The sequence below is a fragment of the Oryx dammah genome, unplaced genomic scaffold (assembly GCF_014754425.2).
Source record: "Oryx dammah isolate SB20612 unplaced genomic scaffold, SCBI_Odam_1.1 HiC_scaffold_13, whole genome shotgun sequence".
NCBI classification, from domain to species: Eukaryota; Metazoa; Chordata; class Mammalia; order Artiodactyla; family Bovidae; genus Oryx; species Oryx dammah.
In genome coordinates, this window is record NW_024070197.1 from 26251588 (window position 1) to 26750516 (window position 498929).

Here is a 498929-nt window from a genome sequence, read left to right on the forward strand (position 1 = left end):
AGCTTGAACATCAGGAAGTTCACGGTTCACATATTGCTGAAGCCTGGCTTGGAGAATTTTGAGCATTACTTTACTAGCGTGTGAGATGAGTGCAATTGTGCGGTAGTTTGAGCATTCTTTGGCATTGCCTTTCTTTGGGATTGGAATGAAAACTGACCTTTTCCAGTCCTGTGGCCACTGCTGAGTTCTCCAAATTTGCTGGCATATTGAGTGCAGCACTTCCACAGCATCATCTTTCAAGATTTGAAATAGCTCAACTGGAATTCCATCACCTCCACTAGCTTTGTTCATAGTGATGCTTTCTAAGGCCCGCTTGACTTCACATTCCAGGATGTCTGGCTCTAGATGAGTGATCCCACCATCATGATTATCCGGGTCATGAAGATCTTTTTTGTAGAGTTCTGTGTATTCTTGCCACCTCTTCTTAATATCTTCTGCTTCTGTTATGTCCATACCATTCTGTCCTTTATCGAGCCCATCTTTGCATGAAATGTTCCCTTGGTATCTCTAATTTTCTTGAAGAGATCTCTAGTCTTTCCCATTCTGTTGTTTTCCTCTGTTTCTTTGCATTGATCGCTGAAGAAGGCTTTCTTATCTCTTCTTGCTATTCTTTGGAACTCTGCATTCAGATGCTTATATCTTTCCTTTTCTCCTTTGCTTTTTGCTTCTCTTCTTTTCACAGCTATTTGTAAGGCCTCCCCAGACAGCCATAACCCTATATACTATGTCTATTCCAACTCCGTAGTCCTATTTAACCAGCTCATTTATTAAACCTCAACAGATTCTCCACTCCACTAAATCAAATCTGTTACCTTTTGCATAATTCGCACAATTCCATATAAATGCTTTTATGAAATTACTAATATTTATCTATACCACCTATATTTGCTTCTCACATTTTTCTCTCCAGCTATTCTGTTAAGCACTTCAAGGACTCTATTTTCTTTATTTCTTTCTCTAGAGATAATAACAAGAACTATTCATAATAAGGTAAAATATGTAGTGTGTGTGTGTGTATGCTACTGCTAAGTTGCTTCAGTCGTGTCCAACTCTGTGCCCACTGCTCCGCTGTCCCTGGGATTCTCCAGGCAAGAACACTGGAGTGTTCCTTCTCCAATGCATGAAAGTGAAAAGTGAAAGGGAAGTCGCTCAGTCGTGTCCGACTCCTAGCGACCCCATGGACTGCAGCCCACCAGGCTCCTCCGTCCATGGGATTTTCCAGGCAAGAGTACTGGAGCGGGGTGCAATTGCCTTCTCCGATATATATATATATATATAAAGTGAAAGTGAAGTTGCTCAGTTGTGTCCAACTCTTTGTGACCCCACGGATTGTAGCCTACCAGGCTCCTCTGTCCATGGAATTTTCCAGGCAAAGATACTGGAGTCCCCTTCTCCAGGGGTTGTTCCTGATCCAGGGATCAAACCCAGTGCGGGTCTCCCGCACTGCAGGTAGATTCTTTACCTAGCAGCCACCAGACATAGATATTTGTGTGTGTGTGTATAAAATTTACCTCAAAGTCTGGTATATAATTTTTTTTAAAAGGAGAGAGGGGGATTCAGGATGGGGAACACATGTATACCTGTGGCGGATTCATGTTGATGTATGGAAAAACCAATACAATATGGTATATAATTTAATTTTAATTTGTTTTTGTTTTTACTTGGAAGAATCACACTTTGGTTTAAAATTATCTGTTAAAAGAATTTTTCCACATTTATTTCACTCAGCCAGAGACACAAAACAAAATTACAGAGAAACTTTAGGCCAGATAATTTAAAAGTACAACTGACAGAATGTTTTAATGTTGGGATGAAGTGTATACTTTACTCTGTATTTTTCAAACTCAGTTATATTGCTTTGCTAAAAGTAAATAGTACCTCTAGGACACCATCTGGTAAAAATCTCTCTGTGGATTAACTCAGAAAAGGAAGTGAATGAATTTTTATATATTGCATAGTTGTGGTTGCAAAACTGCAGTAAAAATATGTTTTCAATGCACTGGTATAAGTGAGACTTCAGAGTTCAGCTACCTCATCTGATTTGATCCAAAAGGCTTGGAATATTTAAGGCCAAAGCTCATCAATAGGGAAAAGGAGGGGTGTTTTCTTTTCTTGCACTCCTATGACTTGGAAGAGAAAAAATAATAATCCAGGAAATTGAAATCCATGAGCTGGAAAGTATGAATTTGGTCTTTTAGAAATCATTCATTAAAAAATAACATGCAGTTTTTAATGGTAGGCCATATATGTCAGAGAAGTCTGAGACCATCTAAGACAATTGGATGAGACCCAGCAATGTTATTGTGTACATTCCTGACAATGCAAACTGATCAAATTAGTTTTTACTTGTTTTTTTTTTTTTTTTTAAATAATGTGTTGTCCAAGCCTTGATCTAGTCCAATCACTAGAGTGATGGAACTTCCCCTTACCTCTCTAGGGAATCCATTCCGGAGACTAATAGATTTCACTGTCAGGAAACATTTCCCCAATTCAGTCTTAAATTTCCGTTACTTAATTTCATCCCATTACTTGACTATAAACCCCCTGTTCTACCTTTCAAAATGACTTGGCTTCCATGATGTTTATATCTTTCAAATATTTGTGAAATGTTATCAAAATGAGACTCAGTCAGAGATGGACAAATGTATGTTTTGTTATTTTCATCTTCTCTGACAAATTGAAGTCTGAAGCCCATTACATATTTATTGTCCAGTTTGAACACAATTCTATTGATTTATTTGAGGTATTTGTACTCTAAACTGGTATTCTTGTGATCTTAGCAGCACCATTTAAATAACTTTTATCTTCCACCTTTTGCATATACAGACTACAATCTAATTGACTGATTTTATTTACTAGATCATATATAATTTGCTACCCACTATCATCTCAAAGTCTCTTGGTACTACTGCTTTCCAAGTACCGTATATCCTGCCAATTGAATGGCTGTGTTTCTGATTATTTTTCCCCAGATGTATTAGCTACATTTTTCTAGGTTGAATCACATTTCATTTCCTGCCCATATTTCTAACCACTTTAGGTCCTTTTATCTGCCCTCACTGGTTTTGTCAACACTATCCAATTTAGTATCATCTGTAAATTTAATTAACATGATGTGTATCCTCTCTCATAAATCATTAATAAAGTTTTCCTATGATTTGTTTATTTTTTAAGAGTCTAATGCTCTTCAATGTTTATAGTCTTGCTGCAGTCTTAAGAACATACCATTTTGTCACTTAATATTTGTTTCATTATTTTAGAATTGGCTGATAGTGGACTAAAAACAGAATCATGCTTAGGGCTAAAAACAGAAATCATGCTGCCATTTCTTAATGTTAGTGCTAAGTCACTATTATGGTCGTTTCTCGGGAGAATGACAATGCTTTTACTGACAATTTTCTATCCTCCTGCAATTGCTACTTATTTCATAAATGTAGTCTAACAGCATGGAAGCCTCATTTTGATGTTCTCATGTCCATGATGTAAATTTACAAAGATATCTTATTCCAAATTCTGTTTGCTGTATAATGAGTTTAAAGTTTAGATACCAATTTACCATGGTAATATTCTGTTATATATATGAATAGGATTAATTTAGCATGCTTCTAAGTTATTTTGGAATTGATAAGTTGAACCAAGATCAATATGGTTCATGTGAACTGAGCAAAACTCTTTTGTTCCTCCTTTACATTTTTTTAACTGTAATTTCTTTTTTTTAAAAATTGTTGGCTGTGTTGGGTCTTCATTGCTGCTCATGGGCTTTTTCTAGTTGTCACTCACTGTTGTGGTGCACAGGCTTCTCATTAAGGTGGCTTCTCTTGTTGCAGAGCATGGGCACTAGGGCACACAGGCTTTTGTAGTTGTGGCTCCTGGGCTCTACAGTGCAGGCTCAGTAGTTGTGGCCCTGGGGCTTTGTTGCCCCAAGTCATGTAGGATCTTCCTGGACCATGGATTGAATCTGTCTCCTGCATTGGCAGGAGGATCTTAACCACTTAACCACCAGGGAAGTCCTTATATTTTCTTTTTAATTTTTGGTTATTTAAAATTATTTTCCTGTATTAAAACCTATTTAAAATTTTATTTTTATGAGGAAGTATGTCAGACTTCTAAGTGTGTTTTGAAGACAGAATATTAAAAACAACATGTGTGTACCCACCACCCAGATTAAAAAATGCCATCACTAGTAACCTTAGCAGCTACCTACATACATATTTCCAATTGCATACCTGCTTTTCTTAGGGGGCAACTGCTTTTATGAATTTTGTGAAAATATTTTTCTTTTTTGTTTATACAGTTCTTTGAGTATCCTTATAGCTAAGATGTATTTTTTTCAAGAATTAAGTATTTCAGGAATTTTAGTTATCCATTTCCATCTTATACTAATTCAATCTCTTTTCTAAATATTTCATTTTTTCCTGCATGAATAATGAATATCTTGTGATACAGCCTCAATAAATTTGGAAGAAAGCAATCATTTTTTCTTCAATCCTTCCTTTACCAAAATCCCTAGTGTTAGTTTTACATGCAACTTTCTCTTCTCCTTCTGCTGCTTCTTCAATACATTCCCCTTAACTTATGTAGTTTTGGATCACTTTTTTGTGCTGTCTCTTTCTCATTTATGGGTGTATACATATCTGGAAAAACCCCATGGACAGAGAAGCCTGGTGGGCTACAATCCGTGCAGTTGCAAAGAGTCAGACATGACTTAGTGACCAAATAACAACAACAACATATTCTTAAATTACTTATTATGGTCTAATTATGGCATATAGGTCCGATTACACATGCTTAAATCAACAAGAGGATCCCTCAACTTGCTCTTCAGCTGAGTCTTACATGTCAATATATTTCTTAAGGGATTAGAAAATGTGTGTGGGTACCTAAATTTAAGAACTACACTTATTCCCTAACAAATGTAAACTTCTACTTTTTCTAGTTTTGGGTTCCATTTTAATTTCTATTTCTCATCTCTATATCCATGCAACAACTTTTAACATATTTCCATCTTTTAAACCAAAACCTAACTCAAATTTCTTCCTTAAATTATATAAGTGTGACATAGAGTCTCAGGTTTTTTCATGTTTTTCCCATTATCTTGTTATTGCTTTTTTAAAAAACTGTATGTGCTCAATTATTTAATGTTAATCTTCATGTTTTACAATAGAAAAAATGAAAACAATCAAAATGTCTAATAATTGGGGCTCTTGCTAAACAAAATATAGATATAATTCTACATTGGAATACTAGGACTTAATTAAAATTACCAATCTTGCCAATTGCCAAATTACCAATTGCCAATCTTACCCTCTGTTAATGAGAGTCTCTTTACTGGATATAGGAGTCAAGTACCTAGGGTGGCCCACAACAGCTGAGTAACAAACACGGGGTTATAAAAGCCAACTCATCATCTTGGACGCATGGAGGGATTGTCCCATAAGAGAATAATTGTGTGGTACCACTAGTTCTCCAGAGCTCCTCATGGGATCAAACTGAAGCTAGACTTCTGAAACCACAGCTTTGTCTAGCTTCTTCCTCTGCCCTTTCCTATTTTCTTCACTTTCTTTTGAAGCATGGCCTCTTACTAAATCATTGCACAGGAATCTCTTTCTTGAGCTCTGCTTCTAGGGGACCCAACCTAAGAGAATTGGTGATACAAGTGGTCCTACAAAGCATACTTTAAGGATAAGACTCGAGCTGATTCTCTCACTGACTGGCTAAGGACAAACTAATGATCAGCGATTCCTGGTATGTTGTGGCAGTGCAACTGTTAAGACTTTCACCTAGGTGCACAGAGATGAAATTACGTAGAAAATAATTTACTGCTTGTGCAATAGCTCCAGATTTTGTGTAGTATCAGATAATATTTCAGGGATAGAGTCATCAAGACACAAAAGGATGTCAAGAAACCATGTGACTCTTGTCATCACACAGAACATTTCACTGAGTCCAGTGATGGCATGTAGAACAGAATACAATGACATTAGGCAAAAGGACTCCCATTCTAGTATAATTTATTAATTAAAACAGAAAAGTAACTTGGAGACTGGGGAAAGCGAGATAGTCATATTGTTGAAAGATAGGTGCCAGAGATTATTTTTAGTGAGGATAGAGGAATGATGAATCAGAAGCTACAGAAAAAAAAAAAAAAAAACACCAAAAAACTGAACAACACTGAGCAACCAATGTCCCAGGCATATGAATATATAATGAAGAAAATATAGAGCTTCTACTCTAGAGTGTATCGGGGTAGTCAAATTCTTGGTGTAGCTCCAAATAAAGTCAGTACAGGAATAATTCTGAGAAAAGCCTCAGGACCAAGGGTACTTTTTTTTCAGAGGACCAGTTCCACCAGTTACAACGGAAGAGCTGAGGAGGATCAAAAGCACTGAGAGATCATGAGACCAAGCACAGAGCATTACTTGGATGACAGTTTAAGATTAAAAAAAAAAAGACTGTTACAGTGGCTAGTATTTGGACTCGTGATCAAGCGAGGCAGAAATATGGAACATGGTGAACTAAGGAATGTTAGGGAAACTGAAAATGCCTGGTACTACAGAAGATACTTCAGATATAATATCTCATTACAACATTTTGTAGTAGATCAGAAAAGTAAGACTGAGAAGCTAAATAATTTTCTCAAGGTTAAAGTGTTAGTCACTCAGTCAAGCCTGACCCTTTGGGATCCAATGGACTATAGACCGCCAGGTTCTTCTGTCCACGGGGTTTTCTCCAGGCAAGAATACTGGAGTGGGTTGCCATTTCCTTCTCCAGGGGAATCTTCCTGACCCAGGGATGAACCTGGGTGTCCTGTATTACATGCAGATTCTTTACCATCTGAGCCACCAGGGAAGGCTTCTCAAGGTTAAACTACTCTCAAAGACAGGTGTAATGATTTTTACTTAAGATCTAAGTCTAAACTCTTATGTTAATAAATTGTGCCTGCCAGATGCTCTAGGCTCCAGGTGCAAATTAAGTAGGAGTTAAGGACAATGGTCTTTGCACAGATTCTGTTGGTGCTACCAAAGAAATCCTAGTTCAGGGAGAGTAGTTCATTTCCTAGACTTCTGTCTTGGTAGAAATCATTAAGAGCACCTAAAGGATAGAATTTTCTCAATGGAGTCAGCTGTGACATATATTGGTGGCTTGGAACATTAATCCCAGAGAGAGGTCAAAAGTTATTATTCTCAAGAAAGACCCTCTTTCACCTTTTGATGGTATCAATCTAATTCTGAACCTTGAAGAAATAGGGGCTTTGCCTTTAATTACTTAAAAAACGGAAAAATTTTGCTTTTCAGATAGTCTAGTTTGCATTCTCTGTTTTGCTGTTTCATTTGTACATCCTCCAGAAATTGTCAAGTGCTTAGAAGAGCAGATAAAAACGAATCAGTTATTCTTTATCTATCATCTTTGGGGGAAAAAATTGAGATTATTGGTTGAAATGAGGTCTGGTATTATATATATATAATCTCTCTTATATGTAAAGAACCATTATATATTATTGTACGTAGATTATATACACAGAAAAAATTCACTAAAAATGCAACTGATCACAGTACCATTTAGAGCAAATAATTTCTTCTTAATACCACTACTTTCATTAAGAACAAAATAGAGCTGAGAAAAAGTACTCTGGGTTCTTTCTAATCTGGTCAATGGCAAGAGGGCAAAAACCAGAACACTGTTTCACTATATTAATTTTTAAAGTCCAATTAAAGGTAACATCTACAACCTTGCTTCTGTTGTGTTTGCCAAATATTTTTAAACATTAAACACAAAGTGCTGATTGCAATATAAGATGAAAAGTTCTTGCTGCTACACTCTGCCAGCGATAAAAGCTTTGTCCCTGGGGACTTGGCTAACATTCAGTCACATGATACAAAGTATATTACACAAAAATTCATTCTATTCCAAGGGTTTTTTCATCCAAATGACCAAATGCAGGCTAATGTTACTCTTATCTCTGATTTCATTACTGCCTATAAAAGCATAGGCATGTGATTCTGAAATAAGAATATTATACAAACAAAAAACCTGAAACAGTCTAAGTTTGGAAAAAAGTGTTTTAATGAGAAGTGTTACATATTCTTAACTACTCAACAATTTGCATATCTTCCCAATTTTAGGATAAGAGCTTTCTATATTTGGACACACTCCGAGGTTTAGGTAGTTCAGGGTAAGGATATGGCCACACTGCGAGTCTTGTGGTATCCTAGCTCCCTGACCAGGGACTGAACCTAGGCCCACAGCAGTGACAGCGCAGAACTCTAACCACTGGACCACCTGGAAATTCCTAGGATATGGATTCTATACCCTCATGTACTTTCTAATACCCACTCACCTTGCCTATGACTAACTATCAGTTAGAACCCTTCTGGTTTTGAACTGGCTTAGCAAAATTGTACAGGGAAGAACTGTACAAAATGAAGATACAGTGGAAACTTGCAAAGGGTCTTTCTCATATCTCTTTCCACAGGCCAGCTTAGTTTTCTATCATCACTGCAGTCTGCCTTTTTCCACATAAAGAAAAACATGGCTGACTATAGTTAGAGAGTTGTACATTTCACAGCTTCAATAATGGTGTTTATTCCTAAATTCAAAATTATTAGGGAAGGTTCTCATTGACCTAATTTATGAGTCATGTGTCTATCCCTAGACAAATTAACTTTGCCTGGGTAGGTAAGGAACTGTGTCCAAGCTTGGGCAAATAGTCCCTAAACTACACATCTGGGACCAAAAGTCATGTTAGGCATATGAATGGGGAGAAATTTTTCCAGAAGAGATATGCTGGACACATTATCCCACAGATGTTTCCTACCCTAAAAAAATCAAATTCTCTCCCAGAAAAAATGCATATTAAAGGTTATTAATGTTACTATGCATTTTTCCCTACTGAACTAAAAACAGTGACAACAGAGAAAACAGAACTGATCTCATTTTATTTGGCAGTTCTACCAACTTAAATGTCTGTGGGCCATGCTATAACTCCTGGGTTTATTTGTTTATATCCTCTCTTGTTCCAGAAAGAATTTAAGCCAGCTCAAAAAAAAAAAATTATATAACGCCAGAACATAAATTAAATGTGATACAAAAGAGGGAAAAGCAAGGGTGGAAACAAAATGGAATCATAAATAATGTATTCTATATTGCAGGGATACACATTCACTACAGGTAGATTATAAAGTTTTATGATAAGTTTCCTAATAACTAGCTGAGTTTTTTTAATAACTTCACCAGTTATATAATTCATAATTATACATTAGGCAATGAACCAATTCCTTTGTTGTTGTTCAGTCACTAAGTCGTGTCCAACTCTAGGACTGCACCACATGGAATGCAGCACGCCAGGCTCTTCTGTCCACCACTATCTCCCAGAGTTTGCTCAAATTCATGTTCACTGAGTCAGTGATGCTATCTAACCATCTCATCCTCTGCTGCCCTCTTCTCCTTTTGCCTTCAATCTTTCCCAGCATTAGGATCTTTTCCAGTCAGTCAGCTCTTCACATCAGGTGGCCAAAGTATTGGAGCTTCGGCTTCAGCAACAGTTCTTCCAATGAGTATTCAGGGTTGATTTCTTTTAGGACTGACTGGCTTGATCTCCTTGCAGTCTAAGGGATTCTCAAGAATCTTCTCTGGAACCACAATTCAAAGGCATCAATTCTTAGGCATTCAGCCTTCTTTTTGATCCAAGTCTTAACATCTGTCGGAGAAGGAAATGGCAACCCACTCCAGTACTCTTGCGAGGAAAATCCCATGGACGGAGAAGCCTGGTAGGCTACAGTCCATGGGGTCGCGAAGAGTTGGACATGACTGAGCGACTTCACTTTCACTTTTCACTTTCATGCAATGGGGAAGGAAATGGCAACCCACTCCAGTATTCTTGCCTGGAGAATCCCAGGGACAGAGGAGCCTGGTGGGCTGCCGCCTATGGAGTCACACAGAGTCGGACATAACTGAAATGATTTAGCAGCAGCAGCAGCTTACATCTGTACATGACTACTGGAAAAACCCATATCTTTGACTATATGGACATTGGTTGGCAAAGTGATGTCTCTGCTTTTTAATACACTGTCTAGGTTTGTCATAGTTTTCCTTCCAAGGAGCAAGCGTCTTTTAGTTTCATGGCTGCAGCCACCATCTGCAATGATTTTGGAGGACTAGAAAATAAAATCTGCCACTGCTTTCACTTTTCTTCTTTTATTTGCCATGAACTGATGGGACCGGGTGCCATGATCTTAGTTTTTTTAATGCTGAGTTTCAAGTCATGTTTTTCACCTCTCTTTCACATTTTTTCTTCTCTTTCATGCTTATCAACGGGTTCTTTAATTCCTCTTCATTTTCTGCCGTCAGTGGTATCATCTGCATATCTGAGGTTGCTGAAATTTCTCCCAACAATCTTGATTACAGCTTGTCAGTCATCCAACCCAGCATTTCACATAATGTATTCTGCATAGAAGTAAAATAAAAGGGGTGACAATACACAGCCTTGTTTTACTCCTTTCCCAATTCTGAACCAGTCAGTTGTTTCATATCTGGTGCTAACTGTTGCTTCTTGACTCGCATACAGGTTTCCCAGGAGACAGGTAGGATGGTCTGGTAGTCCCATCTCTTTTCCAGTTTGCTGTAATCCACACAGGCAAAGGCTTTAGCATAGTTAATGAAGTCGAAGTCTTTACAAAACTCCCTTGCTATCTCCATGATCCATCAATTTCTTAAGAAGCATAAAATCCACACACATATAATGTACACGTGCACTTCATACGTGATCAGAAAGGGGCTTCTGCTAGAAATCCTCACTTACCCTGACTTATATTCTTGATGTCTCTCCTCATTTATTACGGACAAAGAGCTATCTTTCTATGCTAGCAAGGGGGCAAAGTGGGAAAGTTGCCACTTTAAAAGTGTTCGGTGATATGGCTCTGAGGAGAGATTTAAGTAAATAGATGATGCCAACTTTGAAAATATCTGGGAGAACATTCAGGCAGAGAAACCAATAAGAATAAAGCCTAGAAAATGGAGCATGCTTGGCATGTTCAAGGAAAAGACAGTGTGTCTGGAGCAGAATCAGTGAGGGATAAAATGGCAGGATGTTGAGGTAGAACCAGATATGCAGGGCACTTTATACCATGATGAAGACTGGCTGCTACTCTAAGCATGAAGGGAAACCATTAGAGGGTTTTGAGTAGAGAAGTAATATGATCGACTTTAATTTTAAAAGGATGACTCTGGCTGCTGTGTAAAGAATGACTTAGGAGGTAAGAGTAAAAGAAAAGAAACAGGTTAAGAAGTTACTAGATAGAGGCTAGATAAGAGATCAAAATATTTTTACTAAGGGAGGGCACTAGAAGGGAAGAAAAATGGTCAGACTCGGGATACATTCTGGAGGTAAACCTGACAGCTTTTGCTGATAGATTTAATATAGAGTGAAGGAAGACTGGCAGTTGAAGAACAGTGTCCTAAAGTTGATGAAAATAAGATTGGTTAGTATATAGTTCTCCTAAAGTTATTTCTTTACAGCAAGAGATAAAAAAATATTAACTGTAAAATAGGGAAATGAATTTTGTGTAACTTGAAAACTCTTCCCTTAACTTTCCTTTAAGGCCTCAACTGCTCATGTACAAGAATAGAACTGTTGATCACTGTAGACAATATTAGAATAAATTATAAATACACTTCTACTAGTCTTTCAGAGTTTCTTTTCATGCCCTAGTGTTGCCTTTTCTTAAAAAGAGCTACACAGTCATCCCTCAGTATCCATGGGGGTGGATATTGTTTCAGGTCTCCCACAGATACAAAAGTCCATGGATGCTCAAGTCTGGTATAAAATAGCATAGTATTGCATATAATCTACACAGATCTTCCCATATTTTTTATTATTTTTAAAAATATTTATTTATTTGGCTGCATTTGGTCTTAGATTGGGCACATGGAGTCTTCACTGTGTCATGTAGGATCTTTTGTTGCAGTGCACAGACTCTTCAAGTGGGTGCGCAGGCTCAGTGGTTGCAATGCAAGGGCTTAGCTGCTCAAAAGCATGTGGGATCCTAGTTTCCCAGCCAGGGATGGGATCTGTGTCCCCTGCATTGCAAAGTGGATTCTTAACCAATGGACTACCAGGGAAGTCCCCAACATACCTTATATCATCTCAGGATTACTTATACTACTTTGCAATGTAAAAGCTATGTAAATATTAATAGTTGCAGTATGTGGCAGATTTAAGTTTTACTTTGTAGAGCTTTCTGAAATTTTTTTCAAATATTTTTGATCTGTGGTTGGTTGAGTCCACTGATGCAGAATCCACAGATACAGAGGGCAGACTGTAGTGCAATGAAATGGCTAGGTCTAGCAGACCAAATCTTCAAAGTTGATGGGACTAGAGACTTTCTAAGTAAGTCTTCTACATTAAATTTGATATGGACTGGTATTTCTAATAATAGAAATGATAAAAAGAGGAAAGAGGCGGTGAAGTGACAGTTAAAGAAATTATCATCTTCCAAACTGTTTGATAGAGTCATCTTGTAATTTGGAAGTGAAGCATTTGCCTTCAAAGGGAGCTGGGAAACAGCACGGTAAAGGTAAGCAAATAAAATAGGTATTTTATCTAGAAGCATCAATGATGTTGTCTAAAAGCTGCAGTTTGATTAAAATGGCTTTTTAAGAATTCCATATCCCAGACAAACAGAAGCTCAGAGCATTTGTTTTTAGAAGGTTTGTACTACAAGAAATGTTAAAGGAAGTTCTTCAGGCTGAGGGAAATACCAGATCTACACAAAGAATGAAAAGCTTTGCAAATGAAAAACTGTATGGGTAAATACAAACTACATTTTTTTCATATCTTAATTTCTTTAAACATTGTAAAGTTGGTTTATAATATGATATAAAGAAATTTTAACAAAAACAAATAGAAGGGGTGTCAAATTATATGTGATGAAGTATATTATTGAAGGCAGATTGTGATAACTTAAAGATGAAATTACAAATTCTTGAGTAACCATTGAGAACAATAATACAAAAGATATGGATAATTAGCTGAAAGGGAAAAATCATATATTAAAAGCTATGAATTTGAAAGGCAGGGAAGGAAGCCAAAAAAACATAAAAAAGAAGAGGTAAGACAAATAGAAAACAAATACCAAGATGGTAGGCTTAACCCAAGACTTATTCAAAATTAAATTATCAATAAATGTAAGTGGACAAAATATTCTCATTAAAAGTCAGAAACTGTCAGCCAATAAAAAACACAAGAACCAATACTTATCAGGAGCACACATTATAAAAATACAGATATATTACAAGTAAAAGAACAGTAAAAAAAAAAAAAAAACCATGCAAGAATTAAGCACAAGAAAACTAAATTAGTTATATTCAGATCAGACAAAACAGACTTCAGAACAAGGAATATTATCAAAGAAAGACATTTCATAATAATAAAAGATCAATTCATTAAGATGACATAACAATGGTAAACATGTATCTATCTCTTATGAGAGCTTTAAAATACATTTCTAAATACTGACATAAATGAAGATATAGACAAATTTACAATCGTAAATAGAGATTTTAATATACCTCTTTGTTAACAGTTGATAAGAATATGAGACAAAAAATGAAATAGAAAACTTGGAAAACCAAACTGACCTAATTAACAGTAATAGAAGAGTAAACTCATAAACTACAGAATGTACATTCGTTTCAAGTACAGAAAGAACGCCCACCAACTCATAGGTTGTGTCTCAATGAATTTTTAGAAGTCACATAAATTTTAAAAGATCGAAAATATACAGTTTGTATTGTGACCAAATCAAATTATAAATCAATTACAAAAAGATATCTCAGAACCTCCCATGTACTGACAATTAAAACAACATATTTCTAAACAACACATGTCAAATAAGAAAGTACAGGAAAATCATAAAATATTTTGAAATAATAACAAAAATAACATATCAAATATTTATGGTGCAGCTAAAACAGGGTTTGAAGGGCAATCCATAGCTCTAAGTGCTTTAATTGGAAAAAAAAGATTTACAATCAATTAAGCTTCTATCTGAAAAAGTGAAAAAAAAAAGCACACTAATTTAAATCAAAGCAAGCAGAGAGGAGGAAATAATAAATACATGAGTGGACATGATAAAAATAAAAAAAACAGCAGTAAGACAGAAAACCAGCAAAATGCACATACATTTTAATCTCTTAGTTCCTAGATACATATATATAAAATCATCAAGTAGTAATAGCCATCATAACAGTAGTAATAGCTATTCATAATTTAAAAAACCTGAAAACAACTTAAATGTCAGAAATGAAGGAACTGCAAAGACATCTATATAACAGGGTGGTGCAGTGGTAAAGAATCTGCCTGTCAATGCAGCAGACACAGGAGATGAGGGTTCTGATCACTGGGTTGGGAAGATCCCCTGGAGTAGGAAATGGCAACCCACTCCAGTATTCTTGCCTGGAAAATCCCATGGACAGAGGAGCCTGTTGGGCAGGCTGCAATTCATGGGGTCGCAAAGAGTTAGACATGACTAAGCACGTATGCAACACAATGCAATTCTGCCTAAACAATCTGTATAAAATTTCATTTGTTTTTTAATGTGGCAACTTTTTAAGAACTATTGTAGTATGATCTGAGATGTCTTAATTTAAAGAAGCAAGGTGAAGAACAAAATAAAAGGAATACTATGTATAGGTGTGTGCTTTTTAAAGAATGTGTGCATGTGCATGTATTTTTATATATTTACATACACATAAAAATATCTTGGAAATACACACCAGAAACTTGTGATGGTAGTTGCTTCTTAGACACCTGAGTGGTTTGAACATAAGGGTAATGTTATGTTTCACTTAGGACTGTTTTGCCTCTTAGAATTTAATACTGTGGAAGCATTTCCTATTCAAGTATAAATATATATATATTTGGCCATGCTGCGTGGCTTATGGGATTTTAGTTCTCCAACCAAGGGTTGAACCCAAGCCCTCGGCAGTCAGAGCCCAGGGTCCTAATCACTGGCCTACCGAGAGATTACCTCCAAAATATTTTCAGTTTAAAAAAAAAAGTAATAAATATCCTGAAATAACAAATAAGGAGAAGAAAGGCAAGGAGGATTGAAGTCAGAAGTCCTTGATAGGTTACAGATTTGACTTTCTATATATGGAGTCTCCTTTGAGGAAACAGGCCATTGTTTAGATAGGATAGTCAAAAACAAACAAACAGGAGCTTCCATGGCCTTTTCTCTTTACCCTTATAGTTGTGTCTAAAGCAAGCATGGAAAGTCCTTTGCTATATACCAAAAGGGATTAAAAAGGTACAGATGAACAAGCTGTTCATAGAAGTCTCTATTTACTGATAAAGTTGCCCAAATTCAGGCATCTTTCTTTGAGCCTGCTGATTCCATCCAAGGTTCCATGTATCCTTTGCTCTGTGTCTATGATGGAGAATAAAAGGAACGGTATACGAATTGTCTCATGACTACATATACAGTGTAGTCACAAAAGTTAGCAGTCAGAACTACAACTGTGGTGTTTTCACTGTGTCAAGAACCCATATAAAACACTTTTCATGAAGTAAAATAAAAACATTGACCTTTCCTTGTATAAAATGTGTAAATTATCCAGATTTTAAAATTAAAGTAATTAGCCGCCAATTAAAATAAATAAATTTAAATTTAAAAAAATTAAAGTTACCCTCTGTGTTCAGAAGTATAGGAATAGTGTGACTCTACATATAGTTCTCTAAATATCCAGGTTCTATTTTATCTTCTAGAATAACTTCACATCTCAGATTACCTTCTTCTGAAACAACATTTTTTTTTTAACTGAAGTACAGTTGACATAATCAAAAAAGATTTTAGCATTACTGACTGTAGGTAAACTCCAGGAGATAGTGAAGGGCAGGGGAATCTGGCGTGCTGCAGGCCATGAGGTTGCAAAACAATAACAAAAATGGATGTATCAATACAATTTACCAGTGTACAATATAATGATTCACAATTTTGAAAGGTTATACTCCATTTCTAGTTATAAAATATTGGCTAAAATGCCTTTGTTGTACAATATATCCTTGTACCTTATTTTATACATAATAGTTTGTACCTTCATCTCCCACCCTCATACTGCCCTCCCCCTTTCCTCATCCCTCTGGTAACCACTAGTTTTTTATATTATGAGTCTGCTTTTTTTTGGTTATGTTCACTAGTTTGTTGTATTTTTCAGATTACACATATAAGTGACATCATACAGTATTTTCAGATTACACATATAAGTGATTACACATATAAGTGATATCTGTATGATTTTCTTCACTTAGCATCATGCCCTCCAAGTCCACCCATGTTGTTGCAAATGGCAAAATTTCATTCCTTTTTATGGCTGGATAGTAGTCCGCACAGACCACATCTTCTCTATCATTTTCATCTACTGATAGACATGTAGGTTGCCTCCTTATCTTGGCAAGTACAAATAATGCTGCTATGAACACTGGGGTGCATGTATCTTTTTAAAGAGCATTTAAATATGTTTTTAAATTAGAGGATAATTTATTTACAACATTTTGTTGGTTTTTGCCATATAATGTGAATCAGTCATAAGTATACATATATCCCCTTCTTGAGCCTTCTTCCTACCACCCAATCCCATGCCTCTAGGTTGTCACAGAACACCACGCTGCCACGCTGAGCTCCTTGTGTTAATACTTCCCACTAGCCATCTATTTTACACATGGTGAAGTATATATTCCAATGCTACTCTTTATTTGTCCCACCTTCTCCTTCCCCTACTGTGTCTACAAATTTGTTGTGTCTCTATTCCTGCCCTGCGAATCAGCTCATTAGTACTATTTTTCTAGATTCTATAAATATGTGTTAATATATGATATTTCTTTTTCTCTTTCTCATTTACTTCACTCTCTATAACAGACTCTAGGTTCATCCTTCTCAGTTTGACTCAGATTTGTTCCTTTTTATGGCTGAGTAATATTCCACTGCATATACGTACTACGACTTCTATATCCATTCATCTGTTGATGGACATCTAGGTTGTTTCCATGTCCTGGTTATTGTAAATAGTGCTGCAATGAACACTGGACTAAATGTGTGTTTTTACTTTTTAATTGGAGGAGAACTGCTTTACAGTGTTGTATTGGTTTCTGCCATACAACAATGCAAATTAGCCATATTTATACATAAATCATCCCCCTTTTGAGCCTCCCTCTCCTCCACCTTCTCACCCCTCAAGGTCATCACAGGGTGCCAGGCTGGGCTTCCTGTGTTATACAGCAACTTCTCATTAACTACCTATTTTACACATGGTAGTGTATATATGTCGATCCTACTTTCTCCATTCGTCCCACTCTTTTCTTCCCTCACTGTGTCCACAAGTCCATTATATATATCTGCATCTCCATTCCTTCCCTGCAAATAAGTTCATCAATACCATTTTTCCAGATTCTACATACATGCATTAATATACTATATTTGTTTTTCTCTTTCTTACTTCACTTTGTATAACAAGCTCTAGGTTCATCCACCTCACTAGAACTGACTCAAATTTGTTGTTCTTTTATGGTTGAGTAATATTCCATTATATATCTATACACACACACACACACGCACACACACACCCCATATCTTCTTTATCCATTCATCTGTTGATGCACATCTAGATTGTTTCCATGTCCTATTGTAAATAGTGCTGCTATGAACACTGAAGTACATGTGTCTTTTTCAGTTATGGTTTTCTCAAGGTATATGCCCAGCAGTGGGATTGCTGGGCCATATGGTAGTTTTATTCCTAGTTTCTAAAGGAATCCCCATACTGTTCTCTATAGTGGCTGTATCAATTTACATTCCCACCACAGTGTAAGAGGGCTCCCTTTTCTCCATATCCTCTCCAGCATGTATTGTTTATAGGTTTTTTGATGATGGCCATTCTGACCTGTGTGTGGTGATACTTCATTGTAGTTTTAATTTGCATTTCTCTAATAATGAGCGATGTTGAACATCTTTTCATGTGTTTGCTGGTCATCTGTATGTCTTCTTTGGAGAAACATCTCTTCCACCTATCAAATGAGCATTTTTGTTTTTTCAGATGTATATCCAGCCGAGGACCTGCTGGGTCATATGGCAGTTCTATTTTTGTTTTTTGAGATACCTTTATACTATTTTCCATAGTGGCTGCACCAATTTACATTCCCACCAACAGTGTATGTCGGTTCTCTTTTCTCCACTTCCTTGTCAGCATTTGCTATTTCTGTTCTTTTGGATAGCCATTCTGACAGTTGTGAGGTGATATCTTACTGTGGTCTTGATTTGCATTTCCCTAATAATAAGTGATGTTAAGCATATTTTCATGTGCCCTGTTGGCCATCCACATATCCTCTTTGGAAAAATGTCTATTCAGATCTTCTGCCCACTTTCCAATTGAGCTGGTTATTTTTTACATTGAGTTGCATGAGCTGTTTATATAACTTGGATATTAACCTCTTATCAGTCATACCATTTGCAAATATTTTCTATCATTCAGTAGGTTGTCTTTTTATTTTGTCAATGGTTTCCTTTGCTGTGCAAGAACTTTTAAGTTCAATTAAGTCCCATTTGTTTATTTTTGCTTTTATTTCCTTAGCTTTAGGAGACAGATCCAAAAAAATATTGCTATAATTTATGTCAAAGAGTGTTTGGCACATGTTTTCCTCTAAGACTCTTATAGCTTCCAGTTTCACATTTAGGTTTTTAATCCACTCTGAAGTGTTGTTTTTTTTTTTAAATATGGTATTAAAGAATGTTTTTATTTTCTTCCTCTGCATGTTCAATTCAGTTCAGTCACTCAGTCGTGTCCGACTCCTTGCGACCCCATGAATCGCAGCACGCCAGGCCTCCCTGTCCATCACCAACTCTCAGAGTTCACCCAAACTCATGTCCATTGAGTCAGTGATGCCATACAGCCATTTCATCCTGTCGTCCCCTTCTCCCCCTGCCCTCAATTTATCCCAGCATCAGGGTCTTTTCCAATGAGTCAACTCTTTGCATGAGGTGGCCAAAGTACTGGAGTTTCAGCTTCAACATCAGTCCTTCCAATGAACACCCAGGACTGATCTCCTTTAGGGTGGACTGGTTGGATCTCCTTGCAGTCCAAGGGACTCTCAAGAGTCTTCTCCAACACCACAGTTCAAAAGCATCAATTCTTTGGCGCTCAGCTTTCTTCACAGTCCAACTCTCACATCCATACATGACCACTGGAAAAACCATAGCCTTGACTTGACGGACCCTTGTTGGCAAAGTGATGTCTCTGCTTTTTAATATGCCGTCTAGGTTGGTCATAACTTTTCTTCCAAGGAGTAAGCATCTTTTAATTTCATGACTGCAATCACCATCTGCAGTGATTTTGGAGCCCCCCAAAATAAAGTCAGCCACTCTTTCCACTGTTTCCCCATCTATTTGCCATGAAGTGATGGGACCAGATCCCATGATCTTTGTTTTCTGAATGTTGAGCTTTAAGCCAACTTTTTCACTCTCCTCTTTCACTTTCATCAAGAGGCTTTTGAGTTCCTCTTCACTTTCTGCATAAGGGTGGTATCATCTGCATATCTGGGCTTATTGATACTTCTCCTGGCAATCTTGATTCCAGCTTGTGCTTCCTCCAGCCCAGCATTTCTCATGATGTACTCTGCATAGAAGTTAAATAAACAGGGAGACAGTATACAGCCTTGACGTACTCCTTTTCCTATTTGGAACCAGTCTGTTGTTCCATGTCCAGTTCTAACTGTTGCTTCCTGACCTGCATATAGGATTCTCAAGAGGCAGGTCAGTGGTGTGGTATTCCCATCTCTTGAAGAATTTTCTACAGTTTATTGTGATCCACACAGTCAAAGGCTTTGGCATAGTCAATAAAGCAGAAATAGATGTTTTTCTGGAAGCTTCTTGCTTTTTTGATGATCCAGCGGATGTTGGCAATTTGATCTCTGGTTCCTCTGCCATTTCTGAAACCAGCTTGAACATCTGGATGTTACATGGTTCACGTATTGCTGAAGCCTGGCTTGGAGAATTTTGAGCATTACTTTACTAGCGTGTGAGATGAGTGCAACTGTGCGGTAGTTTGAGCATTCTTTGGCACTGCCTTTCTTTCGGATTGGAATGAAAACTGACCTTTTCCAGTCCTGTGGCCACTGATGAGTTTTCCAAATTTGCTGGCATATTGAGTGCAGCACTCTCATAGCATCATCTTTCAGGATTTGAAATAGCTCAACTGAAATCTTCTGCATGTAGCTCTCCAATTTTCCTAGCACCACTTATTTTAGAGATTATCTTTTTTCCATTGCATATTCTTGTCTCTTTTGTCTTAGATTAATTGACCATAAGGGTGTGGGTTTATGGGCTCTCTTTTCTGTTCCATTGACCTATGTGTCTTTTTTTGTGCCAGTATCATGCTGTTTTAAATACTTTAGCTTTGTAGCATAGCCTGAAGGCAGAAAACATGATTCCTTCAGTTCTGTTCTTCTTTCTAAATATTGTTTTGGCTATTTGGGATCTTTTGTGTTTCCGTACAAATTTTTCAAAAATTATCTGTTCTAGTTCTGTGAAAATTGCCATTAATTTTCATTTCTTTTTCTTAATGAAATTTTCTTTCATTAATTTTCTTTTCATTTGAAAGATATGTGTTTGTGTTTTTTGTAGTTTTTTCTTTTAGCTGACTTCTAGTCTTATAATGTAGTTGGAAAAGGTGCTTGATATGATTTCAGTTTTCTTGAATTTACTGACCTATCCTATGAAGCAACTAACTTCTGGGGGCTGTAGTTTAAACATCTTTCCTATTTTAATAAACAGAAATATGAATTCTATCACTCTTGGAGCAGCATATCTTATAAAAGGCTACAAAAACTGAGTTACTATCTAGATAAATCTTTGCATAAAGCACTTATACTTGTCTTATCAAAATCACCCATAAAAGAAATAATCCTTGTTTGACTCATTTGTTCTAACAGTATCATTAATACAGAAAAAGTGTTGTGATAGAAGTCTTAGTATCTAAAATTTATCTTATGTTTAAAGTTCTCCTTGAAGTACTCCTTTTAAGTTTCCCATTGATTTCCTTCACCCATGGGTAAATTATTACACTGTTTTCAGGAAGGACAGTAATTAGTCCCTATAGTCATACAAATAAGCATGGATTAGTAGGTAACAAAAGCAAATGTGGATACATATGTCATTTCCTGAACATGGGTTGATATTCAGCTCAAAGTAGGCAAAACATCACTTGAATTTGTTTAAATTTTGAGAAAGCATAAATCCATAATTAGGGAAAGCTGAATATGATTTATAAATGAATCAAGAAATTCTTCAATTTACTTCCGGTCATTAGCAATTATCCAACAAAAAAAGTGACTATTTATACCTTTCTTCTCTATCATCAGTGTCAAAGCTAAAGTGAAAATTTATATATAAAATCATGCTGATCTTAATTTGGGGGACTTGGAATATACTATGTAGATTATATTTTATTTGTTTATCATTTATTTATTCTGTCCAAGCGTTTAAGAAATGGGGCTATGGGTGAATCAGGCAAGAGTCAAAAATGCCTAAAATCAATGGCAGCAAAATTTCACCTCATTGAGTTAGAGTTAAAATAATTAACTCAAATATGTCTCATATGAAATGGAAATGTCGGTCCAAAACATACATGATTATGTTCAAATATATTCCTTCATTTGAAAATTTTATACCTTCCTCTCTCTAGAGCTTTCTCAAAGAGAAAAACAGTATGAGTTCCAAAGATGTAATGTTTTAGTGAGAACCCTGGAGAAAAATAAGAATGACTAATACTGTAGGTAGAAAGACCTTCTTTACAGACTACTTTCTATTAATATAATAATATTAGAGTACTATTTTAATAAAAGACATCAAGCCTTTTACATTACAAAATACAATGATACTTTATATTGCTAACAAATACATAAACATGTGGTGGAAATATAAAAAAATGTATAAGAATCATAACACTGGATTTGTGAAATGCTAGAGAAGGAGGGAGGGAAGAGAGTGAGATAAGAGAGGAACACAGTTGGAACAGTAATTGTGTTTATAATGTGTAATTGGAGGAGAAAGAGCAGCAGTGGGAAATCAGCCATAGTGATAATATTTTGCAAAGCTGGGAATAGGTGCATAGGTGTTCATTACATTATTTTCTATTCTTATCTGTATATTTAAAATATTTCCCAATAAAACAAACCATTTCCAATGGCAACACAAGAAGTATATGTCATAAATATAACAAAATATATAAAAGATTTATTAAAAATTATTCCTTTGTTAACGGATAGTAAGATATAAATGGAGATAATAGCAAATGTTTAAACATAGAAAGGTTATATATTTTAAAGAATATAGTTCTCTCCAAATTAATCTTTAAATGTAAAACAATTTTTTAATGCTGAAATATTTTATATTTTGTCACAAAACACTCAAATCAATAAATAGTCATTGTTTTATTAGCCATTGATGTAAAACAATTTCAATTGCCTTTTCCTTGAATTTAACAAGTGATGATAAAATATATATGGAAAAGGAAAGAGCAAAGAATGGCCAATATATTCATGAAGAAGAACAAGTTAGGGGGATTCTCCTACCAAAAATCCTCTTCCAAACACCAACACTTATTAAAAGCCAAGATAAAGATGCAATAGTATAGGGACCAACAAACAAAAGAGAGAATTCATAAATAGACCCACTGCTATAAAACTTCACTTTTAACATAGCTGGCATTCGTGATCAATGAGAAAAGGTTAGACTAATCAGTCCTGCAATGGGGCAGTTGGGTTTCAATATGGAAAAAACCATTTAACCTGGTTTCCTGTTTCTCACCATATACTGAAATCACTGCCAGGTAGATTACAGTCTTAAATGTGAGAGACAAATTACAAAAGTTTTAGAAGTCAATTTGTAACAACATTTTTATATTACACTGGAAAAGATTTCTTAAACAAAAGACCAAAGCACTATTTAAAAAAAAAAACATTGATAATTGGATCACATTAAATTAATAGCTTTCATAAATCAAGGCACAATAAAAAAAAACTTTAAAAGTAAGCCATAACCCAAGTAAAGATGTCTGTAATATGTCAAAATTCTCCAAGCCAGGCTTCAGCAATACGTGAACCACGAACATCCAGATGTTCAAGCTGGTTTCAGAAATGGCAGAGGAACCAGAGATCAAATTGCCAACATCCGCTGGATCATCAAAAAAGCAAGAAGCTTCCAGAAAAACATCTGTTTCTGCTTTATTGACTATGCCAAAGCCTTTGACTGTGTGGATCACAATAAACTGTGAAAAATTCTGAGAGAGATGGGAATACCAGACCACCTGACCTGCCTCTTGAGAAATCTGTATACAGGTCAGGAAGCAACAGTTAGAACTGGAAATGGAACAACAGACTGGTTCCAAATAGGAAAAGGAGTTCGTCAAGGCTGTATACTGTCTCCCTGTTTATTTAACTTCTATGCAGAGTACATCATGAGAAATGCTGGGCTGGAGGAAGCACAAGCTGGAATCAAGATTGCCAGGAGAAGTATCAATAAGCTCAGAAATGCAGATGATACCACTCTTATGGCAGAAAGTGAAGAGGAACTCAAAAGCCTCTTGATGAAAGTGAAAGAGGAGAGTGAAAAAGTTGGCTTAAAGCTCAACATTCAGAAAACAAAGATCATGGGATCTGGTCCCATCACTTCATGGCAAATAGATGGGGAAACAGTGGAAAGAATGGCTGAGTTTATTTTGGGGGGCTCCAAAATCACTGCAGATGGTGATTGCAGTCATGAAATTAAAAGATGCTTACTCCTTGGAAGAAAAGTTATGACCAACCTAGACGGCATATTAAAAAGCATTGACATCACTTTGTCAACAAAGGTCCATCTAGTTAAGGCTATGGTTTTTCCAGTGGTCATGTATGGATGTGAGAGTTGGACTGTGAAGAAAGCTGAGTGCCAAAGAATTGATGCTTTTGAACTGTGGTGTTAGAGAAGACTCTTGAGGGTCCCTTGGACTGCAAGGAGATCCAACCTGTCCATTCTGAAGGAGATCAGTCCTGGGTGTTCATTGGAAGGACTGATGTTGAAGCTGAAACTCCAGTACTTTGGCCACCTCATGCGAAGAGCTGACTCACTGGAAAGGACCCTGATGCTGGGAAAGATTGAGGGCAGGAGGAGAAGGGGATGACAGAAGATGAGATGGTTGGATGGCATTACTGACTCAATGGACATGGATTTGGGTAGACTCCGGGAGTTGGTTTTGGACAGGGAGGCCTGGCATGCTGCCGTTCATGGGGTCGCAAAGAGTGACTGAGTGACTGAACTGACTGAATATGTATACCTATACATCCAGCAAAGGATTCATATTCAGAATATTTAAATAACTTCCAGAAATCAATCAATATTGCCAGTGGGAAGTTAATGGACATGATTCAAACAGAGACTTTAAATGGTTTGCATTGCTAGGCCTGGGCTCTATACTCCTGCTTTTTGCCATGGAGGATCACATTATTTGGTATTCCACTGGTGCCAAAAAAATGGGAGACACAAGGGCTATACCTGGAACTGAGCTATAGACAGTTTATTTCAACCTCCAGAAAGCCACTGATGTGTCTGGTGTTAAAAGGCCACTGCTTTAGGTGGTTTGATATAATCACTAGTGTGAAAATAGCGAAGACAAAGTAAAAACTGTCAATATCCAGGTGATCCTCATTCCTTTTATTTATTTTCCTCACAGAAGTACATAAAGTTAAACTACTATATATTTTATGTCTTTGTTGATTGTTTATACCCCTGCCTAAAGAAACGTACATGCACAAATGCACACAAATAAAAGCTCCATGAAGGAAGTAATTTTTGTCCATTTTGTTTGATCACCCCTGATGGCAAAGGATCTGGCACATAACAAGTACTCAACAAACATTTGTTGAATGTAAAAATAAACAATACAAAGTTCCGGCATTGATGAAACTTATATTTTAGTGGGAAAAGCCAGAGAATTAACAAGAATTAACAAGTAGGAAGACAAGTACAGTGGCCAGGCCCAGGCTAGAGATGATGGAGGCTACGAGGTACATGGGATATCTTCTGAAGGTAGTCAGCAGGAGTGACTGACTTAATGGAGGTGGCGTACAAGAGAAGGGGACACATCTGGAAGCAGGACAAAAAGGAATCAAAGATGACCACTTAGTTTCTGGTCTGAATAATTTACCAAATGGTAGCTTCATTAACTGAGTTGAAGAGGAGCAGTTATGGGGTAAAAGATATCATGAGCTCTGTATTATACATTTATTGATCAACTCCTCTCTATAGGGTTGTGCTACACGGATGACACAGGTATCTTGTTGTGAGGAACACTTATGCCTTTGTCAGTTGCTAAATAGGATCAGCAGTTTCACAGCTATCTTTATAATACTGGACTCAACTCAGACCAAAATAAATGCATAAAATAGTCCATGTAAGATATTATTAGTTCCCTTCCTTCTTTATTAGAAGAATAGTGGTTTGTTCTTTTGGTTTAGTTTGATTGAGACAGCTATGTGACCAGTTAAAAATCCTTATTTCACATACTATTTATGATTTTTCAAAAGGAGGGGAGAAAAGAACACATATTTGAATCATATACAGTTTTTAAATTTCTAGAAGGATAAAAAAAAGACTATTATCAATGGTTACCTGTTTTGGGGGGGGAGGGGGAGGAGGGATGTATATGAAGTTGGAAAATGAAGGAGATGTGATTTGAAAGAGAGATTCTCACTAATATACCTTCCTATACTTTGTTGTTTTAAGTTTGAGACTGTATTGTCTATTAAAAAATAGAAAAAATAATTTTTTAAAATTACTCACCTTCCACAGTATATACCACATCTTCTTTTGTGGTGTATTTATGTATACATACACACACACATACACATATATACACTATGGAATACAAGTCAGTCATTAAAAAAAAGAATGAAATTTTGTCATTTTCAATGACATGAATAGACTTGGAGGGTATTATGCTAAATGAAAGAACTCAGACAGAGAAAGACAAAGACTATATTTTATCACTTATATGTGGATATATAAATATAACAAAAAAGAATAAGAATCACAGATACAGAAAACTAGTGGTTACCAAAGGGGTAAGAAGCAAGATAGGGATAGAGGATTAAAAGGTACAAGCTATTGTATGTAAAATAAATAAGCTACAAGGATATATTGAGCAGTACAAGGAATATGGCCAATATTTTATAATAATTATAAATGGAGTATAATCATTAAAAACTGTGAATAACTATGTTATATACCTGAAACTTATTTAATATTGTAAAGCAATTATTCCTCAATAATAAAAAAAAATACTCACTTTCTCAGGTTCCCTCACAACTAGGAGTGATCATGTGACAGTACTGACCAACGAGATATAAATGAAAGTCCCCGAGACAGAGGGTGAGATGGTTGGATGGCATCACCGACTCAATGGACATGGGTTTGGTGGACTCCAGGAGTTGGTGATGGACAGGGAGGCCTGGCATGCTGCGGTTCACGAGGTCGCAAAGAGTCGAACATGACTGAATGAATAAACTGAAATGAACTGAGGACAATTTCACTTTCTTGATAAACACAAGCCAAGCAAGATGAATTTTGCTCTTTGCTATTTCTCCTTTCTTCTTACTTGGGATGTAGATATAATGCCTGCAGTCAGAAGAATTATTTTGACTGGAAAAACAAGAGCTGCACCCTAATAATGGAAGAAGTGTGAACTTCTAAGAATAGAATGGTATTAACATCATTGCAGGCAGATTCTTTACCATCTGAGCCACCAGGAAAACTGGATTGGGTAGCCATTCCCTCCTCCATGGGATCTTCTGACCCAGGGATCGAACCTGAGTCTCCTGTATTTCACACAAATTCTTTACCATCTGAGCCACCAGGGAAGCTCCATGGTATTAAATAATCATAATTTCCAAGTCAAATAATTTACCCATTCCAGTATGTGTCTGTTTTACTGGGTTCTTCACATAAGCAATGTGTAAGTGTCCCTACTGGTTTCTTGTCTTATGTAAGTCATGGAAAGATACTGTGAAAGCAAAGGTCTGAGGATCTAAAGAGAGTTCTGATTATTGGTCATGTCTAACCATACCCTTTAGATATAGCTCAGGATTTGGTTTAAAATCACTCTGTTATTGCATTTTTAACATAAGCATTGCAGAATAGATTTTTATTGGAAAGCTTCAAGTCTTACTATTTTAATGGAGAAGAACAGTTTAAGATGATGACAATGAGGATATATTTTAAGATGAAAATGAAGATATTTTAAGAATTAGGCTTGCAATAAGAATTATTAAGTTCAAGTTTGATTTCCTATTTTAAATTTCCTTTATAGAATGTTATCTTCCTAGAGCACTTATAAGAAGAGAAAATGTTTGTGTTAGAGACATCATTTCAACCCCTCTCTGCTCTGGAATGAGGTATGTTATTCAGTGTAACACAGAGTTTATAGTACTTCTATTTATAACACCACAGATATAAAAAGAAATATTTTTGAGAAACAGAACTAGCGTAAAAATCAAATACTGCAGTGATAATAGGCACATTTCCTTCCAACTAAGCATAGAAATAAATTTTATAGTAAAGATTTTAAGTCATGTTTCTGATGTAAACTATCACATGCAAAAACTTCAAGAAAACTGAACTGATGTAGAATTTTTTAAAAAAATATTTGGATAAGAAAGAAAAGTAGAAGATTCTTACTCTGTTCTGAGTATGACTGCTTACAATAGGTTGATCTTAACTATTAAGACTTGTCTGTGGAATTCATTTTGATGAAATTGACCAGATAATAGCAAAAAGTTTAGAATAAGCAAAAATTCTTGCTTATTCAGGAACATATATTATTTCTGTGCTGCAAGTAGCCCATATCAAATGAATGCCAATTGACTTAGACAATTTTGGAGAAGATTTTTAAATCAGAACTTAGACTGGTATGTACACTTTTAAAATCACATGTTCTTGGAAATAAAAATAGTCGAATCCAGACAGGCTTATAATCCAGGGACTCATTTAATCAAGATTTACTGATATGTAAAATATAGTCAATCCAAATTTTATTTCTAACAGGAAAAGAAAGACTAAATTAAAAAAAAATTTTTTTTAAAGCGTGATCAAAATGTTAGAAAGTAGTAAAAGTTTAAGAAATGAGCGTTCTCTAAATGGTTCTTTGGGGAAGAATTTTGTTTAGCTGATTGTGTTTTTCTTGAGCTTTGTGGCTAGGAAGATTTTCTTGGCTGATTAAGTCACTTGTATAGACTGACCATCAGCTTTTGGAAAAGGCGGTACAAAATGCTCTAAGACTATTCGATTTCCTTTCGATAAAGCCACATATATAAGAATCGAGGTATAAGATTTGGTTAACTAAAGTAAATAGTCATTGGGGGAAAAAAAAAGTACATGCCTATAATTATCACATCTATGATGGTTGGGAAATCCTGAAAACAATTTCATAGATGATAATACACACTATATTTCTGAGAAAATATGAATGATATACATTGGTCATATATTCCATTCTTCTAAATGTATTACAGATTCTTAGATCTGGTACTCAAAAGGAATATGCAATAATGCTGAAGAAAAAAAAAAATCAAAGAATTCTAACAGCCCTTCTAGGCCACCTTTCTACAGAAGTTCCAACCTATAACCTCTGAAGCAAAAATTACTATTAGACTCAACTTCTACACTTTGGTTTCTTAGTTTTCTTTATTTCAACCTAAAACAACTGTCAATATCCTTAAGATCTGTAGGGAAAGAAGCAATCAGAAAAGGTACTTTAAGTTCCAATTTCAGTCATCTCCATGAGAATACTGAGAGAGATATCACATATTCCTAGATAGTACCCTTTCACTCTTCCTAGCGGTTAAATCATTCCTGAGTAGTAAGTGAAAGGACACAGAAAGGTGCATTAACTCTTTATGGCCACTTGGGAACTATTTGGTACACAGCTATGGAAAGGCACTAAATGTGCCCTTTAGCGCATGGCTGACTGTCTCAAGTCATTCAAGCAATTAAGAGAAAACTCTCTATTGCTGTTTAACATTATGTACTAGATTTTGCTGCAATTTAAACTGGGTCTATGCAAAAGTTTTAGGAGGTGATATTCAAATGGAAATATATATACCAGAGGCTCAGAAAATAATACCGCTATTAGGCAACCATGAAGCTCAAAATTCTATTACACCTTGATAATGCAGTCTTCTTCTCAAATGTTTTCATGCAAAATGAGACCATTTGTTTAAGCCAATTGTGACACCAACTTTTAAAACCTGAAGAGGATGCGCATGCACACACACACAAATGCATATGTGTGTAGACACACATTTATATGACATCCAGTTTAATATAGGTGAAATGGAGTAAGTAAATATTTCATAAAGCACTGAATGTATATACAAATGTGATTAGAAGACACAGACTATGAGATCAAATATCTGTCTTAAAATTTCACTGCTTTGGTAGTTAAAACAGTAAGAGAAAAGCAACATTGTTTTGCACTTAGAAACCTGTTTCTAATCAACTGAGCTACTCCTATGGGGTCAAATAAAAATGATTAGCTTATTAAAAGCATAGCTTTGCTATTTAATAAGCAAAAATGATTGAAAATTCTGTTCCAGATCCTGATAATTTTAGTGTTTCTAGTTAAGCCTGCAAAATTGCATTCATTATTAGTGTCTAGATTCATTAACAATTCAATTTATAGATATTAATGCTTATAATGCATGCTTCGCTTGCCAAAACTTGAAGAGAAATTGTTTCAATTAGCTTTCATGGATCATGAATCCTACCGGCTGGGTATTTTTAGACAAAAGATACAAACACATCCCCAAGCAATGCTAATGCACAGCTGGGACTCATGTGTAAGGTCACTTGAGCTAACAGTTTAAAAGGAAAAACAGTAAATGAGTTTTACCGAGATGAGCAAGACAGGAACAGTCTTCTATTTCCAACCAAATATTTGAAAGGCATATACACACCTTGAGAAAAATGGCAACAGAATTATTTGCTTTTGTGATTTCTAAAAGATAAAATCACTAGATAGAAATTGGTAATCTTAACTCAGCAAGCAGTAGCTAGCACATAAGACAATGTAGGAAGCTGCAGTGAGTGATCTTAAATCATTCTTTTGTAGGAAAGAAAGGGAATCTCTTAGTTGTCTCAGTCTTAACAGAAATACAAATTCTGTCTCTTGCACAAGAGCCATGCTTTAGGTAGAAGAATAAAAAACCAACCAAACAAACGATTTAGGTCCCAAAAGATCTAGGCAACAATTCAAATTTAGAGAATATTATTAATTTTCCACTTCATTTTGGGCTGCACAGAACTAGCTCAAAGTTGCTAATTAATGTCAATAGCAAAGGGTACCCTTTAGGTAGAAGAAAATTTTTGGACAATTTCCACCTCTTCCAGGTACGTTTCTCTCACACAAATCTTCACATAAATTGACGACAACAGCCCATCCTTGCACTTTTCACTTGCTGTAAAGTAGTGCAGTGTAGTGTAGTGAAACCTACCATAGCATAACACCGTATCTCCATCCCCATGGGGTCCCTCGTTCGTAGCTTGATAGTTAGTAGAGTATGAAGAGAATGGGGTGACTTTCACCTTAAAACGAGATAGTTCACTTGTCTTCAATGAAATGAAATGCTGACTCACATCACATACTTTCCTGAGTGCCTCAAGAACAATTCTAACTCCCTCAAGGATCTCTTGAGAGAAACTTAGAGAAGTTTTAAACTAGTAGTATGAAACAAAAATTAGGTTTGATAAAACCATGAGATTCCAGAAAACTGATGAGACACTAAACTCTATGAACATTAATGTCAGAAAAGCACAGCTGGGAGAGAGAGAGTATAAACTCTTCAGGAACATTTTAGATGAGAAGGTATGAAAAGATGTAAAATGTCTCTTCTAAAACTAACTGAACTTTGGATTAAATATTTGATATTGGTCTGGAGGAACAACAAATACATGTCTAGAACAAATGTTCATTATTATATTTCTTAGCCTTAATAGTGTTATAATATCTCCAATGACAACTGGGAGTCTGCCACAAAAATCACCACAAAAATCATTACTGCCACAAAAGACACTTAATGATACTCACAAATATAGAGATTAAAATCTAGATTTCAGGAAAAATGTATATATAAACAAAGGGAAATATGATTGCCTCTAGAAAGTTATAAAAACTAATGTATGAGAATGAATTAAAGGATGATGGGAGAAAATGGAAAAAGAATTTAGAGGGAAAAGTAAAAATTTCAGTTTCTGAAAGAATAATTTGGAGAAAGATCTTAAAGCCTGACAGAAAAAGGACTAGGCTAAAAGCAGTGTGTTTAATACATGGGAATAAACACAAGAAATAATGATGTAACCTATTCGTTTATTCAGTCAGTATGATTGCAGAAACATATAAAGTGCATTTCCCACACTGCCAAATTAATAATAAGTAAATTATTCCTGAAAAACTACAATTTATTTTTTAAGCCAAATAGGATATTTAATAAGTTAACTGGCCCAAATGCACACACACAAACTCATATATACCTAAAATGGAATGACAAGGGCCACGGCCACTGATGAAATCATTAGCACTACCACATTACTATTCAGGCCTATAATTCATTCTTTAGTATTAGAGTCCATAGGGGCCTGCTTTGCTTTGCCACACTGAAAATAGAGAACAGCAGGGATCCCTGTTACAAGAATATCACTTCCCCATTCTTTCATAAGCTTCCTCCAGCTTTTAAGTGCTCTGATTATTCTTCTGTCTCTCTCTGGCTAACCTATTACTTAAAGTACTTCTTCCACCCTGCTCCTTCCATACCTCTGTAATGGATGTAAAGGTCAGTGACCCCCTCAGGAATAGTAGTATTTTCCACAAGGAGTGTGGTGAGGTAGTCATGGGATTCCCATTACTGTTAACCGGGCTCGAAGGCTATATTCCCTTACTAAAAATCCAACCCAGGCTTCTGATGCTGAGAATTACGTTTTCACATAATCTGTACTACCTACAGAGCCAATGGTTGTAAGACAACAAAGGATTTTTAGAGGATGACAGTGTACAGCAGTAAATATAACCAGGTACACAGATGATCAGAAATCCAAACTGGCATATATATTAACATTATGGAGCAGTTTGTGAAAGTTGCTAAGTGTAGAGGTCTGGAGCTAACTACATCCATAATTTTGAGTAAACCAATTGGGTGGTGGGGTGATAGTTCATACTATATCACTCATGAGATAAACATTTCAGTGCTTTTCCTATAATGACTTCCCAGAGGAACAAAAAGGAAATTAGTTCAATGTAGTGTTATACAGAACAAATAACATAAATATTACAATTTCATGAAGGCAAGCATACCATCTTACTCACCAGTATATGCCCACGGTCAACCCTAAAATAATGCCTGCCACATAGTACACTCAAATATTTGCTGAATTAATAAATTACGCTTCACAATGTGGCCTAAGCTGCTTCTTACAGAAAACAATAGCAGCTTCTTTCAAAGGTTGTGTGAGGATTAAAAGAAACCAAAGAGTAATGTAAGATGACAACTTGAGGGGAAAGTGAAATCTGGTAAGAGGTATACTCAAGACTCTGTACTATTTTCTGTAAATCTAAAGTTATTCAAAAATAAAAAAGTTCAGTTAAAAAAAAAGTATCAAGCAAAACACTTGAGCCAGGCATCAGATATTTGGCTGGTATGATCAACAAGTGTTTTCTGATCTTCCTTACAACATCACCCATTCATGCAGAGGAATCAGGAGCATCCTGGTGATGTTGACCAAAAGGACTAACCAATCAACTGACAAATCACAATAGAGATTTGCTGGCTTTGTTTATTTGTTGGTTAGTGCCTGAAACCTGTGAAGTAATGTGAAACTTCCTGAGTCATGTCCGACTCTTTGTGACTCCATGGACTGTAACCTGCCAGGCTCCTCAGTCCATAGAATTCTCCAGGCCAGAATACTGAAGTGGGTAGCTTTTCCCTTCTCCAGAGGATCTTCCCAACCCAGGGATTGAACCCAAGTCTCCCACATTACAGGTGGATTCTTTACCACTGGGCCACCAGGGAAGCACAAGAATACTGGTGTGGGTAGCCTATCCTTTCTCCAGGCGATCTTCCCAACCTAGGAATCGAACCAGGATTTCCTGCGTTGCAGGCAGATCCTGAAACCTGTAATGACCCTAAATTATTCTGATTATTCTCACTAGATACAACTGAAGGACTCTACCATTACCACCTCTCACTTTTTCTTTTTTTCTCTTATATTTTTTTATCCCATGGTAATTTTCTTTGTTGTCCTCTCAACGGTACCCACTGACACTTACTGGCGTTTCTTGGTGGTGACTCCCATCCTAAAATATGATCACTAAAGCTACTGCTTTTGGAAGAGAAGAGTTAGACTTTATTAAAAATCTAACTCTGGTTCCCAGATGTTCCAATGCCTTAAGCCTAATATTCATGAATAGGATAGCAGCTAAGTTAAAATATTAAAAATAATCATTCCCTTGAAATGTAAAAATAATGTTTCCATAGACAATCTTCTAAATAATGGTGAAATAACTGCCAAATCTCTATCTACATATGAGGGTTCTGGTGGGATATTTATTCCTACAACTGACAATTATATTTTAAAAGTTATTTCAGAAAAAAAAATGGCTCTTTCTAGAAAGCCATCTTTTTTTATAGCAAAAAGTTGGGAAAAAAAGATTTAACGTTGATTATCAGTTTATCTGTCCCATTTTTAATGAATATACAGAATCATTGCTGAAGGTTTATAAGCAAAACAAATACAGTAAATGACATCAATTTCCTCATGCATGTGTGTGTGCTAAGTGGCTTCAGTTGTGTCCAACTCTGCGATCCCATAGACTGTAGTCTGCCAGGCTTCTCTGTCCATGTGATTTCCCAGGCAAGAATACTAGAGTGGGTTGCTTCCAGGGAATCTTCCTGACCCAGGGATCAAACCTACATCTCCTGGGTTTCCTGCATTGCAGGCAGATTCTTCACTGCCTGCAATACAGGAGACCCTGGTTTGATTCCTAGGTCGGGAAGATCTGCTGAAGAAGGGATAGGCTAACCCACTCCAGTATTCTGGGGCTTCCCTTGCAGTTCAGCTGGTAAAGAATCTCCCTGCAATGTGGGAGACCAGGGTTCAATCCCTGGGTTGGGAAGATCCCCTGGAGAAGGGAAAGGCTACCCACTCTAGTATTCTGGCCTGGAGAACTCCATGGACTGTATAGTCCACGGGGTTGCAAAGAGTCAGACACAACTGAGTGGCTTTCACTTTCACACTCTCTATGGGTAGGTACCAGAAATCCACACTTATTGAAAACTTCCCTGGTGATTCTAATATAGCCAGTCAGACAAGCTTTTTGATCCAAACCGTGCTGCTTCAGAGTTAATAGAAATCAATTATAGCATAGGTTTTCATATCGAAATATATTTTTCTTTAAAAAGAGAAACTATTAAATTAGCTAAACAAACACAACTGACAACTACTATGCTCCTTTTGGTTCCTTGAACAGTAAAGTTCATCCTCATTCATTTTGCTCTTGTCTCTGGCTGCAAAACTCTTTTTCATCACACTCACCATTCATCCAGTTTACTCCTCCTCTCAGCCTACTGGTCTCAGGGTAATCATTTTACTTTCCTAGACTTCTTTAAGGATTCCTTGCCCTCTACCACCAACATCCCCTTCCTTTATTAATCTCACTTCCCTGTTACTTCCTTCATGCTACTCATCATAACCTAGAACTATATTGTCAATTTGTCTTTTTGCTCAGTCTCTCCCCACTTAACCTTGTCTTTCTTTTCACCATAATAATCCTACTGCCTAGAACATTTGGTAGGGGTGGGGGTTGGGGGTAGGTTATATTAGCTGGGTTTCCCAGGTGGCTCAGTGGTAAAGAATCTGCCTGCCAATGAAGGAGATGTAGGTTCTATCACTGGGTCAGGAAGATCCCCCTGGAGAAGGAAATAGCAACCCAATCTTTATTTTTGCCTGGAGAATCCCATGGACAGAGCAGCATAGCGAGCTATAGTCTTTGGGATCGCAAAGAGTTAGACATGACTTAACAACTGAGCACACACAGTACACAGGTTATATTAGCCAGGGATTTTGGAAGTCAAAAAACTGACACCAATCCCAGTTAATCAAGCACACAGGTTACCCAGTCAGAAACAAAGCCCAAAGAACATGTCCAGTATGATGAGAAAACTACTGTCTTTGGTTCTGGGTGTTTATACTGCTGACTCCACTAAAGTAGAGTCTGGTGATAGAAACACGGCCAGCTCTAGAAAGTGGATAAGGCTTTACTCACTGTTCTGCTGGCATAGCACATCATTGAAAACAAAGTCCTAGTCCTTCATATCACCAGGTCTGATTACAAAATTTGTTTGTTTGGCAGAGCTTAGGTTTGATGCCTGTACCCCTTTCAATAAGGTTGCATTTTCAGTCTCTACGTGGTAGATAAGCTTGGCCTCATAAAGAAGGGGTTCAAATATAAGAAGGGGTTCATATACACCTAAATATAGGTAGGTGGCCAAAATGAAGGATAAATGTGCCCATTCATCTCAGATATTCCTTCAATGAATAAATCCTAAAATATATTCAAAATATTATTAGACTAAGTTTTAAATAAATACATGTAATTATGAATGTTCTTATATTTAACTGCTATCAATTACTCTTTATTCTAATTCTGGTTTCCTCCTTCCAGACTCGAATAAAAAATACCTATGTTTCCAAGCAGCTTGAATTTCTTTAACAACAATGTGGGAGAAAATGTGAGAATCTTTTCAGATTCCCCTTAGATAAAGGACTTATTACCCAGCTGCTGGGAGAGTGATCAGCCATCATCTGACAGGCCCTTCTACAATGGCGTCAGCTGGAGGAAGCCATATTCCCTAAGGGTGGATCTCTTCTCAGGGTGGCCTGCATCCAACAGCTGATCAAAATGGGAATATAAAGGCTTGAACCTTTGGCCCCAGCTCCAGATAACTTTAAAAGCCAATCAAAGCTGAGAGTTCCTCACAGGGTCAGTCCAGGCTGGCATTTGACTTTCCAAATGCTTGATTTCTCCTGCTACCCAGTCCTGCTCTCTTCCCCTGCCTTCACAAATGTTGACCCCAAGGGCACTCCGTAATAAACACTCTGCAAGCTAAAATGCGTTTCAGAGTCTACATCCTGGGGAACAGCCAGGGATAGTTAGTACCACTAGTGATCCAAGAAAGCAGGCATTCAGGTGGAACTGAAACACTCTGGGAACTTTCTGATGTAAGTATTCTATACGTAAATTGGCTTAATATTTACATTTGTGTACACAAAATTTGTGTAAGTTTGTTTAATAAACAATTTTAAATAAAAATAAATAACTTTAAATTAAAACATGTATATGTAATTTGTTTAATAAAATTTATTTTACCTTTTATAAATTATACCTCAATAATATATAAAAAGAGAGAAGGCAGAAAATTAAGAGTGTCTTATTGATTTGGTGGCTTCCAGTTCCTTTCACAGTGGGCACTGACATACGATGTAAAAAAGATAGCTGCTGCTGCTGCTGCTGCTAAGGTACTTCAGTCGTGTCCGACTCTGTGCGACCCCATAGACGGCAGCCCACCAGGCTCCTCTGTCCCTGGGATTCTCCAGGCAAGAACACTGGAGTGGGTTGCCATTTCCTTCTCCAATGCATGAAACTGAAAAGTGACAGTGAATTTGCTCAGTCGTGTCCAACTCCGAAAGACCCCATGGACTGCAGCCTTCCAGGCTCCTCCATCCATGGGATTTTCCAGGCAAGAGTACTGGAGTGGGTTGCCATTGCCTTCTCCAGAAAAAGATAGCAGATAATTCCTACTAGCAAATATCAGCTAATAGGTAGTCAGTGATGCCTTCTGGTCTTTGGCTGAAGGTGTTAGTTTGGAAAGAAGGCCTTTTGTGAGGCATTCTCATTGTGAATATATAATTGACACAAATCTATTAAAGTTAAAGATGACTGGGTTCAACTGACAAACTGCTAAAATGAGATCATATGCTAGCTGCCATATTCTATCTGAATAAGTTAAATCACTATCAAGACAGTACAGCTAGAACAAGGTAATTACAGGATATTATAATTTTCTCCCTTAAGCTAAATAGCTTTTCAACATAAATACAAATAGCAGGTATTGCCTGAGAAACTATTTAGTGTTTAGCACCCTTTTGATTTTGCTTCAAAATTCCAGTGAACACAGACCAAACAATTAAATTTGATGGCAATGCATAACTAAGCCTTTATCTAAATAAGTACCTAAACATCTCAAGGATCAAAATTTGAACATTTTGGTGACCTTTTATTTACAGATGCAGAGAAATTGATAGAACATTGAATATCCTCAACCAAAAGTTAAGTAAAAACCAAGAAATATCACTGAGAACACTTTCTCTAGTTTTATTTTTAAATGTCACTACTACACAGAAGTCTGGAAAATAAAATTTTAAAATTAAATTTGTACTTTTCTTTCCCCGTAGTTTCCCCTCCTCCTCACTGCAAAAAAAAAAAAAATCCCTGATTTTAAACAAGTAGAATATTAACACTGAAGTTACCTCATAGCTATGGTATCTTTAATTATTATTTTCAGAATATAGGTAGAAAAATGGAACTGAGAAATAGCTTGCCTCAAGGAACAGTTCAGGTTGTAAAGCACTGAATCAACCAAAGCAGGAATTCTCAACCTTACCATCCTACTAACAGATTCTAGGTTGTAGCCTCAAGAAAAATGTGTACCCAAACATCCTATGCTGAAAAATCATTTAGTTTAGAAAATAAGTTAAACCTCCTTTATGCAGAAGCAGGTTTTTTGGCGTGACTTCAGGTTAGTGAGAGGAATCCACTCCCTTATTAAGACATATCCAACTATGGAAATAATGTGCAGCTCCAAAATTAGTAACAGTTTTATTATTACCATGGTGTGGAAATAAAGTATGTTCTTTTGCTCTGTTATTCAGTCTGGTTAATTATCCATGTAAAGTTATTCCTGGCAACTCCAAAGCAAAAATTCTAACTTGAACATTGTTAGTGTTAAAAGAGAGAGATTTCTGCTAAAGGAAAAGTCTTGCTTAATTCTAATATATATGCTATACTTTTCTGACTCAGAGGAATGTGATCAACAACCACTAACACTGAACACTCTAGTTTCAAGGCTAAATAGATAACATACTTTTTTTTTTTTGCTAATCAGACCACTCACATGATATGAGGCACATTGGTTTTATATATCTATACCTAACAATGACAGCATTCAAAATGCTAAAATAGGAGCAGGAAGAGGAAGAAAGCCAGAAAGTACTCAATATAAAGCTTCTGTGAGCACCACTGTATTTAGGGGGTTTACTTAGGCAATGAAGCATAAAACAACAATTTACAGCACAAATACACTATTATAAATCATGACAATGTAGAGACTGAAAAAACAAATATACTAAGATTGGAAAAGGAAAGGACATTAGAAAGTTGCTGCTATATCCCAAAGATGCCTGAACTAAGGCAATAGGAGGTGTGATGGGAAACATGAACCAAATTTGGAAGACATTAGTGTCTAGAATTAATGGGACTCAACACTCAATGGAGGAAAAAAGGGGAAAAAAAGGAGGAGTCATAGGAAGCTCCTACTTCTGTGGACTCTACTTGGGCATCACCTTTTCCAAGAAGCTTTTCCTGAGTCCACTATTTGAGTTCTATGTTCTTTTTTGTGATATAAATGTCTATGGCACACACTTCTACCATTGTGTTTACTAAATTGTGATGTTATTCTCTGTTCATGTGTTTTCTCTCCTATTAGTCTCTGTGATAGAGGGCAAGGACCTTATCTCATAACGTCTCTAATAGCTCTGTAATCCAGAACTTAGTGCCTGGCATAAAACATTTAAAAACAAAAAGAAAAAAAAAACTTATGAAATAAAGAAGGATGCAGATGATGCCACCAACTAGGATAGAAAATACATAACAGAAGCAGGTTTATTCTGGGGATGGAATGAATATGCTGAGGTAAGATAATAATGTTAGGTTTTCCTTATGTGACTATGACATGTGCAAATACAAACTGTGAGTCTGAAAGTTGAAGATCAAGAGAGAGATTCAAAATAGAATTAGTAAGTATCAGAAAGTAAGAGGTACAGGCAATAACTAAAACCTTGTGCATGTGGACCAGATTGTCCACAAAATGCATAAAATAGAAGTAAGCCAAATAAAGACCGAATCTTGGAAAACTCCTACGTTTAAGGGATAGGGAAAATAATCAGAGTTCCCAAAAGGAGTCTGAGGAGGGATTAGAGAGGAAGAAGGAAAAAAATCAGAGAAAAAATATCAAAGAAGGAAATTTAAAAACTGGTGATTCTGGCAGAAGCAGTTTCAGTGGAGAAAGGTCGGTAAAAAGCCATCCTACTGTTGAGGAAGAGCAATGAGAGATCAGAAGTGGAAACAGTGAGAAGAGTCAAGAAGCTTGAGTGTGAGGTAAAGAAGAAAGGAGGGTGGTCCAGGGTCAATGGCAAACTTCATATTAACTTGTTTATTTAATTAAGACATCTTAACCATGCATATATACTGAGTAGAAGTCAACAGAGAAGCTAAGGGGGAAAAAGGGAATAAGTTGATAAAGTGAATCACTGAGAAGATCAAAAGGGATGTAATCACAGTTTCAGACAAAAAGAATGGATAAGGGTATATAAATACAGGGGAGCAATGAGAAGGCCACATAAAGATAAGGGAGTTCCCTTCTGAATGCCTCAACTTTCGTGGTAACCTAATAGGTGAAGTCACAAGCTAAAAGTTTTTTCCATAAGAAAGAAACTCTGAGGACAGTGACAAAAGTTTGAAATAACTGTTGAAAGAAAAAGAAGAAAGCTGAATTGGAAACACAGAGAGCTGCCACATAATACTAGAGGTTCGAAATGAAGTTAAATCCAAAAATCTACACTAAGTATGTGTATATATATATATAAAATGAAGTCGCTCAGTCGTGTCCGACTCTTTGCGACCCCATGGACTGTAGCCTATCAGGCTACTCTGTCCATGGGATTTTCCAGGTAATAGTCCTGGAGTGGACTGCCATGTATAGCAGTCTTCAATATTATGTGATTTTTCCCTCCAGCCATAGAAGATAAAAGTGTAAAAGTTAAATAAAATGGAAGTGGGAAAGATAGAAATGAGTTATATATATGCAAAAATTCATTTAAGCTGTATACTGCAGATCTGTTCACTCAACTTTTAAGTTACACCTTAATATAAATATTATTTTTTTAAAAAAGAACTCTATTATACACCTCTGTTCAAGTATCCTATTCCTTTCACCTTCAAATCAAGAGGCAAAAAAGTACCTCTAAAACAATATCTATTTAAAAACAGCAGGTTAAAAAAGAAAGTAACAAAAAGCCTGGAAATAAAAACAAACAAAAACCTGGGAAAAGACCCTCCTCCCCTTCAAATGCTTGTTTTTAATCTGGAGTAAATTACAGACCACCAAGTATAGTCTGACTTGGATATCAAGCACCAGTTCCCACATGAAAATTGTTATTGTTGGCTTTAGCACTTTAATCCAAAGAGGACACAAATTCTGCTCATGTTTGAATAACCCTTGCCAACAAATTGATCCCATAGCAGCAGGGCTGCAAGGAGTAGGTTCAAAGATTGAAGGGAAACATAAATGGGGAAAAATTCAGTAAATATATTTCTTCCTACTTAGAACCTAGGCTAGATTCCTTAAAAAAAAAAAACGCTTTTCATCTTTCCTCTTTTTTTAAAAGCAACCCAAAAGGGCATTAGAGAACATCTGTAATTTACATAGAAGGGAGCAATGCCAAAGAAATACAGATTCCACAGCTGTTAACCCAGGGGACAACTCAAATCAAGCAAATCTCTAAATAAGGTCTGAAAGGCAGATGATCTGCTAGAGGGCAGCCAACTTCCAAAACCAGGAGTATGGAGTGGGCACTTGGAATGCTAATGTCTGCCTTTCTGGAAAGCTACCTTTTGTCTTTATACGGGCAAACCAGAACAATTCATAATCCCTTTGCCAGTTAAGATATACCCAAAGAAGACTAGAAATTTTGCCTGGCCACCATCTAGCGCATGAACATAAGAAAGGACTTTCCTCGTGATTTAACTATTTATCTTCTTCATCTATTCAATATTACACGATGGTTTAACAATTTAAAAGCTCCTAAATGTACAATATCAAAGTTGATAAACTTTCAGAAACTCTCAAAAAGAATAGGCTATAGAACCAAACTCCATGGATTCAAAATCCAGCTTCTTCATTTCCTGTGTTGCCTTGGGCAAGTTACATTTACAGGCCTCAGGTTACCATCTGCAAAGTGAAGATGATATTTTATTACCTATTTATAGAGCTATGTAGATTAGACAGTCAATACATCAATACATATAGACACTTAAAACGTTATTTCAGATACAGACAAGGGTTCCCTTAGTCTTAGTTCTTTTATTAAGTCCCTATCTTATCGGTTTGCAGCAAGCCTGTCTCTTTACTATGACTTCTAAAATTTGCATGGCACCCAGCATTAATTAATGTGGCTTATACTCTGTGAATCGGAGAAGGCAATGGCAACCCACTCCAGTACTCTTGCCTGGAAAATCCCATGGATGGCGGAGCCTGGTAGGCTGCAGTCCATGGGGTCGCTAAGAGTCGGACTCTACTGAGCAACTTCACTTTCACTTTTCAGCTTAATGCATTGGAGAAGGAAATGGCAACCCACTCCAGTGTTCTTGCCTGGAGAATCCCAGGGGCGGGGTAGCCTGGTGGGCTGCCTTCTATGGGGTCGCACAGAGTAGGACACGACTGAAGTGACTTAGCAGCAGCAGCAGCAGCAGCAGCAGCAGCAGCAGCATATCCTGTGAATGCCTGATAGGTAGGAAAGAGTCTCAAGCTGTGGCATGGTTGGTGAATTTGCTAGCCAATAACTGTGCTTAATCCTCAATCATGTCCAACTCTTTGCAACCCCATGGGCTGCAGCTTGCCACGCTCCTCTGTCTATAGGGACTTTCCAGGCAAGAATACTGGAGTGGATGTCATGCCCTCCTCCAGGGGATCTTCCCAACCAAGGGATCGAACCCAGGTCTCCCACATTGCAGGCAGATTCTCTACCAGCTCAGCTACCAGGGAAGTCCCCACCACTAATTAGCAAGCAAATATTAATGACTCCATTGTAAAAATAAATACATTCAGACCTGTGATTTGAAGGTTGAAGGCTCAATACACTAACTCCATTGCCCTTGACTAGTAGCCCTCTTCCACATAATATATGTGTTTACTGTTATGACCAACTGACTGCCTTTTCCACAAAATATTAATATATTTAATATTAATGTATTAATTAATAAATATTAATATATACATACACAGCATCTAAAAGGATTAAGCAGAACACTAGGAAATTAAGAGATACAACTGAGTGAAAACTAAGAAGGAAATAGAAAGAAAAATGGATTCTAAATCCCTAGAAAAGAGTTTTAGCAAGCTTTCATACTTTTTCCCCCTTTTCTGTTAGGTTAATATTAAATAGAGTCTGTCCCTTTAACTGTCAAATGGCTTTCCAGCCTACAAGTAATCTTTCTCCACAGAGAAGTCTTTTAAAAGTTATAAATAAAATATCCCAAATATTTTCTTTTTCCCACAGATGAGAACATTAGAACATTGACATTTTAATCTGTTCTGTACAAGAATGAGTTGTGTCAACACAGTGCTCCCAGCTATAGCACTGAAAAAAAAACAAGTTTAATTAAAGACAGAGGAGAAACTGCATGTGGAGCCTAAGCCACTGAGATACAATGAAGTGTGTCATCTTCAGAGCCAGTTTTCTATGAAGAAATCTCTTTGTCAGTGTCGGGAAGAAAACAAAAGACATAGCAAAGTAAAGGTCTGATGCTATAAAGGAAAAACACGGTGGTGTCAAACTTTAATATTAAGACTAAGGATTCAAACTTAATATTTGTGTAGTACTTGCTACCTAATTCCAGAGTCTGAACACTACTCCTAACATCATAAAACATTTTTGGATATAAATAGATATCTATCAACTATATGCTGTACAAGATAGAGCTGAAGCACAAAAAGGGAAAGAAGCTTAGCCAAGATCACAAGGTAATGGTTTAGCAAAAATGAATAATGCCTTTACTGGGTTTATTCCAGAATACTGGTTATATTCCTTCCTCAAATTCTAACTTGAAGACAAAAAGTACCAAGATCATAGTGCTGGTTTCCATTATTGAGCACAGCTCTATTCTAACAGTGGCTTCTCTGCCCGTCTCCTGTGCTTCTGCCAGGGCACCCTACATCAGAGAGGCAGGGCAGCACAGTGAAGAGAAAACAGGGCACACAGGCCCAGGTTCCCACCTCAGCTCTACCACTTCCCAGCTCAGCAACTTTTGGGCAGCCTACCTATTTTTGATTCTTTTTCCTCATCTATAAAATAGAGATGATAGCAACTAGTCAATACTGTCATGGTAAGGCTTCAATGTGATAATACATGTAAAGTACCCAGTTCATTTCTTGACGTATATAGTTGATGCTCCATTAATAATATTCCTTTTAACTTTAGATTTTTATAACACTGATCATTTGCTAATGTACATCCTTTCCAGATTGTACATTTCTTATGACTACAATCCCTTTTCTTATCTGTAATATTCTCTAATGCATGATAGTGGGAATATTTAGCATTAGGTATAAGTATCTTCTGGTCTGTTGTTTTGTTGTTGTTTAGCTGCTAACTCATGTCTGAGTCTGCCACCCCCTGGACTATAGCCCGCCAGGCTCCTCTGTCCATGGGATTTTCCAGGCAAGAATATTGGAATGGGTGGCCATTTCCTTTTCCAGGGGATCTTCCTGATCTAGGGATCAAACCAAAGTCTCCTGTATTGGCAGGCAGATTCCTTGCTGCTGACCACCAGAGCTCACATATATATAACTTGGTTTTCTTGCAGCACAGTATCACAGAATAGTTATCAGTATGGGCTCAGTGTCAACACTGCCCATGGTAATGAATTATACTTCAGAACTGAATTATACTTCAGTTCTGCTATTGATATTTAATAGTGACCAACTTTTGGTAAATTAATTTACCTGTGTTTCAATTTTCTCATTTGTAAAATAGAGATACAGCATTTTTGATTTATAAGGCTGCTGTGAAGATTAAATACATTCAGTGCAATTCAGTTCAATTGCTCAGTTGTGTCTGACTCTTTGCGACCCCATGGACTGCAGCATCCCAGGCTTCCCTGTCCATCACCAATTCCTGGAACTTACTCAGATTCATGTCCATCAAGTCTGTAAGGGCATCCAACCATTTAATGTATATCCAATCATTTAATGTATATTAAATACATTAAATATACATAAAGGTATTAGAATAATGCCTGGTCTAAGTATGGACCTGAAAAACATTTCCTATTACTTGATAAAAACATAGGCATAATGAACATTATTTTGTATTTATTGTAATAGTATTAAACACTTATCAGAATTTTTTTCCAGTAGTCATGTATGGATGTGAGAGTTGGACTGTGAAGAAAGCTGAGTGCTGAAGAATTGATGCTTTTGAACTGTGGTGTTGGAGAAGACTCTTGAGAGTCCCTTGGACTGCAAGGAGATCCAACCAGTCCATTCTGAAGGAGATCAGTCCTGGGTATTCTTTGGAAGGGATGATGCTAAAGCTGAAACTCCAGTATTTTGGCCACCTCATGCGAAGAGCTGACTCATTGGACAAGACTGTGATGCTGGGAGGGATTGGGGGCAGGAGGAGAAGGGGACGACCAAGGATGAGATGGTTGGATGGCATCACCGACTCGATGGATGTGAGTTTGAGTGAACTCTGGGAGTTGGTGATGGACAGGGAGGCCTGGAGTGCTGCGATTCATGGGGTCGCAAAGAGTCAGAGCGACTGAACTGAACTGAACTGAACTGAAAGAGTCGGACATGACTGAGCAACTGAACTGAACTGAACTGATATGATATAAAGTTACAGGGGGAAGGAGTAGGGTAAATATAATTTTAAGAATAGGAATATATATAAAGGGAAAATACTGACAAATATAACACAGAAAGTAAGTGAATAAGAATTAACATAAAGAAGGAATCCAGGCTTTACAGAGGGCACCAAACTTGAATGAGTTAATGATGTAATCAAATGGAAAAGAATACAACAAACAAAACTGCCATATTTTAACTGTATTAGAGATAGCATCACAGAGAAGACAGAAGATTCATATAGATGACAAAGGAAATACAAGTTATTCAAAAACAGTAAAAGACATGAGCAAAGGTATGAGAGGAATATGGAAGTCCCATTTGGAGACCAGTAAACAGATTTGCCTGGAACTGAGGTCTCATGTAGAATACCTAATACAGTGCTCTCAATTCCATTCCCCAGAGCTTAGCATGGACACAAGCAGCGCTCATTAAATATCTACGTTAAAAAAATGAATTCCAACTGCAGTCAGTCTATCATGATAGATTAAAGGACTTCTCTGGAGGTGCAGTGGCTAACACTTTGTGCTCCCAGTGCAGGGGGCCTGGGTTTGATCCTGGGTCAGAGAACTAGATACCACATGTCACTACTAAAAAAGATCCCATGTGCCACAACTAAGACCTAACACAACAAAATAAATAAGATAAATATATATTTTTTTTAATAAATAAGATTAAGAAGTGCTTTCCAATAAGTCTACCAAGGCATACCGGTGTGCCCAAATTAGGTAACTGCTGTACTGAGAGGGTGATTCAGCCTTTAGAATAAAACCCTTCAGTCCTAAGATGGCTTGCTTCCTCTCCTAGTATTCTATACTAATATCATCATTTTCTAAGTGTAGTATGCCATAAAAAACTTGGGAAACATTGAGTTTAAAACATGTCTATGAGGAAGTATGCAATGGGATGAAGATAAAGACTAAATTTAAGAGGGTATACTGGTGCTAGTGGTAAAGAATCTGCCTGCCAATGGAGGAGACACAAGAGATGCGGGTTTGATTTCTGGGGTGGGAAGATCCCCTGGAGGAGGGTGTGGCAACCCACTCCGGTATTCTGGCCTGGAGAATCCAATGGACAGAGGAGCCTTGTGGGCTACCGTCTGTAGTGTCACAAAGAATCGGACACAACTGAAGTGACTTAGCACACATGCATACATACTATACAACAGTCATTGCCTGGTTTGGTGGTTCTGTGGAAGATCAAGAGAGAAAGACAAGGAGAAGAAGGAGTCACTCAAAACTGCTCTAGCAGCCAAGGCACCAAACATATAGGCCTAAATAAGAGTAGCTACAAAATAGATGAATTCAAAACAGATTATAAAAGAATAAGTTGCTTAGAAGTAAGTTTAGTTCAGTTCAGTAAACACTGCTGCCTGTTAAATATCAGCCATTTGTCAGGCACTAGGGATTTAAACTGAAGAAATAACTTCAGTCTTAGGGATTTATTTTTAGTTGTAGAAACAGAATTGCAGGTTTTCCTTAATGCATTCTATTTCACATTAGCTCTAAGGAGAAAGGAAATATTACAAGGTATTACATATTGCACTATACATCAAAGGTTGTTTTTGTTCAGTCGCCAAGTTGTGTCCAACTCTTTGCCACCCCATGGACCACAGCACGCCAAGTTTCCTTGTCCTTCCCTATCTCCCAGAGTTTGCTCAAACTCATGTCCTTTGAGTCAGCAATGTCACCCAACTATCTCATCCTCTGCATCCTTCTTTTCCTCTTGCCTTCAACCTTTCCCTCCTGCCTTCAACCTTTCCCTCCTGCCTTTAACCTTTCCCAGCATCAGGGTTTTTCTCAATGAGTCTGCCCTTTGCATCCGGTGGCCAAAGTATTGGAGCTTCAGATTCAGTATCAGTCCGTCCAGTGAATATTCAGAGTTGATTTCCTTTAGGATGGACTGGTTGGATCTCCTTACTGTTTAAGGGACTCTCGAGATATTTCTCCAGCACCAGTTTGAAGGTATCAATTCTTCGGCGCTCAGCCTTCTTTATAGCCCAACAGTCACATCTGTACATGACTACTAGAAAAACCATAGTTTTGACTATATGGACCTTTGTTGGGAAAGTAATGCCTCTGCTTTTTAATATGCTGTCTAGGTTTGTCATAGCTTTTCTTCCAAGGAACAAGCATCTTTTAACTTCATGGTTGTGGTTTTAACTTACTTATTAAAGTTTCCAAAAGTAAGCCTTTTTCAGTTAAAAGGCTCAGGTACCAGGAGTCAGAGGGATATAAACAGAATCCTGTGGAATGGTCACATAAATCCAATGGCTGTGACAATCATTCTTAATATATTTGTATCCAATCAAGTGTTAGAATGCATGCTATTGACAAATCTCTTCTAGCCTTTATGAGAAGATAATATCAACAATCATTTATTAGGGGATCACTATTTATCAACATTGTGCCATTTTACATATATTATCTCATTTATTCTCCAAATATCCCAAAGGGTAGATATTATTATTCCCACTTTGTTCATAAAAATCAAGGCTTAGAATATTAAGTCACCTGTCCAAGGTTATCCAGCTAGTAAAATGGCAGAGCCAGAATTTAACCCAGGCCCATTCTCTCAAGTCCATATTCTTATTAAATGCATTTTAATAAATAAGTCATTCAAGAAAGGGCTTTGAGGAAGACACCTGCGATATAAAGAAAGAGCTACTGAGCCAAATATGGGCAAGGCCCACCCACGCAGTATTCTAGGAGACAGTGTGCTTGCCCAGGGCTTACTGACTAGATTCATATTATAAGAAATCTGTGTTTTAGGTTTTCATTGCTGCTATAATCAAATAATTTAGTGGCTTAAAACAACACAAATTCATTACAGTACAGTTTTATAGGTCAGAAAGCTGACATGAGTCTCATTGGTCTAAGATCAAAGAGTCAGCAGGGCTGTATTCCCTTCTGAAAATTCTAGAGAGGAATCTACTTCCTTGCCTCTTTGAGCTGCTAGAGGCCACCAGCAATCCATGGCCATGGCCTCTCGCTACCATCTTCAAAGCCAGCAATGGTGGGTTGAGCTCTTCTTTGACTGCCATTTCCATTTTTCTTCCATTATCCCATCACCCTTTCACCACAAAAAGAGTTCTCCAATTATAACAGAACAGGTGATTAGATTGGACACACCTATATAAACCATCATAATCTTCCCATCTTATATACTTTAACTTAATCACATCTACAAAGTCCCCTTTGCTATGTAAGGTTAACATGTTCCAGGGATTAGGACACAGGTATCTATGGGGATTGGTAGGGAGCATTATTCTCAGTATGACTAAGAGAATAGTGTCACTCAAAGTTTAAACCATGTAATAGCCTCCTTATTCTAGTTTCATATGTGTAGGCAACTTACTGACAACACTTTAGCTTGCCCTAAAACTTACTTATAGGAGGAGAATGTGCTGTTTGCTGGGGGTGGGGTGGGGGAGGTGGGTACAATGTCCTAAGCCCTGAGCATATACATTTTATATTATATTGACTAATTTTTTTTCTGAGTCACACATTAGTATCTTTTGAGTGCTGTCAGAATGAGCCAGAACATTTTGGCCAGGAACTGTAGGATTTTGACAAAATCAATATTCTGAATCTTTAAGTTAAGGATCAGAGTTGGGGTATATTTAACAGGTCTATATCTGATAAAAACAACCATTTGAAAACCATGTTTAAGAAACTATATCTATGAATATGCAGTTATATGCCACCTTCTTTGGGCTTCCTGGTGGCTCAGATGGTAAAGCAGCTGCCTGCAATGCAGGCAATGCAATGCAACCGGGTTTGATTCCTGGGTCAGGAAGATCCCCTGGAGAAGGGAATGGCAACTCATTCCAGTATTCTTTCCTGGAGAATTCCATGGACCGAGGAGCATGGTGGGCTCCATGGGGTCCATGGGGTCACAAAGAGTCGGACATGGCTGAATGACTAACACTTTCACTTTTTGATTTACAAGACTTAATTCAAAAAAGAGAATAATTGTGCTTTTTCTGATTGTACCGGTGTAATCAATCAAATGGCTTGAAGTTGAATGTCCTTGGAAGGCGGGAGGGAGTTTCAAATCAACAACTTTAAAACTTGGATCGCATAGATAAGTGGTTGCCTAGGGCTGGGAGACTGAGGGAGAATAGGGAGACACTGCTAATGAGTATGGGGTTTTGTTTTGGGAAAATAAAGTGTTCTAAAATTGGTTGTGGTGATGGCTGCATAACTCTGTGAATAACAAAAAAATCATTGCACTCTATATTTTAAGTGAATCAATTTTATGATATTGAATTATATCTCAATAAAGTTGTCAAAAATGGGTCACAAGGAGAAGTCAGTGAAAGGAAGATCCGATTAAATACTAGGATGAAATGCGGGGGAGTGTCTTACACAATTTATGATCTTAATGAAGAATCTTCCTTAATATCTGCTACTTTCCTCTTTCTGTTCTCTACTCTAGCTTTTTAAAGTTTCTGCTCTTGGAAAAGTCACAACTTTCCACCTCTTTCCTTTTTTGTTTTTTAGTTTACTAATCAATTAATATACAACATACACAGCAAACTTATTCCAAAAATTATAAACAATATAGAATGTGATTCCAACGTTAACTCCCACTGCTTATGTATGGATGTTGAGAGTTGGACCATAAAGAAGGCTGAATGCTAAGGAATTGATGCTTTTGAGCTGTGGTGCTGAAGACTCTTGAGAGTCCCTTGAATGCAAGGAGATCAAACCAATAAATCCAGAAGGAAATCAATCCTGAATATTCATTAGAAGGACTGATGTTGAAGCTAAAGCTCCAATACTTTGGCTACCTGATGTGAAGAGCTGATTCACTAGATGCTGGGAAAGATTGAAGGCAGGAGGAGAAGGGGACGACAGAGGATGAGATGGTTGGATGGCATCACTGACTCAATGGACCTGAGTCTAAGCAAGCTCTGAGAGATGATGAAGGGCAGGGAAGCCTGGTGTGCTGCAGTCCATGGGGTCACAAAGAGTCAGACACAACTGAGCGACTGAACAACAACAAAGTACGAATGAAGGAATGTTCCCATCCTGATCCTCTTTAAGATGCTCATGTTTTATTATCCTTGTTCTGTGTTGTGTGCTGATTCTCCATATTCCCTAAATCATTCCACATGCCACAACAGGCCTGTGCAAGATTCATGCCTCCTTCTATCACAATTCTCATATTAAATTCAAAGAATTATTGCTCTGTTTTATAGTTGTAACTATAAAATAGTTGTAACTATTACAGCGTCTGATAGAGACTCCACTGATGTGTACAAAGTTACTGAACGAGCACTCTGCATTTCATCTTCATTCTCTTTCTCAAGAGCAATGATACCCCCTTTATCCAAACACCACAGCAGAGGAAAACTGCTTGTCAGAGGTCACTAGGTAGTTATGCTTAAAAGTGGAAGGTCAGGCAAGGTTTTTCATGAAGCTTTCTTATAGTTGATATGAAAATAATCAACTACTTTTCATATCATCACTTTCAACAAGTGACGAAGCCATTTCAAAGGAAAAAAACCTTCCTGAACCTGACACATTAAATTTACATTTATTTAAATTAATAAAATACTATTACCCGAGCCATAAAAAGGGGTTCCTTCAACCATGAGATGAAATACTTGCCTCATATGAGCTTAGATGAAATGATTGTTACTTTTCTACATGAGCATTATAAGAGATCAGCCTCCATTCTCTATCAAAAAAACTGAAGATGCAAACCTTGAGTATAACTGTGCTTATATATACTGGGTTATCCATAAATCACAAGTCTATCACACTCTGTCATATGATTCCATAAGATTCAATTTATATCCACATCATAGTATACCTAGTTGATATGCAGAAGGAACTTGATGCTCTAAGAAGTAAAGATCAATATGTACAATTCACACGATTATTCTTTTAAATATGAACAACTGACCTTGTAGAACTAAAATACCAAAAATTCAGTTCCTGATATAAACCCACTACCTTTGTCAAATAGTTTATAGTATTCATTTTTCCAGGTTTCTGCAAAAAGTAAATATTACAGTTGAAACTGAATACCACTGAATGTTGTTATAAAATACCTTCAGTTCAGTCACTCTGTCATGTCCGACTCTTTGTGCCCCCATGGACTGCAGCACGCCAGGCCTCCCTGTCCATCACCAACTCCCGGAGTTTACTCAAACTCATGTCCATTGAGTCAGCGATGTCATCAAACCATCTCATCCTCTGTCGACCCCCTCTCCTCCCGCCTTCAATCTTTCCCAGTATCAGGGTCTTTTCCAATGAGTCAGTTCATCACACCAGGTGGCCAAAGTATTGGAGTTTCAGCTTTGGCATCAGTCCTTCTAATGAATATTCAGGACCGTTTCCTTTAGGATGGACTGGTTGGATCTCCTTGCAGTCCAAGGGACTCTCAACAGTCTTCTCCAACACCACAGCTCAAAAGCATCAATTCTTTAGCACTCAGCTTTCTTTATAGTCCAACTCTCACATTCATACATGACTACTGGAAAAACCATAGCCTTGACTAGATGGACCTTGTTGACAAAGCAATGTCTGCTTTTTAATATGCTGTCTAAGTTGGTCATGACTTTTCTTCCAAGGAGTAAGCATCTTTTAATTTCATGGCTGCAGTCAACATCTGCAGTGATTTTGGAGCCCCAAAAAATAAAGTCAGCCACTGTTTCCCCATCTATTTGCCATGAAGTGATGGGACCAGATGCCATGATATGAGTTTTCTGAATATTAGGCTTTAAGATAAACAATTTATAACACATTTATAAGTTGGTCAAGATACTGTTTTAATGTACACAGAAATTCATGTTTATGTTCTGAGAATCCTTTTACATGATCAAAGGCTGAATTTTTCAAGCAGGCAGATGTAGCTCATTAGATTTGCCGTGGACTGTGAAAGCCACTTGCCAATAGCATCAAAAGACTATTATTCATTTTAATCTCTCAAAGAGGACAGATCTTTCTTTGACAAACATTAGTGAAAAAACTAAGTTTGGGGCTTAGTGACTGGAATAGCTCAGTACAAGGAAATAACAGTGAAACTAAAGCCAAATGGAGATAGACTGATGTTCTGGCTTTTTACCTTCAGAGACCAGAGCTTCCACCTAGATTTCAAGGAAAAAAAAAAACACAAACCAAAACACCGGCTCCCCCCAAACCCACATAGCAATAACAATGTACTTGCTGCATGCATAATGATCTTACCATCTGACCTGACAGAACTGTCAGTCTGAATGGCAAATTCTCTGCATATGATTGAGTTTTGTAATCTCAACAGCTCAAAATAGAGAACTTAAGGGGCCAATCAAATCAGTTTTGACTGTCAATCACTGTCCAAGCAATGTAGTTAATCAGAAAAATCAGGATGACATTCAGAAATTGTCTAAATCCTTGTTCAGCAATCATAAAGACAACTAAGAAAACTCTAGACATTTAAAATTCTGTAGATTTAAACTGAATACTGATATAGCTAGTATGTCAAATATGAAGATGTAACTATCTGGATAATTTGTGCAAATTAAGTAGTCTTGTTCTTCAGGCAGTTTTAAATCTTGATTACTAAATACTCAACTAAAAGTTTAGCTGAGTAAATAAAACCTGACGTTAGGTTTAGAAGTTATCGCTAACAAGGGTTCCAGGGTGCAGCTGTTCCATTACTTGATCAAGGTGCTAAGTTACATAGGTATCATCAGATTACAAAAATTTACTGAACTATACACTTACAATATATGAATCTTTGTGATCAAAGAAACGTCACATCCTCTAGTCAATTGCCCCATGAATTTAGTCTCTGAGAATTTAGTATCAAATTCCCATCTTATCTAGATGCTCCCTGCTTTATACTTACTTGTTTTTTAGCTTTTCAAGCTAAACAGTTTAAGGATAAAGTCAAGTTAGATATATTACAGCATCAGAACATATTTCATTATATTTGGGCCAATTATCTTTTAACTTATAACAGTGAAAATGATTTCTATTCTAAAGACTTAGGAAGGTATTTTTTTAATAGTCTTGATAATCATGATACTTTATTCCTGAGAATATCTACCAAACCACAATTCATGCATATTACTCTTTAATAGTCACAAAGTAGTTTGTGAAAAATATATATAAGATTGAGTACAATACTTCAGTAACAGAAGGCACTCAAAATATATGATATCAATGACAGAGGTAGATCAAGAGATGTACTTAGACACTGTCAGAAGTATTTAAGGAATATCATGATGGGAAAATGATATTTTGAATGAATGAAACCAGATATGAGTTCCAATTATGCAAAATACTAGTCTTAAAGTTAATTCCTTAAAATCCTATATTAGCTTATTATTTTTCTAAGGTAGAATCATTGCTCAAGTTGGTTTAGTCCACTGTATGCACAACTTGGAACCATAAAGGGATCCTTTCCCTTTTTATTAACCAAGTGTTATACAAATGCGGGATGAATGGGGCAAAAGAGAAAAAAGTATGCTTTTAACATAAAAAATTTACATGTACAATTTTATACATACCACAAGAATCTCAAAATTATGATAGTATATGCTACTGCTGCTAAGTCGCTTCAGTCATGTCTGACTCTGTGCGACCCCATAGATGGCAGACCACCAGGCTCCACCGTCCCTGGGATTCTCCAGGCAAGAACACTGGAGTGGGTTGCCATTTCCTCTCCAATACATGAAAGTGAAAAGTGAAAGTGAAGTCACTCAGTCGTGTCCGACCCTCAGCAACCCCATGGACTGCAGCCTTCCAGGCTCCTAGTATATGAGGCTAAGATAAATAGTAACTGGCTACATTTCTTAAAAAAAAAAAAAAAAAAAAATAACAGTTACATCCTGTGTTTGCTCTAGAAGCTAAATAATCCAAGAAGGCAAATTCGAAATCAGACTGTTGAAAAGGCACAGAAAGTAATCTTATTGGTTGGTATTTGTTTCTGTTAATAATACAGCAACAATTTTAAATCAAATTCAATGAAAGGAGCATTTTTCTTCCAAAATGAAAATTTACATTACCCATTATAGTTTAAAATTAAAACAATGGGTCAAAATTCTGAGAAAGAAAAGTGGTTAAATTTGGTCTTAACCTTTGGTTAAAATAAATTTTTAAATGCCTGTCTAATATTAATGGTTGTGCAACACTCAGTTTTTCCACGAGTTATATTTTTTAAAATGTAATTTTAGCAAATTGGCAGAATAGAGTAATAATTCCAAAGTTCATCTCATTTCCTCCATAATATTAACCAGGGTTTCAATGGAATACTCTGCTTAGATTTAGGTTAGTAGCCCAATGTTTTCACATAACCAAAAGCTGAATTAAGTATTACTTGGGTCATATGACGATGCCATTGCTGTATCTCAAAAATAGCCAAATCTTGGCAGTTTCATGTGTTTTAATCTAATACATTTTTTAGACAGTTCAAACTGCAGAAAACAGCAAATACACACAAAAAATTGTTTACATGATGTGAAAATACATGTAAAAAATGTTTCCAAAGGAAACAATTAAATGCAAGGTATAAAGAGAAATAAAGATAGTGGGCTTTATGAGAAGGGGAAAAAATCAGGCAGTTCAACAGGTTACTGAAATCCTGGTAGTGATCGATAAATTGACTTCTGCTTCACCTTTCATGAAGAGGCTGTACTTAGCAAATCACTGTGTAAGCTGCCTCAATAACAGGACTCCTGCTATCAAGTTTATGTGAAATGATTCCAACAAAGAAATTAATTTCTTCATGACAAGAAAAGGTTATCCGAAACGGGGAAAACACAGGAGACTGAGCCTTCTGCTAATAAAACAGACAAATATCAGTCTAGGCACTGAATTCAGAGCTGTTTTATGCTCTACAAAATCTGAATTCCTTGTAGCTCATCTACTACCATTGCTTTAGAGACATACACACACATATACATACATGCATATGTAGATACATACTGGCCTGTTACCTGTTTTTTGCAAGTTTCCTAGTTTTAGCACTGAAAGTTTCATGATCTAGAAACTCAAGCCTAGACAAACTGGGAAGATTAGTTACCCTAATGTATAGCTCCCAATCCATGCACCTTGCATGTATGTGCTTATGTGTATAACCCCCATACACTCGCCATCCCAAGCCCCCCAAAATGGTTTCCTATAACTTACAATGAATTTATTAACTCTTTAGAAAATAAGTGGTATTATAAAAATAATCTAAAAGCTATTACATGTTTTATGACTATATTAATAAAATATGTAACTAGCAGTGATCAAATCTGAGAACTTAGAAACAGCCATTCATCACAAGCCATCAGACCTACTCTTTCCTAAAAAGTTTCATGTTTCATTCATATGTTGATAAGCATAAACCTCTTACAATTATGCTCCGTTTTATAACTATGAGGAAAATCTCTGGCATTCTATAGGTTCAAATCTCAGCTTCACCACTTACCAACAATGTAGCTTTAAGAGAAATTACTTGACCTATCAATTCTCCACTTTCTACTATAGGGTTTTCATGATTATTAAATGATGCAATGTATATAAAATGCTAAGCATAAAATTAATTCTCAATGAAAGTTACTTATTACTATAATTGCTATTAGTATATTATACAGGTAAGAACTTGCAAGTGCACTGAAGGAGGCAGTCACCCATTCCTGTCTTCTTTGATGGAAACATTTTCTATTAAAAACAATTTATTTCCTTTTATAATATTAAGATTTTCAGAATTATTCTTTCTGAATGTAAAAACTAAGAGAATTCTCAATAGTTTACAAGGTTGTCCTTATAATAAGATTAATTACTTCTTTACATGGAACTTCTTCCAATTACTGAATTTCAACATTGGATATAATAGTACAAGAAGAGAATAAAAATCAAAGCTCCTTGCTCTCTAACTTTAATAAAGTATAATATTTAATGTGCTAAAATACAGGTGGTAAAGTTCTACCTGTACTAAAAAGAACAAGTATAAACATTAAATCAAAATAGAGTCAAATTATATTTTAGAGTTTGAGGAAATCTTTAAAATCATCTAATCCAATGCCCTCATTTTATAAGACCCAGAAAAGGTGATTTGTCCCATGTTATATGGCTAGAATCAGAAATAATACAAGAATTCAAGTCTCCTGACACCTACTGCAATTATCTGTTAATATGCTTCTCTCCAAATCACAAGTGAAAATCATAAGACAAATTCCTTTTCCAAAATTTCTAATAAAAATTATCTTCAAATACACAAAGATAATTATGGGGAAGTGTGACAAGAAAGATGAAGGAAAAATGACTAGTATTGGGTTGGCCAAGAAGTGCCTTTGAATTTTTTAGGTAAAAATAAAAGACACATTTTTTGTTTTCACCAAGAACTTTATTGAACAATGTATTCACCGTTTTGTTCCACTACTTTCTACCATTATTAAGACAAGTTCATAATTCCATCTTCCCAAAACCTTTTTATCTTTTTGAGCAAAGAACTATTCCAGGTGCCTTTTACAATCTTCCAGGAAACTGAAATTCTTCCATTAAGAGACTTCTCTAAATATAGAAATAAAAAGAAATCCAAAGGTGCGATTTCTGGTGAATATAAAAGATGAATCAGAAGTTCCTAGCCAAGTAACAGTTTTGCCTGGTCATCAAAGAAACACGCAGTCTTGCATTATCCTGATAGAACATGTGTTTTCTTTTGACTAATTTTGAATGCTTTTTGTTGTATGCCACTTTCATTTTGTCTAACTGGGAGCACTACTTGTTGGAATCAGTTGTTAGGTTTTCCACAAGGAGCTCATAATAGAGGACTCGCTTCCAATTCTACTGTATATACATCACCTTTTTTGGATGAAGATTGGACTTCGATGCGGTTGGTGGTGGTTCGTTTTGCTTGTCCCATGATCTCTTCGGTTCCACATTATTGTACAGTATTTACCTTTCATTACCCATCACAGTTTGTTTTAAAAATGGAACATTTTCATTAAGTTTAAGTGGAGAATTGCATGCAGAAATGAGACTAAGAAAGTAAGAAGGTTTTTTCACTTATGTGAAAGCCAAACATAAAGTGAATAACATAACCAAGCTGGTACAAATGATTCTCAATGTCTGATTTGGATATTCTGAGTATATTTTGAGAGCTATCTCCTTCGTGGTGTAACATTGACTGTTCTCAATTAATATTCGAGTTGATTGCTATCAACTTCAACTGGTCTACCTGACAGTGGAACATTGTCCAGAGAGAAATCTCCAGCATGAAACTTTGCATGCCACTTTTGACATGTTCGATCAGTCACAGCACCTTCTCCATACCCTGAACAAATCTTTTTTTGTGCATTTCAGTTGTTTTTATCTTTCTTGAAATAATAAAGCATAATATGCCAAAAACATTACTTTTTTCTTCCACCTTCAATATTAAAACAGCTATACAAAATTCACCAGTTTTGTGAAGTTTTATTTTTAAATGAACACTGATATGACAGCTGTCATAATACAATCTAACAAAACTGTTTCGCATGAAGTTAAAGACAACTAAGCACTACCAGAGTTATCTTATAGGAAAGCCAAAGAAATATTTTGGCCAACATAATACTATGTCATAGAAAATATACTTTGAAGTCTAACAGAGCCACCTCTGTCATTTCTCCCTTCTGCAACACAGCCAAAGTACTTACTCTATCTGATCTTCATGTTCCTCATTTGTAAAGTGGGAATAATACCACCTAGAACAAATACCATATAAAAATGGTTAGAACAGTACAAGTTGGGAGTCACACTACCAAACTTAGAATTTTAAAACCACAACATACTTGTTTGACCAAGTTATATAACCTTTTTGAGCCACATAAAGTACTTTAGCACAGAACATGACACATAAAAACTGCAACACGTTTTAATTTTATCAATACTATATATAACTCACCAGGCACTTAGTGGGCAGTGAATAATAAAAATAACTACCACCACCAAAAGACCTGCTTTTAGAAGTAAAATAGATGACAAAGGTAACATGCTTTATAAAATTCAATATCATCTATCTTAAAATATGCCTATGTATATAAAGTTCATTACACTGGGATTAAATGTCAATTTTTATAAGTACATTAAGCAAGAGAGTTCCAGAAAAACATCTACTTCTGCTTTATTGACTATGCCAAAGCCTTTGACTGTGTGGATCACAACAAACTGTGGAAAATTCTTAAAGAGATGGGAATACCAGAACACCTGAACTGCCTCCTGAGAAATCTGTATGCAGGTCAAGAAGCAACAGTTAGAACTGGACATGGAACAACAGACTTGTTCCAACTCAGGAAAGGAGTATGTCAAGGCTGTATATTATCACCCCGCATTTAACTTATATGCAGGGTACATCATGTGAAATGTCAGGCTGGATGAAGCACAAGCTGGAATCAAGATTTCCAGGAGAAATATCAGTAACCTCAGATATGCAGAGGACACCACCCTTATGGCAGAAAGTGAAGAGGAACTAAAATGCCTCTTGATGAAAGTGAAAGAGGAGAGTGAAAAAGTTGGCTTAAAGCTCAACATTCAGAAAACTAAGATCATGGCATCAGGTCCCATCACTTCATGGCAAATACATGGGGAAACAATGGAAACAGTGACAGACTTTATTTTGGGGGGCTCCAAAATCACTGCAGATGGTGATTGCAGCCATGAAATCAAAAGACGTTTGCTCCTTGGAAGAAAAGCTATGACCAACCTAGATAGCATATTAAAAAGTAGAGACATTACTTTGTTGACAAAGGTATATATAGTCAAAGCTATGGTTTTTTCAGTAAACATTTATGGATGTGAGAGTTGGACTATAAAGAAAGCTGAGTGCCGAAGAACTGATGCCTTTGAACTGTGGTGTTGGAGAAGACTGTTGAGAGTCCCTTGGACTGCAAGGAGATCCAACCAGTCAATCCTAAAGGAAATCAGTCCTGAATATTCATTGGAAGGACCGATGCTGAAGCTGAAGCTCTAATACTTTGGCTACCTGATGCAAAGAACTGACTCATTAGAAAAGACCCCAATGCTGGGAAGACTGAAGGCAGAAGAAGGGGATGGCAGAGGATGAGATGGTTGGATGATATTACCGACTTGATGCACATGAGTTTGAGTAAGCTCCAAGAACTGATGATGGACAGGGAAGCCTGGCGTGCTGCAGTCCATGGGGTCACAAAGAGTTGGACGTGACTGAGTGACTGAACTGACAGACTGACATTATAAGTATCAAGTAAATAATTCTATAGTGACATATTTAAGAAAATCTGTGGCTTTCAGAGTATTAAATTTTAAACTTCTCAGTTCACAAGTCAGAAAACATGATATAAAGTCAGAAGTTAGGTAAGAGCAGAAGTATTACAAACATTGAAATAAAGATAAAATTATAGCATCAGTACATTTGAAAATATGTAGAAGACTGTATATAGAAGAAACCATATGTTTATTATGACATGGTTTTCATAAGTTCCTAATCAAAAATATAATAAAAGGAAAATAAACAGTAGAAAAATACATTCAACATATCACCATTTAAGAGAACCAATTCCCTGGTGATTAGAAAAGATCTATCTCTGAACTGGATGGAAAGGCATGATTCCTAAATCCAAAGGGAAATTAAAACCACAAAGTTTAAACAAAACAGCATGAAAAAAAATCAATACCTCACAAAATAAAAAGGATTCATTTAGTTTTCAGCTTTCTCTTTACAAAAATTCTATTTTTATATCTGATACATTGGTTTAAGATGCTATCATGTCTTCAAGCTCCAGTTGTAGGAAAATACCTGTTTATCTCTGCTACTTTTAAAGGTAAATAGGAGATTTTGTATTTAAGTTACAATGTGGAATTCTTCAGGGTAACCTCATGCCAAAATGGCACATTTCTGAGGGATGCAAAGGTATTCAATAAAAAGCTTTTAAAGGCATATTTTTAAACTTGCAGCAGGAAAGCTTTTTTGTGTCAAGACAGTAATTCTTTTAACAGCATTGATCAAAATGTCATTCTTTTATGAGTGTACAATACCTTTTAATGGCATACAACAAGCCATTAGGGTTATACACCTCTGTACAGCAGACAGCTTACTGGAAAAAAGGGAACACTGGCCAGGATACAGTCAGTAGGTTTTATGCTTCTAACAGGCAACCCTTTTCTCCCTAGCTGCTTCATTGTGAAGTCCACAACTGAAATTATCCAAAGATTAAGTGTAAGCTCTCTTCACTTCTGTAATTTGGAAGCATTTTCACAGAGGCATAAACTGCAAGGTCTAAACTGTATCTTTGTAGATACCATGGGATGGCCTTGAAAACTGCCTTTCACCAAGGGCCAGTGAGAAATTATTCCTGAAGATTAGAAAAGAATGATGGTTTTATTTACTTTGCTACTTTCTGGGGAAAGAAGAAAGTGAATTTAAAAAGTGTTATGAGATCATTACTTTTCATATTTATTTATAAAGCCAAATAGTAAAGGAACATTAAAGTTATATAATATTTTACCATAAAATATCTATCTTCATCAACTAACATTGATTAGGTAATTTTTCGTAAAAAAAAAACCTATTTAAAAATCATCTTAAAATAAATCCTTGTCTTTGGGACATTCAGGCTTTAAGAGAGAAAATAAATTCTGAAACTACTTATAAGACTTAATCACATGATTATACAAACTCACCCAAAAAAACTTTCATCAATTTACTAAATTTCTAACCATGCAGGAAATGAAGAGCTAAGGGACAGAACATAAACAGAAAGGGAAATTATTCCTGCTTTTCATGTTAAACCTTTATGGGTTTTTCACTGTTAAAGCTAATATGACTTGAGTATAAGTAAATTCTTAGCATAACAGAAATATCCCAGATATTAATATATTGACTATAGCCTAAATCTCTACCTTCTGAAAACTATTCAAGGCCTTTACAGAGCTTAAAAAAATGTTACTGGTAATAATTACAGTCCTGCACCAAAAAATAAAACTCAATCTTACAGACAATATTAGATGAATCTCATAACGCTTTTCCCTAAAATAAAGTTTAAAAAGTAGAAGAATCTATCTCCTTTTAAAGGTGTGAATGTGTAGGTGAGGGTGTGGGTATGTGGATGTATAGTGGAAAGACAATGGTAAGAAAATAAAAAAGCTTTCTTTCCAAATTTTATCAAATTTTCAGGCAATGTAGAGAACAAGAGTATCTGCACTGACTCTATCATTGTGAAGTCGCTCAGTTGTGTTCAACTCTTTCTGACCCCATGGACTATACAGTCCATGGAATTCTCTAGGCCAGAATTCTGGAGTGGGTAACTGTTCCCTTCTCCAGGGGATCTTTCCAACCCAGGGATCAAACCCAGGTCTCCTCAATTACAAGCAGATTCTTTACCAGCTGAGCCACTGAGGAAGCCCGACTCTTTGTGACCCCGTGGACTATACTGAAAACAACTGAAATGCAAAGTAATAAACAAAAACATTTTAAAATCATATCAATTGATAAAAATAGTTAAAAAGAAAAAGAAGAAGAAGTACGAATACAAAAATCTAAATGAAAGTGGAAATTCAGAGAAGGCGGTGGTGTGCTGAATCTGCTTTTGCCAATTTTAAACAGAGTTAAGATGTACAGATTTGGTTTGGAATGAAGGAGAGAAGACAAATTAAATACCACCTAAGAGTCTAACAAGAGGTTGTCTAACAAGAAGCTGAGAACTCGGTTACTCCCTCAAAGTAAAGGTGATCCAAGAGTCTGGGTTTAAGGGACTATAAGGAAAGCTGTCTTGGAAACGAGCAAAGCAGGGGAAAAAAGAGCAACAAATTGCAACCACAATTTAGCACTCAAGTAAATGTACACATCAAATTCACATCACCTGAATGGGTCCAAATAAATAAACAAACATAAAATGGCATGCAACTAGTCATACTCCAAGAAGCCAGAATGCAACAAACACAAATGTAAACTGGTGGAACAAACTTATTAAATACACAAATAAACAAGGCACTGTGAAAGAGAACCAGTAAAAACAAACCTATAAGGATTTCATTTCTTGGAATTATCATAAAACTCTGTTTAATATGTTTACAATAATTTTTAAAGTGAAAAAACATCTTCACAGAACAGGAAAAAAAAAACAACACATGACATAAAATGTTCACAAGACATTTATACAAATTAAATACACAGTAGTTGAAATTTTAAAACCCAGTCAAGAGGTTTTCACACATTATCTCAGAAGAGACTAACCCGCCCAGTAAAAAATAGCTAGAGAAAGTAGGTAAAATATGGAAAACAACAATGTGAAGGTATTAAAGAGCTACCAAAGGCAGTCAAGAAGTATAAAAGAGAAGTTCAGAAAGCTAAGCTCAACTTTCAGCATGGGCTTTATTCAGGCATTTGTCAATCCTCAGGAGGCAGAGAAGCTAAGCAGAACTGTTAGTAGGAATCACATATAGCGGAAAAAAATTTTGAAGTTTCAGCACTCGGGCTTCCCTGGTGGCTCAGTCGGTAAAGAATCCACCTGCAATGCAGGAGACTGCCTGCATGCAGTACAGGAGACAAGAGTTTGATTCCTGGGTGGGGAAGATCCCCTAGAGAAGGAAATGGCAACCCACTTCACAATTCTTGCCTGGAGAATCCTATGGACAGAGAAGACTGGTGGGCTACAGACCATGGGGTCGCAAAGAGTTGGGACATGACTGAAGTGACTTAGCACGCATGTCTTAGGGAAGCACTGCTTCTAGGGGAGAGGACAGTGAGTGACTTAAAAGTGATATTATTTGGATGTTTAGTGGTAAGGAGAAAGAAGAAAACAAGAGAGAAATAATAAATGATCCCTCAGAAACAAAAGGAAGCACAAAATTAAAGAAAGGAAAACTTCACCTTTCAAACAAATGCACCATAAATTTAAAATACTGCCCTTCATTATAGCAACAGAATAGGGTCCTTTTGAACTAAGAAACCTTGTAAACTCTCTCACAACTTTCTATATAAACTAGTATCACTGGTCAAGAAAAATAAAACTTTTAAAATGGATCAGAAAACAGTAGGCAACAACTGTAAAAATTATTATGAAATAATATAGAAAATAAGAACAAAAACTCTTCAGCTGATGAACACTCCTCTCCAAAAAAAAAAGGGAAAAAGAAACCATAGAGAAAACTACAACAATGTCTCAAATTGAACCATATATTGTTAAACCAGTATTTACAGATATTTTTCAAAAATCTTAAATCAAACATTCAAAATTCAGAACAGAAATAGAACAGAATTGGGCAAAAATATTCACTTCAGGAAGATGTGAAATAAGAGATAACTGGTCTCATGAAAGAAACTGAAAGACAAAAATTATTTTAGAAATCAAAAATAAATTATAAAGTACTCAAGAGAGAAAAGGATTGAATGAAAATACAAGGGGCACTGAACAAAAGCCTGAATATAACCAAGGGAATAAAACAAAATGAAGGAAGAGTGTAATAAGGATCAGGGAAACGTTATAATATACCAGAGAAAGAAAGAGGACCCAACATACATAAAATTCAAGAGCTAATATTTAAAACTAACAAAAATAACCAAAATAAGAAAACACATGAATATTATAAAGGTCTAAGAAGGGCCTGGGAAAACTGATACAAACAATTCTGAGATCTATCTATCACATGAAGTGAAAGTGAAAGTGAAGTCCCTCAGTCATGTCTGACTTTTTGCAACCCCATGGACTGTAGCCTACCAGGCTCCTCCCTCCATGGGATTCTCCAGGCAAGAGTACTCGAGTGGGTTGTCATTTCCTTCTCCAGGGGATCTTCCCAACCCAGGGATTGAACCCAGGTCTCCTGTATTCCAGGCAGACACTTTAACCTCTGAGCCACCAGGGAAGTCTAATTAGACTTTAAAGATAGAAAAAATTATCTGGGATCACTTGCAAAGGAAGAAAAATCAAACTGGGATCAGACTACTGAGCAGTAACCTACAAATAAAGATAGTAGGAAGGTAGGAATCAAATTATTTTACTTAAATTGATGAAATTGAACAGTGAAATCCTAAGTAAGCAAAAGAGGGACAAAAATAAGGGCATTATAAATAATAATATAAAGATAACCACTAGAACAAAAATATAAACCTTCCAAAATGCCAAGGAAAATACAAAAAGGGAGGAACATAATACAACATGAAAGCAAGGAAATGTAGTAACATATACATGTGTGTGTACGTGCTCAGTTACTTTAGTTGTCTCTGACTGTGGCCCTGCAGACTGTAGTGCACCAGGCTCCTCTGTCCATGGGATTCTCCATGCAAGAATGCTGGAGTGGGTTTCCATGCCCTCCTCCAGAGGATCTTCCCCACCAAGGACTGAACCTACATCTCAATTTCCTGCATTGGCAGGCAGGTTCTTTATCACTAGCACCACCTGGGAAGCCCCCTAATATATACATATATATTAATATAATATTTTGTTAGAATTGTGTCATATCAATAAATATACACTGATTTTCCACTATTAGAAAAAATCCACAACTTTGAATTAACTCACAAAGCCAAACAACTCTAAAATGTATTAGAGTATTAATATAATATTTTGTTACAATTGTGTCATATCAATAAATATACACTGATTTACCACTATTAGAAAAAATCCACAACTTTGAATTAACTCACAAAGCCAAACAACTCTAAAATGTATTAGAGAAGCTCATCTAAAATAAAGTAATTCAATTATTAAAAATACAAGGGCTAAACAATGTATTCTATGCAAACAGAACAATAAGAAAGTAGGTAGTGCAATTCTGATATCAGACACGGTAGAACTAACACCAAAAGCACTGCATACTAAAAGGAACATTTTATGATCTAAAAGCCAATTCAAAATAAATATAGAATAGGAATATCTATGTGCCAAATAACAGTGAGTATCATGATAAAATAGAATCAAGGAGAAGTAAAAGATGCAAACAAATAAAGAAAACAAAAAGAAGACATCAACATACCAAACTCAACATAAGTATTCAAAAAATATAAAAGGATGAGGAATATATAAACTAAACAAGCTATGTCAATATCTTTATCTTTAAACTCCTATAACAAGTGATTTCCTTTTGAAGTACATATGAAACTTTCATAAAAATTAACCAAATGCATGTGTCTCAAAGAAAGCTTCAATATGTTTCATAAAGTAGAAACAATATAAAAACATTTTGATCATACAATAGAAGTAGAAATTAAAAACAAAAGATTATTTCACCATAGAGTATTAAAATTTTGTAGCAATGTCTTTGGTGAAAAGGAAAATATAAACTGACATACTGAATGGAACAGTTAGATTTTAAACTACTAACAAGACCAAGAGCTGATGTGAATGTAGAATAACTAGAACTGTCATATGCTGCTTATTGGAAACAAATGAAAACTTTGGGCAAAAGTTTGGTAGTATTTTAGTATGATAAACATTTATCATATAATTCCTAGGTAGTCATCCAGCAAAAGTAAAAATCTATGACCACAAAAAACCTGTAGGGAAATGTTTATGGCAACTTTATCACTAACAGCTGAAAACCTGGAAAAATCTGAATGTCCATTAACTGGCTAATAGATAAACAGATTATGGCACATATGTATAATGGAGTACTACTCACACACAAAATGTAATAAACTGATACATGCAACAACATGAATAAATCTTAAATTCATTTGCCAACTAAAAGAAGTCAGATATAGGCCGCATACTACAGAATTCTATTAACATGATGTTCTCAAAGTACAAGCCTACAGTGGCAGATAGCAGATCAGCAGTTGCTAGGGGATGGGTGTGGGACCTGAGAAATGGTGATAAAGGATCATGAGGTAACTTTACAGACTTACATAAATATTCCATATCTTGATTATGGCAGTAGTTTACAACTATTTATATTTGTCAAAACTCATAGAACTATATTCCTAAAAAGTGAATTTTACCATATGTAAATTAAGCCTCAGTAAAACTGACTTCTAAAAAAGAAGCAATCAGGGAGTGGCAAAAAAAAAATTACATACAGAACAAAGATCAGAATGACTCCAAATAATCTTACAACACAAGGCAGAAAGCAATAGAATATTAAATTAGTACTAAAAACACAATTATATATCCACATTAAAAATAAATCTTTTGGGCTTGCCTGGTGGTCTAGTGGTTAAGAATCTGCCTGACAAAGCAGGGGACATGGGTTCGATCCCTGATCTGGGAGGATTCCACATGCTAGGGAGCAACTTAGCTTATATACCACAACTACGAGGCCAGTGTTCTAGAGCGCGTGGGCTGCAGCTGCAGCTACTGAGCCCGCAGGTCCTAGAGTCCATGCTCCGCGCCAAGACAAGCTACTGCAATGAGAAGCCAGTACATCTCAATGAAGAGCAGCCCCTGCTCACCTTAACTAGAGAAAGCCTACACACAGCACTGACGACCCAGTGAAGCCAAAAATAAATAAATCTTTCAAAAATGAAAGTTAACCAAAAACATTTTCAAGTAAAAACAAAACAAAAACAGAATCCATTACCAACAAGCCATCCCATAAGCAATGTTAAAGGAATTTCTTTAGCCTGAAGAAAACAAATGAAAATTTGGATCTATAAGAAGAAATGGGCTTCTCTGGTGCCTCAGATGGTAAAGAATCTGCCCACAATGCAGGAGACTCGGGTTCAATCTCTGGGTGGGGAAGATCCCTTGAAGAAGGGAATGGTTCCCCACTCCAGTATTCTTGCCTGGAGAATTTCATGGACAGAGGAGCCTGGTGGGGTCACAAAGAGTTGGACAACAACTGAGACACTGACACTTCATAAGAAGAAACAGAGTGCCAGAAATGGTAAGATGTAGGCGAATATTAATAAAATTTACACTCATTTTCTTAATTCCATTAAAACCTCCTCACAAAGAAACTGCTAGACTTGGATGGATGCATGCTGTTTTTTATCAAATCTTTAGCAAAAAATAATACCAATCCTACACAAAATCTTTTAAGCCAAAACCAATACAGAATTGTAAAGTAAAAATTAAAAATAAATAAATAAATTAAAAAAAAAAGAAATAGAGAAGAACATAACACATCTCAGATCATTTACAGTAGTCAGACAGCATTGCCCTAATGCTAAAATCAGAAAATCACAATGAAGCGAAACAAAGACCAATCTTCTTTATGAACACTCAAAAAAAAATTAAGATCACATTAAAAGACATAAAAACAATCAGGATATACTATATTCATGGATGGAAAGAATGAATATGGTAAAGATGACAGTTCTTCCCAAATTAATGTAGAATATAAACATCAATTCCTATCAAAGCAATTCCTGTCAAAATCTAAGAAGATTTCTCATTAAAATTAATAGAGAAAATCAAAGGGCCAAGAATAAATAAGAGAATGGCTTGGTATGGGAGTAAGGGGAGCAGTTTAACCTACAGAATATTGTTTTCTTTCAGAGATAAGGTAATTAAAAACACCTTGTTATACGTGCAGGGTGAGGCAAGTGAAATAGACTAAATGAGCTCAAAAACAAAGGCAAACATATATTTATAGAAACTGTATGGGAACATGACATTACCCATTCAGTGAAGAAAGGATATCTTATTCCAGGGCTTGTAAATTTTTTCTATTAAGGGCCACATGGTTAATACATTAGTCTTTGAAACTCATATAGTCTCTTGTCACAACTACCCAATTCTGACCTTGTAGACAACATGCAAACAAGTGGATGTACCTGTGTTCTGATAGAATTTAATTTATATAAACAGATAGTGGACCAGATTTGGCCCATGGGCAAGTTTTCCAAATAGCAACAAAACAACAAAAAAAATTTTTAGTTAAAATCATTTTTTACACATAATACACAAAACTAAGTTTCAGGTGAAGTAAAGTTTTAGTGTGGGGAAAAAAAAAAAACATTTGATGTAAATTATACTCAGGACAAGCTACTGGAATTTCACAATAAAAATCATTTTAATATAAGGCATCCAAAACATTAAGGCACAAAAATTAACTCTTTAGGTTGATCAAGTATTTTCCTAAACAATGTAAAAAGATACAAAATCTCAACTGTGAATGACCTTTCTACAATTCTAGAAAGCATTTCAGTGACTTCTCTAAAATTCTTAACCCAGTGCTCATTTGAAAGTGCTAATACAACTGCTTCAAGGTTTCTCACTTTCCCACTTTCTTCAGAAAGTGAAAGTGAAGTCGCTCAGTCGTATCCGACTCTCTGCGACCCCGTGCACTGTAGCCCACCAGGCTCCTCCGTCCATGGGATTCTCCAGGCAAGAATACTGGAGTGGGTTGCCATTGCCTTCTCCAGGGGATCTTCCCGACCCAGGGATCAAACCCAGGTTTCCTGCATTGCAGGCAGATGCTTTAACCTCTGAGCCACCAGGGAAGCCCTAAATTTGCGTATATATGTCATACTGTACACAAAAGCTTCAAGGTTTTTCTTGCTTCTTAAAGGGAACTATGCCCCCACATCTCCTCCAACCCCAAGACAGTTAAACTCTGTTAAACCTCGGTTCCGGAGACTGGACATACAGAAAATCAAGTTGAATTATCAAATTAGAAAGAAAATAGAGGATTTTCATAGTTATAGACAGGGGATGTCAGATAAAATGTTCATTCATACTTTGGAACTCCTTAAAGTGGTTCTGAATCTCAACTTGAAATTCAATAGATGGAGGTGTAGTGAGGGTAGTCAGATCATAATAGAAGGTTAATGAAAAGAAGACTTTTCAATGGGAGTTATTTTGTTTGTTTCGTTTTTTAATGTTTCTGATCAAGCCCCAGAGTTTCATTTTATTCCAAAAGATCTACTGGGTTCGTTCTAAGATCCAGACAGTACTCACAATGCCAGTATGAAATGTGTCAACAGGGTCCGACAAAGGACAAAGTAATCATGTTTTCGACAGGAATCCGCTAATTCAGAATCAGCAACTGGGTCAAGATCTTACATTTCTGTAGCGTTTTATACAGAGCTTGCACTTGCCGCTTTCCACGGGACCTTTATCGCGTCTCAGTTGGGAACAAGTGGACAGCAGCATCCTATTCCTTGATAAGGAAAGTTCTGGACTCAGTTTGTGAGATGTGGGGCGCTCCCCAGGTCGCTCGGGAGTTTCCCACCCTATCACGGGCAGGTAGAAAGTTCCTGACAGTGTGGGTGACGGAGAGCAGAATATAACTAGGAAAGCGGTGGAGAGAGGAATGAGGCGGGAGTCAAGTACGCTTGGGGGAGGTGTAAGCACGTCAGAGTTGGAGGGTTGCTACTGAGCAGGGTTGGAAGGTGAGAGACACCCGTTCATGAAAGAAAAGGGAGGGGAGACTCCCTCCTGGAGCGACAGAAGCGGGGCGGGAGCGTCGTCTCTGAGACGCGAGGAAAACGTCGTGAGGGAAGAATCGAGGCTGTGAGGAGAACGGTGAGCCAGCCTCAGCAAGGGAAGTTCCAGCCCGACTGAAGTCCCCCGTCTCGAGGCGACCTGTTTAACGCAGCGCCCCTGCTCCTCGGCCGCCCTGTTCGTCATTCTCCCCTCAGGGTCTCTCACCACCGAGTTTGTTGGCTGCTGCAAGACGGCCAGCACCACTGTCACCTCATGAACGGTCCGCGCCACAAATTCAAATCAGAGTTCCAGAACCTAGCGCTCCGAACTTCTCCCAGAGTGAAGGACAAATGGACCAATGGAAGCCCCTCTGGCTACAGACGTACAAGGTGGTGGGCGGGACGAAGGGTCGGGGTGGGCAGAAGAACGTTGTCCTGGCGACGGCTTCCGGTGCTGCGGTGACTTACCGCCGGAAGGCGAGAGTCCGCGGGAAAAGCGGTCTTGTTAGGTGGTCAGTGTGGCTTGGGGCTGAGGCGGTCCCCTCAAGAGTAACCGCGGGCTTGTGCCACGGTCACGCCACTGGCCTTCGTTTCCTTTAGCCTTCTCGCTCACCAAAAGATTTCCCCGTCCAGTTATAAAGTGCAAGTTGTTTCCCAAAGGTAAGCGTGTAGTATAACACCACTCCCTTGCTTTTTGAAGGTAACAGAAACTTGAGTCCACTTTGTCACCAGGGAGTGGGTACTAAAAAAAAAAGAAAAACAGTGAAAATTTGGATTTCTAAACATTTAGTAAAGTTTTACCGTGTGCATTTTTACTGTATTGTACACAGTTTGTAATCTTGAAATATTGGGTGCAATTTTATTTACAATTAAATTTAAAATTCTGGTTCTTTAGGACCAGCAAATTTCATCTGAACCGGGTGTATTAAAGACCTTTAATTTTAAAAATTTATGTAACCATCTAGAAGCTTCTCTAACTTAAGTTCTTAATCTCCCATAAATCTCAAGTTAGATGGTATAAGATGGGCAGGTTCTTTGAGTCCAGACCATTACAAGAATCAGACTAATTCAGCTGAGGTGCCTCCTTTCATAGAGAATCACTTGAATCTAAAATAATTGAAACCAGATGCTTAGCATGGCTCCTTTAGTTCAGTGTGTATCTCTTGGCGATAATGGTCTCACTTCAGTCTCTCCTTTATGGCAGAAAGTAAGCACTGTTGGAATGATGGAGGAAAAATAAGGCTTTTTACAGACAATTATTTAAAAAAAAAAAACTTAGCTTTGAAACACATCTTTTTAACAAAAGTCGTTGTTAAATTCTTGTCACCAAAATCTAAAAGGAAAAGTTCATAATTTATCTGCCTATCAAGAAGAATTTCTTCCTTTACACTTAAGACAGGGAAACATTTATGAAAGCTTAGATCTGTATGTTTAGGTTCCTGCCAACCCTTTTCTTAAAATTCCAACTTCAAAACTCCCTGCTAATGAGCACTTTTCCAGCAGCTTGGATGAAACATTCTGAATAACTTCTTCAGCCTGGAGGTTAGAAATTTCATTAAATAAAAAATTAAATATATTAGAATACTTAGGTATGAAACATTAACGAACTGAGTAACATTCTTCAGAAGAAGCAGCACTTAAGAAAACATAGGCCACCTGCATTGTGGAGCCATCTAAAATGATGAGATTTGATAGATAGGCAAGAGATCAAAAAATGGCCAGATTTCAAAAGAGAATGTTCTGTGAGCTGCTTATTGCCCTCATAGACTATTTGAAAATAAAACCAACTCTCAGCACGAAGCCCAAGAGGCATTAGAGATGAACTAGACTATCCTTTGGATGTCAGTATTGTACTGAAAAAGTCAGTTACACTGCTATTTATCTGCAGGGGGAAATGCCTAAATTTTATAAGGATTTAGAACTTTTAATTTAAAAGTGTATAGTGACTATAGAGTTTAGAAAGGAGACTTGAATCTAAGATGAACTTGGGAAAACAATGTTTTCTGTAGTAGCATCTGACTTTGTACTCTCCATTCCTCTTACTTAAATGTCTTCTTACTCCTGCTCTTTTGAATCTTATCTCTGAATGCCCAGGTCAAATTCTGAGTTTTTCTGAGCTGTAACTCGTAGTTAACTGTCTCCTTCAGAACACCTATAGAATTAAAAATACACTGTTTATTTGGCTTTTTTCTTTCCATTTAGACCTGGTAATGTTTTTCTCATTTATGTTGATGAATGTAGCTTACATGTAACTTGCCTTTTCTGTTGGATTCTAAGCTACTTAGAGTTGTATTCACCACTGTACATGGCAGAATGACTTGAACATGGTAAACATTCTTTTCAATCTCTTTTTTTCGGCTGTGTTGGGTCTTAATTGCAGCACGTGGGATCTTCATTGCCGAGTGTTGGATCATTATTGCCAGGTGCGGGCTCTTCGTTGCAGCCTGTAGGATATAGTTCGCTGACCAGGGATTAAACTTGGGCCCCCTGCATGGAGACTTAATCACTGGACCACTAGGGAAGTCCCAGTAGACATAATTCTGATGTAAAAAATGCCACTGTTAAGATTAATATTAAATATAGTGGCATCTGCATTAGTTTGCTAGGTTTGCTATACCAGAATACCACAGACTGAGGGCGTAAACAACAGAAATTTATTTTCTCACAATTCCGGAGGCTGGAAAGTTTAATACTAAGGTGTCAGCGGGGATAATTTCATTCTGAGGCTTCTCTCCTGGACGTGTAGCTTTGCCTTTGTCTTCACATGGTCTTTAATTCATGCCCATCTGTGTCCAGATTTTTTCTTATAAGGACATCAGTCATACTGGATTAGGGCCCATCCAAAAGACCTCATTTTAATTTAATTACCTCTTTAAAATCCTTATCTCCAAGTATGGTTGCATTCTGAGGTACTGGGGATTAGGACTTCAGAATATGAATTTGGGGGTACACAGTTCAGTCCATACAATAATCAACATTCAGAAAGCAGAAATGATTGGCAGTAGTTGTCCATTAGCACTCTCATCTTTAGACCTGTAGATAACATAATTGTGTACATCAAGTTTGTGTAAGATAATAGGGAATGGAAGTGAAAGTCGCTCAGTTGTGTCCAAGTCTTGGCGAATTCTCCAGGCCAGAATACTGGAATGGGTAGCCTGTCCCTTCCCCAGGAGATCTTCCCAACCCAGGGATCGAACCCAGGTCTCCTGCATTGCAGGTGGATTGTTTCCCAGCTGAGCCACAAGGGAAGCCCAGGGAATGGAAGAGCCTGTGGTAAATCAGAGAATATTTGCCAAAGACTTTCAAATTGAAGTTTGTCAAAAAACAGAAAACACAACCCACACACATACACCAGCATGCCACACAATCCTGGGTCATCCAAACAAATAAACAGCAACAACAAAACAAGCAGGCTGATTGGTTTTGGCTCACAGTGGGGTGGTTTACAAAAACCACCAGCATATTTCATTTGGAATCTATAACCTCTTAAGTGGATACTGGACATAGTATGTTTTTCCATATCCAAAAGACGTTTTCCCCAGACCCCGTTGGTTCACACATAACTTTACGTACCTACTTTGTTGAAGGAATTGTACTAAATGCCTCACTGAGGTTAAATCCATAAATTTGTCCACATATATCCGATGTTACAAGGACATCCAGTTTTTGATTAAATTTATAAAAATGCGTGGGCTTCCCAGGTGGCTCAGTGGTAAAGAATCTGTCTGCGGATGCAAGTTTGATCCTTGGGTTGGGAAGATCCCCTGGAGAAAGAAACGGCATCCACTCCAGTATTCTTGCCTGGGAAATCCCATGGACAGAGAAGCCTGCTGGGCTACAATCCACAGGGTTGCAAAGAATCGGACACAACTTAGTGACTAGACAACACCACCACCATATGCACAACCATGCATAATTTAGTATTTTGAGTGGTACAGGTTTATCCTATAAGTGAATTAGAACTCTGAAAAAAAAAAGTCTTTATGAGATTATGTGCTCTGATAAGGTCAAGGCTCTGATCTTAAGTACAAGTGGAGAGGACAGGACACATATATGAAAATAATTACAATGCAAGATAAAAATGAGACCATAGGAGAGTTATAAAGTACTGTGGGAAATTAAAGGAGGAAAAGATTTCTTCAAGGTTGGCATATTACTAAAGGTATTTAATGCAGTTAGAATTATTCTTTTTTATAGTACTTGGTACTTCGAATATAGCATTAATGAATGTATTGTATCTGAAGAAAGAAGACTCCAGTATTCTTGCCTGGAAAATCCCATGGGCAGAGGAGCCTGGCAGGCTACATTGCCGTGGGTTTACAAAACAGTTGAACATGACTTGGTGACTAAACAACAACAAATGTCTTATATGTTATTTGCATATGTTCACATTTCCCCAATACAATCTGAAATACTCAAGAATATTTTGATCTTTATATGCTCCAGTCTAGTGGTGTTTAGGGAGAAGGCAATGGCACCCCACTTCAGTACTCTTGCCTGGAAAATCCCATGGATGGAGGAGCCTGATAGGCTGCGGTCCATGGGGTCGCTAAGAGTCGGACACAACTGAGTGTCTTCACTTTTGCTTTTCACTTTCATGCATTGGAGAAGGAAATGGCAACCCACTCCAGTATTCTTGCCTGGAGAATCCCAGGGACGGGGGAGCTTGGTGGGCTGCCGTCTATGGGGTCACACAGAGTTGGACATGACTGAAGCGACTTAGCAGCAGCAGCAGTGTTGTTTAAAATATCAGGGTCACCTGGGTAACTTTTTTTTTTAATTAGAAGATAATTGCTTTACAATGTTCCATTAGTTTCTGCTATACAGTGTGAATCAGGTATCAGGTCAGGTCAGTTGCTCAGTCGTGTCCAACTCTTTGCGACCCCATGAAGATCTTCTCCTGCTTAATGATTCAGATTATCAGCCCCACTTAGAACCTTCTGCCTTGAAGCACCTGGTATATAGTACGCTCTCAATAAGTTCTTGTCAGATTAAATGAGTGGAGCTGTGATTTAGTAAGATTAATAAGGCCCCTGTGTGTAGGATGAATTAGAGTGGAAAATATCCTAGAGGCAAGGAAATCCTGTTATACAAGTCCAGCTAAGAGATGAAGCAGCCTTAAACTAGAGTAGAGGCCATAGAAAAGGAGAGAAATAGATGAGAAACGTTGGAAAGGTAAGTCTACAGAACTAGATAAACTTTATATAAGGCACTAGTTCGCAAAACATTGTTGCTAAAATTTACATGAGGTGTTTATTTCATAAGCAGGTTGCTGGACTCTGTATGAACTCCTGTTTGGTTGGTCCAGGGTTAAGCACATGAATTTGCATATTTAAAAAAATTTATACTGGAGTATAGTTGATTAACAGTGTTGTGTTACTTTCAGATATACAACAAAGAGATTCAGTTATGCTTATTCATGTATCCTTTTCCCATTTAGATTATTACAGAATATTGAGCAGTACTGTGCTATTGAGTAGGTCCTTGTTGGTTATCTGTTTTAAATATAGTTGTCTGTCCCCAATTCCCAATCTGTCCATTCCCCACCTTTCCCCTTTGGTAATCATAAATTCATTTTCTAAGTCTGTGCGTCTGTTTCTGTTTTGTAAAAAGTTCATTTGTATCAAATTTTTTTTTAGATTCTGCATACCAGTGGTATCATACAATATTTGTCTTTCTCTGACTTCACTTGTTAAGATAATCTCCAGGTCCATCCATATTGCTGCAAATGGCATTATTTCATTCTCTTTTTTTATATGACTAATAATGCTTTTGTATATATGTACCCCATCTTCTTTACCCATTCATCTATTGATAAATATTTAAGTTGCTTCCATGTCTTGGCTATTGTAAATAGTGCCACTATGTACATTCTGGTACATGTATCCTTTCAAACCTTTTTTTTTTTTTTTTTGATATGAGCCCAGGAGTGGGAATGCTGAATCTTATGGTAGCTCTATTTTTAGTTTCTTAAGGAACCTCCACACTTTTCTCCATAATGGCTGTTTAGTTTAGTTCAGTTGCTCATGTCCAACTCTTTGCGACTCCATGGACTGCAGCTCACCAGGCTTCCCTGTCCATCACCAACTCCCGGAGCTCTCTGAAACTCATGTTCATTGAGCCAGTGATGTCACCCAACCATCTCATCCTCTGTTGTCCCCTTCTCCTCCTGCCTTCAATCTTTCCCAGAGTCAGGGAAAGCTTCTGTGAGTCAGTTTTCCAGTGAGTCAGTTCTTCACATCAGGTGGCCAAAGTATTGGAGCTTCAGTATCAGTCATTCCAATGAATATTCAGGACTGATTTCCTTTAGGATTGACTGGTTGAATCTCCTTGCAGTCCAAGGGACTCTCAAGAGTCATCGCCAACACCACAGTTCAAAAGTATCAATTCTTTGGTGCTCAGCTTTCTTTATGGTCCAACTCTCACATCCATACATGACTACTGGAAAAAACCATAGCTTTGACTATAGGGACCTTTGTTGGCAAAGTAATGTCTCTGCTTTTTAATATGATGTCTAGATTGGTCATAGCTTTTCTTCCAAGGAGCAAGCGTCTTTTAATTTCATCGCTGCAGTCACCATCTGCAGTGATTTTGGAGCTCAAGAAAATAAAGTCTGTCACGGTTTCCATTTTTTCCCCATCTATTTGCCATTAAGTGATAGGACTTGATGCCATGATCTTAGTTTTCTGAATGTTGAGTTTTAAGCCAACCTAGTCACTCTCCTCTTTCACTTTCATCAAAAGGCTTTTCAGTTCCTCTTTGCTTTCTGCCATAAGGGTGGTGTCATATGCATATCTGAGGTTATTGATATTTCTCCTGGCATAATGGCTGTACCAATTTACATTCCCACCAACAGTGTAGAAGGATTTCCTTTTCTCCACACCCTCTGCAGCATTTATTGTTCATAAACTTTTTGATGATGGCTGTTCTTACTCCTGTGAGGTGATATCTTACTGTACTTTGGATTTACATTTCTCTAATATTTAGTGATGTTTAGCATCTTTTCAGGAGAAGGCAGTGGCACCCCACTCCAGTACTGTTGCCTGGAAAATCCCATGGTCGGAGGAGCCTGGTGGGCTGCAGTCCATGGGGTCACTAGGAGTCGGACACGACTGAGCGACTTCACTTTCACTTTTCAGTTTCATGCATTGGAGAAGGAAATGGCAACCCACTCCAGTGTTCTTGCCTGGAGAATCCCAGGGACGGGGAAGCCTGGTGGGCTGCCGTCTGTGGCGTCGCACAGAGTCAGACACGACTGAAGCGACTCAGCAGCAGCAGCAGCATCTTTTCATGTGCCTCTTGGCCATCAGTATGTCTTCCTTGGAGAAATGTCTGTTGAGGTCTTTTTTCGAGTTTTTTGACGGACATGAGCTGTTTGTAAATTTTGAAGATAAATTGTTTGTCGGTTGCTTCACTTTCAAGTATTTTCTCCCATTCTGTGGGTTATCTATTCTTTTTTTGCCACCCTGGGATGTAGTCAGGATGTGGGCTCTGCTGCACTCTTTTTTTTAAAAAAATGAAAACGTACTTATTTTTGGCAGTGCTGGGTCTTTGTTGCTTTGTGTAGGCTTTCTGTAGTTGTGGCAAGTGGGGGCTGCTCTTTGTTCCCATGCGTGGCCTTACTGCGGTGGCTGCTCTCGTTGCAGAGCACAGACTCCAGGTGCTCCAGCTTCAGTAGTTGCAGCATGCAACTCAGTAATTGCACTCATGGGCCCTTGAGTGCACGGGCATGTAGGCTCGGTCATTACGGCAAAAGGACTCACTTTCTCTATGACATGTGGCATCTTTTCCTACCCGGAATCAAACCCTTGTCCCCTGCATTGGCAGGCGGTTTCTTATCCACTGTGCAACCAGGGAAGTGCTGTCTATTTGTTTATGGTTTCCAATGCTATGCACAGGTTTTTTAGTTTAATTTGGTCCCATTTGTTTATCTTTTGTTTTTATTTCAATTACTGTAGGAGATACTGCTGCAACTTAAGTCAAAGAGTGTTCTGCTTATGTTTTCCTGTAAGGGTTTTCTCACTTTCTTTCTTTGTAGCTGTGCTGAACCTTCATTCCTGCACGTGGGCTTTCTTTAGTTGTGGCAAGTGGCAGCTTCTTGTTGATGAACTTGGGTTCTAGGCGTGCAGGCTTCAGTAGTTGCAGCAAGCAGGCTCAGTAGTGGTGTTGAATGAAAGTGAGAGTGGACACCTTTGTCTTGTTCCTGATCTTGGAGGAAATGCTTTCAGCTTTTCACCATTGAGAATGATGTTTGCTGTGTGTTTGTCATATGTGGACTTTATTATGTTGAGGTAGGGTCCCTCTATGCCCACTTTCTGGTGAGTTGTTTTTTTTTTTAATCATAAATGGGTGTTGAATTTTGCCAAAAAGCTTTTTTCTGCATCTATTGAAATGATCATTTGGTTTCTATTCTTCAATTTGTGGATGTGGTATATCACACTGATTTGCAAGTATTGAAAAATTCTTGATTCACTGGGATAAATTCCACTTGATCATGGTGTATGATCTGTATAACATATTGTTGGATTCAGCTTGCTAGTATCTTGTTGAAGATTTTTGTGTGTATGTTCATCAGTGATATTTGCCTATAATTTTCTTTTTGTGTGATATCTTTGGTTTTGGTAATGGGTGGTGGTGGCCTCATAGAATGAGTTTGGGTGTGTTCCTTCCCCTGTGAGGTTTTTTTTTTTTTTGCAGGGGAGGGGAAATGTTCAGGATAGGTGTTAATTCTTCTCTAAATTGTGATTTTATTCTCATGTGTTCTGCCTGGGGTTTGCTGTGCATCTTGGAGCTATAGACTTATATTTTAATCAGTTTTGGCAGGTTTGTCTAGTATTTTATCAAATATTTCTTCTGTACTTTTTTTCCTTTTCCTCTGGGACTCCAATTTTAAGCATGCTGCTGTTGCTGCTGCTGCTGCTAAGTTGCTTCAGTCGTGTCCGACTCTGTGCGACCCCATAAACGGCAGCCCCACCAGGCCACCCCGTCCCTGGGATTCTCCAGGCAAGAACACTGGAGTGGGTTGCCATTTACTTCTCAAATACATGAAAGTGAAAAGTGAAAGTGAAGTCTCTCAGTCATGTCAGACTCTGAGCGACCCCATGGACTGCGGCCCACCAGGCTCCTCCATCCATGACTGCCTAATTTTGAACACACACATCATTAATCTGCTACCTTTTTTAATACTTTTTCTTTCTGTGTGCTTCGGTTTAGGTAATTTCTGTTGAATTGTCTTCAAAGTTATCGATCCTTTCTTCTACACTATTCAACCTGCTATTCTGTTCAGTGATTTCATTAATCATTTTGGATATTATATTTTTCAGTTCTAGTGTTTCCATTTGATTTTTAATTATGGTTTTTATATCTTGACTGGAATTCCTCATGTTTTTACTCTGACTCATCATCATTCGAAAACTGCTGAAATTTCTACTTAGTTCCTTTAGTCTTTTGTCTGTAACTTTCTTGTAGGTTTCATGGACATCTCCTAGAATGGAGAAAGAATTAGGTAATATTCTTTCAAAAATAATTTCTGGTATTTTAATATTGTGTAAAATTATGGGCTGTGGTGGGCATGAAAATGTCCTTCTTCCACCTCTTTCTTCAGGGACCATAATTGACTGGTGAATTCAGGTACTGGTATGTTTTGGAACCCATTCCCATATTCATGTCAAGGCCACGATTCCCAAGTGATCCTTCCAGGCCATGAGTCCATATGGTGCCAATTGTAATCCAAGTTCTTTCCTGTAACGTAAGGGACTGTGTTAATGGAATATTTTGTCAAAGGACTCCCATTTGACTGGTCCGAAACCTTAGATGCTTAGTTCTCTCTCCTTCCGTGTTTTCCTTCATAGGTGTCCTAAGGCTTTCTTGCCCCCCTTTGGTCCCTCTTTTTTGCCTTTCACAGGTAAATCCTTTAGTACGTGTGTCGCATGCCCAATCCCATCTTTGCATCTGCTTTTTGGAAGACCCAGACTAATACATAGACTCAAACTATTAACAGAAAATTGACCAAAGTGGACTTTTTAAAAAGAATATTTTTTAGAGAAAAATACCAAATAGCATATGTAGCAGATACTCCTTCCTTTATGAGGTAGAACTTTATTTCCATCTGCTTGGATATGGGCTGGACTTAGTAATTTGATCCTAATGAATAGAGAGGAATTTGCCAGTCCTTTTTTTTTTTCCTACCTCCTCCCCCCCTCCACATGAACATTTTTCTTGACACTCTCCCCCACACTCCTGATGAAGTTTTAATATCACAAATATACTTTATCTGTTTATGTATTATATGAATATCAATGTTTAATGCATAATAGAGTAAAATTTCCCCCCAAGATCAAATTTTTATTCCTTTAGGAATAACCCTTTGTAATAACCCTTACAGAGAATGCACAGGGTAGAATAGATAGGGAAAATTTCTAACTTACTCCAGAGGAAGCTGGCAGGTGATCAAACAAGTGATCAGAGTTTATATCTCCAATGGTGATATCATGTTAACACCCTATACCTCAAGTATGATGAAATGCAAAGGGTATTTTTAACCTCTGTGATAGTCTACCCAAAAAGCTGTAACCCCAGTCTTATTGTGAAAGAACATTAGACAAACCAAAAATGAGGGACATTCTATAAAATATCTGACCAGTACTCTTCAGGAGTGTCATGGTAATGAAAATACAAGACTGAGAAATTGTCACGTATCATTGAGATTATGGAGACATGACTGCTAAATGCAATATGATGTCCTAGATCATATAAGAGAATGCACTCTATGATCTTTGTAACTTTTCTGTAAATTTAAAATTATTCTAAAAAGAAAAGTAAATATGTAGCAATTACTAGAACTATAAGCATTGAGCTAAACCGAAAATATCAGTTTTCTACATATAATACTAGTAAATGAAAAAATATGGTACATGTATTTATCAAATTTAGTGAAGCCTATGATGCAGTGTCTCATGACATCTATGCACAATTAATTCAGATTGTCCTGGATATAAGCAGAGTCACACGGATTCAAAACTGGCTGCAGAATCATAAAAAATATTGATAAACCATAAATGGAAATGGATCAAGTTGGGGAATATGTGTGGGTGCTGCCGAGATCTGTATTTTGTCCTATCTTATATAGCAGCTGCATTAATATTGTAGAAGAAGGAGTATAACTAATGTTAATGAAATTCACAGATGATATTAAATTGGCAGGTGATGCAAATAACAGTAAGAGCAGCAAAGCAATATAAAGGTACCCAGAGAGCTCAGAAATATGGAGTGGAAACAACAAAATGACATTCTGCCCCTTCAAAATAGAAACTACAACTGCTTTAGGAGAAAAACAATAAAATAGGTATTCAAAGGGAACAAAATCTGAAAGTCATTAAATGATCAAAAGGCCTAAGGGTGAAAATGAATTATAAAGTAGATACGAATTTATGACGTAGTGATTTTGAAGATTATGGCTATGTATACTGCTTGCTACAGAGAAAGAACAGGAGAATCTGTTCTTCATACTAATGGTAAAATGACATCAAAAGACAGAACTCGTTCTGTGTCAAGTTGGTACCTAACTGCCATCAACACAATATGAGTAGTAATGAAAATGATTAAGCTGTGAACACTACAGAGACGTATATTCACCATCAGCAAATTATACTGAGCTATTTGACTAGCCTTGCCATTCGTAGTTGCTGATTCTACTTCATATCCCATGTAGGTGACCCTTCCTTCAAGATATGTAACTTAGGCTAAACCTCAGAGCAGTTTACCTAACTCTTTAATCTTCTCCCCTCTACCCCAAATTAAATTTACAAGCTGCTTCTTTCTAATATGTTCTTATTTTAATTTATATTCAGGTATGTATAAGATTCCTTGATTGCTCATTAAAACTGACTTCTGCCTTTGTCACATCTTCATCTAAGTGCTGCAAACCTTATTTGCAGATTCATGCATATGCCCCTGCCTGCAGCCACAGAGCAGAGAGCAGAAGCAAGAGTAACACCTGAGGAGATTCATGCATATGCCCCTGCCCGCAGCCACAGAACAAAGAGCGTAAGGAAGCGTAACATCTGAGATTATTGGAATTAATACTTAAGTACATAACAGCCAAAATAAATAAACCACAGATCAGAATTCCTGTAGCAATGCACTATTCTAATGATCATAGCATGAATCAGATTGCCCCAAGATGGTATCATCCATTGGCAAGAAGTCATGTAGAATAATAAGAAATCTCTTTTCGGGATGACCACATATGCTTATAAAGTGTTACAAAATAGATACTTTTTTTTTTTGCATTTGATGTCTTTTTAAAAAATAATTTTATTGGTGTATACTTGATTTACAGCATTGTGTTAGTTTCAGGTGTACAGCAAAGTGGACCAGTTATACACGTGTCCCCTCTGTTTAGATTCTCTTTCCATATAGCCATTACAGAGGTACTGAGTAGAGTTCCCCGTGCTATACAGTGTGTCACTATCCATTATTTTATACATAGCAGTATGTATATGTCTACTGGAGGAGGGCATGGTAACCCACTCCAGTATTCTTGCTTGATGAATGCCGTGGATGGAGTAGCCTGGCAAGCTGCAGTCCCTAGGATCATACAGAGTTAGACACAACTGAAGTGACTTTGCTTGCATGCATGCATGTATATGTCAGTCACAATTTCACAGTTTATCTCTCCCCCTCTTAACCCTGGTAACCATAAGTTTGTTTTCTACATCTGTAACACAGCTTCTGTTTTGTGGATAAGCTCAATTGTACCTTTTTTTAAAAAAAATTCCACAGTAAAAAATATAATAATTTGCCTTTTTTTTGTCTGAGTTCACTCATTATGATAATCTCTAAGTCTATTCATGTTGCTTCATTGGGCATTGTTTTGTTCATTTTTAAGATTAATATTTCAGTGTATACATGTACCACATCTTTGTCCATTCCTCTGTCAGGTTGCTTCCATGTCTTGGCTAATGTAAATAGTGCTGCAGTGAACATTGGGGTGCATGTGTCTTTTTGAACTTATGGTTTGCTCTGGATATATGCCCAGGACTGGGATTGCTGGGTCATAAGGCAGTTCTATTTTTAATTTCTTAAGGAACCTCCATACTGTTCTCAGTAATGGTTGTACTAATTTACATTCCTACCAACCGTTATATAAGAGAGTTTCCTTTTCTCCACACCGTCTCCAGTATTTATTGTTTGTATGTTTTTGATGATGGCCATTCTGACCTGTATGACGTGATGTCTCATTATACTTTTGATTCTGTTGCTGTTGTTGAGTCACTCAGTTGTGTCCGACTTTGCATCCCCATGGACTGCAGCACGCCAAGCTTCACTGTCTTTTACCATCTACTGGAGCTTGCTCAAACTCATGTCCATTGAATCACTGGTGCCGTCCAGCCATCTTGTCCTCTGTCGTCCCCTTCTCCTCCTACCTTCAATCTTTCCCAGCATTTGGGTCTTTTCTAATGAGTCAGCTCTTTGCATCAGGAGGCCAAAATAACGGAGCATCAGCATCAGTCATTCCAGTGAATATTCAGTGCTGATTTCCTTTAGGACAGACTGGTTTGATCTTGCAGTCCAAGGGACTCTCAAGAGTCTTCTCCAACACCGTAGCTCAGAAGCATCAATTCTTCGGTGTTCAGCTTTCTTTATGGTTCAACTCTCACATGCATACATGACTACTGGAAAAACCATAGCTTTGACTATATGGACCTTTGTCGGTAAAGTAATGTTTCTGCTTTTTAATATGTTGTCTAGGTTTGTCATAGCTTTTCTTCCAAGGAGTAAGTTTTGATTTGCATTTCTCTAATAATTAGGCTTTTAGTCATCTGTATGCCTTCTTTGGAGAAATGTCTAATGAGATCTTCTGTCCATTTTTTCTTTGGGTTGTTTTTTGGTTGTTGAGCTACATGAGCTGTTTGTATATTTTGGAAATTAATCACTTATAGGTTATTTCATTTGCAAACATTTTCTCCCATTCTGAAGGTTGTCTTTTAATTTTTTTCATGGTTTCCTTTACTGTGCAAAATCTTTTAAGTTTTATTAGGTCCCAATTATTTATTTTTGTTTTTATTTTCATTAAGAGGTATGTCAAAAATTCTATGACTTATGATGAAGAATATTCTGTTTTCCTACAAGAGTTTTATAGATCTGGCCTTTAGGTTTTTAATCCATTTTGAATTTATTTTTGTGTATGGTGTTAGGTAGTGTTCTAATTTTACTCTTACACATGCAGCTGTCAGTTTTACCAGCACCACTTATTGAAGAGATTTTCTTTTCTCCACTGTATATTCTTGGCTCCTTTGTCATAGATAAGGTGACCATAGCTGTGTGGGTACTCTGGATCTTTTTATCCGGTTTCATTGATCTATATGTCTGATTTTGTGTCAGTACCATACTGTTTTTTAAATGTTTTAAATTAAGTAATTATTTTTGGCTGCACTGGGTCTTCATTGCTACACGTAGGCTTTCTCTAGTTGTAGCATGTGGGCTCTGGAGCTTGCAGGCTGAGTTGTTGTGGCTTGTGGACTGTAGAGTGTGGGCTCAGTAATTACAACATGTGGGCTTGATTGCTCCATGGCATGTAGAATCCTGCCGGACTAGGGATTGAACCATGTCCCCTGCATTGGCAGGGGGATTCTTTACCACTGGACCACCAGGGAAGCCCTGTTGAAAGATTTTTAATCGCAGTTTCAATTCCAGTACTTTTAATTAGTCTGTTCATTATTTTATTTCTTCCTGCTCAATCTTGGAAGTTTGTACCTTTATAAGAATTTGTCCGCTTCTTCTAGGTTGTCCATTTTATTGGCATATAGTTGCTTGTACTAGTCTCCTATGATCCTTTGTATTTCTGTGGGGTCCCTTGTAACTTGTCCTTTTTCATTTCTAATTTTATTGATTTGAGTCCTCTCCCTTTTATTTGATGAGTCTGGCTAAAGGTTTATCAATTTTGTTTATCTTGGAGAACCACCTTTTACTTTTACTGATCTTTTCTATTATTTTCTTCATCTCTATTTCATTTGTGCTATGATTTTTATGATTTCTTTCTACTGTGGGTTTTGTTTGTTCTTCTTTCTGTAGTGGCTTTAGGTGTAAGGTTCAGTTCAGTTCAGTAGCTCAGTCATGTCTGACTCTTTGCGACCCCACGGACTGCAGCATGCCAGGCCTCCCTGTCCATCACCACCTCCCAGAGTTTACTCAAACTCATGTCCATTGAGTCAGTGATGCCATCCAACCATCTCATCCTCTGTCATCCCCTTCTCCCCCCGCCTTCAATCTTTCCCAGCATCAAGGTCTTTTCTCATGAGTCAATTCTTTGCATCAGGTGGCCAAAGTATTGGAATTTCAGCTTCAGCATCAGTCCTTCCAATGAATATTCAGGACTGATTTCCTTTAGGATGGACTAGTTGGATCTCCATGCAATCCAAGGGACTCTCAAGGGCCTCCTCCAACACCACAGTTCAAAAGCATCAATTCTTTGGTGCTCAGCTTTCTTTATAGTCCAACTCTCACATCCATACATGACAACTTGAAAAACCATGGTTTTTCAAAAACCAAAAAACCAAAAAAGCTATGGCTTTAAGGTTAGGATATTTAAGGTTCTTGTTTCCTGAAGTAAGATTGTATTGCTATAAATTTCCCTCCCAGAACTGCTGTTGCTGCCTCCCAAGGATTTGGATTGTCATGTGTTTGTTGTCATTTGTCTCTAGATATTTTTTGATGTCCTCTTTGATTTCTTGAGTGTTCCATGGGTTATTTGGTAACATGTTGTTTAGCTTCCATTTTTTTAAACAGTTTTTTTCCCTGTAATTGATTTCTTTGTTGTTGTTGTTGAATTGTTTTTTAAAATTTATTCATTTTTAATTGAAGGATAATTCTTTACAATATTGTGTTGGTTTCTGCCATTCATCAACATGAATCAGCCATAGGTATACACGTGTCCCATCCCTCTTGAACCTCCCTCCTATCCCATCCTACCCCTCTGGGTTGTCACAGAGCACTGGTTTGAGTTACCTATATCATACAGCAAATTCCCACTGACTATCTATTTTCATATGTGTAATTGATTCTAACTTCATAACATTGTGGTCAGAAAAGATGCTTGATATGTTTTCCATTTTCTTAAATTTACCAAGGCATGTTTTTTGACTTAAGATGCAATCTGTCCTAAAGAATGTTCATGTGCATTTGAGAAGACAGTGCTTTTAGAGGGAATGTCCTATAAATATCAATTAAGCATCTGGTCTAAAGTGTCATTTAAGGCTTGTGTTTCCTTATTAATTTTCTGTCTGGATGATTTGTCCGTTGATAAAAGTGAGGTGTTAAAGTCCACCGGTATTATTGTGTTATTGTAGATTTCCCCTTTTATGATGATTAGCATTTGCCTTATATATTGAGGTACTCCTATGTTGGGTGCGTATGTGTTTGCAATTGTAATACCTTCTTCTTGGGTTGATTCCATGATCATTAAGTGGTCCTTCCTTGTCTTCTATAACCGTCTTTATGTTAAAGTCAATTTTATCTGAAATGAGTATTGCTACTCCAACTTTCATTTGATTTCCATTTGCATGGAGTATCTTTTTCCATCCCCTCACTTTCAGTCTGTATGTGTCCCTATCTAGGGTCTCTTGTAGACAGAATGTATATGGGTTTTTTGTATCTATTCAGCCATTTTATATCTTTTGTTGGAGCATTGATTCTATTTACATAAGGTAATTATCAATATGTGTGATCCTGTTGCCATTTACTTAATAGTTTTGGGTTTGTTTTTGCAGGTCTTTTTTACTTCCCTTCTTTTTTTTAAAGATATATTTATTTTTAATTTACTTTTGGTTGAGCTGGATCTTTGCTGTTGTGGCGTTTCTAGTTGGCGGCAAGTGGGGGCTACTCTGTTACTGTGCACAGGCTTCTCATTGTGTTGGCTTTTCTTGTTGCAGAGCATGGGCTCTAGGCTGGCTTCAGTAGTTTTGGCACATGGGCTTAGTTGCTCTGCTGCATGTGGGATTTTCCCAGACCAGGGATCGAACCCATGATCCTTGCATTGGCAGGTGGATTCTTAACCACTGGGTCACCAGGTCCCTTCTTTTGTTCTTTTCACTTAAGATTTGATGACCATTTTTAGTGTTGTGTTTGGGTGCTTTTTCATTCTTGTGTGTTTATCTAGTGTAGTTTTTTGGTTTGTATTTCCCATGGGGTTTTGAAAAAGCAAGATTGTAGTTCTTGCTTCTGGTGTTTGCCCTTTGGTGGGTGAGGTTGGTCCAGAGGGTTGTGCCATTATCCCCTTGATGGGGGGTTTGACTGGTGGTGTGGTGATCAGAGCCTGCCCTGAATATTGAATGGGGCCTCCTCTTTGCTCTGTGGTTGTGACTGCCCTGCCAGGGGCAGTATCTACTCCCTAGGTGTTGGAATAGAGGCCCCCATACCTGTTTTTAGCTGTGTTTCTGATCTGAGGTGTGAGATAGGCAGGATTGGAGCACTCCCTCCAGGAGAGAAGCCACTGAGTATTCCTTCTCTGGAGCTGTTCACTTGTGACTGTGCTCTGTTGTCCCCTTTCACCCCTTGTGTGGGCTAACAAAATACATTGTTGTTAGCAGTGTTTGCAGGCCTGTTTTCAGCAGGCCACTGGTGCAGATCCACTGAGGTCAGGTCCCAGGGGACTGCAGTAGCCTGACCCTGGACCTGCAGTGGGAGCTCTTATCCAGGCAGCTCAGATTCTGGCCTTGCCCAGCCTCTGTGTGTTTGTGCCCACAAAGCCGACAGCTGCTAAAGCCAGACCTGTCTCAGCTGCTGGAGCGCTTGCTGTCCTTTCAGATATTTCACTGGTGGTGAATTTAGGAAGCCATTAGCAGAGGTGAAACTCTGTGGTTCATGCCACAGCAAGGAGAGATTTCAGCTCTCTATCCATAATCACTTAGCTCTTGGGTCTCAGCTATGATTTCAGCCCCACCTCTGCCTGTATTCTTCCCATAGAGGTTTGTTCCAGAGGTTGCTAGAGCAGATAAGCCCATCAGGCAGGTAGGATCCTAGGCGAGAAGGTGCTGGTGTAACAGTTGGAATCCACGGGCCCTCACGTGGCAGTCTGGGCAAGTGGACCACCCCAATGGGATGGTGCTGGGTAGAAGTACTGGGTGGCAGGAGTGTGAAGTGTGTGTGTGAAGGAGGTGATAGCAGAGGCATACAAGCTGCCTACCATCAAAGCCCTTCCTAGTGCACGTGGAGGCAAGGGCCAGCATGTGCAGAGAGAGGCTGCAACGGCAGCCCTGTGCTTTGTACCAGGAAACGATGGTGCTTCACTTCTTTCGTGGTCTAGGATTCCTCCATGAGCATTTCTGGTTGAAGAGCTCCTCACCTCCATCCACTCAGGCTGTCTCCTTGCAGCCAATAATAGCAGTCCCTCCCTGGGTCTGCTCTCCAAACTACACATTCCAGCACCCAGCCCCTGTGTGCACTGGTGGACAGGAGTTTTAGGCTGGGGCTCTTGGGGCTGTGGCATAGACCATCTGTGTCACTCTCACTCTGTCCTGCCTGCTACAGGAGGATTGCTGGGCTCCCCTCTGAGCTGAAGCTGCCTTATGTCCCAGCTGATCTCCCTGCTGGTGAGGGCCTTCCCCAGATGCAGGAACTGCCTCTCACCTTCAGCTCCCTGCCAAGGGTGCAGGTCCCATCCCGCTTCCTCTCCTCTTCCTTTTACCTTATTCTTTTTTTTTCATCCTACCTAGTTACATGGGGATCTTTCTTGTTCTGTTAGGTGTCCAGGGTCTGCTGCTAGTGTTCAGCAGATGCTCTGTTAGAATTCTTCATTTGTAGCTGTTTTATTGATGCGTTTATGGGGAGAAATGAACTCCACGTTCTACTCTTCTGTCATCTTGGAAAGTCTCTGTGCTTTTTAAAAGTTTTCTTAACACAAAAAATTATATGAATCTTCATTTTTTTATGGCTTAAGAATAAGAATACGTATTTCTTTAACTTTCACACTTAAATATCCAAAAAATACTCACAATCATGAGAGTACACATAATGTTTAAGCTCAGTAAGTTCCAGGTGCCAGCAAATATGGGAATCAATGAGTTAAAGAGGATATTTGAGATTTTGTCTCAAACTCCTCCTTATCAAGGGCTCACAGACTTGAAGAAAAGACCACCCCTGCAGAGTTGGTGAAAGAGTGTTGAATGATAAAATAAGTTGGTTTTTCTTGTGTGTGTTTTTGAGAAACTGAGGAGAATGCCACATTGGATGGAGGACTGGATCAAATCTTTTCTAAGGTCTCTTCTCATTCTTTGAGAACATTTGTGTTAATCATTTGGCTACTTGAATGCCTGTAAGTACAGACACCATTTTTGTTGTCTTAAAATCTGTACAAAACAAAATAGAATATCACCCATTCACTTCTTTCAATAAACCTCACCATTGAACAGCTCTTCAAAATAAAATATAGGAAATTTCACATGTGTCAGAGTAAGAATATATAAAGTACAATAAGAACACCCTTAATTTGGGTTCTAGTTGCTTAGGTGGTATGTTTGGTTATTACATTATTCATTATTAGACAGCCTAGTCTTAACTCTCATAACATTCAGAATTCCAAATACCAGAAGGATGGAGAGATTAAAAAGTTAAACATAAGCACTTCTAAAATTAATCTTTTTATAAACTTCATGATGACAAATACAAAGGGGCATAATGCCTCTGTACCTGAGCAGTTCATACTGTTCGTTGTTGTCTTAGATATTTTTATAGTAAAAACTCCAAGAAGCTGCTTCCTTTATACTCTTGGAGTAGTTGTCATAATTTCATTTTCACCCATCTGTCATAGGCATCTGATATTTCTACAGTCACTTCAGCAATAAAAGTAAACTGATCATGTCCACCAATTTAAAGTGTAGAAGAATCTGATTTACTAATTGTGCTTGTCTAGATGCTTTTGAACTGTGGTGTTGGAGAAGACTCTGGAGAGTCCCTTGGACTGCAAGGAGATCCAACCAATCCATTCTAAAGGAGATCAGCCCTGGGATTTCTTTGGGAGGAATGATGCTAAAGCTGAAACTCCAGTGCTTTGGCCACCTCATGCGAAGAGTTGACTCATTGGAAAAGACTCTGATGCTGGGAGGGATTGAGGGCAGGAGGAGAAGGGGACGACAGAGGATGAGATGACTGGATGGCATCACAGACTCGATGGACATGAGTCTGAGTGAACTCCGGGAGTTGGTGATGGACAGGGAGGCCTGGCGTGCTGCGATTCATGGGGTCGCAAAGAGTCGGACACGACTGAACGACTGAGCTGAACTGAAAATGTAATTAGTTTCTTTAGAAAGCTTCATATTCCTCAGTATCCATGTCTCCTAGATGCCATTAGTTTACTATTTTAAAATTCCTATTTAGGTCTTAAGATCTGTATCTCTTCCTTACAAACTAAGACTGTTCCCTTGACCATGAGTTCTTTGCTGCCTAGCATATCTTTTTATCTTTCACAATGTTATAGTCAAAATATTAGGAACCATTTTGACTATTTATGGTTTGGAAGGGCTCCTTGTCTTCAGTTCAGTTCAGTCGCTCAGTCATGTTCAACTCTTTGCAACCCGATGAACCGCAGCACACCAGGCCTCCCCGTTCATCACCAACTCCCAGAGTCCACCCAAACCCATGTCCATTGTCTTAGGTAGGGTCAATTATGTTTCATTGTAATCATTTTCCAAATATTCTTCATTAAAATGACAGCCTTGATCTGGCCTTTACCAGCTTCCTGTATTTCCATCAAGTAATTTTTATGATAAGTTGTAAAACAGAAAAACTGAGCAACAAGATGTTTGTTACAATGAAATGCAAACTTGCTTAACCAGTAGTGAAATTAAATTGTTGGCTGTTTTCCTTTTCTTTTTACAGGAGCAGGATTTTATTAGCCCATTCATTTTGCAGATTTCCAGATTTCTCTTTAATCTTTGTATCATGATGGGTGGTGGATTTCTCTTGGAAGCACCTTTGAAAAGATATGGCAAATAGACTTCCCAACTCTTCAGTTTTTATCCTGAGACCCATTGCCTTAGCCTATGACTTTTGATCCCTTCCATAATAAATGAGTCAAAATCCATATCCACCCTCTAAGAAGTCTTAAGATATTTGTGTGTTTCATTCACTCTGAAGCTTAGCTATCATGGTCCCTTTTCATCATCCTTCTTGCTTTACTCCATCTGTCATCACCTGTGATATATTGACCTTTACATAGCCATGGATTGGAATAATCCCATGTAACTCTGGCATCTTTAAATAAACTCTGTGTTGTTAAAATGTATTTTATATTTCTAAACTTCCAGATAAGTTTTGGTTAAATGTAGAATATGTTTATTTCCAATGTCCTTACTAGTGCAAAAGTATAAGACAAACTGGATTCTTTATAATGTTCACAAAGGTGAGAAATGCTTTCTTTTTGCTACTGTAGTAACTCTGAAGTTATAAACCTTCAGTCTTGACAACAGTTAAAATATTCAAACACTTGTATGTACATCTGTAATTTAGAAATAAAGACCTCAGGGGAAAAGGAGTTGATGTGATATAGCTCAAAAAATTTGTTGCTAGACCTGTAGTTTTGGTAGAATATGTTCCAACTTTCCATTCTGAATATAATCAATATAGTCATAATAGAAGATAGTCTTTTTATGATCTAAGAAACGTAAGTATAAGACTTGCCATACTTTGTCATGAGTGAGTGAGTGAGAAAGTTGCTCAGTCGTGTCCGACTCTCTGCGACCCCGTGGACTATATGGAATTTTCCAGGCCCGAATACTGGAGTGGGTAGCTTTTCCCTTCTCCAGGGGATCGTCCCAACACAGGGATCAAACCCAGGTCTCTTGCATTGCAAGTGGATTCTTTACCAGCTGAGCCACAAGGGAAGCTCATACTTTGTCGTACTCGTTGCTCACCCAGAATGGTACTGAGCTTCCAGATGTAATGCCAAAGTATGTTTTGTGGAAGTCAGTTAGCTGTTCACCACAAATCTCAGAAGGTTAGAGATTTCTAGGAGTCCTTATAATTTACTATGGATCTGACATTCATGATGTGTAAAAAAAAATTTTTTTTAATTTATCAGGTTCTACTACTGCTTTTGGGTAATGGGTCACCGAAGTTTGGGAGCCATGGTTATTACCTACATTTGTGTTATCTTACCATATGGGTTTGTCTTAGATTCTAAAAAGTATTATCAGGGACTACTTGGAAGATTATGAGGGATATTTTCTTGCTGCCTCTATGAAAAGTAAGGTTAGAATTACTGATTGCCTCAGTTTGCCTAGTTATTTCAGAAATTCATCATTTTAACAATATGATTACTATTTCACTTTAACAAATAGGTAATATATTCTGAATCTGGCTCTTCAGTTTTTGTCTTTATCTTTTACATTTCTCAGTTGTTCTGTATCTTTAGAGAATTTCCCTATGAATTTTTTCCTAATTTCAGATTATTGCTCCTTATTTTTCATACTTTTATTTAGACTAACCAAATATTAAAACAGTTACAGAATTGTCCTAATTATGACACTAGATTTCTGTTCCGTTATTATTGTCATTCACATATTCTAGTCATGAGATAAGATCTCTACACACTTTTTTGTATAATTATAATCCGCTTCCTACACTATACAGAAAGAAAAGTAATATGCTAAACTTTGAGTTACAAAATGTAACAAAATTTAGATCATTTGCAAAACTTCATCTAGTGTTTATCTTCTAATTCTTTCATTATAATTTGAATTCACTTGAGTTATTGTTACTTTCCTTTATAGGGATGTTGACATTTATAGAGGTATTCATAATAGAATCTATAATATCTTTCAAACTGATGTCCCCATAGGGATTTCTGAAGCATCCCTGAGTACTGCAGATATCTCTAGATGTCAGTTTAAAATGTTTTCTTTTTCTTCCCAACTCATTTTGTCCCGTATTACTCTGTCTTTTCCACAAAATTTTGATAAGAGATTTCAGAAGTCACCATTTTTTCCTTGTGCATAAAATCTAGAAGTCAGATATGTATTCCATTAACTTAAAACAAGAGTCCGTGCTTAGTTTGCTGCTGCTGCTGCTAAGTCACTTCAGTCGTGTCCGACTCTGTGTGACCCCATAGACGGTTTAGACACTGATAAAAAGGGAAAGTAAAGTGGAGTTTAACTCCGTTTCTCCTAGTTTTTCTATTATTATTCCTTTTACCATAGATAACTATTCTTTATCCCCGAGTTATTAATCAGACTTTAACATATACTATGATGAACTTCTAGTTCACCTTCTTTTGTACTCAGTTCATTACAACTCAGTTCATTACAATGTAATCAGGCAATATTTGACGAAAATGAAATAGTGGGACTTCAATGTCACCTTTACAGACTCTGTCATATAGAAATCAGCCCATGATAATTTTATGTTTTTGGAATCTATTCCTTAGCACAAGAGATTTTTTTAAAAATAATAAGTAGCTATTGCAAAATGCCTGATGATATCCAAATATTCTTGCTCTCTCCATTCTAAATTGCCATTAGGTAAATCCTAAGTTTTATGAAAAGCCTGTGTGGTTATTTGATGAGGATTATTTAGGAAAAATTAGGGTTGCTAGTAATCAGTTAGTCATCTTTCTCTTCACTCTTTACATATGAATTAGCAGTGAGTTTATCGTTTCCATGGAGCTTATGCCAGGTTATGTAACACAAGGTTTCTAATTCTGTTATTTTGAGAATGTGGAAGTAGAATCTTTTTGTCTGTTTGTTTTTTGTTTGTCCTTTGATAACGGACTTAACCCTGGACTCCAAGCTTTATTATGTGTTCCATAGTTTTTCATTCTTGAGACTACTTCATACAAAACTGTAGATTTAAATACAATTACAGAAACTGTTCTTTCCAATTTCTTTATTAACCCTTTAGGTTTGTAGTTTTTTTTTCTTTCAACTTTTGTCTTCAATTGCTGGTGTCTTATATAATGTTCTTTATTTTCTTATTATTAACCTTTTTGCAGAAAGTTAAGAAAAGAGCTGTTTAACATTCCTGCCAAATCTCCTTTGTTGTTTTTTGTAGTGGTCCTGTCCCAGTCTTTTCTGAATCTATTTTTAATCCCTTTTGATTTCGTTTAACTGCCATACTGAGCATTAGTTCGTTTTGCTTTTTTGTCTATTTTAAGTCTGCCTTCCTTGATGATTAGCATATTATACCCTTTTCTATTTCCTATATGCTTGTTTTTTAAAATTCACTTCTCATTTATTCATTTCATTTATAATAGTCCTCAATTTAACCATATGCTTTTCAAAAATGTAGTGTCCCTCTGTGTCTAGTTGTAACTGCATCCTTCCTTTACATCATAAATTTGATTAATTTGTGGCTGCAACCCTCAGGTTTTTTCCTACCTTTAAATATGCTTTCATTTATCTTAAGAGGTTAAAAACTCAAGATCAAAGACAAACCATGGGTAACTAATAAAAGGAAATTTATGCCAATTTGGGAGTGGCAGAAATTGGAGTGGCATTATGGTTTCTCCTAGGGCTACTTGGTGGATTTGGTTAACCCAAACATTTATTTAGTACATCACTTAGACTGGCACTTATATCTGCCTGTGTCCTTTATCACAACTCAGGGTCCATTGTATATTCCTCTATAAGCATATCTCAGCTCCTAAAGGTTGCTTAAAAAAGAGGAAGGACTGGACGTACCCTAGTCATGACAAGCAGTTCAGATCTGAAAGATACACAAATTTGAAATGCTTCACTACCTTTCTGAAACACATCTGTGATCTCATTAGAGGTGGATTCAATGAAGCAAAAATGCTTAGGTTTGCTTCTCTCCATTGTTTAAGGCTAAGTCTGTAGAATTGGTATCACATTATCAGTGTTCTGTCCTTGAACCACAGCTGATTGTGCTTCAGAGTCACCTAGCAATATGTTCAGCTTCTTAGCTGTTCATGTCTCCTCCTATCCTACATTTTACTTTGAGTGGGCTATATCATTTAAGTCCTATTATTACTTTATAGGTTCACTTTAATTTTCAATTACAAGATAAACATTTTCATTTACCAAAAAATTATCTACCCAGATATTTAAAGCCATATTGATAACTGGGATGTATTTTTCCAAACAGTAAGAATTCTTGAGTAAAATTTTGAGAGAATAAAAACTGAAATTCTGTAATTCTGTTTATATAATACCACTCTCATGGACAGAGAAAAGTGAAGAGAGAGAAAATAGCAGCTTTTAAAGGAATAAATGATGAGTAAAATCTGAAGAGAAGATAGAAATCCAGAACAGTGATTTGCAGAGTTAATCTAAAGCCTTTAAGTAGAACTGAGGATAACTGATAGATTAAAAGGATAAAAACAAAAATAATATTTTACAATAGGATTAGTTCACTTGGCAGATACCTACTGCTTATGGAAAGTGTTAAGGAGATGGAGGAGAGAAGACTTAGAGAAAACACTAAATTATCTTTCAGTCTTTTAAAATTCTTTCTGCAGATCCTATTACAGTTGTTATTGTTTAGTCGCTAAATCTTGCTGGACTCTTTTGCGACCTCGTGGACTATAACCCTGCTAGGCTTCTCTGTCCTTGAGATTTCCCAGGCAAGAATACTGGAGTGGGTTGCCATTTCCTTCTCCAGGGGATCTTCCTGACCCAGTGATTGAACCTGCATCTCCTGCATTACCAGATGGAGTCTTTACCGCTGAACCATCTGGGAAGCCACCTGTTACAGTAGAGGGTTTGACAAAAGGCTGCAAAGCAAATCATAAGAATGCCTGTATCCAGCTATCCACCATTCATGAAAGAAAACTGGGAGAGGCAATAAAAGATACATTCATGTCCCATTCATCACTACGTCAGCTTCAGTTCAGTTGGTCAGTCGTGTCCGACTATTTGCGACCCCATAATCTGCAGCGTGCCAGGCCTCCCTGTCTATCACCAACTCCCGGAGTTTACTCAAACTCATGTCCATTGAGTTGGTGATGCCATCCAACCATCTCATCCTCTGTTGTCCCCTCCTTCTCCTGCCCTCAATCTTTCCCAGCATCAGGGTCTTTTCAAATGAGTCAGCTCTTTGCATCAGGTGACCAAAGTATTGGAGTTTCAGCTTCAGCATCAGTCCTTCCAATGAACACCCAGGACTGATCTCCTTTAGGATGGACTGGTTGGATCTCCTGCAGTCGAACAGACTCTCAAGAGTCTTCTCCAACACCACAATTCAAAAGCATCAATTCTTCGGCGCTCAGCTTTCTTTACAGTCCAAGTCTCACATCCGAACGTGACTACTGGAAAAACCATAGCCTTGACTAGACGGACCCTTGTTGGCAAAGTAATGTCTCTTTTTTAATATGCTGTCTAGATTGGTCATAGCTTTTCTTCCAAAGAGCAAGCGTCTTTTAATTTCAAGGCTGCAGTCACCATCTACAGTGATTTTGGAGCCCCCCCAGAATAAAGTCTGTCACAGTTTCCATTGTTTCCTGTCTGTTTGCCATGAAGTGATGGGACTGGATGCTATGATCTTCGTTTTCTGAATGTTGAGTTTTAAGCCAACTTTTAAACTCTCCTCTTTCACTTTCATCAAGAGACTTTTTTTTCTTCACTTTCTGTCAAAAGGGTAGTGTTATCTGCGTATCTGAGGTTATTTTGGATTTCTCCCAGCAATCTTGATTCCAGCTTGTGTTTCCTCCTGCCCAGCATTTCTCATGATGTACTCTGCATATGAGTTAAATAAGCAGGGTGACAATATACAGACTTAACATACTCCTTTCCCTTTTTGGAATCAGTCTGTTGTTCCATGTCCAGTTCTAACTGTTGCTTCCTGACCTGCATACAGATTTTTCAGGAGGCAGGTCAAGTGGTCTGGTATTTCCATCTCTTTCAGAATTTTCCACAGTTTGTTGTGATCCACACAGTCAAAAACTTTGGCATAGTCAATAAAGCAGAAGTAGATGTTTTTCTGGAACTCTCTTGCTTTTTTGATGATCCAACGGATGTTAGCAATTTAATTTCTGGTTCCTCTGCCTTTTCTAAAACCAGCTTGAACATCTGGAAGTTCACGGTTCACATACTGTTGAAGCCTGGCTTGGAGAATTTTGAGCATTACTTTACTAGTGTGTGAGATGAGTGCAGTTGTGCAATAGTTTGAGCATTCTTTGACATTGCCTTTCTTTGGGACTGGAATGAAAACTGACCTTTTCCAGTCCTGTGGCCACTGCTGACTTTTTCAAATTTGCTGGCATACTGAGTGCAGCACTTTCACAGCATCATCTTTTAGGATTTGAAATAGCTCAACTGGAATTCCATCACTTCTACTAGCTCTGTTTGTAGTGATCCTTCCTAAGGCCCACTTGACTTCACAATTCAAGTTGTCTAACTAGCCCTGGGCTCTAGATTAAGAGGATGGGGAGAGGGAGAGAAAGAAACAAAGTGAAAACGAATTATTTAGTTTCTCCTTATTATCCACTGCCATGGGCCTGCCCTCATTCTGATTTGGGATCAGATTTACCTTACTTGCATTGTTCAGGGGTTCCCAGGCTAACAAACTGACATAAAGTCAACCTAAGCTGGAAAGATCCATGTAAGCACCTATAAAAATCAAAAGTAAAAGTTTTGAAGAGATACACTCTCATCCAAGGATTCCCACAGAGAGAACCCCACCAAAAATAAGTGCATAACCCCAAATGAGAAAATATAGAAAGTAGTCCATCTTCAGAATCAGCAGATACAACATAGCAATAGTAGTTTCCCAAGAATTTCCAATAATAGCATTATCAGAGAATATAAAATAACTGTTTTAAATGCTTAAGGACAAAGAATAGAAAACATGAGATAAGAACAGACAGTATCAAATATCCAGGCAGATTAAAAAAAATTCTTGAGATTGAAAAAGTTGAATTTGTATATTAAAAAAAAAATGTTTATTGAAATCAGAGGATTTATGTTCAGATACAAAGATTTTTTCCCCAGGGGGGAAAAAATTACTTCTGAGTTGAACAATGAGATTCCTTATAGACAGTTTTTTTTTAAAAAAAGACTCATGCAGCATGCCATTTTGCCAGTGACTTCTGGATCTTACTATGTGACTCTTATAACCTCTGAGAGCTAGCTTACTGAGTTCTAGCAAATCCTAAGCCAGCATGCTATGTGTTAGTTATACTGAATAGCCTCTTCAAAATAAACCACACAGTAGTGATGTTGATCCTGTTAGATTAAGACGAATTAAAAATGTAATACATAGTTTTGCTGTCAGGTCCTAAAGGTCAAAGGTCAATATAGTATATTGCAATAAGGCTATAGGTTACCCATGACCCAATATTTTACCATAATAAAGCAAATACGGCTGAAACACCCAGCGGTAGCTCATAAATCTATTAGCAGTGAACTGTCAATGTCCTATATACCAGGGTAATTTGTTAATTCAGAGCTGGGTCTCTTTTTTCACTAGACCTTGTAAACTCCTTTCTGAAATATCAATAAACCATCTGCTTTGACTTGTTAATCAAATGACTTTATTCAGTCCAAAGCAATTTTTTCCTAATAAAAACAGAGTATTTATCTCCATGGCTATAAAAGAGGATTGTTTTCAACTGTTCACTTATAGTTAAGAAGCACATTTAGTTTGGATTGATTTCCAATGCTTCGGTCATATCTTGTCACTTTCCATTTCTTACACACAGCATCTCAGTTTAGCCATTTGCAGAAGGAAAAACAGTCAAATTCTGAATTGTGGTACAGGGCTGATGCACAAAAACTGAGGAATAAGTTTGAGAGAGAAAAGAATTCACCCAAAATAATTGTAGACCAACATTTTAATATCACCATTTCCTTCTGTTTGAAAGTTTCCTTATCATTCTAGATAGAGTATTTATACTAGCCACTGTTTCTGCTTTAACTGAGGTTCCAGATGTTTGCCTTTTAGTCAGTGTTGCTCTGTTCTGAATAGAAGGGCAGATAATGTTTATCTATAACAGAAACTTTTTTATCCTCTTAAGCTTTATTGTGCTAGTGTAAAATAAAGTCACTTGCAGTGAGATGGGATCATAGCATGTGAAGCTCTGCAAAGCTACTCCAGAAAATTGACCCCCTTTTCTCCCAACCCACCAAACTTAGATAAAATGAGTATTTCTGAGGTATCCGTGGGGATACTCTCTATGCTCTGTGAATGAGCATCTTGAGGAATCGTCACGCTTCTTGCACCCTCTGTCCTTGGAGCTTACTGCCAGCTGGCAAATGGAGCACAGTCTATGACCTCTGACCTTGAATCAGCTCCTCTTGGACTGTTAAAAATGATGTCTGGGGAGAGGTCTGGGCGTTTGAGTTATTACTGGATTCTGCCCTCTTAAAAAACAAAGAAGAAACTCATAGGTGTTCTTAATGAGCAGAAGCCTCAAATGCAGCATAAATCATGGTGCATACTGAGAGTTGTTTCTCAGGGGGCACAACTTCCTTTCCCACTGCAAGTCCCTGAACAAAGGAAAAAATATGCAGCAAACAAAAAGTGTAATTAAAATGCCTCAAGTGTCTTACAGACTTGTTTTGATTTTCTTTACTCAGACATTCCTTGGTGAGCCACCATCTAGTTTTTTTATGTTGAAGGTGGCATCATAGAGAGAAGGGAGGACACAGTCCTGTTTCTCTCTACCTCTTTTATCTCCTCATTTTCAGAATGGAGAAAAGAAAACCTTCTAAGCCCTTAAGTCTTAGGCTCTTTTTTGAGCATAAGAAAGAAAATGTGAGACATATGAAATTTCATGGCCATGCCAATGGGTTTCTCACCTAGCAAGTTTTTCTCAACATTTTAATTTCATTGATTTTTAACAGTATCCCCTTGAGATTTTTCTCTTAATACTATTTCTCTAAAAAGTATGAACCAAATACATTAAACTTAACTTCCCCTCAGGCATGAAATTTTTAACAAATTAGATATCAGCTATTTTTTACTTAATGATTTCATTTATTGACTCTTAGCCTTACTCCAGCATAAGGTCTTCTCACCCACTTCACATCATAACTAGGAAAGATTACTCTGCTAATGTTCTCTACACTGTAGTGTTCTCCCAGTGTAGGTTATTTTCAGTTCAGTTCAGTCGCTCAGTCGGGTCCGACTCTTTGCGACCCCATGAATCGCAGCTCGCCAGGCCTCCCTGTCCATCACCAACTCCCAGAGTTCACCCAAACTCACGTCCATCAAGTCGGTGATGCCATCCAGCCATCTCATCCTCTGTCGTCCCCTTTTCCTCCTGCCCCCAATCCCTCCCAGCATCAGTCTTTTCCAATGAGTCAACTCTTCGCATGAGGTGGCCAAAGTACTGGAGTTTCAGCTTTAGCATCATTCCTTCCAAAGAACACCCAGGGCTGATCTCCTTTAGAATGAACTGGTTGGATCTCCTCGCAGTCCAATTTTCATGAGGACAGCTAAAGACTGTTACTGGAAACCTTAGTAAATACAGGCCTTCAGGTATGGTTGAGTGATCCAGTCTTTGCATGAAAGGACCTGATAGATTCCCTGACTTTAATATTCAGAAGCATAAATTGGGCTGGAATGAGAATGGCAGTCCCAGAAGTACAAGAAAATTGAGTACATAAACTAAAACGTGTGTTAAATTAAGCAACATGAAGTTTTTTTTTAAACCCACGCTGTCATCATCAAACTCAGTGTTGTAGATGCCCAGATGCTTCTTACTGAGGATTGATTTATGGATTCAGGAGTAGTGTTTACAGGATAGAGAGCAAAGCATGATACAAATTATACGTAGAATTCAGAATCAAATAAACAGCCAATTCATCCTATTCATCCCAAAGGAAAATATGCTTGGCCTGAGTAAGTTGGATTGACCCATCAGTATGGTCCCAAATTCCCTCAGTAGTTGAGTTGTTCTCTTTTAACCTTGTTGATTTGCTTTATTGGCTTTCTCTTTTTCCCTAGTAACATATAGTTTGGATTTGGATTTTGTAAAAATTTTCATAGAAAGTTTTATTAAAGAGATCAGTTACAGAGCAGAGGGGGAAAATACATTGGTTTTAAGAGGCAGACTGTCAGTGACTCAAAGTCCCATGAGAATTGGCAGCACAATTGAAGGTCATCTCTCTCTCTTTTTTTTTTTTGGCTAGAAATGAAGATTCTATAGAGGATGAATGGAGTGCTGGGAAGTGTTATGGCTAGACTGGGTTAAAAGATCAAAGACTGTGCAGAAACTTTATGAAAATGACTAATAGGTAGAAACAGATATTAGGGAAGTAGAAATTGATTAAAATGTTCCTACCTGGCAAAATAGTAAGTATATGAAAAATCATGTGGCATATAACTGGAAAGAATATAGTTATGTGCTTCTGTTTCTTTCAGCAGAACTTTACAAGAAAAAATGTGTTGCATTTTGAAGATGTTAAAAATATTTTCAGACATTGAGGAGTTAAAAGAAATTCATATCTCAGTGAGGTTTAATAGACGTTAATGTATAAGGCCTGGCTAAGCAAAAGCTAAATGAGAACTGGCTATAAACATTTAAAATTTCAAGGAGAAATAAAAGGTGTCTAACATGCCACTGGGGGTTACATATGTAAGACAATAAAATTGTTTATCATTTTTTCCTAAACATGAAATTTTAATCAAGATTTATTAGGCTAAGTTTTAAATATGTTCTGTAATGTTTACCCTTACCATTTATCTTCATCTTATAGTTCTTTGATCTAATGATTCATTAAATAAAAAGCCTGAATTAGTATAGAAAAGATAAAATGGTTTCAGTTGTTGGATAGTTTCTTATTATAACACACATTGATCTTATTAATGAGTGAGCTTGTCTTGATTTGTATCTTTTCATTTCATATTTTACACACAGTTACAGATATCCTAATCATGTTTTAAAATAAAAGTTTACATTTAAGTAAAAGATCAGAAAGATAACATTTTTTTTAAGATGCAAATTTGCCAGTATATTTTTGCTTACCCTTTTAAGAAAGATTGTTTTGAAACTATGGACGTTTGCTTAGTATTTGTCCTTCTTTTCTTCTAGTAACATTTTTTTAAATTTATTTATTTTTTATTTTACTTTACAATTCTGTATTGGTTTTGCCATACATTGACATGAATCCACCACGGGTGTACATGCGTTCCCAAACCTGAACCCCCCTCCCACCCCCCTCCCCACATAAACTATACTAAGAGCTTTTGTTTAGGAGACAAATACTTCCCTTAGCTCTTTGGTAAGTAGTTACTTTATGACTGGATGATCAATTATTGTTATATAAATGAAAGTCTCTCCAGTTAGTCATTTTTAATACACATAAATATACTCAGTGAACTGGGATGTGGGCTGAAAATGTATTTCTGACTCAGAGATTTAGGAATTTGCATTTTATTTTTTTAATATATGTCTATTTTAACTGGAGGCTAATTAGTTTACAATATTGTATTGGTTTTGCCTACTTTGACATGATTCTGCCTTGGTTGTACACATGTTCCCCATCCCGAACCTCTCTCCCACCTCCCTCCCCATTCCATCCCTCTGGGTCATCCCAGTGCACCAGCCCTAAGCACCCTGTATCATGCATCAAACCTGCACTGGTGATTCGTTTCACATATGCTAATATACATGTTTCAGTGCCATTCTCCCAAATCATCCCACCCTCACCCTCTCCCACAGAGTCCAAAAGACTGTTTCATACATCTGTGTCTCTTTTGCTGTCTTGCATACTGGGTTATCGTTACCATCTTTCTAAATTCCATATATATGAGTTATTATACTGTATTGGTGTTTTTCTTTCTGGCTTACTTCACTCTGTATAATAGGCTCCAATTTCATCTACCTCATTAGAACTGATTGAAATGTATTCTTTTTAATGGCTGAGTAATACTCCATTGTATATGTACCACAGCTTTCTTATCCATTCGTCTGCTGATGGACATCTAGGTTGTTTCCATGTCCTGGCTATTATAAACAGTGCTGAGATGAACATTGGGGTACACGTGTCTCTTTCAATTCTGGTTTCCTCTGTGTGAATGCCCAGCAGTGGGATTGCTGGGTCATATGGCAGTTCTTTTTCCAGTTTTTTAAGGAATCTCCACACTGTTCTCCATAGTGGCTGTACTAGTTTGCATTCCTACCAACAGTGTAAGAGGGTTCCCTTTTCTCCACACCCTCTCCAGCATTCATTGCTTGTAGACTTGTACAGCATCTATTGCTTCTATAGCAGCCATTCTGACTGGTGTGAAATGGTACCTCATAGTGGTTTTGATTTGCATTTCTCTGATAATGAGTGATGTTGAGCATCTTTTTATGTGTTTGTTAGCCATCTGTATGTCTTTGGAGAAATGTCTGTCTAGTTCTTTGGCCCATTTTTTGATTGAGTTGCTTATTTTTCTGGAATTGAGCTGCAGGAGTTGCTTGTATATTTTTGAGATTAGCTGTTTGTCAGTTGCTTCATTTGCTGTTATTTTCTCCCATTCTGAAGGCTGTCTTTTCACCTTGCTTATAGTTTCCTTTGTTGTGCAGAAGCTTTTAATTTTAATTAGGTCCCATTTGTTTATTTTTGCTTTTATTTCCAATATTCTGGGAGGTGGGTCATAGAGGATCCTGCTGTGATTTATGTCAGAGAGTGTTTTGCCTATGTTCTCCTCTAGGAGTTTTATAGTTTCTGGTCTTATGTTTAGATCTTTAATCCATTTTGAGTTTATTTTTGTGTATGGTGTTAGAAAGTGTTCTAGATTCATTCTTTTACAAGTGGTTGACCAGTTTTCCCAGCACCACTTGTTAAAGAGATTGTCTTTTCTTCATTGTATATTCTTGCCTCCTTTGTCAAAGATAAGGTGTCCATAGGTGTGTGGATTTATCTCTGGGCTTTCTATTTTGTTCCATTGACCTATATTCCTGTCTTTGTGCCAGTACCATACTGTCTTGATGACTGTGGCTTTGTAGTAGAGCCTGAAGTCAGGCAGGTTGATTCCTCCAGTTCTATTCCTTCTCAAGATTGCTTTGGCTATTTGAGGTTTTTTTTTTTTTGTATTTCCATACAAATTGTGAAATTATTTGTTCTAGTTCTGTGAAAAGTACCGTTGGTAGCTTGATAGGGATTGCATTGAATCTATAGATTGCTTTGGGTAGTATACTCATTTTCACTATATTGATTCTTCTGATCCACGAACACAGTATATTTCTCCATCTATTAGTGTCCTCTTTGATTTCTTTCACCAGTGTTTTATAGTTTTCTATACATAGGTCTTTTGTTTCTTTAGGTATATTCCTAAGTATTTTATTCCTTTCTTTGCAATGATGAATGGAATTGTTTCCTTAATTTCTCTATTTTCTCATTATTAGTGTATAGGAATACAAGGGATTTCTGTGTGATTTTGTATCCTGCAACTTTACTATATTCATTGATTAGCTCTAGTAATTTTCTGATGGAGTCTTTAGGGTTTTCTATGTAGAGGATCATGTCATCTACAAACAGTGAGAGTTTTACTTCTTTTCCAATTCGGATTCCTTTTATTTCTTTTTCTGCTCTGATTGTTGTGGCCAAAACTTCCAAAATGATGAATAGTAGTGGTGAGAGCGGGCACCCTTGTCTTGTTCCTGACTTTAGGGGAAATGATTTCAATTTGTCACCATTGAGGATAATGTTTGCTGTGGGTTTGTCATATATAGCTTTTATTATGTTGAGGTATGTTCCTTCTATTCCTGCTTTCTGGAGGTTTTTTTTTTTTTTAATCATAAATGGATGTTGAATTTTGTCAAAGGCTTTCTCTGCATCTATTGAGATAATCATATGGCTTTTATGTTTCAATTTGTTAATGTGGTGTATTACATTGATTGATTTGCAGATATTGAAGAATCCTTGCATCCCTGGGATAAAGCCCACTTGGTCATGATGTATGATCTTTTTAATGTGTTGTTGGATTCTGTTTGCTAGAATTTTGTTAAGGATTTTTGCACCTGTGTTCATCAGTGATATTGGCCTGTAGTTTTCTTTTTTTGTGGCATCTTTGTCAAGTTTTGGTATTAGGGTGATGGTGACCTCATAGAATGAGTTTGAAAGTTTACCTTCCTCTGCAATTTTCTGGAAGAATTTGAGTAGGATAGGTGTTAGCTCTTCTCTAAATTTTTGGTAGAATTCAGCTATGAAGCTGTCTGGACCTGGGCTTTTGTTTGCTGGATTTCTGATTACAGTTTCAATTTCTGTGCTTGTGATGGGTCTGTTAAGGTTTTCTATTTCTTCCTGGTTCAGTTTTGAAAAGTAGTACTTTTCTAAGAGTTTGTCCATTTCATCCAAGTTGTCCGTTTTATTGGCATATAATTGCTGCTAGTAGTCTCTTATGATCCTTTGTATTTCTGTGTTGTCTGTTGCGATCTCTCCATTTTCATTTCTAATTTTATTGTTTGATTTTTCTCCCTTTGTTTCTTGATGAGTCTGGCTAATGGTTTGTCGATCTTATTTATCCTCTCAAAGAACCAGCTTTTGGCTTTGTTGATTTTTGCTATGGTCTCTTTTGTTTCTTTTGCATTTATTTCTGCCCTAGTTTTTAAGATTTCTTTCCTTCTACTAACCCTGGGGTTCTTCATTTCTTCCTTTTCTAGTTGCTTTAGATGTAGAGTTAGGTTATTTGACTTTTTTTCTTGTTTCTTGAGGTAAGCCTGTATTGCTATGAACCTTCCTCTTAGCCCTGCTTTTACAGTGTCCCACAGGTTTTGGGTTGTTGTGTTTTCATTTTCATTCATTTCTATGTATATTTTGATTTCTTCTGTGATTTGTTGGTTACTCAGCAGCGTGTTTTTCAGCCTCCATATGTTGGGATTTTTAATAGTTTTTCTCCTGTAATTGAGATCTAATCTTACTGCATTGTGGTCAGACAAGATGCTTGGAATGATTTCAATTTTGTTGAATTTACCGAGGCTAGATTTATGGCCCAGGATGTGATCTATCCTGGAGAAGGTTCCGTGTGCGCCTGAGAAAAAGGTGAAATTCATTGTTTTGAGGTGAAATGTCCTATAGATATCAATTAGGTCTAACTGGTCTCTTGTATCATGTAAAGTTTGTGTTTCCTTGTTAATTTTCTGTTTAGTTGATCTATCCATAGGTGTGAGCGGGGTATTAAAGTCTCCCACTATTATTGTGTTATTGTTAATTTCCCCTTTCATAGTTGTTAGCATTTGTCTTACATATTGCGGTGCTCCTTTGTTGGGTGCATATATATTTATGTTATATCTTCTTCTTGGATTAATCCTTTGATCATTATGTAGTGTCCTTCTTTGTCTCTTTTCACGGCCTTTGTCTTAAAGTCTATTTTATCTGATATGAGTATTGCTACTCCTGCTTTCTTTTGGTGTCTATTTGCATGGAATATCTTTTTCCAGCCCTTCACTTTCAGTCTGTATGTGTCCCTTGTTTTGAGGTGGGTCTCTTGTAGACAACATATATAAGGGTATTGTTTTTGTATCCATTCAGCCAGTCTTTGTCTTTTGGTTGGGGCATTCAACCCATTTACGTTTAAGGTAATTATTGATAAGTATGATCCCGTTGCCATTTACTTTATTGTTTTCAGTTTGAGTTTATATATCCTTTGTGTTTCCTGTCTAGAGAAGATCCTTAGCATTTGTTGGAGAGCTGGTTTGGTGGTGCTGAATTCTCTCAGCTTTTGCTTGTCTGTAAAGCTTTTGATTTCTCCTTCATATTTGAATGAGATCCTTGCTGGGTACAGTAATCTGGGCTGTAGGTTATTTTCTTTCATCACTTTAAGTATGTCCTGCCATTCCCTCCTGGCCTGAAGAGTTTCTATTAAAGATCAGCTGTTATCCCTGTGGGAATCCCCTTGTGTGTTATTTGTTGTTTTTCCCTTGCTGCTTTTAATATTTGTTTTTTATGTTTAATCTTTGTTCTTTTAATTAATATGTATCTTGGAGTGTTTTGCCTTGGGTTTATCCTGTTTGGGACTCTCTGGGTTTCTTGGACTTGGGTGATTATTCCCTTTCCCATTTTAGGGAAGTTTTTAACTATTATCTCCTCAAGTATTTTCTCATGGTCTTTCTTTTTGTCTTCTTCTTCTGGGACTCCTATGATTCGAATGTTGGGGTGTTTAACATTGTCCCAGAGGTCTCTGAGGTTGTCCTCATTTCTTTTAATTCATTTTTCTTTTTTCCTCTCTGTTTCATTTATTTCTACCATTCTATCTTCTACCTCACTTATCCTATCTTCTGCCTCTGTTATTCTACTGTTGATTCCCTCCAGAGTGTTTTTGATCTCATTTATTGCATTATTCACTATATATTGACTCTTTTTGATTTCTTCTAGGCCTTTGTTAAACCTTTCTTACATCTTCTCAATCCTTGTCTCCAGGCTATTTATCTGTAACTCCATTTTGTTTTCAAGATTTTGGATCATTTTCACTATCATTATTTGGAATTCTTTATCAGGTAGATTCCCCATCTCTTCCTCTTTTGTTTGGTTTGGTGGGCATTCATCCCATTCCTTTACCTGCTGGGTGTTTCTCTGCCAGTTCATCTTGTTTATATTGCTGTGTTTGGGGTGGCCTTTCCGTATTCTGGCAGTTTGTGGAGTTCTCTTTATTGTGGAGTTTCCTTTCTGTGGGTGGGGTTGGACGGGTATCTTGTCAATGTTTCCTGGTTAGGGAAGTTTGTGTTGGTGTTCTGGTGGGTGGAGCTGGATTTCTTCTCTCTGGAGCGCAATGAAGTGTCCAGTAATAAATTATGAGATGTCAGTGGGTTTGAAGTGACTTTGGGCAGCCTGTATATTGAAGCTCAGGCCTATGTTCCTGTGTTGCTGGAGAATTTGCATGGTATGTCTTGCTCTGGAACTTGTTGGCTCTTGGGTGGTGCTTGGTTTCAGTGTAGGTATGGAGCCGTTTGATGAGCTCTTGTCGATTAATGTTCCCTGGAGTCAGGAGTTCTCTGGTGTTCTCAGGATTTGGACTTAAGCCTCCTGCCCCTGGTTTTCAGTCTTATTCTTAGAGTAGCTTCAAGACTTCTCCATCTATATAGCACCGATGATAACACATCTAGGTTAAAGATGAAAAGTTTCTCCACAGTGAGGGACACCCAGAGAGGTTCACAAAGTTACATGGAGAAGAGAAGAGGGAGGAAGGAGCTAGAGGTGACCAGGAGGATAAGGGGGGAATCGAAAGGGGAGAGAGCAAGCTAGCCAGTAATCAGTTTCCTGTGTGCTCTCCACAGTCTGGACCGCTCTGAGATGTTCATGGAGTTATACAGTGAAGAGAAGAGGCAGGAAGGAGACAGAGGTGGCCAGGAGGATAAAGGGGGGGATCAAAAGGAGAGAGACAGATCCAGCCAGTAATCAGTTCCCTAAGTGTTCTCCACAGTCCGGAACACACAAAGAGATTTACAGAGTTGGGTAGAGAAGAGAAGGGGGAGGGAGGAGATAGAGGCGACCTGGTGGAGAAAAAGGAGAGTCCAAAGGGGGAGAAAAAAGTCAAGCCAGTAATCTCATTCCCAAGTAAAAATGGGTACTGAAGATTGGGTTCTTAAAGGTACAAAATTGATAACAAATAGCAAAAAGCAAAGAATAAAAATCTAGAGTAGAGGTTGGATTCTCAAAAATACAATTTTAAAGAAAAAAGTCAGAAAAATTATATATATATATGAAGTTTGCTTTAAAAAATAGGGTTTTTTTTCCAAAGTAATAGTAGGTTATAAAAATGAAAATTAAAGGAGTATAGAGGACTTAAAAATAAATTTTTTTAAAATTTAAAGAATGATAATAGTAAAAATATATCTAGGACTTTCTCTGGTGGTGTTGTGGACAGTGTGGAGTCAGTTCATTTTCAGATAGTTCCTTGATCCAGCTTACACTTCTCAAGATCTATAGGCCCCTTCCTATGTAGTTGGTGCTAACTGAAGGGGTTTGATCTATTGCACCTGTCATTTCCAGAGTGGTTCCCTCTGTTTTAGCTTCTTCTGTTTGCTGGCCTCTTCAGTGTCTAATTTCCGCCCTGACCCAAGGGGGCGGTGGTGGACACTTTTTTAGGCTCACTTGTTCAGTCGTGCTGTGGGGAGAGAAGAACGCTGCAAACAAATAACACTGGTGTGTGCTCACAGTGTCTCAGCCATACTGGGTTTGCCCCCGCTCACTGCATGTGTACTTTCCCTGTATACACTGCTTAGGCTCTAAGCTGCTCTGCCAGGAACTGTCTGAAGCCGGCCCTGGGTTGTATGCACTTCCCAGGTCTAAGCCGCTCAGGTTCAGGCACTCAGGTAGTCCTCAGAGACGCAGACTCGGTTGGGTTTGCGTTTTGTGATGTTCCCAGGTCCGAGCAGCTCAGGTGACCAGGTGTTTGGTGAGTGCGGTCACTGCAACTTATCGCCTCCCCTGTCCCTGCCGCTCGGTTTTCTGGGTGTATAGCCGGCGCACCTTCTCAGGTGGATGTCGACCATCTGGAATCCCAAGAAGTCTTTTGCAGTTTGGTAGATGATGCCTCTCTGGGGCTGTAATGGCCCCCTTCCGACTCTGGCTGCCCTCGCCTGCCTGTCTTTGGCGGGGCATGTCTGGTCCACAGCCGGCTAGCTCTAGTCAGTCCTTTGTTCTGTTAGTGGGCCTGGCAGTGTCTTAGTTTAGGGCTTTTCGTGGGGTAGCTATCCCACAGTCTGGTTTGCTATCTCAAATTAGTTCCCTCAGATTGCCCTTGGGGCATTCAGGCCCATCCTTACTCTAAGCAATGCAGCCCGTGCCTCCATGCCCAGCCCCCACTTGCTAGTGGTGGATGTGGGCATCTGCGCTGCTTCTCCACTGGGAGTTACTGTTGGGCACGTAATCTGTGGTTTTAATTGTTTATTTATTTTTCCTCCCGGTTATGGTGCCCTCTGAGGTTCCAGGGCTCGCCACAGACTCGCCAGTGAGAGTGTTTCCTGGTGTTTGGAAACTTCTCTCTTTTTTAAGACTCCCTTCCCTGGAGGGAACTCCGTCCCTAACTCTTTTGTCTCTCTTTTTATCTTTTATATTTTTTCCTACCTCCTTTCGAAGACAATGGACTGCTTTTCTGGATGCCTGATATCCTCTGCCAGCATTCAGAAGTTGTTTTGTGGAATTTACTCAGCATTCAAATGTTCTTTTGATGAATTTGTGGGAGAGAAAGTGGTCTCCCCGTCCTATTCCTCTGCCATCTTAGGCTGATTTCCTCAGGAATTTGCATTTTAAACCAGCATCATAGATGATGCTTATATAAATGATCTGCAGACCAGTTTGTGAAAATTTACTTTGACAGTTAAATGTGCTTTTAAAAAACAAGGTATGGAGTTTGGCTTCTTGTAATAATGGCAGACAAAGTAGTTTGGACCATCCCCCTTTCTAAGAATAATTAGAAAATCTGGATGAAATAGAAAAAAAATCTGTTTAAGGCCTTCTAATGCTAACGGTATAGTGGAAATGGAAACCTATGAGACCACCTCAGAGTTCATGCAAGAGAGATGAATCTGGCATTTAGAAGTGCTTTTCCCCAGGCATGTCTGCCATTTCCTGCAGATCCAAGTTATCTGTCATTTCTAATAAAGATGGCTAGAAGACTGAGAAGCTAAATAGAGATACTCAGAATCATGAAACCTGTGGGAAAACCTGGAGTTCAAGCTTACAAAGAGGGGGAGTAATACTTGATTAAGTCTAAGAGGAAGGATGAACCTGAAATAGGCCAGCCTATCCAGGGATTGAAAACCAGCTTCACATTATTTCAAAGTTTGTTCTGATTTAGATGACTCAAAATTGCTAGTGTTTTTACCCACTCTATAAAATAAAGTTAAGTCTTTCTTAATGGAAGATAAAATAATCCTAGTTTGCCTACTGTCTCTCTGCAGTTGTTTATAAATACTGACTGTTGCTCATTCAGAATAAAAATCAGGGACAGGAAAAGATGATAGAAAATCAAGAGAAACAACACCCAATAGAAAGAGACTTACACAGATGAGTCAGATAATAGTTTTTAGACAGAGATTTCATAATGAATATCCTTTTCTGTAGGCTGAATTTTTACTCTATTGTTAGTATGCATTGATGCACAGAAGTTTTTAACTTTCATAAAGTCCAGTTTGTTTATACTTTTATTTTCTGTACCTTTAGTGTTATATCTAAGAAATCATGGCCAAATCCAGGATTGTGACTCTTTTGTCATATATTTTCTTCTTACTTTTATAGTTTAAAATTTTATGTTTCAGTTTTTGATCCATTTTGAACTCAAAATTTTTGGATATAATATTAAATAAGGTCTAACTTCATTCTTTTGCATGTGGATATCCAGTTTTCCCAGCATTGTTTGTTGAAAAGATTGTCCTTTCCCCTACTGAACAATCTTGGCATCCTTGTTGAGATCATTTGACCATTATATTAGTGAGCTTGGGATGCCGTGACAAAACCTGATTCTGTGTTGGGTCTTTTCTATGCCTTCATCTTTTGCTGGGCCTATGCCATAACTTTCTAAATTCTGTATATACAGTCAGTTTTGAATTTCCTAAATATGAGAGTCGGACACGACTGAGCGACTGAACTGAACTGAACTGAACTGAAAGGGGATAAAATAAGGGGGGAGAAAATCCGCTGGCAGTCACTTCAGGTGGAGGAAAGGGGGCTTACGGTAGTGGCTGCCTAAATCTTCACCTGTCCTTCCTCTATGAGGAGCGCCAGGCAGCAATTGGAGTGCATGTCCCCAGTATTTGGAGACAGGTTCCCTGTTACCCACCGTGACTCTCACAGGCTACATACAAGTTGCTATGTGGAAAATAAGCAAGGCTGCTTGCCATGGGGCTAGGAAGTGTGGGATGGCTACTGCTACTATAACAAAATTAACTGCTGTTTATTGTCCAAGCGTTCATCTGAAAGTTACTAGCCTTTAAATAGACTCCATAGTTCCAAAATAGTTACGTTAGACATATTCTGTCACTGCAGTTGTCACCTGGGTGGGGAGAGAGATTCCTGGTATAGTATTTTCAACTCATTATCTTCCCAGAATCCTTTTGCCACAGAACTCTTTTTTTTTTTTTTTTTGAGAGCTTTTATTTTTTAGAACAGTTTTAGGTTCATAGTAAAATTGAGAGGAAGGTACATAGATTTCTCATATAACCTTTCCCCACATGCATAGTTCTACCTCAGTATCACTGTCCTCCACCTGAGTGGTACATTTGTTACATCTGATGAACCTACACTGACATAGCATTATCACAAAGCCCACAGTGTACACTAGGGTTTATTCTTGGTGTTGTCCATTTCATAGGTTTGGTCAAAAGTATAGTAATAGGTATCTACCATTATATGTACAGAGTATTTTCACTGCCCTAAAAAGTCTCTCTGTTCCACCTGTTCATTCCTCTTCCCCTTCTCCTGGCAACCTCTGATCTTTTTGCTGGTTCCATCGTTTTTGCCTGTTCTAGAACAGCATACAGTTGGAATCATATAGTGTGTAGAAAGCCTTTTAAGATTGAGTTCTTTCATTTAATGATTATCCATTTGAGATTCTCTATATTTTTCATGGCTTAATAACTGATTTCTTTTTAAGCACTGAATAATATTTCATTGTGTGGATATACCACAATTTATTTATCCATTCACCTAATGAATGATTCTTGGTTACTCCAGGTTTTGGTAATTATGTGTAAAGCTGCTATAAATATCTGTATCACATGTTTTTCTGTAGACATGGGTTTTCAACTCCTTGATGTAAATACCAGTGAATACAATTGAGTTGTATGATAACTGTATGTTTAGTTCTGTAACAGTCTGTCAAACTGCCTTCCAAAGTGGCTGTAGTATTTTGCATTCCCACCAGCAATCAGTGACAATTTCTGTTGTTCCACTTTCTTGCCAGCATTTGGTATTGTCACTGTTCTGGATTTTTGTCATTCTGACAGGTGTGTAGTGGTGTCCAAAAGTCTTTTTACACCTTGTACATGCAGTTGCTCAGTCCTGTCCAACTCTTTGTGACCCCATGGACGTTAGCCCACCAGATTCCTCAGTCAGTCGAATTCTCCAGGCAAGAATACTGGAATGGGTTACCATTTCCTTCTCCATTTTACACCTCACTATATAATAATTTGTTTTATTTCAAGATGGCAGTGCTTCTACTGATTTGTCTCTCTCAAAAACTGCCTGGAGTTTCATATTAGATTCTATTCTGATCAACTATTACAAAAACAACACCCACAATTTTTAAAAAACATTTTTACTGGATTATAGTTGATTTACAATTTTGTGTTAGTTTCAAGTATACAACAAAGTGATTTGGTATTACTGGGATGGCCAAAAAGTCCATTCGGATTTTTTGATAACATCTTAGAAAAAACTCTATGAACTTTTTGACCAACCCCATACATAATATTCATTCTTTTTCAGACTCTATTTTCATATAGGTTATAACAGAATATTGAGTAGAGTTCCCTGTGTTATACAGTACGTCATTGTTGATTACCTGTATTATATATGGTAGTTGTTATTGTCTAGTCTCTAAGTCATGTCTGACTCTTTGAAGATCCCATGGACTGTAGCCCACCAGACTCCTACCGGGAAATGGCGTTTCCCAGGCAAGAATACTGAAGTGGGTTGTCATTTCCTTCTCCAGGGGATCTTCCCAACCCAGGAATTGAATCTGCGTCTCCTGCATTGGCAGGCAGATTTTTTTATGCCAGTGAGCCACCAGGGAAGCACCATATAGTAGCATGTGTATATTAATCCCACCTCCTGATTTATACCTCCTCTCTCCACATTTCCTCTTGGTAACCAAAAATTAGTTTTTCATATCCATAAATCTGTTTCTTTTTTGTAAATAACTTCATGTGTATTGTATCTTAACTTCGATTCCACATATGAGTGATATCATATGATATTTGGCTTTCTGTGACTTACTTCTGACTGACTTAACATAGAATGCTTATCTCTAGGTTCATCCATGTTGCTGCAAGTGACATTATTTCATCCTTTTAATGGTGGAATAATATTCCATTGTATATAAGTACCACATCTTCTTTATCTATTGCTCTGTAGAGGGACATTTAGGTTGTTTCCATTTCTTAATAGTGCTATAGTGGACATTAAGATGCATGTATCTTTTTGAATCTGGATATTTTGCACTCATCTCACACGCTAGTAAAGTAATGCTCAAAATTCTCCAAGACACGCTTCAGCAATATGTGAACTGTGAACTTCCAGATGTTCAAGCTGGTGTTAGAAAAGGCAGAGGAACCAGAGATCAAATTGCCAACATCTGCTGGATCATTGAAAAAGCAGACAGTTCCAAAATAACATCTACTTCTGCTTTATTGACTATGCCAAAGCCTTTGACTGTGTGGACCATAACAAACTGTGGAAAATTCTTCAAGAGATGGGAATACCAGACCACGTGACATTCCTCCTGAGAAATCTGTGTGCAGGTCAGGAAGCAACAGTTAGAACTGGACATGGAACAACAGACTAGTTCCAAATCAGGAAAGAGTACATCAAGACTGTAGATTGTCACCCTGCTTATTTAACTTATATGCAGAGTACATCAGGAGAAACGCTGGGCTGGAAGAAGCACAAGCTGGAATCAAGATTGCTGGGAGAAATATCAATAACCTCAGATATGCAGATGACACCTCTCTTACGGCAGAAAGCAAAGAAGAACTAAAGAGCTCTTGATGAAAGTGAAGAGGAGAGTGAAAAAGTTGGCTTAAAACTCAACATTTAGAAAACTAAGATCATGGCATCCAGTCCCATCAGTTCAGTTCATTTCAGTCACTCAGTCGTGTCCGACTCTCTGCAACCCCATGAATCGCAGCATGCCAGGCCTCCCTGTCCATCACCAACTCCCGGAGTTCACCCAGACTCACGTCCATCGAATTGGTGATGCCATCCAGCCATCTCATCCTCTGTCGTCCCCTTTTCCTCCTGCCCCCAATCCCTCCCAGGATCACAGTCTTTTCCAGTGAGTCAACTCTTCGCATGAGGTGGCTAAAGTACTGGAGTTTCAGCTTTAGCATCATTCCTTCCAAAGAACACCCAGGCTGATCTCTTTCAGAATGGAATGGTTGGATCTCCTTGCAGTCCAAGGGACTGTCAAGAGTCTTTTCCAACACCACAGTTCAAAAGCATCAATTCATCTGCGCTCAGCCTTATTCACAGTCCAACTCTCACACCCATACATGACCACAGGAAAAACCATAGCCTTGACTAGACGGACCTTAGTCAGCAAAGTAGTGTCTCTGCTTTTGAATATGCTATCTAGGTTGGTCATAATTTTCCTTCCAAGGAGTAAGTGTCTTTTAATTTCATGGCTGAAGTCACCATCTGCAGTGATTTTGGAGCCCAAAAAAATAAAGTCTGATACTGTTTCCACTGTTTCCCCATCTATTTCCCATGAAGTGATGGGACCAGATGCCATGATCTTTGTTTTCTGAATGTTGAGCTTTAAGCCAACTTTTTCACTCTCCTCTTTCACTTTCATCAAGAGGCTTTTTGGTTCCCCTTCACTTTCTGCCATAAGGGTGGTGTCATCTGCATCTCTGAGGTTATTGATATTTCTCCCAGCAATCTTGATTCCAGCTTGTGCTTCTTCCAGTCCAGCGTTTCTCATGATGTACTCTGCATAGAAGTTAAATAAGCAGGGTGACAGTATACAGCCTTGATGTACTCCTTTTCCTGTTTGGAACCAGTCTGTTGTTCCATGTGCAGTTCTAACTGTTGCTTCCTGACCTGCATATAGGTTCCTCAAGAGGCAGGTCAGGTGGTCTGGTATTCCCATCTCTTTCACAATTTTCCACAGTTTATTGTGATCCACACAGTCAAAGGCTTTGGCATAGTCAATAAAGCAGAAATAGATGTTTTTCTGGAACTCTCTTGCTTTTTCCATGATCCAGCAGATGTTGGCAATTTGATCTCTGGTTCCTCTGCCTTTTCTAAAACCAGCTTGACATCTGGAAGTTCACGGTTCACATATTGCTGAAGCCTGGCTTGGAGAATTTTGAGCATTACTTTACTAGCATGTGAGATGAGTGCAACTGTGCCGTAGTTTGAGCATTCTTTGGCATTGCCTTTCTTTGGGATTGGAATGAAAACTGACCTTTTCCAGTCCTGTGGCCACTGCTGAGTTTTCCAAATTTGCTGGCATATTGAGTGCAGCACTTTCACAGCATCATCTTTCAGGATTTGAAATAGCTCAACTGGAATTCCATCACCTCCACTAGCTTTGTTTGTAGTGATGCTTTCTAAGGCCCACTTGACTTCACATTCCAGGATGTCTGGCTCTAGGTGAGTGATCACATCATCATGATTATCTGCGTCATGAAGATCTTTTTTGTACAGTTCTTCTGTGTATTCTTGCCACCTCTTCTTAATATCTTCTGCTTCTGTTAGGTCCATACCATTTCTGTCCTTTATCGAGCCCATCTTTGCATGAAATGTTCCCTTGGTATCTCTAATTTTCTTCAACAGATCTCTAGTCTTTCCCACTCTGTTGTTTTCCTCTATTTCTTTGCATTGATTGCTGAGGAAGGCTTTCTTATCTCTTCTTGCTATTCTTTGGAACTCTGCATTCAGATGCTTATATCTTTCCTTTTCTCCTTTGCTTTTCGCTTCTGTTCTTTTCACAGCTATTTGTAATGCCTCCCCCGACAGCCATTTTGCTTTTTTGCATTTCTTTTCCATGAGGATGGTCTTGATCCCTGTCTCCTGTACAATGTCACGAACCTCCGTCCATATTTCATCAGGCACTCTATCTATCAGATCTAGTCCCTTAAATCTATTTCTCACTTCCACTGTATAATCATAAGGGATTTGATTTAGGTCATACCTGAATGGTCTAGTGGTTTTCCCTACTTTCTTCAATTTCAGTCTGAATTTGGCAATAAGGAGTTCATGATCTGAGCCACAGTCAGCTCCTGGTCTTGTTTTTGTTGACTGTACAGAGCTTCTCCATCTTTGGCTGCAAGAATATAATCAATCTGATTTCAGTGTTGACCATCAGGTGATGTTCATGTGTAGAGTCTTGTGTTGTTGGAAGAGGGTGTTTGCTATGACCAGTGCGTTTTCTTGGCAAAACTCTATTAGCCTTTGCCCTGCTTCATTCCGTATTCCAGGGCCAAATTTGCCTGTTACTCCAAGTGTTTCTTGACTTCCTACTTTTGCATTCCAGTCCCCTATAATTAAAAGGACATCTTTTTTGGGTGTTAGTTCTAAAAGGTCTTGTAGGTCTTCAGAGAACCATTCAGCTTCAGCTTCTTCAGTGTTACTGGTTGGGGCACAGACTTGGATTACTGTGATATTGAATGGTTTGCCTTGGAAATGAACAGAGATCATTCTTTCGTTTTTGAGATTGCATCCAAGTACTGCATTTCGGCCTCTTGTTGACCATGATGGCTACTCCATTTCTTCTGAGGGATTCCTGCCCACAGTAGTAGATATAATGGTCATCTGAGTTAAATTCACCCATTCGAGTCCATTTTAGTTCGCTGATTCCTAGAATGTCGACGTTCACTCTTTCCATCTCTTGTTTGACCACTTCCAATTTGCCTTGATTCATGGACCTGACATTCCAGGTTCCTATGCAAAATTGCTCTTTACAGCATCGGACCTTGCTTCTATCACCAGTACATCCACAACTGGGTGATGTTTTTCCTTTGGCTCCATCTCTTCATTCTTTCTGGAGTTATTTCTCCATTGATCTCCAGTAGCATATTGGGCACCTACCAACCTGGGGAGTTCCTCTTTCGGTATCCTATCATTTTGCCTTTTCATACTGTTCATGGGGTTCTCAAGGCAAGAATACTGAAGTGGTTTGCCATTCCCTTCTCCAATGGACCACATTCTGTCAGACCTTTCCACCGTGACCCGCCCATCTTGGGTGGCCCCACAGGGCATGGCTTAGTTTCATTGAGTTAGACAAGGTTGTGGTCCTAGTGTGATTCGATTGACTAGTTTTCTGTGATTATGTTTTCAGTGTGTTTGCCCTCTGATGCCCTCTTGCAACACCTACCGACTTACTTGGGTTTCTCTTACCTTGAACATGGGGTATCTCTTCATGGCTGCTCCAGCAAAGCTCAGCTGCTGCTCCTTACCTTGGAGGAGAGGTATCTCCTCACTGCCGTCCCTCCTGACCTTGAACATGGAGTAGCTCTTCTAGGCCCTACTGTGCCCATGCAGCCACTGCTCCTTGGACGTGGGGTAGCTCCTCCTGGCTGCCACCTCTGACCTCGGACTTGGGGTAGCTCCTCTTGGCCACCGCCCTTTGGACATGGGGTCCTCCCGGCTTCTGCCCCTGACCTCAGACGTGGGGTAGCCCCTCTTGGCCGTACTCATGCGCAGTTGCAGCCACTGCGATGAAGTCCCATCACTTCATGGCAAATAGATGGGAAAACAATGGAAACAGTGACAGACTTTATTTTTTTTTGGCTCCAAAATCACTGTAGATGGTGACTGCAGCCATGTTGAATTTGGTTTGCTAACTTTATATATATATATATATATATATATATATATATATTTGACTGTTTTTGCATCTTTAGGATTGTCACTCCTGTTGCTTCTGTTGTCTGCCCTCTGGTGGATGAGGTTAGTCCTGAGGCTTGTGAATGCTTACTGGTGGTATGGACTGATGCCTGTCCACTTGTAGATGGAACTGGTGTCCCTCTGAGGGGCAGGCCTGAGTCAGTGGGTGTGTTTAGAGGTGTCTGTGAACTCCATATGGCGTCAGCCCCCTGCCTGCTGGTGAGAGGTCTGTGTTCTTGACCTGCTGGTTGTTTGGCCTGAGGCATTTTACACTGGAGGCTTTAGTTTTTTAGTTGGGGCAAGGTCTTGCATCCCTTGATGCCAAAATGGTGTCCTCTAGGAGAGCTCATGCAGAGCAGTATTCTCTGGGGCCTCTGCCTCCAGTGTTCTTGCCTGCACGGTGAGCCACAGCTGACCATCACCTCCCCAGGAGCCTCTTCGAGATTAGTAAGTAGATCTAGCCTTGGCTTCCATGGGGTTATTGCTCTGTATTGTGCTGCGTCCCAGTATATGTGTAACCTTGTGTGTGCCCTCCAAGAGTGGAGTCCCTGTTTTCCCCAGCCCCGTGGAGCTTCTGCACTCAAGCCCCACTAGCCTTCACATCGAGCTGCTCATGGTTTCCTCCTCTCAGTATCAGATCCTCGTGCTGGGGAGCCTGATGTAGGGTTTAGGACTGTCTCTTAGGTGGGAATACCTCTGTGATAGAATCATTTTCTAGTCTGTGTTGCCTACCAGGTGTTTATAGGATTTGGTTATGTCGTGAAAGAACCCTCTTGTTGTGGCTTCTTTTTTGTCTTTGAATGTAAAATATGTTTTTTGGTGGGTTCCGTCTCTTTTGCTGATGGTTTTTCACTAGTTAGTTGTGATTTTGGTGTTTTTATGAGAGGAGGTGAGCTGGAGTCCTTCTATTCTTCCAACTTTACTAGAATCGAGAGGCTGTTTTTAGTTTGGATGTTCGCAGCCTCTTTCCTCAGTGTCTGCTGGCTGTGAAGCTCTTGAAAAGGGGTCTGCAGGCACGGTGGTCCTTGTGTGTCCGGGACCACAGGGGCAGTGCTTGGTGCCTGCTCATGCGTCTCATGGTGGCTGCCTGTGTCTGCTCCTCGGGCCCACAGTGGTGGCAGTGACATGCGCCTGCTCCCAATGCTCCTGTAGGTAGTGTCCTGTTGACTGGGAGTGCTCACAGGGAAAGAACCTCTTATGGTAGTTGCCCCTCTCCTCATGCACCCCACAATAATAGTGCCTTGCCTCTCTGGTGGCCCAGGCTCCTGAGTACACCCTCAGTTGCCACATTCCAGCGTCTTCGGGTTTCCTCAGTGCAGTCAACTCTGGTTCTCTCCATGCACTGGGAGAGGACCCAGCCTCCAACCCCCATCCCCACTAACAGATGAGTCTGTCAGGCTGGGGAATCCAGGTCAGTGGTGCTGACCTTCTGTGCAGGTTACTCCCCATTTTGCTTTCTGCAGACAGTTGTTGCGCTCTCCTCCTAGGCTCCAAAGTTCCCCCTTCATCCAGGCTGATCTCCCTGCATATGAGGAGACTTCCCTGGGTGCTGGAACTATCCCCCTTCACAGCTTCCTCCCTGGCAGGCAGGCTCTGTCCCAATTCTTTCTTTTTTTCTTTTTCCCCTTGTTGTACCTGGTTATATGGAGGTTTTCTTGCCCTTTCAGAAGTGTGAGGTCTTCCTTCAGTGTTCAGTAGATGTTCTGTGTGAATAGTTCCACTTGTAGATGTATTTTTAATATTTTTGTGGGAAAAGAAGAGCACCATGCCCTACTCCTTCCCCATCTTGATCCTCTCCCACCCCCAAAATTCTTTCTGAGACATGTTCTTCTCTCCATATTTGAATTATAGGTACTCGGTGTGCATCACACTTTTGTGGGACTGTGCCTTTTATATTTCTAAAAGTCACCTTTTTCTCCCCCAGTAGAGATGACCTGCAAGATAACCACCTCAGTTCTTCCAGGGGTCTTACCGTAAGATCTACTAGCCATACCCTTGATTTATTCTTTACTTGGTACCCTGGATTTGTTTTTTTCCCTGAAGCTGTTTCTTAATGGCTTCAGCTTTTATTTGATAAGAAAGTTTTATTTTCTAACCTTGAAATGTCTTCTCAATTTGTAGTCTGTTTAATTCTACCTCTAAAATGACTGCTTTTTTTTTTTCATCAAATTACCACTTTCTCATCTGACCAGATACAACTAGAAACAAGACATTTCGTGCACTTAATATTTTCCCTCAAATTCTACTGCCCCAGTCTTTTATTAGCTACCCTATGTTTATTACATAGTTTTCTGTCAGGTAATCTTATGCAACATTTTTACAAAATATTTTGCCATTACATGAGTCATAATTTTCCCAGTCTTCACTAAAGATTTCTGTGCTATTTTTACAGCTTCTTCTTATAGTTTCCTCACTACCTGCTTTCTTGTTCCAAATCTACTATTTTATATTTTATTAATAGATTTTTACTTCTGGAGCACCCCACTTACATCTTATCATCTATAGCTGTTCACTTTTGCCACAATAATGCCCTTGATTCAGTGGCTTGAAACAAAAGTATTTCTTCTCATACATCTTTGGATGAGTTGATAGGTGTAGCTTGGCTGCAAACTGGAATTTGAGTCCAGATTAGGTCCTCTTCCTTGGACTAGCAGTACAATCAGGGCATATTTTTCTTTTCTTCTTTTTATTTTTAAAAACATGTATTTATTTGGCCGTGCCAGGTCTTAGTGGCAGTCAGGATCTTCGTTCTTCCTGCAGAATTTTTAGTTGTGACGTGAAAGTGAAAGTGTTAGTCGCTCAGCCGTGTATAACTCTTTGCAATTTCATGGACTGTAGCCTGCCAGGCTCCTCTGTCCATGGAATTCTGCAGCTAATAATACTGGGGTAGGTTGCCATTCCTTTCTCCAGGGGATCTTTCTGACCCAGGGATTGAACCCAGGTCTCCCACACTGCAGATGGATTCTTTACCATCTGAGAGTTGTGGCATAAGAACTCTTAGTTGTGGCATGTGGGATCTAGTTTCCTGACCAAGGATTGAAACCAGGTCCTCTGCATTGGGAGCATGGAGTGGTAGCCACTGGATATGACAATGGTAGAAGCATGAGCAAGTTCTGCTGAACAAGCACATTTCAAGTCTCTGTATGCAGTATAGCTAGGAACAGCTCAAGGCCAAAATAAATGTTATGACTGAACCCAAAGGCAAAGCTCAGGGAGGTACTCCGCCTCTAGTGGAATGAAGAGCAGTCCCATGGCAAAGGATGTAGACACTAGAAGGGGTGAAGAACTAGGGTCAATAATACAGTGTCCCAAAAAATTTAAACAGTAACGAAAAGAAATATGTGAATGCTGTATTAAGATCATATGAAGTCATTTAAAGTATCATTAGTTGTAAACAGTGACATTTCTTGACAAAGTACTTAATTTACCTGGAAGCTAAAATAATTCTAAATAAATATGTTCCTAATAACATAGCCTCAAACTATAGAAAACAAAAATTTATGAGACAAAAGGAGAAATACGGAAACTCATGATCACAGTGAGTGATTTTATCACACCATTCTCAATGACTTTTAGAATAAACAGACAAAATAGAAGGAAAATTTGAACAGCTCAACAGTTGTGACTTGTAAAACTTCAGAATTCATGTTAAAACTACATAATATCCATTTTTTTATAAAACTGAAGTATAGTTGATTTACAATGTATTAGTTTCAGGTGTACAGCAAAGTGACTAGATATATTTAGATACATATTCTTTTTCAGATTCTTTTCTATTATAGGTTATTATAAGATACTGAATATTAGCTTCCTATGTTATACACTAGGTCCTTTTTGTTTATTTTATGTATAGTAGTATCTGTTAATCTCAAACTTGTAATTTATCCCTTTGTTAACCATAAGTTTGTTTTCTATGTCTGTTCCGTTTTGTAAGTAAATTCATTTGTATCTTTTTTTTTGTAGGCTAATATGTAAGTGATATCATATGACATTTGTCTTTCTCTGTTTGACTTTTAATACCCATTTTTAAAAAATGCACACAGAATAGTTTAAAAACTGGACTGTAGTTCTATCACTAGAAATTACAGAAAAAGTAAAAATATTGAAAAAGAACAGTATATTCTCAGATCACTATGGACTTAGACTAGAAAGTATCATGCTTAGAAGAAAGAGCATTTTTAGAAGGAAAATTTTGGCTATAGAAGTGTATATTAGAAAATAAGAAAAGCTGAAAACTCAATGATCTAAGCATCCATCTGAAGAGGGTAGAAAAAAGAACAAAACCAAAAGAAATTAGAAGGAAAAAATAATGAACATTCAACAAATCAATAAACCCAGAAGTTGATCCTTTATATAATAAAATTGATGCTTATTACCAGGTAAGTTTCATCATAAACTCATCATTTTTTTAAAAAAGGAAAGAGATAACTAGCTAAAATCAAGACTTACAAAATGAGGAACCTTACTCTACATCCTAATTCAGTATTTGGCAACCTATAGTAATTTTAACAGTATTCTGCTTGTGACATAACTTTTCATTGCATGAATAATCTATAATACTCATGTATGTAGTTTAGAAAAACGGATAAAATAAAATATAGTCCCACCACTTAGGAAAAAGTATTTTCAATCCTAGATGCATATTGGAAACACCTAGAATGCATTATTTAAATATTGACACCTAGGCCCCTTAGAGAATCAGTTAAATCAGAATTTCTAATTGTGACCCTATATAAGTTTATTTTTTCAATCCCTCTCTTGGTTTTAATATTTAGTCATATTTGTGAACAACTTGATATAGGAAATGATGACATTTTGATGTTGTCCTTCTGGTCGTTTTGCTTATATAGACATACACTATGGAGTTTTTTTAATAAGTAGATTCTTATTAAACATGCAACTTTGAAACCTTTTCAAGTTTAAAATCTAAACAGAGATTTACCAATGTGTCATAAACATCTTTCCATACTAGTGAATATACTTCTGCTGCTGCATTTTTAATAGTTATGTAGTATTTCATTATATGGATTTATTATCATTCATGTAACTAATCCACAATTATTGGGCACTTAAATATTCAAAAGTATAAACCCAGTGCTAAGAAATATCCTTATGAAAGTACATTTCAGTTCAGTTCAGTCGCTCAGTCGTGTCCGACTCTTTGCGACCCCATGAATCGCAGCATGCCAGGCTTCCCTGTCCATCACCAACTCCTGGAGTTCTCTCAGATTCGCAACCATCGAGTCAGTGATGCCATCCAGCCATCTCATCTCTGTGGTCCCCTTCTCCTCCTGCCCCCAATCCCTCCCAGCATCAGAGTCTTTTCCATTGAGTCAACTCTTCGCATGAGGTGGCCAAAGTACTGGAGTTTCAGCTTTAGCATAATTCCTTCCAAAGAACACCCAGAGTTGATCTCCTTCAGAATGGACTGGTTGGACCTCCTTGCAGGCCAAGGGACTCTCAAGAGTCTTCTCCAACACCACAGTTCAAAAGCACCAATTCTTCAGCGCTCAGCCTTCTTCACAGTCCAACTCTCACACCCATACATGACTACTGGAAAAATCATAGCCTTGACTAGACGGACCTTAGTCGGCAAAGTAATGTCTCTGCTTTTGAATATGCTATGTAGGTTGGTCATAACTTTTCTTCCAAGGAAAAGTGTCTTTTAATTTCATGGCTGCAGTCACCATCTGCAGTGATTTTGGAGCCCAAAAAAATAAAGTCTGACACTGTTTCCACTGTTTCCCCATCTATTTCCCATGGAGTGATTGGACCGGATGCCATGATCTTCATTTTTTGAATGTTGAGCTTTAAGCCAACTTTTTCACTCTCGTCTTTCACTTTCATCAAGAGGCTTTTTAGTTCCTCTTCACTTTCTGCCATAGGGTGGTGTCATCTGCATATCTGAGGTTATTGATATTTCTCCCAAAAATCATTTATTCAAATACTTTTGTACCAGTATAATGCAAATAGTTTGTGACAGTTGGTAACTAAATTTTCATCTTAGGTGCTCACCTAGGCATCATGTAGGTTATTTAAGTTGAAAGAAATACAGTAATGTATTTTATCTTACTAACTTTATCATCCCTAACCCAGTGCCTGATGTACAGGAGACATATAGTACTTGTTGAATAAATGAATAAATTTAATTCTTGGTGCTAACTTGAATTCCTAGAGTATGTGGACCAGTCACATTCAAAAGAAAGGTACCTTGGGGGCATATCCGGTATGAGAAGCCAAACTTGGAATATGTAACCCAAAATTTTTTACTTTCAAATTAAGAAATGAACTAGTTATTGAGATCTTTGCTCACCTAGCCATGCCACTTTAAATATGGCCATTTCAGCATGTATGTTTTAAGCTACCATTTGTTGAATGTTTTATATCCATTATCTTATTTAATCTTCCCAACCATCCTATATAGTGAATACTATTGTTATCTTCATTGGAAAGGCGCAGTTCAGAGAGGCAAGGTGAGGTGGCATGCTTAAGGTCACAGAACCAGCAAACTTCAGAATGAGGAATTCATCTCTGGTTTGTCACACCGGGAAAAAAAAAAGGCACTCTTATTTTTAACCACTGTGAAAAGAGAAAAGTCGCTCAGCCATGTCCGACTCTTTGCATCCCCATGGACTATACAATCCATAGAATTCTCCAGGCCAGGATACTGAAGCCTCCAGGCCGGAATACTGAATACAGAATACTCCAGGCCAGAATACCAAATACTGAAACCGTTCCCTTCTCCAGGGGATCTTCCCAACCCAGGGATTGAACCCAGGTCTCCCGTGTTGCAGGCAGATTCTTTGCCAGCTGAGCCACAAGGGAAGCACTTTAACCACTGTACCTCCTAGGTAGTTTTGTTTTGTGATGCATTGAAATACAATTTTTGATGTTGCAATTAAAAAATAACATCCTTACAATACCAATGCATGATGATGGAGAAATACTTGAAAATTCAGATAAGTAAAAAGAATACAAGTTATACCTAAACTAATTATAGTATCTTTTGGGAGAGCAGTTAAGTGAAGTGAATTCTCCAGGCAAGAATACTGGAGTGGGTAGCCTTTCCCTTCTTCAGGGGATCTTCCCAACTCAGGGATCAAACCAGGTCTCCCACATTGCAGATGGATTCTGTACCAGCTGAGCCTCAACAGAAGCCCAGGAATACTGGAGTGGGTATAGCTTGTCCCTTCTCCAGGGGATCGTCCCAACCCAGGAATTGAACTGGGGCGTCCTGCATTGCAGGCGGTTGCTTTACCAACTGAGCTGTCAGTTCAGTTCGGTCACTCAGTCGTGTCCGACTCTTTGCGACCCCATGAATTGCAGCACGCCAGGCCTCCCTGTTCATCACCATCTCCTGGAGTTTACTCAGACTCACGTCCATTGAGTCCGTGATGCCATCCAGCCATCTCATCCTTGGTCATCCCCTTCTCCTCCTGCCCCCAATCCCTCCCAGCGTCAGAGTCTTTTCCAATTCTTTTCCAACTGAGCTGTCAGGGAAGCCTAATACTTGGGAGAGCATTACTTTTTTTCAATCTAAAGGAAGTATTTCACACTCTGACATCACATTTCCCATCATTCATTTTTGCTTACTATCTATAATCTTAAAATTTGGGTACTTGACATGTACGGAAGCAATACAACAGCATGTATATTTTAACTGACGATTGGCTATTTTTCCCCAAGCGTTCATCCATTGATAATTCAATCATAGATTTTTATTAAACTCCTGTTTTGTTCCATGCATTTTGCTACATTTTAAGAATTCATCAGCGATCAAAAACAGACATGGTGCCTGCTCTCATGGAACTCTCAGTGGATATGAAGAGTGTGATATGAATAAAAAATGACATAAATAAATGTAAACCTGTCACTATAATAAACACTATGCAAGAAAAGGATGTGAGTTTGTAAGAGGAGAATGTGACCTAGTCAGAAAAGGCTTTCTTGATGATAAGATAATAAATAAGCTGATATTTGAAGGAAAGGTAAAGTAAGGAAGCAGGAGCCTTCCAAGGAAAGGTAATATTTGCAAAGCCCTGAGAAAAAGGAAACCTGGAAAATGAGGAATATAGAAAGAAAACTGTCATGGCTAAGAATACAGACAGCAGCTGGAGACTGTTATATGTGACTGGGGAGGAAGGTGTGGACTAAACTCTCAAAAGTCCTGAGGCAGGATAATACCTGGTATACTCGGGGAGCAACAAAGATCCCAACATGGCTAGGGTAGTATAAACAAAGATGGTAGAAAGTGAAATTAGAGCATCAATAAGGTGCTAGATAATCTTGTAATGCTGCCCAATAGCAGTTTGTGCGGTGATGGGAATGTTCTGTATGTGCTGTCCACTGATAGCCACTGTTCACTTGAAATTGAGCACTCAAAACTATAGCCAGTACGGTTGAACTCAATGCTTAGTTTAATTTAATTTTAATTTTAATAACCTCTAGCTGCAATGATGTCCAATATAGTGGCTGTTGAACACTGAAAGTGTTGCTAATGTAGCTGGAGAACTTAATTTTAAATTTGAATTAAAATTAAGTTAAATAGGCTAGTGGCTGCCATGTTGTACAGTACAGCTGTAGCCTTCTGGCCTTTGACTTTTACTCTAAAATTAATTTAAATTGCCAAATTTGTATTTTGTTTTACTTTTAAGCAAAGTAACAAAGTTTTCTTCTTTGATAGATAAATGAGATGTGAAGGTATGCATGCATGCATGCTCAGTTGCGCCTGACTCTGCAACCCTATGGACTGTAGCCTGCCAGGCTCCTCTGTCCATGGGATTCTCCAGACAAGCATACTGGAGTGGGTTGCAATTTCCTCCTCCAGGGGATCTTCCCGACCCTTATCTTAGGTCGCCTGCATTGGCAGGTGAGTTCTTTACCAGTAGTGTATAAGAAAACCTAAATAAATACATCTTTTCCTTGACACTCATTTTTAATTGATATCTTGAGATATACCTCAGAAGATGAAAATGTAATTAGAGCATATCTCACTTTTTCTTTCTGGGCTTAGCTTAACTGTCTTGTCTTCATTAAAGTCATCCCTGACCCCCTGCTGAGGAGATAGGTCCTACCAGTTAATATTCTCATAGAGCACTGTTCTTTCTCTTCATATCTCTTGCCAGATGTTTATTTATGTAGATATTTGTATAACTATTTAATATCTTTACCACCACCCCTAACCACATGTAGAATTATTATCTAGGGCAGAATCTTAGTAGGCCCTTATTGAATATTTGATAGCAGAGTAGATGAATAAAGAAATGAATAACTATTTAGCATTCTTTTCTCTAATGTTGGAGAAGGAAATGGCAACCCACTCCAGTACTCTTGCCTGGAAAATCCCATGGACAGAGGAGTCTGGTAGGCTACAGTCCATGGGGTTGCAAAGAGTCAGACACAACTGAGTGACTCAATGTTCTTTCTTTCACTTTCTCCAATATACTGATCCATCTGTTTATCCATACTACTAACCCCCACCTCTGAACATGTAGCATTAGAGGACTCCCTTTAACCATTTATTCATCCCATTTGCTTAAACCTTTGATAAACATAAGTGTCAATATCATCCTAATCCATTAAGCAGTCTTTATTGAGAGATTTTTTTCCCTACCCAGTTAGAAGGAATTTAACCATCTTAAAGTAAGATCCAAAAGAATTTGTAAAAGGTTGCTTGGTGACCTGTGTGGCTCAGAACTGAATTACTCTACAGTAACAACCCACGGTCTGTCCCTCAGCTTTCATGTAACTGGTATTATTCTACTTTATTTCAAATGAATTGCCCACTTTGAGACAGAGAAGTAAGGTGTGTGACAAATGGCAGTTATCTCATGGCATTTTGTTTAGCTAGCTTTATACAACTCCATCATTGTTAGGCTGCTTAAGGATATATATGCCCTTATGCTGAGTTTGTCTTTGGAATTCATTCTCACCAAGAACCCTCAGTTCTGGCTCTGTAGCGCTTGACACTGACTTTGTTGCTTTGGTTAGCAGTGGGGCTGCTTTCTCTACTACATTTGAGAGTAGGAGGACTGCCAGAACATCTCAGTATAATTTCTGAATTGTGCTAAAAAATAGAAACATATCATTGAGTCATTTCCTCTCATGAAACATACGTGATAGGCCTGAAGTGAGCATCCGGTAACCTGGGTTTCACTCTTAGCCTGCCTCCAGCTTACTGTATCACCCTCAATGTACTTAATCACTCTGTGCTTCAACCTAGAACTTGCCAAGAGAATCTTTTTTAATCCCTACCTCTTACAGTAGTATTAGAAATAATAAAATGATTCACCTCTCTGAAGCTTACTAAAATCCTTCAGAACAAAGTCTATACAAAGATTGTTGAATGTATATGTATTACTGCTATTTCAAGCCCAGAAAAACAGTAGCATCTATTCAAGTCACCACCACAGGAGGCCTCTTAAAAACAGGTTGACTCAGCTATGTGATAGCTTATGATTTTTTATTGATATATGGTTCTCCTTTTCTGCCAAAGAAAAACCTTGAGTCTGGAAGGAAAAATTAAAAATAGGAGCTTCCTGGGAAATTAGTGTCACAGCGAACTGTATATCAGTTTGTTCTTTAAGCAGGCCTGGCAATTACCTTGGAATAGTAGGCCTTTATATTTTTTCTAAGTGTTTTTCTTTATGCTTCATCATTCCTGATGAAAGAAACAAAGTAGTTAAGAGAAAAGCTACAGGTTGTTCAGAAAAGACACCAACTTCTTCAGGGAAGTGGTTGTCTCCAGTGATGCTCTGACCACAGTGTTGAGAGCTGCACTGGTCCAGTGAGTAAAGCATGGCCTTTTTGTATAACATGCTGTATGTTTTCTATTCCCACTGCTGCTTCCAGGATTTATTATCTCCTGCCCTGGGAAATCATAGCGCGCGCGCGCGCACGCACACACACACACACACACACACACACACACACCCCACCCCACACCCCCATCCCTGTCCAGTGCACCCAGTAGGGGGGGAGGGGACAGAAAAGACAAAGTCATTTATATAATGTGTCTCCCTGCTGAGCCCCTAATGGCCGAAGCTTTTGTTCTGCATTCAGTGGCTGCATGTGATGGGCAGGAAGCCGCAGTCTCCCTTTGTTCCATGGCCTTATTCAGCAATTTAGATCCATCATAAAAATCAAATATGCATGTTGCAATTGCCTTGCCTACAACAGCTTCAATTTTCACCTTTCTTTAATTTGAACTCCACAGGGGAAGAAAGAGAAGGAAGGGAGAAAGGGAGAATGAGGGAAGGAAAAAAATTGCTTTGTGTTTTTGCTCAGTGGACTGTGAAAATAGGCAGTAATGAAAAAATATATTTTAATCTCATAGATGCATCCCATTCAAAACAGCATATACCAACCAAACCAGGCCAGTAGAATCCCCTCTGGAAATGCCCTCAAACCATACCAGTTGGTTAAAGCTCCAAAACTGGATGTGAAATGATAGGAAAAGAGAAAAGCATGAGAGTATTACAAAAGATTAGAAACAGGAAGACTGAGAAGGCTGGCTTTCGGGCTTGAGAAATCATCCTGTTCAGGGAGGTGACATCTACACCACTTTTAATTATAGCCAAAAAGACTGTTTTATGTTCAGCTGACTGTCATGAATTTCTTTTGTAAAAGAAATGATTTGGGGAAAGGGTTCATAGAGGGAGTGAGAGTTTACATTTAAAGATATATTTCCTCTCCAAATAAAAATGAACACATTGACAGAGATGTTTTTGTCCACTTATTGATTTGCACACTGTTTTTAAAAATTTCCCAGAATTTCAAAGGATATGTTCCCTGGGGTTCAAATAAATTTGCATCAGCAGCTTTGATATTGATTATTTAGAAAAATACAGAAACCCTTCACCTATTTCATTATTAGATTTAAGCGGTGACTTTACAGGAGACTTTGTGCCCTAATGTAAACAATATGGCCAATATTTATTTTACTTATTAAAAAAATAAAAGATATGAAGAACTATGCCTCTTTATGCCTGGTTTCACTTACTAATATAGATTTTGAAGGCTCAAGCTAAAGTTGAAGCTGACCAGTTTGGAAGAGTCTTTGCCTATTCTTATAAACGGAGCTCTTTCAGGGTAATTCCAGGGAGATTTGCTGGAGGCAACATTAGACAGACATTGAACATAATATAGGATGGATGCACACTGAAAGAGTGATCTTGGTGATCATTCAAGGTTGAAAAGCGTTTGATTGTCTTGAGTGGAGCTTCTAGAAGATGTACTGAATGAGTCTGGGATCAAAACCAATTTCACAAGTTTGTTCCTGTTGTAATATGGAAATCCACCAGATTCTGCCATGACTAATTAGAGATGTGTGAAGAAGGTTTCTCTTTCCCAACATTATTGATTTTCCTTTCAAACCCCCCAGTTTCACAGAGAAGATCTCTGGCATTTAAAAGTGTTCAATTTAGTACAGTTCACTGATGCATGTAATCTTTGCTAACTGCATCCCATTTTCTCTGAACTTGGTTTTTGAGGCCCTCTCATGTTCTGAATGTATTTTAAATTTGCTTTAGGTTTTGAGTAAAATAAAAAATGTGCCCAGGACATGTGAGCACCGAGAATAAATTTAATATTTTTTGTTGTTGTTGTAATTTTCCTCTTCCTTCTGTTGGAAATACAGGAAATGTTTCATGCCCGTAAAAACAGTGTAGTTTTAAAAAGTAGATTCTACACAATTTAAGCTTACATATGAGTCAAGGGATTTATGTCTTGAATCTTATCTTTCCTGGAAAAAGTGAGAAAATTAAGATGGCTAATAGTACTTGGAAATTTTTAACATTGGAGGAAATCTGTGATTGAATAGTATAACTCGGGCAAAAGCTATGGCTATGGCCATAACTATGGCCTTAACTCCTCTCTCCCCACCCCATCTTTTAACACTGCCACATATCTCTTAGAATATTGGGAACAGATATACTGGAAGGAAAGTTATGACCAACCTAGACAACATATTAAAAAGCAGAGATATCACTTTGTCAACAAAGGTCCGTCTAGTCAAGGCTATGGTTTTTCCAGTGGTCATGGATGGATGTGAGAGTTGGACTATAAAGAAAGCTGAGTGCAGAATTGATGCTTTTGAACTGTGGTGTTGGAGAACACTCTTGAGAGGCCCTTGGACTGCAAGGAGATCCAACCAGTCCATCCTAAAGGAAATCGGTCCTGGGTATTCATTGGAAGGACTGATGTTGAAGCTAAAACTCCAATACTTTGGCTACCTGATGCAACGAGCTGACTCATTTGAAAAGACCCTGATGTTGGGAAAGATTGAGGGCAGGAGGAGAAGGGGACAACAGAGGATAAGATGGCTGGATGGCATCACTGACTCAATGGACATGGGTTTGGGTGGACTCCGGGAGTTAGTGATACACAGGGAGGCCTGGCGTGCTGCGGTTCATGGGGTCACAAAGAGTTGGACATGACTGAGCGACTGAACTGAACTGATACCCTGTAACTTCTCATTAAAGTCCAGTCCATATGCTGGCATTTTGTGTTTTCAACTTCTCTCATATGAGGAAAGATGCTAGACAGATGTATCAAATGATAAACACTGCATATTGGAGAGTGAAGCCTTTTCTCTTTGAATTTAAGATTATTTAACATGTAAGGTTTATCTTTAATTGAACATTTTCCTCTCCTCTTTCATATGGGAACTTTTTAACTTTTGGTCCTTCGTTTGTTCTTCTTAGGAAATAAATTGTGGAAGCCATAGAGGTAAAAATTGTTTGACTATTTTCTTGACCAGTCTTCCTTTTCAGGCCACCTGGTTTACATTTCAGGTCATTCCAGCTGCTAACATTATTCTTGCCTATGCTTTAAACATAAATGTTAGATATCTTTTCCCTTTGAGATCTTAGAGTCCTAACAGTGCCTCTTTCCCCTCCATATTAAATACATGTTGAACTAATGACAAGTCTCAACATAAACAGTCTGTATATATATAGTCTGTCTCTATATATACAGTTTTGTAGAAGTTTAGGGTATAGCCTCTAGAATTCTACGTCTCTGTTCAAATTCTGTTTCCATCTTTGACCAGCTCTATGACCTTGGGAAAGTTAAACCTTAGTATTTTCGTTTGTAAAATGAGTATATGAGAATAATAGCATCTGATTCATAGGATGGTGAGAGTTAAATGAGATTCTGTGAAATGTTGTTTCTGATTGGGTTCCTAGGGAAACAAACTCTCAGGTCAAAGTTAACATTCAGAATGTTTCTTATTTATTAGGGGTTACTCTTTGGATCAACACCTGTAGGAAATGAGCTGCACTGCATCCCAGCGAAGACCTCAGCCAACCCCACAAGTAAGTTTTTCAATGAGACCTGGTAGTTGAAGGCTGTCTTCTTTTGGAACTCCCATCAATTGGTCCAATAAATCCTTCATTCCTGAGGGGGATCTAGGTTGCGTGTTACAGTGTCTTCCAGAAGTATTTAGCAAGTGTTCAACAAGTATTAGTTATATGGCAGTACCAGCATATATTTAGCGGTGAGACCATTCTCATTTTTCATGACCCCAATCAGTTGCTCCCATTATATATTTTGATTACAAGAGGCAATATAGTGTTGTGGTAAGAGCATAGCTCTGAAACAGGACCTCCTGTGTTTGAGTTTCATTTCCCCAAGTCTTTTAATAGTGCCTAGCATGTGATATACTCTATTGTGCTTATTAATTAGTATTTTCTTTTTTCTCAAGTTAAACATGTAGTCAGAAAGTACTTTGGAATCAGAGAATTCTTAGTTTAAAACCCAGCTCTCTCACTTACCAAGTCTTTTGATCATGGGCATGTTATTTAATGTGATACTCAGTTTTTACATCTGTAAAATAGGAATAATGATGTCCTTAAAAGAATGCACTAAGAATATAAAGGTGTTACAAGCCTCTGTTTCAGTTCCTTATCTGAAATACGGGAATATCTTATCCTTGCAATGTTGTAAAGACTGTACATTATGTGAGTTCATATATGAAAAGCGCGTAGAATGATGCTTGACATGAGGTACACATTCAGTTAAGTGTTAGCTATACAACAACTGCATAAAGCCCTCTACATAGTGTCTTGCAAATGATGACCACTCAGATACTATTTTTGGAGTCCATCAAGGATGTTTAATTTATTCTTTCCATGCAGCCTTTATTTCCTATTTTATCTGGCCTGCTGTTTTTTTCTTTTTGATTATTCCTTTCCTCTTCCCTCACTTCCTTAGAGTTCTTGGATGTTACATGTAGATCAACATTAAATCATATTTTTATAACACTTAAAAAAAGTTACTTTTTTTGTTCTTGAGATTAGAAAAACTGATCAGGGATTAAACATTATCTTCAGGTACAGGAAGGCTCTTGTTATGGAAATGATGGTTGCCAGTTCTTGTCCATCTTCAGGACAGAAGAGAAATAGACTTTAATGTAGCATAAGTGCTGTATGAATGTCAAAAAAGAATGATAGAATCTCCAACCCTAAGAGAGACTAAATATGAAAAATGTTCTTAATTTACCTAGAATAGCTGTGTATATGTGTTCCCAGCCAAAGATTAAATTTTTCCTATGCATAATGAAAATGTTATTTATTTTTAACATTTTCAATTTTTATTTTATCTTGTAGTATAGTTGTTTTACAATGTTGTGTTAGTTTCAGGGGTACAGCAAAATGATTCAGTTGCACACACACACACACACACACACACACACATATATATATATATATTGTTTTAGATTTTTTTCCAAAATAGGTTTTTATAGACTATTGAGTAGAGTTCCATGTGCAAAAACAGTAGGTCCATATTGATTATTTTATATATAGTAGTGTGTTAATCCAAAACTCCTAATTTATCCTTCCCCCTTCGACCCTTCCCCTTTGGTAACCTTGTTTGTTTTTGAGTCTGTTTTTAAAATATATTCATTTGTATCATTTTTTAAGATTCCACATAGAAGTGGTATCATGCTATTTCTCTTTCTCTGCCTGACTTCACTTAGTATGATAATTTCTAGGTCCACCCATTTTGCTGCAAATGGCAATTTTTTATCCTTTTTTATGTATTTATTTACCATATCTTCTTTATTCATTTCTCTGTGGATGGACATTTGGATTGCTTTGTTGTCTTGGCTATTGTAAACAGTGCTTCAAGGAACACTGGGAAGCATATATGCTTTCAAACCATATTTTTTCCCAGATACATGCCCAGGAGTGGGATTGCTGGGCCATATAGTTGCTCTATTTTTAGTTTTTTTAGGGAACCTCCTTACTGTTGTCCACAGTGGCTGTACCAGTTTACATTACCACTGACAGTATAGGAAGGTTCCTTTTCCTCCATACCCTCTCCAGCATTTATTATTTGTAATAAATTTATTATTTATTATTTGTAAACTTCTTGATGATAACCATTCTGACTGGTATGAGATGATACATCATTGTTTTGATTTGTATTCCTCTAACAATTAATGATGTTGAGCATCTTTTCTTGTGCCTCTTGGCCATCAGTGTGTCTTCTTTAGAGAAATATCTGTTTAGCTCTTCTGCCCATTTTTTGACTGGGTTCTTTTTTTTAATATTGAGCTATATGAGCTATTTGTAAATTTTGGAGATTATCATTTGCAAATATTTTCTCCCATTTTTTCTGTTGTCTTTTTGTTTTCTTTATGGTTTCCTTTGTTGTGTAGAAGCTTTTACGTTTAGTTAGGTCCCATTTGTTTATTTTCATTCTCTAGGAGGTGGATAAAAAAGATATCACTGTGATTTATGTCAAAGAATGTTTTGCCTATGTTTTCCTCAAAGAGTTTTATAGTATCTAGTCTTATGTTTAGGTTTTTAATCCATTTTGAGTTGATCTTTGTGTATGGTATTAGAGAATAATCTAATTTCATTCATTAACATGTAGTTCTCCAGTTTTCCCAGTACTGCTTGCTGAAGAGACTGTCTTTTCTTCCATTGTATACTCTTGCCTCCTTTGTTGTAGGTAAATTGGCCATAGGTGTGTGGGGTTTTGGGCTTTCTATCCTGTTCTGTTGATCGGTATTTCTGTTATTGTGCCAGTACCATACTTTTTTAAATGACTATAGCTTTGTAGTATAGTCTCAAATCAGGCAGCCTGATTCTTCTAACTTTGTTTTTCTTTCTCAGGATTGCTTTGGCCATTTGGGGTCTTTTGTGTTTGCATATGAATTGTAAAATTTTTTTGTCTAATTCTGTGAAAAATGCCATTGGGATTACAGTCAATCTGTAGATTGCTTTGGGTAGTGATTTTGACAGCATTGATTCTTCCAATTTAATAACATGTTGTTTTTTTCTATTTGTCTGTATAATCTTTGATTTCTTTCATCAGTGCCTTATGCTTTTCAGTAAAGGTCTTTTATCTCTTTAGCTAGATTTGTCCCTCGGTATTTTGTTTTATTTTGATGTAGCGGTGAATTAGAATGTTTCCTTATATGAGTATTGCTACCCAGCTTTCCTTTGATTTCCATTTTCTCTGAAATACCTTTTCCCCTCATTTTCAGTCTGTATGTGTTCCTAGATTTGAAGTGGGTCTCTTGTTAACAGCATATATACTAGTTTTGTTTTTGTATCCACTTAGCCATTCTGTGTCTTTTGGTTGGAGTATTTAATTCATTTTCATCAAAGCTAGTTATTGATATGTGTGTTCTTATTGCCGTTTTGTCATTTTTGGATTTGTTTTTGCAGGTCTTTTTTCTTGCATTGGTCTTTTGTTCTCTTGTGACTTGAGAACTATCTTTAGTGTTAGATTTAGATTTGTGTGTGTGTGTATCTATTGGGTTTTTGGTTTTCAGCTACCATGAGGTTTTGATATAATAGTCTATAATCATACAAGATTGTGTTAGGTTCCTGGTCTCTTACTTTCAAATGTGTCCAATAACCTGCATTTATATTCTCGAAATATGCGTGTGGATGATTTCCAACCTTTCCTGTATGTTTACCTTTACGAGTGAGCTTCCCCATTTGTAATTTTCTTGTTTCTAGTTGTGGTCTTATCTTTTCCACCTAGAGAAGTTCCTTTAGCATTTGTTGTTGGTTTTGCAGAATTCTCTTAGCTTTTGTTTGTCTATAAAGCTTTTGATTTTTCTGTGAATGAGAGCCTTGCTATGTATTCTTGGTTGCATGCTTTTCTCTTTCATCACTTTAAATATTTCATGCCATTCCTTTCTGGCTTACACAGTTTCTACTGAAAAATCAGTTAATAACTTTAGGGGATTCCCTTAGATGTTATTTGTTGCTCTGATTTGTTGATTTTAACATTTTCTTTTTGTCTTCAATTTTTGTTAATTTTATTAATGTCTGTCTTGGCATAATCCTCCTTGGGTTTATCTTGTATGGGACTATCTGTACTTTCTGGACTTGAGTGAGTGTTTCGTTTCCCATGTTAAAGATGTTTTCAGTTATTATCTCTTCATACTTTCTCAGGCCCTTTCTCTTTCTCTTCTCCTTCTGGGACCTCTATAATGTGAATGTTGATGTGTTTAATGTCCCAGAGATCTCTTAGACTGTTCTCATTTCTTTGCATTCTTTTTTCTTTTTGTTCTGTGGCAGTGATTTCTACCAGTCTGTCTTCTAGTTCACTTATCCTTTCCTCTGCCTCAGTTATTCTGCTGTTGATTCCTTCTGGTATATTTTTTAAGTCAATTGTATTGTTTATCTGTTTGTTCTTTAAATTTTCTGTTTGTTAAACATTTCTTATATCTTCTCATTCTGTGCCTCCATTCTTTTTCTGAGATCTTATATCATCTTTATTATACTTATTCTGAATTCTTTTTCAGGTGTATTGCCCATCTATACTTCACTTAGTTGTTCTGGGGTTTTAGCTTTCTTTTTTTCAACCATATTCATCTCCCATCTCATTTTGTCTAGCTTTCTGTGTCTGTGGGCTCTTTTCCATAGACTGGAGGACTGTAGTTCTTACTTATGGTGTCTGCCCCCTAGTGAGTGAGGTTGGTTCTGAGGCTTGTTCAGGCTTCCTGGTATGAGGGACTGATCTCTGTTCACTGATGGGTGGAGCTGGATCTTGTCCCTCTTGTGGCTGGGTCATGTCAAATGGTGCATCTACAGGTGACTGTAGGCTTAGAAGGACTTTAGGCAGCCTGTCTGTTGACAGGTGGGGCTGTGTTCCTACCCTTCTGGTTGTTTGGCCTGAGGCTTTCCAGCACTATAGCCTGTAGGCTGTTGGATGGGGCCAGATCTTAGTGCCAAAATGACAGCCTTCAAGAGAGCTCACCCCAATGAATATTCCCAAGGGGCCTCTACCACAAGTGTCCTTGACCCTGCACTGGGCCATAGCTAACCTCCACCAACCCCAGGATGCCGTCCAAATCCTGTAGATAGGTCTGGCTCAGGCTCCTGTGGAGTCACTGCTTTGCCCTGGGTCAGAGAAGAGTCTGTGTTTTTTCCAGACTAGAGTTCTTGCTCTCGAGCCCCACTGGCCTTCAAAGCCAAATGCTCTAGGGGCTCCTCCTCTTGATCCCAGACCCCCAGGCTGGGTAGTCTGACATGAGTTTAAGAGCTCTCACTCTTATGGGAGAACCTCTGTGCCATAATTATTTTCCAATTTGTGGGTCACCCAACTGACAGGATTTGATTATATTGCAAAAGCTCCCCTCCTACCATCTTGCTGTGGCTCCTTCTTTGTCTTTAGATGTAGAGTATCTTTTTTGGTAGGTTCCAGGTTTTTTTGTTGATGGTTGTTTATCAGTTGTGATTTTGGTGTTTTCATGAGAGAAGGTGAGCTCAAGTCCTTCTATTCTGCCGTCATATCTCTAGTCCCTCAAGAAGATTCTGAGTCCTCTTCTAACCTCACAATCCTGTGATTCTTTTTTCCCTAAATATTTTAACTATAGGATGGGGAGGGATATAGGAGGGGGGTTCAGGATGGGGGACACATGTACACCCATGGCTGATTCATGTGAATGTATGGCAAAAACCACTACAATATTGTAAAGTAACTAGCCTCCAATTAAAATAAATAAATTAATATAAAAAAAAGATCAAAGTGTGTACCTTGCTCGAGCTATATTCTTCTGTTGTCATGTTGTCTTTCCTGGTTTTATAATAACTGATGCCCCTTATAAACACATCAGAAAGGAATCTTGGTTTGGCACGGCCATCTACTATTTCTAACAACTTATAAACCTTTTCTCTTTACGAAAGTGTGTCAGTTCAGTCAGTTGAGTTACTCAGTCATGTCCAACTCTTTGTAACCCCATGGATTGCAGCACTCCAGGATTCCCTGTCCATCACCAAATCCTGGAGCTTGCTTTCTTTTGCATTCCAGCAGAAATAAATAGCCTGAATAAATTCACCTTATTCCCACACAGGTTTTTAAAAATTATTACGTTTTAGAGTTAAGCATTGCCAAGTGTTAAGATTTTGCATTAAATTGTTGTTTTGAAAGAATTTGATAGTATAATTATGGCCTTTATAATCAGTCATATAGAAAATCATCTTAATTAAACAAAAACTGAAAGAAAAGAAACATTTTTATTTTCATTTCATAGGAATAAGAGGAAGAGTAGCTCAAAATAGATGCAGGATGCAGGCATCTGTAGAAATTAAGAAAAATTTTCAGAAACTTAGACTTGTCTTTTGCCTATGGTAAATGTATTTATTTTCATGATTTCACCCATCAGTAGTTCATTTATTTCAGTTGTAGCAATTGCCTGCCAGTCTTCCCTGTTAGTAACTGACACTGAAGGGGGCCAGTGAAAATGAGAAATGGTTCTGCTCCTGCAAGTTATACTTTAGCAATGTATGTACAAATAGTACAAAATACAGTGTTGGACTATTTATAGAAGTATCTGAGTGAGCTTCATGGAAGGGATGGTATTTCAGATGGAACTTGATGGACGTGGATAGCCAGCACAGAGAGAATTATAACTAATACCCCAAAGCAGAAAAGCATTTGGTTTAGTCAGAGAAGGATGAATCATAGTTAAGTTAGGAAAAGAAACAGGCAGGTAGAATTCTGGAGCCAGAATCCCTGGGTAAAAATCTCAGTACTGAAACCTATTATCTGTGTTCTTTGACAAGTGACTTGGATCTGTAAAATGGGGATAATACTTTATCTGTAAAATGGGGATAATATTTTTACCTTCCTTACAGAGTTGATATGAAGAATAAGTGTAACTCGTGGAATAGTGCTGGGCACATAGTGCGTACTATGTAAGTGTGAAGGCGAGAGAGTGGAGAATCTTCCCTGGAAGCCACTGAGCATTTGTGGCCGAGAGGGTAAAAGACAGAGGAGTTATGCTTTGAGAAGATGATCTTGGTGGTAGTGTGCATAATTGATCATCAGAAAGACATTACTTAAAAGACAGGTCTGGGAAGGGGAAATGAGGACTTGGACTGGGGCATTGGCTGCAGGAATGAAAAAGAAAAGATGGATGCAAGAGATGATATAAGGTCCCCATGACACATGTGTACTAACTTTTACAGCTCTTGAATTGATAGTATCTTTGTTTTTGAAACAGGAGTCATTTGGAAATAGGTCTAGTAACCAAGGTGGGAGGTTTTTGGTTCTATAAAGAAAAAGATGAATTTTAAAAGTAATTAGATGGATTTTGTCTGACTTCCTAAAATGATACTAAAGCCCATTTCAAAAGAAATTTGCTAGAAAACAAAAAACATACAGTACATTTATCAGTGTAATAGGCATATAATTTTCCCCACAGTAAGGGAAAATCCTCACTTGGTTGTATGAATGTTAGTGTCCTTAATCAGTAATATTGCATATACTAACTTTTTAGTGAAAACATTTAATAAAGTTTAAATTTTATGAGGCCACTATCACCCTGATACCAAAACCAGACAAAAACAATGCACAAAAAAGAAAACTACAGGCCAGTATCACTGATGAACATAAATGCAAAATTCCGCAACAAAATTTTAGCAAACAGAATTCAGCAACACATCAAAAAGCTCATACACCATGATCAAGTTGGGTTTATTCCGGGGGTGCAAGGATTCTTCAATATACAGAAATCAATTAATATGATACACCATATTAACAAATTGAAAGATAAAAACCATAGGATCATCTCAGTAAATGCAGAAAAAGCCTTTGACAAAATTCAGCACCTATTTATGATTAAAACTCTTCAAAAAATGGGCATAGAAGGAACCTGCCTCAACATAGTAAAGGCCATATATGCTAAGCCTAAAGAAAACATTCTCAATGGTGAAAAACTGAAAGCATTCCCTCTAAGATCAGGAACAAGACAAGGCTGTCCACTCTCACCAATATTATTCAGCATAGTTCTGGAAGTCCTACAGCATTCGAGAAGAAAAGGAATAAAAATAATCCAGATCGGAAAAGAAATAAAGCTGTCACTGTTTGCAGATGACATGATACTGTACATAGAAAACCCAAAAGATAGTATCAGAAAATTACTAGAGCTAATCAGTGAATTTAGCAAAGTTGTAGGATACAAAATCAATACGCAGAAATCACTTGCATTTCTATATACAATGAAAAATCAGAAAGAGCAATTAAGGAATCAATCCCATTCACCATTGCAACAAAAAGAATTAGATATCTAGGAATAAACTTACCTAAGAAGACCAAAGAACTGTACACAGAAAATTGTAAGTCACTAATGAAAGCAATCGAAGATGACATAAATAGATGGAGAGATATTCCATGTTCCTGGGTAAGAAGAATCAATGTTGTGAAAATAACTATACTACCAAATGCAATTTACAGATTCAGTGTGATCCCTATCAATTTACCATTGACATTTTTCACAGAACTAGAACAAAAAATTTCACAATTCATATGGAAACACAAAAGACCTCGAATAGTCAAGGCAGTCTTGAGAAAGAAGAATAGAGCTGGAGGAATCAACCTTCCTGACCTCAGACTATACTATAAAGCTACAGTTATCAAGACAGTATGGTACTGGCACAAAAACAGAAATATAGACCAATGGAACAAGATAGAAAGCCCAGAAATAAGCCCGTGCACCTATGAATACCTTATTTTTGACAAAGGAGGCAAGAATATACAATGGGGCAAAGAAAGCCTCTTTAATAAATGGTGCTGGGAAAACTGGACAGCTACATGTAAAAGAATGAAATTAGAACACTTCCTAATGCCACTCACAAAGATCAACTCAAAATGAATTAAAGACCTAAATGTAAGACCAGAAACTATAAAACTCTTAGAGGAATACTAGTAGGCAGAACACTTGATGACATAAATCAAAGCAAGATCCTCTTTGACCCACCTCCTGTTGCTGCTGCTGCTAAGTTGCTTCAGTCGTGTCCAACTCTGTGCGACCCTAGAGACGGAAGCCCACCAGGCTCCCCTGTCCCTGGAGTAATGGAAGTAAAAACAAAAGTAAACAAGTGGGACCTGATTAAACTGAAAAGCTTTTGCACAGCAAAGGAAACTATAAGCAAGGTGAAAAGACAACCCTCAGAAGGGGAGAAAATAATAGCAAGGGAAACAACTGACAAAGGATTAATTTCCAAAATATACAAACAGCTCATATAACTCAATACCAGAAAAAAACAACCCAATCAAAAAATGGGAAAAAGACCTAAACAGACATTTATCCAAAGAAGATATACAGATGGCTAATGAACACATGAAAAGATGCTCAACATCGCTCATTGTTAGAGAAATGCAAATTACAACTACAGTGAAATATCACCTCACACCAGTCAGAATGGCTATCATTGAAAGGTTTACAAACAGTGAATGCTGGAGAGGGTGTGGAGAAAAGGGAACCCTCTTGCACTGTTGGTGAGAATGTAAATTGATACAGCCACTATGGAAGATGGTATGGAGATTTCTTAAAAAACTAGGAATAAAACCACCATGTGACCCAGCAATCACCCAACTAGGCATATACCCTAAGGAAACCAAAATTGAAAGAGACACATGTATCCCATTGTTCACTGTAGCACTATTTACAATAGCTAGAACATGGAAGCAACTTAGATGTCCATCGACAGATGAATGGATGAAGAAGTTGTGGTATGTATACACAATGGAATATTACTCAGCCATAAAGAAGATTGCATTGAGTCAGTTCTGATGAGGTGGATGAACCTGGAACCTATTATACAGAGTGAAGTGAGTCAGAAAGAGAAAGATGAATACTATATTCTAATATACATATATGAAATCTAGAAAAATGGTGCTGAAGAATTTACTTACAGGGCAACAGTGGAGAAACAGACATAGAGAATAGACTTATGGACTTGGGGAGAGGGGAGGAGAGGGTGAGATGTAAGGAAAAAGTAACATGGAAACTTATATTACCATATGTAAAATAGGTAGCCAATGGAATTTGCTGTATGACTCAGGAAACTCAAACAGGGCCTCTGTATCACCCTAGAGGGGTGGGATGGGGAGGGAAATGGGAGGGAGCTTCAAAAGCAAGAGGATATATGTATACTTATGGCTGATTCATATTGAGGTTTGACAGAAAACAACAAAATTCTGTAAAGCAATTATCCTTCAATAAAAAATTTAAAAAAATAAAGTTTAAAAATAAGTCATAATGATAATTTTTTGCAGACATTCTTATAGAATTAAGGTAAAAGTACTCGCAGGTTAAGGACTAGAATTTGGCCTTTTATTTATTTTCTGGTAATATATGTTCCTCTTGGTAATATATGTTCCTCTTGGACGTTGCCACAATTTGTTGATTTTCTTTCTGTTAATATTTGTTTTTATATTCTTTTAAAAATATACCAGCTACTTAAAATGGAAAAAGAGATGGAGAGTGTTCAAGCCCGGATTTGTCAACTTTAGTGACTACTAAAGCTGGGGCTTTTATTATACTTGGGTAATCTGAAAGGTTTTGCACAGCTATTCAAAAGAGCATTCTTACACTGCTATTTTTCTATATTCTATTGCAGTCCTGATAACAGTGAATTTATTAGGGATCTCCTTACCATATTGTTTGCCTTTGTGCAGTTCACTAAATATTGCCCCATGTGCTGATTCTATCAGCTTTCTCACTTTACACCTGTCCTGGAATGATAATAAAGGACCAAAAGCTTTTCTAGGAGAATTTCACATGAAGCATTGAACATTATGTTTTACTAAAGACATCCTTTTCAGATATATGAACCACAATGCAAATTTTTAAAGTGAAATTGCTAGAAATGTTTCCAAGATAAGCATACAACTTATAAATCTTTAAAAAATTATCAGTTAATGAATACATAATTGGATATACATTTTCACAGTAACCCACAAAATAGAATGATTAGTAATGTGCTTTAAGTTAGGAAGGGCTCTTGTGACTGGAGACTATACCGAACTACAGTAGGGGGGTTTCTTTCCACCAGATATGTACAAGGATCTCAACATCTGTTTTCACTTCCATAGTGAAAAAAGGTTTGAAACAATGTGTGATATCCTAAAAATGAAACAGAACTCCTTGATGAATAAAGAGCAGAAATCTTGATGGAAGCCTTTGTGAACCGTGGTTTCTTCCTTTGGTTGCAAAGAGAAGACAGTAGGAAAAACTTTCAGTATCACTTTAACCAAAAGCATCAAGACTTCCATTGGAGATAATGGAAAGAACTGGGTTCTCATTGTCAATTCTAATATAGAATTTTCTTCTTGATACTTGTTACCTAAGCCTCATTTGCAAATGAAAACATGGAAAAAATCATTTAGCAGCAAAAATGCCAGTAATTGTTTTTGAAACATAATTGCTTCTCAGTTAAGGTTAATCATTTGCTACCTGTATCTTCTCCCAAATCCAAATATGGGTTTTTCGAAGCCCAGAAGTGGGAAATTGAGAAGCAAGAGACAGATCCAAGCTGTTAATCTTTCAGTATAACGTCAGGCCAGTGAAAATGGAATGGGATGGAACCCATGATGGGCACATTGCAACTTCCTATATAAATCATCAAAGGAAACATATGAACATCCAAAGTGTAAGACGGAATTCTCAGCCCTGGTTACCATTCTCTCCTTGAATACTCAGAAAATTCCAAGGTAACTCTGGGTTATAAACAAAAAATTACCTGATCTGACTGGCTAGCTTTCATTTCTTAGCTGTGACATCTTAGTCTGTTTGGGCTGATAAAAAAAAATACCATAGACTAGGTGGCTTATAAACAACAGAAGTTTATTTCTCACACTTCTCAAGACTGGGAAGTCTAGGATCAGGTTATCAGCAGATTTTGTGTCTGATGAGAACCTGCTTCTTGGCTCATCGCTGGCTGCCTTTTCTCTGTCTTCACATGGTCAGGAGGAGTGAGGGTTTTTTGAGGGTCTCTTTTATAAGGGTACTAATCCCATTCATGAAAGCTCTGCCCTCATGACCTAGTCATCGCTCAAAGGCTCCAGCTTCATATGCTACCACATTGAGGGAATAGGTTTCAACATTTAAATGTGGGGAACACAAATACTCATTCTGTAGTACATGATGTTACCTTGTAGCTACTCTGGGCAGTATAACTTGTACTAGTCCAAAAAGCAGAAATAAAAACCACTTTTTTCAGGGACATTTTTGGCAAATGAAAGCAGAAACTTTACTATCTGTTGGAAATGGCAATAAAAACTTCAAAACTCATTGAAATAACACATTTTGTTACTCTGTAACATTCTACTGACTGTCCTTCTTAAGCCATTGCTTTGAAAGGAATTTCAGCAGTAACTGGTCACACAGTTATGCCAAGCATTTAAGTTGAGCTGAGGGCCTTCAAGCAAATAAGACTCCTGATAGAAAACAGAGTTCCCTGCATTATAGGTGTTTTAATATAACTAGTTGGCATGCAGAATAACTTCCTGTAGGATATTAATTATTGATGAATATGTGTGCACTTTCTAAATCGTGAAGCATGACCAAACGTGTCTCATTTAGGATTATCCCATTCCCACTGACTGATATAGTGGTATTCCTTCATTCAGCAAATGTTTCCCAACTATATAGTATATACCAAATAATTTTATAAGTACTGGAAAAGCACTAATGACTAAAACATACAATTTTATACATAACCATGTAAATAAAGCATAACTTAAAGGTGGATTAATTAATAAAGACCTTTTGAAAGTGGTGTTCTGAGGAGAAGAAAGCAGGCTCTTAAAATAGAGTGTGAGGAAGATTGAGTTGTGGATAGGGAAAAAGGAGAAACATCTTAAAATAGGTTAGTTACTCAGGAAAGGTCAACCTGAGGATCTGATAGCTGAACAGAGCCGTGGGTGTTGAGAAGTTTGCTGTAAATTCCAATTGGAGGGAACAAGTATTGTGAAAATTCCAGGTGATAGGAACAGGCCTGACTTAGTCAAGAAATGACAGGAAGGCCAGGTCATAAAGTAAGTAAAGCTCCTTGGAACTTGTAATCTTATAGTCACAGAATGATAAATGAAGAAGATAAGAAATGCTAAAATCTTATGAATTTTTATTTTTATGTGTCCCTTCATAACTGAAGAGACAAGATGAACCATTTTAAAGAACAGAATTATCTTCACTGTTTTACAACTTTCCCTTAGTGTCCTAAGAAATCTTTATCTTTGAATACCATGCCCCCATTCCACTTCCTTTGACTATGCAGAAATATTCTCCCCAGCGATTACTTTTTGATAAAATTTACACAGGAACTGAAGATTATTTCTTATATGCCCTTTCATTATAATCTGATCAGAGGAAATGGAGGAGAAGAAAATGCTGAAGAAATCCATACTATAGTAATTATGTGTTTGAAGTAAATTCTGCCTTTGTTTTAATTGATTCAGGCCACTTGTGTTCCATCAGGTCAATGTCACTTACTATGTGAATTTGGACAGGTTACATAACATAACTTGAACTCTGATTTCCTCATGCATAATGTGTGGTGGTAACTGCTCTTCATCTTGGGTTGTGAGGATTACATGAGGTCATGCACACGGTGTGTTTATAATAGTACTGGGCACATAGAATAGCTCATGTTTACTGTTATCACATATTTGTGAACATCTTCATTGCTTCCAGTCACCTCCCAGTAATCGTTTGCTGCAAATTTTTCAAGGAGCACCAGTAAACCTTTATGTTGGCTTTTCCCCTAACTTATGCCACTGATCACATGTCTTTCTATTTGGTGTTCAGCTGAAAGAAATTGTATATTTATGAGACCATCTATGCCAGGGGCCAGTGCTCTGTTAGAAACCTAGTATTAATTCAGGCTCCTGTCAAGCTCCTGACAAAGCTACACATACCGTGTAGCTATGCCAAGGATTCCAGAGCATAGGTGAAAACGTGTGAGTACATAGCTCTTGATCTCCTGAGCTGCATTTGGCAAATCTCCAGTCATTCGTTTCTGTCTAATTAATGACATTCCTGGCATACAGGGATCATATAACACAGAATGTGTTCATACTCTGCCTGGGAAAGCTGACTTTGTTCTCTACCTGCAAAAAAAAAAAAAAAATTGGCAGTTTTCTTTTGCTTCTTTATTATGACATTTTGAATACAATTGTTCTCCTTTTCTTTCTCTCCTTTCCCTGCCTCTCTTCCTCTTCCTCTTTTTTTATTTTTTCCCCTTCCTCCTCTCCCATCCTCCCCTGACCCCCTCCTATCTTCCCACATCTTCCTTCCCTCTCTTTTTCTCTCTTCCTTTTCTAGTAAAAGGAGAATAGCAGAACCTTTGTTGAGTTGAAGGTGATGGTATAATAGGAAGAGACTAACATCATCAGCCAAATTGATTCAAAGTTTTCTTGAAACTCAAGAATGGTTTGCTTCAGTGAAGTTAACATTATCATGGTCCTTTGAGAAGACTGTGATCATTCCCACTGCCCCATTTTAGCATTTGCTATTTTCCTTGCCTAGATGCTTTTTTCTCTTTTCTTCTTCCATCCTTCAAGACCAATCTTAAATCTGATGCCTTCCGGTAAATCTTACTATCTCTGGACTTGATTGATCTTTGTTCTCCCCCCACCAGGCTGGTAGATACTTTTCGCTATTTAATTCAAATGATTGGACCTTGCATATAAGTTTAAAGGCTTGTTTTCCCAGTTAGATTTTAAGATTTTTTTTTTAGAGCAGTGGTCATGTCATGGTCATTTTTTGTTTTTCATTGTTTCCATTTTCCTCCACCCAGCAATGATTATGCTTTTTAAAATACCTGAACATCCCTCCTTCCAAGGAAAAGGCCATGTTAGCAAACTTTTAGACCTTCTGAATAGAATCAGAGATGACTCTTTATTTTATAACATTATAGATACTACACAAGGCAAAACCTAGGTGTTCTTGTAAGAAGCCTATCTACAGTAACAGACAGAGGCCAATTAGAATGCTTCAGGGCATACATTTACATCCTGTTTCATATGTTCCACAGCTTTTTTATCCATTCATCTGTTGATGAACATCTAAGTTGCTTCCATAGTGCTGCAGTGAACATTGGAGTACTTGTGTCTTTTTCAATTTTGGTTTCCTCAGGGTATATGCCTAGTTAGGGCATTGCTGGTCATATGGTGGTTTTATGCCTAGTTTTTTAAGAAATCTCCATAACATCTTCCATAGTGGCTGTATCAATTTACATTCCCACCAGCAATGCAAGAGGGTTTCCTTTTCTCTAAACCCTCTCCAGCATTTGTTGGTTGTAGACTTTTTGATGATGGCCATTCTGACTGGTGTGAGGTGATATTTCATTGTAGTTTTGATTTGCATTTCTGTAATAATGACTGATGTTGAGCATCTTTTCATGTGTTTGCTAGCCATCCGTATGTCTTTTTTGGAGAAATGTCTGTTTAGGTCTTTTTTCCACTCTTTGATTGGGTTGTTTATTTTTTTGGTATTGAGTTATATGAGCTGCTTGTATATTTTGGAAATTAATCCTTTGTCAGTTGTTTCCCTTGCTATTGTTTTTCTCCCATTCTGAGGGTTGTCTTTTCACCTTGTTTGTAGTTTTCTGCTGTGCAAAAGCTTTTAAGTTTAATTAGGTCCCACTTGTTTATTTTAGTTTTTATTTCCATTACTGTAGGTGGTGAGTCATAGAGAATCTTGCTTTGATTTATGTCATCAAGTGTTCTGCCTATGTTTTCCTCTAAGAGTTTTATAGTTTCTCATCCTACATTTAGGTCTTTAATTCATTTTGAGTTGATCTTTGTGTGTGGCATTAGGAAGTGTTCTAATTTCATTCTTTTACATGTAGCTGTCCAGTTTTCCCAACACCACTTACTGAAGAGGCTTTCTTTGCCCCATTGTATATTCTTGCCTCCTTTGTCAAAAATAAGGTATCCATAGGTGCATGGGTTTATTTCTGGGCTTTCTATCTTGTTCCACTGGACTATATTTCTGTTTTTGTGCCACTGCCATACTGTCTTGATGACTGTAGCTTTATAGTATAGTCTAAGGTCAGGAAGGTTGATTCCTCCAGCTCCATTCTTATTTCTCAAGACTGCTTTGACTATTCAAGGTCTTTTGTGTTTCCATATGAATTATGAAAGTTTTTTGTTCTAGTTCTGTGAAAAATGCCATTGGTAAATTGATAGGGATCACATTGAATCTTTAGATTGCATTTGGTAGTATAGTTATTTTCACAATATTGATTCTTCCTTCCCAGAAATATGGAATATCTCTCGATCTGTTTATGTTGTCTTTAATTTCTTTCATCGTCTTATAATTTTCCATATACAGTTCTTTTGTCTCCTTAAGTAGGTTTATTCCTAGATATTTTATTCTTTTTGTTGCAATGGTGAATGGAATTGATTCCTTAATTTCTCTGATTTTTCATTATTAGTATATAGGAATGCAAGTGATTTCTGTGTATTGACCTTGTATCCTGCAACTTTGCTAAATTCACTGATTAGCTCTAGTAATTCTCTGACAGTTTCTTTTGGGTTTTCTATGTATTGTATCATGTCATCTGTGAAAAGAGTTTCACTTCCTTTCCGATCTGGATTCCTTTTATTTCTTTTTCTTCTCTAATTGCTGTAGTTTGGACTTCTAAAACTAGGTTGAATAATATTGGTGAGAGTGGACACCCTTGTCTTGTTTGTGATCTTAGATGGAATGCTTTCAGTTTTTCACCATTGAGAATAATGTTTGCTGTGGGCTTATCATATATTATCATATATTGCCTTTACTATGTTGAGGTATGTTCCTTCTGGGCCCATTTTTGAGGGTTTTTTTTTTATCATAAATGGGTGCTGAATTTTGTCAAAGGCTTTTTCTGCATCTATTGAGATGATCATATGCTTTTTATCTTTTAGTTTGTTAATGTGTATCACATTGATTGATTTGCATATATTGAAGAACCCTTGCAAACATGGAATAAACCCAACTTGATCATGGTGTATAAGCTTTTTAATGTGTTGTTGAATTCTGTTTGCTAGAATTTTGTTGAGAAGTGCAGCTTTCTCTGTTTTCTGCCCTTTAAGTCCTAGCTTTGTCCAGCTTTCTGAGATTCCGCAACTCCCCCTTGGGACCCCCAAAATAAAAAGCTCCCTGTGAAGGAGCTTCCCAGTGCATGGGAACTCTTCCAGCTTCACGACTCCCTCCCTCCCTCAGGGCACAAGCTCCCACGCAGAAGTTCTCCATCTTTTCCCTTTTTATGTCTCCATCCTCTCTCCTGTGTCATTCCAGGGAGCTTAGCCTGCCCCCCGGGGAGCCTGGGGTCTTCTGAAGTCGCCTAGAGGTTGCTTTGTAGGAGTTGTTCCATATCTTGATGAGTTTTGGATGTGTTTGTGGGGCAGCTGGCAATCTCCCCGTCTTACTCCTCCACCATCTTCTTCTGCCTCCTCCCAAATTTCTAAGTGAGTTTAGAATATCTGAGTTGGAGCATCAGAGTCACCTCTGGAGAACTCATACCAAACCACCAATAAGTTAAAAATCCTTGAAGGAAAACTAGGTTTTTTGTTTCTCCAGTTACATGTCTTTGATTCTTCTAGCTTCTCATTTATGGCACCTCTAGAAGATAAAAAAAATGAACACCAGTCATTCCCATTTTAAAATATTTTGTTAATAGCCTTATCAATTTGGTTAAAGAAGTTAGGGAAAACTTTGGAGTAAGAAGAGATTTAGAGGCTATGATTTTCATTTATCCACTCCTTCATTTCACCAGTTAATGGCAAACCATAAGAACAGATTAACACTTAAAACGAAGATCAGTGTATTTCTTCAGAAGGAAATACTTGTTGAAGTTTATTTTTAAAAAAATGGAGATTTCAAAATAAATAGAATGGTAGGTAGTCAGCTTTATTTAGTAAACCAAAGAATGTCATTGAAATCCTGAATAAACAGACCATCTAACAGAGGAAGCTATCTCTACTTGGTAACTGGATCGTGCTATGTAAGTTTAAAAAGGAAGAAGAGAAGACAGTACTGAGGTGCCATGTATACCTGGATGTGCTCTATTAAAAGAGGCGCTTGATTGCTCAGTAATTGCAGAGCTAGGCTCTTGGGAAGGCCTTTGTCATCCCTTCTTTGCTGACACCAGACGATGGTGTGACTCTGTGATAAGAAACAGAGGACCAGTGTCTCCATGGTAACTAACTGAGCACTATATATTATACCTCATTACAAATGCGGATAGATAGTAAAAAATATATGTATATAAATAATAAAAAATATTAACACAAAGGGGCTATATATGTACATGCATGTGTATGTGTGTATTGTCTTCTATCTAGAAAGTGAATAAAATAAAAATGTGATTGCTTGAAAGGACAAGTTTGATAGGCCTTTTTCCCCACTTCTGCAGGTAAATATTTCATTTTTCAGTTCCTCTGATGGTTTTGTTCTGAATCTACCAGCTGTAGCTTGAAAGATTAATGATGAGCAGCAAAAGAACCTGAGAAGAGGCAGTGAGTGAATAGAAACCAGCACTGAGAAGAAAGAGCACCGCATGGCCTTTTGGGACAAATAAATAAGGATTTACTAAGTCTGCTAGTTTCATCCCCTTAGCAGGAAAACCTGGAACCCATTAGAACGGAAACCTGGAGACTTTTATAATATAATGATTCTTAGAGTTCCAAACTTGTACAGACTAGTGAGTGACAGGAAAGAAGAAAAAGGAAAGGAAAACCAGCAGTTTCCTTTCTAATTTTCTTGTCTGTAGGTATTGATTTTACTTTAACACAACTAACTTTACTGTGTCTGGCCTCACATAAGACCATTACACCTATGTGTAGATCTTTCTAAGGTTAAACACATCTCCTGAAAACTCTGCCTGTGTCATGAATTTTAAAGAAAAAGATCAAATTAAAGAAGTCATCAGTGAGTAAACTGTTAACACTAGAAATTAAAAGTTTTGATTCAAGACACAGAATGCAAATATTTGGTCAGGGGACAAAGACCCAGGAGCTTTCTGCAGCTATTATACTAGCTTTGATATATTAGTCCATCTGCTTTTAAATGAATGACTTTAAACTCTGAAAGGATCCTTGGTAGCCCAGCAGGGATTTTTACTAATCCTTAATGTTGGTTCTTCCCTACCTGGTGTCTCTTCAAACACTTTAATTTCTGAACAGTTACTTGAGTCATTGCTAGAAAGGGAATAAATGTATTTTTGAAACATAATAACTATTTCACTTAATCTAAGTAACAGTTTTCTACTTTAAATCCTTCTTACTTATTGCTTGCTCTTCTACAAAGGCTTATAAAAACTCTTTATTAAGGCCTTCTAAGGTAGGGGTGACAAAAAAGGGAGGTGGCATTGGTATATACCTGAGAGGAATCAAAATATATGTCCACAGAAAACTTCAACACAAATGTTGGTAGCAATATTATTTATAATAGCCAAAAAGTGGAAACAGCCCAAATGTCCATCAACTGATGAATAAATAAATATAAAGTGGTATATCCATGCCATGGAATATTATTAAACACAGAAAAGGAACCAAGTACTGATACATGCTACAACATGGAACCTTGAAAACATTATACTAAGTGAAATAAGCAAGTCATAAAAGACCATATAATGTATGACACCATTTCTAGGAAATTTCAAGAATAGGCCGTTACAGAGACAGAAAAGAAATAAATAGCTGCTTAGAACTTGGAAAGGAGTATGGGGGATAAGGGTGACTGCTAAAGGACACAGGGTTTCTTTCAGGGTTGATGAAAATGTTCTAAAATTAATTGTGATGATTGGAAAACTTAGATTATATTCAAATAAAAAAGTATGTTGGACATTTTAAATGGATTAATTGTGTGATACATGAAATATATCTCCATAAAACTGTTACAAAAAAAATAAAGGACCTAGGTAGAGATGAACATCGTGATCTGTATCCTGAATGACCATACGTCCTGATTGGTCCAGAAATGACCCAGTTTTTGCCAGTTGGGCCAATGAATTAATAGCCCTGCTTTTCCTTTCAAGAATGTCCTATTTAGATGGTAAACTATATGGTCACCACATATTTAAGTCAGAATTATTACGACTTTCTTCAGTTTGTCCTAAAGTCACCTAGTGAAAATATCACTTGGGGTTCCTATTAAAAGTAAAGATTTTCAGAGTCCTTCTCATGGATTCTAATAGGTCAGAGGTAGAAACTGATACTTCTAATAATTATCTAGTGATTCTTATAAATTTTTGGCATTCATTGTTCTACTTTAAAAAAAAATAATTTTGTTGCCCTGGGTCTTAGTTGCTGCTCAGGGACTTTCTCTAGTTGCAGCTTGATGGGAGCTACTCTGGTGCCATGCATGGGCTTCTCATAGCAGTGGCTTCTATTGTTGCTATGGGACACAGGCTCTAGGCATTGTGGCTCTTGTGGCTCTTGGCCCTAGAGCATGCAGGCTTTAGTAGTTGTAGCATGCAGCCTCTGTAGTTGTGGCTCTTGGGCTCAGTGCATGGGCTTAGCTACTAAGCTCCATGACATGTGGAATCTTGCTGGATCAGAGATCGAGCCCCTGTCCGCTGCATTGGCAGGCAGATTCTTACCCACTGTACCACGAGGGAAGTCCCACTGTCCTCCTTTTTATTTAAAAAAAGAGAGAGATGACTTAATTACCTCTTGGGACAAATTAAATTCCAGGGAGATATGAGAAGGCTCTGCAGGAAATTTGCCAGTCATGGAAGGCTGGAAATGAATTCTGTGATGAGGATCAGGAGAACAATGGGAATAACATACAGTACATGTGATGCTTCCAAGAAATACTCTTCTCTTCCTTTTCTTTTTAGAAGAAGAGAGATGTAGCATCCACTGTTCTGTAAGAAGGAGTGAGGGCGAAACTAGGAACAGTTCATCTGGAAGTTTGATCTCTAAACAGGCTCAGAGTAGAGGAATGTGGATTCCAGGAAGGCTGTCACTGGATAGTGCGGTCCTGCCTCAGAATCTTACATCCACTGTTATCAGTCAGACCCTCCTGGCTGGCTGCATCCTACCCGTTAACACCAGTGAAGGTGTCAGGCACTCAGTCGTGTCCTACTGTTTGAGACTCCATGGACTGTAGCCTGCTGGACTCCTCTGTCCATGGAATTCTCCAGGTAAGAACACTGGAGCGGGTTACTATTTCCTTCTCCGGGGGCGGGGCGGGGGGGTGGAGGGGTCTTCCGACCCAGGGATTGAACCTGGGTTTCCTGCATTGCAGGGAGATTCTTTACAGTCTGAGTCACCTGAAATCCTGGTGGCTCAGACTGTAAATCTCCAGGGAGAACCCCCTCACCCCCGCCACCTGAGATTCTTTACAGTCCAAGCCCTTAGGGTCAGAGACAAAAAGACGAACCTTCAGATGAGATAGAGTAGTATCAGAAACATAGGAAAATGTAGGAAACTTGAGCCTCAGGACAATTTTTTTAAATTGCTGTAGACTGAAGACTTATGTTCCCCCAAAGTTTATGTGCTGGAACTTAATCCTCAGGGTGATGGTATTTGGCGATGAGAGCTTTGGGAGATGATTAGGTAGTGAAGGCAGAGTCCTCATGAATGGGATTAGTGCTCTTATAAATGAGACCCCAGAGAGGTCCCTCATCCCTTCTGCCATGTGAGGATGCAGTGAATAGACAGCTGTCTGTGAATCAGGAAGTGAATTCTCAACAGACCCTAAATCTGCTGGTGCCTTCATCTTGGACTTTTCAGCCTTCAGAACAGTGAGGAATAAATTTCTGTTGTTTGTAAGCTACCTAGTCTATGGCATTTTGTTATAGCAGACTGAGCAAACTAAGACAACAAAGAGGAACAAAGGAAATTGGGCCATAGGTTTTAAAAATAAACGTGAGCACTAGGATATATGTGAACCAAACTTTGAGAAAAAGCAATCTGTCATAATATGCATATATATAAAATGTATATTATTGAATCTTTGAAATTATTTGTGACTTACTGTAATGCATCATTAACTTCTGTTTTATCACATGTTCTTCATATAGATGAGCTCTTTAATTTCAAAGTCTGAAATGAAAGTTGTGCTAAAGAAGCCAGTATATTCCCACATGTGCAAAACTGTCATGAAATGTCTTAAGGAAAAGGAAAAAGTCATTATGAACCTGTTTTATCATTTGTCCAGATTGCTTTAATTCTTAGCCTTATTTGCTTCTTTAATCAGTCAAGAAATAGCTCTCTCACAGAGAACTTAGAGGAAAATGTCTCCTTGCTCCTATCCATGTCCAAGCCTCTTGATCTCCAGGGGAAAAGTTGATGTCTGGGAACATTTCTTTGTTTCACTTTGTTCCAGCAAACTGAAATATTCAGTGCTTTTATTGAAATTTGAATCTTCTTTCTCTCTTTATCATCAGTGCCCAGTCATGTCTGATACTTTGTGACCCCATGGACTGTAGCCCGCCTGGCTCCTCTGTCCATGGAATTCTCCAGGCAAGAATACTGGAGTGGGTTGCCATTTCCTTCTCCAAGGGATCTTCCCACCCCAGGGATCAAACCCATGTCTCTTGTGTACCCTGCATTTGCAGGTGGATTCTTTACCACTGACGACCTTCTTTCAAAGAGGAGAGTAAAAAGTTGGCTTAAAGCTCAGCATTCAGAAAATGAAGATCATGGCATCCAGTCCCATCACTTCATGGCAAATAGATGGGGAAGCAGTGAGAGACTTTATTTTTTTGGGCTCCAAGATCACTGCAGGTGGTGACTGCAGTCATGAAATTAAAAGACGCTTACTCCTTGGAAGGAAAGTTATAACCAACCTAGACAGCATATTAAAAAGCAGAGACATTACTTTGCCAACAAAGGTCCGTCTAGTCAAGGCTATGGTTTTTCCAGTAGTCATGTATGGATGTGAGAGTTGGACTATAAACAAAGCTGAGCACCGAAGAATTGATGCTTTTGAACTGTGGTGTTGGAGAAGACTCTTGAGAGTCCCTTGGACTGCAAGGAGATCCAACCAGTCCACCCTAAAGGAGATCAGTCCTGGGTGTTCATTGGAAGGATTGACGTTGAAGCTGAAATTCCACTATTTTGGCCACCTCATGCGAAGAGGTGACTCATTTGAAAAGACCTTGATGCTGGGAAAGATTGAATGCAGGAGGAGAAGGGGACAACAGAGGGTGAGATGGTTGGATGGCATCACCAACTCAAAGGACATGAGTTTGAGTAAACCCTGGGAGTTGGTGATGGACAGTGAGGCCTGGCATGCTGCGGTCCATGGGAGTTGCAAAGAATTGGACACGACTGAGCGACTGAACTGACTGACCTTTCTCTCTTAGGAACTGTCTAAAAATTTTCAATGTTTTAAAAAGGATTCCTGAAATGTTTTAAAAAGGATACTTAATTAGTTGATTGGACCTCCAGGGTGAATATTACTATTATTATATAACACAAATTAAGCTTTGTTTCTAAACTTGCTTTTTAATGGAACATTCCATGTATGACTTTTAGGCTCCAATATGATATTAATAAGATATGTTAACTGAACAAATCAGTGGGGTAATATTACTTATCACAAGAATGTTTACATGCTTGTAAACATTTAGGTACTTCTGTATGGTACTTCTGTATGATTGGACATCCATCACTAGAAAGGAAAGCATAAATTTAACATTTTCTAAAAGACAAAGATTTGGAAAGTTTTAAAATGTTTTCACCACAAGGATTACAAGTTTTGGGATTACAGTGATGTAGATTTATTGGATCCTGATAAGCAAGAGAAATGAATTTTTTCATTTTTATTTTATATTGGATTATAGTTGACTTACAATGTTGCATTACTTTCAGATGTATAGCAAAGTGATTGAGTTATATGTATACTTTTTTTTTCAAGTTCTTTTCTCACTTAGGTTATTAAAGAATATTGAGTAGAGTTCCCTGTGCTATATGGCAAGTCCTTGTTGATTTTCTGTTGTTTAAAAGATTTTTATTGGAGTATAGTTCATTTACAATGTTGTTTCTCTTTCAGGTGTACAGTAAAGTGAACCATTTATACATATATGTATATCCATTCTTTTTTAGATTATTTTTCCATTATAAAGTATTGAGTAGAGTTCTCTGTGCTATATAGTAAGTTCTTATTAGTTATCAGTAGTAGTGTGTATATGTCAGTCCCAGTCTCCCAATTTATCCTTCTGTGTTTCGAAAAATAGTTCATTTGTACCTTGTTTTTAGATTCCGCATATAAACAGTACCATATGATATTTGTCAGGTTCTCGTGAGAGCTCTATTCCTAGCTTTCGGTTCTCAGCCTTCTTGCTATGTCCACACGTGGAAGAGAGAGTGCTGTAATGTCACTTCCTCTTCTTTTAAGGGTACCAGTTCTGTCTGATCAGGGCTCTACATTTATGACCTCATTTAACCTTAATCGTTATTTAGAGGCCGTATTTCTAATTTGGTCATATGAAAGGGTAGGGCTTCAACATATGAATTTGGAAAGGGGACACAGTCCAGTTTGTTACAGCCATACATACGAGGGTTTGTTTCTGGACACTCTATTCTACTCCTTTGGTCTATATTTATGTCTTTATGTCTGCACCACACTATTTTGATTACTGTAGCTTTGTGGTAAAATTTGAGATCATAAGTATGAGTCTTACAACTTTATTGTACTGTTTCAAGGTTTTTCTTTTTGTTTTTTTGTAGCTAATCTGAGTCCCATGAGATTCCATATGAATTTTAGCGTTTTTTTCCCTGCAAAGTCATGGAGATTTTGATCAAATCTGTTGATCATTTTGGATAGTATGGACATCTTAACAACATTGTCTTCCAGTCCATGAACTTGGGATGTGTTTCTGTTTATGTCTTCTTCAGTTTCTATTTTTTCTAGATATAAATATAGCATTGTGTAGATTTAAGATATACATGCAATGATTTGATATATGTATAATTGCAAAATGATCACCACAGTGAGGTAGTTAACACACCCATCACTCCACATAGTTATCATTGTTTGTGTGCGTGTATAGTGGGAACTTTTAAGATTTACTTCCTTAGCAGTTTTCAAGTATAGAGTATTGTGAACTGGAGTCACTATGCTGTACTGGATCCCCAGAACTTATAAATGGAAGCTTGTACCCTTTACATGCTTCACTCCTTTTCCCGCTCCTGGCAACCACCAGTCTATTCTATTTCTACAGGTTTAGTTCTTGTAAATTCCATATATTAGTAAGATCATACAGTGTCTTTCTCAGTCTGACTTATTTCACCAAGTATAAGGCCCTTGCATGGTAAGATTTCCTTCTTTTTATGATTTGAATAATAATTCATTGTATGTATCACATTTTCTTTATGTATTCATCTGTTGATGGACACAGGTTATTACCATATCTTGCCTATTGTAAACAGTGTTGCAGTTAACATGGATGTGCAAAATACCCCTTTGAGAGTGTGATTGTATTTCCTTCAGATAAATACCCAGAAGTAGAATTGCTGGGTTTTATGGTAGTCCTATTTTCAGTTTTTTGAGCAACGTGTATACTGTTTTCCCATACTCTCCAAAACAATTTACATTCCTAAGAACAGTGTACAAGGATTGCCTTTTTTCCATATCCTTGCCAATACTTGTTATTTCTTGTCTTTTTTATAGTGGCCATTCTAAAGGTATGAGGTGATAACTCATTGTGGTTTTGATTTGCATCTCCCTCATGATGAGTGATGCTGAGCATCTTTTGATGTACCTATTTTTCCTCTGTATATCTTCTTTTGAAAAATGTCTATTCAGGTCCTTCACCCATTTTTAAAATCAGATTGTATCTTTCCTGTTGAGTTGTAGCAGTTCTTTGTATACTTTGGATATTATCTTCTTATCAGATATATGGTTTGTAAATATCTCCTCTTGTTCTGTAGGTTTCCTTTTCATTTTGTTTCTTTGCTGTCCAAACCATTTTTAGTTTGATATATTAATAGTGTCACTTGTTTATTTTTGCTTTTGTTTCTTGTTCTTTTGATTTTATGCCCCAAAAATGATTTCCAAGATCAATGCTAAGGAATTTTCTCCAAGCAGTTTTCTTCTGGGAGTGTTATGGTTTTAGGCCTTATTACATTAATGCCTTTAATCCACTGTGTGGTAGTTTTTGTGAGTTGTATAACATATGGGTCAAGTTTCTTTTATGTATGAATATTCAGTTTTCCCAATAAATTTTTGAAGAGATTATCCTTTCCCTAGTGACTATTCTTGGTTCCCTTGTCAAATATTAGTTGACCATGTATACCTCAGTTTATTTCTGGACTCTCAATTCTGTCTCATTGGTCTGTGTGTCTGTATGTATACCAGTACCATACTGTTTTGATTGCTGTAATTTTGTAATCAAGAATGTGATGCTTCCAGCTTTGTTCTTCTTATTTTAGCTATTTAGGATTGCTATATCAAACACTATTAATATATGAAACTAAAAAAGCTTTGCACAGCAAAATAAAAATAAATTCTTTATTTTCAGCAGTGTTTTATAGTTTTCAATGTACACATTTAATCTTCTTAGTTAATTCCATGGTGTTTTATTCTTTTTGATGCTATTGTAAATGGAATTGTTAATTTCCTTTACAAATTCTACATTGTTAGACTGTGAAAACACAACTGATTTTTTAATTTGATTTTGTATCCTGCTATTTTGCTGAATTTGTTTATTATTCTGACAATTTTTTTGGTGGAATATTTTTGGCTTTCTACATAAGTGATTTCATCTCGTGGGAACAGAGATACTTTGACTTCTGCCCTTTTAATCTGGATTTCTTTTTCTTGTTTAATTGCTCTGGCTGGAACTTTCAGTACTGTGTTTAATAGAAGTGCCCAAATATGGCACTTTTTGCTTTGTTGCTGATTTTATAGGAAAATCTTTCTATCTTTCATGATTGAGTATGATGATGTTACTGTGGGTTTTTCATGTATGACATTTATTGTGATAGTTTCTTTCTATTCCAGGTTTGATAAATTTTTCTTAACATTACAGGATGTTGAATTTTGTCAGATATTTTTTCTGTATCAATTGAGATTATCATGTGGGTTTTTCCCTTTATTTTGTTAGTGTGGAATATTAATCAATTTCATATTAAGTTAGATTCCAGGGATAATTTCCACTTTGTCTTGAGGTATAAGCCTTTTAACAAACTGAGTTAGATTTGCTGGTATTTTGTTGAAGATATTTGCATCAGTGTTCATACAGAGTTTTAATTTTTAGCTTTTTTGTAGTGCCTTTTTTGCCTTTGGTATCAGGACAATGTTGGCCTCATAGAATGTGTTAGAACATGTTCCTTCCTCTTTAATTTTTGTAAGTTTGAGAAGAACTGTATTAAATCTTTTAATAATGTTTGGATGAATTCACTGGTGATATAATCAGATGCAGGGCTTTTCTTAATCTGGAAGTTTTCATTACTGATTGACTCTCCTTACTAGTTATAGGTATATTCAGATATTCTATTTATTCATGACTTGTTCTTGATAGGTTTTGTGTTTTTAGGAATCTGTCCTTTTTATCTAGGATATCCCATACGTTGACATCTAATAGTTCATAGTATTCTCATATAACTGTTATTTCTGTAGGATTGGTAGTAATGTCCCCACTTACATGTCTGATTTTACTCATCTCAGTCTTCTTTCTCTTTTTTTCTCTTCAGCTAAAGGTTTGTCTGTTTTGTAACCTCTTCAAAGGACCACCTTTTCCTTCATTTTTCTCTATTTTCTATTCTAATTTGTTTGTCTCTGTACTAGTCTTTATTACGTCCCTCCTTCTGGTAGCTTTGGGTTTAGTTTGTTTTTGTTTAAACTGTAAAGTTATTGATCTGAGATATTTTTTTAATAGACACATTTGTAGCTACCAGTGTCCCTCTAGCACTGCTTTCACTTTGTGACATAAATTTTGGTGTGATATGTTTGGGTTTTCATTCAGTTCTAGGTATTTTCTGATTTTCTTTGTAATTTCTGGCGTATTGGTTAAGAGTGTGTTGTTTAATTTCCACAAGTTTGTGAATATTCCAGTTTTCCCCTGATTTCTAAATCTTCCTGTTGTGTTTGGAGAAGATACTGTATTTGATATCCATCTCCTGTCACTTTGTTTGTTATCATGTGCCTTATAGCTTTGTCATCCCTTGTTTCTCTGTCTTCTTCTCTATATTATTTAAAGTAAAATTTCCTTCTCATTTTTTTTGTGTATAGTTTATAGCTGTTTTCTTTATGGTTACTATGAGGTTAAATTTAACATTGTTAAATTATAACACTATAATTTGAATTTACACTAGCCTAACTTAGAAGGAAAGTCAAGAGTAGGAAGTCACAAGTATGAAGTCAAGAGATACCTGGAGTAACAGGCAAATTTGGCCTTGGAGTACAAAACAAAGTAGGTCGAAGGCTAATAGAGTTTTGCCAAGAGAACTCACTGGTCAAAGCAAACATCCTCTTCCAACAACACAAGAGAAGACTCTACACATGGATATCACCAGATGTTCAAACTGAAATCAGATTGATTATATTCTTTGTAGCCAAAAATGGAGAAGCTCTATACAGTCAACAAAAACAAGACAAGGAGCTGACTGTGGATCAGAGCATGAGCTCCTTATTATCAAATTCAGACTTAAACTGAAGAAAGTAGGGAAAACCACTAGACCATTCAGGTATGACCTAAATCAAATCCCTTATGATTATACAGTGGAAGTGACAAATAGATTCAAGGTATAGATCTGATAGAGTTCCTTAAGAACTATGAATGATGGTTCATGACATTGTACAGCAGGCAGTGATCAAGATCATCTCCAAGAAAAAGAAATGCAAAAAGGCAAAATGGTTGTCTGAGGAGGCCTTAAAATAGCTGAGAAAAGAGGAGAAGCAAAAGGCAAAGGAGAAAAGGAAAGATATACCCATTTGAATGGAGAGTTCCAAAGAATAGCAAGGAGAGATAAGAAAGCCATCCTCAGCGATCAGTGCAAAGAAATAGAGGAAAACAATAGAATGGGAAAGACTAGAGATCTCTTCAAGAAAATCGCAGATACCAAGGGAGCATTTCATGCAAAGATTGGCTCAATAAAGGACAGAAATGGTATGGGCCTAACAGAAGCAGAAGATATTAAGAAGAGGTGGCAGGAATACATAGAAGAACTATACAAAAAAGGTCTTCATGACCCAGATAACCACAATAGTGTGATCACTCACCTAGAGCCAGACATCCCGGAATGTGAAGTTAAGTGGACCTTAGGAAGCATCACTATGAACAAAGCTAGTGGAGGTGATGGAATTCCAGTTGAGATATTTCAAATCCTACAAGATGATGCTGTGAAAGGGCTGCACTCAATATGCCAGCAAATTTGGAAATCTCAGCAGTGGCCACAGGACTGGAAAAGGTCAGTGTTCATTCCAGTCCCAAAGAAAGGCAATGCCAAAGAATGTTCAAGCTACTGCACAATCACATTCATCTCACACTCTAGCAAAGTAATGCTCAAAATTCTCCAAGCCAGGCTTCAACAGTACATGAACCGTGAACTTCCATATGTTCAAGCTGGTTATAGAAAAGGCAGAGGAACCAGAGATCAAATTGCCAACATCCGCTGGATCATGGAAAAAGCAAGAGAATTCCAGAAAAACATCTATTTCTGCTTTACTGACTATGCCAAAGCCTTTGACTGTGGATCACAATAAACTGTGGAAAATTGTGAAAGAGATGGGAATACCAGACCACCTGACCTGCCTCTTGAGAAATCTGTATGCAGGTCAGGAAGCAACAGTTAGAACTGGACATGGAACAACACACTAGTTCCAAATAGGAAAAGGAGTACATCAAGACTGTATATTGTCACCCTGCTTATTTAACTTATATGTGGAGTACATCATGTTTGAAATGCCAGGTTGTCTGAAGCACAAGCTGGAGTCAGTATTGCCAGGAGTAATATCAATAACCTCAGATATGCAGATGACACCACCATTATGGAAGAAAGTGAAGAAGAACTAAAGAGTCTTTTTATGAAAGTGAAAGAGGTGAGACAAAAAGTTGGCTTAAAACTCAGCATTCAGAAAACTAAGATCATGGTATCTGCTCCCATCACTGCATGGCAAATAGATGGAGAAACAATGGAAACAGTGAGAGACTTTACTTTTAGGGGCTCCAGAATCACTGCAGATGATGACTGCAGCCATGAAATTAAAAGATGCTTACTCCTTGGAAGGGAAGTTATGACCAACCTAGACAGCATGTTAAAAAGCTAAGGAGACACTAAAAATTTAAAGAGACATTACTTTGCCAACAAAGATCCATCTAGTCAAGGCTATGGTTTTTCCAGTAGTCATGTATGGATGTGAGAGTTGGACTATAAAGAGCTGAGTGCTGAAGAATTGATGCTTTTGAATTGTCCAGACCCTTGAGAGTCCCTTGAACTGCAAGGAGATCCAACCAGTCCATCCTAAAGGAAATCGGTCCTGAATATTCATTGGAAGGACTCATGCTGAAGCTGAAACCCCCATATTTTGGTCACCTGATGCAGAGAACTAACTCATTGGAAAAGACCGTGATTCTGGGAAAGATTGAAGGTGAGGGAAGATGGGGACGACAGAGGATGAGATTGTTGGGATGGCATCACCGACTCAATGGACATGAATTTGAGTAAGCTCTGGGAGTTGGTGATGGACAGGGAAGCCTGGCATGCTGCAGTCCATGGAGTTGCAGAGTTGGACACAATTCAGTAACAGAACTGAACTGAATTTCAATAACATATAAAAACTGCTCCTGTACAACTTTATTCCCATCCTCTTTTACTTACTGATATTACAATATTATATTTTCATACATTCTGTTGAAAACATTGACTAATGATTTTATGCCTTAGTTTATTAAACTAGAGGAAAAAAAGGTGGATTTATAAACCAAAATTATAATAATGCTAACTTTTAGACTAGTAATTGTTTTCTTAAAATAGGTTATTTTTGTCTTTTGTTTTAGTTTAAATTAATAGAATTAAAAAATTTTAAGTTAATATAAAAAGTGTTAGTCTCTTAAATTACATCAAAAATAAGTGGAATTTCAAACCATAGTTAAAATAATGCTAGATTTTATAATTGCTTGTGTATTCAGTATTGTAGAGACATTTATTATTCTTCATAACATGTCATATTTTTGTCTAGTGTCAGTTCATTCCATACTGAAAGAATCCTTTTAATATTTCTTAGGGCAGATATAGTGGTAGCAAACTGCTGTTTATTTGGGAATGTCTTATTTTTCTCTCAGTTTTGAAGGACAGAGTTACTGGACATAGGATTCTTGGTCAACAGTTTTCTTCTTTCAGACCTTTGAATATATCAGTCCTCTGGCCTCCAAAATTTCTGATGCTAAATCTGCTTATAATCTTACTGAGGATCCTTTATGTGTGATGAGTTGCTTCACTCTTGCTGCTTTCAAGATTTTGTCTTTTGATTTTAACTACTTGATTAGTGTATGATCCTCTTTGAGTTTATCCGACTTGGAGGTAGCTGAGCCTTATGAATAGTCTAGTCTGGCTTCATAAGCAGGGAAAGAAAAATGAAAGTGGGGAAATGGGCCCACCGTTTAAATCTCCTAGAAGCCGCTTCAGCTGGAGAGGATGGGCTTGCAGCAGGGGTAGTGAAGGTTGCAACCATGAGTATACATACCCTTGCATATAAAAACAGAAATCAGTGATCAGAGCATAGATCCCTGATAGTTGGAGGACGTGGTTCTTATTGCATACATTGACTCTTGCAAGCTTCTGCAAGCTGTTCCTGAACATGTTCATGGCTGCCTGCCACTAGGTTTGCTTGTGAGCTAAGAGCTGAAGTTGGCCTAAATTAATTTACTGGCCAGTCTTCCTGTGGAAGTTGTAAGCCTTAGAATAGACTCCAGAGTTCCAAAACAGTTATACCAAGCAAATTGTTCCAGGACAGATGTTGTCTAGGTATGGAGATGAATTCCTAGTGCTTCCTACTCTATCATCTTACCTGCTTCTCCTCCCACCTTTAGTCTTTCCAGCATCAGGGTCTTTTCCAACGAGTCAGTTCTCTGCATCAACTGGCCAAAGTACTGGAGTTTCAGCTTCAACCTCAGTCCTTCCAATGAACACCCAGGACTGATCTCCTTTAGAATGGACTGGTTGGATCTCCTTGCAGTCCAAGGGACTCTCAAGAGTCTTCTCCAACACCACAGTTCAAAAACATCAATTCTTCGGCACTCAGTTCTTTAAAGTCCAACTCTCACATCCAGTTCTGATCTGTCTTTGTTTAACCATTGTACTTTTCACATATCTATCTGCTCTCTCATTTTGTTGTAAATAAGCAAGAAGAAATTAGTAATCTCAGCAGATTGTTTGAAAAATCTTAGGTAGATCACCCAGTTCATTCAACACATATCCTGCTTTCCATGTTAATGAAGGCAATAGTGTTGCTAAACTTTCCACCACTACATAACAATGATCCCTCTTTTTCTACATAATCCTGAACATGTTCTTCACTTCTTTTTGTGTCCTTAATGGCAGTATCCTTAAAGTCCATATTTCTACTAATAGTCTACTCAAGGGAAATTAAGTCTTCTCTAACATGCTTCTCAAAATCCTTCCAACTTCTACTCATGCCAACTTCTAAAGGTAAAACAGCACCCCACTTCCAGTTATGGAAATGCATGTTAGTCATCTGTTGCCATGTAACAGAGTGGCTTAAAGCTCAGTGATACCAAACGTTTATCGTCTTCTAGGTTTTGTACGTTGGGAATCAGGTGTGGACAAGCTAAGTCCTCAGGCTCAGAATCTGTCATAAGGTTGCAATGAAATTGTTGGCTCGTGATGTGCTTATCTTAACGCTCAACTGTGGAAAGATCTACTTCCAGGCTCACTCACATGATGTTGGCAGGTCTTTGGGCTAGCAATTCCAGCTCCTTGCCTTGTGGGCCTCTCCAAAAAGCAACTTCTAGTGAGTTTCTCAGAGTGACTGAGGGAAAAATCAAAAGAGTGAACAAGATGAATTTACAGTTATTTGTAATAAAATCTTAGAAATAATATCTCATCACTTTTGCCATATTCTTTTGGTTAAAAGAGAGTGATTAGGTCCTGCCCTCATTTAAATGGGGAGGATTACAAAAGGGCATCAATACCAGGAAGTAGGGATCATTGGGAGCTAATTTAGAGTTTATTTACCTTTCTTTATTATAAAGTGCTCCTTTCAATTTTATACTTTTTCCTCTGAGTGCCTCTGTCCCACAATCTTCACATAATACACCATACATAAGGTACATTAGCAAATTTGAACATAATATGTCAAGTTTTTATTTTCTTTTAAGAGACATTATGTATATTTCCTATAGCATACTACTGATGAATAAATTCCATTCAGTTCAGTTCAGTCTCTCAGACGTGTCTCATTCTTTGCTACCCCATGAACTGCAGCATGTCAGGACTTCCTGTCCATCACCAACACCCGGAGTTTATCCAAACTCATGACCATTGAGTCGGTGATGCCATCTAACCATCTCATCCTCTGTTGTCCCCTTCTCCTCCTGCCCTCAATCTTTCCCAACATCAGGGTCAAATGAGTCAGCTCTTCACATCAGGTGGCCAAAATATTGGAGTTTCAACTTCACTTCAACATCACTCCTTCAAATAAACACCTAGGACTGATCTCCTTTAGAACGGACTGGTTGGATCTCCTTGCAGTCCAAGGGACTCTCAAGCGTCTTCTCCAACACCACAATTCAAAAGCATCCATTCTTTGGCACTCAGCTTTCTTTATGACGACTGGAAAAACTATAGCCTTGACTTGACGGACCTTTGTTGGCAAAGTAATGTCTCTGCTTTTTAATATGCGCTCTAGGTTGGTCATAACTTTCCTTCCAAGGAGTAAGTGTCTTTTAATTTCCTGGCTGCAGGCACCATCTGCATTGATTTTGGAGCCCCCCAAAATAAAGTCAGCCACTCTTTCCACTGTTTCCCCATCTATTTGCTATGAAGTGTTGGGACCAGATACCATGATCTTCGTTTTCTGAATGTTGAACTTTTAGCCAACTTTTTCACTCTCCTCTTTCACTTTCATCAAGAGGCTCTTTAATTCTTCTTCACTTCCTGCCATAAGGGTGGTGTCATCTGCATATCTGAGGTTATTGATATTTCTCCCAGCAATCTTGATTCCAGCTTGTGCTTCATCCAGCCCAGCGTTTCTCATGATGTACTCTGCATAGAAGTTAAATAAATAAGCAGGGTGACAGTATACAGCCTTGACGAACTCCTTTTCCTATTTGGAACCAGTCTGTTGTTCCATGTCCAGTTCTAACTGTTCCTTCCTGACCCGCATACAGGTTTCTCAAGAAGCAGGTCAGGTAGTCTGGTATTCCCATCTCTTTCAGAATTTTCCACAGTTTATTGTGATCCACACAGTCAAATGCTTTGGCATAGTCAATAAAGCAGAAATAGTTGTTTTTCTGGAACTGTCTTTTTCAGTGATCCAGCGAATGTTGGCAATTTGATCTCTGGTTCCTCTGCCTTTTCTAAAACCAGCAGATCACACAGAACATAGCTTGTCTAACTCAATGAAACTAAGCCATGCCATATGGGGCCACCCAAGACGGGCAGGTCATGGTGGAGAAGTCTGACAGAATGTGGAGAAGGGAACGGCAAACCACTTGGTATTCTTGCCTTGAGAACCCCATGAACAGTATGAAAAGGCAAAAAGATAGGACACTGAAAGATGAACTCTGCAGGTCGGTTGGTACCCAATATGCTACTGGAGATCAGTGGAGAAATAACTCCAGAAAGAATGAAGGGATGGAGCCAAAGCAAAAACAATACCCAGTTGTGGATGTAACTGGTGATAGAAGCAAGGTCCGATGCTGTAAAAAGCAATATTGCATAGGAACCTGGAATATTAGGTCCATGAACCAAGGCAAATTGGAAGTGGTTAAACAGGAGATGGCAAGAATGAACGTCAACATTCTAGTTATCAGCGAACTAAGATGGACCGGAATGGGTGAGTTTAACTCAGATGACCATTGCATCTACTACTGTGGGCAGGAATCCCTTAGAAGAAATGGAGTAGCCATCATAGTCAACAAAAGAGTCCAAAATGCAGTACTTGGATGCAATCTCAAAAATAACAGAATGATCTCTGTTCATTTCCAAGGCAAACCATTCAGTATCATGGTATTCCAAGTCTATGCCCTGACCAGTAACGCTGAAGAAGCTGAAGTTGAACAGTTCTATGAAGACCTACAAGACCTTTTAGAACTAACACCCAAAAAAGATGTCCTTTTCCTTATAGGGGACTGGAATGTAAATGTAGGAAGTCAGGAGATACCTGGAGTAACAGGCAAATTTGGCCTTGGAGTATGGAATGAAGCAGGGCAAAGGCTAACAGAGTTTTTCTGTAAGAACGCACTAGTCATAGCAAGCACCCTCTTCCAACAACACAAGAGAAGACTCTACACATGAACATTACCAGATGGTCAACACTGAAATCAGATTGATTATATTCTTTGCAGCCAAAGATGGAGAAGCTCTATACAGTCAGCCAAAACAAGACTGGGAGCTGACTGTGGCTCAGATCGTGAACTCCTTATTGCCAAATTCAGACTTAAATTGAAGAAAGTGAGGAAAACCACTAGACCATTCAGGTATGATCTAAATCAAATTCCTTATGACCATATAGTGGAAGTGAGAAGTAGATTTAAGGGACTACATCTGATAGAGTGCCTGATGAACTGTGGATGGAGGTTCATGACATTGTATAGGAGACAGGGATCAAGACTATCCCCAAGAAAAAGAAATACAAAAAAGCAAAATGGCTGCCTGAGGAGGCCTTACAAACAGCTGAGAAAAGAAGAGAAGCAAAAAGCAAAGGAGAAAAGGAAAGATATACCCACTTGAATGCAGAGTTCCAAAGAATAGCAAGAAGAGATAAGAAAGCCTTCCTCAGCAATCAGTGCAAAGAAATAGAGGAAAACAATAGAATATGAAAGAGTAGAGATCTCTTCAAGAAAATTAGAGACACCAAGGGAACATTTCATGCAATGATCGGCTCAATAAAGGACAGAAATGGTCTGGACCTAACAGAAGCAGAAGATATTAAGAAGAGGTGGCAAGAATACACAGAAGAACTATACAAAAAAGATCTTCATGACCCAAATAATCACAATGGTGTGATCACTCTCCTACAGCCAGACATCCTGGAACGTGAAGTCAAGTGGGCCTTAGGAAGCATCACTATGAACAAAGCTAGTGGAGGTGATGGAATTCCAGTTGAGATATTTCAAATCCTAAAAGATGACACTGTGAAAGGGCTGCACTCAATATGCCAGCAAATTTGGAAAACTCAGCAGTGGCCACAGGACTAGAAAATATCAGTGTTCATTCCAGTCCCAAAGGAAGGCAATGCTAAAGAATGTTCAAACTACCACACAATTGCACTTATCTCACGTACTAGTAAAGTAATGCTCAAAATTCTCCAAGCCAGGCTTCAGCAATATGTAAATTCCATTAGTAATTTATTTTTTCTGTACATATCTTTGGATTGTTTTGTGTTATTGGTTTTTAGATAGTTTTTGTTTTTTGTATTATGTGAGGAAATTAACCCCTTGTCTCCCATCAGTTCAGTCACTCAGTCATGTCCAATGCTTTGTGACCCCATGGACTGAAGCACACCAGGCTTCCCTGTCCATCACCAGCTCCTGGAGCTTACTCAAACTCATGTCCATTGAGTCGGTGATGCCATCCAACCATCTCATCTTTTCCAGCATCAGGGTTTTTTCCAGTGAGTCAGTTCTTCACATCAGGTGGGCAAAGTTTTGGAGTTTCAGCTTCAGCATCAGTCCTTCCAATGAATATTCAGAACTAATATCCTTTAGGATTGACTGGTTTGTTCTGTTGTCTGTAATATATGTGGTTAATATCTTTCTCAGGTTGTCATTCATCTTTTGATTTTGTTCATGATGGTGCTAGGTAAATTTTTTTATTGAAGTATAGTTGATTTACAGTGTTGTGTCAGTCTCCGCTGTACAGCAAAGTGACTCATATATACCTTATACACATACATACCTTCTTTTTCTATATTCTTCTCCTTGTGGTTTATCCCAGGAGATTGGACATAGTTCCCCGTACTATACAGTAGGAACTTGTTGTTTATCCATTCTAAATGTCATTGTTTGCATCTACTAACCCTAAGCTCCCAGTCTATCTTTATCCTTCCCCTGTACCCCTTGGCAACCACAACTCTGTTCTCTATGTCTGTGAATGTGTTTCTGTTTTGTAGATAGGTTCATTTGTGCCATATTTTAAGTTCAACAAAGAAGTGCTATCATACAGTATTCATCTTTCTCTTTATGTCTTATTTCACTTAGCGTGATAATCTCTAGTTGCATCCATGTTACTACAAATGGCATTTTGTAATTTTTAATGGCTGAGTAGTATTCCATTATATATGTACCTCATCTTTTTCCATTCATCTGTCAGTTGATATTTAGGTTGGTTGCATGTCTTGGCTGTTGTGAATAACGCTGCTATGAACATAAGGATGCATGTATCTTTTGGAGTGATAGTTTTGTCCACATATATGCCCAGGAGTTGGATTGGTGAATCATATGGCAATTCTATATTTAGATATCTGAGGACCCTCCATACTGTTCTCCATAGTGGCTGCACCAATTTACGTCCCCACCAGCAGGGTAGGAGGGTTCCCTTTTTGCCACATGCTCTCCAGTATTTGTTACTTGTCGACTTTTTAATGATGACTATTCTGACCAGTGTGTGGCAGTACCTTTTTGTAGTTTTGATTTGCAGTTCTCTAATAATTAGTGATGTTGAGCATCTTTTCATTTGCCTACTGGCCATCCATGTGTCTTCTTTGAAGAAATGTCTATTAAGGTCTTCTGCTCATTTTCTGAGTGGGTTGTTTGGTTTCTTGTTGAGTTGTATAAACTTTGTATATTTTGGAAATTAAGCCTTTGTCTGTTGCATCATTTGCAAATATTTTCTCCCATCCTGTAGGTTGTCTTTTTTATGATTTTTTTTTCTGTGCCAAAGCTTGTAACTTTGATTAGGTCCCATTTGTTTATTTTTGTTTGTTTTTATTGCTGTTGCCTTGGAACACTGACCAAAGAAAACATTACCTTGATTTCTGTCAGAGAATGTTTTGCATATGGTATCTTCTGGATTTTTATGGTGTCATGTCTTATACTTAAATCTTTAAGCCATTTTGAGTTTATTTTTGTGCATTTTGTGCATTGATTTACATGCAGCTGTACAACTTTCCCAGCAGCATTTGCTGAAGAGACTTTTTCCCCATTTTATTTCTTACCTCCTTTGTCAAAGATTAATTGACCGCAGGTGTATGGGTTTATTTCTGGACTCTTTATTCTGTTTCATTGATCCATATATCTGTTTTTGTGCCAGTACCACACTGTTTTAATTACTGTAGCTTTTGTAGTGCTGTCTAGAGAGACATGCCTGGGAGAGTTATGCCTCCTGCTTCATTCCCCATCCCCCAAACCATGCTTGCTTTGGCAGTTCTTGGTCTTTATCAGTTCAGTTCAGTCACTCAGTCATGTCTGACTTTCTACAACCCCATGAACTGCAGCACGCCAGGCCTCCGTGTCCATCACCAACTCCTGGAGTCTACCCAAACCCGTGTCCATTGAGTTGGTGATGCCACCCAACCATCTCATCCTCTGTTGTCCCCTTCTTCTCCTGCCCTCAATCTTTCTCAGCATCAGGGTCTTTTCAAATGAGTCAGCTCTTCATATCAGGTGGCCAAAGTGGTCTTTTATGGTTCCATATAAATTTTTGGATTATTGTAGTTCTGTGAAAAATGTCATGCGTAATTTGATAGGGGTCACATTAAATCTGTAGATCACTCTGAGTGGTATTGCTGTTTTTACAATATTAATTCTTCCAATCCAAGAGCATGAACTATCTATCCATTTCTTTGAATCCTCTTTAATTTCCTTTATTAGTGTTTTATAGCTCTCAGTGAATAAGTCTTTCACTTCCTGGGTCAGGTGTATTCCTTAGTATTTTTGGTGGGGGAGTGTGATTTTAAAAGGTTTTTTTTTTTTTTTTAATGTTCCTTTATGATGTTTTGTTGTACTATAAAGAAATACAACTGACTTCTGAATGTTAATCTTGTATCCTGCTACTTTGCTAAATTCACTTATTAGATCTAGTAGTTTTTGTATGGAATCCTTATGGTTGTTTATGTATAGTATGATGTCATCTACATATATTGACAGTTTTATTATGGTTTTTTACTTCTCTTTTGTTAATGTGCTATATTACATTGATTGATTTGCATATGTTGAACCACCTTTGTGAACTTGGGATAAACCTCAACTTGGTTGTGGTGTACAATCTCTTATATGTGCTGTTGGTTTCATTTGCTAGTATCTTGAGAATGTTTGCATTTATATTCATCAAAGATATTGGTCTGTAATTTTCTGTTTTGGTGGTATTTTTGTCTGGTTTTGGTATCAGGGTGATGGTGGCTTTGTAGAATGACTTTGGGAGTGTCCTCTTCAGTATTTTGGGAGAAGCTGAGAAGGATTGGTATAATTTTTTGTATTATTGGTAGAATTTGCCTGTGAAGGCATTTGGTCCTGGATTTTTGTTTATAGGAAGTATTTTTGTTTTTTAGATTACAGATTCTATTTCATTTCTAGTGATTGGTTTGTTCAAATTATCTATTTCTTCTTGACTCAGTTTTGGTGGGCCTTCTTTATGGTCTTTGTTTCAAAGTCTGTTTTGACTCATGCAAGTATTGCAGCTCCCACTTTTGTTTCATTTCTGTTTGCATGAAATACCTTTTTCTATCTCCTTCCTTTCAATCTATGTGTGTCCTTTACCCAAAGGTGGGTCTCTTGGAGGCAGCATGCTGTAGGCTGTTGTTTTTTTATCCAGTCTGCCACTCTGTGTGTTTTGATTGGAGCAGTCAGTCCGTTGACATTTAAGGTAACTGATACATATGTTTCTCCTGATTTCACTAATCATGATCACATACTCAATGGCACAAACCAGACATATTTGAGTCATCATACCAAGCTTTTTCCTTTTCTCTAACCTCTTAGATCAATTCAGGCTTGAAAATTTCTGTTTTTAAGATTAAGGTTCATATGTGTATACATACTCAGTAATGTCCAACTATTTGTGACCCCATGGACTGTAGCCCACAGGCTCCTCTGTCCATGGGATTCTCCAGGCAAGAATACCAGAGTAGGTTGCCATGCCCTCCTCCAGGGGATCTTCCCAACCCAGGGATCAAACCCACATCTCTTATGTCTCCTCCATTGGCAGGAGGGTTCTTTACCACTAGCACCACCTGGAAAAGCCCAATATTACTCTTAGTTACCTGTGTGTTATGTGTGTTAGTTGCTCAGTCATGTCCGACTCTTTGTGACCCCACGGACTGTAGCCTGACAGGCTTCTCTGTCCTTGGAATTCTCCAGGCAAGAATACTGGAGTGGGTTGCCATTTCCTTCTCCAGAGGAACTTGCCAACCCAGGGATTGAACCCTGGTCTCCTGCATCGAAGGCAGATTCTTTACTGTTTGAGCTATAGGGTTCAGTTCAGTTCAGTTCAGTCGCTCAGTCGTGTCCGACTCTTTGCGACCCCATGAATTGCAGCACGCCAGGCATCCCTGTTCATCACCATCTCCCAGAGTTCACTCAGACTCACATCCATCGAGTTCGTGATGCCATCCAGCCATCTCATCCTTGGTCATCCCCTTCTCCTACTGCCCCCAATCCCTCCCAGCATCAGAGTCTTTTCCATTGAGTCAACTCTTCACATGAGGTGGCCTGCTGGAGTTTCAGCTTTAGCATCATTCCTTCCAAAGAAATTCCAGGGTTGATCTCCTTCAGAATGGACTGGTTGGATCTCCTTGCAGTCCAAGGGACTCTTAAGAGTCTTCTCCAACACCACAGTTCAAAAGCATCAATTCTTCGGCGCTCAGCTTTCTTCACAGTCCAACTCTCACATCCATACATGACCATAGGAAAAACCATAGCCTTGACTAGATGGACCTTAGTTGGCAAACTAATGTCTCTGCTTTTGAATATGCTATCTAGGTTGGTCATACGTTTCTTCCAAGGAGTAAGCGTCTTTTAATTTCATGGCTGCATCCACCATCTGCAGTGATTTTGGAACCCCAAAAAAAGTCTGACACTGTTTCCACAGTTTCCCCATCTATTTTCCATGAAGTGATGGGACCGGATGCCATGATCTTCATTTTCTGAATGTTTTGCTTTAAGCCAACTTTTTCACTCTCCTCTTTCACTTTCATCAAGAGGCTTTTTAGCTCCTTTTCACTTTCTGACATAAGGGTGGTGTCATCTGCATATCTGAGGTTATTGATATTTCACCCGGCAATCTTGATTCCAGCTTGTGTTTCTTCCAGTCCAGCGTTTCTCATGATGAACTCTGCATATAAGTTAAATAAACAGGGTGACAATATACAGCCTTGACACACTCCTTTTCCTATTTGGAACCAGTCTGTTGTTCCATGTCCAGTTCTAACTGTTGCTTCCTGACCTGCATACAGATTTCTCATGAGGCAGGTCAGGTGGTCTGGTATTCCCATCTCTTTCACAATTTTCCACAGTTTATTGTGATCCACAGTCAAAGGCTTTGGCATAGTCAGTAAAGCAGAAATAGATGTTTTTCTGGAATTCTCTTGCTTTTTCCATGATCCAGCGGATGTTGGCAATTTGATCTCTGGTTCCTCTCCCTTTTCGAAAACCAGCTTGAACATCAGGGGGTTCACAGTTCATGTATTGCTGAAGCCTGGCTTGGAGAATTTTGAGCATTTCTTTACTAGCATGTGAGATGAGTGCAATTGTGCGGTAGTTTGAGCATTCTTTGGCATTGCCTTTCTTTGGGATTGGAATGAAAACTGACCTTTTCCAGTCCTGTGGCCACTGCTGAGATTTCCAAATTTGCTGGTATATTGAGTGCAGCACTTTCACAGCATCATATTTCAGGATTTGAAACAGCTCAACTGGAATTCATCACCTCCACTAGCTTTGTTTGTAGTGATGCTTTCTAAGGCCCACTTGACTTCACATTCCAAGATGTCTGGCTCTAGATTATTGATCACATCATCATGATTATCTGGGTCGTGAAGATCTTTTTTGTACAGTTCTTCTGTGTATTCTTGCCACCTCTTCTTAATATCTTCTGCTTCTGTTAGGTCCATACCATTTCTGTCCTTTATTGAGCCCATCATTGCATGAAATGTTCCCTTGGTACCTCTAATTTTCTTGAAGAGATCTCTAGTCTTTCCCATTCTGTTGTTTTCCTCTATTTCTTTGCATTGATCACTGAGGAAGGCTTCCTTATCTCTTCTTGCTATTCTTTGGAACTCTGCATTCAGATGCTTATATCTTTCCTTTTCTCCTTTGCTTTTTGCTTCTCTTCTTTTCACAGGTATTTGTAAGGCCTCCCCAGATAGCCATTTTGCTATTTTGCATTTCTTTTCCATGGGGATGGTCTTGATCCCTGTCTCCTGTACAATGTCACGAACCTCCGTCCATATTTCATCAGGCACTCTATCTATCAGATCTAGGCCCTTAAATCTATTTCTCACTTCCACTGTATAATCATAAGGGATTTGATTTAGGTCATACCTGAATGGTCTATTGGTTTTCCTCACTTTCTTCAATTTAAGTCTGAATTTGGCAATAAGGAGTTCATGATCTGAGCCACAGTCAGCTCCTGGTCTTGTTTTTGTTGACTGTATAGAGCTTCTCCATCTTTGGCTGCAAAGAATATAATCAATCTGATTTCATTGATGACCATCTGGTGATGTCCATGTGTAGAGTCTTCTCTTGTGTTGTTGGAAGTGGGTGTTTGCTATGACTAGTGCATTTTCTTGGCAAAATTCTATTATTCTTTGCCCTGCTTCATTCCATGTTCCAAGGCCAAATTTGCCTGTTACTCCAGGTGTTTCTTGACTTCCTACTTTTGCATTCCAGTCCTCTATAATAAAAAGGACATCTTTTTTGTGTGTCAGTTCTAAAAGGTCTTGTAGGTCTTCATAAAACCGTTCAGCTTCAGCTTCTTCAGCATTACTGGTTGGGGCATAGACTTGGATAACTGTGATATTGAATGGTTTGCCTTGGAAACGAACAGAGATCATTCTGTAGTTTTTGAGATTGCATCCAAGTACTGCATTTTGGACTCTTTTGTTGATCATGATGGCTACTCCATTTCTTCTGAGGGATTCCTGCCCACAGTAGTAGATATAATGGTCATCTGAGTTAAATTCACCCATTCCAGTCCATTTTAGTTTGCTGATTCATAGAATGTCGACGTTCACTCTGGCTATCTCTTGTTTGACCACTTCCAATTTGCCTTGATTCATGGACCTGACATTCCAGGTTCCTATGCAATATTGATCTTTACAGCATCGGATCTTGCTTATATCACCAGTCACATCCACAACTGGGTATTGTTTTTGCTTTGGCTCCATCCCTTCATTCTTTCTGGAGCTTTTTCTCCACTGATCTCCAGTAGCATATTGGGCACCTAATGACCTGGGGAGTTCCTCTTTTGGTATCCTATCATTTTGCCTTTTCCTACTGTTCATGGGGTTCTCAAGGCAAGAATACTGAAGTGGCTTGCCATTCCCTTCTCCAGTGGACCAGGCTCTGTCAGACCTCTCCACTGTGACCCGCCCGTCTTCGGTTGCCTCGCAGGCATGGCTTGGTTTCATTGAGTTAGACAAGGCTGTGGTCCTAGTGTGATTAGATTGACTAGTTTTCTGTGAGTATGGTTTCAGTGTGTCTGCCCTCTGATGCCCTCTTGCAACACCTACCATCTTTCTTGGGTTTCTCTTACCTTGGGCGTGGGGTATCTCCTCACGGCTGCTCCAGCCAAGCACAGCCGCTGCTCCTTACCTGGGACAAGGGATATCTCCTTACCGCCGCCGTTCCTGACCTTCAACGTGGGATAGCTCCTCTAGGCCCTCCTGTGCCTGTGCAGCCACCGATCCTCGGGATGCTCCTCGGGCGTGGGTGGCTCCTCCCAGCTGCCGCCCCTGACCTCGGGCTCAGGGTGGCTCCTCAGAGTCACCGCCACTGGCCCGGGCGCGAGGTGTCTCCTCCCATCTGCCGCCCTTGGCCTCGGGCTCAGGGTGGCTCCTCAGGGTCAGCGCCCCTGCCCTCGAGCGCAAGGTGGCTTCTCCCGGCCACCCCTGACCTCGGACGCGGGGTGTCTCCTCCCGACCGCCCCTGACCTCGGTCGCGGGGTAGCTCCTCCCCGCCGCCACTGACCTTGGACGCGGGGTAGCTCCTCTCAGCTGCCGCCCCTGACCTCGGACACAGGGTAGCTTCTCTCGGCCATTCCTGCGCCGTCGCAGCCTGGCACTCTAGGCTGCTGCCCCGACCTCCGAAGTGGGGCAGCTCCTCTCGGCCGTGCTTAGTACGCCGGGCTCTCGCAGCCGCCTGCGCTTAGTGCGCCGGGCTCTTGGGGTAATCCTATTTATTGCCATTTTAAATGTTTTCTAGTTGATTCTGTGTTTTTTCTTTCTACGTGTGTGGTTTGATGATTTCCTTTTATGCTTGAGTTGGATTTTTGTTTGTTTTGTAGATCTGTTGTATGTTTTAGTTTGTGCTTTTCAAGTATGTTAACGCCTTCATATTAAATATATCTCCTTGTTTTATTTAGACTGATGGTCATATAGGCTCAAATGTGTCCTAAAAAAGGAAGAATTTTCTTACATTTTCTTACTGTCCTTCCCCACAGTTTATGATGTTGATTTCCTTTTTCACATCTTCGTGCTTATCCTTTTGCTGTTCTTGTCTTTATCATCACTTTCACAAATATGATTTTTTCCCCCTTTTTGATCTGTATACTGGCTAATTTAAGTGATTTAGTTTCCAATTTTGATTTTCCCATTCCTTTATATTCCTGCTTCTTTTCTTTTTAGGGGAAACTTTGAATATTTCCCTTAGGGTAGTTTTAATATTGCTGTATTCTTCTAGTTTTGCTTATTTGAGAAATTCTTTATTTCCTCTCCTGTTCTAAATTATAATCTTGCTGGGTGGAGTATTCTAGGTTTCAGACTTTACCCTTTCAAGACTTGGGGAATATATTTTGCCACTTTATCTGGCCTGCAGCATTTCTATAGAGAAATCATATGATAGCCTTATGGGAATTCCCTTGTAATTAACTTCGTTTTTCTCATGCTGCTTCTAGAATTCTCCCTTTAACTTTTGCCATTTTTATTATAAGTCTTGGTGTAGGTCTGTTTGGGTTCACTTGTTTGGGACAGTCTGTGTTTCTTGCATCTGGATATCTGTTTCCTTATATAGGTTTGGGAAGTTTTCAGCCAGAATTTCTTCAAATACATTTTCAATTCTCTTTTCTTCTTCTTCTAGAATCTTTATTAAGCATAGGTTGGCATGCTTTATATTATCCCATAGGTCTCTTATATTGCTTTCCTTTTTTCTTCATCTGGTTTTCTGTCTGCTGTTTTGATTGGGTAATTTCCATTATTCTCTCTTCCAGATCACTTATCCTTTCTTCTGCTTATTCATTCTGAGCCTTTAGCTCAGCTTTCATCTCAGCAAATGAGTTTTCTAATTTTTCTTGGCTCCTCATAATTTCTAGTTCCTTTTTACACTAATCTGCATTTCTGTTGATATCCCTTCTTAATGCCTTCAGTATTTTCATTGCCTTCTTTTTGAACTTGGTGTCTGTTATACTGAGAGGTCTGTTTCATTGTTTGTTCCTTCAACAGAATTCTCTCTGTCTTTTAACTGGGAGTGCCCCCTCTGCTGCTTCATTTTGTTTTTATTTCTCTTACTCTGTAAGGTAAGGTGATGTCGCTCAGTCGTGTCCGACTTTTTGCAACCCCGTGGACTGTAACCTACTAGGCTTCTCCGTCCATGGGATTCTCTAGGCAAGAATACTGGAGTGGATTGCCATTTCCTTCTCCAGGGGATCTTCCCGACCCAGCGATCGAACCCAGGTCTCCTGCATTGGAGGCAGATGCTTTAACCTCTGAGCCACCAGGGAAGTCCACTCTGTAAGTCTAGGAGAAAGAATTATCTACCGTAGGCTTAGAGAGCTATGTGTGTTAGTATTCCTGCATAGCTTATGTGGGTTTAATAATTTTTTTTGGTTTGAGGCTGTTTTTGGTTTGGATGCTTGCCATCTCTTTCCTCAGCTTGTGCTGGGCTTTATCCCCTTGATAGGTGGCATGCAGGTGCCCAGCCTTTGCACGTTCCCAGAGAGACAGGGCCTGTGGTTGCCACCCAGTTATGGGATCCTCAGTGGTGGCAGTGGTCTATGCCTGCCTTTGGAGATTGAGATGGCATTGGCATCTCATGCCTGCCACTGGAGCCTATGTAGGTAGTACCCTGCCTCCTGAGAGCACATGAAGAGAAAAGAACTCCTATAGCAGTCCTGTCCCTCTCCTCGTGTGCCCCACAACAATGGCACCTTGCCTCTCTGGTGGACCCAAGCTTCTTTCCTTATTCTGTTGGTTGTGGCACACCATACCCTAGCCCCTCAGGCTGTCTCCAGGCAACCAACCCCAGTCCTTACCCTGTGTCTGACCTCCAAAGCTCGAGCCTCAGCGCCAGCTCCTGCCCACCCCAGCCAGGGAGTGTCTCAGGCTGGGGAGTGTCTCAAGCTGGGGAGTGTCAGGTGGCAGCATGAACAGACCAACTATGCAGGTCTCTCTTCACTTTGCCCCCTGCAAACTGGTTATGCACTCTTCTCCAAAGTTCTTCCTCTGTTCTGGTTGATCTCCCTGCCAGTGAGGGAACTTCCCAGCATGTGGAAAGCTTTCCTCTTTCACAGTTCCCTCACAGGGGCACAGCACACATCCCAATTCCCTTCTTTTTTTTTTTCAAATCACCCATTTTATTTATTTTATTTACTTATTTAATGTCTGTGTTGGGTCTTTGTTGCTGCATGAACTTTTTCTCTAATTACAGTGTGCAAGCTTCTCATTGTGGTGGTTTCTCTTGTTGGCGGATGGAGCACAGGCTCTAGGGCATGAGGGCTTCAGTAGTTGCGGCTTCCAGGCTCTAGAGCACAGGCTCAGCAGTTGTGATTCATGGGCTTAGTTGCTCTGTGGCATGTGGGATCTTCCGGGTCAGGGATGAAACCCATTTCTCCTGCATTGGTAGGCGGATTCTTTACCACTGAGCCACCAAGGAACCCTCCCAATTCCCCTCTTCCTTTTCTTTTTTTTTATATTTGTCCTACCCAGTTATGTGGAGATTTTTCTCACTCTTCTGGAAGTCTGAGATTTTCTGCTACCGTTTAGTAGATGTTCTATGAGAATCAGTCCACATGTCAATGTATTTTTCATGTATTTTGTGGGAGAAGGTAAGCTCCATGTCTTATTCCTCCACCATCTTGATGCAATCTATTCCACAAGTAGATTTTCAAAAATATTTTCATATGGTCAAATTGATGAAGCATCTCTTTTAAAGAAGGATCATAGCCTTAAAAATGAAATCTATTTATGTTATTTCTTGTTAATTTATCTTTGGTATTTCACTGTTGCCTTTTATTGGTTAAATTTGAATCTTCTTATTCTGACATATAAGATTTTTTTTTTGAATTTACTTTTATTTTATTGTAAAGGGAGTAAAAATGTTTGTACTGTAAATCCACAATGATTCCAGAAATGCAAGGGTGATTCAAAATATGAAAATCAATCAGTATTATATACCACATTATAGAATGAAAAAACAGAAACATGATAATCTAGACTGATGCAGAAAAAACATTTGACAAAATTCAATACCTTTTCATAACAAAAATATATAAAACCACTCAGTTCAGTTCAGTTGCTCAATTTTTTTTTTATTATCCCTTTTCTACTTCACTTTTCTCCTTTTGTCTGCCAAACAAACTCCTTTTGAAAGTCCCCCTGAAGTTCCATGTTCATGCATATTGGCGTTTTTGTCTGACTGCTTCACGTGGGAAGATACACAAAGACAAGTCCTCTGTTAAAGGTGATTTTGTAAGTTCAGAGTCTTGTACAGTATCTGGCATGCTTACTTTGTTGATTAAATAAGTGATTGAGGTGATCAGAGAACAATAGTTCAAAAACAAAGCATTACCATCATTCTATTACTTGTTCGTCTAATTTCCATGTTTCCAAGAAAACAGCATAGTTGTGCTGGTACAGTTTATAACTCTCACAGTTTCTCAATGCCCATAGTTATCTGAAACACAAGGCTAATAAGCAGGTTTCTGTGGCAAAGAAGACCAGCGGCTGAAGAATTTGTGTCCCAGTCTCCATGACAGCTAACTGTGGCCAGGTGATTAGGTTCTGGCCAGTAAAATAAAAGTACTAAGTACAACGTAATACTTTTAAAAAGGGAAGTGCATGCCCTCCCCTCACTTTTTTCCTTTCCTGCCAGCAGGAATGGAAATGTGAGGACAGGAACTGGAGAAGCGATCCTAGACTAAATGATGGAAACTGTGTGCTGAGAGTAAGAAAGCAGTAGGAGAGCAGGGGTCAGGGCGTCTGAGATGATGGTGCCACCTTTTCAGCCCCATGCTGCTCGTGCTTGGACTGTGAACATGACACAAAAAGTAACCGCCACCTTGTTTAAATCATTGTTATTTTGGCCTTTGTTACAGAAGTCATATTTGTATCCTAGGGTAATAACAATGATACCCTTGGGTATCACGTCCCATCCCTGGGATTACTCCTTGCTAATCCTGTGTGACAAATTGGTGTCAGGCAGTTAGGGAATTAGCAATGTGGATGATTTGGATCAAGGAAATGGTAACAGTATTATAAATTGAAAGAGGAAGAGGAGGAGAGAGGGAACAAGAGATGATTGTCAGCAGAGGTCATTGTTGAAAAGCCGCTTGTGAGGAGGTAAGCCTGCTCTCCATGGCTGTGGTGTAGAGTCACTCATGAACCTTTTCAGGACCAGACAAATGGGCATCCCAGAAGAAGAAGATGAAAGGAAGATGGTATGAAATAATACAAGGAAACACACTAAAAGAGTAGGCTAGGCTCTAGTCTGTGGCCATAAATTAATGAGGCCTAAAGCCTATGATTGTTAAAATGAAAGTCAAAAGTACCAATGCAATAGGGAAAGGGCAAAAGATACAGTCCTGGTAAAATGGACCCTGGGCTCCCATTTCAGGCACCTGGTTCCCATTAATCTCTCATCCCTATAGACTTACAGAGCCTTCTGCCAGTCCCTAACTTTGCCTGAGCTGGTATGTAAATTAAACCAACAGCTTTAATCTTTATAACATCATAGCAGAAAAAATGAAGATAGTAAAAGTCGAGGATGGAGCCAGAATCCATAGGATTCAAATATGTAGTAGCAAAATGCCCCAACAAGGGAACTGGGACAAAAGAACAAACCACCATAAAACCAGATTTTATTTCTTCTTTGAACCCCTATCTTCCCTTTACCCCTTTCCAAAATATGCATACATAGGTCGTGTTAAGAAAACCCTTTCCAGTTGGCCTTTTTCCAAGACAAGGGTACAGCTGGGCTGAAGGGCCACATGTTGAAGTTATTAATATGCCTATGCCCTTCTCCCCCACCGAGTTCACTGATCAAAGGCCCTGCCAGAGTAGCAATGGATAGCCTCGCATAATGGGAACTGAAATTCTACTTAAGAAACCAGCTTTGCCAAAACACACTACCTTTTAAAGTGAAACATTCCATGCACATATTAACCTGATTACAGAAAGGAAGGGGGATCTTTTTTCCTTCTCTACCCTGCTAATAATTTTCTGTCAAGTCTGATTTGGCTTTAGCTGTACTCCAAGTTCTTGTGATGTGCCCTGATCACCAGTAAACTGAAAACAGAAGGTGCTGCACTAACTCTGAGACAGGATGCTCTGGCCATGAATTCAGACGCTGCAGAATTCAGTTCCTTGCCAACAAGGAAGGCCAGTGACTTTCAGTCTCTGACAACCAGCAGCCTGCCTCTGATTTCACACAGCAAAGGAATCACATGGAGAAAATGGTGGAAATAATTAAGGGTTCTTAGAGTTAACAGAAGCATCAGCTCATTACATGGGGCCCCTGCCTCCAAAGGGAGTGAACCATTGTGCTGCTTAGGAAAACAATGACTAACAAAGCATTTTGAAGTCTCAATCAGTTCCAGCCCCATGTTGAAGAATTGGTTAGGTAACAGAAATGGGAAACAAACCATATTTTAAGGAAGCAGTGTCATTTTTTTCTGTCCAATAAGCAAATAGAAATACTTCATGGTTTATTTCACTGTATTACAAGATAACCTGGTACCTGCACAGCTGAGAAAATTTTGTCCCTAGATGGAGTATCAAAGATTGCAATATTGTGCAGCTGTCCAAATAGAGGGCCAGTCCACAGAGGGTCTGCACACGATGGCCACCTCTCTTTCCAACACATCAGAGGACAGTTCTTGCTGGAAGATAGGCAAGTGAGCTACATGGCTGCTTTGGGAGCCTCAAGCACTAGAATGTGGCAGATTGCAGACTCTTTGTCAAGTTTTACAGTCTCTCAAATCCCAAGCTCCTTTGCCTACAATTATAAACATAAAGAAGCCCAGACTTCTCTGGGAAGAAATATGTTTTATAAGAAGGATTTCTTGTACAGCTCTGTCCTTATGTTTGCACAGACTCTAAGGTGTGGAGCAGTTGCTGTATCCTCAAGAGAGTCCAGCAACACCCTAGACAAACAAGAAGTAAAGAAAGGGCAGAAGTGGTCTAAGCTAGTTTTTTTCTGTTTGTGTTCAGCAACTAGAAAATTATTTGCTAATAAGGACCAAGGTCCTTTTCAGTGATGTCCTGTAACTTCAGGCAAATGTCCTGTCAAAACATTAAAAACTTGAGGTTTTATCTGAATGGACCCCTGGATAAGTGTAAATAGACATGATGTTCCATTGTCCCTGGTATGTCTGTTGGCTTCTTTTTCTTCTTTTAATATGTTTTCCTATTGTGAAAGCTCAAGGATTAGCCCAGAGTGGATGTTCTTGGGTGTCTTGCCTGGGTTTGGTGCTCCTCTTGACAGCCCTCCAGCTGTTTCCTGGAGTCCTGAAAGATCTGTTGCTTTATAGATTAGAATATCTTATTAGCATGGGATTTATTTTCTCTTTTTCTTGGGCAATCAGATTAACACTGTTCATAATTTCTTATGGTAGAGAAGACAAGAACAAGGTGGTTACTTAAAAAAATACAGTTGGCCTTTGAATCTCACTTGTCTCTAAACAAGGAATGACCACTGATGAAATTCCCAACCACATGAGCCAAGAATCTGCCGTGATTCACTTGTTGGCACTCAGTAAAGAAGAACATGGTTTTAAAGTGCTAAGTCCAAACCTAAAACCGACTAAACTGGGATGCTTTGATCTTGAGTGCTTATCTTTATAAATTGTAGCTGCAGTGGTTGTAATTAGGTACCAAAATGTAGGAAATCATTTGTAAATTCTTGTTAGAGATTCACATGCAAGAGTATGTTATTATAGGAAGTCTTTATATCTAGTGGACCTTTAAATTAAAAAAAAAACTACGATATAAATTATTCTTTTGAAAGTAAGTGAAGTTTCAGAAAATATTTCATTTCCTTTTGTAGGTTTCTTTCATTTATCTTTATCACACTATGATATGGTATATTTACCAAAAGAACATTTACTAAAAGGCTTGAGCGGCATGACTACTTTACTTGAATTTTTAAAATATAGAAAAAGAAATGAATATCCATTGGTGTATTGTAAGGAAAGGCATTATAACCAGTCACTATAAATGGGATTCCAAAGCACATACATGGAAGGAAAGGAAGCAGAGAGAGAAAGAGAAGAGGGTGAGAAGAAGCGGGTAGAGAGGGAGGGGAGAGGAAAAGAAAGAAAAGTAGAAAGAAAGCATGCAAGCTGAGGAGTGTGTACACATCAGTTCGGTGCAGTTGCTCAGTCGTGTCCGACTCTTTGCGACCTCATGAACTGCAGCATGTCAGGCCTCCCTGGCATGCTCCAACTCCCAGAATTTACCCAAACTCGTGTCCACTGAGTCAGTGATGCCATCCAACTATCTCAACCTCTGTCGTCCCCTTCTCCTCCTGCCCTCAATCTTTCCCAGCATCAGGGTCTTTTCAAATGAGTTAGGTCTTCACATCAAGTGGCCAAAATATTGCATTTTAAGCTCAACATCAGTCCTTCCATTGAGCACCCAGGACTGATCTCCTTTAGGATTGACTGGTTAGATCTCCTTGCAGTCCAAGGAACTCTCAAGAGTCTTCTCCAACACCACAGTTCAAAAGCATCAATTCTTCAGCACTCAGTTTTCTTCACAGTCCAACTCTCACATTCATACATGACTACTAGAAAAACCATAGCCTTGACTAGACGGACCTTTGTTGGCAAAGTAACGTCTCTACTTTTTAATATGCTGTCTAGGTTGGTCATAACTTTCCTTCCAAGGAGTAAGCGTCTTTTAATTTCATGGCTGCAGTCACCATCTGCAGTGATTTTGGAGCCCCCAAAAATAAAATCAGCCACTCTTTCCACTGTTGCCCCATCTATTTGCCATGAAGTGATGGGACTGGATGCCATGATCTTAGTTTTCTGAATGTTGAGCTTTAAGCAAACTTTAAGCAAACTCTCCTCTTTTACTTTAATCAAGAGGCTCTTTATTTCTTCACTTTCTGCCATAAGGGTGGTGAGGTTATTGATATTTCTCCCAGCAATCTTGATTCCAGCTTGTGCTTCTTCCAGCCCAGCATTTCTCATGATGTACTCTGCATATAAGTTAAATAAGCAGGGTGACAATATACAGCCTTGACATACTCCTTTTCCTATTTGGAACCAGTCTATTTGTTCCATGTCCAGTTCTAACTGACCTGCATACAGGTTTCTCAAGAGGCAGGTCAGGTGGTCTGGTATTCCCATCTCTTTCACAATTTTCTGCAGTTTATTGTGATCCACACAGTCAAAGGCTTTGGCATAGTCAGTAAAGCAGAAATAGTTGTTTTTCTGGAACTTTCTTGCTTTTTCAATGATCCAGCGGATGTTGGCAATTTGATCTCTGGTTCCTCTCCCTTTTCGAAAACCAGCTTGAACATCTGGACGTTCACAGTTCACGTATTGCTGAAGCGTGGCTTGGAGAATTTTGAGCATTACTTTACTAGCGTGTGAGATGAGTGCAATTGTGCAGTAGTTTGAGCATTCTTTTGCATTGCCTTCCTTTGGGATTGGAATGAAAACTGACTTTTTCTAGTCCTGTGGCCACTGCTGAATTTTCCAAATTTGCTGGCATACTGAGTGCAGCACTTTCACAGCATCATCTTTCAGGATTTGAAATATCTCAACTGAAATTCCATCACCTCCACTAGCTTTGTTCATAGAGATGCTTTCTAAGGCCCACTTGACTTCACATTCCAAGATGTCTGGCTCTAGGTGAGTGATCACACCATCGTGATTATCTGGGTCATGTAGATCTTTTTTGTACAGTTCTTCTGTGTATTCTTGCCACCTCTTCTTAATATCTTCTGCTTCTGTTATGTCCATACCATTTCTGTCCTTTATTGAGCCCATCTTTGCATGAAATGTTCCCTTGGTATCTCTGATTTTCTTCAAGAGATCTCTAGTCTTTCCCATTCTATTGTTTTCCTCTATTTGTTTGCATTGATCACTGAGGAAGGCTTTCTTATCTCTCCTTGCTATTCTTTGTAACTCTGCATTCAAATGTGTATATATATCTTTCCTCTTCTCCTTTGCTTTTTGGTTCTCTTCTTTTCCCATAGTCCTTATGAAAAAGGGATTTCAGACAGCAAGTTAGGGAATAGGCAAGAGAATGGAGCTGGATGGAAACATAAGATATAATGGGCCTTTAGAAAGAGGATTAAGTGAAGTATTCTCAGCTATCTCAGCTTTAACTATTGTTTAAATTTTTCTTTCATATTCTTTGCATTAAAACCTTCCTGAAATTATTAAATTTTTACTAAATTTCTAAACAAAATAGTCTGATTTTTTTCAGTTTTTCCTCCTGTCCCAGTTGTCATCCAGAAAAGTTTTTCTGAGTGTTTAAAAAGTGCATCATAATTCACTTACAGTAGTCTGAAAGAACAGAACACTCTAAGAAAAATTTAGAACTGTTTAAGTTCTGTAAGTGTGCCAGGCACCTCCTGATTCTGGGTACTTGCCTCAGTGGATCTGCTTTGCTGTGATGTCCAAGTGATAAGGGTGGGAGTAAATCACCAGGTTTATGGGAGAGAGATACGTTCATCCCCCAAAATATCAAGATCAAGCCCAAAATAGGTCAGTGACACAATTTTAAGCCTCAAAGTTCTTAACATTGATACAGGTTCAGGTTCCATTGTTCCCAGAACCACAGTGACTTTTTCATCACTAGCGTGATGTGTGATGGAGCTCGTCACGGTGTCACTGTGCCAGAACATGCAAAACCAGGGCTGTGAGCTGGCTGTAAGCTGACAGGCACAGTGTGTCTGTGCGAGGCAGTATTTGCATCTGGGTCTCTTCTCCACTGGGGTGCACCTGACATGGCCCCACTTTTCTTGGCCCACTGTAATACTAAGCTCATTTGGTATAAGGTGTGATATTTCTTTTGTTGTTTGTTACATTTTAAATAACACTTAAAACACATTTTTTAAAAGTAGTATATTTGGGAAAAAATTCAAACAGTTAAAAGAGAATACAGTGAAAATTGTCTCTCTCCCACCCTGACTCCTACTTTCCTCAAAAGCAACTGCTGTTATTAGTATCTTTTGAATCCATCAGATATTCATTGTGCACATACTCACATTCTTGTACATATAGATTTATATATGTATAAAGTAAATATATGTTATTTATTTGTGTATTATATATACATATAAACTCTAGCTTATTATATAATCTGTGTTGCATCTTGAATATTTAAAAATCCATCTTGTATATTTACTGGGGAAAACACACAAGCAGAAAAGGGCTTAAAGAACTTAAAAGTCGAGTTTAACTGAATCATATAAAGGAAAAACTTATCACCCAGGTTAAGAAATAGAACCCCAGAAATCCAGAAGCACCTTCTTTTTTCCACATGCCCCTTTCTCATCACACCCTTAACATAATCACTCTCCTGGCTTTCATGGAAATTCTGTTCTTTGTTTTCTCTAAAGTTTTACTTTGTAAGCATAGATATATAAATAAAAGAATTTCCAGTTTGGGGTCTTCACAAAAAAGAGCTGCTAGAAGAATGCTTTTGTGTTGCAAGTGAGTGCCTACGGATGAGTTTCTTTAGGGTATACAAATATGAGTGGAATTGCTGAGTTATATGTCATGCATATCTCCATCTTTACTGTATAATGCCAGAGTGTTGTCCAGTTCACATGCCCACATTAATTTTTAAGAGAATTCAAAATCTATAGCAACACTTGGTATTGTCAGATTTGTAGCTAATCTTGTGGATATGTGACATCAGAATCACTTTTTGCCTTTAATCTCTATTCCCCTGAGATTTTGTGGAGTGGAGAAGGAAATGGCAATCAGCTCCAGTATTCTTGCCTGGGAAATCCCATGGATAGAGGAGTCTGGTGGGCTACTTAGTCCATGGAGTCACAAGAGTTGGACATGAGTTAATGACTATACTGCCACCACCTCACATAGTTACAGATTTTGTCTTGTGATAAGAACTTTTAAGATCTACTATCTTAGCAACTTTAAAATTTACAATACAGTGTTGTTAATAGAACTATAGTCACTGTGCTATACATTACATCCCCAGGATGTAATTATCTTCTAGCCGGAAGATTGTTCCTTTTTACCCCCTTCACTTAGTTCACTTATTTCACCCACTTCCCCAGTCTCTAGCAGTCACCAATCTGTTCTCTGTATCTCTAAGTTCGTTTTTTTTTTTTTTATTCCACCTATAAGTTGGAGCTTAGTTTTATTTGTCCTTCCTCGACTGACTTAGTTAGTATAATACCTTCAAGGTTACCGAACATGTTGCAAATAGATTTCCTTTCTTAAAACTGAGTAATATTCCGTTGTATATATACATCACACTTTTGTTTTTCATTCACCCACTGAGGAACATTTAGATTGTTTTCATGTCTATGGCAATGCTGCAGCAAATATGGGGTGCAGATATCTTTTTGAGATAGTGATTTCATTTCCTTTGGATAAATATCCAGAAGTGAAACTGCTGACTCATATGGTAGTTCTGTTTTTAATATTTTGAGGAACTTCTATACTGTGTTCCATAGTAGCTGCACCAATTAAAAAAAAATCATTAGAATATAGTTGATTAACAGTATTGTGTTAGTTTCCGATACAAAGCAAAGTGATTCAGTTATACATATATACATTCTTTTTTAGATTCTTTTCTCATATAGATTATCATAGAATAATGGTAGAGTTCCCCGTGATATACAGTACGTCCTTGTTGGTTACTCTCCATGGGCCAAGGAGACACAAGGGACACGGGTTCAATCCCTGGGTCGGAAAGATCCCCTGGAAAAGGAATTGGCAACCCACTCCAGTATTCTTGCCTGGAACAATTCCATGGACAGAAGAACCTGGTGGGTTACCATCCAGGGGGTCACAGAGTCTCAGATGTGACTACACAGATAAGCACATATATAGTTGTGTGTATATGTCAATCCCAAATTCCTGATTTTAACCTCCTCCTCACCCCACCTCCCCCTCACACTTCATTTCCCTTTTGGTAACCATAAGTTTGTTTTCCATATCTGTAAATCTGTTTCTATTTTGTAAATAAGTAAATTTGTAACATTTTTAAAAACCAGATTCTACATATGAATGATACCATATGATATTTGTCTTTCCCTGTTTGACTTATTAACCTAGCATGAAAATCTCTAGGTCCATTCATGTTGCTGCAAATGGCATTATTTTGTAATTTTTAATGGCTGAGTAATATTCCTTTGTATATTTGTATTACAGTCTTCTTTATCTACTTCTCTGTTGATGGACATTTAGGTTGCTTCCATGTCTTGGCTGTACACAGTGATGCAATGGGCATTGGGGTGCATGTATCATTTCTTTTATAAAAGATTTTTTTAATGTGGATTATTTTTAAAGTCTTTATTGAATTATTTATAGTATTGATTTTGTTATGTTTTGATTCTTGGCCCTGAGACGTGGGATCTTAGATCTCAGACCAGGGATTGAATCCGCACCCCCTGCATTGAAATGTGAAGTCTTAACCAGTGTACTGTCAGGGAAGTCCCTCATTTCTAATGATAATTTTCTCTGGATATATGCCCAGGAGTAAGATTGCTGGATCATATGGTAATTCTATTTTTGTTTTTTTAAGGAACATCCATACTGTTTTCCATAATGGTTGTACTAATTTACGTTTCTACCAACAGTATAAGAGGGTTCCATTTTCTCCACACCCTCTCAAGCTTTTATTGTTTGTAGACTTTTTAATGATGGCCATCCTGACTAATATGAGATGATACCTCATTGAAGTTTTGATTTTCATTTCTCTGCTAGATAGTGGTGATGAGTATCTTTTCAGGTGTTTTTCAGCCATCTGTGTCCTCTTTGGAGAAATGTCTATTTAAATCTTTAAATTTTCTGATTGGGTTGCTGGTTTTTTTTTTTTTGTTGTTGTTGTTGTTTGTTTGTTTTACATAGAGCTGCACAAGCTGTTTGTATATTTTAGAAAGAAATCCCTTGTCAGTCACTTCGTTTGCAAATATTTTCTCCCTTTCTGTGACTTGTCTTTTTGTTTGCTTATGGTTTCCTTCATTGTGCACCTTTTACATTTAATTAGGTCCCATTTATTTTTGTTTTTTATTTTAGTTACTTTAGGAAGTGAATCCAAAAGGATATTGCTGCAGTTTGTGTCAGAGAGTGTTCTGCCTGTTTTCCTCGAAGAATTTTATAGTATCTCAATTTACATCTAGGTCTTTAATCCACTTAATTTTTGTGTATGGTGTTAGAGAATATTTTAATGTTGTTCTTTTACATATAGTTGTGTAGTTTTCCCAGAACCACTTATTGAAGAGACTTTTTTCCATTGTATATTTTTGCTTCCTTTGTCAAAAGATTAATTGACTATAGGTGTATGGGTTTATTTCTGGACTCTCTATTCTGTTCAGTTGATAATGTTGTTGTGCCAGTTTCATGTTGGTTTGATTACTGTAGCTTTGTAATATTATCTGAAATCTGGAAAGCTTATGCCTCTAACTTTGTTCTTTTACCTCAGGATTGCTTTGGCAATTCCCAATTCTTTTTTTCCTCTACATTTTTAAAAAAATTAAAGTATGGTTGATTTACAATGTTGTGTTACTCAGGGATAGAGCATAATAATTCAGTTATACATGCATATGTGATATATGTAAAGTATGTATATATTATATAAATTCTTTTTCAGATTATTTTTCCTTATAGGTTATTACAAAATATTGAGTATAGTTCTCTGTACTATATGGTAGTTCCTTGTTGGTTATTTTATATATCAGTCACTCAGTTGTGTCCAACTCTTTGCAACGCCATGAATCGCAGCACTCCAGGCCTCCCTGTCCATCACCAACTCCCGGAGTTCACTCAAACTCATGTCCATCGAGTCGGTGACGCCATCCAGCCATCTCATCCTCTGTCGTCCCCTTCTCCTCCTGCCCCCAATCCCTCCCAGCATCAGAGTCTTTTCCAGTGAGTCAACTCTTCGCATGAGGTGGCCAAAGTATTGGAGTTTCAGCTTTAGCATTAGTCCTTCCAATGAACACCCAGGACTGATCTCCTTTAGAATGGACTGGTTGGATCTCCTTGCAGTCCAATATATATAGTAGTATGTATATGTTAATCCCAAACTCCTAATCTATTCCTCCCCGCCCTTCCCCTTTGGTAATCATAAGTTTGTTTTCTGTGTCCATGGGTCTATTTCTGTTTTGTATATAAGTTCATTTGTATCATTCTTTTTAAGATTTCACATATAAGTGATAGCATGTGATATTTGTCTTTCTCTCACTGCACTTAGTATGATAATCTCCAGGTCCATCCATGTTGCTACAAATGACATTATTTCATTCTTTTTTATGTCTAACATTCCACTGTATGTATGTGTACCTACACCGCATCTTTCATCCAGTCATCTGTTGATGGACATTTAGATTGCTTCCATGTCTTGGCTATTGTAAATAGTGCTGCAGTGAACATTGGGGTGCATGTATCTTTTCGAGTTACAGTTTTTGTTGGATATATGCCCAGGAGTGGGATTGCTGGATCCTATGACAACTCTATTTTTGGTTCTTTGAGGAGTCTCCATACTGTTTTCCATGGTGGCTGTACCAATTTACACCCCCAGCAACAGTGTAGGAGGGTTCCTCTCCAGCATTTATTTGTAGTTTCTGATGATGGCCATTCTGACCAATGTGAGGTGATTGTAGTTTAAATTTGCATTTCTCTAATAATTAGTTAGGGCATCCCTGGCAGCTCAGATGGTAAAAGAGTCTGCCTGCAGTGTGGAAGACCTGGGTTTGATCCCTGGGTCTGATCCCTGGGTCATGGAGATCCCTTGGAGAAGGAAATGGCAACCCACTCCAGTATTCAAGCTTGGAAAATCCCATGGATAGCAGAGCCTGGCAGGCTATATAGTCCATGGGTCGCAAAGAGTCGGACAGGACTGAGTGACTTCACTTTGAACTTTAGTGATGTTAGGCACCTTTTCATTTGTTTTATTTGCCATCTGTATATAATTCTGGACCTTTTTGTGCTTCCATATAAGTTTTAGGATTATTTGTTCTAAAATTCTGTGGAATTTTTTCTAAAGTTCTGTGGAAAATGTCATGGGTAATTTGATAGGGATTGCATTAAATTTGTATATTGCTTTGGGTAGTATGGCCAATTTAACAATATTAATTCCTCCACTCCAAGAACATAGGATATCCTTTCATTTCTTTGAATCATATTCAGTTTCCTTTATCATTGTTTTCTATTTCTCAGTATATAGATCTTTCACCTCCTTAGCTAGGTTTAATCCTAGGATCTTTTTTGGGGGGGTGGTTTGATGTGATTTTTAAGTGGGATCATTTTTTTACTTGCTCTTTTTGGTATTTCATAATCAATATAAAGTAACCCAACAGATTTTTGTACTTAATCTTAACGTCCTGCTACCTTGCTAAATTCGTTTATCAGTTCTAGTATTTTTTGTGAGTGTTTAGGGTTTTCTATTAGATTATCACGTCATCTACATATAGTGACAATGTTATGTCTTCCTTTCCAATCTGGATACATTTTCTTTTCCTTATTTGATTATTATGGCTATATCTTCCAACACTATGCTGATGAGAAGTGGTGAGTGTGGGCATCCTGTGTATCATTCTAATGTTAGTATATGTGCTGCTGAATCGAGTACATCACTCCCTCAATATTCAGTGGGTACTCTCAACTGCTCTCATGCTAGCTCTCTCCCATATGCTTTCTCTGCCCCTCTCCTCCTTTCTCCTTACGCTCCCTATTCACCATGTCTTGCTTTGTGTGCATTGTTTAGCTGTTCAGTTGTGTCTGACTCTTTGCGACCCCATGGACCATAGCCCGCCAGGCTTCCCTGTCCATGGTGATTCTAGTATTCTTAGGCAAGAATACTAGAGTGGGTTACCATGCCCTCCTCCAGGGCATCTTCCCAACCCAGGCATCGAACCCAGGTTTTGCGCATCATAGGCAGATTCTTCACCATCTGAGCCACCAGGGAAGCCCATCCATGTCTTGCTCAGTTTTAATCCTTTTGATTAGTTTCTCCTAAATGTGGCATTTTAATTTCAGCCCTTTCAGGTCTTACCTTGCCTTGCTCCCCAGCTCCCTGACCCCATAAGGAGAACCTGCAAAACCTCTCCTTGTTTTAGCCATCCTCATGAGTACTGGTTCGCTATTTTAGTGTTTCCCTTTTCTCAGGCTAATCTGATTCTTCTTCTCAGATACTTGCAGGGCATGTAGCTTTGATGGTTTGTCCCTTTCTACTCATATCTGGGGTTTGTGAAGATACTGTGTTTGTGGATTTTGGTTTTGTTACTGTAGTAATTCTGTTTTCATGGGGTGATTTTGAGAGATTTTAAGTTATCTTCCATTACAATTTTTCTAGAATTTCTTTATCCTTACTCTTGAATGATAGTTTAGCAGGATATAGAAACCTACATTATTAGTTCTTTTCTCTCAGTATCTTGTGGCTGTTACTCCATTGTCTCTTGTGCCTGTTCTTAATGATTAAAAAAAAAAAAAAACTTCTCATAGTCAAATTGTTTATCTTTGCCAAATGTAAAGAGAAAATCTTAAAAGCCATCAGGGTGAAAAGCAGCTTACAGATTACCTGTAATTTCACTGGGGTATGTCTCAGCATCAGGTTAGTTCATTCATCTTTCTTGGTATGTCATGTGTACTTTCAGTCTGCCAATATTTTTCCATTCTGGAAAATGACCATATCATTGTGCTACTGATTATCACTTATTATTGAATTAAATTCTGTTACTCTATTTTTCTCATATAGGATTTTGTTTTTTTCTGCCCATACCATATTGCATCTTAGTTCCCTGACCAGGGATCAAACCCTCCCCCTCTGCATTAAAGGTTCAGAGTCTTAACCACTGGACCACCGGGCAAGTCCCATATATAAGATTTTTAATTAGATTATTTTCTTCAGTCATACTTAATCTGCTTTTGTTTCATAAAGAGTAGTCATTAGTATCATAGGCCATTAGATTTTAAGTAAATCCACCTGATTATTGTTAATTATCTTTGTAAATGTTCTTTTTCATGTGATTGGGAATTTTAATTTTGGAGCTTATGTGAAAGGTTTCCACCCCCCGACCCGCCCAAATCTCTCTTTATAGTCCGTTATTCTTCTCTAGTGGCTTTGAAATTGCCTCTGCACTGGCCTTAACGACTTGGTAAAAGTTATCCATGAAACGTTCTGGACCTGCTCCTTTTCCTGGGAAAAGGGGGAATATTTATTTGTATAGTTCTTTGATAGAATACCCCCTGGAGAAGGCAACAGCAACCCACTCCAGTATTCTTGCCTGGAGAATTCCATGGACAGAGGAGCCTGGTGGGCTATAGTCCACAGGGTCACAGAGAATCGGACACAACTGAGGCAACTGAGCAAGCACTCACGGTTAGCTCTTTGATAACAAAACAGTCTTCAAAGTTAGAAGGGTGCCTTATATGGCTCAGCTCATTGGATGGAGTTCTGGAAGTCTGCATCTCTTTTTCTGTACTCAGCTTCTTTCTATTGCACTTATACACGAATGACATGTGGAAATACCTAGTATGAGATGTTTACAGATAGAAAATCATAAAAAATATTCTACTCATCTTTTTTCTAATGAATCAACCAAAGAAACCAGGTAGCAAAACCTGAAAACAAATTTGAAATTTCATAATTATCTACCTCTATTAGGATTATATTCTGATTTTTTTCCCCCAGGTTTGGGGTGAGGCCTAGTTTTCAAATATTCTATAAACATTTGCATTTACGTTAAAAAAAAAAACAAAACCTTGTAACTCCTTTCAAACAACTGTTTGTTTTTTATTTTTCAAACCACTGTTTAATACCACCCTTCAGTTTGGAGACAAAGATACAAAGGGTTTCAACTAGTACTTCCAAATTCCTAGACTGTTTTTTTAACTGCAATTATTTTCTCTCCTAGAAAAACCATTTGTCTAGTATAGTTTTTATCCTGTCCAACCTAATTTTTTAAAATTGATTTCTATTTTCCATTTCTCTGTGCTGAAAAACGTCCCTCTCCCTTTACTTTGCAGAAAGTTTGGGGACAGAAAAAATTTTGAATTTTTCCATCCTCATTTCATACAATTCTATTAATGTGTGTACTCACTCATTTGAGACCTTGCCTCCCATGAAGGTGAAGGATGAGGATGAAGATGAGGATGAATACCCTTTGCTTCATTCTTTAATTCATTTAGTTGGTCATTCAAATTGTAAATGTAGGATAGCAGGCCATCTACATTTATACCTACACAAATCAGTGCCACACAAGGCATGTGCTGCTGTGAGGGGGTCAGAAAAGGGACTGGACAGATGTGATGACATAGATGTCACGGAGTGAATGACACTAGCTAAGCCTTTAAATAAAGAGGGAAGAGTACAGGGTGTGCTTTGAAGGTGGACTGGTTAGTGGAGCAGATTATCTGCAGATAAGTATAGTGGGAAAAGTACCCTGAAACAAATCTTAAATTTTTAAAAGCAGGTAATGAGTTAACACTTGAAGCTCTTCATTTACTATAGATGTATTATTGTATTCCCAATTTAAGTAGGATCAAATTTCTGTCAAAATAGCAAACAAAAACATGATTTGACTTTAGCAAGAATGACTAGTGTCTGCTGAAGCCTGATTTTTATCATTCTTCTGTATTACTTAGTGCAATGAATTCATCTGAGTGAGAATCATATTTCCACATTAATGGATTTCCTTGAGCCACATTTGGTTAGCCTGAAAAATTATCTGTATGAAGGATGTCATTGAAATGAAAGTGATTTTTTTTCCCAAGACTGGAAGTAACTTTATGAATAGTGATAACCCTTATATCAAGGGGGAAGAACAGAAATAGTGTTTCTACTGTCAGTCATACCTCTGCTCCATGGGCTGACTTACACTTCAAAACCTAGGAAGTGGTTTCTCCACTCTGTGTAGCATTATGGCAAGGTAAAAAGTGGCTACAGTTACACATTTACCTACCTTTCTTCTAACTCCATCACATAATTAAGCAGAAGGATGAAGTAGTTGCAACCTTTGATTCTAAGAGTGAGTCAGCATCTATCATGTCCAGGGAAGTCTGTTGGGGAGATCAGACTCCTAAGTTAATTCAGACCTTTTGGGAAATTTCATAAACACAGGTAACAACTTAGAAAGTTACACAGAACTCTTACACACTATCTAAAAACTAAACTTGACTTCTGCTTTCAGCTGAGATGGAGCAGTAGCAACCAGATGTACCTTTCCCAGCTGAAACAACTAAAAAGACAAGAAAAAATAGATGAAAGAATGGTTCTTGAGACACCGGACACCACACAGTGAAGAACAGCGATCCCTGGGAGAGGAGAAACAAGGTAAGCCCTTTGATTATCTCACCTTACCACCTTAAGAGAGTTTCCAGCCTGCGACACAGGGTGAGGAACATAGGTGGAACCCAGCAGATAGCCTGAGCTGAGAGAAAGGTAAGTCTGGGGAAACCAAGGCAGCTAGAATTTGCAGGACAGAGTACCAGAGAAGCGACCTCTGGAGATCGTCACAGGGTCCTCATTACGCATGCATGTTAGCAAACTACTTCAGGTTGGGAAAGAACCAGCTCAAAAGAGGGAGCGGCACCTGATGTGCATACAGGGTGGGGAAAAGTTCATGGAACATTTGAGCAGAGATCTCAGAAGCGTCCTTCTTCAGTAATGGGGAATAATTAGCCCTTGATTAGTGTTCTGGTCCTGCCCAACAAAACTTACACATAAGATTGGAAGGGATCGAATTGTTTTTTTTCTGTATACTTATTTGGCTGTGCCAGGTCTTAGTTGCAGCATGAGGATCATAGATCTTTGTCGCGGCATGTGGGATCTTTGGTTGTGGCGTATAAACCCTTAGTTGCAGCATGTGGGATCTAGCTCTCTGACTGGGGATCCACCCTGGGCCCCCTGCAATGAGAGTTTAGAGTCTTAGACACCGGACCACCAGAAAGTCCCTCAAACTTGTTTTGTATACCATAAGTGGATCCCAGAACAAACTGGAAGTTTATAGGAATACAAAAATGTCCAGCACCCAACAAGGTAAAATTTATAATCACTGGTATCCAATCGAAGATTACTAGTCTTGTAAAGAGACAAGAAAACACAATTCATAATGAGGAAAATAATCAAACCAACTTAGAACTTACACACATCTTAGGATTAGCTGAGGATGACAGTAAAGCAGTTATTGTTACTGATATGTTCAGAAGTTCAGAAAGATCAAAAATGAAGCACATTTGTTCCCTGTAGGAGCCACCATAGCGGGGTGGGAAGTGCACAGATTACTCTGTGCACAGAGTATCCTGCCCCCACACCTTGCCAGTGAAAATGTGACCTCACCAGACCAGAGCCTCAGTAAGCTATGAGTTAACGTCAGATGACCTGATACATATATAATTGAAACCCCTGAAGGTGAAGGAGAGAAGGAGGGAAAGAGATGGAAAAAAGATTTGAAAAATGTTTGAAGAATTTCCAATTTTGACAAAAAGTAGTACTTCACAGATGCATGAAGCTCCCACAGACCCCAAGCACAGAGACATAACTAAAACTACACCAAAGCACATCAGGACATGATGTGATGAAACCAGTGGTACAGAGAAAAATCTTCCCACTAGCTGTCTCTTTCACACACGGTAGTGTGTATACGTCAGTGCTACTCTCTCTCACTTCGTCTCACCCTCTTCTTCCGCTCCTGTGCCCACAAGTCCATTCTCAACATCTGTGTCTCTATTCCTGCCCTGTAGAGGGTTCATCTAGAGAAAAAAAAAAACATTAAAAATAAGGATGGCAGCAGATTTCCTACTGGCAACAATTCAAATGAGGCAACAGTGGAACACCATCTTTACACTATTTGAAAGAAACAAATAAGTTCAACTGATTACAAATCAGACTTTGAAAACTATTCAAAAATCAAACTTAGAACCATATAACAAAGAAATCAAAGCAGATACTATATGATAATGTCCTAACTACAGGCAGTATACCAAAGCTTCATTTATATGTTGTTATCCTCAGAGAGAAAGAAAAATGGCTCACCAGCCATCCACCATAGCCTTTACCAGCCCTCTCATACCAATATCTGCAATCTTATTTCCAATACCATCGCTGTTTTTGACTAAAAATGGAGAAAGTTCACAGAGCCATAGCCTTCTAAAACCTGTGTCCCTGAGGAGTTCATATATGCAGAGGCTATCATAGAAATCATCTACTCAAGCCTTTTCTCTGCTAGTGTAGTTTTTACTCAGTTGTTCCCATGCCTCTTCCTGATGTTTATTTTGCTGGTTACTAGAATAATAGTATTTTTTTAAAGCTCTTCCTGTGTTTTGGGCTGGAAAGATCTTGCTGCATTCCTTTGGTGCTTTCCTTTTTCAGTTTTGTTTCATGTACGATTCATTTACTCTCACAGTCTCATTTTAGATACTACTGCTCCCAACCTGTGTATTCAAACCACCTCAAAAAAGGCAATGACAGTGGACAAGTTGTGACATCCTATTCGATTTCTTCTAGTCTGTCTCTGTAACCCCAGACATTTAAGCTGTTGACCCACCAGCATGGCGAGTCAGGAATGCCTATTCGGGCAAACAGAAGCAAACTACAAGCCATCCTTTTCTGTGACCACATTAATCATTAGAAGCTGGGCATGGAGAGAATGAAGTGCAGACTCAGTACAGTCCTCCTGTACAACGCATGGGCAGAAACACCCTGAAGAGTCTCTATGCCCTCTGAGATATGTACAGACAGGGACATATCAGCTGCAAACATGCATCAAGCAAAGACTTGATGGGATTGCAGTCCCCACAGTCTTGAAGTAAAGCAAGAGTTAGAGAGCTGTGATTCCAAGGGATCTACAGCAAACAAGTGGAGAGTTAATACTACAATGATAGGAGCAACAGATACTCAGCACTGAGTATGCACCAGGCAGGGTTTGAAGCATTTTATGGATATTAACTTATTTAATTTTCACAAGAAGCCTATGAAGCGGGTACCCTTATCCTCATATTACTGGGAGTAAGTGATGCCGTCCAGGTCACAGTGGTGAAGCCCGTTCGACTGACTCCTGTTCTCTCAACCCCTCTCTCTGAACTGTGGAGGGAGGAGGAACACCGGACAGAGACTGAACACATGGTCAGTGCCTTCTCCCCTCACTCATTATTTCACCATCCTGAACACCTGGCATCGATGTCACCCACTTTGCCTTCTTTATAGATTATTGTGAGGAACAAGCAGGAAGTAATTTTGCAGACCTTCACAGTGTATTTTAAGTGCCATGCTAACAGAAGGGGTTACAGAGGGGGTCTAAGAGACAGTAGTGATACACCAGGGGGCTGTGCTGGAGGGCAAGGCAGTGTGAGTGTCCTAAGCAGCTTTCAGTGTTACAGAGATGGAGAGTGTCTGCCATTCTCATACGCTGGGCTTTGTTGTTTCTTAGCATTCATTTCTCAGGCCAGAGGATCTTGCCCCAAGAGTAAAACAGTTTATCATTCTTTCTTTCATTCTTGTATTAATAAGAGATCCCTAAATTGGATTAAACAGCCTCTTTGTTCCATATAGATAAGAAATGAAGCAGTCATAAAGGATAAAGAACAATTTTTTTGTATCTGGAATTTAAAAACTCCAGAAGATAGCTTGAGAGGAATCTAGGGTAACTGGCTAAGACATTTAAAAAACATGCCTCTCTCTGAAAAAAAAAAGAAGAGAACAAAGAAGGAAGGAAGATACCTACCATCTTTGCTATGAAATAAAGGTAATGGAAAGCTTTGGCTACTTTAATGGCCCTGAGAGCACTAATTTTGCAAGTTTTGCCAGAGCCTTGCTGGTCTGCACCCAGCAGTAATATACAGAGACTGAGCGGGCATGTCTGTCCTGTAATTAAGGCTACACAGCAGAGCAGCAGGTGCAAACTTCTCTTCCTTCAGCTCGACTCTTAAACTGCTTGTGCTCTTGTAACTTCAAGTCTAACTTGTTAAAAGTGAGATTTGTAATGTCCTTAGTCTATAACAGGAGCTAGGCACTACAGACATTTCTTTAAAGCAAAATTAGGAACAGCTACCTGACTAACACATATCAGCCATTCTAAGATGTTGCCATTTCACATTTTCTGGGGGAAAAATGTTAATTCCAAGTAGATTAATATCCACATGAGCATGATATTGCCAGCCAGATTAGAAGACCTCTTTTCCCTTTTGTGTAAAACTTTTCTAGTAACAGGTGGAGTCCCTCCTTATCCAGTTCTCTCTCAATGTAATTTAGGTGCTTAGAGGTTTTTCTGATACAAAGGCCCTAACCATCACCAAGGTTTTGTCTTATTTTCTTATTAAAAATTTATCTTAAGAATTTGAATTGTAGTCACCTTCCTGCAAAGAGCTGAAGCAGCAAAAACCTCACTGCAAAACTAGTTCCATTTAAAACATTTCAGTGTGATCCTGCCATATCTTAAAATAATTATAGCCTAGGAAGGCAGATGTGGTTTTGGGTTTGAACAGTTTTTATCATGCTGTATGTACCTTTCTGTGGGGTCAGAAGAAAGATCAGTGACCTAACTGTGTGCCAAGAACACTAAGATGGAAGCCATGTGCCTCTGCAGGAACAGCCAGAAGTACAGTGCCTGGAGAAAGAGCAGGGTTTCCTTAGGGACAGTGGCACTACCTGCTCGGCACACAGGTTCCAGCTACCAGTGAGGGAACCAGCTTCTGGTGATGCCTGTACCCACTGTAGGATTCTTTGAGATGTTGAGTTAATAGGGTCACTGCTGCTGCTTGAATGCCTGCAGTAGGAACTAAGAAGAAAGACTTGGTAGACAATGGCTGTCTGAGCCAATAGAAGCAGGTTTCATAGTTCAACTCCTGGTGTAGCAAAAAAACCCTTGTTGGCTGAGGAAAGATGCTGCAGACCTTGCAGGAAGACAGCTCTCTTGCAGTGCCATCCAGGCCCACTGCTAGAGTTCTGTAAATTACTTACGGGCTTTGGCTATAAATTAGACATGAGTGGAAGGGCCTTTGGGTCTGATCTTGGATGTACTCCTTATTAATGAATTTCACACCTTTTTTGCTGGAAGGGAGGATTTTTGATAAGAGTACCAAATTTCCTCTTGTATATACTAGTGCTATTCCTGTTTTGAAGACTCTTCTTATCTCAAATTCTACTCTAACAGAGTTTAAAAGCCCTTTGCTAGGAAAGGTAAATGTAGTCAGTCATTCATTTAATTCAACTCACTTTTTGTATCCTTGCGTTGTCAACAGTGGATCTGATTCCCATTTCAGAGAAGTTAATCTTACCTCTTTCTTCGCCGTCAGCAAAATTTCCTTGCTTGTTGTTGTCCCAGGTATCTAAAATTTGCATATAAACATGAATTAAAAGTATCAGTGCTATTAGAACTCTTTGGGGCCAAATATCATCCAAGCTGTCAGGCTTACCCTTCTCAAGGAAATAAGCTAGTCAGCTCCATCACCAACACTTCCTGCACCTTCATAAGTGCCAGGAGAGACAAGGACACTCAGAAATATCAAAGAGCTTGTGTGCCCTTGTTTACACAACCTCAGGATCAACCATCAACCTCTCTCTCACACACACAAAATCTGGTGACAAGAGACAAGAACTTTTGCTCATATTTTTTTAATGTATCACAATGAGCAGGAAACATACTTGATGAAATATTTTCAAAGGAGTATATTCAATTACCATCTACAATCAACTTAACTATGACAACAAAGTTTTTGTGACAAATTTTTTTTCAGTTTGAAAGTTCCATGTGGTTCTGTTAGTCTCCATGTATTTTGGTACAGTTCGAGATCAGCATTGTTACAGTAACAAAAAAGCTAACAAGACTACATTATAGAAAAACACCAAGAACATCATTTTTGGTTTCACTTGCTCTATTTTTTTTTTGTTTTGTTTTTTGTTTTTTTGTACATTGCAAAGGCTGTTCATATACCTCTTCACCTCAGGGTCACGTTCATGTATGCTCTTTCCTACCCAAACTTGCCCCCCTCCCCACCCCCCGAAGGAAGTAAATAAACAAAAGAACTAGTCAAAGCTTTGTTTCACAGTGGGCAGTATCTCAGCGCCAACAACCAACCAACTCAATTTATGCTTCTATTTAAAATGTTTTAATTTAATTTATTATTTAAAAAAAATATATGTCCATGAACATCAAGTGCACTGGCTTGGGTCACTGCCTCTCTCTCCTGCAACTTCCTGCCATGCCTGATAAACTCAGGTTTAAACACATGCCGTCTGTTTTACTTTATTTTCAATTGTGTAAAACTTTGGCCACATTCATATCTTTAAATAGCTTTTAATTAAAAAAAAAAACTTCCTAGATTTATTAAACTTTTCCGTGTGTGTGTGTTTCCTTCTTAAGTTTCTTTTTGGAGGATGGAAGAAATAACTCCCATTCTGTGGGCGCATTTGGTGCTGTGACTGAACATTGCCCAGCACCAACCCACACTGTGGAAAGTCAGAAAAAAACAAACCAACCAAAATATGAAGTGATAATGGAGGTGAAGAACTAATTTTAAAAGTGAGTTGAGATATCCTATTCAGCTACCTACAGGAATAAATTCTCTGAGTGAGACCAGTCTAAACAGTTGAGCATTGTAGTGAATTCATGCTTTGTAAATGATTCTGGTCACAGCCACGGTGGATGTCAGCCCACAAACATCATGTCTGACCTCTAAGCTTCACCATCACTGACTGCTTTGCTACTTCTGGGTTAATGCTGAGAAGAATTATTTTTTCTTTTTGAATGAACATACACGTGGGTGGTACAGTTGTAGAGGAAAGCATTAAGCATGCAACCCACTCCAGGTTGAAACACTCGAATAACCCCTCTGGGGAACACTGGTGGGCGGAAGCAGGCTTAGCCACTCTACCCAACCACCTTGCTGTTGCCAAACACACCCACAAGTCGAGGCATGGCATACCAAAACACTGACAGTCACTCTGCCTCACAGAGGGAGGATGGCATAGTAGCTCCAAAAAAAAAAAAAAAAAAAAAGCCATTGGGGAGAAGGTGGCAAAATTACAAGGAAATGAACTTAAAGTTGAGGGGGGAGGAAAAGGGGTAGAAATTGCACTATTACCAAGCAGTTATCATTTTTTAAAAACAAAGTTTTCAGAAAAGACCTAGCAGAATTTGATAGGTAAAGCTAGTATTAAATTGTTAATTGGTATCACATAGAGAACCAAAAACAAAAACACATTTTTTTTCTATATGATACAGACACAGAGTAACATACAACAGTTAAATGGCAAAAAATATATATATATTTCATAGAGTTACAAACAAGATAAAATAATGGAAAACAAAACTGTACAACTTCAAAATTTAAAAATGTTCATCTCAAACACAGGGAGAAATATAAGAATTCTTGTCAAAAGAAACAGCTTGCTAAAACAGCAAATATTTTGCGTACTTGTTTTTGACACCTTATGCTACAGCTGGATACTGGTATGAATAGTTAGATGGTATTCTTTAGTATTTCTACTTAAAAAATTAAAAAAGGAATTTGCACTGTGCATCAATCAGCCTAGTTAGAAATATATACAACAGTTCAGGATCTACTCTTTCATTAAACTAAAAACAAATTCATAAAAATAAAATAGTCCCGGCTAAAAAAGAAAAAAAAAGAAATCCATTTTCAGATCTTGGAATGCTCCAGTCTTTTTGCAAAGTCGATGAGTGGCTTCTGCACTGGGGAAAGAAGCCCAAAAGGTGACCAGATGGAACCTGCATTCACAGTCTTCAAAGTTCCCTTTTGAAACATAAGGAAGAGAATGAAAGGGAGAAGGACTTCAACTTTCAGGGTAAGGGGAGATTCTTTCGGTTGATGTTTGGCTATGAATGTGAAACAGCAAAGCATCTATTTGTCTCCAAAATCTACGTTATAGCAGCACAAAGTTTTCCTTTCAAAGTTCAGACCGCCTTTTTTTTGTAAGATGAGAAAGGGTGTATGTTGCGTTGTGTGTTACAGGAATATGGATATTAACATAAACACAAGTGCCTCACACACGGTTCCTTTTTTGCTCTCTGTACGTACAAGTGCTATCTGCTTCTTTGTTGGCTGCGCTCTGGATCACTCACCGCTCAGACTGCCTAACACAAGGACAAAACTTTGAAGTGAAAAATGTGTCTTTTGGTATATGGAATTTCATTAACAGTTGCCTCTCTGCTTGCAGAAGAAGCACATAACAACCTGGGAATCTTTTGTTTTACTCTTTCTTTTATTAAACTAAGTCTTGTTTGTTTAAATCAGAAACAAATTCTCAAGTAACAAGAACCCTTTCCCTTTTTTCTGCCTCAGCAGTGAAAGGGTGTGTCTTTGGATTTTATTTAAAGCACGAAATTTCTTTTTCTGAGAGAGGAAAGAAAACAAAACAAAAACACAGAAACCAAACCCCTAACCAAAAACTTTTTTAGAAAAGAAAAGCACACAGCCCAATTACACAAACTGAAACGAATGCTTTAGTTTAAGAAAAGAATATTTGAAGCATCTACCAAACAAGGAGGGGGAAAATCGGGTGAAAAGAAGAACCAAAAGAAGGATAAATAAAAACTAAATGTACAAGGCTAACAGACGTAGATAACTAGAATTATATGCCTTTAAAAAGTTTCAACTCCCCAACCAAAAATAATCTGTGAGGATCCTAATGACCCCTAGAACCCTTTGAAATTCTTTCTTTAGTTTTATAAAATAATTCTGCAGCTACCTTCTAAGAAATGAAGGCAAGCTACCTTAAATGGGAGATTATAGGGTGGGAGGAGGAAAGAGAAAGTGGAATTAAGGGACAAAGGGGAGAAAAGCTTAGGCGAATCAACGGATTGCAATCTATCTGCTAGGAATGAACAAGACAACATCAAATGAGGAGCTGTCAGCTGGACCATACAAAAAGCTAAATGTACACAAAAGGTTTTTTTTTTTTTCCTTTTAAATCTACCATACTGCTTCAGTTCATTTCCAATGCAACAATCTACTCAACACCAAAAATGGTCATATCTATCATAAATACAGAAAGTCAGTTTTTAAAACTTATTTTTTTAAGCTACAAGTCCTCAACACTCTGTGTGGGTTTTTTTTTTTTTTCCTCTGAAAGTGGGAGTGCTTAACTTTTCCCCTTGAAATTGGCTTCAGCAGAAAAGCTATCCTTAAAATCCCCAGAAAGCTAAAGCAGTTCACATTGTTTTTCTCAAATACTTTCTGCCCGTTTTTAAATTAACAAAACAAAAAATCTTTTCTGGAACGAAAATAAAAACAAACCAAAAAAAAAAAAAAAACCCCAAAAAATAATATATATAAAACAATGATTCTGAAAACAGAACAAAGTGTGAGCGATTGACCTGAGAATAAAAAGACATTACATTTCTTTTTTTCTTTTAGCAAGCCATTGGTATCTGAATGCTAAGATAGCAAGAAATTTTTTAAAACTGTAACAAGGTGGACTGCTTTCCCATACAGTGCATGCCGGGCTCCTCTGTGCTATCGACGTGGGGCGTTTATTGGAAAGGGGCAAATATACAAGGGGTTTAAGCTCCAAAGACATAGGGAGGCCCTGTGGACTTCTGTTTCCCAGACCAATAGTACCTTCAAAAGGACACAATATAACAGGGTTAAGGGTTTTTTTCTTTTTAATATTAAAAGAGAAAAGAAAAGACAACAATGTAAAATCACCGGCATAGATAGGTATATGGGAAAACAACCCACGCTTTTTCTTTTTTTTCTTTTTTTTTTTTTTTTTTGGTTAGAAGCTTTGGAATTGCAGTTAGTCTATTTTTGAAATTGGTTTGTTATTAATTTTATTTAAATTCATTTGTGTGTATTGTTCATCTTCAAAGCTTACAATCTGAAGGTGTCCGTTCCTACACTGGTCAGACCACTGTCCTTGGGGCAGCTGGGGTCTTTGGGACCCTCCACCGGGCTCGCCGGTCCGTCGGACTTTTGGCTGAGATCCGTGTCAGACTCCTCCGAATAGTCGTCTGTTGGCATCGAGGGCTGAACCCCTGAGGTGCTGCATGAACTTGAGGTAACCGTTGAAGATGAGGAGAGAGGAGGAAAAGAAGGGGGCTTCGCAGCCGAAGCCCGGGAGACCACTTGCGGCCAAGACTTCCTGGAGGCGTGGGGGGAAGCGGAGGACGAGGAGGGGGCGGCGGCCGACGGGGGAGGGGGGCTGTCGTTTGAGTGAGCGGCAGACTGCGAGGTAGATGCGGTGCTAGGATCGGGGAAGCAGGCAGAGTGAGGTAATAAACTAGGGTGCTCTTTGGCGTTTCTTGCTGCTCTCGTGATTGTTCTGTGTTTGTGCAAGGCCGACTCGAGATGTTGACTCAGAGCTTCCTCCCCACACAGCGCGCTCTCGCACGCCAGGCAGTGGTATGAGCCGCCACCGCCGCCGCCGCCGCTGCCACCGCCGCCGCCGCCCGTGGGGACGTGAAGCACCATCTCTTGCAGGTTCACCACAGACTGGCCGAAGAAGCAGAGGGACTTCAGGTGGCTCCTCGCCGCCTCCTCGTCACCGAAGCCCGCCTGGCACTTGCGGCAGACCAACTTGTACTGCACCTTTGGAACAATGAAGGGGTCGTAGAGGGAGTCCGCACTTTTGCTTTCTGCTTCTGGCTCTTCGGGGGGTTTCGGCAGGAGGGGGGACACCTCACGGGGTGCGTTTTTCTGCTCTTCTGGTTTGGGGGATTCTTTGGCAGGGTCTTTGTCTGGGGAAGCAGCCCCCGGGGGGACTGGGGTTTGGCTTGCTTTGGGCTGCTGCTGCTGCACTTTTTGCTGCTGCTGCTGTAGTTGCCGTTGCTGCTGCTGCTGGAGGGCCTCCTGCAGACTCTGCTGGTATTGCTGGTACTGCTGCAGCAGGGAGCCCGGGGACAGCCCCATCAGGGCCTGCGACAGCGCAGGGCTGTAGGGGAACAGGCCTTCCATGCCATACATCGGCTGCAGGTACCCGCTCTGCAGGGCGCCGGGGATCTGGGGGGCGTAGTAAGGAGAGAAGCCTGGTACAAAGTAAGGGAGGAACTGGCTCGTGAGCAATGCTGTGGGGTCTGAAGTCAAGGCCGCCTGCAGGGCCTGCAGCTGCGCGGGGTCCACCGCATACTCCATGGCGGGCAGTGGCGCTGAGAGCGTGGCTGCAGCCGCCGTGGGGGCCTCTCCTTTCTCCTTCTTGGGGACAGACAGGGGTTCCCCTTTCCCTCTGTGTGCCTTCTCCTTCTCCTTGACCTTCTCACCATCTTTGTCCTTGCGTTGTGGCTGCTGCTGCGGCGGGAGCTGTGGGGCAGGTGGTGGCTGGGCTGCTGGCGGTGGCGGCTGCACCTGTGGCTGCTGGGGTTGAGGGGCTGGCTGAGGGGCCATTGCCATGGTGGCTTGTGCTGGGGTCGGGGAGCTCAGCGATGCTGAGGACGGTTTATTTGGTAATCCAGATGTGGGGAGGCCAGGGGAAGGAACTGTTGTGCTGGGCAGACCCATCAAGTTCGGTTTAGGAGACGTTAAAGCTGAAAGGAATGGAGACAGAAGTCATATGTCAGTCTGGGTGGCGAGGCTGAAGCTTGGGCGGTTTTGCTCGGGAGGTTTCATCTGTGTCACTGGCACAGGGTCTAAGAGCTCAGAGCTTGAACTTAAAGGATCCTCTCTGTTGATTTAATGTTTTCAGTAGAGCTTTCTCACCAGGCCCAGGGTTGGTCAACCTGTATTTTAATCCGGACCCCACCCTGGGTCAGCTCCCATACTGTCCCTATCAGCTAAACAACTCCTAACACCTTCCTGCCCAACGTGCCACACCCATCCCACTGGGTCATATTTTCTTTGCCATGCTCCCAGCTACCATTCGCTCTATTGCTTAGTCGCTAAGTTGTGTCTAATTCTTTGGAACCCCATGGACTGTAGCCCACCAAGTTCCTTTGTTCATGGGATTTCCCAGGCCAGAATACTGGAGTGGGTTCCCATTTCCTTTTCCAGGGGATCTTCCCGACCCAGGGATCGAACCCGCATCTCCTGCATTGCAGGCAGATTCTTTATGACTGAGCCACCAGAGAAGCCTTTCCATTCACTCTGCCCAAGGCAATTAGTCTGGAGGCCCTCAGACTAGCTGTTGCCAGCTGGGACCCATTTGAACCAATGGCATTCATCAAAACCCCTGTAGAAGTAATACAGTATGTACAGTATGGAGAAGAGAACAAAAGCAAGAAACCCAGTCAGGCACCAAGACCACATGAATAAACACAACAGGCTCTACACATGTGCCTCTGTGACCTCCACTGCTGCCGCTGAATGGATGTGTTAGGAGGCAGAGAGAGGAGGAGGAGGAGGAAGGGGAAGAAATGGAAACAATCCACTCAAGGTAAACAGAGCCACTGCTTTGACTCAGCTGACCTCCTTTAACAAATCTGTTGAAAAATACGACCATCTAGGAGTAGGACTCTGGAGTCCAGTGGAAAAATGAGCATTCTCTTCTCCTGCCCCTACTTGGTTGACCGGAAGGTTTGGAAACCAGACACAGAAAGAGGGAAAAGCAATGCCAGAAACAGAAGAGTGCTGGCCCCAGCAGTTCCTGACACATCACAACCTAGGCCCCACTGCTTAGGGGTGGCAGGCCACGGCACTAGGCCCACATAGGGCAGAGCTGCATTCTCAGTCCCACTCAGGCCTAACCCACCACTCCTGTAAAGCCTCCATCGAGCCCAGAGATTGCCATCCTCCCTGACCTTTCGCCATCTCCTGGTTTGACCCTTCTGTTCCAGGGTGATGGAAGGCTGCTGCTGGTTCATGTAGGCTAGCGAAGTGCTGGAGGACAGCACTGACCACATCCCAGACACTAGACAGGAGGCATCCCTCCTCTTCATCTGGACCACCTTCAGCAAGAAAGCTGGGGTGGGGGGTTCCAAATAAGGCACTGTCCTCATGAGAGTAAACATTTCCCAAAGGCCAGACCCAGGTGAAGACAATGTTGATTTCTGGCTCCAGTGGTATAGGGTGCCCTGGGCTATCACACTGCATTAAAAACCCTCAAATTTCAGCGGTGGAGAACAAGGTTGCCTCCAGTTGCCAATCCCAGAAAAAGCATGCATTAACTTCGGGATAGCGAGAAGGATGCTTCCCTCAGCATCACATGACATCATTAACTGGCACTTCTAAAATGACAGAAAGGGACAGCTGAGATTAAGTCATCCAGTTTCCTGAATGCAGTTAAGGGACCAAAATCAGAGGAGAAGATGTGTCTCACTAGAAAAACCCAGTAAAGGTTTGTTAGTTAAGGTAGCACAAACAAGGCAGGGACAGACCAGATAATGAATTCCACACTCCAGACATGGCTCTGTCTACCTTGAGGCAACAGGCTTGCTCTAGGTTTTAGGTTGGAGCTGCAGCCAGAGCCAGGGGCTCAGCAGGGCAGAGAAGAAATGCCTCCTGATTGCCCCATCCCTATGGCATCAGGCTCCCAGAGAAGAACTGATAGGACAAAAGAGATTCAATTTTAAGGAACATGTACTGAACCTCTGCTATTTACCAGGCTCTGCACTAGGTGTGTTCACTCAGTAAAGCAGCTCAGTACATTCTCACAGTAACCCTGCGGCTTTGGTTTTCTCATCTATAAGATCAGAACCACACGAGTCGTACACTCCTGGAGTGGCTGAGGCATCTCCTGATGCGGTGTGGACTGTGGCTGACACGTCTGCCGTGTGATGCTTGGAAACTTGGCTTTCCACAGTAGATGGGTGTGGGGAGGAAATGGAAGGTCACAGGAAGAGCTTACCATTGGGCCTGACGTACTCCTTTCTTTCCTAATTCCAGAAGCAGTACTCCTGGGAGCGGTGGTTCAGTCGGTGGTGGTAACTGGGGCATGCCTGGCTGCCTTGAATGATTAAGAGCACATCTTCCTACCTGGAGCCCACCGTAAGTGATCAGAACCTGAGGAGCACTAAGCATATACCCGTGGGCTGACTGGCTCATACTGGGTGCTGTGGGAGGAGTACGGTACATAGCACTGGGAGCCTGGAGGCCTGCACAGGAGCTCTGGCTCCTGCCCTAGCTTGCTGAATGGTCTTGACCTCTCTGGGCCTCAGTTTTCTCATCTGTAAAACAAGGGGAACAGATCAGACATTCTAATTCTTTCTCATTACTATGAAATGTTGGGCATTCCCAAGCCCCTCTGCCAAGGTCCCAGGTTGCGGGAGTAGTTCAGTACTCAGCCACTTCCCGTCGCCTGTTTTCTGGCGACTCTATCTAGCTGACTCTTATCATCATTCTGTGATACTACTTGTCAACACAGGTAAGCAGCGACTTCTATATCTGAATGCTTTCTTCTCTTAGGATAAGAAAGTGGGATTAGGAATGAGGTAGCTTCATGTCCTGTAAAACCACTGCCAAAGTTATAAAACTTGGATTTAATTCAACCAGAAAGCAGAGCCGCTCTGGGAAGCAGCTGAATCACTAGAGCCCCTGGGAACTGGGACGTTTCGAAGGTAAGGAGGCACACTGAGGGGCTCTGCTTTAGCGAATGTGCACTGGTCAATACAGGCTGTGGGGGACTTACTAACTCGTGCTAAGCCTCACAGGATCCTAGAGGTGAGGGTCCAATTTAGGAAAGACAGCTGGATCCAGAGAAGATGGGTGAGGAACGAGGAGGAGGAGGAACAAGAGAGGCACACAGGAAGAACTGTGGAACTCCCTATGAGGTAGAAAAATGAGTACCAAGTGTGTGACTCTGCATTAGAAAGGGAAATGGGCAGAAGGAAATGAAGAGGTGATTGAACACCCCTAAAAATAAACATTTTCGGTTTAGACGGCTATAAAACACATCATAATTCAGAACCATATTGCCCAATACAAGTTCCTGGTCAGTGCATTCCAGTATAGAGGTAGTCTAATTAGAAACTAGAGGGCGGTCCAGTGGTTAAGACTCCATACTTCCACTGCAGGGTGTGTGGTTTCAATCCCTAGACAGGGAACTAAGATCCCACATGCCACATGGTGCAGCCAAAACCCCAAACTAACACACCACTGTGTTTCTGAATCAAAGGGAACCCCAGGAGTAAGGCTCCAGCTTGTGAGAGCTACTTCCTGGTAGCATCTCTCCTGCCAGAACAGGTCTCTGAAACAGGAGGCGGGACCTCAGGGGACAGCAAAGAGTTTATTTAAATTCTTTTGAACCTGTTTCCAGAGGGCACAACCCAGAATTAGCTAGGATGTTCAAATGTTTTATATTTTCAATAGATTTCTAGATGGGATCTGCATTTCCACAAAAGTCTTGGAATGGAAGGGTCCATAATGGAAACTGCTGTCTCAAAAACGCCCCAGGATCTAGTACACCCAGTTCATGAACCCTCCAGTTCATGCCCACAGCATACACCCTGGTCTGTGCTGAACACCAGGCAGAACTATGGTTTCAGAAGATCGTTCCAACTCCAGGGTCCCCATTCTTGAACTGGGAAGTGGAGGGTCATGTACATCACAGCTCTCGGGAGACTCAGTGGAAGGGACCTGAAATTCTGTTGCAGTTAGAGAACTAGGAATGTGGAGCCTCCCACCTGCCCAGCACTCAGGTTTTGTGTGGTGCCTCCTTACTACTGGGAGAATCACCGAGAGCAAAACCCACCTGTGTTGGATGGAGTGAAGCCTGGCAGGGAAGGGCTGTTGAGGCCGGGGAGCAACACAGGAGGAATGCCCTGGAGCGCCGGGTATGCCGTAGGAAGGTTGAGAGCCTGCAAAGGGGCGTTGTCGAACATCCCTTGCTGCTGAGCTGCCAGTCCAAGGACCTCATTGGCCTTTTTAATCCGGTCCAGCTCTTGTTGAGCCATCAGCTGACGTACAGTGGCTGGGTCAAAGTACTCTTTCTCCTTGTCCAGCTGGCTTCCAATGGTGTCTTTAACTTTGGAGATATGCTGTTGGGAAAAGATATGGTCACGTACAGACAGCCGAGCGCTGTACTTGATGCCACACAAAGTGCACTCTGTTTTGGGTCCCTCGTAACTCGTTTGGTTTATACCAAAATGCTTGGCCATGCTTAACTTGGACTTCTTTTCTTTTGCCCGGGCATTCTGGAACCAGACCTGAACAACTCTCTTTGGCAGTCCAATGTCATTGCCCAGGACTTCACACTCCAGCATGGTGGGTGTCCGGTAGTCATTGAAGCATGACTTGAGGACCTTCAGCTGCAGATTGGTCATTTGAGTGCGAAAACGTTTCTGCCCGGGCCGATCCCCACTGTCTCCAGATTTGCCTGCTGACCCACTCACACCAGGGCTTGGAGAGCAGGGGTCTGCAAGGCTTGAGGTTTCACTGTAGTCCACGGTACCTTCATTGTCATATTCCTTGCTGTAAAAGCTGGGAGCTGGGCTGACCAGGCCAGATGACAACCGATCTTCATACTCGGACATTGCCATCATGGCCGCTTTGGTCAGCCCTTCACTGGGCGCAGAAGAGGATTTGGTTTCAGTTGCTATTCCCGTCGCACTATCGTTATCTGCATTGCCCTCGTCTCCAGTAGTGGTATCTGTGATCGCTGTATTGACTGAGGAACAGTCATCGTTGTCCAGCTTAGTCTGGTCAAAGTTTAGATTAACTGAGGACATGGAGGGGCTTTCAAAATCTTCTATGCCTTCCACCTTGATGGAAGAAGGGCTCAGAAGAGTCCTGGGAGACAGCTCCATGGTTTTGCTCACAGGTGAGAGGGGAACACCTTGGCCATCACTACTACTTGGGGGTAGGTGGGAAAAGCTAGTTCCATCAAAAATATCTCCCTTCATCTGCAGTCCCCCATCACAGTCTAAGAGCATTGCAGACAGAGTTAGGTTGTAGCCAGCTCTCTTGGCTTCATGCCAATGACGGGACCGGATATGAGCCTCCAGGGCTGTCTTGGCTTTGAAGAGTGCTCTGCAGAAAGGGCACCTCCTGTGGGCCTGCGCTGGGCCCACCGCCCGGAACTGTCCTTTCCTTTCCCGGGCCCGGGTGTTCTGAAACCAGACTTGGACTACACGCTTCTTCAAGCCCACCTCGTGCGCGATGTGATCCAACATCTTTCGAGTTGGATTGGAGTCCAAGAGATACTTTTGGTAGAGAATTTCTAGCTGTTCTGGCGTGATAGTTGTCCTTAGACGCTTGTCTCTCTGAGGTTCTTCTCCCCCCGTCCCACTGTCATTTTCTCCAGGGCTTGCACTGGCCTTTTCCTCCAGCTTCCTCTTCAGAGTGTTCATCGTGGAGGTGGGAGTTGAAGGGGAAGTGGCTGAGCTTGCGGGAATCTGAGGTATGGCCCCAGAGAGCAGCTGGCTAGCCAGCAGTGGGTTACTAGGGTCAAACAGCATGAAAGGCATATCCAGTGACCTGTCCAAGAACTGGGGGTGGATGAACTGGTTCTGTGCACTCAGGAAGTGAAGCTGCTGATGCTCCTGCCAGTGCTCAAATGATGGGAAGGCCAACTTGCACTGGTCACACTGGTAGGGGATTAGCTGAGGAGGTAGGTTGGCCAGCGGCTGAGGAGTTGACGTATGGAGGGGTTTAAGGGGCAGGTGGGAGAGCTGGGAGGGGCTGGGGCTCGACTGGGGCAAGGGGCACTGAGGGGGGGGCACCTGTGGAGGAGGCTGCGTAGGTACCGGCGTGGGGGACGTCAGCTGCGGGAGCTTCTGCTGGGCAGTGCTCATCTTCTGCTCGGGCTGGTCTTGCTGCTGCAGCTCTGCCTTTGGTTGTCCTTGCTTCTCTTGGGTTTGGTTCGGCTGTGCACTGGGAGGTTCAGCCTGCTTTGGTTTTTCATCACTCACCTCTGGTTTTGCACTGAAGGTAGCCAGCTCATCAGCCTCTGATGGAAGCTGCAAGAAAGCAGAGGATGCTGTATTGGCCGCAGGTGCTGGGGTGCTATAAGCCTGGGAGGGCATCGGGGTGCTGCAAGAGGAACTGGTGGGTGTCAGGATTTCCATGGCATCCATGGAGTCCTCATTCTGGCTGTCGTCCTGCCCTTCCTCGTCCTCATCCTTGTAACACAGCTTCTTCTGGTGCTTGATGAGATCGAAGATGCGCTGGAACACCAGGCTGCACTTCTTGCACTGGTAGTTCAAGTTGCTCGTTCGAATATACCTATCGTTTGTAAGCTCACGCCGCTCTCCATCTTTGCCCTCTCCCTGATTCTCATAATTTTTCCTGGCCTTCTGTCGGGCGTTTTGAAACCAGACCACTATGACTCGGGTTGGAAGGTTCAGTAAATTAGAGAGTTGCTCAAATTCATCGTCCTTTGGGTAAGCATTGGCATCAAAGAAGTCCTGCAGGACCCTCAGCTGATAGTCGGTAAACCTTGTTCTCGAAGACCTCTTGCTCCCCCAGTACTCCTGCTTCTGAGGTTCTGGTGAAGGGGGCCGAGAGTCGATCTTGAGCTCCTCCAGGCTGGTGATGGGAGGATTGCTGAAGTTGTAAGGGGAGTCCTTGTTCCGCTGCCGCTCTTTGAAGAGCGTGTTTCTGAACCAGTGCTTGATCACTTTCTGGGGCAACCCGGACTTGTCTGCCATCTCTTTGATCTGCTCTTCACTGGGGGAGTTGTTAATGTCAAAATACTGCCGCAGGACTCGGAGCTGGTCATCTGTGATCCTGGTGCGAGGGCGCTTATTCTGCTGCTGGAGCAGACTTGGATTGAGCTGATGCTGGTACAGCTGGGCCAGGTCCGCGGGCAGAGGCTCCACGGGTCCAAGCTGAGGGGGCAGTTGAGCCGGCAGTGTCTGCAGCGGCATCGTCTGCATCATGAGTGGCGAGAAGATGGGCAGCTCCATGGGCATGGAGAGCTGGGTGAGTGGCACAGAAGGCTGGGCCGGGGCAATTGTGGGTGAAGTGATGGGTGGGGCCGATGTGGGGATGGCCGGGGTGGATGCCGGCTGGGGCGGTGCTGCCGGCAGCGGGGGTGGAGGGGGGGGGGGGGGGGGGGGGGGGGGGGGGGGGGGCTGGGGGGTCTGAGGCCTCAGGGGGTACAGCTTGTCGTAGTGCTCGCGGTACTGTTTGGCAAATTTCTCTAGCTGTTTAAATGGAAAGTAATTTTGATGAACGTGCTCTTGATGACTCTTTAAAATCAAGATGTTAGAAAACAGCTTGCCACAGGAGTCACACTCGAGCTTCTCTGGGTTCTCGCCCTGCTCCGTCTTCCCATTCTTCTTCTGCACCTTCTGCTTGTTCTCATTGTACTGGATGACCAGCTCAAAGCCAAAGTTCTCCAGCAAGGCCTTGGTAGCATTCCCTCTGGCATCTGAGGCAATGCGTGGAGGGAGCATGGAGGGCTCAGAACTAACCCCCGGGGCCAGTTCTTTCTTCTCTTTGGCCTTCAAGGCATCGGGCAGTGATTCCTTTGGTCCCGAGTTGATCTCTCCCCCCTCAGCACCGTCCCTCTCTCTCTGGCTTTCTTTCTCCTTCTCTTTGATGACCAGTTTGTTTTTCTTTTCAGTGTGCTGGCCGGGCTGTAGGAGGGCAGGGTGACTCTGGGGCAGAGGGAGCTGGCTCTGCTGCTGCTGCTGCTGCTGCTGCTGCAGCATCTGCTGATGGCCCTGCTGCGGGATCTGAACCTGGGCCTTCAGGTCTTCCAGCAGGCCTGGGCCCGTCCCAGTCAGCGTTAGAGCCCCACTGGTCACCGGCAAGCTCACCTCCGGGTTGAGCTGGAATTCAGCACTGGGGATGTAGAAGGGGAAGAGGAGATGCTGCTGTTGCTGCAGCTGGAGCAGGGTCTCGGTGGTCATGGGGAAGTGAGGCAGAAGGGTGGGGTTGAACAGCTGGGACTGGATCAGAGCTGCCTGCTGCTGCAGCTCCTGCTGCAGGTGAGCTTGAACTTGGGCCTGGGCCTGGGCCAGTGTCTGTGCTTGTTGTTGTTGCTGCTGCTGCTGCTGCTGCTGCTGCTGCCTGGATGCAATCATGTCTGCCAGCTTCTTCCGGTTGGCTTCCTTGGGCTCTGCAGGGGACGCAATGTTGGCACTGATGGGGTTCCCCAGGGGTGGCATTCCTACACTTTCAGTGGGCACCTGACTCAATAAGCTGGCGCTCGCAGCGATGCCAGCACTGCTCGGGTTGGTGGTGGTAAAGGTGTTACTGCCACTGGTGCTCACAGGGCTCGGGGTAGAGGAGCTCAAGGGTGCTGTGCTGCTGCCCCCGGTGCCATTGCTGCTGCCGCTCGCCGCCTCCAGCTTGGCTGCCCGGGCCTTGGTCTGATGCAGCACAGAACGCATATGGATCTCCAGGGTGGAACTCTGGCTGTAGGCCACGTTGCAAGTGTTGCACTTAAAAGGTTTGTTGTCAGGGCTGCTGGTGGGTTCTGGCTGACCGGTGGCCGATTCTTGAAGGGCTCTCTTTAACTTGTGTAGGTGGGAGACAGAATTGTAGTGCACGAGCAGGATGTTCTTTTGAGTGAAAGATTCCTTGCAGACGGTGCACTTGTAAGGGCGAGAAGGGTCCAGGAATTTTTCCATGGTGAAGTTGGGGCCTTTGCGGAAAGGTAGTGCTCTCTTTGGCTCTGAGCCCGAGTCCTCTTGTACCGACCCAGAGTCGCTGCCCGTCGGGCTCTGTTTATCCTCCAAGTCACTCTCTTCCTCCTTGTCTTCCTCCACGATTATGGTGTGGTCCTCGGCCAGGGTGGGGTCCCCCATTGCCAGGAGGTCCCCATTGGCCAGAAGGCCACCATAAAGCTGCTGGATGTCGGCCTCACTCAACTCCAGGTGGCTCGTCTCGAGGTGTTTTTTCAGAGCCTGAAAAGTTCGGAAACTGCGCTGGCAAAGACAGCACATGGTGGCAGCTCTGATCACATGGTACTGAGAGTGGAGCTGCAGCTTCTCCACCGTCTTGAAAGCCAGGCTGCACTGGTTGCAGCGGTACTTGTATACATGGCGATCCGACACTGGCAGCTGAGGCCTCTTGGCGTGAACCTCGTTGAAGTGTGTCTGGAGGGTGGCGGAAGTTTTGAAAACCTGGTTGCACCCCTTCTTCCAGCACAGGAAGCCTGAATCTTCTCTCACAGAGCCCGAGTCCACAGGAGAAGGTTTCAAATCTCCACTGTGTTCTGTGCTTGCAGAGGGTAAGATGTTCTTTCCCAGATCCTCTGAGGTTTCTGTAAAGAAAATAGAAATCAAGCCCAATGATAAAGAGGGCTTCGAGCTGCCTACCTAGCAAGGCCTCATGAACATAGAATCTGATGATGAGGGAAATACCCAACCTGCAGACACACAGGAAGAAGAGAGGAAGAAAAGGAAATACAGAAAGTCTCAACTCTTGGTAGGCCTCTCACACAGATCTGTCTTTTAAACAATATTCATTTCAGTTTCTCAAGAAATTAAAGGATACCCTTTTTACATGGATCTAAACTGTAGAATATGTGATTTAGTGCCCTGCTAAGATGTGGGGCATTTGTAAGGACTGCTGTCCATTGTAACAAATTTCGGATATATTTCTTAGGCATTAAATTTCCTGTTACAGTGTGACTTCTGACTGTCCTCTCTATTCAATAAGCAATGAATGTTCAAGTGGCCCATTATGAAAATAATACATTAAAAATTTTTTCTACAATGAGATCATCATACCCATAAATACTCTGACCTTTTTTCAGGTCAGTGGTACACTGCCTAGTATGGAGACATCATAAGGGAGGAGGTGGGGCAGTCGTGTGGGGCAGAGCTCTTCCCAACTTAAATCTTAGCTGCCGACAGGATGTCAGTGATGGAGGAGAGGCTCATAAACAGAGGTCCCACCCAGCGAGGACTCACCACAGGGCACCACCAGCATCTATATCTACAACAGCGTCCCTTCCAAATGCTCCTTTCTGCTGCCTCCTATGAGACAGTCTTAGAAGTCTCAGAGAAGAGTTCTGTGCAGATACAGTGCCTAGAAAGATACCTAATCCAGTGCCCTGAGATCACCCATGTGCGCCACAAGTCCCTCATGTTTAAGTCCTCAGAGAGGGAATGTGTAATGGCTTAGGATGGTAAGTTATGAGTGTACTGACTGAATCTCTGGCCATTAACTTCCTCACTGTACAGTCTAAGGGGAACTGTGTCCACCAGAACCCCACTGGTTCTCACCTGAGCTGTTCTCACTTCAAACCACATGAAGAGCAACAGATCCCCACTCAGAGCCCGAGTACCCAGTGCTGACAGATCCCCACCCAGCGCCCCTCGTCCCTTGAAAAGTTACATTCAGCTTAGGAGTGCAGTAAGGGATCTGCAGCACTCTGGCCCTGTGGACATTCTGTTTCTCTCCTCAAGGTCAAGAGTCATGACACTAACCAGGTTGCTTTCCTGCCTCCTCCACACTGGAGCTCCCGTCTCGATCTGGAACAGCCGCTGGGAGGAACATGCTGCTGGGCATCACCATCTCAGGGGTGGTCACCTAAAGAGAAAGCGGCAGAGACATGAGGCAAGTCAAAAGGAGAGGAAAGAGACCCAAATAGGAAAATGTGTAGAGATTATTTAATAAGCAAAATTAGCCTTCACCACTGTTAAGGCTGGAGGTGTCACTTTCCATAGCTCACTGAAGATTCATGTTTATTAGACAAAGCTCACATCAGTCAAAAGTGTTTCTACGGTTGCATTCTGGACATAATTAGCAGTGCACACTTGAAGAATAATCTTATTATTAATATTTTTCCTTTATGCAGAATTTTGACTTTGATCACTGACAATGTTTTGTCATGGGCTGTGAAACTTCTTGTGCAACCAATTAGGTAGATAAGTTGAAAGGCCCACCTTAAGCTGCTGAAAACATAATAAGGGCCCTAATTAAATCATACCTAGTAAAGTACACTGTAATCTTGAAGCAGGGAGCATTGTAGTACTATTTTCAAAATGTATTCAGGCAAGAAGAGGAGGGGAATGAGCGAGAGAAAGGGTAAGAAGAGAGGAGAACAAAGGGAAGGCTAAGGACATGCAGACACACTGGCAGATTTTCTAGGAAACAACATTTTGTAACCCTTTATAAACTGAGATCAAGTGCAGATGAGCATTTCTTATGACTCACTTCAGTCAGGATTTCTCTCAGGGTCTCTGCCTGAGGTACACAGCATCAGAGGGAACTTCCACCTGTGCGGTAGCCCAGAGGGTGTCCTGCATCCTACAACAGGGCAGCCCCATCCTGGCCATGGCTATTGCTGCCCAATATAGCAACCTGGGTCCGGAGAGCTACAATTTAAGGTCAGATTTTAGGGGTTTATTTCTCCAGGCTGTCCTGCCATCTGGCCAGAAACTTGTCCAAACACATTATCATTTGCCTTCCATTAATGTGATAAGAAGCCCTCAGTATGCAACATAAGGCTAAAAGCCTCTTCATTTAAAAAGAAGCAGTGCCCCTTGGCCTGCTACGGGACAGCAAGGTAGTTGAGGATATTCCCAGATGAATCAGAAATTGTCCCGTTTGAATGCAGCCTGAGACATAAACTGACCCTGAACTAACAGGAACAGAAACATACAGTCACCACTAGCCTTTTTACGTGGTGCCCAGCCCACCTGGAGACATCGTTTCCTCATCAAACATGACCACTGAAATAGTATCTTCTCTTGCTGTTGCAAAGACCGGAACATCTAGATTACTGTGCAAAATTAAATATTTAAAATAAATTTTACTATTAATTTTTAATGGTTTGAGGATTCTGGCCTTGTTCAAAATCGCTGCTGATGCATTCACTAGAATCATCAGTGGTAGATTCCACCTCAAGGGGAAACTCAGACAGCTGTCACCATAAATACCAAAAAGGTAACTCCCCCTTACGTTTCAGGGTATTAGGATAATCTCAACAATCCAGATGCCCAAAGGTGCAGAAATTAAGCAACAGGCACTGTGGAGAAGGACACTGAGGGGCCCTGTGTTTATGAACAGCTGGTGCATGGTAGGTGCACGTGAGTGACACAGAACCCCTCTTGCACAGACATTGCACCCTCACACAAAGCTTGCCGGCAGCTGGTTAAGGCTAGCTGTTGATGAATCGTTAGGAATGGAGCAGAGATTGCCAAACTCATTCCATCTATTTTCTTTTTAATAGAAAGCATTTCTGACCAGTGTGGTTGGGGAGTCCAGCGGGAATCCAAGAAGTGAAAGGTCACCGATTAATTTATAGCCCTCCACCAAGGGGGAGCACGAGGTTGGGGGCAAGATGGGCAGAAAGGGAAAGGAAGAAAAGACTCCCCACCACCACCTTTCTCAGCTGTAGCTGCAGGATCAGTCCTTTCCTGGGATCTTTAGGAATTATGAAAAATGAATCATGAGAAATAAAAAAAAGCCCTACAGAGTAAAAAAGAATAAAATTATCTAACACCTCAGCTGCACATCATTATAGAAAACTGTGGGCTCTTTATACGCATTACAGTAAGGCAGACATCCCCTCTAACAGACTCAGTACGACGGATCAGTAATTGTTTTCATACACTTTAATTAGAAAAACTCAGATGGCTATGAATAATAATGGAAAAGAGAGACTTTTGCACTTGAAAGGTTGAAGTCAATCAAGTGTGAATGACGGCAAAAAAGGGAAAAAAAAAAAAAAAGACACCAATTCATCAGCCCTCTGTTGTCTCGCCACGACTTTAATCATAATTCCTGATTGGGATTCAAGAAGGCAGTAAGCAGCGGTTCTTTGTCTGCCTTCACCTTCCATCAATTAACTCTCCCCGAAATATAATCATCAACCTCACATGCTCCTCTGCATCTTAATCTGGGCCTCCAAACCTGCAAGTCTTGCCCCGTATATATTTAAGTAATTACTTTTATCTACCTGCATCTTCTCATCTATAGTGTACCCAATCTCTCCCTGAAAGCAAACAAACAAAAAAGATTCAGCATATAAAATCTTAATGGACAAGAAGTTCCCAGGAGACTGAGAGAAAGACTCCTAAAGGGAATCCTAAGGATCTAGAAATTGTGACGGGGTCTGTCTGCCCATGTGTCTGAACAGAGAGATGGCAATGGAAGCCTCTTTGCTATGCGACACTGACAGGCCCCACGTCAGCTCTTGGACGTTAAATATTCCTGTGTCTGCGTCCACTCCTCTTTCTCCTACCAGCTTCTCAACCATGTCACTCAAAGTTTCCACACTTTTTTGGTCAACAGCCAAAAGTACAGTCCTGCCAATGCCTCACTGAGGAGCTGTGCTCACAGAAGATGATGTAAGTTGGCCAAGGGCAGAATTCCTTCAGCACCCCTTGTCTCCCAATCAGATATGGCTGCCATGCAGCATGGAAGGCTCAAACCACCCCAGCCAGGCTGGAGGTCCCTGGGAAAGGCAGTCACTCACCAGTGTCAAGCACAGTTCTGTAAAGGCCTTCCTTTCACGAGGAGCATCAGAGCACACTGGCAGGTGAAGGGAAAAAACCTGCCCACAGTATAACCAGCCCCCACCCTCCCCCACCAAACGTGTCCAAGCTGCAGACCCCCCAAGTACTGGATGCCACCATTACACACTCTGTCCCAGCACCCCCAACCACAGACTCAAATGCCAAACAAAGAGATTAAGGTTTGGCCAGACCACACTATCGGTCCAAACACCTACTCATCCTACATCGACATCCATGTAGATTGATTCTTCCAGTAATCTTACACCCATACACAATGAGTATGTTAAATTAACATTCTCCCATACTTGACACTAATGTATAAACAGGACTTAAGACTATGAAAACAGACTTTTAACTAAAAGTCCAAGTTTTTCAGGTAAGAAAGTTCAATCTCTTAGAGCCATGACTTCCTCAGAATTTGAGTTTCTTGATTGGTGGTGGTCTGGATAGCACACGCCTTCTTCCTGCCTCTCTGAACCAAGTCAGGTATGCAGAGTTGATGGGAACACAGGAACAAAGTATCATCTGAGCAGGGATAGAACCTTCCAAACAGGTAAACAGGTCTCACACAGAGTGAGAAATGGGGAGTTCTGCGCTGATGCTGGACATCTTCAAGTTTCAGCAATTTTCATATATGGCAATAGAAACAGAAGCATTCTACTTCTTCACGTGAAGCAAAATCTTCACACTTAAGCAATTCCAAAACAACTCAGTTGATGAGAAGGAAGGGCCTCAAGTGATTCTGCTTGTCCATTCATTTGACCATCATTCACTAAACTTTGTATAAGGTCCCTGTGCCACTTGCTTGTGAGACAGAGCAAGACCAGGTCCTTGGGCCCAAGAAGCTCACATCCAGAATAACTAACCTTTTAGGTATCATAAACTCATTAGGAAATCTGATGAAAGTGGCAGGCTCCTAGAAAAAATACTTTCAAACAGACTATTGCAGATAATTTCAGGAAATCACAGGCTCCCTAGAGAGAAATTCCTGGACTCAAGTTAATTGCCCTTGAACTACTAGGAAAGGTGACATGGCTTTGTAAATACCTCCTGTTCAGTTCACCATTATTTAGGATTATGATTTAGTGCCTTTCAAGTTTCTGTGACGTGAGTGGGCCTGAAAGCCTCAAAGACGCATCTTATAAAAGCCAGAGTCTTAGAGGTGGGTCGGGTCCCCACTGTGACATTCAAGAGGGGCCGCTGATATTTACTTTCTCAATGGAAGAAGCTGGATTACAAGGATCCGCCACACTCCTTGCTTTCTTTGGGTCATGGATGTGAAATGGCCAAATACAACACCTGGAGCAACCAAGGGGTATGTAAGTTTTGCTAAATTCTTAACGGGACTGTTCATGCAAATTCATCCCTCAAGGCCACCCTGAGGTTAGATCAATGCAACCAACAAGTTCCACATGCTGGCAAGCAAAGGTATCTTCTCAGACTCAAGTACTGCACCTCACTTCTCTCAGACTTTCATCCCCACAGCCTTGGCAGTGCTCACCTGAGTAGAGTTGCTTTCTGAAAGGCTCACTATTCCAAGTGAAAGGACAGGTTTGCCAAAACCTAGACTCCCAAAGAGACTGAAATCCTTCACATTTCAGTAAAAAAATCAACAGACTGAAGAGCCTCAGATGAAGGGAAAGAAAGAGGGAATGAAGACAAAGGGAAAGACAGAACCTCAGACACAGGCCTTCCCAGCAGAGACCTGCCTAGTCTGTACACCTGGTGAATGAGGTATTGGTCCTCTTTAAAAGCCAACGCTTCCAGACCTTAGCATTCTAGCCAGTGGGGGATCTAGAGTTGATGGTGCCAGTGAGGGTCCAGCTGCTCACTTCCTCCTCTGACCTCAATGGCTGCCAGGATATAGGAGCTTTGGCAGCAAAGCCTCAGAGTTGTTTTTTTTTTTTTTTTTTTTTTTTACTACTACCTTCCAGTTGTGCTAGGTTGGGCGCTGGACCCTGGTGTCCAGAGGGCCATTTCTCTGTCTCGTTTCCCTTCTAAAATGTCATCTATGTGGCTTTTTTTTTTTTTTAACCTAAAACCCATGAGGAAAAATTGTAGAGCAATATTAACATTCATATGGGCCAGAAACAAATGTAGCCCTGAACCAGATTTTAAAAATCTAAGAATCAGAAAGACTGAAAAAAGGAGATAGGTGAAAGAACTGGAAACACATGAACAGTTGTCTCTCCCTCTCTCTCTCTCACACACACAGACACACACACGCACACAGACACACACACGCACACAGCAGAAGAGAGAGAGAAGAGAGCTGAGAAGGAGACTGAATCGGAGAGAAAAGCTTCATTAGACTCAGAGAGGCAAGCAGTGGCAGTATACCAAGGTCACTTCTAATTTAGACCATCTAATTGGCAAACAGGCTCCAAATGGCTATCATCTCACAGGACTTGGAATTAATGAAGCCCGATTATTTTCATTACCTTCCTCTGAGATGGAGACAAAGTGAGAGCTGGTACCCAAGTGGGTGCCACAGCCTCAGGGCCAGTGGCCACCTGAGAGCCCCGGTGCAGGGGGGCTAAGCGGCCAGCCTGGTCTGGAGACTCAGATGTATGGGCACACGGTGAGCACAGAGAGAGATGCTGACCGAAAACATCACAGGAGTCAGACAACTGTAGGGTGGGGTGAGGTGTGGGGGATTGGGAGCTGTGGAATTGCAGGCAGCATGGGTCCAGGAGCTGTGAAAGGGAATCCGTGCATGTACAAAAAACATCCAGGATAATTAAGAACTACTAAAGGGAACAAAGATGAAGAGCTAGAGAAAAAGGTGTTCCTGGCTGCTCCAGACTTAGCCCCATTCTCCGCCATGAGGTCACACTTTGCTAAGTGATAGAGGAACAAAGACAGTTTCCCTGAGTTAATGCTCTGCAATCCCAGAGGTGTGTCTGCCACTAAGGACAGTGATCAATTAGAATAATTCAGGACCACTGGAAATTACTGTAGGTGGTCTTTCCTATTCTCATTTAGGGGCTAGAAACCTGGCCCCCTTGCCCTCGACCCTCCTCCCTTGGAAAAGTGAGCAAAAAGAGGTGGCACAAGCAGTGGCTCCTATACCCCCATCACTGACTCAGGCTCTCGAACTTCTCTGTCACTAGGTGAGAGCGCTATATTACTGGCGTTGGGGACCAGCCGCTCAGTGGGGCCTGGAGGGGCACTTGTCTCACTGTCTTAAGCTTTATAGATTTCCTTCTTTCTTACCATGTGTGTAAAGACAACCTTTGGGGCTCTGTTTCCCACAGGCCCAGCAGAATGAACTGCTGTGGGTGCAGTTTCCATAGCAGAGGGCCAGAGCTGCAATTGTTCCCAGTGGAGAATATTTTTCAAGCCCCTTCATCAGTAAAAAGAAGGGGGCCCATGGAGGACACAGATATGAGATGCAGAGCATAAGCAAGCAGCTGTTACCATAGCAACAGACATATTAGACACTGCAGGTCCCTGAAAGCTGTCTGATAAGGTATTATTAAATGAAGCCTCCTCAAAACACTCTCCATTTACAACTGAACGGAAAGACATTGTATAGAAAGTAATCTATTTCCATTTATCAAGGTGGAATTTACTTTTAGAGAGACTGAAACCCAATTCAAGCCAGATCCTGAGACCTTGGGCCCAGCTAGCAAAAAATATTTACCAGAATTTACAGCTTCAGATACCATGGACACACCCCACATCTGCCAGGAGGTACCTGTTTGGTAGATTTTGCCAGGTTTTCCTAGTCTGCACCAAAGGCAGTGCATTCAGTCAAACCATCTGGCAGGGAAGAAGATTCACTCCTCTCACTGCCAATTCATCTGGGCCACTCAGACATAACTTTCTCCTCTGGAAGGATGAGTAACTGGACACTGACCATTCCTTAATGATACAGTTTAGAAAACGGAGCTCTGATTTGAGGGGCATATCTCATCATGCTGTTTTCAGAGTTTCCTGCTCTAGATGACCAGGAACAAACAGATACACCATCAAAAAGTCTAACCAATAATTCCCCTTGGACAGTTTTCTAATAAAGTTGCCATAAAAATAGCCTCCAGGGGCATGATTTTAACCACAGGTTCATTATAAACAGTTGTAAAACAATTTCAAAATTTCATTTTAACACCATACTTTCAGAGGGAGGACAGTGGCAGCTACTTAATTGTTAGGGTAAAGACCAAGATGAGCAGTCCAGCCTGCAAATAGGGTGCCTGGGTTCACCCCAAAGTATGGCCACAAACTCCCTTCCAACCTTGGCTACTTGTCTTTTTCCTGCTGATCCTGCTAAAGGATGGGGATGGAACTGCTTCCTTTAACTTGACACAAAACATCCTCATGACTTAAGAAACCAGTTCAATTCCAACAGCCATGCAGTAACTCCATCTTCAAGCAAAGAGAGGGTACCAAACTGACCTTACAGACACCTTTAGTCAAATGTAAAACCCTTACATGATTACAGTTCCCAAAACTTTCAACTTTATTTCTGAGTCCATTCAAGTGTCTCCTGTTGCTAGCAAATGAACCTCCTATAGTCCGCACATTTCCCACAATTTGCACACTTTTTCAGAAATGTCTAGAAAACACCTCCATTGTGTGCTGTGGGAAAATGAGGTAGGTATACAGGGGTTTCTGAACAGGTGCCAAGCACAGCCCCTTTAGGGAGTACATTTCTCCTACACAATTATGTTCTTGGGGAGTCTTCTCAAACAGGGATTATTAACCTGGCTCCCTGGGTGAACTGTGGGTATCCTTATGCTCCCTGGCATTATACACACAATTTTGTACATGTAGGGATGTACCTGTTGGTCCCATGGCTTAAGTCTTATCGCTCCCAATGCAGGGGGCCCAGGTTTGATCCCTGGTCAGGGAACTAGATCCCACAAGCCACAAATAAGAGTTCGCATGTCACGACTAAAGATCCCACATGCTGCTATGAAGACTGCAGATCCTAGTGCAGCTAAGACCTGGTGCAGCCAAGTAATTATTTTTTTTTTAATTTTGTACATGCAGAATACTTGAAAGAGTTCTTAATAATGGATGTCAAACTAGCATGCATAGAATACCCAGTAGGCTACTGAATCATATTCACCAGTCTCCCCCAAAAAGGATTTGAGAATCACTGCTTAACACCCCCAAGTACCTTAGGAATTTAGTACCCAAGCAAACACAGTAGTAACATCCTGTTGGTAAATGAAGAAGACTCAAATGACCACCAGACTTGCTACCTTGTACCACACTGTTGCTGTTATAAAAGAATTAATATGACAAACAATGGCTATTTGAGATAAAATTTATATACTGGTCCTTAAGAATATATAAATAAAACACTGTCTAATGTAAACCAATCATACAGATTACTACAGGCAAGTATTTCCTAAACCAATGTGATATTAAACAGGAAAAATAATCACCAGAGCAAAAGAATAATGTATTGAAAATGCCTCCCTCCTCACATCTCTTCCTGCTTCTTTAGGCTCCCACGGTTCCAGGTCAGCTGTGGGAACTCCTGGGTTGGCCAAAAAGTCCATTCATCTAGGAAATAGGTTGTTCATTAGTTTTTGGTGAAAATGAGAAAATGTGTCTTTTATTTTTACTTAGACCCAAATGAACTTTTTGGCCAACCCAGTATGACAGCCTGAGGAAAATCCCAAGGCTGGAGAGAATTCCCAGGAAACTTGTAACAGAAACCCACCATCCACAAAAGTATGTTTCCACTTACAGAAAATCTTTCAACATGTTCACCAATCTATTTGAAAATACCCATGGAAAGTCACACTTGCGGCACATAGGTCACCAGTTTCCCATTGGCTGCTAAAGTTCCCTTGACGCAGCAACAAATGTATATTCCTCATGATGAAACATCACTTAGGACATACGTTAGTATCACCTGCAGAATTCTGAAAAGTGTTCACATTATGTTATATTTAAATCTTTGTACTAATCTTTTGGGCCATGTTTACAGTGGCCACTTAGAGCCATGCCCCCCGCCAAGTATAGCAACTTCATGTTCAAAATGCAAAGCCCTTGTTCATGAATCGACACGTGCTACCCAAATGAGCATCTTCCTGCCTTGAGAACGAAAGCATCCACCCGAGGGACTCCCCTGTCACGGGGCTGCATTCCTAGAGTGGGAGAATCTGGGATCAAATCTCAACTTTGCCACCTAAAAGTGGCATCACAGCAATTAACTTCTCTGAGCCTCAGTTTCTTCAGCCATAATGTAAACGTGTCAAGCCTTTCTGTAAACAGAGTGGCTGTGAGGATGAAATGAAACATAATGAATCTAAGAACAACCTAGAATATGACTTGCTCAGTAAAGGCCTGGAGAACCTGAATAACATCTTGCAGTTAACTCCCCCCAGGCCTCTGCATTTGGAGGGGAGAGGATGATGAGGGATGCTGAGAAGCACAGAGCCCTTTGGGTCACCATCATGCTAAGACTAAGGTTGACAGTGGTCACAGGACCATCTTTGACATTTCCAACTCTGTCCTGGCTCTGGCGTCCAGCAGCACAGCATCCTGTCCACGTCACACTGCCACCCTTGACCCCTGGGGAGAGAAGAGCCCTGAGGTGCTGCTCCCGGCCGCCTTACCGTCATGATGAGCTTCTCCACACAGTCGGGCGCCACGCTGTGTAGGTGGGTGAGGTGCAGCTGGAGGTGGATCTTGTTGTTGAGCATGTCCTGACAGAGAGGGCAGCGGAGCATGGGCTGCACCGAGTGCTGCGTCATGGCGTGCACGCGCAGCCGGTTGACGTCGGCATTGCTGTACTTGCAGTAGGGACACTGGTACATCTGTGGGGGACACAGCCACCCGCCGGTTGACTCTTCAGTTCCTGCCCAATAGTGTCTGTCCCCATGCCCGCCCACCTGAGACTTCACTCCCCACCCCACTCCCCCCAGGTATCTGAAATACTCTCCCACAGCACAGCCCCTCCAGGCCTCACCTGCTCCGGCTTGGTCTCCTCTGATGTTTTTGGTCGCTTTGAAGAAAGAGGGGACTCCGAGCTACCTGGGAAGGAGATGCGTTTGGAGGTTGCGGGAGAATCTGTCAGCTCCTTCTCCGCTTGGCTTGATGATGCTGGAAGGAAAAGCAGAAGATGTAATCCAGCAGCCAGGCCAGGCCAGGCCAGCTCCCAGAGGGTGCATGCTGGGTGAGAGTCAACATTCATTCATAGCTCAGGGGTTTGTGAAACACCCAAGTTAAAGGAGGGTGAGCATCTGGATGGGTTTATTGGGCACGGTGGGAAAGCAGCAGGCATTGCTTTCCGTTGCCTATGAATTTGTCACTACACCACTTTAACAACTGAACACCAAGGAAAAAAGGTGAAGAAATGGACTAAAAAGCTTTGAGTTGGATAAACCTACATTCAGTCTGTTCTGATCCCCCTCCCCGCTGATCAAGACACAACTTGCTGGCTCATGAGGGTGGCTGGGGAAGTCTCACCAACTGCTCTGCCAACCACGAGTCAATCCAGAAACCAGATAGACTCTCATAGATGTAATCAATGGTATGCTCCCAACTTTATTGTCACAGCTCTTGAAATCAAAGGAGACCTGATCAATGTGAACCAAAGCTTGATTTTTTGCATGCATCTGTTCACATGCGAAAAATCAAGCTTTGGTTCAGCAACTTGCTTTTGGCGGGGAGATGTAACTTAAGAGTGGAACTAGGCAGGGCATGAATCCAACTTATAAACGAGCCAACGCTCCAGACACAAGAGTTCACTCAGAGTGGGTGGTTCAGAGAGAGAGTTTCCTATCTGCTTGCCCAGACCATGCCCTCTCACCCCCATGTCACCAAAAAAGACAAAACACTGACGAGGGAGGAGGGCCACCTGAGGCTTAAGCAGCAAACAGTGGGCACAGAGCAGCGGCGGAAGGAGTTCTCTGGATCACGGAAAGAGACCTGCAAGATCTGGATGAGAAAACAGCTGGGCTAACAAGGTTTAACCAGGATAAATAAGCAGAGCTCCTCTCGCATAAACACAAATCCTCAAGTGATCAGATCTGGTTATTCTGAAACCTGGTCAGTAGCTTAAGGCTGGGCCTCTCACTTGTTTTGGATGGGGAACTCCATTTTTCAGAATCTCATTATAAGAGGCAAGAAGAAAAATGCTAAAAATGGTAGTGAGACAAGACACACCCACTGCCCACTGCCCTCACTGAAAAATCATTTGACTCCACATAGAGGCCATTGGTATGGAAAGCCTCATTTCTACTCTTTGGTCAGACTGCTTTCTGTCTCATCCGGTCTAGTTACCCAGCATGTGTTTCCAGCTTTGAGATTTGTTCTGACGTGGATACACAAGATGCTGTCATTACAGATGTGTGCTTTAATAAACAGTTGTAAAAAATCAATTTTGTTCATTAAAATCATAAGGCCACACAATAATTTTGAGGGGAAAAAAAAGTGAAATGCAGGAAATATTCCAGGAAGTGGATGCTCTTCCCAGAATGCACATCTTGTGACCTTTAACCCCAGTATCTTGGTAACCTGGTCTACATAAGTTCGTAGAACATCTATTATTTAAAAAGTACAAGGACAAGCATATTACATACAGACCCCTCCTCCTCCCAACACACACATTCATAACAGTACTTTAATCTGTCTCGAATCGACTTCAAACCCATTTTGCTCTTAATGGGAGTTATTCATTTTCACTTGAAAGGTAATACATGACGGCTGGATATTTAATGTGATGGACTGGCTGCCGATTAACTAGGTGCTGTAACAGTGTAGTCTGGTTCCCCCATGGCCCACTTCCCATCTCCCAGACCCCCTCAGACCTGATCCCTCGAAACCCTGTGTCATGGGTTTTAGACCTCTGAGTGTGATGGGCTGCTGCCTGCACACTCCCACAATAAGAGTCTTTAATTAATGTTTCAGGGACTTGAGATCTTCCTTTCCCCAGAAGATTCCTTATTCTCCATCATTTTTCATTTTTGCTTATTGGTTGTCTTCTGTGTGTTAGCTCTTCAAGTTCTTCCTAAAGATGAGGTGGCGGTGGTGGAGGCATTAGGTGATACTTCAGATGCCTGTTAGAGCCATCCTCCACCTTCCTCACTTCCACCTCCAGTCTGTAGGATTCAGGGCTTACAGTTAGGAAGGAGCTGCCGTATGGCTCTCCCTTCCTCTAGGGGCGAACCAGGATACAGAATTCTCCTCTGAACACCCATCTCCGTCTTTTTAGTTAGTCTGCCTGACCTGAAACAACACTTGGTTTTAAAGGACTGTGATGCCACCTTGTCAGTGCCCTCCATCTATGCCATCCACCCCCCTGCCCTGCCCAGAATGACTGTCAGCCCTGCAGTTGACAGGCAGTGTGATGAACAACTAGGAGGCTGAGACCACCAGACTCGTCTCACTCACTGAAAAAAGCAAACCCAGTGTAACCCAGTGCAGCATTAGTTTCCGCATATGACCAAAGGGTCCATCCTCTTCCTTCAGTGCTGAACGTGTGATGAATTGTGAAGAGGTTGCAGAGGTGAGGATTCTGGTTTCAGAAGCCACTCTTCTTTTCCCTTTGGATGAAGAGGGGGACTTTTATTATCTCCACCCCCCCCACCCCCCAACCCCCGCCACTGCCACCCTCTCATATCGCTCTGGGATTCTGAAGGCTTCCTTTGTATGCTCAAGCTAAGGAGTCCTTCTAAAGTGTTTTTTAAAAATAAAATCAGCACTCACTCACTCACTCATTCCTCTTTGGAGCAACACAGCAGCCCAGCTCTAATACAAAACCCTGCATCCACTGGTGTAAAAACTTCCAGGGCTCATCCCACTTCTGTCTGGGGCAATCTGCATTTTTATTAGATCAGATTTGTCTAGAAGTGAACGTTAGCCACCTAGGCTTCTTCTCTAAAGATAAAGCCGTGCATTTCTCATATCAGAGTCCGTTAATACCCAGTTACAATTCCATTGTGCATCCCTGGGTGATGTGGGGACTGCTCCAAAGAGTTAGGTTAACAAGGCTGACAGGCCTCCTCCTAGCCTGACCCCAGACATTAAAATGCCAGTCCCTATCAAACCATGGTGCCAAAGCCTTCATAAAATTTCTGTAGATGGGCAAACAGCTGTGCAACTTCTCTGTTAGCAGGCTGAAACAGGATTTACTCCTGGCCATGACAGTCTAACCTTTTCTCAAGCTTCTTCTCTCTGAACAACTTCTCAAGGGTCAGAGTCCTAAAGTCAGTTCCTACTTCCGTTCTGTCACTAGCATACATTGTGGGCCATCAGTAAATGAGGTAGTACAAATACCAAAAGGAAAAGCAATGTGGTTTGAAGGCTTTCCAAAAGTCTATCTTAAATTCTAAGAGATGTCACAAGTCTAGAGAAAACATTTTATTTGTTAAAAAAATTAATTAGTGGTCACTTGAAGGCCATTATGATATCACAGCAGTAAAATACAAACATGCATCCAGAGACAAGCAGTGCCTAGAACCACTGGTTTATACTGGTCACAGATGGAAAGGTTACAACCTGTAGTGGCTTCTTCAACAAAGACAAACTGAACAGGAGTGGATGTTAGCCACCTGTTCAGTTAGCAGAACTGAACAGTCTAGATCTTTTACAAAAAGGCATGGTTAAGTAAACCATGGGACAGCCTCTTCCCTATTAGATGAGGTTACATATGATAGCTATGCAGCAATGTGGAAAAGTCCTTGAGAATGTTAATCTGAAGGAACAAAAAAGATAAAATGTGTATTATACCATGATACAGCTCTGTAAAAAAAAAAATAGGGATTAGGAAAAGGACTGAATGAAAATGATTGCTGTATTTAGGTGATGGACCTAAATTTAGGTCATAGACCATTTCCCCATTTTGTCATGCAGTTATATTATTTTTAATATTACAATTAAAGTGTTCAGAATTTAAATTCAACTGTCCATGAAAATGTGGCTACTTGGATCCATACTGTGCAAAACCTCGGGTGGTATTTTTTACTTTGCCAGTTAAAGCAATTTTTCCTCATTTTGGCAGCTGTGTCATATGAAAATATGTGTTAAATCTCAATGAATCTTCCATAGGCAACATGCTAGGCTCCTGGCACTTCAAAAGGTTTAAAAACAAGGCCAGGAATCATGCGAGTGCACGCGCCGTGGATGACATACTCTGTAAAACCAGGCAAGAGGGATGCTAGGACAGTGAAATGCTGGGTCAAACCCCAACCACAGCCTGACAGTGTGAGCTGTGGCTTCCTTACCATGCAGACTTTCGAAGGCGTGAACAAAACACTTGTTCAACTTGTCAGGGGTTGAGGTTGTCCCACCCAACTGACTGGTGAGGCACAAAAAGGACCTGCATGTGGTGGTTATGGAGGACACAAAATTCAAAATCAATTCTGGGCCGAAAGCCACCATTCCCCCTTAAACTGGGATGCTCTGGCCACTGTAAGACAGAGACAGGTGCTGAGGGAGGCAGACCTGATCGATGACTCTCTGTTTTATTCTCTGAGGTTCCTCTACATTCCAGGCAGAAGAATTTCATTTCAAAGGGAAAGACAGTAGTCACTGCATGGCTTCCTGAGGAAAAACTAAAACCACTTCTGTGACATCAACAAACAGGTATCCTTTGTTTGTAACATATCTGCTTCAGTTCAGTTCAGTTCACTTGCTCAGTCGGGTCTGACTCTTTGCGACCCCATGAATCACAGCACGCCAGGCCTCCCTGTCCATCACCATCTCCCAGAGTTCACTCAAACTCATGTCCATCGAATCAGTGATGCCATCCAGCCATCTCATCCTCTGTTGTCCCCTTCTCCTCCTGCCCCCAATCCCTCCCAGCATCAGAGTCTTTTCCAATGAGTCAACTCTTCACATGAGGTGGCCAAAGTACTGGAGTTTCAGCTTTGGTATCATTCCTTCCAAAGAACACCCAGGGCTGATCTCCTTCAGAATGGACTGGTTGGATCTCCTTGCAGTCCAAGGGACTCTCAAGAGTCTTCTCCAACACCACAGTTCAAAAGCATCCATTCTTCGGCCCTCAGCTTTCTTCACAGTCCAACTCTTGTTCGGGGCCAGCGTGAGGAACTCCGCCCATGGCAAAGGTCATGAGGAAGGAGGCTTGGCATATGCAAAGGCGTGATCAAGCCTCAGGAAACCCCCTGTTCCCGAGCATCTACCCCAAAACCAGAGTCTGTTTTATGCTCTCCCCCGTAACCGTTTCTCTCGGAGAAGGAGTAAACGTGCAGCTCCAAGGCAATAAAAATTCCTGGGCGTGACAAGAGTGTTTCAGCTTACGGACTCCTCTGAAGGTTATCTAGCCGGCCTGTATAGGTTCCTCCGGCCACATGTGATTGTTTACAGCCTCCCAATCTGAGAGGCATGAGATGTTTTAGACTTACTAAAGGCAAATTCTTTTGGGGAGTTGGAAATTATTAGTATAGTGAGTTGGTTAGGAATTATATTGGTGAAGGGTTTTTCATTTGTTGGGCTGATGTTTGCTGCTAAATCTCCATATTCCCTGCCCTTATAATGAATATAACTAACATATAGGAGAAATAAGTATTAACCTTTAAGCATATAGGAAAGATAGGTATTAACCTTTAAGATTAATCCTGTTAACCTTGGGTTAAATAAATTCCTTTCTTGATTGTAACTCACTACACCCTCACCCAACTATCTGGAGGGTGGTGCCTGGTTTAAGAAAAAACACCCTTGGAAGAAATAAGGTTTTTGGTTATCAGAAAGAAAGGACCATAGAATGTCAACAGGTCTCACTCATGGCCAGAAGATGATGTAATATCCCTAAGACCCCTGTATGACTCTGTATTCATCCCTATGTGTAACAAAAGGTATATAAGCAAACCCCAAAATAAAGAAATCGGATCAGTTTCTGGAAAGACTGATTCCACCATGTCGCTTCTTTCTTGCTGAATTCCCATCAGGATTCAGCCTCCTTTTCTCCACTACACTATCTCTTACTACACTGTCCGTTTCTAATCTCTCTATATCTGTAATTAAATATGTATTTTTCCAAAGACGCCGAGGCCGTTCCCACCTTCGAATTCCCTGGATCCACCGGGGCTGGACCCCGGCAAACTCTCACATCCATACATGACTACTGGAAAAACCATAGCCTTGACTAGACGGACCTTTGTTGGCAAAGTAATGTTTCTACTTTTCAATATGCTGTCTAGGTTGGTCATAACTTTTCTTCCAAGGAGTAAGTCTTTTAATTTCATGGCTGCAGTCACCATCTGCAGTGTTTTTGGAGCCCCAAAAAATAAAGTCTGACACTGTTTCCACTGGTTCCCCATCTGCTTAGGGAGTGTCTAACCTAAAAGTAATTACTTAAAAATTTACTTCTCCTGTCATGTTAATTAGAGGGAGCAAGGAACAGAAGAGAGGTGATTTAAATTCAAGCAAGTTTTATTTGCAGTTTTGAAGAACATGGTCTTACTGTGTTCTAAGCACACAGAATAATTAAAACAAGCCTAGTAAAGGGCTTCAGGCAGGAGGTGACTAAGTGTGAAGAATAGCCAAGAATAATATCATGTAGGGGGCTTATCAAGTGGTCAGGTATGGTAGAAATACACAGCCCCTTTAACTTGACTTGATAAAACCACTTTTATAGAACAAATTCTTACCCAATTCCAATCCTCACTAGTAAACTAAAATCCAAGTCACTGAAATTTTGGTGGCAGAAAACTTTAGAGTTGTACTCACGAGACCATGGACAGCCTGCAGACTTTCTCACCTAGTGAGGTGGCTGTACAACTCAAGCCAGGGAGGGCAGGGATTTGCTGCCTCCTGAAAAAGAAACCTGAAAAAAAACTGGCAATGGAACAGAAATGGAACCTTATGGTACGCAGTGTTTGGTTTTCTCTAATCATTACCCAAGACATTGACTTGTCCTCCAAGATAATCCAAAGTACCAGAAATTTTAGTTTCATGAGCAAAATTCACCTGATCGTCACTCACCACATCAGTGGTGGTGTTTGTGTGGTGGACATTCTCTGTCACAGGCCTGCACTTGGCCAGAGTCCTCCCTTGAGGAGATCAGGGCCTGTGCTGAGCATCCACACTGCTGGACATCCATCTGCTTGCCATCTTGCCACCTGCTTGCAATTGCCTCCCCAGAGCAGAGGCTAGGGTTTTGTGTCACATCTTCCACGGAGGTACTCCACTTGATAAGTGGCCAGAGATCTGGTTAAACTCTCTCCCTTTCCTACTGTAGAGAACGATGGTTCCTCTAAAGGGTCTGCTCTGCTGCCAACTTGGTCGTTGAACATGCACAGCTCTCCTTCTGCCTCCAGCCAAGCACTTAAAGTCATTTCAAAGAGGAATTGGGAGTCTATGAGGTGAAGGTGAGCACTGGCACAGCCAGCGGGGGTCTTCACGCTCATTTCCTCCTTTCTTGGCATGGTGGAAGTGGTGTTCCACCAAAGTGCCAACTCTTTTCCTTCCAGTGAAGGCCTGGGAGGCTGCCTGAAGTGTCATCGTTGTGAAAGACCAAAGGCAGCCACCACCCCCACTTCTCAGCCATCAGACTCTGAGCTAAAGCACCACTGACAGCCCCTCCATCTAAACTTCCATCTCCCAAACCAGCAACATAATGGAGGAGCCAATTAAATGATTATTAATTCATGCTACTTTCCGTAAGCCAGAGGTTCTCATCGCCTTGTGTTCCGTAAACCAGCTTGCCACCTGCCCCAGAAATTTACAGCAATCTTTTCTATCTATCTCCATTGACTAAGGAGGAAAAAACACATTCGTACAACTCCAGACTTGATGCTTGAGTTTGAGATAATGACCCCAGCACGCTAGTCACAGAAGCTTCACCAGACGTGAAAGTGGTCATTCAGCTCATAACAAAAATGCAGTGCAAGGGGCAGTGAGCTCTCTCCACAGCCAACCCCTGCCCCCACCCAGCTTTTCAGAGGCCCCGCACTTCCCTCTAGAAAGCAGAAGTGCACGGCTTCCAGAGGACGCTCTGTGCTCCTCACTGTTGTTGGCTCAGGGCCGCTCTTGCCATCTGCTTGCAATTCCCTCCCCAGAGCAGAGGCTAGGATTTTGTGTTGCATCTCCTGCGGAGCTACTACACTTGATAAGTGGCCAGAGATCTGGCTGAACTCTCTTGCCTCCCTACTATAGCGAACGACGGTTCCTCCAAAGGGTCTGCTCTGCTGCCAACTTGGTTGTTGAACATGCATGGTTCTCATTCTGCCTCCAGCCGAGCACTTAAAGTCAGTTCAAAGAGGAATCAGCAGACTGTGAGGTGAAGGTGAGCACTGGCACAGCCGGTGGGGGTCCTCAGGCCCTGGCCAGCACCCTTCCCCGAGAACTCTGTCCTAGAGTCCAGCCCGGTGAGGTGAAGAGCCTTCTATTCAAAACACAGTCCCAGTCTGAGTAACTGCAGGCTACGCTGCTTCTGTACATCTCTAAATAGAGAAGTTCAGACACCTACTCAAAAAGGGAGACGAGCACACCTAGGTAGGTGGAGCAAGACACAGGCTTCATGGACTCATCACGTATAGCTTCCTGTTTCCATGGAGCATTTCAAAGAAAGCTTGAGTTCTACTACAGATGGGTGTGACTGCTGCTGGGGAATGGCTCATTAGTTTTCTCCACCAACTCGAAGGTGAACCAGATAGCTCAGCACTTTGAAAACCCAGAAACTCTTTGCTATTGTTATTTTGATTTTTATTTGGAAATATAGATTCATAGGAAGTTTCAAGAACAGTACCGGGAGGCCTGTTTCTGCTTCACCAAGTGTTACTTTTTAACCAGGGTTGAGATAGAGAGTGCTAGGTCTCTGATCACTCTTCATCATGACCACATGTCTCCCCACTCCCCTTCCTACAATCTAGATTCCATTGGCCAGACCAGAATTCTTGTCTCCTCTGCACACTTCTGTCTTATAGGAAAGCTTAGTCCCTCCCTCATATGCCGGGGACTCGGAGGTCTGCCATCCAGCTAAAGGAGAAATAGGTCTCAAACTTCACACCTGTCACGGAGACCAGAGCCCCAACATTCTCAACTTCAAATGAGTCCCAGAAATCCCCTGGAAAACTTGCCAAAAGGCAGCCCCCACCCCCTGGAACAGGTCTGATTCAGAGAACCTACATTTCCAGTGGGTTCCCAGCTGATGCCTATGGTCCCACCACATTCTTGAGAACCACCATCAGAGCTGAAGCTCTCTGTAATCGGCAGGGACCATACCACTTCTTGGCTGGACTAGAATGAAATACGGGGGCCTGGCAGGTGCGGGCGATCAGGGAGTCCACTTTCAAATGATTCTTGCTGCAGATGATACTGTCATCATCCACACGTGGGGATGAGAGCTAGGCCTGGTCTCAAAGCTCTATGTTTTCCCCCTCAGGCCAAAGGTGAAAGATTAAATATGGCTGTCCCTCAGGGAATGTGCCTGCTCTAAGCCAACACAAACACACTTTCAAAGCCAGAAAATCAGGAGTAACCTCCACATGTTCTGTCAGCTGTGTAACCCAGAACGACGATAGGCTGCCTTGCTATCAAAGTCTCGGTCATTCCACATGTCCTGGAGAACCTCCGTGAACAGGACAAACACCTCTAGGATCTCTCCACTCTGCAGAAGGAGGCAGCATCTTTTTGGTCTTGGCACGTGCAGGCCACACCAGCCAAGGCTCCCTTGGCTTGGACCCTGGGAAGGGTGCAGAGGCCCACCCTGGCCCCCGTGTCATCAAGTCAGCACTGTGGGAACAGGTGTCACGCCACGCTTTCCCAGCAGGCAGCCAGGATACGATGGCGAGTCCGTGCTGAGTGCCGGCTGCTGTGGCTTGTCTCCATCTTCAGGGAAAAAACTGTGCTAAGTCCCACATCAGAGGCATCAATCTGTTGTACTAATTCCATGTTGAAATATGCTTAAGACTGCTTAACTACACTGATTTGCATTCCCAAAAGGCCATCCCACAATTCAGTTTCAAGATACCTTGCACCCTCTGTGTCAAGTTTCTGAATGAACCACCAGTCAAAACAGAGCCACCAGCCACCACTTCGTTTGGACCAACAGCAGCTGTCGGGGTACTTAATAATAACTTCTGAGCCTGGGGCTGCCACCTGGAGCCTGGCTTGGGCCAGCAGGCAGGGACGAGAGAGGCCAAGACCCAATTCCCCACTTAGCGGTATCAAATCCATCTGCCTGCCTCTGGGCTCTGGTCAGCTCTGCCCGTCTTCTCCTGGCAGAGCCCGCTGGGCCATGCACAGATGCCCTCTGCAGCTGTGGTCACAATGCCCAGTTGGGGGCACTGTGGGCTCTGCATCACCACTCTGCCCTCTGGCCTCACTACAGATTGTGACAACCAAGGACTTGGGATAAAAACTAGAACAAGGAGAACCTTAGAGACACTTGAATTGACAGCAAAAAGTCCACAGAGGTGTGAGATGTAGGTCAAAACAGGAGGCGACGTGGGTCATGCTGGGACCAGACCACAGTTAATTAACAAGCTCATCCCACCCGTATCAGATCCAACCTTAATGAGGTTAGTTAGGGCCTCTGAGCCCCAACACAGCACAGGCTCCCAGAGACCAGGCTAAAAGGATACTCTTCCAGGTTCTTTCTCCATTTCAAACCTATCTTTATCTTCATAAGATACTTCACTAAATTTTAAGAGGCAGCACTCGTGTAACACACACAATCTGTGTCTAGCATAGTGACAGATACAAAGAGCCCCGCACTTCAGTTCTCTGCCACACCCCCCGACAAATCAACCTGCCTAGGACCCACCAAGGATTGCTCTTGGTTCGTCCAGGTTTGGCAGGAGTTTGACAATCTGCACTGGAGGAGAAAGACATTGACTCAGATCCCTGGAAGGACTGAAAAATGGGAATAGCAGTCCACTTTCCCCTGTGGCTTTCAAATACTGGCAGCCTGGAGATGGTGCCCCCTGGAATTTGTACAGCAGGGGTGGGGGAGCCCACACTGAACACTGCTTCTCACTCTCTACCATGTCCCCCAGATCAGTTTGTGCACAGCCTCCAAGGGCCCAGAAAGGACAAGGTGTGTGAAGGGGTGGGGCAGATGGCTCGAGGGCACCTGGGGGGACTCCTTGAGAACTCTTGTCTTCCCCGGCCAAGTTTTCTTCCCCCTGCTAAGGAACAGAGCTCACAGTCTGCAGGGCTGCTACGACCTGGCTGGAGTCCTGCTGTGTGAACTTGGGCATTTCAACAGACTACAGTGGACTTCCAGCTCCACGTCTGACGGTGGGAGGACAGTGTCCAATCACGGGGCTTCCAGGAGGCCAGGGGGAGAGATGAGGCACATGAAGCCCACCAGAGCCAAGCACATGGTGAGAGTACAACATTTTTTACGATGGGTTTCATCTTTAGAAGCATCTCTCGGAAATAATACAGGTGCACGGACAGCCATAGAACCACAGGGTGAGGACAGAGGCCTGGCTTTGAGGACAAGCACAGGCATCCTACATCCACCTTTTCTGTGAATCGACACAGGGGAATCCTACTCCCACTGTGGGCTTAATATCTAAAAGGCATAAAACCAAATAACTTGCACTTGAAAATGTTTATGGTTATGCTATTTCACCAGCTGATTGTTAATGAAATATTCAGACAGTATTAAGCACTTGCTAGGAAATTATAAAAATGCATATGTGGGGTTGGGGACAAGTGAACAGGTAGAGCACAGAAGATTTTAGGGCAACAAAAACACCCTGTATGATATTATAGTGATAGCGTATGTCGAAACCCACAGAATGTATGTCAAGAGTAAATCATAAGGTAAACTGTGAATTTTGGATTATTAGGATAGATCAGTGTAGTAGGTTCTTCACTGGTTAAAAAAAAAAGTGCATCCTGGTGAGTGATGTTGATAATGGGGGAAGCTATGATTGGGGATGGGGCAGAGGGTATATCAGAAATCTCTGTACCTCTCAATTTTGTTGTAAACCTAAAGCAGCACTAAGAAATGTCTTTAAAAGAACAAAACACACACAAAAATATGAATGAATGCCATGTGCCCCTAACCATAAAGAGTTGACAATTCTCCTCGACAACTAGAGAAACAGGATCTTCAAGTCTTCTCCGATCTTCATACAGTTAAGAGAATGCTCCTATGTCATATGGTTCTTCAGCTTTATAATCCAGGGAATATACCCTGATCCAGAAGGCAAATCATCATTTGATCACAAATTGGACAGCCAGGACTTCCCCACTGATGAGTTTTGGTTCTCTAGCCTGATAAATAAAGATAATGTTGCACCTGGGGAAGAATGTGAGACCCTAACGAAAGTGCTCTGACATCCCCTGAGAAAGGCTTTTGTTTTTTTAGATCATGGTCATGATTCTAATAACTGAGGTGCTTCCCCTATCAGGACAAAACCTAACACTGAAACAAAGCAGGAAGATTAACATGGCCAAGTTGCAGGAATAATAGGCAAACCTATAAGTTATTTTCTACAGCCATGAAAACAATCTACTCCTTCAACTCCAGGTTCACTGCCTTCTAACTATACCTTGATAATTCTCATCACACCATTACCATAGTTACATGCTTGCACATGATGTCCTTTCTAGAAAGTGAGTTCCAACTACTTTTTTTTTGCATATCCCACATCTGCAGAAAGAGTATTTGCTCAATTGATGTGGTGTCTATCTCTCTTATGACTTTATATAAATTCTCAAAGCTGAGACCTTTGAATTACTGGAATTCAGGCAAGTCCAGATATACGCCATACCCTGTATCTATTTTTGCTTCTCAACATAAAAATAGTTCAAATGGTTTGTTTTCAACTGTGAGACAGAAATCTGCCTGCAGTGACTTAAGCCTTCAAGTTATACTGAAAGTGGCCTGGAATAAAAAAAAAAAAAAAAGAGGGTGGAGGAAGGGAAAAGCTGACTTAGTCACACAATTCCCATCTGCGTGTGGAAATGTAAAACCAAAAATGGATTCCGTCGGCAAGGATGGTAACCACAACGGGGCCATGCAAGCCAGGCTCCCAGCACTCCCTCTCACATACCCTACTGCAAAGACAGATTTGTTTTAGGGTCAGGTGAAGAGATGGAACCAGATTCTGAAAGGACAGAGAATTAGACCAAAATGATTTTCGTAGAGGCAGTGAAGGGCCTGGTTTCCAGCCCGTAACAGATCTGGGACACGGGGATCCACTCAGGTAACACAAGAGTCTCCAAAGATTCCCCCAGGAATATCGTCATCACCGGCTCTGACAGTTTGTGTGACGCGCCCAGTAACGGGCCAGGTGAGAGCGACAGTGTTGTTTTTGTCATTGAGTCACAGAGTCATGTCCGACTCTCTGCGACCCCAAGAAAGGCCTACCACAGAAAAAGACTAAGGGGCCGTGTGAACTCTTAATCCACTCCTGATCCAAGATTTCTCCACTACCTGGAAACCAGGAACATCCTCACAAGTTATGAGCATTCTGACCTTAGAAATGAAGATTCTCCAAGATTCTACACCACTGTACAACTGTCCCTCCTCCATTCACAGTTTTAAGAAGTCCCAGAAACACAAGAACCCACTGAGTCCAAACCGGCTGCTTTACAAACTGAAACGGAGGTCCAGAGACAAGAGGTCACATAACAACACTGGCAGAACCAAGGCAGTGAGCCCCAGGCTTCTGCCTCCTTGTAGCACAGAGCGATTCCTCTCAGCACATACCTCCTTTTGTCTTTATGAACTCAATTTTTTTTTTTATAGTATTGTTTCAGCCTCTTTCCTTTCTCTGCCACAGATTACATTTCAGCCACTCAGTTCCCCATACAATGGCATTCCTATTTATACAAAGCTGTAAACAACAGCGAGAAGAGGGGGAGGGCTGGTAATAGATTTCCACCAGGATGTGCCTGACCTGCTTTTTTTCAACTTCAGTAATTAGAAAGGCAGTGGGTCTGCAGGAATTATTCATACGCAGCAAGAGCCGTACACTATACATTTATGTTAAACATGTCAAATCCGATTGAAATCATGCCTGCCAGCACCATATTCCATAAACACACTTTTCCCCAACAGCCGTCCAGACTTTGCCAGCCCATTAATACCCCCCTTTAATAGCAATCTTCCATAGATTCAAATCAGGGATGCTCCGCTGCACTAATTGCTGTGTGTTAGGTGAGCATCATGGATTGAAAAAAATTAATAAAATCCCTTCAGGCCATTCCCCTTGAAGAGCAAAGCTCTAGCTACAATTCTAACTCCAAATGTTACAAAAATGCAAACATGAACTTCAGTAAGGGATTTCTGAAGTGTTACCATGTTGTCATTTTAAGTTGGATTGTTGCCCCATCTTTTGTTTGTTTGTTTGTTTAAAGCACTAATACCCCCAATCATCCTGTCTCAAATTAGCTTAACTAGACCCAGCCTAGTGCTCCAAGCCTGGAAACCATGGCGGCTACAAGATTTAAATAACCATCCTGCCATGATTCTTTGCCAAGAGTTCAATTTTTTCTCCTAATTATTGGTGATAAAGCATCACATTAATTGTATATCACTTAATTTATAGCAATTAATGATTGATTGGATAATCACTGCATTAATTATTGTTCAGTTGCTGACACCGGGGGCTCTTCAGTCGACAGCACGCACTTTCAAACCCACACTGCTGAAAGAGAACAAGCGATCACTTTCACATTGGAAAAGAGAAAACCACAGAGTTGGATGGTGGAAATGGCTGTGCATTAGGCTCTGCTTCAAAGACCCTTCCTGCATGCTCCAGGGATCCAGAGGAGCGCTTCACACTTGCCTTGAGTAGATGTGACTCTCAAGTATCTACCAAGGGCTTGTCCATGTGCCACCACATCCCATCAGGAAACCCAGGTTCTGGCTGGTGGGTGTCACTTGTCTGTGTTTTCAAAGGGAGGCATCCAAGCCTCCCAAAGGCCAAGGTCATTCACTAACTGGTGGACTTCCTGACTCCAAACCTACAGAGGTCTTTCCATTCTACCAACCTGCTCTCAGACTGAGCATCATGCTCTTACTATGAGGCACATTCATGGCCGGCAGCCCCACTCAAGCTGAACGCACAGGTGGCGGTCATGTTGCTGTTTTCCACTGCATCACTTTAGAAGAGTGAGTGTTACTCTCTACACTCAGAAGGGGGGGGTAAAAACTGGATCAGATGGGTAGACTGAAAAAGCATTCTTAGAGAGGAGGATAGGAAACTTAGCACCCTATATCAGAATATATGGAAGAACCCATACGCAAACCCAAACCATCTGTATGCCTTCTGGCAACTTGCTAAGCTCCCTGGGACTCCACTTACTTATCTGGAAAATGGTGGAAGGGGGCACAAGGGAGTGGGTCCTTCCAGGATCTACTGTATTTCATAGAGTAGGGGATGAGAATCAAATGAAATAACGTATATAAGGCAGTGCTGCCTAACTTCCTCACAAGGCAGGACACACAGAAAACAACGGCAAGTTAGTATCAGCAGATGAAGGCGCACGCGCCCCTGGCCTGAGCGTGGCCCCCTGCCTCCAGGGGCCACCCAAGGGCAGTGGAGATGGGTACCTGTGAGCCTTTCACCGGCTGGGCGTGACGCTGGAGACCAGTGCCTGCCTCACAGTTACAGCTTAATGTAGCCTGAGGAGTAACTGGAAAGTACAGGGAGAACTGGGGCACAGTCTTTCAGGGTTAGTTTTGCTTCTCCTGAGTATCTGTATGGCTGATATGCTAGCTGCTAGCCACAGGCTGTTGAAATTTAAGTTCGTTGAAATGAAATAAAATGTAAAGCTGAGCTAGCTCCTCTGTGATACTAGCTACGTGTCAAGTACTCAACAGCCATAGGTGGCCAGTGGCTGCTGTATTGTACAGTGCAGACGCAGAGCATCTTTATGGACACGAAGTTCCCTGCGACCGCGCTGATCTGGAGTAACACTGTTTGATGACTGGGTGTTCCTGTGGAGGGTTACACTCCCCGAAGGCAAGGCTCATAATCTCAAGGAAACTGGGATCAGTGGGACTCTGCTCAGTGCCCGGCACGCAGTAGGGACCCAACCACTGACTGTGGGATTGACGCTCCCATGATTCAAGCCTCTCTTCTGCTTGTCTTGCTGCCGCTCAAGGTGAAAGACCTGATTCCTCAAGGAAAGAAGCTCACCAGACATCAAAAAGGAAATCAGGAGTCCCATCCCAAAGTAAAATAACAAATTTTAGTAAAGATTATCTGTTCCTGCACAAACCCTTGAATTACATAATCAATAGCTGAGAAAATGCCAATTATCCAGGCCCATTTCAAATATGACTAATCTGCATCCTGAGCAGCCACTAATCAACAGGACAAATTGTGAAATCGCTACTTATTTATTTGCTGGGAGGAAGCACTCCCCATCACATTTAATCAGAGAGGAACAGCTCAATTTAGGGAGTAAATGGAACAAACACATTTTTTATAAAATACTAAGGATCCCAAAGAAAGCTCAGGAGAGGCTGCTGGCACCCGTATTGATTCCAAGATCAAATTGGCCCAACGCACCTTAATAAAGCCTGTCATTACACACGCAGACAACAGAGACAGTGTTATGCTTCAGGTCAAGAGAGAATCGTTTGCAGGAGTCACAGAAGAAGTTTCCCTTCTTTCTTTGCTTCTGTGCTACTGGCAACACGCGTCTCTGAGTTATTCATTCTCTCTCTGTCTTAGAGATAAAGATTAAGTATGGCCTGTTGCTTGAATGACTGAATGAGAAAGTAGGGTCTGATTAAAGACAGTGGCACTTTTCAGTGCTTATTTCAAGTCTTCCTATAGTCTCATGACCACCCGGCATTGTCCACCAGTCCTGTGAAGGCATACTCCTACTGAATTACAAATACTCTGCTGGCTGTTGCTGTTCAGTTGCTAGGTGGGGACTCTGCGTCCCCACGAACTGCAGCATGCCCAGCTTCCCCGTCCTTCACCATCTCCTGGAGTCTGCGCAAACGCATGTCCATTGAGTCGTTGATGCCATCCAGCCATCTCATCCTCTGTCTCCTCCTGCCATCAATCACTCTGAATGAGATTTAATGGAACTGCCCTCAACAAAGGTTACCCTAACCTGCTCTAAGGATCAGAGAAGTTCATACCAAGTGCTCGCCTGGCACACAGTAGGAGCTTTGCAAATGGTTCCATTGTTCTCTCAGGGTCCTTTGCTTACAGAATGCAGGAAGCATGTACCACTTGCCATTTGCACAAGCACACTAAATCCTATCCTACTTCCCCCAGCTTCTCAAAACAACTGCCTGGCAACAGTTCTACATTCGAATGGGAGGATCCGAAGAGAAAATGCTGCTAGGTTTCCTCATCTTATTTAACTAAACTACAAATGAAACCAAAAAAAAAAAAAAACCCCTCCTGATACTGAGTTACTGTATGCCAGGCACTGTTCCAAGCTTCCCAGGTTCAAGTAACCCTCAGAGCAATGCTATGGAAATAGGGGGTTTTCTTAATGCCCATCTCATAGAAGAAAACTAAGGCGTAGAAAGGTGCCTGGAGCAAGGTCAGTGAGCCAGAACATCCCAGGGGCAGGATTAGAAACCAGGCACCCAAATTGTGAAAACAAAGGACGGACTGGCCTGGACCGCAACTCAAGACTTCAGACTCTGTCTGCAAAATCCCCCTAACCCAGCTCACTTCCTCCGGGCAGATGTGTGTCAGCCAAGTCTGTGTAGACCTCATCTGAACATTACAGCAGAGTCTGGGATCCTGACCCCTGGGAGGCACACAGGACAACCCTCCCCACATGCTCAGGGCCTCCGAGTGTGGACGCCCATCCCCTAGTCCCTGGTCCTACCTTCCAGACCGTCCTAGGGGGCTCGCCCTGGGCCTCGGCTTTAGCACGAGCACAGGCCTCTGGACACCCCGGCGCCCAGTGCCAAGGGGGAGGATGTGCAGCAGGAAAGGGAAAACCCGCCCAGGAACAGGACAGTGACATCCCTTGATGCCCAGACGCTGTCACACTCGAACTTCTCTCGTCTAGGCCGAAAGCCCCGATTCCTTCAGCCTCTTCTCAGGCGGCACTGCTCAGCTTTCAGTCATTTTCATTGCTCTCCCCTGGCCTCCCTCCAAGATTCTGTATCTTGTTTAAATAGTAAAGGCCAACACTGAACGTGATTTAAGAACAGTCATGCCTGGAAAAGTAACAAAGGCCCAACCAATACGGACTCCAGAAGGCAAATATTTTCTCAAAAGAAAAAAAAAATCAAAGTATTACAATATTAATAATGGAAGGCAGTAAGAACCAGGTTAACCAAAGACAATGATTTCTGTGGCTTGTCACATCACATCCTCTAATTACGGTGGTGTTTCTGGGAGACGTCTCTGGCCTGATAAGTCTTCTCAGAAACCATCTGCTCCTCCTCAAAAAAGAACCAAGATTTTCCTCTAAGTCTCAGCAAGTCTCTCCCTCGATACAGAAACCCTGTCATCCTGAGAGAAGGCCACTCCCCACTTCTCTCAACAGCACCTTTTCCAGAAATAGCACTTCCTTTCCTAACTTCTTCCATTTCCTCTGCTTTTGCTTAGACGTCCCCCTGCCTCCCCTTTGGGCCAAGGCAGGACACCAGGGATACAAAGAGGCTGCCTGGGACCCCAAATGCAGGATGAAGCCCACCCTCCACACTGCTGACTCCTTAGAGACTTGGGGGTGACCCTGATTAAGTTCCACGTGGCAAGTCCCTCCACTCGGTTTGTGAGCAGTGGGACAGGGCCCCAGACCTTCCATGGAGGAAGAATCGCACCAAGGGCAAAAACAACAACAGGGAGGAGGTGTGAAGGAAACGTGACCCCAAAACACAGCAGCCCCAGGACAGCGCCAGCCACCCGGATGCCTGCTCGATCAGTAAGCTGGCTCTGTGGCCATTTCAAGCAACTTTTAAAATTCCTTAATATAAAGTAATAGGAGAAGGAAGGTGACCACAGCAACAGAGCAAGAATACAACCCTCTTCCCACCCGCAGAGAACCAGCCGAGCCGTTCCGAGCGAGCCGAGGCTGCGCCTGCCCCTAGCCTGTTTGCCGCCCTCCTCCAGGAGAGGAACATGGAGGCTGGAGGGCAGCCACACACACTACCTGTCCACTTGCTCTGGTCCTTCTCGCCTCCACTCTCCTGGTCTTTAGCGAGCTCCTCGGGATCAGCAGCCGCTTCACTGGGCCCTTCAACATCTTCAATGGCTTCTTCTGCAAGAGAAGAAAATGAAAACGTCAAGGACTAAAAGTAGACAGAAGATGGAGGACTCTTGGCTGCTACTCCAAAGAAGTACCCGCCACAAAACACAAGCAGCTAACTACTGTCCCCCAGCCACACAGTGAGCCCCGAGAGGCCAGCCGCACTAGGGATGCAGTCTGGGGGCGGTGGTGGGAACTTTCCTTCCCGCTCACTGGCAGGAGACTGCAGCTTGGTCTAGACGTGCAGACACTCGGTATTCTGAGATGGATTCCAAATACCTCGTTTGAGCTTTTCTTATTGAAAAGCCAATCCTGTTGAGGAAATAACTCCAACTGAGTTCTGAAATCACATGCAAGTCTTTAACACTTGCAGATGCAAAAAGTGCCACAGGCTTGCTTCTTGCCTAGCTCTGACCACACTGAGAACTGGCATTGAACTAGACCTCGCATAAGGCTTCGTGGTGCCTGAGCACCTGCCAGATTGTGGTGGTGGTTTTTTTTTTTTTTTTTTTTACAGTCATTCATATTCTGAAGAGTCACAGAATATCAGTGACATGATTTCATCAGTGTGAAGAAGTCCAGGAAACAAACATCTATGGGTTCGCCAGGCATCAGTGGCAAGAAGCTAGATCTGTAGAGAAAGGGAAACAATTCCTTATCCAAATCATACACTCCTGTTTGAAGTCATTCCATTCTTTACCCGCCACTGGCTTAAAACAAACCAAGGAAATTCTCTCCAGCTCAACACACACTACTTTAGTGAAGGAAAAAGAATGGTCGTTTCCAACATGAGGTTAATCACAAAGTAAAATGCCACTCGCTTGCCGAAGTGGGGACGAAGAGGGTAAAACACTCTAGATGCTGAGGGAAAGGAAGTGGGGCATCTCTCACTTGTTCTCCTGGCCCTATGGACCATTATTTAAAACATTCAATAAGAACAGGCTAAATGAATGAATAAGGCGAGCAAACCAAAGTAGGTTGATGATGAAATCGTTAGACTTTGAAGAGCACAGCTTCCTGGGTGTGGAGACACTGAAGCCCACATCTGTCACCCAAGACCATTGCCAGATGAGATCCATGGGACTAAGGCTGTTGGCCCACGGACCTGGGGTTATTCTGACATCACCCTGGGTCTCTCTAGCCCCAACTCCACTTTTCAACATTTCAAGGTGTGACACTAACGACCCTCCAGAAAATAGTGTCTAAATTTCATCTCATAAAAGGGAGTAAAAAGAGTTCAAAGTAAGCTGACCTCAGAGGACTTATGAAGCACTTGAGGAAGAAAGTATTTGTTTAGAGCCAGATTTTCCTAACTCTTCCCAAAAAGACAATGAAAGACCAAGAGCTGGAAGATGGAACTAGAGGTCGGGGAACATTTCTTCATTACCGCCAAGAGGGCATGTAAGAGTCAGTCGTGGGGAACACGCATGAGAGGAGATACTGCTTGTTTTCCTCTTCAACTAAGAGGCTTCTGCAAATAATTTCTATGTCGCCTTTCTGTCTCACTGCACAGTCAAGTTAACATCAAGTCTTCCCACGCCCACTCCTAGTTCAAACAAAGAAAAAGCATGCAACCATGGTTTAAAGTCAGTCAGATATACAGCACCATATTAACACGCTACAGCCTTTAGTGGAGGAAAAAAATACATACAAAGTGTTAGCTGAGCAATAATAAACAAGTTGCACAGCATGCTACAGGTGCCATCTTAATTCAGGCCAAATAGTCAATGCATACTTTTGGCTTTTGATTAAATTGTTCAGCACTATAATTATAAAATCCATTTCTGAAAGGTGATACCAGCATTCAGTCGATCAGAATTAAGCTGGGACTACCCAAAGTAGCTAAGTCTCTTAAAATATACTCATTTGCCCAAATACATCCTGTGATACAAAATACCTGCAAGTACCCATACATTCATCAAATGCGATTATGCAAAGAGATGACCCCTCCTCTCTAGGACACACACACCACCCCAGGTGGGGCGAGTCTGACACCTACACACAGGGGACATCCCGATGTGATGAGCAGCGTCGGGAGGTGCTGCTCTGCAGAGGTGGGAATGAATTTAGCCACTGGGAGGCTGGCTCCAAGGCCAGCGCCTCTCTCCGTGTGCTATGTGGGCTGAGCCATCCAAGCAGAGAGTTAAGAACTCACGGTCACTCTGGCACTGACCCCAGCTCTTTGAACCTTTTCAGACAAATCTATCCAGAGACAGACTGAAGAATGAGCACATCATTCTCGCAACAAGCAAGGAACCCACGTGGCGCTTTGCAGCTGTCCCAGGCCCTCAGTCTATGAGCCCGCTTGGGCTTCTGCTTTCTTCCTCCCTGCCCTGCTAAGGGTGGGAAAGTGACGATGACCAAGCTCCAGTGAGAGGGTGAACAACCAAGGTTGGCTCAGGAATTTCTTTTGCATCTCTTTTTCTTCTTAAAGATTTAAAAATCAAGTCCTCTTCTCTTGAAAGGGATTCCCTAGTGGCTCAGATGGTAAAGAGCCTGCCTGCAATGCAGGAGACTCGGGTTCGATCCCTGGGTCGGGAAGATCCCCTGGAGAAGGAAATGGCAACCCACTCCAGTATTCCTGCCTGGAAAATCCCACAGACAGAGGAGCCCGGCAGTCCATGGGGTCGCAAAGAGTCAGACATGACTGAGTGACTTCACTTTCACTTTCCTCTTCTCTCTGAGTTTTTAGATTTAATATTATCATTTCTGATATGTTAAACACCCCAAATCTGTAGGCGCTTCCCTGTAGTTCCTCATGTGACCTACAGGTGTCGCCCTCTGCAAGGCGAGCCCTGGAAGGGCAGCTAGCTGCAGGAGGCAGACACTGTCTGGGCCGCCTAACCTGAGCATGTGGAAATAATATATGTCTTCAAGTGAACTGTCTGGTCCTGGGGAAATAAAATAGGACATTCATAAGCAGTTACACCATCTGTCTTTATACCATCATCATCAACAGCAAGAGGAAAAATAGCTTTTTAAAATGGATGAAAGCCCAGGCTGACAGTAACCAGAAAACTGTGAGCTCTGAATACCAATAAAGGTAGAGATATGATTAAAAAACAGAGATGCAAACTATGAATACGTCTGGACAGCTCGGCCCCACAGTGCTGTGCAGACAGGGTCTGTTTTGTTGGTCCCAGAAGTCTCCAGCTTTGTCACTAAGACCGGGCCTTGGGCACCCACGGGCAGGGCCTGGGGCTCCGTGCACTGGGAACATGTCGGGGCCAGGGGCAGGATGGCGTCCAGCTCTGAGTCCCTGGGGCTGGCCGGGTAGGCCACGCTTCCCTTAGGAATGTGTATTTGACACCCACATGCGCACAGAGCAGACGGGGTGTTCACGGAACGCATTTCTCCCCCACAGTTAAGTCAGTGGCAACTGGCTGGGGTCATTACGGAGGTTGTTCCCCCCACCCCTATAATGTCAGCTACTGACAGATGGTGGGAAGTGAAGACCTGATGGACGACGACCCGGCTTTATCCCAAAGTTACTTTTCTTCCCCAAGAAACACAACAGCCACTGTGCCATTTTTAAGGCCAAATAAAAAAAGACAAATCAAAACCATCTTCTCCCCAAAGAGTTGAATGCTATTTCAGAACCTAACCAGAACACACCAGGAATGCTTTCTCAGGGGCACAGCCAGCGCCTGGGTGAGGAGGTCATCTCTGCCCCTCGTGCCTGGCCTGTTCCAGCCAGAGCAGCAGGCCCTGCATGTCTCAGACAGATGAGATGGTCTATTGCTCACAAGACTCCGGAGGCCGTGCCTCGAAACCCCTTGCAGACGCCCACCCTCATGGATACAGTCCACAGCAGCCCTCAGACCAGAGCACCCCTCCTGTTTGGGTGTATTTTCACGTTAAAGGGTTCAGGGAAACAGAAGCAAATCTCAAATAATTGTGAGGTCCTCTGGCATCCCTTCCGTCTTCAGTTTCCACATAAAACACTGGCTGAAGGCCTTTCAAAAACCTATTTCCATCACTACCTCTTTGTACAACTGCTTCTCCCAGACAGCACTCGCTCATGTCTGCTGGTTAAGGGCTGAGCCCTCGGGTATGAGGGTTTCAGCAAATATTGTTTACTCGCTCAGACGTGACTCTGCCACCCCATGGACTGCAGCCTGCCAGGCTCCTCTGTCCACAGGATTCTTCAGGCAAGAACACTGAAGTGAGTTGCCATTTCCTTCTCCAAGAGATCTTTCCAACACAGGGATTGAACCCTGGTCGCCTGCATTACAGGCAGATTCTTGACCGCTGAGCCACCAGGGAAGCCCCATTTCAGCAGATAATACATTCTAAAAGGGAAGAGTTCCAAGGGCAGCATAGATTTGGGGGGGAGTGGGGGGAGGTGATGATACCACAGCTCCAAAAAATGCCCCTTCAATTAAGGTGGCTTTCTTGCCACAAATGCACACTGTTCTCTCAACACACCTTACACTCATCACGTTGGTGAGCATGACTGTACGATTTCCCGATTTGTGGTAACATCTGCTTCTGAAGGAGGTGCGTGAGCCAACTAGCAACCCCATGTGGATTCGCAACGATTTTATGAACCACTTGGAAACTGGTTTGTGGAAGGAGCACGAGGCTGAAGCAAAAACAGGCAGCAAAAACAGGCAGCATCAGCACGAAGTCAGCACCTGCCACCATGCACTGAGTGTGCCACCCAAGACATACCCTTTGCTGGAAAAGGGCACCGTTCACCAAATAACTAGGGCCCAGGGGAGTGCTGTACAAATCACAGGCTTGCAGGAAGGGGAGTCCATCAACACCTGAGACTAGTCTTAGCTGTTTCTGATTCTTTAACATGATAATGTGGGCTAAGTCAAAGTGAAAGTCGCTCAGTCGTGTCTGACTCTTTGCTATACAGTCCATGGAATTCTCCAGGCCAGAATACTTGAGTGGGTAGCCTTTCCCTTCTCCAGGGGATCTTCCCAACCCAGGGATCTAACCCAGGTCTCCTGCATTACAGGTGAATTCTTTACCAGCTAAGCCACAAGGGAAGCCCAAGAATACTGGAGTGGGTAGCCTACCCCTTTCTCCAGTGGATCTTCCCAACCCAGGAATCAAACCAGGGTCTCCTGCATTGCAGATGGATTCTTTACCAACTGAGCTATCAGGGAAGACTAAGTCAAACCTTCCTCCAAACCTGACAAAGTCCTGCCATGGGGCCTTGATGATAGGAATTTGGAAATTCTCCTAAGAACCAGGGTGCTGTTCCCAGAACTCAGGCGATCACATTACTTAAAGAATACACTGATACACTGAAGAATGAAATTATTCTTTCCTTTTTCTTTGGGGGGAGCTACGTTTGAGGGTGGGGGGTGAACTAAAGTGCGTTTGCCTGTCGGCAGGCTCAAGAGCTGAGAAACATTAGCTGTCATGAACCACAATCAAATCGGGTTTGAAATATTTAGCAGTGGCTTGGAAAACGCGGCAGTGCAGCTCTGACAGGCGAGATGCGCAGACACCCACTTTCCATTATAATGGAAATATCAGGCCTGTTCTGAATATGTATAACCCAGAAAAATGTATTGATTTTTCATTCGGCATTAAAAAAAATGAAATAGCCTGCAGCTGTCAAAAGCCTTTTGTTAAAAGCTCGTCTTTCCTGGAATGAGGGTTACCAGAAACAAGTTTTAATTGTATATTGGACCTGTTCTCTGAAAAACAAAATAACCAATCTGCTTACTTTGAAGATAGGGTTCAAGCTTTTCCTTTCCCCATTTTCAACCTAATTAACCAAGGACAAGCGCTGAAGCAGACGGGAAAGGGCCAGCACGCTCTGACCAGTGGGATGGACGTGGAGGGTGGCAGCCACTAGTGCTGGAGCCTCCATGGTGGGTGGCTAGGGGAATCCATCACCGTGTCTTGTCCCCTTGCACCTGTAACTACAGACTCACCCCACAGGACGCCTTGGCCGACCCCTGTCCTCTTGCAGGACCAAATGGCACAACTGGAGAATGAGGGCCAAACAGTCCAGCTTGCCCAACCCTCTTGGCCCCTTGTGCTTCCACAGGAAACCTCTAGTGGCTGGTCATACTCTACAAAAGTATGGACGCTTTATTTTGCAGACAGAGGTCAAATCAGATCCTACAATATGAAAGATGATGGCTAAGGTCTAGACCGCTTATTTTGCATAATATCCAGTGCATTAAAATTCTGCTGCAAGAGTAACTTGTAACAGGATGTGACCTGCAATGCTGATGGACGGACGCCTCTGCTGCCCCCAGCTCGTCACCCTCTCTAGGCCTCAGAGGGAGAGGTGGGTGGCTAACTGAGCCTTTCTCCCTCTTGACACTTTGGCAAGTGTGATCCCATTGAACAGTGACCTCAGGTCCTACAGTAGGTGACACTCCGTGTGCCCTGGGCTACACGTCAAACGCACAGTGACTCCCAGACTCAGGATGCGATATTCTACTCCACAATGTCCCCAAACACACTTTTTCAAATGCTGATGCTGTGGTTTTAGTACATGGGATCTTTCTAGCCCTGATGACGTGGTTGCAAACGGCCTGAGAGGTAGTTAAAGCAATTAGGTCTTCTAAGTGACAATACCACAGCCCCAGAAAATTTCCCCTAAATCAGGTTGCTTTCTGCCTACCACAATGCAAATTGTTCTTCTAACACCCCAGTCCTTAGACCTAGCATCGTGGTGGAGGTGACCGCACGTTCTCACTCTGCCCACAAAAGAGGGAACTTCCACACCTCCCTGGAGGTCCTCTGTGGGTAATCCATCTGAATATTATTTTTAATGTTGGTAAACTTTGGCCATTCTGTTTCCTACATCTTAACAGGGTAGAGATTACTTGAAGAAGTCAAACCACAAGACAAAGGGTCCACGGTCTAAATCAAAGCTGGTGAGTCAAACATTCTGAGCGACTGTGACAGTCCAGGTGGGAATCCTTATAGGGGTGAAGGATGAGGGTAGGAAGGAGCAGCCAGGGGCCCCAAGACTGGCGTGCTGCTTTATGCATCCAGGATCTGGATGTTGCCATTTCTTTTCCAGAGACAGGAGAACTCCAGGGCACTAACAGAGACTAAGGTGTTTGGGGAAAAGTACGTTCTCAGGGCGGATGCCAAGCACTCGGACCTCCTGCACCCCAGCCTGCCCAAGTCTGGAGCACACAGCACGGGACAGGTGGAGGGGTTGTGTGTAGCCCCCTCCAGGTCACCCTTGTCCTTAGCATTTCCCATTTCTCCCCCACCTAAGCTCTCTGCCGGCCAGGCCATCTTGCTGAAGACCCTTCTCCACCTGCTGGAGTGAAGGGTCGCCAGTCAGCCACAGTATCTTCCCACCCCAAGGAGCTTAAAAAAAAAAAACAAAACTGACCAAAGTGCTAACCACCTGTTTTAAATGCAACTGCCCTCTGGAAGATGACGTTTATAAAAACAAGTTCAGGTCCTCTGAGAGATAAGAGGATGTGAGGAGGAGAGGAACAGAGGACATGGAGAAGATCAGACCCACTCCTGCCCTCCACTGACATATTCTTTTCCTTTCAATGATCATTTTCCCACAAGAATTTTTTTCATTGCTGGGTTCATTCACCAAGTATACTGGGGGCCGCTGGGCCCAGTCTCTGGACCGAGCCTGCGAGGCGGTGGAGGCCCAGCAACCTCAACACGGGCCCGGGAGACGCTCTGCAGGAAAATCCACTAAACCCAGGCACACCAGTGGTGAGGAAGCAAGCGGCCCCCTAGGCCAGGCCCCTCTCTCCCGCCCCTGCCAAACCACCCCTGGCTTTGGCACCAGGCTGCAAGAATCAACACTGAAGGCAATGCCGGGTATTATTAAAATGACTAATTGGAGAATAGAGACCATTTATGCTTTTGTATATTTGAAGATCTTGCCACTGTTTATAGAAACAAGAAAAATGGGGCTTGGGCAGCCTGAGGGAGCCTGGGAAGCTGCAGCCTGTGTGCACAGCCTCTGCCGGAGAAAGTGAGGCCCCAAAGGCTCGCCTGGGGGAGCCCTGCGCCCACGTGCTTCACCTCGAACGTGAGTGTGGACACGAAGGGGCCACAGCCCCTGCTGGAAAGGGTGAGGTCCCGAAGGCTCGCCTGGGGGAGCCCCGCGCCGGCGTGCTTTGCATCCATCGTGAGCGTGTACACGAGGGGGCATCTCTGGGCCTGGAGCACACCGCCCGCCCTGGGCTGCGCACGCAGCACCGTCACCCGCCAGGGTCCTGCCAGTTCCCCACTTCCGGGCCAGGCCATTCGGTCATTTGAACAGTTTGTCAAAACCTCACTGGAATTAAGGGGGTGGGTGGGGGTCACGAGAGGAGAAAAAGGGAGGAAACGCCTAGAGCCAGGATTGCAACTGGCTCCATTTATCTGTGTTCTCAGCCAAAGCACCTGGGCTGCCCCCTGCGGAAACGCAGAAAGGATGAAAGCGGCGTGCGGTGACAAAGCGCGCTGACTCGCCTGGTGGCTGTTCCCAGGAAGATTTTTTTTTTTCCTTTTTAAATACTGAAAGATGTGCATTCCAGGTTTTAAAATACCAAACCTGGCCCTGACTTGGTTGGGGAACCCGCACTAAACCAGAAACCCAGCTCCATGCCAGAACTGTGAGGAACACCGGGTTCAGGGGGATTAATCCCCTTGGGTTTCTACAGAGCCCTGGTTGCTGCTGCTACTTCCACACACGAAATGTAAAAAAGGCAAACTCCCCGAGCATGTTTGTAGCGGAGCGTGATGTGATTGTGTTGTCATTTATGGGAAATAATCGCAAGCCCATCTCTCCCCTTCCCTCCCCCCCACCATTTTCCAGTCCAAATAACCATGAAAAATTACACTTCAATGTCAGGGCGACGACAAAGGAGGCGCGCTCTCTGGGAGCTCAGCGCATTTGCAGGGGTTTTTCCTTTCGTTGGACAAAAACTACCTTCAATTGTACTTCATTTAAAACGTGATCTAACAAATGCATTTTGACAAGGCTTTTTCTCTTTCTCTCCCTTCTTTCAAACAGTATTTTGCACAGTTTAACCTCGCACCAAACTGGAATGTTCTGGAAAGAAGGGGGCAAGCAAAATAGAAAGGTCCTTGAAACCAAGAAGGGTGGTTTTCCCCTCCTTCCATTAAAAACAAAGTCATGGAGAAGAATAATGATTCTAACTCAGTGGACTACTACTGAGAAAGAGGATGGAGAGTAAATGGCCCCGTCTTACGGGCAGAATCTTTGATAGGCAAAGGTGAGAAAAGCCAGGGTGAGCAGGAGGGGAGGAGGGTCTTGATGGAGGAAAAAGGGCCCCTCAAGCTCACTCTTCGGAATAAACCATTTTGTGGATTTGAAAGCATCCTCTGAGGGTGTGGATGTAAGTTAGAAGCAGGGGTGGGGTGGGGGGGGTCATGACCACGAGGCTGCGGAAGGGAAACTCTCAGGTGGGGTACCCCCCCTCCCCCATTCCCCTCCCCCATGGAAAGGGATGTTTTTCAACCCAACTGATCTGCCTGAAAGCTTTTTAGCATTCCAGGTGTGAGGCCTGAGCAGTCCCTTCAAGCATCTGTCTTTCAATAACACCCTGTTTGAAATAAACACTGCCAGGCTCCCATGGTTGGAGGGTGAAGACAAGATGGATAAACACACATGAGTAATAGAAAGCATGTAAATAAAAAAAGAAAAAATTAACAGTTTCCATTAAAGAAGGCTGGTATCACCTTCTGAGTCAAAACTGACTAGGCTTGTCAGAGAGAGATCTTATGTTTAATGTAAAAAAAAAATGTATATACATATATATGATGTGCTGCCTAATTTATTCATTTTTACACGAAAAAAATGTTGGAATTATATAGATTAAAAAAAAAATCAAGGCAGGCCTATGAATGTACTTAAGTATCCATATACAAATGAAGGTGTATGGGAAATGAACAGGATGTACCAGAAGTGATATTAGACGATGGTGATTAGAACCTAATGGGCATGAGTGAACCTTGTGGGAGGGCTCTCATGACGGGAATGCCACCGCTGATGGACACAAGCTGTGCGGGAATGAAGGAAGCGGGTGGGGGGTGACCATGCGGACCTGAGGCCTTCCCGTGGGGGGAGACAACGCTGGACAACGCTGAAGGAAAAGAGGGGGTACAGGAGCCTGGGCACGCGACCAAGCAAGCCAAACGCAGCACAGGGGAACGTTTGTTTCTGGCCCCAAGACAAACAGCAGTTGACCGAAAAAGAAGAAACCATGACGCCAGGGGCTGGGGCCACAGGACACACAAACGAAGGACCTGAGTCTCCAGCCCCTCTGTGGCTCCACTCTGTTGTCCATGCCGTCCGAAGGGGCTCAGCCTGTTAAGGAAAGAGGTCCGCCCTGTGAAGCACAGGGCGCACACAGCAATAGTAGTCTACGCTTGTCTGTGGAGGGCGGTGTGAGGGGCTGACTGTCAATGAGCTTCATTTTGCATGATCGTAAGCCACTTATATGCACAGCTGGGAAAACCAGCTGATTCATAAAAACAAAGCACAAACAAAGGCTTATACTTTCCAAGCCAAATCTGGGAAACAGACATCAGGCCAACTTCAGACAATGCTGTGTCCAGAAAAGCACTGGCTCGCCCTGCCCTCTTTTGGCCAGACCCAAGCTGTGCAAAGGTCGCTGTGTGTGTGATGGCCTGGCACGTCCCAGAATGCAGCCTTAGAAACGCACATGAAGCCGGTGGTGGCTCAGGACAGCTTCAGCCCTCCTTTCACGCTGGGGATCCCCGGGTGCCTACTGCAGGCTCACGGCCTGGTGCAAGCAGTGAAGAGCCTGCAGCACCGGTGCAAGCTGTGAGCACTTACAGTCACACTCGAGATATCGAGTGGTGCGCCTCCATGTGGAGAGTCCAAACCTGGGCCGGCCCCCCAAAACCATCAAGCCCCCAAACACGCTTCAGTCTGAGACAACTGGGTGACAGAAGCAACGTGTTTGAGTTGACATCTTCTAGGAAACTGCAAAGTGAAGCGGGAAGCGAGGTGAAGGGAAAACCCAGAGATTTATGTTCAAGAGCTTTCCTGCATTAACGGGAGAAAAAGCAGATGGAACTGCTAAATTGTGGTCATTTTTTTTTTAAAGCTTGCTATTTTATTATGCCAGCATAACGTTTATGACGAAACTTGACAAAGGCATTATGGGGGAAAATTGCAGACAAATCTAACTCATGAACATACAAGCAAAATTCGTAACCACTGTATTAGCCAGCCACACTAGGATTAATGCATCACGCATTTTTGACAGGCACCTTGTACAGTTCTTTTGTGTCCAAAGGGAAAAAAGAAAATTCTTGATCATCTTCCTCCTTTTGAGAAACTTCCAAAGGTATGCCAATGGCTGAATACAAAGAGTCCATATTTTAAAAATCTGGATCCTATACAATGAAATGGTCCTTTTCTATGGTTTGACAACCACCACCCCACCCCACACACACACACCCCTGCCTTCTCACAGTGATTTTAGCTACAGCAACCCAACCAGGAATCTGCCAGAGGTACTAATTGTATTTTAGTCTCAGCCTTAGGACCCCGTGAGCATCTATTCAGCTTTACTTCCTGTTAGATGTTTCTTAGACCTAAGAACAGGCTGGTATCCTTTAGAAAGCAAGGCACCCAAGCACACCCCCAAGTTTATACGGCAATATATCTCAAGGCACAAAGACACACAGTTATGGTCATTAAGGCAAACAAAGAACTTAAATTCTAGACTCATACCATTCTCTTTAATGGTGGGGACATTTGTAAACAACTAAAACACGAATTCAAAGAGAATTAAAATGCTGCCATGACATGAGAATGTCAACAAGGATCCGGGCAGAAAGCATGATTCTGTGACAAACAGTTTCTGGGACAGTTGGGATAAAGTCTGCAGCCCACAATCACATTTTAAAGAAACAATTCTGGAGGTTTTAAGTTCTTCTGTGTGCACACTGCAACTGGAGAAAGTACCAGAAGGGGAAATGTTTAAGTTAGAATCCTACCCAAACTTTCAGAAGTGGATAATTTTTTTAAGTGAATTACGGATCCTATGCAGAGCCAATAAGGAAAGGAACTCTCACCAAGAAAAAAATGTTTGCTTCATTCTGTAAGTATAAAGTAGTAAAAACCAGTCAAAGGTGTGAATGAAAAATAGTCAAAAAGCAGTGCAATATTAAAGATTAGATGGTCTGATGATTAGGAAGAAAAATTGAATGATTCCTCACTTAGGGAGCAACATCTTTAAACACAGAAAGGAGAAAGAGTGAAGAGGAGGACTTAGTAACCAATAAGGAAGGTAAAAAACAACTAACCTAGGTAACCAATGTTCATTGCAGCACTGTGACAGCTAGGACATGGAAGCAAGCTAGATGTCCATCAACAGATAAACAGATAAAGAAACTGTGGCACATATATACAATGGAATATTACTCAGCCATTAAAAGGAACACATTTCGTGTCAGTTCTAATGAGGTGGATGAACCTAGAGCCTATTGTACGGAGTAAAGTAATGTCAGAGAAACAAATATCATATATTAACACACATATATATGGAATCTATAAAGTTGGTACTGATAAACCTATTTGCAGGGTAGGAATGGAGACGCAGACATAGAGAACAGACTTTTGGACACGGGGTGGGATGAACGGAGAGAGTACTATGGAAACAAATACATGTATACCATATGTAAAACAGACAGCCAGTGGGAATTTGCTGTATGATTCAGGGAGCGCAAACTGGTGCTCTGTGACAACCAGAGGGGTGGGATGGGAAGGGAGGCGGGAGAGAGGTTCAGGAGGGAAGGGCCATGTGCACACCTGTGGTGATCCATGTTGATGCATGGCAGAAACCATCACATTATAAACCAGTTATCCTCCAATTAAAAATGAATGAATTTTAAAAATTACCTACGTGGGAGTATATCTTAAAATTAAATACATATAATAGAAGGAAAAAAAATCAACTTCTGAAAAGAGTCTATGAACTGACTCAACTACTAAAATCCTTTGGTGGCAGGTTGGAAAGCACAGGAGCTGTTCTAGGAGAAGGGAAATGACTGAAAACTGGGCCTTAAAGAGAAATAAGTGGAAGAACGGAGACAAAAGCAAGAAAGACAAACGGGTCAATGGACTAAAAAAATCGAGGCATGTAAAATTTATTTCAATACCATTAAGGTGGTTAAATAAAAAATATCTGTGCTTTAGAAATTCTAAAAGGATATAAATGTAAATGTGTAAAATATAAGATAGGTAGGAAGTCCAAACAAGAGAAGGCATAAAAGCACGAACACGGTAAACGCAGGTTCAGGAAAGAGAAATAATGGCGTTTGCAGCAACCTGGTCATCAGAAGGGCCTGCCTTTGCTTGGAGGGACCTGGAGGAGCTGCAGCACCTCAGTCCTACAAATTAGGGGACCAGGACCTGGAGAAGGGAAGGGCGCCGAGGCCACTCAGTGAGGCAGCCCGACGAGGGTCTCCAAGTGAGGCCGAGGGGCACCAGCCACAGAGGCCACAGCGGTCATGATGCCACTTTCAAAGCCAAGCATGAGGAGGCGTGGGCAGCCTGCTCCTTGGGAACCTTCCTCAATTAACGCTGCGACGCTGAGGAAAAAGGATTCTAATATGATATCACAGTGGTTCAAGTGACTTCCAGTTGTCCTTTAAATGATGAGACAAAAGACACAGCATGGATAAAATGGTCTCACCCTAACCAAAATGAAACACAAACCAGCCCCTAAGAACACAAGTATCCATGTTTCTAAGCAGATTGCCCTGTTAACTTCTTGTCAGCGGCAACATGGTACCTAAAGAAAAACATCACGTTAAAGACCAGACAAGCCTGCCTCTCTCTGTCTCCTCCCATTCATTCATCTTCCCTCTCCTTCTCTATCTGTCCCCCCGCCATGCTCTTTCTGGAAGAGGGGGATCCCAGAAGCACTGTCCCAAAATGGCTCAGGGTGGGCTGAGAGTCTCTGGCTCCAAGGGGCCACCGCAGCCCCAGATCCCTGCCAGAGAGAGCTAGCAAAAGCCAAGTAATTGCTTTTTCCCCTTCCACTAATAAGCTTTTCAGCAGAGGAAGAATTCAGCTTCCTGTAGTCAACAGACCCTTTTTCCCTGCCTCTCCTCACTCCAAATAATCTAAAGTGACTGCAATTTCAGTCCTGGCCCTCCAGTATTCAGCTCCACCGGCTGAGGTCAGAGGGTGTCAAGTGAGGGCCCTCCATTTCTCTCTGCTCCGCCTTCACGCCACCCGAGCTTCTTCATCACTGAGGCAACCAGCCACCCCAGCGCATCACCAGTCTCCGGCACACACACCGACTTCACTCAGGATTCCAGGAAACGCTTTTGAAGGCCCAGAAAACACTGGAGGAGACGAAGAAAAATCTCTTTGCTGTAAACAACTGATTAGTAATGAGCAGCTTCAGATGCCCTGGTGACCTGAGCCACTAATTTCCTGGTTTTGAGAAAATGCATTACAGTAGGACTTTTTCTTTTTGTGGTGGTGGTTAAAACCATGTGGCTGGTTATGTGGTTTTCAGTTTAGTTTTAGGCAAATGGCTCTAGTTCCTAAATTCTTTCCCGAGATGTGCTGTGTGTTCGTGGGCTGCTTATCTTCAAGCCTGGCCTCCTGTCGAATCGGCTGCCAGTGGAAAAGCGCCCCGCCCCCGCCCCCGCCTCATTTCCCAGATGAATGAAATGCGATTTCAATTAAGAAGGGCAGCCCCACAGCTCCCTGCTCCCTGTCTTCACGGAGATCTAAGCAGAGAGCGCAGACAGCGCTGAAGGTGAACAAACAAACGGACGAAGGGAGATGGATTGAACGAGAGAAAGGATAGGTGTGTGAACAGGCGCACCCCCTCAGCACCCCCGCAGGCTCACGTCCCTCAGGATGACGCAATGACTGCGGCACAGGATGCAAGAGGCTCCAAGCAGGGGACACAGAGGCAGGGCTGCTCACTGGGCCCACAGGCAATGCCGGGAAGGTTCTGGAAGGGAAGGTGGGCAGGGGAGGTGCATCCAGGGAAGAAAGTGAACACCTGCCCGCCAACCCCAATACATGCACGCGCGCACGCGCACGCGCACACACACACGCACACACACACAGGTGGACACTCACTTCTGGCTGCAGCCAGGCCTGTGATGGGAATTTATTTCTGTCAATTACGTGCTCTCGTCCCCAGACTCAGTTCATCAGCACAGTGCGGCCGAGTCAATGAAAGGCTCCGTAATGAAGGAATCACATGCACGGGGACGGCCCAGCACCTGCCACCAGGCTGTGGGGCTGCAGCCACACCTGGCCCCGAGTCTAGTTGATGTGGGCCCTCCAGTCTCCCCCAACTCTCCACCTACCCCACCCCGTGGGCTCCCAGGCTCCACGTCAGGTCACCCCCATCCTGCCCCAGGAGCCCTTGGCCAGGATGACATCTTCTGTGACCTAATCACAAGGGCCCTGACTGCAAGGAGGAGGAGGAAGGGGCTAGCCCAGTGGGAATGATCAGCATGCCCACTGCTTTCCTATTCTGCTGCCTGGATAAAACCCTTCACTGCAAAGAGCCTGAGCGTGGAAACCAACAGCAGCCACCTCTGAAAGCTCCCATGTGCTCGTCGTTATTATCTAACAGTAATCATAAGGGTTGTGGGACAGTCATCGCTCAACCAAAGCAGGTACAATCACTACCCCCATTTCCCAGATGAGGGAACTGAGGCTCAGTGAGGTGGGAGACCTGGCAAAGGCCACAGAGCTGAGACTAACTGGGCTTCCCTGAAGAAGCTATCTTGTACTTATGCCATCTGCCCACCCACCAACCCACCACACATCCACAGAGCACCTGTTCTGGGCACTGGACACAGCTGTGAACAAGACCAGAGGCACTGCGAACACCCGAGGCACTCGTGTGAAAATCAGAGCAAAGCCGCCCCCCTCGGTACCCCTCCCTCTGGGCAGATAAGACCCTGGACTCGCTGTCTTGCTTGTTGGGTCGAATCTAGGGTGGCCTGGGCCCTCGCTCATCCCCTTCAGCAGAGCAGAGGGCTGTGCATGTGTGGACCATCTATACAGCTTGACGGCTGCCCTGAGAGGGATTCCCAGCAGATGTGTATGTATAATACATAAATGCAGACAGAGATAAAATCTCCTTGAGCCTTTCCTTTCCTGGGGAGTGGGGAGGAGCTGGCCTTGCAGTGAGGCAGTGCCACAAAGAGAAAGGGAACACCGACCATCCCTTGATGTGGCAGCACGAGGACGGGCCCAACAGCCGTACACCGGGGGTACCCACCACACCCGCGTGGGCCAAAGCACCTCCCTGCGAAGGTGAAGAACAGCACTGGGTGAAGGGCTCAAGGCTCAGAAGGGCTGCAGTGCCAACCTGGAAATTTGACACCCACCATTCGGCATGGCCCTTCTCTGAAACCACGTTGCCCCTTCACATCCATGAATTTCCTTGCATTTTGCAAACTTAATAGCCATTGAAAGCTCTGTCACCTTGACAGGGCTGCTATTATAATGCTAGCTTTTCTCAGTACCAGATGAATTTGGGGGGCTGGGGTGAGGGGTGGGAGCAGGGCTGTTGTGGAAGAAAGTCTGCTCCACTCACACTCTATAGGAGGTGTCTCCCCCTAGTGACCACCACCCGCACCACCACCCTCTACTGTCGGGGCTGGAGCCAGGTAGCCAGGTACAGGCAAACAGCCATCAGGCGTCTTTGCAGGTTGCCTTTGGCCCCGATCCTCAGACCAGCCTTCTCAAAGTACCCTGGGAGCGCAAAGAGAGAATCAGTAGTCGGGCTCCCAAGCGTTCTGAGCTTTGCTGTAAATGCTAATGGGGGTCCCCAGCACCCACAGGATAGCCATCCACACTCTGCATCCATGACCAGGAGACAAGGGGAGCCGGACATGGGCCAGAGGGAGAAGAGAGGAAAGCAAAAGAAGCGAACAGCGGACAGGTGATGGGGGCCCACCTGGAGGAGCACCCTCCAGGCCTGCTAGGGACCCATGGGGCACCCCGGGACGGACCGGAAAGGCAAGACCTGATGCCAGAGCAGGACAAGAAGACACGAGGCAGGGGACAGAGGTAAGTAATGGGCGAGGAGCCCAAAGCCAGAAACCGGGAGGTGAATGGAACGGATGCAAAATGGGGCCGAGTGCATTACTGCCTCAAGTGAGCACTAACTCAGGCTTCCGGGAATGGGAAGATGGAGGAGGACGCTGGGTGAAGAGAGCCCCCTCCTCAGGTCATTCTGTTTAAGTCTTGGGGAGAACTGTGTTTTGGGGAAGGGGCCGGAATAATGACCGGAGCCTTCACTTGGCTGCTGCCTTTTACAGTATGCTTCCCAGAATAAACTGCCCCAAGACTTCATCCATCACCAAAAAAGGCAACCATAAAAACACTCGTGGCCAGCCCTTGTCTCGCACCAGCTCAGCCATCTTCCCCTCTGCTGGGGACTGGGTGGCTTGGGGCTGGGGGGGGGCAGCCCAGGTCCCGACTAATTGCTCTGGCCAAGGACGCTGTGTGGTGTGGGGGCCGCTCCCGCGCTGAGCGGTGAGGAACTTCCTGAGTCATTAACCTCTCGGAGTGCATTGTACTGGGAGGCGCTCCTCTGCAGCCTGTTCAGGGGCCCTATTGATCTGCAGCACACTCGCTGCCTTCAAAGTTGTTTATGATCAATATGCAAATTGCCCATGGCATTGATCTAGTATTAATTTTCAATTAGGGAATCCACAAGGGGTCTTGGAGGGTCAATACCTAACAATGCAGAGGAAACTCCGCTGAGGAGTATCGGCCTGATGCCGAGAAGACCTTCCCTAAGCCTCCTCCTCAGCAGTTCCAGGCCCTCGGGGCTGTCACCTTCGCTTTGGCTCATTCGCTTCCCTCTGAAGTCAGACCCCTCTGGCCACCACCCAGGCTGCATGTATGGTTGTTGCCCTCCCCTCCCCCCTGCCTCCACCCAGGGCCACAGGGACAGTCCCGGCCAGTGCGCTCCCCCGACACCCGCCCTCCTGATCGGATGCCCCCGCAAGTGCCTCTACATCTCCCCACGCCAGCCCAGCCCCGGGACCACTCTCTCCCCCGGCTCCCCAACCACACATACCTTCTTCCTCCCTCTCTCCCTCTCCCTCGTTTCTGCTTAGTCACGGAACGTCACCTTGGCATGCTGCCACGGCTGGAGCTGGCGAGCTGCACGGTCCCCAGAAATCTCAGGCAGTCAGGCAGAGCCGCCAGGCTGCCAGGTTATGCTTGGCAAACAAGGCACTGATGTCATTTCAAAAAACCAAGGTGGGGGTAGGGGGGAAGAAGCACAGCTTCTAATCGTGTTTTTCCTTCTTTCTTTCTTCTAGCAAAATGTGTCTTCCTAGTGAAACACGGAGGCAGGGGCTGGGGTTGGGGGGGGGGATGTTAATTGCTTCACCACTCGTCCATGGTTCCCAGAAGAGGCCACGGCCCGCCCTCCAGGAGCACAGGGCCGTGCGTGTGAGCCACTGACAAGGGGTATCCCTGGGGAGCGCGTGCCCAGCTGGGACTGGAGTGACCCGGGAGTGCAGTCATTCCATTACGCCCCTAACAGCCCCTGAGAGGCTCGCGTGGGAAAGCGCTATGGCCAAAGGAGCCGGAAGAGATAAGTGTGGCCAACTCTCCGCCCAGCAGGTATGGGGACGAGGCAGGCACAGCTGTGCCCAGCCTAGGGCCCAGCAAGGGCCCCATCTGCCTTCTCTGCTCAGCCAAGGCTCTCAGCGCTCCGGGTCTTCCTTTCTTGCTCCACCGGGAGCAAACCTTCCAGGGTCTCAGGCTCCTTCACCACAGCCCATGACCCTGCCTGGAGCCCACACGGACTCCACATGGAACAGGGTGTTTGCCCAGACACTTTTGGTACTGCCACTCATGGCGCAAACCAGAGCGTTGGCTAGCCAGGCTAACTGGTTTATGGATAACATTAATTACCATGTTGCTCATTAATGGATGAAATCTTTATTGGTGCCATTGATCAGAGGACTTGTTAGCTGGCCTCCTAACCAATGGCGGATGTAACAAGCTCTCTTATTGGCATATCAATTAATGCAATCAATTCCTTGCCAGCGGCTGTCGTCCACTCCCCGGGCTGTTCAGAGGTAGGAGACAGAGCCATGTCAAGAGCACCCCATCACTCAAGAGTCTCCGGGTCTCAACTGACCTCCAGGTGGTCTCTCTGCCACTTGGGGCTCAACTATCAAGGCAAAAAAATAAAAAACAAACAAAATCACACCTACCCCCGCCTCCACTTCCATTTGAAAATCACCTCTCCATGTTCTAAGGTGACAGAAGTACTGCTCTCTTTGGACACATGAGATAGAAGGACGGGTGTGAGGGGCTGGGGACTGTGAGAACAGACGAGAGGGCCGCAGGCGCTATAAGAAGCTTCTAGATGAGGCTCCAGTAGAGGTGATTAGGTTTCCAGACTGGACATTAGACAATAGGCCAGACAATGACGGGACCAGCCGAAAGACACAAACCACCGTGACAGACCCTCTGCTCACCTGGGGAAGCCAGCCAAGACCCCCGATCCACAATCCCACCTGCCGACCGCACCTAACGGCATCCCCATCACTCAACGCCTACAACAAACGGGCTCGCTAGGAAATCATTCCCCTGATCTCATAACCCAAGCTCCAGGTATGAGAAGGACTTGTCGCCTAGGAACCATCACCCTACCATCACCCCACTCCACCCCACCATCACGAGTAAGCTGACGTCCACGCCTGGCATTCTGATGTTTGCTGAAAGGCGCACAATGAATTGTTTAGACAGCACTAATATCACTGTCAAGTCACAGCTGGGAAAAAAAATTTCCCTGGGCGGTGACATGTCTTTAGGGAGGTTATATTAGAAAAGGCTCGGGGACAGGGTGGAACAGACCATGGATCCAGAGCTGGAGCCCCTCTGAGGAACAGTGATCAGCGGGGCATTTACCGCAGAGGGGATGAGCTGCAATGCCTACGACTGTGAGAGGGTACTCCAGGAATGCCGGACCCCCAAGATATGCTTAAAGGGATTAACTGGAGTTTACCTCAAAAGGGAGCAGCTTGAAATATTCTTGCAGATTTGTTACTAAAAGCCAAAAATAAATTAAATTAAAAAGGGGAAGCAAATCACTATTCCACTCAGCGGTGCTGGTGCTATTAATAAACTTTGCAAGCACAAACATTTAACTCGAGGAGAGAGGGTACCGGCAACCAGAAGTGGTGAAAAGCAGAAGGGGGTGGGGGGTGGGGAAGAAAGCAGCTTGGGGTGGAGCGGTGACAGAGAGCAGGAGGCCAGTGAGGCCACGGCTGAGAGACATAACTCTCACAGTCTGAAAGCACGGCTCGGGGCTTCTAGCATAAACAGTAGAAATATTTCCTCTCATTTATAAATAGAAAGTGACATTTTTCCACGTGGACTGCTAGTACTTCCATATTCACAGGACGGAGGCAAGCACTGAACAGACCAACGCAGAGGCCAGAGAGGGAAGGCCCCGATAGGCGACCCTCTCTGAGGATGGAGATGCACAGACAGCAGAGCGAGGAGAGCAGAGGCTGCAGAGCCAAGGCTGAGATCCCTTTCACCCGTAAAGCCACTCCTCACGTGGGACAGAAGGCTGCGTTCTACGTGGCAGCCGTCATCCAATCCAAGTGATGGGGAGATACCCAGACCGGAGGCCCTCCGTCAGTCATTCAACACCCCCAGTGGTTTTTTCCAGCAAGGACAGCCTTAGGCTGCTACAACGATAGAGACCCAGGATGTGTCTGAGGTAGACTTCTGTAGTGCAACGGTGCCTGAACTGTCTCCGGGGAACCCCGGGATGCTGCAGGGGTTCTGCAAATTCTGATTCTAGTTTCATTTTAAGTTGGTTATTAAATTACTGGTTATTATTAAATGCTAATGGTTATTATTAAATGCAATAATAAAACACACTCAACTGTGACATATGCCAAAATTTAACACATTAGAGGCCAGGGCATTAACTTGCACAGCTAAATTAACTAGTTTTTGTGTAGGCCTCCGAGTCAAACAATATCTGCATTTAGACTACAAGGCTAAAAGGCTGCTGAAAACTGTTACCATTTGGAACTGCTCCTCCATATGAAGATCTGAAAAATAATGGAACCAAACAAAATACACAAAATGGAAGCTTTGTCCAGACTATCTAACTACCCTCCATAACTCTTAATTTTGACCAAAGGGTTGATCAGCTCTGCTTTATTATTCTTTTGATACACAAATATTACACATCTAAACTCAAATCCTAAAAGATGAGGCTGTGAAAGTGCTGCACTCAATATGCCAGCAAATCTGGAAAACTCAGCAGTGGCCACAGGCCTGGAAAAGTTCACTTTTCATTCCAATCCCAAAGAAAGGCAATGCCAAAGAATGCTCAAACTACCACACAATTGCACTCATCTCACACGCTAGCAAAGCAATGCTCAAAATTCTCCAAGCCAGGCTTCAGTAGTATGTGAATCGAGACCTTCCAGATGTTCAAGTTGGATTTAGAAGAGGCAGAGGAACCAGAGATCAAATTGCCAACATCTGTTGGATCATAGAAAGAGCAAGAGAATTAAAGAAAAACATCTACGTCTTCTTCATTGACTACAGTAAAGCCTTTCACTGTGTGGATCACAACAAACTGTGGAAAATTCTTGAAGAGATGGGAATACCAGACGACCTTACCTGCCTCCTGAGAAATCTGTATGCAGGTCAAGAAGCAACAGTTAGAAGCAGACTTGGAACAACAGACGGGTTCCAAATTGGGAAAGGAGTACATCAAGGCTGTGTATTGTCACTCTGCTTATTTAACTTATATGCAGAGTACATCATGAGAATTGCTGGACTGGAAGAAGCACAAGCTGGAATCAAGACTGCCAGGAGAAATATCAATAACCTCAGAGATGCAGATGACACCACCCTTATGGCAGAAAGCAAAGAGGAACTAAAAAGCCTCTTGATGAAAATGGAAGAGGGGAGTGAAAAAGCTGGCTTAAAATTCAACATTCAAAAAACAAAGATCATGGCATCTGGTCCCATCACTTCATGCCAAATAGATGGGAAAACAATGGAAACAGTGACAGACTTTATTTTCTTGGGTTCCAAAATCACTGCAGATGGTGACTGCAGCCATGAAATTAAAAGACGCTTACTCCTTGGAAGAAAAGCTATGACCAACCTAGACAGCATATTAAAAAGCAGAGACATTACTTTGTCAACAAAGGTTCGTCTAGTCAAGGCTATGGTATTTCCAGTAGCCATGTATGGATGTGAGAGTTGGACTATAAAGAAAGCTGAGTGCTGAAGAATTGATGCTTTTGCACTGTGGTGTTGGAGAAGACTCTTGAGAGTCTTTTGGACTGCAAGGAGGTCAAACCAGTACATCCTAAAAGAAATCAGTCCTGAATATTCATTGGAAGGACTGATGCTGAAGCTGAAACACCAATACTTTGGCTACCTGATGCAAAGAACTGACTCATTTGAAAAGCCCCTGATGCTGGGAAGGATTGAAGGCGGGAGAAGGGGACGACAGAGGATGAGATGGTTGGATGGCATCACCGACTCAACAGACATGAGTTTGAGCAAGCTCTGGGAGTTAGTGATGGACAGGGAAGCCTGGCATGCTGCAGTCCATGGAGCTGCAAAGAGTGGGACACGACTGAGTGACTGAACTGAACTAAAACTCCTAAAATAACTATAGTTACAAAGCTTTTTTTAAAAAATTACCTAGTTCAAATTAAGTTTTCATTTTTTAAGAAAGGGGGCTCCACTAATAAAAGTGTGCAAACCACTGCTTCATCTGCTGTATAATTCTAGATCAACAGCGGAGGGCACTCTTCAGACAACCTCTCTGGGAAACAACGTGGAAAAACTTGAAGTTTCTGGGAAGATTTAAAAACACGTACACCAGAGTGCGTTGACAAAGCACTCTGATGTACATGTTACCTGCCAGTCACACCAGCCTAGCATGAGAAAGACACTGCAGGAAGACTGAGGGTGCTATGCCTTGGTGTAAGATCACAGTTGACGTAAAAGTACTGTTCCATGTGCACTTTCTTTTTAAGAAAAAAAAAATAAAAAATCAAGGAGCAGAATGTCCTTTGGATGACCTTCCATGGAAGCAAAAACCGAGTCCCTTTAAGAAAGGGCTGTCTGCTTCTTCTGTGGGAATATACACTCAGAGAGGTAGTTGATAATCTAACCAGAGAGAAAGCTTCCGCGGTGGTTTTCTCCCCCTAAAGACAAGAGCTTAGAAGTTCTCTAAGACAGAAAAGAAAACTTGTCTGTTCATTTTACTGACTCATCAAGTCATGACACATATCCATTAGTTTGTACCTACTACATTCCAGGTATTGTGGATCCAACTGGACAAGGAGATATTCCTGTCCTCACGGAAATTATGCTCCAGCAGACCCACGCTGGGCGACAGGATGGCTGTGTCACACCCAACCTGGTCACTGAAGCTGCATGTCAACGTAAACTCACACGGGAAAATCATCTCCTTTCCTAAGATTTCTGCTTGCTCGCTGACGAGCTTGGCCAAGACTGGTCTAAGCAGGCTCCCACGTTAGGGTCCCAGGCTGGCCACATTCAATACTCTCAGGGAACAGTAGGAATCTTGAAAGAATCAAATGCCACTTACTCTAAAAAGGCTCTTCATTCCCAAGGCTCTAATCCACACTTTCCTGAGTCTTCACCTGAGTGATTTTGTATCAAGATTCTTTCACACCAAACACGATAATAAATCAAATTTTATCAGAATTGAGCTATAAATCTGTGAAGACTCCAATAATTTCTAGCCGAGGGAATAACACCACAAAAGTACTTTTTAAACTAATTACTCTGATTCCGAAGTGCTGCCCTAATGAGCCTTCTTTCTGCCCAGAACTTACTAAGAGGAAAAACTACCTTCTGCTGCAGTAATTACTGCTTTCCCCTTCAAACTTCTAACTGGAGATCGATGCTGCATTTTAAGACCCATTGATTTACAATTAGCCTGGCTTTCCTGCTAAAGTGTTTTTTAAGCAGAGTTTACTTTTATTTTATTTTGAAATCTCCGAGATCTGGTTCTTGGATTTTTACATCCTCATGAGAGGGGACTGGAAATCTCAAAGAGGAAGATACACATCAGAAGAGAGAGGAGGAGAGGGATGCAAATAAGATTCAGGAGGGTGGTAAGGGGAAAAGGGAAGTTGGTTGGTTCACAGAATAAATTCAGAAGCAAAAATTTTTTTTAATTAAAAAAAAATCTTTTTTTTAAAGCTCAGAAGCATACTGCATAGGAGGGAATGAAGAAACCCAGAGAGGGGAAGCAGAAGGCAGGGTGGCAGGAGGAGAGAGCGAGACACACAGTCTAGTAAGTGGAGGTGCTGTTGGGGTGGCTAGAGCAGCCCTTTATTGCCTCTGCTGTTTATTAGCATCCTAGGGAAGAAAAAAAAAAAAGGAAAGAAAAAGCTTTGTGCATCTTTGCAAAACAAAGCACTAGTTAAAAATAGTGTGTGCAGTAGGGACAGTGCGCTAACATGAGGGTCCTGGCAGCTCCGGCATTTGCACAATCTGTCCCATGAGAAGAGCAGAAGTAAGCGAAGCAATTAAGAATTTCACGCTGATTGCTTCAAGCATGTTTCTCGATGCCATAAAGATAATAGCATAAAGGATATGGCCTTGCTTCCCCCGCCCCTCCCCTGCCTGGCAACTTCTGTGTTCTGCACTCTCCCTTTCCTCCAATTCCCGCGGCTGAGGACTCCAGATGCCGGTTAGCTGACCTGGCACCAGTGGGTGGATCTGTCACTTCCGGCCTAAAGAGACAGTGGCTGTGACGGCCCCTCCCACCTCCCTGACCCAGAGCAGACCCTGGAGCGGAGACATAAGCTGAGTTGCCTTATCAAAGTCCCAAAGACGGGAGGCTGAAGAAATGGGGAAAACTGCCCATGAGGCCTGGACGTCAGGCTCTCTATGGCCCCCCTCCTGACACTCTATTCTGGGCTCTTCACTTACTGCTGGCTCCCAAAGGTGATGGGTAGAAGATGGTCCAGAGAGATAAACGGGGAAAATAAAACTCCCAGCAACAATAAAAGAGGGGAAGAGAAAAGCTACTAACTTTCTGCTTTTAAAAAAAAATGTTATTTTATAGCAAGATTGTATAGGCCAATTTCAAAGACTAATACGAAAAAAAGTGCAATTAAATCCTTGAAAAACTGACAGATCAGCAAAACAAAACCACCCGGAGGAGAGCCCGATTGAGCCTCATTAAGAAAGAGTTCAGCCTGTTTTTAAAACCTTCTTAACACTTAGCTGGGTACCTCCCAGCAGTGAGGGCTCCCAATGCGGCTGGCATAATTAGTGTCAGAATGGAAAGGAAAGGGGGGGGAAAAATCAACCTAGGAATTAGATATTAAAACACAAATTTGAGGGGTAGGGGGAGGTCCAAATGGAAAAATCATCCCCAGGTTCAACAACAAACTGCCATCTGTTCATCTGAGAGTAACAGGGAGATAGCAAAGCCCTCCACCATCCACAGAGATAAACATGTTCCAATTAAACAGAGGAAGGGCTGGGGCAGGGTGAGAAGATTTATGCTGCAAACCTCCATCTTCCACCTCTCTCTTCCCTCCAAAATACATTCTACATCGTGGTCACATCAACTCCAGGAGGCTGGGTTAATGACAGACAGACAACAAATCGCACCGACCTCTGCATCAATTACAACCATTACGCCTGACCATGGAGAGGAGGAGGGCTGGTGCCACATTTCCACGCCTTCAGCCACCAGGATCCCCCAAAGCTGGCGTGTTCACACACGTGTGACACCATGCCCGCCTGAGAGTGCAAGGGAACACACAACATGTGAAGCCACTCTCCTGCAATGAGGAGATACAGTCCTGCAATGAGGAGATACAGTGCTGAGATCGTTATAGAGGAGCAGGCCACTATGGAAGGGATACTCTGGAGATGGGGGAGACGGCAGGGAGATGAAGCCATTTTATTAAATCAGGAAAATTCTAATTTATTCTGCAGAGACAGAGGAAAGAAAATGGATTCATTCTCAGTATATCCTCTGAGCCAGCTCCTATCACCTCCGCAGAGAGAGGAGGGAGCATAAAAGGTGCCAGGATTCATCTGGAAATCGAGGAGGGGAGGTTTTCTCCTTTAAAGAGCAAACATGAAAACGTATCTGTTTCAACACCTACACCAGGAATACGGAAAATAATGCTTATGCCAGAGAAACCTGGGGGGTTTGCTCTTTCTGATTATTCCAGCAGGTATACCTGGAAGGGGCTTACAGATTTGATCCGTTGCAACATGAAATCAGAAAGGCAACCGCGGCCAAGAGAAGATGCTGACCAGGACTGACAAAAGGAATTCTGGCACGTCTCCCCCAGTGGTGAGAAGCACCACCTGCCAGCTCCCCACGGCAGGAACTTAAATGGCGATTTTCAACTTGGAAAAAATAAACCCAGGGAAGAAGCGCTGTGCACAAATGTACCAAACACAGAGCGCTGCCGTTCATGAACAAAAGGCGTGTGCGTTTAGACTGCAATTAGAGAACCAAGGTTTTAATTAAACAATTACATAAAGTTCGTGTGGCTCCCCATATGGGCCAACACTTCCCCGGTGTCTTGGGGTGAGCTTGGCAATGAGCATTTAGAGCTCTGGTTGTTGTGAAGAAGAAACCCAGGACGGCCTACGTGTAACTACAGAGCTACACTGGGCCTGTCTGCCTGCGGCTCCCTGCCTCACTCTGGAACCAGGAAGCGCTGAGACTGACAGAGCAGCTGTCCTGGGTGGACCACTGCAGTCGGCAGCCTGATCATCACTCAAGAGTGTCTGGGGATGGCATGGGGGGCTTCCGGTGCCCCAAAATGGTGAAGGCCCTCTTCCAAAGCACAGGCTAGCTGCAGCGAGCTCACCAGGAGGCTTCTTTGAACTAAGAGGAATTCTCAGGTGCTTAGGAATCTTCAGACTCCCAAACCCCCTCTGGGAGGGAAATAGAAGCCAACTGCTTGCTTGCTTGCTGCTTTTGCACCGCTGGGTGGTGGCGGCCCACAGCAGAAGGAAGGTGCATCTGGGTCCCAGGGCCCGGATTCCCAGGGAAGACTGAGGTGTTGATGATGCTCCCTAAGCCCACAGAAAACTCCTCTGTGGCTCCCAGTCACCAATGCTCTGAGCCCAAGAGCTGCAAACTGACCTAAAACTGGTTCTTCCAGCATACGCAGGAGCCTAGAGCGAAAGAAGGTGGCCAGCCTCTGCTGGGCCCCATGAATGAACAGCTCAGAGTAAAAGCTGTTATCAGGTAACAGCTCTGGTATCTGGTAACAGCTCCTTAGTAAAGGAGATTTCACCAAGTCTTAAAAGGACAGACAGGCTGACTGACCAGCGTTCATTCCCCACCAGGGCAGCCGATCCAGGAGCTCCACACTGGCACCTGCAGGCCATGCTTCAGACAGCACTTCCCTCAAGCTCAGTGCAGCCTACGTTCCAGAATTCCACCTTCCCTTGGCTTCCCAGCCTCCTTCAGACACTGTTTGGAAATGCCTCCAACTCTGCAAATGGTCACGGCAGATGCTGAAGAATCCAAGATGGCCGGTCAGCTGAACGGACAGACGCCCTCAGACGTGCCCAGCACAGGGCTATCTTCCAGACAGTTCTCATAAGTCACTGCAAGAAACCTCAGGAGGATCCCATTACTTGGCAAATGCTCTACCCTACAGAATACCCATGGCTCCCCAAATTACATGGCGATCAATATGCTCTAGGTCCCAGAGCCCACCAAAACCATTTTGGTTTTTTAAGAACAGGAAACTTTCCAGACTGCCTGGATAATGGAAAAATTAAAACAACAACAAGTATAACTAAATACACTTAATTTGAGGTTAAAATAAAAAGCAGAGGAGTTCTTTTTCCCAACTGCAGCCTACTGCCCTGCTAGGTTTGTGAACAACTGGCAAAGTCAAGGATGGCTCTCAAGACCGGTTAGCTAACTGATCCCACTGAACTCAAGAAGCCCAGTCACCTTCCAGAATCCTTCATCTTCCAGACAAAGAAAGGTCTTTCTTGCTATTTCCACCACCTGATTGTATGAAGTGCTTTGAGAGTGAGGAAGGGAGCACAGCATCTCAGCCTAAACGTGAGGCAGCCAAACAGAACTAACCTTTGCTCTGGAAGTACATTTTCAGCAGTGGTTCCCTGATCTGGTTCCCAGGAGGGCTCAGGCAGTGGGGCTGGACTTGCTTCCCTTTACCCCCTCCCAGCCCGTACCCCTCCCCAAAATGAACAGGGGACTTTCTGGGCAATGCCATTCAACCCAATCAGCCATGGAAGACGTTAGTTTAGATCGGGTCCAAAACTAAATCCAAAGCGATGAACTTGACTTTATGACTTATATATTTACTTCTTCCTTCATGAACAGAAGGTTAATGTAAGAGCAACTCCTTGGCAAACCTTTAAGGGTAATTCAAGCGACACTGATGTGAATCAATGTTCCCTTTGTGAACACATTACTTGGCAGAAACTGGCTTTCTGTAACCCCCTTAAACCTAGCCGGCAAAACAAAAAGAAGGGGGAAAAATGTCCTTCAAACAAAAGGATGAGGTGAAAATACAGAGAGAGTCGACTGCACTTTATTCTCTTTCATAGAAGCAAATGGATCTGGTGCTTTTATACATTAATCAATCAATATCACTGACTGTACATCAGCAGGGTAGCCAAGTTATGAATGACCTTTCTGGCAAAGAGGACACTTTTAATGCTCATAAGACCGCTCATAGCTTAGCAACTTTCCGAATTTATGCCTGCATGATTACCCCTTAGAGGCAAGTGGCCGTTAGCGCTGCACTAAATATGGGAAGGTTAGTCGTTTCCAATTTGTGCAGAGGCAAGGAGAGACGTGGACAGGCTGCCCCCTTTATGCACCAGCTGCCCCAACCCAGGCGAGGTGGAGGGCAGAGGTGTGCGCAGTGCAGTCCCTGCCCGGCCAGCAGGGCAGGCTTCCCCTTCCAGAAAGCTGGCTGGCCTCCTCCTCAGCCCCAGGCCAGCCCACACAGGGCCATTTGGGGGAGCTAATCTAGAAAGCCATGCCCAGCTCAGCTTCAGCCTCTGTCTGCTTCTCACAGTAGGTTCCTGAGGCCACCTCTCTGGCAGATGGGCAGGGCTGCCACGCAGGGCCATTCCCAAGCCGGCCCCCACACTCTCCCCGCTGCCTTCTCCCTGTAAGCACCCCCCACCCTCACACTGATTGGACAGCTCCAACCAGACAATGTAACTTCATGTTTCCAAAAAGGGAACTTTCACCTTGAAGTTGCTTGTCTTTTTTTTTTTTTTTTAAAGCAGCATTTCTACCAAAAAGATGCTGACTTAGTCTCTCCAGAAATATCCAACTCAGATGAATAAATGGCTGGACCAATCCTCTTTATTTCTCCCTCTCACCAACTCAGCCATTCTCTCCATTCCAGTCCCTGTGGGTGGAAATGGGGCAAAGGCCTGTCTGTGGGTGTAGGTTTCCATGACAACCATCATCCTCTCAGCGAGGCCACATGGGGCCACGAGACGAAAGCCCACCGCCCATCACCACCTCAGCTTCCTTCCTGCAACTTCCCTTCTACAGTTGTGGTGAAAATCTCGAAATCTGCTGGTCCATCAACAAGGCCCCTCTTTTTTTTCTGTCTCCCATGGAGGGAAATGTAGACACTATGAGAATTTAAAATACAGCTTTAACTTCAAGTGAATTTCAGCGCATGAGACCATGGGCTGAAGCTCGCCATCTTCATGAAAACCCAGGCAGAGTCCAGGGCACCATTCTGCAGTCTACAAAGGGCTGGCCAGTCACACGAGAACGCAGAGGACACCGGTCAGATGGAACGAGGCACTCTGATTACAGCCACTTCTGCTCAGGGATGTAAGAACACATCTGTCCAGCTGCTGCTTGTTCATATTCCTGAAGTCAGGAGGGTTTATTCAGGGAGGCCCCAACCCCAGTGGTGGTACTGACCTGCAGGCAAGAGGCTCAAAGCCTAGTGTACAGAAACAGGTGATGAATAACAACACACACCAGCAAGAGAGAAACTTACTTGAAACGCCCTAACTGGGGGCCCGCATGGGGGCTGAGAGTTCTTCCTTGCCTGCCTCTCTCTCCCATGTGACAGACGTTTGCAACCCCTCACAGGGCGGGAAGAACTCGGTTCTCCACCAGTGGAAATTTTTCCTTCTTTCCAGACCAAGTCCCTCCCTCTCAGCCTTCCCTACTTAGATAAATCATACTAGGCTCTCTGTCCATTATTTTTAACAGATTCAGACTCCCATCTAGAAAATCTACCTTCTCTTGAAAACTGGGGCGATGTGGAGCCCATCTGAGCAGGGCACCCTGAGGGAGCGGGTCGGGGTGGTGCTCAGAGAGCTCCTCTAGATTCATCACGGATTAGTTCGAATGTCTCCGTTTTCCTCTGGGAAGCTGCACATCCACATATTTAACAACTCTAGAAAACTTGCTAAGTTCACTCTTGCTTTCCCTTTTCATCACTTAACCAACAATAAAAACTTGCCCCTCTCTGCATCCTTCATAATTTGCAAACTTTTTAGGTCACCTTTGGAGCCGCCAGCCTGCGGATCTCCCTCCTGCACAGGACAGGCTTGAGTTAAACCCTCAGTCACCCTTCCTTTCCAGACCTTTACCCAAGCCTGGCTGCTCCTCTGACGTCTCTCAAGTTGCCTTTATGGCCGCGCAGGGTTTCCCAAGCTACAACCACCACCTGCACTTCTTTTCCTCACCTTCTCTTACCTCGCTGACAACAACTAGCCAGCTGGCTTTCTCTGCTCCCCCCACCATCCCTTTCCCATTCAAACAATTCTAATCCACATCCGGCCAGCAGTGTTGACATGTAAGTCCCCTGCGCTGTGAACATCTACGTTGCTCTTCTGGAAGCGTCTTGGTAGCTACAAGTCCCTACAGTCACAGGGCCGTCTTGTCACAGACTGTCATACATTATGCCCCGCTTCTGCAGATCCAAATCTCTCTACCAAAAGTAATATCAGCAAAGATAAAGGGACATTAAGATCTCTCCTCCAAGAATGTGGTGGAACCACTCACATTAGTGAGTGAAGTGAATGTCACCCCCAGGACGAATTCAGTTCAGTTCAGTCGCTCAGTCGTGTCCGACTCTTTGCAACCCCATGGACTGCAGCATGCCAGGCTTCCCTGTTCATCACCAACTCCTGGAGCTTACTCAGACTCACATCCATTGAGTTGGTGATGCCATCCATCTCATCCTCTGTCATCCACTTCTCCTCCCGCCTTCAATCTTTCCCAGCATTGGGGTCTTTTCAAATGAGTCAGTTCTTCACATCAGGTGGCCAAAGTACTGGAGTTTCAGCTTCAGCATCAGTCCTTCCAATGAACACCTAGGACTGATCTCCTTTAGGATGGACTGGCTGGATCTCCTTGCAGTCCAAGGGACTCTCAAGAGTCTTCTCCAACACCACAGTTCAAAACCGTCAATTCTTCAGCACTCAGCTTTCTTTATAGTCCAACTCTCATGTCCATACATGACCACTGGAAAAACCATAGCCTTGACTTGACGGACCTTTGTTGGCAAAGTAATGTCTCTGCTTTTGAATACGCTATCTAGGTTGGTCATAACTTTCCTTCCAAGGAGCAAGCGTCTTTTAATTTCATGCCCAGGATGAGGGCAAATAGCAACTGAGACACAGACAGGCTCATGTCTTGTGGCTGGCACAAGCACGGCCACTCAGGCATCCCCAATGGGGCTGTCCACAGCCGTGCAGCCCCAGACACGAGAACGGGTCCCAAGTGGGATCTCGGAATACTCTTCCAAGTCTGAAAAACGAGACCACTCCCCAGTCATATACACGTTTCCTTACACCAGTGAGGTATTTTGGTCTCACAAAAGCAAGAGAACAACCTTATACCCACAAGGAAGCCCCATATGCTTTCCTCCAAAGCAGAGACTGGGACCAAAAGATCACATCAAAGAAAAACCCGATCTGAAAAAGTGAAGTCAGCAAGAGGCAAAAGAACACGGAAGTCCATGTGTTTTAAAGCTTTGGCACAAGAACAGATGTCACTGGTTTCTGTCTCATTTTCGGTCTTCTCTAGAGCGGTAAGCTCTATGAGGACAGGAATGCAAGACAAATTGTATACTAGGTAAGCTTTGAGGAAGTCCAATCACATCAGGCCACTTTTCAATATCTCCTTCCGTAGCCCCTCAGTCCCAAACTCAGGACCTGCTTATAAAAGGCAGGTCCAATGCCCTTATGCCCTCTGCCTCTCCCCTCCCCAGGACACAGCAGCTGCCCGGGTCCTTAGCCTGCCATCCCATGCTCACCACCATGTCCCAGGGCTCTGAAGGTGCCTGGCACAGAGGAAGCTGCATGAAATAAACAACAGAAAACAGACAGGCATGGGTACAAGCATGACCATAAAAATCACTGGACATCATTTCACAGTGCTACGCTCCCATGTATCTGTGCAGTTTTGAGGGGGCATTCACCCCACACCTTGGTAGGACACAAAAGTATCCCCCTGCCATTTCGACAGTATCTTGGCAGTAGATTCCCGTATATCAAAAGACACAAAGTATTGAAACCTTCCTATAATCTTGCGAAGGAAGCACCAAACTGTGCTGGCAGACAGGCAGCCGACCTTGCAAATGGCTTCAACGTCACCAAGTCATGCTGGCAGGTGCACACCAGGACTACTAGCTCCAACCACCGTGGCCTAAGCCAGATTCTGAACCAAGAATGAAAGCTGTCAGTCATCCACACTGGGACTTCCCTGGTGGTCCAGCAGTTAAGACTCTGTGCTCCCAGTGCAGGGGGTTCCATCCCTGGTCAGGGAACTAGATCCCATATGCCACAACTAAGCATGCACGGCATACCTAGAGAGGCCATGCACCACAACCAGAGGAACCTGCATGCTGCAGTAAGGACCCAGTGCAGCCTAAATAAATTAAATAAAAATGTTAAAAAAAAAATCAACCACAGGGAAAGCTTTTTTGGAAATGTCAGATGCTACAGTTGAGGTCAGGGTCACTTTCAACCCAGAACAAACAAGTGTTCCCGTCACTGGGACAGGCTCTTCCCAGTCCCACCAGTGAGCCCGCATCTCCACTGCTCGCTGGAGCCCAGTGCTCTGTGCGCCAAGGTCACAGTTACACTATTCATGCTTGTTTGAAGCATGAAATCTGGAGCAGGGCTTCCACTGCCCTCAAGAGTAGAGGCAACACCACCATGGGGACTCTGCGTGACTCCAGGACAGTGGGAATGGAAGAGGTGGAAATGGAGCTTCTCTGAGCTCAGCCCCCTCCTGCAGGAAAGAAATGGGTATCAGAGAGCTGCAGACCAAAGAGATAACGCGATGCTTCCGGCCGTGAGATGCCCTAAGAGGAGGCAGGGAAGAAAGGAACAAAGAGATCATTGTGGATAGACCAAAAAAAAAAAAAAAAAATCTGGCAAGGTTCTATCCTAACAAATGATCCAAAAATGAAATGAGACTAACCCTCCCTTGGCCAATGTACTGGAGGCCAAGGCACAGCCATTTGGGGGACAGAGAGGGAGAGTGAGAGTGAGTGAGGGACAAAGGAACGAACGTGTCTGAGCTGTGTGCTGGGCTTCATGTGAAGGATGAACCTTTTATATATCTTCTCTCACTTAACTGTCACGAGAGAATGAGAGACAGACCCCAAACTGTGAATGAGTGCCCCTTGCTTGCAGACAAAAGAACTGATGCTTCAGAGGCGTGCTGTTGGGAGTCCCGGAAGTAGACACATAGAATCTTTCGTATCCAGGCATTTTCCTGAGCTGAGGGACCACTTCGTGTATCAGATTACCTGGAAGGGTGAAGAATGCCTGGATTATGTAACTTGACCAGTCAGCCAGCTCAGAAAAGCTGGGATCTAAACCACTGTGCAACTTCTAAAAGGTCTTGAAACCAGGTCAGATCTGAAAGTCCCCCTGTGTTTGCTGTGAGAGAGAGGACGAGAACCTGGGTGTTTCCTTGGAGTTGAGGAGACGCAGAAGGAGAGGAGGTGGGCGCTGGGTCAGAGTAGGAAGGTCAGGGTCACCTTCAACCCAGAATGAACGAGTGTTCCCGTTGCTGGGACAGGCTCTCCCCAGTTCCACCAGCGAGCCTGCATCTCCACCGCTCTGTGGAGCCGAATGCTGCGGGCCAAGGTCACGGTTACACTATTCACGGGGCCTTTTCACCCCATCCCACGCTTTGCTTCAAAGCGATCTCATCTCTTTGAAAACATTCAGTGTACAAGAAAGACTTTTTTTTTTTTCATGGAACCCACCTCCATTCCCCAGCTCCATCATGGACACAGGTACAAACCCACCAACTGTAGCCCAGCTCTACCTGAAGTCAGAAAAACGACCTGGAAATGACAGAATAAGCATTCGATATTCAGATTCCCTAAATTATAGTCTTTCTAGAAGGAAACCCTGAAAAATATGAATAGTTGTTGTCTTTGGGGGGAGGGGGTCTCATCCTTAAAGGTGTGGGGTTTCCCAACCCCTTATATAAGCACTGCAATTTTAAAAATAATAAGCGTGTCTCACATCCTTAGTTTGGAGGGGGGCTGCTTGCACACTGAGACTGCATCTCATGACACGAACTCATGTTTCCCAGCTACAGGCTGAGCCAAAATGGCCTGGTGGCTTCAGCGTTAAGTCTCAGGAACACAGCGCAAGCCGGTCAGGTCGGGATTCTTTGCCCCAGCCCTAAACGCTCCGGAGCCCTGTCACCCGCGACTCTCCTGACAGAAGCACACCTTTGGTTGGTTCTACTCCACACAGCGAGTGACGGCAGGGTAGCATGTTATGTGATAGAACCTTGAGTAGCTTCACTAAATTTAGAAACAGCAGCCCTCCTCAAGCCGGGTTGGGGGAAGTCTGAGAATGGCATTGCCCGGATGAGAGGACATCGGAAACGCGCACCTCATCAAAGCAGAGCGGTGCATTCCGGGTCACCCTGAGGAGGAAGACAAGCACGGTCTCTCAAGGGCGCCCCCCTTCTAGCAGAGGGTGGGAAGATGCAACCTTCGGAAGATAAGACACGCCCAACTCCGAAGACGGCAAGGAGCAACGCCGTAATGCTTTGCTAAGCGCTAGGGCTCCCTGGAGCCAACGATCAGCTCAGCTCTTACTCGGTTTGCTGCCGACGGCGGTTTAAACTTGTAATCCACGTTTGTTCTGGATGGATCGTCTGTTTTGGCTCGTGGAGTCACGTCCTGCCCAATTTCTGGCCAAGGTGAAGAGCAGTGGACCCTGCAAGAGGATGATCGTTCCCAGAAACAAAAAGATGCCGGACGTGATTGGGAGGTACTTCTTTCTCAAGGTGGCAGCCTTCCTCTTCGGATGGTGCCCCTGGTCAGGGCACAGACCTGGCGAGTTCTCACTAATGGTAGAAAGGGGGCTGCTGCTTAGAGACGCAGGGAAGAGGCAGCAGCAGTGAGGACACGGCGGAGCACGTGTGTGGGGCGGGGCAGGCTCGCAGCCAGCCGCAGGACCCGAAGCACTGGAGCAAGGACACTATCTGGCTGAGCTGCCTCTCAGCGGGACAAGCCCCAGCCCAGGCGCCGCACAAGCAGCCTAAGACGCGGGCCTGTGTTACACAGAAGTCTACGATTCTGGGGATGAATAGTAGGCAGATATTAAATAATCAGCCAGACAAGGCTGTCAAATCTTTTCACAACAGTATGAGATACATAAACAGTACCTAATTATAATTATGTGAAAGGTTCTGAAGTAGAGATTAAGAATTATATTCATTATGTTCATTACGAAAACTGGGAGATGAGGCAGATGAAGAGGGCTCAACGAAAACTTCTTTCTTCACCCACACCTCCATCTCTACTTGCTCTCTCCTCCTTGGAGTACCAGTGCCCGCCAGCTACCATACAACCATCCTTAGCTGCTTGCTCTCCACGTGTCCCACGTGGAACCACCTCAACAGCACCGAGCACTCACTCGTGCCACCACCCCCACTCCCTGCTTCCACTGGCTCAGATCCTCATCTGTCACAGCTCAAACCCTTCCAGCTTCCACCCAGGAGCCAGTGTTACTTGCCTAAAAGAGGGTGAGGTCACGTGACTCTGCTAAGCATCTCATGGCTCGGGCTCCCCTAGAGGGAAGTCTGAGCTCCCTTTGTCGTGGAGAACACGGCTCATGCTGGTCCCACTGGGGGATTACTTCCGCCTTCTCCATCTGTTCACACTCAAGATACGGCCATGAGAACATCCCCAAGCCCTTTACATTATCAGCAGAGTTCCGGGCCCATGGCAGTGGTCTTTGTAAGGATCTTTTCCTGTTAGACAGTGAGCCACCTTGGGCATAGAGCGCGTCCCGTCCGGCTTCTCCATCTCGCTTGTTCCGCTAAAGGCTCACTAGACCTCTGTTCACTTAAGGGGTTGGGAGGCAGGGCCCTACTGTTTGTACAGCCTTGAAGATGAGAGAAGGAATAATCACCTCTGGAAAGAAAGACAGAGTGGGTCAGGGATTCTAACAATGGACAAGAGGGAAAGCTACCTGCAGTTTGATACATGAAGAAGAAAAATGAGGAGGCTGAGGTTCCACTAGAGCCCGTCAGAGGAAAGAGTGGAAGGTGAAGACGAGGCTGTGCTTTCACGCCTCCCCAGGGCAAAGAGGGGCCTTTTCCCCTGCGCGCCTCAGAGAGAGGAGATGAACAGCAGGGAACCAGGACCGAGAACTTTATTAGGCTTGGCTGAGAGGAAGTGAAAGCTCATCAATGCCCTTCCTAGGCTGACATGAGAGCACTGTGGAGTGGAGGGAAGCAGAAACACCGAGCAGCCGGTGGACACAGAGGCCCCCCTTCCCTTCTGCACTCTGCACTCATCTACTGACCCTGTCCTGACGGGGACCCCCGGACCAGGGGCCCACTTTCTCCTGAGTACACTCATGAGATCAAGAGGTGCTTGCTTGCCTTAAACAATGGGATTAGAATTGAATTAGATTTATCATAGCCCCAACTTGCACATTTCTAAGATCCTGCTCTTCAGGATCTAGCCCCCTAATGCTACGCTTCCTTCTTTCACTAGGATCGCTCCTTTAGTTACTTTCCATGCTTCTCATTCACTTCTACCATCAAGTGACACTTCTGAGAATTCTTTTCACTCCTTCCATATTTTGGATTATTGAATTACTTAATCATCTAGAAATTGATAAATTATAAGCTTTAAAAGTCAACTTTAATGACTATACTACTTTTTTGCCAAACATTTCTTCCTATTGATTTTTATTCGCTATATATTTTTCCAAATAATTCCATTAAAAAATTCAATTCCTTATTAAATATACTCAGTGTATCCTTCTACTAGATCCTCATAAGTTACAAAGGGGGAAATAGTAATTTTACAATGGATAAATAATCACTGTTAACTACTAATTCTTCACTAACATAACTAATCAGTATTTGTCACCACATCTAACTGATCAAAGTTGACATCACCAATAAAGAGACAAATCAATACCACGTCTCTCTTGATACAGTGTACTAGAAGAAAAGCAACATCACTTCTGGGCAACTTCTATCAACATGCAAACCCCGATTCGAATCATGAGGAAACGTTAGACACACCAAGTTGAAGGGCACTCTACAAATTAACTAACCTGTCCTCACCAGATGTACTGAGTCTGTAAAAGACAAAGGAAAGAATGAGAAACTGTCCTAGATTACAGGTCTCTTTTAAAAAGAGTTGGACATCCAAATACAACTTGTGGCCTGTAGTTTTTTTTTTCATATAAATATAACTGGGAAAATTTCAAGACAACCTGCAGACGACCTAGTGCTTCTGTATTAATGTTAATTTTTTTATTTTGATAACTTTTCTGCAGTTATGTAAGATAATGCCCTTGTTCTTTGGAAATATACATTAATATCAGTTCAGTTCAGTTCAGTCGCTCAGTCATGTCCGACTCTTTGCGACCCCATGAATCGCAGCACGCCAGGCCTCCCTGTTCATCACCATCTCCCATATACATTTCCAAATATACATTTGGAAAATACACTAATATATTTAGCAATCAAGTGGCACCATGTCTGAAACTGACTCTGAAATGGACAGAAAAGATAACAATGAATATCTGTGTGTGTGTGTCCTAAGTAGGCATGTAGAGAGTGAGAGTGTGTGATAAGGAGAGACACTGATAAACCAAATGTGCTAAAATGTTAACATTTGGGAAATCTGGGTAAAGATATATAGGAATTCTTTCTAATCTTAACTTTTCTGTAAGTCTGAAATTATATTTTTTTAAAAATTAAGTACAAATTGAGAGGCGGAGACAAGTAGAAGGAGGTAAGCTCACCCCCTTTCATGAAAACATCAAAATCACAACTAACTGCTGGAAAACCATGGACCAAAAAAAAAAAGTACAAATTGAAAAGAAAATGCAGTAAGATTCCTAACCTCTCTAGTCCCATTATATATTTTCTGTATTCTTTAGTATTGGCAATTACACACTTTATTGCATAAATATTTTAGATTGTATGCAAATTTCATTCACTATTTGTTTTCAAGTTACCAATGAAAATGTTGGATAAAAACAGAACTCTTGCCAGCACCAGCACGTGCAGTTCCCCTCAACACAAACAGCCTAGAAATCAATGTATTAAGCCCGCTTATCAGTCTTTCTCGTAGTCAGAATTCAACACATATAAACATTTCTCTTTAGGCTCAGAATTTGATTAGGAGGTTTTAGGAGAAACAGTAGTTTTGAGGTATGGTTTTGGTTTTTTGGTAGTACCAGGTGGCATGCAGGATCTCAGTTCTCTGACCCGGGAAGGAACCTGTGTCTCCTGTACTGGGAACACAGAGTCTTAACCACCGGACTGCCAGGAAGTCCTTGATGTATTTGTTTTCAATACACCTATGATATTCATACTTGCAATTCTATCTGCCTCTCACAGGGGCATACTGGTGTGGGGCAGGAGAAAGTGGAAGAAGCTAGATACGATCAACAGAAGGAGATGGGTCTGCAGCCTGTGGTGCTTGCCCAGGGTTCCTTCTCCAGCTGAATGGCCTGCTCCCTGGCCCCGACCAAATTCCTGAACTTGCCCAGAACCCCAAGCATCTTACTCTACCTGCAGCTACCAGGATTGGGTTCACCTGCTCCTTGGAGCTGCCCCAATGATTTCAGCCAAGAATTCCTCACACTTCAGAAGGCCCAGGGTCTTTACTGTCCTGCCCCACTATCTGGTGATTACCACGGACCACCATGAACTGTGTTAATCGTGTGCATGTGTGTGTGTGTGTGTATGCCTGCATGCATGCATGCGTGTGGGTGGGTGATATCCTCCCAAAATAGGACAGGCAGGGGTCATTTCTCTTATTCTGCTATATTTTTCCACAGTAACTAGTGTTTACAATGAACTGGAGCTTGAACAGCTGCAAACCTCAACAACCCCACCCCAAATTTCCAGAGTTAAAATAGGGCAAAGAATAGCCCCTGCCTGAGTCACCTTGAAAGCATGCTTGGAGATGGAGGATGCCTCTGAAGTACATTTACAGCCTCCAGAATATAAGTTTGCATTTGCACAACACAACTTCCCTTTGCAATGAGAATTGATGTACATTATTTCCTTTTATCTTATTAGTATGATGGGATTTGTTCTTGATGAATCCACAGCACTAGAGTTACTCATCATCATTCCATTATCACTACAGGTTTATAGATTTTCCCCTTTATTACTCATTTTATTTTTTCCATCAAGTATATTTCATACACGAGATAGTAATTACCAAGTTCTCTATTCCTTAAAGTTTGCGTTTGCCCCCCCCCCCCCCGATCATAAAAGCAATAAGTGCCTATTGTTGAAAATCTTGAAAATACAAAAAAGTGCGAAGGAAGTAAAAATTGCCCATAATCAGCGATAACATCTCAGTATATTTATATATATGTTAAAGGAAACTAGGACAATTATATGATTTGGGGTCTTGCTTCCCTGTCTATTGAGCTTTCTTCCATATCCTTAAATATTAATCAAGAACATTATTCCTAATGGCCACCCAGATTTCCACTACATTTTCATAACACAGTTTACTTAATCCTTCCTCATCTTTTAAAAGATGGGTGGCAGAGGCTCCTAATTGCCTTCCTAACAACTGCTCTTTCTTGTGAATTGAGCACTCACTTTATTCGGGGCAGCGATACCCCCTAGTTAAAATCAGTATCTCCCAGTCTCTTGTGAGTCCAGAGAGAGTCATGTGACCAAATTCCAGCCAATGAGATGCAAGTGGAAGGAACTGGGTGCTTGAGGAAAGCTCTTGGAAGGGGCAAACTTGGGTGGCAAGTGCACTCCTCCCCTTCCTGTTTCCCCTTGCCCAGGGCACAGATGGAGCGCAGTCATCCTTGAGACCATGGGGACGGCTGAGAGGAAAGACGGAAGGAAGCTGGGTCCCTGCTGACCTGCGGTGCCTTCACTCCTGCTCTAGACTGCCCTCCTCCAAAGTCTGCTTATGTGAGGGAAAATGGACCCCCTAATTTGCTTAAGACACTTCTGGGGTGGCTCTGCAGCTCACGGGTTAACGTTATGAGATAAAAGAATATACATATTTTTTGTTTCCCCACCTTCTACTATCTTCATAGTCTACACAGAGCTTTGAATATGTGAGATTAAGGCTGCATACACAAACCAGAAGTTCTGCGGCCATCCAGTCCAATCTGAGACAAGAGTCCAGATGAGGGAGTATCTGAGTCTCTCCTCTCCTGGAGGGCAGCTTAGCTGGGGGGGTGGGGGGGTGGGGCGGGGTGTGGGTAAGAGCCTTCAGGGAATGACATGGGCGTGCGTTTGTGTGACCAAGAAAGCTGCCCCTCACCAGTTCAAGGAACTCCCATTAAAGAATTCCAAAATGCCAGGCTGCTGGGCTGCTGGCATTCTCTCCCACATGGAGCACACCAGCAAGGGCATGGCAGAGGCCTGCAAACCTGGGACAGCCTTTGAGCTCTGGGTTTCTTTCTCAGAAGGGAGGCTTGTTTTTGGAAGCCTTCCACCCACCACGCTCCTCACAGAAGCTCCTAAGGGAACCTGTATGGAGCACGTGCCTGCCCACACGGCCTGTGTGGGGCCCAGTCATTCACTCACACAGCGGCTGAGGCAAAGCCGCTTCTCTGCAGTTTCTACTTGATTCAAGGAGGGAGAGGTACAGCTGCCACTAGAAAAGCTGCTTCTCTACTGATGAACCGACCACCTTTCGCAACAATGGCAGAGAAAGTGCTGTAAAGACGTAGCCCAGAACTTCAGGACTGGTACGTATCCCAGGTTAAGTGAGCTATCTGCTTAAGTCAGGTTTAACAAGATGACAATGCTTTCCTTCTACTGCTTTAAAGAGTGGTTCAGGTGTGCAGGAACGATTTCCAGCCTCGTGAACACAGGTATGAACACGATTTCCTCGTTCTCAGGCCATGCACCATCCCGCCTGGACTAGGTGCTGGGATTCCAAACACCCTTGCCTCCATGGGGTCTTCCAGCCATGGAGGAGACGGAAGACAGCGCTGAGGTCCCAGGGACTCCAGTCCACACCCAGGTGATTTGGAACAACTGACTCTGACATAAGCTTATTTTTACTGCCCTGAACGGAGAACGAGCCAACAGCCCTGTTCATATAGGATCCTAGCTGCTCTGTTTCACCATCATGCATAGGACAGTTTTCCTACCCCAAAACGAAAGACTATTTTTATCCCAACCTTGCTGTTCCATAAAACACACACAGACAAGATCTGAGGGATTCTGACCTAAAGTAAGTCTTCAGGATATCCAGGTTCACATATTTTCATTGTTATGATAAGGGGCAGAAGAATCTAATGGAAATGAATTCTATTATTCTCTACAAATTCAGGCTTCTTTATAGCTAGAAATGGCTTGGGGATCCAGCCCACTTGAGGATCATGATAGAATAAGACAAGAGTTAAGCTTCCTCTCTCTGCTTAATGAAAGCCTTGAGCTCCCCGTGGCAAGTATCTGCTGGAGAGGGGCTGGGACGCTTAGGAGATGCCGACCACATTTTCAGGGTTGTCACGGCATGCCCGGGTCAGCACTTGTCCCTAGCCAGCCAGCCACTTCCTCCCCACACGGGCCTGCCCCTGAAGAGAGTTTATTAACCAAGTGCTTGGGGGTTTGTGTATATTTATATTACCTCCTCTTCTCTCGCTTCTGTTCTACCAGGGCACATTGGGGGAAAAAGTTATGATAAACTTTAATAAAAACAAAATTAAAATGATTAAACCTTTCATATCCGTTAGAGATAATCTCTCTTCTGCTGGCTAGTCAAATCTGGAAGAAAACAAATGCAAACCATCACTTTGTTGCCTCTCTTCAATCCCCTGCTCACTCCCCCTGCCCCAAAGAAACAGACAGAAAAGGCTGCCTGTGGCCAAATTTTTAAAATAAATTACATTTGTCCTCACACACGGCAGCCAGGTGTGGCTGAAACATTCTTTCCAAATATCCCGTGATATATATAACCCACGTCCTTCCCTCCAGGGGCCTTTCCACGCGAGCCTGATGATCCCAGAAAGACTAGGACCCAGAGGGGGTAGGCGTGGCCCCTTTTTATTGAAAAAGAAGCACCATTTCCCAATTAGCTGTGTAATTCTGACTCATGGGAGGGAAGGAAGGCTGTGTGCCTGCACACCATCTACTGGAAATACACACACACCCCAGTCTGCATTCCTGATGACAGCAAAGCCCAGAGAAAACAGACCCGTGGGGCACAAATCTCCCTGGTCTTATGTGTTCCAAGGACGTCTTCAGATCTGCCTGGGGTCTGGGCACATGCCTATGGAGGGGAAGATGGGTGCAGAAATAGACCAGGCCTGTCTGTCAAAGGCTGGCCAGACACACAAGTCAGAGCGAGGTCTTCAGCCCTCCCAGAATGGGATAATGACCTTTGACACGCAGCATCTGGGACGCCAAGAGAACACAGGTGCCTGGGAACCGAGCACTTTCTGGATTATGATACTATGTAGTGGAACGGAATTCCAGTCCGGGAAAAACGTATCGCCCTCTGACATACCAAGGCTCTGCATGGAATGTGGAATCGCCCGTCGGCAGGTGGAGGGAAGGAGGAGGAGAAAGGTTCTTACTTCACTATAGTCAGTCTGACACACACCCGCAGCAGAGCCAGCTTCCCCTTCTTCATCTCAGTTGTTTATGCTGTAGCAGAGACAACGCATCCTCAAGTCCAAAGGACACAAGTCTGTCCTGCGCTTCGCACTTGCGTCATGAGTCACCAGAAACAGATTTTGTTTTATGAGAAAATCACTGACCCCTGGGCTAAACCAGAGAGCTCCAAAGAATGCCACTGATCCCAGAAAGTGGCTTCTAAGCAGTGCAAGGTCAACACAGCCCGTTCTCCTTGCAGTCATCCCTGCTTGCAAGGCCTCCTTTCCCTGCGGGCGATGGGGAGGGAGACCAGTCACCCCTGTGCGACAGGGGTCGTGCAGGTCAAGTTTCCATGGAAGCCTCAACAGTGGAAGAAGTCACACTGTCACTCCCCTGCTTCGACCTTCCCATCCTGATGGGAGCAAAACCTGATCCCCCTTCCCCAGCAGCCTGCCAGCATCCACAGCGCGCCCTGCCCACCTTCCCACTGCCCTTCCAACTGGCTGAGGGGCTGTGCACCCGCTAGGGCCTCTGCCAGGGCCACTCCACTCAGCTCCAATGTCGCCTCCCCAGGGAGGCTTCTCAGAGCGCCTTACGTAAGACGACTGGCCCATCTCGCCGTGCCCTGCCCGGCTCCGTATTTATAGCTCCTTGCACACCTGACAGCCTCTATTTGTTTATCTGGCGTCTGTCTCCCCCTCACTGGAGGGAAAAGTCCAGACTTTGTGTTCACTCCCTGCTGGCAGCTTTCCCAGAGCCCAGAGCGTCATGGGCCACACTCAGGACACTCCGTGTCTGCAGGGCTAATGAACTCCATGCCTGGACTCAAACCAGTCACTCTTTCCCCAGCCGCGGTTCTCGTCTAAAAGAGGCAGGGAAAGTCAAGTACATCTTTCCCCGACTAGTGCCCCATCTCTGCCTCTTTATTTGCGAACTCTTCAGCAAGTGGCCCCCTCCTGAGCCCTGCTCTCCCTCCTGAACTCCAAAATCAGCCCCAATTTTTATTTGCTCTGAATTTAAGTGCCTATAAAGTTTTGAATTTTTTGACAATTTTGTTAACAATTCAAGACTCATGCCTACTACAAAATTAGCATGAAAACGGGGTGGACACACACACACGGCCTATGACCAGGCTATACCCTCATCCCGAGTGTCTCACAAGGCCAGGAGTCACAGCAGCACAGACTCCCAAGCCCCGGCCCCCAGAGCAGGGCTGCCCTTCCACACTGTGGGGTTTCCAGTGCCACTGGGACTGATCTGAACAGGAAAATCATCAAAGGGTTTTTTGAATATTAGGAAAACCACTTAATCACTGCCAGTTCTCAGAGAAGACTGAGGTTTGCACTCGATGGGCTGGAGAGTCACAAATGACTGCTGCCCCTTCTTGCCCTGCCTTACAGGTTTCCTGGTTTCTACCCAGAGAGGATCCGGCAGTGGATCATAGTCCTTTCGGGACACGAAGAACCCTGTCCCTGGGGCAAAGTGCTGCTGGTCCCTTGGGTGAGTTTGTCAGCCCCCAGCAAGAAGGGAAGACACTGCAGGAGGAGTCCTGATGGAGAGCAGCAGAGCGCACGAGGACTCCTGCAGCGAGAGAGATGCCCTCCGTCTGCACCGTCTAGTATGGCAGCCACGTGTTACAACAAGCACTCAATCTGGGAACCTGGAGACTTGAAACCTATGACGGCTGAGAAGCCATGAACACGCCCTTGCTGTACACTCTCGCAGAGGAAGGCCCTTTGGGAGGTCAGCTGTGAAGCCTGGGTCCTGGGCTCGCATTTGGGAAAGATGAGGGTTGGGGGGTGAAGACGGACCTGCCCTAGGGATACACATGAGGGGTGGGCCCTAAATGAGAAGACTGAAGGCTTACACACCAGGGCCCTTCTAGAGTGTCAGGTCTGGAGGACTCAACACCAACATAGGAAAACCAGGGAGTCAAAAGCCTTCCGTACTTGTGGTAACTGGGATCCTCTAGATGGAAGCCCAACCAATAGACACAGTATGGAATTCTCCAAAGCAGGTCACAGAAGGTGACAAGGAGGGTGGCATTTACTCTAACCAGAGCAAAAAAATCACCCCCCAAACAAACAAAAAACGAGACCACTAAACACCATCCACAAAGCCACAAGGGGGTTGTGCTTATTCTTAAAAGTGCCAGTGGGTAACAGACAGGAGGCGCTCCTTGTGTAAATCCTCACACTTGAGCCTCATACGCGACAGTGTACTGGAGAGCTGCCGTAACGAAAAGCCATAGGCCGAGTGCCTTAAACAACCCAAGTTCACTTTCCCACAGTTCTAGAGGCTGGAAGTCCAAGATCAAGGCATTGGCAGGTTTCGTTTCTCCTGAGGCCGCTCTCCTTGGCGTACAGAGGGGCAAGCTGTCCTGGGGCGTAGGTCACCAAGTTTCACAGGCGCGAGAATGTCCCTCCACGGGCTGGCTGTGCCCTTGGGACTCATCAGTGGCAGGTCTGGACGGAGGCGGTGTTAGGACAAGCCAGGCAGAGCGCTGCTCCCCATCCGATGAGCTCAGCGGGCACAGCGCTCTGACCTCTTTTCTGACCTAAGCAGGGGGCACTTCCTCCAGAGCCCCCTGCCAGGGAGCTTGCTCTGCTTCTTCACAGACCAGGGCCCACCCCTAGGACCAAGATCTGGGAGCAGGAAGCTGTGGAGGGACCGGCAGGCACCGACCCCACGGCAAGAAGGTCCGGGGTCTCCCCGTCGCCCTTCGGCCCTGCCTCCTGTCCTCCTTCCACATTCAAAAAGGAACAAGACACTGAACTCAGATGTCAGGAAGTGGGTGGTTACGGCCTAAAATGTGTTCCCCAGATTCATACATTGAAGCTGTAACCCCCCAGAACCTCAGATGTGGCTGTATCTGGAGAAAGGGCCTTTAAGATGGTGATTAAGTTAAAGATGAGTGTTAGACTGGATTAGGGCACCCTGGCTGGCGTCCTTATAAGCAGAGGGGATTACAACAGAGAGAGAGAGAGAGAGACAGGCCCGAGAGCAGGGCGAAGGCTGTGAGAAGAGAAGACAGCCCTCTGTACTCCAAGGAGAGTGGCCTCAGGAGAAATGAAACCTCCCAACGCCTTGATCTGGGACTTCCAGCCTCTAGAACTGTGCGAAAGTGAACTTGGGTTGTTTAAGGCACTCGGCCTATGACTTTTCATTAGGCAGCTCTAAGCAAATTAAGGCAGTCTGAAAGGAAAAAGCCTGTCCCAAGCAGAGGGATTTAAACCAAGCAAAATGGTGAGAGGGAAGCACATAGACTCTTTTTCTGTCTTCATGAGATGACGACAGATCTGGATAAAGCTGAGTGAAGACAACAGACAGGCTTGTTCCAAGAAAAATCACATACTATTCAACCTCTAATATTCTGATTAGAGCAGAAGTCAAGTATCTGTTAAAAGTGATAAACAGCTCTTTTTTATTAACAGACACACAAAAGGTCTCAAGATAGTTTGAAGGTATAAAACTATAAAAAGCCCTTTAACATCCACTCTGAAGGCTACATCTTGACAAAGTCCTTTCCAACTCCCTCAAAACTGCTAATGGATTAGGCTTAAGTGGCAAAACCAAAAGTAAATGCCTATTTGAAAACATGCTTCTCTCATATGGAGAAAAATCGAGGAAGGGGGAGTGGTAAACAGCAGAAACAGAGATGGGAAGGCACTACAGAACACACCTTACTCAGCCTGACAGGAAGCAGGAGGCGCGTGGGCACCACGTCCATTTCTTTCCGTTTCTTTATGGAAAGGGTGGCCCAAATCCAGGCTGGGCCAGCGGGATTCCAGTAAGGAAGCCAGCGCCAGGGCAAGCGTATATAGCGTGCCCCGGAGCCGGCCAACGCTGTCCGCTGGAAACTCCCAAACTGCTCGATGAATCTGTTCCCTCCCCCAAGGCAGCCGTGAACCACATGTGACTAAGAAGCCCTTGAAATCTGGCTGGTATGACAGAGAGACTGGATTGTAAATCTTTATTTAACTTTAATTAATTTAAACTTAAACAGCCGCAGGGGGTTCGTGGCTGTCGTGCCGAACAGGCTGAGAACCTGGAGATGCTCCCTAGTTGCTCTCAGAGGGTCGAGAAACCCCAGAAGCATGAGGCTCTGGACCGCGCCTACTCTGATGTGGGCGGTCAGAAAACTTCCCACTGCTAGTCAGTGTTTGGGGGGAAAAAAAAAATCACGCAGGACTATAATTCTCCTAATTGGGTCACAGTTTGAAGGGGGTTCCTTAACATCCGTGACTCTGAGAAGGCTTTGAGCTATTTCTGTGAACAGAGAGACCAATGCCTGCTCCACTTTCCTCCTGGGCCCCCTACCAAGGTCAGGAGCAGGTTTATTAATATAGAGCGTAAGTGGCCCAAGAAACGGATTCTTCAGGCATGTCTGAAGGCATAACAAGTTCAAATCATTGTTTCTCTTGAAAAATTACATTTGAGCAGCACAGGACGGTGTGAAGAGGCTGGAATGAAGACGTGCCCATGAGACAGGGGGCAGTGGGTGATGACCACCATCCCCAACCCACCGAGGCAGAGAGCCCCGACCCCAACTCACCGGCTAGCTCCCATGCTCACCTGAGGGACAAGTTTCCCTCGTTCAAGCTTCTTGGATTCCCCCTCTCAAAGGGACCCCCCATAAATGTTTCCCTGACATAATACCAGGTGGGTCATGACATTCTCTGTCTGCCATGGGGATCCCTATGTTTCTGAGCTCTCTGGCATGCTTATAACCCTGAACAGGAGACCCCTAATGCTCACCCTCAATACCCACCGCCCCCCTCCAAAAGGACTCATGGTCTCTCCTTTTTACATTCATCTACATTTTGCTGGGCCACTCGGTATCAGCCCCCCTGGAAGGCAGCAGCCACAGTGTTGGCACCTGTCAGAGTGGGCAGTGTGGGGTGGCCGTGAGGGAACCCACCACTACCTACCGAGCGGACGGCATGCAAGACAGCTTGAGTGCCCCAACGAGGAGGACAGGCAATGTACAGTCATACATACTGCCCAGTGTATTACATAGGGGAACATAAGCTCCAGTGTCATACACTGAAGTTAAACCCCAAACCCTGGCAGCTTTGAACCTCCCATAAAAATAAAGCAACTACTAAACGGTGGATCCAGAAAACGAATGGGTAAATGAATGATAATCACTGTAACTCAGGCTACTGCAGCCAGATCTCAGATCATTTCTAAAAGGTGGAATGTCTTGGCACATGTGCTTATCTCTTCTGGAGAAGACAGAGAGGAAACAAGCTCGGTGGGAATTTTCATTGGAAGGACTGATGCTAAAGCTGAAGCTCCAATACTTTGGCCACTTGATACAAAGGGCTGACTCTGATGCTGGGAAAGATTGAGGACAAGAGCAGAAGGAGGCAACAGAGGATGAGATGGTTGGATGGCATCACTGACGTGATGGACATGAGTTTGAGCAAACTTAGGGAGATGGTGAAGGATGGGGAAGCCTGGCATGCTGTGGTCCATGCGGTTGCAAAGAGTCAGACACAACTTAGCGACTGAATGACAACAATGACTCCAGTCAAAACAGCTCTTGGATAATGGCTCTCAGAGCTCTTGCCTGGTATCCATGTAATTGCCCTGACTCTGGCTTCAAGACATTCCTAACTTAGAAGCAACAGCCTCTCCAAGATGCTTCTTTATAACAGACTCTGACATTGCAGGGAAGGCGGTGCTATCACTACAAAGCTGTCTTGTATGAAGAGATGGATCCTTAGCTTCCACATTGGTCGGGGGGAGGAGTGTGTGTGTGTGTGTGTGCACATGCGTGTATGCACGCATATGTACGCATAGATGTGCACACACACACGTGAGAGGAGGAGCAGACATACTAGCATACACTTAGAGGAAGGACTTGGAGAGGGCAATGGCACCCCACTCCAGTACTCTTGCCTGGAGAATCCCACGGACGGAGGAGCCTGGTGTGCTGCAGTCCATGGGGTCGCTGAGAGTCCGACACGACTGAGCGACTTCACTTTCACTTTTCACTTTCATGCATTGGAGAAGGAGACAGCAACCCACTCCAGTGTTCTTGCCTGGAGAATCCCAGGGACGGGGAGCCTGGTGGGCTGCCGTCTATCGGGCTGCACAGAGTCAGACACGACTGAAGCAACTTAGCAGCAGCAGCAGCAGCAGCAGCAGCAGAGGAAGGACTAAGACAAGGAATATGTAATCAGAAGCCATCACAATTACAAATGTAAATGAACAGGCAATTGGCGCTGACCTTTGTAGATTGTTAGAGGACTAATTAAGGCAAATCAGGAACTCTGTTCCAACAAAAAAACAAGACTGTAGACACCCTAAGAAGTACTCCTGTCCTCTTCATGTGGATGCAAAATGCAAGCGAATCAGGTGGTAATCAAACTACATGTGCTTTACAATGACAAAAAAAAAACTGTCTCCATGAACAAAAGACAAGCAAGATTCACCCCTTGGTCTCCTGTGACTAATTTTGCTAGTATCTGTGTCAACGAGCTTGGCCACTATTTGAGCTCTTGCCATGTGGCTGGCACTCTATTAGATTCCATATAAACAGATCCCACCCATGAAGCAGTCAGAAACGCCAATTACAAACTTTGCTTTGAATGGCTATTTTTAAAGCTTTAGGAAAAAAAAAAGAACAGAATCAAAGTATACATCATTGAACAAACTCCATTTTTCATTCAACAATATCATATTCTCTCTTCATGTCAATATATAATGAAGTCTCTTTAGCCTTGCATTGAAAAGAAGCTTTCTGAAAAAGCACCCTGAAATTCATAATTTTCATCCCAGTAGTCCCTCATCAGGAAATGGATTTAAAACAGATAAAGTCATGTTTTCTTTATTCCTTCATGAGTGCTCAAATTCTCAGTCACCCCAATTTGTTTGGATGCCTTTTACACATTTAACTTCTCTGGTCAGAATTACTTTATCCCTATGCTTCCCCAAGCCTCATGGACAAGACATACAATCAAAAGGAAAAAGGACAGAGAAAAAACTCTGCTGGTTTTACGAAAATAATACCTTAGAACTGCAGAACTGGTCGCAACATATTTTAGTGTTAAAAGAAAAATTATACTGAAATTGCGTATAATTTAGCTATTTACAAAAAAAAATGCACTTAATACTCAGAGGGCAGCTTTATGCCAGTTTTGAAAAATCAAAACAAAAACAAATGACAAACTAGGAAACAGTGCATTTTCTTATTCTCTTAAATTGTACAAATTAAGCAGAACTCCCCGGAACTTGCTTCAAAAAAATCATCCGTCAGGTGAGGCCGGTGAGTGTTTCAGTAAAGGCTGTCGTCTAAACCACATCGTCACTTGGCTGGCTCCCTGACCCCAGGAATTCACTACCTTGAGCGCCAAAGATGTGTCAGTGTAGGACGCTGCCGTCTTCTGCTCCAAGCAAAATACTCCCCTAAATTCTGAATGAGCACACCATCTGTAAGCTGAGCCATCATCGGTTGCCCTGAACGCCTGTGCTGGCGTCTAGAACAACGTATCCACACCAAGAGCTGAGAGACGGCATCAGCCGTGCCCCCGACTCAAAGTCTTGCCCAGAGTAGGTGCTCGATGAAGAGTCATGTCATTACTTCTGTGCAATGTTTGGAGGGCTACGTCCCCATGTGAGAAGTAGTTAAGGGGAGGGTAAGAGAAACAGGAGGAGGAAAACAGAGGAAGGCCGAGGGCAGAAACACAAAGTGCCTCTTATCTTCTGGAGGCTCAGGACACTGATAGAGGGAAATTAACTACAGTTTCACCCGGGAGCCAGAAACGCCTTTTTAATAAGCAAACAGGGAAGCTGCTCCTCTACATGATCCCCCTACGGCTGCGCTTCATCTTCCAGGGGCTTCCAGTCAACGAAGGGGAGGCAAGGAGCCGACGCCAGCCACTGGAGGATATGACCCAGGTGCCAACGCAGCAGCGAGGTTTGTCTGCCTTTATCTGCGTGCGTGTGGGAAGGAGTGGGAGTGAAACAGGAAGGCCAAATCCCAACACTGTCGAGAGAATACTTGGTCCTGCAGAAAATACATTCAAGCCAAAATCAAAAGACCAGGACACACACAAAAAATGTTGGGAAGGCACGAATCTCGGTAGTGTGGTTACCTTCTTTTCTGTGAGATGTACATTTCCAAGATGGTCTTTTTCAAATGGGAAGGCCGCGCACGTGTGTGTGTATGTGTTTCCAGCACAGAGGTGAGGGTGGCAAGCATAACCACAAAGACCATTGCACTTGGTTAAAAAAAAAAAAAAACAATACACCATAGGACTCACTGACGTAAGTAAGGGTGGCGCTCAACCACAAGCAGGGCTGTGTCGGGGTGGGTGGGCTAGGGATTAGCGTGTAGTCAGCAACCAAGACTCAGCCCTTTGGTGGAGCAGGGCAGGACCTCGATGCTGTAAGGCTGGTCATGAGGGCTCTCGAGGGGCTTAGGGAGCCAGTGGTGGGTGTGAATCTCGGCCACTGCTACGAAATTCTGAAGGTAGAGGAGACTTCCACCACTTCTCCTCTGGACTTCCATGTGCGACTGAGCTAACAAGCAAGGTTTGAAGAAGTGGCATTTCTGTCACCCCCCAGGCGAGAAACCACGAGAGAGTCCACTCCATCAGCCTCGGCAAGAGAAGCCCCGCCGCTGCAGAAGGTGACAGGAGGCTGAGCTCTGAGGCCCTGGGCTCAGGGAAGGGAAGGATGTCATTTCCGGTGGCTTTTGTATAAATGTCTCTGGTGTGCGGACAAGACAGGAGGAAAGGAAAGGAGAGAGAACACTGTCTTTTAACCAGGTGGTGACAGAATGCCAGGAAGGAAAACCCTAGACACCACCACTGTTTACACGCGGCTTAGAGTCAGAACACAGGGCTCCCGACAGGTGCCCAAAGGCGCCCTGAGGCCTCCTCACACCACATGGATGACCTTGCCAGCTGAGGATCAGTGTCCCAACCTTTATGTTCCAGAGGAGAGAAGTGGGAATTACAGGCACACCTCGCAGATGCTGTGATAAATCAAGTATGACAACAAAGTGAGCTAACGTGATTTCTGTGGTTTCCCAGTGCGTATAAAAGTTACATTTACACTATATGGTAGTCTATTAAGGTCAGGGGAAAAAAATAAAGTATATTAACTATCTTAATAAAAGTAAATTAAAAATAAATATCTTAATTAAAAAACACTTCAGTGTTTAAAAATGTTGATCATCATCTGAGCCTTCAGGGGTTCGAAATATTTTCTCCTGGTGGAGGGCTTGAAATACCGTGAGAATTACCAAAACGTGACACAGAAACGCCAAGTGAGCAAATGCTGATGGAAAAATGATACCCACAGACTTGCTCCAAGCGGGGCAGCCAGGAACCTTCCATCTGTAAAAGGATGATGCAGGGTCTCTAAGCATGGCAGAACAAGGGGCACCTGTTTTATGAAGTCTCTGTTTACAAAACCAGATGATGACTTTCAGTGTCTTAATTCTACCAGGCCCGTGTTGCCCTTCTCTTGAAGACATTCTTCCAAGAAGTTTGTAAGAGCCCATTCCTGGTACAAGGGAGGAGGATATATTTTAAGATGAGTTTTCTTGAAGGAGTTTCTAAAACAGAACTGAGTTACTCTTCATGTCAATACGAACATTACCTAGTAATTTATGCCTTTGTCATTAGTAAAGAGTATACACTTAGCTAGAGCGTATGGGTGGAAGGGCGGTACAGGGTGGGGAGCGAGGTGGGTGGAGAGTGAAAACATGACTCCAGGCCGAAGACAATACAAAAGGATTCTGAAATGCAGAAAGGAAGTCTATCATCCAGATGAAAGTTGCTCATACACTTCGGAGAGGGAGGAAAAAAAAAACTAATACGCATTAAATGAGAGAAACCCAGAAGGCAATGGTGTAAGAACGCAATTCCACAGCGACTGCATAAATAGAAGTATTACATTATAAAACAGGGGACTGTTTGTTCCAGCTCATAGACCCCGGGTGAAATGGCAGCTGTACACTATTTAGTTTGGGGCACCTCATTAATAAAAAGGGAATTCTGAGCAGAGTGAAAGAAAGAATTGAGGGGGCAAAAGGGACCAGCTTTTAGTGGAAGATTAAAACAATGACGTATGCAAAGCTGGTTAAAAAAAAATTAAACCCTGAAATAAATAGGTCTGAGTATGTTGGAAGAGGAAGAAGAACCCCATCAAATGACTCAACAGCAGAATAAACAGAGTGGCAGAACAAACAGGCCAAAATGCCCTCGTGGGGAGCAGGGACCCCCACAGCCAGATGGCACAACGGTCCCAGTCTTGGGGCCCTGGCCTGTCTATGGGTGCTGGGTCCCATCCCAGGGCAGAACCATGGTTCAGACATGAAACACAAGCCCCAGAGGTGGAGAATGAACTTTAAACAAAAGAGGCATCCATGATACACGCAGGAAGGCACAGTCCATCTTGCAGTGACCTGGGGGTGACAAAAATCACCCTGATCCCCACCCAGGACTTTCCCAAAACTACAATTCAGACTGACTGCTAGGAGGACTGGCCCCTCCTCTGTGATAATCCTACTTGAGCAGAGAGGAAACATTCTCGAATTCTGGTGAATCCCATTATTGGGGAATCTACCTCCACCTATACAGAAAAAGCGGGAAGAGAAGCAGCTGGGTGATGGACATAGAAGCTGTGGGCAGAGAGATCCATGGGGGCTCTGGAGCAATGCCTCCAGTAGGAAATGAAGCTGACAGATAGAGCGATACAGCAGAGCCTTCAGAGCCGAGAAAACGTCTACCCTGGCAGAGGGTTAGCCATGAATTAATCATAGGTACCTAGAAAACCAGAGAAAACAAAAGTTGTACAAGAAGGTAAATGAAATTATAAAACTCTACATGGCTCAGCTGTGATTAATATTTATAGAGTTAGAATAATGAAAATACTGAATATTAATATGCCCCCAAATTATTATTTAATCATAATGGAAGATGGATCGGAGGTGAGACAGAATGTATTGAAGGGCTGGGGTTTGTGGGTACCAAGTCTGTGTGCAAGAGGGTGTGTGTATGGAGTGGGAATGTGAGTTTGTGGATGGGGTGTGTGTAAGTAGGTATGAGTGTGTGGGCTTGCAGAATGGCATACTAGTAAAATCCTTATCTTCCAATGTAGAAAGCCAATAGGTAATGCCTAACACTTGGCCAAAAAAAAAAACAACAATTTCAAGCAACAATAGTAGAGGCATGTTAAGAAATATGGCCACGAGTAACAAAAGGAACAATTAAACTTGAAAGCCAGGGCTCTGGGGAATGGCACTGGGGAGGGCCATGCCATTTTTCACAGTAAGGTTTATATAACTTTTTGCCTTTAAAAACTGTAAAAATGTGCAATCTGATAACATTAGGATTAAAACCCCACACAGCCATGGCAGCTCAATGGCTGACAGGGTGCTGCAGGCAACAGAGACCAAAAGGCCCGCCTGAATCTGCAGCCTGGCCAGGTTGTGTGGCAACATGCCATAGGAATGAGCAAAGGGGTGTGTCTGCAGGAGAAGTCGTGAACCCAGGCCTGTGAGGTGGCCCCAGTGAGAAACCCAGGGAGCTGCCCAGAGGGCACGTGCCAAAGGCAGGAGAGCAAAGTTTCAAGAGGCTGGGAGCCAAGGGCCAGGCCTAGTGCCTGGCGATGCTGGCCTGTGGGGCAGACCAAGGACCACGAGCCAGGGAGGGGTGTGGAGAATGGTCCGGAGCAGCCAAAGAACAAGACAGAAACAGGGCCAGGCAAGGGCGCTTCCGGAAGGCACTGGGCAGTGACCTCAGAGACCAAGAAAGAAGCCCAGCATGTAGCCACTGGGCTGGGTACATCCAAGGTCAAGGGTTCCTTCTCAGGCACGGTTTGCTGACGAGAGGAAACAGGCTCTGATAGGCTGACATGCGAGCTGGAGATGGACCAACACAGATTGTTCTTTCAAGAATCTGAAGATTCTGTTGTAGACAGACAGTGGAACTCAGGATTAAGGGAGAGCTTTTGCTGTATGGTTTTTAAAGAGACAGCTGACTGTCCTATGCTCCCAAGTGGAGAGTAAGGGATTGGGAGGCTGAAAAAGTGAGAGAGAGGTGACAGTCTAATGTACAAGGTTCCCACGGAGTGCGTCACATGGGAAGGACAGGAGAAGGGACTGCAAGCTAGAGGACAGGCGGGAAGCAGACGCGGGGCAAGGGCTGCGGCAAGGTCCCCATGCTCTCTGTGAAGGAAGGGGCAGCTCTGAGCCAGGAATAGCCGGGGCGCTCAGAACAGTCACGATGTTTTTAATAAGCACTCAGTCTTCGATCACCTCTGCAATTCATTCTTACAGACCAGACTTGAGGCCACAAACTGCCCAATCTCGATTCTGAGCAAGACATACCGTAGCATTTTCTTTATGTCGATCTGAACCCAAAGACCGAATCTAGAATGCACGCCGGACGCACCTGGGGAGAGGGGACAACACACGGTCTGTTGGCTTGCTCACTGGGCAGTGGCTTGTGACGTGCAAAGAAAAGCCGTGCTAAGTTCCTCTAGAAAACTTTAGAAGTTAAGAGGAAAGTGACAGTCCCTGCGTATCCCCCATGCCCAGAGCACAGCGGCCACCCGTGGCCCACGAGACCACTCACCGGGGTCGGTGGAGGGACACCTGCGGATGGTGAAGATCTGCCCCAGGTCCTCGTCCTCCTCGGGGAGGCCCTTCTGCAGCCGCTGCAGCTTGCGCAGGCTCTCGCTGCGCTGGTGCTTCATGGAGCGCACGTGCTGGATAAGGTTGAGCTTGGCCTTGGTGGAGTAGCTGCACAGGACGCAGTGGTAGTAGCAGCTCTCGCCCTCCACGCCGCTCTCGCGCTGCTGCAGGTGCTGCGAGGGCGAGAGAGAGGGACGTGCCCTGGTCAGCCGCACCAAGCCCAGCCCCGCCGTGAGCCCGCCTGCCCTGCCGGCCTCCCGACAGCCCCTTTCCGGGGTGACTCGGTTTTCCCAGGGGGCCCTTCCCCCAGCAGCTTGATGAGGCTAGGGAGCAAGGTGACTCTCGTTCCTGCCTCCCCCAGGTGTGTCAGAGTGCTGAAAATGCTGATGGATCCGACCCTCCCAGCATAAAACTGGGCTTCCTGGCACAATAATCTGAGGTTCCTCTTTCCGCTTATCTCCAAAGTGTCTGCTCTACGTGGAAAAGGGGTCGGCAAGCTGTGGCCAGAGGCCAAGTGCACCCTGCTGCCTGGTTCTGCAAATAGGGTCTCCGTGGAACACAGCCACAAAATGTGTTGGTTTGCGCATTGTCGATGGATACTTTCTGAACACCGGATGGAGTTCAACAGTTGCAACAGAGATTACGTGGCCTGCAAAGCCTAAAATCTTATTATCTGGACCTTCATGGAAAAAGTGACAAGCGCCTGCTTTAGGGGGTGGCCTACAGGGTGGTCACCTTACCTGCACAGAATCTTAGGTCAGTAATGAAGCGCCAAAGTGCTGTGTGGCTATGACACAAGAAAGATGACTCAAGCTTTTGTATTTAGAACTAGTCTATTAGGAGAACCTGAAATTAGGTCTTCCCCTAGATTAGGAAAAAAGAAAAATAAATTTGTCCAAACCAGTTCTCTCTCAACATTTCAAGGTCATTTGGGTTAGAGCTCAGATGGTCAGAATTACACTCTGGGTTGTGTTTGTGTGGATACAGAACTTTGATTCCAGAACATGGAAGCCCATGAAGCAGACGCAACAGGGATAAAAGTATGGTACACAAACCAGTGGAGGCCATGGAGTTGGCAGAACCCAGACTTCTGCATCTTGAAGAAGACTTGTATCCAAGCATAACATTCACATCCTTTGGGGTCCCTGTGAGAACACGTGGAAAGCTACGGACCCTTTTCATTAAGAATTAGAGAACTGACATGCTCCTGGTATAGAAAGGCCACCTCCTTCATTTCAAATGACTCATTTTAGGGGAAGAGGGAATTTTTCTATTGGGTACACATAAAACAGGGAAAAAAAAAAAAATCCCAAGAAGTTTTAAGTGGTTGACTCAAGGTAACAGCTAGTTAATGGGAGAAAGAGAACTAGAATCTGGCAGCATCTGCCCCCAGTATCCTTCTGGAGGAGGAAATTGAGATCATGGATTTCATGGGCTCATGTTACCACCTGTCCTTCCTTCTTTCTCCTCGCCCCCACTCCCACCTCCAGTCCCCCGAGCCTGGCCCAAGGAACCACAATAAAGCCTGGGGGCTGCTCTGTGCTGCTCGTCTCCTTTCTGACCACACTTGTTCTATTTGACGCCCGGGCCTGGTAACCATCTCTGGTCCTGCTTGGACCTCTGTCCTGTCCTGATTATACTGTGGGACACTCCGGAAGCACAGAAGTCAATGCGCTGCTCTCTGCTCAATGCTAACAAGAATGGCCCAACTGTCCTACCGGATGACAGAGCTTTGAGGCTCATGTGTTCACACGCACACATCCTATGTTCACGGAAAAAGTGAACATCCCAGAAGCAGGTCTGGACCTCATTGGAGCAGGAAATATGAATGCACCAACAGAGGGCTGAAGAAGGGGAGGGGGGCGCAGGCCCTCGACCATGTAAGCTGGCTACACGACGTTAACTTTTGCTCTGAGGCCAGCTTGCAGGTAACACAGAGAAGGGCTTCACAGGTATCAGCAGAGAACAATCCCTTCTTTCCCAGAAATGGGTGACTGCGATGGCACCCCACTCCAGTACTCCTGGCCTGGAAAATCCCATGGACGGAGGAGCCTGGAAGGCTGCAGTCCATGGGGTCGCTGAGGGTCGGACACGACTGAGCGACTTCACTTTCACTTTTCACCTTCATGCACTGGAGAAGGAAATGGCAACCCACTCCAGTGTTCTTGCCTGGAGAATCCCAGGGACAGGGGAGCCTGGTGGGCTGCCGTCTATGGGGTCACACAGAGTCGGACACGACTGTAGTGACTTAGCAGCAGTAGCAACACACTCAAGTGCAGAGCCTTGGAGCAAAACAATATGCCTTCCCCTGGCCCTGCCTCCAGTAAGAGCTGGCCTACAGCAATCACAGCCAGAAAGAGACCAAGTAACAAGCAAGCTCAATGCTAGCTGTCAAGAGTATAACCACCAAAAACACAAAGCTACTTTTCTTGAAATAAATTTGAGCTGGTTTTTGTTTGTTTGGTTGGGTTTTTTTTTAATGGTTTCTCTTCAGTTTGCCCCATCTGACTTAAGTCTCCTTGTCAAGGATGGAAAGCTCCAAAGCTACATTTTTTGGAGGGTGGGACTCTGGGGAGAGAGACTGACAGGCTGGATGAAAAGGAAAACAAAATGAGCTTGCCCACGCCGATTCTCCCCAAATTCTCCATAGGGACCCCCGAAAGCCAAAAACGGAACCTGGATATTCTCAGGAGCAAGCGTTAGGGTTGGGACTGAGGAACAGGGAACTTGTACAGGAGCCAGGAAAGGCCACCTTGGATCACCAAGACCCAGCCCATTACATTTATTAAAGTTTCAACAAAAACTGACTGAATGAAAAGGTAACAGGGAAAATAACCATGGAATCCAAAGCGGTAAGTCCTATCAAGGGATTCTGGTGGTACTGTAAACTAGGAAATCACAGAAAGGATCACTGAAGCCTTAACCCCGAATTCCCATTACCTTCTCATGAAACAGGATTTCCTGGCAGTAAGGCTCTGAATCTTAAACAGGAGATTTTAATATGGATGTGAGGGTTCTTTTCCAAAAGTCTGGGGTTTCTAGTCTCTGAGCCAGAAGAGAGGATAACATGGCCAGAAAGAGTTGGATGGGAGCTGAGATGTCAGATGTCTTTCATCCTGGAGACTCAGGGGCTCTTGGGTGAAAGGGCTGTATAAACCCTCAACTAAAATAAATATCACACTCGGGACTCCTGCTGGAAAAATAACTGATACAATGATGATGCCCCTAAACCACCACACTTGACTCCTGGTAGTCACTGGTAATCTCTGCTGCCACCAGGAATCCTGTTGGTCTGCTATGCAAGAACCATTTTGGAAAGAAAATGAATGGGTGCCCGATACAAATGGTAGAGACAAGAATAAAAGCAAAAAATGCAGAAAACAGAGCCACAGCCTCTCCCTCTGAGCCCGGTGTAGCAGACATTTAGGGTCCCCTCTCAGGGACTTGCACAGAAGCTTAATTCAAAATTCCAAGCTTGCTTGCACACTCCAAGTTCACTCTCCAAGACATACACATGGAAATCCAGAATAAACTATTTCTCCATTCCTAGGAAACACCTGCTCATAAAGGTTATACCCCAACCCGAACTTCCACTCACAACTGGAGTCTCTGGGGGTCCACCTGCACGTGAGCGCTCCTGTTCTCACCACGTCTTATAAGCTCCTACTTGGGCAGTTTTCAGGCTGTCCAACATGGAGCAAACGGGGGTCTGAAGCCAGCAACAGGGTCCCGACTTCTCCACACCATCTGGTCCCTTCCCAGGCCTTCGGTGGGTCCAGGCCCTGACCTTGTTGGCTGGGCACCCTCTCCCTCCCAAGATGCGCTGGCCCATCCCCGGAATTCCACCCTGGGAACCTGCCTAGTAAGAAGCAGCAGGAGAGGGCAGGACTGGAGAGACTGACTTCACAGGGCCAGCCCGTCACCCCAGAAATGCTTTCCCTGCAGGAGAGAGTAGATGTTTTCATCTAGAGAAGGAGGGAGAATGATTTGTTCCTGAGCCAGCTAATTAGGATACCCTCAGTTGGGATCACAATGTATTTCATTAAATTCACTGTAATATATGAAGAATCCACCGAGGCACAAAGCCCAGTGGAACACTCAGTGAAGGGGCTGCCTCCTCTCAGAGTTCCTGCTCTTCTCGGCAGGAAGGAAATTCTTCTCCCACACAGATACTGGACTCCCCCAAGCCTCTCCCCCTCTATCACAGAGCTCACCCATCCTCAGGTAGGAGGACCCAAGTCTTGGTTTGGCTGTTTCCATTTATTTCTTTACTCTGTGCTCAAGATTCTGAACTCTATGCTCAAGATTTCTTTATGCTCACCTCTAGCGGGTCAGTTGTGCAGTCTAAAAAAGAAAATGGGACCTTCCTGGTAGTCTGCCGGTTAAGAATCTGCATTCCAAGGCAGGGGACATGCGGGTTCCATCCCTGGTTGGGGAATGAAGATCCTACATGCCCCAGGACAACGAAGCACGTGCACCACAACTGCTGAGTCTGTGCGCCTCAACTAGAGAGCCTGCATGCCCCACCTAGGGAAGAAACCCACACCCTGCAGCGAGAGGCCCACACGCCGAAATGAAGATCCCGCACGCTACCACTAAGACCTGATGCAGCCATAAATAACTAATGCTTTTTAAAAATACAAAATAAAGAATAAGAACACAGAACAATAACTTCACCTGTGGTCAGTGTGCTGTAAGACGTGTGCACTACATGCGGACCCAAAGAAAAACGGTTACTGAGCCCACTGGGCAGGGTTTGGTTCCATTCTAGATGTCAACAACACATGGAAACACACACTGTGTGAACACACACACAAAGACACACAGACTGCCCTACCCGAGGGCTTGACTCTGCAAGTAACGAGGCAGTGATGGTGGTAACTTGGCAGACAGGCCAAGAGATATGAGGAGGGCAACCTTCTGGTGTGAATTACCATCGTGAGAACACTTCCTCTGGTGGCACGGGAAAATCACTGCATCACTCAAGAAAAACCAATCACTGAGTAATGAAGAAGCAGCACCAACAAATTAGTCAAGGAAGGGCGACTGACTCAGCTAAAGGAAGAGCAGAAACCAAGGTCCAGTCCAGCACTCTGTCCAGCCAGTCTCTCCTTCGACCTTGAATCCTGAACCGCCGAGGGCTTCCCTGATTTCCCTGGTCTTACTGTCTGGTTTTAAAAAGTGCCTGCAAGGGTTTCCCTGGCAATCCAGTGGTTGGGACTTTTAATGCAGGGGGTGCCGGTTCCATCCTTGGTCAGGGAGCTAGGACCTCACATGCCTCATGGCCAAAAACCCAGAACATAAACAACGGAAGCAATACTGTAACAAATTCAGCACAGACTTTGAAAAATAGAACACATCAAAAAAAAAAAAAAAAAACTTTTTAAAAACAGTGCCTGCAAAACACTGGCTTATAGGAACTGCAAGTGTGCAGTTGTTCCCACTGAAAGGAAGTTCTACACGTGGCAACAGGATTTACTTCCTGCAAGCACAAAGAAGTACAAGGACCCACAAAAAGGAAATAAGTACCCGGTCTGACTCATAAATGGAAGCAGGGAAAGAACTCTGCAAACTCCAACTTCTCCAAACGACCACGGTGCAGCAGATAACAGGTGGCCCTCAGTGCGCAGGAGCTGGACTGGCACACACTGGGTAAGCAGCACCTGCGCTGGAAATGAGCGAGGGGGCTCCCTTGTGCTGACCAGGGACCCTGTCCTGTCCACCTGTCCAATCGTGTTGGAGCATTTATATTTTATCAATAAAATGCTGGGCTGGGTTTAGCTGGCAGATGACACTCCTGTGCCCCTGACCTAGAGATGTCCAGGGTCCCCTGTCTTTGCTTCTGGGTCTGGTTCTGGGCAAAGAACTTGGAAAAGATAAGACCTCAATACAGTAAAAGGCATCTTGGATAATGAGCCTGGCACGTGAGGGCGAGTATGAAGAGGAAATGAATAATTTAAAAAGAAAGGAAAGGAGCCGGCTGGCATTATTTGTGGGATTTCACCCCATTAGTATGTTGGGCTCGTCCACCCTGGCCAGCAACTGAAAGTCAAAGAGATGAGAAGAGGGCTCTTGTTAGAAAATAATTCATCGCGAAAATCAAAAAAATGTGTTCCTGTTACTTGTTTCCCAGGAAAACTAACCAACTTCTGTCAGAGAACATCGATTTCTATAAATCTGGAGGGGCCCCGGCTCCCTCCTCCTCCCCAACAAGAGGAAACTTCTAACATCTGGTTCTTCATGCATGGAATGCAAAATATTGATCAGGTTTTGTCAAAGCCTCCCCTTTAAAGTAGAAATGGACAAAGTACGCTCTGACACTCGCACACACACTCTCACAAACGAAAACACACAGGATTCACGAAGGAGGCTTCCTTGGGGAATAATACCTGTTATGAGGAACACACAAACGGCCACCCCGGATCACCACATTCTCCCACGGATACGTCGCAACCATACCCGGAGGGCATATCAAACGGTGAAGCTCCGTGATGGGTGAGGTAAAGCGGCTCCCAGGGATCCACCCCTCCTGGGGCACATGGGCAACCCTGGGGGTGGCCTACACCTAGCGGGAGGGCCCCACAACCCACACATAGAAGGCCTTGATGGAAGAGGCCACTGTCCCATCAGACCTCTGGAGGAGAAAACTGTTAACCAGAGCAAGCCAGGGGCTCAGAGAGAGCGCTGCAGAAGTCTCACCAACACCTCCGGTGAAACGGGACAGGAAGATGAAGGTCCGGAGTGAGCCTGCTAATTACCCACTAAGATGGAATAAGGAAGCCATGAGGGGGGTTAATTCACCATCGTAACCCTGCACGGCAGGTACTGCTGAGGAGGCACCTTCGCACACTCCATCTTCTCATTACAGCCCGAGGTAGGCGGTGTTTGGCTACTGTCCTTAGAGAAACCCAAAGCTCCGAGAGGTCACGTGACTCCTCCCCCGACCCATGAGTTCCCACAGAGTGGACAAAACAGGACTGGAAGCCGGGGCTGGAGGCCGGGTCCACGGTCGTCCAGGGACGCTGTACTGACTGCAGGAGGCTGTCATGGGGCCCAAGATGCCCCAGACCCAGGTGTTCACCTGGGACATCTAAAGAGGAAACTGTTTCAGGTGTCACTCAACCTGGAAGAGGGGTGGCCAATTTTTTAATCAGGGCTGGTGTTGCTGTTCCAGATTTAATGTCAGATTCTTAGGAAGGCTTCCGGAAGGTCAACCTAAATATATACGTATTTTTTGTTTCATGTTGGCTTTTCACCCACTCAAGCCCTCGACCTTGGCACATGTTAATTTAGTCCTATTTTCACTGCAGGAGCCCAGCAGACAGTGTTAAAATATAAGCTCCAACCACAATTTACAAGAGAATGTGAAAGGAAGTAAAAAACGTTCCCTTAGATCAATCTCTGACCTATTTTCTGGTTTCTAGGCCAGACTCCTCACGCCCTGGAACAAGCCCTGACTGTTCGCTCTCGGCATCCGAGTTCCAAGGCTGGAGTTCAGGCTTTCCAACCCTGGATCTCTTAGCTCACAAGAATGACATCTCCTCATTCAAAAGTCTCAGGAAGATGAATGGTCCTTAGAGACAAGCACAATACATTTTAGAAGTAAAATAAGCATGAATCTGCAGCCATTGAGAGGGTGCATGAGACTCGGCTTTGAGTCTTTTCTAGAAGAAATCCAAATGTAGGCTCTTGTGGAATGCTGGTACTAACAGATTTCGATTCCCTCTGTTGGGAAAACTCCAGAGAAGGGCGTGGCATAACCACACAGAGACGAACCTTCTCAGGGTATGCAGGCATCTTTCCTAAAGGAGGGGTCCCATCAGAGCACAGGGTCTCAAGCAAGATAAGGGCTCGTTCCAGATGGTCAAAGGAGCATGTACACAAGCTGGGAAGCCAAGGGAAATACATGGTGAGGAAAAGAGTAGGTCACCAGGCTAACATCAACCTGACCATTCTCCAGGAACGAGCCCAGGCTCCTCGAGTCTGAAGGTCACCCCTCCGTTAAGACGGCATGGGGAACGGTGACTTTCTTCATTCGTGAAGATATGCTTCCTCCCTGGAGCTACTCTTCAGCTCCCACGGGTTTAAGTCCCCACATGAAACAAAGGCCGCAGTATTCGTGCTACTCAAGCTGGTCCCCGTTCAACTCCAGGTCACACTGCTGCCGTAACAGTGGTTTACGAAGCATTCTGGATTAAGGCAGGCCGGGGGGAACCCTCCCTCTGTGCTACTCTGGGCAAGACATACACATGGGTTGGGCCTCAGTTTCCTCATCTGCAGTATAGGGACCCCCTCACAGTACCAGTGGGAGAGGTCAGTGGGATAATTCATACAAAGGTGCTTAACACAGCACTTGCTGTATGTTTGCCTTCATAATTAAGGTTATTATTATTACTATCATTACTTTTCAAGCTGGTTAGGCTTTGGGGATTAGGGATAGGAATGAATGTTACTGAATTTACCTATTTGACATTTCCCTCCTCACGCCCAGTCTATCCTGCCCCCTCCCTGGGAACCGCCACACCACACCCCCACTCCCAAAGCAGGACTGCTTGTTGACAGTAAAGAAATTTCGATGTGCAGAAATGACGAAACAGAGGGGAAACCGCACTTGCATGGGACTGACTTCTTCCTTACAAGAGGCCCTTAATTCTTATTTTAAGTCATTTGCCCAAAGTCACACAGTCAGTGCAGCAGAGTCAGGACCCTCACCCCAGGCCCAGGCCCTTGCTCCAGAACCACATCTGTTTACTGGATCTCTCTGTCTGTCGGCACCCAAACAGTGAAAAATCAGAAACCTTGTTCTTTAGCACATCTGCCAACACCCCAGGTGAGGACCAGGGAAGAAGAACTGAGCTGAAACAGACACATCCCTGGTTTCCCAAATCCACGCTGAAGGATTTGCTTATTTGTATCTCCAATCCCATGACAGTCAACACAGCAGAAAGAAAAAAAAAAAAAAAGAGAGAAGAAATACTTGTCTGGTGGTCAAAACAGGTGCGTTACTTCATCTGTGAAACACAGACGTTTATACTTGCCCTGTCTTCCTCGGAGGCAATTTGGAAACCACGCGAGCAAACAAATGTGAAAAAGATTCAGAAGACGGGAAGGACTGCCCAAATGTCTGGCACGGGCGTCATCTTTCTACCCCGAGCCTGGATATTGCTTCCTCACCTGGCTGGCAGGCACACACCACGGGCTCAGCAGTTAAAGATACAGACACGCTCTGCGGTCCTCTGGCTTGAGCGTGCCTCAGAAGCGCCTGGGGTGGGAGGTAGGGTGTCCCACCGCAGAGCGTTGGGGCCCACCCTGAGGGTTTCTACTTCACCAGGCCCGGGTTTGGGGTAGGGAGGGGGAATTCCTGACTGTCTCCTTGGTGCTGGTGGTCTGGGGACACACTCTTGAGAAGAGCTGCTTGGGACAGCGACCGCCACTGAGGAGAGACCCAAGTCGGAGCCCCTGAAGGTATTTCCTCGTAAGAAGGAAAACTGCCCAGGCCTAAAATCTCCGCATCACCCACCCTTTCCCAAAGAGCATTTCAGATGCTAGCAAACTGCCCTCGATAAATCACTCAGTGCCAGCACTCAAGAATTCACCTCTTTAATGAAAAAGGCCCACGGAAGCAGCTGCCTGCTACCGGCCCGCTCCAGATACTTTATAAAAGTCGGAATTGGCTCCATTCATCTTCCTCTCCCCTTTCACACCTGCAGTCTCAAATTTCCTGGGGCTGGGGCTGAAAGCGTGACTCTTGATGGCGAGGCATGAGGCATCACTTTTTCCTCGCGAGCTCGGCACCCCGCTGAGCACACCTGTCCAGATGTCTTGTTGGAACCCAGCCCACCGGAGAGTTTCCACCAAATATGAGAAAAATAAAACGGTCTTTAAAATTCCTCCCGTGCTCTTGAACTTTCCAGCGGCTGCTGCTGGGAGTCTGAGTGTGGTGTTCCAACCTGGAGGTACCTCTCGAGCCCCCAGCATCTGCTGACCAACACTTTCATCACCCCCCTTATGAGAGGGGTCGGGGCCACCAGCGTGAGACGGTGAGGGGGCAGTGAGCACACGCAGGGCTTTCTTCCTCCTAAGTGGGGCGGGGCGGGGGGGAGCGGTGCTTCATTTTTTATTTCATTTTTTTCCCCTCGAATCAGAAAATGGGGAAATGACTGCATGGAAGAGAAAAATTCCCTTGAAACAAATGCCTTCTGTGTCGTTCCTTCTGGGTGCTAAGACGTTTCACCCTTTCTCCCTAAATTCTGTGGATTTTGTTGATGGCTGAGGAGTTACCCTTGTGGGAAGGGAACAAGGGACTGAGAGAGTGGAAAGAGAAAGTGCTTCTTTGAGGCAGCGGAGTCAAGAGACCAGGAGACAGCTGGCAAGAGAGGGGACATACTTTTGCGAAAGATGACATAGCACGTTTCTCTGCCCTGCCTTTGGGTCCCCCCTCATAAATAACCCAGACAAACGCCCTGCACGCTAGGTTTTGCTCTCCTTCCCCAGCTTTTTAAGTCTCATTAAAAGCCGATATTGTTCGGCCTCAAGATGGAGAGCTCAGCATGGATTTTACTGAACGTTAAATCAACCAGCAAGCGTAGCCAGCAAACTCTGTGGCACTTTAACTTTAAATAATGCAATAATTATTGAATTTCCTTTTTATAACTGAAGTGCTGGAATGTAAACAATGGAGCTGTAATTGCAGGAAGGGGGGATCAATAGAGGCAATCGTTTTCAGCCATGTTAATTGTAAATACAATTGCTCCAAGATGTCAGACTTGTTCTTCTTGCTCCCAGAATCATCCTAACGGATGACAGAGTCCAACTTTCCCATTACAGCTGTTCGTTTCTTTAAGAGGTTCTCAATCAGGTCTGATCAATCTGTCAAGATAATGCATGGAGTAAGTAAGACTCTTCCAAACACAGGCTCCCAATCAATAGCCTGGACCAGCTTAATGAGGTGGGGCTAAGGCCCAGAGGGAGGCAACGGCCCCCAGCTTGCGCCTAGGTTTGGCAGGCTGGCTTCCTCGCCTGGCCTTGGTAAACAGATCAGCCCTTAATGAGGACATTAGTTATGCATGCTTCAGCAAGCAGCAAGGCACCCGTCCCTGGGGACAGACGGACAGAAAACAAAATAGATTAACAGAAAACAATATGGTGCCAAATTGGGTCCAACTGAAGACCTTTCCCTCCTTCTCCTGCGCTCCGTAATTGTCCAGCAGAGTGGAGGACGCCAATTAATCATTCCAATGGGCATGAGCTCAAGGACCGGGAGCATCCATTGAGAGCTGGAAGATCTCTGGGTGTCTGCTGGCCTCCCTGGGGGCTGTTGCTCTTAGCGCCTGCATCCCCAGCATGACATCTCCTGGGTACAAGAGGGGCCTCTCCCAGAAGGAGACAAGGGAGACCACACTTGGAGGCCGCGGGCCCAAACCAGACGAGAACAAGTCTGGTACTCTCCACGGCTGCCGCCAGTTTTTGAGCTCGAGTCTTGGTCCTGGGAATGGGTGAGCCCTCATAGACGGGGAGGAAGTCGAGAGTCTAGAATCCCACTTCACCCATCCCAGCATCTATGCCATTTGCACAGGCATCACAGGAGTCTGAATTCCCATGAGATAACCTGGAGGGCTCTTGGGGACTCTGGAGAGCCATCCTACCTCCCTTGGAGGCCACGTGCGTGGGTGTGCACACTTGCTCTTGCTGTGACTGGCTAGGAAGACAGACTGCTGGGGAAGTTCTCCAGAAAGGACCATGTTCCCAAGTGGCGCTGGCGGTAATGAACCCGAACCCCCGACCAGTGCAGGTGACGTAAGAGACATGGGCTCAATCCCTGGGTCAGGAAGATCCCTGAAGGAGGGCACGGCAACTCATCCCAGTATTCTTACCCAGACAATCCCATGGACAGAGGAGCCTAGTGGGCTATGGTCCATGGGGTCACAAAAAGTCAGACACGACTGAAGCGGGGATGAGCGAGAAAAAAAGAAAATATCTGCACAAAGGCCACACCTTCTCCGAAGCCTTTCCCAGCTCCCAGCTCCACCCCTCCTTCCTCTGGGCCCACAAAGCCCACTGCAGCAGCTTCCACTCCAGACTCCTCTGTGCTTCAAACGACCTCCAACTCCTCTGCCACACCATGGACAGCACCTCACAGGCGGGGAGAACTTTCAATCCTGGTTCAGGGCACAGTTCCTGGCCCATGGTAGGGACGGAAAGATGGCTGGCTGAAAGTCTGAATAAACTGAGACACTCCTCTAATGCTCTCCTGCTACTCTTGGTCCTCGGCTGTCACTCCAGACCAAGCTGGTCACATCTGACTCCCTCCTCCATCTCAGATGTCCAGCCTCCACCCCATGCCACACCCCACACACATGAGATGCCTGGCTGTTCCCTCCTTACCCACCAGCCCTGGCCTTTCTGGTCTTGGTGCCTCTCCTGCTTGGAGACCCTCCCCAAACCACCCCTCCACCTGCTGACAAGCTGTACAGCAGCTAGAGCAGGCGAGGGGTACCCTTCACACCGGGGCCAGAACCCCATCTCCCCGCCTCTGGGATGTCAGAGCACAGGTGGTCCTGCCTGCGCCCACCACGTGCCATTCTTTTCAGCAAATGCTTCACTGGACTCCCACGTGGGAGTCTGCAGTCCAGGTGGGATGCTGGGGCTGAGGAATAAATGTGTTCGCTAATATACACCGTTTGTTTAAATAAGATTTTGGGGGCAGGAGATAATTATTATAAATGGCTGTGTTTAGTGACTTCATTATTTCAGCCTATGGATCGCAGAAGTGCTGTCCTCCCACCAAACTAGCCAAACGCTCCCCAGCCAGAGGCCAGCTCGGTCACTGCCATCCCACCCTCTGCTTAGTCTACGCCCTCTGCTGTGTTCACCTGGCTTTAGCATGGCCATCCTCTTTTACTACTAGACTGACAAGGGGCTGTGAGACTTGGGGAGACTACAGACCAGTGTGCGGTTGCTTCCTGGGGCCCCATTATAAGGATGTGGCTGGTCACTCCCCACACCTCAACGTGCTGGGTGGCAGCTGTGTGGAATCTCAGACCCAGGAGTCTGCTCTGTATTAATATAGACTACAGATCATCCTTTTAAAGGCTGAAAGTGAAAAGTGAAGTTGCTCAGAACACCCGGCCGATCACAGAGACGGGGGCAGAGGGCAACCAGCACAGACACCTCTGCAGGCCAAGTACCTTGGCCGAGACGGCTCCAAGGATGAGTACGGGCGTCGACGGCATCTTTGTAGGTGAAAACAGCTTAGTACACAGGTTAGTTCTAACAGAAAACGTCCACAAGCCAACGGAGTGACAGGACAATGCTCGGACATCTGGAAGGAGGTGGCCGCGTGGACACCCCCACCCCACGCCTGACAGAGCAACTCGACTGTCTCCAGATCTGACGCACCAGGATGAGGATGTGTTCATTTTTTCACAAATGTACACATACGTCTTTACTTTCTTTCCGAGTTTCCTGTCCTCCTATATGCTGGGACCCGCTGCTATCCGGACCCCAAGGAACCGGTTATATGTTACACTTCCATCAGTTTTCAAGTTCTGAGACCTTTGAGGAAGGAACCACTCTCCACCTGGGCTCAGACGCTGAATACCTGGGTGAGTCCCTCTCCCCTTCCAGTTTATGCCCGAGCTCCAGGCTTCTCAGCCTTCTGACTGGCTGGCCCCGCTCACAGCAGACCCTTCCCAGGGTGACTTGGTCCAGAGATACCATACCTCCTGGTTCCGCTCTCAACCTCCCAACAGAATGTAGCTGTGAGATTAGTCAGTGAGCTATATTTTTCAAAACATATTTCTAAATGGTGAAATACAGGGAGGGTTTTCACCAACCAGCCCACATTGACCAAAACATGCCTTCCTCATCTTCAGCAAGTTCACTCTGGCCCAGCAGGTCCAAGGGCCAGTGTGAGGTGGGTGGGACCCACGGGAGAAGGTCTGCTGGGGGCACGGGCAGTTTCATTCTGGACAGATGACGGTTCACAAAACCTGCTGGAGACCTGCAAGGGATCTTCTGCAGTAAAATCCAAGTTTCAGAAAACTGCATCTATAAAGCTGGCAACTGGGGAAATTTCCTTGAGCAAAATGATGGGGTGTAAGGGGCGGGGAGGGAGGGAGGGGTTGGGGGGATGTTGGAGAAGGCAGGACTAGGGAGAGGATGGCTGAGATCCTGCCAGCCCTGGGGCACCAGGGTGCTCTGATGTACACTACACATTAGTAGAGGCTGTGCGACTGGGGCACGGTGACACGTGGATACAGACCAGTGTCCGGTTGCTTCCTGGGGCCCCAGTATAAGGATGTGGCTGGTCACTCCCCACACCTCAACGTGCTGGGTGGCAGCTGTGTGGAATCTCAGATCCAGGAGCCTGCTCTGTATTAATATAGACTATAGATCATCCTTTTAAAGGCTGAAAGTGAAAAGTGAAGTTGCTCAGTCGTGTCCAACTCTTTGCAACCCCAAAGACTGTAGCCTATCAGGCTCCTCCATCCATGGGATTTTCCCGGCAAGAATACTGGAGTGGGTTGCCATTTCCTTCTCCAGGAGAATCTTCCCAACCCAGGGATTGAACCCGGGTCTTCCATATTATAGGCAGATGCTTTACCGTCTGAGCCACCAGGGAAGTCCTTTAAAGGCTGAAAGTATTGAAATAAATGTTTTTCAATGACCCTTCCAGATGACTCTATAATAACATGAGGCCAGAGGAACCAACAGCCAGTCTGGTTTCTGGTGACACATATGGTTACAGTGGGGGTCTTTCTGCCAGCTTTGGACCCATTTGTTCCCCATCTGTCTATCTACATTCCTGCTTCCTGTTTCCTCGCACAACAATCAGAGGTACTGTTCATCTTCTCTAATCACTGTCTCCATCACTCTCTGTGCATGAGGAAGGTCCTCCATTAGAGCAGCTTCTCACCTTCTCTGCTGCACCACCCCCTTCTCCAGCCGGCTCTGCTGTCTCCTGAACACGATCCCTCAGTGGCCTCGTGTGTGTGCAGGCGAGTGTGTGTGTGTGTGTGAGAGAGAGAGAGAGACAGAGAGAGATACTGCCTCACGCCACTCCCTCCCGTGCACACTTCCCTCCCAGCTCCAGCTCGTGTGTGTGCGTGTGTATGTGTGTGTGTGTAATGTTGTGTGTGCATGTGTTGTGCGTGTGTGTGTGTGTGTATGTGTTGTGTGTGTGTGCGCGAGAGAGAGATACTGCCTCACGCCACTCCCTCCCATGCACACTTCCCTCCCAGCTCAGCCAAATCCTGCTCCCCTCTCTGGGCATCACACCTCCGCCCCTATTTCACAGTCCACCATGATTCTTTCTCCTCTGACCTCAAAGCCTCCACCTCACAGCACCTCTTCTCCCACTGAGACCCTGAAGGCCAGTTACCAGCTTTACGTATGTGGCATATTTCCCACGAGACTGGAAGGCTCCTGAAGGCAGGGACCATGTGCCTTCCTACGGACGCACGTCATTCAGGTCATTCTGCAGCAAAGAACACAGGCTTGGGAGCTGGGGGCCATGCAGGGGAGGGGGAGCTCAGACACTGAGCTCTCTCCTCAGGTTGTCAAATGGAATAAGGCCATCATTCGACGCAGGGCCATAAGGATCCAGAGAGTAAATCAATAGGAATATACTTCATAAACGGTCAGGCAAAGTTAAAAGAAAAAGCATTGCTGGGTGACGAGAATCAGTTGGAGGGGGGCATTGCAGACTTGGGAAGCCTTCCCCACCATCCGATTTCACTGGGGTCCTAAGTCTAGACAGAGACGAATTAATTACTGGATCACCCGCTCACTCACCTCACTAATGAAATCGTCGGCCTTGCTGGGCAGGAACGGGTGAGGAGGACTGGCTAGCCCCTGGGTGTGAGTCCCACTGGTGCCAGCTTCATTTCCCAGCGCCAACATGACTCACGAGATGACACAAATTGCCAGTGGGCTTTCTCATTATGTGACCTTCAGCAAGCCACCTTTTCCCGCTCCGGTGATAAAATCTGGATGGCGACGTGAAGAACCTACTTCACGGCATTACGGTGAGGAATGATGGTGGCGCACCGCTTGTAATGACCGGGAAGCACTCTGTCTTTGTGGACAGCTAGATTACTTAATGTTTAGAATAATACTGCCTGTTTCAGGTTGAGAAGGCACTCAGATTTTAGCTGAACTGAAGGCTGAACATATTCACTAATGAGCAGTGTCCTTCCCATAGAAACACTGAAAGCTACTCAGTCTACTGAATAAAATGACTAGCAGTACATTAGCAAGAAGCTGATGCAGGTTTAGTTACCATGAAACCAGGGTCACTGCATCCAACATCTGATACGCAACTTCTTGAGATCACAGAAATAAACCAGAGCAGGCCGAGCTGACAACTGCATTTTTAAGGATGGACCAGGATAAAATAATTTCTTAATCCACAATTTCCCCAGAATTTATAAAAAATACAACTTCTTAAAAGACATATTTTTATCATCTAGATCAGCTGTTGGCCAATTTTTTTCTGTAAATATCTGGACAGTAAACATTTTAGGCTGAGGGCCAGCTGGTCTCTGTTGTCACTGCCTAACTCAGCCACCAAAGCACAAAAGCAGTGATGGACTGTGTGCCAATAAAACTTTATTATAAAAACAAGTAACTGGCTGGATTTGTCCATCTAGTAGCCATGTGCTAACCTCTGATGTAAAACTTTGTGAAAGCTTTACCCAATCATTCAGAATATCAATGAAGAGAGGTGAACACATAGTCATGTGTACACACACACACACTTTTTTAAGCAAAATAAGTTCCTTCCAACTCGTCAAACCCCAGTAAGAGCCAGACATGCAAACCTGTTATAAAAGTAAGCTGTTTCAAAGTGAAGGTCAACAGTAATTCAAGTACCATTTAACTTGGAATTATGAAGTCACTCCAGAACAATTCGTCCTTGTTTTCAGACATTTGAACGTAAGATCATGTGGGTAAACGTGCTCCGCAGTTGGCAGTACCTGTTCTCAAGTTCCACATCTCAGTCTACAACCACTGTGAATACCACCACGTAACAGTTAAGGTTATACATTTATTCAGAACTAAACAATACCTGTAACCGATTCAAATTTTAACCAACCTAATGATGGAATTACTAATGACAATTAAAAAAAAAAAAGTAGGCATCCTCTGTGCCCTTTAGCAGCTGAAAATAACCTGTGTTTAAAGAGCCCAGGGAGCAAAACGAAAAGGTGAAAGGTCACAATCGTCCCTGTGTATCTTCCTGCACACCACGCTTCTGTTTCCTAAGCATCTCTTAAAAGGAGAATGCCAGCAATGATCTTGACATCCAACAATGAGTAATCAGGAAGTCTGGATTTAGAGAAATAAAATATTTAAACATTCTCTCAATAACACCATCCATGTTTATCTAGCCTTGCACAGACTTCAAAGGGCTTGGTCCTTCATTAGCTCAACTGGTTCTCACAACTACCTTGTGAAATAAGGGATATACAGATGCCTTTCTTCACTGTCTCATGGACAGAGGAGAGCGTTAGGTCAAAGATGAGAAACTGGCCGTAACCGAGGAGACTGGGTATGAGCTTCAAAACTCTGAGTTTTTTGGTTTTTTTTTTTGAAACTGAGTTTAAAAAACTTCTTAACTTCAGGACTAACACATTATGATCCGGCATCTCCGCTGTGCAACCGAGACGGTGTTCCACAGTTATCTGGGTAAGATCGGGCAGGCTTTCTCCAGCCAGCAATAGCACCCACGGCAGATGCCTGCACGGCTCCTGTAGGCTTTCGGGTTTGTCTCTGCCACTTGTAAATGAGAATGGGCTTGTATGTTGGGGGCCACGCAAGTTGACCCCCAGTCTTCTCATCCTGGATCTGGTGCCACACTGCACTACACTTGCGAATAACCCAGTGCAAAGATCTCCCGAAAACCAGTGCCTCTATTGGGAGCACTGGACTGAAAAAACCAAAGGCGGGAACCTAAGCTGCACCACGCTCAGGCGAGAAGGGTGTGCAGGATGAATGTGGCTTCATGAGGGAAGCCAGCTTAATTCTGCCACTGGAGTTAATATTTGTTAATTGGTAGGAAAAGGTAAAATTAATGAGGACATTAACATAGCTATTTAAAAACAGCTCCATGTTCCTCCCACTGTTACACATGGAACTATCAGGAAGTAATTGAGGGAAAAGGACACTGTCAATTCTCAATTATCTGCATGAATGAAGCGCTCAGTGACACGGATAATCCAAGTCATTTACATTTGGATTTAGAAAGTAACATCTTTTTCCCTTGGAAAACTTACCTTCCTAATTACAGCTTACCGAATGTGATGGAGAAATCAGTTTACCTTCTCTGCCACAGAAGAAAGTTGTTGGGGAGGGTATAGAAACTGCCGGGAATTTCAGAGCTGCCACAGATAGCCCAAGGCAGATTAAAAAAGAAGTACCCAGTGGTGGTCCAATATGGCAACCATTGGCCACTTGTGATGATGTGCGTCTGAATTAACTTAAATACAATTTGCAGTTCCGCTCCTCAGCCACGCAGGCTGTGCGTCAAGTGCTCCTAGCCACCTGTGGCCAGTGGCTACCATGCGGTAGCAGATACAGAACCCGTCCATCATCGGGGAAAGGTTCAGAGACAGCTCTGAACTCTAGGTTGAGGACAACCTCTTTACTTTCTGGATCAAGTATAAAGTTGGGGGCAGGGAGATGCTCTGTGGCCACTTTTACAGAAAACAAAAGGTAACTGTAATTCTTGACTCTCTCAGCCAGTTTAATTTCAGGCCCGGTAATGTAGACTCTGCCCAGGGAATAGCACACACAAAAATAAGCATTCCATTCTAAGCAAAATGAGGCTTTTTAATTAACACAGCAGAAAAACAGGTGGATAAAAGGTGAGGCAGAAGAGTCCGGTTTTGAGCAAACTTTGGACATCTGTACCTGCACCCAGTGTGGCCACAGGGCTGAAGGGTAAACAAGAGGGAGCTGGCACCCCCAAGAGGCCTGCCCAGGGAGGTGGCTGCTCAGGTGCCACTTGGGAGCCGTGTCGAGCCTGGTGTCACTTCACATCCTCATTAATTATCTTGAAAGGAGAGGGTTAGTAAACAGCAAGTTAATTAAATTCTCAGATGATGCTAATTCGGGAGGCTTTCTCAAGACTGGCAAGGGCAGAGGCAATATAAATGGGACCTGGATGGGTTAGAAGTCGGAGTGGAAAATAAAATTAAGCACTGGCTAAACAAATGCCGCTTTAAATAAATCTTTCGGAAGAGCCAAAATGTGCCCGAAAAGGAACCTGGAAAATAGTTGTACCAAAATGAAAAGGTTTCCAACAGTCTAAGGCATATAAGCAGAATGGGAGCTTTTTTTTTTTTAAAGGCTTTTTTACGATTTTTAATGCACATGTTTACATGCCCTCGGGCTTCCCTCACGGCCCAGCTGGTAAAGAATCTGCTTGCAATGAGGGAGATGTGGGTTCGATCCCTGGGTTGGGAAGATGCCCCAGAGAAGGGAACAGCTATCCACTCCAGTATTCTGGCCTGAAGAATTCCATGCACTGTACATGTACAGTACATGGGGTCCACAAAGAGTGGGACACAACTGAGTGGGACGTGACTTGACTTTACGTGCCCTTAGGAGGAGGTCTATAGGAGGAGCCCCCCTGTTCACTGTCGCTGCCCTTGAGAGGCGTGGAGACAGAACAAGAGGCAGTGCAGGGCCTTCCACTCTTACTTCATATTCTTTAAAACTCAAGACATTTTTCAAACAAGCAGGTAGGATGAGTTGTTTTTTTTTTTTAACTAGTTTCTGTTGTTGTTGTTGTTTTTAAGCTTCTTAGTTTGAAATAATTTTAGATGTACAGAAGAACAGCAGAGATGTGGCACAGAGTACAGAGTTCCCACGTGTTCTCACCCAGCCTCTCCTGCTGTTAATGTCTTGTGTCTTAACATCCGGGACATTTGTCAAAACCAAGAAACAGACGTGGGCTCAAAGCTGTTACTAAAGAACAGACTTTGCACATTTATGGTATTTTCCACTCATGCCCTTTTTCTGTGCCAGGATCCAAAGCAGGATGCCACCCGGCGTTTAGATGTTACGTCTCCGATCCCTGCCGCTTCCTACGTCTCTGGTGACGTCGTCATTCTTGGAGAGAACTGGGCAGGTGTCTGTAGAGTTTCCCTCGATTCTGATCGGTCAGATGTTTTCTTGCAGTTTGACTGAGGTTACTGACCACTTCCGGGGAACATGATGTCAACAGGACTGACTATTCACCGGTCAGGTTAACTTTCATCACTCAAGAGAGGGTGGTCCCGCCAGGCTGCCCCACTGGCAAGTTATTCTCTTTTCCCTTCCATGCTTGATTCATCAGAAGTGAGTCACTAAATCCAGCCCACGGTCAAGAGGAAGGGAATGAAGCTCCACCTTCTGGTTACTATGTTGTTAAATAAAATTTAAAAATTTTTCTAAAAGAGACAACCTTCTCTTCATTTAAAAAGAAGTATCTAAGGATGATGTCTATCTAGAAAGTTAGAACTGTTGTCTTCCTTTTGAATACTTAGATTTTCAACGACACAGACAAATGTATGCCCATAGCTGCAGAGTCCTCATCCTGTGCCAGGCAGTGTCCTGCCCACTTAGACATATTAACTCATTTAATCCTTAAAACAGCCTGATGAAAGTGGCACTGTGACATTATATTAATCGACCCCAAGTTACAAGTGGGGAAAGGCGGCACAAAGGTGGCACAATCGCTTGCTCATGTGAACACAGTTATTAAATGGTGGGGCGGGATTTGAACTCAAGCCTCCTGGCTCTGGAGGTCATGCAGTCTAGAGAGCTCTCTGTAATCCTGCTTTTCAACATACAATTCCACAAGTTCAGGACAGTCAAATGCACAGCAAAGTGTAATTCACAGAGAAAAGCGACCTGGGGCAGGATGTCTAGACCAAAGGAGAGACAGAAGCACAGTCACAGTGGCTTCCGAGGATCCACACCGCAGGGCTAAGTGGCCCAACAAAACCGAGGTGCTCTGGGAGGGAAGAGGTCAGGGGTTCAACAGAAGACAGTCCTCCTCTACCCTTAGGGTGAGGCAGGGAATGCCAGACACCCGAGCAGGTCAAAGGAACTCTCTTGGTCCCCAAGTACAGAAGATGCGCAAAATCCACGGCCCACAGTGCTTACTGACACCCCAGCCCATCCGTCACAGAGACCAGCTTGGAACCGCCTCTTCCCAACGACATTCACTTTTCCTCCTCTTCTGAGAGTTCACTGTGACACCCTCAGAAGACACTTCTGGAGTCCGCAACAGAGCACAAAGGTCAGGGCTGGAGCAAGTCTGTCTGTCTCCGGGGAGAGAGGATGCCAGCTCACCAAGAGCCAGCCACCCAGATGTGCAGTGGGTGCGCGGGGAGGGAGACACTTGGGTCCATGACCTGCCTGATCTACAACCTGGGCTTATTTAATCCCAGCCGTTAATGATGTGATATCCTGACAGCAGAAAGAAACAGGGAAATGCACTGCTTCTAGAAAAACAAGACAGGAATCCGAAATGTGTGGACAGCCACCTCCCTCCCCCGGTCGCCCACGTCACTCAGGTCCCCACATTGGTCTATATCAGTGCCCTTCATCACAGAGAAAAACGAAGTGAGCAGGAGCAATTCCTTTCGCCCCTTGCTGGGTGCCCACCCCACACCGCTGCCTTCTCTAAACATCCCCTTCATTTCCTCTCCATCTAACTCTCACTTGTACTGTTCTCCAACTGATTCACCCGCAAAAATCTGCCTTTAAGATGGACACTAACATAGAACCACATCAATTCTAACAGCACCCTGACCCCATCTCACACATGGACAGAGGGCAGATCTTTCATCGACACCTAGAAGCACAGAACAGGGAAGAGAAGGTGCCACCCCTGATGGCTGTCTAAGTGTAGATTTTCCAAGTCAGCATGGTTGGCTTTAAACACATTCATCAAGCTAGATCTTAAGGGGAAAACAGAACCCCTCCTCTCAAGATGGAGTCTCAGTGTGCATTTTAAAAGCACGTCTACACATTTTATTAAATGCAGAGTGTTAACAGCAGATATCTGGGTGCTTACTATGTGCAGGCCATGGTTCTCAGGCCTGTTCTAAAATAAAACAGATATATCACCAACTACCCTAGAGGGAACTGTACATTTCAATGTATTCCTTCTCATGCATTTCAATGCTTTATTTTGGTTGGAAAAAATAAAATTCTATTTTTTTAATGGCCCCCAAATCTAAAACTTATGGACTGGAGCATGATGTTGGCAAACATCTAAAGTCACTTAAGCAGATGTTTGTAAGCACTTAGAAAAGTAATGAATCACGAGAAGCAAACATACATTCATCAAGTACAGAACAAGAAGCTAACATCTTTCTTTCCGTGACTTTCTGCTTCATCTTCCCCTCAAGAAATAAAAGTCACTACTGCTCTTATTACTAATACAGAACTGGTGGGTCATCAGAAATTAATGACATCTGATTTGTCTCTCATGATATCCTTGTGAAAAATCTGGAAACAGGATGATCTGATTCTAATATGGTAAGGTGTCTCTGTGCTTAGGAATGTGGCAGAAAGGACACTGATCATAAATGAAAGCCCACCTGGAAAAAAAATGTCTACAGGAAATCACAGTGACCGCATTGGACTTCTCTCATCTCACAGTTCCAATAGGATGTGAATAGAGATGGAGGTTCTGCCCATCAACACCCCAGCCCCCAAACGCGGTCTAAAAGTCATAGAGAACAATAAATAGGTGAAATTTAGACACTTTGAAAAGATGACTGATGACAATTACAACACTTTAATACCAGGCAGCATTTAGTTACACAACGAAAGTAAGTAACTAAAATAGTTCGTTATGGGCCCAAGTCAAGGCAAATTAATGAAACAAGAGAAAGTGTAGAAAAGGATCCATATAAGAATTTAGTGTGTGATATGCTGGCATGTGTAAGTGCAGAAGGAAAGAATGGGTGGGTTGCTTCATACATGGGGCTGGGAAGATAACTGAGAGAAAAATAAACATGGAGGAATCCTTGCCTCATGACATATACCAAAATAAACTCCAGATGGATGACCGTGTTTAGTGTCAAAACACCACAGAAGAACCAACAGCAAACAAAAAACGTTGACGTGGACATGGTGTGGGCAGGGGAAAGGGATTCCTAAACGTCACAAAGGCAAAGGAAGCAGAAATGAAAAGAATCTGCTATATAAAAATCTGTAACCTGGGAATCTCAAACATATAAACACTAAAAGATAATGGTGAATAATGTTGGGGGGGTGGAGTGAACCTGTAACAGAGAACAAACACATGTTTAGCATTTTTTATACGGAAGGAGTTCTTCTAATTTGTTTATTTACATTATACCCTTGCCAAAATATTATTTACAATAGTGAGATACTAGAAACAATATGAACGTTAAGAGGATAAATCATGGCACCTTCCTATGGCAGTGTCTTGTCCAGTTGTGAAAAACCATGTGGTTTAAGCATACTCAGTGACATCAAAAAACACAAACATGGCAAAGTTAAAAGCAAGTTACAAGATAGAACATCATTCAAATTCTACAAAATAATAATATCCCACCTGTACAGAAAAAGCTAAAATTATGTATGCCAAAGTGCTTAAAATTAAAACTGTCTTTGGGTGGTGAAATTAGGGGGTTTTCTCTTTTGTGTTTCTCTGCATTTCTAGAAGTTTAAAAAAAATAGACAAGAAATACTTTTGAACTCAAAAATAAAAGTGGAAAAATTTCTATAGAAGAGGATGACTTTACGGTCACATTTCCAGATATTATACATGTGGGATGTGTGACCAGCAGGGCTGAAAAATAGAATCAAGAGGATGAAGGAACACAGCCTTTTGTCAAGTCTTGTCCACAGGTTTGGAGGACAGGGAGGCCTGGTAACTGTCAGCTCCATGAAAATAAAAACAGCAGTAAAACCTGCTCCTTGCAGGAGACCCCACGTTCCACAGAAGCCAAGGGTTTGATGTGGCTCCTTAAGAAAAGGATAGAAAGTTAATGACTTGGTATCTACATCAAGGAAGGAGAGAGACTCTGTAACCAACCAGTGAGGTTTCACCAAGAAGACATCCCACAATAAACCTCGTCACCCTGAAGAAGCGTCCACAAGCAAACACGTCAGAGGCAGGGGACGGGGATGATAAAGAGCTTGGAAACCACTTCATGGGAAAAATTAGAAACATCAGAGATGGGTACTCAGTTGAATGGAGAAGGAACACACGTGGGGCCAAATGACAAAATGAGGTGGGAGCACAAAGCTCAATTAAAACTGTGGCACCTTCCTGCTGGGGTGCCCTGTGCACCTGCTCAAAAACAAGCGGTAGAAAAATACTTAGTGGTGTAAGACAGAGCAGATGTGGCTAAGTCTCACAGCAGCCTGTTAGGAGATGCACACACTCATCATATGATAAACATTCTAGGAATCAGCGAACTAAAAGGGACTGGAGTGGGTGAATTTAACTCAGGTGACCATTGTATCTACTACTGCAGGCAGGAATCCCTCAGAAGAAATGGAGTAGCCATCATGGTCAACAAGAGAGTCCGAAATGCAGTACTTGGATGCAATCTCAAAAACGACAGAATGATTTCTGTTCATTTCCAAGGCAAACCATTCAATATCACAGTAATCCAAGCCTATGCCCCAACCAGTAATGCAGAAGGAGCTGAAGTTGAACGGTTCTATGAAGACCTACAAGATCTTTTAGAACTAACACCCAAAAAAGATGTCCTTTTCATCATAGGGGACTGGAATGCAAAAGTAGGAAGTCAAGAAACACCTGGAGTAACAGGCAAATTTGGCCTTGGAATATGGAATGAAGCGGGGCAAAGGCTAATAGAGTTTTGCCAAGAGAATGCACTGGTCATAGCAAACACCCTCTTCCAACAACACAAGAGAAGACTCTACACATGGACATCACCAGATGGTCAACACCGAAATCAGATTGATTATATTCTTTGCAGCCAAAGATGGAGAAGCTCTATACAGTCCACAAAAACAAGACCAGGAGCTGACTGTGGCTCAGATCATGAACTCCTTATTGCCAAATTCAGACTTAAGAAAGTAGGGAAAACCACTAGGCCATTCAGGTATGACCTAAATCAAATACCTTAGGATTATACAGTGGAAGTGAGAAATAGATTTAAGGGACTAGATCTTATAGATAGAGTGCATGATGAACTATGGACGGAGGTTCGTGACATTTGATAGGAGACAGGGATCAAGACCATCCGCAAGAAAAAGAAATGCAAAAAAGCAAAATGGCTGTCTGGGGAGGCGTTACAAATAGCTGTGAAAAGAAGAGAAGCGAAAAGCAAAGCAGAAAAGGAAAGATAGAAGCATCTGAATGCAGAGTTCCAAAGAATAGCAAAAAGAGACAAGAAAGCCTTCTTCAGTGATCAATGCAAAGAAATAGAGGAAAACAACAGAATGGGAAAGACTAGAGATCTCTTCAAGAAAATTAGAGATACCAAGGGAACATTTCATGAAATGATGGGCTCGATAAAGGACAGAAATGGTATGGACCTAACGGAAGCAGAAGATATTCAGAAGAGGTGGCAAGAATACACAGAAGAACTGTACAAAAAAGATCTTTATGACCCGGATAATCACGATGATGTGATCACTCACCTAGAGCCAGACATCCTGGAATGTGAAGTCAAGTGGGCCTTAGAAAGCATCACTACGAACAAAGCTAGTGGAGGTGATGGAATTCCAGTTGAGCTATTTCAAATCCTGAAAGATGATGCTGTGAAAGTGCTGCACTCAATATGCCAGCAAATTTTGGAAAACTCAGCAGTGGCCACAGGACTGGAAAAGGTCAGTTTTCATTCCAATGCCAAAGAATGCTCAAACTACTGCACAATTGCACTCATCTCACATGGTAGTAAAGTAATGCTCAAAATTCTCCAAGCCAGGCTTCAGCAATATGTGAACCGTGAACTTCCTGATGTTCAAGCTGGTTTTAGAAAAGGCAGAGGAACCAGAGGTCAAATTGCCAACATCCGCTGGATCATGGAGAAAGCAAGAGAGTTCCAGAAAAACTTCTATTTCTGCTTTATTGACTATGCCAAAGCCTTTGACTGTGTGGATCACAATAAACTACGGAAAATTCTGAAAAAGATGGGAATACCAGACTACTTGACCTGCCTCTTGAGAAACCTATATGCAGGTCAGAAAGCAACAGTTAGAACTGGACATGGAAAAACAGACTGGTTCCAAATAGGAAAAGGAGTATGTCAAGGCTGTATATTGTCAGCCTGCTTACTTAATTTATATGCAGAGTACATCATGAAAAACACTGAGCTGGAAGAAACACAAGCTGGAATCAATATTGCCAGGAGAAAGATCAATAACCTCAGATATGCAGATGACACCACCCTTATGGCAGAAAGTGAAGAGGAGCTAAAAAGCCTCTTGATGAAAGTGAAAGAGGAGAGTGAAAAAGCTGGCTTAAAGCTCAACATTCAGAAAACGAAGGTCATGGCATCTGGTCCCATCACTTCATGGGAAATAGATGGGGAAACAGTGGAAACAGTGTCAGACTTTATTTTTGGGGGGCTCCAAAATCACTGCAGACGGTGACTGAAGCCATGAAATTAAAAGACGCTTACTCCTTGGAAGGAAAGTTATGACCAACCTAGACAGCATATTCAAAATCAGAGACATTACTTTGCCAACAAAGGTCCGTCTAGTCAAGGCTATGGTTTTTCCAGTGGTCATGTATGGATGTGAGAGTTGGACTGTGAAGAAAGCTGAGCATTGAAGAATTGATGCTTTTGAACTGTGGTGTTGGAGAAGACTCTTGAGAGTCCCTTGGACTGCAAGGAGATCCAACCAGTCCATTCTGAAGGAGATCGATCCTGGGTGTTCATTGGAAGGACTGATGTTGAAGCTGAAACTCCAATACTTTGGCCACCTCATGCGAACAGTTGACTCATTGGAAACGACTCTGATGCTGGGAGGGATTGGGGGCAAGAGGAGAAGGGGACGACAGAGGATGAGATGGCTGGATGGCATCACCGACTCGATGGACATGAGTTTGATTGAACTCCAGGGGTTGGTGATGGACAGGGAGGCCTGGCGTGCTGTGATTTACAGGGTCGCAAAGAGTCGGACATGACTGAGCAACTGAACTGAACTGAACTGAATGTGATAAACAGCATCAGCAGGAAGATGTTCCTCTTTTGGGAGAGAGGAACAGGAAACAACTGCCTCTCCCCTTGCAGGTAACAGAGTAGGCAGTGTCTCAACAGAAAGGATTCTAACAATTAAAGATGGCCCCTAGAGTCCTGCATGTAAAGAGAGTGGAGATATTCAGCGACTTCCATGATCACTGGTTAGAGGTATTTCTACAGGACATTCCTTCAACAGGGTCAGTACTTCCTAAAGGCCCTTCAAAGATCCAGGAGCTTGTTAGAAGCACAGATCCCTTGTATTAATATTTCTCCAACTCAGATGCAAAGAATCAAACTCATGGGCAAAACTCCTGAAACTATACTTGAAAGGATTCACCAGCTGATTCTGACACACAATCAGGTTCAGAAACCCTTGGTGAGGTGAAATCTTTAATACATTTTAAGAAATATCTGGGGTTTTTTGAAGGCAATATATTGAAAGAAACAAAAAAAATCACTGAATTCTGTCATTAAGATGAATCTTTCCCTGGTGGTTCAAACGGTAAAGTATCCGCCTGTAATGCGGGAGACCTGGGTTCAATCTCTGGGTTGAGAAGAGCCCCTGGAGAAGAAAACGGCAACCCACTCCAGTATTCTGACCTGGAGAATCTCATGGATGGAGGAGCCTGGCTGGCTAAATCCATGGGGTCACAGAGAGTCAGGCACAATTGAGCAACTTTCACTTTCACTTTTCGCCAATATCCATCTAAACATCTCTAATCTACACACAGAATACTCACAATTTCACATAAATGAAATAAGCTATATATGTAGCATTTTTATACTATGTTGAGATCATCTTTCCAACTAAAGATACATACACACCATCATTTTTAACACCTGCATAGTAATCCACAGCAAGGACTTAAAGTAATGATTTTATGCAGTCCCAATGACCAGTTTACCAACTTAAAACAAAAAGAAAACCTGAAATAAACAATGGTGTAATGAGGAGCATTTCAAAAGCATATCAACAACCAGAAGTCAGGGTGCCTCACCAGAGACCTAAGGCCACTACACATTGGCAGAAAATCACACTCTTCTGCATGCTTACCGACAGGACACACGGGCCCCTGGGTCCTCTCACAAGTAGGAAGATGATAAACATTTAGAGGGAAAATGGCCAGTCTGTGTGCAACCTGCAGACCAGCTTCCCCAAGTGGAAAAAGACAACTTTCTAAAATTTTAAAGCAAATCTATCAAAGATCAGAAGAAAACCTTCCTGAAGAATGCACGGACACTCTCTGCCTCTGACTCCAGGGCCGAGGTCTCAGTTGCAGAGCCGGTCCTCTCCTTCTGCCCCTGTGCCTAGCACCAGGCTCAGACATAGGGAGGGAACAGGGCGAAAATCAGCAGAGCGTTTGGGAGATGTGGCCACCAGGGCTTGCACGAGCCCTTCACAGAAGTGTGAGCAGTGACTTCCCTCCACGACTCCATGGCCCAAACTCCTCCAGCTTCTCTTTCCTTTGGAAGGCACGAGGAGCCGGAAATACAGGGGGCTCTTGCAAGAGACCATGAGGCAGTAGAGGGGCAGACAGGGCTGAGGGGGGCTGGGCTGCTCAGGTGTGACCTGAGAAAGACCTTAGAAAACTCTTTAGAGGAAATCTCACTGTCATTTGGATTTAGGACCACCCTTGCTCCCTGATAAAGTGTCTGAATACCAAGGAGTCAGGCATGACAGAGATGGGGGACGTGGCCTGGCCTCTGCCGGATGCTTCTATGCTACAAAGGCCACCACGTGCAGAAAGGAGGTGAGGCATCTGGAAAGAAAGGACCAGGGCAGAGAGGGGCCATGTATCCAGACTGGCTCTCATGTGCTGTGATGTGTGCTGATTCCAGGCCCTGGGAAGCTGGCTAAGGCCTTGTCCTAAGGAAGAAGATGGGTCTCCGCTGGTGTCCTCGCAACACTTGCCAGCAGCAGGCAGTGTCCAGGAAAAAAGTAAAATGGCCACAGGCACAGATGCGAAACTGAAGTAGGCTTAGCTCCCAGTTAGGCACGGGGAGACCCAGGGCCCTTGGCCCCCAAACCAAGCTCTGCTGAAAGGCATTTTGGGGCCCCAGCGACCGAGGTGGTCTCACTTCTCCTCCTCGGCCCTGCAGCATCTGCAGAACTCCACCACACCTGCTGCCTCTTGCCCTGCCACACGGAATAGAAAGGTCGGATTCTCTCTCCACATGTCAGGGGTGTGATAACCGGAAGTGCACACCCCGTTGTCCTGAGAACTTTAATCCCAGGCAGTGATGCCCAAGACACCCACATCTTGACTCTTCTCTTTGCACGCCGGTTCTTCCCTCTGCAGTTGTTTTGACAAGCCCGCTCTACTCGGCGACCCCTCTGCTAAATAGGCTGAGCTCCCATCATCTCCCAACCATGGCACCAGCTCAGGACCATCCGTGCTAGAGGACCTTCCCTCTGGCCACTGTCAACTGTTCCTTCTGTCAGCCTAAGTTCACCACATTCTACTTAACCCAACATGCCAATGAAAGCCAAGCAGGAGGCATGACGACTAAAATGAAACTGTGGAACTGCTCTGTGTGATTAGATACAAATCATAAGAAATTTGCTTTCAATTGCTATGTGCTGTACCATTTTTGGAACTCCTTCACATTTACCAAATTTATCACATTTATCCAATCCTAATAACTGGGAGGTACACAGGTCCATTTTACAGATGCTATTAAGGCACCTGTGCGGGTCTGAGGCTGGACCATGTCATTTTTGTTATTGTTTAGTCGCTCAGCTGTGTCCGACTCTTTGCAAGCCCATGCACTGTGGCCCGCCAGGTTCCTCTGCCCATGGGATGTCCCAAGCAAGAATACTGGAGTGGGCTGCCATTGCCTTCTTCAGGGGATCATCTCAACCCAGGGATCAAACCTGCAATCTCTTGCATCTCCTGCAGTAGAAGGTGGATTCTTTACCACGGCACTACCTGGGAAGCCCAGTACATGTCAGAACTAAGAACAAAATAGAGTCCCACTCCCCAATCTAGTTCCCTGCTCTGTCCATACCAAGTCACTCAGATATGAGTATTAAGCTCATATATGGTGAAGACACTATAAGGACTGGTTAATTTAGAAGTATCTAAGGTACCATATTGTACATGAAAATTACAGCAAACATATACACGTATGTGTGTATTTACATGTGTATCTATTTACACATTAAATACATATACATAAACTGCACCCATCATTTATCCATTCAACCGGGTATCAGGGACATAAGGGATATACTCGTAACCCTGATACAGGCAAACTCCTTGTTCCATTTATGAAATCAGGTATTGCGTTCATGATTTTCCAGGGTCTCCACGTCTAGGGCCCTGATTCAGGCCAGGCAGTCAGTCTCTAGGGTCGTTTTAAACGCGCAATGAAAAGAAGCACCGACACCCCCAGGAATGAACATTATCCCACTGCCAGCAGCGCTGTGCCCCAGATGTCTGTCCCGACCTCATCAATCTCAAGTCCCTTCCCCCTGGTAGTAGATGAAGTGGGAGCTAATGAAAAAGCACCACTAAGAAAATGCCAATACTCATTCCACATCAACATCAACAGTTGACCATTTTTATCCTCTGAGCAGCCTCATCCTTCCTGGAGTGCCTCCCAGGCAGGTTCCTGTCGGTATGTTCCCTGTAACGCCCACCTCACGGTGCTATTACTCAGGAGGCGTCATAATAATAATTACCCCGATGGCAAATTCACAAGTGGGTTAGTCATCGGCGCTGACAGGGCTGGCTCACACTTGCCCTGGGCTCTCAAGTTCAGCCACCAGAGTGTTCTGAAACAGACTGTTCATTCTTCTGGTGGTGATTCTTTTTTCTCCTGTAGAATTGGTTTCGATAGGTTAAACCTCTTGGAACCACAGACGACGATTTTCAACTTAGTAGCGCATAACCAAAACTAGAATGACTTTAGATGTGACTGTACTCTACACAACACTTCAACCCAAGGCGTCTTTTTGTGGAGGCACCTCTAAAGCCACACGGCAGCAGCTTCCTCGGAGCGTTTCAGGAAAATTACTTTCCCACAGTGGCAGTCACTGCTGGGAAAACCATGGCGGAGGCAAGCCCCAAACGGTTCCTAACCAATCACTTGCTGCCTCCCTGACCCCGTTCCCTCCTCGAGAAGCAAACAGTCGCCACTGGCTGCTGGGTTTCGCCGCACGTTGTTTCAAGTCAGCGGAGGGGATGCTGCTTCAGTGCCACCAGAGCCGTACTGGGGATCTTCAGGCAGAATGGGAGGTGGTGGTTGGGGCACCGAAGCAGCAGCCTATGGGCTGGGGCTGGAGAGTGTGACGAAAACGCCAGCCTTAAAAAGCCAACAGACTGTTGAATGCCAAGCCTGCACTATTAATTTGCATATGACATTAATTTTGCTGTCAGTGTGTTAATGTGTGATTAATTCTGTCATGGGTTAGAGCAAGGAGAATTAGTTAATTGTCAGAAACTCTTCTCATTCACTCTCTCATGCATCCCCCGCCTCCCTCAAACATCCCTCTTTTTTCTCTCTCTCTCTTCTTATTAAACTAACCTCCTGGGTTTTCTTCCTCGGGGCGCTTCTTTCCCCGCGGGATTTTCATCCCATCTCCTCCCACCCTTTCTATAAATACATTTTCAGAAGTGAGAATGCCGATGGGTTGGGCATCACCCCATCCCCCAGCAAGTCTGGACTCTGTCCAGGCAGTTGTGGGGGTGGTTTGGGATGGTCTCACAACAGGGACACACAGATCCCATTCATGTCCATGGTCCATTGCCAAGGCCGGCGATACCTGTAATGCATTGTACAATCCGCTGTTTGTGTGCTATGCAAATAACCTGTGGGGCTGGAACGAGCTGGAATGTGGAGTGAACACAAAGCCATTGCTGTGCTATAGGAATGGGTCAGTCACTGCCCATTTTCCCTGGCTGCCCGGAGGTTGGCCAGCTTCTTCCTTCTGAGCAAGCCTCGGCCACTGTGCGTGAACCTGAGTGCAGCTCGGTCATCAAGAGCCCACTGCATTTTCATTCGTCATTATTCCATCAGCTAGCTAGCTAGCTAGACTCCAAAAAAAAAAAAAAAAGGTCCAATAAAAAGAATCTCAGGGCTCCTAACTCTATTATGAGCATGAGAGTTCTACAGTCTACAGAGAGTCAGAAAATTTCATGGGGCATGAACATGTCGCAGGTCAACCTGAATTGCCCCCAACCACAGTGGCCATGTCAAGGACACAGCACTCACTGGTGGAGGACTGGCAGTTCTGAAGATGACAGTTCCCGGCTATGCCAAAGTACAGCCCCCAACTCTTACCCCTTCCTTGGGTCCTTCCATTACACTGTGGGTTGCCTTGATTTTTGAAGAGCTAAGACTGAGGAAGAAGGAAGAAATGAACAAAAGTAAATTCACTGATACCCTCAATTGCAATGCTATGATCACCCCGAATTCTCATTTACAGGCTGAAAAACCAACTGTCTCTATGCGGCCTAATCCTTTCCAGATCGATTTTCTAGGGGGCTGGAATGGGCACCTGCCAAGGGCGGGCAGAGATCGTAAGTTTTACATCCTCTGGAAGGCAAGAAAGACATGACAAGAAGCATAAGTTCCAACCTCCCTCTTCAAGACAAGCTATAGAATACATGTCAGGTTGTTGAAAAGGGCCCTAAATTTATGTCTCAAAGCATGTTTCCAACATTTCCCATATAAACAGTTAACTGCAGTATACAGGAAGTAGGTAACCAAGACAGATGTACCTGTTGCAAACAACATTTTATGATCCTTTTACAAAGCACAGGGCTCATTTTAAAGACTGGAAGCCACTGTTTTTTTATTTTTTTAATTTGGAAAAGAACACCAATTGGGACTTTTGTTTTTTTTAATTAGGCAAGACTAATGTTCTTACGGGCCATATGATTATAATCTCTTGTCATTTTATTTCACATATAGTCTTACTGCTAAACTCTAGCTAGATGTTGGAAGGGGACCAAGTATGATTTCTCATGATAACCAACTAAACAGTGCTCCTAAGGAGTGTACGTCTCTCTCTCTCTCACTCACACACTCTCTCTTCCCTGTCTCCCTCATTCCATCCCACCCTCTTACTCACATCCTTCACCAAGTAATATAAGCCAGATAAATCCACAGAGGAGGCAAAAGAAGGGATCTCAGCAGCAACTCCACTTTCCAATCACTTGTTTGTGTTACAACTTTCCAAAAATGAATTAAGATCTAGAATCCAAAGGGAAAAAAAATAAAACTTTCCCCAGCACTCAGGGAAGTTACCAGAGAAATCAATGAGCTGCAAGTGTATGTGATCAACAGGAATTTGGGTCCCTTTCTCCTTTTCAGATTGTGTGTAGCTCAAATTGCTTTAATATGGGCATTATTCACACATGAAACTGGAATTACTCAGCACGTGGGAAATAGGTCCCGACCACCCATGGCCATTAAGGATCCCATGACATTTTTGTAAGTCAGCCAAACAGCAACACAGACAGCAGGCCCAGCAGTTGCTGGATTTGGAGGAGGAATGACTGCATTCAAAGCAGAAACACCGTTCCTCCTTCTGGTCCATCCTCAGGGTCTATCAGTGACGTCATTGTTGCCAATCTCGTCCAGGCACAACACATCCAACCTCAAAATGGCTAATTCTGGCTTTTGTGAGCACTGACATACTACATGCAAAGCATTGCCAAGAAGTCAGCTCCTCTGGGGTTATTAGTTTTAAAGGAAAGTCTTGAGTAAGGAGAGCTCAGAAGCTGGTGTCAAGCACCGTGGGCTGGAGCAGAGTTCTAGCACAGGGTTTCTGGACTGTTCTTGCAGCAGAATGGCCTCTTAAAATCCATTTCAACATTTCGTCCCTTGGTTTCACTTTTGGGATTTTCTGAACATGTGGCATCTCCCATTCCCTTCCCACACAAATGGCCAGTCTGCCCCTTTCCTCTCTATACCTTAATAATCCTCACTCTACACATTCTCTCCTTCTGCAGCTTCACAATCTCTGTCAATCATTTCTTTAAAAAGCCTTCTGGAATCACTTTCCCCACTGGGGCAGTGGGGTTCTCTCCAGGGGAATGCTCCCCTGCCCTCCTGATTTGCAGTTACCTAGAACAAGGTGGCCCTTCTCCAGGTCCTGGGGACCTGGGGAGCAGGGGAGGAGACATGCCGCGCAGGAGAAGCAGAGCTGCACGGGGACGTTGGGGGAGTGCTCGGCCACCCGTGAAAGGTACCCTGACTTGGTCCCAAAGGCAGTTGTGGCCTTCCTGGTGGCCTGGAAGTGGGGCGGGGGGTGGACAGCGGCAGGGCCCTGGGGTTCCTAGCAGGGCCCGTGCACACCCGCCCGCCCACCCACCTCCGAGCCGCCCAGGGTAGCTTGAAAGGCTTTCCACGCTGGGCAAGCTCCCAGCGCTGCGCGCTCCGCAGTGCTCTCTCCCCCACCAAAAAGCCTGAGGCCTCCGGAGTGTACACTAACCACAAGCCTTTCAGTGGCTCATGTATTTACAAACTGAGGCATGTCGAAATCAAAGGGGATACCACATGACATAATTCGCATTAAAATGTCAACAGGCTGACAATTTATAGAGTCAATCCACGGAAGGTGGGGAGGACTAAGACTTAGTAATTGTTTAATTCCTGCTGAAACCCGGGGCCGCTGAGCCTTTGCGAAGCCGGGGTGTGCTGGGGGCCTCCAGCCGGTGCAGTGCCCCACGGGGGCTGGCACCAGGCCAAGGCCGGGGGACAGCTTTAACCATTTAGGGCACTTGACTGTGAGAGAGAGGCGGGAAGAACCGGCTTCAGTGAAACGCGGCAGGAGCGGGCGTGGGCGGCCAAGCTGTGTCCTTCCTCAAAACGGCTCAGTGGTAGTCCCGGAGGGAAAGGTCCTTGCTGCTGCCCCCACCCTCGCACTCCCTGTATTTCCCACATGCCCAGAAGCTGGAGATTTGAATACATGCAAAAGGGCCCCCAGCCATGGTTTCCTGACTGCTCTGCGGCAGCAGTCTGCTCACCAAGCAGAAGGCGGGTTGGTTGATTCTGCACCTCAAATATGCCAGCCCCTTCAGGGCCCCGCCTCCCGAAGGAGTAAATGCAAAGTCATGACCCAAACCAGACCCCCAACTCACAGAAAATCACCCTAGAAGTTTCTTCCACGTCTCCCACCGTCCCAACCAACAGCACTGTTCTGACCTACGGCTCATAATACAGATTCTTAGTGCCCATTTCGGATTCAGTATTCCCCGCCAACAGGCGTGGATGCTCTTGGACTTCTGAAAGTAGTTTCACTTGCGTTATTTCTAATGAACTGACAGCTACCTGGGGAAGGATCCACCTAGGGTTGTGGGGTTGGTGGATGAAACTTGGAGTTTAACAAAGTGTTTTGGTGGGCATGTGTGTGCTAAGTCACTTCAATCGTGTCCAATTCTGTGTGGCACCATGGACTGCAGCCCGCCAGGCTCCTCCGTCCACAGGATTCTCCAGGCAAGCGTACTGGAGTGGGTTGCTGTACCTTCCTCCAGGGAATCTTCCCGACCCAGAAAATCAAACCTGTGTCTCTTTTTGGGGGGTGAGGCATGGCAGTATCAATGCGCTTGAATGCACCCCAAGCTCTGAGACAAGTTATACCTTCTCCTCATGACACATGAGAGACACACCAAGAAGCACTATTAATATCAGGGAAAGCTGATAGCTAATGATCATTATCAGCATTAGCCACAAAAAAAAAAAAAAAAAAAAAACCTGTTCCAAAAAGGAGGCTTCGCTCTGTGGGACCTGCCCCCGAGGATGCCTGGGGCCACTAGGGCTGTGGCGGGGCTCCCCGTACAAACTCACTGTCTGTGTATAAACAGTAACACCTCGTTCTCTCTTCTACCTCATTAACTGAAACACATTAAAACAAGTGTGCACTGGGAGCAGAAAATGACACTGTTAAACCAAGCTGATATAATCCTCATCAGCTGTGGGAAATGAGACCGCATCAATTATGCTGAATCAACTACAGTCACAGGAATGTGCTGGGCTCTGAGACCCCCCAACAGGAAAAGGGGGACAAGGGGAAAGTAAACCTTCACTTAAATATATATATATAAACATCTATTATATGTATATATTATATATATGTATGTACATATACGTGTGTCGGGGTGGGCCGAGGGGCGCCTTCCCTGGAGGCTCTGACAGCCAAGAACCTGCCTGCAATGTGGGAGACCTAGGTTCAATCCCTGGGTTGGGAAGATCCCCTGGAGGAGGGCATGGCAACACACTCCAGTGTACTCTTCTGGAGAATCCCCATGGACAGAAGTGCCTGGTGGGCTACAGTCCACGGGGCGCAAAGAGTAGGCACGACTGAGCGACTAAGCACAGCACAGCACACTTATGTATGTATATATAACACACTTCACACCTGCTCCCCTTACGAGCTCTTCCTTGCTATCATCCCATGAGACAGCAGTGCTATCTGATAAAGTACTCCTTTAAGATTCTTTTTAAAAACTCAAACTATTAAAAATTGGAGGAAAACAAAGAAAAACAAAGGTAAATTTATTTCTTAGATGGTGGGGCCGGGGGGCGGGGGGGCAGTGAATTCTGTGTGATCTACTCTTATAGAGTGGCTTCCGAAGTCCAAAGCGTGTGGAAGCCAACAAGTCCTAATACCCAAAATGACCAGGACACCAACTATGTAACAAACCGTGAGAACGCTTCAAAACGGAAACAGCTAGGAAGACGACAGCAATTCAAGCTCTCCAGCAACAAAACCAAACTGGTGTCTGCCTTCACCTGCCACTGCCAACTGTGAGAAACAGCTCAGAATCAATAACATTTAGAAATACCCATAAATCCTGCGAGAGAAGAAAGTCAAGATAATGTCTGTACGTTTCCAAAATAAGGAAGGTTATGATTACATTGAAGATAAGTGACGGAAACATCCCCTACATCTGAGTGTGTAAGAAATGCAAAAGATCCACATACAATAGTTATAAAATGTAAAATTTTCACCCAAGGAGTAATAATTGTGGCGCATGATAATGCCCCACGGCCTACGTATTAGAATATCGCATTTGGTGGCAATAATCACCACATGTGAAGTGAGTGTTGTTATGCAAAACGTCCTTCTGCATTTCCTCATTTGTGTCCAAATTTGCAAACTTGGCATGTTACTGCCGTTGATTTGCATTCCGTTCCATTGGTCTTTCCTAACATCAGCCATGGACACCTTCCTCATGCGCCTGTGGACACCAGCATGAAACTCAACGTTTCACAAGTTCAGTCGTTGGAGTAGTCATTCAACTCACCATTCAAATGACAAAGAGTGGCTCTGTTTCTCAACTGTACTTGCCAGGTCCACTCACGCTGACCTAACCATCAGGCAGGCAATGAGCTTGGTGAGATTTTTCTGTTGCACATACTTTTCTGCACATTGTTTCCAGCTGTTAAAGACTATTTCATATTAGGTCTTGCTTCTTTAAAACCAAGGAAAGAGGCCTCTCCTCCTGCTTACTGACTCAGAGCTGTAATCAGAGCTGTCCCAGGTTTAGTCATTTCGTTCATTAAACCAAAGGAAAAAAAAATCAGCTTTCAAAAGAATAGAGGAAGGGAGAAAACATCCATAACTTGAGTAGCCAAGGAGATTAACTTCCAATATACAAATAAGGGGAGAGGAGGAATGCACAGTTTAAAGAAAAAAAAGTTTCAGCTGAAAAAAAATTTTGGAATATTGTAAATTAATGGGTAACATGGCTGCCATGGAAACGGTTTGCGCATTTGACTGCAGGTGTTTGCTACAGTAACAATGGAGACGGGATGGCACAGCCATAAGCATGGCCACGAATGTAAACACTGAAGGAAGACTCCTAAGGCGACGTTAAGCCACCCATGCCACCAACACGGTGGTTCTCAATAGAAACGAACCCACTTAGGCAAGGTGGGTAAAGCATCTCTGCAGCTCTGGCTAATACTTCATCTGTGCTCAGAAGCTGCTCCCCCTTTACGACAATCTGTGGTATCACCAAGGTTACAAAACATAAACAGACACAAATACAAGACATTAGAGAGACGCCAAAACCAAATCCATTCCCGTTTAACTGGAACGTAACTTTCACTTTTCAATCTTCACGCTCTGTGCTGTGCATTTCTGTATTACAATTTCTTTAGTGGGAACTTGCATTAGCTTTTTAATCTGAAAACTATATATATATAATGTATGGATGGATATGCATACATATGGGCTTCCCAGGTGGCGCTTATGATGAAGAACCAGCTTGCCGACGCGGGAGACGCAGGAGACAAGGGTTCGATCCCTGGGTTGGGAAGATTCCCTGGAAAAGGGCGTGACAATCTATGATAGTATTCTTGCCTGGAGAATCCCCATGGACAGAGGAGGGCTACAGGGGGTTGGAAAGAGCTGACGACAACTGAAGCGACTTAAGCACGCACATACATATACATACACAAATGGGAATGGGGAAAACTTCAATTCTTACTTGAACCTAATTCTGGTCACGTAAGGGAAATGTGGGTCTACTGGGGCCTGTGGGGTAGCCTTGCTTTAAAAATAATCAAATTCTAAAGTCCCCAGGTTAGGCAGGATATTCTTATAAAATCATGTCAGTGAAAGTAACTTTACTGCTCATTCCTCTCACAGCTCAGAGAACGGGCAAAGGAGAAGTAGCAAAAATAAAGCTGTACTTGGACCACTTTCTAACTTTGCTAAGTACTTCACTAGATAACTTCTTGCTCCATTACAGAAAAGATGGATGTATTCTTTAAAAGAAACCAATTCCTGCAAACACACTCTCTCAGTGCTGAAGGGGAACTCCGTGGTCTCTCGCAGCCCCTCTTTCTTCCAATGGGACCGTGGCAGATTACCCGAAGTTAAGTAACTTGCCCAAAGTCTTCGCTAGACATTGGTAACATCTCTTAAGACAAATGCTTTTTCCCTTCTAGAAAACTGAAACAATCCACCAGCCTTTCTGTTCCCCAAACCCAAGGTGTGCCAAGTTCAAAGCTAATGAAAACCAACTATAAAATGACTTCCCTATTTGGCCTGCATATGCCAGTGGGAAACCTAAAGCAGGAAAGTGACATTCCTAGAGGAGAGCACACTGTACTGAGCCGGGCGCTGACTGCACTGCACGCAGGTACATCTCAGGCAGGACCACGCTGAACTTGCTCAACAGTCCTGCCAGGCAGGTCATTTCAGTAGCCTGTTGCACAGCAGAAAACAACAGAGGGATTACGTTCCATGTCCCAAGTCGCACATCTGTGAAGGGCAGGAGTTGGGATTCAAATGCCGGCAGCCTACCAGGGAGCCTCTTTCCCTCTTTAAAACCCCAAGAGCTACCTGGGTTCCCCCTAAGACACGTGGGCATCATACCTTGAAGTTTTCTAGCACCTGGTATCTAATAATCTGAAACTTCTGGAACAGACACCAAGCTACCTGATTTTCCCCTGAGGCACATGGGTATCCCATCTTGAAGCTTTCTAGCGCCTGGCACCTGGTGAGCATCTGACACTCCTGGAATGACCCAGAGCCTGTTCGACTCCCATCGCCTCTCCTGCGTGGTTTGAGACCGCTCAGTTGGGTGTGTTTCTGCCTCATGCTTCTGCTCTTCTGCAAAAAAGCAGAAATCCCTGAGCCCAATCTTCAGAGACACAAAAGAACATTCTCGTAGGAAGCTGGAGGGGAAGGCAGTGTGGGTGAAGAAAGGAACTCACAGCAAACCTGCAGCTTCCATGTGTGGATTCACAGTGGAAATACCACCTGGCCATCAGGTTTTAGTATTCTGCACTCAAAGTTATATCATGAAAATTTCAATAACAGAGAAGAGTTTTACTCAAAAAAAAAAAAAAAAAAAAAGAATAGAGTAGATGCCTCTCACCCTGATGGTAAAACTAATATAATACAGGACTTCCCTGGTGGTCCAGTGGCTAAGATTCCATGCTCTCAGTGCAGGAGGCCTGGGTTCAATTCCTGGTGAGGGAACTAGATCCCAAATGCCACAACCAAGAGTTTGAGTGCTACAACTGAAGACCCCACAAGACACAATTAAGACCTAGCACAGCCATAAATAATATGTTTTAAAATAACTTAAAAAATAAAATACTTTGTTATCTATATTATGTATCCATCCTTTTATCCACTTATCAATGATGATTCCATTTTGATGCACTCCAAAGTCAACTGCAAACATGAATAAACTTTAGCACCCCTCCCCAATACTTTACACACAGTATTAACTACAGTTCAAGATTCATTTATGGGGTGAAAAGTGAAAGTCGCTCAGTCATATCCAACTCTTTGCAACCCCATGGACTACACAGTCCATGGAATTCTCCAGGCCAGAATACCGGAGTGAGTAGCCTTTCCCTTCTCCAGGGGATCTTCCCAACCCACGGATCGAACCCAGGTCTCCCACATCGCAGGTAGATTCTTTACCAGCTGAGCCACAAGGGAAGCCCAAGAATACTGGAGTGGGAAGCCGATCCCTTCTCCAGCGGATATTCCTAACCCAGGAATTGAACTAGGGTCTCCTGCATTGCAGGCAGATTCTTTACCAATTGAACTACTGGGGAAGCCTACTTATGAGGTACTTTTTAAAAAATACTTTTTTATTATCTGAACAGATAATTTGAGTGGACTTTCTTACTAGTAAAATACTTAAAAGGCCCCAATTCCACTGTGTTACTAGTATGAAATGTTTGGCTCACAGCTAATTTTTTTTTCTTTTTTTTTTTTCTGAGAAGTTACAGTAACCACAAGTGCATGAAAGGAAGGGCTAGTCACTAAAATCAGTTTAGAATTACGGCCTCGGGTTTAGTATGTAGAAGAAATGAATCTGCCTTTGTCCTCTGTCTGGCTTGCCCATCTACGTGATCACTCCCTCTCTAAAGCTGGTCCAAGCACACTCCAGCCTTCCTCCTTCCAGGAGGTCTGTTCTGATCTGACCACCGGAGGTGATTCCTCCCTCCCTCTACCTCCTTCCAGACTTGGGTAACTTTCATGTACACATCTGCCAGCACCAATCAACTCTTCTATATATCCTGCACGACAGTGTTTTTCAAACGACAGGTCCTGATCCTTTAGGGCTGTGGTTCTGAATCTGGAACTACACATTAGAAACCCACAGTCAATGAATCAGTCTCTGAGGGTTGGGCCAGGCAGTCCCCCTCACCCCTTTTCTAAGATCCCTTGCTCTGCTATGCTTAGTCACTCAGTCAGGTCCAACTCTTTGTGACCCCATGGACTGCAGCCCACCAGGCTCCTCTGTCCACTGGGGAGTCTCCAGGCAAGAATACTGGAGTGGGTTGCCAGGCCCTCCTCCAGAGGATCTTCCCCACCCAGGGATCGACCCCAGGCCTCCTGCATTGCAGGCAGATTCTTTAATGTCTGAGCCACCAAAGAAGCCCTTAGGGGGTCATAAAAATCAGTATCCTAAATGCAACCAGCATTTGTGTAAAAACCAAGGGTATAGGATAAAAAGTATCACGATGTAGCTCATATAATAAACATAAAATTATTTTGTAAAACTTTGTTTCAATTATATATACAAAATATCACTCCTACATGTGCTTAGTCACCTATTAAAATGTATCTCTTTTTGGACACTAGTCAACAAAGTTTACAAAGTTTAGAAACACTGCCATAAAGAGGTTAGTACCCTTATCTTGCTCCTTAAAGGTACTCCAAGATCTATGGTTTGAACATGGGGCAAGAGGAGAGGAAACTGGAGCTTCTCTCTTACTGAGAATACATTTTGCCACATGGTTCACCTGGGGCTAAATAGCATTATTCAGAAGCAAAGAGGGGAGAGTGAACAGTGCAGATTTGAAGGAAACAGAAGAACCTAGTCTTTAAGTTTCTATATTTAGATTCCTGTCTTTGGGTATCAAATCTTCAGTTGATACTGACTGTCCATCTAATACCTGTAGGACTGGGAAAGATACCAAGTTGGGTAAGAATAAACAGATCCTGCTGTAAGTGAGTGAGTGAGTGAAGTCGCTCAGTCGTGTCCGACTCTTCGCGACCCCATGGACTGTAGCCTATCAGGCTCCTCCGTCCATGGGATTTTCCAGGCAAGAGTGCTGGAGTGGATTGTCACTGCCTTCTCCAGGGGATCTTCCCGACCCAGGGATCGAACCCGGGTCCCCCGCATTGCAGGCAGATGCTTTCCCATCTGAGCCACCAGGAAATAAACAGATCCTGCTGTAAAGGATCTTGCAATTGAGTAGAGGAGACAGACCACTATAAAAATTGGCTATACTATGAAGCAGGAGCAAAGCACCACCACTTTTTCTACCTCAACATCAATCTGTATGACTGCTGATAGAAACAGTTGTGATTTTGGCTGATAAAACATGGGGACACAGAGCCAAGGCCAGCTGCAAGTGAGAATTTTCAAAATACTTGGACACAAGCTAATTGTCCCAGGACTGTTTGTCAGTGGGTCAGTACAGAAAAAAAGCTGCACAAAACTGGCAGCAAATAGCATGGTTATAAACAGCTCTGGAAAGCTCTGGTCCACACAGGACATCCAGTTTATTCTGACATATGCTTTTGGACTGACAACTATGTAAAGTCAGGGGTTCAGACTGGGCTGCTACGCTAGGTCTTATAACTGAAGGAAACCATGGGCACATTCTGCGAATGCTTTTGTCGATCAGTAAGTATTTATTGAGCTGGTGTCAGACACTGTTCTAAATGCCAAGGATACAGCCATTAATAAGACAACCGAGGTCGCCGATCTTCTGGTAGATAAATAAATAAATGAGCGAACAAGAAAAATAGATAATAACTGTCAGTGCAGAGAAGCAGGCTCAGATGGAGCTCCTCTCAGTAACTACTTGGGAGTGGGTGGTCAAGGGGCTGCCTCTCTGAGGACCAGAGCTGCGTGTCGAGGTCAAGGATGCTCACTCCAGGCAGTGGGACCTCAAGTGCAAAGGTGCAGCAGGAGGTGCAAGCTTGGCCCGTTGAAGGAACAGCAAGAAGGCTGGTGTGGCTGAAGTGTCAACGGGAAGGGAAGCGGGATTACAACATGAGGCTGGCGTGGTGGGTGGAGTCTAGGTCACGGAGAGGTTTATAAGCCAGCGCTGAGAGGCTGGCTTGTCTTTTGAGGGACGGAAAACCATTGTTGGGTCTTTGCAAGGGAGTGATATTCCTGGTTTTCCTCTTCATGAAATTACTGCGTGAAGAATGGACAGTCAAGGGCAAGAGGCGCAGCAAGGAGGGAGCTGACACGGGGAGAGACGGCAGGGAAGGTGGTGGAAACATCTTTTGAAGGTGGAGCTGACAGGGCTTAGTGATGCTTTGGCTAGAGGGGAGTGGAAGAAAGAGGGGGCCACAGTAATTTCCAGCTTTCAGGCTGGAGTGAATGGTAGATTGGCGACAGCCCTGACTGGGGCGGGGGAGCCCGAGGGAGAGGGGGCTTGGCAGTGATATGGTCAGCAAGACGGCTCTTCAGACCATGCTAAGTCTGGAGGTCAGCTATCAAATATTCGACCAGAAACGCCCAGTGCAGAAGCAGATGGAAGGAGAGTGCAGGGCTCACGGGCAGACTCCGGTGTCACCAGAAGCGAGATGTTGTTGGGGGAGAACTATCAGAGGAAAACAGGAGCGGGCCTGAGCCAAGTTCTGAAGTCTTAAGCGTTTACCGTAAATAACAGAAATGAGGCCAGCAAGGAGACCAAGGAGACAGGCCAGTTAGGGACCAGAGAAACCAGAAGACTGGTGTCGCGGAAGCCAGGAGGGGACACAGTGACTTCACTCACAGGTGGGCATGACCAAAGGAGGGCAAGGGGGTGTGAGCAGGGAGAACTGTCATCCCAGCCTTGGGCGGGGGGCAATACCCGCCTCCACTAGGAACCAGTCAGCTTCGGCAGGCACAGGCTGCCAGCCTGAGGTTGAGGACCACCTGCGAGGTCCACAGCGCCCCCAGGTCACCTGCAGAAAACCAAGCCTTGCGGTCTGCCGGATCCACTCCTATCACTGAGTGGCGGAGGAAGCATAAACACAACCTCGCTCCTGCTTCCCAACATCCCTCCCCGACTCCAAGAACCCTTTTCTGGTCCTATCTGTGAGCTGTTCCATTTCACTCGCCAAATTACAGGTGTTCTGTACTTTTACACCATCCGATATCAAAGCGGCACCTTTCAAATACTCTTTGGCTACCTTCGTGGCAAACCAACTTGCTTTTGGGAAAGACAGGAGAGCGGTGGGAAAGAAATCAGTAAGCATCTGTGGGTGTCTCCTTGTCTTGTGTTGCAGGGCATTCTCAAGAGATACTTGCTGGTTAAGGCAGCCTGTATTCTGAAGAGGTTTCCTGGAGAAACAATTTGACACGTAACACAGAGCCTGAGCCTGGTGCCAAATGGTGTGACATGCACTCGGGGAGGAGAACCGTCTGTGGCTGCAGTAGCGGGAGAGAGCTCTCCAGAAAACCAGGGATCTGTCACCAGAATGTAAAGGCAGGCCAGGAAACCTGCTACCCCTTAAAGTCTGAATTAAAAAAAAAAAAAAGACTTCCATCGGGGCCCAAAGCCTATCTCGGAGATGTGGAACCAAATTATAAAGAAACGAGCATTTATGGTGACATCTGCTGGATTAATTAGCTGTGTAATTAGTCTCCCTCAGTGGAGCTGGGCTTTGTCATTGCTGTCTGAGACTTCCCCAGGTGAGACTGGATTCCAGTTGCCATGTACCAAGAGGAAGAAAGAGCAGGCCAGGCAAAAGGGGAGATGCATGCGACAGTGTTTGTGGGAGGCGGTGAGAACGGAGGAGTGTCTCAAGGACTTTGGAGGTCCTCTGGGTCCTAGAACATCAGAAAGGAAAAGTCAAGAAGGAAGAATGACTTGAGGACTCCCTACCTTGTAACAAACCCACAGATGCCCCGAGCCTGGACGCTGGATAAACTCAAAGGACCAAAGGCCCAGAAATGCAAATATGATCACAGCAAGAAGACAGGGATGAGAAGGGTGGGCGGGTGTGGATTCAAAGTTGGACACGATGACCCTGGACCAAGCTTACAAGCTTACAGAACTCCGGTCCCTGGAGAGACAGTTGCATCTTTCCACACTGGCAGCTGTGGCTATCACTAACAGGAACTCAGACTGGGCAAAATAAATAAATAAATAAATACAAATGGTTGGATCCTACTCCGAGAACCAGAAGTGGAAGAACACACGCAAGCAGATGCCTCCAGCCAAATCTTTCCCCACAGGGCTTCCTAAACCACAGCTGGCTGCGGAGTCACACTGGCTGACTCACGTCTAGGACACTGAGGAAATGGCAGTGCCGGGACCCACGCCTGCTGGCTCGGCTGACTGGAGGAACCGAGGAATGCTCCCCAGGCTCCATCTTTGATGATTTTAGAAAATCAGAGCGCTAGTAGGAGAAAGGAAATACAGAAACATGAAGGCCCAGCTAGAGTGGGACAATTACCCTGAAAACCATCCTGGTTTGGAGGTGAGCAATTGGGGTAATCTTTTTTCTTCCCGAACCCTACAAGCCCAGGGTGCAGAAGAAACATGCGACAACTTGTGTGCCCCAAGTTTTTGGAACGATGACCTTCTCCTAACTCAGAAGTACACCTGGTGTCTGTTCATATTCTCTGGGCACTCTTCCAAAGGGAAGAAGACTCGGAAAAAGGAGCAACGTGAAAGGCAGACAGGAACTGGGATCCTCGTCACAGAGTACAGACACTGGAGGTAAAACACGCTCCCAGTGCCTGCCGCTCACCACAAGCTCCCCACCCAGAAGATGTGTTTAAGTAACATTTCACAAGATTTATCAGCTTGAGCCAAAAGTCCTACTTCAGGATTCAGCACAAAATCAGACTCAATACAAGCTGCTGACCCACAGGAAGGAAAACCCTTCTTATTTACGGGTGTCCTAGAGATGAAGCCAGGGGGTGGTGCCCTATGGGGTCCAAGCCTGCAGCAGGAGAGGGCAGCAAGGTGACAGGTGCAGGGACCAGCCTGGAACCAGGGGCCCTGGGGCCTCCTCTCCGGAATGCTCCCCGGACAACGTGGTGTGGCAGGGCACCCAGACAAGTCCAGGGGTCGGTGCAAAAGTGACTACAGGGGCCCAGAAAGCTTCAGGAAGGAGCCTGTGGTCAGAGAGAGAGAAACTCAACAGGGACTGCAAGGAGATGAGAAATTCTTCCCACAGTTCCAATGCACAGGCCGACAGGCAAATGAAAACACTGGTTAAAAGTGTTGACCTAAGAGACCAGGTATGCTTTAGAGGCCCCCGTCCTGGGCCTGGGAACCTGCTCCGCTAATTAACAGGTTTCAAATCAAATATTATCACTAGATAAACAGTTCTAACCTTCCAACTAGTTTGGCTTTTACAGAATGAGGACACAGACCCTAGAGGAGGTTTGCTGCTCACACTTGATGATTAGTCCCGATTCAAAGCCACTTTAGCCTCTCCTATGAGCATCCCGCATGTGGAAGGCACAAGCAAAAGAGCCAGTGCCCAAGGGCTGTGAATTTCTACCACCTATATACAAGTTACAACTGCAGGAAGAGGCCCGAGGAGTCAAGCAGGAGCGAGGGCAGTGGAAGCTCTGGACACGGCCGCAAGGCACCGAACTGGGCATGCTGTCAGCCATCTCGCCGTGTGATGTGAGAGCACTTCAAACATACGGGAATAATGAAAAAATTATTGAGAAGCAAATTTTAACAAATAGCTCTGGAGAAAATTTCAGATTTCATTATAGGAAGAGCACTTTATTTAATGTAGAAAATGCGAAAATCTGATATGACAGCTTTCTATAAATAACAAAAATTGGAAATCATCATTAGAGGCTTCTGTAATTTTCCTCTTTTGTTGGGACCCATTAAACAAAAAAAAAGGCTTTACCAACACGGAAGCCACTTATCTCTCTTCATGCTCCTGTCGGGCCAGTTGGTAGGACTGTGAGAGAATTTCTTCATCATCTGGAGGAAGGGTTGCCAGCAAAAATACAGGGTGCCCAGGAAAACGTGACTTTCCGATAAGAAACAGGATTATTATTTTATGGAACATACTTATAATAAAAATTATGTGGCTTTGTCTGAAATGTACATTTAGCTGGGTATTTCATACTTTTATTTGCTAAATTTGGCACCTTGACCTTGAGGTCTTTGCAGTGGTATTTTTAAAGGTAAGTCATATATACATATGTGTATACACATACACACACACACATATATATATATATATTTTTTTTTTCCCCCAGCCTCTTGGGCTGCAGGGCACATGGGTCTACTTGCTCCATGGCATGTGGGATCTAAGTTCCCCGACCAGGGATGGAACCAATGTCCCCTGCACTGGAAGGTGGATTCTTAACCACTGGACCACCAGGCAAGTCCCTGTGCTATTTTCAGTGCTCCACAGGGTCACCAGTCTGATGTTGCTGGTTCCAATAACCTCTAATATCTCTGTGAGCAATAGAATTTTTTTTTTTTTTTTGGCTGTAACATTTTAACTTTCACCCTACAACCTGGTTGCTTTAAAAAAAAAAAAAAAAACTCTGGAAACCTAAGTTTATTAAATATTAAAGTATAAAATGACTCAGTGCTACCAAAATGGTTTTCATCGCAACAGCCTTTCCCACCCTACACTTAAATAGTATTTATAGTTTCATGTTATGTTGGAAAAAAAGAAGACTCAAGGCTTCGGTTCAGGTGTATTATGTAATTATTTAAAAACTCTTGCCTTCCAACAATGCTCCTGACAATGCTTAATTGTTCCCTTATAATTTCCCTTTCAAAATAAAAAACCAGAAACACCTGTTGGGACTAAATGTATTCAAATTTGCCCTTTTAGTCCAAGTTGTGGGCAAGTTGAAAGGACTCAAAGTTGGGTTTACGCCTTTGCCCGCTATGAGCTGGCACAGCTTTCCTCCAGACGGGGTTTACCTGGAGCAACTTCAGCACATGGAATTACTCTGGAATGTAGAGGCAATGGAATATTTGCAGCAAAATTCTCCTAAGGGTCACAGACCACCCCTAAGACAGCAGATGGCATCCATGAAAAGAATTCCACTAGGAGTATGGGGCTGGAGTCAGGGTGGGGGATGGAGAGTTTGAGATTCTTCTTTCCCAAGAAGGTCTAGGGCTCACTTAAGGATTTGTGGGGGTGAGGGAGAGGGGAGATGGGAGGGTTAAATGTTTCAACAAAGTGGTATAGTTCCTAGACTACCCCACTCCTCAAGCTGGGGTGAAGGGCCGTGGCCTGTCTTCTCTGGAACCCAGGAGACCTGTCACCAGTAGCTGAAAACAGCCCCTCCTGGAAACCAGAAGACACAGCCATGCCATCTCCACACTACCCGAATGAAAACTTCGGAAAAGCAAACTTCTCGGACATTCAGTGTTTGTTCTTTCTCTATTAAATAAACGGTGAGACCCATAGTCTTCACTAAGGAACAATAAAAAAGAAAAGAAAAAATTGGCCCCTCTCTCAAGCCCCCTTCTCTCCTAGAGACTCCTTCATCCTGGTGAATTCGATGAAGGTAATTAATCCAAGAAATTCCACCCCGGAGAATATGTGGGAGAGGACGAGGAAAAGGAGAGAGGAACAAACGTCATCCATGGGGCTTCACAGGCCTGGAAAAGAGAGCATCTGTCTCTGTTCCCTCTTCCTGCACAGCAGTACTTAGTAAACATGCCCAGACTGACCCAAATCGGCAGAGTACTCGGGGGTGCTCTGTAAGATCTATGAATGGTGGACAATGAACAGGGCTTCTCACATCAGCAAGGGAAGAAGAGCTATTTGAGAAACTGCTGAACAACCGACCATCCAATCTGAAAGAAAACGTAGTTCTACATCACACAATACAGAGTCCTACAATATACCATATGTACCTCTCAGAAGAAAGTCTTAAATGTGGGGAGAAAGTACTAAAGAAACTATCAATCAAGCAGTGCCAACCTGCCTGGGTTTGAAGACGGACTCCAACAACGCTCATTTGCTGGTGACTTACAGCGCCCTCTGCCTCGGTTTCCCCATTTGAAAACAGGTAGGTCAACAGAAGAATAAATCAATGAACACCTGTATACCTGCTAGTGGTAAGTGTCATGTAGGAGCTAGCGATTACTTTTATTATAATATTAGCAGCAAGACAGAGCCCCCCTGGGAAAAGAGTCAGAACCATAAAGAAACAGATGTGCAGATTGGACAGCACATAGATGAAAAGTTCCTGTAGGTTGAAGCATATTATAAGCTAAGTGAAAGATGAATAACAGACCCGCAGAAACTACTGCAATATCCACGGCACAGAAGGAACTGCTGGCCCCGATAAACCAACAGCTTTCGCAAATCAACAAAAAAAAAAAAAGACCAACCCACCAAAATAGATGAAAGAATGAATGAAAACAGGGCAACAACTATGAACAGAAAAGTCACTAAGGAAATTCAGATGGACAATAAATGCATGAAAACATGTTCACCCTAACAATTAAAGAGACGCACACTGGGACAAATTCACAAACAGCATGAAACAGAAAAATAAGACTGTTGGTCACCATGTGGAAGTTTGAACATCATCTATTATAGGGACGAGATAAAATGTTCTTAATAAAACTTGAGATGTTTAATAGTTAAAATACTTAAAACTTAATGTTTAAAATATTCTTAATAATGTTAATATTCTGAAAGGGTCTTCTTTCTGAAGGGCCATCAGGGAGGACTCTATCTATGGGCACAGCGGGCCTTCTTCTTGGAACAGCTCGCGTGTGGAGAGACTTCCCTACCATAAGCTCAAAACTGCAGGTATCATGAATGCATGTCAGCAACGGCCTGGTCAGTGAGTGGAAAACTACACAGCCACTAAAAAGAGTGAACGAGATCAATATGCTACGACCGGAAATGATTTTCAGGATGATAGGTTACATGAAAAAAGCAAACCAAAAGCATAGTGCGTGTCCCGGAGATTTCATAAGGGAATAAAATGTATGTATACACTCAGGCATACTTTCTATCACTATAAGCATAGGAGAAAAAAACCCAACAACCCCCAAAGAGATAATTAGATAACCTAATCCGTATCTCAACAGAAGAGCTGGAGAGTAGAAAAAGGACTCCCACTTTAAAGACTGCTGAAAACTACTTGAAGGTGTGAGGAAGGGCTAAGGTGTGATACGGTATACATGCTACATAATTCCAATTTTCTAAGACACCTCACCCATCTTGTTAAATCAAAAAGAAAGAAAGAAAAATACGTTATCCTCTTTGATGGAATTAGGCAAATGATTTGGAGCTTCTCTGGTGGCTCAGATGATAAAGTGTCTTCTCTGGGTCAGGAAGATCCCCTGGAGAAGGAAATGGCAACCCACTCACATACTCTTGCCTGGAAAATTCCATGGACAGAGGAGCCTTGTAGGCTACAGTCCACAGGGTCGCAAAGAGTCGGACACGACTGAGTGACTTCACTTCACTTCACTTATGTTCTCTTATACATGCCTGGATTTCTCAAAATTTCTACAGTGAACACACATTACTCATACGAATAATTTTTACTATAAAAAAATAAGGAATCCACATTTTATTATTCATTTACACTTGAGGTAAACTCAGAATGCTAGTCTTGTAACAAATAAGAATAATAATATTCTGAAGGAGTCTCCTCAGTTCTTTACCATCCACAAAACGGACTGAGGAAGGGTGAGAGAAAATAAAAATATTAAAAGTACTTGAGGGGAAAAAGGAGGAACTGTTATGGAAAATGATTACGAAACTGGTCTTTCAATAGGTGGAATATTTAGTTGTTTCTTTTGACCATGCCGTGTAGCATGTGGAACCTTAGTTCCCTCACCAAGGATCAAACCCATGCCCCCTGGCACTGGGAGCACGGAGTCTTAACCACTGGACTGCCAGGGACTCCCAAGGTGTTATATTTACTACTGGACAGATTAAAAGCAGGCACACCTAGTAAGATTTCGATTCCATTATTCGGTATCTAAAGTGTGGAGCCAAAAGGTTAACAGGGATCCAGCCTTCCTGACGTGAAAGTCTGTGTAGCCCAGTAACCAGAGGGCAAAGCCTGGCTTAGAGCCAATCAGCTGAGGGAATGTGTTGAATTACATGGTACACTGGAGGGATTCGAAGATGCAGGGTGGTTATGGAGGGAGGGCAAGGCTGCAGTGAGGTGTCGACCTTTCACACAGCACCCACCAGCCATCTGCTGGCCAAGCACTCCTATATCACGTGTTGGACACAGTTCCTACCGCGCTGAAGGGTTCAATCTGTCCCAGTACGAGCCCTGTCTCTAAAAAAAAAAGATTCCATCTTTCCACCTTCCCAGAGCCCCCCTGAAGTTAGCTGGTGGCCAGAACCACTGCCAGGACTCACCCAGCTCTCCAGGGGTGAACAGGGGACCCACGTGCACAGTCTCCCAGTCTGGCCTCAGGAGCCCCAACTCCACGAGCCCAGCCATCAAGTGAGGGAAATGAACTTCAGACCCCCAGCTGCACTGGGAGATGGAAGGCATGAAGGCGAAATGTGCTAAGATTTACCAAAACATCTGGCCTTTCACACCTTCTAAATCAGCCACAGGAAAGCACTCTCCGCCTTTCATTTTTGGTTGAAGGCACCAAAGTATAGAGAGAAGAAGGCAGAGGTATGCACTTAACATAAATAAATAAATAAATAAATAGTCGCCCTAATGAGAAAACAAGGTTTAAGGAAACTGGTTCCAGAGTGACGATGTAAACCAGATGACACCTGTAACAGGGCTTCAGACACGAAGCCCCATCAGGGCGGCGAGGAGGAGGAGTGAGGCGGGAGGGGCAGCTTTTTGCTTTCCAAGCAGGACAAAGGCTGCCAGTCACCATGTATGGGCACAAAGTGTGCAGCTTCGTGCCTAAGACCCCCTATGCTGTGCACCCATAAAAGGGCGTGAAGAATGCAAACTTCAGCCCAAATCTCTTTGTCTAACTTGTACATCTGATCTGTCCATCCATCCTTTGGTGAACTTACTGCCCTGCTGGGAGAGTGAAGCCTGAGTTTCTTACACGTCAGGGAACTAACTGGTAAGACAGATTCCAAAGTAATGCAGAGTCTGGCAGAGGGTTTCTTCCTTCCTTCTACCTCAAATAATCCGAACAGCATCGAAGTCCACTATGTAGAGAATCTAGGTACCTATCTTTCAGTCAATTGGTTCCATACTCTACTTCTTTGTTTAGGCCAAAGAGACTTGGTGTCTCCCCCTCGGTTTGCCTGGGGGACCCTACACAACCCACATGGGGTCCAGACTCAACTCTGAGGGAAGACAAGCTTCTTTGTGTACAACTTAAGATTAATATGAAAACTTGGGGCTGGGCCCAATCAAAGGAAAGTCAGCTGGGAACTGTTGGAGTAACAGATTCTGGTGGGGGTCTTAATCTATCTGCTCAAGTTGATGGATTTCCATCCCAATGACTCTCAGGTGAAGAAAAACATCAAAGTGAAAGCCAGATTCTGATAGTTGGCAGGTGTGCACTGATCTCCAGCTGCCCTTTCGGCACCTTCCTCCCCGAAGCAGAAAACACTTCAATGTTCAGAGAGCTCGTCAGGGACAGCAGAGAAGTCCAGATAAATACAGAAGGGCTCATGTGAGCCCTGAACCCACTCCCTGGCTCATGATCTGCCTGGCACGGAGGAGAGTGGAGGGCAGGCATTATCAGTGCCTGCTGCACCCCACCACCCGCTATTTAAGACAAGCAAGGGCATCCTGCATTGCTGTGGGGGAAGTAGTGGGAGACCAGGGCCCAGGAGCAGGTCCTCCAGAGAAAAGTGAAAGCATTTCTGTGGGAAAGCAGTCAGGTACAGAATCCCCCTTCCAGACCTCAAGCCCTCATGAGAGACAAGCATCTCACCCACAACACGCTTCCATTCTGGCTCTGATGAATCGCTATAGACAAAAACCAAAAACAAAAAAAAAAAAAACAAGAGTTCGGCTTCTAAACCTGACTGGGGTCCCTGGTCTTCCCGCTGCGTCGCAGCGTCGCTCAATCACAGTGCCTGTGATGGCAGCCGTGAGGGTGTGGACATACGACCACTGGGGGCTGGACCAGAGCCACCACGACAGGAAGTCCGCTACGCATGAACCTTCCAGTTGTGAACTTTCAAAGATGTGAACGTGCATTCCACCAATGCCAGGCATGAGGGAAATTGCAGCCGGCCCTCCGTCGCCTATTGCTGACGATCCTTCAGCTCTGCCGTCTCACTCCTCCTCTCCCTCCTCCATCAGTAACTCTTGCTGCCTGTTCACTCGATGCCCGCCCCTGTGTGCCGGGTGGTGTACTGTAATAGTAAACTGTTACAGCTTATAGTATATAATACTGTACTGTAGGATTAAAAATGGTTTATTCTTGTGTTTTTTAAAAAACGTATTATTAATGTTTGCATGAAAACTATTATAAACCTATTACAGTACAGTACTATATCACCAGTTGTGTTAGCTGGGTACCTAGGCCAACTTGGTTGGACTTACACACACCCTCTCAGAGTGGAACTTGTTCCTATGTAGGAGGACTTAATGTATTTAAAGACTCGAGGAATTCAATCACAAACATTTCAGAAAATTAACCTGGGAGTCAAGCAAAAAAGGAAACAGCTTCCATCTGATGCCAGGGGCTCTCCACCTGAACTCTACTTTCTTTCACTTCCAGGAGGTAGGAAGAAGTCGATGAACATTAATCTTGATTTAAAAACCACTCTCACACAATAATCCAAACTAACCAGACAATCCCAGGCAAGAGAGATAGAATCACCCATTTCCCCATTTTGCTGATCAGCCCAACCCTCTCCTGTGTCCGGATAAGAAATTATCTCATGCTTTCAGACGGCTCACTCCTAATCCAGCAACATACGCGCCGGGATTTATGACACCAAGCAGGAGAGACTCTGGACCTGCCTGAGACCCAGTGACAGACCGGAAAGCCACACTTCTGCTGGTGCCCCTGAGACTACTGGTCTGTCTCCTCAAGCAGGGAAAAGGCAGAGGAGAGGGTGGGAAGAGAGGGTGGGAGACCCGCGAGGAAGTCGAAGCCACTACGGCCACTTGAGCAGATGCAGCAGAAGGCAAGTGTGGGCATCTCCTTGACCTTGAGCAATCTGCCAGGGAACCAAGATGGGGTGAGGCAGGGGGGTGGGGCAGGGGCGAGGGTGAGCCATGGGAAGGGGGCAGTGAGGAGGGGCCGTGTGTGAGAAGCTGGGTGCCCTCCCCGGGTCAGCAGCATCTGGAGCTGTTTCTCTAGCAGACAGTAAAGAACTCGATTATATCCAGTTAACTGTGCTCTAAACTGATTATGCATGTGCTGGGCTAATGGATTACATTAGCAAGAGGAAAAATAACATGCAATCAATCTCCATTTACCACAGGCCACACCAGGGCCTACAGAAAAGCTGACTCTCGAACCACCTCCGATCCCCACCCGAAATCCCAGGTCTGACAACAAGACCCTGTGCTAGGGACCCCCTCGGTGGCAGGAGAAGTTTATCTCAGTCACATCGCAGGGCAGAAAGGCCTTGAGGCCGGCACTAAAATGGTAAGGTTCTGGGTCACATCTGGGAGTGGGTGGGAGAGCTCCCCACCCCCCACGGCAGAGTCACGGGGACATTTGTTACCCAAGCTAATGAGACCAGACTAACGACCTTCGGCTCCTGATCCAGGGAATTCTGTCCTGAATGTGGGTGGAGATCACCCCTGGCGGGTGCCAGCCATCCACACTGCCTGGGCACCTCTCCTCCGAGAGCTGGTCCCCGCATCCCACCCTGCATTCCCACATCTTCACTTCTGCAATGCTGCCTTTTCTGAGCAGGAGACTCCTCCATCTTTACTAAGAAAATAGATGAGAGAACTATGGCAGGGGAGGATGAGCGTTCGGGGCTAGCTGAGCAAAGCACAAAGGGTGACGCTCGAGTCGCTTCCCTCACATCCGCCGTGAACACCACCTCTACCCGATTCTCAAGGTGTGCCCAGAGGACAAGGAGTGGGGACCAGCAAGATTTGCAGTCAGCGAATTCCCCCAAGTTCTAGGCCCTTTGGAAGGAAGCAAACTCAAGGCTGCTCTTACTGGAGGCCACAGTGTGGACAGTTAATGACCACCCCACACATTCTATAACCTAAAAGGCAATGTTTCTCCTCGGATGGAAGAGGCCAGCTTCATGCCACCTCTAAAGGACCGCATTCAAAGCTGCATACGACCTTCCAGGGCTGCACCGAGTCCTTCGTACTAATTTTTGCTCAGTTGGGTCGTTTAGAAACTCTTTTTTTTTTTCCCCATGGGTATCTCCATCAGGTTTTCGCGACCACACTGGCACCACCCTGTGGCCAGTGAGAACCTCCGATCTAAACTGATGGCCAGGAGCCTCTCTTTCCAAGGGTGGCACCCAGGGAAGCCAACCAGTGAGGGTCCAGCTCACGGAGAACAGGGCGGGCTTGGCTGTCTGGTGTCTAGACCCTCCCCTCCACACCGCTTAAGCCCATTCATGCCTGAGTCAGCAGTCAATTCCAGAACATTCTATCCCCACCACCTTGTGCCCGCTTTCTCCTCCTTTCCCGAAAATGGTTCCTCATCCATGCAACACAGGCCTCTAGACAAGGTGAGAATGAGCAACTGTAAAATGAATCGCACTTATCAATCTCAGCAGAGGCTGATGTGGGGACAGGATCAGGGTCTTCCTTATTTGGAGTCTCCGTTTAAAATCACTGTAAGCAGAGAGGGGATTCAAGGAGCTCAGGGTGAGGGGCAACCTGGCCCACAAATGTGGGAATCGGTGTGAATGAAAGGGGAGAGGCTGATAACAAGAGGAAGGGAAACGGAGAGATAGGGAGAGGGCGTGGAAGGGACGTGGAGGGAGGCTGGGCAGATTTATGGCGATTTGTACCTGATTGTTCATACTAAAGCCATTATGGGATGATTAGAGAAAAAGGTGAGGCTTTAAGTCCAGTGAAAATCAATAGAAACGTCTGGAGCAATTCTGCCGTGCAAGTGGAAGGACTATTACAGTATCCGAGCACCTCCTCCTCGTTACCGTCTATGGACTGAGGGCAAGAAGGAAGGGGGCAGGGAGGGGTGAGAAAGGAGGGCTGGGGTGAGGAAGGAGGGATCTGAAGGAATGAGAGGGGGAGAGGACTTAGGAGGAGGAGGAAGGCAGAAGCCCAGCAAAAAAAAAAAGAAAGAAAAATGAAAATACGAGGACGAGAACAGAGGCATAGAACACGGCAAACAGGAAAAAAGAAAAAAGGGGCCCCTCACTTGACCGTGTTTTTCCCCATAGCACTCATCACCTTCTAGCCTACCATATAATTTATTTACTTTGTCTATCACCTATCCCCCAAAAGAATGGACGCTCTGGGAGGGCAGGGACTTTTTGTCTGCCTTGTGCATGGATGCAGGCTCAGAACAGGGCCTGGGTTATGGGAAGGGTTCAATGTGTATCTATTGAATGAATGAATGAATGAATGAACAAGTAAACAAAGCACCCCAGGGGGCATTCAGGGAGCAGAGGCTAAAAATGGGGGAATAACCAGATGGAAAAGGAGAACAGAAAGCCTGCAGGGAAACAAAGGAGCACAAAGGTAAAGGGGGAACTAGGAAAATGGCAATGGTGAGTTAGGAAAGAAGTCGGTTCTAAGGAAGGTAGGTGGAACAATGCATAGTATTGGGCTGCTATAAATACAACCTGGCCCCCAAATGAGGCACCCCGCAGAGAGATCCTTCAGTTCCCAGCTGAAGCCCTCCACCATGTCACCAGCTGCCCTCCCAATGCCAAGGCACCAGCCAGTCCCTCCAGTTAACGGCACGAAGTGTCCGTCTGCCCCCAGCCTTCTGGTCACCTGGGGGATCTGCTCCGCTCCTTCCGGAGACAGTCCGAGGCTTACCTTGTACAGCTTCAGGCTGGCCTCGTGCCTGGAGTTGACCGTGTGCAGCCGCAGCTTCTCCAAGCTGTTGGTGTAGTAGTCACAGGCGTTGCACTTGAGGTGGACGGGGTTGCCGATGGCCACGCACTTGAGCCGCCATTCGTTGGCCTTGCCGCCCTCCTTGATGTGGGCCACCAGCTGGTACTTCTGCACATGCTTGTCCGTCTTGCAGTGCAGCTGGAAGTTGGCCTTGAGCTGGGTGTTGTAGCGGCAGAGCTTGCACTGGTACGAGTCCCCCATCGCTGCCTTCCACTCCTCCTCCGGGAGGCTGCGCTCCACGCTCATGTGCAGCCCTAGCAGGTCCAGGGTGTCCGTGGTGAACTTGTTGCAGACGGCGCACTGGAAGAGCTTGAGGGACGGGTCGTTGGTCTGGATGAAGCTCTCGCCCAGGTGCATCAGCTCCTCCGACACCAGCTGCCCGCCCCCAAGCCGCATGTCTAGGGGGATTTCACCGCCCACTGCGGGGAAAGAGAAGGGAGAGAATCAGAGGCCGGGCTCGCAGTGTTCCCACCTGAGGCGCTGCCCACCCTCCACCATCCCTGACCCAGGTTCCAGCAGAAAAAAAGATCACATTTCAAGCAAAACAAGGTGCTAGCCGCTGCAAAAACTTACAACGAAAATCAGCTTGATGTGGTCAGATCTCTCTCATGGACATTCTGAAATCTGCGGAAGGTTGTGTTGTTATGTTTGGTTTTTCTGTTGTAACAGAATGCCCAGAAGAAGGTAGGAACCATATAATCTCTTGAATGTTTGAATTCAGCTCCTCATTCAGATCCACGACAGACATAAAAAGCATCACTCACTGGACGTAGGAGAATCTGAGGCTTCAGACCCCAAACTGAGTCACAGCTGCGTTCTAAGACCCCCCCAAGCCTTTGCGGCAAATCAGAATTGGGCTGAGCAGCAGCGCTGCCTAGCAGAACTTTTTGTGAAGATGGAAACTCTGGGTACCTGGACTGTCCAACATGAAAGTCACTAGTCACGTGGCTATGGGACACCTGACATGTGGCTAGGATAGAGCTGGGGAGCTGCATGTTTCATTTTTACTTCATTTACAGTTAGGTCAGTGGCTACTGTAGTGGACAGCGCGGCTCTAAATCTGAGATTTCCGGAATGATTTCCTTATTCCTCAGCACAGCTGCCTGTCAGAGGCGCTGGCTCCTCCCACATCTCCCCAAGAGTACAATCATTTCCTGTCCACGAGTCCCCACACGGCGTGGAACGTAAGTCTACTCTGGGACCCGTCACGTTCCCCTCTGGCATTATCTCAGCCATTCAATACAGGTGCAGCCTCTTTAGGACAAGGATCCAATCTTCTCCTTGCTGAACCTCTATAGAGGGTACCCAGCCCTCCACACAGGGGCCCAAACATCTGCCATGCCAGCCAGGGTACAGAGCAGCCAAAATGTTACAGGTTTGGCAAGCTGGGTGGAGATGAGCAGTGAAACGCAAAGGTCAGCTCACAGCCCTGGAAAAATCGGGGTCTGAGACGGCTCTGCTCCTCCCTCTCCAGCCCAGCTCTTTCTCAGTCCATCATGACCCTGCATAAACCGAGGGCCGGCTCTCACTCACTAGCGCCAAGTTAATACTGTGAGCTCTTATTTCTGTCACGAGAAAGGCTTGGAAAGAGCAGCCTTCCCTCCATTACCTAGAAGCCTACAGTCGAGCAGAATGCCGAGCGTCGGCTTCTATTTTTTGCTTCTCCCCTAAACACACACACACTCGAGCTATGTCTCCCCGTGCCACTCCCCAACTGATATTTAAACCTGACCTTTCACATGTGGCTGGGCTGAAGGTGTTTTGTTTTTGTTTTGATGACTGATTAGAATCCAACTTAGTAGCTAATCAAAGAAAAGATGATACTATTAAAAAAAATTTTTTTTCTTATTTCTGCTGTATGAGCTCCTCACTGAGGAGCTCAGTCCAGGCTTGACTGAGCAGAGTGGCAGGATTTGAAGCCTGCGGACAGTCTAGCAAGCCAGAGAAATCTTTTGCATACACGTGCAAGAAGACTCTGGAAGCTTTCTGCCTGTCTTCTCTCTTGCCATCTCCCCTGGTGAGAGGAGCCATAGCTATGACATTCTTCTTAGGACAGAGAGAAAAAGAGATGGGGAGGGAAAAAAAGCCTAAAAGCTCCATCCCTTAATAGGGATGCAGGCCAGGCAGCAACCACAAAACACATTCGATGTTCAGTGAAAGCAGAAACTGCCCAGAGGCTAAGACAAGGAGCAAACATATATTTGTTTCTGATGCCGACCACCTGAAGCATCAAATCTTCTTCAGTTTTAAAATTTAACCTCAACACATCAATACCGCTCCAAAGAGAAATTCAGCTGTCACTTGCTGGGTGCCTGAGTGAAAGTGAGAAGTCCTCGGAACACGCAAATGAAATAAGTCCCTGTTGCCATCCCAAGCTCTAAAAATGAAATGTAAATCCAAGACAGAAGCAGAGAAGCAGTGAAATGAGGGTGATGGGCAAGCCAAAACTCTCTCTGAGAACTATACCCTGGAGAACCACACACAGGGCTTGGGCTCCCACACATCCCCTGGGCTGGAAGGAACAAATCCATTCCCCAAGAAGTGGAGGAACCTCACCCAATTCACAGGCAGGTCAGGTGCGGGGAGGGAGTGCGCACTGAGAACTTAGCTGGTGCCTACTCTTGAGTCACGCCGGATGGATGGTCTTGGAGAGGACCCCATAGCCCCCCACATTTAATTTTAAGGCTGGAGACTGACACCCTGGCACAGAGTTCCGCCCTGAGCACATTCTCAGAGAGACACAGGGATTAAAAGACACCTCCTACAATCAAAAGCAGAATCAGAGGCGTTCTTAAACCTGGTGCAAATGTCCCATGGCCAGCTGGCTACTTAGGAAACACATAGGTGCCTTGGCGAGCCACCCATTTCTCCATGCTGTGCTAGACTATAATCCAGACGGATGTCTGGAAGGATGGTCATCTGGACTCAAGCCTAACATCTCACCTACAGATTGACGCATATTCAAGCAGACCAGACCAATGATGCCGAGCTTTTCCTTGACAGAGTCTAGAACGCACACGTCCCCAGGATCAGTGGAGGTTCCATCAAAGGGAGGAAGAGAGCCCTGACTTATGTGAGTAGGGGTGTCGTTCACAACCGCTACTTACCCCTGCAGAGCCCAGTAATGCCTCATAACGCCCACAGCCTTCTCTCAGCGCGCCTAAGGACCAATCAGCTGGGCTGCACACGGAACTGAAAGCTACGCTCTTTCTATTTGCCTACGCTGCCTTCTGCTGAGGTCCCACGACTGAAATAACGGGTCCAGGTGGACACATTCTATCACTCCCACACGCACGCAGGCTTCTGGCGTCAAGTATTTTTGTCACTCTCACCCTCATCTCAACAGCGCTCGTGGCTTCAGGCAGGCACGGGAGGTGTTCAGGGACTCACCTCGATTGCCAAGCAGTGATGCTGGAAATGCAAGGGCCCTCCATTGACTACCTGGATAAGGTCTTTAGAAGGAAGAACACTATTCTCTTTAAGAAATAAAGTCCGGATCTTCTATGTATGTGCAGAACTCAAGGATCCGTTTCATGTCTTTCGCATCTGCCCTCTGCTCATGATGCACAGTGTCCCGCAGACTCACAGACAGTGGGTGCTAAAAGCAAGCCATTTATCTACCACTCAATTCAAGCTGCAGTCAGGATTACTGGTTTTCAAGGTAATTAAAAAGTCTTCACTTTGACCCAGTATGAACCCATACATTTCCTGTGTCTTCGTTCCACTTACATTATATGTGATTTACTCCAAGACCTGCTTCCCCAAGATTCTAAATCTCCAGATGAAGAAAACCCCACCCCACCCCACCCCACCCCCACTGCAGGCTTTAGAAGCAGGACAGTCTTTGTGAGTACCGATGCCACTCATAGGTGTGCAACCCCCACGGTCACTCTTCGGACAAACAGAATGACTGATCCCTGTGCATCCGTGATTGACCAGTAAAACATCTTCAAACTGCGTGGTAAGAAAGGATCCACCACTCAGTGTTCCAAAATGGAGAAGAAGATTCAAGTTGCCAGGATTCAAATTTAAATGCATGGCAGGAAAAACAAATTAGATGCCGTGAAATACAACTCATCCGTAGCAATTAACACTGAAAGACCACACAAATAAAGATGTGCCCACTGGGGAGGTTTAGCCCTCTGTGTGAACCTGCGCCATTCTAAGATAAAGGTGCTTGCTCATGCTTTGTTGCCAAGAACGATTTACTCCCATGTTAGTAAGGGGATCGTGTGTCATTCAGGACGTCACTGCTGGTCTCAAGAGGTTAGCTGGGTCAGGGAACAGAGACCAGGCATGTGTGGTTGGGGCAGGCAGGGCCCGACCACCACACTGGTGCTCATGAAACTGGTTTGTACATTTGCTTGCTATAGAAGCTCTTCCCTAGAAGTGGTCACGGTTCTTTTCACATGAAGAGTCGTGGCTTTTGGCATCCAAATCCTGTCCTCTTGGTCCCATTCTGGCTCAACGAAGCCAATGGTAAGACAGTTTTCCAACATGAAGCCACGTACTCCATGGCAACAAAGGCTCTGTTAACCAGGATCTGACACTAAAATCAGGCTTTCTTTAACGTGCAATTTTAGAACTTATGTGTTACTCATCTATCACATCTCTCCTCACGGTGCCCCCCCCCCCGGTCAACCGATTCCTAACTATACTAACCACTGGCAACTCACACAAGGTAATAAAAAGAACCCGCCTCTTTAAAGCATCAAGATCCCAGTAACAATACTGGAGAACATGGGGAGACGTATCTGGGTGGCTCCTGGTCTGCTCACAACCAGACCTGGCTTATTTAAATAGGTTACACCACAGTTCTCAGATCCTCTTTCAGATGTGACTGTCCCTACTGAAAACTACAGTGACGCTTTCCTGCACATCTCAATAACTATTTGACAGAACCCGAAAATAGAGAGGAATTGTGGTGATTTTTCAAATCAAGAAAGGGACAGATAAGGGGGGGCGGGATGAGAACAGGAAGGAAAGTTGACCCAGAGCCAAATACTAGAAGAAACACTCAACACTTCACTACACTTCGGTGGAGCCGGAGGGCACCTGTGTCTCATGTTGAACCCAAACCACCGTCCACAGGCTCCACATAAGAGTTCAGGGGATTCTAGAGGAAAAAAAAAAGATGTGATGACTGGATGCTCGAGCAGAGTGCAGAACGACTCTCAAGACAGCAAAGGTCCACGAAATCCATGGGACTCGAGAGAGTCAGCGGGGACCTTGGCCCACGCACACGTCCTCCCCGGTCTCACTCCCATCGCTCAGGACAGACACACACGGGGCAGCCTCACCTAGAGCAGGCGTCATGGCGGCCACGGGCCCGGCGGGGTCCAGCTGGAAGCCGCTCATCACGAATGGGGCGTCCGGGGCCGCGCTGTCCACCTTCAGGCTGGGCAGGCTGGCGCTCTGGGCCAGGTAGTACTGGTAGAGCTCGGCCTCGGCGGGGGCGGGCAGGCCGCCCAGGCCCAGGTGGCGGCCGTGCTGGACCTGCGTCATGCTCTGCTGCAGCAGCACCATATTGTGCATGTGCTTCTCGCTCGTCATGTGGATGCGCAGGTTCCGGGCCACGTTGGTCTCGTAGTCGCACACCTCGCACCGCCAGGTGGGCTTGGCTTTTGGTTTGGTGGGCGAGGGGGCCCCGCAGGAGCTGCCCATGTTGGCCGCGGCGGCAGCCGCCGCGGCTGCGGCCGCCGCCGCCCCGGCCGTGTGGCTGAACACCTGCTCCCCCCCGCCATTCTGCAGGTTCTGCATGTTGTTGAGATGCTTGTCGGACTGCATATGGATACTGAGGTTGCCTTTGGTCGTTGTGGAGTAGTTACACACCTCGCAGCGGAAAGGCTTGTAACCGCACGTGTAGCTCTCGCCTCGTGCCAGCCGGGGGTGGGGCTGCCCGCTCTTGCAGTAGACGCAGGAGCCCCCCGGCTCCGGGTGCTTCTCCTTCATGTGCGCCTCCAGCGTCTGCTGGTACTTGTAGTGCCAGTTGCACTTGGGGCACTTGAGTGTCTTGCACGAGTTGCGAGAATGCATCATGGTCATGTGGCCGCCCAGCGAGCGGGAGGAGCCCAGGACCGTGTCGCATTTGGGGCACTCCACGCCGCTCCCCGAGGGGCACTCCCCCACCCCGAGCTCGCAGAGGGAGCCAGCGTGCTGGTGATGGGGGACGAAGCCCCCCTCGTCCCCCTCTGTGCTTTCATTTGGTTCTGGTGCTGTGGCATTGTCTTTATTGGCACTTTCTTCAGCAAAGTCCAGCCTCCTGCCGCCCTCTGCCACGTTGGCCCTGACGCCCTCACTGTTAAAGCTTAAACGATTCCTCCTGTTCGCACCATCAAAGACAACAAAGGAAGAAGCGGAATTAGAAGCAGTAGAAGCTGCACCCCTCGACAGGGTCTGGAGCACATTAGGCATTAAGGGGGAGTTAGAAATGCTTTGGTTTGAGAGAGCAAGGTCCTTTTTGCTGCTACTACCTGCCGCGGCCCCAGACTCCTCCGGGGGCCTGTCCTCCAGCTCGTCATCCAGCTCGCTTGGAAAGAGTCCTTTGCAGCCCTCCTCCTCCTCCTCTTCCTCCTCCTCTTCCTCCTCCTCTTCCTCTTCCTCCGCCTCCTCTTCCTCCTCCTCCTCCTCCGCCTCCTCCTCGGCGGGCTCTGCCTTCTCCGAGAAACAGTCTGGATCACCCACTTCTTGCTTCTCTCCTTCTGCTGCCCCAGAGTCCTTGCCCTCTGAGGATTTGGTAGGACTGGAGGCCAGAGGCCCCAGGGGGACTGAGGTAATGGGGGTCTTCAGGACGGAGCTGGTGAGCCCGCCAAGGTTCAGGAGGGTGCTGGGGGTCAGGAGACCCGCCTGGGGCTGCTCGGGGCCAGCGGTGGGGCCAGCGGGGAGAGCCTCCTCCCCTTCCATTCGAATGCCACTGAATTTCCCATAAAAACTGTGTCCGGGGCCTATGAGGTTAGCGGTGGAAACTAAAGGGAGTTGAAAGTTTTTGTTTTTTGGTTCCAGAAAACTTACAAGGGGTTCCTTGTCTTTGCCGATCCCTTGGATGATGGCGGAGATGTTCTTATTGCTAAGAATCTTCCGCTCCTCTTCACTCAGGGTCATTCGATGGTCGTGCACCGCGTGGGTCACAAAGGAACGGACGTACCCGAAGGAGAGCTTGCACAGGAAACACATCAGGATGGGCTTCCTCTTGCCGTAGAGCACGAAGCCATCGAATTTGGACAGGTCCACGTTGTTGGGAGCATCTTTGGATACGCAGGAGCTTTTGGCAGAGCCGTCGCTGTTTAGGTAATCCTTGTTGCTTTTGTGTCGCACGTCGAATACGCGGAAGCTGTGCAGGACGGGGCTGAGCCCCGCCAGGGCTGAGGTATTCGGGAAAGCCTGGTCTGGGCCTTCAAACCACTTCCCGAAGGATGAGGCTATGTGGAAAGTGTTGATGATCTGGGGGTAGACGGGTGCCGCACAGGAAGGGTCCCCTTGCTTGCCCCCCGAGGCGGCGGCGGCGGAGGGGAGAGAATTCAGGAAGAGCGACGGGAGGGGCCCGCCGCCGCCGCCGCCCACGCCCCCGCCCTGGGTCAGCTGGCTCAGACTCTCGACGATGTACGCCGAGCCGTCTGGCTGGAACACAATCTCCCCGGCCAGGTTCTCCACGTCGCTCTCCTCCTCCCCCTCCTCGCTGCTGTCGCTGCCGCTCTCCTCCCGCGGGGGCGGGGGCGGCGGCGGCGGCGGGGGGCGGGCGCCGGGGCAGTGGTGCTCCATGTAGGTCTGCAGGCTGGCGAAGGAGGCCGAGCACTCGTTGCAGCTGACCTCCTTGCCGGCGGCGGCGGGCTCGACGGTGGGCCCGGCCGGGGCGGTGCTCTCCGCGAGGCGCTCATTGAAGGGGGCCCTCAGGCCGTCCAGGGGCCCGTGGCTCTCGCTTGTGGGCTGCTCCATGCTACTGGGTTTGTCGGGGAGGTGGGTGCTGTTGAGTTCAGTCCATTGCTGGTGCTGAGGGATACCGCACCCATTGTCCTTCCCCGAGACGACGGGCGAGTCACAGCCTTCCATGGTAAGGCCTGCGTGGAGCTTTCATTGCACCCAGTACGGATCGGACCTGAAGGGCGGAGGCAAGGGGGAGAGGAGGGAGAGAAGGGGGAAGAGAGAGAGAAAGGAAAGAGGTTAGGAGGGCCGAGGCTAAGGTCCTGCACAGAGCACTCTGCCCTGGCAGGCTTCTGTCTTCCACACCCACAACAGAGACGGCGGGGCAGCAGGGACCCCGGGCCGTCGCCCCACCCCGTCCAGGCTTAGCGGGTGGGCGGTGCCCCTGGGTGTCACAGGAGGAGCAGGGGTCAGGGAGAGGGGCGTCAAGAGAAGCCTTTTCTGTCTTCAGACTGTCAGCTGCTGCACCCCTGGAGACCAGTTTGAATTTGAGATCTTTGCAAGCACAGCGTTAAAGAGTCAGGGCCTGGCGATCAGGCAGGGGTCAGGAGGAGGCTTGTTTTCAACTTGCCGGGACACAGAATGGTGGCCCCACCACATACAGATGGCAACACAAAGCCACCCCTGTTGCCCACACTGTCTGTGGGCCAGGAGAACACCTGGGACAGACAGAGAGACAGGAGAAAGACAACTTTGCAGCCCTAGAGAAAGGATGATGAACCTGGGCAGGGACATGCCATTTGATTTAGAAGCGAAGTTGTGTCCTTGCTCTTACTGACCACATTTTTAGTTTGAGAAATTCACAGAGAAGTGTTTGAGGGCTGCAGGGGTCAAGGACAAGTGTGTGGGCCTGGGCAAGCTCTGTGAAGCCCCTCAAAGGCCCCATGGCTGCAGTCACCCTGTCCCAGTCTTGAACACACTGTCTCATTTTACAAGTAGTAAAACTGAGGCCCTAGATCTAAAAAATAGCTCCAATGCCACTGGGACACTAAGAAAGGTGGCATTCTTAATTCCCATCTCCTCCCCGCAACCCACAGAACACACTTGCTTGTGACTCAGCTGGCTTCAGACTCAAAATACGGAGGTGCAAAACATGAGTGTGATGTTTCTAAGAAGATCCACCCAGACTCTCAGTGGGCTGAGTCTGCCGCCAGCAGGGAGGATCTCGCCCTGCCTGGATGGAGCGCATTCACCACTGACTGGGTGGGTTCTGCTGTCAAGGATCTCACAGCGAGCCGAGATGGCAGCTGGGCTCCGCCAGCCCCAGTTCCACACCTGCCTCTTACTTATTAGTCGTTACCCAAGCAGCTGTCCTTCAGCCCTGGGGCTTTTCCGTTTCCGACTCCAAAGTGCCACTGCGCTCAATCTGCCCTCTGAGACCTCATGTCCCTGGGGAGGGAGACATTAGATCGCTTGCCTCTGCTCTGCTCCTGTGGCAACAACATCACAGGAGCGTTTCTTCTGTCTGGCCCCGCTCCTACAGGCAACTCAGTGCCTCGCAAGGTTTTCAAAGTGCTCGCTGTGAATCCCAGGCCACCCTCCCTGCCACGCCTCCTTCCTGGAGAACACTTGGCTGCTTCTCCACCCACCATCTCATTCACACACAGTGGATGAAGGTTTTGGCTGGGTTTGTTCTCCCCAACCCCCGCTTCCATCTTCCCATTCTTTTTTTCATTGCTTGATTCTCGACTGCACAGTGAACCAATAGCTCCCTCTCGGGAAAAGATGGGGAAAGCAGGTTTACCAGAAGTTTCAGGAGAAACAACTTTTTGGAAGAACATGTCATATTTTGTTTGTTAACACACAAGCACGCACGTGCACACACACCAGCTCTTAGCTTATAACCTCAAATTCCATTACAACAAAGTTTCATGTGCCTTAGAAAAGAAATATTGATTTTAAACAAACACAACTACACTAAACCAAACCAAACAGCAAATGCGATGAGACATCCTCACAAGGCTCAGTTGGGATACAGGTGAGAATCCAGGGTGGCTCTTCCCTAAGGATGCGTGTGATTGGCTGGATATCTGATTGACAGCTTGGGCCAAAAAGGTTGGCAGGCCTGAAGAGGCGGGAGGGTTAACAGCCCGATTGTAAAATCAATGTAATAAATGCTTAGTAAGTTACAGGAACATGCGGGAAGGGGAGGCCACGATTGATAAAGGAGAACAGCTTTGATGCTTCACCAGGGACTTGTGTATTGACAGCAAAGCCAATCTCTTCTCCAGCCTGGACTGGGCTGAGAAACCTACAAAGCGTTTACCAATTAATTGGTGGGCTTTTCTTGCTCTGCTCTCTTCTTCCTCCTCCTCCACAGATCATCTGGTTAAGGGACTGGGACTTTTAAAAAGTCACCCAACTTTATTTTCTATTCTTCAGCAAAAGATGTCAAGAAAAGATGACCTTGTGGGCAAAGACAGATATCCTGTGGCAGCAGGTGACACTTGCCCCATGAGGGGGCACACATAGGGGACCCCTCATTCGCAAGGGGGCAACAGCCCACTGAGATGCTGGTGGGAAAGATGGAGCCCGCTCGGGATCCCAAGCACCTGCTCTGGGCTTCCTGTCAGTACCTGCTGGCCAGGGTAAGCAGGCGGCTCTTGCCACCTTGCTAAGCCAAGTGTGGTTCGGGGCCAAAGAGCCTGTCTTCGCCAGGGAGCCTGTGAAAAATGCAGGCTGTCAGCCCTACCCCAGATGAGAATCTGCATTTTTAATACCATCCCCACGGTCTGTGCATTACTGAAGCTTGAGTGAGACACTCTGCTTTATGACAGATTGCTGCTCCTCTGCGCTTGGAGCCTATGCTGCCAGGTAACTAGGCAGGGTCAGTCTTGGGCTCACTCACCAGTCCCTGGGAGGTGCAGGGATGGAGGGGCCAGAAGGGGACCAGAGCACAGAGATGCAGGAATCTCTTAACGCTGCCCCACCTTTGAGCCCCAGGATCTCAGGCCCTCTCCCACCCGGCCAGCAGTTCCTTTCGCTCTGTTTATCAGCCAGTCAATAAGAAAAAGGTAGTTCTTACTTAAGGAGGCAGAAGTCAACTCGAGGTCGATCAGCACTCTGTCTGTAAACATGGTTTCCCGTAAAATCAATGATCTTCCGTTATAGAGGGCAGCCTGGGAACCCAGCGGGTCCCCGTGCTCTTACAGGCGGCCCCCCACCCCGGCTCTGCACCCCTTCCTCCTTCGGTATGGCTGGGGCTGGCTTACACACCATAAACCCTCACCCCTTCTGGCCGCCTGCTCCTCTCCAGCCATTTGCACCCTTGAATCCCCTTTAAACACAAGACCACCAGTGTTGGACTCAGCATGGGTTGTTTTTTTTTCTTGGTGGTGGTGGTTTTAAGAATTCAGTTAGATTTCAACAGAGCACATCTCTTCAGTAAGAGAGTTAACGGGAGTGGCCTAGCACTCGCGCACTCTCTCTGCTGAGCGCCTTCCTCTGCCATTTGAGAAGTCCTCTTGTGGAGAAAAGTTCTAACATTTTCATCAGGAACCCCTCCCCCATTCTTGCTCCTCTCACAGGTTACAGTTTCCTTGAACCTACCTGTAAAACCCCTGCATTTTTCCCAGTCTCAGTCTTTTATTTTTCAAAGACGGTTAAAAAATGGTAAGACTCCACCCTGTTATCCCGGGGGACCCCCCATTAACAAAGTCATCCATCTCCCTCTTTCAACTGAGAAGACGTGATGTGACAGCTTTATCACTCTCCCTTAAGGAGGCAGGCCAGGGCTCCATGCAACAGTTACAAGGAAGCTGGTGAAGTTACAGGGGGTGCAGCTATGAGGAAGGGGAGGGGGCTCTGCTGTTGCTCCAGCTCCTGGAGAATTAAACACCAACAGTCGCACTGTGTAATTTTAAATTGTTAATTAGCACAGGGTTAATTAGGCGGTCCTTTCACAAGAGGCTGTCTGGCAGAAAACCAAGAAAAGAAACAAAGGGGGGAAGAAAAGAAAAAGAGAGAGAGTACAGATGGGAGAAACTGTTGCCTCCGTGAGTAACCCATGCAGCATCACCAGAGAGAAGTGAATGGGTGGGCTCCTAGGGGTTCCCTGCTCTGCTGGAGGGGGGCTTAAGTGAGCACCACCTTCCTGAAGGCGATTTGGCAGTGGGTGTCAAAAACCTCAAAAATGCACGTGCCCTTTGACTCAGCAATTACCCCGTTCCAGGAAATAATCCAAGATACTCACAGAGATAGAAGATTATTCATCACAATGTTTGTAACAGAAAAAAAAAAAGATGGCAATCTGGAGAAGCAAGGTATTTTCTAAATTACAGTGCATAGCATTCCATAGGATGTTATAAAATATCACTTTTAAAAGAAACTATGTACAGGGGTGGGTGGGAAATGATCACACAGGATGCTGAATGAACAAAGCCTATATAGGTTCTGCAAGTGGAAATCCGTGGGATTTCTGTCAAACCATTTTACAGAGGTAATTGCTAGGGGATGAGGTTATAGGTGACTTCATGTCCTACTCTGCGCCTTTTTTCCCCAAAGCTTTTTCAAAATGAAAACCATCTGAAGGGAAGCCATCACTTCTTGAGTGTGGCATCATGGTAAGGCCTGTGGGTCCAACACCACCTGGATGCTTATAACATTCCATAAGATGGGGGCTATTTTCTGCCCCATTTTGAGGCTGGGAAAACTGAGGTTGCTTGACCTAAATGACAAATGACATAATGTTTGTCAAATAACAAACGAAAGCCTAAATGACAAAACCATAATCTGGCTGTAGAGCCTGTGTTCTTAGCCATTCTACTATGTTTTCTTGTCTTTTTTTTAAGTTATTTCTCTCTTCTTTTTTTTTTGCCCCACCATGTGGCATTTGGAATCTTAGTTCCCCATCCAGGGATCTAACCTGTACCCCTTGCATTGGGAGTGCAAAGCTTAACCACTGGACCACTGGTGAAGTCCCATCTTCTCTGTTTTACGTTAATGTCTGTTTCTCAAAGAGAACTTCAGCACATCTGACAGTCGCATTCAATCTTTAGGTACCAGGGTCTGTTCCAAGATCATGGGCTATCTGTGTAAAGGAACACTACCAGTTCACAGACACATTTCTCCCTCTTTTTTTTTTTAACTTGGGAGTGATAGAGGAGATGAGAGTTCAAAATGCACTCTCTTACTTGGATATCTTCACACAGGAAAGAAGGAATAAGAGGCCCATTATCTTGACTTCTTTCAAGGAAAAAAAAAAAAAAAGGCAGTTCCAGAAACTATAGATCAAAAAATGTATTAATCCATTAACTCAGCATTTACTGTCCACCTATTATGTGTCAGATGCTCAGAGAATCAACAATAGGAATCAGCTTACATTCTTGCGGGGAAAGACTGCAAACAAATAAATATAATGTTAAATGGCAAAAAAGCACTCAGAAGTAATATAAAACAAGAGAAAGGGGAGGAAGATGTGTATCATCATTTTGGATAAAGTATATATATATATTTTAGATTTAAAAGGATGTGTTATAGACTATATACTGCAAGTTCCTCACAGTTTTAGAAGAGTCGACAGTTGTTGAATCACATCTCAGGGAGGAAAGGTCCTGAGGACTCAGCAATTAGCTGTAGGTTCAGTAAGAAAATTCACATAAAATAAACTGGAAAATAGCTTCACTTAGACTCAATGATCTGAGAAATGCAGTAGAGGGTCCTTTTTGATTTTAATAACGTATCCCAAAGTTTATCATTTCTGTGTATCTAGGGGACCAAATGTCTTTCAGATAATAAAGTCTGCCCGCTCTTATAGCTGGAAGATGTTATTACCTAAAGTACCCACTCAAAGGTCAATGTGTCTGGGGACATGCCTTAAAGTCCTGCCTTATCCCTGGTTCCCTTCACTTAAATCGATAACTTTAGGGGTGGATGAGACCAAGCACATACGTCAGTTGAGGGGACTAACATGCTAAATGGTGGAATCAAGACTTTTTTAAAAAAAATCTCGGTAAGTTGGAACAACAGGCTGAAACAAGATGAAATTTTGAAAGAAATAGGAAGCCTTGTATTTAAGTTCAAGCAAGCTGTAAAACGGACAGGGAATTAAAGAGACTTGGATTAACAGGAGCTCATGCAAAAAACAAACATACCTGGAGGTGTTCCTTCACTAGAAATTCAGAGGCAGCCTAAAGCTGACACAATGGCCAAAGATGGAGATGTGGCCTCTGGGCTACAGGAGTGCCTCTATCTGTTACAACTGAGCAGAATCACAGCCCTCTTGTTTTCTCTAACTGCATGAAGAGTGTTATGAGCCATGTGGAGGAATCTGGTAAGAGGTGTACTGACTAATGAATGGCTGACCATGATCAGCTCAAGAGCAAAAAAAAAAAAAAAAAAAAAAAAAATCAAGGTTCCCATTGCAGGGCAAGACAACCACCCTCAACCATGCGAAGCCCTGCCTGCCACATACGATGGGGATTAGTTCCACGTCTCCTACTGAGCTTTAGGGTTTAACTAGGAGTAAATGAGGGGCAATTTATTTTAAAAATAGAGTTCAATTCAATATAAACAAAAATCTTTCTCTGGATTAATTAGAGTTCCCAAGTGGAATGCTGACCCTGGTTTCATGCGTGGAGAAGGGCATTTTGCTATGGCCAGGAGGTTCCACATCAGGCCGCCTCTTGGGTCGTTTGAAAGGTGAAGATTCTGTTCATTCCTGGTGACCCACTGGGTTATTCAGTCAGCTTTATCAGCTTTAACCTCCTCCTCTGTGATCCCACCGTTTTGCACATGGTGACACATTGCAATTCTAGAGTTATCATACTGCTGTAATGATGTGTTGACTTGTCTATTTTTGCCATGAGGCCATGAGCAGTTGGAGAGCAAGATCCATGTCTCATTCATCTCTCTATCTTTCACATCCACAATATAACAGGTGCTTAATAAAACCAAGGGGAAAATTAACATATTTGGAGAAATGATAACACTTTGAGAGAGGGAAAAAAATAAATGATCCCTGGACACATTCCTTCTTTTCCTCTAAACTGAAGAAATGTCTGGTGCGACCCTTCTCCTCTGAATGGAAGCAGGTCTCTTTGGAGAGCCGGCCAATTTGGGGGCTGGGGCAGGGAGAGCACAAGATGAGTGTGGAGCACCTTTCTGAGCCAGGACATAAGGAAGTGTTCTAGGAATGAATGAAGAGTGTGCCCAAAGGCCCAGGAGCATCTGCAGGGGCTCTCACTGCCTGAGCCTGGGACAATTTCAGCAAGAAAGTTACATGAGAGTAAAGGATTACAACCCAATATATAAAATTAGAATCCATGATTCCATACTTTATTTTTTTTTTTTAATGTGGCAGAAGGCAGAGTTCTTGCTTAGGGTGGAAATCCCACTAACAAATACAGAAGGAATGATAAAGTTAGGACAATACCATCTGGTAACCATCATCATAGTAGTAACCCATTCAGCAAAGAATCAATGAATACTAAAAGCAGTGGGTGAAAGTTTGAGTAGTTACAGAATATTTACAGTCTCAAAGAATCTCCCCACAAGACACTTATTAATTACAGAAGGAAAAACCAGTGACTTTACGCTGGAGAAGCCTGGCAGCACCACCTCCCTTCATCACATGGTCGAAGTGAGGACCACCAGGAATGAGACAAGTAGCTATCCTGTGCCTCCTGAGAGGATGCACTAAGAACATGACATCTCTTCCGTGACATGCCTGCCAAAAATGCAAAACCCAAGTCTAATCACGAGAGAACAGCAGGCAAATCCAAACTGGGGACAGTCTAATGGCCTAGGCTCTTCAGAAATTTCAGTGTCAGGAGGCAGAAAGACACACTATTTCAGATTAAAGAGTTAGACCAAAGAGACATGACCAATGAACAAAACACAGAATCTGGACTTTTCCCAAATAAAGGGCACAGTTGGGACAACTTGCAAAATCTGATTAAGGTCTGTAGATTGGGAAATAGTGGTGGATGAATGTTAGTTACTAATTTTGGTAACTGCAGTGTGGTTATATAAAAGAGTATCTTTGTTTTAGAGGTAAAGGGGCATTCTGTCTCCATTTTCAAACTGCTTAGAAAATATATGTGTGAGAGCGTGTCTCTGTGCAAACATGCATGACGACAAACACACAGATAGAAGGGACAAAATGCTATTAATAATATGGGAGAGGACAGGATGAAATATATGTGAGAATTCTCTATTCTATCCTTATAACTTTCTTGTACATCTGAAATTATGTTAAATGAAAAAAAAAAAATTGTCCAGTGTGGGAACTCTATGTGTTGAGTCTCCCAAAATACCTATAAACAGCCAACCCAGCCTGATCATCCACCCTTATCTTCATTTGAAATCCATTCCTGGCACAGCTTCATGACAGGAGGGAGGCTTCGACGGGAAGGTGCAGACAGATAGAGAATACTTGTCTTCCCTTTCTTCAGCCAAAAGGTTCTAGATAGAACTCCCTGGTTGGAGACGACAAACGGCCATTCTAATTCAAGCAGGATTTCAAGTAACACATGCTGAAACCTATTTACTGTGGCATCCTGATTCAAGACAGATTTCCCTAACCTGGTGAAGAGCAATTCTAAATATAATAGCAAGGATAGCCACCACGGAAAGCAAGAAATCCAGCAACCTACAGAGAGTGGGCATTGCTTAACATAGACTAAAACAAATTAGCAAAATACACAATGATGAATAAACTATCCCCACGGTCTAAGAAAAAAAAGAGAGAGAGCCAAGGGTAACCTAGGTTTGGAGATAAGTAGAAACCTCATTCAAGGGGCAAAGAAATAATACCCTCAACTGTTTAGCCTAGAATCCACTGAAGAATCATATCCAATTCCATTCTGTGCTTTACACAACAACGGTATTTGTATATTGCTGCTGCGTGTAAGTCAGTAAGTGTTAAACCATAAATAGGCGTGATTCCAACTTCTTGGTAGCTATTTCCCTGTAGCCTTGAGAATCATTCTGTAACTATGGCGAGATCAGGGAACACACACGTGCTGGAACAGGTTTCCTGTGTTGCAGGAGGACCACTGCCCGGAAGGCCCAGAGAATCGTCCAGGCCCTGGGCTTCATGTTTGCTAATAACTGCATCTGTGCTCTTTCCAGCGTGAACATAAATCAGCCTAGAAGTGAAAACTGCTAGCTCAGTCCATTCTGCAGGGAATCCACAACTACCGCGATATTCTGGCTCTGACAGAGCCATGCAGGGGAGGAGGAGAGAGTCCCGAGATCGGCAGCAGAGCCAGGTCTAACAGGCCAGGCTGTTGGTGTCAGGAGAGAGGAGCTGGTATTTACTGGAACAGATTCGTTACTATGCATGCAGACACACCCAAAGTTCAAAAATGACCAAACCCATAATACTGTAATGAAAAGTGAAACCACTCATTTTTGACTGATTCTGTGTTTTTCTTTAAAAAAAAAAGGGGGGGGGTGGCCAGAATTTGGGGCATTTTAACCAGCTATATGAATATTTGTATCCAACACTTAGGTACTTCCTTCAGTGTCTACCGTGAGACCTCTCCCCCATATCCTAAGAACAACGGGCCAGTATCCTTTGTCCATCACTGGCCTGAATGGTTCTCTCCTGACCTGAATTTATTCACCATAATGCATGGATCTCCCTCCCAGATGTGAAGGAGCCCCTCCTTCCAGCAAATGCAGTCCCTTGAACTTTCCACTTGGATCATCTGCCCCTTATACCAGCAAGTAGGTATCTTCTTCCCCTCCATCCTCACCCAACCTCCAGTGCTTTCTCTGCAAACTGGATACCTTCCCCACTAAGTGTGAACAACTACTTCAATGTCTTCTGTGCCAGCACCCAAAACTTTTCAACTCCAATTTCCTAAAAATCCATCTTGAAAGATCCCATTTCTGATCTCTCCGTTTCTCCTATTGGGCTGTGGAGCAAAAGTTAGGAAATGATGCAAAATGTACCATCTGGACCGTTAAGAGTTTCAATCTGGCATTTCATGATGTTAAGACTTATTTTAAATAATGTCTTCTGACTAAACCAGTATGAACACACTATTTTTAAAAACTCGGGGTATCTGTAGAAAAACTCAATATCTGAAATAAAAACCACCTACAATATTACTGGCCAGAGAGCCACTGGGAGGTACGAAGTTTTTAGGTTTTTTCCTTCTTCATGTTTATAGTTATAGATCTTTACCAACCTCAGATCACACTGCTCCTTAAGTGGACTGCCCCTTTAACTTAATGTAGTCATTGAAGTGTTCCCAGGACATGAAATATTCTTCGTAGGTTAGAATTAATGGCTACATTGCATCTTACAGACACAGCATAATTCATAATTACTGGACATTTAAGCAACTTAATATTTTGCTGTTTATGCTGCACAGCAATAAACTCTTCACATATTTTTATGCACATATAGTAACAAAATAATAAAAATAAGCAGTAGCTCAATTACTACCCACTTAGTAGGGCCAGGCAAGGTTCTAAGAACTTTTTAAGAAGACATTATTTCCTTCGATTCTTTCAACAGCCCATTTTACAGATGGGGAAATTGAGGCCTAGAGAGTTAAATGTTAATACCTTATACAAGTCACATACTACCAAAGTCAACCTTTGAAAACATAAGCCTTCCTTCCTACTTTAAAACCTAGGCTTTCACCCATAACGTTCCATCTCTATTTCCGTGGGACATATTTCTGGAAGTGTAACTGCTGGCTCAAAAGCTAGGAATAATTCAGGTTGCCTGGCATAGGCCAAGCGGCCCTCTAGGAAAGCCTTTCCAACACATGCTCACTGGCACAAGAGCCTCAATTTTCCTCTTCATCAATAGTGGGTATTATTTTGCTTAAAAAAAAAAAAAGTTGTCAACTTGGCAGGCAAGAAATGGCATTTCATTCTCACTTCCATTTTTTGCCAGTAAGAGAGAACCCATCTGCAGATACTTACTGGATATTTCTTTTGTAAATGGCCTGTTATTCCTACGGCGGGGGTGTATTGTCCTTTCCACGATGATTACTAAGAGGGCTTCATAGGGTTTTGCTGGCCAATCCCCCTCCCACTTGCCAAGCTACCACTTTCCACTCGCACGTAGCCTTCTGAACAGGAACCTGACTGTTCACATCCTCAGGCACAGGACGCTGCTCTGTCCTTCCCTCAGGGCTCAACTCCTTTCAGCAAGTGGACTGCATCCACGGCCTCACTTTCCCATCACCAATCTTCTAAAGCCAGGTGACTCCACCAGCTCTACGTGCTTACAGAGAGCCAGAGTGCATCGCATTAACAGTTCTCAAGCTTTGCTGCGCAGCAGGCCAACCGTAGACCCGAGTGGAGACACACACAGAGGCCCGCCCACCCCCTACCCCAGAACACAGACTCAGGCTCTCTGGAGGGGGTGCTAGACACTGTTTCTGCGGGAAGGGGTGTTAGAAGGCCCCATGTCTCCAAGATGCAGCTCCCTCTCCAAGGTCACCAGTGCCTTCTCAGGGTAGCCAATGGCTCTTCCTCTTCTCCTCTCATCTTCTTCCATCTCCCCTGCATTCAGAACTGCTGACTGTCCCCTTGCAATCTTTCCTCCGCCTTGCTTCTCTGACATGGCTTTCCGGTTTTCCTCCTACCTCTCTAACCATATGTGTGTGCACTTTTCCAGTTACTTAATAAAATGCCCTACTATGTTAACCCCCAGCAATCTCTCCTCTCTGTTCTACAGAATTAACCAGCATTGTACTTCACCACCTCCCTTGGTTCTCTGCTCTTATCTGTGTATATCAACTACCTTAACTACTTCTGTGGTTTCAATTACTGAAATTATGAGTTGACTCCCAAAGCAAAAATCTCCATTCCTGACTTATCACCTGAATGTGCATCTCATACTTTCAGTAAAACACAAGATGTCTGTAAGCAGCTGGCCTCCCATCACACCACGCATGTCCAAGCTGTATTGCCCCTCGCCGGCTGCCCTGGGCTCTCTGGATGGAACTCTTGGTACCATCTTTGATTCCAGAAAACAGAAAGGAAAGATCATCCTAGTCTTCTTGCTGTCATCTTCACCCAGTGCCTTTCTCATGCAAAAGACAGTTGCCAAAATATTCAAACAGATGCTCCCCAGACTGGTTTTAACACACTCTAAAATTGACCCCACACTACGAATCAGTCAGCTCTCACTTCTCCGACAGCAGTGTCTCAACCCCATCAACACATTCTTGCCTCCGTTTCTGCAGCCCCACAACCTGTGAATGGCCTCTCTCTTCCTCAACATTCATCCAAACCTTGGATGTCCCTTAAAAAGCACAAGCTCCAGTTTCACAGAGGCAATAAAACTCCCCTCCTATCATTCAAACTGCAGTCACAAAATTAAAAGATGAATGCTCCTTGGCAGAAAAGCTATGACAAACCTAGACAGTGTAATAAAAAGCAGAGACATAGCTTTGCCGACAAAGGTTCACATAGTCAAAGCTATGGTTTTTCCTGATAGTCATCAATGGATGTGAGAGTCAGACCATAAAGATGGCTGAGCACCAAAGAATTGATGCTTTCAAACTGCGGTGCTAGAGAAAGACTCTGGAGAGTCCCTTGGACAGTAAGGAGAGCAAACCAATCAATCTTAAAGGAAATCAACCCAGAATATCCACTGGAAGGACTGATGCTGATGCTGAAGCTCCAGTACTATGGCCACTTAATGTGAAGAATGGACTCACTGAGAAAGATTCTGATGCTGGGAAAGACTGAGAGCAGAAGGGGAAGGGGGCGACAGAGGACAAGATGGGTGGATGGCATCATCAACTCAATGGATATGAGTTTGAGCAAACTTGGGGAGATAGTGAAGAATAGGGAAGCCTGGCGTACTGAAGTCCATGGGGGTCGCAGAGTCAGGCATGACTTAGTGAATGAGCAACACAACAAATCACTCAAACCCACCAAAGTATTTCTCCTCGCCGAACTCCAGCAGTAATCACCACCACACTGACCCTAAAACAGTTTCTCCTTGCACCACCTGGCTTACTTTTATCTCTACCGATGGACTATAAGCTGCTTGAAGGCGAAAATCAGCTTATAATTCTGTTCATCTCCCAGCACAGTGCTAAGCAGGGATTCATATCAATGTATGGCAAAACCAATACAGAATTGTAAAGTAAAATAAAAAATAAATAAATTTATTTTAAAAAAATAAAAATAAAAAATAAAATAAAGTGAAAAAAAAAAAGAGCACTCTCTCTGAGACATCTGAAATAATATTAGTGGGAGAGTGCTGATCTCAACATTACAAATAATTGACCACCAAAGACCCATTCCTCCTAATTTGGAGGCTCAGGTACGACACCTCAGTATTTCAGTATTTTGTGGTTTATTATTTCCTATTCCAAGTCTACAGGGGCACCCCCCATCCCAGTCATCCTATATAGACTGGTCAAAGAGATGGAAATCCAGAAAGCCAAGCAAATCCCTAAATATCTGCGCTTGAGGGGGCAGAATGAGGGGAATCGGGTATGGACAAAGTTTTTTCCTTGTGGAGAGAGCTATAAAGCCATCTATGCTCTTGAGTAAAAGAGGACCATGAGTCCACTGGTTCCTGAATTGTTATGAACTAGTTACTGGTCAGCGGAACTTTTAATTTGGGTCACAGGAGAAACTGTAGAGGTTCAAGGCTGTACAGATGCAAGAGAAACTGGCTTGGGCAGATTCTCTCCTTGCACGTGCTGTTTCTGGGACAGGATAGAAGCAGCCATGGGCCTCGAGCTTTCTTCCACACAGATCTGATCTGTGAGAACAAAGGAATAACCTGTAAGCTGCCTTTCTCTGGTCCTGCAGCAGCACCTGGGAAACCCCATCCAGCCTTCCTGGTAGAGGAACTTCTGCTCTCCACAAGCTCCACCACCGGACATGGTCATGCTGGGATGGTCAGGAAGCTAGGCAAGGGCGAGGTGAGAGGTGGCCTTGGGGAAGGAATGTCCCCCTCAACGCGCATCTCCAAAACAACTCTTTGAAAAAGGAGTGTGTTTTCCTCTCAGCAGGAAGAAAGCCACATGGCGGGCTCCCCATCGGCAGTGCGCTCTGGCACAAGGCTCCGGAGTTGGCACCAGGACAAAACAAACAAGGGTTGCCCTTCGAAGGCTCATTAATGGGGCAACACACACACAGGGCCTCTCACCAGTGCAGGCACAGCATGGCTTCAGATCTTCCCTGGCTCGTTAGCATAAACAGCTTTTCAAGCAGCAGGGAGCAAGAGGCACTGAGCAGGGATGGAGGCTGTCCGGCCCGGCCCCTGGCAATTCCTTCCCTTACGGCCAAGTGGACCAGCAGCCATGGTGACCTCGGCGGACTTCAAGACGGACTGAAGAGGGTACGGGTTCTGTTCGCCCTCTGAGTGTATGTGAAGAACTTCCAAACTCTGAAGCTTAAAACCCAACCAGGTTTTGGGTGGTGGGGTGTGTGGGTGGCAGGATAGGAGCAGTGACTTGTGTGCCCTACTCTTCAGAGCCCCTTCTCCATCCCAAGTGGTAATCAGAAAGCCAATTATTTGCACCATTACTTTTAATCAAGAAAAACGGATTGAGACGTATTTACCACTAGCCACTTCAAAGAGTGGCCCTGGGAATTAGGCAAATCGACAAAGGAAAATTCCTTCTTCAAACCTAAGGATCCAAGAGTCTGCACTGCCTTAGCCTTCCAGAAGCCACCTGAAGAACCAAGTGACAGTGGGCAACGATGACGCTCTTGCAAACTCAGCACAAGTGGCCCGGATGGACTTTCTCTTCTCATCGCTCCAGACGCTGCTCTTGGGTCAATGGCTGCTGTGAAGAATCACCGAGGCCACATTAAATAGGACGGGGCTTAATCATGCTGGAAAGTCTCTTACCCAGGCACTACTACGACCAAACAATTGAGTCTGGGAATGAGTGTGGTTATGTATTTTTCCTTAATGGTTTCCTGAACACCCTGGTTAGGTCTGATCCCAGGTGGGGAATTGCCAGTTCAAGTCATAAAAAGTGATCAATGTAGATCAAGACCTCGTACTAAGTGTCTGAGATGAGAGGATAGAAATATATCTGTACAACAAAATTCTATAAAGCACTTATCCTTCAATTAAAAAATAATTTTTCAAAAAATCTTAAAAAAAAAAGAAAAGAAATACATCTATACAAACACACAGACACATGAAAAATGCATGTTGACGTCAAGAACTTCAGCACCCTTCTGAAGTGACACCCTCTGTCCTCTCCCGCCTAGAGCTCGGGTCGTCCCCTCAAAACTTCCAGCCAGCAGCTCTAATCCCAGGCAGTGCCAGAACAAGTTGACAAAAACTGTTCCCGCAGCTCCAGAAGGCCCCAGCGTTAAGCCATGCTGAGATGGGGGCACCCTGGCTGGTTAACGGGGCCCATCTCTTAGGCCACGATAAGGAAGAGGCTACTGGGGTTCTGGCCCTGGCGCTCTTAGCTTTAAACCCCTGTGAATCATGCTTGGCCAAAAACTCGTTGGCTGCTGTAACAATTTTTATCCGTTCACACAACAGATGTTCACCGAGTGCCTACAATATGCACAGCGGCCCTGTTATCAACACAGACTCCCAACTAGCTTGCTCTCATTAGAGGCCAAAACAAGAACCTGGACAGTGGTAACCATCCAGGCGGGGCACTAGCTCGAGGAGGCGCAGAACGTCACGTGCTGCCGGATTCACGGTATCAACACAGTTATCCGGGTTACCACCGCTCCCCGCATTCCTGAGCCTTCCTGCTCTAAGGCCAGAATCTGTCCTTCTGCGAACCAGAGGTGGCCTGTGACGACCTCTGATGTCCACTGCATTTAAAAACACGGTTCAACTACTGCAACACGTGGTTTGGCAAGTTGTGCGACTGGCCTGAGCCCCTCTGGTGCTGGGGATACCATAACCCCTGCCCACAGCCCTGCCACTGGGTCCACCCCTGCCGTGCCCCCCAGGCATGCTCATCTCTCTCAAGGGTCTCATCCTCAAGCTACATGGGAGTCAGGAACCTAAAGGGAGTTAGATTCCTAAAGGAAACTTACGGATGTCTGAGATTTCCTGATGACCCAGGAGGAAAGCGTGCTGTCCCCCAAACAACTTAAGAAAAACTGCCAGAACCACCGAACTGGCCTTCACACGAGCGCTGCTTCTCCTCAGATACTTGGGTTCACCATCCCCAAGCCTCACCCGGACGTGTTAAGGCTGGCCTGCTTCCATGTGACCCAACCATGCCCCTCAGTAGACCCTCCTTCTTCTTGTTCATGACATGGTCCTGGGAGTTTTGGAGAATAACACAGAGGTGGGGAGTCTGGTTCTTAATGGACTGATAATTGAAGCATAAGGTCTAGGAATTAAAATAAACCACCCCTGAGAAGCCTATTCAGCAACCTTAACTCAGCTTCCAGTTGTCGCCCCACCCCCACCCACCCTCACCCCCCCACCCCCCGGGCAACCATCTGGTTTCCTGTCACAGGTCGGTGGGAAAAACTGAAACTTCTGAAATTCATTTAGTGTTTGTCTGGGGTGGGGGGTGGGCTGGGGAGAAAGAAAAGTGAAAGCCCCCTCCCTTGTGTGTCCCCCTCACTGCTGTTCTGCTGACCTCACCTGGAGGGCAGGACAAACCTGTGCACGATTTTGAACCATCTACACATGAAGGGTGGGGGCCAGAGTTCAGGGGAAGAAGCTAGAAGAAAAAGATCAGGAATCTTCGTTCTTTTCTTTTGAGGGAATCTTTCCTAAGCATTCACTCCCTGGCCTTCTGCCTCCGGGATGGAAAGTGTTACTCAGCTGCAAGGCCTCTTGCTAATTGTGGGTTTTTATTTTTATTTCCTATTACCCTCTTGCACGCCTGATGAGATTATTTTACCGGAACTGACACAGCTGGAAGCAGCAGGCATACGTGGAGCCTCTGAGGAGGTGATGCAATTTCATTTTCATTGATCAGAAATCAGCAGGGCAGTAAGTGATGGGAAATTCCATTAGAAGAAAACTTGCAAGCCATGAGCCTCAACTTCCTCGCCACACCCAGGACCCCTCACCCAAGGGTCTCGCCTTCCCTCTGGACTAGGTCTGCACGGAGCAGAGGCTTGGAAGTGTCTGCTCAGTGTGGGGAGGAGAGAATCAAGGCCAAGCCGCTGCCCTGAGAGGGTGCCTGGCTGGGAGAAGAACATGGGGAGGACTCCGTCAACCAACAAGGGCACCTCGGTTCTCTGTGGTTGAGACAGAAGTCATCCAGGGACCCAGAACAGGAGCCTTCAAAACCACAGCCCCTCAAAACCAGCGCTTAGAGGACTGCCTTCCCAAGTGGCAGAAACAACAAAAAAGGAGGCAACTAGCAAAAGTTGTAAGTATGTCCTCTGTCACTTGTAGAGCTGCTCCTGAAGGCACCCCCCCATGTGTTTACTGAGCACCTACTGTGTGCTGGGGGCTCAACAAGCACAGACTCAGACCCTCCCCTAAAGCTGCAGGAGGGATGTCCTCTCTTGGACAATCAAGGAAGCAGAGGTTCGGGGGTGGGGGCGGGTATGGGAGAGGGTCCATCAGAACCATGGCCTTACTGAGGAGAGCAGGCACAGCCTCCCCAAGGCCAAGGCAGGCTGCTGGAGAGCCAAGCAGAGAATTTGCTCAACGACTGCCTAGCCTGCCTTCTCCCAGGGGTACACCCCCCTCCATCACCCTGTGCGTCTCCACAATGGCGCTTCTGGCGTCCAAGGCTGGAGCCAGAGGTGCGCTCTTCAGAATATGTAGAATGGCTACTGTTTCAGGATTTAAAACCCCCTGTCCCCAATGTTTGCCCAGCAAATACTGCTTCACTCACCAAAAGCCTAGGGGGAAAAGGTAGCAAGGAGCTATTGACAAAGCTCCTGAAAATCTACCGAAAAATAAACATTGTCAGCCAAGTCGAGTGCATTTAAAAACTGCCAGACTTCCTCTGGCAGTTTTGCCATAGAAAAGATGAATCCGAGAAGGACTGGGGCCACACTCAAAGTCAATACTGCTCCCAACAACTCTTCACCACTAAAATGGGGAAAAATGTAAATGTACAAGTGATGACAACATGTCAAATTTAAACTCTATTGGCTAAGTTTTTACCGAGCACCTAATGTGTGGCTCAACAAAGCAGAAAATAGGTAAGACAGGGACCCTAGGTGAATGACCTTGCAGACCAGATCAGAGTCACATGAGAATACCCAGCATGGAGTCATTTATTCACGCTGCTTACAAGAATACACAACACAACATGATAGCATAAATTGAGGCCAGGGCAAAAGAAGAAAAATAACAGTGGAGAAAATCTGAGCCAAAAACGAAGCTTAAAATGCATATAATAGGGAACTCCCTGGTGGTCCACTGGTTACGACTTTGCCTTTCAATGCACGGGGGCAAGTTCGATCCATTATTGGGGAACTAATGTCCCACGTGCTTCATGGCCAAAATAAAAAGGATACGGCAGAAGCAATGGTGTAACAAATTTAATAAAGACTTTAAAAAACGGTCCACATTAAAAAAGCTTAAATTTTAAAATTTCAGAAAAAATGCATACAATAATAACCAACACGTTGAGCCATAAACTTGGCTCTAAGCTCTCTGAAAGTTCAGAAGGAAAACATAATAACCTTGTTTAAGGTATACTATTCACAATGTTCAAGAGAAAAAGAACAAGTTAATCACGCAGGATTATTTAGCACCAACAATTTCTCAATCAAAAAACTGGAATAAGGAACAGGTAGCAAATGTTCCCTTTGAGGAGGTCATAATAAGAAGGCTTGAGTTTAAGGTCATTCAGACTCACTGTCTCCTTTGATGGACAAGAATAATGACCCCAGAGGGTGTTGGTGGCTTGTCCAAGGTCAGTGGCAGAGTTAGAAAGGGGACATGAGTATCTTCACACCATGACAGTGCCTCTTCTACGACATGGACCTACTCCCCATCATTGTTCTAAATCCATGGGATGGTCGGGGGGGAGGCACGTGTGGAGTCCACAGTGAGGGGTGAGGGGACTGATCTAGATTTGAGAGCTAAGAATCGAACACCTAAATGCAGTAGGTAGATCTCATTCGGAAACCCCTTCAAACAAATCAACTGTAAGAAGCCATTCTGGGGACAATCAGATAAGTGTGAAGAGCAATTTGATACTTGATTGCATGCAAGAATGCATTACTTTTGTTATGTCGACATAATGTTACTACCACCTAAGAAAATGATCAAACCTCATGGTATCTTTGATTAGCTCTAAAATCAAAGCCAATGAACAAAAAGAGTAAAGAAACTCAACAAAAAGTGAATTACTGTCAAGTGTAGGTGAGGGAGTTCATCATCTTTTTTTTTTTTTTTTTTTTTTACATAATACATTTTTTTTTTTCCCCCTTTAAAGAAAGCTCTGTCTTTATCCAGTTCAGGAGCACCTTCTGAAAAAAGAATGGCCCCAGCCAAAGCCAAGCTTCTCAGCCTTGAGTTGACATATTCATGGCAAGCTAAGCCTTTTTTCAAGGAAATATGGATTCTTCTTTATTTAGAAGAGCTAGAAGACTTCCAAAGAAGTATTTTAGGCCCCAGCTACCTCTAAATCTTGTTCAAAACTCAACATTTGCTGACCCCACCCTTACTCCTACCCTTGGAAGGTACGAGGCACCATCCTACCACTAATACAGGAAGGGGTAACAGGCATCACGCGTTGGGCACAGTCCCTGACACATCTATACGTGGCCACGATCAGTACCACTGCTGAGAAAAAAAATGAACCCAATGTAACAACCTAAGATTACATAAGAGCTTGATTTAGAGTTTGGAGTCAAACTCATGATTAAGAAAAAACACACCCACTGATAAGTGAAAAGCCTCCACTGGTTGATTTAGTGGGTTAAAAAATAACTTTAAACACTTCCAGTGAATTTACGAAATAAGGCGATATTTACCAACCATTGTTTTTGAGCTCATTGTCTTTCATCTCAGTATGAATGTTTTATAAGTCACCTTAATTGCTTTGTAAAGTCTGAATGGAGCTGGTTCCCACTGGGGCTGGCTCTTTGTGCTCATCTTCAAGTAGGCTGAGCCACATGGAGGCCTTTACACGCCCATCGTCACACTGCAGCTTCCTGGGAAATACTCTTTGCAAAGCACTTTTTCACAGCAGCATTGGTGTTTGACCAAGAAAACAGTCACACCCGGCACCAACTTCCCTAGGAACAAATAACAATGCTCCCTCAACTTATACGGTGGTTTATACATTTTGAAACACTCATATTCATTTCTCACTTGACCACCAACAATTGTGTTTTGTTAAGCAGACAGAATAGGAACCATAACTCAGATTTTACAGGTTCAAAAAAAAAATCTAAAACAGGAGAGTGACTACTATGAGTCATTCTTTCCCGAGGTCACCAGCTGGTGAGCAGCAAATCAGGAACCAGGATCCATTCTCCAGTTTCTAGTCCAGGGTTATTTTCTCTATGAAGACACCACTTTCTGAAGAAGAATCATCTTTCCAAACCCTTCAAAGATAACATTTCATCTTCTAAATAAGAAAAAAAAAAAAAAAAAAAACCTGAGTATACCAAAGACCCAAAAAAAGATATTTCACTTCTCTGCTCACACCTAAGAAGCAAAACTATAAATAACACCAAATACCGGGTTGCTCCACACAGCCAAGAACCTTGATGTGAGACAGTAAATCTTAAAATTTTACATAGAACGTGATTCCCTCTAAAACATCCTCTACCACATAGACAATACTGCTGCCCAGAAGTCTGACCATGTGGCTCAAAAAGCTATTGGTGAAAAGAACAAAGTAAAAAGCTGTCAACATCTAGGAGCTCTTCATGAATGAGGTCAAACTTAGAAGAGCTAGTATCAATGCAGAGCTCAATTTAAGACCAATGAGGTAACACAAAGGGTGATTTGGGCCACAATTCTACTGCATTATAACCCAATCAAAATGCACACATCTACATAAAACTGAAAAATGGAGGTATCATCCCCATCATGAATGTTGCTTAGCCTATAGTGGCAAAGTAAGGGCCATCTGGTCTACCCTCTGCTGTCACAGTGGAGTCCTTGGAGCTACTGTCCCTATCATAATGGAAAGTAATGGAAGTTGGGTCAACTTAACCCCTGCCCACCCTCTGAGTCTGACTGATGTAGCTAATATTTAAGGAAGAATGTTGTTCTTGTTTAGTTGCTAAGTCGTGTCCAGCTCTTCTGCAACCCCATGGAGTGCAGTCCACCAGGCTTCTCTGTCCATGGGATTTACCCGGCAAGAATACTGGAATGGGTTGCCATTTTCTTCTCCAGGGGACCTTCCCGACCTACAGATGGAACTCACGTCCCCTGCTTTGGCAGGCAGATTCTTTACCACTGAGCCACCAGGGAAGCCCATTTAGGAAGAACATCATGCTTAAAGTAAAACTTACCAACTTGTGGAACCAAGGTAGCCTGGGTACAGGGAGATTGAAGACAAAAGCAGGTGGGCACAGAAAACAAGACAGTGATGGGGATCCCTTGACACCCCAGTGCAAGAGATGGTGGCCTCGTGGGGTGGGGTCAGGAGGGTAAGCTTGGCCCGGGTTAGATCCCCAGACCACACCTAGAGAACCACTCTCACCAACTTCCCACTGTTACTCCCTGGGGCCATTCCCTCACCTGCACAGGCCTGTGTCTACTCAAGACCATCTGTGGGCTCAGCCCTGCTTTGTCAAGCCTGTGGCTGGATTCTGCGGTCATGTCTCGCTATTACTCCCCTAGACCCCACCAGATAAGAGTCTACAGCCTTACATCTTGCTGCCCAGACTCTATGATCTGGCTTTCTGACCCTCTCTTATATGGACCCTTATTTGCTGGGACTTGAATTCCGTGATCTGGAATCCCATACACCTGACACCCCCTCTTGCCTGTTACCTACTTACACTTCTCCAAGCTCAGTCTGAAGCCAAGCCCCTTGCCTTCATCACACACCTACTGGCCTCCTCCCCATCTGATAAACTTTCATTTCTGGATCCTCTTGAGGGATTAGGAAGCCAGAGGCTGCAGCCTGGCAGGGAGGGCAGGAAAGTATCAGCTGCCAAAGCGATTCACCCTCCCCCAGTCCAACTACTGCCGCCTCCTTCTCCTCCTCCTCTCCTCAGCGACTTCGTGACACTCACCAGCTTTAAAAACTGACTCCTAAATGTAGCTGCTGGCTTCTCACTAGAGGTCGTCACTCCGGTTCAACAGCACACCTGTGTTATTTGGTCTAGAAAGGTAAAGACCCCGTGGCAGTTTGCACTGAAATTGGTTTAAAGGGGTTATGTTGCCAGATATGCTGTGCAAGCTCACCCCCAGCATCATTTATACTCATTTTGTATGTGAATACATACACACACACACATATATATATACAGACAGACATATATGCATATACACATATACACACATTTCTCATTTAAAACAAAGTAGAGTGGTTACTAAGAGAAAAATGACATAGACAGTCAACACACACACACACACACCATCATCCCCACTGCTGCTAGAAAGACCTTGTCCTTAAAGTTTCTGGATGACTATCACTTACCACTGCCTAATTCTTAACTCCTGGCTGGGTCTGGGGACTCCATCCCTTGCTCCCTAGAGCTAAGTATCCATGTTGCTTTTGTTTCATCAGGAGAAAAAGGGGGTATAAACATGAATCAGACCAGAGACTGGGGACAGCCAGTGACAGTGATGTAATCTAAAGTGGCACCAAAATCTACCTCCAGCATTCTGTCATCTTATCGACCATTTCACTTCAGACACTCACTGATCTGGAGGAACCTGAATCCCAAAACGAGATGTCCCCAAGTAAGTGGTTACTCTCTAAAAGCAAACTGTGGATCTCAAAGCAGAATCCTCCAAATGTCCCAGGAATGCCTGTTACATAAGGACCTCCACACTGTAGTGCTCAATTCCATCATGGGGTCAAGAGGGGTGGAATGGACATGACCACTGGACATGGCCAAGGCAGGGAAAAATCAGGATTTTTTATCTTAACATTCAAATTCCTGAGTATCCATTGAAATCCCACTGCTATAATTATTTTATACACTGTCTACACACACATACACACACACACAAGTTGCCTTTAAAAACCTGCATTAACTTCCCTGTTTAAAAACCTTCCTTCTGTTGGGTGCCTTGAGATAAAAGCTATGTTTGACTCTGGCCAGCCTTTGAATTCTGGCACTTGCCTGGTCTGGGACCAGAGCAGTTTTCCATCCAACCAGGGAAAGCACAGGCCCTGCCGGCAGAGCAGGGGTTAATGGAAGCTGACCGCAGCACAGTTGTTAAGGTAATCAATACCACTGAGATACTAAAGCAGCATAAGCCACAATATTGATTGCCAAGCAGATGATAAAACTGTTTATTATGATAATTGCAGGGTCCCTGCAAGATGCTCCCAGTGCTTCCTAAAGCTGTTTACAAAACTAATAAAGATTTGCCATTTCAAGGTCTTCCATTTAAACCACTCTTCCTCCCCCAAACTCCTGGTCCACCACCAAAAAGCAGGCCACACCCCTGGGCTATGAACATGTTCTTTCCTGGGGCAGCACCAGAGCCTGTCCTGGGTGTGTCATGACCCTCGGGGGCCTCTGAGGAAAGGGCTGACCTTCCACACCCTCACCCTGCCCCCAACTTCAGGAAAGGGAGGCCGGAAGCCCAGCCGACTAGACACTCAGGGCGTGAAGATTTCCTCCTCAGAGCCCGCCATGTGATAATTACGGGGTTTTATTGATGGAGGGGACTGCTCAGGGCTACTTGAGCTAACATCCATTTGTTATAGCACATTTAAGAAACCACATCACCTTGGTTTGTAATTAAAATTTCTCTGGAGGACTTGGTGGCCATGGAACTAACTGAAGATGTTCAAACGCTGATTCTAGAATGCATTCCTGCAGACACAGCTCAGTGGTGACTTTCACTGCTACACTGGGCTCATGTCTCCAGTTCTATCACGCCCAATGCAACAGCTTCATGTTTGTTGACAGTGGAATTAACTCCTTGGCTATAAATACAGCCATCTGCCTTGAGACCCAAGTCTTTAGATTAACAGCACTGTTAATGATGACTGTAATAATATTTTCACATACTATGATATTATTTTTCAAGATGAACTAGATCAATGTGGAAATGTTTCTCAATAGAAGCAAGCATCTCACAGGTAGTGTGAATGCTCTTCAAATCGTTCCAGGGGAAATTTTACTGGGTCCTGAGGATAAGTATGGTAGCTACAGGACGCCAAGCCTGCCAGTAGACTAAAAGTGTGTTTGCAGAATGTACAAGAAGTAAAAAAGGAACCCGAGTTCTGAGAAGAAGCCAGTAGCCATTCCCTTAGAAGGAGAAGGTAAAGGCCCTATCCTTCACTTGACCCTCGACAGCGTTGGCTCGGCCCACAATAACCAGCAGGATTTTCCCCAGGACAGAATTTGACAGGCCTTCAAAACCACATTTGCTACTTTCAGGAGCACGACTCTGAGAGTTGATGGGCCAGAGAACTATGAGGTGGGGGTAGCTTCTTTCTTTCCCATCAAAGCTTGGAGAAATGGTTAACCAACGCCCCTGTCTTGACCATGCACGAAGACCTCAGCTCCAGCACTGAAGCCCTGACAGTTTCCCGAGTCAGCTGCACCGGCAGCCTTGGGGGCTCACCGCCCGCTTAGCCTGCCCGTGTGTGCACACGCACAGTTCAGATCTGTGGACGAGTAGAGACATGCAGCTCCTCTGTAGACACCTGTCTGCTCCGCCTACTCACAATCACACAGAAACCAGGAGACTGGAGCCAGTTTTATGGGGAGTATAATCCCCTTGCCAAAGACCTTGCCATGAACTCACAGATACCACAGCATGGCTGGAAGGGATGCACCGAGATCGGTTTAACCTGGTTACCCACTCTTACAGGAACTGCTTGGCAACCAGGAACGGCAGGAGGAAATCTGAGGCGTCCCTAATACTGCATTTCACGAACAATACATTCCCAGGGAAAGTGGAAGAGGACAATGATCAACTACTAAATGCCCAGCTGGACGCCCTGGTCACACACCATATGCCCATGGGGCCCGTGTTCACAAACACATCCCTGGATCTGATACCAAGAGAAAGTAGAATATTAAGTGTGACTAATTCTGCTGTTACCTTTTAATCTCACTCACACACATAGAGTTATACTCTCAACAGTAACTTCAACAACAACAAAAAATATACCCTCAGAATGATATGGTCCACACTTGGAAACCCGCCCACAATGGCCAGCCAAGCCCGCCTAAGTGCTAAGAACCATTTAGGAGCACTGTAAACCATTAGGGCCATTAGCACTAATTTGACCTCAACAAAATAAATCAAACCCACTAGGAACAAATTTAGAAGCTTTCCAAAGTCAAGTTCTCAATCCTTGAAAGGCTCACAAGCTCAATCCATGGCAGGGACCAAACGGCCAGCCTCTGGACTACTCTCCCCACTCCTACCTTCCCTGTAGCTCACAGAGCACGCTCACCTGGGACCGGGGTTCTGGGGGGTTCTGGATCCTTCTCGACCCACTGGATCAGGAAGCCGTGACTATCAAGGTTTAAGGGATTCACTCTTCTCCTCTCTCCGAGTTCCCATCAGATACAATTTTCCATCTGTACTGTGCTAAACGTCCTCTTTCAAAGTATGTGAACATTTAGATATATTTTCAAGATATCCTGATTGGCTTTCAACTATGCTGGTTCTCTACTCTGGGTCAGAGTTCACCCAGCCTTTTTTATCTTTCAATAGGCAGGGTTCATGTATATTAAGAACTGTGATTCCCCCCACCCCGTCCCATTAATATGTGTCAACATAGTAAGTAATTTCTCCAACAAAACTTAGAACCACCAGCATACACTCTAAATTTAACTTGCAAAATCCTAAGTTTTCATCTTTGTTCTTCCCTGATAATTACTTAGCACGTTTTTTAACACTGATGGTGCTGCCCTGACTAAGAAACAGGAAGTGAAATAAACTATGGTACCCCTGAATTTCACCAGTTGATGAAAGAAGATAGTTAAGAACATATTGACTACAGAAGCAGGCAGTCTATAGCCCTTCAGTTGTTAAAATGATTTAAAAAAAAAAAAATACTGTGTCATCATTTGCACTCATCTTCAAGGGGCAGAAGGAAAAATTAAGTGGCAAGAATATTGGCAAAGCAAGTTAGTAACAGGAGACCCAGGACGCAGCACATGGCGTTCTATAAGCCAAGAGTCTGAATTGCTAAAAGCTGAGTAATCCTTTCCAGCTCCACCCAGCATGAATTTCCAGGTATCAAATTATATGTTAATTACACGAATGTGAAGTTATATGAGGGGAAGTGGTGTTAGTCAGCACCCAGGGGGTGGCAGTTAAGTAAAATGGTTTTCTAAGGCATGTCTCACACGCAGGCCCGGGACTCCCCGGGCTCGGGATGAGAAGAGGAATCATGAAGCCGAGGTCTGGGTTCTACCTCCAAACCGTCTGTGGATAGACCTTCTAGAGCCCTCTCAGTAGACAACCCCACCCCCGCCCCCCAGCCAAACCTCCCTAACATACAAAATACCCAGGGGCCTTTTCCTTTCTGCACATTTGTTCTATAAATCAAAACGTGGTGGGGCTCCTTTCAGATTCAGCCAATCCAGAGAGAGGCCCTGAGCCCTGACCTCAATGGTGAGAGGGGCAATGGTGCCACTCAAGGTGATGGGAGGGACCCCAGTGAACCCCCAGCACCCACCGCCCCTTGACTATTGTGGAGGGTCAGGACAGCACAATGTCCTCCTGGTTCCTGGCAGTGCCAGAGTCCCTGGTGCTGGGGAGATGCTTTGTATCTGCAGTGAGACTGAACACAGAGTTCTGAAACGGCTCCGAATCCCAGGGCTCGGGCTGCAAAGCCCTTTATCAACGTAACATATCGTCCCCCTCTGCCTGCCAGGCCCCTGCCGACCGCATACTGATCTGGCCCTGATTTGAAGCGAGGGAATTACAGTGAAGCCCAGGCCTGTCCCCGCCAGCGAAGGGAACAGATGACTGGGACTGAACGCTCAGGACTGTGCCACACCTGAGCAGGGAGTATACAGAGATCCGCCCCTGAGGAGGAGCGGAATGCTCTCTTCTTGCCATTCATCACTTCAAACGATTCTTCTCTAATACTGCACCCCACAAGCAGCTATCAGAGAGGCTCTAGACTAACACCTTGAAGTGGGTCAATGACGAAAAATAAAGTAAAGAAAACCCATATATATAGCACAGTACAGTATAGCATAGTATAGAACAGGCTACAAGCATATGCCCTGGGCTGGCATTTCAGCGCAGAGGCCACTGAAAAGCTTTAAACTGTTAACCCACTTTGGGTTTATCATACCTATAATGGTTGTAGAGATCATGTTTGCCCCATATGGTTGTAGGGATTAATAACTGAAGTATTTATTTAGCACAGTAAATGCTTAGTGTCAGTTATTAATCTTTATACACACATATACACAGAGAATCTGCATAAAATCATTTCACTTGCATAAAATCTAACAGAGGCCAAATCCTCATTTCTAAGGCTCAGAGAAGCAGGGGAGACTCACCCATAGTCTCACATCTCATGAGAAAGTAAGGCTGGCCTGGAAAACAAGTGCTCACACTTCCGGTCTGGTGTCTTTCGCACCATTATTTCCCAGTGTGTCCAACCAGCACCACTGGCCACAGGCAAGTTGATGAGTGGGTGGACACTTTAAATTCAAATCGTTACCTACTTAACATTTATTTGAGCCAGTATGACTAGCCCAAACCTGGGATTCCCCTGCTATCACTGCTTGGGATGATGCTAGAGCAGGTATTTATGGTTTTAATACAAGAATTCATGAAAAAAAAAAAAAGTTAAGTAAATAATGTAATTTGGGTGGTAAAAAGACAGAAGAAGGATACCCATGTTTGGGGTGCTCTCTCTGAGGCCCTGCTTTCCCTCTCAGAAGCTGGGGCTGAATGGATCTTTCTAACAGAGTCAAGCGTGAGAAGCCAGCGGCGGGCACGTCCTGGTTCCCTGTGTGTCTTCCTGGCTCTCTCTAAAGCACAGCCTTTCAATGAAAGGGCTGCGCCTTCCTCCAGGCTCTCTGAGAAAGGCTGTGAGAGGGTTATCAGCCTCTGTGACCCCTTTAGTCAGCTGTGGCTCTTTTCCCGCTCCCATCCCCCCCACGCCACCCATCAAAGACCCTGCAGCCCGGATCTGGTACCCAGTCTTCCCTCTTAATGCCTTTTTCCTTGTACAGCTATCACCAAGAGGGCTGTTTAGTGAGAGGACCTCAGGCTGACCTTTGCTGACAGGCTCCAAGCTCCCTCTGTAAACTGATCTAATGTGAGGCCCGGTAATTAGCGACCAAGTAGTAATTGCAGCTTCTAACTAGGCTGGACCAAGATTTCGAAAACTACCCCCACCCAACCCTGCGGGGGGGGGGGGGGGGGAGGATGGTGTTGCGGGGGCGGCGCTGCTGAGGACCCCAACCCACACAGAACATCTGCTCACAGTCAAAAGGAGGGACTCGGCGACATTTCTGAGGGGGGCCAGCACTCTTTCAGGTTTTAATGAAAAGTGGGACAGGTAAAGAGACAGCTACACAAGGAAATCAGAAAGTAAAGAAGAGGGGAGAAAAAAAGAAATCCAGGGCCTGCCTGGAAGAAGAGCCCTTTCAGGAAAGCACCAGCTCTGGAGGTGGATGGCCCTGAGCAAGAAACTTTCATTTCGGCCTCAGGAGGAACACAGCAGGTCACCTTAAAGAGGCAGCAACAAGTAACGCACACGGGCAGGAGGCACAAGGTGGCTCTGCGGCTCCTACAAGCACCCCACCTCACTCCCCTCCACTCAGCTCAGAACCATTCCCCTCCCCAGACAGCTTGGGTGCCCCCCCCAAACTCAGAATATTCGAGATGCCAGGCTGCTAGCCTGCTTCTGCGTGATCATCTGCTTGTAATTCAACCAGAGCCATCCAACAGGCCATCCCCACTAGCAGCCCACACACGTATGTAACGTGTGTCAGAGTGGTGTGCAAAGGCCCTACTGAGAACTTTCAAGAGGCAGTGTGTCCGTGACTGGCAGGGTGCCCTCATTGTGACTCTAAAAATAAACCTAACAGCACAAAAGATAACATGGTCAGAAAGACTGAAAAGGTGTCCCTCCTTGCTAATGCAGCAAGCCAGTGAGACACGGCACAGCACAATAGCCTGCTTCGTCCTTCCTAAGGAAACCCTTTATTTTCCAGCCCCACCCCATCCCCATTTCCTCTGTCGGATCCAAAAAAGCCACTTTGCTGAACTGCCGTTGCCCTTGATAGCTTCTGAACCTCTTGCCTCAGGAGAGACGGCGAGTTCAGGGGGCCCTGCACCTCGTCTGTGTGGACTGGACTTTCTGCCAATCTGAGTTACGCCATTTGTTGTTGTTGCTTAGCTGCTAGGTCATGTCCAGCTCCTTACGAACCCGTGGACTGTAGCTCGCCAGGCTCCTCTGTCCACGGGATTTCCCAGGCAAGAATACTGGAGTGGGTTGCCATTTCCCTCTCCAGGGGATCTTCCTGACTCCGGGATTGAACCCATGTCTCCTGCATTGGCTGGCAGAGTCTTTACCACTGAGCCACAGGGAAGCCATAGACCTTGGCCACAGACTTCCACAAGCTTCATCTCCCTGCACCACCTCTTCCCCCAGTAGGTTCCAGGCAGCACAGACTCTCTGGGTTGAAACCAGTGACAAAAACCAGGGTAGCAGCACTGCAGTACAGACTGCACTAATTCACCCTCCGTTTCCTTCTCCAAACAATTAATGCACTTAATAACTCCAGCCCCAACAACAGACTCCTCAGGCACCCCTCTATTAACCTCTCCCCACTCCAAGCAGTGGGTCTCCACCGGAATTCTTCTGTTCCCTATCACTTAATCATTTTTTAATCCACAACAAGGACTTTGCGCCACACTGTGGTTTTGTTCTCTCTTAATCTTTTATGAGGGACCTTATCAAAAGCTTTTAGAAAATACCAGTGAATTTTGCCTACCAGGTCATCTTCGTTATTTTAGAATTTTTTATGAAGAAATTACAGACCTTAATGTTGTAAATGAATACGGAAGACTCAGCGCTCACTTAGGCATGCAAGTCTGACTCAGGTTACACTTAAGTCGCCGTATTACCTCCTTTTTTAGAAAGATTCTTGTCCGGCTGATAGTAAGGAATGAGGCCCCTCCCCAACTCTCAGGTGTGGGATTCCCCCAAGACTTTCTGGACCAGCCAAAACAGAGTACCCACCGAGTACCAAAAGAGATACATGGTATGGAACACAATTTCAAACCAGGGAACAACGTGCATGGAGTCAAGGAAGGCCGGGATGTGGCAGTCTATCCCACCTCCACCTTCCCTACCTTCCCCCAGGCGGATGGAGGTAAGCCATGAGCTCTTGGCATCACCAGTGGTCCACACAGGGCACCAATGACGGTTTCTGGATGCTGACACTATGCATGATCCCTCCTAATCCCTGTTTCGTTCCTACCATTCCTCATCAGTACTCTGCCCACAAACCCAGCCCTGAATGGAGGGGCGGGTGTCCCCATGATGGAATAGTCACAGATGCGGAGCGGGGGTGGGGGGGGGGTGTTTCCTAGTCACCTCAAATTATTTTCTTGGCAAGTTTACAGGTAAATCATGTAGTCAAATACACATCTTTTCAAGAGTTGCCTGGGAGCAGGGTTCAAAAGTCGGAGCGCAGTTCTGAAAGCCCTGTTGGAAGCCCTCTTCCACGGATAACAGAGAGGGCTAAGGGAATCCACACTTAAGCCTGACTCGTGTTCCTGATCACCAGGGAGATCTGCAGCCTTCACTGCACACACATCAGCTCCTAACATCACATCTGATCACCAAAGGTGTAGGCAAGGGCCCCTGTCCCTCGCCAGATGAGACCGGCCTGCCTCTCCTCCATAACATACTGGTGGGATGGACAAGTTCAGAAAGTAGTCTCTAGGGTCCAGAGTACCGGGTAATTCTGTATCCTTGAGGGACACCATCGACACTGAGTCATAACTGGACGTCTAGTAAAAGGGGCAGGCTGCCAGGACTCTCCTCCACCCTCGGCATGTCCTTGCCACCGTGGGGGCCCTAGCGGGCAGAATGGGAATTGCGGGTCCGGTTGCTCTGTGACGGGGAGGCCCCAGCTCCGCCTGGACTTAATGAGCTCTTGCAAGGAAACAGGAAGTCTATAAAGTAATTTAAATAACTTCCAGTTCTGAAATAAAGGAAATTAAACCGCTGGCACAAACCTCTCTAATGGACACCTTTTTTGTCCCTCCAGTCGCATTCACAACTACAGCTGTCACAGTCTTCTCCCCGAGGTCAGCGCCCCCAATTCCTCTCATGTGAAACACACAGAGGGTACTGGTCAGCCTTCAGAGCGTGCCAAGCTTCTGCAGAAACCGTAGGTGAGGGTCATAGCTCGGCGCCTAGTGAAAACACATGCATCAGCACCCCCAGCCCCACATGGAGTCCTGACACTCCTGAGCTGTGGGATCCTGGGTGAAATCATGTTAACTTCACAGGGGCCCCAGCAGCTCACCAGCCAATACCAGGAATGTCTTGGTCTGACCAAATGACCTCCGAGATTATTAAGAGGGTCAATGGGCACACTGGAGAACAGTGCAAACTGAAAACGCAAATAAACGTTGATACTATTCCGGCCGCCAAAGCCCTTAGGCTCAGGAATTTCTCAATTTTCTGTTCAAGAGGCACTGTGCTAGCCTTGCCTTCCTCTTCACTATGCATATTTATTCACAGGTTCTTCTGCTCTTCCTGTGCCCCTAAATATGCATAATTATTTGTGTGGATAATTATCAATCCAACTACACATGGTTTCCTGCCAGGCAGGGACTGCGGCTTTATACCTTCTGCAAACCAGTGTGCGCAGACCACCAGTCAGTACCCCGGAGGTTCTCCATACATGGCTGGAATCGACAGCCCACACGGTTACCCATTCATTCTCAAACACCAATAGCTAACAACTATCCGTCAACCCTCTATGGAAAGAGACCAACCTCGTGGAAGACTCGGCACTGGCAGTGAGTCGACAAGAGGGACGGGGGTTTGGGTCCCCCCTTCTCTGTGGGGAAACAGTGGACCCAGCTTCTCACATTTAAGAGGCACTGCCCTTCGTGAAATGCAAACCTGTCACTACAGCAGTGTCACCGGGTAAATCTAAGCTGCCGGATGCCAGAAACTTTCTGGCCACAGAGTTAAGTTTACTTTATTGATAATAATCAGCCAGATACGGACTGGTTTGACCAGTACTCTGGATGCAGGATCACAAGAGAGACAAACTTAAAAGCAGCTTAAGGTCAACCTCGTTTTACTAGCCCTCTAGATATTACCACTGACAACTGGTACCGTGAACCCTTGACCCCTTGACTGGTAGAAGCCCATAGCAAGGCTGGAAATTCTGTGCCAGTGAGAAAGCCTGTCAGGCTCCCTCCATCCAGGAGGACAAGCCCAGGCACTCCACAAAGAAAGCTGGTGTATTCTGCTCCCAAAGGGACCCTCCGCAAACATGCTGAGAAAGGGAATCGCCCACAGGAATCCAGTTTTGCTTTACATAAAGGCACAACTTCATCAGCAGGCTCGGTCCCAAAGTGGGGTAAGGTCTACCACCACAGAAGAATTACCCAGTGCTGCCTTGCCTGTGGGCCTGTGCAACTGGAATGATTGGATTCAGAGGTCCAGAGGTCCGTTTGAGCAATAGCTGTCTTCTCTTAAAGGTCTCGCCATTGAGCAAGAGCTCTGTGCCCTGGAGGGCCGCTCCAGCTCTTGAGTAATCATGCCCCCACCCCTCTGAGGGCTTGCCATGGTTAAGACCCACCGCCTCTGCTCATCTCAGGGCACCCAGGCCTCCCCAGGTACTTGGGGAGACTCATCCTCCCAGCCACAGACTCTGCTGCACTCCTTCACAGTCCGACCACAGCCAGGAGGACAGAATCTAAAAGAATTTCTGACCAGGACGGGTTAACCCCCAAATGCAAACACAGGTCATCTCCCACAGCATTACTCACGGTGCTCCCAAGTGGAGCCAGCCGTGACTTTCCTCAGAGCCTACTGTCAGAGAACCCAAACCAGCACATCTCTGGGTCTCCCTTGTTTAGCCATCCTTCCTCTAAAACCTGCATTGAAAATGGGAGCCACAAAGGTAATTTTAAATTTCCTAGTAGCCATGGTAAAAAAGAAAAAAGAAAGAAAGAAAGAAAAGAGGAGGGAGTAAATAGGTAAAAACTGAAATGTATCTTATTTAATACCAGTATATCCAAAATATCACTTCCAGGGAATTCCGTGGCAGTCTAGTAGTTAGGACTCCATGCTTCCCCTACAGGGGGCATGGGTTCACTCCCTGGTCAATAAACTAAGCTCCCACATGCCGCGTGGGTGGATGGGTGTGATCACTTAGTCGTGTCCAACTCTGAGACCTCATGGTCTATACAGTCCACGGAATTCTCCAGGCCAGAATACTGGAGTGGGTAGCCTCTCCCTTCTCCAGGGGATCTTCCCAACCCAGGGATCAAACCCAGGTCTCCCGCATTGCAGGTGGAGTCTTCACCAGCTGAGTCACAAGGGAAGCCCAAGAGTACTGGAGTGGGTAGCCAATCCCCTCTCCAGTGGATCTTCCTGACCTAGGAATCAAACCAGGGTCTCCTGAATTGCAGGGGGATTCTTTACTAACTAAGCTATCAGGGAAGCACTGGAATATCACTTCCAGTGCAATCCAATGAAATGTTACTAACCTATCTCCCCCTTCACCACCCCTCCCTTCTCAGACTAAGCCTTGAGAACCTGTACCTGTTTACTTACAGCACAGATCAACGCCGAGTGGCCACATCTCAAGGGCTCAGTAGCCACACGTGGCTGGTGGCTACCATATTGCAGGGATCTCAAGAGCACTGCCTTCCTCTGCCGATGAGAACCTAAAGCAGAACTCTAATCTGGCTGTGCTGTAATAATTCATGCTTGTTTTTCCCACTCACAGACTTCACAGAACTTACCCCTACTCAAGATTCTTTCCCACGGCATTTACAATTACATTTGGGTGACATGTCAAGAAGTTAAGCTGCTGGGGTTGGAGTGAACAGATTTTCAAGGAATCGCATACAACTTATCTGGTCAATCAGATCTTCTCTCCAGGGCTTGTCCACCATTCAAGTAAACCCCCAGGGTTTCTTAATTTTAAATCCTTGTAACCCTGTAACTTGAAAATCCACCATCTTCCGGGTGATGTATATTTAACTCCTTGGTGCCCACGTCCATAGCTCCTTGTTGATGTGTTCTCCGCTAGGACAGACCCCATCTCTAATTCAAGATCACGCTCAATGGTTTCTGCCCTAGTCGCAGATGATGAATCTACACGATATTTAACAAAATTATGCAGAATAAAGGACTGAGGTCATGTCTGCAGAATCCTAAGGCACAAGGAGGCGCAGGACAAATCCACAGGTTTGGGAACTGCCTGTAAACAGAAGGAAAATTTTTCACAGAAGATAAGATGTTAAGGCTGTGTTCTCTGCAACTAGTAACCAGAAAACTTGCTAAGTTCAGTCCAGATCTATGCAGGAGGGCCACAGAGCTACTTAAAATACAACAAATAGCTCAGAGATCTGAACCCCCAGCCTGCAGAGACACTTAGCACAGTGTAAGTGGGTCTGTGACAGCATGCCAGGGCAGGCCGGGGCAGGGTCCCACTGAGCCACCAGCCACACTGACCCCGCAGCAACTCTTCAGTCAGCCCCGTTAAGCCATTGCTGGGTCAATGGTAGAATCCTCGCCTCCCCATTCAGCCCTGCCCCCTGCATTTACATCAGCCCTACCCAGAGGAATAGAGGGTTGATCTAGAAAGAACTACTAGAAAGCTCTTCCATCCAGATTCAGCTCTAAGAGCAGGATAACCAGGGGAAACCTGAAACATACAGAAAACAGTCCACTTCTGGCTCATTGCTCTGGCTTTAGGCAAGAGAAGGTGCACGCGGAGCTTGGAGGAAGGGCTGGAACGGGCTGAGGCCGGGACTCGTTCCAGGAGCCCCCAGGGGACAGGCCTGGCTCCTGAACCTGGAAATGCAGAGGGCTGCTCTCCAACAGGTGGAGGGTCCCCCATCCAAGCACGCCAGGCAGGGGCAGGAGGGGAACCCTCTCAGCCAATGCTGCTCCTGGCATCCTCCCATCCCGAGTGGCCCTCAACCTGTCCCCAATGCGGTGGGGAGAGGAGTACGGGAGGAGCATGAGAGGAAAGGAAGGAAGGAGGCGGCTCTTCTTGGCGAGCTGATGGGTGTGAGTGGTGAGCATTAATTAAAAAGCCATCCAGGAACAATGGTCTTTTCATATTTGGAGCCTGTTCTGCACAAAGCTCGGCTTGTTCTAGGGGGAGGTCTCTGCTTCGGATTTTTTTCTTACTCATTTCCGAGGGCTGTGGCAATGTCTGGCACCCAGCGCAACCCGCTGGAGTGTCCCTCACCCAGAGGCTGTGCCAGGCAGACCTTCTTGCCTCCAGAGGTGGTGGCATTCAGACACAAAGAGGGGCAGCCCGGGAGGGCTTTTATGTTTTGACCCGCAGGCTCCCAGATTGCTCCCGGGCGTTCCCCTGAATGGCTGCCTAACCTGCGGAAACACACACTGAACGTTTTCATCAGCCAAATACCCATTTCCCTCTCAAATTATGCTAGACGCGCCACACCCAGCAGGCTCGGGCGAGGAGTCATGGTCTGACAGACATTTCAAGACTTCAGTGTAAGAAGACAATGAGTGGACAGTAGATGGTGTGATGAGACGCCCTCCTGGTTTTAACCTACTCTGCTCAACCCCGCAGACTACCCTTAAGAAAAGCAGTTTTTAAACCAGAGAGAGAGATAGGAGCATCTGAGACATTCTTGACACCTTAAAAAACCACCTCCACTCTCAATCTTTACAGCTTCTGGTGGTCAAGCCCCTCTGATCCCAACTCTTAGAATCCACATCCTTGAGGAGTGCCCTCCCCTTTGGCACAGGCTGTGCACAGTGACTCACCTCTAACTGCAGAGAGATCACTTCTGAGATGGGGTTACAAAGACCCTGTAGCGTCTGTCTCCTGCACACTCCTTGCTCTCCCTAGTGGAAGCCCACTGCCATGCTGTGTTCTGCTCTGAGGAGGAGCCCATACAGCCAGAAACTGAGGGTAGTCCCCAGCCAACAAGGAACAGAGGCACCCTGTGCAACAGCCCACACAGAACTGCACCCTGTCAACAAGCGCATGGAGCAGTTCAGACATGGGTCCTTCCCCAGCGAAACATTCAGATGAGAGCGTAGCCCTGTTCAGCATCTTCATGGCAACCTCACGAGAGATCTGGAGGCAGAGGGTCTAGATTTCTGACCCATGGAAACTCTAAGAGTAATAATAACTGTTGTTTTAAGCCACTGAGTTCAGGGGTAGTTTGTTACACAGCAGTAGATAACAAATACACTCTCCATGTTAAAATGAAAAGGAGAAAATTTTAGCCAGAATGTGGCAGGGCTGAGATTCTCACTTGGGCCAGACTGATCCTTTACTGCCAACGTTCCTTTCACAATGCAATTTCAGCTCCCATGCTCACAGTTGGGCCCACACAGCTAGGAAGTGACAATACTCACTGGGCCTCACTGTCACCACAAATGACACATACATACCTAAAATACATGCTTTAATGTCGAAAGACACAAAATTCCTGTAGAATGCAGATATGAAAGTAGAGTGAAGAAAGGAGCTAGTCTAATCTCCTTTTACCAGTAAAGAAATTAACACTGACAGTCATAAAGCAGCAGAGATGGAACTCAAATGCTGGCCAAGATGACATGTGACTCTTTAAGGATCTGGGAAACTTCAGCCCAAACATTCTGGACACACCTTTGATCTGCTGGCTAGGAAAATTCCATCAGGAACCCTGGTCTTCTCTTTTTTGGCGCCACAGTTAACACCCTGTGGACCCCGCCCCCACCTTGACGTTTCCCCTCTAACCTGGCAGCTTCCTTGGTATCTGTCCTCCCAAGCCCTTGCACACTGATGGGTTACAGCAGGTAGACTGTCTGCCCCTTGGTTAAAGTGGGAGTTAAAAATTCTCGGCCTCAGCCTCAGCTCATGCCCAGGTGCAGTCCAAGTGTACTTTGAGATTCTATGACACACCAGGAAGACAATGCACCATTTCCACCAAGAAAGTTAAACAGGCAGAGGTATTCTCGAGTCTCCAGCAGGACTCCACAAGCGCGCACATCACTGACTAAGACTTCCACTATTTTGACACACACATACCCTAGACACTTACAGTAAAGATCATAAATAATTAAGACAAAGTAGCCTGAGGACATTGTGGGAAGCATTCTTGCTGATTTTTTTTTTAAATTAGGATCTTGCTAATTCAAAAAAATGTAAATCCCTAAAATATTTCTAGACATAGCCACAGATCAGCAAAACTCAAGTGATCCTACATTCTCACTAACATTGAGACATATATATTTTTTTAATTATGAAAGTAACAGATACTCACTACTCTGGGTTCTGAAAACAGTATTAAAAGCAGCCTGTACTTCTACCACCTGGATGTAACCACTCAAGTTAATATTCTGTTACAGGTATCCTTCAGTCTTGACCTTATGCATATTTTTAAAAATTAAACTGACGTCCTATAGTACACACAGCCTCCTTTCATTTAACACCACTGTTTTCCCACATTCCTAACCATGAGACAAGAGTTTTAAATAACCACATTAAGAATCAACCATATGGATGCACCACAGTTTAAATCAGTCCCCTGTGAGAGAACTAGATGGTTACTATTATTCACTATTATAGACATCTGTAATGACAATCTTTACTTATAAATATCTTCTATACAACTGGAGATCTCTATATTATATTATACATGAAGGTACTGGGTTACCAGTCCTATTCTAGACATTAAGGATAAATTTGTGAAAATGCAAAGATCTCTCCTCCTTGTGAAGCTTACATTCTTAGCAGGAAAGAAAAATCAAGGGTAATAAATTCAAAAATTCTTTAATATTATTTAGTATTTTATTAGGCAAAAATAAGCTATGGTAGGAGAAGTGGGACAGAGTAAGGAGAATCAGGAAATTCACGGTGAGACAAGTGACAAATTTAAATAAATCTTATTTTAAAGCTTCCTGACATGCATTGTCAAAGTACTCTCCAGAAAGAGTTTACCAATTTTTCTACTCCATCAGAACCACTCCTTTTTTGCTCTATTAAAAAAAAAGAAAGAAAGAAAGCACAATCTTCCTAGCAAACAAATAAGTGAAAATAATGAGCTATTATCTGGCTCTTCAAATGGGCAATCTGAATTTATTCTTTATCTAAGTTTGCTTATTTAGTATTCTTTGCTCATTTTCTCTCTTTTTCTATGGTTGATTTTAAGAGCTCTTTATATATTAAGGACATTGAAGACAAACTTTGACAATTATGTATGTTTTCAATATCTTTTCTCAGTTCGTCATATGCCTTTAAAAACCGATTACCAGAGCCCAGGATAAAGACCTTTTTAAAATGTAGTACATCAGTCTTTTTTGTTATCGTTTCTTTACCAGAAGAGCTGGGCCTGATGTCCCTCCCTGTTCCATATACAGATTAACATTCACCTATACTTTCTACTATGGGCTGAAAGTAGAATCTGCCTGCAATGCAGGGGACCCAGGTTCAATCCCTGGGTCGGGACGATCCCTTGGAGAAGGGAATGGCAACCAGGCAATCCAGTATTCTTGCCTGGAAAATTCCATGGAAAGAGAGCCTGGTGGGCTACAGTCCATGGTATCACAAAGAGTTGTATAGGACTGAGTAATTTTCACTTTCACTTTTCACACTTTCTTCTGGCTTCCCAGGTGGTTCAGTGGTGAAAACTGTGCCTGCCAAGCAGGAGACACAGGATTGATCCCTGGGTCAGGAAGACCCCCTGAAGAAGGAAATGGCAACCCCCTCCAGCATTCTTGCCTGGAAATCCCACAGACAGAGGAGCTTGGTGGACTACGTGCATAGGGTCACAGAGAGTTGGACACAACATAGCGGCTAAACAGCAGCAGCAGCAGCCTTTCTTTGAGCTTGTCTGTGACTTCAGGTTTACGAATAGCTCTCTAACTCATGTAGACATATGATAATATACACTATGAAGAATAGCTCTAACTCAGTTTTCTCTATTTATCTAAATTAATTTTTTCCTATTTACCCTATAATTATTTGCTAGAGACAGTAAAGCACAGGGAGGGAGGTCACTGGTTTTACTGCCAATCAGATCACTGTTCAATCCTTCAGGAATTTGGGAAAGTTACTGCAACTCTCTGGACCTCAGTTTCCTCATCTATAAAATGGAACTGTATGTAGTGCTGACCTCATACAATTCTTGTGAAGATTAAATGAGATGAGCTCATGTAAAAGTGTTAATCATGTCTGGCATATACAAGCATGGGAAAATGTGAGCTGCTACTATTTTAATTCCTCTCATTTACTTGAAATGCTATCTTTCCCAGACACATTTCTATTTGATTCCATTCCACTGTGTGACCTCTGTAATATTTTCCAACCAAGTTTTCCTGGTATACGAGAAAACTAACGATTTTTGAAATTTTACTTTGTAACTGAACTCCATACTTAATTCCATGTAAGTGTGTCCTGGGTATTTTAGAAAGACAATAACATCTGCAAATAATTTTCAATGTTTCTTTTTAACCATTATTTGACTTTGGTTTGTATATCCTGGCCAATTCAATAAGGCAGGAAAAAGAAATGAGTACAATGGGCAATCTTTGCTTTATTCCCAATTTCATTATGCTGCCTCTTTTGATTCCATTAAATCTCCAAGTGTTGTAGCTGCTGGTTTCTTGATCAAATTAATGCAATCTCTTTGTAGCAAAGTTGTTTTGCTGTTTAAAATTCTAAGCAAACTAGAAATAAGAATAGAGATCTACCAAATGCCATTTTTGGATATATGTTTTTCTTCTTTGTTCTACTTACACAATGTATTTGGAGACTAGACATTCTAAAGTCCCTCTTACATTTCTGGGAGAAACCCTATGTGGTCACAATTCTTTTAAAATACTGCTGAATTCAATCTGTGACTGTTTTATTTGGCATTTTTGCATCCATCCTCATGCCTGAGGTAAATCTTCAGCCTTCTTTTTGGGTAATCTTTGTAATAATGTTGGTTCCCAGAGTTGTGCTAACTTTGTAAAATCAGCAATTTTCTATACTCTGAAACAGTTTACTGAGCAACTAATTATTTTGTCCCCCAAAGTTTAAAAGAATTCATCCATGAAACTGCTTGCATCCAGAGCCCACTTTGAAAGTATTAATTTTTTTAGTGCTTAGTTTCTTCCCTAGTTCCTAGTTTAAAGACTCAGACTTCTGAGTCATCTAGAACAGACAGGTCAACTGAGATTTTTCAAAAATGCTGTATTTTAAGTTACTAAATTTTATTTTTATAACATAAAATAATTATTTCAAGTATAATTTTTAATTTGTTAACTCTTTTTTCTAACATATCAACTTACTTTTAGTTTTATTTGGTTTTATTTCTTTTTAGATATGGTATTTGCTTAGTCTATTCACGTGACTTTTTCCCCAAACAAATAGCTCTTAGGTTGATCACTTTAATGTTCTGTTTTCTAATTCATTAGTATCACTTGCATCTTATTAGGCTTGCTTTATTCTTTTCAACTTTAAGTTGAATACTTAATTCATTCTCTTCATTTTCTCTTATTTAATAATGAAAGGATTTAAAGCCATGAATGTGTCCCTGAATAAAACTTTGGTAATAACCAAAACATTCAGATGCACAGAGTTCTCAGTATTTCCTAATGATTCTGTAACAGTCATTTCACTTCCTCTTTGATCCAAGTGATTTAGGAGAGTATTTTTTTATTTTCAACTAACTGGATTTCATTAATATTTTTAATATTAAGTATTCTACAGAGGATAAATACATCTCTGAAATAAGATGGAGAAACTCTGATAAGGGGAGGAAATCTTTTAAGCAGAAAACACTACTTAATGCTTAGTTGTTTTTTTTTTTTTTTAAAAGAAAAACTATTTATATAATGCTGTGATGGCTGTATCCAAGTATATGCCTTACCCAAGGGATTTAATGGCAGGTTTTTCTGGGGGAACTGAGTGACTGAGGGGAGGCAGCACAGGAGGAGAGGGGAAAGGAACACTCTTCTATACCTTCTGAAAATTTTATTATGGGTATATTGCCTCTTTAAAAATTAATTTAAAAAGCAAAGCCATCTCTCAATAAATGGAATGAAACCATCCCAGATATACTAAGTATATAACCAAGTAAATTTCCATACTTTCTTTGATGAAATTTAGAGATTGGTTTTATTAAGCAAGACTTGGATCCAAGATGATAAAACATCTGGACCTAGAAAAGGAAAGAGGAAAAAAAAATGATCCCTAATTCTGCAGTCTCCAAGTTCAGAAGAATTAAGAGTTTCAGGGCAAAGAAAGTAAAAGGGGAACAAAAAAGTTTAGTCAGGTTTCTATCAGGCTACAATCTTGAAACCTGAAATTCCTGAATATAGGGCTGAGAGGACAGCAGCCTTCCCAGTTTCCGCCACCTCCTCACCACAGCATTGCCATTTTAGGAATGCTCCATATTATGCATCTCGGTTGTTGCCGTCTTCTCCATTGTTACTTAAAATGAATTCAAATCCCAAATTAATTCAATTAAGTGAAGATTTTTAAGCATTATGCCACTGTCAACTCATTTGCCACAAACTTTGAAATATCAAGTTAAAAAAAAATGAAAGGAAAAAGGAAAGAAAAAAATGAACTCTGTAAATCGGTTTTCCAATTTATGTGGAAGAAATCTGTTTTCCACTTTCTAATTTCTGCAACTGGGAAATTCTGTATATTATGTTACCATATAATGAAGGATGCCAGTAAACAGAAAGCCCACACGCCTGTACACACAACAGATTACACTGTGTGTAATTGCAAACACTACCATGTTATGTACTCCTGGGAGTATTATTACTGAGATGTGTTATTTAATGCCTCATCTATTTAAAAAAAATTCATTCCATATGGATGAAAAATGAGTATACTAGCCTGAGTATGGGGGAAAAAAATGTAATCACAGATCTCTTAAAATTCATACCGTTTTATACAAGCACAAGATGGTACAACCAAAACTTAGGAATTCAGAATGTCTCAAATTACAAGATACGAGTTCACCGCTAGTTCCTGAGAGCCCCACCCTGGCAGTGGGACCAGAGGAGGCCCACAGGGGGAGTCACAGCCATCCTCTACTTTCCTGGAGCACTGAAGGGCCCCTGAAGGTGGGGCACAGCACCCAGGGACCACCACAGACAGCACCCATGGAGGCGCAGCACTGTGGGAAAGGAGGGCTTAGCAAGACCCTCTGACAGCTGCAAGGCTCTCCTTGCTGGGGACACGCCATCCAGACAGACACCCACAGAGCCCGAGGAAGAAGGCCCAACTCCAGGGAAGGAAAGCGTCCCACCTCCGCTGACCGACCAAGAACCAGATGGAGTTCAGGGCTCTACACGCGGCCCCAACCACTCCCCTTTGACTTGGTGAGCACAGGAGGTTCAGCAGCAGTGGCTGTGCTAAAACAAAAGACAGATGACAGGAAAACCTACTGCCCTTTGGCCGTTTGGAGCACAGGGGAAGTGTAAAAGTGCAGAGGGGGAGAGCAGGCCAGCTGCACGAATCCCTTTTTGTCCAGCAGTAATTAATAGTATAATCCACATTTAAGATGCATTAAAGTGAAAATGCCGCATTATCAGAGAGCCGGCGCACTGCCCCAAGGCAGAGCCTCCCCTGCTGACCTGTGGAACCAGGTTACCTCATCTTGGCCTCCTCCTCTCCGGGGAGCTGACTCTAGACACCTCTTAAAAGGACAGAGCTGGCAGCCACAAGTCGCCCCTCAGCCCAGCGCTCTGTCTCTGGAAACCACTCTCCCGACACACAGGCCATCCTGCACCGGGGCTCCACGCAGAATGAGGAGTCGTTTAAATCAAGTCATAGAGTCTCTGGCTAACACACAACACTTCAGTGTCATGAGGTCCCTGACGGAATTTTAAGCTTTCAGCGGACTCCCCAAAACAATGCTGGATGAAACAAGGGGAATTAAGATGCCCTTCAACTCAATTTGGTGGGAAGCCCTTTTTGAGATTTTCCTACAAACTATGGGGGCACCAGGAGAGATTGTATCAAGCAGCAGCCGTCCAGCCCCGGGGAGGATGCCTCTTCCATTGTGACTAAAATACTATCTTTAGAGAGAGGCATGCTATTAGCTCATCAAGCACATTCAAGCTACAGACGTCACCGCCGCCTAAAGCTAGAGGCGCCTGAAGGAGCGGTCCTCTCAACTACGCTTTGAAGCCACCGCCAACTAAGAACTTGATCTCAGGTCTCCAACACTGCCCATCTGGTGGAACAGGTACAGCCCACAGTAGGAGGAGAGCCCTGAACTCCTTTCCAACTGCTCTACGCATTGACATCGCCATCTCAGCTCCACCCGTCTCCACGCTCCGCCGTGGCCCCGAGCCCGTGGCAGCCACTGGATGGTGGCCCTGTGCTACGACAGCAACTCGCTGCATCCTGTAAGACCTCCTTGGAACTTGGCACAGCCACTTGTTTCTTAAACTTGGCACCTGGACATAAAATAGAAGAGTGTGACAGAAATCATTTTGACCTCAAGTGTTTGAGATTCTGGCACAGATGGTATGATAATTCCCTGGGCACCTCATCACCCACAGTTGCTCCAAAAACTTCACCTTCAAGAGCCTTCCCTAGAACTCAACACATTCTTCCACGATGATATTTAATTACTCTCATGTAATCCAAAAAAGGGGCTTCTCAGGTGGCTCATGGGTAAAGTGAGTTGGCCTACCAAGGCAGGAGACAGGGGTTCGATCCCTGGGTCGGGAAGATCCCTTGGAGAAGGAAATGGCAGTCCACTCCAGTATTTTGCCTGAAGCATCCCATGGACAGAGGAGCCTGGCGGGCCACAGTCCACTGGATTGCAGAGAGTCAAACATGACTTAGAGACTGAGCGCTGAGTCCACACAATCCAAAAAAGAGCAATTCCACGTCGTTCAAACTGCCACTACCAGGGACTGGCCAAGGAATGAAGTGCCTTCTGCACTATCACCTCTAGAGGAAAATGCATCCATGGTGGTTCGAAAAACATGTCCCCATTCTATGAACATGCTTCCCTCTGAGGCTGCCAAACCAGCCACGGTCCTGTGACTGGGCAGCCAGGAGTAAGATGCGGTAGACCTGGCTCCAGTGTAGGGGAGGTGCCCAGCCTGAGAATTTGTGCAAGAGACACAGACAGGAGACCCCCACCCCACCCACACCTGCGGGCTACTGCACCCCACGACTGACCTCTCAGGGCTGTCGGGTTCCCCTGAACCTCTGTTCTTAATCACATAACGTCAGGGTTCTTCTGGAAGAACCCTCTATAAACTCAGGTTCTACTCTTTTGGTGCCTCAACACAATATGACAAAAACAGTATCACAATATTTGGGGAGGAGTTATCGGTTAGTCACTCAGTCTCCCAGCTCTCCATGACCCCATGGACTGGCGTCTGCCAGGCTCCTCTGTCCATGGGATTTCCCAGGCAAGAATACTGGAGTGGGTTGCCATTTCCTTTTCCAGGGAATCTTCCTGATCCAAGGATTAAAGCCATGTCTCCTGCATTGGCAGGCAGATTTGCCCTTGCAGAGGAGGGAGGCTACCAAATTTCACCACAAAGCCTTCCCTTTCTACCCCAGGAAACCTCCTTTGCCAGAACAGGCATCCTTTTCTTCAGTTTTCACAGGGACACTGGTTGAGCTTTGCCATCTAACACCATCCGGGTCCCTGTGAGGCTTTCCCTCTTTGCAGACTGTACTGATTCCAGTGGTAGGCTGCCTCAGAGCCCCCCAAAATGTCCATGTCCTCATAGCTGGAGCCTTTGAAAGTGTTACCCTTTCAGCAAATGAGACTTTGCAGAAGGGATCAAGATTATCCTGGATGACCTGGGAGGGGACACCTGACTTAGTACTGGGGTCCCTATAACAAGACTGCAGGAGAAGTTCAGAGTCAGACAGGAGATGTGATGATGGAAGCAACAGGCGGTGTGAGGTGAGGAAAGGGTCATGACCCAGGGACAGGGCAGCCTCCAGAATCTAGAAAAGGCAAAGAAACCGCTTCTCCCTCCACTCAGAAGTTCCAGAGGGAACCAGCCATGCCAACACCTTGACTCTAGCTCACTGAAGCTGATTTTGCACTCCTGGACTCCAGAACAGTTAAGACGTCAATTAAAGTTGTTTTAAATCACAAAGTTTGCAGTCATTTATAACGCCATCAATCGGAAGTTAATGTGACCCCTCTGGAGAAAGGGGACGGGGACAACACACACAGAACCAGGAATGCCCTGGAATTTCAAGAACGAGTCATCCTTGCTGGGATCCACACAACCTTCCTCTCTGGACCCAAAGAGCCCGCTGAATCCTCTCTTTCTCCATTACCAAAAAGCAAAAGCCAAAGGTACCCGATGCAACAAGTAAGGGTTATGACTTGTGGGTGGTGCTCAGCGGAGCTTCTCAGCATTAGACAGAAGAACTCCCATCCCAGCCTACTGCATTTGAGATTCACAAATAACCACAATGAACCATGAGAACAACAGAAAAACAGCAGTTAACTCAAGAATACATGTGTAGGACATTCTGATTTGACACTGGGCTAAAAAAAAAAAAAATCTACAGGGAAGAATTAGGGTCAGATCCAAAGTTCTTTTGGCTGAAGGCAGGCCAAGCCAACCTTGCCCGACGGATCCCACAGGTGGGCCAGTCCAAAGCCCTGGAAAATCAGGGACCTGGTCCATGTGACTCCTGGAGACAAAGAGAGGAGGAAGGCTCTGGAAGGTGGTGGCATCCTGCCCACCTCAGTGGTAGCCTGGGGCCTTTGGATCTCACCATCTCGCCAGCACCTGAGAGGTGTGAGCCAGGCAGCCAACCACATCAGAAGCTGGCTGTCAGCCGGCCCCCGTTGCCCAACACCTCTGCAACAGCCAGCTTTCCAGGATTGGGCTCTACACACCACACAGGTACAGGCCACTGCTGACAGAATCGAGGCACAAGCGCCTTGAACTTCCCACACAGGGACTGGCCACACGTGAACTGAGTGTCCTGCTGCAGCGTCAGGAAACGCACCTGGACGCCATGTGGGCCGTCATGCCAAGGACATTCTTCTCCCTGCTTAGACCAAGCAGGGTCCCACCTGGGTCTTCTTCCTACCCCGGTCTACCCGGGCTTGCTTCAATCACAAGTCAGATCTTCCATCCCCTGAACCCTCCATCCCATACACTATTTAATTCTCCCTATCCTCCAAACTGCTTATACTCTCCCAGTCTAGCTCACTTTGTTTATGCTTCACAAGGTAATGTGTAGGACTGTGTCATGACTTCGAGGGTCAGGGTAACTAGGCTTCCTCAGTGGGACTTAAACACGCGATTTCAGTGCACGTGTGTACAAGGTGCTACTCAAAACAAAGCTGTCAACAACTGAGAAAAAAAAGTTTTACCAACCTTCCACACAGGGCTGTCATTCAGCCTTTGCATAATAAAGATGCAACTCCGAATATTCAAAGTCCAGGAGAAGGTGACTTGTGGCAAAACTGATACCTAACGTGCCCAAGATTCAAAATCTTGATGCTACTTGGCCAGATTCTCTTTACCTACTGTTTCTTCTGATGCTCCCACCCTCCGTCACAAAATAAAGCAGCCCTAGGAATAGAATCCCATCTTCCTTAGTTCTTATGACTAATTTATGGCCTTCTTTGAAAGCCCTCGGACCAGAGCTCTGACTCCAGTAATTTCCTCTTCTTCTATACGCATGTCCATTTACAGCCATTCTGTAACCTCTACGTGAACCGAGCATGTTCTCTGGGCCTCCCACGGATGTGGGATCCCGCCCGGGTGAGAGCAGGGTGGCTCAGGGGCGGCACCTCTCCTCTACAGTGTGAGCTCACTCGGCACCCTACCCAAGTCCCGCTCCCCAGAGAGTTGGATGAGTATTCTTTTGCTTTAGAGTAGAGCACCTTTAAAAATGACAAAGCAAGACTAAAAAGGCTGGGTGGGCAACTAGTGTGTAAGCTCAAGACACTGTGGGTTTTTTGTGTGTTTTTTTTTTTCCACTTGGATTAAAGGGAGTGGGGGGAAGGTCTTGATTTTGTTTTTATTGAGGGAGGCGGGGGTATGGGAAGATATCCCAGAAAATATCCTCCACAGGCCACAGGAGGAGGAATACTTAGAAGGAATTTCTGACAGTGCTCCAAGGTGTTTCCAGGCCCCCCTCGCCAAGCCACACTGTTCCCCACTGCACTTCCCTGGGCCCCCCACCCATGGCTTGGCTGTCCTCTCATCTCAAAAATGCTTTCTCTTCTGTTCAGTAAGGCTGCCCTGAGCCTCTCTGGTCTGTAGCTGGCTTCTCTGATGCCAGGGTGCTAGAAAACCTGGGCCCACACGGAGTCTTCCCAGCTTAGCATCCCATAGACAGTGCCCGTCTAGAGAACGGTCAGTCCATGCCCTCCAACATCCAAGTGGCTCAGGTGTGCCAGGGACTGCCCTGTGGGCTAAGGATGGGGGGAGGCCAACAGAAGATGCCTGCTGCCTACAAAGAGCTCCTGTGCAGCTCCTCAGACCCTCTTTCTGTCCCTACTTTTACTCCCTTCTGTTCTGGGAAGGATTTCCCCATTTTAGCTGAAAATTTTCTTTTCTTTTCTTTTTTACGAGGGTTGGGAGAGAAAGACCTATGTTTTCATGAATTTAAATCTTATTTTTAAAAAATTAATTTAGACAATAAATGACAAGAATTTTCTTTCATTGAAATTTTCAGGGGTTCCTGAACAAATCAACCCACACTTAATCATGTGGTCACATTCTCCTCACCTTGGAAATCTGAAGTTGCTCTTTCCCTTGAAGACAGAAGCCCATCTCCATACATTCTAAGCGCTGAACTCCCCAATCCTTGTCTGCCATGCTTTTATCCCCAAAGCTACAATTCTCATTCAAAGGCTATCCTCCTCAAGCCAACCCCAAGCTAACTTGGCCAGACTGCTCATGCCCAAGTTTCCAGCCCCCAAAAGACTCTCACCGTGATTTCCACCAACAGGCACCTGGAAGATCTAGAGGGCCACTTGATCACACTCTCGTAACTATATTTCTTTACATGTGTCACCCAAGACTCCCCAGAATCATCACTGGATGTCAGAGCAAAACAGTAACTCCTATGGCACTTTCTCATCCTGCCTCCAGTCAGAGCTGGGATTCACTCGGGACCTTACAAAGCTAGGCCTATGAGGCAGGGATCCCGTGGCCAGTTCATCACTCTCAACGTGGTCTTTATACACCCAGGGAAGTGGTCTCAGGCATGGCACTAAACCCCAGCAGAGCCTGGAGTCTTCTCCCATCAGCAACTGTGCATGTGTGCATGTGTGCGTGTCTGTGTGTGTCTGTGTGTGTGTGTGTACACACGCGCATGCGCAATATGTGTGTGTGTGCGTGCGTAGTGTATGTGTGTGTGTGTGTGTGCAGGACCTGGAGTCTTCTCCCATCAGCAACAGTGTGTGTGAGTGTGGGTGTGTGTACGCACGCGCATGCGCAATATGTGTGTGTGCGCGTGCAGTGTGTCTGTGCGTGCGTAGTGTGTGTGTGTGCATGCACAGTGTGTGTGTGTGTGTGTGTGTGTGTGTGTGCAGGACCTGGAGCCTTCTCCCATCAGCAACAGTGTGTGTGGGTGTGGGTGTGTGTTTTGACAGGCCACTGCCATCTTCCCACCTCATCTGAACACACATGCCCCTTCCCTACTGATGTGCTCACCGGGGGTCTCTACCTGGACCCCCACCCCCATCCCCACCCCAGACCCCTCCCAGCCTCACTGCAGCATGGAGCGAGCGGCCCTTCCCCATCCAAACCTGAACTGACCCTGGGCTCCACACCACCCGCATCTTCAGCCTCAGAGTAGCATTTTCCTTGTGTAGACCTTCCTGTTCTAAAGGGCATGGACCTGAAGAGTGTGAGTCATCAGTGCTAGCAGGAAGCAACGCTCAGTCTAAGGCCTGACCCAGTTCCTGGAGAGACTTCTCTGCCTCCAGCCCTCTGCCCTGCGCCCCGGTTCTCATAACATGCTTGGGCTCAGCCACCCTGTCCCCTCTCTCTGCAGGCTTTTCAAGATCTCTCCTTCCACGGAGCCACAACCAGGACTGTTTGTTTGTTCAGTCCACTGGTAAGAAAAATGAGAGAGCTGCCTGCCATTCCTGGCAGGGCATAAACACTTTTTCAAGAAATGTATGTTCCAGCTCTGCTTGGGTCCAAAACTGAGCCCTTTAACCTTTGGAAAGAGCAGAGGACATTCCATGGGAACTGACTATCGCCGCTCCTTATCATCGCTGAAAGACAAAATCCACTTTGCCCTGCCCCATCTCACATGGACCCCTCACATTCTTGGTCTGGGAGCTGAGCATGTGAGAGAGAGCGAGAGGAAACCCCAGAAACGTGGGAAAGGCCACTGTCGCCAGGACAAGAGGCACCAGCGCCCCGATTACTCTTCAGAGATGTCAGGATACTTTATTGTAAAATTTGGTTAAATACATGTAATGACCCACAGACAAAGACTTTACATTGGAAGGACATTTCTTTGGTGATTAAGACCAAACTTCAGATCAGATCAAAATGGAGATTGCCCAGGGAAATCATCAAGAGGCCTACCATTGCTATCCTTCTATTGAAATGATACAGTTCTGATTTCTTACAAGGAGTTTCATAACAAGAGGTCTCTATCTTAACACTCTGAAAGAAAAACATCCATCCCCCCGCCTCCCCAGCCTGGAAGGGCCAGGAGTGGCCTCACGGGGTGGTACAGCAACACATAGCAAGTGGGAGGCGCAGGACACGTGGGAAGAACCACAGCGGAACCAGCTGCCCCAGCTGGAGCCCACCGTGCTGACTGGCTGCGCCTGTCGGTTATCAAAACTGCAATCAAGTGGAACTGATCGGTGCAGACCCCCAGTGCTGGGTTCCACACGATGGTTTGTCAATGTCCTATGAGTGTCAGACATTTCTCCACTCAAATATTGACCAGTTTAAGAGCAGGCTTGGGGAGTCACAGGCAGGGTCATGGTTTTTTCTTTCTTACCCTATCTCGTTAAAAGCAGGGACAACATTAGAACTCATTAAGTACAACGACACCAATTGACGTTTGTTAACGCTGGGTGTCAGGAACTATGGTAAATCTTCTTCCTGCATACTTGGTTTCATTCTCTGGACGACCTGTGAGGCGGGCGCTACCATGGCTTCTATTTTGCCCACAAGGAAATCAAGGTCCAGGGAGTCCCAGGTCACTTACTTCCCAAGGTCACACAGCTAGGTAACAGCAGAATGAGAATCCAGTCCCTGATTCCTGAAAACACCAGAGCTTTTGCGCATACACTGTCCTACCAGGGTCGCCTGCGCACCCGTCGTGAGCACTGCCTGCAGAACGTCTGGTCCGCACATGGAACAGCCCCCGGCCAGGAGCGCCTCCATCTGTCCCTCTTCCCCACACACTGTGCTCTCTCTGGAAAAGCTGTCCCTCCCTTGTGCTCCCGCTCAGTCGTGTAAGATTCTCTGCACGGACTGCAGCCCGCCGGATTCCTCTACCCATAGATTTCTCCAAGCAAGAGTTCTGGAGTGGGTTGCCATTTCTTCCTCCAGGAGGATCATCCCAACCCAGGTGTCAAACCCATGTCTCCTGTGCCTTCTGCACTGCAGGCGGATTCTTCACCTGCTGAGCCATGGGGCTGAGTTCCCACTGTGCACTCAGGTGGTTGCTTCTGAGGCCTCCCTCTGTCTGGATTCTGAGCCATCCTGGGGTCGGAGAGCAGAGAACATCTCCTTACGATTCACCCCTACTCCATCCTCTCAACACTCTTCCACTTGACACCCTGCCTGCCCATTGGAGTTCAAAGCCAGATCTCAACCAACTGCTAGGCGATCCTCTTAAGGCACTTAGCCTCTCAGTTTTTCCAAAAAAGATGACGCGTCCCCACCCTACATACCTTACAGAACAACTGCGGGGATTAGTGGAATGGACACAGGCTCCGGGGCTTTGAAAAATGAAGCCACTTACATTCCTTTCCAGTCTCTCTCAGACAGATGTAGCACCTCTCCCTTCTATTCAGAATTTATTTAGAATTAAACCATTAAATATTTGGGTGGCTAACTCAGGGGCCTCAACAGTGATTCCCAGAACACATGTAGTAGCTCAGGAAAACAGTGACGGGGCTTAGAGCTGAGGAAAGACACAATCCAGTGGGTGGGGCTGGAGGCACTAGGGCAAGGGTGGGGGGCGCTGCTGAGGAGGGGCCCTGCCCAAGCTCATAGCCATCCTTCCCGCCACCCAAAGCATCACTGTCTCCTCATCCCCTCCAGCCACCTTGTTCCCACACCCACCTTCAAACCACACTCAGAGGGCAAGTGTTCACAGCGCCTCTCAGCACTTCCTGTCCACCCGGAACCCCAGGATGTGACCTTATTTGGAAACCGAGTCTCTGCGGGTATGACTAAGTAGAGGTCATAGTGGACGAGGGTGGATCCAGGGACGGGAGCGCTGACAGTGGGAGAGGACCCACAGGGAAGAAGGCCATGCAGAGACCCAGGAACTGGAGGGATCCATCTACAAGCCAAGGAATTCGGAGGACTGCCAGTGCCTGATGGAAGCTAGAAGGAGCCTTGGCTAAGACTTCAGTGGGACCGTGAAAAAACGCATTCTGTAAGCCACTCAGCTTGTGATACTTCCCTTCACTCTGGCGGTCACAGCATACGGAAGTGCCATCTCTCACCCCTGCCCCGTGAGGGCTCTGGCAAGAGCCACCTCTCATTGGGCCGGCCACAATCGTTTCCCTGTGGTCTCCGTGCTCCCACCCTCCACCTGGCTCAGAACAAAAGGGAGAGCCCCGCCATGACCTCCCAGGCCTATAGGACGTGCCCTGTCCCCTCCCGGGCCTGCTCCAGCCGCGCGGGCCTCCTGCTGCTCCTTGGACATTTCTGACAGTCTCCCCTCTGCCCAGAGCTCTCTCCATCGCTTACTCCCTCCAGCCTCTGCACTCTGGTCACCCTCCTCACCTGCAAACCACTGTCCTCCATGGCATGCCCTCTTCCCCTGCTGGGCTCTTTCTCTGTAGCATTTCACTTCTTTCCAAACACTGAGTTTTTCTTACCAATCACACATACTGAGGGAGTGGGGGGAGTATAAACCCCATGAGGACAAGGATGGCTTCCTTTTCCAAACACTGTGTTTTTCTTACCAATTACACATAAGGGAGTGGAGGGAGTATAAACCCCATGAGGACAAGGATGGCTTCCTTTTCCCCTTCCCCCTCTGCAGGAGCGCCAGCACCTAGCAGTGCCTGGCACCCGAGATGTCCTCAACATTTGATGAAAAAGTGGACACAAGGTTAAGGGGCAGGAAGAAGCCTGAGGTCAGGGGCAGCAGCAGTGTGGAGGGTAGCCAGGACTCTGGGAGCTCCAGTGGAGTCTGCAGGCTGAGCACCAGAGGCTCCCAAGTCCTTGCAGGCAGATGGAAAGTGCTAGGCATCATGAAGCGCCTGCAGGCCCTGATCAGGAGAACAAGAGGAAGGAAAGAGAGCAGGGTCTCTTGACCTTGGCGCTACTGACACTCCGCATATTCTTTACGGGGGTGGAGGGCTGTCCTGTACACTGGAGGAGGCTTAGCTGCATTCCTGACCTCCCTCAACCAGCTGCTGGGAGCATCTCCCACCAGGCTGCAACAACCCCAAATGTCTCCAGACTGTCACATGTCCCTGTGGGATGAGGGGGAGGCAAAGTCAGCCCCTTTGAGAACCAACAGAATGTGGTAGTGGTCTGTGCACAGAGTGACCCCTGAAAGCATGGACCTAAAAGGACCAGCCGGAAGCACAGGTGGGCGAGTTGGCCAGACACCAGGTGTACTTGCAACAGGGCTCACCCCTGGTGACCTAAACAGCACATATTCCTTCTAAAAACAGAGGTCGCCAGGCTAGCTGGCTTTTGTCCTCAAGGCCTAAGAAGTGCCAAATCCCCTCTGTTTCCAGGAGGAGATTCCAGTCTAGAGTCTTATGTTGAAATATATCTGCTTTTAAAATACCATATTGCTGAACCAATTCAACTCTAGCCCAGGTTTTGCCTACAGGCCACGACTTTGAAATCCCCGGCACAGAGGCTGCCTAGAGGCAGAAGCGGGGGCAGCCTGGAGATTCCTTAGAACCTGTAGGAATTTAGCCACAAGGAAATGGAGCCCTGGACAAGGCCTGTGAGAATGAGCTGAAGAAAAGGGCCAAGTCCCAGAAACTTCAGTTGAAATACGATAAGCACACTGGGACAACTGCCCACATCTTCCTGAAGCACAGGTCTTCAGTGCAAGTGTCAGCCTAACAGTTGCTGACTTTGGAGAGTTCCTTGAAGAGGAAAGTGAATGCAGGGAGGTCCCACCCTTAATTTGAAAAGGCGTGTGAGCTTGCAACCACATGATCCTATAAGCCTTAAACCCATCCTGGACAAAGCCAAGGCCTCCCCATCTTCACAGTGCTCAGGAACTAGCCTGACCACCTGCATGAATCTTCCCCAATGTTCAGTACACCCAGACCACCAGCCAAGGAGCAGCCAGATTCAGACCAACCCCTCTCAAGGACTGGGGCAATGTCACTGTGCTAATGAGAACTCTTCCTGCCTCCCCAACCAGGTCTAGGCACCTTCTGGACTCCCTCCCATGATAATCTGGCCTGAGAAGGACCCCAAGGCATCCTTCAAGACAATCCCTGTGTGTTAAAGAAAACGGGGCTTAGGCAAGTGAGCGTCGGGAAGCCTGGTGGAATCACAGCTCAGGTCCACAACCTCATACCACCACCAGCGCATTTTGATTTGTTTGGCCCCCACACACACCGGTCCCGGAACCTGGAGCAATGAGAAGGTCGTTCTGACAACACATACCATGGTGTTGGTTCGAAGGCAGTGTGGTCTCATCTACGTTAGACTGTGACAGAAAGCAAAAGAGCTTTGAGTGACTCGTCCATTTCTGGACACGCTCAGGGTGGGGGTGGCAGTGGGTTACGACACAGGCGTTCGCTGCCCAATCTGTAAACCGGGTAGAATGACCTCCTTGAATTGCTGTCATCTTCTCAGAGAGAGTTACCGTACCACAAAGCATGATCATAATTAAAGAACACCGTTCCCAGCATGGTGCGCCATCAAGCACAAAGGCAAAGGCGGCCTTGATCAGCATCAGATGCTCAGTCTGATCAAGGTCACTGGAGAGAAGGTAAAACGGTCAGAGGCCCCTAATCTCACCTCCATGCCTTGCTTGCTGTGAATGGAACACCAGAGTCTTTGGCCAAGGAAGGAGGAGGCTGGGTGAGCAGGGAAAGGGAGGGGAAGGGAGGGACAAGGAAGGAGGAAGGCAGGACTCTCTCCCATGGGCAGCACCGTGACGGTAGCAGACTCTGGGGAACCCGGCTGGTCTCCGTGAGCCTCGTGACACCCCATAGGTGCAGACCTCCCCGCGCTGCCTTCCCTCCCACTGCACAATTCACAGCGATGCTGATGGGGTTAGAGCGTCTCCAACCATCTTATCCTCTTACCCGACCAGCAAGAAGGGGCTGCAGAGAAGTCCACGTAAGACACCCAAGGAAAAAAGTCTCTGGGCTGGGGCCCGAGGCATGGGGACGCACAGACAAAACTCAGCGGCACCAGGATTCAGCGAGGCCAGAGCGGCCAGTGGGAGCCATGGACCGGTCACCCCCAAGTCCTCGTGTGGTAGGTTCTGTCTCCCAGAATCCAGTTAGCCACATCTGTGGGCTGATTCCTGGGAGAAGAGTCCAGAGTCGGAAGGCATCTAAGTGGCTTGGCCAAGTGAAGACTCTGTAAATCAAGCAGCCGCATGTTCCGCAGACAGACTCCAGACTCACAGACGACCAGCTGCAGAAGGAACAGCGTGTTCCACTGTGCCCCATCCCGGCAGCTCTGGAATCACACGTCACCCTCCCCGCCGCAAGACTGTGGGCATGGGGAGGCCCTGCCCCCCACCGCGGGTACCACGGGGTGTCTCTGCCCCCCAGCCTTCCCCCAGATGCCCACCCATCTTCTGGAGACCTTGCTCGGCCTTCTCCCACATATGATTTCCTCATGTATCCATTTTTAGGAATCAGTGTTTTTGTGAAGAGGAGGAGGAGAAAGTTCCCACATGTAGAAGGCTCACACCCTGGGGAGGAACGAAGGGGCGGGGGGTGGTCACTGAGCACTTGTTGCAAGAAGATGTGGACAAGAGCGGTGAGGAGCAGAAGAAAACCTCTTGTCCGCTCTGAAAGTTAAACAGGAGCAATCACCCATCGCTCCCCAACCCTGCTTGCTCCCGGCCTTGCCTGTCTTCGGGTCCCCCCAGCCCAGGAGGCAGCACACTGGTGGACCCCCAAGGCAGGAGAGCCCCAGCAAAGGGAGGGAGCACCGTGGGAGTTTGCGGGAGCTCCACCTCTGGGAATGGATTTGATGTCAAGTGTCAGCAAGTAAATTGCTATTGGCTTCTCGATAAGCAGCAGTAGTGAGCTAAGTGTTTCCCTGTATTGTGCGGGCTCTCGCGGACTCAATACGGCAGTATTGACAGCACCATCACGCAGTAATCCAGGCTCCACTAATACCTACACTTCCTCAATGAAAATACACTCTCCGCTTGGACACCAGCCCATTAGCTTTGGGCTGGAACCTCCGGCCTCCTCTGCTCCCCCCAACCACCTCTGTGCCCTGGAACTGGCATCTCCCAGTTGGGATCGCCCCCAAACGCCCTGGCCAACGTGACCATCCCAGCCCACGTATTGTCAGGGCCCAGCCTGAAAGATAAACAGCCGGAGACCTACAGGAAAAGGCCTGCTCTCTCCATCTATAAATCACCGGTGGGCAGGAAAGAAAAGTGATCCAACTCTTTAAGGATAAAAATCTCAGCAGTCGCTGAGGAAAATTGATGTTCCCTTGCAAAGCCAGAGATGTTCACTCTGGGAAGATGCATGTCTTCAAGTTTTCGGAGACAAAGAAACTCAAACTTCACCCAGCATGACACAGGGATGAGACGAGCTCTAACAATCATGCCAGACGCTAGGTTTCCACAAGGTAAGTCCCCACGGCCTAGCCAGTCTTAGATAGATTTACATACTGAAGGGCCTGCTAATTCAAAAATAAACACCACGCAAACACAGGCTATTTTTCAAATCCATCCCTCATCAAGCTTGACTTTCAGAACACCGTGGAGTAGTTAAGGGACAAGATTATATTACAGAGACAAATGAAACAGAGAAGGTAAGTGACTTACCTAAGGTCACACAGCTAGTCACCAGTGGGTTTGATCTTAGAGGCTCGACTAGAGGTTGGCAAACTTTTTTCCGTGGAAAGTCAGGTAAATATTTTCGGCTTTGGGGCCTTTCAGTGTCTGTCTGCAACTGCTCAGCTCTTGTCACTGTGGCATGGGAGCGGCCACAGCCATGTAAAAGAACAAGCCCAGCTGTTTTCCAATAAAATCTTACTCATGGACACAAGTAAGATTTTTTGCATATTTTCATATGTCACGAAACAACATTCTTCTTTGGACTCCCCCAACCATTCTAAAAGGTGAAAACCATGCCTAGCTCGCAGACCATACAAAAACAGGCGTTGGGCCAGATGGGGCCTGCAGGCGTGTCTGCAATCTGCTGATGCCAGCCCACTGGGGGGTGTAAAGTATCTAGACCACCACACAGTCACACAGAATGGGCACCACCACTCCCAGGCTCATCACGACGGTAATAATCCCGTCCAGTGAAACTGCTTGACCCTCCAGCAGCAAACACAATGCCCAGCCCCCAGGTGTCCAACAGCGACACAGCTGCGCACCCATAACACACTGGCCAAGTCTGCACACTTCTATAGACGCACTGCCTTTTGTTGGGAATTTCTGCACAAATTTCAAAGTTAAGAAACCTTCCACAGACACAAGCCCAGGCCACTGCTGGGGTAATACACTAACGGCTGCTACTGCTGCTGCTAAGTTGCTTCAGTCGTGTACGACTCTGTGCGACCCCACAGATGGCAGCCCACCAGGCTCCCCTGTCCCTGGGATTCTCCAGGCAAGAACACTGGAGTGGGTTGCCACTTCCTTCTCCAATACGTGAAAGTGAAGAGTGAAAGTGAAGTCGCTCAGTCTGTCTGACTCTTAGCGACCCCACGGACTGCAGCCCACCAGGCTCCTCCGTCCATGGGATTTTCCAGGCAAGAGTACTGGAGTGGGGTGCCATTGCCTTCTCCGACACTAACAGCAGAAGTCATTTATTTTCAAAACCAGCACACATATATTTAACAGTGTCCTTAAATCCAGTGTTGGGATGAGTGACCCGCCCTGCGCTACCGCCCCCCCCACCCCCCCACCCCACCCCCTGCCCCAAGGAGGAGTTTCAGTCTCTCCGCATTCAGGAAGAAGCCTGGCCAGAGAGGGGTTAAGGCCCTTCCAGGCTGTGATCTGATAAATGGCTGTGCAGAAAGCAGGTTCCCTCACTTTGAGATATGATGTCACTAACCTTTATTGATCCACTATCAGAGAACTTTGCTTATCTCTCTCCTGTGATATACTGCCCCTCCTGTGCTCAACTAGTGTTTAATACACTGCCGGCTGCCCCGCACTCCTCATCGCTCAACACCGCGGCGCGAGGCTGCCACGGGGGCCAATATTTTACAGCCAGGCCTCGCCAGCACAGACACTCCCTGACGCGGTGGGGAGGGCACCCCCACTCCCACCAGGCTGCCGGGCCCCAGGTGCACCCTGACTGTGGGTCGGGGTGTTGGTGGGGCCCAGGGCCCCTCTGAGCATCTCCTGCTCGCCCTTTTAAAAAGCACACCTCCAGTCCCTTCAAGCTCCGGTTTCTTCACCTCCATCCTGAAGACAACTGCCAGCCCACCAGGTTCATGAGAACAGAAGAGCCTCCAAGTGAAGCCTCCCATTGGAGAAATGAGCTTCCTGTTTTTCCTCTTGCAGTCAAGACCTCAGCCTAATCAGGAGCTGGAAAACACTACCTATCAAAGCGCGGGACAGTCACTCGACAGGAATCACGCCAGGACCAGAGCCAGAAGACATACCCAGGTGTAGCCAGGCAGGCTCTGATTCTGAGAGATAACAGGGTTCCACTGCCCGGGGCAGGCCTAATGCTGGAGCAGCCACACACCGGGTCTGGGGTCCTCCCAACCCACAGGCGAACTGGGCATGGTGCGCAGCCTGTGCCGCACCCAAGGGTGGGTGAGCCAGCAAGTGCCAAGATTCAGGAGGAAACTGTTTCACTGAAGAGAGGGCATCAACCTCCTCTGTTCCCCACTGTCAACCTCAGATGCCTCGGAACCACTCGCAGGACCCCACCGGTTGCCCCTGGAGGAGCCGGTGGACAGGACTGTGCCTCCCCCGCCCCGTCCAGCCTGGCCGACAAGCGGCCGTGGGCAGCCGGGGAGAACCAGCACGCCCTTCCACTGCCCTGGGGCACCCAGAATTTGCCTAATTGAACATTAACAAGTTGCTACAATAAAGTTCCTCTGTTGTGAGCTAGGAACCTTTTCGGCAACAACAACAGAAGTCTTGTTACAAACCGCTCTCTAAAGCCAGGCCTCAGTCTCGACAGGTGTGAACAAGATTTAAACACCTCCTACAATACAATGCAATCCAAACAAAGGGGAAAGTCAATCCCAACCTCCTGGGGTGAACCTTGTCTAACATCTTCTTCACTCATTCAGCCCAAGGGAGCCAAGTGAATGTGTGGAGAGAACGTCTCCAGGCCGGGCAAGGAGACCTAACCAGCCCTGAAGCAGGTCTCTCTGCCACTCCAGACCGGCCAGCAGCCTGGTCACCTTCTAGCAGAAGGCGAGACCATGAACGCCGCACATACAATCCTGGGCCCCCACACACACCTTCCATCCACCTCTAACTCGGCCAGCTGGTAGGCCGTTCTGGTGAGCTTCCTACATTCCTGGTCCCTAGCTCAGCGCTCGGCTCTTCCATGCAAGAGGTAGCACAGGAGGAGACCCCCAGGTCCCAGGGTCTGAGCCGTTCTTTCTCCTAAAGGGGGCCTGGGCAAGTCCTAACGCATCCTCCTGCTGAATGCTGGGGAAGAGATGAGACTCCAGAACTAGATTTATCATTAAAATTTTTTTGAGGGCCGCTCCAGGTAGAAACATAGGAGGGGTGTGTGTTGGACAAGGAGGAATTATCCCTCCCATTGATTTTCCGCTCTGGAGTATTAGAGAGAACACAGCATTTATCTGGAGATTTCTTCCCAAAGCCAACCACATCAACAGGACTTGAAAAAGCTTATCTGCAACCACCATCACTGCGAAAAGTGGGCACCCCGGTAGGGAACTCGACGAGCCCCACGGTTCCATGGTGACATCTTGAAGCCCTTGTTATTGTTACTCGACTTCAAATGAGTGAGCGGGAAGGCAGAGAGGGGAGTGGCAGAGGGGACACCGTGGGCAAGACTGACAAAGGACAAAGAAGGAAATTCTCTCTCCCCCAGGCCTCTGCTCCAATGAGAACACAAAACGGCTCCGGAACAAAACCCGAAAAAAAGCAGCAAGCGCATACGCAGGCCTCCAGCCATTCCTATTTGGGGCACCCGGCCTCTGTTCTTTTCCAAACTCTTGGGCATTTTTTTTTAAGTGATAAACACTAATAATCCAGCTTTTGATCCTAACTCTCCTTCTCTCCCAGTGCAAGAGAAAAGCTGTCAGCACTTTTTTCCCCCAAGTGAGAGAGAGCCATGAAACATGCCAGGGAGACCTCCAATGGCAGCTGCTTTCCACTTTTTCTACCTCCAAACTCCAGGCAAAGTCAAGAGTAAGGGTGACCTGCAGGCTTGTGGATAAAATGCTCGTGACCACCATGATCGAATTTGTTTTCCAGAAATTTTTACCAATGAACCTTGGAGCACAAAAACCGATCCCAGGCAAGGAGTCAAGCTGGCTCATTTTCCTCCGTGCACCCCCTTCTCCTACCTGGCTAGGCGGGCAAAGGCCCCCAGGCTCATGGAAGGATAGCGGCCTGCTCACAACAACAACAAATAAAGGTTCAAAGGCTCAAGTCCCCTTTCCAGGTAGCTGGGAAGATGTAATTGGTGAGGCAGGAGATTAGAAATATCGGCAGCCTCTAAGTAAGACTTTAATTTACTGGCAGATCAATAGAGCCGGGGTTATATTGGCAAAGTGTCTGCAGCTCTATTGACTCACGCAATGCCTCTTATCAATTTATCAGAAATCTGGAAGTCAGAAGATATTGTTTGAAGGGAAAAGAAGAAAAAAAGAGACAGGGAGCAACAAGACAAGTGCCCGAGCAGTTAGAAAATGGGGTCCCCGATCATGAACTTGGTACCAAGAGTTTTTGCATCAACCTGTCTCCTGGAATGGAAGCCTGTATAATGCGACTCAGAGTAAACCTGACCCCCTAACAGCCTCCTCAGCCTTCTCACATGATTCCATTTTCCATGAACCTTGGGTTCTGAGGGGCTAGAACCCTACCAAAGCAGATGCCATTTATTTATTAGTCTCAGCAAGGAGCTACTCCTTCTTTGGGGTCAATGTTTCCCATCCAAGTTGCAGGCAATTTACATGCACCTCTGTTCTCTTCAAATTCTGGTCCTTCTCCAGGTCTGCCTTAGCCAGAATTCATTTTAGCTTCTTTCCCACCAATTCATAGAAAAGATTTTAAGTAAAGGGGACATCTATCCTAGCATCCCAATCCTCTCCAGGGCTCATGAAGTACCAATCAAACTAACCATGGCACTTGGTCTCAGAAGCATAAAGAAAACAGACTCGAGTTCCAGCAATCACCGACAAGGATATGCAAGTTTTCATGAATAACTAATCTTCATTGGAAAGGGTTTTGAAATATCCAGGTAGTGGAAAGACCAAGGAAGAAGAAAGTAAACATTAACACTTTACCAAACCTAACCATCCACATCAGTGAAGGCAGGATGCAGGAAGACGCAAAGGAAGTTTGTGTTTCTATCAGATAACCCTGGGTGGGGGTGGGGGGGCAGGTATTGGAGAGAGAGAGGACTTGCTGCATTCCAGTTATCAGGAGGCCGAAGGGAAGAGCAACTTGACTTGGAGGACCCACGACCTGCTTTTGACAATCCATTTTGGTTCCTGCCTCATACAACAAATTTCTGCTTAATTGCTGTTTTGCATTTCGTTGAGACATCGAGTAAACAGTACTTAAGTGTTTCCAGACAAAAACAATAACTCACTAATGACTAAGGCCCTGGTAATTAAAATGCCCCTGTGATGGCGTGACTGGACTCAGAGCCACCACAGGAACAGAACTGCCCCGGCCTTGAACACATGAACCAGAACGCAAACGTGTGGGGCAGGGGTGGAGGTGACAGGTGACTGCTCCTTCAGGTCACAATGCCCTCTGGTTGCAAAGAAGGAAGCTCCTTACTGGAAGGAGATGGGGTGGAGGGGAGGGGAGGAGTTGGGAGTGGGGGTGTGAGGGTGCTCCCTAACAGAAGGTGCATTCTAGAACCCCTGTGGGTGAAGTAACCTGGCATGACCCTCAGGAGTTCACATGATCCCTTGAAGGAAAAAAAAAGTGTCTGACCTTATTACAGGAGAAAACAAGATGTGTGAAACTGACCTGAGAGACCCTTCCCCAGAGACCACCCTTCTTACTGGCAGGAATGTCCAACTACACTGGGGGGGGCGGGAAGATTCAGAAAGAATGAAGCAAAGGTATATGGTGCCACCTGATCTGTGAGAAAGTATTAACTTGACCGAACAGTCAAGATTCACAGTGCATTTGACAAAGCAACAGGGACGCAGAAAACGTCTTTTCCTCCCCCAAATGAGAGATCAAAATAACCAGGCTTCCCCTTAACAGAAGCCGTGCTCTCTGCTCTCGTCCACGTTCAGTCCTAGGAATGGAGGCCTCCCAACACCACTCTTTTAAGTCTCAGCATTCGAAACCAAAGAAAAAAAGAGAAAGGAGTCTCCGAAGCCCTGGGGCTTGCAGAGGACCTTATCTTCCCCCGGGCAGGTTAAAGACCTGCTAGTTAGCTAGAGAGGGGGTGGGGACGGCCATTGAAACCGCAGGGGCCTAATACCCATTTGTATTCACACTCGGAGCCTTTAGGGATATAAAATCGGAGAGGATGAACTGTTTACATTCACCTAATGCTCGAGTAAACAAATCAGGGCCCGAGCAGACGGGTTTCCGGGCAGGGCTGTGTCCAGACCCCCTTCTGAGCGGGGTAGCAGGGCAGGGGGCGGGGAGGGAACGTGGCTGCTGCTGGCACTTCTGCCATTGGGGGCCAGGCTCCCCTTCCCACCCCTGCTTCTCCCCACTGGCAAGCCGGCACCTTCCTTGATCCCACGCAGCCCATCAGGATTGCACCCACAGAGGCCACAGAAGCTTCCAGAAAAGGACAGGGCGCCCTTGGTTCAGGACTGCCAGCAGGCACAGAGGAGGAGTGGGCTGCAGACCTGCGCCCGACGGGGCCCAGCAGTGCATTTTAAGCCACAAGACCAAGACGGGGAGCAGAGCCCCTCACTGGAGAAGCCCCATACCCCCCACAGTAGCCTTGGAGGAAGGAGGTCGACAAAGAAAAGGCCTGGCCAAGAGTGCCTGGGGAAAGGGCTTAAACACCCAGCACCAGACAGAGAAACTTTCCTCTCCTCCAGGTGCCTGGGGTGGGCGGGTGGGGGTCCCTCAACATCACTGGTATCCAAGAACGACACCTCAGGAGAGACCCCCACCCCGAGTTCCCACATCATCGGGCTGTGGCCAAAGGGAACCAGGAGCTGTTTAATGTCCCAGGGCAGGGCCTGACCAAATCGTCTAAACTCCAACAGTTTTAACTTGACTGGGGGGGAAGAGGCGGGGGGGGGGGGGCGGGCGTCCTGGCACTCCTTTTAAATGCAGATTTGAACTTTTCACCCGGGGTCAGACAGCTGCGCTCCTCCAGCCCCAGCAGAGGCCGGCGCCGCGGCCACTCAACCTCACACTTTCACAGTTTTTTTTTTTTTCCCCCTGCCTGCACAGGAGGTCGGCCCATTGAAGGAATTAGATACCCTCCTTCCCTAAAACCCCAAACCCACACTCGTCTCTCAGCTTACCAGGGGCACAAATCCCACTGGAGGCCCAGGGATGGGCCAGGGCTGGCTGGGAGCCCTGGACACAGCGACGGTGAAGGGAGAGGGTCCTTATCACACGCATCGACTAAGGAATGCTGAGATCAATAGTGAGGAAACCCCAGCGCTCAGCCACTGCTCAGCAAGGAGACGCTTCCTCCCCCTCTGCGGGACAGGGTTCCCAGCTGCTCTCCTCCGGCAGAAGCTGGATGACAGCCATCCTTGCTATTCTACTCATAGGGGTTGTACTGTTAGTCAGACTTATCTAACTTTGAGAAGAAGTCCCTTCAGGAGCAAGCAAAAGAAAAATATGACCAGCCTTTTAAAAAATTTAAAAAAAAAAAGAGTCTAGGCTGGGACTCCTTGCCTGTATCATATCCCTTCCCTTATCCTCACGTGCAAGGCTGTTTCTGATTTTTCCTTATCACCCTCTGCCTCTCCCTTTCTCTGCCTCCAACCAGAGAGGCCCACTGGCCCTAGATGGTGAAAGAGGACTCTCCACTGTGTGGCCTTAAGATAACGTAAGAGGGACTTCCCTGGCAGTCCAATGGTTAGGGCTCTGTGTTTCCAATAATGCAGGGGGCGTGGGTTTGATCCCTGGTTGGGAAATTAAGACCAACATGCTGTAGTATGGCCAAAAGGAAGAAAAGAAAAAAGTAATGTGAGAAATCCGAAATCTGAATAAATCCAGGGGATGAAGAGGAGGGGGGGGTCTCCTGTTGGGATTGGGGACCAGGTCAATAACAGTACGTGGGCAGCAGAGGAGCCCCCCAAAAACAGGCCCCTCTAAGCCACACGCCATGTGGGCCCAGGCCAACTAACCCAGGAAGCCTGTGTGATTGATGTCTGAGAGAACGCAATGACTACCCACAAGTCCAAGGTCCCCTGTCCTGCCACTGACTAGTAAGCCGCCACGGACAGCGTGAACTGGATGGTTTCCAGAAGCTCCCTGCAGCCCTGCCATGCTGAGGGGCACAAAGAAGGGGTGATGCCAGAAACAAGGCTGCCATGGTAAACACACCAGCGCTCACACAGCTGCAAGCTGTCCTGCCCTCTCTCTGGGGCTAGGACCACCTTGCTGCCACTGCTGCCATTCTTTCTTTGGAATGGCCTTCAGAGCCAGGTGGGTACCTCCACCGGCTATCTGCGAACCGAGAAACAGTTTATGAAAGGTTTGCATGACAGCATCGCACATTTTGCCTCCTAACAATCGCATGAAGATGTCAGCAGACTTGGGTGACTTTCACAGAGGAAACCATGTGCAGATGCAGCCTGCACCCCCTGAACCCCAGTAAACGGAGGCAGCCAGTCACAAGAGACAGGCGGTGACTCAGCTCCATCAGTGTAACGTCTCAGAAGAGCCCAGGGTGGCATCCTGCAATGCCAGCTCTGCCCTGTCTGAGAGTCAGCCACTAGGCCCTCAGGGCTACTGAGCTGATGAAAGGGGGCCGGTCCAAAATGAGAGAAAGCTACAAATATAAAATACACGTGGGATTTTTTTTTTTTTTTTTTGAGGATGCAAAATGTCTCATTGATAGTTTTCTTTATATTGATTACATGTTAAAATAATAACATTTCAGATATACTGGGCTACAGAAAATACAATTAAAATTCATTTCACCAGTGTTTTAATGTGGCTACTAGAAACTTTTTAATTATGTATATGACTCCTGTACTGTATTTCTATTGGACAGCACTGTTCTAAAACTTCAGTCTGGCTTTCAACTTCAGACTCAGCCAGCAGTTTGGTGTTCCTGAATAGGACTAAGAATTTTCTCCTCTATTCTGAACATCCCCCCTAAAGCTACAACATTCTGACTCCCAAGTGATACTTCTAATTGTGCTGAAAAATCTTAGTATCCAAATCAAATCGTTTATACTTGCAATTTGGCAATGGATTAAGGGGTGGCGGGGTAGGGGAGGAGGAGGAAGAAAGTCAGCTGTGCATTAGAAGCTGGACAAGGCCAGTGTAGTGACACGCCCTCTTTCAAAATGTTATCAATTACGTCTGAGGCCGATCTTTTTGCTTCGAAAAAAAATAATAAAAAGTTGTTTATTGTGGTTTGGTTCAAGGATTGCCCATTACAAGGCTGGCTGGCCTCCTCCTCCAGCTGAATTTCTCACTATGGAGAGCAGACTTCTCCCTTTTAACTGCTCTTCCTATAAAATATGCCCAGCAGGATGCTGGTACCCACCCCCACACATACACATACAGTGTAAAGTATGTAAAGAAGGGAAGGGGGAACAAGGGACAGAGAACACACAGACACAGCCGCTTTCCTCTCAGACAGTACCCGTCCTACCAGGAGGGATCTCGGGCCAGTCTCATTTCTCCATGTAAATGAACTTTTTGGCCACCTCCTCAGAGAAGAAAAGCTGCACAGATGCGGAAGGCCCATCCTGGGGCACACAATTACAGCCATTTGCATTCCTCCAGAGGCAGGATTAGCACAGGAATGTGCTTTGCAGCTTTGTGGGGGGAAAAGGAGTTTAGGAAGAAAGAAATGGGGGGGGGGGCAGCTATTTCTCCCCAGTCTGTCCATCCAAAGCTCGATGATACACTTCCAGTTCTCTGAGAGTCAGAAAGTGGAAATAACTCCTACTCAGGCTTTCTAAAGATGGGGGAGGGTGAAAAGGCCTGGGAGGGGGAGTGAGGGGGGGCACTGCGTGTATGAGAACTGCCCCTCCTGGTGCTTTGATCCCCTCGGTCGCTAGGAGAAACCAACTTTTCTCCTAGGGTTAATCAAAACCAAATTACTCAGGAATGTGGCAGGACAGGTCTGAGCTTCCAGGTCCCTTTGTCTTTGAGGATTTAAAATGAAAAAATAAAAAAAATTTTAAAGCAGATGGCAGTGGCTTACAGGATAGGTAACGTGAAAACATTCTCAAGGAACATTTGACCACACCCCCCCACTCTAAAAAAGAGAAAGCTATCTACAAACCTACTCCAATCTATCAATCAAGAGGTTATTTTTATAGATAGGTTCCAAACTCAAAAGAACTTCCTGTTTTCTTATCACCCCTCAAGAAAGAACCCCTCCACAAACCTGTATCTAGTCAAAGGGCAAATAAGAAATAAGCAAGACTTTGCTGCCAGTGGGGCTGCAAACCTGATTATAAAATGTATTATGGGAAGTACAGTCTCCTCAAACTCAAGAACATACATTTTTCACGAACAAAGTTTGGGAGTAGTCTGCAAGGTCCTTCCTTGGAATTCTGGGGTAGGAAGGAGACAGCATCCAGTCATGGGGACTTGGTAAACTTGGGGGTCTCTTTAAGGTCTAAGAAAGGGGGTGTGAGGGAATGGCTCAGTTCGGGGATGAAAGGACCTTGTAGGGTGTCAGAAGATACCGCTGGTGCATCTGTGGTCCAGAAACAGCCGGGAACTCGCTGCCCAAAGCTGCCTTGTTTACTAGCAAAGTGTGCCGCCAAGGGTGCTGGCCCGGCCCAGCCCAGCCACACCGGTTCAAGAACTCCAGAGGCAACAGGAAAAGCCTGACTGCCCTCAGAGATGAAAGAAACCTGGGGCTCAGGGCTATATTAAAGACTCCACACCTCCTCCCTGGTCACATCTTTGGCAGGCTGTGTCACCGGGCAAAGTGTGGGCCCGCACACCCGGGCTCCTGGAAGCTTCACAGTGCAACGCCCAGCGGCATTATAATTAGGGATGGCAAGGAGCGACACACACGGCGCCCAGGAGCAGGAAGACCAGTGGCTCTCTGCATGATAAAATGCCGAGAAGCTTCACTGCAGAACCTGACCAGCTGCCCCCCCCCGCAAAGGCCCTCCCCCTCCAAAAACTAAGATAAACAAAGAGAGCACCACCAGTTAAGCTACAGAGCCTGGACTCAAAAGATAAAATGAGGCCAACATACAGGCCTGACTACCAGCTTGCCATAAATTGTAACTGGCCCTCGGCCTATGGTTATCTGGGAGGTTGCACTAAAGTAACTTTTAAAATACTCTTCACCTTATCTTCAGGCCCAGTCAAACACACACATACATCACCCGTCTTAGATCTCTGCCATTAGTGTTCCATTTAGACTTTCCAAAACAAGGTCATCCCAGTAGGCCCGTCCCCAGTTTCCGGTCACAGCTGCGGACTTTCACCCCCTTCTCCAACAAAAGAGACCTTGTACACAAAATTAACCCGAACCATTAGTCTGTGCGGTGTGAGAGAGTACACTGAGCCCTTGGAATTATTTACCCTCCTCCCAAGCCAGCCCAGGGTGCTCCCCCACAGAGGCCGGGGGAGCTTCCTTAGAGATTAGAGGGCCCGCTCCCTGGGCCACAGCTCCACACAGCTGCATCTGTGCAGCCAAGGCCCCACTTTGTAGAGAATAAACACAAAGCCTTTTTTTTTTTTTCTTTTTTAAGAAAAGTAGAAAAAAAAACTCGCTCGCATGGTGTGATTCCACAGCTGGAAAGGGCCACAGTCATTCTAGATATTGCTGAGCTGTCCAACAAGGAGGCCACCACAAAACCATCCCAGATGAGACCAAGCCATCCAATATGGTGGCCACTGCTCATCTACCACCCCCAAGCACTGGCAACAAGGCAAGCCCCAACTGCTGAGGTGAGAAAGTCATCCCGATGTTGTGCGGAAAAAAAGCATTTTAAACTTCACTCCACCTGTTTCTTTTTTACTTTTCTATTAACGTGACTCCTAGCAAGTGTACCATTACATATGGGGCCTGAGTTCTATTTCTACAGGACGGCCCTCCTGGGGATGAAAATGTCACAGTCTCGAACACCAGCCCATGGCCGTGCCCTTAAAGGAAAGAGTCTTAATGTTTAAATGCTAAAGTGACCATGAAATTAAGCAAATGGCAACAACTGATATCAGCTAGGTCAAATCACAAACTTAAGAGAACACTCAACAAATATGTGTAACTGAGAGGCAGCAGGAATCTGCCATCTTTTCATCCAAGAGAAAACAAATGCAGTCTCTAGCCCAGTGGTTCTCCATGCCTCCCAAGGAGACATTGGGTGATTCCTGGAGACATTTTCGATGGGGAGTCGGGGTGGGGGAGCAGGGACTCCTGGTATCTGACCTGGAGAAACGAGGGACACCCCTGACAACAAAAATTATCTAGCCTCCAATGTCAACCACGCCCCCACACACAATCGGGCAAGGTTGATGTGAGGTCCGCAGTTATACTCTTAATACTCAGATTTCCAGGGGCAGGGGCCTAGAAGCGGCATCTCTCTGCAGAATGGCTTCTCTGCAGGGCTTGGAAGTGGGCCCAGGTTTTAGTGGTACCCGCAACGTGGGAATATGAAAGTCATAATGATGTTAAAACAATATTCACTTTCTCACCAGACAGAGAACTGAGTTTCAATGGCTGAAAGGTCTGGGCAGCTGTTTTTCAAGTTATTTGATAGAAAATGGGGTTTAAAAGCTCAGTGCAGTAAAGTAACTATACTCCAATAAAAATTAAAAAAAAAGCTCAGTGCAACACGAGCCAGACTCCCCCTGCACTCGGAGTGACACCTCCCGTGGAGGCTCTGAATGAGGCGAGCCCCTGACGTGCTCAGCTCTCCAGCCCTGACCACACAGGTTCCTGGGCCGGGCAACAGAGGCGTGGAGGAGCTGAGACCAACCCTGCAGGGACAGGAAGAGGACAGGGCTGCGCGGAGAAGGCCAAGACAGGAAGAACCCAGGGATGAATGTGAACAGCCCCTTTTCGTGGAGCCAGGCTGGGAGGCTTGGCAGGAAGGGGGGTGGGGGGGGAGGGCACATGATAATTAACTCAGCAAGTTGATAGTATTTGCATATAAATGCCTCCACAAATCACTACAAACAAGCCAGGACAAGTCAGGCCTATTAGCATATACAAGCCAGCCCGGGAAGGCCTCTCTAGGTGGGTCATTGAGTGGGCTGCTCACTTCGAAGGCCGCCTGTCAGCTTGGGGTGGGGGGCACGTGAGGGAGGATGGGCACACTGTGTCTATTTCAGACCCTTTCACTCCTGAACGCAGTTGCAGGATGTCAAAAGGAGTTGGCTTTATTCCCAGCCTCTAAGGGCAGAGCAGAAGAAATGCTGGACCTTTGAGTTTCTTTCTTCCAGGGTGTTGGGAAGCAGAAAGGAGCCAGGGCCATCAGTGGGGACAAAAGAAACACAAAGGGAAGGATATGCAGATGGGAACGAACATTCATGGAGAGGCTGCTGAAAATGCACCGGGAAGACTTGTTTTCTACTTCATTTCGTTCCCACTTGAGGAGTGAGGTGAGCATTATGCCCGTTTCACAAAGGAAGGAAGCAGTAAGGCTCAGAGAGGTTGCATGGTGGGTGCACAGTCACGCTGCCAGGCTGGAACAGAGCCGGGCCTCCACGCCTGCGACCCTCGCAGAGGGGTCTGGGCTAGAGCAGAGTGGAGAACAGAAGCTGGCTTCCCAAAGAGCAGGCTCATTTGATCCGCTTCTCCCAGGACAATGGAGTGTGGACACCAGCATGCCCATTTCAAGGGCTGGCTTAAGCAGCACGCTGATCCTGACCTGGCCCCTACCTGTCATACTCGTGATTACTCACTCCTTCCACCAACAAGCAAGTCCGCATCTCCCCCCAGTTAGAAACTTAGATTTCCTTTAGCAGCCAGCATCTTCAATGTCTGGACAAATGTTAGATTCGCCAGCAAGTGAGAAATAAACCGAAGGTCCTTTCCCGGAAGGTATAAAAGTTCTCTGCTTTCTCCCAAAGACACTTCTACCTTTGGTTTCGTATCTGTTGCAAGAAAAATCAGCTTCGACCTCCTCTCTGAAAAGGTGAGGGGGAGGGGAAGCCTTATTATTTTCAAGCCTGCACTCTTCACCTGCAACAACCTTTTAAAAGTAAGGCAGGTGGGCCTAGGTAACATGTACTCGTGGAGTCAGGTACACAGACTGACAGCCTTCCCTGGACAATCATTTCGTATCTGGTGTGAAAGTGACACCATCCGGGAACCTGGCAAAGCAGGGGAGGCAACTGAAACCAGTTGCTTTCGCAGCGACATCAACCTTCTAACACACAGGGTCCACGGGCCTCCTCTTTATGTCCGCAAGTTGACACTTTAGCAACCGGGCAGATGTTTCACAGGGAGACGTGGCGATGTTGCAGGGAAAGCAAAAAACATTCCCCCTACCAGCCAAATGCACATTAAGAACCAAGGCCGTGAGCCAAAGAGCCTTTTAGGAAGAGGGCCTGAAATGGTGGCAGAGGCTTGCATTGTTTCTTGAGCAGTTAAGAAAAACTGTTTAAAAAAAGAAAAAAATGACAGGAAAAGTTGCTGAGGAGGAGGGAAAAAGAGGGCATACATGTGTTCCTCAGGAAAAGTTGTCCAAAACAGGCTGCTGAGAAACCGTTAAGTGTGGAAAGCAAGTATGTTGAGGACTACACATCTGTACTTTTTATAGGCTTACAGGAGTTTAAACTCTTTTGTAAAGAGCTTTTTATGTACTGAATCAAGGCTCCCATATTTGAACAGGGATCTATATGACTGGGGTTGGGTGGGGGTGGGGGGATAGGCTGAGGCCTGAAATCAAGGATCAAATTAAGCAACCCCAGTCTTTTCTTCACTCAGCTCATCTGACTCTGGCCTTTCCACTAGGGAGACTCAAAGAAGACAAGAGAGCCTCCTGGAACTGTAACACAGAAACTCAGAGCCTACAGCAGAGGTGTAAATGGGCAACTGTTCTCATTCAAAATCTAGCTCAACCAATAGGCTCAGAAGTTTTCTCCAGTCACATTCCTGGATAAAGTCGGCACAATAAGAACGCAGCAAAGCTGCCTTTTTTTTTTTTTTTTTTTTGCCCACTCCCAAAGACCCACAAGTAATTGGTTCAGCCCTTCTTTTTAGCTAACACCCCTCCCAACACACACACACACAGAGTAGGAGATCTAAGTAGTCACCAACTCCTGCCTCTAGAAGCACAGAAGTGGGGGGCGGGGGGGGGGGCGCAAGTTTCACTCCCAGATCAAAGGTTTGTGGCCGAAATCACTTTCAGGACAGCGCGTGAAATCGGCAGCAGATGAAAATTCCGCCGTCTTTTCACAGCGTCCAATGGAGTCAGCTTCCCCAGTTCAGAGTCTGCCTAAAGATGACAGAAGATACTCCATAAACTCCCAACTGTTGCCCCAAAAGACCCACTTAAAATTAAAGACAAGATAATCATTGAAGAAAGCCTTTAAGGCCATTATGCGATTAGCAGAATAGGAGGAGAGAGGGATCTGGGGTTTCTCCATCTTCCCAAGGCACAGCCTACAAGGGGAGCTGATGACTTCCATTCCAAACCTGTAGCAGCCAGAAGGGGCAACGGGCAAGAGTGGAGTATATGGTTTGCACACCCCATTCCTCCCTTCCTTGGAAGCCTTAGACCAACTTCAGGGAGGGAAGAGGATGGCAAAGTCTTGGAGGCGACACATGTGTTAACACCCAAACTCAAAGAGAGAACTAAACCTTCTAAGACCCTACCCCCAGGACATAGACGGCTGGCTAAGGCCCCTCTGGAGGGGCACACATCAAAACCCACGTGCATTAATTCCGGTGTTGACAAGACTGCATGGCGACCCTCCCGTGCAAAGGGAGAAGGGCTCACCCAAAGGCAGATTAAGCCCCAGCGTTTTGTTAAGAGGCCCCTGTCTGGGGTTAAAACCAACAACACAGCAGTCTTCTGAAATGAAGTCAAATTTGCCACCTAGCAAACTCTGTTTCTTTCCCTTTTTTTATTCAGACCCTTATTCTTGCGAAAGCAAGAAACTCCAGGAATTAAGGGTGAAAGAAGGGCAGCAACATCTAAGGAAACAAAAAATCACCTTTTAAAAGTGATAAATAAGCCAAGCCACCTTCCTTGGGCAAAGAATTCTCTGGAAACACACCCATCACTGCTATGACCAACCACTCACAGCCTTGTCCTCACCATCTTGTCCCCTGGCCCCAAAGAATGAAAACCAGAAAAAAAGCATTCACACTGTCTCACTGCCTCTGAAGCTTTGGCACAATACTGCTGTCAATTCCCCAGTTCCTATCCATATAAGAGTCATTTACTTTATTAGCTAAAGAAAAAAAAAAAAAAAAGGCCTCTAACATCTGACTGTCAGTTCGCACATGTTCAAAGAGAACAATCTGGCAGCCAACTTTAAATCATATAGAAGAGAAATCTGACAGTTGTTGATTTTGCAGTTTTCCTCCTTAATCTGGACTTTGAGAGTGGCCTGCCAATGAGCCAAGATTTTTGCCTGGGTCTCTCCCTTGGGGCAGTCTGACTCAATCTCAGCTTCTGTGTGTTTGTTCCTCAATGTGAGCAGTCTGAGGACTCAGCACACTGCTTTGGACGGAAAAGGCACCTTTTAATATTTGATTGAGACTAGCTCCTGCAAAGGGATTCCCTTGCCTGGATTCTATTAAAACTAAGTCTCCATTTCCCTGACCACAGTTTCTAACCCAAGCAGAGGATGGTGGTTCTGAGCTGTGCTGTGATTTCTAAAACAATCACCTTTAACAACCAAAATCTCACACCAGAACCCTTCAATACCCCTATGAAGCCCACTGTAATGGAAGTTGCCTTCTTGCTGTGTTTTTAAGGTAACGCCCCATCCTGGTTAATTATACCAGCCTTGGGAACCAGAGAAGGCCAGCAGGCTCAAGCACTACAGAAATAGGCCAGGCTAAGAGCAAGCAATGATTTTAATAACAAACGCAAGTATAAACCACAGCACATACTGTACTTCTTGAGGTTACTAATGTTCAGCGTCAGGTACATTATCTCTGGAATACCAGCCAGTGTGAGACGGAGCTTGCAAGTTTCTTTAGGCCAGAGTCACTGCTGCCTCCCCTATAAGACCAGGAGGCAAACCCTTCCAGTTAAGAGGCAAGATGAGCTCCTCTAAAAAGTGGGTGTCAAAACAATTGACTTTTCTCTTAGAACAATTTCCTACCCTTTTATAAAATGTTACTTAGCCACCTGAATATTTACTTATTAACATGAGATGTTTGCAACCCTGTAATAAAAATTATTTCTTGGGTGAAGATCTGCTTTGGGGCCTGGGGTATTTCTAGGCTCTCACGCTAACACTTCAGAAGCAAGGGGAAGAAAAAAAACCCCAAGGTCCAAAAGGAACACTAGCCCACTGTGACAGTAAGGACACACTCCCTGGACACCACTAGTGGCTAGAACTGAAGGAGCCAAGCTAAACCATATGCAGCCCCAGATAAGACTTTACTAGCAGTCTGCAGTCACAGATTTATTCTAAGGAACTAACAATCTCTGGGTCACCCAAGGTGAGCCAGGCTTGTCCAGGGAGTGTCTTGAGCCAGGGAGTGTCTTACTAATCATCATTTAAAGTTAAAATGATGAAAACGGAAATCTCGCTTAGTTTAGCTCCTGGCCACTGGGCAGCCCAATTGGCGCTGAACTGATATGGCAGTTAAATGCAACCCTAGAGCAGCAAGAAGGCAGGCGCGGCAGCGTCCTGTTGGGAAGAGTCAAATAGAGGCCTGCTGAGAATTCTGTTTTATTTGGGTCCCTTCCACCTTCCCTGAGTATTCGTTTGTGCAAATAAAAGACAGAAGGGAAGAAACCAAAATTAAAGTTTCAGGTGGCTGGGGAAGCAGCTCAGGTTTTTTTTTTTTTTTCCTATTTTGGAAGAGTTAGCAAGTGTTTCTCAATAGTTTCCTGTCAATCAAAACTGTTCTCAGGAGAACTGGAAAATAGCAGCTCTATCCCATAGAAAATGCAGCCATTTCAAAAGAGAGTTGGGAAAGGGAGGTGACCCATGTCATCAAGACAGGAGGTCTCTAAGTCATTTAATTCCTTGTGATTCCAAAAGGACTGTTTTTAAAGTGTAAAAGTGCTTGCTTCTGCCACTGCCCCACGTTGTTAAATAACACTTGTGTAATTAAATAAAAGAGCAAAATGTGACCCTAGCCCATTCTGAGAGACACTTACATGCTCTCTGAAAACATGCTGTAAACTAAATGTAGACAACCTCCTTAGTCCTGTAATTTAAGGAAGAGAGAGAGGGAAAGTTTCTCTTGGCCTTCACAGCCACATGCCTCTGAGAGGGGGCCTTCGGGGTCTCGGCAAAGGAGAGTGCATACAAATACAGGTGTGCAAGCATCCAGGTATGGCCCTCTCTCCAATGACCCTATTCTTGAAACCCTTAGATTATTTAGAACCCTGTCTCCTGATTTCCCTTACATTCCACCATCTCTGTTCCCTAACTGCTTTTCAGGTTGGGTAACAAGGATTCAGAACCTCAGGCTGCCAGTGGCTGTTCTGATAACAAGGAATAGGCTGGTCTCGGCCTTTCTTGATCAGGTTACCCTGCAAGGTGTATGCTTTCCTCTCAGATGCAGCCTCTGCCCTCTCACTCACGCTTCCCTCTCCAGCCCGGTCTACTGGAGCTCGTGATTTTTAGGGTTTCCCCTTGAAACCTATCCAGAAACCACAAGCATTAAAAGAACATGAGGGTTTGACACCTCCTGAATTTAGGAATGAGGGGACTCCGGGGGCCAACTCTACGAACTCACACCTGCTGTGTGACGGCAGAGAAATGAAGTTCCCCAGCTAGTGCGAGCTCGAAATTATACTCTTATTTAGTGACCTTTCCCCAAGGATCGGAAAGCATGGGATGAAATAAGATGACGTGTAACTTTCTCACTATCTACCTTCAAGGCTCACGGTTGTTTTCCTTGTTTTGCCTTCATGGATTCCACCATGGCAGGCCCTGGCCTGAGGGAGAGGCCTTCCCTCCGTGCCCAACTGGGGCCATGTGTCCTCTCTGAGATTATCTGTCAGTGGCTTTCAGAGTCCTCAAGGCCAGTTAAATGACACAAATAGAAGGTGGGAGAGAAGACTCTCTTGGATTCACCTGCTAGCTCTTTTCATTTAAACCAGTTTATATACCATGCACCACTGTGCCAGGCAAAGCACTCTTAAGACTACACCAGGCAATGAACTGTAATCTTTGCCCTCCAGGTATTTTCTCATCATTATAACACAGGTATGTCCAAAGCAGAAAGCACCATTTTCCAGAAAGTTCTTTCCCTTCCAGCTCACCATGATTACTTTAGGGTTTTTTTTTTTTTCTTTTACTGACCTAACTTGGGCCTTCCTCCTCTTTTTCCAACAGGACAAACATCTAAGTTGTCTCTCTCTGTCTCTCTGTCTGTCTCTGTCTCTCTCCCTCTCTCGACCACCCCCTCCCTACAGAAATGAAGGCTGCTCTGGTTTTTCCAGAGGACCAACCAACTCAAAGTAGAGGGTGGGCTAGTCCGTCTCCAAAGGTGCCTTCCGGCTCCAAAGCTCTGATTCTCCCTTTAATTACTCTCCAATAAGCTCACTGTTCACACTGTTCCCAACTGGCCAGTGACTTCTCTTGCAATGAAGAGCGTGTATTTTTCCGCGGCAGAACTCAAACTTCTAAATGACACCAGCACCGCAAATATTCAGAAGGCAGAAACTAATCCAAAACCAAAATTAGGAAGGCAGGAGGGAGGGGAGGAAAAGATGGAAGGGAGGGAAGGAGGAAGGGCTTTACTCTATGCCCAGCAGAATTCAGAGGCTCTCACCCCAGGTAGGTTCCAAGTAGAGTCTAGCAGTTCAGGTGTATTCAGCCTGCCCCTCCCCCACATGCCCCAAGAGAATGGGAAGTTCAGCCAGACTCGCAGCACCTGCCCGAAGCTCCAGGCCGGCTGCGCGGACCGGCCAGGGGCGGGAGGCTGCACTCACCTGGCACACAAAGGCTCCGCACACCTCCGGACGGAGGAGGCACTCGCAGGTCCGGGGGCCTCGGCGGGCGCGACAATGGGAAATTCCAGCGGCACCGAAGCCCCGAACTTACCCACCACTCCAGGCGGCCTTCTCCCCACCTCCCGCTGCCCCCGGGGCTCTAAGGTGGCTCTGGCTAGGTGCGGGGAGGCCTGGGGCAGGGGAGGGGGGCTCATGGTGGCGGCCGGGCCGGTGGTCGCTCCTCCCCGGGAGGGAGGGTCCCCGGGCGCGCGGCGGGGATTCACCCACGGGGCGCGGCGCTCGCGTCCCCGTCCCCGGCCTGCCCGCTGCCGGCTCGCCCGCCCTCCCGCCCGGAATCGCTTTATGTAAATGAAGCTCAACTCGCAGTTTGCAGCACGCACCGCCCGGGGAAGGGGGGCGGGTGGGGCGGGGGGCCTTCGGGGATCCACATTACACAGCAACAAAGCGGAAGGTTAATTTGAAACTCACAGCCCCGCCGCCGCTCGGCTCCCCGAGCAAAGCCTGACATCTACAGTCGTGCCGGGCGCAGGCCGGGTGCTCCGCGGCGGCCGCGCCCGCGGGGACACGGGGACACACACGGGCGCGCGAGGCCCCAGCGCTCGGCTGCGCTCCGGGGACGGGCCTCCGGGCAGGCCGGGCCTCGCGCCCAGAGACAGAGCTCCGGGCGGCTCGGCCTGCACCGCGCGAAGAACCAGCCCGGCGGGAACAAAGCCTGGTCCTCCCCAGGCGCTGACCCCTCACTCATCAAAAGTCAGGGGCCGGCCTAGAGTTCGGCGAGAAGAAAGGGACGCGCCCTCGGCCAAAACAAGAAGCCTGGGGCCTCCGAACCGGAGCCCTGGGTCTCCGGGCCCCAGCCACGTCACAGCCAGGCCACTCCAGCGTACGGACATTAGCCAATGTGGACAGGAATTTATTTGAAACACACACCCAACCTATTAACTGCTTTACAGAGCACTTCTGTTTTTCAGCTGCAGAAACTTATTAAAAAAAAAAAATCTCCTGCTCTCCATTGAGAGTTTAAGGATAGAGTTTTTCATGGGGGAGAAAGAAAGGAGACAGAGAGAAAAAGTCCAGTCTGCAATCAACCCTAGTGTCGTTAACAACATGCCTTAAAAAGCCACAGGTCATGTCCCTTCCCAGGGAGATTCTACCACCTGGGACAGATTTAATGTGGCCACTCCAGTTGGGCAAAGCAGTCGCTGGACACTTTTCTATCTCCCCAGGTTCGTCTTCTCTATTCAGATACGCAAAAGGCAGCACCACAGAAATCTCACCGGAAGTCCCCTGTCCTCCCTGCTGGAGTCCCAGGCTCAGTCTGAATTCACTCCGGATTCTCAGCACAGAAAGGCACCTGCTTTCGTCCTTTCTGAAAGCCACCCACCCCGGCTGGCCCCACAGCCCTGAGAGTCCTTTCTGACTGCACAATAATGAACCGTGCAAGTGTTAGAAATATAATAAGCTCACGAGGCGAAGGAGCTGTATGTATGGAATCGTATTAGCGTTAAGCACACCCTGATGCAGGAGGGAAAGGGGCAATGAAAACTAGAAGGCATTTCTGCACAATATAATTTGGGCTCAAATTAATATAACTACCTTAACCTGTTGGGGAAGGACAGCCCCTCTCTACATTTTAGTTCAAAAAAGAGCCTCCCCCCCCCCCCCGCCAATTTTTTTTTCCAGCTGAAGTCCAGGGAGAAAAGACTGCCTCTAGGGAATCATGTCCGATTAGGGACAAAGGACAGCACAAGCCAAATTCTGTCACACATGAGAGAGTGAGGGGGGCAGGGGGACTGGAGATGGAAAAGGGACAAGCAGAGGGTGATTTTCTAAACCAGAGTATGGCCACTGCAGAGCTGTTTCCAGACCGCCTGACTTCAGGTCCAAGAACAGGTGGTATTTTCAAAACACGATTATTTATTTTAGCCACATAAGTTGAGAACACCTTAAAGAAAACCAATTAATAATTTAATTGAAAAAGTGACTATGAATAATACATGAAGATGATGATGCTAGCAATAACGCAAGTAACGTGGCACAGACAACTCAGAGATGTCTCTGGAAATGTCTTCAGGCAAGTGGAGACTTCAGGCCTCCATGTGTTACCTGGAAGCAACCCACGGCCCAGCAGATAAAAACAACACAAAAAAATGTTTCTACTCCCAGAAAATCTAACTCTGCTTCTTTGTCTTAACTTTTACTACCAGGCAAAAACCTCCTAATCTGGTGATATCATAAACCAGGTCGGCCAACAGATAGGTATCTTCAACAAAAATAAAAGCTGGAAAGCCCAAAGATGCAGCCATCTAGACACCTGGAAGGATTGTGGAGGTCTGGGCAGTCTGAAACTGCCATCCCAAGCGGCAGACACTTGCATCTGCCTCCCAGACACCTCAGAGGCCTGACAGGTAGAACCAATCAGGACCCTGAGTTCCTTCCCTTTAATTCGACACCACGCTGCAGACACGGTAAAGGCCTGGTCAGGCCTACCTTTGCTACAGGCGCAGATTTAACAGGTAACCCACAGACAGCTGATCTAAGGCCTCTGCATCATCAGAAATACAAAGGATTACACACAAGTTGGCATGTTACTGCAACCAAAACTTATTTTCATCGCTAACCAAAACAATACCTCTTCAGTGAGTTTTGCGAGTTTCGCACTTCCATATGGAATCAACAGTTTTTCTGACATACGTGTTGCAAATTTTGTCCCCCAGCTCTGAAAGGCCCCAGCTCTTCCCAGGGCAGCTGTCTGATGGGACACCTACAGCCTACCCAGCAGTGACAGGTGGGCACTCTCCTCACTCCGTCCTGGACACTGCTGACAAAGAAACCCACTCTCAGCAAAGGCAATTATTCCCTTCCAGTTCTCCATAACTAGTCTTGTCTCATCTGGAAAGCGTAACTGGCAACAGCCAAAAGGATAAACATTTAAAAATAAATCAGGGAATGCTAACCTCTTTCCTACTCCTCCCCTTAGCCACTTTCCAAGTCAGAGGCCAGTCCCTTGGCGCTTACTGAACTGGCTGGTAAATTACAAAGACCCCATCCAGCCAAACTGGTTGCCTCTCTCTCTCTCCCCTACACACACACACAAACACACACACACACACGCACACACACACGCGCACGCACACACACACACACACACACTCTCTCTCTCTCTCAAACTCACTCTCTCTCTCGCTCCAGTGCTGCTCCTTTTACTTCAGCAAAGGTAAATATGATCTCTGAGCTAAGAGACAGCGAATGTCAGCATTCTAACTTGCAACTAAACCTGGGCTCTTGTCTTCACAGCACAACTGGGTCGAGCCAGATTTGGGTATTCTTCCAGAGCCTATTTTTATTAAATTATACATACACATTGATTTTTAAAACTAGTGCTTAAATAACCTTGAGGCTTTAACAAAGAAAAAGCCAGAAGAGGGCACAAAACAAAAACAAAAGTCCCTGAAATAAGCAAGGAAACATTTGGAGCTGAACTGCACTGCATGCCCTGAATTCACCCCATTCTTTCTAGGCAGTTATATTTAGGGGCCTGGTACCCATTGGGTGGCCAGGCCCTCCTGGGTATGGTACAGAATGCACGCTTTCCTCAGAACAGCCCACATTCACCTCCAGAACCATTAGAGGCTGGTGTGCCAAGGCCTAACAGATGTTCTGTCTGATTCACATCTCTCTGTCACAAACCTCAAGGCCTCCATCTCTTGCTACAATGCTAATTCCATAGATTAATTTTTACTCCTCAAATCTTAGGTGGAATGCTATCTGGTTTACTTCCCCAACCTCCCCAGCTCAGAACCTAAGTCTATCAATGACAATTTTTAAAAGATATAAATGAGGAACCATTTAAAGAAGGAAAAAAAAAAACTGTAATGGAGAGCTTTCCTCAAATTTCAGTTACAAAGCCCAAGTTTTTAGAAAGCAAAAATAAAGACCTTGCCTTAAAACAGCTTTAAAACATTAGGTGAGGAGCTTGCTCTTTAAAAAAAAAAAAAGAAAGAAAGAAATATATATATATATAATTTCTGAAAGGGCCAAGAGAATTTGCCATGCAAGACTTTTATACCCAGGGGGATTCTTACATTTGTGTTTCTAAACCTTGAAATTGAGAATTTTAATGAAAAGGCAGCCAGATTCTTAAGGACAGCATCAAAATCAGGGTCCATATACATTACAGGAGAGAGGTGCTTTGTCTGCGCCCAGGAAAGAGGTGGGCTATTCTGCTCATGGGCCAGCCCCACTGTCTGACCCATCCCTCTGCCCGCAGCCTGATACAAACCGCTGAATTCTTGGAGGGGAAGCAGGTTGAAAGGAGAAGAAAGGAAAAAGGAAACGAGGGAGGAAAGAAAAGGGGGAGGGGGATGTGGCCTTTCTATATATAAAGTCAGAGTTTAAAAAAAATTCTCAACACAGCCTCAGTTTCACAGTGCGTACCAACAGCCCCCGCCATACGTGCATTAAAGCAGTCCCTGAAGCACCAGGAGCACAGTAAAACAGAACCAGAATTTTTTTTTTTTTTAATGAATCCAAATTGCATTTGGATTCGTGATTCCTTCCTATCAAGCGACCACTTCTTCGGGGCAGGCTCCTAAGAGAGAAACAAAAGATGACCCTTTTCACACTTCCCCTGGATGATCCCAGAATCCCATTGTCTTATCTTTTCCTTTTAGTGCATTTTTTGTCTAAAATTTGTGGTAAGCTCACTTAAGAGCCCCAAGCTGAAATTTCCCATCTCCTCCAAGTCAGCCGGTGTTTCTGAGAATCTGGATTTCTATTGAGGCCATTCCAATCGGCAGTAAGGCCTACGGTAAAATGCGCTTGCTTCATGCTGTTCCGTTTGTCTCTCTGCAGACAAATAGAAACTGTGAAATTTAAAGAATGGGTGGGAAAAAAAAAATCTAAAACAAAGAGGTTAAAAAAATAGGACAAATGTTTTTGCTTTTGTGTCTCCCTGGAGCAATTGTTTGGGGGAGTCTGCATTGACAATAACCATGAGAAGGCCATCTAAAGGCGATGCGCACACAAGGGGACTCCTTGCCTGCTGCCTTTGGTCTGGGAGAAAAAGCACCTTAGCTCCGTTCTCCAGGAACAAAAGGCCAGGGCCACGGAAGGGGGGAGAGGTTACTGGGGCTTTCACATGAAGCCAAGTGTCAATGCAGCTTCATTTTTCACCCGTCTTAGTTGGAAAGCAGCTCAGTGAACTTCCTAATGACTGCTTTTCCCTCTCCCCCTATTATTTCTAAAGCTAAAAGAACAAAACAATAATATTTTTTTTTAACCTAAAACCCATCATCCTATTAGAGGAAAGCCTTGGGGGCCTACACACTCAGTTTTTCCTCCTTCCTCTCCTCACTCTTTTTTTCTTTTTTCTTTTGGAGGAGGGGTTCCATTCCGATTGTAGATCACATGGAAATAAGAGACACTGGACACTGCGGTCATTTTCAGTACCACCAGAAGGGCCTTTATGTCTACAAAAAGGCAGGGAACAGAAAAATAAATGCAAAAGGAGAAAACTGAACAGGGATAGAAGGTGGTGAGGGAGAGACTGTGGGGCAACGCCTGGAAACGTTTTCTTTTTTTCACAGCATGAAGTCCCTAAAGTCAGCTTCAGATTTGCAACTGAATCAAAGTCATCATTATGAGATTAGGGGGGTTTTTTTGGAGGGGGGCGTTGCTGCATGGAGATGTGGTCAATAAGGATGTACTAAAGACACAGACAAGGTGTGTGTCTTTCCTTCAAAGAAAGAAAGCTGAGGTGAATGACTACATGCCATGAAAATACCAGGGCAAGTGGATGTCGGAGCGTTTAACCAGACTGGAAGCTGGAAACATCTTCGCCAGCGGGCAAACCCTAGGATGAAGCAGTGACACAAAACCCTCAGCCTTTGAACCCAGACCTGGCAGCTTAGAAATGTTTCCCCTCTTCCCCAGGCAGCCACAGGCTCTGGCTGAAATGTGAGGTGGGGGTAGGGATGTGAGGGCCCTGCGAAGAAGCACAATAAACAACTCAAATATGAACGGAAATGACATCAGCAAAGTGAAGGGCCTGTTTATTGCAGATCAAAACAAAACAAACTTCCAAACCTTTTGTGTACACAAGATAACTCTATAAAAAGCCCTCCTAAAATGTCACCAGGGTCGACATATCAGCATGCCAAGAAAACAGATGACAGTTACCGTGGGGGGGCGGGTACCATGGGAGGAGGCAGGGATGATAAAGGGAAGACGATGGGAGGGGATATAAAACCAGAAGGGGCCAAAAACCCAGCTGACTATTTCCCCCCTCTGCTGATCCTTAATATTTATTGGTGTTTATAATCTAAAAGCCATGCTCTGTGTTTCACTTAATACAAGGCCAGACAGTGCTGTCTAATGAGGCAGCATTACAATCAGCTTGTAATACTGAATTTTTAATGCTGCCAAGGATTCTGTTACATAATAATATGAAAAACAGAAGCTGAAAGTGGGTTCATGGTGACAGGACCCTGGAGGTCCCAGGCAGGCAAGCGCCACGGGCCTGCCTTCTCTCCCCTCTGCCCACCCCCACCTCCAGATTTGCACACTGGCCCTCCATCCCTATACTGGAGGTGGGTATGAAAACCAAGAGGATTTCTTAGGAAATCTACTTTTTAAATTATTATTACTCTCCTCCCTGATCCAAAGTCTTATTTTAAGAGTTTGAATTCTACCTTATCTGGGGTTAGAGGTCTAAAATAAAAAAATTTAAAAAAAAAATTGTGTGTGTGGCGGGGGGGAGGTGTGAAGAGAAAAGGAACATAGGAGGGGGGGTATAGTTTATTTTAAGCAAACTGAACGATTTGAAAAAAAATCACAGAGGGAAAAAGAAATAAGATGCTGGGGGGCGGGGGAGAGACGAAGTCTGCCGACCATATTCACAGCCGCTGTACTCAGTTTACATGGGTGTAATTTAAAAGCATATATATACAGCCGCCGTTGCTTCTTTCTGTAATACCCCAAGACTGTAAATCTATAACCACTGCAATGATTTAGTGATTAAAAACATGATAACATATTGTGTAACTGCAAACCACAGAACCCCTGCCAACTCTCCTCTAAGATAAAGGAAAAAAATACAGAAAATGTGTTGCTTGCAGCGATCTTCCTAAATCCAAAGATTTTAATAAAGGAAACTATACAATAGACAAATCGGGAAAGGGTGAGTGAATTCTGTGAAGCCAGCAAAGGGAGGCAGGGGAAAAAAAAAGGCAGCTTTATGTGGGATTCTTTTCCTTGTACTAACAAATTACGACCTAAACATGCCTTTTCTTTTCTCTCTCTCTCTTTTTTTTTAATAGTTTGTTGTAACTGGAATAACTGGTCCTGTGTGCTGTCTTGCATATTCAAAGCTGCTTTGTAATTGGATCTGGAGACCCAACCTTATTTGCCTGAACTCAATAGGGTTTTTTTCCCTCTCCCTCCTCCCTTGTTTTGTTTTGGATTTGGTATTGTAGGTTTTCTGTTCTTGCTGGGAGCAGACATCCATGCAGGCAGAGGCTATGGTGCCTTTAAGCTACAGAGCAAACACCTGAGAGGGGGAAGGCCCAATTTGTAACATGGCAGGAGGAGCCTAAAATATACACACACACAAAATAAAATCAAAGCAGCTGTAGGGGTTTTGGCCTCTGAGCAGCTGACCTGACCCCATTCTGTATATTCTTTTATTTCCCTGTTGCAGGATTCCTGCACCTTGGGTCAGATTCAAACTCAATGTGACCCTGAGGAGAAGGCAGTCACCAAGCCCTGGAAAACTGCTCCATATTTAATGGGGGGCGGGGTGGGGGGGAGTAGTGTAACTGCAATGCATTTAGACTCCCACAGTGTAGACACCCACACAGTACATAAACGTACACACACATACGCACGCACACACGCGCGTGCACCCATGTGTCAAAATGGCCAGGTCTTGGGGCCAGTTCCCACACAGAGGCCCTGGACTCTTCTTGCAGTACCCCAAAATCTTCATGTCTACAATTCTACCCATAAACACACGCGTGCACAGACCAACCCTCCTCCAGAGACTCTCTATGTTTAAAAAGTCCGCAGATCTGAATTGCCTCCTCTCTGGACCTGAGTAGGGCAGTTTATTCAGAGAAATCAATAGGAAAGAGCATTTGCAAATATTTATATAAGCCCTGTGCGTTTCAGCATTAAGTAATTAAAAACTGGAACTCAGGCAGGGGGGAAGGGAGAAGACCCAGAGACAGAGGAAGGCGGCTGGCCTACAGTGGGTTTTCCTGCCCACACCTCATCTCCCCAAACCGCAATCCTTTCAAAACTGACTCGGTGTACACTTTTCATGAAATCCTGCTCGTGCACCATTTGCTAGACTATTTCAAAATCATCTCCAAATATGGATTCACCTACCACCAAGCTTTCAAGCCTGACTGTAAGATAAGTGTCTGTATTCTCTCTCTCTCTCTCTCTCTCATATGCACACACACAGCAATCCTTACTTTTGACACTGCTTCAGTCTCTGGTGGAATACTCTCTCTTGGATTCTTCTCTCTAAATTCCTTGCACTAGTTAAAGATCTTTCACATTATAAGATAAGCAGAGAGCCGCTGAAGTGGTAATTCAATAAGTGAATTCCTATCCCCTCATTCCCCCCCAATACTTTCCACTCCCAACCTATAGGATACCAACACTTTGGGGGTTCAGTACCGAAAACCCCTACATGTAAATAGAGTCATCAAAAAATAAAAATGAAGGAGTTCTAAAATGAGCCACAATCCAGTGGACTTCCTCTATATTATTTCGGAGAGCTGGCAGTAAATTCTGCTTGCACTGCTTCTAAATCTGCTCTAAGAAGCCAAGCAAGGCACTAGAGCACCCACGCTGCAGATATTGTAGAAATTTACAGTAAATGTAGGTACAAGATTGCAGCACGCTGCCTTATCGATTATGCAGATTGTGATCAATCTTCTCTCCCTCTCCCATTTCCCAAGCCTCTTTCCACAGACCTCCAAATAAGTTGGTCTGGAACTAGCCATTCTCCCAAAGTAGGGAGAAAAAAAGTAATTTTTTAAAAAACATAATAAATCCTCAAGTGTCCCCACTGAAAGGGCTCCAGTCTCTTTTTTTTAATTTCAAAGTGAATTTATGTTCTGTAATTTGCATTACAGCCAAGCGATCACCGTATGTCATATTCTTCAAAGGTACTTAACAACCCCCCTTTTAAAAGTCAGGAGAACTGGAGGCCAGAAAAAGGCAATCAGCCCGCTTCTTCCATATAGTCCTTAGATCAAGTTTCAATAATTGAGACCAATAAAAATTGTCATATTTACCCTGCTTCAAAGCAACAAGGGGGAAAAAGTTGAGTGGGTGATTTTTTGCAAGCACTTGTAATCAAAGAATTTGCCACATTCGAAGGAACTGCACAACATTTTGCCAAAGTCAGAGTCTGAGCAACAGATTAATTTGCGAAGTAAAATGTATTTTTTAATAGCTCCACAAAAAGCCTACAGATTCCATACACAATTTAAATGCCCGGCATAAAATACACTTAGCTCTACTCTCCAACAGATACGCAAAAAGATGTACATGAAAATGCGTAATGTAAAAATCAGGAACGTGTTTTTTGCATCTAATGGGGGAAATACACGGAAAAGAGGAATGAAACAGGACGAGGGGTAAAAGTGGGGAACGGAACGTAAACAATCCCAGATTCGCGTAAGCAAAAAAAGAAAAGAAAGAGAAAAGGGGGAGAAAAAAAAAAAAAAAAACAAGAAGGGATCCTCTGATGTGTCTCAACTCAGCTCGGCAAGGAGAGGCCGGCCAGGCGACGTCTGGTCCCGGCCAGCGGCGCAGCCCCGAGCCCCCGGGAGCCCCTAGTGTCCAGGGCAGAGCCCCCTCAGGGCGTTCGCGGCGCTGCTAGTGGCGCAGGGCGGAGAGCGCGCAGGTAGAAGGTCGGGCGGCCACGTCGCCCCCTCGCCCTCTCTCGGACCCCAGGGCTCCGGTCTGGCGGCCGTGTCCCCGGCCAGTGGAGCACTGGCGCGGAAGGCGCCCGGCCGGCCAGCGGCGGCGGCGACGGCTCCCGGCCGGGTGCGCGCCCCGCGCGGCGGCTCAGCCCGGGGCTCCGGCGCCTCCTGGGGTGGGGCAAAGTTGGGGGCCGGGGGCGGCGGGGGCGGGGGCACTCGGCACAGCGAACCCCCACCCCCCGCCGACCGCCGCCTTTGTCTCGGCGCCCGGACCCCGGCCGCCCTCCCGCCCTCAGCCCGCGCCCCGGCCGGCCCTGCCCGGAGGCGCCTCCAAAGTCGCCGCGCGGGCCTCGCCCCGGGCGCCTCCACCCTCTCGGGGGGTCGCCGGCAGCCGGCGGCGGCGGCGCGGGGCCGGGGAGGAGGGGGCGGCCCGGGGCTCCGCGGCAGCGGCGGCGGCGGGAGGAGGAGGAAGAAGAGAAAGAGAAAGTTTGGCGCAGGGGGAAGGCGAGCGGGACGCAGCGAGCGAGCAGGGCGCGGGCGCGGGGAGCGCGGGCGGCGGCGGCCCGGCGCGGGAGCCGGGAGGGGGCAGGACGAGCCCCATGCAAAGCAGCCCCGGCGCCCCGAGGAGCCCCGCGTCCGGGCGGTGGCGGCGGGAGGAGGAGGAGGAGCAGGCGGCGGCGGCGGCGGCGGCGGGAAAAAAAAAAAAAAAGAGGGAAAAGTTGCCACTTACGCGGTTGCTTCTCCGGCGGCGGCGGCTGCAGCGGCGCTGCTGGCGGCGGCGGCGGCGGCGGCGGGAGCTGGCGGCGCTTTTAATCCCGAAAAGAGGCGCTCGGGCCGCGGAGCCCATCAAGGCAGCAGCGGCGGCTGGCGGGGGTCGGCTGCGGCGGAGGACGCGCTGCTGGCGGCGGCGGCGGCGGCGGCGGCGGCGGCGGAGCTGGAGCGCGCTCGGCGGAGCCCGGGGCGGGAGGCGGCCGCAGCCGGGGAGCCGGAGCCGCCGCCGCCGCTGCCGCCGAGCAGCATGGTTGGCGGGGAGTTTACAGCCCCCGGAGCGGGCAGGGGCCACGGAGGAGAAGCGGCGGCGGCGGCGGCAGCGGCTCTAGGCTGTAATTGGGATGCAAAGCAGGCGGTGGCGGCGGCGGCTGCGGCCGGGAGGAGGAGGAGGAGGCGGCGGCGGCGGCGGCGGCGGCTGCAGCGGTCGGAGGGGACGCGCTGGAAGTGGGAGCTGATGAGTGAAAAGAAAAAAAAGTCTTTGGATCTTTATTCTGCTAATTAGTTTCCTGCAAAAAATGGCTGTGATTAATTCAGTGCGCATGTGCTTCATTACCCAGGCACGACGGGAAGGGCTAATTAGCCACCTTCTGGATCAATAAGATTCAGCAAAAAAGAAAAGGGGGAGGTGGAGGGAGGCAGAGGGGAGGAAGGGAGGGAAAAAAAAAAAAAACAGGGGAAAGTGATGAGCAGGGCGAGGAGAGCAGGAAGAGAGGATGGGAGAAGAGCCCAGGAAGAGGGAGAGAGGCACCAAAAGTTTATGCATGTATTAAAAACACATACACACACACACACACGACACACACGCGCGCGCGCGCGCTCACACACACACACACACACACACACACACACACACACCGAGAAGTGAAATGCAGAGAACCAACAATAGGAACCTAGCTAAATTTTTTTTTCTTTCCTTTCTTTTTTTCTCTCTTTTCTTTCGCTCTTGTTTTTTCTTTCCCCCTTTCCTTTTCTTTCTTTCATTTTTTGGGAAACGCAGAAATATTTAAATTAAATAGGAAGAGAGCATCCTCAAAGAGGAAGGGGGGGCATTAATGGAGTGGGACAGCTTAAAGCAAAGATTTAAGTGAAAGAACAGAGAAGAAGCAGAGACTTAGAATAGAAACCACTTTAAATTGCAAATCGGAGATTTTTTTTTAAAGGAGGAAAATTACCTCCCCCCCACCAACCAGAGGACAAATGGAGAAAATATGGAGAAAACTTTAACACGTACCATAGACTAGACAAAAAGATATAATATGTTAATTTTGTCTTCTGAAATAAGACGCAATCAATCTTCTCTGGTTCTTTAGAAGGAGGGGAAAGAGAGGAGTGATGATTAGAAGAAAAGGGGGAAAGTGAATCAGAACTGAAAGGGGGTAACTTAAGGAAAGACTTGGAAACAAGTCCAACTTTCTACCTTTCTGGACTTAAGAGAAAAGTAAAATCAATTTTCTCATGTAAAACCTGGAAAGCAGATGTTTTCAAAACACAGGAAGCTATTTTGCCATCAAAAGCAGGGATGTAATAAAGGCAGTGAAAAATAATTTCAGACTAAATTCGTAAGAAAGAAAGCCAATATATTTAAATAGCAAGAAAAGGTCTAGAGTGTGTGTGTGTGAGTGGTGGTGTGTGTGTGTGGGGGGGGGGGGAATAACATACTTTTCCCCAAAATCCAAAAAAAAAAAAAAAAGTCTTACAGCTACCTCCAAGAGTTTGGAGCAGAGTCTCAGAAGCCAAAGGGCTTGAAATGAGAGGATGGATTTCAGATAAAGACTAGGCGCGGTACATCCCACCAGAGCCCGAAGGAGATCCCTAGAATCAAAGACAGCATCCAGGGACCCTGCTACTGTACCGATTCCTAGTACATCAAAGCCATCACTTAGGCGGGTGCATGATACCTCCAAAAAGCAAGCAAACAAACGCAGGAAGAACAGGAGTCTCTCTCTCTCTCTCTCCCTCCCTCTTTCTTTCCCTTTTTACTCTCCCCCCACTGCTACTGCAATAGATTTTTTTAAATGACAAGTATGCATTCATGCAAGTTCTAAATATAAACTAGTACTATTGAAATTACAATGTCTGGAATAAAATAAAATGTAATTTGCACTTTAAATGATCTGCAAACAAATGTAAAAACATTTATGTTTTTGAAGGCGTTATTCATGAACCCTGTAACATCAGGTAGAGAACGCACACTAAAACTTATTTTTTTGTAGAAAAATTTTTTTGTCCCAGCCTTGCTGCATTATTTATTTTAGAAGGAATTGGAGGATTAATCGGGAAATCTGTTTGATTAGAAGGGAATTCTTCATTTTGAGAGATTTCCCAATGCTCTTAAGACCGTACAGCTTCTTAGTCAAGACTAGGAGGAGAAAACCGGTTTAGGATTTTGCAGGGTTACCTCATCTAATCCTTCTGAATTCACTCTGGGAATAATGCTGTTTTATTTAGAAAAAAAAAATACATTTAGAGAAATCGGGGGTTTCCTCTCTATGAGCCAAATCTGGATTGCCATTCAAACTTTTCCTGGCTGCTTTCCATGCGGGACAGTAGATCAATAAAGCCAAGTCCAGCCTGGCTTGCTACAGGTTTCACCAGTCAGTGCTTGCAAAACCTTTGTCATTTTCTAAAAATAAAAAAGCTAAAAGTTATTGTAGAAGAAGGGGCTTTTTTTTGTCCTCTGCACAATGTGTCTTTTGTGAGGTTAATGCCATTCTGGGCTCTCGATAGCCCTGGACAATGGGAACTCTCCAGGAGTCTGCAAAGACTCTGGCTTTCTTCTTGCTTGATTTTTTTTCTAAAGGGAAGGATGAAACATTCCTACAGTCCAAACACAACTTCTACTTTGATTAAATAAATATTTATCTTTATTGTAGCCATTGTATATTTTTACCTTCAGTTTGTCCAGTTTCTGATTATTATTTTAAATTTTTCATTGGCAACAGTTAATCTTTTTTTTTTTTTCCCTTTCAGTCCAAAGTGCAGGTCAGTGTAAAATGTAGCTGACTGAAGGAAGACTGGTAAATTCTGAATTTTTCCATTATACATCAGGTAAGGAAAATTGTTCAGACCCTCAGGAGTATATTTGCTTCCTCTTTATCTGTCTTCACAACTCTTCATAAATCTGTTTATTTTTTTAGGGTGTATCAGAATTCAATTTCTCCTTGTAAATGTTGAAATCTCACTTAAATGCTATGTATTTGTGTTGTTTTTTTTTTTATGTCAGTGTACTAGAAGCGAACTTGTAGCTTGTTTCTTATACAACACTGCATGGAGGAAACCAGTCTCTCCAGTGGCACAAACGATTTGAGGGAAATTCCAGATATAAATGTATTTTGTGTTGCAGTATAGGAAAATGTCAGCTTAATCTGGTAAATACTTATGCTAATTTCACTGAGTGAATTCGTTATAAGGAGGAGAGGTACCAAGCTCGTATCACTGAATAATGCTTAGGCGATAATCCAGCATCTATATGGATTACTTTATGTACAGAATGAAATAAGGAACCAAGAAATTCAGAATCTAAATCCTTCATTTAGCTGGCAAGGGGACAGAACATTTTAGATCAATCTGTTTTTAAACAATTTACAGGAGGAAGGGAAAGTGGAAAGTAGGCTAAATACTGCATTGATGTGTATATTTTCCTGCCTCTCGCTCAAGTGTATGGTTGTATATATAAACAAAAAGATATCTGCATAAATGAGTACATAAATATACATTTGAATGACTTCAGATGTCTGTGCATCTCTGTGTGTGCATAAGTACATGTGCACACAGATATACAAGGTGTACACAAATGCAGGTAGTGGACAGGGGTGTGCTTTTGGGCTGGGGGTGTTCCATTTCCAGATCTGTCTGAAGCTCCTTTTCTTGCAACTATAATATAGAAATGTCGGTTTAATGCTGAAGATGTGGATGATAAATTTGATTAAGAATCTGCTCCCCTGCAATTTTCAGAGTCTGGGGTTGCAATGTGAGCAGCTGTTATTTGGTCACATTGGGCTCAAAGATGCGATGGGCCAGTCTTTTTTAAGGGGGAAGGGAGGGAAGGGGATCTTAGGAGATTTCACTCCCAAAGAGCCTAGCTCTGGGCCCTGGGTTCTCTGCTGCTGGGGAACTAGGGACACAAAAACAAAAAAGGGAGGAGGAAGAAAAAAAGAAAACCTCATGTGGAGGCATGGGAGGTTGAAAGGACGCTTCTCCGTACAACTCCAGAGCTAGATCTAAGAGAAGGGTTGCAGGGTGAAGAATGTGCGGTCCCTTTTTGAATGTGTATTGTTATTCTAAGTCTATTGTATGTACGTGTTACTGTCCTTTCATTTGCCACGACAACATATGGATTCCATAAATGCAGACATGCCGAAGTGCATCTGTCTGGGTAGTTAACACGATCCAAACATCCCTCTTCGTTCCGCTAACTCCGGCTCTTCCTCCAGCTCTCAGGCAGCGCTCCGGGCCGACCGGCCCGTGCCCCAGCCTTACAACGCCCCGCAGTCTTGCCCTTTTGTGGTCTCCTGGTGGGATCCAAGGTGCCGCGCGGAGGAGGCGGGCTACTCGGCAGTGCCGGGGTCAGAGGCGCCGCTGCCGCCGGCCCCTGAGCGCGTGGGGAGGAAAGGGTTAAGCTGCCCGAGCCTCGGGAAGGGGCTGCGCTCATTCCGGAGCGAGGTGCAGCCACCAGCAGCTGTGATTTAGGGGTCAAGTCCGAGATCACCTTTCTCCTGCCTCTGGAAATGGCAGAAGATGAGGTAGGGAGGGAGAGACAGGAGAGAGAGACAGCCTGGAGCGGCACTTGGCGCTCCAGCCATCCGTTCCCTCCCCCCCACCCTGCAGCCTACCTCCTGACCCCTAGACAAATCGAACGGTTCCCCCTTTCTCCTAAGGGTGCAGGGCGAGATGCCTCTGAGCATCTAGAACGGCTCCACCCGCAAGTCTGTCCTGCGGTTAAAACCACTGTGCCCTGAACCTCAACCACCGATGAGAAAGTTTGCCCTTAATGCACCAGACAGTGAGCAGCTAGATATGGGGAGCAAGTGCTCTCCGTTTATAAAAAATAAGGTGTAGGGGTGCCCTTGGCAGAATGGGGGACTTTGGATGTTGGCACCAGCGCCTCAGACTCGGGTTGCGCTCCTCACAGTGGAGGACAGATGTACACAGTGATGTCCATTACTTGCAGCTTCTTGCTTTGTGCTCACATTCTTGGTCAAAGCTTCCCCCCACCCAAACTCAGGCAGCCTGGAGAATACTTTTGTGAAAATATTTGTCATGCCTGAAAGATAACCAAAACCCCATTCAGATTTGTTTCTGAGGCATTTCACTGGAAAAGAGCAAAGCGACTGGAGTCCCCTTTTGTTTTGGCGCCCTGCAGGTGCGCCAAGGGGTGGGTCTCAGCGCCCAGGTGGTGTCTGGGGACTTTAGGAGGACACATATGGAGCCCAGAGAAGGACCTCCGACTGAGAAAGAGTTTCCCAAATCCACCCTGGCCAGGCTGGACTTCAGGACAACGACTGCTCTTTTGGAAAGTTACTCCAGGAAAAGGAGTTTCTGGTGGGAAAAGAACTGGCTTGAAATGACAGGCAGGGGAACTAGATCCCTGGGGAACAGAAGGCAGGTGTGTGTGGCAGGCGGGGAGCGGTGCGTGGAGAGTAGCTAGGGAGGGAAGGAAGCTAGGAGGTCCATATACAAGGGCGCGGCCGGGGAGGCTCCGAGACTCGTTCCCCAGACACTCTCTCCAGCTGCCAGAGCAGAGCAAGGACGAATCACCCCGATTTCAGCTTCTGCTTCCAGGGCCAAGAGCGCGGACCAGCTGGTCCAGAAGGCAGCTGAGGGATGTCTTCAGAGCCCCACCGCCCCTTACCCCGCCAGAGCCTCCAAACCGCGGAAATCAAACCAAATTGGCCGCTAGAATCTAGAGAGGTTTCATCCCTGGGGCAAGGGGGAGGGAACAGACTTTTTTTTTTTCCTTTTGAACTCCCGATTCAAAAGAGACCACAACCTACTCTGGAGTGCCATCCCTAGTACATGGATTGTGGGTATATTTCATTCTTTCATTCTTTTTTCCCTATTTCTCAGAAGTAAAAACCTTTAAAGAATTAGCCCCAAACTTGGAGCACCCGGGTCCTTGAAAGGGTTCCAAGTGATAAAGCCTGCCCTTCATTTCCAATCCATGGCACATTGTAGAAATACAGGGCAACCAGACAGTTCCAGGGTTTGAGCCGGATTCCTAGTTTCCCCTGCACCGTTGCAATGGAAATCTGAAATCCAACCTTGGGGCAGGAGGCGCCTGGGAGCTGGTGGCTCTCCTAGGTTTTGCACCGCCCACACCGCCGGCAAGCTCTGACTCCCCTTTTGGTGACCTGGTGCCAGAAGTTTGCAGTACATCTAAAGCCTGGGGCGGGTGAAGCAGAGAGAGAAAACTAACCTCTTAACGCAACAAAGTGAACAACTTGAGGACAAGAGACCCTCGGTCAGGCTATATTCGCTTTGGGGAATTCCAAGAGCATAATTTGGGCGGGGGGATGATGACCAAGGCTTCTGATTGCCAGCTGGAGGCAGGAAAAAGGAATCATTGAGAGGAATGTGAGGAGGGCTGGGGAGTAAGGCGGTGAGTGGGTAACAGACCTGGCGCCTTTCCCCCCAGAGCCCTTTAGGACCGGTGTGGGGAGTCGGTGCCCATGGTAGCACGTGCATTGTTGACACGCAGACACGCAGGCGTGCGCTAATGGAGGGATGCGCGGCTGAGCAATCCCCGATGCCTGCATTTGCAGGCATGGCTTGTTTAATAGCCTGGGAATTGAGTGCCTGATATCCAACCCCCCCCTTTTTCTTTTGCTGAGAAATGTAAAAGGGACCTATACTGTGTACGTATTCTGAAGAAACATGTGCATTTTTTTTTTTTTTACAAATACCTAGCGCCATAATTTTTCTGATTTAAGGGGCGAGGGGAATCTTTGAAGTGAAGGAAATCAGTGGGGGACGAACCATCTTTTCCTGATTTTTTTGTGCCTCTCCTCAAAGCCAGTAATGAGATTTAAAATGAGAGATTCCTAGTCCTCATCCTCCCTCCCGTTCCATTTCACTCTCTTTGCCCCAGAAAACATCTGTGGCAACCAACTGCACGTCTAAGGGGACGGTTTAAAGAGAAACAAGGTTTGGGGCGCGCATCAACTTTCCATTTCTTTTTCAAATGAAGCTGGAAAAAAATTCAAAGGACAGTTTAAGCACCAAACGACATCGAACAGATATTTTTCCAAAGCAAAAATTTTCCAATTCGTTTGTTTCCTATTCTTAGAAATAGAGAAAAAAAGGCAAACCTAATCTTCCTGCACGAGGAGAATGGCACGAAATTTGGAGCCAGCGCTCGCTCGGTTAAGGCTGGCGGGCGAAGAACCCAGCGCGGCCCCACGGGTTTGGAAGAGTCCAGTGCACGCCAGGCCGGGGGGTGGGGGGCTCCGGCTAGCTAGACTTTGCACGCACGTTCTGCGTACCCCGCGCCTCTTGCCGGGGCAGCGGGCAGGGCAGTGGTTCCCTGCGGACGCAGCCACCTCCCTGTTTAATTCCAGGGCCCAGCGGGGCAGCAGGGACATTCGACGCCACCTTCCTCTCGCTCTGGCATGGGACGCACGCTTTTCGAGGCTGCTCTCCTCTGCTCCGGGCTCAGTATAGACAGCGCTTTTCCCTACTCCCCATGAACCACAAACCTCGCGGATCCCGACAGTTTCCCGAGACACTGACCATACAGTTGACTGAGCCAGGACTCGCGACCCTCAGCCTGGCACACCCGGCCCCATTTCGGGGAAGCTTTATTCTCCTGCCGGCTCTGAGCTCCCGAGAGGAAGCGCGGGGCGCTCAGGCCCCTGGAGAGGCCAGCTGGGGAACTTACAGCGGCGCAGAACCGCTGTCCCAGGCTGGGCAACCCTCACAGGTGTGCGTAACACACTGCGGCTGGCTCTGCGGGGAAATGAATCCTCATGGTACAACTGGAGCATCCCATTGCGACCCTGCGGGACGCCTCCATAAAACCAGCAGGCCGGGTGCTGGCCCCTGCAGCCACCTCAGAAGGAAAGAGGACAACAGCGGGCGCACCTCTTGGGCACACACGACCTAAGATGCCCAGGCCCAGCGTCAGTTCCCTTGACCTCCCATTCCCCATGCCGGCGCTCATGGTGGCACCCCCTCTCCACCGCCCTGGCAAGGCTGCCCAGCTCCTTCAGGACACAGGTGCCCCAAGCCCATCCTGTCGGGGCACCAAGGTGGGGGCAGTTGAGGGGCTCTGCATCCAGGAGGGCAAGGGGTGGAGTTCCCACACAACACTCCCAGTGGAGGCTTGGGGGACCAGATGGTGGTTCTACACCCCACAGTCCCAAGGGTCTGGGAGCCAGGGACCCCTTGGGAGACACTCAGGCCTGCAGAAACTTGGCTGGCCGAGGGGGTGGAACTGGATGCTTAGGGTTTGCCGGGGGTCCACTCAAAGAGTGCCCTGTCTGCGTTTTGGGTCCTGCGGGTCCCCCTCCCTTTCGTTTTTGTCTGGGAAGAAAAAGCAAAGCGGGTGGATTTGCGCCGACCCCTCTTCCCCTAGTCTGGGAATGCTGCGGCAGGAAGAATTGCTCATAACGACACTTAAGCCTCGACACTTGAATGCTAAAGGTTAAACTTACAGTCTTCAGGGAAGGGCTTCCTGCCAGCTGGAACAGTGGTGTGGCCGCCACAGGCTCTCCTCCACCCACCCTGCCCCCTACTCCAGGTACAGCCAGAGTCACTAACGGTTTCGGGCTTTCTTGCACCTCAGGAGAGGCAGCCCTGGGTGCTAACTCTTCCCATCTCTCCCCCACCTCGGGGGGGCCTTGTTCCTGGTCTCCTGGTCATCTTGTCATGGTTGTTTATACCTCAGTTTGCCCTCAGCAGCAGGCGGGACTTGCTGGTTCCAGCTCGTTCACACAGGTGGGTACTTGTCCCTCTTCCCTTTGCTGGGGTACTTAGTGGCCCCTACAACAAAGCCAGAGCTAACACGCTGAATGCAGTGCCCAGAATGGGAGGGAGCTGCAGGGAGACCTTGATTATAATGGGCGGTCGGGGGGAGGGGGTTGATCTTTCAGGCTGCGAAGATTTCCCAAAAGCAACATCCACAGGGGCACAGAGACCCTATGCTGGTGTATCCAGGGACCCTATGCGGGTGTGCTGAGAGGTTGGGACCAAGAGCAGAGCATTTCTTAGCTTTTCCCCTGATCCCACCCCCCCACCCCCACCCCATGGGAGCCTGAAACAGGGCCTTCCCTGGGAGAGGGACAGAGGGATGGCAGAGTGAAGAGGTTGGAGCTCTTAGGAACTCCTTAGGAACCTGGTAAGCTGGCCCTCTTCTCTTCCCATCCCTCCCCTCCACTCCCTCCCTGAAGGCCTGCACTTATTGAGCACCTACTGTGTGTGAGTCCCCTGGCAGATACTTTGTACGTTGTTGGATTCCACTCTCCCAGTAGCCTTAGGAAATGGGTATTATTAGTCCCATTTTATGGATGAGAAATGAGACTCAGAGATTAAGATCACATAGCTATTCAAGGCTCAGCCTGAATGTGAACTCAGCTCCATCTGGCTTTAAAGCTACTTCTACTATACCATCAGCCTCTTGTTAAGATAGAAGGATCAGGGACCCAAGGGAAAATAAAAACGGGATGCTGTGCTGTGGGCTGAGGGAAGGGAAAGGAAGACACTCTGGGATGGGTTCTCTGGTTTTGCTATGGAGTCCCAACTGGATCCAAGGCTGACAGACAGGTACTGAAGGCCACGGAAGACACTGTCTCAGGGCCCAAAGGCAGGAGTGATAATGAGACAGGACAGCATGAACAAGCCCCCCCCCCGCCCCCAGATGAAGGCCACATCCTGGGGCCCCGGGACTGCTGCCCAATGTGCTGCTGGATCGGCTGGCCTGCACTGGCCATGCCAGGGGAAGCTCCCACCAGCCTTTTTTTTTTTCTTGGTAAATTTTCTTACTGTGTCTGAAGCTCAAACAAATTTGTGACTTCTGTGAGTCAGTAGGTTAACAGGAAGGAATGATCAGATGACCAGTTACTCATGAGCGAATATGAGGAAATCCCAAGACCAGGAAGAAAACTGGGCAGTGACATCCAAATGGCAGCTTTGGAGGGTCTCCCGGTCCCTCCAGGTGGGGTGGGGTGGGGTGGGGGAGCACAAGGGAGGATCCGTGCCTCAGCTGGCCTGCAGCCCCCTCAGAAGAGGAGTGCCTGCTTTGTGGACACAGGTTTGCTGTGGGAGTGAGTCTTCCCTAACTGTGGCCACCAGGCGCTAAAACATTCCTTCTAGGGGCTCTGCAGCAAGGGGATGCAGTGGGCAGGTCAATAGCGACAGCTGACATCTCCTCGCTGTCTTTCTTTGGGTTGATCTGGGCTGAAACTGCACAAGAGTGAGTGTGTGTAACTGGGCAGCAAACTGGCCAGGCCCCATGGAGGGGCTGCTGAAAGCCTTGTTAAGAAGTCCTCTTGACCAAGCAATCCAATTACATAATGCTGCAAAAATAACTCTGGACTGGGAGTCTTGTCAGAGTGACGTATTTTGCTAATGGACAGGGGTATCAAATATCTTTCAACCCAAGGGCCAAAAGTAGACTTGTGGCACTGATGGACCCCTCCCCTAGACACACAACGAATGGGGGGAAGTGGAAGGCAGGGAGGAGGCAGAAGCAGCAAGGAGGCACATTTGTTTCTTCCTTCCTTTTTCCAGGTGCAACTAAACCCAACTGCTCACCTCGGCTCCATTCTATCCAAGTCAAGGCATCAGTCACATAGCCTCAGATTTGTCTCACAGTGGTCCCTGCTCTGAAAGAATCAAGGAAGACTGAGGGGGAAGGAATGATGGGGGAGAGAGGAAGGAATGAGTAGAAAAAAAGTAAGAGTATTGCTTTGTTTGTTGATGGAACAGGGTGAGGATGAATTATGTTACTATTTCTATGTCCACTAGGCTAGGCCTTCTCCTTCTGTGACCAACTGATAGTCCCACTTTGCCCAAGACTGTCCTAGATTTAAAACTGCATCCTAGGAACACCCTCCACCCTGGAGAACTCAGATAGTTGGCCACCCTCCCTCTCACAGGCTTTGGCTAAATTTCCACAAGGACATAGGAAATTATGACCAAAATAAGGTAGTTCCTTTCACTTCAAAATTATTCAAAGAATGACCCAAATAAGCTATTCCAACATAGATGCAAAGGCCCTATCTCCAGGAATTTGAAGAAAGCCAAGAAATTCTCCCCAACCCAGCCCCACTGTGGATTCTAGAGATTTCCAGGTGGGAAAATTACCTGTTTCACCCACTTCACTTTTCAGATAAAGTTTCCAGATATGCCTTTGCCACTCTTAAGATGCTCTGCCCTGCTTTGGTCAGGAAGCAGTGTTTTGAAGGGGAAAGAACTCTGAAAGTCACAGGAACTTGTCTTTTTTTTCACCTGATCTCTCTCATGGGGTCTCTATTACTCTGGTGGCACCACGGTCACATACTGAGCTGTATCAAACTCCTTTAATATATTCACCTTGAGTCTGTTAGCATTTTCTTTTTTTCTAATCTTGATAACCACAGCATCTGATCCTTTCATTCTAAACTGCAGCCTTCCAATCCATCCTTAATCTAGACGCATCTGACCCTCTTCCAAAGGAGACAAATGAGGATAAGCAATCCAGCCCCCCACAAGACACAGCATCAGAGCTTAAGTTTACATTCATCCCCACCTCCATTCTTTTTTAAAATCAAAATGTCTCTTTAACTCCTCGAGCTAATTATAAAAGCAAATAGCTTTCCCTCCCTGAGTCATATTCCTTGGCTTGTAAAAAGGCAATTCCACTCAGAGACCACCTTGTCACAAACATGAAAAAACCCGGCTCGTTCAGGACTTCTCAGAGAGGAAAGGGTGAAGTGGCAGCGCCCTGCCCCCCCCCCCAAGCAGGCTCGGCCTTTATGGAGTCTATTTCCAGTCTGTTTACCTGGCAAGGATCACGTGACCAGTCCAGAAGGAAATGCTGACATCATTGTCTCTCTCACACATGTGCAGCCTCCCTCCCTCCCTCCCTCCCAGCTCGCCCCGCATTCCGACATCCATCCTCCGGCCTCTCTCCACCACCCAGCCTCCTCCCCCACCACTCACGCCTGCTCCCACTTATTTCTCTGTCTTCCTTGTGTCACACTTTCCTTTGTTTTCTTTTTCCTTGTAGGCTGTCTCCTAGACTGTCTTAGACACACACACACAGACACACACACACACACACACACACACACTTCTGGGTGCCCTTTTGCTTTCCCTTCTTCAACAAGCCTTTATCCCCCTTTCATTCTCTCACAGATCTGTGGCTACTGAGTCTTCACTCTGGTTTAAAAATACACTTCCTCTTTCTCTATAGGTTGGACATTTCTTCAAAAAAAAGAAAAAAAGAAAAGTCAGAAAGGCCCAGAAAAGCTTCCAGACCAAAGGTGGAGGAGGGCAGAGCAAGGCAGCTCCATCCAGCCGCTCAATTTCCTGCTCCAGTGGGCTTGGAGATTTAGGTGCAGGGAGTTTGGTCAGACAGGACTTATTTATTTATTTCTTCTCCATCTTTCCCCTCTGGTGTTTCGACCGCTGCTGCAGGCAGGGGCGCCCTTCCCGCCCCACAGCCAGACCACAGGTCCCAGCAGCCCTTGGCCTTGTGCAGAGGCAGCGTGAACAACTGGCACCTGGTCTTCTCTAGGCTTCTGCCCTTCATTCTGCCCCAGGGCCCAGGAGGCTTCTCGCATTCTTCTGGCCAGCCGGGATCCGGGGGAGCTGGGAAGACCCAGGGGGCAGGGAGGAAGGCCAGCGTCAGCACAGGTGCCTTCTACCTCTTCAAAGGGTTGTTTTTACAAGCAACTCTGTCTGTGGCAAGGCTCTGGGGTTCAGCTGCTCCAGAACCTTTCTTGGTGCACATGGGCACAGAGCCAAAGCATGCTGCTTAGAGGAAATGTTTAATAAAGACACGAGAGCCTCAAACTGTTTATCCTTACAGACAGGTGGAGATGTGATGTCTCTGGAAACTGCCTCCAAAATAGACCATGAGGTGGGGAGACTAGAGGGTGGAACAACCGGGGGAAATCACAGGGAAGGGCTGGCCTGGCCAAAGCCGTCTCCCCTTGTACTCCCACCTGCCACCCCAGGCTGTGCCCTCCTGGGTTCCCACACCTTGCAGGTTGGGATGGGGCAGTGAGGTAGAGGAGGAATGGGACAGTCATGCAAAGGTGAGGCCATTAAGTAATCATTACTTAAGGTGAGGGCATACAATCCCCAATAGGCATAAAGGTGGAAATCTACTGGAAGAACATGCTTTCGTGGGCAAGTTTACCATTAGGTTATATGGAAAATCAGAAATGCAACGTCCTGTTGGAAGACCCTAGTAAAATCAATACTAAGATACTAAAACAATATTAAGACAGTACTAAACCAATTAAGATACTAAAACAATATTAAGATTGTACTGGTCTTCAATGTTCAGATGCATTCCTATTTCTTGAGAAATAGGAATTTTCTTTCCAGTACTGCAGAAGTCATATCATGACCTTCTGGAGACCTTGTCACCAATCAAGGTACAACGCTAGCGGAAGGGTCTGGTCTAGTAAGTCCACTGATAGATTTTGTCCTCTTCGGACATGCTGGAAATCCAGAACTTTTGACAAGCTTTCAATACGTTGTAAAAGTTCTAGTTTTAAACTTCTAAATGTTATAGGCCAAGGACTTGCTGTTTTGAGTTGTCAATTAGGCAGATGGCTCTGTTGGTCAATTAAATGATTTTTGTGGTTTTAGAACCCGCATAAAGTGGTGTTGAGAGTCTCAATGTCATTCTTATCATCTCCATGAATACTTAAGGAGCCCTTCCTGAATTAAAGTACAAAAGAGCAAGACAGGTTCCCAGCTGTGGGTTTGAGATGCCTGTGGCAGGTTGCTATACTACCCCACTGAAGCCCACAGTGGTAGAAAGAAGTGACAAGCGTGATGGGAATTACGCAATATATATATATGGGTTCTTGATCTTTCAATATGGCACCTTTCAACTTTGAAGGGATCTGGGAAAGGATTTCTCCATCCTTGAGCCTAGCTCAGGCTCACCTCCTCATGTGACTCCTGCCCCCTGGCCCAATGTTAAAGCTGACCTCATCCAGTTTCTCAGATCCCCTCTCTGGGTAGACTTCCTGGATTAGTTTATACAGGAGCCAAAACAGCATCCTTAAGGTCCATTTGTCTCACTACTCAGGACCTGTGGTGATGTGCAAATGCACATGGCTTTATGAATAGATCTGTATTGTTATGGGTGGCCCCCCCCTGCAAGGGTAGCATATGGAGCTTCCATTGAGCACATCTCCATAAATGCCCACAGTGCTAATTGGTGCTCAGCGATGTGCCCATGGTGAAGAGGAGGATAATGATAATGTTGATGGTGATGATGATGCCAGTGATGACACTGAATTGCTAATGATTCCAGGAGGAAAACAGTTCTGGGCACAGAGATATGCTTAACAAAGACAGAATGAATGCATAATGTTTACAACTTATACTACGACTTTAATGTGTTTTTCTGAGATCTGGTTCTTTATTTTGATTTAAAAAAAATATTCACCCTGTGATTATCAATACTTACTAAAAGAACCAACCTCAACAGCTGAGCCTATGGGCTGGACTAAAATGGCATAACAATAGTACAAAGTGGATTGGCAGTTGCTTGCTTTTTTTCTTTTACCATCCATCTATTTTTAAAAACATGATTTATTTACCTAAAATTTCTCTCTCTTAAGGCAAATGACCGCAGAACAGAAAGTGTTTTGCTGGTACCTAAATCAGAGACCCTCTCTCCTGGTCTGCTTGGGGCAGGTCAGCAGAGACAGATGTGCCTTATGGTCAAGACATGAAGAAAGATGGTGAGCTAGAGACAGATACACCTTGCAGTGATGTGTGACACATAAATCAGTAAACAGATTTTAAAGCATACAGAAAAGGAAACAAATATAAGAAAGAACTCTTTAACCACCTTGAGGAACCAAGATCTTTTCTTAAAAGGTAGATCACATAAGACTTGGGTCTTACGCCCGCTTCTGCCCACTAAAGGTTGGATGGCCTTGGGGAGTCAATCCTCAGAGTGTGTTTTCTCCTTATAAAATGGAGATGACAGTACACACCTGCACGGGGTTGTTGAAGGATTAAATGAGATGGTACATGTCTAGCGCAACGCCTGCCACATGGCAGGCATTCAATGCGTGGCAGAAATGGGAAACATCATCCCAATACTATTTACCTGTCTGCACTATTGGGTTGGAATGTGAAGATCAAATGATGGTGAGAGTGCTGCATGAAATAGAGGGCCCTCAACAAAGGGGGTTTGAGTAGCCCTAAAATAGAGGGCTACTCTTTTTAAGATTAGGCTCGGAGTTAAATCTGTTGGTATTGGGAAATGAGGCAGAGATTAAGAAATCATCAAGGACACACTTTCTCTGTATACAGGTATCTGATATACCTAATCCTATCCATAAAGTTACTGAAATGTGAGGAACACAAGCGCCTGCCAGACTTCCTCAGGCGGGGTCTTGTGAAGATTAATAGTTAAAAGTGACACAAGTTATGGAGAGGTACCTGGGCGTCCTGCAGCAGACGGCATATGGAAGTCTGAGGACTAGTCACTGGCATAACATCATCACCACTTCTAGCAACAGACGCTTTCCTAGCCTGGAATAGAATTTCCAGAAGTATCTTTCCCTTTTCGGAATTATGGAATCTGACAGATTTATTTCCACACATCTCACTTGCTTTCAGAGTTATTGTTTCCTCTTATTTTTTCCCCCTCCTCTTTGGTGACAGAGAAGCCTGAGAACCAATTCTGTCAGGAAGTTCTTGGGGAATTTTCAGAAGGATGTACAAAGCAGGGTGTATGAATGATTGTGAGCAGCCAGCATCCATTTCACTTGATAAAAATATATATTCAGAACCGATCTTCCCAGCACATCTAAATAATCAAAACCATGAATGACAAACACTTCAGATACATTTTTTTGGGCTCAAAGGATCTTTTTGGAGTAAGCTGCCATCATTTCTTCCTCTTAAAGCAGATCAGGTAACTTCTCCCCTGCTGCAGAGCCTCTCAAAAAGGATGAGCTATTAGATCCAGACCCCAGGATGGGAGCTCAGCTGCCCCCAGACATCTAATGCCAGTCCCCAAATTTTCTGAATTTATCGACCAAGATGTTGGATGGAACAAGTTCAAGCATCTTGCTAAATAAAATATAGATTACATTTATCATTTCCCCTCAATCTACTAAAATCTTGTTACTCTTTCATGGAAGGAAATGAATCAGTTTGACAGGACTTATTCTGTCAAGAGATATAAGTTCCCAACACTGTATTCACTACAGATTATTCTAGAAATGATTTGGTGGGTTTTTTTGCAGGTAAAGTTCCAGATTGGGACATTACGAGCTTCCTTTTTGCTTTTTAAAAATAGAATCATTAATCCTGCTTCTTTTCCGTCCTGCCAAGTTTTCAAAAACAAAGTTACTCTCCCATGATTTTAGCCAATAATGAAATTCCTTTAGAAAAAACTTTTGCCCTGCAAAGAATCTACTTTTTAAAAAGAGAAGGTATTGCTACCAGCATTTAAGGACTATTTAAAAGTTGATCATGCAAAAACAATGAGGAAGCAAATGGTCAAGGCTTAAGACTCCACTTTGACAGGCCTGTTTCCAGTCTCCCCAGCAGCCCCCCCCAACCCCCTTGCCAACCGATTTAGGTATTATCTGAAGAGATTTCTATATTGATTGGGTTTGAGGCCAAAGACAGCTATGGTGACTTTTCAGACTGTGTCAATCTTGCAAGTTTCAGGCAAGTCAGAGCCATTATTTTCCATAAATATATTGTAAGTCCACTAGGAAATAAATGAGAAAACTAGAAGAAAACATGTAGGAAGTCTCGTAGCTTATATCTCTTAACATGAATTACAGTGGACATAGAGTCTGTACACTTTCTAAAATCTCAGGGCTTATAAAAGCCCAACATTTCTAGGACACATGCCACACAATGCCATCTCCAAGTCAGAACACCCCCAGTTCTATAAAGATGAAGATGGAGGCACAGAGATGACACCCTTGAAATAAAATTCAGATATCTTGAGTACTTATGAGTAAGTATCCCTAGAGTGTGGAGTTTCTACACTTCATGAAGACAGGTGCTTATTCAGAGGCTCTGAAAAAGAAAACCCCATTGCCCTGAACCTCAAAGCTTGGCATTTACCAATCTCTGTGAGCCTGAAATTCAAGTTTTTTACCCTACCCAGGTCCACCATGCCGATTTGCAGTCCAGGTTCCCCCCCAGCTGCCTGTTCACTCACTTAAGCCTCCAGATTGATCCACACTCCTGGGAATGCAAGGAACTTGAGCTGAATGTGCCCAGCTGAAAGTTCTACAGTGCAACAGCCAATCAGGGATGGTTGTTGACTCCTCACTGAATTCCACAAACCTGCCACTCCACACTTCTCCCACATTCCTCAAGCCCTCACCAACCCTACTCTTTCTTAACTCTGGATAACATATTTCAACCTCTTGTTTCTTGAAACCATAATTGGAAACAACCTCGACTTGCCTGCTGTGTGATGGTAAGCTGCCTTGCAGGGCACCCTCTTTTCCTCCAGAAAATGCCTTTGTAGCCTTACCTCCTTTCTTCTATTCTGCTTGCTTCCACTGCAAATCTTTCCTGGGTCTTAGAGACCACCCTTCCAGGTCCATCCAATCCCCTGCTTCTTCATTTATTCATCTCTCTCTGCTCCTGTCCCCACTGAATGCCTGCCCTCATCACACTTTTATCTTTCTGTAAGAAATCCATTTTTATTTGGAAATCTACACATGCTCTCTTCTCTTCTATGAAAAATGCAATGAACAACACTTTCCTTGATCCTACCACCTGTTCAGCGTCCCACTCTTCTTTTTATCCCCAAGTTCCTGAAAGAATTATTTGAATGTGTTCTCCAGTCCGTTACTGAACACCTCCAGCCCTGTGCACCTCTGCCTATTGGAGAAGTTGCTCATTATTGAGCTGAAACTGATGGCCCTGACTCCGCTGCTAGTGTCATTCTGTGAGGCCACACAGAGCAAGTTTATGCAGATCACCCTTCTCTGCTTCTGTCCTCTTCCCTCTGATCTTTCTCGGCACTGTCAGTTCCCTCACCTATTCTTTGCATGCCCTGGTTCTGAGTCCCCTGCCTCCCTGTTTCTAGTTTGGTTCTCTTCTTCCAGGGTCATGGCCCAAGATTAAATGTAAATTGTTCATGTCTGCTCTGCCAAGCCCAGTAGAGCAAGGTTCTCGCCTCCTTTGTCCTCCTCATTACACTCTACTCAATACTATTGTTGGATTCTCTTCCTATCAACTCAGATCTCTAAGATAGTAGTTTGCAAACTGTGGCTTCCAGACCTTCTGCCACAGAATGGCTGAGGAGCCTTAATAAATTGTAGATTCTTGGGCTCCACCTCAAACTCATTGACTCTGACAATCTGAGGGTGGCCCCTGGGAACCCACATTTTACACAGGTATGAGATGATTCCTAATACACACAAAATCTGGGGGAAAAAATGCTTTCTCAACATCTGTTGCCAAGCCTGGCCCCCTGCCCCTGCCTTTGTGCAGGTAGGTTTTTGGATCCAAGACAAACCCTTGTATTTTCTTGTTTTGAGATTTCATCTCGTTAGGTGTGGTGCATTGCCCCACCCTATCAAAATTTGTTGAGTTCTTTATCCTCAGCGTATGACTTCATGACAACCACACCTGATCAAGATGAAAAGCCTTGGAGTCACAGAACCAGATGTGACTCTCTCCACATCAGGTGGTGTCTCTTTCCACACTGACACCAATGACGATAGGCAACTAATTACTAACACACTCATACTTGGGTCTTCTTTCCCATGAGATAAATGGGCAACGTGTCATTTTCCAAATGCTTCAGGAAAGCCCAGATTTTTTTTTTTGCATTTTCCATATTCCATGAAATATTTTCCATATTTCCCTGATCCACTGGTCTGTACCAACTCTGTCCAAGATGGCAAAGACGCATTCTCACAGGCCATTTTCAGAAGTATTCTGGAAACTGTGGCCAGGCAAAGGACTGTAGTATGCAGAATACATCTTCTCTTCCCATGACATTTTCCAGAACACCTATGGCACTTATGTTCTAAGACCCCTAATTTGTATTGTGAATGTTCTTGTTCATATTGGACTCTATCACTGGACAAACAGTTCTTGAACTTTGTGTCTTATGTGTCTCTAAATACACAGTATTTAGAGTAACTACAATAACTAGAGGAACTTACAGTAACTAGCACGATGGTAACTTTTTCTTTGAATGAATGAATGGTGACTTTTCTTTGAATGACTTGGTAACTTTGAATGAAAGAATGGATTTTGCATTTTATTCCCACTAATTTACTTTCACTTTTTGTGCAAGATGGAAGCAGACCCTGCAGTGAATATTGGGAGACTATGCTTCTTAGACATGAAGGAAGCAGTGGGGCCTGGACAGATCTCCATAGGTCCAGTTCTTTCTCTTAGTTACTGGTCATTCAAATGAGCTTGTTAGAATAAAGGCCTTCTCTGAAATGCAGTGTGTTGAAAACACTGAGAAATGATGACACAGTTTCTGAAGCATCGCAGATTTACTAGAATCTGTGGCAATGGCCAAGTGAGACACAGACAGGAAAGGGCGTTTCAGAAAACTCTTGGCTTACTGCAGCATAACAAGCAGATAAAGCTTCTTATGGGCTTTCTAATGAGACCTCTTGCGATGACAGAGACAAGTGTTTCCACAGGACAGGAGATGGCTGGACGAGAAGATCTAGCCACTGCCCGCGTTCCCTGTTCCACATCAGAACTGCTAACACAGCTGAGTAACTCTCATATAGAAGATATAAGATAGTGAGGGTAAAGAACTGCAAATGGATGGTGCAAAGTCTTGTGGTTTCCTTGGGTCGAGTGACTTTCCCTGTGGTCATGTCTTGTCTTTCCTCTTTCTTATAAGCCAAAGAAGATGCCACAAACACTCTAGAACATTCTTCCCTCCACTGGAAAAGCCACAAAGCCCCACACAGCATGAATTCTAGAGCAGTCATTCCCAACTAAGCGGGTGAATTTTTTTTCCTCATCCCAGGGATATCTGGCAATGTCTGGAGACATTTCTACTTGTCACAGCTGAGGGGCAGGTGCCACTGGCACCTAGTGGAGAGAGGCCAGTGATGTGGCTAAATATCCTACAATGCACACGACAGCCTCTCCCTGCCAACAAAGAATTATCCGGTTCAAAATGCCAAGAACAATGATCTCAATAAAAAGTTTCAGGATTAACATGTACACATTACTGTATTTAAAATATCAACAGATAACCAACAATGGCCTACCTGTTATATAGGACAGAGAACTCTGCTCGATATTCTGTAATAACCTAAATGGGGAAAGAATTTGAAAAAAGATACTCATGATGTATAACTGAGTCACTTTGTTGTACACCTGAAACTAACACAGCATTGTAAGTCACAGGTGACAACGCTATGAAAGATGCTCTGTGGCTCCATGGTAAGGTGAGGGTACCAAGGCTGGAAGGTCTTCCTAGCACACTGGTTTGGACAGCAGCCTGAATGGAAGTAGAGAGGTTCTAGATAATTTCTGATAGCTATAAGTTTAACCTCAAAGTAGCTTACTGGAAAGGCCCTTGGTGAACTGCACTCAGAGGGCAACTTCCTCTTCCCCAGATGGAGGAAGGCAGGCTCAGTAGAAGCACACAAGAAGCATCAGTGAGCCATGCTCACGGTCATACAAGGGCCCGGAATGACAACTTTAAAAGATGTGACTGGACATGGGAAGGCTCCAGGAATGTGAGGTAGACATGAAGCAAATGTACCAATTTGAAGGAATTGCTGTTCTTATGCTGACTGCAGGAAAGCCCTGGTCCTACAGGAATGAAACGGGAATGCATTTTACTTGAAGCCCCCAAACCTAGACAGCGTATTAAAACGCAGAGACATCACTTGGCCAACAAAGGTCTGCATACTCAAAGCTATGGTTTTTTCAGTAGTTATGTATGGATATGAGAGTTGGACCATAAAAAAGGCTGAGCACTGAAAAAGACCCTGATGTTGGGAGAGATTGAAGGCAGGAGGAAAAGGGGGTGACAAAGGATGAGATGGTTGGATGGCATCACCAACTCAATGGACATGCATCTGAGTGAACTTCAGAAGATAGTGAAGGACAGAGAAGCCTGGCAAGCTGCAGTCCATAGAGTCACAAAGAGTTGGATATGACTTAGCAACTGAACGACAACAACCCAGATGATATATACATTTCCCCCAACTTCCTAGTATTTTTAATACGGCCAAGATTTTCGGCATCACCAGTTTTATATATCATAGGGAAGCTGATAGATTTAATGAAGCCTCCAGGCGCCCCTTGAGAGATGATTGCAGTTCTAATTAAATGGAGGATGACCGACAAGAACCACATGGGGCTCTACAAGCAAGTGGCATTCATACATCTTTCATGGGCAAGATTACTTTGTTCATGTCAAAGCAGTCTTTGAGCTCTTTGCAGTGGTAAAGGATAGTGTCACCAAATTCTAATACACTATGAGATTTAATGTGGTTCAAAGATCAGGAAATGTTTTAAATTGTAAGGGATAAGAAAGTTTTATTGGCCAAGCCAGACTTTAATTTCTTTCATTTCACATACCTGTACTTACCGTCTACATGGTTACATATAGCCTATGGAGTCAGCGTCAAGTCCATTCATTTCTCCTTTGTGTTGAGAAGCACAAAGGAGAAATGAATGGGGCAAACGAATATTAGGCCTCAGAGTAGGTTGTGGGGGCCACAAATCCGGGTAATCACATGAGATTTAATACATGAGTAAGAGGGTCTTGAAGTTCAGGGCTGTCCAATCTATAAGCTCAGGAGGTCAGGGATATTGAGACACCTATTTCAGAAGACAGAACTGCTAATAGGAGCTTGCCTTATCACAAGAAGGCTGGGCTTCTAATCCCTAGAGTGCTGGCCATATGGGCTAGTCATTGGAGAGTCTTGGCTATACCTAGGTCCTAAAAGGGAGGTAATTCTACTTAATCTCCTAGGTACGACTATGAGGGTGGGGTGTAGGCAGAGAGAGCCAGAGGCAGAATGTGGTTCATGGGAAAGCTTAGGGTTGGGTAGGGCCTCTGCCTGTGGATATAATACAGACCTGGATCTCAGTAGCCTGCCTAGCCATACACCTACTTTCAAAGGCAAAGGTCGTATTTCTTCTTCTTCATATTCACTTGGATCTCTTCAATCAATGTCTATCTTTTAGCAAGGAGAGATCAAAAAGGAGAGAGATGGGCCAATAGGAAATCAACTATATCATTGAACAAAGGGTCTATCTGGAGAAAACCATAGTAGTCCAAGAAGATACATGAACCCCAGTGTTCACTGCAATGCTATTTACAATAACCAAAACACAGAAGGAACTTAAATGTCTACTGACCAAGAAGTGTTGATAAAGAAGGTGTGTTGCATATATACAGTGGAATGTGGTTGTTATTTTGTTGTTGTTAGTCACTAAGTCATACCTGATTCTTTTGTAACCCCATGGACTGTAGCTCACCAGGCTCCTCTGTCAACGTCCAGGCAAGAATATTGGAGCAGGTTGCCATTCCCTCCTTCAGGGGATCTTCCCAACCCAGGGACCCAACCCACATCTCCTCCATTGGCAGGTGGATTCTTTACCATTGAGCAACCAAGGAAGCCCAACAATAGAATATTACTCGGTCATGAAAATGAAATAATGCCACTTTCAGCAACGTGGATGGACCTAGAGACTATCATAACAAGTGAAGGAAGTCAGACAGAGAAAGACAAATACCATGTGATCACTCATACATAAAATCTAATTAAAAATAAAAGTTACAAATGAACTTATTTACAAAGCAGGGACAGACTTACAGATATAAAAAACAAACGTATGGTTACCAAAGGGGAAACGTGGCGGGGAGGAAAAATCAGGTGCTTAGGATGAACACACGCATACACATGACTGCATATAAGATAGATAACCAACAAGGACCTACTGTGTAGCACAGGAAACTCAATATTCTGTGACAACCTACATACATGAGAAAAGAACCTGAAAAAGATCACTTTGTATATACCTAAAACTAACACAACATTGTACATTGGTCACAATCCAATAAAATTAAAATGTAAAAAGAAAGCAAAGCAGGGACGCAAATGCAAGAAACACCAAGGGCTCCACTGTGATGAAATCATGCATATGGTGCCCACACTATCCATGGACCCTGCACTGACGGTCCTGTTAGCAATCAGCATACAGGTCTTAAGACTCATTCCTGCGCAGGATGCATGCCCCAGGCAGAGCTCTCATCCTTACAGACATAGCGTCTGAGGTGGGATGTCACTCTGAGAGAATGGCCTACAGCCTTTGAAAATGATCCTCAAGCTTTTTACGAATGACAGGTCAGGGTCTGGATATTCCCTACTCCTCTCCTCACCAACGTCCAGGCCTAGGCAATTGTCTGCAGGGTATAAGTTGAAGAGATATTCCTGAACCCAGGCTGTGGTTGCTTTGAGGCTGTGTATCTCAAACTCATCCCCAGTGTTGATTCGTCTTTAAGTCTTGGACGTGAGCCAAAAAATACCCACCCCCTGCTTTCTAAATAGGCTGTGTTTGCTTTGCTGGGAATGCCTTGTTTCCCTCTGCCAATATCTACCATAAAGGTTTCTTCTGAGACCCTCTATAGCCTGAGCTGCTTTCTTCCTTCTCTGTGCTCTCCAGCTCAGTGTATGGAATTCTAAACTATACTTGTGATTATCTGTCTTGTGAGGCAGAAAGTACTTCCAGCTCAGACTCATTTGTTAGTACACGAGGACTGTGGGCCTCCCCTAGTGCCTGCCAAACAGTATATATCCAGTCAGTGCTTGTGGAGGGAGGGAAGGAAGGAAAAATGTAGGTTAAAGAAGCACTGAAGACCTCTAGCCAGGCAGATGGTAGTGTCAGCCTCCTCCAAAAGGGATTTTGACCAGCCAGCCTGGGAGAGACCCCCTCACGATCTACTAAGGGGTGGGCCATGGCGGTCAGTGGCTGCAGGGCTGTGATTCTCAGTGAAGCTTCTGGTAGAACCCTGGGGAATCCCTCCTTCTTGGCCCAGCTAGTCACTTACCTTCCTGGAAGGCCAGCACACGGTTCTGTGCCGGTGACACTTTCACAGAGCCAGCCAGCCAGTGCCAGCCTGAGGCTGGCTGTACCAGAGGGCTCCTAGCATCCCAGAGGCTGGCCCTGGCTGGGTTCTGTCACTGCCCTACTGGTTTCCTCTGAGGCCTCTGGTAGGCAATATTATTGTTACTTAACCATTATTAGTAATGAAAAATAGTCAACCTTAGTTTTGGTGAATTGTTTCTTATCTATTTGCTATCCCTCATCCAGTGAAAAGAGTTTTCAGAACTGGGTCCTCATTCAGAAACCTCCAATATATAGCTTTTGAAAATGCTTCTTATTTCTCCAAATACTACCCATTGGTGACAAAGTGTATTGTAACTGACAATCCTGAGTATGACTGTAAGGATTTTTCAAGATCTCAGAACTTGACAACACAGATCTCTTCTACTTTCCGTTTCTTGCCATTCATATCTGCAAACCACTAACTTCAGCATTCAGGGGATTCAACAGAACATTCTGCACACATCCTTGACTACTCTTAGAAAGCAGGTCCGTCAATGGATAAGCTATTCAAAGAAAGTTCTTTTAAGCTTGTTGTTGAACATGGTAATGTAATATCTTGCAATCACAGGGTCAAAGTATGTTTGAACTAGGAAGGATCTTGTAGGCAGACTTGTTTGAACTGAGATGCTAACGCCTTGCTAATACCCATACTGAGAGGGTAAGTCAGCTGCTCAAAGAAACCCAGCGAGTGAGGGGCTAAACCTGGTTAGAAAGTAAGCATGATGATCTTAAATCACCTTTCTGCCACTCAATACTGGTGGTGTGTATACGTGTATGTACATCTACATACGTATAGAAAAGTGAAAGTGTTAATCTCTCAGTCCTGTCTGACTCTTTGCCACTCCACGGATGGTAAGCCCGCCAGGCTCCTCTGTCCGTGGGATTCTCCAGGCACGAAGACTGGAGTTGGTAGCCATTCCCTTCTCCAGGGAATCTTCCTGATCCAGGGATCAAACTGGGGACTCTTTCCCATCTATGGAAATATATATATACATACAAACTAGAAGGAGCAAGTCTTGCATCACATACACCAAATTGTCATAGAAACTGACAGTCCTGCTAAAACAATAACCCATTTACAGTTTAGGGCAGCCTGGTCAGGAACAGGCCCAGAGCCTCACCAGCCCCCCAGAACACAGGGCATTGTTTCCATTCCAACCTCGCACTGAAAGGCAAGCCTGTCAGCTGGCAGTGACCTCGTGAGACAACTTTGGGGAGAGCAAAGGGCCGAGAAGAGAAAGGCCTCATTCTCACTGCAAACAGGAAAAGGAAAGAGAAAAAGAAAGCTCTGTCTCGGCACAAGGTCTGCTGTGCTGGCTATGAACTGTTCCAGTACGTTCCATCAAATAGACGCCTTCATAGAACCAAGCCAAGCGCGAACAGTGGGTCTGGGACTCCCCATCCCCGGACACACACGCTCCCGCGCTCTCGCACCCCGGGAGAGTGCTTATATGGGCTTCATGAAGCTAAGTAATAAACACTTTGTCTTCGCCCTGCTATTTATGGGTTGCTTGGGGCATCCTGTTCTCTCCACTGCCCTTACCTTACTCCTTCTAACGCCACACTTAATAGGACAACAGTGAATGGGAAGGGTTCCATGTGCCCCTCCCCACCCACTCTGGTTTTCCTGGCCAAGAAAGGTGGATCCGCATCCATCCACATATCTTCCAGGCTCCCTTCTTCCAGGTTAAATCTAATCTGCCTTTCCTGCCTTCCAGACATCTCCCTAAGACATCTCGCTAAGATATCTGTTTCTATTTTACCACTGCCAGCAATTCTTCCATTCTTCAGTGATGGATCAACCATCTTGGAAAACAAGAGTGACTCGGAAAACTGTCAACCGCCACGGACAACCCCCGCAGGGGACTGTGGGTCTCTGGATGGCCACGCATGCATGGAATTAAGGAACAGATGGGTCCTACCTGTTGCTGACTTCCAGGTTCACTCAGAAGCCTTGAGCTCCCCCTGCATACATGGTGTTGGGGTCACAAAGCAGTGGGATGCCCACTTGAAAACAAGAAATGCATCCAGGCCAAGGGGCTGTGCAGAGGCGGACATGGACGATGCCAGAAGCGTCCACAGCGTGCAGGACCAAGGATGTGACTGACTTTGGTCAGTTTGGGGCCTCCTGCACTTGGCTCCTTTGGGGGTTTCAGGGTTCTCAGGGCTGATGGGTCCCACATGAAGAGAGTCATGGCTGCATCTTGTCCACCTGTGGGTTTTCACACAGGCCTGGCGCCCAGCTGCCTCTTGGCCCAGTCTTCATCTTGGGCTACCCACGGTACCCTGAAAACACACGACAGGGAAGATGCGTTAACTCGGCTTCTCCCCACAGAACATGGCTCGCCATTGCAGCCGTGATTAAATACAGGACATTATCTCACCATAATGCCCTCCTGGCCGCGTTCCCAGGAAAATTCTAACTAATCATAAAAATAGAAAGAAAAACGCAACCTAAATTCCATTCCTCTTCTTAAATGAGTGATGTGTTCACTTTTATTTATTTTTCTGGAAGCGAGGCGGGAAAAGAAAATGAATTTTAGGGCTTAGAAAAACAAGCTACTAATAGTACTAAGTAGAGTTGGGCGGTGGTGCAGACAGCGGGATGAAGCGGACAGGCCAGGGGCGGGTCTGGGCCTACCCCTGCCTGTGAGCCTGGAGTTTTAAACGGGAGCACCTCGTAGGGCAAAGACAGCAGGAGGAGAGGGGGATGGGTGGCTGTGGGGCCAGGTGTAGGCACACATACACACAAAGACACACGCACCCACACAAGCGAGGTGCTCAGCAGCATCTTCATGGCCTGCAGGCAAGCACACTGTCAATACTCCTTTTACCCAAAGCCTGCATCTCTCTCTAGCACCATCCTTTCTGGAGGCTCTGGCGTCATTTAGCTAGTCCCTGCCTGAAAGAGTTTCTCCTGGAGATTCACCTAGCTCATTTCTACTCACCCTTTAGAGATCAGAGTGAATGGTACTTCCTACGGGAAGCCTTCTCCAAAACCCCCTACCCTGACTCCAGTCCAGGTGCCAGCAGCATTCTGAACCTGCCCCTCCTAGCAGTCACGAGGCTGTAATTGAGGCACTAATTGCATAGTTGGTTGTTTAAGGGCTCTCTCCTGTCTTAGATCTGAGAACCTGTTGGTCTCATTAACTGCTTTGCACGTGCCTGGTAGGCAGTAGTTTTTCAATAAATGCCCATGTTGGATGAATGCTGATGGCTTCGCCCAGCCTGTGAACCATCCCCTGTATCTACAGCACTAAGTACCATGCCCCTCCCAGGTCATTTCTGCCCTTTCTTGCTGGGAAGACTTCCTGGGTAAACCATGGGAAAGCTCAAAATCCCGAAAACCAGCTTTGAGATGCTTCTAATAATTGTGCCCTGAGTTGAAAAGAAAGGACATGCCCACACCCCTCCTGCCTCTACCTGCCCCGGCTCCTGCCATTAGAATCCCAAAGCTGCCATCCCCCATCAAGGCAAGTGCTGCAGTAATGGGCACTGCTACTTGATGGCAAAGTTCTAGCTGGGCTAATTAAGCATACTGAGCTAATAACCTTCCATTTTGGGACTGGTATTATTCATAATTTAATGTATTGCTGCTGAAACATTAACCTTTCGACAACTGGCATGCTGCCCACAGCAGTCCAAGTGCTGACCATCTTTCAGTAAAATGAGTATTATTGTTAAAACAGGTATAAATCATTCATGGCTGCTGCTTTTGTGTCAGACCCTACGTGAAAATAAGCAGTAAGCTGGGTAATTTATTTACCTTTTGGTGATTATTTTTTATGATTTTATGATCATATTCAATGATTCATAAACATTGGCCCGGTGCCATTCCGTAATCATTTCACATTTTAAATATTGTGCGGCTGTTCTGCTTTTCATCTTTAAAAATTTCAGGATTGATACCAGGCAGCTTAATCCAGACACAAATGCAATTTCATCTGAAAGAAATAGGGTGTGTGTGTGGAGAGGGGGGGCAGTGGGTGCGAGAGGAAAGAGTCCCAGCCCCATTCATTTGAACAAAACCATTTTCAACAGAGCTGTTTGCAGCTTTCCCCTTGCTACAGCATGGCACTTACTGTAGCAAACTTTCTTTGAAGTTTAACACACAGAGGGTGCCTTGAAATCTGGATAAAAGCACAGGAAAACAGTTAACAAGCTTCTGGTTGGAAAGATGATGGGAAGGAGTTCAGGGTGGAGGGAAGCCTGGAAACTCTGGCCTCGGGCCAAGAAGGTTGGAAGCCACCAGCCTCACTTGCAGCACCTGGCTGGAGAATGGGATTACGTCCCCTGGGGATCTGGAAACTTTACTGCCTGCCCGCCTGCTCCTGCTGCCCGTGCTGCCTTTGGGCTCCTGTCACCGTTCCAGAAAGTCACCTTTTCTCCTCCTGGCAACAAGGAGGAGCTGGAGGCTGAGAGGTGAGCAGGCCTCTCATGGCCACAGAGCTCAGGAGACCTCCTCACCTTCCATAGGCCCTCTCCTGCCACTGAAAACAAGGAACCACCAGTAGGTAGGAGCTGAAGCTGATGGGAAGGAAGTGGTGCCAGCAGCTGCCCGAGAAGGTGACACTGTGTTACAGCTCCACCTCCAGAACATTCTGGAGCCTCATCTCATTTCAGGCGTGTTAGCACAGAGAGGTGCTTGGCCACAGGAGACAGGTGTCATCACCCCATACGTGGGAGACGAGGTCTGGAAAGGTGGCCACCAGCACGTGCTATAAGTCTGGGCAAGGACGAGATAAGAGATGGATTTCTTTCCGAGACAGTTTGAATTGTGGAGCTCTGAGATGGCTGCTTACTGTATTTTCTACCTTCCGTTTGTTTAATTTCCCAGGTACAGTTTTCATAGGTTTCTTAAAAATCTGACTGTCTGGTTTTAGATTTTAAAAAGAGCTGCTATCCTAATGTCAGGAGGTTGTAAGCATTAGAACTATATGGGGCCCATGACCACGTGCAGTTGGGCTCATGGTCTCCCTCTGCCTGTACCTAGAAGTTGAGAACACAGTCCTCAACCTCCTAACATTAGGATATCAGCTTTAAAATATATATATATTAATTAAATCATTATATATATAATATATAACTATTTAATTTTTCATTGTGGTGAAATATATATAGCATAAAACATGCTATGGTAATCATTTTGGGGGGTTGCACAATCCAGTGATGTCAATCATGGGATTACATTTATAATTTTGCATATGTCTCATCACTATTTCCAAAATTTTTCATCATCCCCAAGAGAGACTCTGAACCGATTAATCATCAACTTCCCACTCTCTTCTTCTCCTAGTCCTGGAGCCCATCTACAGTCTGCCTCTATGGATTTGCCTGTTCGGGATACTTCATGTATGTGGGATCATACAGTATTTGTACTTTTGTGTCTGGTTTATTTCACTGAGCATGTTTCCAAGGTTCATCTATGCTGTGGCATGTATGGGAGCGTCCTTCCTTTTTATGCCTGAATAATGTTCCCCTGTATGGATATACCGCATTCTGTCTACCCATTCATCTGTTCATGGGCATGTGGGTTGTTCTGCATTTTGCAGCTGGGGATGATCCTGCTATGAACACTGGTGTACAAGACACTGAGTCCCTAGTACATAGGGACTCATATTTTTCTCTCATGAAACTTCATTGCCCATTTTAGGCAATGATCTACCTTCATCTTGAATGTGCCGGTTGTTAGCTTGGCAGAACTGGCCTGAGCACTTGTGGCAAAGCCATTCATGCCTGGAAATCAGCCTCCAGCCATCCTGTCAACTCTGCTGCCTCAGAGTACTTCCTGTAGTCACCTTCCAGCATTGCCGAGGCTGCTGCCAGTTGTGAATTCTGCCCCAGTAGCTTCTATTCTCTATATTGGACTTGATAAAAGATGCTGCTTCTCCAGGTATGATAAAGAACAAATTAAGAAACAGAATAACCTGGCATGAGTGAAATTCTCTTTCAATCATGTCAGCCAGAGCAGATGTTGTCATGAAATTTGATGTTATGGATTTATTTCCTAATATAAAGTCTAAGAGGGAAAACAGCATTAAGAGCTGAAATGTGAATTGGACATGTCCACAGAGTGTGAATTGAATTCAAGACAAAATATTGTGAATGGTTAATAGGGTCAGTCTAAGTATACTCGCTGAAATAATCTCTTGGATATGCAAATACTCTGAGAACTACACTGTCAAATATCTATTGTATCCTCTTATCTATGTGTTCACAGAACTGCTACATGGTATAACAAATGAAAAATGTGAATTTAAAAAGTAATGTCACCCTAAAATAATACTTTACTTTGAATAGTAATTTTTGTTGTCAGGTCTTTTTAAAATTTTTGTCACACACTAGCCAGCCAGATTCTTAAAATGGCATTATTTGGAAATATTAAGAGGTGAGCTTTGTGTGTCCTGTTCTTAGCAGAAACAGAAGTGGCGGGGGGCGGGAGAGGGAGGGAGCAGGGATGGGTCACATGTTCATCTTGATCTGGATCCCTCAGTCTGCCATTATCATCTGCCATGCCTTGGTATTATTGCAATGGACTTTTTGCTTCTGCTCTCTGGGGTCCCTCAGTGGAATTCCTTTCCCTGGGAATACTGTCTTGAGGACTTAAGATGTTAGCCTCCCAGGCTCCTCAGTCCATGGGATTTCCCAGGCAAGAATACTGGAGTGGGTTGCCATTTCCCTCTCCAGGGGATCTTCCTGACCCAGAGGTCAAACCTAGGTCTCTGGCATCAGCAGCTGCCTCCTGCATTGCAGGCGGATTCTTTACCACTGAGCCCCTAGGGAAGCCCACGTGTTCACCATCTTACTATACTACTCAGCCCATTATACCTGAGGATGAGGGCAAGGAGGATTCAAACAAGGGACCTGGAGAGAAGCCTTTAGTTTCACTGTTAGTAATTTCCAGGATTCCACCATCAAGTAGCTCACTAAAAGCCTAAGTAACCAAATTGTGAGTTTAATTTCGTTTCTTTCCCTAACTTCTTAGAGTTGGACTAATGAGCAGAGTATAGGTGGCCCAACCATACTACTCATATTCTAGAACAGCCCCTGGCCCACAGCCAGTCTTCAAAAAAATATTTACTAAATGAGTGAATAAATATTGGTCACTCATATCATCAGATACTCAAGAGTCAACTGAACTGACCAACTGGGTGTGCCTTTTTTCCTCTTTGTTGTCATGAAACTTGATGTTATGGATTTATTTCCTAATATAAAGTCTGTGGGAGTCTGTTGGGTTTGATGAACTTCACAAATCTTTGGTAGAATTTGGCTATCAGAAGTATCAGGAAGTGGCAAAGCTTAAGAGAGCCCTTTCACCCCACTTAAATCAGAACATCCCCCAGTTTTTTTGGTTTACAGGTTAGACTTTCCTGGATTCTCTAAAGAAAGGATTCTGTGGATAAAACCTCAGAAAGTCACTGGTCCCCAGCACCTCCCTATTCTTCTGATCTACCTCCGTCAGCTCAGTCATGCCTGCCTCTGCCCTGCATGGTCTGATATAAGCCCCTCTACTTCATTCCCTTCTTCACCCACCCCCTTTGAACTCTTATAGCAAGACTTTCTCAACTATGGCCCCTGAACCCCCCTTATCAGGGTTCCTGGAAATATTAAGCCCAAATATGTACATTTCTGAGCTCCATCCAAGAACTACCCAGGGTTTCTAGGTGGACTTTGGACCCCCCAGAATTGCTCATAAAGTTGGGAAGACTGTCTTCTGGCATGAGTCATACAATTGCTATGAACAACAAGATATTGTTCTATTGTATAGCGAGGATGGGTGAAATTCTGTCAGGTTACTCTTTCCTTGCATGTGTATAGAAGGAGGACCCAGGAACAGGGCATTGGGGTGGTCTGAAAGTGACATCCCACCAAATGTGTTGACAGGAGAAAGGAGGAGTCCAGGCAAAGCGACATTATCTCTTCGGAGGTCTAGAATGTAGTCAGCATAAGTGGGCATCCCAGAACCCTGACCAAAGCTTTCTGTTGCCCTTCCTAAGATTTTTACAACTACAAACCTGTACATTGGAAAGCAATGTTTGTTAATGGCCTTTGAATTACCCTTGTTTCTCCATTTGCTCATAGGGTACTCAGGTCACTCTTGAGGGGATGCTCTAGGACAGGTTCCTCAACCTCAGCACTGTTTGGGGCCAGATACCTCTTTGTTTCGGGGCCTCTCCTGTGCATTGGTGCAGTATCCCTGAATCCTACCGCACCGGATGCCAGGGGCACACTCCCAGAGCTCTGACCTCTGAACAAGTCTCTAGGCAGAGTGAAACTGCCCCAGGGGGAAAACTGCCCCTGGTGGAGAACTGCTGCTCTAACAGAAATCCAACTTGGCACCACACAGAAGTTTATCATTCCTTCTGCACTCAAGCCCATGTTGAGATCGGCTTCCTTTTGACTACATTACTTTTGTTCGTGACACCACTGCTCTGCAGGCCACAGGCTCAGACCTCAACCCTCCAGTCACCCCCACCCAGGTGACCATCCCTCCCAACACATCCCTTCCTAATCCAGCGCCACCTCCTCAGTACTGCTTCCTCCCCCGTCTCTGCCTCCCTCCCACACCTTCAGATTAAGAACTGGGAACTAGTCCTGTGAACAGTTCTCCATCTAGCTAAGTCCTAGTCAGCTTCCAAAATCAGCGCAAGTCTCACAGACTTCAGAAAGTCTTCCTTGGCCACCCCCGAGACCCCGCCCTCTGTCCCCCAAAGTGCTCCCGCCGTGCTCCATGTTCATTTCCATCATTACACTCTTGAGGGGTTGAACATGAGTCTGTCCCTTGTGTGATGGTGTGCTCCCTGAAGGCAGCGGCCTGTCCAGTATGTCTATCACTGGGCCATTGTATGAGCACGTGAGATGATCGAAGTGTCCTGCAGAGGAGCCATGATTACCAAGTATCAACTTCTAATGCTCAGCCATTCACTCTGCTTGATGACACAAATTCTTACCTAAATATATCCTTGGCCGGTGTTTTTTTTTTTTTTTTAACACTTCCTGTTTGCTAATTCTAAAAATACCTGAACAACCCTATGGTCTTCTAGGTCAAAATTTGTTCTCGTGGCCTTTAAGACTTTTATGATTGAGATTTCTTTGGATTCAGTCTTCCCTCTGCTTCCTCATCTCTCTCACTTCACCATGTACACTCTGACCTACCATCTCCAACCTCTGTGCTTCTGCACACACAATCCCCTCTGCCTAGAACACTGGCCCCAGAACCAGGAGAATCCTCTCCATCATCCAAAACCCAGTTCAAATGTCCCTCCCTCTGCAGACTTCTGGGACACTTGGCCCCAAGTCATGTGAGGGCTTTTTCCCTAGTCCCCTGGGCTTCTGCTATTGCCTGACTTATCTCATCATGCTCTGGTTATTTCTGTTTCCTTTAATTAGAGTGCAAGCTCTTTAAGAGCAAAGATCTTTTTTTTTCCCCCACACCCAGTACCTGGTGCTAGGTTACTGGATGCATGTTTGCAAAAGAAGAATCTGTATAATTTTGTGTTTCTTTTTCATTTAATGAAGTTGAAGTTCTTTATTGGCTCTGAGACTTTAAACATACCCTGGTTTTTGTATGGTGTCAGGTTTTGGCATCCAGGACTTTTGTTCTAGCAAAATGAGAACACAGGACTAAGCAAGTTGCAAATGTACAAACTGTTCTTCTCTAAGGGCTAGAAGAGGTTGAGCAGTGAGATGGTGGCCACGCTGCTGTCCAGTTTCACCCTCTTGATTGTGATCTTGGGCCTAATCAAGATGGTCAATGTGATATTTGCAGCTAGTTTTATGCAACATGCAAAATCTTGTGCAACAATTAAGGAGAGAAGCTGTTGCAATTCTGTGCAAGTTGGAAAAAACCGGAGGCTGTTTGGCCTTTGAAGATGTGACTTCATTTCCTCGTCTCCATCATTTATCACAGAGGCCCTGCTTTAGGAACTTGAAGCAATTAAAACATCTATCAGCTATCCATCGACAATGACGGTGATGTGCTTATGTGTAGTCAGTCAGTTCCATAACGAGAAATGGTTCATGACACTGTTATCAGGCATTGTTAAGTTTTGCTAATGGATGAGACTAACTTTCCATCTCATTGGTTGGCAGGTAGAGCCACTTGTAACACCAAAAACAAGTGTTTAAGCACCTGTTTTTAAATTAATTACTACTAAGTTTTATTTATTTAAATCCAACCTTATAAAGAAAGAAAAAGGATTTAAGGCAGCTTGAAAGACACAGGGAGGTCTGTGTCACAAGTGGGTGTCTAAGTGGAAGTCCTTTGGGCAACCAACAGATGCTGTCATATCTATATACTATCAGATCTCACTTGACTGGTGTGTTTGCCCTCCCTGACTCACCCAGCAAGGCTGATAGTTCCTGCCTCTGCACCAGCCTGGGCCCTGAATAAACCTACCCTGTAGCGTAGCTCTTATCATATTGCAAGTCCTTCTTCCTGCGCCCGTGAGCATCTCGGAGGCAGGCCCTGGCTTCTTTGTTTTTGTGCCTCGTGCACCCAGCACCGCTCTTCCGTCAAGCATGATGATGCATGCTGTTGGGTAGACTTGATTTTACATGTGCACCCCTCTCCCAGATCCTCTTTTCAGCCCACCGCCGAGCACACCCACCAGTACCTCTCTGGCTTCCCCATCCATCTCCTCTCCATCAGGCCCTGTTCAGTGAGGGGCAGAGTCCTACCAGGACTCTGGTCGTCTCTGCTGTGGTTATAACAGGGTTAAAGTTGAGGTTGCTAATCGCTCCCATGAGGTCTTATTACCTGTTGATTAGGTCCTTTTGGGATCAGCATCAAACCGACAACAATAATAAACACTCCCTTCTTGGAACTCAGTAATGACCCTGCCTGCCCCACAGGCCTGGTGGCTATGGGGAGGGGCACCGTGTGTGCCTGGAAATGGCAGGTCAAGCTAAGGGGTGTTTCCTGGAGATTCCATGGGGCAGGCGCAGAGGTGCAGCTAACAAGCCGATGGGCACCAGCTTGAGATTTTTGGCTGGCTGGAGGCACCTCTGTTATTATAGCACAAGGCGCTCAGAGGACCCTCCACAGCCCAGCCCAAGGACTCGAGACATGGAGCTGGGTGGTCTTTCCACAGGACTTGAGGAAATTTCTGGAGAATGATCTGGTAACTGTTTCATGTGTATTTCTCCAAATCTTCCTATGTGCATATAAAGGTGAATAAGTGATTGAGTGTGTGTGTGTGTGTAGTTTCAGTGTTTTTATTACAAAAACACAATCATAGCAAACATCTTTTTTTAAATTAAAAAAAAAGCAAATTGCTTTTTTTAAATAAACAGTTCATACAACTCAGTAACAATAGCAAAAAACCCCCAACTCAATTAAAAAAGAGGCAGAAGACCTCAATAGATACTTCTCCAAAGAATACATACAGATGGCTAACAGACACATGAAATGATGCTGGACATTGCTAATTATTAGAGAAATACACATCAAAACTACAATGAGGTACCACCTCATATCAGTCAGAATGGCCATCACTAAAAGGTCTATAAATAACAAATGCTGGAGAGGGTGTGGATACAAGGGAACTCTCCTGTGCTGTTGGTGGGAATGTAAATTGGTACAGCCACTGTAGAAAACACAATGGAGGTTCCTTTCCAGAAAATGCAACATAAAGCTGTCACATGATCCTGCAGTCCCACAAGTGGGCATATAGCTGGAGAAAACTGTAATTTGAAAAGATAGATACACCTTGATGTTCACTGCAGCACTATCTACAACAGCTAAATAGTCCATCAATAAATGACTGGATAAAGAAGACACAGCACATACACACAATGGAATACTACTCAGCCACAAACAAGAATGAAATAATGCCATCTGCAGCAACATAGGCGGGCCTAGAGATTAGCATACTAAATGAAGTCAGGTGAATATCATAAGAGATCACTTACTCGTCTGTGAAACAGAAAGACTCACGGACATAGAGAATAGGCTTGTGGTTGCTAAGGGGGAGAAGGGGTGGGGAGGGATGGATTGGGAATTTGGGATTAGGAGGTGCAAACTATTTTATACAGAATGGATAAACAACAATGGATAAACAGTATATAGCACAGGGAACTATACTGAATATCCTATGATAAACCATAATGGAAAGAATATGAAAAAAAATCGGAATCACTTTGTTAGACAGTAGAATTTAATGTAACACTGTAAATCAACTATAATTCAATAAAACAAATTTTAAAAATTGTTTTGTCTCAGTGTGGTAAAGAGCTTTATAGTAATCTGGAATAAGAGCAAATAAAATACATTTAGCCATTCTCTTATTGTTGAATATTTCCACTCCATCCAATTTTTTGATATTATGAACAATAATTATGAAATCCATATGCATTTTCTCATGTACTTGTGCAAGTATATATGATAGAAGGTTGTGCCTATTTGCACACCTAACAGTAATGTCTAAGTGTGTCCTTTCTGTGGCTGCTGGTTAGTATAATTTTATTTGTGATACTTTAATTGTAATAAAATATCTACTTCAGTAAGATTTTAATTTGAACTTACCTGAGATGACACTGTATTTATTATTTAATTAAAAATATGTAATTCAAGCCCAAAGAAAAATTACAAGAATAATCCAAAGAATTTCCTCATTCTGTTTATACAAGTTCACCAGTTCTTTACATTTCATCTTATTGATTTTAGTATTTTTTTCTCTCTCTGTTTGTATCCTCACTGTCCAGCATAGTAGCCACTAGCCTTATGTAGCTATTTATATTTCAATTGGATAAAATTAATGATTCAAGCCTTCAGTTGCATTAACTATATTTCAAATGCTTGGTGGTCACATGACACTCTTGGCTTCCATATTGTCAGAGCAGGTACAGAACATTTTTGTCATCATGCTCCACTGGAAAGCTCTGAGTTACATGAAAGTATATTTTTGAGCCACTGAAGAATCATTTGGAGAAATCATGTATATTTCTCTGAAACCCTTCAGTGTGTACTTCCTAACAACAAAAACATTATCTTACACAACCATAGTACAATGATCTAAATCAGGAAATTTAATATCAATACATTATCTAATCTACTGACCTCATTTGAATTTCATCAAATGTCCCAGTATTTTTCTTCATGGCCATTGTTTTTACTGGTCCAGGATCAAATCCAGGATCAGACCTTACATTTAGTTGTCATGTTTCTTTATGCTATTGCATTTTAAGAATTAAGAATGTAAGTATTCAGTCCAGACTGTGAAACCCTCTGGGGTATGTAGAAGGTCTTGTTTATCTTTCTATGCCCAGCATCTACAGCAGGGCCTACAATGGAATCAATAGTTGGAGAAATGAATGAATAAATGAACGAATTTCTGTACCACCTCTTATTTTACTCTAATTCTAATCATTCTAATCATCATGCCTCCTCCTTTCCTGAAATCAAAACAGAGGGGGGCAACATAGGATTATTTTGGAAACATACTGTCAAAAAGACACCTAAAGAAAGATATTAATGTGGGGCTGTAGACTGGTGCCACCTCTTTAGAAGATACTGTGGCAATCAATATTTAGAAAAAGATGTCTTCCTTGGCCCACCAATTCTACTTCTTAGGACCTACACCAGAGAAATCCATGCATACGTGCACAACAACGCAAATGTAAGAATGTTCACTGCTGTTTGTAATAGGAAAAAAAGAAATAACCTAAAAGTCGATCAGTAGAGGAATGGTTAAAAATGCATGTGGTTATATGCATATTAATTCATTTAAAATCTTTTCAGAAATAGTTATAACTTAACATAGTAATAAAACACCTATTATGTGACAGGTAATGTTAGAGGTTTAAGGGATTAAGAGATGAAAAAGACAACACCTCTCATTGAGTCTATTATATTCTAGCTAGAATATAATTCTAGAGGGATTATGAGATGCATAGCATAATTCTAGAAGGATTATGGGGTGTATGGCAGCAGGTAGAAAAAATGAGACAGGGCTCTACATAGTGACAAGAAAAGATTTCCAGAGTACTTTAAACCAGTAAAGAAACCAACAGCCAAGTTGTAAAATAATAACAGCAAGGATACATTTTGTATTTAAAACTATAAAATAAATCTAGACATTTCTGTAGGTACACATATGCATGTGAATGAAAGTTTTTCCTTTTGGTCTGAACGGACACACGCCAAGCTGTTATTACCTCTGGGACCGATTAGGACTTCTGGGGATGGCCAAGGGGCATTTTCGTTTTATCCTATCTTGTTTGATTTTGCTTTTTCCCCATGAGAATGCTTTCACGCATTGCTAGTGAAATTAAAAATAAATAAATAAGGACACTAATGGGAGGTCTACCATCATGCCAGCTAAGCAAAAGCAGGCACTATTTAAACATTAAAGAAACGAATGCAGTTACTACAGCAAAGCCAGAATAAAAAGTGACCTGTAGGCTCCTGCTATCCACAGGAAACCACCAAACATTACACGAAGTGTTGTGCTCTCACCAGCTTTAATTGCCAAGCTTTATAATTTTTCCTAAGTCTTAGCAGTTTCCATATTCTCTGGGAGGAAAGTAGGAAATTAATATTCACTGCAGACTTATCACCTTCCAAACACTTGTCCTATTTACTATTTTACTGTGCCTGGAACTTCAGAAATTACGACTACCTTTCCATTTTACAGATAGGAAAGCCAAGGCTCAGAAGGTTTAACATGCTTGTGCAAAGTCTCAGACATACCAACTAGCAGGTGATGATTTCCCAAGGATAGGATGATTTCCTGTCCTTCCCGACTCCCAAAGCTCACTGACTCTGCCTTTCAAGAATCCCTTGAGGATGGCTGGAGAGCAGGTTTGCAGCCGCAGGATCCCAGATTTGTGAGTCTGGCTGTCTCCATGTCCTTCTCTGTTTCTAGGGATGTTCTAGAACAAGCTTTGGGTAATGCCCTGGGCATATTTGACACACTTCTCTCCAGAGTGCTTCGTTTTTCTCTGCTCTCATCTGCCCATTGTACCTCATCTCAAGAGAGATAAGAGAGAAAAATAAGGAACAATGTCCACTACGAAGAGAGGGTAAGATAGTCAGAGAAAAAGAGGCAGGAGACCACAGAGGAGCTGATAAAGCAGGAGACGGAGAAAATGAGTGGAAGCGAAGTGGAGGGTGGGGATGGACCTGTGATACCACCAACTATGGGAATCTTGGTTTCATGAAGGACAACAAAGCCACGCTGGAAGGATTTTTTTTTTTTTTTAATGAACACTTTTCCTAATAAGATGGGAAGGGGGAGGTTAGCGAAGGGTAAAGAGGAGAGAAGAACCCCAGACATCACCCATGTTCCTTCTGTATTGAGGGGAGCTGGTGCAGGGTCCCCAGCCACTTCCCTGGGGCCTGGCTGACGGTGAGGGACATCGGCAGCCCCTCCAGCTTCACATGTGGCAGGGCTTCTCCATGCCCTGGGAACATGCTTCCAGGCCCAGCCACCCACAGATGCCCTGCACCTTGGGTGCTACTGCGGTAGGGGATTTCAAAGTTTGCCCTTGGCCTGAACGTCTTGGGGCATCCATGCAAAAAGACAAAACAAATTAAACAGCGCAGCAGCAAACTAGCTACATTAGCCATGGGAGAAAGAATAAGGGAAGGGGAGAGAAAGAGACAGAGAGGAAAAAAGCAGTTAGGACAAACAACAAGCTGGAAGAAGGAGGATAACAGGAAGGAGGAGGAAAGATGACAGGAAAAAGAGAGGATTAAAGGGAAAAAGAAAGAGGAAAAAAAGAAACAAGGAGAGAGGGCGAGAAGCTGGTTAAAAAGCAGGGAAGGGAGGAAGGAAGGTGTTTTATATTTGTAGGAAGGGACATATAATAATATATAAGAATAACATACAATAATATAAGAATAATATAAGACTGTTCCTCATATCCTGAAGGTCAATAAACCTGGCTGGGAAATAAAGAACAAGTTCTAGTTGAGGGTTAGCAAAAGCCCTGAGGAAGTACGAGAACATCTACCAGCTTACACAAAGTTGCCTCCTGGAAATGAAAAATCCAGGGCCAGTCACAGTGTGCATGGCCCACATCTATCCACACCCATGTCCACATTATAGCCTAGAGAATGAGGCATCATCCAAGGCGTTGCTTTAATGTGAGTAATTACAATTAAGCAAGAACTCCCGTGGGCTATAATCACATACATCCACTATGTGAACCACTGGGGTGGGGCAAGGAGGCGAGTGCCCCAGATGCACAGGAAGGAAAGTTCTAGAAAAGATAACAGGAAGTGGAATCAAATATGGAAGGGAGGTCTTAATTACTACAGATGGGTTCAATTTTCATACACAGAAACAGGGAGGGCAGAGGGTTCCCAGGAAATGAGCTTGGAACATGACAAAAATTCTGACTCACCCCCTCCTAGGCTCTCCCAGCACATCCTATGTTAAACAGTCTCTAAGACAGGGGAGACTCACATGCTTTGTATAGTTGAATTTGGTAGCAATCTGAGGGATAGAAGAAATTATGAGAGTATCTCTATCCAAGGCTTTGGTTTTTATTTCCTTCAAAGCAGAGGCTAAAATGAAAGGAGAGGCCATTAAACTAGCCTTCAACTAAGGTAGTGCTTTAAAACTCTGGGTGTGACCCATTAGCAGGTTGCAAAATCAATTTAGTGGATTGTGACCAACTTTTCTTCTCTCCTTTCCTTTCTTCTTTGTTCCTAATGGAATAGAAAATATCAGGAAATGCCTCATGCAGTGAGGGTACGTACTTCTGCATGAAACTTGTGATTTGGTTATACATGCATACATATTAATAACATACATGCATAATTATACACGGGGTTGTGAAGTAAATTCATTTCTTATGAGTTATAAACTAAAAGTGTGAAAGCTAGTAGTCTAGGTGTATCAATAAAGCACAGAGGTTTTTGGCTAGAAAACAGAAATTTCTAGGTTTGAAAAGCATGACCAAACAAAACCTCTGGCTGTGGTTGTTACCCAGTGCAATAGATGCAAAGTCCATTAGCTTTTCTTGAGGTGTGCCTTGCCACAGACACTCCATAAAAGGAGGACAGCAGTCTGAAATTGCTCAAATCTTAGGACAAACTTTAGGATAATCCCTAGCCTACAAACCGGCACCAAATGGTTGTGAACTGCTAAAGCAGATAATTCCCAGAGATCATGTCCTTCCAATTCCTTTCTCAGATATGCTCATGGAGGAAAAATGGGAATGGATGATCCTCCTTGGTCCATACTGGATACAAATAATTCCTTCTACTGCCAGGATTCTTAATTATGTCTGTTCTACACTAAATACAATGCTTTTCCCACTGTTTCTTCCAAACCAAGGTTTTATTGTCTACATCCTGCTCTTTATTCACTGTATTGGGTGTACCTGGGGTAAATAGTTGATCATTTAACCACTGGTCACTGAAATATGTTTTAGCTGATTTCTGCTGGTTGTAGCAAATACATACTTTGTCCACTCCACTTTGTTTTGTCAAGCTCCGTCATATCAGGTGTGGACTTGTTGAGCTTCCAAGGCTGCCAGGAGGGTAGATTCCTTCACATAGGGTTTAGTGCCCTTGAGTGAGTGAAGTTACTCAGTCATGTCCGACTCTTTGCAACCCAGTGGACTGGTAGCCCACCAGGCTCCTCCATCCATGGGATTCTCCAGGCAGGAATACTGGAATGGGTTGCCATTTCCTTCTCCAGGGGATCTTCCCGGCCCAGGGATCGAACCCAGGTTTCCTGCATTGCAGGCAGACGCTTTAACCTCTGAGCCACCAGGGAAGCCTTAGTCAGGGCCTGTACCTGAGACTTCTCTCTGTGCGCAGCTTCCCTCATGTGATAAGTACATTCTCACAAAAGATATGATCCTTGATTTTTCAGGGACACTCAAGGCTCACTTTGATTGTCTTGCCTACCCCTCCACATTTGGTTCTTTCCCCATCACTAGACTTGCCCATTCTGTCACAGTAATACTAAACTACTAAACTGCACAGTCCAAAGCCCATATGATTTTAGTGCCTTTGCTGATACTGGGCTTTTTTTTTTTTTCCTGCCAAGAATGCTTAATCCTCTCTTTGTTTGCTTCACATTTATTTATCCTTTAAATCCTGAGTTCTCCAATATGGTAGCCACAAGTCACACATGGCTAATGAGTTCTTAAAACCTGGCTGGTGGAAGTGAAAAACTGAATTTTAAATTTTATTTCATTTAAATTAATTTAGATTAAAAATTTTTAATTGGAACAAGACAAAATATGTCTCTATTAAACACAACTTTATTGCTTTGGTAGGACTACATTTTGCTTTAACTGTTGAAAAGTTAGTGTCCAAATTGAGATGTTCTGTCATTATAAAATACACACTAGATTTCAAAGACTTAGTACAATAAAAAGAATGTAAAATATTTCATTAATGATTTTTATAATGATTGGGTAGTAAAATAGCAATAACTTAGATATATTGGCTTGAATGAAATATGTTATCCAGGTTATTTTCTGCTGTCTGTTTTCACTTTTTTGATGTGGCTACTGGAAAGTTTAAAATTACGTACATGGCCAGTCATATACTTCTACTGGACAGTGCTGGACTAGGCCTAATCAGGCGTTATCTCCTTGAGAAAGCCTTCCCTGGTCACCCAGGCCAGGTGCAATGGCTTCCCGGCTTCTCGTGACACCCTCATACATAGTTCGAATTGGGTTGGCCAATAAGTTCATTCTGACTTTTCCATTAGATATAACAGAAAAACATGAAGGAGCTTTCTGGCCAACTCAATCCTTACCTTGTTAACTGATATGATCTCTTCGTCTCTGTCTTCCTCCCAGCCATCCCCAGACTACAAGTTTCTCAAGGGCAGGGGCCATGTTTTATATTTCTAGTGCCTGGCACATAGTAGGTATTCAATAAGTAATTGTGAAATAAATTAATGAAGGGCTGACCTCATCAATTTCATGATATCACAGGTATTTCAAAGTGAAAATTTCATGTACAGCTACTTTCTAGATTAATAATGTTTTAGGGCTTCCTTGGAAGGCCAGTCTTCTGGCTGAGTCTCTTGGCTACTGTGTGCAGTGCCCAACCTGGGGGGATGTATTTATAGAGCAGTTCTGTAGGCTAACCTTTCCTCCTAGAATCCTGATCCTGAGAGGATGGGTGCAGAGCAGGAATGAGCAAAAGAGGATGAGCTCCAGGAGGAATGGAGGGGAAAAAAGAGGAAGTGAGGCAAGCAGGAAGCAAGACTTCTCCCACTGCTGTCTGCGGCAAAGTGAGCTGAGCATTGCTGCCAAGCAAACAGTGGTGTGGAAGCCTGGGGAGGAGAAGCAGGGCTGGCTGTGGTATGCCACTGGGTGGAGTTAAAATTTATAACAAGGGAGAGGCCACTGAAGAAAAGAAAGATTCTTTTAAAAATTCTGCTGAAGCCTAATTAGAAAAAAATTCCACTCCCTCATGCTAAGTTTTAAGAGACTTCCCTTTCAGAATTATTTTCAGTCTGGTGGTAACAGGCAGGAAGAGTGTCAGATGTTCACCAAGCTGTAAAGCGGATACTCCCCACCCCCTAAACACAGAACCTGACCATACTGCTTTTCTGACTTGGGTTATGAGGATACAGGATATGAAGTTGTCAAGGCATAGATCTTTCCAGAAAGGAGTGCCCCTGTGGTAGAGTGAAAAAAAGAATGGCTGAAGTATTTTGCAGTTGTTTTCACTGAAGAAGTGGAGTGGATTTTGCCAGGCCTTGAATCTGGGTTATACCCATGAGATGTTATACAGCCTGATGTAAGCAGAGGCTTGGAAAGTGCCTGCACATTGAGGCTTGCTCTCTTCTGCTTTTTTTGGAACAGTCACCATGTGAAGCAGCCTAGGCTAACTTGCTAGATACTGGGGACATGTGGCTGGTCACCCTGTGGAACTCCCCCTATGCCAGATATGCATGTGACATTGCCAGGGACCACCAGGCCTCAGAAAATCCTCCAGCTGACTGCACCATGCAAGCAAACCTGGGCAAATCTAGCAGAAGAACTTCCCAGCTGAGCCCAGCCCAAATTGCTGACCCCCAGAATGGTGAGCTAAAAAATGCTGTTGAAGTCTCCAAGTTTTGGGGTGTTTTTTCATGTGGTGAAAAGCACACTAATGTATTCTGATGAAGAGGTGTGGAAATAGCCACCTTACTTACTCTGTATTATAACAGAGTGATTCAGAGTATGGGCTATAATCTCAGGGAAATTTGGTAAAAATGACAGTTCCTACCTTGTAGGGTTGTAATGAGAACTGTGTTAACTAGTGAGACACATGGGGTAATTAGAGGATAGTTTTTGGAGGGACAATTGTGTTTACAAAGGTGGAGTCGTGTTCTTGCCTGGAGAATCCCAGGGACGGGGGAGCCTGGTGGGCTGCCGTCTATGGGGTCGCACGGAGTCGGACACG

The 498929-nt window shown here is 43.8% G+C and overlaps 1 protein-coding gene and 2 long non-coding RNA genes across 5 annotated transcripts; 2 read left to right on the forward strand and 1 right to left on the reverse strand.

The window, feature by feature from the left end:
• Positions 1-69776: 69776 nt before the first annotated feature.
• On the forward strand, positions 69777-211767 carry LOC120872677. Of its 2 annotated transcripts, XR_005723310.1 has the most exons (5): positions 69777-69991; positions 131999-132074; positions 195849-195991; positions 209431-209532; positions 211687-211767. It is a non-coding gene; the product is annotated as an uncharacterized LOC120872677 (long non-coding RNA). The 2 variants fall into 2 exon arrangements; XR_005723309.1 differs by lacking the exons at positions 209431-209532; positions 211687-211767 and adding an exon at positions 203300-204540 and having other exon boundaries at positions 69780-69991.
• Positions 201543-443883, reverse strand: ZFHX3 (zinc finger homeobox 3). Its single transcript, XM_040253212.1, has 10 exons — positions 443553-443883; positions 365094-367885; positions 359716-360212; positions 302644-302875; positions 246882-246989; positions 227836-227969; positions 227483-227683; positions 217869-217971; positions 211235-216697; positions 201543-207137 (listed from the first exon to the last, which is right to left on the reverse strand). Exons 2-10 carry the CDS (start codon positions 367837-367839, stop codon positions 205489-205491), a joined length of 11133 nt encoding a protein of 3710 aa, XP_040109146.1. The 5' UTR covers positions 367840-367885; positions 443553-443883; the 3' UTR covers positions 201543-205488.
• Positions 214318-217067, forward strand: LOC120872678. Of its 2 annotated transcripts, none has more exons than XR_005723311.1 (2): positions 214318-214404; positions 216336-217067. It is a non-coding gene; the product is annotated as an uncharacterized LOC120872678 (long non-coding RNA). The 2 variants fall into 2 exon arrangements; XR_005723312.1 differs by having other exon boundaries at positions 214320-214404; positions 216580-217067.
• Positions 443884-498929: the final 55046 nt, after the last annotated feature.

Coding starts and splice junctions, on each gene's coding strand:
- ZFHX3 (XM_040253212.1), bottom strand. CDS start 367,839: ATGGAAGGCTGTGACTCGCCCGTCGTCTCGGGGAAGGACAATGGGTGC. Junction 360,213..365,093: donor CGCCATGACGCCTGCTCTAG/GTGAGGCTGCCC, acceptor CTTTCCCCGCAG/TGGGCGGTGAAATCCCCCTA. Junction 227,684..227,835: donor AGGAGACCAAGCCGGAGCAG/GTGAGGCCTGGA, acceptor TGTCCCCCACAG/ATGTACCAGTGTCCCTACTG.